General features: G+C 38.8%; 8 protein-coding genes, 4 long non-coding RNA genes and 1 other non-coding gene across 29 annotated transcripts in view; 4 read left to right on the plus strand and 9 right to left on the minus strand.

Annotated features, from left to right (window-relative positions):
• The first annotated feature begins 214 nt into the window (after window positions 1-214).
• On the plus strand, window positions 215-36477 carry PLA1A (phospholipase A1 member A). Of its 7 annotated transcripts, XM_032479883.1 has the most exons (12): window positions 224-393; window positions 473-582; window positions 8116-8317; window positions 10033-10210; window positions 10611-10719; window positions 11718-11819; window positions 14272-14361; window positions 16097-16264; window positions 17628-17717; window positions 21307-21415; window positions 24140-24304; window positions 24918-25310. In XM_032479883.1, the coding sequence occupies exons 2-12, from the start codon at window positions 513-515 to the stop codon at window positions 25000-25002; spliced, it is 1368 nt and encodes a 455-aa protein (XP_032335774.1). In that variant the 5' UTR covers window positions 224-393; window positions 473-512; the 3' UTR covers window positions 25003-25310. The 7 variants fall into 7 exon arrangements, with proteins under 7 accessions (XP_014419621.1, XP_032335786.1, XP_032335776.1 ...); XM_014564135.2 differs by lacking the exon at window positions 24918-25310 and adding an exon at window positions 21957-22144 and having other exon boundaries at window positions 215-582; window positions 24140-24275; XM_032479885.1 differs by lacking the exon at window positions 24918-25310 and adding an exon at window positions 36252-36477 and having other exon boundaries at window positions 220-582.
• Window positions 36478-36594: 117 nt separating this feature from the next.
• POPDC2 (popeye domain containing 2) lies at window positions 36595-57557 on the minus strand. Of its 3 annotated transcripts, none has more exons than XM_006190479.3 (4): window positions 56602-57554; window positions 52683-52791; window positions 46497-46905; window positions 36595-41464 (listed from the first exon to the last, which is right to left on the minus strand). In XM_006190479.3, the coding sequence occupies exons 1-4, from the start codon at window positions 57090-57092 to the stop codon at window positions 41379-41381; spliced, it is 1095 nt and encodes a 364-aa protein (XP_006190541.2). In that variant the 5' UTR covers window positions 57093-57554; the 3' UTR covers window positions 36595-41378. The 3 variants fall into 3 exon arrangements, with proteins under 3 accessions (XP_006190541.2, XP_006190540.2, XP_032335813.1); XM_006190478.3 differs by having other exon boundaries at window positions 46355-46905; XM_032479922.1 differs by lacking the exon at window positions 46497-46905 and having other exon boundaries at window positions 56602-57557.
• A 9887-nt stretch (window positions 57558-67444) lies between these two features.
• Window positions 67445-74364, minus strand: LOC106730356 (cytochrome c oxidase copper chaperone). Its single transcript, XM_014564132.2, has 3 exons — window positions 74133-74364; window positions 72170-72258; window positions 67445-67570 (listed from the first exon to the last, which is right to left on the minus strand). Exons 1-2 carry the CDS (start codon window positions 74237-74239, stop codon window positions 72174-72176), a joined length of 192 nt encoding a protein of 63 aa, XP_014419618.2. The 5' UTR covers window positions 74240-74364; the 3' UTR covers window positions 67445-67570; window positions 72170-72173.
• Window positions 74365-88830: 14466 nt separating this feature from the next.
• On the plus strand, window positions 88831-159673 carry CFAP91 (cilia and flagella associated protein 91). Of its 3 annotated transcripts, none has more exons than XM_014564134.2 (18): window positions 88831-88957; window positions 95459-95535; window positions 96046-96203; window positions 97250-97333; window positions 98453-98509; window positions 106225-106406; window positions 114680-114857; window positions 118046-118203; window positions 118476-118658; window positions 119556-119698; window positions 132291-132407; window positions 133842-133913; window positions 134948-135094; window positions 137939-138160; window positions 141689-141837; window positions 142414-142505; window positions 148593-148733; window positions 155474-159673. In XM_014564134.2, exons 1-17 carry the CDS (start codon window positions 88831-88833, stop codon window positions 148730-148732), a joined length of 2286 nt encoding a protein of 761 aa, XP_014419620.2. In that variant the 3' UTR covers window position 148733; window positions 155474-159673. The 3 variants fall into 3 exon arrangements, with proteins under 3 accessions (XP_014419620.2, XP_032335834.1, XP_032335838.1); XM_032479943.1 differs by having other exon boundaries at window positions 159352-159673; XM_032479947.1 differs by lacking the exon at window positions 155474-159673 and adding an exon at window positions 151632-151650.
• On the minus strand, window positions 113084-131618 carry LOC116663724. The gene is made up of 3 exons (XR_004320012.1): window positions 131608-131618; window positions 129857-129860; window positions 113084-113359 (listed from the first exon to the last, which is right to left on the minus strand). It is a non-coding gene; the product is annotated as an uncharacterized LOC116663724 (long non-coding RNA).
• Window positions 159674-173159: 13486 nt separating the features above from the next.
• NR1I2 (nuclear receptor subfamily 1 group I member 2) lies at window positions 173160-202816 on the plus strand. The gene is given in 10 exon segments (XM_006190480.3): window positions 173160-173794; window positions 190572-190790; window positions 193608-193741; window positions 194905-194918; window positions 194920-195093; window positions 195994-196268; window positions 198305-198447; window positions 198645-198761; window positions 199145-199250; window positions 200924-202816. Coding segments are annotated over 9 exon segments (1140 nt in total). The 5' UTR covers window positions 173160-173794; window positions 190572-190758; the 3' UTR covers window positions 201069-202816.
• A 6656-nt stretch (window positions 202817-209472) lies between these two features.
• Window positions 209473-377035, minus strand: GSK3B (glycogen synthase kinase 3 beta). Of its 4 annotated transcripts, XM_032479975.1 has the most exons (13): window positions 375916-377035; window positions 313852-314045; window positions 291405-291488; window positions 279951-280061; window positions 276348-276478; window positions 273029-273135; window positions 269213-269310; window positions 249463-249558; window positions 240704-240742; window positions 237737-237923; window positions 224608-224706; window positions 217661-217710; window positions 209473-209647 (listed from the first exon to the last, which is right to left on the minus strand). In XM_032479975.1, the coding sequence occupies exons 1-12, from the start codon at window positions 376001-376003 to the stop codon at window positions 217706-217708; spliced, it is 1239 nt and encodes a 412-aa protein (XP_032335866.1). In that variant the 5' UTR covers window positions 376004-377035; the 3' UTR covers window positions 209473-209647; window positions 217661-217705. The 4 variants fall into 4 exon arrangements, with proteins under 4 accessions (XP_032335866.1, XP_006190543.1, XP_032335877.1 ...); XM_006190481.3 differs by lacking the exon at window positions 217661-217710 and having other exon boundaries at window positions 375916-377032; XM_032479986.1 differs by lacking the exon at window positions 240704-240742 and having other exon boundaries at window positions 375916-377029.
• Window positions 352047-366036, minus strand: LOC116663730. Its single transcript, XR_004320024.1, has 3 exons — window positions 366026-366036; window positions 362843-362846; window positions 352047-352886 (listed from the first exon to the last, which is right to left on the minus strand). It is a non-coding gene; the product is annotated as an uncharacterized LOC116663730 (long non-coding RNA).
• A 38955-nt stretch (window positions 377036-415990) lies between the features above and the next one.
• On the minus strand, window positions 415991-416062 carry TRNAD-AUC. Its single transcript has one exon. It is a non-coding gene; the product is annotated as a tRNA-Asp (tRNA).
• A 6103-nt stretch (window positions 416063-422165) lies between these two features.
• GPR156 (G protein-coupled receptor 156) lies at window positions 422166-524226 on the minus strand. 3 transcript variants are annotated; one of them, XM_032479995.1, is made up of 10 exons: window positions 524043-524226; window positions 486099-486570; window positions 485763-485899; window positions 447745-447880; window positions 447378-447488; window positions 442522-442647; window positions 441416-441511; window positions 437862-438098; window positions 429428-429586; window positions 422166-425274 (listed from the first exon to the last, which is right to left on the minus strand). In XM_032479995.1, the coding sequence occupies exons 2-10, from the start codon at window positions 486192-486194 to the stop codon at window positions 423946-423948; spliced, it is 2427 nt and encodes an 808-aa protein (XP_032335886.1). In that variant the 5' UTR covers window positions 486195-486570; window positions 524043-524226; the 3' UTR covers window positions 422166-423945. The 3 variants fall into 3 exon arrangements, with proteins under 3 accessions (XP_032335886.1, XP_032335890.1, XP_032335899.1); XM_032479999.1 differs by having other exon boundaries at window positions 523952-524056; XM_032480008.1 differs by lacking the exon at window positions 441416-441511.
• Window positions 524227-533061: 8835 nt separating this feature from the next.
• Window positions 533062-543814, minus strand: LOC116663739. The gene is made up of 2 exons (XR_004320038.1): window positions 543505-543814; window positions 533062-533299 (listed from the first exon to the last, which is right to left on the minus strand). It is a non-coding gene; the product is annotated as an uncharacterized LOC116663739 (long non-coding RNA).
• Window positions 543815-546600: 2786 nt separating this feature from the next.
• Window positions 546601-566806, minus strand: LRRC58 (leucine rich repeat containing 58). Its single transcript, XM_032480018.1, has 4 exons — window positions 565880-566806; window positions 556219-556347; window positions 555288-555565; window positions 546601-552503 (listed from the first exon to the last, which is right to left on the minus strand). The coding sequence occupies exons 1-4, from the start codon at window positions 566377-566379 to the stop codon at window positions 552295-552297; spliced, it is 1116 nt and encodes a 371-aa protein (XP_032335909.1). The 5' UTR covers window positions 566380-566806; the 3' UTR covers window positions 546601-552294.
• A 7775-nt stretch (window positions 566807-574581) lies between these two features.
• Window positions 574582-576716, plus strand: part of LOC116663738 — a 6155-nt gene continuing 4020 nt past the window's right edge. The window contains exons 1-3 of one of the 2 annotated variants that reach the window (XR_004320037.1): window positions 574582-574681; window positions 575782-575834; window positions 576500-576651. This is a non-coding gene — a long non-coding RNA (uncharacterized LOC116663738). The remainder of the gene's footprint in view (window positions 574682-575781; window positions 575835-576499; window positions 576652-576716) is intronic. The other variant, XR_004320036.1, reaches the window with a different exon arrangement.

Genomic DNA, 576716 nt, shown 5'->3' on the forward strand with positions numbered 1-576716 from the left:
CATGTATTGTTGGCTCATCTCTGTACTGGGCACTGGGGATGCAAAAATGAAAAAAAGTTTTTGCCCTCAAGCTTCTCAGAGCCCTCCTAGGGGAACAAACATGTCCACAGATGATTCCGGTACAGTGAGGGTTTTATGATCCTCTAGAGATGAAAGACTTCTGCCTTGGCTTTTACTAACGTTTTATGATGGGAAGTGGGAGAGGTGCAGGAAACCGTTTCCTGATGATGTTTGGCTCAGAGAGGAAGGACAGTGTGTTTTCATGTCCCCTGCTCTAAGAAAAAAAAGAAAAGTATATTTATTTTCATTGAGAAGAAGAAACAGAAAAACTGTGGAAGTTAAACAAATAGGGAGAGTTTGCTTTTCTTTTACAGGTCATGGGGCCAGTTAATGGTTAGTGAGACCCAAGCGGGGCATTTGGTGTTCAAAACTCTGGGAGGCTGGGTTATGTGATCGATCTCTTCGGCATTAGGGGTCAACTTCACACCAGCTCTGAGACTTCCAGCTCGGCGATGCCCCCAGGCCTCTGGGAGAGATGCTTCTGGTCGTGGGGGCTCCTGTGGCTCAGTGTTGAAAGTACAGGTAGGTCGGGGGCTCCAGCCTTGGGTGGGACTTCTTTCAGTCAATAATTCTATTTTTCAAGCCATCTATTTATGCAGTGCTAACCTTTGGAAGGTCCCCTAAAAGCCCTCTCCTGAGATGAATTTAAAAGAGGGAGGGAAAAACCTACAATCATACTGGGAATGATAGCACTTTCTCAAGTCACAAACATTGAACTTCCTCTAGTTGTTTTACTCATTTTCTAAAATCTGCATTACTCCTTTTCACCTTGCACAAGCCAGGAAGAGTATAAGAAAATAAAATTTGATTAATTCCAAAAAGTGATTCATTTTCACCTTATCCACTGTTCTAAGATGTATTTAATTTAAAAATTTAAACTTTCCAAACTAACAACAATTTTTGTCGTTGAGATTGTTAGAGGTCCTTTCTAATCTTGCCAACCCAATTCGATTTCAGGTTTGTCGTCCCTCCTGGCAGGACTATGATAACTAGTCCTGTTAACCACAGATGACCGATGACCTTTAGCACAGATTCCCTCAGATGCCATTTGCATTGTACCTTTCCCCGTGAAAATCCCACCCAGTGCTCCCCCTTGCTTAATATAGCAAGTCTAAACCTTCCTGTGGTAGAGAATCTCAGAGAGTGAAGGTCCCCTCCTCCTCCCAGCAGTGGCATCACCCTCGGAAAGCTCCCTTCCCTCTGTCCCCAACAGCAGACTGCTTTTCTGTCACCTCCATGAGACATTTAATTCTCATTCCTCAGCTTTAGAATGTTTCATTCCTTCTGCCTGGAGCTGCTCACACTGCCTTTTTGTTGATTTCTGCTCTTCACATCTTCCAAGAGGGCTTACATTTTTGTACCTCCTTTGTAACACTTTAGGCCTTTACTCAGCACCCCTTCCCTGTTCCAAAGTTCAGCTTGCATAGTGTATTCACTATGTGCATCAATGGGTGGCGTTGATAAGGTGCTCCTTAGCTTCATGTGTGCTTTCTCCTAACTCAGTCATTTAGTGTGTGTGTGTGTGTGTGTGTGTGTGTGTGTGTGTGTGTTTGTGTTTGTAAAATGACCATATATCTTATTTTATGAAATGGCTGTTTATACACTGTATACTAGATCTAAAAGGATTTGTCTCTTATACATTTTGATAGATGTGAGAAAAATTGTCCTGCAAGGAAGTTATCACTGTTTATTAGTATGTGAGCATAGCTGTTTCCCCACCTCTCCACTGACACTTTGTATTATCAAATGGTTTTCATATTGTCAGTCACATAGGGAAAGTAGCATTAAGTTGTTGTCTTTTTTTTTTTAACATTTTTTATTGATTTATAATCATTTTACTATGTTGTGTCAAATTCCAGTGTAGAGCACAATTTTTCAGTTATACATGAACATATATATTCATTGTCACATTTTTTTCTCTGTGAGCTACCATAAGATCTTGTGTATATTTCCCTGTGCTATACAGTATAATCTTGTTTATCTATTCTACAATTTTAAAATTCCGTCTATCCCTTCCCACCCTCCACCCCCTTCGGCAACCACAAGTTTGTATTCTATGTCTATGAGTCTATTTCTGTTTTGTATTTATGCTTTGTTTTTTTGTTTTTGTTTTTTAGATTCCACATATGAGTGATCTCATATGGTATTTTTCTTTCTCTTAAGTTGTTGTCTTAATTCTTATTTCTTACTGCAATTTGTGCTTCTGGTGTCTTGTTTAAGCAATCTTTCTATAAAGATAATCTTTCATGTTTTCTTCTAAATTCTGTGGGTTTAGACAAAGATCACCAGGGACAAATCCTTCAGTCATGTTGAATTTTATTTGCCAACATTTATTTTTATTTTTGTATATATTTATAGTTATTATCTTGCATATTTGTTCATAAAGAAAATTTATCTATAATTTTCTTGCATTGCACTTTCCTGGTCTTGGTACTAAGATGAGTATAACCTCATAAGTTTCTATTCTATGAAACAGTTTTATATAAGATAAAGGTTATCTGTAATTTGTAAGTTTGGTGGAGTTCTCACATAAAACTATCTGGCCTTAGTGTATTTTATGGCCAGAGAAGACTCTTGATTCCCAGTTTAATTTCTTGATGCTGGTAGGTTTATTTGGATTTTATATTTCTTCTTGAGTCAGTTTCAGGAAATTATATTTTTCTAGAAAATTATCCATTGCTTTTAAGTTTTCCAATGCATTTGTCTGGGAATCTTTAAGAATATCTTTTATACTTAATAGTGTCATCTGCCTAGTATAGATTTATTTTTTTTTATCTTGCTCATTACCCTGAGTATAACTTTTGATTAGAGAATTTATATCTTCTTTTAGTTATGAAAAATTCTTAACAATTACCTTTTCAAAATATTGCTTCTCCCATTTTCTTCCTTTAGAGAACAGCTACTAAATGAATGTTGGAGCCTCTCCATCAATTGTCAATCAAAAACTTTTATTTCTCTACTAGACATTATACTACTTATTCCATCTTTATTGCAGTGACTATCTTTTTCATTTCAAAAATTTTAATTAACTTTTTACCATATATCTTGTCATTTATACCTGTTTTGATTTTATAATTTCTTATACTCTGTCTTTATTTTTATCCTTGTACATTCTCAGCATCCTTATTTTAAACTATGTCAAAGATTTTTTAAATTTTATTTCGCCTGAAATGAATTCATGATCCACTTATTGGCTTTCTTGACTATCTTTGTAAACATTGATTTCTTTATGTATTTAAGCATTTTGTTTGCAAGCTTTTTTGAAAATAAACTTGTTCCTGAAGTACAAAATATATACAGAAAAGCACACAGATTATTAATACATAGATAGATGAATTTTCAGAATGAATTCACCTGTGTAATCATCTTCCAGAGCAAGAAATAAAACATTACCAGGTTCTTAAAACCCACTCACTATATGCCATCTTAATCACTACCACCCCAAAGATAACGTATTATCTTGACTTCTAACACAATAGATTAGTTTTTTTAATTTTCAAAGAAAAATTTGCTTTTGGTCTCTCCCTTGTCTCTCTGTCTCCCCACCTGAGCCTCCATCTTTACCCTCTCTCCTCCAGCCAGGTGGGTTGCCTCAGCTCCTGTGAGTGAGCCTTGTCTTTCCATCCTGTCTCCTTAAATAAGGTTATAGCCTCAGTAAAAAGTCAGTAGCGTTTTTGTTTGTAGCTTCCTTTCCTGAGTTGGGGAGCCCTTCTCCACCACTGGCTACCACAGGTGGGCCTGGTGCTGGTCTTCCATACCTGATGTGGGGTGCTCTTAGACCCCTCTGACCTCACAGAGCTGAATTCTTACAGCCACTGCCTTCTCCCAGACCTGGAACCCAGCACCATTTTGCAGTTCCATTCTTATTCTTATTTATGGAGATATTATTTTTATATTTGAGATGGTCTGTGTCTTTTTCTCTCTCTCTTTTGGGTATTCATCTGTCATTACTCTTTGGCTGAAGTGGTGGTTGGGAGGAAGGGGTATCTGAGCATGATTCACTGTACCATATTCCATAGTCTTGAATGGGATGGATAGTTTTATCCTATCATCTGTAAATATTGGCAATTTTTTTCTCCCCCTTTTTAAACATTATAACTTTTATCCTATTTTATTGTCTTGTTTTACTAGCTAGGACTAGAACGTCCAGTCCAGTATCGAATAGAAGCACTGATAGCAGACATTCTCATTTGTTCCCAGTTCTAGAGGACATGCTTCTAATATTTCACCAATAAGTATGATTCTTGCCATAGGCTTTTGGTAGACACCTTTCTTTCTTATGTTAAGGAGTGTTGGGTATTGAATTTTATTATTATTTTTTTCATCTATTGAGATGAGCATATGAGTTTCCCTTTAATTTGTTCATACGTGAAATGCATTAATACATTTTCTAATGTTAAATCATCTTTTTATTTCTTGGATTAAATTCTGCTTGGCCATGGTATGTTTTTGGTTCTTGTTATCTTTGAAAGATTGATATTTTATCTAGGGTTTTTATGTCTACGTGTAATAGTGAAACTGGCCTTTGCTTTTCCCTTCTCTTTCTTTCCTTGCCCAGTCTTGACATTCTGGTTATTTTCATAGAATGAGTTTGGATTCTTTCTCTCCTCTTCTATTCTCTGGAACAGTATGCGTAAGATAAGAATTGAAAGGTTGTTAGAACTTCTCTGTAAAACTGATAGAATTTTTCAATTAATAGGTTTAAAACTACTGTTTCATTTCCTTTACATTTGATTTTCTGTTCTTTTTTTTCCTTCTTTCTTGACTGAGTTTCAGTAAGCTTTTTTTTTTTTTTTAGAAAATTATGCATTTTCTAGGAAAATATCTGTATTTTTAACTGTTGTGTGGGTATAAACATGCTCTTTTGCAGTTTAAAAATCTACTGTGTTTGTATCCCGTTTTTATTCTCTATATTGTTTATTTGTGACTTCTCTCTGTTTCTTACTCTATCTTATCAAAAGTACGTCTAGTTTTCTTAAAGTACATCTAGTTTATCGTTCTTTTCAAAGAACTACCTTTTGGTGTTTGTTATGTGTGGAAGATACTATTCTAGTCAGTAGAGTAAACAAAATGGATAAAAATCCCTTCCTTTGAAGTTATCTTCTAATGCAGGGAAATTAATAAACAATAAGTTTAATAATAAACTAATAAATAAAAAACTTGATTAGGTGATGATTGTTTTAAAAATAAGTAGATCAGGATAAGGAAGAATGAGAGGACAGAGGTGAGGGAAGCATAGGTGGGTTCCAATTTAAATAGGGTGGTTAGAGGAAAGAAGATGACATTTGACAAGCAAAGACTTGAAAGAAGCAAGGGAATTAGTCCTGTGGATGTCTGGGGAAGACGCTGCTGGCAGAAGGAGCAACCAGTGCACAGACCCTCAAGTGGGAACCTGTCCAGAGTGAGGAAGAGCTAGGAGGATAGTGGCTGGAACAGAGGAAACAATAGTCTGGACAGGCAAGGGCTCCCGGAGGGGAGGGCCTGAAACATTTAGGGCTTTCTTCCATTGTTAAGACTCTGGCTTTTATTCTGAGTGAAATGCCTTGGAGGCTATTGCATGGAGGTTTGGCATGATTTGACTTACTTTTCTGGCTACTGCGTTGCAAATAGACTGAAGGAGGCCAAGAATGAAGGCAGGAAAAGCATTGCAGGCTACGTAATAATTTTGAGAGTTGAAAATGGCTTGGACCAAGGTGGTAACAGTGTAGATGGTGAGAATAGTTTTAATTCTGAATATTTTGTTCTGGAGATTTACTCTCCAGTTGTATGGGGATGTGGGAGAAAGAGAAGAGTCAAAGATCTCCAGGAAGGTCAGCCTGAGCCACTGCAAGGCTGAGTTGCTAATGATACCGTTTATATTTCATTGTTTTTTTAAATTTCAACTGCTTCCTTTGTACTATTTTCCTATGTTTTATTTGAAGTTGCTGTATTGTTGGGTTTTTTTTTTAACTCTCTGAGTTACAAGGTTACCTAATCTGTGCCTTTTCTCTTGCCCCCTAATATTTGCATTTAAGGTTATTCAAATCCCCCTAGTGCTGTTTTAGCTACTTTACTCAAGTTTTGATATTGTATTGGTTCTATTGTCGTTTACTTTTTAATACTCTAGTCTCTGTTATGATTATTTTTAACTCATTCGTTACTTAAAAGGGAATTTTTAAATCTTCAAGTATATTTTAAAATAATTTTTGTCATTGATTTCTAATTTTATTACATTTTATTTAGATAATGTTGTCTGGAATATACTGAGTCTGTGATGTCTGTGGGCCTTGCTTTGTGACATACTATGCTCATTTAAAAGGCCCCTTAATTCTCTGTCTGATGGATGCAGCCTTTCCTATATGACCAAAAAGCAGATAAATTCATGTATGTGATTCAAGTCTCATCTCAAGCAGAGTCTTTTCATCATTTCTTAAAAAAAAAACAAAAAACAAAAAAACAAAACTAAGATCAGGGCAGGCAAATGAGGTGATCAAATTAGGCGTCTTCCTCTCTTGTGTCCTGTGGGAGCTGAAGCTGCCACAGGCCAAGGAGCCTGAAGGTTGCACTGTCAGAGTGGACTTCGTCGCACAGGTGTCCAAGACCTGTCTGCTCAGAAAGGAGATGCAAGGGGACTTGGGGACCAGGTCTGGGGCTCAGATGTGGAGGTGAGGAAATCACTGTCAGCACTCTCCAAATGGGGTTCCCACAAACTGCTCACAGTATCACATCCCAGTATACCCCAGATCCACATGCTTGTTATACATGTGCCTCCCAGTTACCTCTGAAGGCAGATAACCATTCCAGAAACCTGAAATAGCTGTCTTCCTCGTGAAGAGGACTGCACAAATCAGTCTGCAGTCTCAACTTCTGTGATTCTGCACATGGCTTTGTTCCATGGCAGGAATGCGAGGTAGCTGTTAACGGCACCAGGACTGGAGCCCTGTGCTGTGGTCACTGTGTGCCCTGCTGCTCCTGCTGGTCTCTCTCTCTAAGATGAGCTGGCCGTCAGGTGCCCCTTCTTTATCACAGAAGTATTCGTGGAAATGGGCTGTTTGGTATTGAAGATGGGCCAGATTTTCAGCTCCCTGGAAGGCAGGAGTTTCATGTTACCTTTTTTGGTTCAGTATTGTAAAAAGCCCCTTGGTAACCTTGACCATAAAATGTCAAGGGATCTGTTGGAAGGTACTGTAGAGCATATAAAGCTCATTGAGGTTCTTTCTACCACCTGGCTGGGCAGCCACGTGCTGGGCACTGGAAGGCTCTGGACTGCTCATAAGGACAAGTGATGAGCCTGGAATGGGGAGCTTGAAATCCTTGGGAATGGGATGTTCAGACCAGAGTGAACCTAGCCCCCAGGGCAACTGCTCATTTCACTGCCCAGGGTTCTTTTCAGAAAACTGTATTATTTAGCTAGAGCTGCTATAACGAAGTGCCAGCGACTGGGTGGTTTAAACAACAGAAGTTTGCCATCTCACAGTTCTGGAGGCTAGAAGTCTGAGATTAAGGTGACAGTAAGGTTTGTTCCTTCTGAGGGCTGTGAGGGAAGGAGCCATTCCAGGCCTCTCTCTTTGGCTTGGAGATGGCTGTCTACTCCACGTGGCTGCACATCATCTTTCCTCTCTTGCTGTGACCAAATGTCCTCTTCTTGTAAGAACACCAGTCATAGTGGATAAGGGTCTACCCTAATGGCTTCATTTTAATGTAATTAACTCTGTAAAGACCCTGTCTCCAAATATAGTCACATTCTGAGTTATTGGGGGTTAGGACTTCAACACATGAATTTACAGGGGGACCTCAATTTAGCCCATAATAATATTAATTTAACCATGGCCTTAAATCTTCTCAGTTGAGCAATATTCATATTCTGCTCTGGTATTTTATCTTTAGACATGAAAAATATTCACAAATTTTGGTTACAGAAGTGATGCCTTTGATAAATGAGCTGATTATTATACTAGCTAATTTATAATGAATGCCTGTAAGCCCCGGTTTCTTTCTTTCTTCCTTTTAAGAACAGGCTTCACCTTGGATATTTCTTGGTTTTTTATTTTTTTGTTTGTTTCTTTTCTCTTCTAGGAGATGTACCTCCTACCCCACAGACAAAGTGTACTGACTTCCAGAATGCAAATCTCCTCCGAGGCACCAGTCTCAGAGTCCAGTTTCTCCTCTTCACCACTTCAGATCCTAGCTGTGGGCAGCTAGTGGAAGAAAGTAGTGACATCCAAAACACTGGGTTCAATGCCACTCTAGAAACCAAGCTAGTTATCCATGGATTCAGGTGGGAGCCAGCCAACCAATAGAAGCACCTCAGCTGAGAACTAGAAAATGACCACAATGCCATAGGAAGTTAGTGGGGAACAAGAGGAGAAATGGATTTATTGCCTGTCACTCACCCTATCACTCACCTCCTGCTGACTTTGAAAATGTCTCTGGATAAACATGATCAGACGTTGGGTTGTTCTTTCTCGTTAGTCATATATGTTACTCCTCTGCTCAGTCTCATCTACACACTCTCAAACAGTAAATATGTGTGACCCTGGACAAGTCACTCCAGCACACAGAGCCTTGGTTTCCATATCTGAGTAAAAGGGATATTGTAGAGATGGTCTCAGTGATCCTTTCCTCCCTGAAGCGGGGACTACATGATTCATCTCAACCAATGAGGTCACAGGTTTTGTGCAATCGCTCAGGGTAACATCGTGGTGTTTTTATCCAGGGTTTTATTTCCTCTTCTTCACTTCTTCCTGGGTTTCATGACCTAAGAAACTTCCACTTATGAGTACTGTTTCCATCATTGCCAGAGGTTAGCATTTCTCAGGCGCTATATACTTTTCTTCAACTTCTTTGATGCCCTACAGTCCAAATTTTGTTGTAATATATTGTCTCCTGAGTCTCAATTCAGTCACCATCCTTCCTTCCATCATATTCTCTCTCCAAAGCCCACTGACAAAGCCAGAAACAGAGAAAGGTTGCTGGGAGGAAACAGGGAGAACATGGGGTGACACAGTGGTACTCTAGAGTAGCTGGAGCTGGGAGCACTCGGTGAAGATGTGGGCAGTGAGGCACTGCACAAAGGATCATGGTTTTCTCATCTTTGGGTTCTCTCTGCCTCTCAAATCCCTGACTCCAGGGACCCAGCCACATCTTTCCTTAGGCATCCCTTCTCACTCTTGTGCCAAAATCTCTCCTCTAGCAAATTGTGTATTCGGGCACTATTTGAGACTGAGTGTGTACTCTCAACCCAGAGAGAGCAAGTGGAGCTGGAGAGCCCAGCAGCCTCGTCCCACTGTCTGCTCCCAGATGCTCCCAAAGTCACGTTCCATGGCACACACCCCATCTGGGCACCTCTGTCCCATGAGCATGCTCTCTGGGCTTTTGAGAAGACTTCTTTCCCATTCCCAATCTCTTGGGGAGGCTTTCTGAATATGTCTTATTTTTCTTTATTTCTCACAAAGCACTTAGCATACTGCCTGACCCACTTGTTGAATGAATGAAAGGATGAATGAATAAACAAGTGAATGAAAACATCCTCAAGGAAAGTGCCTATATTATGGAATGATAATTAAGATCGTAAATCTTAACTCTAAGGTACAAAGCTACCTTTTCTATTCCATGAGTAGCACAAGCAGGGTTGGTACATATGGTCTGTGTGGTTTATGCATTGCATGGAGGTACCTGACTGAGGGCTGGTGGGGCTGAACTTTTATCTGAGCTCTGAGGCCTGAACCAAGGCTGCATCCACCTGGAAAAAAGGCATCCTTTTATAATTTACTCATAGGCTGCATGTGTGCAAGTAGGAGCTCTGGTAACTTTGCGATTATGTCTTCCTTATGCTCAAAGTGCTATAGGATTTAGTGCCCATAACCTGCCCCCCCACTGCCCCCTGCCACTTGTGACATTTTTTCCTGTTTATAGAAATGTCATTGTAATTTCCACAATAACGGATATAGGCTAGGCAGGTAATTTTCCTATCCTTTCTTGGCCCCACATTAGGGCTTTAGGAACAAAGCCTTCCTGGATTGATAAATTCATCGGCGCCCTTCTGCAGGCCACAGATGCTAATGTGGTCGCCGTGGACTGGGTCTATGGCTCTACAGGTGTCTACTTCTCAGCCGTGGAAAATGTGGTTAAGCTGGGACTCGAGATCTCTCGTTTCCTCAGTAAACTCCTGGTAGGTGTAGAAGAGCTTAGGGTGAGTTCTGGCTGCCTATGGGGAAGAGGGGTCAAAAAGAAAGAAATGACACATGAGGAGGAGTTTTAGGATGGAAGCAGAGCTACCTCATAGCTTGTGGGTCTTTGGTTCAAATCTCAACTAGTTGCTCAAGAGAGAGTGGTGGTGGTCCTCACTCACACACTTTGGGTACCAAGGGGAAAGTGAGTGGGTTGTCAAGGTAGGAAGCCCAAGGAGAGGGCAAGTGGATGAGGATTCTGTACTTTTTTCCCAAAACATGTGTGGCTGGTGTGTCGTGCCCAGGACTCTGTGCTTCTGGTGCCTCAGGAAAAAATGTTACCCTTATAAGGCTAGGAGCTGCTGTGGTCCAAATGCAACTCACTGTAAATGCCCATTCTAGGCTCTGGGTGTGTCACAGTCCTCAGTCCACATCATTGGTGTCAGCCTGGGGGCCCACGTTGCGGGCATGGTGGGACATTTCTACAAAGGCCAACTGGGACGGATCACAGGTAATGTTCTTACCTGCTCATCCTCTCGGGTTTGGAGGTAGAGAATGCCCTGGAAGAGCCTTTGCTGAGGCAGGCAGAGGGAGGTGTTGGGCCTCTGTTCTTGTAACTGAGTCATCTGTCATCACTGAAATTTATTTATTGTAGCTCTTTTGGATAAAATGTACTGTTATCATTGCATAATCTCTAATGTCAGTGTTAAAGGCCATGTACTTCTGAGCATTAGTTTCTACAATTATAAAATGGGTTGTAACAGCTCATAACTCCTTGGTCCACTATAGAAATTTACCTTGTGTTTTGCTAAATACTTGCAAAGTTCTGTGCACTTTATGCTTCAGGAGCTACCCTCAATAAGGGACTAGAGCTGTGTGGTTAGTACCCTGGCTTTCTGGCACTTCAGTGGGACAATTCTGAGTCATATTCTACAGAGTACTTCAGAGGGACCTCAGTGGAATGAGACCCAAAATGATAATCTGTTCATTAAAATTTTCTCCCATTTTCTGACTTCCCTCACTATGCCTTCTATGATCTTCTCCCAAATAAGCTACTTGCACTTTAAATCCTTGTCTCAGGGTCTGCTTTTTGGGAGGAAGAGGGAAAGGGATCTAAGCTAAAACATGGGGAGACTAATATTTACTATACTGTGTTGTTGTAAGGACTAGAATGTGTAAAACTGCCCAGCACAAAGCTAGGCACATAGCGACTACTCAAAAAGTTATAGCTATTGTTATTACTATATGAGGCTTAATATTACATTAATCCTTACCACATGGTTGGTGTTAGCAGGTTCATTTTAGAGCCAGAGAAACTAGGTCACTGAGAAGTTAAAGAAATAGAGTAGAGTTTCCTGGGAAAGGTGGTCTTGAGCTATGTCTCTCTCCCTTGGGCCTTGGGTCTTTTTGGGGCTCTAATTTGAACTGGAAGAGCTGGTGTGTTGGCAGTGGGCCCATGAGGGTTCCTGCAGCTGAGAAGAAAGGCCTCTGACATGTCTGTCCTTGCAGGCCTGGACCCCGCTGGACCGGAGTATACCAGAGCCAGCCTAGAGGAGCGCTTGGATGCTGGGGATGCCCTCTTCGTGGAAGCCATCCACACAGACACAGACAGTGAGCAGGGGTCGGGGAATGACCAGAGGGAAGGGCCTTGGAGGCTGACATTTGTCTGTGTGGTCCTGGGAAGAGGCCCTTTCCCTCTGAGCTTCTGTTGCACAGTGAGGAGTTTACCAGCATGATTTTGAAAGTCTCTTCCAGCTCTGTCGTTTTCTGAAGACTGAGATGAATTATTTCATTTTTAGCCAGCAGCAGGCAGGATTCTCATTTGTGGACCAGAATTGTTTTTTGGTCATGAGTCTCTTTGTGATTCAACACTGAACCTCTTGATGAGGTAGTGCTTGGAGGGTGCTTCTGCCTGGCAGACATACGGGAAATTCGTAATGCTTGTTTCAGGGTAAATATGCCTGGCCCCAGCAAACTGGGGCATTCCACTCCTGGGGCAGAGGCTGCTGCTAGTCAGGATTTGCCTCCTCCCCAGAGGATGAGCCAACCAGCCCTCATCCAGTGAAGAATGAGAATTGCCTCCTCCAATAGTGACAGGCCAAGGCAAGAACCCCTAACTCTGAATCCATCATAACCAAATTAAGCTCTTCTGATCAACTGGACAAGGGGGTGAGCATTCTTCCTCATTTCTACTGGATGTCAAACACCCACAGAATCTGGTGCCAGGTCTTGTGCTCAGCACGTTGGGTAAGAGAAGTTACATCTGTCTCTGACCAGAAGAATTTGCAGTTCAAGTGAGAGATCGCCATGTCTGATTCCATCTGATCAGAAGCTTTCTCTTAGCATCCAGAACTCACAGATTTATGATTCTGGAGTAAGCTCATGCCGTCATGTTATTCAACCCTCTTTCCCACTTTTATTTCACAGATAGGAAACCAAAGCCCATAGTCCTCTGCTTAGCTATTAAGTTAATTAACCATGTTAATTGACAAGGTTAACCCTTCTGTTCCTGAATTTGCTAAATAGATGACTCATTGGTCCCATTTACCTGAGCTGGGCCTCTCAGTCCCCTTCAAAGTTGGAGCCTCTTCCTAATGTGATTTTTTTAAAAATCATTCCATTTATTCAGTTGGTCTTTATTGAGCTATGTAGCAGGCACTGAGAATAATGTAATGCAAAAGACACCAAATAAGATCTCTGCCCTTGTGGAACTTACAGGCTAATTGAGCAAGCATTCATTCACTTATTCATTCAATAAATATGCATTTGGCACTCACGTGTGCTGGGTACTATGCTGGTGTTGGGGATAGAGCAGAAAAAGGACAGGTAAAGGCCCTGTTGTGGTGGAGCCTATATACAAGTAAACAATTCCACTCTGTGATTATGGTAATGAGGGATATTGGCAAAGGGTGGCTTGGCATGGGGTGCGAGGTTTACTTCAAATAAGATTATTGAGAGAAGTGTCTCCAAGGAGGTGAGAAGTGAGACTGCGAATGAGAATGAGTCAGCACTGGGAAGAGCTGGGAGATGAACATTCTAGGTGGAGAAGACAGCAAAACAAAAGCCCTTTGTTGTGAGTGGGGCAGGAAAGAGAACCGTGTGGTTAGAGTGCAGTGAGTAATGTGCTGAATAGGTTGGAGAAAAGGAAGCAGGACCAGGCTGGCCACGGCAAGGAGTTTAAATTTTATTTTACAATCAGTGAGAAGTTGGTGGCAATTTGGATATCCTTAAAAGATTACTGTGGCTTGGTGTGCAGAGAATGGACTGCAGGTGGGCACTAAGGGAAGACTGGAGGCTCGTTAGAGGGTGACTGATGGCCTGAGTAAGAGATGATAGTGGCTTAGGCAAAGGTGGTGGCAGGAGAGACAGAGAGAAGTAGAAGGATTCAAAATGTATTTTGGAGGTAGAGCTGATGGGACAGATGCTGGGCAAGGATGGGTTATTGCTTAACCCCAGGACAGATGACATTAAACAAATAATACACAATCAGTTGCTTACAATAGTGATAGATAATGTGAAGGAGGAAATCGGGGTCTTTGGCAGCTGAATCTGACCCAGTCTGAGGGTCAGATATGGTTACAATGATGAGATAAGATCTACAGTCTCTAAAAGTCATCTCTTTATAGCCAGATTATATTTCTGCTCAGTCAGAAAAATACAAAAATGTGTGAGAGACTATAAATGTGACCCCAGACATACATATCTGAACTGTTGCTTGAAGCAAAATAGAAACTATTCAACAAGGAAATTTACTAAGCTTATAACATTTACTGATTCATAAAACTTATGTTAAGGATATTTTTCTTGATTTTATTAGGCAAATGAGTATCTTCTTACGAATTTATTCTTCTGTTCCTTTAAGCATGGCAAAACCCCTTTTGAAAACAATCTGAGGGCTCATTCTGCAGTCTCCCAGCACTTAGGAGTGAAGTGAGCACCCATTCAGCACAGAGAGGGGGTGGGCCCCCAAGGTCAGCCTTCAGGCTCTGCTGCCAGTGAGCCCTGCTGTGGGACCTGGAAAATGGGCCCCTGCAGTGAGAAGGTAACAGGGTTCTCCTTTCAGATTTGGGTATTCGGATTCCTGTCGGACATGTGGACTACTTCGTCAACGGAGGCCAAGACCAACCTGGCTGTCCCATCTTCATTCATGCAGGTCAGGAGGCCAGAAAGTGTTGGTGTTTGACTACTTCAGAGACTGTAATTTGCCAACAGCCTTCCTGTTGAGTCAGCCAATGTGGGCCACAGTGAGCCTTCCTTACAGTGTCCTTTTCTCTATCCCATCAGACTTACTCAGCACTTACTGAATGGATGTCTTTCGAGCCCAGGAATTCTGGTGGAGGAGTGCTTGAAATGAAGAGCCTGCTCCACATTTAGGCTGCCCTTCCCACTTCTTAGGCCCTGCTGTGATCTAACATCACTCAAGCCAATAACTACTACTCTTCCTCGGCCATCCTTTGTGGCATAGTTCACACTAGCTACATCCTCTGAAGAGCCTCACTATGGCAGAAGCAGACTGATATGCCAAAGCTAGCTACCTGAAGGATCAATTCCTACCTCACTATTTCCCCAAACTTACTGAATTTAAGTTCTTCAAAATTGTTTTCAGGATAATCTTCCTGAATACATTCAATGAATATATATTTCTTCTATTTTAAATATATTCTTCTGGAATGTCCTTTTCTGATATATTCATTGACTATATTCTTCTTAGCCTAATTTTAAATAATATTAAATGTATCAAAAGCTAAGCATTAAAGTTATTTAGTCTTCTTATAGTCTTCTTATGACTATAACCAGCCTATCAACATTTCATACAGGAATTTTATCTTGATTTCTGTTTACTGTGTTTTTAGTCTTTTCCTGCTTTACCAAAATTTTAACACATTAAGGATTCTTTTGACAATTTTGTTGAGTATCCACTAATCCAAGTTACCAAATTTACTGATTTTCCAAAAACATGTTTCTTTTAACAGTTTATAAATTTTTCAGCAATTCTAATCAGATGATATGGTTTTGTTTTGTTTTAATGGCTCTTGAAAATTTCTGTGACATTTTAGTTGGCCACTTTTCATTTTTTCTTCATAACACAATTTGAGAAGGGTTTAGTTTGTGTTTCCCAGCTCCCTGTTGCAGATAGTAGGAGGTTGGCTGTAGAGTGTGTCCAACCACGGGGGAAAGGAAAGTCAACACAAAGCTTACACTTGGTTGCTGGTCACAGAGAGGGGGGTCTCAAGGTGATGGAAGAGTCTGAAGACTCTTCCTTGGAGTTATGGTTCACTATAGACCTCTTAGCCCTGGCAAATTCATCCAAGGTGAATTTTTACAAATTTTTAATTAGTCAACAATAACAAGAAAACCAAATGTTTGTTAAATTGGGACATTTGGCAAATTCAGTGTTTCAGTTATTTGGCAAGGTGGACCTCAGCACACTGGCTTTCAGAGATGGACTGTGAACTGCTGCTGACTCTCTTGATTGTCTTGTTGCTAGGCTGGGTAGAATGAGGTTTTAAAAAATTGGTTGTGTGGGTGATGCTGAAGAAGGTAAAAGTGTGCAGGCAGATACCCATGTTGAGAAGTGGGGTCAGGATTGCCAACTCTGTATGCTCCCATTTTCTGAAAGAGAGCTTGCATGATCATGGAAGAATGGGTCTCAAATTAAGCAATTTTCTTGGTAGATTAAACTTAGTTATCCCAGGAAAATTAAAAGGAAAAGGGAGAGTGTTGTAACCATGTTCATTCATTTTTTTTTTAAATGTGGCTCAGGGGACATCCCATGTATTTATAGCCTGTTGGAATATAAAATTCAATAGAGTTACAGTAAGTGACATGGAGGGAGTTTCCATTTGTCTTGAACCGAAACCTTGGTTGTGTTTTTTCGCCCTCTTCAGGCTACAGTTATTTGATCTGTGATCACATGAGGGCTGTGCACCTCTACATCAGCGTACTGGAGAATTCCTGTCCACTGATGGCCTTCCCTTGTACCAGCTATAAGGCCTTCCTTGCTGGACACTGTCTGGATTGTTTCAACCCTTTTCTGCTTTCCTGTCCAAGGATTGGTAAATGCTACCCCTTTGGCTTCCTTTGACAATTTGGGAAAAGTTCAAGTCTTGTCACCTCTTTAAGTCCTGATCTCCTATGATTAAAAAGTCTATCCAAGTTGGGTTAAAATTTAAGCAATGAGTTGTTTAGCCTGTTCTCACCTGTAAGGTGGCATTTAGCTCTCTGTGTCCCACGCCTTGCCCTCTGTACAGCAACGTGATGCCATACTCGCTCTGCACACACCCTTCACACACATACAGCCTCAGGCCTGCAAGTCCAGCCTCAGGATGCTCTCTAGAAGCATTGGTATAGTCCAGAGCCCCTGCACCCAATCTCAGACCAGATGCTTGCCAGAAGTCTTCCTTGCTAGGCTAGCCACTCTACAATTCCTGATGGACTCTAAATCAAGGAGCTACAGGGGAATCCCCAAGACTGGCACCCGTGGCCCACCTTAGAGGCATGAGGCCACATGCCAACTGGAAGAGTTCTTAATTGTTGATTGGTCTGGGCACATTCCTGGATGATCTAGTCTGAGGAGAAGGGATTGGGAAGGCTGAGGGATTTGGCCTCAACTCACCCTGTGCGGATCATTGCTGTGAATATCCTGAGGTCATCTAGCCTGAAGGGCTCCAGAAAAAAACTCTTTGGTAGTGTAAATGGTTCCTTCTTCTTTGCTATCCCACTTCCCATTCCTGGCTGCCACTCAGCACTGCAGCAGCCTGTCATTGCTTATATGAATGAAATGAATATCAGCTTGACAACATGTTAAGGTAGAGGTAGTTTCCCATAATAAAGCAAATCAACATTTACTTCCTACTTATCGGGCATATGTCACTATTTCCCACAAATGTGATGGACCAGATGGTGTAACAACCACTTCACACTGTCTGCCCAGCCTCATCTCTCACTACACTTTCTCTTTTCTCCAGACACCCCAGGAACGCTAACTACTCGAACTGCCTAGAGTATTCATGTTTCCTCACTCTTTGTGCCTCTACCTAAACTGTACTCTCTGCCTGGAATGCCTTTCTCCGACTTGTCAACCCCTGTTCTTCAAGCCAAATACTTCCCTGTGCTCCAGTGCACAGGATACAGATGCCATTAAAACAATTGTCATGTAGATTGTTTTGCAAGATGGAGACATCGTTTCAGATTTGTGACAAATAACCTCCTGGGAATGGGCCAGATAATGTAAAGAATGTATTTGCTGTATACTTGTTTATTTACCCCCATCTGGACAGAGTTGAATGTATCCCAGGACTCACTATAGGGCATAGCACATCACAAGCATACAGTGGAGTTGTCTGTGGAATGAATGGGTGCAGGAGTTAATCAATATGTGGCCTCAGGGCTCTGCTGTCTTTGCGTCTTTCTTTCCAGGGCTGGTGGAACAAGGTGGTGTCAAGATAGAACCACTTCCCAAGGAAGTGAAGGTCTACCTCCAGACCACTTCCAAGGCTCCATACTGTGGTGAGTAGGGGGAAACACAAGGCTCAGCTCTGCCAGTGTGCTGCCCGGCTGAGTCCAGGGCTCCGGCTTGGACAGTGTCCAGTCCAGCATGGTAGCCGAGGTGGGAGCTGAAGAACTGAGGCAAAAATGTCATGGGATGGGAGAGGTGGGGGGCAGCAGCTACTGGTATTAGACAGAACCAGAACTTTTCAGAACACATTGCTCTACAGATGAGAACTTGGGGGCATCTTACTTTACTGTCTGTATACCAATCCTAGTTCCTCCCCATCCCGCCATGGAAGTCTGCCTTCCGGTGTGGGTTCTCTCTAGAGTAGCATTTGGGGGTACCTTTTGGACTCCTCCATTCTGCATACATGTTCCCCTCCTTGGTGCCTGTCCTGTGTGTCTCCCACTCTGGCAGTCTTCCTAGGTCAGAGTCCATGAGAAATACTGAACCCCACCTTCTGGCCTATACATATACCAAACTGTTCACCATGGTTCCTGACCACTTCATTTCATTGAAGCTAAGATGCCAACGATTGTAAAAGATATTGATGTGAGAGATCAGGGTGTCTTAGAATCTCTGAAATACATTACAGCTGAACCATCCTCCTTCCTGTGCTATTGGCATCTTGACTTCCTGATTTATTATCCTGACCCTGTCTGGTTTGTCGTGTTCAGCACAGAAGTATGCTGGTTTGGACGGGAAATTATATGACCATCCCAATTCTAACTGATCTTCTGATAAGCTGGTGTCTAGTGTTTGATCTTTGTGTCCATAACTTCCTGGTACTAGAAGGACTGTTGCAGTGTGAGATGGAGCCCGAAGCTCAGACTCTGTGGTCACCCAAACCTGGATTTGAATCTCAGCTTCTCCACTTACCAGCTGTGTGATCAGGAGCAAGTTCTTTCATCTTTTTTTTTAAATTTAATTTTATTGAGTTATAGTCAGTTTACAATGTTGTATCCTTCATCTTTTTGAAACTCTATATCTTTATGTGGAAAATGGGAACAATAACAGTACCTATTTCAAAGAATCAATTGTGAGGATGAAATAAAATACGTACTACACAGGCAATCACCAGCACAGTGACTGGAACTCAATAAGTAGTAATTCCCTTCCTTCTGTCAATGGGAGCATTTGGGAAATGAGATGAGGGTGTTTCTAACTTCATGCCAGAGAGAATTCATGGCTATTTTTTTAGGAATAAAGTGGGTTACAAGAGTCAACCATAGGCTTTTCACATACATCAACTCATTTGACAACCCAACCCTGAGCGGTGATGTGCCCAAGACTGCAAAAGTGGGTGAAAAAGTCAGGATTCATCTCCAGGTCTTCTGACTCCAAAATCTCCACTCTTTCCACACCACCACCTGCCTCCACACTCGCGTCTCTGTCCTTCTTCTGGGAACCTACTTTTTACAGCTGTTTTTCTCAGTTACTCCTGGGTCCTTGCTGCCTCTCAGAGATCAGCCTGAGGGGGGATACTCTGTCCAGGTCAGAGGCCATGCTGTGGGGACCAGACATCCCACTTCTACTTCCAGCTTCAGGGCAGCTTTGCTGCGGCCTGAGCCAGCTCCTCCCTATCTGCACAACCAGGAGTTCCAGCTGCAGGGAGCCTGAGGAGTATCTGGACGTCAAGGGCATTTGAAGATCCCTGCTGAGGGAGATTCATGGAGCCAGAATTTTTCTGTTTCATATTTGTTGTGAGACCTCCACTCCATGCCCCTAGAAGTATGGCCATGTCTGTTCAAAAACCTCAGAGAAGCACAGAAGGAAAGAACACCTCAGGCATGCTCTGAGCCTTCCATTCTGAGCGTCAAAGCTGGGACCCTCCTTTCCTGGGGGTCCAGGCTGCCCACCTGGTAGTCCACTTGGCAGCTCCTGCTCTCAGTCACTCTCAGGCCTCGTGTCATTGGGCTCCCATTGCCCAGCACTATTGGCCTGCCTCGGCCTCAGCAGTGCTCACTAGGATAGTGGTCACCCTTAACCCCTGCCAGGCAGGCACCAGCATGGACAGAGAATCTTCTCCAAATAATCATTTTTCTAACAATATTACTTTTCTCATATAGAGCAACGTTTCACACAAAGCATTTTCTCTCTGTTACCCCATGTAATCCTCATCACGTTCTATGAGGTGACTGTTTGGGGTTATTGATTATAGATAAAGAAATTGAGATACAGAGAGGTTCAACGACTTAGGCAGGGCGACATAGGTGGTAAGCAATAGGGCCGGGCCTTGGATCCAGTTCCCCCGACACAGCATCCAGGGGCCATGTGTTGTTTGCCATGTCATGCACCCACGCAGGCTGGATTTCACTGCCAGTGTCACCCACCCAACGTTAGCAGACCTGGCCCTCATAGGGCTTCCAGGGTAATCAGAGAAGAGAGAAGCAGAACCGCAGGAAACTTTCTTGATTAGTGAGTGATACCTGCTGGGGAAGGAAGAAGCCACATAACATATCAAACTCAGCCCAGAGAATCAAATTCCTAAAACTTACGTAAGTTAGCTTTTATTCACATTGCAGTTATCTACTGCAGGTAAACCCTTGCCTGTCAACATTACAATCTGTGTCCATAGTAAACAACCAAGAAGGATAGAAGGAACCCAGCATCTGATGTTTTCCTCTGTGGGGAGGGAGCATACAGTGCTCTCTTGTCCTCTTGTGGGTTCTTGGCAGTGAGTCCTGTTACTAACCCCATGAGCTGAGATGGACCACAGCCCTCCTCCAATTTAGTGCTGAGTCTACCTAAACCCACTTAATCCCTCCTCCTACTATTCGCTCATAAAACACAACAAATGAAAAAGTATAGACAGGGCAGAGATGAAGGACTGCTTCTCTAGCTATGTCCCAGTCACCAAGGAGTCTGTGAAAATGCTCTGAGACCAGAGTCACTGCAGGGTGCCACCAGATGGGCTTACCCCTTAATAAGGAAAGGATGGGGTGTTGGGGAAGCGGTAATCCTTCTTAACCTTTCTTGCCAGAGGGATAGCAGGTCCTGGGGTATCACCGTGAACCAGGCTGCTCACCCAGTCTGTGTTGGCAGTACCAGCTTTGAGAGCCCCAGTGTCTGTGCAGTTCGGGATGGGGGAGATGCCACACACACAGGCACTCAGCCGCCACAGGAAGGACAGTAGTCATTTCTGCACACTCAGTGGGTTCCCTGACACTGTGTGTATGGTGAGGGTGGGAGGAGTGTTGCTATATTTTATGAGTTAATTATTTAGTATAAAATAGACCCTTTTTGGTTTTTTCAGAATCACACCGTTAGGATGATGTCACCAGAGAGGAGTGGGACATTCTAGGATTACGAGTAATAATAAAAACAATCACATGTTGAATGATTAATTCCTAGGCATAAGCACTGAGGGCTTTATATGTATTAACTCATTTAATTCTCATTCAGACTTGTGGGATATCTGTATTTATTATCCCAGTTTACACTTGAGGAAGCTGAGGGCCTGCGACAGCAGGTAATTTGCTCCAGGTCACACAGCTGCTAAGAGGTAGAGTGAGATTCCTAACTGCCCTGCTGCTCTCTAGGGCTTTCTGTGCATTGACCCCAGTGACCCCTGGCCCAGTCATCTGTTCTGCTTTGTTTTCCTAGTGCATCACAACCTTGTGGAGTTCTACTTGCAGGAGCCGAGAAACAAGGACACCTGTATCACAGTCACCTTCCTTGGCAGCAATGTCACCTCGTCGGTCAAGATCACCATGTACGTAAGTGTCCCACATGGCTGGCCTCTCTTCTTCCATTTACACACATGCATGTATATCCCAGGACAGGCACTATGTGACCACTGATGGGTGGGCTGAGCCGACTGGGCTGGGGCAGCAGTGGAGAGGGCAGCACCTACCACAGATGGACCCACAGACACATGCTGGGCAACTGTCCCAGGTTCAGGATCAGTACTAGGTTCAAGCATAGTGTATTCAGACAATAACATGATGAGCAGGCAAGCAGCCATAGTGGGGTGCCCTAACAGGTAGTGAGTTACTGAGAATTGGGTCCCTGATAGGAAACAGCATCAGGAATCCAGGCAGGGGGCATCATGGATGTCAGCAAGTAGGAGGGCCTCCGCCACCAGCCCAGGGAGGGCTGGCCAGACCCTGGGAAGTACCCACTTCTGGACAGGTGGTTGGGTGGAGTGCAGGGGAAATGGGGAGGCGGGTGGGGGAAGCAGACCTAGGCTGTTATGGGAACAGACTCCCAGGCCCTCCACATCACTGCCCGAAGCAATCTCCCACCTATTCCAGGAAGCCTAAGAATGTGGTTTGCAGAAGGATGGTTGGAGCCCAAACAGGCCCACGACCAGTGCCCATATGTAGAAATGGACAGTTGTCAGCAATGGCAGGTGCTATGAGAACAACTAAGAGCCTGATGGAGTGTGAAGAAACGATGTTTGAGTAGAAATCTGAAGGAGTCGCAGGATCCTTCGCCCCAGGTCAGGAGTTGGTGAGATATGACACTGGGAGTGGACAGTAGTGGGGCAAGTCATGGGGAGAGGAGGCTGGATGAGCAAGTCAGGACCAGACCATGTCGTGCCTGGAAAGACAGGTTGGAGGTTTTAGTTTTTATTCTGAGAGCAGTTTGGGAATTTTAAGCAGGACAGTAACAGGATCAGATTTGGATCTGAAAATAGTTCTCAGCTTCAGCGATGGCTGTCAGGGAAGACAAGCTTCTGCTGGGAGGAGCACATGTCTGGGCTCCCAAACACCCTGCAACCAGCCAGGTCTCCAGCTCATCCATGCCACACAGCACAGTTTGGCAGGCAGCCAGGACCTCAACATAGATCTTGTGGTGCCCACGTGAGCCTAGCAGATTCTAACTGAGTAATTTTCATTAGGTCAGTTCAAAGTCATGTTACTTCCACAAGGTACATGTTACTTCTGTCACCTCCTCTCCAACCCACTGGTAGGTGAGCCAAAACTGGCAGGAGTCATGTCAATGACACACGACTCTGGCTGCTTGTTAGAATCACCTGGAGAGCTTTAAAGAATGCTGACAGCAAGCCCCACCCCGGGCCAATTACAGGAGACTCTCCAGGCATGGCCTCAACCATTACACTTTTAGAAGTTTCCTGAGTGATTGGAATGGATGTCCACTGATTCCTTCTTCTTTCATCCCAAAGATACTTGCATTACTGTTTTGAAGAAGGCAATTAGAGCATGATTATCTTCAATTCTTTGGTTTTTGTTTCCTCTTGCAGAACAGAAATTGAAAAAGGGGATGGGGGCGTTTAATGTGTGGCCTTTCCCTTACTTTCTATAACTTTGTGAAACCCCAAGATTTCCTGCCAATTAGGACATTTACCCGGGCCAAGTCCCCAGGCCACTCATTCACAATGTCCTTTACAGCCATTAGAGTTTTCAAGCTCTCCATCCAAACAACCTCTTAAAGTGAAGAGTCTTCGTATATTTTCCTCTGAAATACTTCAAAAGACTTCTTAAGTTAAAAAAAAAAAGGAGAGAAAGAAAAGAAATAAAAGAAAAAGGAAGAAAGACAGAAAAGAAAGAAAGAAAGGGAAAGAAGGAAAGAAAGAGGAACAGCTTTTAAACAAAGTTTCATGGGATCTTTCTCAAAAGGACAAAACAAACTGTATGACTAACTCTGGGTTAGAAAGTACAAAACGAAGACATTTCATTAGTCTGCAGAGGTCAGAAACGAAAGGGAAACCATGCTCAGCTTAGACAACACTGAGGAGGGGAAAATAGCACCCTCCGGGCTCTCCTTCTTTCTCATAGTCCCTCTTTCTGAGTCCAGAGGGGACTGGAACAGGCTGGCAGAGCAGAGGGGAGGGAGCCAGGGCTTAGACCTAGTGCTGTGTGCCTCCAAAGCCACAGCTGGGAGGAGACCACACCTGGACTTCAAAGCTTGTTGTTTGTTCGTTTGTTTCCATCTACACATTCATGCTTACTCTAAAATACAGTAGACAGCACAGAAAATTCTTGGAACTGAATGCCTGGGAAGAAGCCTCTACTTCCAGGTAGATGGACCTGAGAATGAGATCTTCACCAATCTACAGTGAGATCTGCACTAGCTAGGACACTTTTCCAGATACGAAAATCCAAGAGCTACTATTTTGCTGCAGGGTCCACTTACTTACTTTAAAAAATCAACGCCTATTTTCTGCATCCCGTTCAAAGTTGTTGGGGTGTGGGCCAAGGGTCTGGTGAGGGTGAAGCAGAGGATTGTGGTGCCCACCTTCTAGGAGCTAACTGACCAAGCTTCCTGCAGAACCCCTACGAGCCAGGGGGAGGCAAAGGACAAATGTGCTCTGCAGGCAGGGCGAATGACTTAAGCAACAGGCTGCAATTTAAGGTTTATCCATGTTGCAGCATCCATCCAAGCAGCCTCTTAGAGTCAGAGTTTCCTTCTTTTTAAAGGGTGAAGAATACTCCATGATGTGTGTAAATGCTACTTTCCCTTTCCCTTGCAGACCTAGACAGCAACGCCATGGGAAAGGAGTCATCGCTCACCCCAACCCTCAGTGCCAGATAAACCAAGTGAAACTCAAGTTTCAGGCTTCCCACCGGGTTTGGAAAAAAGACCGGACGACCATTATCGGAAAGTTCTGCACTGCTCCTTTGCCCGTCAATGACAAGTAAGCTCATTGTCCACCCCACCTCAGACACACCTGCAAGGACCAGTCCTGACCTTAGATATGGTATTTGTTGATGTGTAATCTCATCAAGATGATGAGCTTCTTTGATGTAGAGATGACAGAGACCCAGGGTTTTCCTGAGCCTCCTGCAGGGCCATCTTGGATTGGGATGCTAAGAAGCCAAAGAGGGTAGACTTTAATTCCTCATTCCCACTTTAATATAAGAAACACCATTTTATTTGGTGTATATATATATACTCTGTATTATGTATCCATTCTGTTTAGTTTCTGTGTAAGAGTTTATTGGAACAAAGATTACTCATTGCTTACTTCCTCTTCTTTAGCCTCCACTGTTCACATTCATGGGTGGACCTAGAATTGCCATCCCATTTACCTCATGTCTAGCAGGCATTTAGAGACTTACCACACCTAGGCCCTCAGAGCACAGGAGTAGGCTCCTCTAGTAATCCAGGGGTAATCATCCTCTAGACGTTGTAGAGACCTCTTTCACATGACATCAAGGAAGCAGGAGCACACGCAACTCTTATCCCTCCCTCCTGCCCAGCAGGAACCTGCCCTGAGCACACACCCTCTTGTTGCTCTTGTCTTGCAGTAAAAATATGGTCTGCTTACCTGAGCCAGTGAACTTACAAGCAAGTGAGACTGTTTCTCATGACCTGAAAATAACCTGTATATAGTATAAGGGCAGGATCCAGCTCCCTGGATTGGGGGTGGGGGGTGTGGGTGTTCAACTTACTGTAAGCCATTACTAGTAAGAAGGAAGGCTAAATTCCTTATTTTACCCATAATTACAGATAATTATGTAGAGAGCTTTATCTCCATTGTCTATTCATAGAGCCTTACAAAGATACCGTATGAGCTTTCCTACTTACACTTAACTGAAACTGCCTCATATCCTTGGGCATCTGTACCTAGAATTCAATAGAAACCTATACAGGGAAAAGTTGTGTTTTTTTCCCAAATAAAACTCCATGGAATATCTGAATCATTTAATTGTTTTATTGGAATGGAATTCTGTTATGTACAAAAAAATGTGACTTACAATCTGTGGGACTAGAGAAAACAGTAGATGCCGAATTCTCTGTATTAAAATAGCAATTGAAAAGAAGTGTTTGGACTAAGAGAAGGGATGAAGGGCAGGGAGGAAGATGGCACCATTCAGCATCCCTTTCCATTGCCCTCTCTGGATACCTGGAAGGTTTGGGGGATCAGAGAGATCTTTTGGGAATATAGGTGGATTTTCCTTAGGTCAGTGTTTCCCAAACTTTGATCTTTACAAATAACCCTGTATCTAGCCACAGTCCAGCAAGAAACAGATGCTGCACTCAAATTGTATAATTTGAGGAGGATTTAATAAAAGGACTATTTACAAAAGTGTTAGTAGGAGGTGGGGAAACCACAAGGGACAGTGCAGTTCCCTGCAGCTGAGGGTGTTGGGAGCTGCTTCTGCCCTGGGTCTTAAGAGGCGAGAGGAAGGAGCACCAGAGTCTGGAGACAGAGAGATCTGCAAGACCTTCAGTCAAGGGACACAGTCACCGGACAGCAATCCTGCAGGGAGGGAAATGGGGAAGCAGATTCTCCAACTTTGCTCATCTTTCCTCCCTCATTCTCCTGCTGGTGCTCGCACCGAGTGACGTGAACCAGAAGTTAGAAGACAAGAGGCGTGTTGATGTGGCCCCGGGACATAAAGCTGGGCGGAGGATGATGAGTGGCTGGGGTGGGCTTGGGAACAGAGAGAAATGGCACATACCTTCACCACTTTCTCCGTAGCCAGGTACTCCATAATGATTTTCTTTAACTCTTTTAAAAATCATTTTAATTATTTTAAGTGTACAATTCAGTAGTATTAAGTACAATCACATGGTTGTGCAGCCATTACTACTATCCATCTCCAGAATTTTTCCATCATCCAGAACGGAATCTCTGTCCCCATTTAACAATAACTCCCCATTGCCCCTTCCCCCAGCCCCTGGTAACTAGCATTCTAATTTCTGTCCCTGAATTCTACTCTTCTAGAATACCTGATACAATCATACAATATTTGTCCTTTTGTATCTGGCTTGTGTCACTTAGCATAATGTTTTCAAGGTTCATCCATGCTGCAGCATGTATCAGAATTCCCTTCCTTTTTAAGGGTGAATAATATTACATTGTATGTATAAACCACATTTTGTTTGTTGATTCATCCATCAACAGACACTTGGGTTGCTTTCACCTTTTGTCTAATGCTGCTATGAACATGGATAGATGTACAATGTTTGAGACTTAAAAAAAATTCTAAATAAATGGGCTTTGAAAGGAAACTGCTGACTTGCTGATTCACTTTCCACAGTAAAAGCAGACGAATGACATAAGCAACAGTCTGCAGTCGCTCCACTGGGGCCAAATCACCCGTATCACCAGGAGAGAGAGCTTTTGCCTTTGTCCAAAGGACAGGTATTGCAATGTGAATGCTCACATACATGCTTTGTTTTCTGCACTGTCCACCCAGTCAATAGGAAAACAACATGTCGGAAGAAATTTCTTCAGTATGCAGACTTGGAGTTCTTTTTATTTTTTCAGAACCCAAACCCCTGTTTTGTTTACTCCCTCCCGTTACTCCACCCAGGTTTCGGGCAAGAACCTCCCTCAAGACAGTCCTACACTGAGCTGTATGAGGCTGCACTTCCTGTTCCTCCAGCTCTATGTCATTTTAACACATTTGCCATCCTGAGAGCCATTGCTCAGCACAGAAATCTTCCTCGGTTTTCTCTGCTGTTCATTGCTGCAGAGTGTGTGTAAATCATGCTGCTGTGATCAAGATCGTGTTATGCGATGCTAATGCTGATTGGAGTTACACTGACTTGCTCTGTTTTTCCCTGCCTTCATACTTTCTCTTTTGCTTCTGGGTACAGCCCTGTTTCTTTGCTGATATATTCTTACTTTTAAGCACCATTAGACACTCTTATATTTTATTTTCCTCCCCATCAGAAACTTTAGATCATTACCTTAAATGGAAAACCAGTTTCCCTTATAAGTTAATCCTAAAAATAAATACAATGAGAATATAACAATGTTTAAAATTCCAACTAGATACCGTGGCTTGCTGAAGGCTCTATGCCCCAGGCCTGTTTTTCCCTTATTAAAAAGAAAAGATTAACAAGTATGAGAGAGTTGTCAAAAACTTATCAGCAACAGAGACTTTCTTCTATAAATGTAATCAGTGGATTGAAAGAAATTTAAAGCATGACTAGCAATGTCACCATGAGATTGGATGTTATTTAATACTGGGTGTATGTGCTACCTTAAACTGCCTTGTACACGGCCCACACTAGGAAACTTGGCTCTAGGTAGGTGGGATGTGTGTAGGGTTAGGAAAAAGGGAGAGATACTAAGGAAATTGCTTAATGGCAGGGCAATGGCAGAGCATGAATTAAAAAAAGCAGAGAGTGAATCTTCCCTCCACACCCATGTCACCCCCAATCTCTGCTGAGAACTTTTCATGAACAGAGACTACTACAGAAGTACTTAAATTCAAGAATCAGCTCCAACCTTTACGTGGCACTACAAACGTGATTTCCAGAGCCCTTCCAGAGACAGTCACTCTACTCTGAGTATGTTCAGTCTGTACCACAGAGCCAGGACTGGGCTCCATACCTCAGGCCTTCTCCCCCAGGCTATAACCAGGGGCACGTATTCATTTGTTCTTCATTGTCATCCTCCTTGCTTCACCCAAGAGCCACTTTAGGTGAACCTACAATTCTTCAGCTTTTAAAATCTGTATTCTTACTCATCCAGCTTGTTTACTTTCATGTGGAGTTGATTTTTTTGGACCTGAATGCACTTTCCACTTGACCCAATTCCATTACATATCATTATTGTAGTCTTTCCAACCTTTTGGGAATTTTTCATATCCTGATCTTATCCTTATGAATACTTAGCTCTTCCTCCAAGCTTTATGTCATTTATATCTATATTTAGATACAGACATACATGAAATTTTTTGTAGACTCCATTTTTGTATCTATAGCTAAGAACTTGAAAGGAGGTCCAGGTAGAAACCTACTTTCAGAAGCATCTTTAAGATCAATCAGTATTCTGAACCTTCGGATATATTTCTAACTCATGTTTATCTTGGCTACTTACATATTATGAGAAAAGTTTCAATGCTTTATATTTACAACAATCCTCTGATTTGAGAGTGAGAGAGGGAATATGATTAATTTAGCTTTAGTGTGACTTAATTCCCAGAAATGCGGGCTCCTAATAATTGCTATTTCATTTCCTAAGTATATGGAAGCAGACTTTTTAGTGATTTGTTCCTGGACTTTGCTGGGAGTCAACATCAAACTTCCTGATCTCTAATGTCAGAAATCTCTGCTTTCTGGTTTCTGGAGCAAATGTATCCACCCTCTGTCTTCTAACTTTCTTCTGTTTGGGATTATCTAGTGGTTACTGAACAAAAACCCCAGTTACCCAACAAGGTATTTCTAAAGCAAGATTATAATTCAAGGTCTGGAAACTGGGATTCATTTGAGGCAGTTAAGTGATCTCTTTTCAATCCTGGTCTTCATATTAATTCCCCCCCACCCAAATCCATCTCACCTTACTATATGTATTTTTTAAATTACAAAGGCAATACATGTTCATTTTAACAAGCCAGACTGTAGACACATAGTTACTGTGGCCCCGAGGTAATCAATGTTAATAGCTTGGTGTACGTCCTTCTACACATTTCTCCATGTTAATACAAATACATACACACACAGTTGTTGTTGTTTTGGTTGTTGTTGGGTTTTTTGGTTTTTTTTTGATAAAAATGGAATAATAGCACACACATCACTCTCCAATTTTCCTTTGTTATTTCACAGTATATCATGAATATTCCTCCTGGAACTATATATAGACCTAATTTATTCCCTGGATGTATAAATTCCACAATATGGGCATGCCATAGAGTAGCCACCCATTTTCTTTGTGTTGCATATTAAGGTTGTTTCTAGTTTTCTTCAGCTACAAATGATGCTGTGTTAAATATTTTTGTACATCTATTCTCATACTGGTGCCTTCAGTTCTATATGATAGATTTATTTGGTGAGAATTGCTAGTTTCAACAGATATGTCACAAGGTTAGTAATGCTGGATTACTTTCCAAAAATGTCTTAGCAATTCACATACACTCCAACAGTGGTTGAAAGAAATAGTTTCCTTGCAATTAACTTATTCAAGTATTTGTCTCCCTAAGACAGGTAGCTCAAATCACCACATTTCTCCTCTGAAGTTGCCATGTGGTATTCAACACTTTCCAAGTTGGCCATCTAGTTACACATCTGTGAAACTGGAATGATGCTTTTTTTTTAAGAAGTAGAGGGGTCTGAGATTTTATTGTTTTTTTAAAATGGACATTCATCCAGACAGTAGTCTTCAGAGCGGTGAAGCTTCCTAGGGGTGAGCTCTAATGAACTTTTGAAAAATATAATTCAAGTAATTTAAAGAATTTCAGTCAATACAGAAAGTTATGAAAGAGAACATGAAAAGCTGAAACTTCCTGAGCATTTAGTATGCACCAAGTCACATTATAATCCCTTTATATAAATTATCTTATGTAGGCCTCCTAACAATTCTGTGTATTATTTCATTTTACATATGAGAAAACTGAGGGACAGGAAAATTTAGCACCTTCCCCATGGTTAGACAACTAGCAATGCGTGAAAGGATTCACACCAAGCCATCTTATTCCGTAATCTGGGCTCTAACCACCGTGTTATACAGTTATACATGTAAAGCTGCTCAAGTTGATTTCTAGTACTTAGATGTCTTCACCAAAATATCTGAATAGATATCTCCTCAGTCCGCCCCCATTCTATCTCACTAAAATTACCTGTCATTTCCCCTAGTATGCTTAAGCTAATATCCCCCTAAAAGATAATGGACAGTGTCATCTCCAGGCCTTTGTGCCTGCTGCCCCCACCACCCCCGTGCAGATTCTGCCAGTCATCCTGGGTCCACTTGCAGATCTGTCTTCTCCAAGAAGTCTGGCCACCCACATGTCATTGCAGCTGGTATCTGCGCAGTCTTGCAATGGTGATTAATAGCTTATTCCATGTTGTTCAGTCTTCTGTGATGGGATGGTAAGATCCTTAAAGGCAAGAACTATGTTTTCTCATTCTCTGTGTCTTCCACATTGTAAGTATGCAATAAAAGCTCCTTGAATTGAGTGAAAGACAATGTTCTAATGATGAAGACAAAGGCAAGGAGAGAAGATCAGGCACAGAGAGGCTTAACTCTAACGGAGAGTTTGGTGTCTTTTCATGAGTTTCAAGAATTGCCTTCATTCATCTTGTTTTAAAATTTCACCTGCAACTGTTACACTTTAATTAAAAATCTCTACAGCAGGAAGCTCTGATTATATATACAAAGGAACTTACACTGAAACATAAATCTTCCCAAATTGCTAAATTCTTACTTAGTCCTTAATCTCCTTGTTGAATGATCCTAAGTGACATTCTGAAAGTGACATACTGCTTCCCCCAGCCTTAAACACACCTCCGACCTCACTCTTGGACACACCCAGGTCCAGGGATGACCATCACAGCCCTCCCTCTACCCCAGAGGAGGCTGGCTCTTTTCTCTTAGAGGAAAGCTTGGAAGTGATGGGATTATCCATGCCTGAGTCCTCTCATGCCCCTACAAAGACCCCAAAATCCTCCCTGATCCTCAGGATTCATCCTCTCATTTATGAAATCATAACTGTTTGCTTTAGGTAACCATTCAGTGTCCTGACAGCAGCCCAAACTCAATCCATCCAAAATCAAATCAGATCTCCCCCAGAGTTGTTCCTCCTCTCCTTACAGTAATAGCCACCACCACTGTCCAATATCCAGGCTTGAGCCTGACTCATCCTTCACTCAGAACATCATAGTGCTCAAAAAAGAAAGGTCATTTCCCTCCTTCCAATACCTAATTTAAACTAAGACGCTGCCTGTCGCTTTCTTCAAAATTTGTCTGATATCTGTCTCTTTCTGTCTATTCCCTCAGACGTGGTAAGACCTGGCACCAACCTCTGACCTAGTCTCTTTTCCTCCAGCTTCTTTCTCCTCTAGTCTACTCTGTTTACCTGTGCCAGATAATCCCTTCTACAAACTCTTCATTCTCCTGCTCCAAAATTTTCACTGAATTCTCCTGATTGTCTGGAGAATAAGGGCTTCATTAACTTCTTAAGCTAGAATTCAGGAACTTCTGCAGCTAAACCTTTATCTCTTTTCCTTGATTTCTTTCTTGCTCTTTACCAAAAGAAATCCTTAGCCCCTGCTGGGTTGATCTGCTATAATAATTACTATTGTGTTCTTTAAACAACCTTTGTATATTAGTCATCAAGCCACAGAGTGTCAGAGGAGGAAACCAAGGCCCAGAAAGGTTGCACTTCCAAACCTGGGCTGCACTTCTATTGGAGTTTAATAACTCAATGATTCTTCAATACGTGTGAATGTGAGCTTTGATAACATTTTGAAGGTAAACAAGGGACAGTGTTTATCTGGAAGTAAATTCCTACTGCTGCCGGAAACACTGGATCTCTACCATCTATCCAGGCCTAAGCTAGTACAGATTCTCATTTTGGACAAAGCTGGAGGGTTGAGAGGTGGAAAGAGATCTAATCTAGGTAAATATCCTGGGAAGGACAGCCCAGTATGTGGACACCCCTCTTTGGGGTACTGGGGTCAGACTCACTCAACTGAAAATGCTCCTTCTCTCTTGCAGTCACCAGACCTCTCAGCTTTAAAACTCTCACAGTGTTCACTCAGCCCTCCTGGTTTGGGCTTGCAGCTGAATCCCCCCTGACCTCAAAATCAGTCCTTTTGACTCAACCCATGCTTCAGTTCAGAACCGCCCTCTTCTGTAGTCTTTATATGGAGAGGACAGAGAAATGGGTAAAACTGGAGACAAGCAATCACAAAAGCAAATGTTTATTCATTTTTTTCATTTAGCAAATGTTTACAGTGACGTACAAGGCACCATTCTGAAGGCAGTCTTCTTAATAACTACAACATACTGAATGCTTACTAGGTGCCAGGCATGGCTTTAAGTGTGTGTGTGTATATATATGTATATATATAGAAATCTCACAACAAACATTAGATTGGCTCTTTTTTTAATTGTCATTTTACATATGAACAAGCTGAGCAGTTAACTATGCTTTAACCGCTCAAAGCAGTTAACTATGAGCAGTTGAATGACAGAATGTTAAGTGGCAGAGCTGAAATATGAACCCAGGTGGTCTAGCTTCAGAACTTTGTATCCTTTTTTTTTTTAATAGAGGTAATAGTGATCAAACCCAGCATGCTAAGCATGCACTCTACCACTGAGCTGTGCTCTCTCCCAGAGCTTTGTATTCTTAACCATACATCATGCTGATAGTGTGTCCTAACCCAATGTCTACTTAGGTCACCTCCATCACCTTTTTAAAAAAACTAAATTTATCAAATATTTGCTGGTAATGACAAGGTATCTGGACATATGCTAGGTGCTAAGAATGTAAGTACAAATAAGACAGGGAGGACTATTCTCTACAGAAGCTCACGCATTAGTAGGATAATAATAAAAGAGCCATCATGTGCCAATGTTGGTGGTCTATAATTTACTTTAAAATACTTCAGCTAGACAGTGTGATAAATGAGTTATCTTTAGTCAGCATTCTAGGAATGTGTGATAATTATCCAAATCATCTGACAGTTCATCAAAAACTCACAGTCAGAGGCAGCTTCTGTAATCACTTCAATCCTCCTCATGTCCCCACATCCCCATCTCAACCCTCAGAATCCCTGAGAAGATTTTACAGCTACAGATTCTAAACCCAAGGGCCCCAGAAATTCGATTTTAACTCATTTGCTATGGGCTTAGTTTTACATTTTATATTATATATTTATACTATATATATTATACATATGTACTTTTAAACTTTTAAATTATGGAACATTTCAAACACATACAGAATTAAAAAGACAGAATATTGCATCTCTATGTACCCATCAACCAGATTCAATAATTATAAACTTTCTTGGCTCTCTTGTTTTGTCTATGGCATTGGTATTTAAAAAAAAAAAAAAACTTCTCAGTTTATTTTAATATGCAGCCAGGGTTGAGAATCGCTGCTCTAAACAAATAATTACACTGGGGCCACTGCAAACATAGAATATGTATCAAGCATAGTGGGAGTGGGGAAGGGGATGATGAACTCTGACCACTGAGAGAAAAGCGGGAGGGCTTTCATAGCTCCTCCCTAGATCCCAGGTTGTCCAGGGCTAACCTGTCCCAGTGGCAGCTCTGACATCTGGGACCCCAGCAGAGGTGCTTCTCTAGCTGGACCTGAGGATTCAGGCTGGGGGCTGGAACCACATGTCCGCACACAAAAAATGAAGTCCTTCTCAACTATATATATATATATATATATATATATATAGATAGATAGATATAGATATAGATATAGATATATAGATATATAGATATATAGATATATAGATATAGTTGCATTAAGGTAGGATTTATTAGGTTAAAATAATAGTGTAAACATGAACATTTCAAAAAATATGTTTGTGATGAAGAAAGCACAGCCATTAAAATAATTTAGGAGCTACTGGAAGGGTGAAAAGGAGAGAAACAGAAGGGGAGTCATGAATAATGAGGAATCAGGTTACAAGAAACAAAATTCAGGGAAAAGAGAAGAAACCAAATTAGAGAGAAGAAGGAGTCACCAGTGTTTTCCTCTCAGATACTTCAGGGAGGATCAGGTGTGAAGGCCAACTGTCCAGGGGCAGGAGCTGGAGGGCACCAGGCCTGATCTCCTCAGTGGGGCCTAGAAAAACCAGACAGAAAGGACCTTCTTCTGACTCGTCACACACAAGTCAAAAAGAAAGTGTTCTGGCTTGAATAGTAGACACAAGCAAAAGAAAACTGGAAAGCAGAACTAGAAGTCTCTAAAGTCCCAAGTGTTAATCTGATCCATGTTGAAATGGGTAGCCGTTGAGTTTAACAAAGTTCCAACAACCACTGTGGAAACTGGGTTCTCAAAAAACTAAAACTAAGACTACCATTCAACCCTAGCAATTCCACTCCTAGGTGTATATACGAAAAAAACAAAAACACTAATTTGAAAACATACGTGCACCCCAGTGTTCACAGCAGTATTATTTACAACTGCCAAGATATGGAAGCAACCTAAATGTCCATCAACAGATGAATGGATAAAGAAGGTGTGGTGTGTGTATACACACACACACATATACACACAATGGAATACTACACAGCCACAAAAAAGAATGAAATTTTGCCAGTTGTAACATGGATGGACTTGAGGGCATTATGCTAAGTGAAATAAGTCAGATAGAGAAAGACAAATACTGTATATCACTTATATGTGGAATCCAAAAAATACAACAAACTAGTGAATATAATGAAAAAGAAGCAGATTCACAGATATAGAGAACAAGCTAGTGGTTACCAGTGGGGAGGGGCACAGTAAGGGCAGGAGATAAAGAACAAACTATTATGTATAAAATAAGCTACAAAGATATATTGTACAACATGGGGAATATAGTCAATATCTTATAATAACTACAAATGGATTATAACCTTTAAAAATTGTGAATCATTGTCCTATACACCTGTAATTTATATATATTGTATATCAACTATACTTCAATTAAAAAAAAAAGAGCTCTAACAATTATCACCTAAATGCCAGACAGGTAGCACCATGTGTGGTGCAGGGACCAACACCGTAAGAAAGAATCCATCCAGCCCCTCAGTGTCTAGAGAGGGAGTCTGGAAGGAGTGGAGGGCTAAGGGAGGTGGCCCCAGGGGATCCGAGGGTCCTTCAGGGGCAGGTTATGCTGACAGAGCTGGAGGGAAATGACCAGGCTGTGGGAAGAGAGGGGACATGTGTACTAGACTTGAGGGATGAATAAAGTTCAGGGCTGACAGGAGGGGCAGAGGGCAATTCCAGGCCATCGGCAGCTGGCAGTTGCTGTCATGTGCTGTGCAGAGGAGGACTCACAGAAAGGCTCACGTCAGAGAAGTGAACCAAAAGTGAAATAAAATCCTGTGATCTTCAGGGAAATTTCTGCGTGGGAGAAACGTGTCAGCATATAAATTCAATGACAATTAGAAGTGAAACTATTGACAGCATTGCTCACACTTCTTCAGTCATCAGGATTTGCATATAAAGGAAACCAGGGTGTCTGGAATATAAGAGGAAGAAGGTGCAGAACCTTTAAGGTGAACTCAACTCCCTTCCCAGGCAGTTCTCCCCAGGGCCTCTCTCAGGTGTGTCTGTCTCTCTGTTCTGTTGCCATAACATGTCCTAGTCCTGTACCTGAAAACCCACATGCCATTTCAATGGCCTCAGCTGTTCTCCTAGCTTTGTTCCCTCTACTCAAGTCCCTCAGAACATGAATGTCTGGGAAAGAGCTAGGCTCTACCAGACCCTGTGGTGGGCACTGAATGCAATCTCCCTCCACACTGCTTTGAGAGCACCATGTCCCTGCTCATGTTCCACTGCATCTTGATTGGAGCTCAGATGTCTCAGCCGGTCACTGAGAGCCATTGCTTCCCTTCTGCAAGCATGCCTTCCTTGTCCCTCCAGCCTGCAGACCTTGACTCATGTGTATCTTCTCCTTGGATTGCTTCTACCTTGCCTACCTCTCTCTGTCTTTTAAGGCACAGCTCAGTGTCAACTTCTTCATGAACCTGTCCTGATCCCAGAAATGGGAAGTGACATCTGCTGAACTTCTGTAGCTCTTGTAGTGGTTTCACATTCGTGGAAGGCTTGTCACAATGGAGTGGCATAGTGCTTATTTGTATGTGTGCCAGGGATCCAGCTTCACCTTAAAGTAGTTAAGGCCTTGGTGGTGATGGAGGAGAGTGCCTCTTACTCATGTGTCTTGTTTTCTAGTTTTGGATATCCTTCAAGGGCAGGGACCATGAATGATTCACCCAGCAAAGCATGTGGTGTCCAGAGTAGTGTTTGACAGCAGTGGATATTTAGTAAGTATTTATGAGATAAAAGAATACTTCCTGTCCTCTCCTTAGAGCAAATCTGACTATGTGTCAGGCTTTATTCCTGAAAATATGAAATTATAACCCAAAGATTTTCTTCTCACATGTGTGGATCTCTAGTGTGGGATTATTAGAAGAGCTTTACAAATCCATTATCATGTCAAAAATTTTCTGTAGACTGAGTAAATACAATGCTTTGTACATATATGTAATGCTTTGTTTCAAATTTATAGAGATACTAACGTGGTTAAATTTTTTAATCTATAACTTATCTATAACCCTTATTAGAATCCAGATGTCTTTGCCGTTACATATGACATTAGATAATAAAAGCACAACTTCTATCATGTAAGGTCTGATCCTCTTAAAAATAAACAAACACATTAAAATAAGTCCCCATCCTGAGGAATCTCTGCTATGTACCACTATGTATGTGTGTATAACAACAGCTCTGCCTGGGTGATTCTCCAGCTTGGGGTGTGGTCCCACACCCCAGGTAACACTGAGTCTCAATTTACAATGTACAGTGAGCTTTTTTGTTGTTTGTTGTTTCATTCACTCCCTACAACAGCCCTCAAAGATTAACAGGAGACTTATTGGATTTCTCAGGATGACAAGGGGCTTCTATTGTGAAATGTACATGGGAGAGACAGATATCAAACAAGAAAGAAAATAAATACACAGTGTAATTTTAGAAAAAAAATGAGGAAAGAACAGAAGAGCTATATGGGACACACTGTACTACCATGCACGTAATTAGAATCCTAGAAAGAGAGGAAAGAAAAAATAGAGCTCTGAAGAAAGTCTAATCAAGGCAAGAAGACAGAGGGTGATGGTGAGGTGAGGTGGGTATCTTAGCTGGGATGGTGACATTGAGCTGAGAACTGAATGACTGGAAGAAGTCAGCCAGGAAAAGGTATGATTGAAAAACTGCAAAGGCTCTAATATAGAAAGGAACTGGGTATGTGTGAGGAGCACCCAAAAGTCTAGTGTGGCTGAAACATGATGAGTGAGAAAGAGAGCAAAGTATGGTTAGACAGCTAGGCAGGTGGGGCCTTGTGGGTCATAAGTGGCTAAAAGAGTAGCCTTCATCAAACATTCCTTGTATTCACCCACATTTCCCAGTCCCTTTAATCATCAAAGCACAGAGTTGATTATTAAGTATGTCCATGTGACTAGCTCTAGTCAATGGACTGTGGGCAGAAGTGATTTGTGTCATTTCTGACACAAATTCAGTCAGCACAGGAATGTCAAGCTGTTTCTTTCTTCAAGTGACAGAGCCAGAAGGTCAAAGTAGGTTGAATCATTGAGTTGCAACATGAAGACAGTTGCTCTGATGAGTCATGCAGATTCTCAGCAGACTTTAAGTAAAAGTGATAAATCTGTGTGCTATTAAGTAAATGACAAACTGATTCTAACCAATATCACAGTAAGAAATTTAATTTATTTTAAGTGTAATAGGAAGTTATTTGAAATTTTTAGCAAGACAGTGAAGAGATCATATATATGTTTAAATGATCACTTTGTGTGGAATAGATTATGGGGAAGAGGGACAGGAGAAATTAGGAGCCAATTATAAATCTATTGAAATTAATCTAAGTATGAAATAATGGTGGCTTGAAATTAGTGGTGTCAGTGGGGGTGTTGAGTTGAATTTGGGGTATATTGTGAAGACAGAGCTAACAAGACTGATGGAAAGACTCCAAGGTTTTGGGCCTGGGCTACTGAGTGGAGTAGAAGAGAGAGAGAACAGAGGTCAAGTGGTGAGGTGGGAATGAAGAGTTATAAAACATTTTTGGTTTAAAGAACTCTTCCAAAGGACAGAGGGAGAGAGAGAGAGAGAGAGCAACTGCTTCCCAACTCCTTTCACAAAGTCAGCATAACGTTGATATTAAAACCTGACAATGATATGGTAAGATACATGGATGCAAAAGTCCTAAACAAAATATTTACAAATCAAGTTCATAGATACATCAAGAGGAAAATACATCATCATAAAACTGGATTTGTTCCAGGGATGCAAGTTTGTTTTAACATTCACATATCTATTAATGTCCTTCATTAACAGAATAAAGAAGAAAAATACACTCAATTAATGCAGAAAATAATTGATAAAATTCAGTACTCATTCATTTTAAAAAACCCTCTTAGCAAATTAGGAATAGAAATTCTTTAATCTGATAGGAGTATTATAAAAATCTAATAGCACATGTTATATTTAATGGTGAAATATTGAAAACATTTTCCTTAAGGTCAGGTATGAGAGAAGGATGTCCTCATCATCCCTGCTATCCATTCATCCCTGTACTAGAGGTCCTACTCAGAGCGACAAGGTGCCAAAAGAAGGAGAAGAAGGAGGAGCTGGGTAGGGGGAGGAGGAGGACGGGACAGGGAAAGGTATAGGTCAGGAAGGAAGAAATAAAGCTGTCATTATTTACAGAGGATGTGAACATATTTATGGAAAATCTTGAAGACTCTATGGATTAGTGATTAGAATTGATAAGTGAATTTATCAAAAACTCTGGATGGAAGTTGAAGATATAAAAATCCATTATTTTTCTGTATGCCAGTAATAAAATATTAGAATGTAAAAAAAATTAAACAATAGTATTTACAATAGCATCAAATTTACCAAATACCTAGAAATAATTCTAACAAAATCTGTGCAAGGACATCTTCATAATAAACTACAAAACACTATGGAAAGAAAATTTCAAAAACCAAAATAAATTAAGTGCTAGACTATGTTCATATATTGAAAAAATCAATATTATAAAGATATCAACTCTTTACCAACCTAATCCACAGTGTGAATATGATTCTAATAATCCTAGCAGAGTTTATATTTTTGTGGAAAGTAACAAGCTAATTCTAAAATTTATACGGAAATACAAAGGGAAAGGCCAAGAATAGCCAAGACTTGAAGAAGAATGAAGTTTGAAGATCAACAGATATCAAAACTTATAAAGCTACAATAATTACAACCAGGTGGTATTGTCAACAGGTAGAAAAATAGACTAATAGAACAGAAGATCTAGCAGACCTACAAATATATGGATATTTGATTTATGACAAAGGGGTCATTGAACACTAGTGGGGATAGGACAATCCATTCAATAAGTAGTGCTACCTATTGGATATTCACTAGAAAATAAAAGATTTGATCCTTAGTTCATACTATACACAAAAATCAAATCCAGATTGCTGTAGCTCTAACTGTGAAACGTAAAACAATAAAACATCTAGAAGGTAACATATAATATCTCCACAGGAGGAAAAGCTTTCTTAAACATGACACAAAAAGCAATAATGATGGAGGAAAAGACTGATAAATTACTGCATTGAAATTAAGAACTTATGTTCATCAGAAGACTCCATTTAGAGAAAAAAAGAAGTCACAAATTGGGAGTATACATTTGAATACATAGAAGCAACAAAAGACTTTTAACCTGAATATTTAAAGAATTCCTTGAAGTGAATGAGAAGAGCATACAAACAAACAGAGAAACGGACAAGAACTAGAATAGACACTTCACAATAGAGGATATCTATATGGCTAATAAAACAGAAAAAGGTACTCAACCTCATTCTTCATCAGGGAAGTGAAGATTAAAACCACACTGATATGCCGCTGTATACACCCAAAGGGCTAAAATGACGGGGAAAAAAAAAAAGACAATACCAACTGTTGGAGAGGTTGAGAAGCAACCAGAACACTCAGACACTGCTCGTGGGAATATTAACTGGTACAGTCACTTAGGAAAACTGACAGTATGTACTATAGTTGAACATACATATGCATACCCAGTGCCTCAGTAATTCCAGCCCTAAGTATATGCCCCCAAAATGTATGCGTATGTGTACCAAAAGATAAGTTCAAGAATGTTCATAGCAGTGCTATTCATAATTGTCCCAAGCTAGAAGCTACCCAAATGCTCATCAGTGGTAGAATGGATAAATAGATTGTGGGATAGTCATACAACAGAGTCCTACACAGCAACAAAATGAACAGACTGCCGAGAGAGCAAGAGAAGCCCAAGGATCTCCAGCTGTTCCAGCCCTCCTCTGTCTAAGGCTTCCCAGCCTGGGCCCCAGACACACGCGTGAAGAAGACTTCGAGGTGATTCTCACCATAGCCACTGTCTGAATGCAATAGCAGGAGAAACCTTGAGTGAGAAGGGCCCAGACGAGCCCAGTCCAGCCCCACATTCATAAGCAAAACGTATTATTGCGGCAATTTTGAGTCACCGCTTTAGGGATGAACGTGGTACAGCAATAGGTAACCAGAATACATATGGAAGTATTTAGGGGAAAAATAAAATGGAATATGTTAAATTTGTAAAACTACTTTAAAATAGCTAAGGAAATTTAATGAAATAAATTTGTAACAATCCCTCTAAAAACTATTGTTTAATATTAGGGTCATAGATAGAGCAAAAGATTTGTAAGTTGAACATAAAGCTTAAGGGCAAACTAGATTCTAAAATTTCTACTTCCTTAAGCTGAATCTTAATTGAAAAAAATTTAAATGAACAAAACAGGACAAAAACAGTGAAAACTTCTTAGATAGCTGACTTCATTGATCCTTTCAGAAAATTGAAAGAAACAACATAGGGAAAGGAAATGAGAGATTTATTGAGTGCTGACTAGGTGTCATACCACATCCTAGGTGCTTTACCTAAATTGACTCATGGAATCCTCACAACCCTGTGAAGTGGGTTTTGTAATGCCCACTTTACAGATGATGCTCAGCGAGGCTATGTAACTTGCCCAAGATCCTGCAGTTAGTAAAGGAAAGAATCTGTGCTTTTGCGATTTTGGATGCCTTCTCCAGGAAGGAAGGCTGGTGAAGGCACAGCTCTCGAAGTCACTCAGGGCCCTTGGTGTGGCTGCAGTGCCGGAATCGTCTCTGTCTGCTCTGACCTCGCCTGCGAGCCGGCCAGTGGGTGAGAAGGAGGGTGTGCACACAAGTGACCTTCCTGGGAGGATGACGTGGCCAGGGGAGAGGATTGTCCTTTGATCCTTACAGTTCAGGAGTCTGGGTTGGAGCCAAGGGGGCCTGTCCCCTGGACATAACTTGAGAGTAGCTCTGGAGAGGAGTTCTAGAAGCTGTGGGAAGACAGAGGAAGGATTTCAGCACTGTGGCTCTGCATAGCTTGCCTAACTTCACAGTTCTTCTCAGGGTTTTTTTCCCCTCTACCAGTTCCCAATGTTTTAACTGTACCCAAAGCCTAACACGATAGGGGCAGTTGTATATTTGAATCATTTCATTCTAGAATCTTAGCACGAGTCCACTTTAAAGTTATACAGTGCAACCCTCTCATTTTACAGAAGAGACCAGGAGATCAGCTTCGGTTGCCTCCTGTGAAAATTCTGTAGAACTCTACTTCCTGTCTAACACTACAGAATGAGCTTTTTTTTTTTTTTTTTTTTTAATCTGTATAGAAAACTGGTGAGTTTTATCAAATCCCTGTCTTTAATTTTCACAAGAGAGGACTAGGTAAATGAGGTCTGTAAAACAGAAGTAGGAACAACCTGGATGGGCCCTAATGGAGGCTGCTGTGATCCGTAGGGTGGGGAGGGTCTAACTCACCTGCCTGAACCTGGGGCCTGGGCAGGTGGAGTAGAGCTACCATGTAGAGGCCCAGAACCTGAGACCCCAGGCAGCTCCTGCCACGCCACCTTCAAGGGCAAGTCTTCTGCCTCAGGAGTCTTTCTAGTAGTTCTGGGAGAAAAGTGCTGTTTAACAACACTGACAGCTAATAAAGCACCTTAGAGCCTGAATATAGTGGGACAGTGGTCTGTCTCCCTCCGGCAAATAAAAGAAAACAGATGAAGGTCTGGCCATCACTTAGTTGTTCAGGGGCCTGGGAGCTAGTGTGTGTTTTTTTTGGACCGCCACCATTTTGCTGTTCCTTTTGTTGTCAGAGGATCCTGCCAGCTCCCAGCTTCCCTGGAAAGCCAGACTGGAGGAAATAAGGGGAGAAATTATGTATCTCAGAGAGGGAGAAAGAGAGAGAGAGAGGATTTGCTAAATATTCTACACAGAACAGAATTTTAAAATACCCTATAAACTAGCACTTTACAACTTACTCATTGCCTTTATGTACTTTATCTCAATTACTCCTCGCAGCAACCTGGTAAAGTAGACAGAAGCTACCTGTCTAATTATCAGTCGGTCTTAAATATCTATGAGACTACTAGCCCTATTCTGCAGAGGAGGCACTGCCCTTGATGGTGGTTAAGTGGCAGGACTAGAGAGTCAGATCTCAGAATCAGAATCGTAGCATCACAGAGTTAGAAGACACCTTAATAGCAATAACCCACGGCGTTCTTCTCTCAGTGCCCAAATCATCTTCAAAAACCTCTAAGAATATTTCTTCTGGTCCCTGCTTGAACTCTTTCAGTGATGAGTAACTCAGTACTCCTTGAGGGGATCCATTATTAATACTGAACTGAAATCCTTTTCTTTACAGCTTTCAGCTCTTAATTCACTTCTGTCCCCAAGAACTACACCAAATGAGGGGAAATTGTAATTTGCCTTTTTTTCAAAATTTGAAACTATTATTCTTGTCCATCTCTTGCGGATTAAGCATCTTCAGTTCTTTCAACTGTTACTCATGATTGCTCATAATGTGATTACCTGGCACAGTGCCTAAAATATATAGTAGATACTCAGCAATATGTTTTTTGAAATGGTTCTCTGGCCCTTGCTACTATGTCCTGGTCCTGGCCTCTTTCCCTGACCACAATTAGCCTCCATGTTGTAATCTGTTTCTCATTTGTTTGTTTATTTAAATAATAAAGAGGAAGGAAACATATATATAGTCTACTTTCAAACCACAGAGGAGTCTTCAGAACAACTTGAAAACCTAACCAAAATTGGCCAAGTTTCAGGCAGCTTTCAATTATTTTGTGATCATGAACTCATTATCTGACTTAACTGATCACTTCAGAGATGCATTCATTGAGTATCTCCTATAAGGAAGACATCACATGGAGCATTGTGGAGCACAGAATTAGCCCGAGAGATTCTCATGAAGGCAGGGTTAATGTGGGGTCTACCTGTAAGACCCTGTGTGAATACATTATCCTGCAGTGCTGCTTTGCAATTCAAAGTAGCAGCACCCATTTGTGGCTCAATTCTGGCCACCACCAGACTGAAAATTCTGCTCTCTTCAGAAAAGAGCTCCAATAGAAGCTCTGACTATTTTTAGTTGGTCCTAAATTGGATTGGTGTGAGGGAAAAGCACTGGTGTCAGTGTGATGAAACTGTCATTCCCAACAATGCAGAAGTCAGCCAGTTTCGTGCCTCTTATGTAAGTGCTGGGCCGGGATGAATAGCAATGAGCTTACACAGTTTTGGAACCTGAAGAGCAAGGGACTAGCTGGTGAACTGTGCCCTGCTCTAGAAGGGAAACGACAGTGAACTGCTGCCAATCATGAGGGACTGTGCTTGTTTATTACAGTAATAACCCTAAAGGGAGTTTGATAGCAAATAAATCAAACCAAACATCCCAAAAAACAATTCCAGAAAAGGGTCTCTGGGTTAAATTATCCCATTATCATAGACTAAATTGAAAGCTCTCTGAAATTTGGCCAATTTGATCATGTTTTCAAATTGTTCTGAAAACCATGTGGAAAAAAACAATGTGTTTTTTCCTTTCTCTCTATTACTTAAACAAACATTTAAAAACCTAGTTCCTTTACACTGCAAATACCAGTACTTCAGAAAGTGAGTTACTTTAGCAGTTTTCTCATCTTGAGCTTCAGAAAAGGCTGAATCTGGAAAGAAGCCTTTCACGCGATGTTAAGGGTGGTGTGTTAGGGGTGGAAGACCTAGGAGACTGAGTCATGACCTCCTTGCCATGAACATCTGCATTGTCTTCATGTGGTAGATGATGCCCTTCACAGTTACAGAATGGAAGGAACTCCTAGTCAAGCGGGACCCACCACCCAGCAGAGAGAAGGACAATCCCAAGTCACAAGAGAAATAGTGAAATACAGCAGAAAGTTCTTTCTGGAAGACACACTGATGTCCTGGGACTTGTGTCCATTATACTTTTGACTGACTGCTTCTTTTCAGTCCTCTGAACAGCTCATACTTTCCCTTCTCACACGAACCTAAGCGGGCCTTTGGGGGCCAGCTGGGCCAACACACTCACACGAGGAAAGTGAGGTTCAGTGAAGTTGTATGGTTTGCAAACAGTAGCAGAGCCAGACATAGCAGCCAGGACTTTGGGCTCCTGGTGGGGGTCTCTTTCTTGTTTACCGTGCTGCCTGCCTCTTAACTTTCAGGAAAACTCGTGCATGAAGTATGTAGCCACCTAAAGCCAGGAATTTTTATACCTTCACTTGAACAGTTTTCTTTAGAGGTAGAGGGAGAGGTACTAATCTTGAAAGAGTCAGGATTAAAAACTAAGTTGGGGGTACAAGGTTGTTTAGGCAGAAGAGAGAGAGTATGACAGGAAGTAGGGGGAGAGAGAAGAAGGCAACAGAAAGATAAATACACAAACAATAAAATGGGGAAGATGTGGAAGACAAATATGGATAGGAGAAATTAACTGAGAAGAAGAAGAAATGGAGCAGGAAACTGAGGCAACCAAGGACTGAGCAGAAGTCAGAAAGAGGGAAGAAAAAGGAGAACCAGCAGAAACAGGAAAGGAGAAGAAAGCCAGGAGGAAATCGAGCACAGAGACTGCTGTGAGTTAAGAGTGTGTTTGCAGGCGGGTGGGTGTGCTGGACAAAGAGAGGGTCCACAGGACAGAAGCCACGTGCACTGGTGAGGGTGGGCGAGGAGGGAGACAACAGTTGGCACAAAGGGAAAGGGGCCATGGGAGAGGACAACACAAATGGAGGAGATCAGGAAAGTGATCTTGGGTGCCAGACTCTGGTTCTAGGGACTCTGGTCCCACAGATTTGAATTCCGTATGGATAAATCCAAATAGCTAACCTCTTACCCCTCACCTCCCTTGCCTCTTGCATCATTTATATGACTTGCTTTTCAAAATGTACAAACATTGACTCACTTACCTCAAGTACCCTGGAAGCCTTCCTCACTGAACTAGTTTCTTGGGAAAAAAAGTGTTTCCCAAAGAATGATTAATCTCTTCGCCGCCCCTCCCCCACCTTGGAAATGCCTTCCAAATTGGGAGCAGTGGGATTTTCCTCAGGAAAAGCCAGGCCTGCACCATGCGTGGGTGGAGTCGTGGAGGAAAACGTTGTAGCATTGTGAGAGCAGCTGGGGGAGCATGAAAGCGACTTCCCAGAACTGCTCAGCACGGTCTTTCTCGTGCACTCCCTGGAGCTGTGAGGGCAATCCTACACGCTAGTCCCACCCAGACTTCACGCGCCCTCTGCCTCCCACAGGTATGGTTTGCTAGGAAAGCCATCCAGTCGCAGCAACATTCAGTCAGAGCAGCGTCCAGTCCTTTGCCTGAGCAAACAACACACACTCCCCTGGGCCAGAGGAGGGCAAAGTGGGGACATTTTCCTCCAGGGTCATTTGCCTGCAATTACAAGCCGCTTTGAAATATGTGATTTTAACAGAGATATCTGCCCAATCCAGGCTAAATGACTGCTTTCCAGAGCTGAGGATATGCCAAGAAGAACCATTAGAATTAGAATTATGCCAGCTTTTTAAAAAATATCCTTTAAAAGGCATGCCACAAGTAAAAATCCCCTTCAGCCTTAGCTTTGGCCTTAGTTATTCGCACAACCTTGCAAAAAAGATTAGCAACCTATGAGCTTGCTCAAAATGTCGACCAGCCCACTTTCCAAAATGCAATCACAAATCACACTCATTAAGGGATGAGTTTACAAAACCCTTCATGCCTTGCATGCACCTGGAGTGAGTTGCTATCTGCATGTTTGGGTTAACGCCACATTCCCGGGGTCCTCTGTGAGGACAAGCTCCATGAAAGGATTTTTTTGCCCTTACACACCGAGTTAAGGGCAGCTGTTGGCAGGCAGGAGGAGCAGCTGCCTCTGAGTACTTACACAGGATGCTGAGCCCGGCGGCTGTGCCCACGTTAGCTCTCCCCTCACCTCATGTACTCCCCATCACTCCTATAATCCATGAATGACTCTGATCCTGACACCTCCTCAAAATCCTCCAGCACCAGACTGGTGGAGTCCTCACCCAGGACGCCGCTGTCGGGCCTGGACGTCCTGGCCCAGGGAGGAGGTGCCGGAGGGTTGGTGGCTGCCGGTGAGGGAGAGCTGGGGGGTGTTTGCCGGACAGATGTGGGCCGGGCCTGAGGAGGGGACGCGGCTGGCTCCCGGACTTCCTCGTCATCCTTCTCCGACTCTGGTCCTGCCTCTGAGGCAGCAGGACCCAGGACATGGTAGAGGCTGGGGAGACGGATGTCAAAACGCAGCCCGAACTTAGCAAAGAGCTTGTCATTGAGCGCATAGAGCTTCTCTGAGATGTCATAGCCCAGCAGGGCCGAGAAGAGGCGAGAGAGGTATCGCTCTTTGGTCAGAAGAAGGTGGAGACTTTTCCGGGGCCAGGAAATGTAGCTACATTCGGTCTCAGCTGTCAGAGTGACCTGAAACGGGTCAGGAGCAGAGAGTGAAGGTTGAAACTAGAAAATGTGTCCATGCTTAGCACAGAGAAAGACACAGTTACTTGGCAAACAGCTGCACTTTTACTGAAGAAGCTGTGGAAGTCCCCCTCCATGGAAGAGGAAGAGGTTCAATGAACACCTTACTGTGTTCACTGATGGGGTTGAGGGGTGCTTGCTAGGAGCCCTGAGATCAGCCATTCCCTCACTGGGCCCTCACTTCCTAGAGCCTGTTTCCACCTCCAGCCTCCTCAGCTCTCATACTCTATGTCCCACGGCTAATTCGGAAGGTTCTGAGCTTCTTGTGATTTTAAGATAGAGAAGGGGCCTCCTAGTGCTCAGAAGAAAGGTCAGAATGCTGATGACAGTTTAAGGGAAAAAAGGGATAATATATTGGAATAGGAACACAAAACATAATTGGAAAGAATTTCAGTTAGGGAAGAGCCTCTGATTAAGTGTGCCAGGCTGCATCAGGTGGACAGAACGCTGGCCGGGGATTTAGGCCCATGAGTTGCTCTTGACTCGGGCACTACAGGTAACCAGACGGATCTGATGGCTGAAGTCAGAAAAAGGGCAAAGAGGAAGAGGAACTCTTGTTTTTCTTATTGTATTTTTCTTAATTGAGGTGCAGTTGCTGTACAATATTATATAAGTTCCAGGCGTACAACATAGTGATTCAGAACGTTTAAAAGTTATGCTCCAAAGAGGACCTCTTAAAGGCACAAAGTCAAAGGGTACTCTACTCCCCACTTATTTAGACATTAGGAATTTCTGGGCACTCACTATGTGCCCATGATGCAAAGCTAAATTACACCTGCAGGGTCAATAACACAGTAGGTGCTCGCTAAACCCTTGTTAAAACAATGGTGAGTGGTAAAGCTAGGGTTCAAATGAAAACATGCTTAAGACAGTAAAGGAAAAAGGTGTAGAATCACACAATTCTTTATACTCTGGCCATACTACTTTAAAAGTGAGCAGGTCAGCAGAGCTCATGATGCAGATGTGTGAATAGACACTGGCAATGAGGAGGAGGAGGAAGATAGCCACTAACATTTACTGAGAGGCGACCATATGCCAGGCATTGTGTTAAGTCCTTTATGTGGATTATCTCATTAAAGGTAGAGTTGGCTTTCCAAACATTCTTTAGTAGAGATTGTACATAATCCTTTTATTTCATTTTCCCAGATCTTCCCCTCTCCTCCCCTCCCCGCCCCCACAGTACCCCTCCTTCCTTCCCTTCATTCATTTCCTCCTCTCAGCTCCTCCCCATCCCCATAGTCATTAGCACTGAAGTCAGGGCTCTAGATTACCTCATCAAGACCAGAAGCTAGTTTCAAGTTCCAGTTTTACCCCTTTACCAGCTGTGTAACAGCAGACAAATTGCTTAATCTCTCTGGTCTTATGAGAAAGAATTCGGAAAGTGGTACTCACAATTCATCCATTACTAAGAGTTCAGCAGGTCGTTGCCACATTTGCCATAACCCATACTTCCGTCTTACTAAGAATTCCCAAACAAGAAAACAGAGTACCCCTCATGAAGCAGGTGAGTGTAACAGCTAATGTGGACACAAACAACTTCCTCAAGACTGAACACAAAGACTGGGGGCATTCTTATGGGCATGCTGTTACTTCTTCCATTTTAAAATAAATCAAAATTTTAAAATGAAAATCTTTTTTCTTCACTTCCTTGGCTAGCTATCACTCCATTGCTTTGCTCTCCTTTTCAGCAAAACTCCATGAAGGAGTTATCTATACCTGCTTTTACCAATTCCTCTCCTCACACTCTCTCTTCAACCAGCAAGGCTTTGCCCCCATGGTCCACAAACTGCCCCTGGTAAGGTCAGCAATGACCTCCATGTTTCTGAGTCTAGTGGTCAGTTTTCACAGTGTCCAGTCCCTCCTCTTTGACGCACTTTACTTGGTTCCCAGGATGCCACCCTCTCCTAGTATAATCTCCCAGTTTGTCCCTTTCAGCTTCCTTTGCTGCTTCTTGTTTTTCTCTCCAACTTCTAAATGCTAGAGTATCCCAGGTTTGGTGTGTTCTTGAACCTCTTCTCTGTCTACACTCATTCACTTGGTGATCTCATCCAGTCCAATGGATTTATATATACCGTCTGTATGCCAATGACTCCCAAACTTGTCTCAAGCTCAGGCCTTATTCCTTAATTCCATACTCAAATATGCAACTGCCTACATGCATCTCCATATAAATATCCATTGACTACACAGATCTAGCATAGCCTAAGCGGGACTTCTCTCCTCCCCAGACCAGCACTATCTGCAGCCTTCCTTTTTTCAGTCGATGGCAGCTTCATCCTTCCAGTCGCTGAGGCTGAGATTTTTTCTTAATCTTCTTTCTCTCACACTACATCCGAAGTGTTAGAAAATCCTTTTGGCTCTATATAGAAAATATGTACTCTGGCCCTTGATGATGTGTCCCCTCATCACCTCTCTGACTTCATCTCCTGCCATTCTCCCTGCTCCATCTCTCTGTTCCAGCCACATTGGCCTCCTTTCTGTACCCCAAACATGCTAGTCCCTCCTACCACTCAGATTTTTCACTGGCTCTTCCCTCTATCTAATATGCTGTTCCCCCAAATGTTCTCAGAGTTTACACTGCCAACCCCCTCAGATCGTTGCTCAGATGTCACGTGTTCAGCAAAGACTTCCATGACCATCCTATTTAAAGTTGCAACTACAGTTGATCCTTGAACAACATGGATTTCAACTGCATGGCTCCACTTAAATGCAGGTTTTTTAATAGTGAATACTAAAGTACTACACAATCGGCCAGTTGGTTGAATCCAAGGATGTGGAATCCTGGATTTGGGCAAATCATATATATGGAGGTTGGGACTATAAATTATACATGGATTTTCTACTGCACAGAGGTTGGCGCCCCTACCTCCCAAGTTGTTCGAGGGTCAACTGTATATCTCCCTTATGCCACTCTAATTTTCTTTTATTTGAAGTTATTATCTTTTAACATATTACATAATTTACTTATTCATTATGTCTATGGCTTATTTTTTGTCTCCCCTACTAGAATATAAATTGCATGAAGGCAGGGACTTTCAGCTGTTCTGTTCACTGATATATTCCAAGTACCTTTAATAGTGCCCAGGATATAATAATGCTCAATAAATATTACTGAAATGAATGAATCAGATGAAGACTATCAATCTTATATATTGCAAAGCAACCTGACATCATTTTCTCACGTCCTGTATAAAATCCTTCCCAAAGGTCTTCAGGAAACCTGTGGATTGACTGGTTTCCACATATACACGCACACATGTGTAATAAAATTTTGACAAGTTTTTCTTTAATTCTCACCTTTGAGGCTGGTTGAATGGATTAAATGAGATGATATATGTAAGAAGGGGATGCAAACTAGAGAAACAATGATGATTTCTGTGTGATCCTTCCCAAGCTATGTTCTTGGTGACTGATGAGAAGGTCACAGTGTTTAACAGTCAATAAATACATCATTATTTAATTGAATTCTTGAGAGGTATGATGGGATGTTGACTCACTTGTGGTAAGTTCAATAAGAATTATGATTCATCTAGTCACTGTGGATTTCCCTGTTAGTCAATAAATAGACTGTGCAATTGCAAAAGGCAAGGACAAGATGAACTACAACCGAAAACAACACTTGACATTTGCAAAGAGGAAATGGGACTTTACAGAGCCAACAGCAAATGTGTGGAACTCATTGCTCCCAAAGGAGATGCATGCTAAAAATATAGATGGGAAGAATACGATGGTCCCTACATTCAGGCTGAGAGGCCATCTGGGGTTACGGCCCTTCCTTTCAAGCATAACTTAGGGGAGGACACCCGGCTTATCCACCACCTGTTCCTTGGTGTCAGTGTCAGAAACAGAGCCTATTCCGGCTGGCTTAGGACCTGACTCAGCCCTCCTGAAGGTTCTTATGGCGCTGGGGGAGTTCTCAAAGGAGACTGCTAGGCTGGTTGGTGAGGACATGAATGTGTGTGGTGGGGGAGGAATACACTGGGAGGGGGTCTGTGGCTGGTGGTCCTGGCAGTAGGATCAGGATTGCCCCTCAAGAGTCAGGGTGGTGCGGAAGCAGGCCCAGCCAGGTGGCACTGCCTGGCTTGTGTCTATTCTGAGGTTGGCTCGTATGCTCGCCTGAGGGACTCCCTGATAGAACTGGTAGGAGACACCGGGAACTCAGTACTGGCAAACTATCTGGACAGGGGAGCCCTTATAATGGTGTGTGTATGCAAACTCCACTCTCCTGGTAACCCTCCCATTTTAAAAAAGAATAGATGTAAAATTAAGTTAAATAAGACAGAAAGAGAAAGAAAAATACCATATAATGTCACTTACATGTGGAATCTTAAAAAAATGACACTAATGAACTTATTTACAAAACAGAAACAGACTCACAGACATAGAAAACAAACTTATGGTTACTGAGGAGGAAGAGAGAGTGGAAGGATAAATTGAGAGTTTGGGGTTTGCAGATACTAACTACTGTATATAAAATAGATAAACAACAATGTCCTACTGTATAGCCCAGGGAATTATATTCAATACTTTGTAATGGCCTATAAGGAAAAAGGATATGAAAAGGAATATATATAAAAAACCTAATCACTATGCTGTACACCAGAAATCAACACAACATTATAAACCAACTATACTTCAATAAAATAAATAAATAAATAAAATCTAGTACATTAAAAAAGAAAAAGAAGAAGAATAGAAATAATGGAGCCAGGCAACTTAGCCCTGCCACTTTCTAGATGAAGACCTTGGACAAATTACTTGAGGTTCTGAGCCTTACTTTCCTCACCTGTTCAACAGGTTAATAACAATATCCAGCCCAGAGGGTTGTTGGGAGAATCAATAATGCAATGAAATAGGTTGTATCTGCCACATGCTAGCCATTCAGTAAGTGAGGACTACAGAGAAGGTCATCAAAATCTGAAGGATCGGCAGAGAAGAGAGGAGGGCTCTCAGGCAGCCAGACCCTGCCCTTGGAGCGTGTATGTGAGCGCCCTAGGAAGCCCTCTGAGACACCCACCGCCTGCTGCCAAGCCAGTTCAGCCAACCTTTACTGAACACCTACTACTGTGTTCAAGGTACTGCCCTTGGAGCCGGGGGATGGAGAGAAGAAGCCCAGGTTTCTACCTCAAAGAGTTTACTAGAAAGGAAACCAGATCGTTAGAAGAGAGGTTAATATGTGTGCAGTCAGAGTAGTGAAAGGAATAGAAAAGTCCTGCAGGCAGCGAGTGGAGGTGGAAGCTGGTGACAGGCAGCCTGGGCAGGCTTCAAAGGAAGTGAGATGCCATAGCCTCATCTGGATGAGGGAAGTGCAGTTTCAGATAGAAGCCGAGGCATGGCCATTGCAGAGCAATGTGGTGTGTTTAGGGAAGTACTAGAAGTTCAGCATGGCTGGTATGAGCAGGAAGTATGAGGAAGGAAGGGGCTGGAGATGCGGCTGGATGTCACTGAAGGTCTTAAGTTGCTCTCTAAGGAGCATGGGTTGTTATCTTGTGATCACTGAGGTCTTCGGAAAGAGTTTTAGGCACAAGAGTGACATGGTCCACTTTTTGGGGATCAGCATCACCCCACCCAGGTACTCTTCCCATGGAAGGAGAATGCTCCCACCTCAGGCATCATATGGGCATTGGCTCAAAGGATAGATGGAAGAGGGGGAATATGGAGGGGGAGCTATCGCCAAGTTAAAGTAGGATGGGCTGGCCGCGCTGCCATGGGGCTCCCATTACCTGGAAGACCCCCTCCTCAGAGGGGTGCAGCGATTCCCACTCAGGAGAGTCCATGAACTGGTAAGGAAAGATGTAGTGCAGAAACTGCCCATCCTGGCTCACACGAACCCTGGCAAAGGGAGAGAAGAGACTGTGTGGGAAAAGGGAAGTGGTATCCAAATCCTCTTCGGAGTCTAAATCACATGTTAAAAAAAAAGGAAAATGATTGGGATTCAGTATGAGTGTTTTCCTCTTTTCCCCAGAAAACTCAGAGTCTCAGCTTCAACCTCTCTTCTAACGTCAGTTATATCAGGAAAGAAAGTGTCTCTATCAGGAAAAGGGGGCAAATAAAAAGATTTCTAAAGTACATCCTGTCCATTTGGAAGGAGCTATCATTCCATTTTTTTCTGGAGCTTTATTGGCTAAACAAATATACATGGAGCACCTGCTGTGTTCCTGGAAGTCTAGGTATGGAGAGATGATCTGATCCTTGCCCTTAAGGATTTCACAGTTTAGTGGAAGGCACAGGCACACAAACAACTGGCTGTAAGTCCATGTGTGGGACTGGAGACTAGAAGGGAGAGAGGATGGCTCTCTCTGAGTGGAAGACTTCTCAAAGATGACATTTGAGCTGAGTTTTAAAGGATGAGTAAGACAGTGAGAGAAGTAGATCAGGATGGGGATGAATGGAGAGCTGGGAACAGTATGGAATTCTGTTCTCCAATATCTGCTTTTTCCCTTCCTCCATAGTACTGGAATTCTAGCTGAGCTCATGCCTGCCCAGCTAGACTACATTTCCGTGCCTCCCTTGCAGCTAAGTATAACCTTATGATTAAATTATGGCCAAGGGGATATTAGCACTCCACATCTTGCTCCTAGTGAATGCCTAGATACATATGTATGCATGGAATTACCAAAGACCACCATCAGTTAATAAGCTATTGTGTAGTATCTGACAACCTAAAGGTGGAAGACAGAAAGGATATAGGCCTCAAACCAAGCCAAGGATGTGGTGTCAACCCCTATTCTCTGGTGGCAGAAACACACTTGTTCCTACAAGACCTGCTAATGTATGAAGCTAGCTAGCAGAATTTCCCTGAGTAATGAAAGGATACAAGAGAAAACGAAGTGCCATGCTCTCCTACCTCACTGGTCTTCACATATTCTGTCCACTCCAGCTGGCCCTCTTCCCAATCCCCACCTTCTCTTCAGGTCTCAGCTTAAACATTCCTTCCTCCAGGAAGTCTTATCTATTACATGCTGTCATTGCACTTGCCCTTTCTCCTTGGAAATCCCATGTCTGTTATTCACCACTATGTCAAACATGCACTGGTGACTCTCTTGATAGACTGTAAGCGCCACAAGTACAAGGACAACAGTTTTCACATTTTAAAACTGAGAAGAAGGAAGGGAGAAAGGAAAGGAGGAAGGAAGGGAGAAAGGAAAGGAAGAAGGAAGGGACCATCAAACAAACGAACTCACTGTGTCACCATGAAGGGGGTGAAAACCTCAAGGAAAAGCTTCTCTAACAAAGGAAGACAGACAACAGGAGAGAATGAGGCTGCTGCTTGCCCACACGTGCACACGTTGGATCCTCCCATCATCTCCTCAAGCAAGGAATCTGGCCACCCAAGCAACCACTGAGGATGGACAATGTTTTAGAGAATGAGTAACGTCTAATGAGCCTGCATGGCCCCCTGAAGCACCTTGTAACCATTTCCTTTACCTTTCCAGTCTCTACTTCCTTCTTGATCTCCTGGACAACAGGTAATTTGCGTGTGGGAATTCATGCTTTGGATTTTATATGAGAGAAACTCTCCAACAGTAAGCACAGCTTAACAGGGTGATAAACTTGGAGGAAGTCCACTTTGCCTTTCTGAGTCTTGAAAGGGACTGATTGCCTTTATGAAAATAAAACAAAAAGGACTTAAGGATGTCTAGGTTTCAGTAAAGGGCTCCAGATGAGAGTCTGTATGTGAGCCTGGGAGGTCTCCACAAAATGCTCCCACTTCCTGGCATGAAGTTCTTATCTGTTGCTTCCAGATGTTTGGTACCTCACTATAACTGGTCAAAGGTACAATGATTCTCCTCTGGAGCCAGAGCCTGGTCATAGACTAGAAGCCTCTTCCCCCAGCTCCAACTTAGTGAAGCTGAGAAAGTTGACAATGAAAAAGATATTTAAACAAAACTCTTACTCCAAACCTTGAAATGCAAGAAAAAAAAATCAATGTCTAATTTTTGACTTGTATTTTTGATGCGAAGTATACTAGGAAAAGCCACACTGAACAGACAAGCCCCCCTTCTCTTCACAGGGACTTGGTCTTCTACAAGTTCATGGTAAATCCATCATATAAAGGATACCTGAACCGTGCAATAATCATGATATACTTCCATAAATGAGCACCATACTGTGCAATGGGTGTTTCTTCCTCCAGTCTCAAGCCCCTCCTTTGAACAGAGGAGCTGTTAGGAGCAAACAACATCATGGATCTCATTGAATGAGCATATTTCCTAAATTGTCTTTATTTTAAGCATGGAGCTGTAGGTGGCAAACATTTTGGCACTATTCATAATGTATTTGTATTTACACATGTATTTGCTTACAAATAATTGCATTTGTTTACACTTCGATTCACTCATAAATGAAATGAAAGGTCTCCCCACAAAACTTCATAGCTCATTCAACCCAGGACCTCAGAGTCCAAACAAAATAAAAACATGTATACATCATACTTTTGATTCCAAATGTTAATACCTAAATGCATACCATTACTAGCAGTAGCAATAGTTGTAGTGCCATCATCATCAATGTCAAACTGTTTTTTTCCTACTGTGTGGCTGGCAGTCTTATCTGGTTTCTTTTTTTTTTTTTTTTTCTTGGAGTCTGAGCCTTCTGATTACTATCTTATCTTTCTATCACCTTCTCCTGGTCGTAAAAAAGCAGAAAAGAGGAAATTAAGTACAAAGCTTTTGAAATATTCTGCTGCTTTCCAGAGAGCCAGCCCAAGTATGCCAGGCTGAGATACTTACTGTCTGATGCTCAGCTCCACATATAAGTCCCACGAGGGCAATATTTCAAAGAATTCACAATTGCCTACCAAATGCATAGCATAGAGCCCCATGGTATTTTTTCAGAAGAGATCAGCCAATGGCCAACAGTTACATGCAGCCTGACCAGGTGTAAGCTAATCCTGATGAAGACCATTTTTGCTAATGTCTGTCAGCCTCCTAAAAAGTGTCAGCCAGGTATCCCCACCATATCCTCAAAGAGGTACACATGGGCATCACTATTCTTCCCTCACTGTCTGGCCCTCAGATTTATAGGACTTGACTCCTTGATGTGCTAGATAGGAATGGACAAGTGCACAAGGGATAGCTCCACACCTGGGTGCATATAGAACAGCTTTACTATAGAGTCTGCATAGGATATTCTCCAATATATTTGATGCCCTAGGGGAAACATGGGTTACAAAAAAAAACCCTTCTGTTTTGGCACTGTTCCCTGGCACACAGTTGTCACTTACCAAATGTTGAATGCATAAAGAAGGAACAAATTAATCTTATTGAAATGTTCAGTTTTCCAAAGCCTACAGAGATATTGCCACAGCCTAGGTATGACGCACTGGTGCGCGCGCGCGTGTTTGTGTGTGTATGTGGTGTGTGGTCATCTCAGACCCAGGCTCAAGAAACACTCACCCCACCCCTCTTAGCGGCGAGTGCACACCAAATCCTTCCTGCCAACCAAGATGCTGCTTGAGCTAGTTTTCTCATGGAAAATGCTAAGAAAGGGAAAGCAAGCTCATGCTTAGAAAAATCTATTTTGGTCTGACTGGCCACATCCTTCCTCAGTGGAAAGAGACGCGAAATGGAAAGGCCTGCAGTGGGAAATGAGAAGTGTTGGTGTAAGGAAGAAATGCTGGGCAAGGATAGAGTGGCTTACCGGCCAGAGAGCAGCAGGGACAGGCGGTTAATGGGTGTCTCGCCCTCCACGGCGTAGGTCTCCTCCGTGGCCAGGGTCAAGACCTTCCCCTCACAGCAGCGCACCACCTCCCGGTACGCCGGCAGGGGCACCTGCAGGGGCAGGCACAGCGTCTTGTAGAGGAGCTCGAACTCCTCGGGGAGGGCGTCCTCGTGCAGGCGGTACAGCAGGTGGGCCAGCTGCAGCACACAGGCCACGGCCAGCAGGACGCTCCAGAGCACGACGTCCAGGCCGCAGGCACCGAACCAGCCCCACAGCACACAGCACAGGTAGCCCGTGCCCAGGAAGCCAAAGAGGTAGAAGCACCCGTACACCCCACTGCCCCCCATGAAGCCCAGGAGCAAGAAGCAGTGGGCCAGGTGGTAGACAGCCCCTTCCAGATCCGGCCTCCAGCCGACACACAGCGACCCGGGCTGCAGGAGCTGGCCCACCGCACTGCCGTTACTGCTCATCTTCCCAGCGCCTCAAAGCCTGGTCGGCTCTGAGACTGTCCCCACGTGGGAAATTCAGAAAATGAATGCACCGTCCTCCCAGATGTCTTCTCACCTCCGGCTTCTCCCGTCCTGCTCCACCCTTCCTGGGAGGAATGCTGCCGGTAGCTGTGGGAATGAATGGCAGAACATAGTCCACTTTGTGGAGAACTGAAAACCTTATCTTCCTCTCTCTTTGCTTCAGCAAGGCTCTGGCCCTCCCTGCAGAGCTCTGGCGAGCTTCCTTGGCTCCAGATTTCTTAGGACAGTCCACATTTGGCTCTGGGCAGGACACCTAAATTGTCCCGAGGAAAAGCCAGGACTCTGGGGCTGAAAACTTCAGCAGCAAAGGATAATCAAGTGGCCACATCCTGCTCTCTGTTGTCCCCGAACAGAATGAAGAGAGCCCAGCACGGGAGGCACAGTTGTGCTCCATTTGGAATGCGTCTCTCTTGGCACCGGAAGAAAGGGTGACCCCAGACGGATACCATGTTTGGAATTGGAATCCAAGAGGTACTGGCAGTGAGGAAAAACAGGCCAGGCACACAGGCAGGCTGGCAGAGCACTTAACATACCTCCCCAGAGGACAAGATAAGACCTGGCGCAGAAAGACAGGCGGGGCGGGGGGCCGAGGGGGTGGACGAAGGAAAAGTGAGCACAGAATTTACCGCCACACCTTGAGCAGGACACTGTCCAGACCCCCTGGAGGGGATGGCCGGGGGCTCTCCTGAGGTAGGAGGACACATCAAGGTAGGAAAGTATGGGACTGTTAGCAGAAAAAATCCTAACAATGAGAGTTGGAAAACCCCTTGAAGGCCTTTATGAAGTCACTTTGGAAATATCAGTAGGCATTTACTTGACCTCCATTTAACAAAAATAGCTATGAAAAGCAGCTTTTTGAATTCTGACTTTCTTCTACATGTATCTGGATCTAGTAATAGTTAATACCTTACTCAGACCATCATCCTACCCACCCTAGTATTTGCAAATTATAATAACCATCACCTATTAAACACTATGAAGTACTAGGCCTAGATTAGGACTTTACACACATATGACTTAGTCATCACACAGCCCTTCCAAATAAATATTATCATCCTGATAGGTCCGAAAGAAACTGAGGTTTAGAGAGGTAGCAAGTTCCCACAGGTTTACGGTAAGTGGCAGAGGCAGGATTTGTTTCCAAGTCTATCAGATTTACTGCTGTGTCCCAAGTAGTTTGCAGAGTAAGTAGAAATACAGGGCTGGATCCATGACTCCCAACCCCACTCTTCCCCCAGGAAGTCTGATGACATCCCGGAACTTCTGGATGAAACTGGGGTCTACCTCGGGTCACAAAGAAATAAATCTGGAATATGCAGACACTAAATTAAGAAATGTCCCTCTGGCTTCCAAATGACTCCTTAATTTTTTTTCCTTCCTGCTGGCTGGGAGGTACAAGTTATCATTACTTCTACAGCCCCCAAGGTACGAGCTGGTGGGAGGCGGGGCACACAGTAACCATCCAGAACTGTTCAAGTGCTCAATCCATAGGGACCTTCATTGTACTGCTGGTAAGCTAAATAGCATTAGTGAGAAATTAGGACTTGTCAAATATTCTGAGGAGCAGGAGCAGTACATACTGAGTGCCTACTATGAGCCAAGCGCTTAGAGAATCAAAGATTCCCAAGAGCTTTCACTCTATCAGGGGAAAGGTGTGGGAAGCACGGTACTTGAGTTAGGTTTAAGGAGAGGTGGCAGCCTAGAAGGAAGGGGGCATCGAGGAAGGAAGATGCAAGATGTAACGTGAGATCTGAGGTGTAAGGGCTGAATTAGCCAAGTAGGAAGAGGGAGAAGAGCCTTTCCAGTGGTGAGAATGGCAGAAGCACATGCACGGAGGTGTGAAAACATATGGCATGTTGAAAGAAGCTAGTATTTTTTTCTTATTTACTTACAATCACCTGACCAACAAATGTGCATCTTATTCTCTTCTTTCTAAAATTGAAGAGGAAAAATCAACAGTAAAGGAAAAGAGTTAGAGAGGGCCTGGAGGACCCCCCCTTCTCCACAACAGCAATTTGAATGAGTGACGACATTTCAGCAGTGGATTTCGGGGATTTCCACGTGCTGCTTTTACATCACCTGCCTGCCTCCCCACCCACTTTAGCAGGCAGCAGCTGCTCATCCCTCCACCTTAGTCATGCACCCCCTGAGCTGTCAGAGTGGCTGTCCCTGCCAGCTGTGAGCAAGGAAATCAGAAGCACAGGAACCAAGAAGCAACCAAGGCTCTGCCCAAGATAGAATTTCAAAGCAGGTCATCTTTCTCAGCAAGCCTGACCAGTGGGCTGGCCCTGACCCCTTAAAGAGACAGGCAGGCCCACTGAGTATTGTTCTCAGCCTGCCTTCTTTGTCAGTCCACATATGTGCTCATCGGAGCAGCAAGTACTAACATTTATCAAGCAGTTATTGTTTCTGCGTATCTTCCCATGATACCTTTTTTTTTTTAAAGAAGAAACAAGCTCAGAGAGGTGAAGGAACTTCCCCAAGGTGACAGAGCTAATATGTGGATAGGGGCTAAAGCCTAGGTGATGGTGACTCTAGACTATGTGTTCTCCGTGCTGTACCACCTTGCTAGGCACTTTGGGGAGTTTATACGTGTCCACATGCAGGCACATTCACTGCTACAAAGGATTTGCGTATGCTGTTGGGTAGCATTATAGGTGCACAAACCCGTCATGCTACTTGCAGTGACAGTGACATTGATGCCTGTGGGATAGGACCTTGGATGGGAATACAGCAATGGAAAGTTGTGTCTTGTTTGTTTTTAAAACCAGGTTGGATAGAAGAGGAAAGAAAAACGTGTGTGTCAAAATGGTATGTTCTTGTAAGAAAAGCCACAAATATGCAGGCAGAAGCCCAGTAGAAAGTATTTGTGCAGAATAAAAGGAAATACACAGAAGTCCCATCATTTGTTGAGTTGATTCAATTCAATAAGCATCTATATAGGGCAAAGAATGTGTGCCAGGAACAGGGGATATGAAGATGAGCAAGAATTATCTATCACCTTCAAGGAACTTTCAGTCTTGTGAGGGAGGCTGACCCAGAATGAACTGCAACCCAAAAAAACAACTATACTTATTGGGCAGGTGACCAATAAGACATAAGATGATGTGTGTGTGTGAGCTTCTGGAAAAAGTATACTCCCTGGTAGAAATGGCAAGGAGGCCTGCTCCCTTTCATCCTGGCTTGAATACAGTTGTGTGATGGTGTACTGCTTGAAGCTACCAGAGCCATGAGATATGATGGGGTTTAAAGGAAGCACTGATCGGGGAGCAAAGAATTCAGGAAAATGTCACAGGGAAGGTGACATTTAAGCTGGTCTAAAAAGATGAGTAGGTGTTCCCCAGCTAGGGGAGGGCATTCCAAGAAGGGAGAACAAAATGTGAAGTCAAGTCCAGAAGTAAAACAAAAATACATGGCATACGCTGGTAACAGAGAACAAGTTGTAGGTGAAGCAAAGGGAGCAGCAGGGCATGAGGCAGGAGAGGCCGGCCGGGGTCAGATTGTGAAGTCAGCCAGCTAAACTGCCCTGGACCACAGCTGCTCTGAGAGCTGTTACTGGTCCATGATGAGATACGGACAGAAATTGAGAGAACATAGATATTTTTATACGATTTGGCAGAGAAACTTATGGCCTTTGAATTTAATGAAACTATGGGCTTGGACAGTGTATGGTAGGTTTTTCTAGAGTATATTTTTTTTAAATTTCATTTTCCTAGTATTAGTCTGTACATTGGAAAAAATTAAAGTGATTATTCACCACATGTAGTTTGAGAAACACTTTCCTAATATAGTTATTAAAATAGAACAGAGACATGATTCTAGGCTTTGGAAACGTACCTCCAAGCTGATCTTAGGCAGACACTACTGATTCCTTATCCTATAGCCATTTCTCCCCTTCCCCCGGTTTATGGAACTCTGATTTTGCTTGGGCACTATGTAAAGGAGGGTGGGCTTCTCTCCCAGTTGCCAGGGCCTGAAATAAGATTGGTCAAGGCCAAGCATGATATCTTATTCTCCTCAATGGCGGTGGGTTTAAGAATGGGCATGTGACCAATGAGACATATGAGGATGTGTGTTGGGGAGCACCTGGGGAAAAGTATTCTCCCTGACAGAGATGGTAAGGAGGCCTGCTACGTTTCATCTTGGCTTAAATATAGTTATGTGACGATGTAGTGCTTGAAGTTACCACAGCTGTGAGGTAGAACAGGCCTAAGGATGAGAAGGGTAAAGAGAAAAATAGAACAAGTCCTGGTACTCGAAAGTATCACTGAGCCATTGTTTCAAACCTGGGACGTCCAACCTCCAGGCTTTACGACAGGAGATAAATTACATTTATTGCTTAAGCCACTGTAATTGGGTATTCTGATACTTGCAGCTGAATGCATTCAGATTCAGGTCTCCTTAAGGACTACTCTCCTGCAAACAGTTCTCTGAACATCTGCTGATTGTGTTAGTCTATGAAAACTGAACACTAGACAACTTGTTGTTTTACCAGTGATTTTCTCGCAAAAGTTTGAATAAACTGAGAGGACTGCTCCTCTAAACTCAGCTTGACCATTCAGGATATCTTTGTTCTTAAGTGAACAAGATGATTTAGTGCTAAGTTGGCCGTCTACTCAATATCCATTTACCATTTACCTCTTCCTCCTTGTAACGGAATTCCAGTTTTGTTCTGATATCTAACCTACACATGGATCCAAGGAGGAATCCTGTTTAAGCCAATCAGAATAAGGCACTCTGCTGGCAATTATTGTTCCATAAAAATACACATAATCTAATTTGGCTCAATCAGACCAAAAAAAAAAAAAAAAGTAGTGGAGGAAACTTCATGCCTTAGGAATGGTTTCTCTCTCTTCTGCTGGACTTGAACAAGAGAGCACATGATTGGCTTCATCAGTCCTGGAAGAGAGCTCTGAGATGAAAATAACTTGAGTCTTGGATTGGCATCACTGTGCCTCTGCTTTCACTGCATCTAGAGCTTGCCCTGACCCTGGACTTCCAGTTATGTGTTTCCCTTGATGAGGAGTTTGTAGTACTTAGCTGTCAAAAGCACCATAATCAACCCAGATGGAACTACCATTTAGCAGTATTTAATAGCTAAAGGGGGAAACACTGGGTATAGTCATATATGCACTCTTTTCAGGAAAACATCTTGGCATCTTCATCATAGCACTGAATATTCAACTTTACATTTTCATAGTTTATACACATATATCCACCAGAAAATAAGATCTTTGAGAGGGTCCATGTCTTACTTATCTTTGTTCATTTCTTAGCACATAGTAGGCATTTAGTATATGTCCTCAGTAAATGTTGGGTCAAACAGCCTCTCATCTCAAGGACAGGGTGCGTGTCTGATTCACACATGAATACTCAATACTTATGGCAGATCTTTGCACTTAATAAGCCTTCACTTATGTATTGAATGAATAAACAGATTTATAACTACGAATACATGTTTATATTAGACACTTAGTACAGGAAGGAACAGTGGGCTTTTGGACTTGAACTCTAATGACCAAGACTCACACCCCAGGTCACCAGATACTTGACCAGAGCATTTTCCTTAACCTGAGTGCCTGTACTCACCTGTAAAGTGGAGATTATAGTTTCTCTGCCAGCATCACACCTGACCTGTGGAAGGTGTCCTTATCCTAAGGTAGACCTTGCCTAGGGACATGGTCTTGTTCTCATTTACCTTCAAGTCAAATGTTTCAAGGTTAGACAAAAGGAACTAATTAGAAAAAAATAGTGTGAATGCATCTGTATTGAGTTTGGGGAGCCCCCTGTGAATAGCAGGGGCTTAGCAAAGAGGTATGTCAGAATGTGATCACCTATTAGGAAGCTAAGTTTTTCATTTTTCAGTTACTGTGGTGATATCTATTTTATTAGTACCAAAATGCCACACACAATCTTTGGGAAGGCTTACACACTAGGGAAGGATGGGCAGAGGGTCTTGTGAGATTTAACTATGGCAGATGTCAAGAAGGGTGCTTTAATGCCTTTACAAATCAGGGAAGCATATTAAACTGGCAAAGATTGAAAAAATTAACCTTCCTAAGAGTTTCAGGAAATAGGCACCCTCAGGTATTAATGTACAAATGGACACCACCTTTCTAGGTATCAGTCAGGCGGTACTCATCCAAAGCCTTGAAAACTCTGGCCTACCCTTAGTTAAATAGTTAGTAAAGACACTTGTAAAGACTTTCCTATGGAAACTTCCACTGCTGTGTTATCATGAAGTAGCCCCCAAAAAACTGTACATACATACAGGAAGAGATAAATGACAAGGTCACCAAAAAGTGGTCCTATGGTAGACTGGTGGGATTTCAGGTGATTGTTTTTCTTTCTTCCTTATGTTTCCATAAAACCAACCAACAAAACAAAATATATACTTCAAAAATCAGAAATAATTTAGGTATCTGGTGTGTATCCTGTTTAAGACTGACACTCAACTACTAGAATGGTATCTAACATACAGCAAACATTCTATAAAACATTTTTTTTAGATTTTTTTAATTGAAGTATTTAATAGGTTAACAATGTGTTAATTTCTTGTGTAGAGCATAGTGATTCAGTTTATATATATATATATATATTTTTCCCCTTTTCGTATTTTTTCATTATAGGCTTTTACAATGTATTGACTATAGTTCTCTGTGCTATACAGTAGGACCATGCTATTTATATATTTTATATATAGTAGTTAGTATCTACAAATCCCAAACCCCCAATTTATCCCTCCACCCTCCCCTTTCCCCCCTGGTAACCACAATTTTGTTTTCTATGTCTGAGTCTGTTTCTGTTTTGTAAATAAGTTAATGGGGTTTTTTCCCCCTCAATTCCACATAGAAGTGATATCATATGGTATTTGTTTCTCTTCCTGGCTTCAGTTAGTATGACAATCTCCATGTCCACCCATGTTGCTGCATATGGTATTATTTTATTCTTTTTTATGGCTGAGTAGTATTCTATTGTATATACATACCACAACCTCTTTATCCAGTTATCTGTTAATGGACATTTGAGTTGCTTCCAAGGTCTTGGCTATTGTAAGTAGTACCATTGTGAACATTGGGGAGCATTATCTTTCTGAATTAGTTACCTCTGGATATGTGCCCAGGAGTGGGATTGCTGGATCATATGGTAAGTCTCTTTTTAGTTCTTTAAGGACTCTCCATACTGTTTTCCATAGTTGCTTCACCAAACTACATTCCTATCAACAGTGTAGGAGGATTTTCTCCACACCCTCTCCAGCATTTACCATTTGTGGACTTTTTAATGATGGTCATTCTGACAGGTTGAGGTGATACTTCATTGTAGTTTTGAGTTGCATTTCTCTAATAGTGATATTAAGCATTTTTTCATGTGCCTATTGACCATTTGTTTGTCTCCATTGGAGAAATGCTTGTTTAGGTCTTCTACCCATTTTTGATTGGGCTATTTTTTTAAACTTTTTATTGAGTTATAGTCATTTCACAATGCTATGTCAAATTCCAGTGTAGAGCACAATTTCCCAGCCATACATGAACACACATACATCCACTGTTACTTCTTTTTTTTTTTGCTGTGAGCTACCACAAGATCTTGTATTTCCCTGTGCTATACAGTATAATCTTATTCATCTAGTCTACATATGCCTGTCAGTATCTACAAATTCTGAACTCCCAGTCTAGCCCCCCAACTTTGGCAACCACAAGATTGTATTTATGTATTTATGTGGTTTTTTTTTGTTTTTCTTTTTTTTTTTTTTTTTTTGGATTCCACATATAAGCGGTCTCATATGGTATTTTTCTCTTTCTGGCTTACTTCACTTAGAATGACATTTTCCAGGAACATCCAGGTTGCTGCAAATGGCATTATGTTGTCGGTTTTTATGGCTGAATAGTATTGCATTGTATAAATATACCATATCTTCTTTATCCAGTCATCTGTTGATGGACACTTAGGCTGTTTCCATGTCTTGGCTATTGTAAATAATGCTGCTATGAACATTGGGGTGCAGGTGTCTTTTTGGAGTAAGGTTCCTTCTGGATATATGGATTAGGCTATTTTTTTGTTGAGTTGTTTGAGCTGTTTGTATATTCTGGAGATTAAGCCCTTGTCAGTTGCATTGTTTGCAAATATCTTCTCCCATTCTGTAGGTTGTCTTTTCGTTTTGTTTAGTTTCTTTTGCTGTGCAAAAGCTTGTAAGTTTAATTAGGTCCCATTTGTTTATTTTTGCTTTTATTTCTATTGCCTGGATAGACTGCCCTAGGAGAACATTGCCAAGATTTATGTCAGAGAATGTTTTGCCTATGTTTTCTTCTAAGAGGCTTACAGTGTCTTGTCTTACGTTTAAGTCTTTAAGCCATTTTGAGTTTATTTTTGTGTATGGTGTGAGGGAGTGGTCTAACTTCACTGATTTACACATAGCTGTCCAACTTTCCCAACACCACATGCTGAAGAGGCTAACATTTGTTTAGTGACTGAATGTACAGATAAGGAATTGGTTAAATTATAATAAGCCATGGAATGCATTTACACACAGCCAATACAACACAGACTATAGAATTATACTCACAGGTGGTAAAATACATTAAAGGAAAAGGCAATTATGATCTCATTAAAAATATGAAGCATAGAAAAATGATAATTATTTTTTGTTTTAAAAAGCGTATAAATGCATAAGAGAAGTCTGGAAAAACATACATCAAAAATTAACATTGGGTGATAAGGTTAGGGATTTTTTCTTTCCTTTTTGTAGTCCCAGGACATATTCAAGCAGAATCTAGATAACCATCTGCCAGGGATTTGTATTGGGTGGGAGGGTGGTTCGTATCATCTGTCTTAGGGAGATTCTATTCTTCACCCTAGAAAAATGCTCTGAAAACTATAAAGTGCTTACTAAACTAAACCATATCCAAATAAATATTAAAGTGAAAATAAGAATATAGAATCAAAGAATTAGTGAATGTTAATGTTAAATGCTAGAAACTGTGCCAAATGCTTTATGTACACCATTTTAATGAATACTCACCATGTTGTAAGTTAGGCATTACTACTATCCCAGTTTCCTTCTAGATGAGAAAAGCAGACCCAGAGGGGCTGATCTGCTTGGGATCACACAGCCAGGTGCTGTCTCACACCTCAAAGCCGTGCTGTTAACTAGGAAGGAATCCTAAGAAATAATTTAGTTCAGCTCCTTTAAAAGAGGCAGTGTTCCAATCATACAATAACACATGAACCCTACATAATTCTCTTGTTTATGTTCCTCAGTCGCTTTTGTTGATGAGATTTAAAACTCAATTTACTTAAAGACAGAAAACAACCAATTGCCTCCTAGCCTATCCGCAGCTAATAGGACCACAGGGTTGCACAGTAAGTGAACCGCACTGTATGTTCTACTCCAGGTGTCACTACAGCATAGCGTTGAGCTATTAGTGACTTATTTGTATAAATCCAGCCTCTGGCCTGGGCCAGCTTCTAATTAATGAGAACTGTTTGGCCCCTAGGCATTAAACTTATGGTGTGTAACCATCTACACATTAATCATGCCAGACGGTTGAGATCTTCCAAGCCAAGGCACCCTGATGTGGTTCAAAATCTAAACAAATTACTTTCCCAAAAGACAGAACTATAAAGAACAACAATAATGATTTAAAATATTAAAATGGAAGGCTTGTCCAGTTCTTGCCTTTAAGAAAGTTAAAAATAAAAAACAAAACCTTGAATGAGATGATTTGACTACATATTCATTCTAAATTGATAAAGGGTTATTTTCTTACTTCCACGTACCTAAGATTTCATTGGATGAGATCAGTTATCTTCTTTCTCCTTAAAAAAATATCCCGAGTTCTCAGAATGACACAAGAACATAAGAAATTCGTATTATAAGATTTGTTTATACTACAGATGTCTCTCGGTACTCTAGGCGATTGGTTCCAGGATCCCCTGTAAATACCAAAATCTGCGCTTGCTCAAGTCACTTATATAAAATGGTGTGATATTTCTATATAACCTAAGCACATCCTCCTATATACTTTAAACCATCTCTAGATTCCTTATACCTAATAAAATGTAAGTGTTATGTTAATAGTTGTAAATACAATGTAAATGATTTGCAAATAGTGGAGAAAGCAGCAAACTCAAGTTTTACTCTTTGGAACTTTCTGGAATCCCCTCCACAGACAGTTTTGATCCAAGGTTGGTTGAACCTGCAGATGCAGAACCCATGGATATCCTTTAAGACAAATAAATAAATAAACGCCACATGAGGATGTGAGGAACACAAAAAGAAACACACCTGAAGATTTCTGACCAGGGATATTTTTTTTTTAATGAATTATAAATACTTTTTTATTTATCAAAGTTCAAAGAACTCCCAAAGTTACTGAATCTTCATTTTTCAGGAATCATTCATTCTCAGAGCAGACCACCTAGAGAAAAACACATATTTTAGAAAGTCAGGTTTCAAGCATAATGCCAGACCTATGGAGTCAGTGAATTATGATACTAGAAATGAATGCCTCAGCCAAGTACTATTAACTAACTGCCACAATCATTCTAAACCAGTCTTGAAACAAAAGATCTGCATTTTAAAATTCTAGTTTTAACTAAAAACATCACAGAAACTTCAATCCATTACAATGTTTAATCTTTAGAAGTCTTTGTTGAAGTAAAAACTACATAATTATTTATTTTCTCAAAAATATCTCCCCCAAAAGGCTAGGGCAGTTTATTTTTAAAGATATTCAAGAGAAGAGACTTGCAAACACTCCCTACTGATTCAAGTATGTTTGGCAAAGATCCACAAAGTGGAGCAGAAGGTCAGCTCTGTACAAGAGGCATTTCCTGTGGAAAGTTACTCACTCAACCTCAAGGGCAAAGTAAGGGTAACCCTTTTGAAATTCATTTGGAAAGATCAAAAAGACAAGAGTAGCAGAGGATAAGGTTGCTGGTCTAGTCAGTCAGTACCAGGCTTCTCTCCAGACAGCTTGCACCCACCCCCACCCCCAGTCCCTGTCCCAGAAGACGGGAACAACATGCTAGAAAGGTAACAGTAATTTGGGGAGCCATCTCTTCAAGTCTAATGTAAATTCTCCCCTCACCCTAGCTATTTCCTGCATTTGGTTTAGAAAAGATAAGCCTCATCAACAATATAAACATAAACATATAAATTCTCTCTCCTCTAAAAGGCTCAAAGAATACATTTAAAGATAACCAAAACTGAAGGCACTCAACATTTCAAGAAAACAGCACTCTATAGTATTGCTCTTTTGTTACTGACTAAAGTCAGGAGGGGCTACCTGCTGAAAGCCTCTGGGTATAAAGTCCTTGACAGAAGAGACCCTGTCTCTTCTCGTCTTGGCATTTTCTAGAGCCTTAAACAATAGATATCTATTGAACGAATAAATGTTCAAATAGCAGTAATGACCCTTTTCCTTGACTCTCAAGATCGTATTTTCATACATCATCAGTTGTGTGTGTGTGCATGTGTGTGAAATCAGCATATTTTAAGCATACTTTAACCAACTATTAAATTCAATTAAACTTAATAAATAGCCTGGGTATCACATCACCACTCAGTGCCAGTACTTTAATTTCTTTCAATTATTTTAGCCCTCAACTGGGTTCTCCAGGTTCCTCCTGGCTCCTAAAGGGAGAAGATACTAGCTGCCCTTTCCTCTTTGCATTTCTAAGCAGGTTCTAGGTTCCTCTAGTTTCTTTTTCAGTAAAAGAAGCAGTCATAAGATAGAAGTGTCTAAAATCACCACCATCATACACCTATTTTTCCTTAGGAGTAGTTTTCCAGTCTCTGCTTTTGCTCCTATTAAATCTTTAGACAGTTTATATTTAGCATTATCACTGCTACTTCTTCAGCTTAAGCCAGTGGTTCTTAAAGAAAGGGCACTTGAAAATTATCTAGGGGTTTCTGAATCAACAGGTTCAGAGTGCGACCCAGGCCTGTGAAATCTGAAAACATTCCTCAGGTGATTATAAAGTAGACCTGTGGCTGAATGTAGCTTACTTCCATATTAAGCCCAATTTACTGGATTCAAGGTACAATTAAGATCTATCTTATTTAGAAAATAATATTGAAATCTACAAAGGTTTTTGAATTAAGGAATTTTCATGATCATTACTGGGAAGATCTAAGATCGCAAAATCTTCTTCCTTTGAAGCTACCCTCAGAAAAATGTTGTCTAATAGTCTAAGAGGTATCAATTTAGTTAAATTTATCTTGTAACAGTGTAGATAGTAGTGTTGGATTTTACCCTATAGCCACTGACCTGGTTACGTACATCTATGCATTTCAACAACAGGTGTTTGCAATTAGCATCCATAATAAAGTTTTAGGATTGAAGTTCAAGACTATGTGTAATCCTAAATATGAATATGTTGGCAATAAAATCTCATTAAGTGCAAGGAATGAAATGTAAAGCACTTGCAATCTGTAGAGTTAAAAAATCTAGATTCTAGTTTTAACTCCACCACTTATCTGTTCTAAACTTGATCGAGTTTTTTTTTGACCTCACGGTCCCTCCATTTCCCCATGGGGGTTGGGGAAATAGGACACCTGGGACCAGTGCAGGTCCAAACACTTGTTCCTTTTCCAAAAGTATTAGTATGCTGAAAATAAAGATATGACATTTTGAATTCTTAGAAAGGTCCTGGGTGGTTTCTTCTTTTTGTAAACAAGATTCAAAAATACATGATCAGGACATATATTAAACACACTTAAATAGAATGTCTGCTATCTATAACTCCCAAGATATGGCTATTCTGTTCTGGTTTCTCTCTGACAGTTTACAAAGCCAATTCATACATACATCATTTAATCATCATAATGACTCTATGAAGTAATTTAGTCATGTATTATTATCTCTCCTTTACATGTGAGGAAACAAAGGTTCAGAAAATTAATGACTTGCCTTAGACCACACAGTCAGTTAAATATCAGGTCTTTTAAGTCCAAAGCTCCTGCATTTTCACTTATACACAAATGAAGTACCTAGGAATCACTCTCGCTGTCCCAACGACATAAAGAAAACCATGATTATCTTCTGGTCCTGGTGAATATATGCTACTTGTATCAATAATTGTACCACCTTTGTGGTCCACATAACGTCCTAGAGAAAGTTTTGATGCTCCTAAAATCAGCATTTAAAAAAAGTTCCCCTTTTTATCAAGGCAGGCTCTACCCTAAGCAACAGCTTATACAACTGCTTAGGAAGAAAGTTAGATTAGGAACAAGGAAATCATGCACAAATGTTCAGATTCTATGTCTCTGAAATAATCAGTAGGAATACTTATACTTTTTAAGTCCACCTCCCCACAACCATATTTACTTGTTTTACAAAATGATTCACCTTGGGATCTCTTTAAGTAACCATCTAATCTAAAAGACACTTAAGTATATCTTGTATACACAGATCTATCATACCACATATAAAAATCACAAATTATAGTTCCTTTTTATAAATGAAAAAGTGAAATCCAGACAGGATTAATGTCTTGATGAATGTTAAATGTAGCTGAAGTTAAACGCGTGCTAAACTAGACAGCAGGAGGACCAACATGAAGCCTCAGGCCTTGCAGCCTAGACTGTTTTCCACTACGCAGTGATACTTCTTATCAGCTGGGGACAGGTTCCTTATCCCTCCTTTTTCACCACTCAGTGAGGAAGACGGGTCACATGTGAAATTCCAAAGAGGCAGGAAAGAGGTGAGAGGGAAAGAAGCCAGGCTCTCTGCTACTCTCACACTGGTGTGCAGCTCTGGCATTCTCTCTCAGCTATTACTAAGTTCAAGGTGGTGGGGCGGTGCGGGTGCTCCGGGAGTGGGGGTACCAAGCGGAGGGAGTCTGTCTGGGGTCACGGGTTCCCGTTCTAACCTGGCTTACCCACCTCGGGAGTCACTTCACACCTCTAGGACTCAGTTTCCTCATTTACTTATTTATGTAATTAACAACGTCCTATTGAGCACCTATTATGTGCCAGGCACTGTCGCAGGTCCTGGAGATATAACAGTGAGTGAAATAGAAAATTCCTACTATCTCAGAACTTACATTCTAGTTGGAGTAAAGCAATGCAGATGATAAAATAAATATAAAACATGCAGGCAATGGTGTAGAGTAACCACTAGCCACATGTGGCTATTAAAAATGAAAATTAAATAAAACAATAAACTCAGTCCCTCAGTTTTACCAGCCACACTTCAAGGGCTCCGGAGCCACCATGGCTAGTGCCACCTACTGCAGAGCACAGTGTGGGGCATTTTAGCAGGGAAAGCTCTACTGGACAGTGCTGGGACCGAGGGACGGGGAAGGGGTGCTCTTTCAGGTGGAATGTTGAGGGAAAGCCTCTCTAATTTGGAGACTTGAGAAGAGACCTGAATGAACTGAGGGAGAGAGTCAAGTTGCTACACGAAGTTAGAGGTTCCAAACAAAAGAAAATCGTTTATTTGTGGTACTGTTGTATACACATCACTTAAGGTCCCTTTTAGCATTAAAGTCTGAATTCAAAGTTCCTCAAAAAATGGTCTGAAGTTATTAGAATAAAGCGTGATACAAAAGAAATAGCAACAATTCCATTTTGTTTTGCAGAAAGCAATGCTTCCATGAGCTGCCTATTCCATATTTAAAAGGACTTACTGAAGCACAGAATTATAAACAAAAAAAGAGGCCACTGCCCTTTTAGTTCCTTTAAGTCAGACCACTGAATATTTTGAACTTCCTAACCCATGATTCCTTCTGTCTCTAACATAACTCAAAACTTTTGTCAAGCTGTTTCTTGAAAGCTAAATTCTCCCCTTCCCAAATCCACTGAACACCTCTCAATTTATTAGCATCCCTTCCTCCCTACATTAGAAACTGAAGTTATTTTTTTAGTGATACTTAAGCATGTTAGATTAGCCAAGTGAATGACCTTTCAGACAGAATGCTGCCCAGTGACTTCTAAATCTGTAAAGCAATACAGAGAGTTGAAGCAATTAGCTTATGTTACCACCTTCCCAATCAGAAAGTACCATGCTCACCATTTCATATCTTAAATCCCAGGGCTCTCATGCACTCCTTGTGGGCCTCAATTAGGTGTCCACAGTGCTCTTCTCCTTTCTCAATGATGCTATAAAACAAAAGGTACTTGTCATCTAACAAAAGGTACTTGTCATCTAACAAACAAACCTGATAGGCATTAAGCACATTAGTAGCAAATAAGCATGCATGAGAGTGATGAGGAATGATGGGTCTGATGGAATGTAGCTGAGTTTTAAAAAATGCTATTATACCAAATGGCTTTGTTTTTATTGGCTCTTCTGATATTTCCTTGCCCAAGAAGATGTTCCACAGAAAACTAGTTGGGGGGGGGGGGTAAGGAGGGGTCTGATTAGAAGAAATAATTATGCATATCAAATATTAGCTCTAGACAATATCCAAGGAATAATACTGCTATATAATGAAATAGACTGAATAAAAGATTAACGTTAAATGAAGAACAGAAAGAAGAGCTTAATTTTTTGCCTATCATAGAGGAATTAAATTTCTGACTCTGCCCTACATTCAAATACACCTAAATAATTCTACTTTTAATCCCAAGACTCCCAACACAAATAGCAAAAAACACCTGGCAGCCAAGAGCAGCCTGATGAGCCCCACTCATGATGATCAAAGAACTTTTTACTTATAAAATTTACAAAGGAAAGACTTATTTCTGGGGCCTGAAAATGTAGTTTTATCAAAGAATCAAGTTAAGCCGGATTCAATTACAAGAAAATACCGACTCCTGAATATAGATATTTGGGGAGAAGCCACAGTGGTGAGAGGCAATTGATGCAGAAGTAGTTAAAGGGTAGGTTTTCCTTCCGTCTAAAACTTACACATCCTTCAACAGCTCAAGGGCTGTCTGCCTGGGATAGCAAGCTCCTTATGAAAACAGCTGGCCCTCCCTGATCATTTATTGAAGGCTGTAAACACTGTGCTAGGCACGTGATGTTGCTTACAGTAGTAAGCTTTACAGTAATCCTGGAGGCACTACTGTTATTAGGCCCATTTTATAGACATGAGGCAGATATGTTCAATAATTTGCTCAAGGTCACAAAGTTGGTGGACCGGGTTTCAAACCTTGACACTGGATCCCAGGCTCTTAATCATGATACGATACTATATAAAGGTTCAGTAAGCACTTACTGTCACTGTGGAAGCATAATATCAGATTTTAGTCTCAGTTCTCCCTTCAGAGTGTTATTGCAAAGTATTGAATATTAATAAAAAGGACTGAGCTCTCACAACTCTTATTCCCCCACTATGTCACTTACGATTTCTTTACTTTTTATGTGAGGACAAAAAGGGGCTGGAGAAAGTACATTCACATTATCTGAAGATTCCTTCTAAGATTTGTTTCACATAAGAGACTATATATAGTAAGAAAAAACCTTTTGCGGGTTGATGGTAATCTAGATGTACTGTTCTGAACACTATAAAGTCACCTACGTCATAGCCTGGTTGATTTTTAACTCATCTACATAAAGGAGGGAGTTGTAGAGGGGGTCTTCTGTATTGTTAAGAAACGTACCCCGTGTCCTACTATGTTTAAATTTGGGGAGAGATTAACAGAAAACTTCTACTCTTTGATCTTGCTAAATCTTGTATCATAGTCCATACCACGTGGTATAGCAATCATTGGTATATGCCTCCATTAACTTCAAGCATCTCTAAATCAAGTAGCATCTTTACCCATTCCTACCTAAGGCATTACTTGACCCGTAACAGATGCTCAAAAAAACCCTTTGCAGGAAGGAATGAGTGGATGACGCGAGCCCGAGCCAATCTGACCTCTCTCCTGGACTGAGCTAGGGACTCACTCAAGAGACAGCCGACTGCGAAGCCTAGCGGGCCCTCTAACCCTCAACGGCACCGCACGGCAAAGCGAGGTCGCGGGGCAGAGGCGCCCGAGGCAGCGCGCGGAGCCTGCGGCCGCCCCCTCCCCAACTGCGCACTGACCACGCATCGCGAGCCTTCTTGGTTTCCGGGCAGGCGCAGCAGGGCTTCAGCGGCTTCTTCTCCTGCGACTCAGAAGGGGCAGGGCTGGCGGCCGCCAGACCCGGCATTTTTGGCGCCGAAAGCAGCAACTAGCACACCCTGAACTCTCGGTAATTGCCGATTCGCCTGCAGTCACTTCCAACAGGGACTCCAAAAAACAGGAAGTCCTGCCTCCCTCTGACAAATGGGGCGGAAGAGAGGAAAAGAAGGGACTGGGAAAAAGCGCGCGTGCGCGGAAGAGGCTACGTTAGGTACTAAGCCGGGGGCGATTCCGGCGCAGAAGCAGAGGTGAGACGGAAGTGCGGCGGGCTTGGAAATCAGCGAAGAATGAAAGTAAGTAAGGCAGCTCAGAGATCTCGCACCCTACGCCCACTACGAATGTCAAAAACCGAAGCCCAAGAAGGTGAAATGACTTGCCCACGCTGAAGAAGAGAAACCACTGGTGAAAGTCAGTTCTTCTTGAGTAACAGATTCGTTTCCCATGTTTTATGCTCCACATTATCTGCCTTCTTATTGTCCCCCCTCCCCTCCATCGCTGATCCAGTTTAAAGAGTAGCGAAGACTTTTAAACTCTCCAATCTACAAGTTTTGGGGGAGAGGGGGTATTCCCCAACTATTCATGCCTCATCCCACACGCTTTAAATCCTCAGCTAATTGGTGTTTATAGCTCCCTCCAACTGATTGATTTCAGTAGGGAATGTCCAATCATTGGACAAATATACTGGTTAGTAAATCTGAAAAGTGCCTTTCCTTGTCATTTCTCAAATTCAGTTAATACCTACCTACCTACCTAGGTAGCTAAGTAGATTGGTGCCTACGTTATTCGCAATAGAAAGGATATAACCACTGGGTTTTTTCCTGCAGAGAATTTTTGGAGGAAGAATAAACTTTTTTTTAAAATCAGGACTTCTGGACATTGTTTAAATAGCTGCCTAGGGATAGATATTAGGGGTAATCAAACTTTCAGTATCATCTAGGAAGTCTGCTTTTGTATTTCAGAGATTTAGCTCAGGGAATCCTGAGGTGCGTCTGTGAACTGGTGCTGTGTATCTTCCAAGTTACTAAGACTGTCCCCATTTTGTCATCTAAAAACTACTGATAAGCATGATTTTTTACTTCATTTTGGATTGCTATGTTTAACAATACAACACACTGCCCTTACATTCTCCTAAATTCACCCTTATCCACTATTATTAGTTCTTTCAACTAGCTGTTCACCCCCATTGTTCAATATCTTGCTACTCAAACAGTGCTTCTTGAACTAGCAATATCAACATCACTTGGAAATGTAATATGTAATAAACACAGTTCAACAAATCAATGGGGAAAAGAAAACAAACTGGAAAAAAAATAAATTAATAGAAGAGAGTAGAGGAAATTATCTTTATACCAAGGGATGGGGAACAACCTATTTGACAACATTTCAAAAGCACAAATTGTAAGTTAAAAAACTGATGAAGTTAATTTCATGAAAATAAAGGCTTGAGGATTTACAAAGGATGTATTAAGTTAATTAAACTGTCACCCATACCTGCCTCTGCGAGCTAAAGGATCCTTGCCTTGATTTATCTTTGTGTTGATTTCAAAGCACCTAGTATTTGCAAAAATGTTTTACAGCTGTGCTTCAACAGATGTGCAATGGTCAACCAACCTGAATCGGCTCTGACTTGACCACAGGAACAGTTTCTGTGCAGATGAAGCCTGGAAGAGTCCAAAAGTTACCTTTGCTGCATTACTATGCTCAGTCTCTACCCGGGGAGAGACTTGCACTTTGCTAGGCACAATTCATGCAGTGTGCAAAGAAGCATGGAAGACTGCACATGCCCCAGCTGCCCCTGGAAATCTTCGCCCCTTTCCTAGAGCTCTTGACCCTTTAAAATTCCTTTACTTCCCCCACCCCCTGGGGGAGAAGGTATACTTAGAGTGTGAGCTCTCTTTTCTGTATCCCTTGATCAGTTAATACACTTTCTAATCTGCTATACTAAACACAGTTTCATTTGATTGGCATTTGTGACTCTGGGCAAAAGACCCATTGAGGGGGTCGCCAACACATTGGGGATCTGTAACAAAATAAGGAGGCCATTAGACTGAGGTGGCCCTAATGCCATTGCAACCTACATAAGCAAACCAAAATTTAAGCCTATCAATGCCTCAAGGTTACAAAATCAAAATGCTAAAGGCAACCAATCACAAGCTGCTAACTAGGCTTTCCGGTCTCCCACCTTTTTCTATAAAAGCCTCTTATTGATGAAACTTTCCTAACCACTTCTGGTGTGGTGCTGTCTGGTTAGAATCAATTTTTGCTTAAATAAACTCTTAAAAATTTTAATATGCCTCAGTGTCCTGTAACAGATACTGTAGACAAAGTTAACAAATAGATGACAAAATGATAAAAGGTATTTGAAATATCTAAATCCAACAAAGGATTAATGTCTAGAATATTTAAGGAAATTGTAGAAAGTAACAATAAGAGAATTGCAACCCCAGTAGAAAAATAGAGAAGAGATGTGAACAGACAATATATAGAAGCAGAAATATTCATTTTTTGTTTGTTTCTCTGCTTATTTAAGAGAGGAGAATGTGTAGAATACATAGAAGAGAAAACTCAAGGTCAACATGCACAAAAAGAGATGTTTCAAGAGTACAGTCATAAAAATGGAAAATAAAACAAAGAGGTTATCACCTTATACCCATTAGACTGAAATTAGAAAACTGGATAATGCCAAGTACCAGTGAGTATGCAGGAATCCCTGGGAATGCAGACTGGTCTTGCCATTTTCAAAGGCAGTTAGGCAGTATCCAGTTGATTTAAGAATAGGTGCATATCCTATGACTCAGCAATTTTATTCCTGGATCTATATTCTAAAGAACTTTCCAGCAAGTCCACAAAGGAACATGTATGGGGTTCATTGTCACAGCATATTCATGTAACAGGGAACTGGAGGCAATCTGGAGGTGGAGAGGGAAATGTGGAGTACAGGGTCCAAATTAGAAGAAGTTGACAACATGTACACATAGTAACATGGACACATTCTTTAAATAGTGTAGATAGTGGGGAAAAGTCAGAAAGAGAATAGCTACATAGCCTAATACTATTTGCATAAATTTAAAGAAGGGGTACAAGAACACACGTATACATAAGGACACATGTGTGAAATGATTTGCTTTAAACAGAATGGATGCCTATAAGGAGAGGCAAGTGAGGGTAGAGAATGGAGATAAATGAAATAAATAAAGTGTCCTTGCAGGGACCAATGACAACAATGTGTCATGGACAGAGAAGGACAATTAAGTCAGTTATCTGCACCTGAGGACCAAGGAAAACTGCTGGTTGCAGCTTGCTACATGCAGTTTGGAAAACACTGCTTTATGGGGTAGAAATTGAATTTAATTATTTAATATCCTCTCTCACTACACTTTTAGGTAGTGTGGAAAGTTTTATTCTTAGGGTTTAGGTCACTTCCTTGCTTTTAAGAAAAACAGTCATGTTGTCATAAATAGATATTGGGACTTCCTAGAAGGTGTGTGGTCCTCTTGTCATACTCATTTTGGTTCCCCCAACAGTGGTTTTAGCACATGGTAGACACGGCATAAATGCTTTTTACTCAGACAAATTGGTCCCCAAAAGCTTTATTTTGGCCTGTTGCTGCCAAGAATCTAGAAGTACTTTTTTTTTCCATAGAAAGATCTCTCTTACCTTAAATAAGCAGAGAAACAAAGAGAAAATATTGTTCAAGTTTATTTTCCCTTTTAGTACTGTCTAATAACTTTTATTGGTGCTGATAATTATTAATAGAGAAGCCTGATTTTTTAAAATGTGCCCACTTAGAATGAATATTCAATTGAAATGGCAACATAATCTTCAGCTCCAATGCTTTCCAAATATATAGGACTGTTGAGTTTGTGAACCATCATTTAATCTCTACCATAGGTGTGAAAACGAGCAGGACCCTTTGAGGCCCTCCCGGGGCCTAAAGACTTTCCATGTCCCCTGTTTCTTGTTTGTAGGAAAAAGGCTTCCTCCTCCTAGACGTTTGCTGAGTCCCAGAGGACAGATTCATCAAACAGTTAGTGATTAGAACAATAGGGTTACAGGACTCCTAGCCCTTCCTGAAGGCGTACATAACAATCTGATACATATCTGGGCTTGGTTACAGGAAGTAAGGCCCCCACCCAGGTGGGGGTTGATAACTTCGGTCTGAGTACAAGCACCTGGCCCCCAGACTGATTAGAACCAGGAGGCTGATGATCAAGATTACTGGAACACCACCCTGTTACCTTACCACCAACCAATTAAAAAAAAAAAAAAAAGCCCACATCCTGCAGTGCTCCCTGCAAATTTGCCTCGAAAAACTCTTCTCTGAAGCCGAGTTCAGGTCTTTTGAGCTTGAAATGCTCGTTCTCCTTGCTTGGTCCCTGCAATAAACATTTCTCTGTACCAAACAATGACATTTCGGTTTGTTTGGCCTCACTGTGTGTCAGGCACACGAACTTGGGTTCAGTAACAGTTGAACGGATTATCTACATTTATAGATGAGAAAATTGAGGTTCATAGATGGACATGATTTGTTCAAGGTCACATAATGTATAAATAACAGCCCTAAGTCTCCACGTCTTCTCCCTCTAAGGTCTGTGCTCTCACTTAATTTGTCTAAGTGTAAGGTAAATATTTCTTATTTTTAAATTAATCATTGTTCTGTATTTAATTGTGCTACTGAACTTCTTGGTCTAGGAAGTGAACAAGGAAGAAAAGATAAAAATAGCCAAGAGAGGTTAGGCAGTTACGAGAATTGTGATCAGCTGTAAACACAGAGCATAGACCAAAAGACTGAAACAACAGTTTCAGTCTGCAACTGAGAGAAGATTCTTCTTGCTTACTGTCCTTCCCTGCTTCAGTGAAGACGGACTTGCAGTGACCACACTGTGCCCCACCTACACTTCCTTTAACCTGCTGCGTTCAAGATATAAACAAGCCCTAGGTTTCCTCCCTGAGCACTGGGAGTCTTCAACTCTTTCAATAACTGCTTCTTTGGGACGGAATATTCTCCTGCCCTTGAAGAAAAGACTAAAGGGCATTCCTTTCCAAAGTGAAATACTTAGTCATTTATATCCAGCAACTCAAGTCTCTTCTTGTCTCAGAATGGTACAGCTAACCCACACGTGTGTGTTACTTTTTCTTCTTCCTTTTAATTTATGAATAAGTAAACTTTCAGATCAACTACTGATTTTTATGTTAACATGATGCTTTACTTTGCTTGCCTAGCCTAAATGCCTTTAGACTTGTGGGATGGCCTATCTTAGTGAAAGGAAAAGTAGGCGTATAAAACACTGTCATTTAATGTTTCCCATTCTACCCAAGGATAAATTGCAGTAACTCACTTCCCCCGAGAAAAACACAATTTTAGAGAGCTGGCATTAGAGATGAAATTGAGAGTAGGTAGAGTGTGGAGGCTCAATAATGAAAGATTGGATTCAACCATCTGTTTTACAGAGGCAACTCTGAGGTTTGTTGTCAAGTTTTTGCTTCCCAGTTACAATTTTAACCAGCAATACTTAACTATTTTAAGCCTCTGGTGCTCTCTGTTGTTGCTATAATTGCTAAATTAGTAGGCAGCAAGAGTTGCAGTGATGACTGTAATGTGCTTTTTCATAAGTACAGTAAATATGTTATTGTATGGTGCTTTGAGGACACGAACTACAAATGGTCCATGCAGGCATTCTGTCAGTGGGATGACAGCCCTGGTGATGTCACAAACAACGACTAAGTTAGTGCTTTCTGAAGTTCCTCCATGAGAAAGGTACTCTTAGCCATTTTTCATGTCTAACTAACCCCAGGTGTGGAGACTTTAGCAAGGAAGGGCAGGTAGTTGAGCTGGTAGAGAAGGAGTGACACCAAATGCCAGGAAAGGAGAATTGCAAGACTTCAATTCTCACTTGTCTGGTCCTAGGTTCAGCAGTAACGTTGTATCGTATTTATATTTCTGCCTCTGCAAAAAATAGGCTTTCCAAATTCCACAGATAAATAGGTGCTGTACACAATTCTCTATATAGCATTTCCAGAAGTCTGAAAGGTCTGAGATGTTGCCCTGTTTGCCTGCCACAGTTCCATGAATGCTGGTAGAGGCCAGCAAACTGCTGGGTCAGAGATGAAGGATCATTTATTACCTACAGCAGAAGTGGCCAAGTATTAGCATTTTTGCACCAGTTCCCTGAGCCCCAATTCCCACAGGGTGATGTGAAGAAGGCCAGGTGACAGCTACACACTGGGTCACATCACAGGAGAGGAACAGGGAGTTCAGGAAATCCAACTCTTCAATAATGGACAGTGAGAAAGCCTGCCCTTTGCTCAAAGGGAGACACGATCTCTGACTTCTAAGGCTGCAAGCAAACCTGCCCCTGGTTCCAGAGACAGCCACTCTTTCTATTGTTTAAGTTTGTTTCCTACACAAAAGAAAGGGCAACAGCTCCCCTCCTTGCAAGACAAGCAGAAGCATGAGACCCATGGAGTACTGTCTCCATAACAGGGCAAAGTATAACTTTGATTTTGATGAAACTGTATCATTAACCAGCACCCCTTCCCAACCTAAGTTCATAAAGATTACCTATTAGTCGTTTCTTGCTGTGCAGCACTATTACTACAAACTGGGTGGTAATACACATGTACTTTTATCTCTGTTTCTGTGCTTAGACATCTGGGAGCGGCTTAAGTGGCTCCTCTGATGAGGGCCTCACAAACGCAGTCATGATTTTGGCTGAGACCATGGTCTTATCTGAGATTCAACGTGGGGAGGGGGTGGAAAACGCTTCTCATCTTACTCAGGTTGTTGGCAGAATTCAGTTTCTTGCAGTTGTAGGAATAAAGGATTTGGTTTCTTGCTTGCTGTGGATTGGAAGCCACCCTCAGCCCCGCAGCTCTAAGAGGCTACCTGTGGTCTTTGCCACTTGCTTCCTCCAAGCCAGCAAGGGAGAGAGAGCGCAACTCCAGCAAGTGGCCACTGCACTCTCTGTGAGACAATCATGTATGTGCATCTGATCACATTTGATATGTCTGTCAGTCAGCATCTCCTAATATGTTTATCAAGGGGGCTGGCGATTGGCTACTCCAAATAATTTATCTGATAAAGTGAGGAAAAGTCGTCTTTCTGTAGGGGGGACATTCTAGCTGAGACCTGAGATGATGAGTCAGCAGTGATAAAATGGGGGGCAGGGGCAAGAAACATTCTGGGAAGAAGGAACAAAGTGGGGAATGTAGCCATACCCACAGACAGAAAAATATTATCACGCCATTATAGTGTGTTTTTTGTTTGTTTTTGTGTCTGTTTTCTCCACCATTCAGTGAACTGTAGCAATTATCTCAGAATCTTTAATACCTATTTCCTAGTAGGCAGTAAATTTATGTAATAAATGGTTGGATTTAGTCATTTAGGAATCATTTTATTAAGCTTTCACGTACCAGGTACTTCAGAGATTCAGAATGACCATGTAAAGACCTGTTCCCTCAATGAACTCACAACTGTAGGAAGCAAAGTTGCAAAAAATTACTGCTATAGGGTGGTCAATGCTATTGGTGCTATGACAGCACTGGAAGATAAAGCCTCACCCTATTTGGGGTTTGGGGGAAGCTACATAAAGGTGGCAACATTAGCACTGAGTCTTTTTTTTTTAATTGAAGTATAGTCATTTACAATATGTCAATTGCTGGTGTACAGCATAATGTCTCTGTCATACGTACGTATACATATTTTAGTTTTCATATTCTTTTTCATTAAAGGTTATTACAAGAGATTGAATATAGCTCCTTGTGCTATACATAAGAAATCTGTTTTTTATTTTTATATATAGTGGTTAACCTTTGCAAATCTCAAATTCCCAAATTTATCCCTTCCAACCTCCTTTCCCCTGTAGCCATAAAATAATTTACTATGTCTGTGAGTCTGTTTCTGTTTTGTAGATGAGTTCATTAGTGTTCTTTTTTTTCTTTCTTTTCTCTTTTAGATTCCGCATATGAGTGATATCATATGGTATTTTTCACTCTCTTTCTAGCTTACTTCTCTTGGAATAACTATCTCCAGGTCCATCTACATTGCTGCAAATGGCATTATTTTATTCTTTTTTATCCCTGAGTAGTAGTTTTTTTTTGTTTGAGATCAGGTACAAGAGGCCAAGGCTCAGGAGAAGGAAAGAGGCCAGGCAGGCCCAAGTGATTACAGCCCTTAAAGGGCAGCCACCGTCCCTAAGTCCTTGGCCCCCAGCAGCCTGAGACAAGCCTGATGATAAATACAACATCTGCCACTGACCTGGTCAGTGGGCCAAGAAAGCTCCCCATAAGGACAAACCTTCAAGATCTGCCTGTTTTGGTTGTAACAAGCAAGGTCATTGGGTGGCCCTCTGTCCCTCAAGCCAAATCTCACAAGGGGGATAACCGGCCTGCGGCCAGGACTAAAGAAGCCCCCTCCGGTCAGCCACAATGCAAGAGATCTTCATCACTGGGCTGGAGCCACGGGTACAAGTGGATGTGGCAGGTAGGACAATCGCTCTTTGGATACTGGGACCACCTACTCCGTCCTAACTTCCTTCTCCAGACCCTTCTCCTCTAGATTCTCTACCGTCATGGGAGTCACAGGTAAACCTACCTTAAGATCCTTTGCTTCCCCCACCCTTTGCTGTTTATGGGACGAATGCACATGTGCACACTCTTTCTCATGCATGCCAGAATGTCCTAGCCCCCCTTGAGGCCAAGACCTTCTTTACAAGTTGAGAACCCAAGTTATCCTGGGAGAAAGTCCACAAACTTTCACCTCTTTATAACTCTCACTGCTCTCTGGGGAAGGAGAAAAACTTCCAGACCCAGAGGCCTGGGAGAATAAAATTAATCCTGCTGTCTAGGATCAAGTTATTGCAGGGCAAGCAAAGACAGCTGCTCAGGTTGTCATCTCCCTCAGAGATCCTACCTGGCTCCCTAATCAAAAACAATATATGACTTATTTATCTGCTCCCTTACTGAAGAACAGGCCATCCCACATGCAATCCAAAGTCTTGACTTCTTGGCCAAGCGGGGATATAGAGTTTCCAGGTCCAAAACCAAAATGGTCACACAAGAGGTAACTTGTGTAGGTGTTGTTCTGACTGCTGGAAACTGTAAGCCTTTGCCCCTGAATGAAGTCAGGGAATCTTACAACTCCCTAATCCCACTACTTGAAAACAGCTCAGGGCATTTCTCAGACTAACAGTTTCCTGTAGGCTTTGGATCCTTACTATGGGACTATAGCCCAACATCTATATGACGCTTAAGGGACAAAGATGACACAATACCTCTCCAGTGGGGAACTTTCCAACTGGAAGCAATGGAAGAATTAAAAAAATCTCTAGTAAGATCCCTGGCCTTGGGGCTTCCAGATCCCACAAGGCCCTTCCAGTTCTCTGTTCATGAGAAAGGAGGAATAGCCCTGGTGGTCCTCACCCAATGGTTGGGTCCTACCTAACAGTCTATGGGATACCTCTCCACGCAGCTAGATCCCACTGCTTGAGGCTGGCCTTCCTGCCTAAGAGTGTAGGGAGCCCTCTCCACTCTCCTGGAGGAAGCTTTTAAGCTAACTCTGGGGGCCCCTATACAAGCATACGCTAACCATCAAGTTTCTGACCTTTTAAAAGGCAAGGGACATTTCTGGCTCTCAGATGCTCGGCTTCTTAAATAGCAGGCATTCTTGCTGGAAAACCCAGATGTCACTGTCTCTGTTTGTGGGACACTCAATCCTGTTACACTATTACCATTACCAGAGGAGTCTCTTCCCTTTCACCTATGTCATGAGACCCTATCCATTTCTCTAGGAGCTAGAACAGATCTCACTGACCAACCCCTGGAAAACCTTGATGAGATCTGGTTCACTGATGGGAGCCACATATTCTTGTGAACCTCTTAGCGATCTGCGGCTGCTTTCCAAGCAACACTCCGGTGAGACTCTTCCATCGCCCTAGGGGACTATGGATCCCTGTTAGATAAACCTCTTTCTTCAATGTCTCCTGGTTCAAATCTTATCTCTTTTAGGGCCCCCGCCAAACTGTTTTAATACTAATTTATTAGTATTAATAAATATTGGGGGTGTAGGCGCACCCCGTGTCATGTCTCTATGAGACGGGGTGCCCCTCCAGGCCCAGGCCTGTGGGTGGAGGCCCAGTGCACCCTTATCATGTGTCTATGAGCCGGGTTGCCTCTCCACACACATGCTTGTGGTTGGCCGCAAAATGCACCCTTGTCATGTGTCTTAATTGTGTGCACATCCATGCAGGTCTCGGAATGAATCTGCACTCATATCATGTGTCTATTATATGAGGGTACATAATCACACAGGTCTGTGTATGAATATGTATATATGTCATATGTATAGTATGCATTATATACTTATATAGACGTATATAATATCTATACTTATATAGTATGTATATTATATATGTGTATATCCATACATGTCAGGTTTGAATATATATATTTATTTTATATACTCGTGTCTGTGTATGGGTATGTGTATATACGTGTGTGTGTGTGTATATATATATATATATATGTGTGTATATATATATATAATATGTATATCATATAATATTTGTGTATATATACATATATAATATAGTATATGTGTATACTATGTATATTTTATGTGTGTATCTCTATGTGCATGTCATTGCATGGATATATATATATATAAATATAACATATATATACACATCTGTGCTTGGATATGTATATGTTCAATATGTATATTATATAATAGATATGTATGTATGCATTTAATATAGAGATATATAATATGTATATTATATATGTGTATATCATATATATTATATATACACATGTCTGTGTATAGATATATATATAATGTGTATATCATCTAATATATGAATGCATATATAGTATAATATATATAATATAATATCTACATATATAATATGATATACATACATATAAAATATGTATATTCTTTTGGTGTACATCCACCCCCAGGCCTGTCTTACTGAGACCTCAGCTCATACTGGGGACCAATCATCTTTTCTGCTTGTTTGTTTCAGTATAGGTAGAGTTATTTAGAGATCCATCAAGAGGCACGAGAAAGGCCACGACGTGTGGGGGTTGGGTGCCCAGAGTCGAGTTAAAGTAGGCACACATTCCTTAGACAGTGTGGCCATGTCCGAAAAGGGAGAGAGAGGGGGCTGCAGCCTTGGAACTGTCTTGGCACCTGTGGGCACGTTATTCACCTTGCTAACATGTTACAATGGTTGTATAATGGAGGTCAAGATCTACTAGAAGTCAAATCTCCCACCATTTTGAGACTCAAGGCCTGCTGGGGGTTGAATCTTTCACCATTCTGGTGTTAATTACTGTGTTATTACTTGAATGTCTGTGCTCTGCCCCCTTCCTGTCTTATTCCCCCCTCAGAGATTTTACTCCCATCATCTTTTTATGGGGTTGTAAAGGGATGATGGTCCGCCTTCTGAAACCACTTCAGGCTGGGTAGGGGTGTAGACTCTGTGTATCAGGGAGTAAAAAATCTCTGAATGGCCTGATCTAGGGGCCCCAGGGGCAGGACAGCCTTTTGTTTTTGTGTCCTGCGGGTATGGGCCATCATTTGATGTGGGACTATTGTAACCCACTGTTTCCACTGACTTCTGGTATGGGCCATCATTTGATGTGGGACTATTGTAACCCACTGTTTCCACTGACTTCTGATGAATTTTTTTAAAGTTGAAGCACCTTTGTAACAACTTAACAGTTTGTAACAACAAAAAGACTTAAAAGGCATGGTTAAACAACTGTAATTGATACAGATTTGTTTGTAATTACTAGAATTATGACTGATTATATTTAACTTAACATATTAAATCATCCTAATATCTGAGATGTGTTAGGTTTTCTATAAAACATCTTAAAGTTAGCTGGGGCTACAGAGAACTTTTTGAATTTGTTAGATATTTAAAATCCTGATTATGTATGAAAACTTTTCTTTTTTTCGTAGTTTTTTTTTTAATGAAACTCTTACTGAAAACATACATCTTACTTTCCTACTGTATATGAAATACTTATTTTGGGAGCTTTAATTACATATATTATCATTTTAACCCTCAAAAACCTTAAATCTCTGGTAAAAACCAAGAAGCAAGCAATTGTGAACTGGTTGTCATATCACCATTTCCTCACTGGAATCTTATGTTTTTGTTTTTTTCTTTCCTAAAGCAAAGGTAGATAAACTTAGATCTTCCCAGTAATTAATGTTTTAATATTTTATAAATGACACAGATAGTCAGTGAACTTTTTAACTTAGTTTTAAGTTTTAAGTACCAAAATTTGGAGAGACACTTTTAGGTAGATATTTTCAAAAGAAAATTCCTATAGAGTTTACCCCAAATCTCTTTTTTTGTTTACTTTTTGGAAGTTTTTTTACACTGAGTTACTTTTTTTGTTGACAAATTTGTAACAGATATAATAAAGTTTTGCTTGATCTCTAGGAAGCCTAGGCACAACTGAACTATTATACTTAACACTGATGTCTCTAAAGGCATGTTTATATTAATTAAACCAAAAAGCTTAAGCTAGCTTCAATACCAATACCAGTACTGAATCTTTTTAGATAATGTGAACCTGAAATTTATTTTAGCCAATTTTCTCTATGTTTGAGTATTTATATAAGTACATAATTTCCTTTCAGCTAATTAAAGAGCTCTTTTACCATGTAATTTTGCCAATATTTAATTTTGTCATTAATTTAACCATTTAATTTTGCCAATGAGCAGGATGTAGTTAGGGCTGTCATCGCCCTCTACATCCCAAAGACTTGGGGTCCTATGACTAGAGGGGGGAATGTTAAGTGGTTTAGATAGAAATAAGCCCTGGGACAGGAAGGGGGAAGGAACAACCCAGAACACAAGGAACCTGAGCTCCCAATCAACCAGAGCACAAGGAACCTGAGTTGTCAATCAATCAATCCCTAGGCCTGGGGGTGGAGGTGCACCCTGTGTTGTGTGTCTATGAGTTGGGGTGCCCCTCCAGCCCCAGGCCTGGGGGTGGAGGCACACCCTGTGTCATGTGTCTGTGAGAAAGAGTGCCCCTCCACACACAGGCCTGGGGGTGGAGGCAAAGTGTACCCATATCATGTGTCTGTTAACCAGGTGCACATTTATACACAGATCTGGGTATGGATGTGCATCTATATCATGTGTCTATTATATGGGTGCACATAAATACACAGGTCTGTGTATGGACATATATATATATAATTTGTATATTATGTAATATATGTACATATAAATACAATATATACATATATTACATGTGTATATCCATACACGTCAGTGTATGAATATCTATATTATATGTATCATATATACACGTCTGTAATAAAGAAAATTATTGAAGGTATTACAAATTCACTGTTCTAGAATAAAAGACTTAAGAGATACCAAAATGCAATGTGAAGACTTCTTTTGGATATTTTGATGAGAACCAAGTATTAATGACATCTTAGACTTAACTAGAGAAATTTGAATATGAGATATGAAGGAATTTTAAGTGTGACAATGGTGACTAAGTTAGAAATCCTTATCAGTTTTAGATGCTGATTAATTTAAGGGTGACCAATGTCTGGGATTTGTTTTAAAATACTCAAGCAAAAAACGGGTTAGGAGAGAAGTCAAACTGGATTGGTAAAATGTTGATAATTGTTGATTCTTGGTGCTGGTTAGTGAGGGCTCATTACCAAAAGTGGGTTCACTTTTGCCTATGTTAAAAATTTTCCCTAGAAATTTTATGAAGCAGAATCAGTGCATACTACACCACATCACATACAGCTGATTTAAAGCCCAGCAGCAGCAGCAGCAGCAGCAGCAGGAGGATCAACAGTTATTAATTACCCAACCCACTTCAAACGCAGATACCCGGGGCCAGAGCTCCTAGTGTGCCTAAGCCCAAGGTTAGAGCGCGATTCTCAGCTCCAAGAACAAGTCCCGTGAAAAGGGGATGTCTGAAATAAAAGCCCGGAACTATTCTAGAAGGTTCTGAGATTTCCCAAGGATTTCCTAAAGAGCCGACGGAGTGTTACTAACAAATTGCTTCTGGATTTGAGCAGCAGCCGTTTCCCCAGTCTGCGGCCAAACGGCGTAGACCTTGGGTGGGCGTCCTAAAACTCGCGGCTAGGTCTCAGAAGCGTAGTGGGAAGTGAGGCCGTCCCTCCCAGCCCCACTCTTCCCCTCTCCGATCCCCTCCCTAGGCCTGCCCCCTCTGGCCCACCTTCCTTCCTTCCCCTTCCCTTCCCCCACCCCTCAAAGCTCCTGGGATCTGCGCTTTCCAGTCCTTCCGCTCCTGCGCCTCGCCCCAAGGCTTACTATCGTCATCGCGCTCCTCCCCTCCCACGCCAGCCCCGCCCCTCCCCTCACGAGCCCCGCCCTGTACGTTCACCTAGCCCCTCCTCTCCCGCTCCTCACCCCGCCCCTTCCTGTCGTCACCCGGCTCCTCCTCTCCCACGCCAGCCCCGCCCCTCCCTTTTCCTTTAGCTCTGTAACCTCGCCAGGTCCTTCCCCTCCAGCGCTTCCCAGGAGTTACCATAGCTACGGTGCACAGAGCAGCTAAGTCTCACTAGTTTATACCGGCTAGCCACAGTGAAGAGCCGGCACTATGAGTCACACAGTGACCATCGAGGAGCCCCAGGCCAAGCCGCAGGTGTCTCAAACCCGGTGGTGCGGAGGGAGATCGGGGGCCTGGGGCAACGTCTCTGCCAATCGAACGTATGATTTCCTGTACGGTAAGGGCGGCTCCAGACGTCCCTCCTGAGTTGTCGACTCCTGGGCCATATAGGCTTCGAGACGGTGGGACCTGGTCAGAAGCGCGGTCGACAAGACAAGCCTCAGGACAGATTCCCTTGCCCGCGGTTGTGTTTTTTTGGGTGGGAGCAGCTTCAAGCCCTCCAGGTGGCGGTGCTCTCTGAGGCGTCTTGGAAGCCACAGGTGTGCTCTGCTTCTCAGAGCACCCAGCGGGGCCACCTGACTCTTCTTTCCTACTAACTTGCGCTAAGCGATTTTCCTAAAACCAGTTCTTGGGATTTTGGTATCCAGTAAAGTGCAATGATTTGCAGGCTTGGAGATTCACTTAATACGCCTGCTTTCAAATTGCATAAAATGCCCAAATAGAATGACCTTCCCGCTTCCATTCTCTGGGCAACTCCAAATTTGGCATTCTAGTGAAGAAGGGCTAGTTTATCTCACCTTTGTTTTTAGGTTTCCCTTTTTCTTTAACCTTATTTTTATCCATCAAAATATCTTTTATAAACTAGGTCCGCTAGTTCCTTTAGGCCAGTAAAGCCCCAGTTTATTTTAAAGCCCTGGCTTTATGTTCATTTATGTTCTGTCTCTTCTACTAGACCGTAATTTCCCTGAGTTCTTTAAGTTCTTCCGTACATTTTTGTAGCCTTCTCAGCACCTATTCCAGTACTGGTACTTATGTGCCTAATAATTTATTGAGAATTATTTGTTGAGTGATTGAATTTAGTACTACAATAATTATAATCAGTAAAGCATGATTTTTTCCCCCAGTTTTGCCCTCTGTAGCCCCACCCTCTTCACCTGAATCTTGTATTCCTTTTAACCATGTGGTATCTCCTCTGGGATTCCCAGGGTCTCCTTTGGATGGGAATCTTTAAGGTAGCCATTTCCTGGCGTTGGGAATGTGTGATGATTGCTTACATCTGTACATTTGTTGGTGAATTAGTAGCCATGCTACTGTCCTGCTAATTAAAGTCTTTTAAATATGATATATTTTCCCCAGCTTCCAAAAATATTTTAAAATACTTTCTGAGTTTATCATGAGCTCTTTCTTCCTTTCTTTCCCCCCAGAATCTGCAATTTTTTATACTGTTCCCTAAAAGAAATCATTATGTCTTGAGTTTTGAAACACTTCCTCTCTCTCACCATTATTTGGTTGTGACAACTTCTATGTTAGAACTGTTTCCACAACACAGGCAAATTGGTTGACGGGCTCTTTCATGATTTTCATGGGAAAATTTCCCCCATAAAATTCACGGGCTTTTGATAACATTAAGCCTGGGGCTAGAAGGATTCGTGTTCAAATCTTAACTGCCAATCAATAAGTTGCTAATTTCTTTATTTTATTTTTTAATTAATTTCGTGGAGTATAGTTGATTTACCATATTGTGTTAGTTTTAGGGATACAGCAAAATGATTCAATTACATATATTTTTCAGATTATTTTCTATTATAAGGTTATTAAAAGATATTTAATATACAGTAAATCCTTGTTACTTATCTATTTTATGTAAAGCAGTTTATATCTGTTAATCTCATACTTCTAATTTATCCCTCCCCACTCCCTTTCCCCTTTGATGAGTATAAATTTGTTCTCTGTGAGTCTTCTGTTTTGTATATAGATTCATTTATATTATTTTTTAGATTCCACATATAAGTGACATCATATGATATTTGTCTTTCTCTGTCTGACTTACTTCACTAAGTAATATTCTCTGGGTCCATTCATGTTGCTGCAAATGGCAATATTTCATTCTTTTTAAAGGCTGAGTTAGATTCCATTGTGTGTATGTACGTGTATGTATAAATGCCACATTTTCTTAAGCCAGTCATCTGTTGATGGGCACTGGTTTCCTTCCATGTCTTGGGAATTGTAAATACTGCTTCTGTGAATGATGAGGTGCAGGTATCTTTTCAAATTAGAGTTTTCATTTTTCTGGATATATACCCAGGAGTGGGATTGCCAGATCATGTGCTAGCTCTATTTTTAGTTTTTAAAGGAGACTTCATACTGTTTTCCACGGTGGCTACACCAATTTACATTCCCACAGTGTAGGAGGGTTCCTTTTCTCTGCACCCTCTCCAGCATTTATTATATGTAGACTTTTTGGTGATGGCCATTTTGACCACAGTGAGGTGATACCTTACTGTGGTTCTGACTTGCATTTCTCTGATGGTTGGTGATGAGCATCTTTTCAGTGCCTGTTGGTCATTTATGTCTTCTTTGGAAAAATATCTATTTAGGTCTTCTGCTCATTTTTTGATTGAGTTGTTTGTTCAATATTGAGGGGTTTTTTTTTTTGGTATATAGATTCATTTGTATTATTCATTTGTATTTATGAGCTGTTTGTGTATTTTGGTTGTTAACCCCTTGTTGGTTGTTCCTTTGCAAATATATTCTTCCATTCTGTAGGTTGTCTTTTCATTTTGTTGATGTTTTCCTTTGCTGTGCAAAAGCTTTTCAGTTTGATTAGGTGCTACTTCTTTATTTTTGTTTTTATTTCTTTTGCCTTTGGAGACTGACCTAAGAAAATATTGCTACAATTTATGTCAGAGAATGTTTTGCCTGTGTTCTCTTCTAGGAGTTTTATAGTGTCATGTCGTATATTTAGGTCTTCAGAGCATTTTGAGTTTATTTTTGTGTATTACGTGAGGAAGTGTTCTAACTTCATTGATTTACATGTAGCTGTCCAACTTTCCCAACACTGCTTGTTAAAGAGAACGTCTTGTCTCTATATTCTTAGCTCCTTTGTTGTAAATTAATTGACTGTGAGTGCATGGATTTATTTCTGGGCTCTACTCTGTTCCATTGATCTATGTGTCTTTTCTTGTGCCAATATCACACTGTTTTGGTTACTGTAATATTATAGGATAGTTTGAAGTCTGGAATGGTTATGCCTCCAGTTTTGTTCTTTTTCTTCAGGACTGCTGGGGCTGGGGGTCAGGGTGTTGTGGCTGCAGGAACTGGGGTGGCTGCTCTGCCACCTGAGATCTGGGCTGCCTTTGTGGCAGTCTTCTCCCAGGACCTGTCTGCCGCAGATCTGGGGCTAGGCTGTGGTGTGGACTGGGCAGAGCCGGGGCATTCTTGTTGGGAACAAACCACTGTGTACTCGTGCCCAGGGCCTGTCTGGCTGAGGTTCAGTGCTCCACTGCTGCGTGTTCTTGTGGTGCTGCCCGCTGCCTGCGCTTACCATGTCTGCCCGTGTGCGCACTGATAATGGGCGCCACAGCTCGCCTTGGATCACACCACAGGCCCTCCGCATAACTAGACCGAGTCTCTGCCCAAATCTCACACCAGGCTGTGGTGTTAAGTGAATGGGGCCAGGGTGTCTGCCCCTTCAGACTGGGGAGTGCCACAGGGTGGCAGCCACCAGTGCAAGTCTCTCTCGGCCCTGATTGTTAGCAAGCATGCACTCCTTGTTGGTAGAGTCTAAGCTTTTCCAGTTCTTCTGTTTGTCTCAAAGGACTTCCCAGCAGGTAAGGGGGCTTGTCTCCTCCGTGCAGGATCCCAGGACAAGGGTGCCCAAATTGTGGCTCCACTCGCTGGCTCTCTGGGGCAAAGATCCACCTGTGTGGACCATCTCTTCCTTCCTGGTCCTTCCCAGGGGTGCAGGTCTCTACTCTACTCCCCCCATCCTACCCAGTTATGTGGAGTTCTTCCAGCTTTGGTTATATAGCAGTTCTTCTGCCGGTTTCCTGTTAGTTTTCCATGAGGATTGTTCCACATGTAGATGTATTTTTGATGTGTTTGTAGGGAGAGGTGAGCTTCACCTCCTCCTACTCCAGCATCTTGTCCCCCCAGTTGTTGACTTCTTGAAGCCTCGGTTTCCTTGCCTATAAAATGGAGGCCTAGGGCCTGCCTCATTGGGTTTTTGTGAGATTAAAAGGAATATTGCATATGAAGCACTTGATATTTGTCTAGGAGTGAGCAAGTGATAACCTGGTGCCTGCTACTACCTGGGCATCTCAGAGGCCTCTCTACTGTCTTTTGAGCACTGATTTTGAGCAGAGTTGTAGGATACATTACAGAATGTATAGTCATACATCATACAATATTGTGTGTCATTATCTTCTGTAGATAGCAAGAATGTTTCTGTAGATGTGTCCGTATACTCCTTATGGAAGTAAGAGGAGAATGGTTTATTACTTATTATTCAGACTTAGGGGAAATGTGGGTGAAACTAATTTCAGATGAACAGCACAATTGCAACCATTGACCCAGTGATATCTTTTAAATCACTTAAAACAAAATAATGTGGAAATTTCACTTTGCCCCATACTATTCCCAGTATATCAGAGATGTTGAAGCTATATTCTTCCTTCTGTTTAAACAAGTGTATTCATTCTGCCTTCAAAGTAAGTAGCCTATAATTTGAGGACATAAAATCTGGCCTCTTCATTCCTGATAAGCCCAGTTTCCATCGCTTCTCAACTTAACTCACAGAGGTAGATTTGGGTGATGCAGCTAAAGAAGTCTATATCTAAAGGCTCATGACTCCCCAGTGTGTATCCACAGTCTAGACTTCTCTCCCAATCTCTAGACTTGTATATCAGATTGCCTACTTTACATCCCACTAGGATATATAACAGACACCTCAAACATGCTTTTCTAATGTTATCCCCACAAGCCTGCTCCACCATAGGCCTTCCTATAACAGTTGATGCCAGCCCCATCCTCTAGTTGCTGAGTCAAAAAATCGTGGAGCCATCATTGCATCCTCTGTCTCTCTCACACCATGCCAGTCTGTTCACAAGTACTTTTTGCTCTGCCTTGAAGATATATGTAGAATCCTGCCACTTTATTACGTCTGTTGTTACCATCATAGTGCAAACCACCATCGTCTCCCCCAGATCACTGTCTGAACCTCCTCATAGGTCTCTATGTCTCTCCTGTTGCTTTCGTGCAGTCTTCTTACCTGGGCAGCCACAATGAGTATTTTAAAACATCAGTCAGATTTTGTCACTCCTTGCCTCAGAATCTTACAGAGGGTCCTCATTTCACTCAGATTAAAAGCCAAAGTCTCTTCAGTGGCCTGCAAAGTCCTATGTGATCTAGGCCCCTGGTAACTTCTCTGTGTTTCATCTACTCCTCTTCCCTCTCACACTGTTTCAGCTATACTGATCTCTTTGGTGTTCTTCAGCCATATCAGGCATGCTCCCGTCCTAGGGCCTTCACTCTGTTTCCTCTGCCTGTAATGCTCTTTCTCCAGGTGACATAGAGCTGACCCCTGGCTTTCAAGTCTCCTTAGCCGTCACCTCCTCAGTGAGGCCTGCCCTGACCACCCTCTGTAAAACTGCAACCCATTCTCCCTTACTCTGCTCTCCTCTTTGGTTTGTTAGTAGCACTTATTACCTCTAACATACTATATAATTTTCTCATTTGTTATGTTGTTGTTTATTCTCTCTCACCCATGAAGGCAGGAATCTACCTTTTTGCTGATGTGTTCCAAGCACCTAAAACACAATAGCCAGTCAAAAAAATTTTTTCCTGAATGAAGGAATAAACAGAGTCTGAGCCTCCTGTTGCTTTTCAAACTTGGTGGGACTATCAGATGTCTGCATCCAGTAAATCATTTGTGTTGGGTAACCGAGGAGTTACTAGGTTCTGGAAATTAACTCATCATCTGAATTCAAGAGAGACTTATTTCTAAATCACAATACCAATTTATTAATTTCTGTGGAGAAATATATGTTACTAGTCTAGACTAGTTGGTCAGGATATTTGTTTCTCAAGAGATGTGTACTTAAGAATAAGTCTCAAGTCATGTGTACTTGAGAAATCAAAGTCTGTATCAGACGGCCACTTGTGAATTTAATGTCACAGCGTTGGATTTTAAGAGGTGGTATAATCAATCATGAATATTCTTCGTCACTTTAAAGACAGATCTAACAAATACTACTTATAACAGCAGGACAGTCTTTTGTTGAACTTTGGAGAAATAACTTAGTCCCATCTTAAGGGATGAATTCTGAAGATCGCTGATCTTATGTCTTATTAGAGAGTGACATTTTCTTACTCTGTCTACCAGTTCTGGGTGATACACTGTTAAGAGTTTGTATCTTCCCTGTGAACTGAATGTGGGAGGTAGTACCCAAATTTATTGTCTGTTTCACTTGCAGATTGTTGTAGTGTATGTATACATGGTTTTTCTTCTTGGAGGATTTCCCAGGCTATCCAGACCCAGAAAGCAGTTTGTTCATAGGAGAGAAGAGAGCCTGTTTAGACGGTGGTGCCTTAAGAACATGTTTGGCCTCCTTTTGCATTTTGAGTCTATAAACTGACTTTGAAATACACAGAAGAGAAATGCGTCTCACAGACTCTCACTGGCGGCAGAGTAACAGGGCTATGAGCTGCTGCAGAATAAGGCAGTAGCTAAATTTTCTAATTTGTTTTCCAATTAAGAAATTACATTGCTTTATCATTATTCTTAGCCTAGGAGTAGATACGTTCTATTCCTTATGCTCCTTTGTTGTTTATTTCACAGATCCGTTGTATATTGTGTCAAGTGAGAAAGACCACAACCAGGCAAATATTCAGGCCACCCTGATTCAAAGCAAACTGGTAGGTCTAATTCATCGACTAAGGCAGCCAGGTGAACCTGAACTATCCAGTTTCGCTGACCATGCTGATTGGATTGGGTGATCACCAAATCTCCCCTGGATTTTATATTCCGCAGAAGTTGTTTTGCCATGATTAACAGGGGACCAGGTATCTTAATTCTTGTGGCCCAATGTGAGGATTAATTAACTAATAGTGAATAAAGGACTCATTATAACCTGAATTATTTCAATGAGAAAAGTAATACATGCTTGTGTTGAAGGAATTCAAGTAGTACAGAAGCATATACAGTGTAAATAAATGCTACCCTCAGCCTTTTTCACATAATCATCCATTGTCATCAGTTTCTTGAGTATCCTTTAGAGATATTCTATGCATATACCAACAGCCCTCTTTCTATGCCATATACACTGTTTTGTACCTTTTAAAAGTTACCAATAGTAAAGTACTTTAGAAAATCTTATGGTGTAATTTTGTCCCTTTTTTCCCCCTACATTCCTGCCCTAACATTAGAGAAGGGTTCCCAGGTTTAGAACCATGTTCAGTAGCCTGTTCCATTATCCAAGATATTCTGTATATTGGAGTAAGGCAGACCCTGTTCCATCATTCATCAGTCGGGAATGGAAGGGACATGAGGAGAGACACCGAGAAGCCCTCCGGCAACTTGCTGCGTAAGTGTCGGGTAGCTTCGGCTGCTACTCGTGTTTTTAATAAACGCATTTTCTTCCTAAAATTTTAACTTATTCATTCTGAGCTATTTTGTTTTTAACATTTATTTATTTTATATCGAAGTATAGTCGATTTACAATATTGTGTTAATTTCTGGTGTACAGCATAGTGATTTAGTTATACATATATATATGTTCCTTTTAATATTCTTTTTCATCTTAGGCCATTACAAAATGTTGAATATAGTTCCCTGTGCTATGCAGTAGGACCCTGCTGCTTATGTTTTATGTAGAGTTAGTAGCTGCAAATCCCGAGCTCCCAATTCATCCCTCCCCACCCCATTCTGCATTATTTTAAATTGTAAAATTGCTATATTATACCTAGGCCAGTTGAGCTCAAAATCTCTTTCTTAACCCCTTGGACCAAAACGAGCCTGATTCAGAAGCAATGGTTATAGGTTTATTGCTTAGTAGATGTTCTCAGAAGGTTGGGGTGAATATGCATATTAAGTGACAACTTGCCACCAAAGGTAGAGTGACTGAATTGTTGTTTCTTTGATCCATCTTAGGAATTGCATGTGTTCTTTTCTACTGGTACCCAAATAATATTTCTTGAAGACTTGTAGCTAAAGCACCTTCTGACATAAGTCTCTTGAATTCCTTATTCTTTTAATTATTTACAAGTTCATACCTAGAAAATCTCCTTTAAAAATGCTACCTTACAGCCTAGACATAAAAAGTTGTTTTTTAAAACTTTGTGATTCTCATGTGCTATTAACCAGAAGTGGGTATTTTTGTATGTGGGATTTCATAAATCTACTCATGTATTAGCTCGCAGTTCCTCTTGTTGGCTCCTGGTTTCCTGGCTCAGGGAAAGTAATTATTCTAGTCTGAGATGTAGGGCCCTCCAATGCATGTTATAGAAGACTTTGCTCTCAGTCTGAGATACCCTGTGTATCTCCTACTTTACAGACATAGAAATATGAAATAGAAATTATGTTTAGAAATGATATACTAGACTTGAATAATGTTTTCCTGCTTCATTTTAGAACTGACACTTCTTTTCAGATGCCTAAAAAAGTTTGTGAAGATCCTGATGTTACTGGAAAGAATCGCTATAAATATTTTGAAAGGTAGGAAATAATTACCGAGGAATATGAGCCCTAATATTATTAGAGACTTCTTTGTAATAATGATAGCAGCTATCATTTTTAAGTGCATACAGTGTGCCAGGCATCATTTTATAAGTGCTTTACGTATATAATAATCAATTTTCAGAACAGAAGTATGGAAGAGAATATATTATCCCCATTTTATCAGTAAGGAAACTGAGACCAAGAGAGGAGAAGTACATTGCTTAAGGTCACAAAAATTATCAAGTGGCAGAGCTGGGATTCCAACTAGGTCTGCCTGACCTTGGAGGTACTGCAAATAGGAATGTATGTTTGAGAACAAAATGAAGTCACGGAAGAAGTGAGATACAGCAGAGACACCATGACAGCCAGAGTGCAGGGGAAATTGTTAAAAGTGGCCAAATAGGTGACACTTGCTCTCTTTGTGTGAATGTTGCCAAACCAACATGGTCAAAAGATTCACTTTGTTTCATTGTGATTAATATTCATATGATAATCATAGACTCAGATCAGATTAAAATAAGATGAAGATTTCCCTATAGGTCTTACCTGTGTCAGCAAAATTGTCTTGATATCATAAATGTATTTGAGAAAGTAAGTTTGTAATCCACATTTTTTATGAGCAACCTCCTTGTGGAAGTTTTATGATGCTGATTTTTTCAGAGAAATGTTAAATTCTTGATGTACTATACTCAATTCCTAGACTTTTGTGGGGGAAGTTTGTTAAACTAAATCACTGGGAATTTCAGAATGGCTCAGGAAACTTGAGAAGTTGCTGGATGCTACCAACCAGCTGAAGCCCAAGTATTGGGCACTGTTTCTCAGAGTGTGGCTTGTTTCCCATCTGCAGAGAAAACCCTGGGATGTTTATTCAAAATGCAGATTCATTGGCTCTATCTTGTATCTGCTGAATCTTCTGGGCTAGACCTGGGAATTTGCATTCTAAATAAGAATCTTCCCGGTCCCCAATGATTTCGTGTATACCAAAGTTTGAGGATTACTGCCATACGAGATAGTCAAACTCACTGATTTCAAGGAACAAATATTAGCATTGGAAGAATGCTCAGAGTGCACACAATGCAAAAGTCCCATATGTTTGTGTTTTCCTTTCTCCTCTAGGCCTTTCCTTCCATTTTATCAACATACGCCATTCAATGTTGTTTATGCAGCAAACAGGTAAGTAACCATTATTTTAAAACTTTTTCCCCTAGTTTATTTTATTTATTATTTGCTTCCATATTTGCTTCCAGAAGATAGTTCTTTGAATCAGTATTTTTAAACTGTGGATCACAAACCATTGGAAGGTCTTCTGGTGGGTCATAAGCAGCACTTTAAAACACAAAAAAGAATCGAAAATAATCAAAAGTATCAGATATATTGAGGGTGAGTTGTTTTTTGCTTATAACTTTTGTTTTAGATAGATACATATATACATATGTGTATAATGGTATAGTATTAAAATATATTTCTTATTATGAGTTATGATAAAAATAAAACTTGAAAATGCTTTAAATGTCCTCTTCAGCTTCTCTGAAACACACACTTATTTGACAACAGTTCTTTTTATCAAGAAAACTAATCAGTGAAAATATTTTTTGAATACTGGAATTTTATAATTTAATAATCATCTGATCTACACAAGGCAATATGATATACAAAGATACATGAGACATGGTGTTTGTCCCACAGAGTGTGTGAACCAAGGTGAAAGGGAAGGAAAGGACAAAGACTAAATCTGGGATTATTGTGCAGTTCCCTGGTCTTTTTTTCTTAGGGCAAGATAGCAGGTTTGGTAAAGGTCCCATTGAAAATCTAATTTTTGCTCTACTCTTTTCTGTGTCAATATAACTTAATATTTCTATTAGCAAAAAAAAAAAAAACCCAAGGTATTCATGAAATGAACAGGAAACCTTTTTTTACTGTCTCAGACATCTGAATAGAAAGTTAGATAGGGCTTGGCTTTCAAACATGCATTTAAAGATATGGTTACTCCTAATGATACAACATCTTATGATAGGATATATGTTATCAAATGTCTGTAATCCTCACGATAAGTGCCAACTATTTTCCCAGTTTGCCCCTAAGTTTTCAAGACTGTGTATGGATACCTTTGGCTCTTATGTGGACGGAGAAAAGATCCTCTGTTGTCTCCCTTGACAGAGTAACTTTGTGTGTTTTCACTTTACTTGGAAACAACTGCAGGCTTGTTTTCTATGAAATGCTTTGTATGAACAAAGGAGAAGCTGTGAGACAGGTGGCTCCCTATAGATACTTTTGGTAATTCTTTAAAAGCAAGCTCACTGGATCACCTGTTTTGGAGGTTATAATTGTATTTGGTCTAAAAGTTGTCCAGTTAATTCTGGGGAGTTCTGAGGTCTACAGTGATGAACTCTGGGTCTCTCCACTTCTTACTAAATGGTTGTGACATAAGGGATAAAGATTTCCATTGAGAGGTAAACTATGACAGTTGACATTCTAGATAGTCTCTTTCTTTCTTAGAAATTTTTCTGAAAGAATCAGTATTCTCTGTGTGAAGTCAACTCCAGAATTCTGGCAGGGTTGAACTTTTGAGCAGGAAGGATAATTCCATCTTTGTTAGCAGGGATGGATTTGTCTGGGAAAAGTGGCCTTCTCCAGCCATACCCTTTCCATGGCTAGCTGTTAGAGCCTTTACTTTAGGCTCTATGTAAGCATCATGGCGAAGAGCTAAAAAGTTAGTATGTTTTAAATGTTCAATAGTGGTTTCCAGTTCCACTTGCAAGGAGCTTGCAAGTTGCCACTAACCGAAGATTATGAGAGAGACAGGCAAATATAGCAAGTAATAGCTACCCAGAACAGACAGTCATGAGTAGAAACTTCCCTGAGTACCATTCCCAGGTAGGAAAACTTGAACTATAATTGACAAATTGCTGGAGGTTCAGTGTGGAAAACTCTGAGAGTGAAAAACTCTAGGAGGACCCAGTCATGGGGGGCTCCCAGAATTTAGTGATTTACCTTTAAAAGTCCAACAGAGTTCTCACAGTAAATATTGGAGAAAAATCCCCACATGCTTCTGGCAGGAAGAGGGAAAAAGGAATCATTTTGAAATATGCCAGAGTACTCTGTTCTTCTTAACAAGGCCAGCCTATGATTAGGCCTTTCTTTTAGTGAGCCTTTGCCTCTGGACTGTGAACTTTGTGAGTGTTTCTCAGTTTTTTTTTCTTCCCCTTCAGATGGGACAGGATGGCTAAAGGGGACTGGAGTTGGATAATTCCTTATATATAAGTGAAATGAATGACAGCAGTGATAAAGGAGATAAAAGGGAACAATTAGGATTACTTTGTTGTTATAGCATACTTAAACTACTTGAGAAGTGATACAGTGTTATTTGTATTTTGCAAACTCTGGGGCAATCACTAAAAAAAGTTTTAAAAAAGGAGTATAACTGATGTGCTAATAAAGAAGAGAAAATGCAATCATATAAAATGTTCCGTTAAAATCACAAAAAGCAGAAAAGAGTGGAAGATAAAATAGGAACAAAGAACAAGTGTAACAAATAGAAAACAGTAACAAATATGGTAAATATTAACCCAACTATCAATAATCACTTTGACCATCAGTAATCTAAATGCACCTATTAAAAGACAGATATTGTCAGAGTGGATCAAAAAAAACAAGAACCAACTATAATGTTGTCAATAAGAAACCTACTTTAGATATAAAGACACACATACATTAAAAGTAAATGAATAGACTGGAACAGATTAGAGAGCTCAGAAATAAACCCAACCACTTGTGGTCAATTAGTTTTGACAAAGGAAGCAAGAATATACAGTGAAGAAAAGACAGTCTCTTTAGTAAGTAGTGCTAGGAAAACCAGGCAGCTACATGTAAAAGAATGAAATTACAACATTCTCCAACACCATCTACAAAAATAAACTCAAGGCAGGTGTATAGCTCAGTGGTAGAGCACATGCCTAGCATGCACGAGGTCCTGGGTTCAATTCCCAGTACCTCCATCAAAAAAAAGTAGAAGTAAATAAATATACCTAATTACCTTCCCCACCAAAGAAGACCAAAAAACAAACAAAATAAACTCAAAATAGATTAAGGATCTAAATGTAAAACCTGAAACCATAAAACTCCTAGAAGAAACTATAGGCAGAATGGCAGAACACTCTTTGACACAAACAATAGTGGTATTTTTTTTGGATCTGTCTCCTAGTAAAGCAAAGGAAATAAAAGCAAAAATAATGGGATCTAATTAAACTTAAAAGCTTTTGCACAGCAAGGGAAACAGCTGACAAAATGAAAAGACAGCTTACTGAATGGGAGAAAATATTTGCAAATGATATGGCCTTATTTAGATAAGGGGTTAATATCCAAAATGTATAAACAGCTCATACAACTCAACATCAAAAAAAAAAAAAAAAAAAACCCACAAAAAACCTCGATTAAAAATGTGCAGAAAACCTGAATAGACATTTCTCCAAAGAGGACATGCAGATGGCCAACAGGTACATGAAAAGATGCTCAACACTGCTAATCATCAGGAAAATGCAAGTCAAAACCACAGTGACTTATCACTTTATACCTGTCAGAATGGCTATCATCAAAAAGACCACAAATGACAAATGTTGGTGAGGATGTGGAGAAAAGGGAACCCTGTACCTGTTGACAGGAATGTAAATTGGTGCAGCCACTGTGGAAAGCAATGGAGGTTTCTCAAAAAAGTAAAAATAGCAATTCCACTCCTGGGTCTGAAAAAAAAACCAAAAACACAAATTCAAAAAAATATGTGTACCCCAATGTTCACAGCAGCATTATTTACAGTTGCCAAAGATGGAAGCAACCCAAATATCCATCAACAGTTAAATGGATTAAAAACATGGGAGATACACACACACACACACACACACACACGAATACTACTTAGCTATAAAAAAGAATGAAATTTTGCCATTTGCAACAACATGGATGGACTTGGCATTATACTAAATGAAGTTAGACAGAGGAAGACAAATACTGTGATTATCACATGTGAAACCTAAAAATCCAACAAACTAGTCAATATAACAGAAAAGAAACAGACTCACAGATATAAAGAACAAACTAATAGTTACCAGTGGGGAGCTGAGTGGGGGAAGGGCAATACATAGATAGGGGATTAAGAGGTACAAACTATTATGTAAAAAATAAGCTACAAGAATATATTGTATAACACAGGGAATATAGCCAATATTTTATAACTATAAATGGAGTATAACCTTTAAAAATTGTGAATTACTGTACTTTATACCTGTAACTTGTAATATTTTACATCACCTATACTTCAATAAAAAATAATAGAAAGAAACAAAAAAGCAAATGGATAGATAAAAATATAGCATGCTAACACTAATTAAAATAAGGCAGCAGTAGCTATAATAATTTCAGACAAAGTAGATTTCAAAGCAAAGAAGATTATTAGGGATAAAGAGAAGCATTTCATTGATGATAAAGAGGTCAGTTCTCCAAGAATACATAGCAATTCTTAATGTATATGTGCCTAATGACAGTGTCAAACTACATGTGGCATAAACGAATAGAATTACAAGGAGAAGCAGATGAATCCACTATCACAGTGGGAGACTTGAACACCCTCCTATTAGAAAAGGATACATTTAGCAGGCAGCTATCATGTAATAAAAAGACGCAGAGGAATCTTAAATGCGTATTACTAGGAGAAAGAAGCCAGTCTGAAAAGGCTACATACTGTATGATTCCAACTATATGACATTGTGGAAAAGGCAAAACTATGGAAATTATAAAAGACCATTGGTTGTCTGGGGTTGAGGGGATTGGGGAAGAATGAATAGGAGCACTTTACTCTTCCCTAAAACCAGCTGAAATGAAGAGAAAAAGAACATGTTAGTTGGGAAGGACACTGTACTCTGAAGTTACCTAGAACCTCTGTTAAAGTAGCATTCCTCCTTTGCATCCGTCTCCTCAGACCCAGCTGGAAGGATCCCAAATCAGCAGAAAGTTTAGTCAGAAGGATTCCTCAGGCTTTGCCGGAATCTTAGCACATTTGATCAGATGGGTCAAATGTGAAATTATGTAATTTCGAAAACAATAATTTGTTCTCTTGATTCAAGCTAATGGTGTTATAATGATAATCATATGATTGGGGATGATATAAAGCTGATTTGAAGTTATTTCTTCAACTAGAATTTTTATAGTAGAATAATTTTGGCTGAAAACAGAAACTGAAAATACCAATATTGTCTCCATATCTTAGAAATTAATAGCAATGGCTGAGAAAATGATTTCAATACCTGTTAGAATTCAGCATTAGAAACAATTTAAAGTACTGTTCTGCCACAAATAGACACTTCTTTTTAATTGGCTTGAAATTCATTTTTCTTTGAGCTAAGCTGTACATACTGTACTCATATATAAGCACCTCTCTTTGCCTTTGACTGTTCTGCATGATGGAAGTCTCTCTTTTTTGTCATTATATTTAGTTATTGTTTTTTTTAATTCTTGGGTTTTTTAATTTTATTTTTTATTGAAGTGTAGTTGATTTACAATGTTCATTTCAGGTGTACGGCAAAGTGATTCAGTTATACATATACATATATATATGTATATTTTCATATTCTTTTCCCTTATAGCTCATTACAAGACATTGAATATACTTCCATGTGCTATACAGTAGGTCCTTGTAGTTATTTTTTTGTTTAACCAATTCTTCTACCAACTAGAAAAAAATGATTTATTTTAAATGGAAGTGGCCGTATTTTTTTTTCTTATTTTAAAAATAGTACATGTCCAGGTTAAAAAAAAGTTAGAAAATTCAGAAAACTATAAGCATGAAAAAAATTCTCTCTTTAATCCTAGTATCCAGAAATAATTGCTGTTATTGTATATCTATCCAGGCATTTTTCTATGCGTAATAGCACAGTTTTAAAAAACATAAAAATGTTCTCCTATTATACCTATTGCTTTATAGTGTTCTTTTTTCTACTTTATATTGGATCATAGACATTTTTGGTTGTTCCTGCATATAGATTACCTTGTTACTTTTAATAGCTGGATAAATTCATTATGGATGTGCCATTTTTTAAAAGCAATTCTACTGATGATAATTATTTAAATTTGTAACTTTTTTTTTTTTAAGAGCCACATGAGTAGATTGGGAAAGATTTCCATGAATTCTTGTTGAGTCAAAAAAGCAAGATTCAAAAATGTATTTATAATATGAGTTCATGTTAGTCAAACAATAAAATAACACTGTATTTGTGTATATTAGTGTCAATGTAGGAAATAGGTGTGGAAAAAAATATGGAAGAAGTACTTCAGGGCTATGTCTTAGATCTTGGATATATGGAGAAAGGACTGCTGTGTGTGGAGGGGTAAGGAAAAAAAGGGATTGAGGGAAGGAAACTCAAAACAAAACGCTGCACTAAAATATTAAAGCTTATATGCCATCATATTATTGTTTTAGAAGTTATGTATAAGGGTAGGCATGTAAGTGAATTTTTAAGTGAATTAAAATTTTTTTCTGCCCTTGAAAATAGACAGAATGAGAAAAACAAAAGTGAAAACAGTGGGTCCAAGGTTGATGCCTGATGACCTCATGTTATAACCATTTTTTAAAAAAAATTGGCCATTAAAAAATGTTCGTAGCATTTTATTGTTATAAATGAGACTTTATAAACATGTTGCATATATCTTTGCATACTTGTTGAAGTATTTCCTACAATAAATTCCTAAAATTACAATTGCTGGGGCAAAAGGGTATTTTAAGGGTTTGATATGTATTGATAAGTTGCCTGTTAGGTTGTACCTGTTTGTATTTCCATCAACAGTTTATGAGAAGGCCTGTTTCTTCATAACCTCATCAATGCTAGGCATTTTCAACCTTTAAGTCTCTGCTTATGTGATGTAATAAAATGGCATCTTGCTGTTTGGTTTACTTTTCTTCGATTACTAGTTATATTCATTATCTTTTCATATGATTGTTACTCTTTTTGTTTTTTTAAAGTATCTTTTACCCATTTCTCTGTGGCTTTTTAACTGTCTTACCGATTTACAAGGGCATTTTACATACAAACGCTGTTTAACTATTTATCACATATGTTGCAAAGCCTATTTCCAAGTGTGCCATTCACATTTAAAATTTGTTTATGATATTTTGAGGTATGAAAGTGTCAACTTAACCTTAATTCTATTGATTATTTCCTTTTATAGTTTGTCTTCTGAGCCGTGTTTAAAAAGACTTACTCAAAGATGATATGAGTATTTACTTATGCTTCCTATTAGCATTTTTATAGTCTCATTTTTACATTAAATACTTTAAAATATCTGGAATTAATTTTTGTACAAAGGATGAGGTAATTTTCCACATGGTTAAACAAATGATTCCTAGCATTAATTATGGAATCATTTATTTAGGATGAGGCTTGCATTTTTTTTTTTTAAATCAGAAAGCATTTCTTCTCTCTTCTCTGCTCCTACATTTCTAGAGGCACATAGCTAAAATTGGGTGGGTAACTAAAAGCAGAGAAGAAAGAAACCAGGAAAGTGTTAACTCTGAACAGGTTCAGAAGTAACTGTATGATATCCTAGAACTTACCTTTCATAGCTCTATATTGCAACCCTGTCCAGTGATACACAAATAGGAACTTTTGTGAGTAGATCTAGGTTTTTATACCCCTTCAGTTTCTTGTCAGATGTGAGAATAACAAGGAAATTCTCTCAAGATTACTGGACATAATCCTGGTTACAAGGATTCATAACTTTGTGCTTGTCAATATTTAAAGGGGGAATGGACTTAGTGCAGCTTAAGGATTTATTTCTACTTGATTATATCACATTCTAAGTGGTTATATCTGGTTTTAACTTTTTAAATAATTTTCCTTTTTTAGGGCAGAGCCATATACTTTTCCACCTCCTTCTGCTAAATACCTACCTGTTCCTTCGAAGTATACTGTGGGCACTCAGACTGATTATCGGGATGCTGAAGTTCAAACAGACCCGTATTCTCCAGAATATGTAGTATGTCAAGATACCATCCCTGAGCTCTTGACCCTGGCTACTCTTACTTGGGGTGAGTTGGTAATTCTTTTGAGGTTTTGCTGTTGACAGTCCTGAGAACCACAAGTGCTCCTGAGGTCTTGGGTGTGATGCACACAGAGGCAACTGTGGTTTACAGTATTGCTATTTAAAATGTCTTGCTCAGTAGAGCTGCTTCATAGACTCATACTATTTCTGATAGATTTGTTCAAAGAGAAATATACCCTTTTCACTGTACAGAGGCTTGTACTTTTCCCCTGAAGCTGAAGTTATATTTTGGCTTAATTTTATGGTTACTTACTGACAACTCACCTCCTTCCACTCACTTTTTCTTCCAGGTGAATCAGCTTCTTTTCACTGAGCAATTCATACTCCTTCTTTACATGTAAACTTTTTTTGAGTGTATAATACTGAATGTATATTCCAATATATGTAATAATAGGATCTTACTTTGCTAAAATATCTTGTAATTTATCAAGGCTCTCTTACATACCTTATTGAATGATTTGGATGATTTCTTTTGATATCATCTCTGAATGCTAATATCTTCCAGGCTCAGAAATTCACTTTTTTTTTTTTTTTAATTGAAGTACAGTCAGTTACAATGTGTCAGTTTCTGGTGTACAGCACAATGTCCCAGTCATGCATCTACATATATATATTTGTAGAAGTTTACTCTGGTCTAGGCCCTTATTATGTGGAAACTATACAGCTCACTAAGAGGAGGGGCCTTTAGAAATTACTGGGCATTAGCATACTGAACTCATTTGATTGTAGCTGGGAAACTGAGGACCAGAGAGGCTGACCCCTTTAAGGCCATGGAGATAAGGTGGTACCCTGTAATGATTTTTATTAAAAGGAGATTACTTTTGTTTCCCTGTTGTAATGGATTGCTGTGATCAAGTCTGCATCACAGTCAAAGAGGATGTTCATATCTGAGTTCTAGCTTGGATTCTTGTTTCTTGGCTCACTTTATGAATCCAGATTAAACATTCTTGGCACCTGCACTTTAAAGCAGAGGCTCTACGTGCAGGCCTAGATGACAGATTAAAAACATGTTGAAATCTTTCCCTCTGCTCTGAACACATTAAAAAATAGATTATAAAAATAAAGGGGAAGGGTATAGCTCAGTGGTAGGGTGCGTGCTTAGCATGCACAAGGTCCTGGGTTCAATCGCCAGTACCTCCATTAAAAATAAATAAATAAACAAACAAACAAACAAACCTAATTACCCCTCAAAAAAATAATAAATAAATAAATAAAGATAAAAACTAATACAAAGACATTTAAAAGAACTTAAAAAAATTAATAGCCACCCTTAACAAGGAAGGAGACTTCCATAATCTACAAGTGAAGCCTTCTCCCTAAAAGAAAGAAATAGCTGGGAACCTGTGGTGCTGAGCAGGGACTCTGAACGGTGGGGGGCAGACCTGTGTTACCTGTGTTGACTGAAGCGGGCAGAAATTCTCCTAGTCTAAGCCAAGTCCTCCTGCCTGGCGCCTTGGGCTCTACCTCTTGGTGTGATAAAGGCTTAGCGTTGAGCTGCAGGAGGAACGGAGCCAGGCCCTCTAAAACAAGAGATGTAGGTACAGGCTCAGAAATGCTTCACCAGACAAAGGCCCAGTCTGGAGCCTGGCCCCTGGCAGCCCTGGGGTTGAAGTATTAATAAAAACCTCCATGAGTCAGGCCTACTTCCTTGTTGGTGAGGCCCTGGGTAGAGGTTCAAATGGAGGCCCACATACTATACATATAGATATTTTAAAAAATTATAAATCAAGCTAATATCTCTTTGGTAAAATATGTCCTATATTTTTCACAAATAAATCTTTATAAAAAAATTGAAAGGACAAGTTTACATTTAAAATTCTTAGACTCCTTGGGATTGCGTACTGGAACGTGGCAGCAATGGAAGAGGCTGCCCGTGGCCTGCCTTTCAGTCTGGCTCTGTTCCACATCACGAGGGGCCTGTCATGCTTGCATGTGATTGCTCTTCCATTTTCTGTGTACACATCCCTGCAAACAGCTACCACTTGGCCACCCCTGGGGCTTAAGTATGAACAAATAGCAACATATAACCTTCCCTCAAGAGTCTGAATCCTGGGAAAAAGCCCATGTAGACTTTGGATGTGGGCTTGGGACCATTTGTGCAAGGAATTCCAGGGTGTCTAAGGGCACGAGTAGCTCTAGGGAGGCATAGTCCCTTGGACTCCTCAACCTATAATGATGTGCAGAGCTCTAAAGAATGAGACCAGGAGCTGTCCCTCTTGCCAGGTCAAAGAATGCTACTGCCCAGGATGCTCAGGAGAGAAATCTGAGGATGATCTCAGCCCAGGAATCACAAAGCATCCAAGGAATGCAGACAGCAGGAATGAGCCATGGAACATAAAGAAAATGGAAGAATAAATTCCTGAGCAAACAGAGCAATTTGAAAAGGGTATAGAAAGTACTTTTTATATCCTTAAAGAGGTAAAGGAAGAAATAAGCAACAATAAAACTATGATAAAGAACCAACTGGAATCATTGGGAAGGAGAATGTGGCAAGCTTATCTATAAAGTTTGAAATAAAATGAGCTCAGTAGTAAACTAGACAGAGCTGAAGAGCAAATTAGTGAGTAGAAAGATAAAATGAACAAATATTCCAGAATGCAACATACTGAGGTGCAGAGTAAGATAAACGTAAGTAAGATAGAAGTAAAGGGTTTATATTTGGGCTTTCTATTCTGTTCCCTTGACCCATGTGTCTGGTTTTGTGCCAATACTATGCTGTTGTGATTACTATAGCTCTGTAGTATTAAGTCCAGGAGGGTTATTCCTCCAGCTTTGTTCTTTTTCTTCAGTATTGCTTTGCAATTCTGGGTCTTCTATGATTCCATATACATTTTAGGATTATTTGTTCTACTCCTGTGAAAAATGTCCAGGGTAATTTGATAGGGATCACATTAAATCTGTAGATTGCCTTGGGCAGTATGGCCATAACGATATTGATTCTTCCAATCCAAGAGCATGGGATATCTTTCCATTTCTTTAAGTCATCTTTAATTTCCTTAATCAGTGTTTTGTAGTCCTCTGCATATAAGTCTTTCACCTCCTTGGTCAGATTTATTCCTAAGTATCTTATTTTTTTGGATGTGATTTTGAAAGGGATTGTTTCTTTATTTTCTTTTCTCATATTTCATTGTTAGTGTAAAGAAAAATGCAGCTGATTTCTGTATGTTAATCTTGTATCCTGCTACCTTGCTGAGTTCTTTTATCAGCTCTGGTAGTTTTTGTGTGGAGCTTTTAGGGTACTTACCATATGATCGAGCAATCCCACTCCTGGGCATATATCCAGAGGGAACTCTAATCAAAAAGATACATGCACCCCAAAGTTCATAGCAGCACTATGTACAATAGCCAAGACATACAAACAACCTAAATGTCCATTGACAGAGGACTGCATAAAGAAGCTGTGGTATATTTATATAATTGAATACTACTCAGTCATAAAAAAGAATAAAATAATGGCATTTGCAGCAACATAGGTGGATCTGGAGATCTTCATTCTAAGTGAAGTAAGCCAGAAAGAGAAAGAAGAATACCATATGATATATCACTCATATGTGGTATCTAAAAAAAAAAAAAAAAAAGAAGACATTAATGAACTTAACTACAAAACAGAAACAGACTCACAGACATAGTGAACAAACTTATGGTTACTAGGTGGGGGAAGGGGTGGGACAGGATAAATTGGGAGCTCGAGACTTGCAAATATTAACTACTATATGTAAAATAAATTAAAAAGCACAAATTTCTTCTGTATAGCACAGGATATATTCAATATCTTGTTGTAACCTAGAATGAAAAAAATATGAAAATGAATATATGTGTGTATTTGTATGACTGAAATGTTATTCTGTACACCAGAAATCGACACATTGTAACTGACTATATTTCAATTTAAATAATAATAATAATAATGAGAAGGGGAAGGGGAAGGGGAAGGGGAAGGAGAAAGGGAAAGGGAAAGGGAAAGGGAAAGGGAAAGGGAAAGAGAAAGAGAGTAAAGGGAAGCACCACGGGGAATAGGAGCAGAAGATCCAGAAATTCAGAGTAGAGAGAATGGTGGAGAAGCAATGCAAGAAAAAATAATGGCTGAGAATTTCCCAGAACTGAAGAAAGGCATGAGCCCACAGGTTGAAAAATTCCATTGAGCAGTAGACAGGATATGTTTTTTTAACTTCACATCTCATAATAAAAGAAAAGAAAAAATTGCAAAAGTGTTTGGAGAGAAAAATCAGATTATCCACAAAGGAACAAAAACCAGATTGACATTTTATAGTACTATCTTTAAAGTGCTGTGGGAAAGTATTTCCGAACTTAGAATTTTTATACCAGCCAAACTGTTATTCAGGAGTGAAGGCAAAATAAAGACACTTTCATAGGATATCACGTTTCATAGGTCTAGCTCATAGAATATTGCAAAGATTAATTGCATTCATTTAGTAATGTGCTTAGACCAGTGCTTAGCATGCAAATCACCATTATATAGATGTTACCTATTAATCTGATTAAAAGAAGGATAAAAGGACATACTTCAACAAGAAGAAAAACAAACCCAAAAGGAAGAAGCAAGGTTTAAGAACATGATGAGCAAAAAAGAGAAAAATATGCAATTAAAAATTTTAAGTGTTGAGTTTTTTTAATGATTTTTTTTTTTTTAAACAAGAAGCAAGTATTAAAACTCTCGATCAGGATTGGCAAACTATGGTCCACAGGCCAAGTTGGCAGTATTGCCTTTTAAAATATGGCCTGCAAGCTAAGGATGATGTTTACATTTAAAAATGGATGGAAAATACCCTACTATTTTGCGACATGTGAAAATTGTATGAAATGAAAATTTCAGTGACCCTAAACAGGTTTTCATAGAACACAGCCAACCCGTTTGTTCTGTATCGGCCTTCAATAGATGCAGCAAAAGTACTGTTTGACAACACTCAACCCTCGTTCGTATTATGAACTCTAAATAAGCTGAGATCAGAAGGAAATTTTAGTAACTTAATAAAGGTTATCTTCAATAAACATAAAACTAAAGGTGAAACTCGAGAAGCTTTGTCCTTAAAGTAAAAAAACAAGATAGTGATTGCTTCATCACCACTATTATTTAGCAATGCAGAGAAGATTCTAGCCCAGAGCTTATTAAACTAGGCTATGACCCATTGCCCCCAGGGACATTTGGAAACTTGGGTGGCATTTTTGTGCATAATAATGATTAGGCACATGAGGTGAGTTTGGGGGAGGTAGGCTGGCATGGATACTAAACATCCTGCCCTCCATGGGGCAGTCTCATACAACAAAAAATTGTTTGCCCAATATGGCTGTAATAGCATCGTGGCTGAGAAATGTTGAGTCGATGCAGTGAGATAAGAGAAGAAAAACAAGGTATGAGGATTAGAAAGAAGCAAAACAATCTTTATTTGCAGACAATGTGCTCATTTAGAAAATCAAATAAAATAAATTATCAGAACTAAGAACCTGAGTTCAACAAGGTAACTTATTATGAAATTGGCATACAAATATTGGTAATTTTCCTGTGTATGGGTGATGTGTAATTAGAAATATTTTTGAAAAAATCATATTCTCAATAGCAACAAATAGCAAAGTACCTAGGGACCCCTTAGTAAAAACATGTGCAAGGCATTTATGGAGAAAAGTATAAATTGTTCCTCAAGCATATAAAGATTTGACAAAAAGAGAGGCACACCGTGTTTATAAATGGGAAGATGTATGCTTCAAGAGGTATTATTTCTCTCACAAGCATTTTATACTTTCAAGTCCTTGTAATCCAAATCCCTACTCCTAGTATAACCATGCTTGTGTAAATTAGCAGCTTTTCTTCTCTCAGAAAGTATATAAAAGCACCAAGAACAATTCCCACAAATTCCATTCTCAGTGAAACTAATATATATATAAAATCTATGAACCACTAAATACTTGTAAGGACTACAGAAATCAGCTAAGGTCAGGCAGCATGGACTGTGGGAGAGGGTCAGGGGACTCTCAGAAGGCTTGAGCAAAAATATGCTTCCTGGGGGCAAATTTGGCAATATTCAGAAACATAAATGATTGTATTTTATGATCTTAGCTGCTAGGCTCTAGTTACTTCTTAAGGGTCCTAGAGAAACTCACATATGAGCATAATGAGACAGGTACTAGGAGGTTTGTTGCAGCATTATTGTGTGTAATCCAAAAAATAAGAAGCAATCTAAATGCCACATATGCAAATGTTAAATAAAAACAATACTATATTTTGTTTATAGTTCCTTTTTCCTAGCTTTATTAAGATACAATTGACATATAACATAAGTTTAAGATGTTCATGATGATTTGATACAGGATTTTCGATATTCAATTTTCATATTCTTTTTCACCAAAAGTTACTACAAGATAGTGAATATAGTTCCCTGTGCTATACAGTATAAACTTGCTGATCTATTTTATATATATTATTTAGTATCTGCAAATCTCAAACTCCCAATTTATCCCTTCCCATCCCCTTCCCTACCTGGTAACCATAAGCTTGTTTTCTGTCTCTGTGAGTCCTTTCACCCATTTTTAAATCACATTGTTTTCTGCTGTTGAGCTGTATATGTTCCTAATATATTTAGGATATTAACCCCTTATTAGATACATGGTTTGCAAATATTCTCTCTTATTTCATAGGTTGCCTTTTCATTTTGCTGTGCAGAAGCTTTTTAGTTTGATATAGACCAATTTGTTTATTTTTGCTTTTGTTGCTCGTGCTCTTGGTGTCAGAGCCAAAATACCATCGCCAAGACCAATATCAAGGAGCTTTTCCCTTAAGTTTTCTTCTAAGAGTTTTACATTAAAGTCATTCATCCATCTTCAGTTAATCTTTGTGAGAAATGTATGACAGGGATCCAGTGTCATTCTTCTACATGTGAATACTCAGCTTTCCCAGCACCACTTATTGAAGAGACTGTCTTTTCCCTATTCAGTATTCTTGGCTCCCTTGTCAAATATTAGGTGACTGTATATGTGTGGGTTTATTTCTGGGCTCTTTATTCTATTCCATTGGTCTACGTGTCTGTCCTCATGCCAGTACTATACTGTTTTGATTACTACAGCTTTGTAAAGTTCGAAATCAAGAAGTATGATTCTTCCAGCTTTGTTCTTTCTTAACAGTGCTTTGGCTACTTAGGGTCTTTTATAGTTCCATATGAATTTTAGGATTGTTTTTTCTCTTTCTGTGAAAAATGCCACTGGAATCTTGATAGGGATGAGTCTATGTAGGGCTTTGGGTAGTAGGAGCATTTTAATAATATTATTAGTTTTTCTAGTCCATGAACATGGAATATTTTTCATTTACATAAGTTTTCTTCAATTTTTTTCATCTATGTTTTATATTTTTTAGTGTACAGATTTTTCACCTCTTTGCTTAAATTTATTCCTAAGTATTTTATTGTTTTTCCACAGTATTGTAAATGGAATAGTTTTCTTTATTTCTTTTTTTAGATAGTTCATTGTGTATGTATACAAACACAACAAATTTTTGTATATTGATTTTGTATCTTGCAACCTTACTGAATTTATTAGTTCAACAGTTTTTTGATAGAGTCTTATTAGAGTTTTCTATGTATAAGATCATGTCATCTGCAAACGGAGGTGATTTTACTTCTGTTCTGATTTGGATGCCTTTTTATTTCTTTTTCTTGCCTGATTTCTCTGGCGAGGACTTCCAGCACTGTACTAAATAGGAGTGGTGAGAATGGACATCTTGTCTTATTCCTTATCTTAGAGTAAAAGCTTTCAACCTTTCACTGTTGAGTATGATGTTAGCCTTGGGCTTGTCTGTATAGTTCATTTTTGTTTCATATGTGCGTTTATTATAGAAGTATAGTGTAGTACATAAGACCACGAGGGTCAGGTTGCCCTGTTCAAGTCCTGAGTTTCAACACTTAGTAGCTGTGACCTTCTGCAAGTTATTTTGATTTTTTTTTTAGTATTTCAAAATATGAATTTGTCCAATATAGGACATTCCATGGTGTGATTATTTAATAATCACACAATATCTTCAAATATGTTCTAGCCTCTTACATGCAACTAAAATGTCTTTTGGCTGAATTACTAACACGAGACAGTGCAGGGCACAGACAACAAGCTATGAGGCACATCTCATATTTCCTAATATTTCATAGTATCATAACCCTTTAATTTAAAGAGGACAGGAACTGAAAGGGAGTAGACTAAATACTGGTAGGTACTTGAATTTGTCCATGTGTTTCTAAAGTGTCTTGCTGCATCCTCCAGGTCGCGGTCTCCCAGCAGGACAGGCTGAGGTGGAGATGATAGAGCGCGCACGGGAGAAGCGCGCTTGGGAAGCTACCCTCCCCTCTCTGAGTGACACGACCCAGTTTGAGAAGAGGAGGAGGATGATGAATGCGATGGAGATGAAGGAGTGGGCCTTCAGAGAGCAGGAGATTGAAAAGTAGGTTCTCAGTCACCCAGACAACTGCTCCTGCACTGGCAGGAGTAATGTTAATACTTTTTATTTGTAGAGCATTTTCCCAAAATGTATGGATTTAAAAGCAATCCTTAATCTGTAGAATTAGGAAGCTTTCAGGAGCAATTGCTCTATAATTTTCTCTCCAATAATGTAAAAATGTAAAATGCCTTCTTTGTGTGTGCAGTTCGCTGTGGACCCCAGATTGAACAGTTCCTCCAGGCGTCTCTGATTCTTCCCTTCCCTTTTCTCTTTAGTGTCTTATCTAGACTGTCACAGAATCCCACTGATTTCTGCAAAATGTCTCTCAAGCAGTCCCTTTCTGTTCCTTCCCAGGGCCGGGGTCCCTAGATGCTGGCCCTCCTCCCATCCATCAAACAACCGCCTAGCTGACCCTGTCTCTCTTCCCTCTGGTGCTGAATTCACAGTCAGGACACATTGGATTCTAGCTAATGGGCATTTTCTATTTAAAAGACCAATTGTAGAATTCTTTAATTAAGAGATGAGCTCACACTACATAAATAACAATGTGCTGAGGTATTTCTGGTTGAATTTTCAGTCATTTTAACTGACATATTTTCAATAATGAGGTTGTCTCTGGAATACAGAGAAATGATGAGAACTGAAAAATTATAGCTCCCAAGCAAGAAGGAAAGGAAGGGTTGTTGAGGGTGTCCTTTGTTCTGGGCTGCGCTGAGGCACTTCGCTGCTCGTAGCAGTGCTACTAAGCCCCGGACAGTGTGCTGACACACAAGAAAGTGGGGGACTCCGTGTGGTTCTGAATCCAAAATATGTGTATCTTTTGGCAACACCTTCTGATTAATCATGAATGCAGACTGATGTTTGGTAAAAGCTTACAATTTAATAGAAAATAGTGTTTGGGGCAAAGTAGGGGTCAGATACCCAATCCTGTCTGCAGAAATTTGAGTTTATTGCTGCACTTTGAAGAGGTATATTCTTGTCAGGAGGACATTAAAAATGTAACTGGCCAGAGTGAAGACATCACCTGAGAAAGTGGGTACTTTGGTTAAACTGAGGTTAATTTTAATAAACAGCTTGAGTCCCTCCTACGTGCCAGGCTCTGTGTTATGAGTTGGGGAAACAGGAATGAACAGGAAGACAGAGTTCCTTGTGATCCATTGGAACAGGGAGTGAGGAGTGGGAGGGGGAGCAGGTGGGCGAGGATGGAGCAAAAGACCTTCAGACCAACAGCTCTCAGGCAGGGTCTTCAGATGATTCTCTCTATACAAAGTGCTAGGAGAACCCAGGCAGGACAAGAGTTCATTCTATTTGAGGTGGTTGAGGGTTTGGAAAAGCTACTAGAAGAGCTGGGTATTGAAGGGTGAGTAGAAAGCCATTACGTAGATGATCAGCCAGTGATGGTGACGATAATGATGGTATGCATAGGGCATGCAATACTTAACAGGGTGCTTATTTCGTGCTAGAGCCAAGTTCCAAGCCAGTCGTTCTCAGAGTGTAGTCCACAGGCCAGCAGCATCAGCAATGCCTGGGAACTCATTAGAAATGCACATTCTCAGGCCCCATCCCAGACCTCCTGAATCAGGGGGGTGGCCGCAGCAGTTCGTGTTATAGCAAGTCCTCCAGTTTTTCTGACTAATGCTCAAGTTTGAGAGCTACTGTTCTAGTACATTGTATATGTACATTAACTCATTTAATATTCACAACAACCTTAGGAGATGGGTACTATTACTATGTCCATTTGATGAATGAAGAAATTGACGTAAGTGATGAAGTTGAGAATTGAACCTAGAATTTCCAGCTCTAGCAAGAAAGGTGACTGATGGGTGTGCTTATTTTTGTACATTTGAACATCTCCATATTCACCTGTTGCTGCTTCCCCACCCTCTCATGTGTATTCACTGTGAGAAGCTCCACTGGTATGACGTGTTTGCTCTGTCCTTTTGAGTTGATCATTCAGCTCCATCTGCTGAGGCCATACTTCTTGCTTGTCTGTGTGGCTAATCTCAATCCATGTTTATCCTCAAGTACTGGGTTAATGGCTGCTCTAAGGAAGCTTTCCCCACCATCCTTCTCCTTCCCTTTGATCACCTGGAAATAGTGCTAGAAGAAGGGCTCTGCTGTGTCTTCTCCCACACAAGTCTTTTCATTCTTCTGGCCTGGTATCTGTCTCCTTGTGTTGTAAATATTGCTTTAAATGCCTGCTTCACTAGACCAGCGCTTCTTGAGAAAATGTGTTTTATCTTGTCCATCATTGTTTGTTCCCTGCCTGGCATATGTATGAATAATGTATTAATAAACACTTGACAAATGAGTGACAATGAATTATTGTATGGATTTTAAAGTAGGAGTAAAATGTTCAAATCTCTATTTTAGGGAGGAAAATCTTGACATCTCTGTGGGGAAAAGATTGCAAAGAGAAGAGACTAGACTAGCAACTAGAGTCCAAGTCAGGAGAGAGATGACAAAAACATGAGCTCAGGAAGTGATGCAAGAAGTGTTTTAGAGGAGGAATCATTAGAGGAGGAAAGAAGATGTAAGAGAAGGGTTAGATTTCTAGGGGAACAAAATGGGTGTTTTTGTTTTTTTTTTTTTTTGAGGTTGTCAGGGGTTAGTTGGAGATTCCAGTAGACAAATTCTGGTTCAGAAATATCTGGGCTGGAGGTACATGTTTGGAAGGAAGATGTGCATGGTTGTATACACATGAACAAGGTGGTCCTGGGAGAACAAGGCGAAGTGAGGGGAAGGGAAACGGAGACTGAGCATCCATGTGTCAGACGCTGCTGTTTTCACATTCACCACTTGAGGGCGCGTGCCACCACCTCATTTTCTCTCACGCCTTCCTTTGCTTAACCTTCCAGCAATACCAGCCAACCTGGAACTGTGCACACACATTTTGCTGTTCATTTAGGACCATCTGCCCGGAGAGTTCTTTCTCACCCCGTCTCCCTGGCATCTCTTCTTCGTGCTCCAGAGCCACATTTGAACATATTCCTATGATATGGATACTCCACACTGAGTTGCCACCCCCAGATCTCCAATTCATCTGTCACACTTAGGCCAGAGTGGCTTTTAAGATACACGAATATATCAGCCCCAAAGGAAGGTCCTGTTTGTGGCAGGTGTTTCCTTTCTAGCAGAATGCCCTGTTTGAGAGGCCGTATACTTCTGTATGTTTTGTCATTTCCTTGAAGGCTGCAGGAGATTCGCCTGGAAGTTCTAAAAGAGCTGTTGAAGAAGCGTGACAAGAATCAAAATGAAGTGAGCATGGCGCGCCTGAACGCCCAGTGGTCTACACTGCAGGAGGCAAAGGAGGCAAAGTTGGCACAGATTCAGCACACACATGTCTCAGGTGAGCGCAGTAGGAGCTGTGGGAAGGATGGAAACAGTGAGGATACTGGCTGATTCAGCTTCTGTCATGCCCACCTGTCCATGACAGCCTGGGCCACACAGATGACAGATCTGTTTTCAGTGTTATGTTCTGGCTGCGGTGAGTGAGAGTAATGGAATTCATTCAGTTCAGTCGTCTCCCTGTGAAGAGAACTACAACTGGTTTACTTGTCTGCATTTGGATCGTTCAGAACAATATTTTGGCGATAGTCATGGAGGTATGTTTTATTTTAGCGATGAGAAAACTTACGGGAAAGGGAAAGAATATAGAAGGGAAGTTGGAGAGAAGAAATATCATCAAGGATTATTCTGATTATGGGTCACAGGTCTATGGACCTCTGTCTCGCCTTGGTCGGTTCCCAGACAACAACTCAGAGGACTTTGTAGTAAAAAACCACTATCTCAGCACCTATGAAGGTAAGCAGTTCATATCATCGCAAGTCCAGTATAAGAAGGTTATCTTAGAAATGTAAATTAAACATATAAAATATAGCCATTTAGATTAAAAACTAATAAAATACTTGCAATAATAGCAATTATATGTTTAATATTATTAATATTATAAGTTCATAGAAACCAATAAAAACTGCTAAGACCGAAGTAAATATACAGATACCCTATACAACAGTTTATCAAGGAGTAAAGTCAATAAGCTACTAAACATTTAAACATGTTTAATGTCACTAATAACCAAAGTTATACAAAAATGAAATCAAAAAACCTTTTATATCAGGTTTTTGAAGCAAACAAGAAATATATAATGAAATCAGCCCTTTATGAAGAAATACTAGGAAACTAGTGGGCAAGGGGATGGGTAACTAGGGGATAAATTGATGAAGAAGTTTGTATCTGTTATAAAGTCCAAGAGAGGCTTATTTAAATTATTTAAATTTTAATTGACAGGTTTAAGTATCATATGACCAAGATTACGGTCACACCATTGAACTTGTAGCTCTGGCTGACCATCTCCAGAGCAGAGAATGATAATCTGGTGTACATCTGCTTTACAATGGTGCTGCCATGTATCATATGATCGCTAATTTTTTTTGTTGATCATTGTGGAATGTATTACTTTTTTGTGGGGCAATGTTTTCATTTTAGAATGCATTTCTTTTTTTATAATCTAAGACACCAAGAGTATAAGTTAATGATATAGAAATTTGCTTTGTATTTCAGGGACAATTCAATTATATGAGGTACACCTTATCAATAATTCTAAATGAATTAGGCAAACAGCTATTAAAATTAACAGTATGCTTTCAAATGCTAAGTTTAAGCACCCAGATACTAAAATAATGTACTTCTTTCCCATAGGATTAGTTGAACTGGAATCATGTCTCCCAGATTTTGTGACACAACCCCGAATCAAACCTCCAAAACCAAAAGTCACCACCACCAAAGATGGTTTTCTAAAGAGGGCCGCAAGGATGGACCGTGAGTTGGCAGAGGTTCATAAGGTATAATTCTTGTCTGGAAGACAAGATGCTTCTAGTGGGACTTTCTGCAGGGAAATACTACACTCCCAAAACTGCACTTCATCTTGGGCAGCAATGTCCAGTAGTTCTCAACACACAAGCTTACATTCATTTCCTCTCTACACTTTTCTCTTCTGGCGGGTTGCCTCTGCTGTGCTGAGTCAGTGGTTTTTGTTTTGCTTTTTGTTTTTTTTTTTTTGTCTTGCCTTCACTTCAGATTATAGGAAAACCTCTGGGAAGCTATTCTCCCCATTTGCAGAATTCACGCTACTTTCTAAACATGGTTCTGCCTTTGGATCTGCACAATAAAATTTGACACAACATTGAGGTGTAGCAAGTGTCTAGTGTTAGGAATTACTTTTGGTTTTAACAGTGTAATAGGCCTCATTTTCTCCCTTTTAGATTAGTTACCAGAGCATCATGAAGAAAGGGAGTCATGTTCAGCTCCCCTCTCATCTAGTTTAAACTCAGCTAAATGGGCAAGTCTGATGGTCATCCCCATGTCCAACTCCACAGCGTCATCCGCTAGCTAGGATTTCTCTTTTGTTAACTGGACTACAGGTGTACAGACTTTAAAATCTGTGGTTTATGATAGTGATGCTCAGTCCTTAGCCTGCATCAGAACCACCTGGAGGGCTGTTTAAAACACAAATTGCTGGGTCCTACCCACAAAGTTTCTGATCCAGTACGGGTGGGGCTGGAGTATTTGCATTTTTTTGCAATTTTCTGGGTGATGCTGATGCTGCAGGAAACCCATTTTGAGACCACTGGTTGATGACATACCCTCATCACTGGTCCAGCATGTTTGTTCATTTAGTTTTAGTAACATTATAAGGATCCATGGGAGCCCACATGCAAGACAAAAATTAGGACTTTGACAATAATTTACGTGTATCTGTGCGGTTCTTTCCCACCTCGTCCTCGTCCCCCCGTCTCCATGTACCTATTCTGAATTCTGTGTTCATCATTTTCTCACTTTCTGTAAGATTTTTTTGCAGTTATATTTATTTGATAGGGTATGGAAGTTCCCTTCTATTCCTAATTTACTGAAGGTTTTAATCATGTGTTTGTGTTGAATTTTATCAAATGTTTTGCCTGCATCTATTAAGATAATTATATTTTTCTTTTAAAAATTATTATTGTAATAAGGAACATTTATAGTTTTTTACAACTATTAATCTATCCTTGCATATTTAGTATGAACATAATTTGGCCAGGGTACATTGTTTTAATACATTGTGGAATTTGATTTACAAAGATGTTCAGAATTTTGAGTCTACATTCATGAGTGAAATGGCCTTCTTTTTCTTTCTCGGTTTGACTATATGTGGTGGTGGTGTCAGAGTTATGCAAGTCTTCTGAAATGAACTGGGGAGTAGTCCTTCTTTCTGAGCTTAAATGTGTTTGAGATGTTCTATTTCTTCAGTTTGGTAGAATATTAGTATAAAATTATCTGAGACTGATGTTTTCTTCATGGGAAAAATTTTAAGCACTCCTGCAATGTCCTTACAACTTACAGAACTTTCTGCATTGTTTTGACAAATTGTATTTTTAAAAATTGTGTTTTCTTTACAAATTTAGTTTCACCTAACTTTTCGATTTTTTTTTGCGTATGGTTGTTGATAGTATTACTTTAAAATCTTTTTAGTGTTTGTTTTATCTATAATCATGCCTACTCTTTTCATTCATAACATTATTTATTTGCGCTTTTAACTCTTTTTTTCCTTAATCAGTTTTACTGGAGGCTTGTTTATTTTCTTGGTTTTTTTCCCAAACAATGAACTTTTGAGTTTGCTGATTTTCTCTATTATATATATTTTTTTCAGTTGCATTAATTGCCACTCATATTTATTGTATCTTTCTATTTTCTTTAGGTTTGTTTTGTAGTTCTTTTCCTAACTTAAAGTACACATGTAGCTCATTAATTTTCAGTTACTCATCAGTTTTACATAAGTACTTAAACATTTCTTTCAAAACACTGATTTTGGTACATTCCATTAGTTTTGATATATAGTTTGTCATTATTATATAGTTTGCCATATTATGTAATATCTAATTTTTAAAAACATTCCTTTTGATTTTTGAACCCCTGAGTATTTGACAGTGTGTTTTAAAATTTCCAAATATGCAGGGATTTTAAGTCATTTTCTAGTTAATTTCTTAATTGCTCTATGGTCAGGGTCCCTAGCCTGTATGATACCTATTTTTTGAAATTTAGTGAGGCTTGCTTTATGAACTGGTATATGATTTTATACATAAAATAATCTAAGTCCACTTCCAAATAATACTGTAACTTCTCATGTAGTGCAGGTACTTTATGATGGATTATACCCAATTCCTCCCCGTGACATTGCTGTCATTCATTTCACTGACTGATGTGCTATAATCGTCTGATACATTTTTCCTATTATTGCTTTAATAGTTATCTTTTAGATCAATTAAAAATAAAAAATAATTTTATTTAACCTTTCTTTCCCATCTCTTCCACTCTTCCTTTCTTTTATAGATCCAAGTTTCTGACCTATATCATTTTCTCCTGCCTGAAGCACTTGTTTTGCCATTTATTGCAGGGCAGGTCTGCTGGAAGTGAACTCATTCAGTTTTTTATTGTCTCAGGAAGTCTTTACTTCTCCTCTTTTTTTTTTTTTTTGAAATGTAATTCACATACCATAAAATTAACCCTTATGAAGTATGTAATTCGGTTGTTTTCGGTGTACTCACAAGATTGTTCGACTATCAACACTGTCTAATTCCCGAACATTCTCATCATCCTAAAAGGAAACTCCATACCCATTAGCCATCTTACCCTCTTCCCAATTACCCTCTTCCGCCCACTGTCTGGCAACCACTAATTTACTTTCTTTCTATGGATTTGCCTATTCTGTATATTTCATATAAATGGAATCATACAACATATAGCCTTTTGTGTTTGACTTCTGTCACTCAGGTTAATGTTTTCAAAGTTCATCCATGTTCTAGCATGTCTCGGTACTTCCCTACTTTTATGGTTGCATAATATTCCACTGTGTGGCTATACCATATTTTGTTTATTGACTCATCAGTTGATGGAAACTTGAGTTGTTTCTTTTTGTCTACTTTTGTATAAATAATGCTAATAGGCACCTTCATGTATGCATTTTTGTATGGATGTATTTTCCAGTTCTCTTGAGTCTATACCGAGGAGTGATTTCTGTGTTACATGGTAACTCTATATTATACTTTTTGAGAAACTGCCAGACTGTTAAAAATGGCTGTACTATTTTACATTCCCACCAGCAATGTATGAGTGTTCCAATTTTTCCACAACTTTGTCATCTCTTGTTATTTTTCATCTTTTTTATTATACCCATTCTAATGTATCAGGTGGTGTATAATTGTGGTTTTGATTTGCATTTGTCTAATAATTAATGAGTTTTAGCATCTTTTCATGTGCCAATTGATTATTTGTATAACCAATTCTTTTTTGGAAAAATGTCTATTCAGGTACATTGCTTATTTTTAAACTGGGTTTCTTTTTATTTATTATAGACGTTATTTTTAATGTCTTTATTGTTGAGTCGTAAGAATTCTGTGTATATTCTGGAGACTAGACGCTTATCAGATACATGATTTGAAAAGTATTCTTCTATTCAGTGGGATGTCTTTTTGCTTTCTTGATAGTGTCCCTTGAAACACAAAGTTTTAAATTTTGATCTTTTCACTTGTGAATAATGATTTTACTAGATAAAGAATTCAAGGTAGGTGGTTTTTTTCTTTCAGCACTTCTAAGATTTTATCTCTCTTCTTGCATGTGTGGTTTCTGACTAGAAGTCCACTGTAATTCTTATCTTTGTTCCTCTATAGTTAAGGTATGTTTTTCTTCTAGATTCTTTCAGATTTTTCTCTTTATCTTTGCTTTTCTTTAAATATTATATGCCTGAGGCTTTTTTTTTTTTTAAGGTATATATCTTGCTTGGTGTTCTCTAAGCATTCTGGATCTGTGGTTTGGTGTTCGTCTTCAATTTTGGGAAGTTTTCAGCTATTATTACTTTAAATATTTCTTCTACTGCATTCTCACTTCTCCATCTGGTATTCCAATTACATATATTGTACTTTTTTATATTGTCTCACAGTTTTGGGATGTTTCATTCTGTTTTTTTGTTTGTTTGTTTTTTCTTCTCTCTCTCTTTGCATTTCAATTTGGGAAAAGGCATCCCCTCCTGACATCCTGCTGTGGTTTCCTCTTTATGTTTCCAGTTAAAGAAGATCTTTTTGGCTAGGTTCCAGTCTTTTTTTTTTTTTTTTGGATGATTGTTTAGCAGTCACTGTGGTTTTGTTGTAGTCACTAGGAGAGGCGAGCTTGTGGTCCTGATACTCTGCTGTCTTGACCAGAAATCCTCTTTTCGATATGATTTTAAACAGGATTGTTTCCTTACTTTCTCCTTATGATAGTTTATTATTAGTGTAGTAGAAAAGCAACAGATTTCTGTATATTAATCTTGTATCCTATAACTTTACTGAATTTACTTATTAGTTCTAATAGTTGTTGTTTTTTCTTGGTGGGGGACTTCAAGGTTTTCTATATATAGTATCATGTCATGTGCAAATAGTGACAGTTTTACTTCTTCCTTTCCAATTTGGATGCCTTTTCCCCTTTTTCCTTGTCTGATTGCTCTTACTAGGACTTCAAACACTATGTTAAATAGATGTGGCAAGAGTGAGCATTCTTGTCTTCTTCCTGATTTTAGAGGAAACGCTTTCAATTTTTCACCATTGAATATGACATCAGCTATAGGTTTGTCATAAATGGCCTTTGTTTCCTCTATACCAATGTTGATGAAATTTTTTATCCTGAATGGATTTTGAATTGTGTCAAATGCTTTTTTCTTCATCTGTTGAGATGATCGTGTGATTTTTGTCTCTCCTTTTGTTAATGTGGTGTATCATATTGATTAATTTGTGAGTCTTAAACCATCCCCACATCCCTCAAATAAATCCCATTTCATCATGGTATATGATCCTTTTTGTATGTTATTGGATTTGGCTTGATAATATTTTGTTGAGGATTTTTGTATCTATATTCTTCATCCTTGTTAGTATAGTGATGAGTATCCCCACCTGTCACATATTCACCAGAGATACTGGCCTGTAATTTTCTTTTTTGTAGTATCTTTGTCTGGTTTTGGTATCAGGGTGTAATGGTAGCTTTGTAGAATGGATTTGGGAGGATTCCATCCTCTTCAATTTTTTTGGAAAAGTTTGAGAAGGATGTATATTAGCTCTTTTTTGTATTTTTGGTAGAATTCCCCATGAGGCCATCTGGTTCAGGACTTTTGTTTGCTGGGAGTTTTTTGTAATTACAAATTCAAGATCATTACTAGTGCTCTGTCTGTTCAGATTGTCTGTTTCTTCCTGACTGAGTCTTGGAAGTTTGTATGTTTCTGGAAGTTTGTCCATTTCTTCTAGGTTGTCCAATTTGTTGGCATATAACGGTTGTTTATCTTTTCAAAAACCAGCCCTTGGTTTCATTCATCTTTTCTATTGTTTATTTGTTCCCTATTTTATTTATTTCCTCTCTGATCTTTATTATTTTCTGTCTTCTTCTGACTTTGGTTGGTTTGTTATTCTTTTTCTAATTCCTTTAGATGGAAGGTTAAGTTGTTTATTTGAGATTCTTCTTGTTTCTTGAGGTAGGCCCGAATCAATATAAACTTTTCTCCTAGGACTGCTTTTGCTGCATCCCATATATTTTGGAAAGTTGTGTTTCCCTTTGTATTTGTCTCAAGGTATTTTCTGATTTCCTTTTTGATTTCTTCCTTGACCAATTGGTTTTTCAGTAAAATGTTGTTTAGTCTCCATGTGTTGGTACTTTTTTCGTTTTTCTTGCTGTAATTGATTTTTAGTTCTAATTGGAAAAAAATGCTTGATACAGTTTCTATTCTGTTAAATTTGTGGCCTAGCATGTGATTTATCCTGGAGAATGTTCCATGTGCACTTAAAAAATGTGTGTTTTGTTGTTTTTGGATGGAATGTTCTATAGATATCCAGTAAGTCCTACTACTTTATTGTATAGTTTATGACTACTGTTGCCTTATTGATATTGTCTGGATGAACTGTCCATTGATATAAGTCAGGTGTAAAGTCCTTTACTATTTTTTTTTGGTCAAATTCTCCCTTTATATCTATTAATATTTGATTTATATATTTAAATGGTCGTGTACTTGATGCGTATATGTTAACAAGAATAATATTCTCTTCATTATTGATCCATTTATTATTACATAATGTCTTTTTTGTCTTTTGTTATAAAGTTTATTTTGTGATATGAGTATTGCTACCCCAGCTTTCTTGTCATTTCCATTTGCATGAAATATCTTTCTCCATTCCCTCACTTTCAGTCTGTGTGTGTCTTTAGCTGTGAAGTAAATCTCTTCTAAGGAGCATATAGATGGGTCCTGTTTTTTTTACCCACGTCTTTTGATTGGAGCATTGAGTCCATTGACATTTAAAGTAATTTTTGATAGTTATGTACTTAATGCCATTTTATTTTTCTTTCCTGAGGTGGGGGGTTGTAGTTTTCCTCTGTTCATTTCTTCTTTTTTTTTCAATCAACGTACTGGGGATTGAACCCAGGAGCTGAGCTATTTCTCCTGCTCCCCGTTTCTTCTTCTTTTTGCTTCTTCCCTTGCAGTGTGATGATTTTCTTTAGTAGTGTGTTTGTATTCCTTTCTTTCTAGTTTTTGTGTTTCTATGGTTCACTTTTGATTTGTGATTATTATGGGGTTCATGTATGTTGACCTGTAACTAAATCTACTTGTTTTAAACTGGTAGTCATTTAAATTCAAACATATTTTGAAAGATCTATCTTTTTTACTCCCTTCACCCACATTTTGTGGTTTTGATGTCGTATTTTACATCCCTTCACTGTTCATTTTAGTTATAGTTGCTTTTATAATTTTTGTCTTTTAACCTTTCATCTTGTTTGGGATAGTCTGTGCTTCTTGTACCTGGATATGTTTCCTTCTTCAGGTTTGGAAATTTTCAGCCATAATTTCATCAAATACAGTTTTGATCTCCTTCTCTCTCTCTTCTCCTTCTGAGAATACAATGCAAATGTTAGTGTCTTTCATGTTGTTCAGTAGATCCATTAAACTGTTCTCATATTTTTGTTTGTTTTTCTTCTGCTGTTCCAACTGGGTTATTTCCATTATTCTGTCTTCCAGATCACTTGGGCATTCTTCTGTATCATCAAGTCTGCTAGTCATTCCTTCTAGTGTGTTTTTCATTTCAGCTATTGTATTCTTCAGTTCTGACTGGTTCTCTCTTTTTTTTTTTTTTGAAAAACAAACAAGTTTAATAACATGTATACCTCCTGTATACTCAGAAAAACTGAGTCACTCCCTGAAATAGGCAAAGGTAACACCTTAAATACTGTCTTTAGCTAAAAACAAAAGCAAGAACTTGGGCTGACTGCTTCTTTTTTGTATTTTCTAATTCCTTGTTAAAATTCTCACTGTGTTCATCTATTCTTTTTCCTAATTCGGTTAGCACATTTATTACTAATGCTTTGAATTCTTTATCTGGTAAATTGTTTTTTTGTTTCACTAGTTGTTTTTTCAAAGGTTTTCTCTTGCACTTTCAATAAGATAAATTCCTCTATCTTCTCATTTTGCTTATCTTTCTCTGGCTGTATGAAATAAGGTGAAACAGTTGTGGTCTTGAAAGGGTGTCCTTATGTGGGAGCATCCCTAGACAGTCTGTGTGGGCCCAGTGGCTTTGGCTGGAGAGCTGGATTTGACATGAACACAAGTCACATCTTTTCTCAAGGCATGCTGGTAGCTATCACCTTGGTAGAAGGTAGGGCTGGAGATGGAGGTGCTAGGGCCAAAGTCTTATAAGGCTGGGTTCCCCTCTGCTCAGTGGCCATTGCTGCCCTAATGGGGGTGAGTTCTGGTCCTACCTTGCTATAGCAGAAGCCCTGAGGGCTGGGTCTGAGCTAGTTCCACTCCTTCTAAGTGTACACTCTCCCCATTCCCAGATGAGAGCAGTGCTGGATTAAGAGGGACTGGTGTGGGGCACATGGCATGGATTGGAGCATGGCTACAGCATAGGCCATGGTGGTCCACCTGAGGCCAGAGATCTGGATTTCTCTGATGCCCTGCCTGTGTAAGCACCAGCAATGGCTGCCCCCACCCTGCTTAGACGCTGCTTTGTATCTGAGCTGCCTCTGTCTCACAACCTGGCTCCCAAGCGGGGTTGGAGCATTCACTTGCATCAGGCTGGGGCACACGCGGAGGCATTCACGGGAAAGCAGCCAGCCACCTATGCAGTTTTCAGTCCACCCTCTCTGCCCTACTTTGTGAGCAAGCAAATATGCACACATTCCTTATAAGCAAAGTCCAGGCTTCCCACAGCCCTGCTGTTATTCCCAGCCAAGGGGACTTGCCTTCCCTGTGTCAAACTCCAGGCCTGGGGCACCCAATATGTGACTTGAACCACTCACTCCCCAGTGAGATCTCTGCCTGTGTAACCCCTCCTCATTACCTGAATCCCCTAAAAGGTCCTGACCTGATCACTTCTCTTCTTTTCCTACCCAACTCCGAGTGGATCTTTCTTACAGCCATGGTTGTGCAAGAATCTATCTGCCAGTCTCCAGTTAGTTTTCAGTGAGATGTAGATGTATTTTTGGTGTGTTTGTTGAGAAAGGTAAATTCCACATCCTCTACTCCTACTCTTGATCTCCTTCTCCAGACAAAATAGACTTTGAAACAAAGACACTCCAATGAGTCTGATTATGTCCAACAGTTCTCTCTGCATTGCTAACTGCTACACAGTAGTCAGTTCTCTCCTCTCTGCAGTGTTTGAGTGGTTACTCTCTCCTTCTTGAAACATTTTCTTCAGTTGAAATCTGTAACAGATCTCTTGTTTGATTCTTTCTTCACTGACCTCGATACAAGTCTTGGACATGATGTTGAACAATGAATACTTAGGGGATGATGATCATGATGACACAAAAATGCCCCATACAGTTCTTGCTGAATAGTTATTAGATTTTCACACAAAGACACTCACATACATACACAACAGATAAATTTATTAACTGTACCACGTGATGATTATTTACTATTCATTAGGTCGAAGTGGAGCCCCTAACGGTCTTCATCCTCATCATCTTTCACAGTGAGTAGGCTGAGGGGAAGGAGGAAGATGAGGGGTCAGTCCTGCTGTTTCAGGGGTGGCAGAGGTGGAAGACGTAGAGGAGGTGGGAGGGGAGGCAGGAGACACAGGCACACTCAGTGGAACTTTACAGAAATACATTGTAATTTGTCTTTTTTTTTTTTTTTTTTTTTTTTTTGCTTTTTCATTGCCCTAAAAATGTTTCTATATGGTACCAATCCTTATTCCATCATTTGGTTTAGTTTCAGTGCCTGTATCATAGAAGGGTCCATGTTGTAAAAGAAGTCAAAAGCCGTCTTGAATAATGGAAAGTGCTCTCCCAGATCATCTAATGTCTACTGTTGTCTGGCATCGTGTCTTCTGCATCCTCTTCCTCCTTGTGTTGCACTGGTTCAGAAGCACTGGTCCCTGTCAGGTCACCTTCTGTTAATTCCTCTGGGTGGTGTCTTTTAGCTCTTGAATTTCTCCAAGATCCATGTCTTGAAATCCCTCACCTCCCACCACCTTTTTTTTTTTTTTTTTTTTTTTTGCCATATTCACGATCTCTTTCATGATTTCCTTGATTGGCTCTGTTGTAAATTCTGTGAGGTCATGCATACCATCTGGACACAGTTTCCTCCAGTAGGAATTTATTGTTTCGGGCTTAATGGCTTTCACAGCTTTTTCTATAATAATGGTGGTATCTTCAGTGATGTAATCCTTCCAGACTTCCTAACGTTCTCTCTGTCGGGTTCTCTTCCATAGCACTGACAGTCCTTTCCATAGAGTATTCCATAGTGTTATGAGCCTTAAAGTTCCTTCCATGTGACCAACCACCTGAGCTAGAGGCTTCATTATAGCCATTGTATTTGGAGCAAGTAGATCACTTTGTTGCCTTTGGTATTGAACTTACGGGGTTCTGGGTGGCCAGGGACGTTGTCTGATATGAAAAGAAGTTTAAGAGGGGAGTCCCTCACTGCCAAGGTACTTCCTGACTTCAGGGACAATGCTTTAATGGAACCAATCCAGAAAAAAATGTTCTCTTCAAGGCCTTCTTTTCTAACCAAAAGACTTGGCAGCTGGTGTTTGTTTATCTTTTCTCTTCAAGACTGGGGGGTTAGCTGCTTTCTAGATAAGGGCAGTCCTGATCATAACCCAACTGTTTTTGCATAAAACAGTAGAGAAACCCTGTCCCTTCTTGCCTTGAATCCTGGTGCTCACTTCTCTTCCTTATGAACAAATGTCCTTTGTGGCATTTTTTTTCCCTCCAGAATAGGGCACTTTCATCTGCTTTAAATATCTGTTCAGGCAGATGTCCTTTTCCCTCAGTGATTTTCTTAACGGTGTCTGGGAACTCATCTTCTGCCTCTTGGTCAGCAGAAGCTGCTTCTCCTATTATCTTGGTTTAAGCCAAACCTCTTTCTAAAATTATCAAACCATCCTTTGCTGGCATTAAGTTCTCCAGCTTTGGATCCTTCACCTGCCTTTTACTTAAGTCCTTATATAATGACTTCACTTTTTCTCTAATCATATTAGAGTCTACAGACAGGCCTTTCTTAAAGCAAAGCTGCACACACATGAAAGCTGCATTTTCAACATGAGATAAAAAGGTAGTTTGCAGAAAGTACAATGTTTTCACATCTGCGGGTGTGGCTGCAGCGACAGCTTCATGAATTTCCTTTTCTTTTTTCACAATGGTCCTTACACTGGATTCTTTTATCTTGAAATAGCAGCAGCTGCAGCTGCAGCCCTCAGTCTACGGTGCATATCAAGCAATTCAACTTTTTCTTGTAATGTCATGACTTTTCTCTGCTTCTTGGGAGCATTCCCAGCATTGCTGGTGGCACTTCGTATGGGTCTCATGGTGTCATTCAAGGTGTACGGTATTACGCTAAATATGATAGAAACTACGTGAGAAGCACTAGAGCTCACTTGTTATCTTGACACGCAACTCAGCATGTTAACATGAGAGATGACCTGCTCACTTGGAGATGGTTAGTGTCACCATACTTTTTAAGTCGACACTCGCCGACACAAGTTCACAGCAAAAGCAACAGGAGGTAGCTGTGAAATTATTACAGCAGTGTAGTATTTACTGTAGTTAATTTTACGCAGTTATGATTTAATACTGCATCTTTACACTTATTTACATTTCTTTCAACTGCGAGTGGCACCACGCGTGGTCTGTTATGTGTCTGTGTGTGTTAGTTTTGATAAATTTTACTTTTTTATGATAGATTTGTATATATTTTATGGTAGTAAATGATTAAATAGACTAGTATCTGCCTATATTTTATGCATTCATGACATGCCAAATTTTTTCTTTTTCAATATTTCTGTGCTGTGTGGTTCATCTGCAAGTTTTTTCAAGTTGTCAAAAATCTCCAAAAATTTTTCCAACGTATTTATTGAAAAGCTTCTGTGTATTAGTGGATCTATGCAGTTCAAACCCATGTTGTTCAAGGGGCAAGAGTACCTTTAGACTGCTGCTGCCCTCTGCTGATTCATGGTTTTGGTTATCATAGCGCTGCTATATATATTTGCTGTCAGATTTATTTTCAAGAAACCCAGAGGCTCTATTACAACCACAGTAACTTTATGTGGCTCCAAATTTTACTCATAACTGACATATTTTTATTAATTTCAAGTCTTGGCTTTGTGCTTGTTGTTTTATCACTTATATATATATTTTTTGTGGAAAAATGTAAAAAGTATTATATGATGAAAAAGTAGTAACAGTGTGATTTTATAATCACAGAGATCAGAATTTTTGATTCTTTTAAGTTAAAAGTGTCCCCCTATACCTGAAAATGGAACCAATGAACAAAAACTCATGTCATGTATAATTTTGGCAGGACTTTTGATGATCAAAAGTTAAAAAAAAATAAAATGAAGTGCATGTTGAAATAGAAACACACACACATTCTTTCACAAGGAACCAAGTTCAAAAATCTTGTCTTGCAGGCCTTTAAGCTCAAAATAAAGTTCTCTTTACTTTTAAATAATTACCATTTAATGCCCATCAGTTCCCGCATGACAACAGAACATGCTGAATATTTCAGCCATTTGCCACACGGGACAGTTTTCTATTGCCCAGACAGTCATTCACAACAGCAGATTAGCTCACGTGGAAGAATAGGGGTTGGGGGTTTTGCTTGACACATGACAGAACCTTCTAAAAACTTAAAAAAAAAAATGAAAACTTTTGATTAAAATGGATACACCTAGAATATGTTTCAAGTTTGTTCTGTGGTTAACTTATTCATGGGACTATCATAGCATCCTCTGGGAGAGATAAACACCTGGTTTGGACTTTCTTGAACTGCCCTAGCTTGGCCATGGAGAAGATTATTTCTGATTGATACCAGATCTGTGACTTGGATCTGGTAGTGGGAGAAAATACAAAGGCAAGACATGGCACTCGTTGGTGTTATTTCAGGCATTGTTGGAAAAGAAGAATAAGACTCTTGAAACAAAGAAACCCATGCGCTTTCTTCAGAGAAAGCCAGTGCCTCAACCTCGGCTGCCAACTCCAACCTTGGAGATGAGTTCCAATGTAAGTGTGAAGCTTCTTTTATTTAAAATGCTAAATTCAGTGTTGCCACCCATTTATTCTCAAGATGGTTTGGGTTAAAATCGAACATAACAGATCCCAAGATTTGACTGATGTTTCCTTTATCCTTCTGTTTTAAACGCACACACACAAACAAGCAAAATGAAATGAAATCTAAATTCAATCCTTTTCAAGAATAAAAACACAAAGAATAAAATCTTCCCAAGAAAAATAGGCAACAGGAGGCAATCGTCACATCTGTTAAATAAAAAAAGAAGATTGAATAATGATCAGTTCCCATAACCATCTTCCCACATGCAGAGGCAGCAGAGAACAGCTGGACTTAGAGAGGAATGAAATACAGAGGTGCCATCGAGACAGGCTGGCTTCCAGGGTAGGACTGGCTCAGAAGGCTTCCCCTGACTAGGGCCATACCTCACCTCCGCGGAGCCCCAGACTCAGTTCGGACAACATTCCAGAGTTGATTAGGTTTTAAAGGACTGACTCAGACCAAACCCACAAGAAACTGCTCCAGATGCCACAAGGCAAATTTGTTACTTTACAGAGAGAAATAGAACTGCCTGGTGGATCGGGATGTTCCTCTCGGCAGGTCAGCTTGTTACCTCCCTGTCCTTGTGAGGACAGGGCAGTCTTCACAAGAAGCCAGATTGTACAGAAGGTGGCTGTGCTTTTCCGCGGGAAGGAAGCTGACGGGACATCTCAGTAGCACCTCTGGTGGCTCGTCTCTGTGGAGGGACCAGAATGCTCCCGCTGACTGGTCACGATGTGCTCGGGCAGCATCCCTTTTCTAGACTTTGTGCCGACCAGCGCCTGTGGTTGACACTCTGTTTCACGTGTGTTCACTCCATTGAGTCCACTGTTGATTTCTTTTGCAGTCAGACTCAGCTCTTCCTGCTTTTGACACATACTTAAGGTGATTTTTGTAGATGGCTAATCTTGTCCACTATATTCTGATGTTACCAGTTCAGCTAAATTCTTGTGAGAAGCACCTCACTTTCGACTCTGATATAAGACCACCCGTATTGTCTCCTCATGAGCAAACATGAAACAACTATTGCAAAAGAGATGTTATTTGTAGTACTTACTGCTTCAAGAAAGATTTTGCTGGAAAGAAGTATAGAGAAAAGAAAAATGGCTTAATTTGTACGGGTAGCATGACAGTGGGTAAATATTTTGCTTTTGATATAATTAATGATAGTTATGAAAAAATAATAATGAATTTTAACAACACTATAAGTAACATGTAAAATCCTCTATGTTTAATGAGGGGAGGGCTGATGTTTTATTTCTCTCTCAATCCTTCTGGCATCTAGCTTTTTGCTAGATACAAACTTTTTTTTATATAAATCTTCAGAAAAGTATTTGATGCTAACTGTGCTGTTCTCAAACTGCTTGGTTCTCCCTTTGTTCTTTCAGGAAGAAGAAGATATAGAAATGGCTGTGATCTACCTTCAAAAGTTACTCCGGGGCAGAGTCGTTCAGAACATGGTGTGTAGGGTGCAGCCACTGGCCCTGCTCGTCTTCTTTGTGAATAGATTTACAGAATGCGAATGTGCTTGGTTCCTTGGGGGTGAATTGCCTCTTGCACTCTGCCGTCCTACGGAACTAACTTTACCCGCCCATTCCCTCCTGCTGCTGTAGTTTGCCCAGGTAAGGGCACAGTGTCAAGGAGAGGAAGGCCCTGCCCGCTGTTTGCCACAGTTGTAACCAAGGCAGTGTGAAACTCATGTCTTCCTTGGAATTGCTGAATCTAGCAACTTTCATACCTGAATTTTGACTGTGAAAACATCACCAACCAAGTGGATTATCTGATTTTTCCAAAGTCATAATACAGTTATTTGAGTGTGCATATACCTAGTAATACCTGAATAATACATGAAGTAGCTAAGTAATAATAACTACCTTTGAACAATAACTAGTTTTGAACCCCTACCATAGGCTCACATTATATATTCTTTGCTCTAATATATCATCTCACTTTTTTCCTGTCGGTTATCCATTTTACAGGTGAGTAATGTGAGTCTGAGAGGGATTATGTTAACTGCCAGCAAATTCAACTCTGGTCTTCCTGACGGTAAATCCTTAGCCAGATGACTTGTGCTGCTAGAGCACGCACACGCTTCAGTTTAAAAACGGACTGATTTAAAGCCCCGGCTAAAATGCTTTTTCTCCCCAGACAGCCCTAACTCTTAAGAGACTCGGCTTTGGTGACTAAGTCCAGGGAAGCGGCGTGAGCATTTTGTGTTCAGCATTACTCTTTCCTCTCCTTTCGGTATTTCCCCAGGAGAAACGCCACAGTTAAGTCCAGACAGCAGGTTGTGTATTCCACTCCAGGGGCAGATCTCTCAGAAAAGAGAATATGACCACGAAAAATACCATCCCCAGGCTTCTTAGGGAAGGAGCAAAAGGCAGAATGGAGCCCACCACTTACAAGTGCCCCACGAGTCACCTGCAGGCGCGGCATTGTGCCTGGCACAGGGGATGCTGATTTGCAAGTCTGTCTCTGGTTTGATTTGATCCAGATGTTTGAAGGGAAAGAGAAGCGGCTGGAGCTGATCCAGGAGCTGCGCACCAGCCACGCGCTGCAAGAAGATGACAGGCTGGTGAAGAAAGCCGAGAAGCAGGTGACCCTGGCCTTGCAGCGGCAGAGGAACCTGCACGAGCACAAGGTGGTTTCCTTTCCTTTCTTGTCCCATTTTCTCCCTTGATTTTTGCTGTTGTGCAGGCAACATCACAGTAACAATAAATGCAGTGATGAAAGGGAAACAGCCCCCACAATCCCAGCACTCTAGCGCTGGCAGCATTTTTTATCAGTGCTGTTGCAGTCCATAATTTGAATGGGGTGTGGTCCCCATCCCCTCGAATTGAATATGCTCTTATTTTCGTTTTTGCAAAAAAGAAAAGATCCCCACAATTTAAAAAGGTTTTCTTTTCCAATTTTTCTTAAATATTTGGTGACTCTATTGTATTTCAGTGGGAGCCCAGCAGAATGAATTAGTAATAAAAGCAATAAGAAAAAAGTGAGAAATGAGATTTTAAAAACTATCCACACTCATGTGTGAGTTTTTGAGCTGTGCATGCTGGTTATATTTGCATATTAGAGGCATAGATAGCTCATGCTGGTTGAAATGCATATTAAATACGTTAGTATGATATTCTGGGACTTTCATCAGGTCCACTGAGCTCTGTGTGACTGACAATAGCTGGTAATTGCAGCTCTAACCCAACAACTGTAAATGTGCTTCCCATTTTCTTCTGGTGTTTGTCTGTATACACGCAGCATTTAATGTTGTTGACTACAGCATTGGTCTGCTTTCACTATCTCTCACTTATCTGTAAATCAGTGTGAAAAAGGATGAGTTGGCACGGAGTTTAGTGTTACAAGAAAGTAAACTGACAGCAAAATTACTATGACCCGCGTTTAGTAACACACATACCTTGTGCTGTGGAATTGAGAACAAATGGTAAGTGGCTCAGAAACAAGCACCTCTTTATTCCTTTTATGTGACAGCAGGGCTGTGGATGGTCACTGAGTGATGGAAGCTGGGGGTAGGGGAGAAAGCCATGAGCTGTGAGACCCAACAGATGGACCAGAGAAAGGGGAAGAAAATGTGGACAATGGAGTCTCTGAATCCTGGGGTCTAAGAGTCCTGGAAATGATGGAGCCAGGCTGCACTTCTTTTCAGATACGGAGCAGAATGCCCTAGAGACAGAATACCCAGGCCCGGGGATGGAAAAATGCCATCCTTGGACCCTCAAGGTTTCTAATTCTAGACTTTAGCAGCTGCAGCTCAGCCAATCAGGATTTTCAGCTACCCTACGCCGTTTAGTGGATAAATATTTGACTGACAGACATCATGTCAACTAAGAGGGCTTAAAGGGAAGAGCTGTCACTTAGCCACAGACTCGCCCGGCTTACCTGCAGCGGTACCTGGACACACCGAGGATACGCAGGCACCCGAGGGAGCGGGCAGCTCACATGCCCACAGCAGTGCTGGTCCTCTCCTTTTCTCCTTCCCTTGTATTTGCTGTGGAAACAGTCCAGAAACTCCACAGTTCCCAGTTATATAATGTACTACATGATATGGTCACAGCAGAATCACCTTCCTAAATATTCTTACTTAATTTTCAAATGAGATTGTACTACCTGAGCAAACCCAAAGTTCTTGCTGAGGGGGAGGCTGGACAGAACAGGGAGCCATCTCGGGGTTTTAAAGGTTGCATCTGCCCCCCCACCACCACCACCACCAAGTGAGGGAGCTTGTGATCCCAGAGACAAGGAGAAAATCCATTTGTGGTCTGTGGGCTGAGTGACTGCTGTTCACAAATGTAAGGAGTACTGACACACTCTTAGTCTCACCCTTTCTGTCCGCCTCGCCCTATTTTATACATCAAGCTGCTTAGAAAGTATGTGTGACCTTTTGGGGGAGGGTATAGCTCAGTGGTAGAGTGCATGCTTAGCAGGCACGAGGTCCTGGGTTCAATCCCCAGTACCTCCATTTTAAAAAAAAGAAAGAAAGAAAGTGTGGGCTAGGAGGTGGGTAAGGATGAGGATGTGGGTGTTGGGGCTAAAACCACACTTGAATGCCAACTTCCCACAGTGGCCGTAAGACCTGTAAGACCCGTGTGGTCCTCCCTTCGGATACACACCAGAGGGGGACTAAGAGCAGAGGGAAAACCTTCAGTGTGACAGCAGCAAGTGCCGGGGAGAAGGGCTCAACCCCCTTGTCCCTGAGGACAGTGCGGGCACACGACACCATCTTAAACACTTTTCCTTTATTTTCCATGTGCCAGGGCCAGGGCAGAGTGACAACCTGGGGCTTATCCCTGGCCAGGAGCTCCAGGCCCTGCTGTACCTTGGTGATTACGTAGACATATAGGCTTTTTTCCTGCTCTGGATCAAAGATAGTTTTAATGACTTTGAAGTTATTTAAAAGAATAAAAAGTACCAAGGTATTCTACTTTCATGTTACTCAGATCTTAAAATTCCCCAAACTTGTGTTAAAGGACCAAGCATTGAAAAATTAAAAGGTATCATGAGTGAATTTCTAGGTCTGTTTAATCAAACTCCAATATTACCTTTTAATAAAAACCTTGACCTTTCCCTTCACGTCTGGGGAGACACAAGCACCTGACCTTCTGAGTTAAATTGAAAGAGAAAAAAATTCTGTGTGGACGCTGACAGAAATGTTTTACTAAATCTTTAAAAAAAAATTTGTAATTGAAGAATAGTTGATCTACAGCATTGTGTTTTACTAAATGCTCTTTATAATTTGAAGACTATCCTCCATCAGTGACTGACGGAGCAATCTGCTTTCTTACATCTGAGTTTGTAACATAAGTTTTCCCAGTAAAACCCTTGGGATGGGGCCAGGCTGGAGATAATATTCTTTGTAAAAACGAAGTGCCTTCTGAAAGTGACGTGACTGGCAAGGGTAACCTAAGCATCCTGTCTCAGAAATCACCATTCTTAGTGGAATCTGTAGCTTCATCATTCTGTTACTGTTTTTAAGGTGTCACTGGTTGAAAACCATTTGGCCGGACTGGAAGGCAGGGTGCTGGCAGACATGTTTGACTTCCTGTCCAAGGAGCTGGTGAGACTGCAGGAGGAGAGGAGGGTCCACGCCCTGGCCATGCTGGCCGAGCGGCAGCGGAGGATGCGCGAAGCCGAGGAGAGTGGCCGGCGCCAGGTGGAGCAGCGGCGCCTGCAGGAGGAGGACCTGATATTTAAGGAGGCAAGTGCATGTCTGGAAGCTGTAAGGAACCGGGTCAAACCAAAGGCAACTTGTAATATGAAATGGCGTGTTTTTTGTTTCTCATTGTTTTCACCAAATACGTGTTGAGTCTCTACAATGTGCCCAGCACTGTGCAAAGGCACTGTGGGATCCTTTGGAGGGAAAAACCAGGCCTGGCCTCTTCTCTCCTGGAGCTTAAGTCCTATATAACATGCAAATAAGTGTAGGATCAGAAAACATGATACGTTTTGTGAAGGAAATAAATGGGGCCCGGTGACACATTTTGAACAGGTCACTCTGCTTGCTGTGCGGAGAGCAGATTGGAGGAAGGACAGTGTGGAAATGAGACCAGGAACGTGGCGAAGTTCAGGCCAGAGTGAGAAACGGGAGGATGTCCGGTTTTGGTGTGAGTGAGTGGGGAGAGGATGGTTCTGGTTTCTGAGGCGGGAAATCTGAGGGTGGAATAGTTTATGAGCAGAATCAGGAGTCTGATTTATATTAAGTTTGAGACATCTGAGTGGAGGTGTCATTTCAGCAGATGGATATACAAGATGGAATTTAGAAGAGAGGGTTTGACTGAAGATATAAACTTGGGAGTCAGGAATGCCAGGATGGTGAATTAGAATTGTGACCAAGACCCGGTAGATGTGAAATTCCAAAGTGACCAAGATGCAACTTCAGAGGAAATTCAAGGAACTAGTAATATCTCAAAGCCCTCCCGCCCTCATCAAGAATTTAAAAGCTCAAGTGTTAAAATTGGAGGGGACTGGGAGGAAGACTTCTTTAAAGTGAGCTGTGCTATGACTAATACCCACTAAAAAACACACCCAGAGGTGGGAGGAGTACTTCCCCGGCTCAGAGTATGATATGCATCCTCTCAGTTAGGGTGTCTGACCCCCAGGAGGGGTGGTGGGCACACCCAGAACAGGTCAAGGCCAAGGCTGTGAGTTTCCCTTGGACCAGATGTGGGCCAGCTGGGAAAGACAGAAAGGGCCAATCTGGAACTTAACATTCCTGTCCAAGAGGCTGTCAGGGTTGTATATGTGGATGCTTTGGGGCTCCTCAGTTTAAAAACATGCTGCACCAACTTGGGGTCTTTCTATTTGATCTGAGATTTTAAGGATTTACCCAATTGCCATGGAATTAGGATTGATCCATGAATGGTATTTGATGTGTGTTTTTTCAAATTAAAACATTGATAAAAGTTTAACAGATTTCCCATCCTCAGTACAGCTTAAAGAGTTTTGGCTTGTATGTTGTCAAGCTGAGCTTTTTAACTGGAGTGGCAGATCATCCACAATGTGAAACAGCCTATTATACTAATTCACATTCTAGCTTCCTACTGTCTTAGCACATTTTTCTTTAGAAAGAGTTACTGAGATTTAGCAATTTTTAGCAAACCAGAACTTACTCTCCCCTACCTAACATCACTAAGGAAAGACCAGCTGGGATGGGAGGAACCAGCTGGGAGTGAGAATCAAAGGAAGGGGACAGAGGAACCATTAGACTCAGAAACACAGGAAGGAAGAAGCTGGTGAAAGGTTTCTAGGAAGGTATCTTCTAGGTGGGAATGCCAGCATGTCTAGGAAGGGCAAGGAAAGGTTAAGAGGACCCTTCCAGCCTGATTTAAGGATCATTCATGTAAAGAACCTATCCACCTATGGACCCTAGCGTCATTTAAATTCCCTATCTCGCATCATATGACCCTCTTAAAGATAAATATACTTACACATAAATATACCAAAACACAGAAATGGATACATTAGTAAATTTCCAGAAAACTAACATATAGATATTGAGAAACATAGGTACGGAAAGTCAGACTCACATTTAAACACGTACACACTTTGCACGTCAGTACGTGAAGGCATATTCACAAATATAATCACATGTGCACAATATTAGCAAAGCCATGGAGGAACACACAGACACACATGGAGCCACCCATGCATTCCCTTACTCACTCATGCACGTACAAGCTCAGGTGTGTCCAGAAACATACACACCTGTACAGATACTTGTAAACACATAAGTTCATATATTGCTAGAAGTAGCTCACATTACACTTTCCACCTCTGAACTGTAAGACTCAGCTTCTCGTTCCATGTAGCTGTGACTAGTGTCCTGAATACGACTGTAGTCTCCATGGGAGCAGGCAGACGGTACATCCCCTCGTGCCTTCCACACGCCAGCATAGCCCTCTGTACATAACAGACATTGAGAAAATACATTTGGGTTGGTTGGTTGATACAGTATCGAGCTGGTCATTGGGTCTCTCCCATAGGAAGGCATAGGGCTTCAAGGGTAAGGTCTCGGTGTTTTACAAGTAAATATATGCTCAACAATGCTACCTAGAGTCCTGCTGCAGTGCTAGTCAAGGAACAGGTGCTGAGTTGTTACTGAGTCCCAAGCATCATCTGAGACACAAAGAAATACTCAGATATTAAATAGAAAATGCCCTTCCCCCTAAAAGCTCAAAATCTGTTGAGACAGAATGCATACAAAACTAAGTGCGACACCCTTGATGCTTGTGAAACTTCCTGTGTATCTACCTGTAAAACAGGCAAAACTAAACTGCATTGTTTGTGGTCGCGTAGTTAGGGAGCAAAACTCTAAAAATGGAAGTCTTTACCGTAAACTCATGAGAGTGGAAGGGGGCTGTGGTCAGGAAGAGCCCGCAGCCACCTTTGGGATCCTAGCAGTGGCCTGACCCTAATTCATTACACTGTACATGTATGCCCTTTGCATTTTTCTAAATGTCCATTCTATTTCACAATTTCAAGAATGCTTTAAAAAGAAGCAGTTCAGGGCTGAGATGATGGTTCGAAAAATTCATCAGAGACCCAGGATCCTTCCAGCTTTCTGTTTTTCTGTCACTGGGGTATGACCCTTACGGCAATTTAAGATGATGGGTATCCCTGTGTTTTGTCCCCATGAAGTGAAAAATGAAAAGAGAGGGAAAAAATAAGCTAGTTCTTTCCCTTTAAGAATCCTTCCTGGAAAGTGCACAGATCACTTCTGCATGTATTCCCTTGCCAGAGCTATGGTGCTAGGAAATGTGGTCTTTATTCTAGGCACCTGTTGGCTCAGCTAAAATCCAGAGGTTCTATTGTTTAAGAGGAATGAGAGAGGACATTGTGATACATGTCTGGATCTCTGCCACAGTTAGGTAGTTTAAGCAAGTCACACTGCTGGTAAGAACAAAGCCAGGATCCAAAGCAGGGTTATTGATGTAAGCCCATGACCCTTCTCTAGTATTGTATTGCCCATCCCAAACTGAGACTCATAATTCTAAAATGAAGCAGATGGGTGGGGGCTGCCCAGAGCCGGGTAAGTGGGTAGATTAGAAAAAGATTGACTATCTGTAGTAAAGAAAAGGGGTGGTCAGTGAGGGTACTGACCCATTTCATTAACTTAATGAAATAGATGTGCTAAAAAAAGTCGACCAATGTTTGCACATTTTTCTTGTCTTGTTTACAGTAGTAGCATTCCTATTCTCAGTCACTGGGGTATTTTTGGGTTTTACAGGTGATTAAAGTTCACCAAAGTACTGTAACTTCCTATCTGGAGGACATAATACTGAACACGGAAGAGCATACTGCAGAAGAACAGGCCAGGGCAGAAATAGAGAAGATGGCTCAGGAAATCAATGACATTGCTTATGAAATGGAAAGCCGGTGTGTACCAAGGGGACAGATGGTAGGGTGGACGCCCATCTGCTGTTACTCATGTGTATTTTTCAGGAACTTAAGATTTCACCACCAAGGAGATATAAATAAGTTACTCATGCATCAGTATGCGTTGTTTTATTAGCGTAATTCTCTGGAAGCCCACAGACCTGTACCTTTGTATGGTAGGAACATTGGGAATAGAATTTTCAGCTTTCCCCTGCAATCTGGATCACTCTGATGTTTCTTACTTTTAGAATATTGCAAAGCCTGAGAGCAATGTAAGTATATCCAACTTCACTTGGGCTTCACCCCAAGGTTTTTGGCTTCCCTGTGTAAGTCATATCTCTAACACTCCCCTCCCAGCAGGCAGGGTAAATTAAAGATGGGGTCAAATTTGAATTTTCCATGGAGTTAACCAAGCTCACCAGGAATGTGATATTTCAGATCACTTAAGGAAAAGGGAGGAGTCGGACTTGAGCAGTGGAGTTCCTTACTACAGGCAAGGAGGATCTAAGTATAAATCAGCAGCGCAAGTAAGGCAACAAAGAAAGCACTAGTTTAATTTGTTTTTTATTTTTTCAGTCGAACTCAGCTTCAGTCAGAGGAGATTGTTGCCGAGTTGGTTTATAGTTTCCTGATCCCAGAGGTGCAAAAGGACTTTGTCAAAGAAAAAGGTAAGCTGAAGTCAATGCTTCACTTGATAATCTTTTTAAAGATGTAAACTGTTTTCAATATTCCAGAGATTTAAACCTGAGCAGAGGTCTGGGGAAAATGCTGGAGGAGAATCACTGTTTTCTTATTTCAAAGCTTATCAAGTTCTCTTGACGCTGATTCCAGAACATGATCACCATTAGTACTGATGGGTGCAGGAAGTTTGACAGAGTAGGAAAATCCTTTAAGAGGCAGTCCCCAAGTTCTCAGAAGAGGTATATTTGGGTTTGTTGTTGTTGTGTTTCATTTTATTGAAGTATAGTTGATTTACAATCCTGAGTTAGTTTCAAGTATACAGCAATGTGTATGTACACATAAAACTCTTTTCCATTATAGGTTACTATAAGATACTGAGTATAATTCCCTGTGCTCTACAGTAAGTCCTTGTTGTTTATCTATTTTATATAGAGTGGTGTGGACCTGTTAATCCCATACATCCTAATTTATCCCTTCCCCTTCTTCTCCCCTTTGATAATCATAAGTTTATATTTTGTGATTTGATTTTTTCAACGTAAAGCAAGCATAGAGAATATGCAGGGTTTTCCCACTGTTGCAGCCTTTTGGAGGCAGGGCACGTGCAAAGGCAGGTGTTGAAAGCTGGGATGCCTGACAGACCTAAATCTCCTCTGCGGCTCTGCCTGAGTCACAGTATCTTCTGTTCCTGCTAGGACCAATCTCAGTATAATCCTCACTTCCCATTTGCCAAAAGTGGCATGTTTTTAAAGATTGATGCTTTTAATCAATAGAGAAGGAGGGAAAAAAAAGTGTTTAAGAAAAGAATGTTCTTCTGGAGTTCTGTCAGACTACTGCTGACAGTCCTGATCCCAGCGGGAAGGGTGCAACAAGAAGATCGATGTTTAAGCGAAATGAGAGCTCAGGAGGTTTTAGAGTTTGTAAGGGAGTTCTAGACAGGTTTAAGAGAAGTGTAACATTTCAGATCACCTAACCAGGGAGAAAGGAATGGTGGAGTTCTAATGCATTGGAAGAGAACAAAGAAATGTCTTATTTTCCCATGACATGATTGTACTGTAATTTTAACTGTTAAACCAGCGACAAGCATTTAGTTTATTTCCAGTGTGTTTTCCTATAAACAGCAATGTATATACTGGCCATGACTTTGAGAGTAAATTCCTAGCAGTCCAATACTGGAAATAGGGTTTGAGTGTTTTTCATTTTGATGTACCACCAAATGGCCCCCACAAAAAAGATTATTCTAATTCATATGTATGATAATGCCTCTACCAAAAAAATTTAGTTTTCAGATTCTATAATATTTCTGTGTCACCTTATATTTTAAAAGGGATCTTGTTGATGCCCAGGTCCTTAAGAAAATATGCAACTCCTTTCTTCTCTTCCTCAGTCCAAAGTGAGGTCAACTTGCTTCAGATCAATTCCACCTGAGGGAACTGAAGGAGAGGGGAAATCCTGTGTGTACTAGTTACTAGTTTGTGACCCTGCCCCCAGCTTCTCCTGGCTCTGAGGGGAAGGTACTGGGGGTGGGCGGGTGCTTGAGCGAAAGGAATCAGTGGGACTTGTCTGTGGGCAAGCAGGGCAAGTCCTCAGATAAAAAGTGCCACCTGGACAGGGAGCAAACATTAGGGCCTTTTGTGTTATAGATACTCTACCCCAATTAAGTAATACTAAATTCAGATTGTTTTGAGATGTCTCATTATTGATTTATTTATTTGGATGAATTTATTTTTTAATTTTATTGAGGTATAGTTGATTTATAATATATAAGTTTCAGTGTGTATCACAGGGATTAAAAATTTTTATAGATTATACTCCATTTAACATTTACTATAAAGTATTGGCTATATTCTCTGGGTTGTACAATCCATCCTTGTCGCTTATTTATTTTATACATGGTAGCTTGTACCTCTTAATCTCCTACCCTTACCTTGCCCCTTTCAGCTTCCCTTTCCCCACTGGTAACCACTAGTTTTCTGTGTCTGTGGATCTGTTTCTGTTTTGTTAAATTCATTTATTTCATTCTTTTGATTCCACATATAAGTGATAACAGTGTTGTCTTCTCTGTCTGACTTACTTCACTAACCACAGTACCTTTAGGTTGATCCATGTTGTTGCAAATGGCAAGATTTTATTGTTTATGGCTGAGTAATACTCCATTGTGTATATGTGTGTGTGTGTGTGTATATATATATATATATATATATATCATCTTTATCCATTCATCTGTTGATGCTCACTAAGGTGATTTCCATGTCTTGACTATTATAAATAATTCAGCTATGAACATTGTGGTGCATGTATTTTTTCAAATTAGTATTTTTGTTTTCTTCAGATATATATGCAGGAATGGGATTTCTGGATCACGTGGTGGTTCTATTTTTAATTTTTTGAGGAACCTACATTTCCCTTAGTGGCTGCACCAATTTATATTCCCTCTGACAGTGCACAATAGTGTTCCCTTTTCAACACATTCTCACCAACATCTGAATGAAAGCCTTGCCGGGTAGAGTATTCTCGGTTGTAGGTTTTTCCCTTTTATCACTTTAACCATGTCTTGACTACTCCCTTCTGGCCTGCAGAGTTCCTACTGAAAAGTCAGCTGACAGCTTATGGGAGTTCCCCTGTATGTAACTTGTTGTTTCTCCCTTGCTGCTTTTAATATTCTCTCTTCATCTTTAATTTTTGCCCTGTTAATTCCTCTTCAGGTTGATCCTGTTTGGGACCCTCCATGCTTCTTGGCTGTGGGTATTTGTTTCATTCCCCAAGTTAGGGACGTTCTCAGCTATTATGTTTTCAAATATGTTCTCTTCTTTTTCAGGGAGCCTGATAATGCAATGTGCTTGATGTTGTCCAAGAGGTCTCTTAAACTGTCTTCGTTTCTTTTTATTCCTTTTTCTTTTTTCTTTTAAAGCTTTAGTGATTTCCAGTGCTCTCTGTCTTCCAGCTCACTGATCTGTTGCTCTGTATCACTTAATCTACTATTGATTCCTTCTAGTGCACATTTTATTTCAGGTATTGTATTCTTCATCTCTGGTTCTTCTTTATATTTTCTAACCCTTTGTTAAAAGCTTCCAATCTCTCATTCTGTTCATTCTTCTCCTCAGTTCTTTCGTCATCTTTATAATCACCACCTTCAACTCTTTCTTGGGTAGATTGTCTTTCTCCACTTAGTTCTCCTGGGGTTTTAATATTGTTCTTTCATTTTAAATGTATTCCTTTACCACCTCAATTCGCCTAATTTGCTGTCTTTATTTCTATATACCTGGTAGGTTGGTTATGTTTCCCAGCCTTGGAGAAGTGGCCTTTTGTAGGAGATGTCTTATATGTCCAAGTAGCACATTCCCCTCTGGCACCAGGGCTCTGTGCTCTAGGGGTGCCCCGATGTGGGTTGTGTGGGTCCTTCTATTGTGGTGGCTGACTACTGTGGGCAGTCTGGTAGGCATGGCTGGCCCCTGGTCTGGTTGGTTGCCAGCCCCTGCCTTGTGTGGAGGCCGCTAGCCACTGGTTGGCAGGCTGGGTCGTGATGCCGCTGGATGCAGGAGTCCAGTGGGTGCTGCGACTAGTGCTGGCTCACTGGTGGGCAGAGCCAGGTTCTGGGGTGAGTGGTTGCAGGGCCAGGGTTCCCTGCCCTAGTGTCAGCTTGCTGGTGGATAGGGCCAGAGCCCAAGGGCCTGGGGCTGATGCTGGGTCATGACAAGGCAAGGTGCAGGGCTGTGGTGGGTCCTTGGGCCAGTGTCCATCTGCCATTGGGTGGGGTTAGGGTCTAGGAGATAAGGCTGGTGCCTTCCCACTGGTGGGTGAATCCAGATTCTGGGGTTGGTGCAGGTCTGCTGGTGGGCAAAGCTGGGTCCTGGGTCTCCGGCTGCAGGGCCAAGGTTCCCAGAGCTGATGTTTCAAACTGCTGGTAGGTGAGGTCTGGTGTATCCTAACGCTTGTGATGACTCACTGCTGAGTCTGGGGAGGCTAGCTGAGAGGCCCAAGATGTCTCAGAGCTGGTGTTGGCCTACTGGTGGGTAGAGCTGGGGCCCAGCAGGTCTGGGGCTGGTGCCAGCCTACTGGGGGTTTGAGCCAGGTCCCAGGGTCTCTGCCTGCAGGGCCCTTGGGGTACCAGTTCTAGTGCCTGTGCCCTGGTGTGTGAGACCATGTCCTGGGATGGCTGTGGGCTCAGGGTATCTTAAGGCAGCCTGCCCACTCGTGGGTGGGGCTGTGTCCCTGCCCAGCTAGTCACTTGTCCTGAGGGGTCCTAGTACAGTCCAGGCTGGTGGGTGTGGGCAGGGTGGGGCCCCGAGGCTATTAAGCTAGAGGGAGGGCTCCACAGCAGCACCTGCCAGCACCAGTGCCCACGTAGTAGGACGAGTTCCTCTGTACAGTTACTGCCCCCAGTGTCTGTGGCCCCGGGCTGAGCTCCAGTGGCCGCCTGCCTCTCTGGAGACTCTCCAAGATCAGCAAGTGGGTCTGACCCAGGCTCCTTCCAAATCACAGCTTTTGCCCTGGGTCTCAGATGGTGTATGATCTTGTGTATGCCCTTTAAGAGCGGAGTCTCCATTTCCCACAGGCCTCTGGGACTCCCAAAAGTAAGGCCTGCTGGCCTTCCAGGCCAAACATTCTGGGTGCTCTTCTTACCGGTGCAGGACCCCGGGGCTGTGGAGCCTGACGTGGGCTCAGACTCCTCACTCCTCGGAAGAACCTCGGCAGTGGTAGTTAGTCTCCTGTCTGTAGGTCGCCTGCGGGGGTGTGGGTCTTGACTACGCTGCGTCTCCACCCCTCTTGGCCACCTTGCTGCGGTTCCTTCTTTACCTCTTTCATTGTAGAGGCCTTTTCTGGTAGGTTCTGGTCTTTCTCATCAACAGTTTCTCTCTAAATAGTTGTAATTTTGGTATGCCCATGAGAGGAGGTGAGCACACAGTCTTCCTACTCCACCAGCTTCTCGTTTTCCTAAAAGCTGATGGATGGGAATGACCCTGAAGAGACCTGGGTATAGATGAAAATAGCATGCATTTCAACTTTGGTAGCTACTAAGTTCCAGACAACGTACCAAGCATTTTTAGAAGTGCCTTATCTCACTCATATTTCAGTTAAGGAAATTAGAGTGCATAGAGGCATTATACAACTCACAGATTGTACCATGGTCTGTGTGGCTCCAAAGTCCCCATTCTTTCAACCATACTGCCATAAAGTGTTATAAGCTGCTATGATTCACCCTGTGTAAACTAGCTGACTAGCACAGAATCCACAGTACTTCTTACTGTCCTTTACTAGCTATATGACTTTGGGCCAGTTACCTAATCTCTCTCTGCCTCTGTTTCCTCATCTGAAAATGGGGGCATCAATAGTACTTTTAGGGTTCTGGGGTGGTGTAAATGAATACTTATATGCCACCTGCTTAAACAGTGCCTGGCACAAAGTAAGAGCAAATGATAATCATCATCATCATGATTGCCTCTTTCCAAGGCTTAATGTACTAAGCCTTGATAATAAATATTTGTAGAATATGGAGCCAGGACCCATTTCTAAAGCTGTGAGCTCAGAAGCTCATCATCAGTCAGCAAGTACCCTCTATGTTAGGGACCAAGGCTCAAGAGAAGTGAGAGACAAGGTCTTTACCTTTAAGTCATTCACGATCTAGGTAAAAACAAAATGCAACTCGCATGAAGTGCTTCATTGCTGAATGGGTTTTTCCAAACTCAAGAGTGGCAGTGGTAAATGTGGGCAGACCCAGCCGGAGGAGACTTCCTGGAGGAGCTGGGACGTGGGCTGGGCTTTGCTGAAGGGCAGGACGTGGAGTGCAGGCATTCCAGGCAAGGGAGGCTGTGGAATGGAAGCAACCCTGGTGGGGAGGAGTAGGAGCAGACTGAACGGAGAGTGGGAACCGGGGGAGCAGCAACAGTAAGGTTTGGGTTTAGGTACTTTAAGAACGTGTCCTTCTAAAACAGAGAGCAGGTAATTTTTATTTAATCCAATCAGCCTCAAGCGAGAGAATATGTAGTTTGAAAAATGATCATTTCTGTCACTACTCTTGAAAACCTTTGGAAATGACTTTGTTCAGAGTGAAAAATTCTCCTGTCCCTTTGGCACAGTGAGGACCGCTCAGCGGAAGCACATCCTCGCAGCCCATGAGATCGTCCACCAGCACACAGAAGCCATGCTTGAGGAGGATTTTGTTGAGCAACAGCAAGAATCAGACACTGAGCTACTTGAGGGAGCTCAAGACAGCTAAGGTGAGCTTGGTTTTTCATATGGAAGGAAGCAGAGAGGAGGACAGGCAGCATCATTCAGTTTTGTGCGGTGTGCTAACAATCAATGTGAAGATGGCCCATTGTTTAACAAACTGGCATTTATGCTGGCACGTTTCATCTATGTTATGGAATCGGCTGTTGAAATTGTTAGATAATAGAGTTGCTATTACAGCAATTGGACTCTTGTGACCAAAACACAGGATTCTATTTTTTATAGGTTCTTTTAGCATATGACTGTACTCCATCATAAATAAAGCTGCAAAATGTGTCACTGTTATAAACAAAGCTTGTTCTTAGGGAGGTAGACAAGGTACCCCTAATTATAATTATAGAACAAGTCACAGCCTGTCCAGTTCTAGCCCTGATGCCTCTGCATTGTGCACCAAGGGTTAGTCTTAGGCTCAACCAAATATTCACTCACAATACTAACATAGGCCATATTTCATATGATTTGAGTATCAGTCTACTCAGATAAAGACAGGAACCACAGCTCCCAGCAGGGCAGCACAGATGTTTCTCTTTCCTTGGGAGCTCTCACCATATCCACACAGAAGACCACATCACTATTGTCATTAACCCCCAGGTTACAAAGCTCAGGTGCAAGGCAAAGAGATTCTTGGGTGGCTGCAGGAGCTGCCTTGGTTTCCATGGCCCAGGACCAGCATCTCTTGTAATAATTCCATAGGCATAGTTTCCAGGGTCCCCCCGATGGACATGCCCAGTTATAAGTCAGCACACTCAGGGAAAGCTCAAAGCTTTAGTTTCCCATTAGATAGTAATGGTGTATTTATAATTCCTCCCAATCAGATGCTAATTACCAACCAGGGGCCATTTTTACCTTAAGTAGTGTTGCTTAGTAATGTAGTTGACACCACTTTATCAGATGATTGGAGAACAGAGCTCGAGAGTCCGTTGAAAGTAAAGTTCTCATGAGAAGGGGAAAGGGAGCGAACCATTTGCCTATACCTTCTCCCTCTACCCGCTTATATTAGAGGCACATTGTCTATTTTGGCCTTGAGTATGTGCTGTCAGGTTAGGGAAGGCTTAAGGGAAATCCTGAACCTGGCATTCAGAAGGTTTGGGAGTTGGCAGCTCTGCCACTAAATATATAATCTTACGCAAATCACTTCCCTTCACTTGAGGTGTGCCCATGCACATGTGACCAGGAGACGCTCTGCAGGGGAATCTGCTGGGACTTTAAGTCTCAATCACAGAAGGTCATGGAAGGCAGGCTGAGATGAGGGGGCAGTTAAGAAAGAAAGCAAGAGGAAAAACTGATAAAGAATTCTTAAATACCAAACGATGGCTGTAAATTACAGCAGAAAGTCTTCTGTTTTTAATTAATAATGAAGTGACCTCTGAAATCATTGAAGATATAAGCCATGTATTTGCATGTAATGTTTATATTACTATCTGTATAATGTATATTCAAAGATCAAAGCATTTTGCCTATCTTATTGTGATAAAATCAGCCTTAATGTTGGGGTAGTCATTCTTCTTACATGCAAATTTAATAAGATTAACTTACATAGTGTGACTTGAATACATCTGCATTTACTTCTGAGTATTATACCTGTTCTGTGACGTCTATGGTGATCTGTGAAACCAAGCCATAGGAGTTTTTTTTAATGATTTTCTATTTTATACTTAGGTTTTAATGAAATATATTTTACTTTCACTATTTAAAGCATATTGTAGTTACAAAATATAATTCAAAAAAAAAAATCTAGTTTTCAGGCTAGTTACAGACACTTAGCAAGGAAGATTAACCAAAAAGTTAATAGAGTATCTTCTTCATACTTTATTAAATGGCTGGAACATGATGCTTTGTTGCCCCATAGTACATATTATTCCCTCTTCCTTCTCTCAGAGGAAAGGAGGAAAGGACTGATGTGAGATTATTTAATAATATTTAGGGAGAGGGGCAGTAGACATGGACTGCTGATTTAAAACATTTTTTAATAAGCTTGAAGACAATGGAGAGCTAATAAAACAGTGACGAGTTTCTGGGGAAACTCTAGGAGAAGGAAAAGTCAGAGTTGGGTCTGGCATTTGGATGCACTTTTTTTTTCCTTAGGGAATATGCAAATTCTAGAAAATGTGGCTGAAAATCTGAGTAATGCTTTCACTAGCTTTGCAAAACTATAGAGACAAAAAGTGGAGTCACAAGGTTGAAGCCCTGGTAAACCTCTGGGCTGGGATTCCATAAGGCTATGCTCTAGTAGAAAGGGTTCACTGGAAGTAAACCAGCCCTCAAATCGACTAACAGTTGAGCTTTTAATCATCTGAGTGATCCAAAAAACAAAAACCTCAGTCCTACAAATTGAATTAAAAAGATCCTTGATTCCTGTTGCCTCAAGGAAATTGTCAGAAACAAACTTAAATTCTCTTCAGAGAAAGTTGGCATTATCCTAGATCTGTTTATTTTTGCAATTTTTCATGTACAATTTCCAGAACACAAGCATATCCAGCTGCATGAGGAGACACAACAGCTTGAACAAGTAGCAGCAGAAAGTACAGATAATAGAAACAGACCTAAAAATATTGGAAGGGTGAGACAGATTTAAAAAGAACTATGCTTACTGCTTTGAACTTCTAGTCTCCAGAATTGTGAGAAAATTAATTTTTGTTGTTTAAACCACCCAGTCTATCTATGGTATTTTGTCATGGCAACCTGATCTAAGATAGATTTTGGTACTAGGAGTAAAGTGCTGCTGTAACAAATACCTGAATGTGTGGGAACTAGATAATGAGTAGAGTTGGGAGAGTTTTGAGGTGCAGGCTAGAAATATGGATGTTAAGGGCATTTCTGGTGAGGTCTTGGGTAGAAATGTGGAACGTGTTATTGGAAACTGGAAATTTGACTGAACTTTGTTCTAGTGTTCTAGATAGAACTTCTGAGCGATGGAATTGGATACTTAGCTGGGAAGATATCTAAAGCAAAGTCTTGTTTCCTCCTGACTGCTTATAGTAAAATAGGAAAAGAAAGATGAATTGAAGAAGGAACTGTTAAGCAAAAAGGAACAAGTACTTAAAGATTTGGAAAATTCTCAGCCTATCCATATTTCAAGAAATGAGAAAGTACATTCTGAAAAGGAACACTGAGGGTGTGGTTGAAACAGCTATTTGATAAAGAGCTTATGGAATTATAAGAGTAGGAGCTCTGCCAGTTTGAAATGAAGGGATGGAGACAAGATGACATGAAGGAAGACTGTCAGATTTACTGGATTTGACAGGGTGAGATGATAGTTCTATTCTGCTGCAAATGTGCACAGTTCTTCAAAATAATCCTGAAAGCAGTTCAGAGCTCATCAGCCACTGCCTCAGTTTCAACAGGTCAGAGAGCCTCTGCCCAGAACTTCAAGGATGGGACCATCTGTGGGACCCTTACCCTGGCAGATCTGCAGTGACCAGATCCCTACCTAAGAAGTGGGGATGGGGGATGGCAGAGCAGAAAGGTAGGGGCCACCCCCAGAGCAATGGGAGCTATGCTGCCATCCCAGTGGACCTGGAAGGCAGACACTGAGCCAAAGGGGATTAATCTTGAGCTTTAAGACCCAATAGAACTTGTCTAGCTAGGCTTTAGACTTGCTTGGGACCCATTACTCCTTTCTTCCTTCTGATTCCCCCCTTTTGTAATGGGAATATCTATCCTAGACCTGCCCCCACCACTGTATTTTGGAAGCACATAGTGCATCTGGTTCACAGCTGGAGAGGAATGTAGCCTCAGGATGAATCATACCTTGAGTGTCACCCACATCTGGTTTAGATGACTTGTAGATGAGAATTTGGACCTCAGACTTTAGAGTTGGTGTTTGAATGAGTTAAGACTTTTGAGGTTGTTGGGATGGAATGAATGTATTCTGTATGTGAGAAGGACATGAATTTGGAGAGGCTGGGGTGGAATGCTATCCATTTAGTTGTGTCCACCCAAAATTCATGTCAAAGCCCTAGCTTCCAATATGATGGCTTTTGGAGATGAAGATAATAAGGATTAGATGAGATCATGAGGGTGGGTCCCTTATGATGGGAATAGTGCTCTTATAAGAAGAGACATCAGAGCACTTGCTTTCTCTCTGCTTCTTGCCTTGTGAGGACATAGCAAGAAGGCAGCCATCTACAAGCCAGGAAGAGAGTCCTCCCCAGAAGCTGGCCATGCTGACATTTTGACTTTGGACTTCTGGGCTCCCGAACTGTGGGAAAATAAATTTCTAATAGCCCAAACAATTTGAGACTCAAGGACAACAAAGCTGGAAGTATCACATTCCCTGATTTCAAACTATATTACAAAGCTACAGTAATCAAAACAGCATGGTACTGGCACAAAAACAGATACATAGATCAGTGGAACAGAACAGAGAGCCTAGTAATGAACCCACACTTAAATGGTCACTCTGTGACAAGGGAGGCAAGAGTATACAATGGAAAAAAGACAACATTTTCAATAAACGGTGTTGGGAAAACTAACAGCTACATGTCAAAGAATCAAACTGGACTACTTTCTCACACCATGCACAAAAATAAATTCAAAGTGATTAAAGACTTAAACGTAAGAACTGAAACCATAAAAATTCTAAAAGAAAACACAGACAGGATGCTCTTTGACATTGGCCTTAGTGATACTTTTTTTTAGATATGTCTCCTCAGGCAAGGGAAGCAAAAACAAAATAACCAAATGGGACTACAAACTAAAAAGCTTTCACACAGTGAAGAAAACTATCAACCAAATGAAAATGCAGCCTACTGAATGGGGGGAGACATTTGCAAATGATATATCTGATAAGGAGTTAATATTCCAAAATATACAAAGAACTCATAACTCAACATCAACATCAAAAAAACAAGCAACACGATTAAAATTGGGCAGAAGACCTGAAGAGACATTTTTCCAAAGAAGACATATGGATGGCCAACAAGCATAGAAAAAGATGGCCAACAGGCACAGGAAAAGATGCGCAACATCACCAATCATCAGGGGACTGCAAATCAAAACCGCAATGAGATTTCACTTCACACCTCTCAGAATGGCTGTTATCAAACAGACCACAAATAACAAATGTTTGCAAGGATGTAGAAAAAGGGGAACCCTCATGCATTGTTGGTGGGAATGTAAATTGGTGCAGCCACAATGGAAAACAGTGTAGAGATTCCTCAAGAAATTAAAAATAGAACTACCATATATTCCAGCAATTCCCCTCCTGGGTATTTATTTGAAGAAAATGAAAATACTAGTTAGAAAAGATATATGCCTCCCTATGTTCACAGCAGCATAATTTACAAGTAGCTAAGATATGGAAGCAACCTAGGTACCCATCAGTAGATGAATGGATAAAGAACATATGGTATATGTATACACAATAGAATATTCAGCCATTAAAAAGAATGAAATCTTGCCATTTGTGGTAATATGGATGGATCTAGAGAGTGTTATGTTAATTGAAATAAGTCAGACAGAAAAAGACAAATTCTGTATGATTTCACTTATATGGAATCTAAAACAAAAAAAAAAACCCACCAAAACATAAAAAAGCATAACAATATAGAAACAGAATCATAGATACAGAGAACAGGTGGTTGCCAGATTGGGGGTGGGGGAGCGAGAAATAGGTGAGGGAGATTAAGAGGTACAAACTTCCAATTGTAAAATAAATGAGTCACAGATATGGAAGGTACAGTTTGGGGAATATAGCCAATAATTATATAATATCTTTGCATAGTGACATCATAATTAGACTTATTATGGTGACCATTTTGAGATATATAGAAAAATCAAATCACTGTGTTGTATAACAAATTAACACAGTGTTGTGGGTCAATTATACTTCAAAAACAAACAAACTCATTAAAAAAAGATGAGATTTGTGGTTACCAGAGATGGGAGGGGAGTAGAGGAGACTGGATGAAGGCAGTCAAAAAGGTACTAACTTCCAGTTATAAGATATAAAGTACTGGGGATATAATGTACAACATGATAAATATAATCAACATTGCTGTTTGTTATATAGGAAAGTTGTTAAGAATAAATCCTGAGTTCTCATTTAAAAAAATAAATATATATATATATATATATATTTCTGTTGTTTAAGCTAACCAGTCTAAAGTAGTCTGTTGTGGCATCCTGAGCTGGCTAAGATACATTTTATGTTCAAAGAGATGAAAGTCAACACTGAAATTTTTCATAGAACTAGAAATGATAAAAAGTAATATAGCAGATCTGAAGAAAATAGAAATTCTAGAATTTATAAACACAGTAGTCAGTATGAGAAACTCAGTGCATGGATTTAAGAGCAGAATATACACAGCTGACGAGAACACTAATGCCTTAGAAGAGCAGAAGAATTTGTCTCAAATCAAGGAGACCAAGAGTTGGAAACTACAGAAGAGAAGGAAGGACAGATGAGTCCTTAGGAAGGGACAAGAGGATGTGAGCATGGACTATTGATTCAACAAATATGACTTCTAAGGGAAAAAATTTGTTGGGAAATCATAGAAAATGTGAACTTTCTAAAACCGATGAAAGGGGTCAACATTTAAGAAGGCTTCTTAACCCCAAGCAGAAAAAATTAAAAGAAACCTATACCTAGACACATTTTAATATGAATGTAAGTCAGAAAGGGCATAAATGGATTAAATTGCCCTAAAGCACTGGCATCGTCTAGGAGGAAGATGCAAGTATCATTTAACATTATGATTGATGACTCAAACATTCTGTATCCTCTCAGGTAACTCCTAAAGGATAGTAAAAAAGATGTATGACATGGGAAGTAAGAGAAGAAAATGGAATAAATAAAAAACACTCAAAAAGAGGACAGAAAAAGGAAACAGATCCAATAGAAAACACTGAATAAAATGGTAGGTGTTTATCACTGATTCATTAATTACATTAAATGTAAGGAGACTCAATGCTCAAAGTCAAGTCAGAACCTGTCAGACTGAATAAAAAGTAATTCAACTGTGTGCCGTTTTGTAAGAGACATATATAAAATCTAATGGTTACAAGTTAAATGAGAGTAAAAGATACCATCAGAACACCATCTACGGGAAAGCTGCTGTAACTATATTACTATAAACAAAGAAGACTCTTAGCCAGAAAGCACTGCTAGAGAAAAAGAGGGACATTTCATAAAGATAAAGGTTTCATTCATTGGGAAGGTATAATGAGTCACAATTTGAATATACCTAATAACATGGCTTCAACCTGTAGGAAACAAAGTTTAATAGCAAGGAGAAGTAGAAAAAGCCATAATGACGCTAGGAAATTTTAATCTCTATCAGGAATTGATATAGCAAGTAGAGGAAAAAAACAATAAACAAATGGAAGATTTGAGATACATAGTTAAGGAACTTGACCTATTGGACATTTATAGACTGTTACACCCAGCAACTCCAGAATGCATATTACCTTCAAGCACACACAAAACATTTGCAAAAACTGACTATACTGTGTCATAAAGCAAGTGTCAACCATTTCAAAGAAGCAAAGTCATGGCAAAGTGATAACAATGCAGTGAAACTTAGAAATCAATGACAAGATAATTCCAATATGTTTGGAAATTAAGAAATACAAGTATAAATACTCTGTTCATCAGAGAAAGTATCAGAATAGAAACTAGGAAATATTTTGAACTGAAAAATGACAAAAATGCTACTTATATATCCAACTTGTGGAATGCAGCTGATGTGGTGCTTAGATGGACAGTTGTAGGCTTAAGAGCATTTATTAAAAGAGGAAAGGTAAAAAATAAGACTAAGAATCCTTTTCCAGAAATTAGAAAAATAATGTCAAATTAGTTGCAAAAAAAGTAAAAGGAAATAAAAGTAACCGAAATTAATAAAACAGAAAATAGACATGTCTTTTGATTCTAGGTAGGATATAGTGGGTAGCTGCAAGACTACAGAAAATAATGGATAGACTGTGTAAATGTCATTTTTCAAAGACAGTGAAGAGATGTGGAAAGGCAGGGGACTAGATGAGCTAAAATGGTAGAGAGGAAAGAGTCCCTCCTAAGTGATCTGAGATCACTGGCCATTTTCTTCCCCTGGGCCACTGGGCACACACGGGCCTAAGACTTTCCTAGGGGAAACAGAAACCAGAAAGGCTTTTAAAAGTCTGAGTGGGCTAGCATGATGGATTGCAACCTGGAAGAGCCCCAAAGGCCAAATTTACCCAGAGTGTCAGCTTTAGGTTTTCAGTAGATAAACCCTTTATTAGTGGAAAACTGTTTGAATCTATCATGTGTCATTTAACCAGCTGTGTCAGTGTTATCTTCACTCAGTCTCATAGATTTAACCATCATTAATTCATCATTCCCTGAATTCTTTTGTCAGAAGTAGCGGAACATCCTGCCTTGCCCTACCACACTGATGTCCAGTGACTCAGCAATGGTCATATTTTAGTGCGATTTTTTTTAGTTCAGAACAAGGGTGAGATTTTTTCTAAGAAAACTACCCTTAACCACTATTATGGAATACTGAATGACTTTGGAAATTAGCTTTTGCTGGAGACTTGGTAATATTCTGCAATGAAAACAACCTGAAATTACAAGGCAAAACAGAGCTTATATGCAGAATGTACACTGTGGTAAAGTCACTTCTGTGGCAACTAACACTGAATCACAAATAACGGTAAGCTGCTTTATGTGCTTCCTGTGCTGCCAAAGCTAGAAAAGCAGGGTCTCCATTCGCAGCCATATTTGCAGTGAATGTATTTTCTGAGCTTAAACTACACTTCCAGGAGCATTTTTTGGACCTTGAAATAAGTGCATAGGAGATTCCCATATTTCACAATTGTTTCCCTGTGCGATGGCGGCATGTCCACACAACCTTTAATTGGAACGGATTCGTCTGTGTTGTAATGACACGCTAACAGGCAAATAACAAGAGAAGAATCCAATGGAATTCTATAAATGCCTTCCAAGTGATAAATATGCACAATTAAAAACATGCTTATGGACTGAGATCAGTATTGGCAGCACGTGTCTGTGATTTTTTTTTAATTGAGGTATAGTTGATTTACAATATTGTATTAGTTTCAAGTACACAGCAAAGTAATTCAGACATATATATATGTGTATATATACACATATATATATGTTCTTTTTTATTCTTTTCCATTATAGGCTACTACAAGATACTGAATATAGTTCCCTGTGCTATACAGTAGGTCCGTGTTGATTATCTATCTTATTGATGGTAGTGTGTGTCTGTTAATCCCAACCTCCTATTTTATCCCTTCCTGCCTTCCTTTTTAGTAACCATAAGTTTGTTTTCTATGTCGGTGAGTCTGTTCCCGTTTTGTAAATAAGTTCACTTTCACTATTTTTTAGATTCCACATACTACGTAAGTGATAAATAATATTTGTCTCGAAGACATTTTCAAAACTGAGATGAGGGAGTCTCATTACACATCACCATTAATAAACATTTGTGATCAATTTTAATTATTTGAGCCCCAATTAAGCAAAATGTTATTTCCTAAATAAGAGATCCATTCTTCTCTTTAGTAGATCTATATTATGAAAAAAAAACTATCAGTTATTATTACTATCTTTTGAATTTTATCAATAAAAATTGTGAAAATTTGTTTTCTTTCTTGTTATTTGAGTACCTACATATTATCTTCAATTTTGTCTTTTGGCCCAAAAGGCCTAAAATCTTTACTATGAGGCCCTTTGCAGAAAAAGTTTGTTAATTCCTACTCTACAGCAGATAAAAAGAGTGAAGGAGAACTAAATAGAGAAGCATGGATGAATCTCACAAATATAATAAGGATTGAAAGAAGCCAAGTCCAAAAATAAATCTGTAGTATAAGTCTATTTACATAAAGTTCAAAACCCAGCCCTAAACTATAGTGTTGAGGAATGCACACTTAGGCGGTAAAGATACAAAGAAAAGCAAGGAAGTGATTATTATTAAAAAAAAAAAAAAAGTAAAAATCAGAATAGTGATACTTTTAGAGGGTAGGGAGGGGGTCTTTACTGCAACAGAGTTAAGTGGGGACTTACGGTATTTCTTAACCTGGGTGGTATTTACACAGGTGAGTGCTTCACATTAATTCATTAAGCTGCACACTGATTTTCTCCACTTTTCTACATGTGTCATATTCTATAGTTAAAAGTTAGAAATATCTATGCATATATACAAATATGTATGTACATGCATTAGGCCTGCAGCATACACAGACTATTCCTGGGAAGATCAAAAAGAACTTGGTAAGTAGTTGGTGCTGGGCATGGAAACTGAGGACTGGCAGTCAGACTGAGGGGAAAGAGAGTTAGTTTCCTCATGTTTATATCATTTTGTGGTTTGAATTTTTTTGACAATGTATGCATATTAGGTTTTCAGCTATAACCAAGTTAATGTAAATGTAAAGCTTTTTTTTTTTTTTTAAGTGCTAGAATTTGGAAACTGAGACCCTGTGAGTTAGGAAACATTCGGATCATGGAACCCGTAAGTGGCAGAGCTCAGATATGTCTGGGGCTGCCTGACTTCAAAACCAGGGTTCTGTGTAATTGTATCATAGTAATTTTAGGAACATATTGATCTGATAATGACTGTTTCTGAAAGATGACATAATCATAAACATGTGTTGTTTTTTTAGAGATGATGATCTTTTTAAAAAAAGGGCTGTCCGACTCATCAGAAAGCATTCCAGTAGTCTGTGCTTCTCCCAAGATGTGCTGCTCTTATGGGCTTGTCGGTGTATGATTCATGAGGAAAGAGATTTGTTTTCCTTAAATTCTCAATAACTTACAGTGGTTTTCAGTAATAATAATCAAATGAGGAGCTTTATTCTCTTTGGTGTTTCCTAGATGCTCTACTTCAAGAGAAAGTTTTCTCATGTCTCGTTTCAGCATTTTGTTGACTATGGAGATATGTCAGCTTGTTGAATCAAATAAAAATATTGCTGAATATTCCGTAAATGGTTTTGGTTTGCTATGCATGGTGCAGTGGCATCATCTGTTAAGGTTGAACATATACATCCCCATGACCCAGCATTTCATCTCCCAGTGTTTCACTCTTCCACCAAGAGGCATGACAGGAATGCTCTAGCCGTACTAGTCATGCTGCCCCTGAACTGGAAACCCAAATGTCCATCACACAGGAAAAGGAAAAAAGCCTGGTATATTCATACAGTGGCACATCAAGTCACCACTGAGCTTAAGATCTGAGAAGTATATTCATGCAACACTCAGGGAGAGGGTGCTGCCGGAGAGCCATCTGCCCATCCTGTGTGCTGACAAGCATCAGGGTTGAACAGATCCCTCCTCATCGAAAGATAAGTAAATAGGAAAAACAATAAATAAGCAAAACCAACAACAACAAATCAACATGGGACCCACGTAAAGAACTTACAAAACACAATGGAGGTTACCCTGAAAACAGAATAAAAGCCTAGCTTAGAAAATATCTTACTTTAGGAAATGATAAAAGGTTCAGAAACTATCTGCTTGGTGTTTGGTGTTCTTCATAGGAAGCAAAAAGAAATGGCCTCTTAGGAAACTGAAGCAGGGCATAGTGAGAACAGACAGAGGCCAAAAACCAGACAGACGTGTGCTGAAAAGAAAAGCTGACTGAGATTTTTAAAAAATATAATGACATCCATTTGGATGCAGTTAAAAGAACAGAAACATCATAGCAGAGGGTATAATTGGTGTGTTGCTGATAAATCTGTTAAGTCATCCAGTATGGGATGGGAAGAAAAGGCCAAAGAGATGAAAATGACAGGAAGTTAGCCCTGGGTGGCCGATCCTACAAGCAATAGGAATTCTTAAAGAAGAAACCAAAACAAATAGAAACAATAATCTGTTATAATAAAAGATTTTCTGAGCTCAAAGAATATCTGATCATATAAACTTGAAAGGGTTTACCTTACTCTAGGAAAACGAGGATTGGGACAATTTTTTTTTCCTTGAGGATCACTGATAAACAGAAAAGTACGGCACAAGTAAAGGGCAATTGAATTTTATTTTGTTCCTTTAAAAATGCTGACCTGAACTAGGTTAAGGTTATATTATTCACTTGTGAAATGAAAAATCAGGTACACAAAATGAGAAGACCTGAATTCGGGTTGATGAGATAGCAGGTGGGAGGAAGAATGCTATACAGCAGGGAACAGAACTTTTTCTGTAAAGAGCCAAGTAGTAATAATTTTGGACTCTGTAGGGAAGATGGTCTCTGTTGCAGCTACTCAACTCTGCCAGTTTAAGGTAAACGCAGCAATGGATAACACATGAATGAATGAACCTGGCTGTGTTCCCAATAAAACTTTATTTACAAAAACTGGTAGCAGGACAGATTTGGCCCATGGGCCATAGTTATTTATGTGTATATATATAGATATAGATATATAGATATATTGATATATTTATACACATACATATATGGCACCCCTATTGTATAGCAATAAACTCACATTAAAATCAATACCTACTTTGAAAAGGGATTTAAAGCAGCTTCTAATAAAGAATATACAATGAAACTTACAATAGAATATTTTCTAAATTAATCTTTATCCCAGTGTCTTCTAAAACTAAGTTTTGTGTTTAGACAAAAAGGAAAGTATAAGGTATTACAAAGTTCTCATTAGGTAATTGAAGTTTTCCAAGAAAGGAAAACTTCTTCCTGATACTGGCAGCCCTCCACTTATAATGGCTTAAGTTAAAACACCCTGACTTTAATAACTTATGCTCTTGGAAATAAAACACCCTGAGTGATGAGCAAAACTCATATTTAAAGCCACGTGATCATGGTAGCTGACACCATATAGTGGGTTGGAGCTACATTATTACAGTCAAGAGCAATAAACAATCACAACAAACTGATTTCTGAGGTAGGAAACTTTTTGCATGGATGCATAATTAGATTTAGTGAAGCCTTGTGCTGCTTAACAAGGGCATTGCCTCTTTTCTTTTCAAAATGCTTAAGGATAGGCAAGGTAAAATCCAAGGAAGAAGTCTGTAGTGTGAGTAAAGGATCTCTTTGGGATGAGAAACTTTTGGCACAAAATTGCTGAAGATTCCAAATTCCTGAAGCACAGAGCCCCCAGACAAATTAAAGTCTCAGTAATTGTGAGGTCAGGGGGCGCTCGCACTACTAACTCTCGTCCCCTCAATTCCAGGTCATGGTACCCACTTGGGAGTAGAGTTCATCTACTAGGACTTGGAGTACTTTCATGCAAGTGGCATGGAGACTCACAGACCCAGTTCCTAGTGAAATAGAGGTTACCAGTGAGCACATGAGTGACAGAATAGCCTCCAAGACTCTTTACCACTCATGGAACAAAAACCAACCTAGCACCGTGGCGGTGGAGTAGCATGGAGGTTAAGAGAGGAGGCTCTAGAGCCAGATGGTATGGATTGAAATCCCAGTCCAGTGACAGTGTGTCCTCAGACAAGTTACTTAACCTCACTAAGCCTGAGCTTCCCTATGTTTAAAATGGTATAACCACAGAATGTACATCATGGGGTTGGTATGAAGATGTAATGAATTACTTTATGTAAAAAGGTCCTGGCATATGGTAAGCACCCAATAAACGCCAATTAGCTATTTTTACTATGGGATAGAAGCAAAAAGGATATGGGTGAAGTATGTTTCCTGCTCTTAAGGCAAAGTGAGTATACCTACTGCTACATGGAAAGTGGCCCAGTGTATTTCAGTCTCTAAGCAATCAGATGAATTTCTCCATCTCACCTGGGGAAGAGAATACGGATGCGCTGTCACAAGTGGGCAGGGAGAGGAATGAGTGCCCTGTGTTCTGTAGAGTCTTGAAGTGTTGACAGTAAGGGCTCCTTGGCTACCAGACATCAGAGACATTAGAAGGAAGCTGTAAGCATCGTGAAGAATTTCCTGGACAACTTAACTAAAACCACTGAAAAAGGACCTTTTATTATAGGTGTCAAATGTTAAGAAAACTGGAAGCAGGGACTACAGTGGTTCTCAACCATGGCTGCATGTTAAAATTATCTGAAAACTTTTAAAAACTTGTTCTTAGACCTCTTTCCAGACAAATTAAAATAGAGTTTTTGAAGAGGAGCCAGACAAAGTTATTTTTAAAAAGCTTCCCAAGTGATCTAATGTGCATTCAAGGTTTAGTTATAGAACCATTTCCCAAGGAAACTGGCCCTTCCCAAGCATTAACCATTCAGAAAGATTTGCCATGGAAGACGTGTCTTCAGTAGAGGTTATAATGATATTTTATTTCTAACCCCTCAAGTGTTCCAGAGGCAAAAACTGTGGGAGGAAATACTGACACTGGGCACAATCATAACACTCATGCTTCCTCGGCCATAGCACATATCACTTGATTCTAACTGCCTGTGTCATCATCTCACCAACTGGCCTCTCAGGTCTGAGAGGAGGGCAGGAGCTGTGCCTCCTGAATTTATTTGTTTATATTCCTGGTGCCTGGTCTCTCTAGCACATGGTAATTTCTCAATAAGTGTTGAATTGAATTCCAGGTACCTGATGTTTGCAGAAGCAAACATTTATGTGGTTTTGGAAAACACTTATGATATCTTGATATTTTATGGTATAAGATGAGTTTTTAAGAACATAATTCTAACTTATAATACTAATTTCTAATAAATAAAGGTTTAAGATTTTATGATTCAAATGTTATCAAGGAACCAGGTAAATAATAAAGGGAAGAGGAGCCTTCTGTACTATATCCTGAAAGAAAATTATCCCATTTATCCTTGCACAAACAACATTCAACAACTTAAGAAACTTCCAACAGAGGATTTGGAGAAGATACAAAAATGTTCTCCTCACTGTTTATTTTGTTTTAAATAAAGTTTAAAGACATTGTATTAAAATGTAATTATAGTCAGTTTCTAATTATGACAGAAATAAGAGGTCAGCAATCCTCCTTACTAAAAAAAGTATATTACTGGGAAAAAAATTGTCAAAAACACCCATTTTAAGGCAATAGAAATCTACCCGAGATAGATAATAAATTGAAAACCTGCTGGAGATTCAGGTAAGAAGAGTAGACATCTGCTATTGCCCATGGCCCCTACCTAGCTCAATCAGCAATAATGGTAGTCTTCTAACCCAGCAGCTTTGCTGTCAGACTGGGAAGACTGGCTTTAGAGTGGTCAGTTGGGGAGAAATCTTGTGACTTTACATGCCAAAATTAGTAAACTTGGTTAGAAGTGAACAGGGAAAAACTATAGCTTTGTTAGCCCAAAGACACAGTCTTATTCATTGGGATGAACAGCAGACCAACCAGAAATTTAATGGGGGAGACCCTGGAAGGGTTAAGGCAAGCTCTTCACGCATCCCTTGATGACTGGGAATACCAAAAATTAACCTAGACTAGGGAAAGAGTGGAGAAACAGAAGACCACAATACAGATGGGAGAAACAAAACAGATAGCAAAATAGTACACCTAAACTCAACTGTAACATGCATTAAATATGAGTGGATTAGGCACCCCAAATAAAAAGGCACAGATTGTCAAAATGGATTTTTTTAAATGCAAAACCCAAGTATGTGATATTTGTAAGATAACCTTTAAATATAAAAAGGGAAATAAAGTAAACAAATGGAAGAAGTGTACCAGAAAAATACTTAACATAAGGAAACCAGAGTGGCCCTATTATTATAGCTGGCAAAGAAAACTTCAAAGCAAGGAGTATTACCAGAGATAAAAAATGATGTTTTATAATGATAAAAGGATCAATTCATCAGGAAAACTGAACAATCTTAATTATTTATGCTTCTAATAAATGAGCTTCAAAATTTATGAAGCAAAGCTGTCATAAGCAAAGAAAGAGACAATTCTAAATCATAGTTGGAGATTTAACAACTTTCTCTCAATCCTCCATAGAACAATTAAACAAGGAATCAGTAAAATTTGCACGATTTGAACAACCCTATCCAACACCTTAACCTAATACCAATCAGAACACTACATCTAACCACTGAAGGCCATATACTTTCAAATGCACATAGGACATTTACCAAGATGGGCCATATCCTGAGCCATAAAACAAGTCTCAAGAAACATCCAAAGATTGAAATCTTAAGGAATATATTCCTTGTTCACAAAAATAATTAAATTAGAAATCAGGAGCAAAAAACAAACAAAAAAGGTTAGGAAATCCCCCAAATAGTTGGAGGTTAAACAACACATTTCTAAATAATTTATGGTTCAAAGAAGAACTCACAATGGAAATAAGAAAAAACTTTGACCTTAATAATTGAGAAAATACAACTCTGAATTTTATGGGATGCAGCTGAAGCAGTGCTTAGAAGTGTACAACTTTATATTCTCATGTTAGAAAAGTTTAAAATCAATTTAAGTTCCCACCTAGGGAAGACACACAAAGAAAAGCAAAGTATATCCAAAGTAAGTTGTAAGAGGGATATTTTACAGTAAGAGCAGAAATCAATGAAGCAGAAAACTTACAATCAGTAAAGGTAATTAACAAAATCAAATTTAGTTTCTTTAAAAACCTTAATTAATAAACTCCCAGCAACACTGCCAAATACCCCTATCAGCCCCTGTTGCTCCAGCACTGTTCCCTATGGGACTGAGGGTGCCAGTGCTGGAAGGGGGAAGAATACACACTTAGGAAACTGATTTTAAAAAGAGAAAATACAAATGATCAATGTCAAGAATGAGAGGAGGGGACTCAAATCAAGATGGTGGAGCAGTAGGATGCGGAACTCACTTCCCCCTACAAACATCAAAAATACATCTACGTATGGAAAAATTCTCACTGAAAACTAATTGGAGAGCAGCAAAAAGACTCTTGTACAACCAAAGCTGAAAGAAAGATCCACACAGAATAAGGTAGGAAGGGAAGACAAGTGATCAGGATGTGTGTCCCTGGGAGGGGACTCAGGAAAAGGGAGATTACATCAGGGCAACCCTCCCAAAGGAGTGATCAGATCAGGACCCAGCCCTGGGGTCTGACAAAGGAAAGAGGGACCTTGTTAGCTGATGAGAGGCTGGAGTTATAGTGCTGCCCAGGCAACCAGGAAATTGACTCTCCGGAGCCAAGTTAGCTGGTAAAGGCTGAAAAACCAGAGAGCATTAGAGAAAGCACATCTCAGCAAAGCTGAGGGAGGATCTCAGTCAAAAAGCTGATACTGGGTGCTGGGCAGAATCCTGGATAATTCAATACTAAGTTTGAATTCAAACAGCTGTAGAGATCCAGTTATGATCCGAAATCAACAGGTGAATCTGGAATCATCCAGGAGACGCTGACTATCTGGATATAGAGGCTAAAATTGACCTGGCCAGCCTGGGGCTAAAGCTTGCCGAGAGTCAGTTACTAGTGTGCGATAGCTTCACTCATCGGGGACATGGCGTCCTGTTACTTGCTACTTCATGTTTGCTTCTGTTTCTTCACTTGTTGGTAGTTTAACTTCTAAAATGTCCAGCAGAGTACATTTTACTGAAGTGACATCATGGGAGAAGTGCCAGCTGCCAAAGAGGAAAATCTATGAAATACTAACAATGATGCATTATTAGAGTCTCTCCAACTCACATATTCTTAAGAAAAAGGAGTCTGTCTCCTTCCAGGCAGCTACCAGCTAGGCGTGTGGGTGTACACTAGCAGCAAACAATTAGGAGATGAAAACTTTAATCTATAATAACAATAGTATTAAAAACTCTAAATACTTAAGAATAAATTTAACAAAAGACATGCAAGACCTCTGTACTGAAACCAACAAAATACTGAAAAAATAAGTGACCTAAACAAATAGAGAGATATGCCACATTCACATATTGGAACACTCAACTTATTATGATGTTGATTCTCCCCAAATTGATATATAGATTTAATGATAACAATCAAGCATTTCAGTAACTTTGATAAGCAGATTTTAAATTTTATATAGTAAAGCAAAGGGCTTAGATATAGCCCACAATTTTGAGCAAAGTTGAATGACCCATGCCACTTGATTTCAAGACTTGCTGTAAAGCTTCATTCAGAACAGTGTGGTATTGGCAGAAGGATAGATAAATAGATAAATGTTACAGGCTAGGGGGTCCAGACAGGCCGAGACGTCTGAAGTTAAATGATTTTTTATTAATGTGCCAGAGGTGCGTAATGGACAAAGGATTGTCTTTTCAACAAATTATGCTGGAACTACTGAATAAATGAAACGGAGGAAAATGAATCATAACATCTGCATCACACTAAACACAATTAGCTTGAGGTGGATCTCAGAATTAAGTAAAAAATTTTAACTATAAAGCTCCTAGAAGAAAACATAGGAGAATACCTTCATGGCTTATCTGCACAGAAACCAAAAAGTACTAATCATAAACAAGAGATAGATCCCTACAGCTCCTTCTAGGGAGACACTGTTTACCAGCACAGCCAATGTGGACACAAAGCCCAACACAAAAAGGTCTTGGGACTTATGGGGAAAAAAATGTTGCTTGCCCTGTCAGTAAACAATGAATGTGCCATCAAGCCATCAAGCCATCAAGCCATCAGCCATTGCAGCCATCAACGATGGTGTGCCGGGGGGGGGGGGGGGGGGGGGGGGGATTAAGGATGGAAAAAAACAGGAGACTGGCCCTAGATAGTTAAAATGCCTTTCAAAGGAATAATTTCAGTGAGCCCAGATTCTTGCATCTTCCCAGACATAGAAGGGCACTAAAATCATTTATTTCAAATGTCTGGTGTGTGTGTGTGTGTGTATGTGTGTGTGTGTGAGTGTGTGTGTGTGGTTAGCAGAAATCTCTTCATGTTCAACTACGTGCTTTTTTCCTCTCCAGCAAAACCTCCTATATATCCTGGCCCTTCCCTTATCCCTTTGGAAGTTTCCACAGAGCTAACTGAGAGGCTGTTTCTGAGCTATAGTTCTCAGTAATGTCCTCGAATAAAACATAATTCTCAAATTTTAGGTTGTGCTTTTTTATTTTTTCAGGTGACAGGCTTTTGGAATAGGCTTTTTGTTGTTATTTTATCAATCTTGTCTCTCAAAAAGAAGGCCACACCTCCAGGCACCTGTGTCACCTCCTGTACAGGAGGCAGGAACTGAGACAGACACAAAGAAGTTAAGAAATGAGTCATCCACCAGCACTGGTGACATCAGCAAAATGGAAGGGCAGGTAGCTCCAAACTCCTGTCCCTTCACATAAACACTGAAGAACAAGCAGGAACTATCAGAACCAACTTTGCCAGAATGCTCAAAAAGAGTCGAAGGTTTACAGCAACCAAGAAAATTCTGAATCAAGAAAACGACAACTTAAAAGTGGTAGGAGAGCTTTGTGGCATTTTCACCTTTCTTGTGACTTCCCCTCCCTGGCTCAGCAGCAGTCTTGAAATCAGCTTAGCCTGTATTCCCAGTACAGGGCCCTGGACCCTGGTTCTGGAGGGAGCAGAGCAGTCCGTACGCACAAATTATTGTGTCTGTTTGTCCTAACCTGTCTGGGGGCTCACTGAAGGACTGGTGCAAAGTGCTTTCTCTGTTTTGACTAACTTGGACTCCACACAGGGAAGAGGGTGCCTGTGACAAGCACTGCTCAAGAACCTAGTAAGGCAAACAAAAAAATCTGCAGCTTCCTGGGGGCAAAAGATTAAGGCTGAGACATACAATAGACTGCCTAAGGCCTAGGAGGAAAGGCCAGGGAGAGTGTCTTTGGGAAACTAGGAAAATTCAAAAGTGTCTGTGCATACTGGGAAACTGAGAAAGCAACAGGCATGCCTGGGACAGAACAAGGTGCAGAAAAGACGGTAGAAGACCCTCAGCTTCCACCGCTGGTGGCTCTCCAGGCTCAGTGCAAGCAGGAAGTGAGGGCTGAGAGTGTTTTAAATGGCTCCGTGTTAAAGGGAGTGCCCTCGGACAGAGCCAACCCTCAGAGATAGGAGAGGTGGTGGCTTTGTTTAGTTTTGTTTAGCCCCTGGAATTCAAGGAAATCTCTGTCAAACACTAGCTGAACACAAGCTAAGCCTTCAACGATTAAGAAAAGCAAACCCTGGAGGGGGGAAGAATCTGGCTCCCAGAGTTAACGTATTATAATATTTAAATGTCCAATTTTCAACAACAACAACAAAATCACAAAACATACAAAGAAGCAGGAAAGTATGATCCATTCAAAGGAGAAAATCATAAATTGACAAAACTGTCCATGAGGAAGCTCAGATATTGAACTTACTAGACAAGAACTTTTTTAAAAACTGTTTTAAATATACTCAAAGAATAAAAGAAAACCAAGGACAAGAACTAACAGAAACAAGCTACAGCTGTTAAGAGAAAGTCAGTGTTACTAATATTGCTAGAAAGAGGTACTGTTGTGTTATTAGATTCCAGATTTCCACCTTCTTTTCTCAATTCCTTTCTCTCTCATACATTATAGTGATTTATTTAAAAATAAATATGAAAGCCCAAATCACATCTTAGTTTTTAGGTAATTCCATATATATTACATACCTAATTTTTTTTTTTACTGTCAAAATATAATTTATCTCTATCATGACATTTGCCATCATTGTGTATTTAAGTTTTAAAGATGAAAATTTAAGAGGTTTTATTCATTTGAGTGTTAATTCATTTAATAATAAAATAATAGTAAGCATGAGTTTCATTTAATGGTATCGTAAGCGGCAAGGAACATTCTCTCAAAGTAGTTATGAGCTGATTTTTTTTCTCCTTTTCAATCAAAGCAGAACTCTATTAAAGCAGTGTTAGGAAAGACCATCTTTAAAAGAATTATTGAGCTGACCTGAGCCCCCACCAAATGAAGGTGGTACAGGTGCTGCCCTCAGGGAGATTATAACCACCTAGCAGGGAACTCACACATAGGCATCACGTTCTGCGGTATAATTCATAAATGAGGGGGAAACAAAGTGTTCCAAGATTCTGGGAAGAGAGATACTGGGCCCACAACCACAAGTATGACTGTCGTGGGTAAGGGGTCAATGACCCACGGTCCTTGGTGAAAGAATTCACAGCATGTGACAACTTTTTATTAGTTAAAGAAACAGTACAGAGGGACAGGACCTCTGTGGTCAGCGAAGGAACCGCCTCTGCAGGTGGCTGTCAGGGCTTTTTAATGCGCACCCCACCCCATGGAATTTTTCCAGTTCGCCAGCGCACATGCTCACTCCTATCTAGAAATCCTGTTTGTACATGGGAAGGAAAAGAGAAGGGGAGGTGTAAACCAGAGCCCCAGCACATCTGGTTTATCGGTCTTCCTCAAGGTCTTTTCGTGTTCTTTGTTTTGAATTCCTCACTCCTCTGCTTGCCTTGCTCTGACTGTCGGGTCCCCATCATGACTGGTGGCACTTCAGAGCAATTATAGGGTCTGGAAGAGCAGAAGCTCAGTTTTAGTGCCCCCCACCCCCTGCCGGTTGCTGGAACCTGCCATTTCTAGGAAGGGAAACCTCTTGTCACTGCTTCCATTTACGAAAAAATAGGACCACTTTCAAAGAAAAGGTTCCTATTCCTCATCTTCTTGGGTACCTTTCTACTATCTCCACCCAAGGACAAAAAGGGAGGGGGTTCCTTCAAGACTGCCTCATGGGAGCAGAGCTGCACCTCCACATCTCACCCTGCTGCCCCCTTATCAAGGGGCCGACCTGAGCACACCCCACTGGAATCCTGAGAGATTTTGAGAGGAACACCTGACTGGTTGAGAAACACCTATTTTCCTTAAGCTCGACCTGAGTTTATACCATTGGTGAAAAAAAGCTTTATTTGGTGATCTTACTGAGGACTATAGCCCAGAAACAGCCTCTCAGATAGCTCTGAGGAACTACTCTGAAGCAGTAAGGGAGGAGCCAGGATATAGAGGAGTTTTCTGCTCGGGGGGGGGGATCAATATGTGGTCAAACATCAAAAGATTACTGCCAATCACAAAGAACAGACATCTTAAGTTAATGAATTTAGTGCTTTTCTCTGTCTGAGAAGATGCAAGAGTCTGGACTCATTAAAATTACTCCTTAGATTTGCATCTTAACTGTGGAGGGCTCTATGGAAAGTATGGGAAGCACAGACGTTTCCTGTTTTTCTCCATCCTGAATTCCCCTCAGGGCGCACTGCTACAGCGGCCAATGACCTGATCCTTGTGGAAGTGGAATGGCAGGCAAGATTCCCTGCCCACTCATCACTCCTTTTGTACTGTTTGCTTGTTTTTTTAATATAAATATTCCTCAGAGGGAGGTATAACATTAAGTGAATTCACACTAAGGAGACTCGGTGGGCTTATCGGATCTGCTTGTCGAGTGGCTTAAGAGCTCCACGTTTCTGGCTGCGAAAGAGTAGAATGGAGGTCAGGGACTCAAATCTCTCCTCCTTCCCAGCTGTGCCTGAGGCTGACTCAGACCCTCATCTGGGGGCATCAGTGTTGCTGTCCTTAATAACCAGAGTGTACTTTCTGGGTGTTTCTTAGCTTAGAGCTGTGCCTTAAGTTAAAACTGCACTTACAGCCGTGGGAGGCCCGGCAGCCCACAGCCTTTCCCCCTGTCTTCTGGTTTGGGACCACACGAGACCAAGAGAAAAAGGGATCCAGAAGGTCCCTGAAGAAACCTGGGAACAGTTTCTTTGCCTCAGTGGTTTTTATACCGTGTTCTTAGTTTCCTGTTCCTGCTGTAAATAATTCACCATTTTTATAAGAGCAATAAGGCCAGGCCCTTATGAGCCAGGAGGGATTGAGAAATGAAAGCTATGTATTTTGCCCGTGACCCAAGGCCTTCTGGCAAGTTGCCCTACCTGAGCTGGGATCTGCCTTTTTTTCCTGGACCCAGAAATGCCTATCCTTACAAAAAGGGCTCCTTTAAAAAAAAAAAAAAGACTACAACAATTTTTTTAGAGGAGTTTTAGGCTCACACCAGAATTGAGAGGAAGGTACAGAGATTCCCCATCTACTCTCTGCCCCTAACATGCACAGCCTCCCCCATAATCAATATCCCCACCAAAACGGTCCATTTGTCACAATCAAGGAACCGCCAGTGACACATCATAATCACCAAAAGTCCACAGTTTACATTACTCTTGGTGTTGTACCTTCTATGGGTTTGGGTAAATGTATAATGACATATAATCTACCTTATAGTTCCATGTAAGAGTATTAACCCTCTGTGCTCCCAGAAAAACCTACTTCTAATCTTGGAAATAACATTTCCTGGGATGACATTCTAATCTTGGACATAACATTTCCTAACCATTTTCAGCCTTCCAACCCTCTGTGGCTGTAGTCATGACTTTCTGGTCATACCTTCTCAGGGTGTCAGAGGTGCTACCTGGCCCAGCATACAGCCCCCAGGACAGACTAGGGCAGCTGCTTCAACTGGGACCTGAATCCAGCATTTCACATATTCTAGGTCCTTCCTGCCCAAGGCCCTAGTCAACTTCCCAATCGATGGGATATATAATCCAGTGCTTCCCAGTTCCAGCAGAATCCCCTTTGGATGGTCAGAAGCTTGGCTGAAAGACGGGCCCCGGTCCCCAGTGCTGGTGGCAGGTCTCTCACAGTGAGTGTGTGAGCTGCCTTATTCTCTGTGTTTAGCTGGGAAGAGCAAGGCAAGCAACCACTTGAGAAATGCTGACCCCTAGGAAATCCCAGACCCAAATCCTCCTTAACCTCTGGGGGGTGGGGGGTGGGTTGCAAAAAACAAGTAAAAACAAACCCCATAGTTAGTTATCCTTGCTTTTCTCATCAGGAGGGCTGGATTAAGACATGTGTTCAAGATAAAAACAATTTAAATCAGGAAGTAAGTGTAAGGAAACCCAAAATATCACATGAAGATCACCATAATAATCTGGGGGCAACCTCTAGTTCTCTCTCCCACCTGTCTACTCAAAAGTTCCTCTCTCCCCCTCCTCCCCTTCTCTCTCTCTCTCCTTGTGACCAGGACCCTGCTTACTATTATCTGAAGCATGTACCTAGTCCACTCCCCACACCTGCCATAAAGCATCTTAAAAACAAAGCAGGTGAAGCAATAAGGTCCTACTGTTGAGCACAGAGAACTATATGCAATACCTTATAATAGCCTATAACGAAAAGGACTCTCTCCCTCTGTATATGCATAGATATATGTGTCTGTGTATATATATGTATATGAATCACTATGCTGTACACCAGAAATTAACACAACATTGTAAATTGACTATACTTCAATTTAAAAAAAATCAAAAAACAAAACAAAGCAAGTGGAAGAAACACATCCTATGAAACCCACCGCTTTGGGCTTTTGTCTACTCTTTTCCCTCGAGAGCTAGAACAGCCATCAGCAGCTGTTGCTGGGAGCACAAAGGACTAGATTGAGAGTGAGGGGCTGCTGGCTCCTGGCAGGGCCTGATGGGGGAAAGAATCCTTATAACCTTTCCCCATGGTCCATTCTCCCTGCTCCCAGTCAGCCAGCCGTCCTGAGGCCGGGTCATACTCTCATGAGCTGTGCTTAGCCCCCTCATCTCCCCCTCTCCCTCTCTCCCTGTGTGCCTGTCTCTCTCTTACACAAACATGCAGGTTTCAAGTCAAATAACACTATCCAGGAAGGTGGCTTAGACAAAGGAAGAAGTGTTCGGAGATCTAAGTTCAAATTAACTTCGCCCCAGGAGCTAAAGTGCAGAGACCCTCGGATGCATGACATTTGCTCAGAATTAGACAAAGCAGATACTACCAGCAACCTTTGTCCCTTTCTCCAGTGTTCTACAAGGAAGTCATCTGAGGGAAAAAAAGAGGGGGCACATAGTGAGAGTAAATATGGTAATCTGGTCGTTTGCTAGTTCAAGCGCTGGACTTGGGACTTAGGAGTGCCAGATGGGGGCCACTTACAGCCTACATCTGACCTGGACTGAGATGGTGAGAAACAAGGTCGGCACAGACCCTGGGAAATAATAACCTATGACTAAGACAGGGAAAAGGAAGCACTGCCCTGACTTCAGCGGGAACCGCAGTCTCTCCCTGCAGTGAAGCGTTCACTCCTGCGAAAAACAAAAGATTAAGCCAACGCTCCAGTCTTTTACAAGGCAGCTACTTCAGGGATTCTGATGTTTTGATTGATTCTTTGTTCCTGATTGTTCAAAGTGGACTCCAAAGGAGAAGTCAGAGCAAAGTTACCACCAAGCAGGTATGGTTTTTCTTTCTTTCTCTTTTGCTGGGGGCAGACTGCCTCCAGCTCCATGTGAAAAAGGTGTCGGAACCCAAATGTGCCTTTCATTTGAGGTCAAGCATCCCACTGGGGTGTCTATCATGTTGGCCTTGCTGCTCTCCACATTTCCAGGACTGGAAAAAATCATGAAGGCAATCACTTAATATTGTCTCATTAATGATGCTTCCTACACCTGCACTTGCCTCCTGGAGAAATAATCAAAGTCCTACATGAATTGCCATGGGCCGTACGTACAATCAGCCCCCTCCTAGTTGCAGAGTTGGAGTCTCCTGATCCAAGAAATATCATGGTCTGGGACTGTGGGAGCTGGGAACACCCTAGCCTTGGTCCCTCTCAGCCCACTGAGTTAGTGTTGGCAGACCCTGGGGACCGAGGCAGAGACAAAGCAGTGTGGCAGTCACAGGGCCTCACACCCTCAGTGAGGGGTCCCTCCTAGACCACCCACACCTTGCATAGCCCTGGGACTGAGCTGGCTTTGGAGCAGTGAATTTTGCCAGGAGAGGCATTGTCCCATAGAACTGAGCCTCTCCTACATGTGCTCAGCGCTACCAAGCCCTCCTCCCCACCTCACAGCCCAGCCTGGCTGAGGCTATAGCCAGAGACTTTGCCATAAGGCAATTCCACATCTGGGGATGGTCAGGAGTCACCTCTGAGGCCACCAGACCTTGACTCAGTGAGTCAGCTGTGGCAGGCACTACCCCCCATCCCAGGAATGGTTGTGTGACTCTGCTGCTGGGAAAGTCAATGGTCACCACCGAGATGGCCAAGGTAACTAGATTATCTCCACTGGGTTTGGTCTCTAATGATATGGCCAGAGTCTAAATTATTCTAATCAAGTTCCCGGAGACTACTGCTTATTTAATTAGTTGGTTAATAGGAAAGATTATTTTTCCATATGCCAAAAATAACTGATTTAAAATATATTTTAGCTATATAATAAACTTAGTCTAAACCAAGGGTTGGCAAACTATGGCTCACAGGCCAAATGTGAGCTATTTGTTTTCTATAAATAAAGTTTTATTGGAACACAGCCATGCTCATTCATTATACAGTATTAGCTGTAGCTGCTTTTGCCTCAGAACTGAGTAGCTGCAAAAGAGACAGTGTAGCTCCCAAAGCTAAAATGCTAACTATCTGATCTTTTACAGGAAAAATTTGCCAACTCTTAGTCTCAACCTATCAACTTGTCCCTCAATTATCATGGGATAAACATAATAGAAAACCACAAAACTATTGTTAGTAAGTAATAGCTTTTTAAAATTATAAATGTAATGCATGATTACACGCTCCTTGTAAAATGAAACAGCAATACAGATGAAGCTAAACTCTCCTTTAGCCACCCTGCCAGCGCCGATCCCCTGTTCCCCCAAAAGTAACTGCTCTCACCAGTTTGGTGTGTGTATTGCCAGAGGGTCTCCTTTGCAGTCACACATTCATATATGTCCTAATAAACTACACATTCTTATTATTCCTTTTTTCCACTCCAATGTTCCATATCCATACTCCATATGGAGACTTTCTGTATCACTATCCAGCTTTAACCCATTAATTTTAACCACAGCACAGTATTCCACAGAGTACAATATTTTCATTTAGCCATTTCCTTTTTGATAAATATTTAATCTGCTTCCAATTTTTCACTCTTACCAGCAATGCTACAGTGACTCTCCCTGTCTACACCTTAATTTTTGATACTGTCAGATCTCCCTCCACAGTGCCTGCACCAATTTTATACTCCTCCCCAGCAGAGAATAGTTACTGTTCGTCCACACTCTACTACTTACTATTTATTAAACATCTGATTACTTTTCCAGTTGGATGAGTGAAAATAGTAACCCATTTAAAAAATCTTTAAATTTCCCTGATTACTAATATATTAGTTTGCCACAAAGTACCACAGACTGGATGGCTTAAACAACAGAAATTTCTTTTCTCACAAGAAAGGCAAAAAGTCCAAGATCAAGGGGTCCACACGCTTGGTCTCTCCTGAGGCTTCTCTCCTTGGCTAGCAGGTGGCTTCCTTCTCTGTGTCCTCTCATGGCCTTTCCTCTGGGAGGGCATCCTTAGTGTCTCTGTGTGCAAATTTCCTCTTCTTACAAGGAACCCATCATACTGGGTCAGGACCCACTCTAACGACCCTGTGTGAACTTAATTACCTGTTTAAAGGCCCTATCTCCAAATACAATCACATTCTGAGGTACTGGGGGACACAAGTCAACCCATCACAACTACTGAGGTTGGGCATTTCTTTATATAATTCTCGTCCATTGTATTTCCTCTTAATGGCCCATTCATATCCTTAGCTCATTTTGTATTGGTTATGTTTTTCTGCTCATTTGTAGGAGTCTAATATTCTCGATGCTAACCGTTTGATAGACATATAATATTCTAAGTCTGTCACACTGTTTTTAACTTGGTTTACATCATGTTTTTAGTCAATAGAAGTATTTACTAATATTGTTTTCACTATTATTATTTTGATGTAGTTGGATTGATTAATTTTCTCCTTTATGGATTCTGCTCTTTGGTTCTTATTTAAGAAAGTCTTCTCAGCAGCCAAGATTATGATAATATTTTAGCACACTTTCTTTTAATACTTTTATCTTTTAAAAAGTAAGTCTTTAATCCACCTGGAACATATTTTTATTAATTACTCCAATAACATTGAAAAGTCTGTCCTTTTCCTATTCATTTCAAATGTCACCTCTATCATGTGTAAATTCTCTCTTTTCCATGTCTATTCCTGTATACTCTGTTATTTTGTATTTATTTCCTATTCCTGAGCCAATTTCCACTATAGCTTTACTGCGTCTAATTGATTTTTTACTGATATATAGAAAATCTGTTTTTGTTTTATGTTTTGTTATTTTGTCTGGTCACCTCACTCGAATCTCTTGATTCCTTTGGGATTTGTTGGCAGACACCATATTGTATATGTATAACAAGGGCTTTGCTCCTTCCTTTCAATTTCACACTGCCTTTTTTTTGGTCTTATTGCCCTTTCTTGGCCTTCCAGCACAACGCTAAATTATAGCAAAGACAGAGGATAGTCTCAGGGCTGATGTATACAATTGTGTATGTATAATTCACAATTCTGCACAATTCTAGGGGAACCATTCACATTTAGATGTCTTAGGTATTCTTGTCATGTTCGTGATTTTAAACCATTGTTATTTCATACTATGAACACATATTTCTTGGAGACACCTCCACAGGATTCTTTGGGGCTGGGGTTGTACACTGGTCACAACCTGGGAATGACAAAGGAGTTTGTGGGGGACTCTTCTTGCACACAGGGGCCTTCTAAGAGGTGTGATTTGAAGGGGATTGGGAAGAATTTTCTACCATCCGATACCTGCTCTTCCACCTGCCATACCTCCTCAACATCTGTGAAACATTGAGATAACCAGCTAAATACCCAACTGAAAATTAAGATAAAGAGACATAGCCAACTCCCTCAAATAGTATGAAACAATTCTCCTGGGTCTCCATAAATTCCAAAGACGCAAACTATAAAACTATAGGCAACATTATAGAACCAACTTCACATGTGTATAAGAGACAGGTAATTAAATCAGAGGTCATTGCACCTTGTTAAATATTGGAAGAGCAGACAAGGTGTACTTTTGACTTGGGCTGACCCATGTCTAGGAATGAACCCTCTGACCTCTTTGATGACTGCATCTCGAAAGCACAAAGGTCAAATTTCATTTATTGCCCCCCCCCCGAAGATAGCAACTGACCTCTTATATTTAAATTAACACAACGTGACTCTTGCTGAGTTTTCTCTGGGTGTTAGTCCCATGCCAGGGTCAAGGAAGGGGAGACTTTTGTTCAGAATATTTGATTCATTTAAAAAAAAATTTTATCCTCATAAGTTTTGTGACAAAAATTTAACTTAGATAGTATATCTATTTGCACTATAGAAAGAATCAGAACAAAGGGGAAAGAAAAAAAGTTCTATCCCTTACTTCCTGTGTGGCCTTGGACACACCTGGAAGCCCCAGTTTCCTCAGTTGTTAAAGGAACAGTATGTCCTGCCCGCCCGGCTCAACTGGGGACAAGCCCTGCTCCGCCCACCTCACAGCACCTCCACATGCGAAGATGATTTTGAAATCATTTTGTAAACAACAAAACCTCTGTGATGTGAGTTAATATGTTTACCAGACTGCTCCCTTCATTGAACAAAGCAGTCCAACAGTTTTATAAGCTTCACCATTAACGTCTTAGAAATTCGATTCTTATATAATTTCCTTTTACCTGCTTTTTTTCCCTCTTTACTCTCTGGCCACACACACACGTGTGTGTGTGGATATATACATATTGTAAGATATACATATTAAATATACACAGATAAGACACATCATAAAATATATAAAATAATCCCACTGTTTCCAATAGTTTCCATTCCTAAGACGATGATTTTTCTACCATTTTCCCCTTTCACTTAGACTTACTGTTGCTTCAACTCCAAGTTGCCCACTCTTTCCTCCCTGTAATCTCAGCAGCCTGGTTCAAAAGCCTTTTGATTTGACTCATTTGAAGATTAAATGTATCTGCATCTCTTCCCCACACCTTTTTTCTGGGAAGGCGCTGTCTCACCCCCAAATGTATACTGACTTTAAAACAACTTTGATGCCAGCCATTTCCCGTGTGTTTGATCACTGCCTCTATTTTCTAGAACGCTAAAGATGTTTTTTCTTACCGTAACCTCTGCCTGCCGCTCGGTCATTTCTCCATCGCATCCTTTTGGTGTCCTGCTGGTTTTCTGTCTGGGTGGTTGGTGATTTCGTAGGTCCTTGCTGCTCTGAAGCCGACCAGCACCGCCGGGAGCTGGTGGGAAATGCAGGAAGCACTCAGGCCCATCCCAGACCCAGGGCTTGGAATCTGCATGTTAACAGGCTCCGCAGGTGATCTGTATGCACATTAAATCTCCATTCTAGATCACAAACACGTGCTCAGGGTTAACTGAAGCCGTGGGGTTTCTGAAGCAGGTGTGGAGAGTTGGAGGCAGACCCAGGCCTCACAGAGACTCAAATGTGGTTCAAAAACTAAGGTCATTTAGGATCAAATGCAGCTCAATTGCCCTGGTTATCTTTTTACTCCTCATTGTAGTGCTTTCAACCACTGTTGCCACTTTGCTTTCTACTTCTTTGCCTGGTAGCTTCTGCCTCCTCACAGCTCCTCTCGGCTTCCGGACCAGCCTCCTCTCTGTGTCAGCACCTCCCGGACCAGGCAGGGCTGAGATGTGTGGGCACTCATGTCGGTCTAATATTTTGGCTTCTCCTTTAATGTTCTAAATATTTGATCAACATCTGTTTAAGGACACGTGATTTTTGTGTGTATACAATACACGTAACATAACATGTACCATCTTAACCACTTAAGTATACAGTTCAGTAATGTTAAGTATGTTTATATTGTTGTGAAATTGCTCTCCAGACCTTTTTCATCTTGTAAAACTGAAACTCTGTACTCATCAAATGACTCATTCTTCCCCTCTACCCCCAGCCCCTGGCCACCACCATTCTACTTATTTTTAACTTTATTGAAAAAAAACAGTTGCAAATATAATTGTACATATTTAAAGTGTACAATGTGATGATTTGACATACATATACATTGTAAAATGATTACCAAGATCAAGATAACACATCCATTACTTCACAAAGTGAACATGGTTAACTCTGTGTGTGATAAGAATGCTTCAGAGCTGCTCTCAGTAACTTTCAAATAAATAATACTGTATTATTAACTACAGTCACCATGCTGTACATGGCCACCATTCTATTTTCTGTGTCTCTGACTACTTGTTAGTGAAATCAGATAGTATTTATCCTTTTGTGGCTGGCTTATTTCACTTAGCATAATGTCCTCAAGTTTCATCCATGTTGTAGCCTGTGTTAAAATTACCTTCCTTTTCAAGGCTGAAAATATTTCATTGTATGTATATGCTGCATTTTGTTTATCCATTTATCTGTTGATGGACAGTTTGGTTGCTTCCAACTTTTGACTGTTGTGAATAACACTGGTGTGAACATGGGTGTGCACATATCTCTTTGAGACCCTGCTTTCAATCCAGAATTGGAATTGCTGGACCATATAGCAATTCCATTTTAAATTTTTTGAGGAACCTCCATCCTGTTTTCCATAGTGGCTGCATCATTGTATTTTCCCCCCGGCAATACACAAAGGGTCTAATTTCTCCACATCCTTGCCATCACTTGTTGTTTTCTGTTTTTGTGACAGCAGCCATCGTAATGGGTGTGAAGCACAGTCTCCTTGTGTTTGATTTGCATGTCCCTAGTGCTTAGTGATGCTGAACATCTTCACGTGACTGTTGGCAAGTGATGTTCTTTTCATACAAAATGTGTATCGTGTATTTTGTAGTCAAATAAGTCATTTATTCTGTGCAATTTTCCAAACAGACAACTTGGAAAGCAAAAGTGTTTAGATAATTAGAATCCACTCATTCCCTGCAGACAGCCCTACACCGCACATTATGTTTCTGGTTCTGCCTGCCAATTTCAGTACGTTGTTCAGGGTTGTCCTCAGGTGGTTGGCTGGAACGGCCCTGTGTACAGGCATATGGGGGCCCCGATCACTCCACAGGGGCTGGTCTGCGTCGTTAAGGAGTGTTGTAAATCTCCTCCTCAGGGTGATGACTACTTTGGTAGGAAAGGAAAGAATTTCTGGTTTACCTCAGTACTGATTTATTCCAATAATGTTTTAGTGCCCTTTGGATATATTGGCTCCCTAGGCAGCAGCCCAGCCAGCGGGCCCTTTAATTTGGCCCTGTCTGTATACCTGACATTTGGATTCACTAGGAGAGGATCTGAATGGGTCAGCGGACCCCTAGTCCCTGGGAGAGAGCAATTACACCATCCCTCCCAAGCCCCGGGAAGCCCATGGACCCTTTGTTCTGGTGCCTGGACCTGGTCCAACCAGGACCCCCTCTGAGGGCAGCTGTGGGAGACAGGCCTACCGAGCGTCCTCCTCCAGCAAGGTCGGGCAGGGCGAGTGTATGAGTCTCCTTCACAAGGACAGAGCTGGGAGGCTGCGAACACGCACACACACGCGCTCATGTGACACCGTTTGTGTAATTGCCTCACAAATGTTGGCATTTTATCTGACACATCCTGTCTTCTTTTGACGGGAGGGGAGGGGAGAGGCATCCCTTTTTCTATCAAAAGCTTTCCTCAGTCTCTGTGCTTTTCAAAATCCCACCTCTCACCTTACCTCCCACCTTGCTGCCAACACATTCTCTTCCAGCCAAAGCCCACTCCCTCCCCATTCCCAGCTTCACAGCTGCCAAAGGAAGAGTGAGCCTCCGTCTTTGCCACTCAAGCAAGATGGAGGGTTAACAGTGCGGCAGGGAGGCAGGCGGGGTGGACCACAAGCAGTCCCACCCAACCCAATCTACAAAATGAGCCACCCCGAGGACTTCTTGTTTAGCCTCTTTGATCCGGGAGTTTGGGCCAGACATCAGCATCGACACGTGACACAGAGGAGACAGGGCAGTAAAGGCTCTGTCCACTGGTCTGAGATGTAAGGTCCCCTGGAGGCTGCAGTGGGCTCTGTGGCTTGGCTTTTCGGTTGTGTGTGTGTGTGTGTGTGTGTGTGTGTGTGTTTTATACATATATGTGTGTAGTTTTACAAGTTATATATATGTATGGCTCATGCATACATCAGTGTAGTTTTATAGGCAAAACAGGAGCAGTGCAGAAGGAACTCAGGTGTCTGGGCCTCACTCACACGTGCTCCTCCCCACGTCATTTGCTTTTGTAATATTTCCAAGACATTTAACCACAATTGTTTTAGACGGTTTCTACTCACTGATCATATTTTCCCTCCTGAAGCCATCGGTGGTGGAACAGCCGTGTGCACAGTCAGGGTCGGGCTGGGTGCCGTGCAGCGGGGGCACATTCGGTCTGGGCGCTGGGCTGCAGTCACGGGCAGAGCTGAGTCACTGCTGGCCTCCCAGCGTGGACACGCTTCCGGGGTCACCCCAGTCTGCCTGCTCGCCCACCGTCCGCCAGGAATGCGCGGGGCCCGTGTTACCACACCTGTGGTGTCCAGCCCAGGCTAAAGGAGGCAGCCGAGGTTTGAAATGTGTGCAGCCAGAACTTAATCTGTGGAAAATCCTTCCAAATAAGAAGGCTTAAACAAAAAATAAAAATCTTGATAGAGGTTTTCTTAAGTTGACAACAATGTTCAACATACTTGTGAAGATGAAACTTTTCTCCATGATCATAATCAAAAGCAAATTTTGATCAGCAATTCTAGGGGAAAGACTTCATTATCTTTCTGTTGTTTATATTAAAAAATGACGCTATGAAATCATTATTTTATGAGGAGTATAAGTCACTTTCTATTGCTGCTGTAATAATACCAAAAACTTGGTGGCTTAAACAAAACATAATGTATTACTCACAGTTCTGGATGTCCGAAGTCCAAAATCAGTACCACTGGACTAAAATCAAGGTGTCCGCCAGGCTGGTTCCTTCAGGCAGGCTCTGGGGAGAATCTTTGCCTTTTCCAGCTTCTAGATGCCGCCCAGGTTCTTTGGCTCCTGGGCTCTTCCTCCCTCTTCAAAGCCAGCAACACAGCATCTGACCCCTTTTCCATCATTGTATCTCTTTCTTGGAACAAACCAGGAACATTTTTTTAAGAACTCACATTACCTAGATTGAGTCCACTTGGGTAACTCTGGCTCATTTCCGCAGCTCATGGTCTGTAGCCTTAACCACAGCTGCAAGGACCCTTTTGCCATGTAAGGAAACAGTCACGTGTTCTGGAGATTAGGATTGGGATGTTTTGGGGGTGCTGTTATTCTGTCTTCCACAAAGAGACAATCAAGGATATTCCAGAGGTGTGTCAGGCAATTAATTTACTGAAATGCTACCTTATTTTTCGGGAGTTTGTGATGTGTGCTACTTGTCCTTTTTAATAGTTGTAATTTATTGTGATTTCTCTCCTCAGTCTTTCTCACAAATACATATTTTCTTTGGTACCTAATTATATGTTTGCTACTTTGAATTCTTTGCCACAGAAACGACTCCCCTAATTGTATAAGCCCCAGACCCCACATAAGCTGACAAAGGGCACTTCTGCTTGCCCATTGATTCAACTGAGAACTTGAACTCTCTCCCGCGGCCAGCAGGGGAGTCTGCTGCTGGCCGAGGTGGGTGACCCACGGGCTCCCGGGCCAGCAGGGGAGCCAGGGAGTGGGAAGTGGAGCCGACCTGTGTCTCACAGTGACCCTCCTCCTGTCTGTGCCCCTGGAGGGTCACTTTCCCGAGCAAATGCAGAACCTAGACCTGCCCTAAGGGATGCGCAGAACGACAGACAAGGGCAGGGGTGAGGCTGGGGTCCCTTGCTGAGGCATGAGCCCTGAACCGTTTCACTGGGAACGTCATAAATCTGCTTTGGCAAGTGCCATGATTCTCCTGGGTTCACGCAGGCAGCTCTTGCTCCCTGATTAATGGCCAAGACACTGCAGCGTGTCTGCTTTCCCCTCTGGGATTCTTTTCAGGCCTCAGCAGTCACTGGCGGCCTCTCTGCTGTTCTCGCGCTACCTTATGAAAAACACCCATCCCCAGCGGTTTCTCTCTGGCCGCAGTTAATATGCCCTCTTCACCTCCCAGCGCTGCCTGCCCTCTGCCGCCGTGTCCCTCCCTTTGTCTTGAACGTCTTTCACTCTGCTCTGGACTGTTTCTGAACAACAGGCCCCCATCCTCACTTCCTTAGCACTCGCTCTCTGTATCTCTCAGCTACATCCCATCACCCTGACCAGGGCTTCGCTCTTGCCTCCCTTCCAGCATTAGCGTTTCCTGCGCTAGTGAGAATTTTCTCCCCTGCTCCACATCTCTGCTAAACTTGCACAACCTAAGAGGCAGCACCTGGGGGGGGGGGGGCCCTCCTGACTGGCGTTTTCTTCTTTCTCGCACATAAAGACAACCACTTCCCACATCAATACCTGACTCCTGGCCTGTTGGCCCTGATGCTGCCAAAGCACTGCCCACACTATCTCTAAATATTTGACTCCAAAGGTTACTAGTTGATCACCATCCACCCTCCTACTTTCCCCTAAGGCAGAGTCTTCCCAGCACCTTCCTTCCAGTCCTTGCCTTTCCCACGTTCCTTCTGCAGCAGAGGAGCGAGCATCATCACACATCTTTCTGGTGTTTCTCTAGTTTGGAGACAAGATCAGCCATCCATCCTGTATCACTGTGCCATCTCAGGTCGTTTATCCATTCACATTGAGTGTGCTGCCTCTCGCAGCCTAGTCCCCTGACAATCAGGGAATCCCAGGTCCTGAAGCAGGGTCTCATTCAGCGTAATTTCAGAACCTGAAATTGCTGTGAGTCCTCATGCAGCACCTCTTAACAGCTCTGCCCTTGTGTGAGCCTCCTGGAACCCAGCCTCCTCCTCCTGGTCCCAGCTCACCCTTGGGCTCCGTCTAGTTCCCGTCCTCCAGGCTGCCCGGCAGCCCTCTCCTTGCTCTCCTTTTCACCCATGAGTCCTGTGCTAGTCTCCTCTCTCCCCTGCCTCCCAGCCCCGTTCCTCTCCTCTTCCTCCTGAAGATGCTTGCTCTTTCTCCAGCAGAAACAATCCATGTTTTCTTTAGAATGTCCCCCCTCACTGTTTCGTCTCAGGATGCACCACTCTCCTTCCTTTCTTTCTCCCCAGAGTCAAACGTGTCTCCCTGAGCTGCATGCTCTCCCCGCTCCAGGGGTTCCCTCTGGGCTGGCTTCTGAGTGGCACATGTCTCTCCAGTTCCTCCTTCACTCCTCTCCCCACCAGAGCAGCCTGTGGCAACACCCCCGCATAGCTCACTCTCCTCTTCCTTTTCATGCCAAAGGCCATGCTGACTTCTTCCAGCACATTCCATTTTATTCATAAGAATCCGGAGCGCCAAGGAGTTAGTGAGGAGAGAGAATGAGTCAAAGGTCACCAGGACCAGGCCCTCGGGATGACGAGAGCAGGACAATACCTGCCCCATCTCCAGCCCCAGGGAACATCCAAAGTCCTCTGACCTCCAGGTGACTGTGGGACAGCTGGGCTCTGGTCACAATGAATCATTCCCATATGCAGACCCATGTATGTAGTCATTCATGGAAGACCTCCTTCTCCCTCATTTAATAGGGTATTCGGGGCCCTTAGCAAATGAAGTAACTGCACACCTTAACATCTGCCTGGTCAGGCCACTGCTGCACGTACCCAGGACTGAGCCTTCAGCAACGTCCACGATTTCTCAGGTAGCACGCTGGGGAACCATCCAGAATGTGCAGCCCATCCCCAAAGCTCTCCAAAGGTCCCTCGCCTATGCTGGTATTTGAAGGGCTTAGTAAAAGGCCCTGGCTGGTGAGATACACAAGAAAAAGGCCCTAACACGAACAGTGACCTAAATACAAAGGCTTCTTGAGAACCACTGAATCTGCAGAAAACAGGCAGCGTCAGCCCCCAAAGCTGCAGGTCCTTTCAGCCATTCAGCCGTCTGTTCACACGAGCCTCCGCTTAGAAAGTGAAGGATGTGGAACACAGACGGAGCCTCCCCGGAGCTGGTCAAGAGCCAGTGGACGGACACGTGCTCCTCTGGCCATGAGAAGTCCAAGGGTGTGGGACAGAATGCCTCTGAACGGGGCCGGAGTCATGGCAAAGTGCCTTGGTCCCCTGTGCTAGAACCAGAACTGGGGACCGTGGGGAGTCAATTTCTGCCCAAGAATAGAGAGCCCCCTCAGAGGAACCCCACGGCATGGAGGGCTCTGTCTGATGCGAACTGCCTAGGAGCACGTCTGCGCAGAAACGAAGGAGGTTTAGTAAATGGTTCGCCCACTCAGAGGCAAGTTTCGTGAGGGATGCACCTGCAATGTTGAGTTAAGAACACATGTTTTGGGGTTAGACTGACCTGGGTTCAAACTCTGGCTTCACCTTCTACTAGCTAATCTCCTAATTAATCCCCCGGCCCAGAGAGGGGCTGAGGACATGTGTGCTCAGGGCAGCAAGCCCCAGTCACAGATGAACACCAAATTCATTAATTTATTCATTCATCGATTGATGGCTCTTCCTTGCTGAGAATTTACCCCATCTTTGGTATACAGCTAGATACTGGATTTTACAATTAATTATTTTCACAACGGCCTTGCTGCAGAAGTATTTCACTTTCATGGAATACAAGAGGTGGTCCTGTCAACCCTCTGCTGGCTGGATCTTACAGACGCCCAAGTAGTGAGGAGCAGGCGCAAACCTCAGAGCAAACACAGCTGGATGGTGCAGTTGAAACTACACCTCTAACTGGTCTTATTAAATTCACACGAGAGAGATGTGGCTGGCACGTGCCGTGCTAGTTGCTGTCATTTCCTGCCCACGGGCATCATTCTGTAAGGGAAACTAACAGAAGAGTGGAAGAGGATGGAGCCTATGGGTGTCCACTGGCACCCACCCACCCCAGTTCACGTCTCTATCTGACACAACTCCAGGCCTTCTGTTTCCATGATCTCTTGCCATGTAACATACCTCCCCCAAACTTACTAATTAAACCAACCACCACTTGATCTTCTGTCCTGATCCTGTGGGTTGACAGTGCTCAGCTGGGAGTCCTTCTGCTCCACAGGGCATGGGCTGGACACTCAACTGGGCTGGGAGGTCCAAGAGCGCTAGCTCACTCATCTGGAGCCTGGCAGGGACAGCTGGAAGGCTGGGGCAGCTGGGCGCATCCCAGGGCTCTCCCTCTCCCCAGGGCCTCACTGCATGGCAGCAGGGTAGCCAAACTTTCTCACATAGTGATCTAGGCTCCCCAAACAGCAAAAGCAGAAGCAACCAGGCCTCCTTACGGCTTAGGGGCCAGAACCTGCACAGTGTTGTTTCCCCACGTTTGACTGGGTAAAGCAAGTCACAGACCATCTGTGATTCATCCTGGGAGGGGATGCAATAGGGTGAGAACCTGGGAGAATGAGCTGCGGAATGAACCAGAGTCTGCTTATTTAACTTGGGCCAAAGCCAAAGTTATACAGATGCTCCAGAGTGAGGTCCTGGCATTCATTCTAACACCTCCTCATTACGGAACTGGGGATTGTATCAGTATTAATCAGACATAGTTTAAGTAAATGTCTCTCCTCTGTGCCCTCGGAGACATTCATCCTCCTGGTGTGTGGCATTTACTGAGCTCCTAGTGAGTTATGCATCATATTGTAATTGTCACTTTCCAGCTGGGGAATGGCATTGATGCCAATCACTGAGGGAGCAGCCACCTTACTATCCTCAATTGTCCAAAGTTGATCATTTATGTATGGAATCCCGGCTACTGTCCCCACAGCCCTGGAGTCTACTATTCCTAATGGCTCCTGAATGAAGCTGAAAATTAAGGAAGGTTGGTCTCCTCCAGTGTCTCACATGTAAAATTTTCCCTTCCTGCAAGGCTCTTTGATTTGGGCACACTTTTTGTGTCTGTGAGCAGTGAGGGTTTCATAGCACATCCTGGATTTCTGCCAAAAGAGTGACCTTCAGCTTTTGTAGAACCTGGAAAAGGACCAACATAACAGAGCATCTGGTGTGCGGTAGATGCTCAACACAGGCTTGTTAAGTGAAGTGACAAACACTGTGATCATCATCATCATGAGTAAGTGAGCTTTCTTTTGCAGAGGACCTAACACACTGAATTTCAATAGTTGTTAGTTACCATTTTAGTATCTTTCTGCCCCATCCCTTTAAAAGTATTTATTTATGTTTATCAAGGTATAATTGACATATAATGTTAGTTTCAGATGTACAATGTAATATTCGATATTGTACATGTTGTGAAACGATCATCACTGTGAGTCTAGTTAACATCCATGACCATCCCTTATTTGCTAACACTCGTCCTGAAACACAGATTGCCCCAGCTAGCAGCTGAATGCATCTGTCTCTGTCTTTTAACAAGAACATTTACTATACAGTTGACTCTTGAACAACACAGTGTTAGTGGCACCCACCCGCGCAGTGGGAAATTCATGTATAACTTTTGACGCCCTCCCCACAAAGTTAACTACTAAGAGCCCACTGTTGACCAGATGCCTTACTGGTAACAGTTGATTAACATATATGTTGTATATTACATGTATTATTCTTACAATAAAGTAAGCTAGAGAAAAGAAAATGTTATTAAGAAAATCATAAGGAGGAGAAAATATGTTTTCAGTACTGTGCTGTGTTTACTGATACCAGAGGTTGACATTACCTGTTTGCAAGATGAATCGTCTGTCAGTACCTACATCAGAATTGTCTCATATGATACAAAAGACTGCAGACGCTATACGTGTTACTAACGCTAGACATCAAAAATGAAAAGATAATGTGCAAAAGAAGTTCCTATTTATTTACAGGTATAATGATTCATGGATTGATAACAAAGCAGCAGCAATACGATTGCTTTATGGTAGTCTAGTGTGAGGGCTTCACATGGTCTAGCCTATATACTAATGAATGGTCATAAAATTTTTATGGCATATATATTACAATCATATTCATAATACAGTACTGGAAACATTGTTACATTTTAAAAAAACACTTACCTGTGATAGGTTGATACCCAGTTTTCCAATTACGGGACAGGCCTATTGTACAGTAACATAAGTAATGTTATAAAACAGTAAGAAAACTACACATTATTTATATGACACATCACTTACATTATGCCTATGTAAGGATAGGCTAGTATCTACATATATTTTATGGGCTCATGACATAACTAATTTTTTTCTTAATTTTTAAAATATTTCTAGGCTATGCAGTTCATCTGAGAGTTTTTTCAAATTGCCCAAATATCCAAAAATTTTTCCAATATTTTTATTGAAAAAAAAATCTGTGTATAAGTGAATGTGCTCAGTTCAAACCTGTTTTGTTCAAGGGTCAACTGTATTTACCCTTAATTACCAATATTTCTGCTCTTTCCCACCATCTCAACTTACACTTTCTATTTGTCTCATCTTTTCAATCTCTTTTTATCTCCCTAGTTGGATTTTTTCCTTCTTCTTCAACTTTTTTTCTTTCCTATTTGCTTCTAAGTCATGCATCCTTTTTTTTGGAATTTTAGGGTTACCTAGAAATCTTAACAAGCATATTTTATTAATTATAATCTTTCCTCCCTCAGTACAGAACCTTAGAAATTTTTTACCATGATCATCCATCTTCTAACTTATGTTTTTGCATATTTTAGTTATGTTTTGCTGTAACGCCCGAGACACTGTTATTATTGGCTTATATAGTTATTGTTTGTTAGGATTTTATGGTCAATTTTATTCAGTTTGCAAATCTGCTTGGGCAATTTTATAGTATTTTGCTCTTTCCTTATATGTTCAACCTCTTCTACTATTTATTTAAATACATTCTGTGTTTGATAATTCAGGGGTCTTTGCATGTCTCATTCTGCTGTAAGTTGTTTTGCTGGCTTTTGCTCATGGTGCCATGTTCATCTTTGATTCATGATTTGTGGGGGTTTTCTCATATTTCTTGAAAATTACTTGTGTGATTCTTTGTGTCTAGGTGGAAAGTGAGGAGAGGAGGACTAACCTCTGCTTCTGTGAGTGTCTGAGAGCACTATCAACCCAAGATCACTTTAAATCAAATTCTTTGTGGCTTTTGTCAACACTCAAAGTATGCATTCTTTCTGCAATCCTGTGTGAGGTCAGGATTATAATGTGAAAAATCGAGGGAGATTCCCACACAGTCAGTCCTAGTTTCCAGTCAGCCTATTTTATTTGTAGTTTTCTGGCGCTCCTGGGTCAAGGGACAGGTTAATTTTAATTCATCCTTAAAGGTGACTGTCAGTTCTCATCTGTCATGATGTTGGAAACAGTAATTCAAGTGTTAACATTTTACTGAAAAAAATTTTTTTGACTTAGACAAAAACAACATTATCTGTGGTGGGGTGACCTAGAGAGACTTCTGTGAAGAGTAGTAAATAGGATAGCTTCCAATTTCTACTCACCGTCCTCAGTGCCCATTCGAAACAGAATTCAAGATGAAAGTTGCAATAAAAACCCAATTACCTCCCCCACCAAAAGAAAAAAAACTAAAAAAAAAAAAAAAGAAAGAAAAGAAAGATGAAAGCTGCCTGGGGAGGACACCTTGAGCACAGCTCTATTAATGGGTACCAGCCCTCTGATTACTCACTTACACTCCAGCTCGACTGGGACCTGCCTGGCTATTTTCTCCCTGCAACGTAAGCCTGACTCCTCTCCTTCTCATCTGCTTAGTTACTCAGTTGAAAACCCTCTTTCTGCCCAGCCTTTCCAGCTCTCTCTGGGAACCTGCACCACAACACACCTGAGGGGCCATCCCCTGGGGTCTTTCCAATTCCAGAAGCCATCTTGAACAAGTGTCCTGTCCCATGAGCGGCTCCCTGTTCAGGTCTTTGATCAGCTCATGGCCTTCTAATCTCAGTCCATGTAAGTATGACGTCTGTGGTCCAATCCAGATGGTTTTTTCTTTCTCCTTCTCATTTCTTCCTCTCACCTTTCTCCCCCATCCCCACCATGTTCTTATTCACGTGTTTTATTCCAGGGCCCTACTACTGTGTATAAAAATGTCACGGTTACGTCTCTTTTTATAGCAACTCTCGTCTTCTACCTCCGTTTCTTTCATAAGAAGTCAGCTCTTGAGCCACAGAACTGCATGCGAGTGACACACGGGGTGACGGCCTCAGCACATCCCTGCCCAGCCCTCTCACTCCCTGTGGTGTTTTCACTTCCAGTCCAAGAGGCTCAGAAGCAAAGCTGGAGGTGAGAGCTGGAGAAAGCTGGCACCATGCTGACCTTGTGCACCGTGAAGAAGCAGACTCCGCTTCTGGAAATTCCACCGTCAATACAGATGGGGGAGAGGAGGGTCCCCAGAGCTGCCGTGTATGTGGGGACAAGGCCACTGGATATCACTTCAATGTCATGACATGTGAAGGATGCAAGGGCTTTTTCAGGTAGAGTTACCAGTCAACTTTCACCCATCTGACACCCTGGGTCACATCTAACTGGGGTTCTGCCAGTAGCCCACTGGGCACCATCTCAGGGCCTCTGTTTAACCTGACTTCCCAGGTTCAGAGTGTGGGCTGGTGACCTGTCCAAAGGCCTCCTAATTAGTCTCAGGAGAACCATTTATATCTGAGAGGAAACCTTCATCTTTTGTCTTCTCATTCTGTTGGGAAAGGTCCCTTCCCATTAAGATATTTCTTTGTTTCTCCTTGTGTTTTGAATAAAATAGCAAATGAGTCAGTAAAAGAGGAAAGAATTTGAAAATCCAAAATGCAAATGTTCAAATCACTCTTACGGACTGGTGTTAAGTAAAGAAAGGCATAAAATAAGTGAAGAATATGACAAACCAGCTCACCTAGGAACAGAGAGATCCAAAAAATTAAGGACTAAAAAGTCCCATCCCACAGCAAGGCAGGCACACACAGAAGGCTCACACTGTCCAGCTGAAGAAAGAGAAAAAACAAAGCTCAACAGGCTCAAACAGGCTTAGACCAAGCAGGAAAGAAGCCAGCCAGGGAGGGCGGGGGCTCTCGGTCTGCCCTCCAGGAGGGCTAGGTGTGCAGAGGCCAGCTCCCACTGCAGGGCACACTTGGGACCCCGGGACTGCCAGCCTAACTTGGCCTCTGCAGAGTTCTTCCTGCTGGTTAGATATTTAAATAGAAACGGACCCTGGTGCCAAGGCCCACTCTGCAGTTCCACCAAAGCCAGGCTGCCAATCAGCTGGGTGGGGGGCAGAACCCATGGGTGGGGGGCCGTCCAGGCCTGGACCAGCCCAGGGAGGCCCTGCAGCAGGCCAGCGTCCCCCAGAGTGAAGAAGTCCTGGCTTCAGGGCTGACATGGTCAAGTTTCAGGCATTCTCAGGTCCCAGGGGCTAGGTGAGCCCAGGCAGGTCCAAAGGCTCCCATGTTCCAGGGGGAAGTGAATGTCCTTGTCTGTGGGTCTTGACAGAGGCCAGACACAGCAGCGGTGCCGGCCTGCACTCAGCTCCAAGCAACAACCCTCCACTCAAAGTGTTTCACCGTTAGGAAAACACGTCACCATGCATATCTAGACGTCTGAGTGCTTCGAGGGGTTGGTGAGCTCAGCTGTTAGTACTTTCTTCTCTTCTGTCATCAGAGGGTGTTGACCTGGACTGCTCCCTTGGGGGCAGCAAAGTGCCAGGGGCTCAGGCAGGACCCTCATGGTTCACTGAGGAACAGAGAGGCCCCTCTCCTCCTCTCTCTCAGAACAAGGGAACCTTTCTCAGAAGACCCCCTTACTTCACATGGGCTGGAACTGGGCCCCAGCCTACTCCCGAACTGGCCACTAGCAAAGAGCTCAGATGGAGCCCCAAGCGGGCTTAGGCCAACACGGCCGCATGGAGGAGGATGTACATCTGAGCCAGCCCTGGATTCTGCCGGCAGCCTCCATGTCGACTGCCCTAGGGTGTGGGGCCATTCAGGTGCTGCCCTGGGATGCCCCAAGGGAGGTAGCATACACTGTAGTGGTCAGAGCTTGGATGCTGGTATCAGGTGGACCTGGACTCAGATTTCTGCTTGACATCTACTTAGAGGACAGGGAGCGATCTGGCTTCTCAAAAACTCAGTTTCCTCATCTGTGCCAGGCAGATGACATGATGAATTTTGTAGGCTTCAAGAACTAAATTTGCAAAGCTCAGCACAGTCTGCAGCCCACATCTGATCCACAGCCTGTGCTTATGAACATGGGTCCCTTCCCTCCTACCCATTCTGGGTGGGCTCTCGGGTAAGGTCAGGGGTCTCTTACCCAAGCCAGCAGGTGGTAGGGGTGGCATCTGTGAAACATGCCCCTGGGCGGGTTGCTGGCCCAAGATCTCAGGCCTCCCGGTTCAGCCCTCAGGGCCCACTCTGCAGCCACGCCTGTCCGTTCTTCATTTTCCACACTGCTGGACCAGAACCAGAGGCCAGAGCCGAGGAAGAATTTGTTCCTTTCTTCTTAGCTGTGAAAGGAGGGGATAAAGTTAGGGCCACACTGACCGGGCAGAAGTTCAAGATGCTTGGGCTGCCGGAGAGGGTGGGTGTGCTGGGGTCTCTAAAAGGCTCCCACTCCATTGTCTCCCTCCTGGCGCAGCTATGCAGGGACGCGTGGGTGCACTGCCTGCTGCTCACTCCACTATTACACTGCTCTGAACCTCTCTGTTCCCCTCCGTCAATCAGGAGAATCCACTTTTCCAACGGGAAAACCTCTGTCCAATGAGGTAGAGAGTTTCCCATGGTCTACCCATTCCTCTCGCTGCCCCTGGTCCCCCAGTCTAGAATGGGGACTGGGGAAGGCAAGGGGCTTCTTATGGCCGCATTGATGGGCCCTGGTTTCCTCCAGCTATCTCTTCCAGGAAGGAGAAATCCAGGAAGAGGCCACCCTCAGGAAACATGGCCCGGTCCTCCTGGGGTGCCTGGGGACGAGGAGGGAGGGGACAGGGCACAGGAGCTGGGCCGGGCCTGGAGCTGAAGCAGCCCAGAGAGGGCTCTGGCGCAGGCGCTGTGGACAGCTCTTGAGTGAAAGTTGCAGGCGAGGTTTCCGCCCCTAGCGACTCCCGGGCCTCTGGGGAAGCCCAGCACGGACAGAAGGAAGCTTTATGAGCCCCTACTGGTACTTTTCCTGTGAACCCAACCGAGGTCAGAGGCAAAGGCAGGGCCCACAGAGGCTGTGACTGGTGTCCGTGTCGGGAAGGGACAGGGAGACAGACGCGTGGCCTGGGGAGCCAGGTGCCCCACGTCGCCTACCTTTTGCTCTCTGTCCTCTCACAGGAGGGCCATGAAACGCAACGCTCGGCCCCGGTGCCTCTTCCGGAAGGGCACCTGCGAGATCACGCGGAAGACCCGGAGGCAGTGCCAGGCCTGTCGCCTGCGCAAGTGCCTGGAGAGCGGCATGAGGAAGGAGAGTGAGCAGCGGATGCGTGCCCGGGTGGGCGGTGTGCAGGGGGCCAAGGAGGGAACCCCGCCGGCTGTGTACGAGCGCGCGTGCAGGCCTGCAGCAGCAGCAGCGCGCATGTGCACACGGCAGGGCTCAGCTCGTGGCCTGCCGGCAGCTGCCACGTGCCCCTCTCTCCCCTCACTTGCCCTTGCTTGATTCGTTTGGTTCCCTTCTTGGTTGTTTTAGCCAAATTGGGAGAGTGAATTGGGGGCGGGAAGCTGGAGACACGTAGTATACTATGACGCCCACCTTCCAGAGCAGCGCATGCCCACTTGCCACCCAGACCTGGTGTCTTCCAGAGGAACTGTGTGACAGTGACAGAGGGGTTCTCATTCCACCTGTCCAGCTTTGTATAATAGTGTTCCCTGAGCACTCTGAGATAAAGAGCCTGGGAAAAGGCTGGGAGCTTCCAGTGCATATTTCTCTTCACCAGTCACAGAGGGACCCTAGACCTTGGGCAGCTTTTCAGGGGCCAAGTTCCCTGGGCATGCTGATAGAGCCTTTCCCACAGACCAGCTGTCCCTGCTGTCCCCTCCCCGCCGACCCCTACAGCTTCACTCTGCACACAGAAGTGGGCTCCAGAAATCCATGGACGACCCTAAGGCTCCAGGCTACTTAAGAAGTGGTCAAGTTTGATATTTCTTGCTAAGTAGAAGCCCCAACTCTCCTGGGTCTTGGAGACCCAGAGATCTTGGAGGACTCTGAGGAGTCTTGTTGATATCTGATTCACCAGAAAAGAGTAATCAGCTGTATTTATCGAACAACTGTTATGTACTGAGAGCTGTATTAGGTACTTTCCATGCAAGTGTCTCATTGCAACAGCAGTGTGAGGTGAGCACAGTCACACCAGATTACCAAGAAGGAAACTGAAGGCAAGAAAGGTTAAGGAAACTGTCAAGGTCACAGCTAGAAAGCTGCCAAGCCGGCACTCAAGCTCAGTGCCTTTAGATTCTGAAGCCTGAGCAAGTCCCACTGCTCCACAAAGTTGCTGCAAACTCCACCGTCACAGGCAGCACAGCCGTCCTTCCCCAAGTGTTTCTCCAGAGGGGCGCTAAGTCCTTGGGAGTCTGGAAAGGGGCAGGTTTCGTGTCCCCTGAGTACACCTTGAGACTGCTCGTGATGTCCCTGCAGTGATCATGTCGGATGCAGGCTGTGGAGGAGAGGCGGGCATTGATCCGGAGGAAAAAGAGGGAACAGATCAGAACTCAGCCTCCAGGAGCCAAGGGTCTGACGGAAGAGCAGCGGATGATGATCAGGGAGCTGATGAACGCTCAGATGAAAACCTTTGACACCAACTTCTCACAATTCAAGAATTTCCGGGTATGAGGGTTCAGAACCAGCTCAGCTCCTTTGTAGCTCCTCAAAAGCCCACCTCCTTCCTGGGGGTTCTTGTAGAGTGGCCTCTGGACGAAGTAGCAGCATCACCTGGGAACTTGCTAGACATGCAAATTCTCAGATCATCCCAGACCTCCTGAATCTGAAACTTTGAGGGTGGGGCCCAGCAGTCTGGGCTTTGACAAGACCCCTCAGGTGATTCTGACCCACGCTCAGGTCTGAGACTCTCTGCTCTCTCCTTCCGCAGCAGGTAGGAACTGGGTCTGAGAAGTAAATGGAATTTTGGAAAGCTGAGTTGCCCCGGGTTGCTGGCACTCAGGGCTTTATGAGGATAGGGTCAGGACCTGTTGGGGGCATGATGTTTTTGAACTGGTTTTACTGATCCAAAAAACGCTCGTGATCTCAGGAAAATTAGCTGTGTCTGATCCCAGTGCCTTCCTCCACCTGCGCTCAGAGGTATCTCGGTGACAGGTCCAGCTAGGAGAACGGATAACCAATGGCCTCAAAAGTCTGTTCTTTCCATCTAGCTCCCAGACCCTTTCCTCTGAGTCTCCTGACGCAAGATCAGGGATGCTTGGGACACATCCATGGGTGGCGGCCCCCTCACATTCTACAGGGGCAGGGAGCACACCCATCTCTGACCAGGCAGGGATGTGAGGGACCATGAATTCATAGATCCACTCAATAGGAGAAGACCCCAGAGAGAAGAACCAAGTGCTGTGTCCGTGTGTGTGTGTATGTGTGTGTGTGTGTGTGTGTGTACCCATCTGCCGTTGTGCATCCTCTCAGGCTACAGCTGTGGCTGTGGGTGCCTGTATGGGAACCCATTTGGGAGAATACATGCTGTCTCTGTCTCTTTTCTCCACCTCCTGGCTCGTTCCCCAGCTGCCAGAGGTGCTTAGCAGTGGCTGCGAGATTCCAAATTCTCTGCAGACTCCATCGGGGGAAGAAGCTGTCAAGTGGAGCCAGATTAGGGAAGATCTGGGCCGAGTGAAGGTCTCTCTGCAGCTGCGGGGGGAAGACGGCAGCGTCTGGAACTACAAGCCCCCAGCTAACAACAGCGGGAAAGAGATCTTTTCCATGCTGCCCCACATAGCGGACATGTCAACCTACATGTTCAAAGGCATCATCAACTTTGCCAAAGTCATCTCCTACTTCAGGTAGGGGCCAGGTGGGTGGTGTCGAAGGAGCAGGAAATGGCCAGCAGGTTCAAAGGGTCTGAGGTAGATTTCTCTGAATTTGGGGGACATTGGTACCAAAGGACCCTCCTTTACCTCTGCCCCCAGGGCACCTGGTGCTGCTGGGGAGTGGGGCCCTCGTTGTGTGTAGGGCTCATCCGCTCTGTGACCGCAGCCTGCCGTTTCACCTGTCTCAGCCTCCCTCCTCTGCTAGACCAGGACTAATAGTGCCAACCTTGCAGGGCTGTGGTGTGAAATAAGAAAACATCTTGAAGAGCACTTAGCACATACATGGTGGACATTCAGATCATAATTTCCCTCCCTATTTCCCCACAAAAGGGCAGGAATCACAAGTGGGCAGTTCCAGAGCAAAGAAGGATTTGGAAAGAAAGGGAAGGAAGTGCAGAGGAAGCAGGAGGAGAGGACTGGGAACAGACCTGGGGCGCTGGCAGACTGCCTCCGGGAGAAGGCTGAGGAGCCACGAGGAGGATGGGTGGTCCTGAGAGCCACAGGGCCAGCACTCCCCAGAGCTAGTCATGGAGGCAACAACCATGGGGCAGCCAGGGTGAGCGTGAGACCCTGGAACCTACTGGTCTGGTGGGAACCATGGCCCCGTAACATAGAGCCTATCAGGACTGGGGATGGCCCAGACGTGTCTTCCCTGGGGTCGGCCACTGGCCTTGCCGGGCCCGGGCAGGTGAAGCAGAGTCACACATGAGGAGTCCTGATTTCATCCACAGGCAGAGTGTGGAATCTATTCCAGGAGCCCACAATTTCCCTTGTGGCCCTGAGGGTGACACACAGGACTTATTTACTGGGGCGAGAGTGGCCACAGGCTGCCATGGGGTTCAGATTGGGGCAAATTAGGTCAAGGGAGCAGGGATAGAGTCCCCTTATACGCGTGGACCTTGGCCATCCCCCTGACATCTGATGACCCAGGATCTACCACCAGGGTGGGGAGTCACTTGCTATTTCTCGGGACCCCCAGTGTTGAGCGCAGCCCCCTCAGGAGCAGGAGTTACTCTCACCTTCCTTCGACAGATAGAAAACTGAGGCTCACTTAAATGAAGGCTTGCACAGGGCTGCAGTTAATCAGGGAGGCCAGCTTTGGAAGCAGAGTACAGTCTTCAGAGCCCAGCCTCCCATCAGGGCCTGGGCACTGGGGGTACATAGAAAGAAAAGGTCAATTTCACGGCATCTGTGGCTCATCGTTGTGGATCTAAAGGAAGGGACTGAACTCCTGAGGAGACCAAAGCCAGGCAGAGAGCTTCCTCAAGAGCCAGCAGGAAAGACCTGCCTCCTTCAGTGGGGAGTTGGGGACCCCCTCAGGTGGGGAGGGTGTCAATCTGTGAATTCCAGAGGCAGCCACTGTGTTTGGGCCTGTGCTCAGGGCTGGGGGTGGGGCTCAGGGCATCCAGGCTGCCTGGAGAGAAACAGTAGAAATAGCAAATCCCAAACAGACAGTGCGAAGTAAAGAGCCCCGCTGCATGGAACTCACACGGGAGGATTGGCACGCAGAAGGACTGCACTCTGGAAAGACCTCTAGGAGGCACAAGAACAGCTTGGTCTGAAGGACTAGCAGGATGTACATAAGTGAAGCTAAAGGGGTAATCGTTTCAAGGGGGAAACCAAGGCAGAAAGTATGAGGCTGGGGACCAGAAGCTGAGGCACTGGCTGGGGGTCGTGGCTGTGCAGGGAGCTGGAGGAGATGGGGCAAGGTTGTGAGGGGCCTGGACACGAAGCTCTATGAGCAGTGGAGAGTCCCTGAAGGTAGCAGGAGCCCAGAGGGGCATGGCAGGGAGGAGGAATCTGCTTGGCTGGACTGTGAGTGGGAGAGATTAGAGGTGATTCAAAAGCAAGTGCAATAATCATAATCCTCAGGGGTAGAAGCCCATTCTACCTCTTGTTTTTGCCCCTCTCTCTCCCCCTGCCCTGATTTCTGGATTATGGGAGTGGGTGCCTGTGGCCTGTGGCAGCTTCCCAGGAAGCCGGCATCCCCTGCCCATCCTTGCTGCTAGGGACTTGACCATTGAGGACCAGATCTCCCTGCTGAAGGGGGCCACCTTTGAGCTGTGCCAGCTGAGATTCAACACAGTGTTCAACGCAGAGACTGGGACCTGGGAGTGTGGTCGGCTGTCCTACTGCTTGGAAGACCCTGCAGGTGCCCAAGAGATGCCTGCTGCCCTGGCAGAGGGAGGGAATTAGCCATTGAGGGAGGAAAGGAGCCACGCCAGGGAACACAGGTCCTGGGATTGCAGGGCAGATTGGGCGATGGGAAAAAAGACCTTAGTGAGGAAAGTCTGGGTCTTGGGGCAGCTTCCTGAGAAGTTTACCCCTCCAGCCTACGCCCACCCACAGGTGGCTTCCAGCAGCTTCTCCTGGAGCCCATGCTGAAATTCCACTACATGCTGAAGAAGCTGCAGCTGCATAAGGAGGAGTATGTGCTGATGCAGGCCATCTCTCTTTTCTCTCCAGGTGATAACCCCATCTGCCCTACCTGGTCTCCCTGGACCCCTCCCCAGGCTTGCTCTCCCCACTACCCTCCCACCCCCCAACCTCTACTTCAGCTGCAAGAGGCAGCAGCACCTCCCCTGCCCTCCCCAGAGAAGGTCCCAGCTGATGGCCTTACCCACTACTTACTGCATGGCCAGGATGGGGACTTCAGCCGTTTTCCCCCAGGGTCAGTGGGCAGTGGGGTGATGCAGAGCCCTCTGAGTTCTCCCCTCACTTCCTTGCCTGGGAGTCCCTGGCTCTGGAAGATTGTGGGCAGGCAGTAGGCCTCCTCTGGGATCGCCCAAACTTGGCCCGCAGGCCCCCACGGCCTTGCAGGCACCACACTGCCTTCCCCTCCCCATCAGACCGCCCGGGTGTGGTACAGCGCTGCGTGGTGGACCAGATGCAGGAGCGGTTCGCCATTACCCTGAAGGCCTACATCGAGTGCCACCGGCCCCAGCCCGCCTACCGGTGAGCAGCAGGCGGGGAGGGTGTGAGGGGCAAGGCCCTGCCTCCAGTCCCCACCTGTTCTGGGCCTCCCTGGGATGCAGACCCGAGCCGCCCCAGGGGCAGTCTCTGATTACCAGGACTTTGGGGCCCTGCTCAGTGACGTCTGCTGAGGCCTCCTGCCCAGTGGGCCTGAGCTCCAGCCCAATAATGGAGAGGTTTGAGGAGGGCGGGGACCACAGTCAGCTGACAGGATGTGGCTCCCTACACCAACCACCTGATGATGCTGACACTGGGAGGGGTGCTGCATGGCACACCCGGCTCCGTGAGCCCCTGACTGTGACCACGCTGGACCTGTCACGTCTGGAGTCACCATGGCTACCCCTTCCCTACCCTCACCCCGCAGCCAGCAGCAACCCCAAGCCCTGGCCGGTGCCCCTGCAGTGCCTGCTCCCTACCTCTCTGTCGGCTCTGCCTGCCCCTGGCGTGGCACTGGTCAGGCGTGAGCCTGGTGCCAGTATCTAAATGTCTATCATTCTAAGACCAAAAAAAAAAAAAAAAGGTCTGTCTGCTGAGGGCCTTCCACACTCCTGTCATCAAGGGGTGGGACAGCCAGCTATTCTTCTGAGGCTCCTACAGGGCCTTCTAGCAACAGCCAGCAATGCGTATGATGACAATAAAGGTAACAGTGATAACAATAATGATGCCACTAATAAACAGACCTAGAACAGCTATTTTTTGAGATGTGCCAGTCCTGGTGCCAAGCAGTTTACATGCAGGATCACCTTTAATCTTAAAAACAGCCCCATGCAGCGGATGCCACCATCATCCTGCAAGGGACTGGAGTTCAAGGCTACTGCCTCAGGTCCCACAGCCGGACAGGTGAGATCTGGAGGTAGATGCTTGCAGACCAAGTCCACAGCCTACACTCTTGAACACTGACTACCTAACCCTCTCCCAGGACAGACACAAGCTAACAGGGTAGGAAGCTCCTTAGTTCTGGTTACAACCCCAAAGAGGAAGGCTGCTCAGGCCTTGGTCAGACAGAGCCTTCCTTCTCTTCACTGGGCCTCAGCAGTCCCTGTGACCTGGTGCCCACAGGCCCAGGTTGTGACAGGGGAAGGCCAGTGCTGGGTCTGCTAGTGTGAATGTAAAACCTCAAGCCTTACTTGGCCTGCTACAGCTTGCTTTTGAACTTGGCATCCTAGGATGTGGGTCCTCCCCCGTAGGGAGCCAGGAGGTGTCATGGCGAAACTGAGGCATGATGTCTGTCCCAGACACCAGATCCCAGGCTAGGTCCAGGGAGAGACTGCAGCCTGCAGCCCTTCCTCCACAGCCACTCCACCTGGTCCTGACCCCCATCCATTAGCTGCAGCTGTGACGCCCCCCACAACTTGACTTATTCACTTGGTGCCTGCAATGCCTGGTTTTCCCATGGATGGCCCTGTGCACAGGGACTCAAGCCCAGAGGAGGAGGTGGGGGTAGGGAGAGTGAGTGAGTCCTCACCTCAAAGCCCCAGGCTGTTCTGCCCTTCTCGTCAGCAGGCTGAGAGAAACTTAAGGAGTTCAGCTGAGCTTGTCTCCTGGCTGACCTGAGAGGTCCTGAGACAAAAACCCTGAGTCTTGGGCCATTTCAGCATTGGTGGGTGGGGGCAGGGCGGGCTGCTCCCCAACCCTTTCCTCTGGCTGGTCTGCAGGTTCCTGTTCCTGAAGATCATGGCGATGCTCACCGAGCTCCGCAGCATCAATGCCCAGCACACCAAGCGGCTGCTGCGCATCCAGGACATTCACCCCTTTGCCACCCCACTCATGCAGGAGTTGTTCGGCATCGTGGAAGGCTGAGTGGCTGCCCCAGGCCAGGGCGCTCGGAGCCTCCACTCCCGGGGCTAGACAGACGGATGCTGCTGACAGTGCCCTGTGTGTCCTGCCTCCCCAGGGAACTCACGATGACAGCTGGGATGATGACTGGTTAGCATTCCTCAGGAAGGGGACATGGGATCCCCCAGCCCTGAGCTCAGTCTGTGGAGAGCCAAGCCCTAGACCCTGACATGGAGAGTACACTGGCCCATAGGTCAGCCCATCGAGAGGCAAGACCACAGTCCCTTTAGAAAAGGCGCTGGATCTAGGGATTTAGTGTCATGGTGGGAGAGGGGAAAGGGCACCTGTGGCTGGGCCATCTGAGGGTCTGTGCCCACGCCCAGTTTATTAGCTTAGTGGGTATTTACACTGCTACGTCTCATACCCTGTCTCCTGCTTGCCACCTATTCCCAATCTGAAGCCTCCTGTCCTGAGCTGAGCTGCTCCATGAGTTCCAGGCCCATGTCCACCAGTAGGTACATTAGTGTCTCTGGGAGAATTCTAGAGAGAGGCCAGAAGGTCAAATGCACCAAATGTCATGAGCCTGTCATGACCTCTCTATGTCTATTATCTCCTTCTGGGCCCCTCATTCTGTGTCTCTGCATTCGTTGAAACACATCATTAAGCACCAGTAACATGCAACCTGCTGTGGGGAAGATATGGATCTTGACCTCGAAGCATTTATAGTTCAGTAAACAAAGCAGAAACATGAATAACTTTGATCAATCACAAGGAAAAGTGGTAAGTGACATAAAAAGACACAAGAAATGTCTTTCTGTGGATGCTGAGCTGTGCTGGGCTTCTGCAGGCACCCGGAGAGCCAAGTGAGGGATCCCTAGAATGTGGTTCGTGGGAGGAAGGGCACTAGCTGCTGTGTGGACATGTGGGTGATGTGGTGCAAGTCTGCTCCACGCCTGAACTGGGGCTGGGTTGCTCCTGAGGCTGGAACACTGGGGGCTCTGTGACAAGGCTATGCTGATGGCAGTTAATAAACATGTTCCTGTTTACACATCTGTCTTCAAAGCTAGAGTATGAAAGGGTCTGCTCTGTGTGTAGCCATTTTGAGTAAAAGTGTTTTTGCACTTTCAGCAAGTTCAATTTTAACCAACTTTACATAGGGCATCGCATACCTAAGAACCAGGCTTAGCAAATGTTCCTGTGGTTAATGTCAAATCAAGGCAAGAGGACTTCAATAATTAACTTCTGGCTAGAGATTTAAACCGTTTTTGGCCTTTCGTTCTGGGGAGAAAAGATATGTGGGGGTGGGGAAATAGAAATTATATATGTATATATTCCTATTTTTTAATACTTATTGTCCTTTACATACTTGAAGACTGTTGGTGTGAGAACATAAAATTCATTATTTAGCTTGATTTGCTCATAAAATGATTATTCTATAAAAATTTAAAGTAAATATGATTTAAAATGTAGTAATTAATTTTAAATGTCTAATATTTTGATCCAAAGAAGCTACAAGTTAACTGAATTTTAAGAAACAGATACTTAGCTTTTACCATTTTACAAGAAGGCCAAACTTGGAGAATGTAAACTGTAGACACTATAAATCAAAGCAAGCAAACATATTCCTTGCCATCCCTCCAGGTTTACCAGTCTCTTCTGTATCATTTTTAGAAAAGAAACTGAGGGGAAAAGAGCGCCTCTTTCCAAACACAATGAATACAATTCCCCAGGAACTGTGTCTAATTATACTCATTTGGAAATAAAAATTTCATTCAACTGTATTCATAAATCATAAACATCTCCTCTTTCCCATTTAAATAATTTTGAGTATGCTATTGATTCGAGAGCCTGAAATGGTTGTTAAATGTAGACTAAAGTGAGGGCAAGGTGAGATTAAGATGGGATATGAACTCCCATCTCCCAGGGGATTTTCCCAGGCATTGAATTGATATGTACATATGATTTATATATATTATAAAAACTAAGTGTAGTCCAAGTGCAGTTAAAATAACTAAGTGTAGTCCAAGTGCAGTTAAAATTCAAGGTTAGATGCACCAAAGAGCTTACACAGATACTTCCTTTCAGCAGCTTTGTGGATCTCGAGTTTACAGGGCTAGAGGCCAGATTCAACTTTCCTACTCTCAAATATTTGAATTTCCGTTACTCCCTTCCCTGAACTCGTGAGCAGTAGAACAAAGCATCAGTTTCTAGGCATCCCTGAGGCCCCTATTCTTTTTCTAGGTCTTGCCTCAGTCAGGTGAGGATGGAGTCAGTCTCCAAAGCTCAGGAGAAAAGCCCTTCTAAGTAACTTACTGCTTACCTTCTGGCTCCCTGTTAGTCAGGGCCACTCTGCCTCCCATCTCTACCTGGCCCAGACTTTCAAGATCCAGTTAAATCCATGACATCAACAACTCTTGTGGGAAGGCCCAGGGTGGCCACTCCTTTCTGGAGAAAAGAGGATGTAAAGAGAAACATATTTAATGAATCATCCCTTCCCAGCTTCTGACAACCTGTGGGCCTCATCATGAATCTTCCACAACAGCTTCAGTCCTGTCCCTAACATAACCAGAGCTCTTCTAACCCCGAAGGTACTAATGGGTAGGTGAAATATTCCCACACCTGAGAGGGGCATCACCCCATCGCTTTCATTCACTTCCTTCCACAGACTTCCCCATGAAGGGTATCTGCAACCTGAGCTCTCCCCTTCCTAACTACCCGTCTAGAACACCTTCTAAACTGGCATCCAGCATCACTGCTCTCCTGAGATGTGATCCCGAAGGACTGGTTTGGTTACTACTTTTTTGGAAGTTGTTAAAAATTAAAAATGCAATCTTTCAGGATTTTTTAAGTTCAAAGGGTATCTTGCTCAATCCCTATTCAAATAGGGCAGGAAATAAGATAGTAAATCCCAAACAAATGCACTTCAATGCCACCAGGAGGCCCAGCCCACAAGTGGCATCTTGCATATTTGTGCTGATTCCCACTCTCCCCACCCCCACTCCCAACTGGTAAACCTATTTCACTTTTACAAATATTAGCCAATCCCACCACCACAATACGTAAATAAGCAGAGAACCAGGCTTTATCCAATATAAATTCATTTTTATTGAAGCAGCAGTCACATGACTTTATATCTATCCTTTAGATTAGGCCTGACAAAGTGTGCCAGCCCTAAAAAATTGTTTCTTTTTGCACTAAGTGACATAACAGGTTTACATACATTATCCAGTATTGGAAATGAGCAGACTCAAACACAACATGTGTTGGCTACCTGGGAGGTACAGCCCCACTGTTTGTGGTGTTCATATAATTCACAGATACTCCCAAAGACCATTACTAGTGGGATGAAAGTTAAAAGAAAATACAGCTACACCAAACCAGGAATACAGTAATCAGACAGCAGCGTATACATGTTTTAAAATTTGTCCCTTTCAGGGATGTTTTTCCTTCAAAGCAGTGTCTGCAAATCTTCCTCTACATCAAATCCAAAGGTTTCCAAGATGGAAGCTGCACCTCTTGGGGCTATACAATGGAGTAGGACCATCTGAAAGAACGGGAACTAGTGTTCCTATCTTGACTTTAATAACAAAGATCCATGTTTCTCTAACCGGAGGAACGAAGTGCTGATGTGACTACATTTTTGCAGTGGCAAAATAGGTAGGGTGAAGAAAAGAAGGTTGGGTACTGAAATAAAGACCACACACTTGTGAATTTTAATTTCATTTCCAGGCTAACCTACTTTTTATTTAATGCAAATTACAGTACCAGTTAACTATTTCCAAACCAAGTCACATAGAACGAAATGTATTTACAAGGGAATGGGGAAAGGGAAAAAAAAACATTAAGCATACTTTTCACAAAAAAGTTTATATTTAAAATGAAAAAAAAATCAGTCACAGAGGCATTCAAGTAGTAATAATGTTATACAGATTTTGCTTTTCCTTTATATCAAGACAGATTTGCACAAGTGTTTGCAATAGTTTTATACAACCCACAGTCCTTTATATATATATATATATGATAAATTTTGTTTTCTAGATTTGTTTTTAAGATGGAAGTGGTCACGCTAATTGGTGTGTGTACAGGCCCACGCGATCCATCGGCAACACATTAATGAATGCAAATTTTACAGGCAAGCACGTTTTCATACATCTATCTGTATCCGCCTGTAGACAGATATAGTAAGAAAAAAAAACTTAAAAATTAACACAAGGAAGTCTACTTTGTCAAGCTAACCCCTTATGTACTGGTTGTCATTTTGCTTTTATTGCAGAGGTGCAAAACGGAGCAACAAACTTAAGTAAAACGTCATAACCCTTGTGAAAATAATCCAGCCCCAGGGATTACTTTCAAAGCCTCTCAAACATAGACCTTAGTCTGGAACTCTACTCTGCTTCTAGCTGTCTTTCTTATTTTCAGTGGCTCAGGTTTCTACCAGAAAAGACAGATTTTATTGTAAAGCATGCTTAGTTTATTTTTCTAGACAGGGGAGAAAGTGTTCAACTCTGTGATTAGATGATCATTAACAGGAACGGTGGGAATCAGATACTATTTTGGTTTAAAACAAAGAAAAAAACCCCAAAATCCTGGGGATCTGGCATTGACCAAACTTCCTTTGGAAGATTCCAAAGTTAAATCCCTTAAAAAGGAAGGGGAAAAAGAAATGAAATGCCAGTGTCTTTATATCCACAGGGATAGAGAATACACAGTCCTCTCAGAAACCTTTGTGTTGGTGCAGACAAGATGACTGGATAGGCAGCCTTTGTTAAAACACAAATCAAAAACATGTGTCTAAAAATTAAGAGGACTTTAAAAAATGACACAACATGTCACTGGAAAGAAGGTGCAGTCTTCTGCCTTGCTGGAATGAACACACCATGTTTCAAAAATAGTAACCTTTGGTTTGGTGAAGTTTTTTCTTCTACTCAAGACATCTTATATGGAGTACTTGGAGGCAAAACAAATAATTCTGATTTTTTTCCTTAAAGGCCTTCATGATGGGCACACAGTAAGAATTAAACTGATTTTTTAAAAAGAGAAAATAAAATGACATTTCACTGAACAGGGGTAGAGGTGGCAGGAGGGAGGAAATCTCCCCGATGAAAATGACAGTCCTCAGCTGCCAGGGACACACTGCAGCATCTCGGACCACCGGTGTGTCCAAGCCCGATGCAATTCAGAAACTTTGATTTATAAAAACCATTCCTCTCTCTCATTTGGGAGGGAAGTAGATGAGGAGGAGGGGAGAGAGAGAGCGTGGAAGGCGGCTGAAATCTGCTGTCCGTAAGACCCATGGTTAGGGTTTGGGGAAAAAGACGAGCAACATCTAACCTATTTGTGATCCTCCAGCTCCAAGGCTCCCTGGCACTGCACTAAGTCCCGAATGGACTAGTGCCAACTGAAACCAGTCACTGCTACTGAGGAGGAAACGGGTTCAGAACCAAAACAAAGGCAGGGCTTGAATGAAGTGAGATCATGAACATGGTTTCCTCTTTCCACTCCTGAGCATGGTATCACTGAAATTAACTGTGGAAGGGGCAAAGACACTGTGTTATGAGTGAGTTATTATTTCAAAGGGAAAGGGAGTGGGTCAGGGAGACATGGAGAGAGAAACCAATTAAAATTTGCAAAATCAAAAACAAAAAAAAATACATGGAAGCGAAGGCACTCCAAACTATATAGATACACTATACATTGCTAGAGTTATTGTTACAATAATACAGGCCGGTACCTACTGTACAGAGTTAAAACTATATGGCTTTAAAAAGCTCGTCTACAATTTGTCTGATTATTAAACAGAATCACTGCCCTGAACAGTAACTTTTTGCTCATTAATAACAGTTCCTGGGTCCACATATTTACATACAAAACAATAAAACTTAAATTTAAAAACACTGAAAGAAAATATAATGTACAAGCTTGAATTTGGTGAGGAGCTTTTTATTATTATTATTATTATTTACAAAAAGATATTCAGAGACCTGGATCTCACTTGTATAAAAGAGTTCTGTGATCCCGCCATGATCCTTGAGAATGAAAAATCACGCCCCTCAGCCCTCACACACACACAATAAAATGAGAGAGAAGAGTCTGACTTTTCTCTCTTCTTCTTTTACCCCATTTATTGGGGGGAGTGTTTCCTAAAACAAGCACAGATTGTTATGGACTCTAGCAAGTATACCAAGTCCAGAGTAGTGTCTGTGTCTGTGTCCAAATGTTTGGCTGGGCAGTTGGGTCTGAAGGTAGGTCCGTTTCTGTCACAGACCTGCCATCCAGCTCCTCTGGAAATCCTTTCTGAAAATGGTCTATCAAAGCCATTCCCTTTAGGAATTATGCTGCCAAATACTTTCAGACTTCTTTCAAATCTTAATTTGTTCTCCAAAGCTCATTATGAAAAGTGAAACTGAATTTGATTTGGTTTGAGTATATTTCCTTTCTCAAGAACTCTGATACAACCAGAGGTCTGAGAAACCCTTCTGTGGCTTAAGAGCTTAGCTGAACAGTGAGTAAAAACGGAGATGGCTCACAGTTGCCTTTCTGGGTATTGGTGCACGTCAGCAGGCAGTACGACTCTCTTGGAGAATCACACACACTTGGTTAAGAAGCAGGACAGGGTGCTGGGACCCGCCTGAGGGCTGGCTGCCAAGAGACTTCACTTCCCAATCACCTGGAAGCCGAGCCCCCCTAACATGACCTAAGGTGGCAATGAGGAGGGTGAAGGGAGGTTGCGCACAACCTGGGGATCAGCTCTGCAGCCCTGCAGTTACCAGCTAACCTTGGAAGGTGTGTGAGGAAGGAAGGACCGGAGGGAGGGAGGGAGGGAGGGAGGCGGGAAAGGTGGCCATCACTCAAGTGATCTTTAAATGTAAAGTACAACTGATTGTGCCTTAAAGATTCATAAGTCAAGTAATGGCCCATAAGCACCAAGGTGACTAAGGTTCATTTTAGAGTATATAAGGCCCACATAGACGTCAACCTTAAAGTATAAAGCAAACTAGTCGGGAGAATCTAGTCCCTCACTGCCAACGGAATCCTTCAGTCCTTCTGCTTTCCAAGGAATATTGCTTTTTCTTCAAAAACAGAGACTGGGTCTTACACTGTTCACTGATTAGACAAAGGAAACAAAAACAAAAATTCTTAACTGGGTGTAGGGGAAACTCACTCTTCTCATGCTTCAGCCAGTCAATTTTGATACTGTGGACAAAGGGAAAAAACAAAAACAAAAAAAGGCAGTACTGAATCTATGTATATAACATATATACACACATCTATATAATCAATTTTCCTATAAAGTCAGCAGGTACAAGTGACTGTATCATTTTGATGTGTAGCTTTTAATATTCCTACCATCTAAAATCATAATGGCCTCTCTGACATGCATCAATAAATAAAATTTAAAAAGCATGAGGTTAAAAAAAGCTGAAATTAAATACAGATTCTAGATTTGGATTTAAAATTAGAACTATGTGCAGAATGTGACAATTTCTGCAAACTCAATTTGCAATTAAAAATATGAAAAATAAGCCAGTAGACTGTTACAGTTCACATTATTTAACTATAATGTCCTCTCAAGTGTATCTTTCGGAGGGAAGCAACTTTAGAAAAAAATCTGGACAAATTCATTCACAGTGGTGAGATCTGCCCCTGGCCTGTCCCCTTCCTCCAGGTTCATCGGCTTTTAACCCCTGCAGCCACAGTGGCCGATCAACACCCTTTCCCGTCTTCTCCTAGGTCACTAGTTCAAAATTGTACTAAGATTTACAGAGAACCTTTGGTCAGGCAAACAAAGATCCACGCACAGAGCACACTTGCTCCTTCTCTGACAGCTTCCTAGGGGAGTTTCTTCACCACCAGCACTGATTAAGAGCAGAACAAAACCTTAACAACTCAATTAAGAATCTCCCCCTTATAGTTTCAAACTTTGTTGACCTCCCGGGTTACAAATGAGACACATTTCCTTTTTTGTCTGCCACACCTGCCACCAACATGCCAAAGGCAAGTCTTCAAACACCCGAGGATATGGATTAATTTTTACAAGTGACATTTAAGTCCCCATTGAGTTACACCTGCTAAGCTCCCAACCAATTTCAAGCTGTGCACTATGCCAAAGTCTTATACTTGACTTTAAAAGAAAACAAAGTTCAAAAAAACTTCAGCACAGAACAAAGTTTTCTTTTGTGGAAGGGGCATGAGGCAGGAGTTCTGTTTTTAAAGTATACAACAGCAGATTTCTGATAGAAAAAGATTGTCGTGGGAGAGAGATTGTGTGTTCTAGTGCTCCGCTTTCCCCTCCCCACAACCCCTCCCGCCCCCTGGATCTCCCTCAAAGTGAGAATACAATGAAACCGGTTTGTATTTATAGATATTTTACAAGGTTAAATAATAACAACAATAATAATAAAAAAAACTGAACACTAAAATGAACAGGTTTTTTTTTTTTCTCTTTTTAATTTTCTTTCCAAACGTGACCAGTGTTGCTGAGCGACACTCAAGTAACTGGTGGTTTTTCCTGTGCAGCTGGCTGCTCGGGACTGTTCAGGTGGAGTTGGAAGCTGATGCGGAAGCGGCATTATTGGTCTGTCCACGGTCTCCAGCATTTGCATCTGCAAATCAAAGCCCCAAGAGAGAGCATGAGCAATGCTGTCACACCCCAGAGAGAAAAGTATACTGCCTCAACCGCACTGTGAGCTGTGTCTGGAATGTTGTTTTAAATCTGGCCAATACTATGAAGTCTGAATTTCTTTCTGCTTAGAGTTAAGTCTGTGCCTTGGCCTGGTCTTGGTGTAGGGAAGGTAGTGTCTTTGAGTTAAGTTACAGACTCTGAGACCATGTCTGCCAGAGCTCTTGCCACAGCTGGGATTAGCAAAGCATGAATACTCAGCTGGAGTCTAGCTCACTTTAAAATAAATGAACAGTGCACAGCTGGGAAGACTTGCTAGACATTCTGAATGGTGTTATACTGTGCCATCTGCTTAAGTGGGTGAATGAGTGGAGGCAATGGAAGTAATATGGGTCACTGTTGATAGGCAGAAGCACTAAGTGTAAATCAAACTCAGATGCTTGCTAAGTACAGTCCCTCTTCATTATTCATAGAAATGGAAGACAACCAGCAAAAAAGAAACAGCCCTTGTAGTACCAATTCTCTTATTCAAGTCAATAAAGCACCTTATAGTCAAATGTCTTCACATTGAGCTTACTTTGCCTAATCCTTTGGAAATACTTCTAACTTTACAACTTTAACCTCCCCCTAACCCTTAAGGTTCATTATTATTTCACAGCATCCATTAAAGTTTTAACAGGCATTTAACTGTTTCCAGACTGGCTCTCCATCTCGGATGGACTCCATCTTGGCCACAGACTCCTGTTTCAGTGGCTGGTCAAGTTGCATCCCTGTCATTCCACACATGACTGGGAATATTCTGTTAGGCAATTTTCTCTCAAACACTTCACACTAAGTCCTGAGCAGGAAGAGGTGTCTTGACTGAGAAGGGCAACTTCCAAGAGCCATCGCCCTAGAAGTCATTATCACCTTTGGCCATCAAGGCTGGTGATACCAAGAAACAGATCCAGAGTCTTGTTTCTCTAGAGACTGAAGCTCTCCTGCATCCTATGATGAGTAGAGTAAATAAATGTCATGGATGAATACAACATTTGGTCCCTGGATCTTTCTACTCTGAATTTTTTAATTGAGCAAGAAACAAAGACCCCCAAGGACACACAGCAACTCTAGCTCAAGGAACTCTTAAGGACTAGCTATTCATATTCAGTTTATCATTTTGATAGCCGCTCTTTAAAAACAGTGCTTCCTTTCTAAATTCCTGATTGTTCCTCAAAACAATCTGCCTTTATATACATTTAACTCAGCCTTTGGGGGAAGAAATGTTTGTATCTCTTAATATCAGTGGTGGTGCTTAGTTCATTTAATTTCCTTCACAACACCTATAGCTGCTTCTAATCCTGTTTTCACGCAAATGACTGCAGACATTATGGCATCAGGGTCCATGCATTAGGCTCATGCTGCCCATGACAGTGCATCACGTGAACCTACTTGGCCTGGCACATGGACAGGTGACAAGAGAGGGTATATGCTATATAGCATAGAACCTAGTCTTCAAAGGCAGGTAAACAGCCTTTTGCAATAATCAGTAAGTGACTATATCTGATACTTCATTCTTAACTCCTGGTTTTTCTTGGATATGCCCTGCTTAGCAGGAGTTTTACCCTCAATGATCATCCAAATTCTGTGCATCAGTAACCTAACATCAATTCCTGTCCAGGCCACAGGTTCCTTTAAGGTTTTCTCCAGAAAAATGTTCACTTTCATAATCCAGGCAGAGGTTGCATTAAAAACAACACTCCTGAGAAAGCCTGGAAGGCACAGAGATATTTCAGAATTAAAACGCTCCTCACAAACCCATGCTTACTGTACCATTCCCCGTGCTTTGGATGACACTCCGCCTATGCGCGATCATCATCCAACAGCACTTCTCTCTCATTTCAACACATGAGGATGACAGATGCATTCTGGTCTTCCTCAGGACAGAGGGATCACCCATCATCAGGAATTCATGAGCACACACACCAGCGCCGTTAGCAGCTCTGGCCATGGTAGTCATTAGCTATCGGCCAACACCCACCAAGGCTCAGCTACATGGCCAGCCAACCAGCCCATTTTATCAATCTACTCTTTGGCAACATCCTATTTAGCTACTAATCTGCAGATGTCTCTCACTGGCTACCTACCTGTGAGCTTATGACATCCCCAAAACTTGTCTCCCCTTCCTTGGATAAACTGAAAGCTGTTTGTATGATCATAATAAAAAGCACAAGCCTTTTAAATGGGCATGTAACCAAAAACAAATTCACCTTCCCACTAAAATTTGAAAAGACATTCATACTCCTCAGATTTGTAATTTAATGATCTCTTATTATTCTTTGAATTATTTCCAAATCACCTGATGAGTAAAATTTTAACAGCTAATTATTTTGATCACAAATATCCTTGATATCTAAAGTCACAGCACTAGACTCACTCATCAAAAAAACCCCAAAACCCTTTGCCTAGTGAACTCCACTTGAAGTCAAATTATACATGTGCTTGCTGAGAAAAAGAACAGAGTTCTCTGTTTTTCAGAGGGAGACAAAGCACAGGGATGAGAAAAGCAAAACAAACAAAGTGAGCTTTCATAAACTTAATAGTGGCTCCAACAGACTATCTGGTTTTCTAACTGAATAAAGCTCTTCTTGGTACATGCTTATTTAGATCCCATTGTCAAGTCTATACATTTATTTTACAGAGTTGAATCTGAATTAATATGGGCTCTCTATAATAAAAATGTTCGTTAATTTAAAATTCTGATTAATTGTCACTGGACTTAGATGTTTACTGTACTTTCTATAACTTTTCTTCCAAACATTTAAAAAGTAACTCTTTAAAAGCAGCAAAGTTCATTTTGCTTCCCCTCCATTCCCTTCCCTTTATATACGTACTGGTAAAAGTGATGCGACCTGGTATTACGATTGAAAGGTAGGCTCAGATCTGTTTTCTTTTTCCCCCACAAAGGATCCAACCATGAATAATCAAAGACTAATTAATTGTCCAGTCTCTTCTTTTCAGTCTTGAGATGCTCTTCTGAAGTTCACATTGACATATCTTCCTTAAATCTAATCCAATTCCACAAACATTATTGAGTATAAAATCTAGTTGTACAACTTAATACAAGTTATTTAACCTCTCTACTCTACCTTCAATTTCCTCATCTGTAAAACAGTCATAATACCACCCATCCATGAGATAAGGCCTATGAAGTGCTTAGTAACTGTCCAATAGATGGAAAGGTGAAGGAGAAATACATCAATGCACAGTTCAGCATGATCACAATAACCACCAACACCACAGGTGAGTCATTTAGTCCACACAGCAACCCCAAGAAAGAGATACAATTATTGCATTCATTTTGCAAATGGGAAAATGGAGGCACAAAGAGATGAGGCAATGTGTCCAAGGTCACAGAGCTAACAAGTGGGAGAGCTGAGTGCACAGAGAACAGAGGAATGATGACCTTTATGGGTGGCAGGAGACAAGCAGAAGAGATTTCCTAGCAAAGGGAGAATAGAGGGCTTTCTTTCAGACCTAACCCCTACACAGTCCAATGTGATTTCTTGAAGCCTATTTCTATTAACTAAAGGGTTACTACATTAAAACAGGTCCGTGAATTTAAATTAAGAGTGTAGTTATCTTATTACCTAATTTTCAAACAGTCTGTATGGGGTATATAGAGACAAAAGCGTTTTGGAAACAACTAAAGAGCTGGTATTTCACCAAATTCCAACTTCCTAGAAACCAATGCCCATTACTCACCTTCTGATACTGCTATACAATAAACACACCAAACAGCAAACATACCAACTAGGGATGGACTTGAGGGAGGATGGGGAGAATAATCAGCTTTGGGGGAGGAAGGTATAAGATCATTCTTTTACATTGTGGTAGCCACCTTCCAAGATGGCCTCAATGAGTCATGTCTTTTGAATCCATGCCCTTGTGTAGTCCCTTCCCTCAGTAAACAGGGCTGACCTGTGTAACCAACAGGATATTGCAGAAATAATGGTGTATGACTTTCAAAGTTACGACATGAAAAGACACTGGCTTTCACATCCTCCTCCTCTGATCACTTGGTCTAGGGGAAGCCAGATGCCACAATGTGAGATACTCAAGTAGCACCAGGGAGAGGTCCACATTGTAAGAGGCTGGGCCTCCGCACACAGCCAGCACAGACTCACCGACCCCTTGAAGCAGATTTTCCAGCACCAGGCAACAAGCCTGCCAGACACTTTGACTGCAACCTCATGAGAAACCCTGACCCAGGATTATACGCTTCTGATTGTCTGACACACAGAAACAGCGTGAGATAATAAATGTTTACTCTTGAGCTGCTAAATTTTGGGGCATCCTGATATGCAGCAATAGATAACTAATATACACATATATGTCAAATAACTTAAACGCTAGTTAGGGTTTGTATTCACAAGCCCATCAGAGCACTGCTGACCAGTCCCTCTACAAAGGGCCTTGGTATGCTCCTAATAAACCGTACAGGACAAGGAAGACTGCATCAGATGTTCAACTGTTTTTCCTTAATGCCGAGAAGAGTCTATAATTCTGTGGTTTTTGGATAAGGCAAAGGGAATCTGTGCATGTATTGAGACCAATTTTATTCTGTGTGACTTCAGTGGTAAAAATGCCCCGCTGGGTAATCCCACAGTGACACTAAGGGTGAAATTCTAAGGTATTAGGTTCCCAAATAAAGTCCATCAGGCTGTGATTTTTGTCATAAATTTTTATGTGCAAAATTCTGTATCTGATACACATATATTTTCTAGGAGAGGTTCCACAGTTTTATTTTCAGATTCTCAGAGTTGCTAGATAATCGAATCATGAGTTTGATGGGCAGCTGTCTCAGTACTGAGGAAACAGCCCCATGAAGTTGCTCAGGTGGTAAACCTCAAGTTCTCATCTTAATTCCTCACTCCCCCACCCCTGCCAGTACATCAGCAAGTCCTGTCCATTCTCCCTCCAAATGTATCTGTTCAAATGTGCAAATGGGAGAGAAAGGAGAGTGAATGCAAGGTCCCACATTTATAATCTGTCACCAAAGGGTTTAAATAAAAAAAGCAGAAAACAAGGTGAGGAGGAAAGGACAGGGAATACACAAAGGAGCTGGGGTTCCAAAGGCTCTGCCACCACGCACTCGTGCTGCAGACAATGGGTCTATAAAAGCTAGAACTTTCCAATGGACACAAGTGTTCACTGGCCCAGCAGCAACAGTGGAAATGTTCTGTGTACTCTCTAATGGGATGGCTGCTAGCTATATATGGTTATTTAAATTTAATTTCAATTAAATAAAAATAAACATTTAGTTCCTTATTTACCTTTAACACGTTTTCAGATTCTTGAAAGCTATAAAATCATTATTGGTATATTCGTAAAAGAGCATATTTCAGATATATTAAATCCTTTTTGTGTGTTGCATGTACTTCACGAGTATATCTGGGAACTTTAGGTATACTTTTATTCCCTTATTTCCTTTATTATGCTCTCCCAAGCCTATTTTATTATTTCTATTCACCAGCTCTCCTCTTTTTATAAGTGAGAAACGTCTCATGACAGGTCAACTCATCTAAAAGACACAGTTGTGGCAGCCTGGGCTACGTGGTTTGTAACATGCAGCTAACTCAGGATGTTCCTATTCAAGCTGTTCCAAGTGGAAATGCCTCTACTATAAAACTATGTCTCAGACATTCATGTTATTAACTGACACATGAACAAGACCATTACTCACAGAGAATTAAAGGCATACCCTAAGCTTATACGTAAAACTGAAATGAGTGTACCCTAAATGAAATTAATATGTCACTAGTAAGGAAAAGGATTCAATTTTCGTTTTTCTCTTTATAATGCCTACTAGCATTTTGACTATTTTGTGTGTCATAATGAGGGAGAGGAAGGGGGAAAGGGGGAAAGGGAACATTCCTCAGCAAAGTATCATCAACTCTCTTGTCATATTATTCCAAGGAAAGGGTGGTGGCACAAAAACCATGGTGGTTTCAGTCATTCAAAAAGTAGAACTGAAATTCAGATGCCAGTGAGACAATCAATCCACCAACAAACCTGGAAGGCTTGTCGACAAGACTGTTTATACTTTATCTGCCAGTGGCAGAGAGGTCTTTGCTGCTGTGAGCTCAGGGCCAGAGCATATTTTAATGAAGAGGTTTGGTTGTTCAGGGTAGGAAACTGAAGGCCATGGGGAACTGGGATATATTTTCAACTGTTAAGTTAGAAGACTTAATTTAGGAATAAAGAATAAGACAAGGCTCATGAATATGAACACTAAGGAACTGAGGAACAGTTGAAGAATACCTGGAAGAATGTCTGATACCACATTCATCAACTTAATCAAGAAGATTTTACATTACTTTTGGAGGAATGGGAAAAAACTGAAGTAAAATTTTTGACTTAATAGGAGAGAACATGTTTTGCATAAAAAGAAGCAATTTCCTATAAGTGATACTTAGCACTGCTCTGGTGAAAATAATGACTAAGCTGGTTTGACTTTAGGTATCTATATGTAAACTTATTTAAGTGAACTTGAAATCCTGACACAGGGTAGATACAATCTCATTAGTGTCAGTGAATGTGTCAAAGTGGAATATGTGGATGAAAGTCTATACTTCAAACACAAGCCAATAGAAAGAGACAGGTATAACACTGTTCCTAAAAAAGACACCCACTCACCTTCCTCAACTACTAAGTTGGTAATACCTAAAAGTACATACATGTGCATATGCACTCTGCACCTCCCCGATCCCCACTCCGGGCTGGCTAGTGCTGAAGTAATGGAGAAATGAAAAAATTGCCAGTGGGCGTGTAAACTGGGACAAGGTTTCTGCAAGGCAATTTGACAATATGTATATAAAAGTTAAAAATTCCTTACACCTTTTGACTTGGCAATTCTTCTAAAAACCATGGCACAACCCAAATGTCCAGGAATAAGGAATAAGTTGGAATTACGGTACAGGCTTAAAATACTAGTTGAATATTATACAGTCATATATTCCATCCCCTAAACAGCAAAAGTTCATTTAAAAAAAAAAAGCATACCTCTCTGTCCCTTTCTCTCTCTCTCTATATATATAGACATAACTACTTAAGAATATAAAATAGTGTTATCTTTGATTTTCTTTGCAAATAAGAATATGGGAGATTTTTATTTCCTAAAATAACTACATATTACGTTTTTAGTAGAGAAAAATCCTTGGCTTTTTAAAAAGCTATATATATTTTTATGAAATTGCACATCCATTTGGTTTAAGATAAAGAGAAAATAGACAGGAAGGAGTTGGGAAGAGGAACACCTTGGGGGCATATACTGCAGATTCTATCACTAGACAAGGTATGAATGCAGCTCTCCCAATGCACACTGTAGAAGTGGGTGAGAGGCAAAGGATAATCACACTTGGGGAGGGGATGAAGGGATGGTAACTTATTTTAGAGAAGTATTTGATACACCAACTTAATTTAACTTTTTATCTTTCAAAAATCAATGGAAACAAACAATGGGAGAAATTATTCTGGGTTTAATTCTGCCCAGCTAGAAAAAATTGGCTGATGACATAGGTGACAAGGATTCTGGGGTAAAAATAACTGAAATAGTAAGAAAAAGGGATTACTAGCCCTGGCTAGATCTGAACCATGACTTGAGCAAAATGTATTTCAAAAAGTTCAGAGAACAAATAGGTATAGTTCTGTGGTAAGAGTCTTCAAAAGAGGCTAATAACTGACAAGAAGTAGAAAACAATAAAAAACGGGATTCTGACCAAGCAATTGAACAGAATCTTAACACAAAGTAAAAGAAACAAAGAAACCAACTAAAAGGGTTTTCCTTGATGAGCTCATAATTTAAAAACATACAACTTTAAGAAGGGCATATATCCAAGGAAGAATAGAAAATAAGAACAGGCCAGATTCTGCTTAAATGAGGTAACAGCAAAAGGTTTTCAAAGCAAGATTAAGAAAAGTTAAGCCCCCTGACCAGGTAAAAAGAGAGAAGACAGACCTTGTCCAACTCTTATCATGATTCCCTTTTCTGTTAGAAGGGTTTTCAACCTGGAAAGGATATAACAAAAATCCTAATAAACAAAATGCAGCCCATGGAAGGTGAGGGCAATCTACACATTTTAAATGGCTTTATTTTTTTGTTTTTAAATCTTTTTTTTTTTTTTTAAGACAGAGGTACTGGCGGTTGAACCCAGAATCTTGTACATGCTAAGCATGAGCTTTTACCACTGAGCTATACTCACCCCCCTTAAATAGCTTTAAATCCAGAATCTATAGTCCAATAAATACATTCTAAAATGGATCACAAAAATTCAGAGTTTACAAATACTTAGGCAGTAGAAATTTCCCTAAGTCTCACACACACACACACACAAATATTTAATTTCTACCTTTGATACAGCTATTTTTTTGATGGGAAAAACCTGTGTTTTCTTGACAAGAGCAAAGCATTTTACAAAGTTTTTCATAACATTATTATATAAAACGAGTACCGTAAGGTTGGTCTGTAGCTAAGCAAACAACAAGAAGGGTAACCAGTCATTCAGAGACCATCAAAAGAATAATCCCTACTAAGCCTTGCCTAGTCCCATTTAACTTATTTTATCAGTAACTCTGGTAAAGGCAAAAAAAAAAAAAAAAAAAAACCTCTAGTTGGTCCTGCCTTGTCCTGTTTGATATATTTTATTAGTTGCTTGGATTTAGGCAAAAAAATTTGTGTTTATAAAATGTGCAGGTGATAGATAATTGTACCTAACATCCTGACACTTTAGAACATATTCCAAATTAGGATTTAAAATCCTCATTAGTATGGAGGGCATGTTAGCCATCGTTAAAGTTTAAAGGACTTTTGCATGTAAAAACTGGGTTGGCTCTATATAACCCCAGGGTAGGAACACTGAGTGGAACAGGTATGGGGGACAAATTTCTAACATAGTGATACAAAGATAGTAACTGGAATATTCAGTAACAAGTTCCAAGTTACATAAGCATGGGACACTAGTTCTCAGTGGACGATAAGAAAGGTGAAATGAAATCAAAGTAATAATTAATTCATTTGTGTTCTTCTTCTTCTTATTTTTTAGATTCCTCATTAAAAGATGCCATATGGCATTTTTCTTTCTCTTTCTGGCCCACTTCACTCAGAATGACAATCTTCAGGTCCATCCATATTGCTGCAAATGGCATTATTTTATTCTTTTTTATGGCTGAGTAGTGTTCCATTGTATATATGTACCACATCTTCTTTATCCAGTCATCTGTTGATGGACATTGGGTTGTTTCCATTTCTTGGCTATTGTAAATAGTGCTGCTATGAACAATGGGTGCATGTGTCTTTCTGAATTTTATTTTTCACTGGATATAAGCCCAGGAGTGGAATTGCTGGATCACATGGTAAGTCTATTTTCAGTTTTTTAAGGAACCTCCATACTGTCCTCCATAGTGGCTGCACCAATCTACACTCCCACCAACAGTGTAGGAGGGTCCCCTTTTCTCCGCATCCACTCCAGCATCTATCATTTGTAGACTTTTCAATGATGGCCAGTCTGGCTGGTGTTAGATGGTATCTCATTGTAGTTTTGATCTGCATCTCTTTGACAATTAGCCATACTGAGTATTTTTTTATGTGCCTATTGGCCATTTGTGTCTTCATTGGAGAATTGCTTGTTTAGGTCTTCTGCCCATTTTTGGATTGCGTTGCTTTTTTCTTTGATATTAAGGTCTATGAGCTGTTTGTATATTTTAGAAATTAGTCCCCTGTCAGTCGCATCATTTACAAATATTTTCTCCCATTCTGTAGGTTGTCTTTTCATTTTGTTGACGGTATCCTTAGCTGTGCAAAAGCTTTTAAGTTTAATTAGATCTCATTTGTTTATTTTTGCTTTTATTTCCAATACTCCAGGAGCTGGTCCAAAAATATATATTGGTGTAACGTATGTTCGTGAGTGTTTTGCCTGTTTTCCTCTAGGAGTTTTACAGTATCTGGTCTTACTAATTATTATTTTGATTCCCTGAATATGTGTAAGTACATTTGACTGTCCTTGATGATTAGATTATCGCATTCCGTTGATTCTTATTTTGTAGTTGGCTTCATTCCTTTGATAACACTGTAAGTTTAAAAAGCTAAAGATCTAATCTGTTCTTAGAAACAGTAATTAGCACATATATATAAACTTAAAAAAATGTGCAGTATACTGTATATACGTATTTACACGCAATATAATGTATATATGCAAACTATAATAATTCTACATTCTACCTAGTAAAACTGAAAAAGGAAAAAAAAAAGTGAAATGAAATCAGTGGTTTTCAAATTTGTTTTAATAGCAGAACCACTGCACTGAAAGAAACCTTATCCAAAAGACTAACATACAAAATAGAATACTGCTCTAGCTAAAATTCCCAATCACATGTCACACTTAACTCATTTGGCACTGGACCAGATGATCTCTAAAGGGGTTCCCATTTGATTAGTAAGACTATAATTTCTCAAGATTTATTAGTCTAGATGGTCCAGATGAATGGTCTTCCAAATGGAATGAATGAGAAGATCTGTTGTGGGTATGGAGAAAAACCAGATACAAATATTGAAATAAGAAATTATACTTTAGGGACCAAGAGTAGTATGTGTACTTCTCTGGAGTTTCTCATGTCACTCTGAGCCATGCTCAATTATAATGCCCCCAGATACTGAGGTATTTTAAAAACAATTTTTAAAAATGAGAAGTTTTTGAGAAAAACAAACAAAAAAAATCAACATCCATACCTACTAATTTAACGTAACTGTTTTAATTGTTGTGTATTTCTATCTAGTTCCTATCTATATGCAAACACAAGTTTTGGCACAAATGCCAACATGCTACACAAAATTTTTAGATTTTTCTCCACATAAATTAAGATGAATATTTCCACAAATGTTAAGTTTCATAATAATTATTTTTTATGGTTACATAAAAATGGAGATTTTATAATGTATTGAAACACTTCCTACTATTGACCATTCAGATCTTATTGGCACTCCTTTTGTTATTATGTAATTATTCCTATTCATATCTCTGTACATGTAGCTTTCTCCCTTCTATTAGATGTATCCTGAAGTTAAGATCTCTAACCTGGGATTAGTGACTATGAAAGTATGAACTGTTCTGATGGCTTTTGTTATACACAGTTAACAATTCCAACAGGTCTTTATCAATTCGCCTATGGTCACTGCCTGAACTGTGAATACAACACATGGAAAGAGCAGTTGAAACATTTGCAAAAATAGTTTTCTCAGTATTAATGTCATCAAACTGACAGAAACACTATCTTCACCATTTTCAAGAAAAGTGAGAAAAAAATCTATTATTGTGGTATTTTACTGTACCAGTCAAAGTTCTTCTGGAGAGCCTAGAGAATAACAACTATCTATATACTCCCAAAATAATCTCACCTTTAGACCACAGAATAATAACCTTTAGGCCACAATCTGGATAAGAAAAGGTCTATTTTCTTTGCTTTTCCAGAAGTAGCAATATAGATGATAAATTGAGATTTCTGCCTACAATGTATTTAAAATTCAGGTAGATCTAAATATCTGAATGCCATTAATAGCTTTGGCTATCAACAGAAATTAACTAAAATCCAAAGCTTATTTCATGATCATGTAGTCAGCATGATCATAGTTGATGGCCACGTCATCATTCTACTCTGTTCTGCTTTTACCCCATCTACTTCAGGATTTAGCTTTGCTCCTGGATCAATATAAATGTTGCAAAATTCCTTTCTTATTTAAGCCAGCTATAAAGTTCATGAAAGCTTCTGAGGCAGTCATCTAGGGGTCTCTGTATTCTGATCTTGCTCAAGACACAATGTGTGACAGACCCTGAACTTCAATGGTGCTGAGTATCAGCGGAAATGGTATTTTAACAGATCAGAAGATAATTTCAGGGTTAGGCTCTCTTCTGAATTTGGACCTTAGTGATCCAAAACCATTTACAGAGGACTAGGAGGCACAGTCTCAGGGTAATGAACTAAGTATTCTGCTTCTTGTTGATATGATTGCCATAAACTAAAAGTGGCTCCAGCTCTAAAATACTATTTTGATGTATTACATTCCCCATTAAATCAACTAAGTAAGCCAGTTATTTGGTTAGAGGCACATACTGCAAATTAATTCACCCAAAGGCATTTGGGTTATATTATTGCGGTGCTGCAGCTAGCAGGGGTGATTAGAAATTTCTGATTTTGAAAATTTTGTATTTGAAAAACTTCCAGGTTCAGACCTTTAAGGTCTGAGGTTTGGTAGCCTGAGTTTGCTTCTTTGCACCTTGGAGCAGACTCAAAAATGCTTTGTGAGAAAAGCTCCACCCATGTCTGCACACGTTCGTTCCCTCACTGCCTGGGTGGAGAGATGCGGTGAAGAGAGTCATAGGTTCGTTCCTCTTTTTATAATACGACGGATGTCAACGCTGCCTTCCACATAGCTGGTTTTTAACACTTCTGTCCTTACTTGGTAAAAACAATAATAAAAATAGTGTAGCAGTTTTCCTTCACTGAAGGTCTGCGGTATGACTGAAGTGCTAAGCACTTTGTACATATTATATCTTACTTCTCACAACTCTATGTAGTAGGTATTTACTATTCCTGTTTTACAGATGAAGAAACTGAAGCTAAGAAAGGTAACAAAGAGCATGTATATTTTAAAGTTTTACTAAAGAATACAACTTACACTGCCAAATTCTTATTTTAAATATGCATATATATATTTACTTAAACACAGGCAGCTGTCAATTCCTTGACCTAAAGGGGTGTTTCCTGAAGCATGTTTGGTGACATTACTTGGCTCTCACAACTTTGGCCCCAAAGAAAACCATTTTCCTTTAACTATACTGTGGTGTTATGCCTTTGGCTTACACTGAAGGGCACTTAAAGTATCCATATGAAACTCACTATGACATTTATTACTGAAATGACGACGAGAACTTCATTTACTCTCTCCCAGTACCAAATCTAAGGCCCTAAGGGAGAAATACTTCCCAAACAGCAGGGCCAGAAACACTTTGCGTCTCCTAAGCCACCAGTGTGCTTTTTATCTAATAATGAACAATAGGAAAATTTCAACAGATATCATTTCTTTATTTACTGTAGTCACTAGGAAGCTGAGAGCAGTATCTGAAATCCTCTTTGGTAACTATTAAGATACTCAAGGTATGCATTTCTGTAAGCTGATTGTAGCTCTGCCTTCAAGCATACCTCTATTAAATTCCTCACACCCTGATTCACTTCAACATTGAATTAAACTCTGAGGATCAAAGTCCAATGCCAAATCTCCATATATATATTGAAATCTGATTTCAATAGCTATTAGAATGTGTAGGTTACAATTAAATATTTTTTGATAACTGCTGTAACCTGTATGTATCAAAGCAACATAAAAATCAGGTTACACTAGGCTCCTACCAGGCAGACAATTTGCCCAAAACCTTATTTGCAATCATTAAACTAGTTTAGTATTTCACATTAAGAAAATCATTTAAAATTACCCAAAATTTATCAATCAAAATTCTCATTTTTATTCATAGTCTAAAATAATTCCTAGAAACTAGCTCAACAAATAACTCTTGTTAGTTCAGGGTTAGGGCCTATTTAATGGTTTGAACAATCAATGTAATCTAACTTGGACTAGTGACTTATTAAGTTTATTAATAGTTCATTTAAGCAATTTTGTCTTCTAAATAAGGTTATAGTTAAAATAACAAAAAAAACCTATTTTTACACGTTAAAAAGTCAAAGCACATTTCAGTACATATTTGATTTGTACTTTATCACTCTGGAGAATATTGTCACTCACTTTATAGATTGAGAACACTATTAAAGTTCAAATGACTTTCTCAAGGTAGCTAATGCTGATGAAACTAGAACTAGAAAAGAGACCCTTCTTTCTTGACTTTTTCTGGAATGAAGATAGGACATGGATTAGAACGAAATGTTTTACATCTTTGTTAACAATACCCTAAAGATGAAGATCGGACAGGAACAAATAACTTTGTGTCAAACGGGATAGATTTTGACCTGACTACTGAATGCTAAGAACTAGTAACGAAAGATTTTATCTCCTGTAGCATAAATGCCCTTGGGCAAAAATGGGTCTGACCCAACTTAGTTCAATGTAATAGATGATGAAATGAAAACAGAATCAGCTCCTGACATCTGCTTTTTGTGGGGGGAAAAAAGGGTTCCGAATTCTGAGCCCAACTGTACTAGCTATTATATGTCTAACTTCATTTTAAACAGCATCCAGCCGTCCTTCGGAGGACCTTCAATTCATTCAAGGGTTTGGTATTTTCAGAATATCTATAATGTAGTGATTCTTGCTAAATCAGGCCCCAACATTAGCTAGCTAAGGGACCACAGCGTACCTGAGCTCTAAACTGGGAGACTGTGTGGGCATTTTTTTTTTTTTTCAATAGATAAGGTTTAGTCATATTCTGATCTAAGTCGTAGTTAAATGTATTTGCATTGCAGTTTTAGCCCTTTCAAATGATCAAATTATATCAACCTATATTTCATACTTTTTGCAAAATTTGCCTATCAGTATATTAATATAATTTACATTCAGAGTGATGGAACTAAAGTGAATTATCTTCAACATTACATTTGTACAGATTGCTTTCTGCTTATTAAGCATCTCATCTGATATATATTAATCAAGAAATTAGATGGAAAGTATGACTTTTAACATAACAACTAAAGTGACATAACATTAGAATGAGATATTGTATACCTTTATTTATGGGGTCCTTCTGTGCTTTTCAGAAATAAAGCAACATATTATTCATAATCTTTTGGCTGTGCTGTGTTTCTGAAACTTGGAAGGTACTAAATGTTCACATTCATCAAATGTGATGATAAAACAGAGGAAAAAAAGCAGAATATGTTTTATAGAAGAGACTTATGTGTTCTTACCTGAGGCTGCTGTGGCATTTGAAGGGGTTGAAGCAGCTGCTTGAATCCGTGCATGAGGAGGAATAAGGATGGTAGCTAGAGGTGGATTACTTGACAGTTCTAGAGAAAAGGCAAGATAAATATATGTTAGAGCCCATTCAACTTAAACTATTTTATTGATAATACAAAACAGATGATAACAGCATTAAAACACCAGTTTAACAACAACAAAAAAAGACATGATAAATTTACAACTGAAAAATCAATCAATGAGCTAGTAATTAACATATAGAGAAAGCCCAGAGAAATGTTGTGATACTTAACAAAGGTGCTATCTGCTAAAAGGCACTATCTTCAGAGAACTGAAGATATCCTCAGGGAAGATACTCGCCAAAAGTTTAGGGGTAAGCATATTAATAAGATATATTTCCATTTTTCATTAACTTTAACATACTGGGTTTCCCTATACTACTCTGACAGTATTTGATTGTAGGGATTGAGGGTGATGGTGTCACAGAAAAGAGAATATAACTGTACTCTGTATGTCTGCATGCACAGACCAGCTTACTCAATGGCAGCTAAGATTTATCCAAACACTAGTGGAAATATCTGTTCAAAGTCTCATTACTTTTATTAAAAATAAGAATGTCTTTATTCAACCCTATTTTGCTTTTTAACTTAGTAAAATTGTTACTTTTTAAGTCTGAAATAGGCTTTTATTTGCACATGGAAATTTTCTGTCAACTGTATACAAACTAGTGTTCTTTGAAGAATCCAGTTCTGTTTATCAGCCTTGAGAAATAATTTTAAGATAATAGCAAAAATGGTGGTAAGCTTGTACATATAAACATCTGGTGTTAACTTTAGTAATGTGACTGTTCTTCCAGTCTGCCTGGGATAAAACCCTGGTTTATTCTTTCGTTCTGGCATTTAACTAGTGAGTGCTCATTTTCACTCTAACAAGTGTCACAATTTGAAGGAATCATTGTAAGACCACACCAGCTACAGGAAGACATATCCTCTGAGTTACAAGCAATTCAGTTATGGCACAGACTAAAAAAAGTTAGGCAATAGTGTTTTCTTTCAAGTAAAATTCACATATATAAAATTAACCATTTTAAAGTGTACAATTTTGTGGCATTTTAGTACATTCATAATGTTGTACAACCATCACCTCCTATCTAGTTTCAAAACATTTTCATCACCTCAAAGGGAAACATTTAGGCAATTACTCCCCTTTCATTCCTCCTTCCAGCCCCTAGCAAGGGATACAGTGTTTTAATGCAGTACTTTAAAAATATTTTCTGGTGCAATGCCTCTGGTAATGTTGATTTATTCAACTTGGTGCCTAAATATCTAAATTTTGTACTAAATCAGATACTAAATGATAACCTGGTAAAAAGAAGTAATATGCTAATGTTTAGATTTATGAAAAATGAATTGGAGGAAAAGCTCTAAACTAAGAGAAGACTATTCATTCTCTTTTCCCCTTAAACGAGAAGACTTAGGTCAGTTCATCAAATAATAATCCTCCCTGGGAAAGACAATCGGAAAACCACTACCCTAATGATCAGGTTCAAAGAGATGCTGTTTTTCCATAATCAGCTTTAGTAGCTGGTCTCACTGAGGAACAAAAAGACCTTACGCAGTTTTACTTCATGTCAGTACAATTTTAACCCACAATCTTATACCAAGGAAAACAAGAGAATCTCATAACTGTGAGGGCTGATGAGTTTATGGTTCTAAGAATAAAAATAGATGCAGGATGTGGGAGTTACTCTTCAGTAACCTAAAAGAAAGGCAGATTTACCATCCCAATTAAGATTAAAATCTAAAATAGAAAAGCCTCTTTAAAATCTATCCATCTACCCACCCACACCTTCATCCATCTAATAATACTGAGCATGAAAGAGTGTGTTAGGTCTCTGGATAGACAGATAAAAAGACAGTTGTCTGCCTGGTTCAACAGAAATAGAAAATGGAAGGATAATTGTACAAACTAGCTGGCAAGAAAGGCATTCAACCGATTCAGGACAGAGGCATTTTTAAACTAAAAGATCTCTATGCCCATGTGCCCAGCATCTAAAAGAAAAATCTAAAAAAGGAAAAGATGAACAGAGGTTTTAATACAAGACATTTTGACAAAGCCATTATTAAGATAATCTTTAAAATAAACTGAACATCAGAGGTCTGTAGTCACGCTACTTAAGGTCCATGCTGCCTATTTTCTCTCATTCATTTACTCTCTCTTACTAGATCACCTACCCTTCTGTGTATCTGTAGTCCACTCAAGAGCCATGGTGGTTTTGTGTCTTATTCTGGATAATGGAGTATGTATGTATGTATACATGCATGCATGTGTACGTGTACACACACACACACACACACACACACACACACACGGCTTGAAAAAAACAATACTCTTTTTCTCTAGGTAGTAGACAGTCATCTCGGACTTTGGTAGAGAAAGAGGGGTAACTAATGAAAGTCAAAGATGGGCAAGAAAAGAAGATGACCCCCTAAAAAAGAGAAGCTATGGGATCCTGGAGGCTTCATCGCATCTAATGACATAGGGGTGAGGTAAATAAAATCCATGAAAACAATTAAAAAGACTAGGTTCTTAACCTAGAGTGGCCAGTGGACAGCCTCTGTGAGGACTTCTGTGAAATGCTTTGAGTCAAACACCCAAAAAGTTAAGGAATTCTAAACTGGACAACCACATATAGCTCTCCAACTTCTATATATCATTGCCCCTTTCCTCTTCTTAATTACAGACACTCCTTAAGGTCCATTGCTTTCCATCCATTAGCTCTTCCCTAATTTGTAGAGCTTGTTAACTGTTGTAGCTTTTGCCTGTGTGAATGAGGAAGCCTCCATGTACTAAAGTCCTGTTCTTTACACTACATATCTGTCCCTTTTGTGGAAACAGATGATGGGCACTTCTATGGGGCTGTCACAGTTAGTTCAAAATGTTCATAATTGTTTTTTGCATACAACAATTACAACCTTCTCCCAATATTCCTCTCTATTCGTGGCACTGAATAGGAAGGAAATGGAGGCAATGAGTATGAATATAAAATGCAGTGAAATAATGCAAAAAAAAAAAAAAAAAAGAATGGCATGTTGGAGGACAGCAAGAGCAAAGTAATAGAACTTTTCAGAATCAGGAAAGTATATGTATTCTTGAAGGCAGAGAATAAGGAGTGAAGAAGAGAAGAGATTGAAAATGAAAAGTTAATATTTATTTACTAAATACGTGTGTGAGGCTTCAGTAGGGGGATAATTAAGGAAACAAGGAAGCCAATAATACTGAAGCGGAGCTGGCTTTAGAGAAGAGGTGAGAGGATAAGAGATAGATTGTGTCACCCCAAAGACATGGTTCAAAACAAAATGGCAACAGGTTCCAGAAGGTTTTAGAAAACTTCATGCATGATAAGGATATATTCAACCAACTGCAGATGCCATAAAACTATTCATCAAAAAAAAAATCACATAGTAGTTTATTAGGAAACATTATGAATGTTTTGATGGTATATCAATCATTATGTACTCTGTCATCAAAACATAACCACAGCTTTAACAAAAGCAACGTAAATTTTAACATAGGTATCAATAAACCAACCAAGATAGATATCAACCAACCAAGAGGTTAATCAAACTTGCTTAACTAAATCTTGCTGCATTGTTTACACTACAAACTATAGAAGAGAAATTCCCATGAAAAGACTGCTGTAAGTAAAGGAATCTTAAAAACAAAAACCAAAACAAAAACAAAAACCCAACAAAACCTAAATCTAGTTGGCAAAACCTGAAGTTTCTCTTCTTCAAAATATAAAGTTTCCAAATTTATTGATAAGAAGGAGCAGGGTAAGAAACTTTCCTAGTTTTTTTTTTTTTTTTAATTTGCAGGAGTTGTGTGGGGGTAGGGGTGGAAAGAGGTATATATGTTTGTTCAAACTGTGTTGTGTGAAAGCTGAGGATAAATTTGAGAAAAACAATCAATGTATAAACCAGAGGGAAGAAATCAACCCTATATTGACTAGACCTACTCTTACAGTGATAATAAAAGACTAGTCATCAGGTGGAAGGGAAATCTTTCTTTGCTAGCTTGGAAAGAGCTCAACCTGCAGACACCCAGAAAGAAGTCTCAAAAAGAGACAGACTTTCTTTTTCTTCTACAAGTAGTGTGAGGTCTTCATGTGTGTATCAGATCTCTTAAATATAAATGAAAGTTGTCAGCAGTTACCTATATAGTTAAAACTGCCATTTTCCCCCCTCTCTTCACAATATGGTCTAAATGACTTAACAACAGCGTGCCTGTTTCATTTGTGCACTTTTTTTTTTGAATAGTAATTCAAATGCTAGGATGGTGCACCTTAATCTTATACATATTGAATTCTAATGCTGCTTATTTGGATATATTTTTTAGATGACCAAGTAAACCCATCATAACTGCTTCTCCCCTAACAATTTCAAAATCTCTGACGAACCTCCTTATGTTGCCTACATACTCCATACTTATTCAGAAAAATAAACAAACACTTAACTAATCAAGAGATCGGACAAACAGTAAATAACTTACAAGGCTTGCTCCTGCTATCTGGTAACATTAACAGTCTTTCCTGTGTGAACTACATGATACCTGCACAAACCCATAACTACTTTGCCTTGGAAATGTCCAAGAAGAGGTATCATAATTTATACTAGTCACCCAAAAATGTGTGAAATCATTTTTTGTACTACATCTATAGTAATGATATATTTTAGAAGTTATTTAGCAAAATGGTAGTATTTTAGAAGTCCTAGGGATTAAAAAGAATAAGCTTCAGTAACCTGAAAATTTTACACTCAGAACTCCATTCTTGATGAAGTGTAATAAATGAACCATTACAATGAGTTCTTTCATCCAATTAAACAACCTTTTTGAGCATCCAAAAATAGTATGTACTAGGGAGGATACAGCTCAGCAGTAAAGTGCATGCTTAACCAAGCACGAGGTCCTGGGTTCAACCCCAAGTACCTCCATTAAAGATAAATAAATAAACCTAATTACATCCCCATCATCCCCCACAAACAGTATGTACTGCTAATATGTTGAATTCTAGGGGAACTAGTTCGTGTTATTTTGTATCCATTTATAACATGATCTTACATATCTCACCGTTTCATGCTGTAAGTTTTTAGTTTTATTTCTCATTTTTTCTTTGTCGTTTTGGAGTCAACTTATTTTTATTTTAGAGCTAAGTGTCCTTGAATATCCTTTAATCCAGCCATCTCATTTTTTTTAAATTAGGAAACTCAGAGATACTGTTGACCAAGTTCTGCAACTAGTCAGAGAGAGACCAGGAACAAGACTTTAGGTCTGACTTACTTCCAATATGCAATACTGCGTATCTTTATTGCCTTGGTTATAAATTACATACCACCAGTGTTCTGGTCTTCCTGGGAGTGTATCTGTCCAGACTACACACAGACCTTTAAGTTTTATCTTTAAGTTAAGATATTAGTTTTTGATTGTTTGTTGCTATATATCATTCCACATTCCTTCCAGCACTGTGGTCAAAGCAGCAGAGCCAAACAAATAATCTCTGGGAAAATGAAAATAATTCCCATAAATAACTGTTCATTCAGATCCTAAAATTTTTAATACAGTCAATATTATTTGTTGTTAGTATTCTAGTTGTTGAACTAAAACTAACTTGACCCCTTTTAGTGGCACTCATGAATTTCTTCCAGCTCTCCCTGGAGTTTATTTCCTTTGGATTATCATTTCAATATCTAGAAGAGTACAGCTTACCTAGCAATTTTATTCTTCTAAATTATTTATAAAATATTAAAGAACAATTCTGACATCAGTTCCTTTGATAAGTATAAACAGCTCCACCTCTCATTTATTTACCAGAATAATCCATTTATACCCAAATTTTCTCAAATCTATTTATAAGGATCTTTTATAGCCATTTTTCACCCATAAGATCACAACAGAAAAATGGATAGTCACATAAAAGTGGCAAGTTTAGTTTTAAAAAAATGGAGAGAGCACTGCAAATTAGAGCACTCTGAGTTTCACTTTAGAATCTGATTCACATCGTACTTATAAGAGTTCCTATCTTATGTAAATTTATTCCTGCTATTGTAAATTACAGTAGTCTAAAACCAAAGACCCTCAACTCAAGATTTATAGTAATTTAAGAATATTAGAAGATAATGCATTACCTCAGGTAGTTGAAATACTATGCCCACTTTAGACGTGGCGGAGGATAAGGTAGGCTATAAGAAAATGTCCAGGACATAGAAAGTCAGATAAGCAGGTAGGCTGACCACATTTATGTGTATCACTATTTTACAACAGGAAAATTGGCTTGAAAATAATTGCTGCAAAGATATGGAACCTCCTAATTATCGTAAATGAGTTACAATAAATTTTATAAATAAGCAATCTACTGCTTTCAAATGAAGGAAGTATACCCCTTTGATAAGCTGGCCTTCTGTAACACTTGATTTTGTTGCCCATCTATAACTTGTTCTCAGTCCCCTGTTCGCATCGTTTCCTTTTAACACATTTCTACACTCATTTTAAAATCTCTTTCTCTGATTCTTTCCCCATTTCCTTTTGTTTTCTCTTACTCCTCCTTTTACTGTCCTTTTCACTTGCTTTCTGGAACCCCTTTCTATTTCAACATTACTTTCCTCATGTCTAGATACTCTCATCCCTGTACCCCAAGACATCCGAAGTCTGCCTGAGTTTGCATGTTGCTTTCTGGGTGCCACTAAATATCCTGTTTTAACTCTCATTTAAAAAGCAGTTTCCCCTTCTGGCCTAACCAAGAAGCCATTACGCCTCCTTATCTCCCTACAAAACGCCACTCCTTCAGATAACCCAGCTGAGTGGTAGAGCAGTAGGCTCTTCAAACTAAGTCACACTAATGTAAATCGTTGATAATCTTCACTCCTCGCCTGCCCAACCCCAATCCTGTCCTGTGCCCTACGGGGGAAAATGCCTGCCAAAATAATTTTACTTGTAAATATCTCAAAAAAGAATTGGATAGAAAATTGGGATTGGGGATGTGTGTGGTGAAATCAGCTGGAGACTCACTTTTAAACATACAAAATCACCTATTTCCCAAGATATTTCAGCCTTGAAATAGGCAAGGAATTGGTAAATAAAGAGAAAACTGATCTTTGTTGAGATTTCCTGATTCTGCATGCTTCCTAAGGCCTGAGTCAGTTATGTCCAACCTTTGAGATCCAATGACTGAAGGAAAGGGAGAGAAGCAGTTATGCCAAAGGTCTGTCCAGGTTTCCAATGCGCCTGGATGAAGATAATACTGTCAGTCAGGGGATCCTAGAACACTGAAGCCCCAGTGCCAGAAAAATGAGAGGTGTGACAGTCTTCCGATTTATGCATCCAGAAAGTCAGAAGGATCTCAGTTTTCTGTCCCATATCTATTCAACTCTCTTCTTCCTCTAGCTGATCACAGAAATACTTGTTTTCATTATATGAAAGTAATACTAATTACCATCTATGGCCATTTACTCACAGCACAGTAACAAACATCAAATTTTAGTTAGCTGTAAGCTTTACTATATTTTACTCAAGTGTTTAACCTTCATAGTTCTGTTCATGTGGTAGGTCTACCTTACTAATTAAAACAACCAAACTAACAACTAAAGGGAATATTAGAAACGCCCAATAAGTACTGGCTGCATGAATTAATAAATACTGTGTGTATTTAACATGGCATGTAGCACTCACCCAAGCATTCACTGAGCACCTACTATATGCAGACCAGGGATTATCTTAAGTTCATTTGGGAGAAGTAAGATAGACTTCCTGAAAATTTACTTTAAGAATGGAGGGAGGTTTTATTCCGCCTACAGCAGAATCTCACTAATGACCCCTGCCCACACCCTACAGTGGTTCCCATCTCTGTGTTCTTTCTAACTATACAACCAACTGGAAAGTTGGTTCTTCTTCTTCAACCTCTTCAATTACCCAGTTTTATTCTGATCATCCATTAATTGCTATTAATTAGTACATGCTCTAAAGTTGCATCTGCATAACAGTTACATCTTTGCCTTAGTAAACAAGATCACAGTTTGCAAAGACTGATCCAAAATCAGAATATGGAGGATCAAACAAAATGACATCAAATAACACCTCTTCCCTGGACAGCTGTGTCCTCATCTAGAAACACTGTTTTTAATATAATAGTGATACAGAAGGAAAGGGAGAAAGTACTACTCTAAGTGATCACAGCCCAGTTTTGGAAGACAGAGCGGCATTTTAAAACTTTAATAAAGGAGGGCCATATCACAAAATGATGTCATGTTCAATTTAACACATTTAATTTTACGAAAAACCATTTCAAGGATATATTTACAGGGTCTATTTGAATAGATACAAAGATTCATGTACATCCTCCTATCCTCCTTCTCACTGATATCCACAGAAGCACATAAACACTCTAATAGCCACAGAGGTTGCCAACCATACCTACACACACCAAATCCCAATATTCAAATATTCTTCAACTCCTCAAAGACATATGCACATTCAGACATACACAGAGCTATATTTATGTTTGATATTCTAGGCAAATATAAAAATCTGATCTCAAAATATCATTCTTCATTCCTTAACTTGTAAATGTTAGATACGTATGAATAAAGTCTGAATTAAACTATTTACTCTTTAAAATGAGTCTTCTTTTTACTTTAGTTGATTCTTTTATTTAACAGTATAAAAACTGCCTATCTGCAAAAGTCCTTCCAATATTTCCAAGACCATATTCTAAAATCTAAGCCAATTTATTTTTGTTAATTGTATGAATGCAATTTATTAGAAAACAGGTAAATAGCATTTACCAGGTCCTGATTCATTATACTGCATAAGCTTAGGACCACAATGAGAAAACACTTCACATCCACTAAGATGGCTATTAAAAAAAAAAAAGGGAAACCAAGTATTGGTGAGGATGTGGAGAAACAGGAACCCTTTTACACTGCTGATGGGAATGTAAAATGTGCAAGCCACTGTGCAAACTAGTTTGGCAGTTTCTCAAAAAGTTAAACATAGAATTACCGTATGACTCAGTAATACCCCAAAGAACTGAAAACAAGTAAACAAATTCATACTTGTACACAATAGTCCTAGCAGGACTATTCAAAATAGCCAGAGGGTAGAAACAAACCAAATGTCTATCAGTAGATGAATGGATAAACAAATGTGGTATATCCTTATGCTATGGACTGAATGTTTCTGTCCCCCTAGTCCCCAGTGTGATGGTATTTGGAGGTGGAGTCTTTGGGAGGTAATTAGGTCATGAGGGCAGAGCCTCATGAATGGGATTAATGGTCTTATAAGAAGAGACACAAGAGAGGTGATCTCTCTCCACCATATGAATAAGAAAGGAGCCATCTGCAAACCAGGAAGTGGTCTCTCACCAAACATCGAATTTGTCAGCACATTGGTCTTAAACTCCTCAGCCTCCAGAACTGTGAGAAATAAATCTTTATTGTTTATGCCACCCAGTCTATGGTATTTTGTTATAGTAGCCTGAACTGATTAAGACATGATACAGTAAAATATTATTCTGCCATAAAAAGGAATGAAATACTGGTAACATGTTACAACATGGACAAACCTTGAAAACATGCAAAGTGAACTGAAAGAAGCCAAACACAAAAGGTCACATATAGATTCCATTATAAGAAATATCTAGAATAGGAAAATCAATAGGCAGAAAGTAGACTGGTGGTTGCCAGGGGCTCTGGAGGAGAGGTTAATGCAAACTGATGGGTATAGAGTTTTCTTTTTTTTTTTTCTAACATTTTTTATTGATTTATAATCATTTTACAATGTTGTGTCAAATTCCAGTGTTCAGTAAAATTTTTCAGTCATACATGGACATACACACTCATTGTCATATTTTTTTCTCTGTGAGCTACCATAATGTTTTGTGTATATTTCCCTGTGCTATACAGTATAATCTTGTTTATCTATTCTACAATTCTGAAATCCCAGTCTATCCCTTCCCACCCTCCACCCCCCTGGCAACCACAAGTCTGTATTCTCTGTCTATGAGTCTATTTCTGTCCTGTATAGAGTTTTCTTTAGGAGAAATGAAAATGTTTTGGAATTTGAGAGAGTTGGTGGCTGCACAGCACTCTGAATGTACTAAACACCAATGAATTGTTTACAAGGATTCAGACCTTATGTGAATTTTATCTCAGTTTTTAAAAAGCTTAGAAATTTATAAAATAATAAGTTTAGTTGTTTTACATTTTATTTTCTTCAGTAATAATGGGAAATTATTAGCTGGTGACTAAAGAATCAAATGTAATTACTTCAAAAATGATGCATGTGAATAGCGAAACTGAATTCTGAATTTTAAAACCTGACCAAATAAAAGGTTTACTAGTATCTCAGTTTTGATCAACACATATAGGTACATACACACATTGAAGAATATGTATCAAAATATGCCTCAATTTAAGGAGAATCATTCTCCAAACTATCCATCCTAAGTATCATCTTGTATGCATTTGTGTTTGTACCAAGTTGCTCACTTGACAAGCGGCTTTCCTGATTTGTATATTCTGAGAAACAAAGTACTGAAGATACTTAGTGTGAAAAAAACCTCAAAGTTTTCTTCAAAGTTTGGGAACTTTAAAGTCACCTAACAGAAGTGATAGGAAAAGAGGGAAAGAAATTTAGCATTGACTTAGTAGTTTCTGATGTCAATACTCCACAGTTGCAAGTGCTGGATGTCACTGTATAAAAAGCCTTTTAGAGACCCACTTTAAAAAGCAATCAAGTAAATAATTACACTGTGCAGACAATAAACATTATACCTAACAGTACAAAAGGAAAAAAATGTACTATGTTATATAAATGGGTACATGAAGAATTTCCATCAACAGCTTCATATAGATTCAAAAAGTGCTTCATATCAAAAAAGTTAGGTGATGGAACCTAAAAAACTATACATATATAGATGGTTCAAAAAGTACCTCTATTGATTACAAAGACATAGATGTAAAAGATGCATGTAAAGAGTCTGAATAAAATTATTTTATGAAATTTAAGATTAAAAAAAATCCCTAACTTAGTATTAATTTTATTTAATATATAATTTTAAATATAGTCAAGTTAATAAAAAAGAACCCTTTTGAGATCTTCTAAATGGGAAAATAGAGGATCACTTTACATTAAATGATTATCAGCACATTCATCAGAAAAAAGATTGAAAAGAGCTACACCATAAAATGCTAAAAGTGATTATTTTGAATGCTGAAAGTAACTATTCTGGGATTATGATTTTAATTTTCTCTATTCTTCCTCCGTCTTTTCAACATTTTCTTCCATCTATACGTACTATTCTTTTTTTAATTTTTTTTTTTTTTTTCAGTGAGGGGAGGTAATTAGGTTTATTTGTTTAGTAGAGGTACTGGGAACTGAACCCAGGACCTCATGCATGCTAGGTATGCACTCTACCACTGAGCTATACCCTCCCCCTATATGTACTATTCTTGATTAAAACAAAAGCAGTAAGAATTAAAAATAAAATTTATTTTCTCAAGAGGTCTAAAACTTACATGACATGGAATCAAAGAATCTCTGTTCTAGAAGAGGCCCAAAAGATCTCACCTTCTCTCAGTCTAACCTTCTGCCAAACTAGAATAATCTTATTTATGAATTGTAATGCCTTCCAGCCTTTTCCTGATACAGAGATCAATATTTTACAAACAATTTGTTCCACTGTTACCAACTATAAATTCTTCATTTACTTATCAACAATTTTATTCAGTCTCTATTTATGCCAGGGGCTGAGGTCTTTACAATAAGCTCAAATAGGTACTGCTCTCTAATTTTGCTACTATTTTCATTTCACAATGTGGAGAAAGAACATACATCTATTCTTTTCTTTAGAAGACTGTCTTTGTGGTATTTTTAGACAGCTCTCAGGAGTCCCTTACATCTTCACTTTTCCAGGCCCTATATTCAATTCTGCTCCTTTGTATACTCTACCTGTCATTCATTAATGTTCTTCTTAAAGAGGCACAGCCAGGACCTAAAACAACGTTCCAAATGATTTCTGATCAGCCCTAAATAGTCAAAATTGATAGTTTCAGGATATTTGAACATTTTTCTTTTATGAGTGTAGACTGCATCAGCATTGCTTGAAGTTACATAGTTAATATTGACAGCTGAAGATTACAGTCAACTGAATCATCCAGCTATTTTACCAGCAACTCAGGTCTTCCAAATCTACAGCTTAAACAATGCAATGTTTTCCACATTCAATTTTAGAAAAGTTTAAATATGGGGGGAAAATCTGCCTTGTAATAAAGGAAATATATCTATTTCCTGATCACACAGAGCTCTCTGTTTATTGCTTAAGCAATCTATTTATTGCTTGTTTTATCTACAGGGAATTGTACACTTTCAATGCTCAGTTGAAGAAGAAAAATCACATCATCAGAGCCAGTGTGGCTGATGAATGAATGAAAAATGAACACAGAAATGGTGAAGAAATGACTATCCCTGAGCTTTTCAGAAACCACCAATGCACAGACTCAGTTTTATTATCAATGTTTTCTCAGCAGCAGCAGTGATGCCAAGCCCCAGAAGGGATGAGAATTTCTCTTCTACATCCTTTTAATACATTTTAAGAGGGGATTTATAGGACTCCAGTTGTCCCCGTTTGTTTATTTAAATTTACAAAAATATAGACACCAATTTATTTTCAAGTTTAAAAAACTTGATATAAATCCTTGGGAAGCAAGAAATTTTAATAGTCTAAGTTTCAGATACAAATCTGAAGGTTAAATTAGCCTTTAATTAGTTGTTAATTAGTCTTGTTAGTGATAAATCTCACTCAGTGAAATCTCTATAACTTCTCACATGAGAAGACTCATAATCTACTAAAAATAAGAGGATATGCTTTTTGAAAAAATTTACCTGCCACTATTTTGTACAAAACCATACAAGTGGTAGCCTAATAAGTGGTTAGATGGTTCCTACCTACACAAGTATTTAATATGCCCACTTTTATCCGATATAGATTTTAATTAATAGAGTGTCACTTCACACACATATGTACCTTTCCCAGAAATGGTAGAAGAGCTAAGTGTTAGGGGTTACCTTGAGTGGTGAAGTTGAAGAGTGCAGGTGTGTCTCGCCCATTTGGTAGTTTGACATTTGGGTCCCGTAATTCATCAAAAAATGAATGTGCACAAGCTTCCAGTGGTGTCAATCGGGCAGTTGGTGTATACTCCAGCAGACGGCTACACAGTGCAATTGCCTCCGGTGGAGTTCGGGGCCGGAAGACCTACAGTATAAAAAAGAGAAAGTACAGTTAATGTTTTATTGTAAGAATCTTAGCAAATTATCCTCTGAGTACTGAGTTAATTCCTACCACATACAAAATTATGGTTGAATTTGTGAAAGGAAACTTCTAGAATCAAAAGGAGTTAACTACACATGATTTACCACACTGTGGTGAACTGCTAATTAAAGACTATATGAGAAAAGCTCAGGGAGGAAACTAGAGGAAATGGTAAAAAAAAAAAAAAAATCTATGTATACTAATCATAAAGCAGTACAATCAAACATGCACATAAAATATGACAGGCACAAAAGCAAGCCTGGGTCCTGGAGGCAAGCACAACTAGAAGAATATAAAATTAATTTTAAAGTTTTGACTGCTGTGGCAGTGGATAAAATGTTTCTTTTGTGTAAGTTTTTAGCAGAATAACTGTTGATAATGGATAGCACTGTTTAAATTTGGCAATTAATTTCTTTTAAAAAAGAAAACCTGTTTACTCTAGGTCTATAGATGTTAATGATTTGGTATTAGCTCTTCAATAAACAGAGCCTATCATTATTTGAAGAAATTCTTGAATACTCAGAACTTTACAAAATGTCCCAAACTGTTTTCTCAGGAACTGTTATCATGAATATGGCCAGTTTACCCTCATTTGAAATGTCCTAGGGTTTTAACCAGGAAGAAACAAATGTGTTTTTCATTAAGAGCCATTAACTCACAGGAAAAGTAAACTGAAAGCTATACTGAAGCAAAATACAAATAAATTTGTTTAAAAGACTAAAAAGAATCCTACTCACTTTACGTCTTAAAACTCCTAATAGAACACTGGAATTTGACACAACATTGTAAAATGATTATAAATCAATAAAAAATGTTAAAAAAAAACCTCCTAATAAATACATAAAACTATGAAAAAATATACTGCGTTCTAAATTATGGACAGTTAAAGAATAAAAGCAGAAAGGGGAAGAATAGAAATAAACATAAGCAGATGGATAGAAAGCCTCTGAAACTGAAGAAAAATGAAACATACATGCCTTGATAGGAAGAATACAGAATCAAATAGAAGGTGTGACAGTGGTGGTAACACACAGAGAAACAGATGTGTAAGAATGGAGGGAAACAGATCCACAAGTGAGGAAAGGACACGTAGACCGTGACAAGGCACCGAGGAGCCTGAGAGGCTAAAGTTTCCTAATGAGAAAGGCTCATGTAACATCTGGCTGTTCACCTAGGCTGAAAGCAGGAGAACCAGTTACTACCACAGAACTCATTAGATTTTAAGATACTATTTATAAGAGTACTTACTTTCTACAGTGAAAATTTTTTTCTTTTGTTTTTACACAAAGTTTATTATTAGTAAAGATGTTTTCCATGGACACTGAGAAATTGATTTGAGTAGATTATCAGAAACTTATTTCAAAACATTAAAAGCCTTAGTCAATTTATTTGGCAATGTTAGAAAACCCTCTCTGTAAGGTCAAAACCTGCTCTGTCTTTATTCTTTTGAGTGATCTGACTTGCCTCAGTCAAGGAGCTAAGTTGTTATATTATTTGAAATGTTTAGATCTTCCACTGTTATTGGTCATTTCCCCCATTCTTGCTCCCCAGACAGGTCCATAATCAAACTTAGAACGTAAAAGAAAATAATCAGTGCAAACATTTAGAAAAATTTTCATGAAAATATTAAGTACTACCGACATATTTTCTCTCTCAGGGCAGTTCGCACTTATTTGACAGCATATGGATTTATTTTGCCAGCTAGTCTAATCAAAATGTTTCTGCACCAATATGGGAGCATATAAGGTAGAATTAAAGGTACCACCACCAGAAGCAGAAACAACTATCTCCTAAATTCAAATGTAGGGTAGCCGAACAGTGAGTGTATTTTAAATGAAAAAAATTCGTGTTATATTAATGAAGATTTTCTGGTAAGGCTACTAACAAACCAGTACTGTAAGCATATTTCTGATTATGAAAAAAAAATCCATATCTTTTTGGTTTCTTAGTAGCAACAAGTGACCATTCATATTGGTACTAAGACATATATTAGCTTATTTTTGCAAGGAAATCCTAACTCATGGAATCAAAGAGTCAAAAACAATAAAGAAAAGAATTCATTCCAAGAGCCTACCTTAAAATCAAGACTTAACCTGCCTTTTAAAAACACATCCATTATTACTTTAAACTCTGAGAGATTCCTGATGAGAAAACCCTTGGTTCAGTACTCTACAGATAAAGGTTAAGTGGAAAATTATGTGGGGTCAAAACCCAATCTTCCCAAAGTCCAGATTACTGACCATAAGACACGTTGTGGTAGCATGTAACTTCCAAAACTTACAGGCCAAAATAGAAACAGCTCTTTTGAATCATCTTTGTGTCTGAAGAAAAGGAAACTAGTAACTACTGAGATCTGGTTTTTAATAAAGAAGTTTCTGCTGCTGTTTCATTCCTTACTTATTTAAATTGCTTAACACTCAATCTTTGGTTCTGTGGATTTTTGTCAATATTTATTATTTTAAAAATAGTAATTCTGAAACTCTACAACTCCTAAACTTCAGCTTAGATGTCAATAAATCACTCACGAGACTGACAATCTAAATATACCATAAGCAAAACCTATACCATACAGTGAATGAAAACAGAAATCACAGCTACCTACGTTGTTTTTACTATTACATTTCAAGAATGAATAACTGTTTAACCTTTCAGAAAAAAAGTTGTCCCCCTGGTTTTATAGACCTGCCCTGAAATTTTGGGGAAAAAAAAAATTAAGTACATACCCGCACTCCTGAGGTGAAATGTCCTGTTCCTGACGAATCCTAAAGATGAGAATGCAGTGAAATAATCCAAACAGGGGAAGTCAATCCAAAAGAGAATAGTCCAGCAAGGAAAAATATATCCAATGTTATAAGAAATCCATGGTGTGGGGGGGACATAGAAAATGTTTATACAGTTATAAACTTTAAACATCAGTCTCCACAGTAGCAAGTCCAAGTTTTAAAAATTATTTCACCACAGTGTATGCAAAAAAATTTGATTGCGCAATGGTGAGGCACAGTAAAGAAACATTTTAATTTTAGTTTATTATGTTCCGATGCCAGTGCGTTTATTAAAAAAATACAAAACCAAAAAAAGTTAAAATCAAAATGAAATCTAGAAGTAAAGTTCCCAAAGTAAAGTGTCTGGTCTTCTACGACCCGGATTCACCGTCCATTGACATGGCTGGGAGGGGGCATATTAGCCTGCTTTTAAAGATATGAATTCCCAATATGCTAATTTTTCTCTATCAGTGTATTCCAGTACACAGTATAAACATTTTTTAGTGATGAGAGGAAAGTAACAGATATATTTAATTTATATTACTATAGACTTCAAGCCAGATATTTTCAATTTGTGTGAGCTAAGAAGATCAGGCCACCGCGGATTATTCTCCATTTTGGATTGACTTCCCTGCTAAAAGATATTTACTGACATTCTCATTATCTTAGGACTCTTCAGCAAATTGACATTATCACCTCAGGAGTGCGGGTATAAACTTACTTTTTCTATTGCGGGCTTTGCCCCCTCATACCCTTGCACCCATTACTTAGGAAAGATAAAGAACATTCCTTTTTGGAAAAACTCACTGAAAAAAAATTCTGTATCTTTGAGCACTACAAATTCAACACAGTTCCATCTGAAAATATGCCCAATTCACCCACCAAAAGCTAAACAAAAATATATACAATAAACAATACAACTAAGGGATAGTCACAGTTATAGGTGACATGCATAGTAATGTACACCAACACCTAGGCACAACGGAGCCAAATATGCAAGGGAGGTAGTAGGGTCTATTATGTCTAGGTATTGAGAACAAAAAATGGCAGAACTCACCAGTAGCTGTGAATTCCCTTGGCTATTCTAAGAGAATTTAATATTCTTTTAGGATAGTTTCCAGTGGGGGAATTAAATATTTTGCAAAAATAAATAATCCGCGGATTACTTTTAGTCTGCAGACTAAAATTTAGTACACGGATTAAAATCCGGCCCATCAGAATAAATATCTCTCATGAACTAAAACACAACCAGGTGGACAAAAATAGAAAACCAGACTAAAAAAACTGAGAGCACAAAGTAAGACTCAACTGGGCCGACTAACGATTAGTGCGCAGACTAAATATGGCCAGCCAAGAACGTTAGCAAGGCCATGAAGAGCCCAAAGCACCCCCTGTAAAAACTAAAACCAAAAGGAAATAAATAAAACAAAACAGAACAAAGCAAAAAAGAAATAAATAAACAAAAGAAAGAAAGAAAACAAAAGAGAAAAGTAAAACTGAAAAGAACCAATACACTGACATGAACTTTTAAGTGATTCAAATACTACCTCACCTGTGCAGCAACTCATTTTCTTAAATTGAAACAATCTGTCATCACAAATACTAGTCCATAGAAGAAACTAAGAGAAAAAAATTCATTTTTTTTCAGAAAGGAAGTCTCTGTGGTACTGAACAAATGCAAATGAGTCCTTAACTGAAGAGTTATTCAAAATAAATTTGCATTTGGATAACTCAAAAATGATAGAGGCAATTTTCTCCTTACATGTCCTAGAATATAGACTTGCCATCAAATATCAAATTTCAACCTGGAACTAACTGTTATGACTGAATCTCCAGCCCCTTAAATATATATATACCATATGAAGGCCTGTGGTTGAATCTCATAGCACCAACTCTCAACAATTCTATTGTATTAAACAACTGACCAGAGCAATGTAAAAACGCCCATAGGCAAAGATAATTAATCTAAGTAGAATGCAGAGCAAGTGCTGTGCCTATTCTTAACAGCTATTCTTCCCAAGTTTTCATTGTGATAAATGTACAATATAGACACTGTTCTCTGGTCATACACAAAATACACAAACATCCAGTGTTAAAAACTGATAAACCATGAACACTCCTAAAGAGCAACCCTAATACTGGCTCTCAAGTAATCTATTAGTCATCTACAATTATTTGCAATGTGTAAGCCTAAATAGAGGACTAAAATGAGACAATGCCATGGATTTGTTGAAGAGTTGGAAGAATTTAAGTCTATTGAAGTGCTCGTGTGCAGTACATAATTCAGGAGAAACACAAACATCCTTTCCTTAGCTACAACAGAGCTAGCATTCAGAAAATTTCAGCTGCACCAAATAAAGACTTAAGAGTTTTCCTGAGCTCTACCACACATAAAGAATATCATATATGTGCTGATATTAGCATTTAACTATGCAATGTAATTTCTCCCTCTAACCTCAATTACTGATTACAGTCCCACAGAAGTGTGATTTACCAAATGTCCACTTATCCAATTTAATCTTTCATTATTCATAAAATGGTTAAGAATACAGGAATATTTCCTTTTCATCCACACCTCCTTATCTTAAGGGATAGTCCCCTAAGCTACAATAATTCCTGCCTTTATTGACACCTACGCAAATCCAAATCCTCCTTTAACAGTACCTGCCCCTCCATCCCCTCTAGTCCTTCTGTCACCTTTAAAGCAGGCTTCCTTTCCCCCTCTACTAATCACACTGGAGACCTTCCTTATCATACCTACAGCATGTGAAATAGCTTTGAACACCAATAGCACAAAATCAAGTATATGCTTATATATTATATATAGTATTCATATTTGATTCAGCTAAGTTAGTTTTATCACTTATAAGTTTCTCAAAGAGGAAGACTGTATATTTTAGTTCTTTTGCATCCTTGATGGTATCCAGCAGAGCACTGATTACATAAAAAGATATGTGTTTTAAAACACAAATAAGTAAAAAAAAAAAAAAAAAAGGGTTTTACCTTCTTTTTCAATCCACCATCAACCCTATCCTGTGCCCCACAAGATATCTTGAAATTTGTCTTAGCATTCTTTCTTTTTTATATTAGTCTTCTTAAATATGGATTAGCCACCCTAGCAGCTGGATTTTAATGTGCAATAGTTTCCAAAGAACTAAGAGTAATGCTAGCATAAACAGAGTGAGGTCTATTCACATAGGAAACTGGATGTTAGAAAAGAAGTGACTATTCTAGCACTAACAAAAATGTAGGTAGAAAACTCAGCAGATAACATAGTGTATTTATAAGGCAAGTGATAATGTATTAATTGAGTGTAGCAGGCATAGGGGTTGAGTAATAATACAGAAATTGATTATCTAAGCAACAGAACAAAACAGACAAGTGGCAAACAGGAATTCTAAGCCCACTTGAAAGGCATTTTTGTTAATATGTGAAACTATAGTTAAAACAGGTAAGTTTACCAAGTGAAAAATCTTGTATTCTGAGGCTCAAGGGAAAAAAAAAAAGGATGATGAAGAAAGTCTTTTTTAAAAAGTATAGCAGTGTTTTTGGTTTAGCTTTAAGCATACAGAATAATAAATATAATAATTAGTTCAGTCTAGTCTAATTCTTTTGATGGCTGAAGTGACTTTAGAAGTCAATTTCCTACTTACTGTTAGCTAGTTGGAAATACTAGTATTCATTCATTTTGCAGTATGTGTACTATGTTCTAAGAAATCACATATTATAAAGATCGATTTTTGTGGATAATGCTTTCTGGGATACTTAACCAATGATCCACATGGTCCCCACGTAACCTACAGACACTTAACTATGAAGTCAACTACTATGTATGCCAAAAACTTAGCAAAAAAAATTCTAAAGTAATTGATACTCATTTTATCATTCCCAATACCAAAGAGAAATTAGGAACCCCTATAATACATATGGTATGACTTGGTAGGTACTACAGGTGTTATGTGGCGGGAATAACCATGGAGAGCTTGGATAAATAGAAAATGTTTCAAACGGAGAAGTGAGATTTGAGGTCTTGAGAAAAGGTCAAGATTTGGCAAGCAGAGAAAAAGAAGAACATTTTAAGTGTGAAAAAAAGACACTAGCAAGAGGTAGAAACAAATGTGGCTTCTCTGGGGAACAATTAGGTGAATAGTTTGATTAGAACAAAAAATTCAGTGAAGGTACATGATCCCTTCAAAGTTAGCAGGACAACACGCCCATATGTAGCTAACATTCTAAGTAGCCCTAATCAAATTGGAAGAAATTAGGGCCTTTGGGATTCTAATCTACTTCCTTCCACTAACTATATGTATCATTTATGAATTTCATTACTCTGAAAGAATATACAGACATCTGTGTTACCTAACTGACCTCACAGGATTATTTACTACTGGGTCAAAAAGGGGAACAGTTGTCTTAAAGAACTTTAAACAAAAGGTTTAGCAGAATCAGGTACTCAAAATAGGGATGAAACTTATATATTACAATATAACTTTATTAGAAACCCTTAATCTACCGTAACTAAACACTAAGCTTTTAAACTCATTGCCCAACCATATGCATTTAAGGGTGGAAGAGCTGGACAAATTGGGAAAGACTGGGCTTAACTGACCAGATGACTCAGGAAAGGTTAAGAGCAGGACATAGAACTAAATCTCTTGCTTTTCTGTAAAGAAAAAGTAGAAATGATTAGGAACAGTGACTGGATACTCTGTCATCCAAACTGGGAAAGTGAAGAGTGTAAAGGAACATGCAATTAATAATTACACTGGACAAGCATGAACTGGGACATGTGATCACTCTTGTCATTATATATATGTCAAATTTTCCTAAATGCAATGAGGGATCAGGGAAGAATTTTAAATAGGAGGGACAATATCACATGTGCTTTTAAGAAAGCTGACTTTGAGGCCACCTCTCTCTCTCCCTCACCTTCGGAGACCGCCAGCACTCTGTCTACAGAGTATGTATCTACTTTTACTTTAAACTGAGCACCCAACCCCACCTCGTGGCCTTTCTCTCTTGCCTTCTGAAACAGCCTGCACTCTATGCAGTACGCATCTCTGCAAATAAATCTACATTTACCAAAAAAAAAAAAAAAAAAAAAAAAAAAAGCAAGCAAGCTGACTTTGACAGCAATGAGGATGTGAAAGATGTGAAGAAGGGAAACCAGTTAGGAGGTAGGAGGTTGTCTTTTTTTTTTTTTTAAACAATTTTATGATATAGTGATGGCTTAAACTAAAGCCAGGGCAGTGGACATAGGGAGGACAAATCTCAGGACTACACTGGAGGTACAATCTTTACATTTATTCAGAACAAAAATGAAATAATCCTTTATATGCATACTTTATTTCTGAAAGAATCTAAAAAAAAAGATACAACAGCTAACTGCTACCTTACAAAAGACAAAACTTGATGCACAAAGGGTGGGAGCAGTGCTTAAACCAGATCCTTACTTAATACCTAGCAGACTGTCATTTAACCATACCTCCACGTACTAAACACAGAATTTAAGCTTCCTCTCTCTTCCAACCAATCTCCGTCTCCATTTAATTCTCAAATTACTTTTGTTTTCACTTCCTTTTGCTTTCCATCTGGCTTTTATTCTTTTCGTGTACAGCATACACCAATGCAGAGGTATTTATCCTCCCCACCCTCACTCCCAATGTTGGTCCCTATTTCAAAACATTAGTACATATTTCTTTCCCAACTTAAGCCACAAATGCTTATTCAATGAATGAGGTTGTTCTGGCCATTAAGTAATAGTCAAGGGCATCTTACTGGAGTTTTAAAGTCTCAAGATTCCTGCCATATATTATACTGGGGTTATTTCATCATTTTGTTTGCCATCTTTCTTACACATCTGAATACTCTCGACCTCAATGTTCATGGAAGATATTTTCTCCCTTGATGTTTATGTCTGCCTGCTCTTTTGAAGACACGAGCTCCTACTTCTGAGGATACAGCCACACTACTGCAGCATAGGAAACGAGGGTTCACATGTTCACAGCTTCAGAAAATGGGGCTAAAGCGGGGCCTAACATAAGACCTCAATAAAGGCAAAGTAGCAGACTCCTGTTTACCTGCCTTCCAAGGGCAAAAAGATCTTTTCTTTAGAGAACAATATTATGTATGTTTAAAAAAAAAAAAACTCCATGAGCTGAGTAGCGTTAAGAGAGCATTTCTCAAGCTGGTATCCACTATCACAACAGAGGGGAGAGAGGAGTTAGTTCCCTCTAGAAATTTTAAATTTTGTTATTTTCATCTTGACAATAACCTATTTTTTAAAATCAATATAAGCATATTCAGGATCACCTAGATGACAGAGTAGTACCATGGAATTTCTGTGTTTGTATGTGGTTTAGTGTTTACAACCACAATAACACCAACCTAATTGTGTACACTAATGAGTAACTAACATACTATTACATAATAAATGCATTTGTACCAAATGAGAACCAAATTATGTCAAGGCACACTCTATGAATGAAGGGTTCACAGGAGTTTGAAGAGACAAAAATAGCTGGGAGAACTGAGTTATTATTCTACATATGGTACAGGAAAGGAAACCTAAATAAAACAAACAAAAAGGGGTTTTGTATAGCTTATTTGCATTTGAAAAAGATGAATGCAGGATACAGAAACATCAGGTGTCCATAAGGGCAAAGGAAGGTGTCAAGCACGCAAATTCAACACACTCTTCTGCTACCTGCATGTTAACTGATAATGAACCATTCCTCACATTCCACCCTGGCTAATACCTGTGTTGAAGAGATATAATCCAGGGGAAAAATGTAGAATATGACATACACTAATATTGATAGCAGTCTTGATTAAAAAAAAAAAAAGGACCAAGACTGCTAAATAAGATCTCCTGACCTCATTGCAGCATTATATTGCTCAGAAACTCTGTATTAGGGGTCACATGTGATGAATACTTAGATTAAATTAAACCAAAAAAAGCTTTGCTTAAATACAGAAATGCAGAACAAAGAAAATAAAATCACCTACACTCTTCTTACTCAAACTACTGTCAGCATTTTGGAATATTTTCCTATAGTAATTCAATACACAGAATTCTCTTTGCTTTTTGTTTCTTTTTAACATGGCTGAAATCATAGTACACTACAAACCACTTGTTATAAAACTTAATTTGGAGTAACTTTGCTTGACTCAAACTGCAACTAAGTCTCTAAATCCAAATAGGTCACCTAGGATTCTCTGAGTTTAGAACCAGTGAGAGACCCTAACAATCTGACCAGATTCAAAAGAAATTTCAAGTACAAAGATCAAAGAATGATTTATCTCAGAACATTTAATGTTTACTATAAACTTAAAAAGAGGGCTGGGGACAGGGCAACATCTTGGTCAATAAAAGCTGCAACCTGTAATTCCGGCACTAAAATACTACTGAGATCTTTGATTCTAAATAGTAAAATTAGTAACAAAGGATTTTCTGAAGTGAAGAGAGGTAATGATATTATCATAACCTGAAAAAAAGTAACCTGAATCATAATACAATTTAGAAAGAGAAAGAGACATACTTTGAATCTGCAAATGTAAATTTTCACTCATAGCCCCGAATTACTTCACCTCTTACTATAAAAGATCTATAATCAATTAAATGAACTTGTCAATGTTCACAACAAACTGTTATACATATATTTTTAATATTAAAAAGTCTGTTTGAAATCATATTGAAAGCTGAACACTTCTAATCCACAAAAGTATGTAATTGGGAAGGGGGCTACATGGCACATAGCTAGAAGTTTAAAAGATTTGGCATTAAAACACACACACACACACACACAAACACATACACACACACACACACACACACACACATACACAAAGAAAGGAAGCTTAATCCTGGCTTTGTCACAGCCACTTATGTAATCTTAGATGAGACATTTGCTATCTTTAGCTAGTTTCAGAATCTGTAAAATGAGAGATTCACTCTCACTTTAAACCCTATTGAAATTTTTTTCCCCTCTGCACACAATTTCACAAATCAAAATGACATGAAAACAAGTTTTTTAAAAAATCTCTCTAAAATCATTTCAGTTAAGTATCAAAGCAAAACACAACAAGTTTTCTCCTAAGTTAGACTTTTGCTCTTAGAACAGGCTCCATCTAAATGTTGAAGTTAGGCTTTTTCAGTGGCTAGAGACATCCTGTTGACATATCAATTGCTTTCTCCTAGCAAGATCAAATCTTCGTTTTCATTCCTGCTCCCAAAACACCAATAGGAAAGTAAACAAGAGAAGAAAAACACAAAATATCATCTGTAATAAGGTCTATATATTAATAGTTTAAAAAAGAATAAAAATACATAAAATGTATATTTTATATGCTGTATGATACTGAATAGTAAGAATCTGTAACTATGTAAAGAAATTACTTCTGAATTTTAACTAGTCAAAATTTACCTGTAAGAGCCTGTTCCTAAGTGAAATTCTTTATTTGAAGGATATGTATACATACTGTTCTCACCCTAAATAAAAACTCAGGCTGGAAACTTTCTACAGGAAATCAATGGAGATGAACCTATACAGTGAAAAACTGAAGTACAACTACCCAACCATTTTCATACACAGAAGTGCTGTTGTACTTTGTACTCTGGTAGCCGTCCAGTCTCAAAATAGTTTAAAAACAATGAGAAATCCAACTTCTAGTTAGCTACTGGTTCATGTGCTTTATAAAAAAACTCTTTTTTGACTCACCTTAGTCCAAGGATGTGCCTTAATTTGAGGGAATTTGAATTCTGTGTAGTTTGGGTTCATTTCTCTAATTTGCTCCCTTGTTGGTGTCCCCAGGACCTAAACAAAGAAAGTAAATTATTGCCATATTTTTCTATACACTTAGAAATATAGTCTTTATGTTTTAATGTATTGGTTTCACTAGAAAAAGGAATTCCAAAGTTACAAAATACTTACTGATTAAATAGAGCAGATTTTGTGAAAGCCTTTAATTCCCAACTGACTACAGAACCTATGCTATATTACCCTATACAGACTTTCATGATAATAATAATAATAATGGTAAATCAGGGTTGTAAAAAAAAGATAACTCAAAAATATTCAAGTGAAAATACGCATCTTTATTCTGTCTAGAAAAACAACCTATCGCAATGACAGCACCTAAAATGAGAATATCTTTTATTCATTTAGTAAAGTAAGCCAAAAGTTTTATTATCAATAAATTAGAAGAATCTTACTCAAACGTGGTCATCAATAATTTCATTCAACCACTGAACATTAAGTGTATGTCCCCGTGTACTAGGAACTACACCACGATACATGAAGGACACAAAGAACAAAAGATTTCCTGCTGTGATAAACTTACATATCTGTGTGTGGAAAAAAAGTATAACTACAAGATGAAAATATATTGAGCACTTCATTGCCTACAAAGCTGTACTAGGCACCAGAAAAAGGAAAGTAAATGGACCTGTCTGCACAAAACAGACAATGGGAAGAAACATTAAATACTATAACCAGCACTCTGAAGAAAGATTACATATAATACCCATCTTCGTAACTCTAGGGCCCAGTTTAAAACAAGTTTGTTGAAACAAAATATTAAGCCATGTACAATTCAAGGATATTGAACAGAAGGAGTAAAATGTAATGATAAGTACTTGATTTGTGGCAATCAATAATCAGGGCAAAGTAAGAATTTCAGTATTTTTGTCATTGTTTTTGGTTCTAATTCTCCAGACTTCACTAAAACTTTCAGAACTTAATCAAAATCTTAAGTTTCATCCTTCAAAAGACACTCTTAAGAAGACAAAAGGCAAGCTACAGACTGAGAGAAAACATATTCAAAGGACTCTTACAATTCAAAAACAGGAAGACAAACAACCAATAAAAATGGACAAAAGAAAAGATATCCAGTGCTGGTGGAAATGTAAAATGGTACATCTTAGAGAATACTTTGGCAGTCTGTTAGAAAGTTAAACATATACTTACCATACACTCATCATTCCCACTTCCAGCTATTTACCCAAGAGAACTGAAAGCATATGCCCATACAAAGACTTGTACACTAACGTGTATAGCATCTTTTTTGTAACTGACACAAAGTAGAAATAACTCAAATGCCCACAACAGGTGAGTGAACAAATAAATGGTAGTATATTCATACAATGGAATACCACTCAGTAATAAAAAAGAACATGAATGAATCGAAATAACTATATACTGAGCAAAAGAAGCCAGACAAAAAGTACCCACTGTATAATTTAATTCATATGGAATTCTAGAAAATTTTCTGCCTATAGTGACAGAAAGAAGATCCATGGTTATGAGGGGCCAGAGGGAAGTATTACAAAGAGGCACCAGGAAATTACTGAGGGTTATAAATATGTTCATTATGTCGATTTCATGGTGATAGTTTCATGACAGGTGTATACATATGTCAAACTCACCAAATTACATACTTTAAATATGTATATATACTTCATTGTATGTCAATTATACCTGAAATAAAAACTTTCAGAAATTATTTAAATATTAGAATACATAAAGTTTGAGTAAGACAGGTGGAAAGAACATTGAGCTATAGAACAATAGTATTATTTGTCAGTATAAGTCAAAAAAGAATCTAGTTAACTATAAACTGACCTTTAATTGCCTTATAACTTCTGAGCAAACTCCTGATGTTATTAGAAATAAAATTAAAAAGATGTGCAAAAATAATCTAATTATAACACATCATTCTAACTTCTATATCTAACATTGTTCTGGGGGAAAGCTCACTCTTAGGGCACTGAAAATAAAGTTATATTTCCAGTAATAAGACTTCCTTTCCTTCTTGTAGTAGAATTCCAGCTTTACAGAGAGGAACAAGATATCTAGCACTGGGAAGGGAACTCTCTGGCCTTTGCAGCTGTAGCTATCAGACATCTGTAAGTCAGGAACTATCCATACTTAACATATGAAGGCTAAAAGGAATCTTAACTTAGTTTTTATTTTTAAATAATAAAGCAAGCACTTACATTCTATATTAGATCTTTGATGAAGGGTGTCTGTGTGTATATGTACTGGGGAAAAGGGAAAAGGGTGAAAAAGAAGGGAGAGTGAACTTATTGATAATTCTGCCTCCCAAATGCAACTCCACTGGATTCTTTCAAGTGCTAAAGAAAAACAACAGCAATGATATGAAAAAATGAGTATTTAAAAATGTATACACCTTCAATAATCCTATCACACACTAATTCCATTTTAAGGCAAATATTCTAACCTATATATTTAGAGGAACTATACATTTATTCTCTGTAATAACACAATATTGCAGGCAAAAGCAAAAACCTAACATTGAATTAATAAACTGTGATGTAGTTATCCAATGGTATACTAACTAGCAATGAAAATAAATGAACCAGAGCTACACATACTTTATGGCTGAATCTCACGTAGTGGTGAGTTTTTACTCAACAATGAATATATAACCTGCCCTTTACAAAGTTTAAAAATAGGCAACACTAAACTATATTTTAGTTTACATAGTAAAACTGTGAAACTAAACTGAAAGCATAGAAATATCTAGAAAAATCAATAATAGATTAGCTTAACAGAGAGGATGTAGGAGGAAGGATTGTGACTGGGAGGGGCCTAAGTAGTTCCTCTAATTCAAATTCTTAATATGAGTGGTGGTTACATGGATAGCCACTTTATTATTATGCTTTAAACTGTACATTTTTATGTATTTTTGCAATATAATATATTTCACAATAAACAAAATGATACCTAAGAAACGCCCACTCTTGAATCAGTGAGTATTTTTTTTGTGCAGTCCCTCTACATTTACTGAGTACTCTGTTAACACAAGGCACAGTCCTAACTCCCTTGGAGTTGGTAAGAATGCCAAAAGAAATGAGGGATGTATGCTGTCCATTAGTATATGCATCTTTTTACTGTATGGAGAGAGATCACCTGAACTTATCAACCATTTGGCTGACTTTCCCACAGGGGCTATGTGTGAGAATTCAAGAATTACACACTGTGTAATGAAAAGGCAGGCTGCTTCCTGAAGTGAGTGTTTCAACTCTCATTATGCATTTTATTATAATCTAAGAATATTCCAAATGGAAGTAAAGCTGTGAAATACACAATAAAACAGGTGAGAAACATATGACATATACACAATGTTTACTTAACAAAAAAATTTTAATAATTTATTTTATGTGAAAGCACGAAGGTATACTACATGTGTGTATATGTGTATTAACTCCCACATTCTCCCTAAACTCACCATCTCACAGCCATTTAGAGCTAAACATTTACCCCAAATTTTATAAATGAAAAATTTCAAACATGAGAAAAGTTGCATCCTTTTTTTCTAAATAGTGAAAACACTCTCCTCTTATATCAAATACCCATGTGTATGATTAACATTTTACTATATTTGGTTCATCACATTTCCACTGATCCACTTTATTTTCTGATGCATTTGAAAGTCAGCTGCAGTACCTGTCAGCATACATACAATTAAATAAGGTTCAATATTAATGACTTTGTAATCCAGCATTTTTTATATACCTAGAATCCTCTTTCACTAGTACATGGATGTGAAAAAATCTTTTACGACAATGGGAAATAATCTGCTTTGATGACTGGTGATGATATTAAAAGATTCTGAATAGTACTTTTAATTGGTGGTCAGAGTTTAACTGTATTTTTACTTTAAAAATGTAGGTATTTGTGACTTTTAAGGAACTTTATTACTAACTAGTAAATGGAATCATTGATATATTCACTATCAATTATTTACAAGCAATTAACTAAATAAACTAGTCTCACCATGAAGTGGCAATGGAGACCTTTTTATCCCTTTGTTACAGCTACATGACCTTAAATCACTAAGGGTACTAGATACAGAAAGAGAGATTCTAACGTCACAGTCTATGTTTAATTTCTCTTACCAAATATTCAACTACTGTATCATTTTTCTTTTTCTTCTCTCTCTCTTTTTTTAACCTTAAAACTACATTCTCCCCAGGTTGGCTAATAGAGCTAGAACCAAGATGGGAGATCCACTAGTCTATGGGTCAGCACTTTTTTTTTTAAAGGGCCAGAGAGTAAATATCTTAGGCTTTGTGGGCCAGAGCAGCTCTGCCTCTTAGTCAACTCTACCACTGTAGCACAAAGTAGCAGTAAATAAAAGTTAATCTGCAAAAACAGGCAATAGACTTTGTTTGGTTCCTGGGCCCTAGTTGCTGACCTTTGATCTAGTCCTAACATTCTAGAGATGAGAAAAACTGAGACTCAGAAGGAACAACTTTCCAGAGGTCAGAACTAAACAGAGGCAGAACTAGAATATGTCAATCTTATCAGTGGCAAACCAATTTTAGGAGATGATATTGAAGAATTTGTTTATTGACTTGGTTGGAGGACAAACAATTTCAGTTTTTAATTTTGGTAGTTGTGAAAAATGTTGGTGCTATTAAGCATGAAGGAATAGAGCTGGAAGAGAAAACAGTAGTTAATATATTCAAGACGAACCTGGAGGAGTTCTCCACCAAGGGGTGGATATAAGTATATAATTTAGAAGAGAGCTTGAGGCTAGAACCTGATGTACAGCTATTAAGGCGACTACGAGGGTAACAGGCAAAGCAGGCTGAAGGAGAAGAGTGCTGAAGATGGGGACTCAAAAGATACAAATATATGGAAAACGGGAAATTTAAAAAGAAGGATGATATAGAAGTCTAAGAGACTGGAAGAAGTTCCCACAGACGATGACACCATGGAGGACAAGGAACATTTAAAGGACAGAGAGGTAGGTACCTGATACAACAGCCCAGGTAAAATACAGATCAAATGGTGTTCACTAATGCTGGCCATGAAGGCTTCCTTTCTGACCTTGGCGAGATCAGTCATGAGAATGGCAAGCAGACTGTAATCACTTGAAATGACTACATGAAGACAGCATGTATATATTTTCCTTTTAAAAGGTCCATCAGTGAGGGAAAGGAAAGAACAAAGAGAAGAACTTTTTTACTGAGCACCCAGCATGTAAAGCTCTGTGCTACGTATATTAATTTTCTTTTCTGATTTAAACTTTATAGATACTCTATTACCTCATTTCACACTTAAGAGAAGCCTAAGGTTGACTGAGGTAACCCGACTTCTCAGAGTTACAGTTTGTCAACAGTAAATAAGGGATTCAAATGCATGTGTAGCTGACTCCCTAAAATGGTCTACCTAATATTAAGGACAGAAACAAGAAAAGGTTTTTTAAAAATATATGCTTTTAAAAAAACACTTTATTAAACTCCATTGGTTATACCATAAAATAAAACCTAAATTCTTTGGAGTTGTGCAGGATATATTAAGATTTCATAAGTTCACAAGACTATAATTAAATGTTAAAAAATAAAAGGTTAGACTTTACTTGACAACTTAAAAAAATACAATTTAAATAAAATCTATCCATATCATGGTAATTCAACTTAATACAAAGAATATCTTGAACTGCTAATATTATGAATTATAGATCTCAGGCAACAGAATAATATGAAGAAATACTGGCATCTAATTTGCTAAACAAGTTCAAAAAGTGTAACAAATCTCCAACTTACTTTATACATTTTTGTAAAGATTATTTTAATAATTTAGCAATTTTGATAAATCACTATCAGGCTTTTTTAGCTGCAGGTTTTCACTGCTTAAGTATATCTGCAATACCAAACATACAAGTTTAGTATTTTGTCTGTGAGTGATTGTTTCACAAGTATAGAATTTTGACTGGAATGTTAAATGGTGGACAAGTACTAAGGATGTGCACATTGTAAGTAATTTTACTGAAAGAACTTTTAATCTCAAGGCCTAAGTTACAGAGATCATTGTTATAGAACTGCTTTAGGTATAAATACTGTGAGTATCTAATGGGGAGCCATAACTAATTTAAAGTGGTCAAATGTAAACTAAAAATCTTATATAACACAGTGCAATTTTGTATAACTTTCCATCAGTTGTTCAAAAACTTTGGAATGTCATGCAAAGGTTTGCATTATTTAAAAAAAAAAAAAGACTATTACACACTTCTGCTTCTAGTCATTACTAAGTAACTGATACCAGAATTGTCCTCTAGGTATAAACAACTAGAAAAATGATTGACAAAATATTCTTTAAAGAAGAAATAAATGTGATCCAAAAGGAAGAGGGGGAAAAATATTAGTCAACCTACACAGATCTAGAAATGACAGAGATAAAAGAATGGACAAGAGAGGAGTTTAAAATAGCTATTGTAATGAGGAGACAAATGGAAGACAAAAAAAAAAAAGAACCATACGGTAACTGTATAGTTGAAAAATATGGCATGTGAAACGAAAACTTCCCTGGAGGTTTAACAGCAGACAAGACACCACAGAAGACAATCAATAAACTTAAAAAAAAAAAAAAAAAAAAAAAAGGGCAATAGGAACTATCAAAGCTGAAGCATGGAGGTAAACAAAAAGGCTAGAAAAACATATGTACATATGATTGGAGTCTGAAAAGGAGATTTCGGGAACAGACACAGAAAAACTATTTGAAGAAATAGCAGCAGACATTTTTTCAAATTTGCTGAAAATTCAATAAAAATCTCAATGATGCCTTAGCAGTATAAATGTAAAAATAACACACCAAGTCACAATCAACTAACATAAGCCACTGATAAAGAGAAAATCTTTCCCAAAACAAAGAGACACATTTTACAGAGTTAACAAGAAGAATGACAGCTGACATCAGAAACAATGCAAGCCAGAAGAAAAGAGAACCTGTCTAAAGAATGAAAGAAAAAAGATGCTAAAAACCAAGAAATTCTATACCCAGTGAAAATATCCTTCAACAGACATTATTAGGCAAACAAAGCTAAGAGAATCTGTCACCAACAGTTTCACTACAAGAAAATACTTCAGGATGAAAGAAAAGTATTCCAAATGGACGTTCTTATCTATACAAAAACAAAGGTCACCAAAAATGGTAAATATACAGCCATATGCATGACATTTCCCCCTTGCTTTTAAGTTTCTTTAGAAGAAAATGAGTGTTTAAAGTAAAATAATAAAGTACTATAGAAGTAAAATGTATGATAACAAAAGGACAAAGGACAGAAAGGGGAAATGATAATAATACTGTTTAAGGTTCTTACTTTATACGCTAAGTGGCATATTATTATCTGTAGACTGTGACTGAGTATGATGCCTATTTTCAATCTTAGAACAATCTCTACAGAATGCAACATGGAGGTACGGCTTAAAAAGCCAATAGGGAAAATAAAAATACTCATTATAGCCATAGGGTAGCAGTAAAAGAGGGGGAAAAAGAATAGTAAGAGGAAAATGAATATGAACCTGGAATACTTAAATACAACCATATTGATAATTTCACTGAATGTACATGGACTAAACTCTCCAATTAAAAGACAGAAATTATCAGACTCAGTAAAAAAAGAAGACCTATGTATATATTGTTTGCAAGAAATGAATTTTAAATATAAAGACACGTAGATTAAAAGGATGCAAAAAGATACACCATGTAAACATTAATCATAAAAAAGATGACGTGCCTACATTAATATCGGAAAATGTAGTTTTCAGGACAAGGAAATTAAACAGAAATAAAGAGTGTCATTTCCTAATGATAAAAGTAATTTTAAGACTAAACTTAAACATGTCTGCAAAACTACTTGTAAAAAACACAGAAGCTTTACTCACAGTAGCCAAAAATGAAAAAAAAATCAAATGTCTATCCATAGGTGAATGGATAAACAAACTGTGGTTTATTCACAGAATACAACTCAGTATAAAACAGAATAAATAAGTAATACAAAAACAGGGATGAATCTCAAAAACATTCTGTTGAGCCCAAAAAGCCAGATACCAAAGAAATGTACTATATGATTCCATTTATATGAAACTCTAGAATAGGAAAAACTAATCTGTAGCGACAGAAAGCAGACCAGAAGTAACCTGAACCAGAAGATGGGAGACTGCCTACAAAGGCATAGGAATAGGGTGATCAAATGTCCCAGTCTATCTGGGACTATCCTGGCAAACCTCTCAGTCTGGGGCAAACTGGGACATTTGGCCACCCTGGGCTATACACAAGAACATTTTCATTGTGATGGAAATGTTCTAAACCTTGACCAGGATGATGGTTATGCATGTTTGTCAAAATTCATTAAACTGTACACTTTGCTACAATAAAATTGCTAGATTTTATTATATGTAAATTAAATCTCTACGATGCTAATATAAAAAGTAAACAGAACATTATGTAATTTGTCATGCCTTTACTACACTAACTACAACCACATGTTTATCCTTCTTTTGTTGCTATTTTAAGGCTTGCTCGCATTAAAAGTATCAGTCTGTCAAACCCTATAATCAGAATTACTTTATATACATATGTGGAGTCTTTTAAGAAAGCAAAAGTATGAGTTACGATGCAAAAGAACATAAGATGGCAAAGGTAAGACATAATCGAGAGGCATTAAAATTTTTTTTCAGCCTCCTAAATCATTCACTCATTCAAAACATTTATTGAGTTTCTATCCTCAAGGAGCTCTACAGCAGAGAAACTTTGTATATATATCAACTACAATCAGCCAAGATCAATACAACAAAATAAGCATCAATGATGTGTGAAGTGGAAGTGCAACAATGCACTGGAGTAAGGAAAAGATTCAGGAAAGGATTCTGGAAGGAGAGACAGAGCTAATTTTACTTAAGGAATCTAGGAAGCAAATGAGTCAGGCAGCACATTCTATGCATTCTAGGTATGAAGTGGAAAATGGCATGATTTGGGTAACTACATTAATAGCAGAGTGCTAACAGAGAATAAGGACTGGACAAAGGATGAATGGCAACATTAGAGGATGCAAGTTAAACAAGCAATAGACTATGAAGAGCAAAGATTCTGAATTCATCACCATCTGCAATCAATTCCACAAACATAAAACATCCTAATAAATCAACTATCCCATTTCTACTTCTGAGTATATTTTTAAGTTTTATACTAAGTTTTTATTAGATTCAGGGTGTATTTCTACCTGATTTATTTCAGTTGATTTATATTTGGAAACTCTGAAATCACATAAGCATTTATAGATTAAAAAGGTATATTTGACAAGGACCTTATCACTTTAGACACAAAACAAGTCTTGAGTTCTCCTGAATTTTAAGAGATGGAAAGTAATTTTTACCAAAACTTTTAGACTGAGGATATGCTTTAAAAAATAATTATTTTTAAGATTTTCTAGAAGCCGAGTTCCTCTGCTACTTAAAGGAAATGAAACTGAATGTAATGTTTATACACTTTTCTGTAAGTATAGTATCTCACACAATAAGAGGGGGGTGTTCAAAATTATCATGCCATTAGGAAGAGTAGTATTCTGTTATTTGTCATTAGAAAAAGATCTTTACATTTATTGGGGGAAAAAAAAGCATATATTTCAGTCCACCATCCTGGAATATCATGGGATGTAGTGGTGGAAAGACTCAAAGAACCAGAGATTAGCCTGTCCCATCCCTTTGGGGACACTATTCATCCTTTATGATTAAATCAATTGTTTTATTTGTACCCAGTGCCATGATATTTGTCATAACATTTAAAAAAATTCTTTTAATTACAAAGTTAGCCAGACCCCAAAACCCCAATAAATATCAACTCAGGAATTATGATTTATGTCCCCAAAGATTTAGAGCCAAAAATCATCTGACAAAGGTGCTCAAATATAGCTTTCACACACTTGTATTTTAATATCTCAACGCCAGAGGTCGCCAAACTTCAACAAGAGCTGTATGTGTAGTCTTTGAAGCCAATGTGAAGTAAAAGAAATCTTAACTAGAAATTTGTGAAAAAGATTATGAAAATGAATATATATATGTTCCTATGTGACTGAAGTATTGTGCTATATACCAGAAAATGACACATTGTAAGCTGATTATACTTCAATATAAATAAATGAATATATAAATACTTATACATAAATTTGTTATTCCTTTGCTTAAAATCCTGCAGTGGTTTTCAACTGCCTACAGGATAGTGTGTTCTGGCCACTGCCGACAGCTCCAGTCTTCCCTCTCTTGGTAAACTCATATGCTACTACTTCTAACCATTCAGAATCTTAGGCTCAAACCATAAAGCAACACAGAATAGATCTGATTTCTTTCACTAAGCATCTTTGTCCAAGTCAGTGTGTTATGTCCTCCATTCTTTTCCTTTTTCTAAGTGGTAAACCTTTCCATGTTTCAAAAGTCAGCTTAAGAGTTACCTCTTCTACGAAGCTTTTCCAGATAGCACTACTTCCAAACAGGATGATTCTGCCTTTGTACTCTGCTCAGACTTCTGGGATCATAACTGCCTTACTCTACCACCCTCAGTTGTTCCCTTCCTCCCTTCAATGGGTCTCTGAACTCCTTGAGGCCAAGGCCCTCCCATGTTCTGGCCCAGCATTTAACACAAATGGTTCACTAAATCAACATGTAGTTAAAATGGCATGCACTCTGAAAGACTAAAGGGATACACGGCCAGGCCTATATATAATAAATTCAATTAAAACTTTTTAAATAAATGGATAAAAATTGTATAATACAGAGGCAAGAGATTATATGTAGCACGGTTGAATAATTAAACATCTTTATTTCTTTTCTGCATAAAAGAACTGTTTATTCAAGTTGCGTAATTGTCAGGCTGACTGCTTATACCATAAACTTAACAAATTTCTGTAAAAAATTAGAAAACAAGTCACTGAGCTATTCTATTTCAAAATATCAGTGCTCGACTGACATTAGAATCCTACTATACATTTTCACTTCCAGAGGACTGATATAAAATGTTATTCCCTCTGGTATTTCCCTACAAAATTCAAGTTCTCCTTTTTTAAATCCACAGATACAGGCAGCTAAAACACTTAACTCTCAACACATACAGATTTTATCTAATTTCTATCTACCCCTTTCCTATAATATAATAGTGAAATTTGGTATAAGACACCCCCCTTCTTGTGGTGTGTGTAATGTTTCCTTCTCAAGGTTTCCTTCTGATTTCCAAAAAGCAAGGAACCAAAAAATAAATAAATAAAAGCTATAGCAACAGCAGTACAAGTCTTAAAATCCCATAAGGAACATCAATGGAAAAAAGAGAAAGCTGTCATGTTATTTGAACGCAACTAAACAATCTGGCTAAACTATTTATTCAGCCTAGGAGGGTAAGCTAGTACAGGAGGGTTCCCTTGTGGGTCCATGCTTTACTCCACTCACTCTTGTACCACGAGTCACTTAACTTGATCTCAGTTCTTCGCAAAACTACGGTCAGAGTTTATTGCCTTTTTAAAAATACAGCAGAAAGAGCAACATTATTTTATCAAAAGTTCCATACGCAGATGTCGTCATTCTTATCTTTTATAAAAAATAACATCTTTGAGATATACATCATATATCATGAAATTTACTCCTACAAACACCTCAGTGATTTTTTATTAGTATATTCAGAGGACCATTACTGCTATCTAATTTTAGAACATATTCATCATCCCAAAATGAAACTAAGTACCCATGAGCAGTCACTCCCATGTCCACTCCCCCTAATTTCTGACAAACACTAATCTACTTTGTATCTACCAATCTGCTTATTCTGGACATTTCATATAATTGGAATCACATAACACGTGGCCCTTTGCGTCTGACATTTTATTTATCCACTCATTAGCTAATGGACATTTGAAATGTTTCTATTTTTAGGCTATAAATAACGCTGCTATGAACATCTGTGTACAAGTTTTTGTATGGATAAATGTCTTCAGTTCATTTCTATGAATGGAATTGCTGGGTCATATGTCAACACTATGTATAATATTTTGAGGCTATGCCAAACCATTTTTTGTTTGCACCACTTTACAATTGCTCCAACAATGTATGAGAGTTTCAATTTCTCCACATCCTTACAAACACTAGTTATTGTCTGTCTGTATTTTAGTCATCCTAGTGAATGCAATACAGTATTCATTATGATATTGATTTGCATTTCTCTAATGACTACCAACATTGAGAATCCTTTCTATGTGTGTATGTGTGCTTACTGATCATTTGTACGTCTTTGGAGAAATGTCTAGTTAGATCCTTTGCCCACTTTTTTTTTACTGGGCTGTCTTTTTATTGTTGAGTTGTAAGAGTTACTTATTCTGGATACAAGTCTCATATATATGATTTGCAAAAATTTTCTCCCATTCTGTGTGCTGTCTTTTAACTTTCTGGACGGTGTCCTTTGAGACGCAATTTCAAAATTTTGATGGAGTTCAGTGTATCTGTTTTGTTTTTTTTTTGTCACCTGTGGTTTTTTTTGGTCTCATATCTAAGAAACCATTGTCTAATTGAAGGTCACAAAGATTTATACCTATGTTTCTAGGAGTTTTATAGTTTTGGTTATGTTTAGGTCTGATTCATTTTGAGTTAATTTTGTATATGGTGTGAGGTAGAGTCCAGCTTCATCCTTTTGCTTATGGATACCCAGTTACCCAAGTATCATTTGTTAAAATAACTATTCTCTCCCCATTGAACTGTCTTGGAATCCTTGGCAAAGGTCAACTGACCATAAATGTAAAGGTTTATTTCTTGACTCTCAATTCTACTCCATTGATCTATATGCCTACACTCATGTCAATACTATACTGTCTTTTCCTCACTTTTCCTGAGTTTTAATTGACAAATAAAATTTTAAGACATAGAAAACATAAACAGTGGTGATTTTATATACATATATATCGTGAAAGGAGTCCCTCCATCTAGTTAATTAACACATCCATCACACCTCACGCTTTTCTTTTTTCTCTTCCTTCCTTCTTTTTTGGTGAGAATGTTTAAGTTAATAGTGTTATCAACTATAGTCATCATGTTTTACATTATCCTCAGATCTTATTCATCTTATAAAGTTTGTACTCTTTACCAATCTTTCCTCACTTCCCCCATCCTGCAAGTCCCTGGCAACCAATTTTCTACTCTCTGTTTCTATGACTTATTTCTTTCCTTTTTAGATTCTACATACAAGTGATACCATGCAGTAGTTGTCTCTCTGTCTGGTTTATCTCATTTAGCATAATGCCCTAAGATCCATCCATGTTGTCACAAATGGCAGGATTTCCTTCTTTCTCATGGCTGAATAATATTCCATAGTATACACACTGTTGTGATAGCTGTAGATGTGTAATTAAGTTTCAAAAATGGGAAGTATGTCTTTATTCTTTGTTTTAAAGATTGTTTTGACTCTCATTTTTGCTTCCTGAATAAAATTTTATTCTTGGCAATAAATCCTCTCCTTCTCCTCAAAAGGTGACTAATGTTTCGATTATGCAAAGCATTCAACATAAAGTGAAAAAGTCATTCTTGGTTAGTATATATGCACAGGAGTCAAAAGACCTTTTTTCTAGGTGGATCTCAGCCACAGTGGTATGCTCAAGGAAGGCGTATATAACAGAAAAGAGGCAGGCAGGGATTAGAATCTCTTGGGTTACAAAAACTCACTGTATTCCCCAAACTTTAAAAAAATCACACCCTGCTTTGAGATATGTAAACATTCTATACACACACATCACCCAGCTCTTGCTTCATTTGAGAGTTACTAACACTCTAGTTCTTTGTAGCATCATAAGCCAAGATTTTCTTCATGTTCTCCTTCTATTACATGTAACAATAAAAAATTGTTTTACAGATATGAAATAGCACTCAGGATGCTTTTAACAAAATAAATACCCCTCTACAAGGTTTCAGTGTTTCTTCATATTTTTCCCACTACTCTACTGTTAAGAATTATTGCTCTCAAAATTCCTATCTTTTGCTAAATAAGGAAGCAGATTCTTTAGTAAAAACCTGAAATTAGCATCTAGATTTTAAGTGCTGCTAACTTGACAGACTTCTGTCCCTATCCCATCTCTCACCTGTCCCTTTACATATTTTGTGATTACTTCAAAGAAAAATAATTAAACTGGGATCCTGAAATTAATCAAATACACAAAAGATTTCAAAATGCAACCATGCAGAAGAATCTGCAATTGATAAATAAAATGCATCATATCCCCCAAAGAGTAATCCTGTGGATGGTCTTCTGACTCAGGTCCTAAAACATAACTATCAGTACATCAGTTTTGAATGATGATGTCATGAAACCTTGTTTTACGTGAAAAGTTCTTTGCATAAACAAAATATATCCTGACAACTTAGTAAATCACTATACTGCTTTTTTGGGGGAAAAGTAAAGATTTCAAATGGATACCATTATTCTTCAGTCAAAAGCTAAACTATGCTACACTGTCAGGAAACAAGACACTTTTCCATGCCTGAGCACAAATACCTATAAGTGTATACAGATTTAACCAAGTATGAGTAAGTTACTGTAGAGCCAGTAAAACTTCACAGTCGTAACTTAAAACTGATGTTTCTTCCGGTCTATGGACAACATATTAATGTAAAGATGCAGCCGAGGAGTTTTACATGAAAATCATTATTTTAAAACTCATTTTAAAAACGTTGACATTATGTGTGTAATATTTATACTGCAGGCAGTTACTACAAATTGCAACCCTAGTTCCTTGCACTGGTATAGGGATATTTAACCTAGGGTTTCTGGATGAGCTTCAGAAAACCCTAAGTTCTACCTGATGTTATATGCAAAACTCTGGCATGTATGCTTTTTTCTAGAGGAGAGTCCATTATTACAGACAGATTTTCAAAGAAGTCCACGATCCAAAAGCTACTAACAGTTGTTGCTCTAGTCAGTAATAAACATGGAAAAATTTAAATAATAATATAAGAACGAATTAAAATATTTTAATTATAGTTTTTATATATTACATATAATACATATTACAAGTAAAAATCTGTACCACAATGTGTAATAGGGTGTGCCTACATGTTCTGGGGATTGGAAAAAGGAGATACAGTAAGTTTAGTATGTTGTCCCTGCAGTCTGTTAACAACACAAGAGCTCTATAATATGACAGCACAAGAAATGTCACCAGGTAACATGTGATTAAATTCCAAATGCACATTAGCAAAGATAGATCATGGATCCATCAAAAAACTTGGAAAAGTATTTTATATCTATTAAATCTTGATTTAATCAATGTCTTAGACCTCTGAGAGACTATATGATGGTGAAAATGTTAAGCCAGGATAGAGTGCTGAACAACCTATAATACGGAGATAACTGAAATCTAAAACGTTTGCTAAGCAAAGATGATGAAAATAAGACTTAGCTGTACTTGAAAGCAAAGAAAACCGCTATCACAACCTTGATTATTTTAGATGAAGCACAATTAAACCTAGTCCAAAGATACCACAGACTGATTTGGTATATTCATTACAATAAGATTTAGGGGCTGTTTCCTTTATTTTGTGGTCCCATTTTAAAAATACTAACTTAGTGTGTTGTAGACAGCAAGTTGACATTAGGTATCACACTGTTTTCCCCAGAGCTACAAAATTCCATGAACAGAGGACACTAACCTAGCAAAAGATCAATCAGACAGGAATTTCCTACCACCCAACCTCTCCCAGATACGGTACTGGTGGTAATCATCATCATCATTACCTTTTGAAGATTAAAATAAGGATTAAATGTAGTAATATATGTCAAGTGCTTAGCCCAGTGCCTGGTGGAGAGGAAAGTCTCACTGAGTGGCAGCTTTTATGATTAGCAGTAGTTGACCAATACCTGAAAATGCAGACTTCTGAGGAGCCAAAGAGTCATCAAATTGGAAGATCAAGAAAACAATTATTTAGACAGACATCTGTAGTAGAATGCAGCTCTCTTCACTCTATGTACATTTTTTTCTTCTATTTTAAATATTTGGGTGGGGTGCAGAATTAGGGTTTTTTTTTTTAATGGAGGTACTGGGCATGGAACCCAAGACCTCATGAATGCTAGGCATGCACTCTACTACTCAGCTATACATACCCTCTCTCTCTCTATGTAACTGTTTTTATTTGTTTACTAACAAAACATTCCAGCACAAAACAACTGAAAGCATCTATTTTTTTCATAGTTTCTGGGATTGCAAAGAGATGATTGTTAAAAACTAAAAAGTGAAAATCCTCTTTCCCTCACTCCTTAGTCCCACCCTCCACTGCTAAATCTTTTTCTTTCTCAATCTTTTTTGATAGGCATCACAAGAAATGAAGTCCACTTACTTAGCTATGATAACATCATCAAAAGATTATTTAGATCTGTTTTCTACTTCCAAATTTCTAAAGTTTCTGCTAGAGGTAAGATTTTACTAGTTCTTCCTTGTGTTAGAGCTATCTAAACAAATATTTAAATCAAGTAACTACTGCGAAGAGAAAATTAATAGTTTAGTAAAGTTGTTTTAAAGGAGAAATTATGTAATTTTAATTGCCTTATAACAACTTCATTATTGCAAATAAATAAAAGTTCCTGCTTAGAAAGTTATAAAATAATGAGGCAAGTCTACCACATATAAAGTCTGCTGTATGATTGTTCATTTTTTGCATAAACTCAAATTCAGATAAGAGTATCTATTTACTGGAGGTCAGCCACCTCCAGATACTCCAGAGGAATCCCCCTGAGGTTTTCAAGAGAGAAAACGGAAAGACTGCAGAAAAGAAGAGATTAACATAGATTCCCTAGTTACCAAAAAGACTAAAAGATCATGACTAGTATCTCAAAAAAAAAAACCTGACACCTGAATTGGGTAACTCTGAGACCACCTTTCAAAGAAAACTCAAACCTACTTCTTGAAGTCCTAATTAGCAAGAGTGACAACATTTGTTCAAAATATGCAATGTCTTAGTAAGGTACAACTTAGAAAGCTAACCTAGACAACTCTTTTTCTGACATACAACTTAGATCAGGAAAACAAACAGTTATCAGAATGAGAATTAGTTATGAGTTTTTATTTCAATGAAACATCAAATATATTAAACATTTAAAGAACAGATATACAGACAGGATCAACAAGATTTAGAGCTATATTAAACACACACAAAAGTCCTACAATGTTTATTAACCTTCATGCAATAAGATTTAGAGCTACACTAACACCCTCACCCCAAAAAACAATGCCTATTAACCTCAATGTAACATATAGCTAGCTTTGGGTCACCAAATGGGTGGTAAACTAATACTGATATTTCTTCTATCCTGGGCAGTAACATTGCTTAACACTATATAAGGGACTGAGAAGCTTGATATTCCAAATTGCCCTGGGATGTTAATTCCATTATCTCATATCATCTTTAAAACATCTATAGACAGTGACCTTGAAACTTCAGTAGGGTGATGACTATGTATAAAGGCAAGATGACAAGATAACATATAAATAAAAAGAGTGTTTTGTTTTAGAGTTGGCCTACTATGACAAGTGATCATGGACTGACTTGCAACAAGCCCTAGATAATAATGAAGTCTTAAGCTATCAATACCAAACTGACAGTTTCTACTAAAATTAAATTAAATTAGCACAAAATAATATTATCAGAAAACTGAATTACAAGGACTGACGAAAAGCAGCGAAATAAGTTCTGGACTTAAAGATTTCTAAGATATAATGGCAAGCATGAGATACGGACTTACCACAGACATCCACCTTAGTTTCATGAGCAATTTCATTTCTATCTTGTATGAATTCATTAAAGTTAATGACAAACTATATATCACCCAAAATTATGCACTATAATCAGTAGACAAATGACACAGTTCTAATAAGCTAAACATATATGACAAATGTAGAATGGCAATATGCCCAGAGAGCCATAGTATGGAAAGCTCAAGTGCATCAAGTGAAAGTCTGGGATAGAAAAAAAGCTGAATGGTTGTACTAACTAGGGATCAGCAAACTACAGCCCAATCACTGTTTTCGTAGGGCCCATGAACTAAGAATTGATTTTAAAGATAACCATTTGCAATCAATTTAATGATATGAAATACTGATTTTGAACCCCTATTACGAGAAATGTTATAGACGCCCCCAAAAGAACTCAATTCCTCTAACAGACTTGTATTATTATCTTAATTTTAATTTCATCAATGAAAAATTTGTGGGAATTTGTTTTCTCTTTTGTTACATATCTTTAATATCCTTGATTTGCATTTTAGCCTACAAAAACCTAAAATATTTTATCTAGCTCTTAACAGAAAGTTTGCCAACTCCTGTATAACAACATTAATTTGAATAACAATAAGGAATATACAGGCTTTTAGGAAACAAAGAAATCAAACTATCTGAACTTACATCTAAGTGTAGTGTAGGAATCAGGAAAGAAGTGGATCTGTCAAACTAAGGTTAAAACTTCAATTTGAGACTAAAAGATGGTTACCAAAAAAGGATGGCAAATACCAGTGGTCGCAGGTGCAAATCATAGATTATATGGACTGTAAGAAAGATTCTTGATTACACACTAGTGTTTTCAACCACACTTGCATGATACCTAGCAAAAACATCTTATCAAAAGTAACATTTTAATAAAATGAAGTACAAGGATTTTAAAATAACAATCATAGTCCTGTGTATAATCAGTAAAAACTGAGGAGCTATGGCTCAGTACAATAAAAACTAAATTCAAACTGTCCAGATACAGAACAGGCTGCATTCCAAAGTAGCCATCTGATGCTGGAAGTATTCAAGAAAACAATAAAAAAAAAAAATTGTCAGAATGTAACTAAGAAGTTTCTTTCACTGGATGGAGAATTGGACTATATAACCTCTAAGGAGATTTTCAATTTTCTGTGTCTATGAAACATTTGGAAAATCAAGAATAAAGCCCAAAAGACAGTAGGTATTGTTGCTTTGAACAAACTATAACCTCAGAATGAACCAACCCAGTAGTCTAAATATACAATATACACACTACATTTTTTTTAAAGGGGTAAGAACTTATCTAAAGTCTCAAATATTAAAAACTTTAAAATCTTAGTGCTGCTGTTCTTAATGGACAACATTAATTCCAAGACAATAATACCTTGAACCTGGTGTTGTTAATAAAGGTGTTGATGGACCTAGTAAACAAAATTATATTAAACCTGAAAGTCAAAAATCTGCTTCTACCAAGGGGTCTAATCATACATACTCATTCTTTCATTTTATAAATACTTAAATATTGAATAAATATAAGTATCTCCTATGTGCTCAGCACCGTATTACGAGCAGAGAGTACATAGTAAGCAAAAATAGTTTGTGTTTTTATTCAGTTTATATTTTAGTGATCTATAGCTTTAACTATCTTAAATAAAAGTTATATCCCTTTCGTGCATCAGATAGCCAAAACAACTTTTCCAATATCACACAACAGAACAATAACTCAATTAGAAAGCAAAAGGCTGGGTTCTTATACTTCTTCTATGGCTGAACTTGCTATGTGACTTAGATCATTTTCTCCATTTCTTAAATTTTGTGTGTGTGTGTGCGCGAGATACGGGTTCTTAGAGACTAGCCACAAGATTACTTCTAGTTCAAAAATTTTGATCCAATTCTTCTCACCTTGATTATTTCCACCAATTGATCCACACCACTGTCCCCTGGAAATATCGGTTGTCCTAGCAACAGCTCAGCTAACACGCAGCCTGCAGACCATACATCTGAAGAAAAAAGAAAACAGGCTTATTAATACTCTGCAGCTTAAGTTGCGTGAAAAACTGTACACATTTTCTAATTTTACTTCGATCAGAGTAAATATCAGAAGGAAAGACTGTTTAATCCAAAACAGGGAGGAAAACGTCATCAAACTATCCCTAATGCATTTTAAAATTGTGTTAAACTTACTCAAGAGGAAACAGGACAACAAGAATGCTCCAATAAATGGTAATGTCTATTTAATTATCAAATATCAGATGTTCAAGTTTTCAACAACCAAGACAGGGCTTATAGTACAAAAACATAGGGCATGATTATTTACTTATCATACTTAAAAATAAGTCAAAGTGACACAATCTCTGTACATTAGCAGGTGCTTACACAGAATAGCAGCAAGGGTTCAACCTCCTATACACAAGGTTGTAAGCCAATGCAAATTCTGAGAAAACATCTTAAGACTTTAAACTATTGACTTTTATGTTGTAATGTGACTGATAGAAAAATGTGCTTAAATATATTACCATTTAAAATGCAAAGAAAGAATACATTTTATTTTACAAATTACAAAATAATTTACTTTTAAGTCGAAGCAGAAACCTCAATCCTAAGAGAAATCCTTAAAAACAATTTAACAAGGGGGAGGATATATAGCTCAAGTGGTAGAGTACATGCTTAGCATGCAGGAGGTTCCTGGATTCAATCCCCAGTACCTCCTCTAAAAACAAACAAATAAATAAACCCAATGACCTCTCCCACAAAAATAAAAAATAAATAAACTAAAAATTATTTAACAAATTTTAGTAATTTATAAATAAATGTAATGAATTAAAAAAATAACCGAAAGCATGCATCCTGGCTTACCCAAGACAGTGTTGGTTTAGATCTACTGTCCGGGGATAATTACGAACAGCACTCCCTTCTCTCTTAAAATTACTACCAAATGGGAAGACAAATTATATGGGTACTCTGTTCATAGCCCATTACTTAAGACTTCCTGTAAGAAAAAGCTAATTTTCAGTTTCTGGATTCCTGGGTTTTAAATGAACTAACAATCAAGTGCTTTAGGAAGATGAACATAAATCACTGCTGAGCTTTCCTTCTACCAGTAGGAAGGAGAAGAATGGTGAATGGCATGAGGACAGCAAACAATTTTAGAAGTCTGATGTAGTGAGATGAAATTGGAAATTCCTGCTCCAGGGACTTCTTTTTACTGATCCAGAAAAATAATGACACAAAATTCATTAAAGAAACTCTTAAGTTGATTTTGTCTAGCTACTCTTTCAAACACCACTGTTAAAAATATTTCTAGAATTATTTTATTAGTACATTTCTAAATTTCTTTATTTTCGTTTATAAATCTTTGAGTCTTAAGAGCAAGGGTCATAAATCTAAAAAAGGAGGCCAAATCTAGGATTTCAGTAGTTCGAAAGTGAGTTCTAAGCCTAGAAAGTCAGAATCTGGTTTTACTCGGGCAAAGGAGGCTACTGGAAAGTAAGTCCTCACAATGTCCAGCAAACTGATTCCTAATAGAAAAAACAGTATACCTGTCCTTTTGTGAGAAGATTCTTGAAGAACTGCTAGGCATATGGACATTTACAGAAGTAATGTACTCTTAAGAGGGTCAAAGGTTTATATAAACATGCCTTAATACGTCAGACGATATATCTTTTTTAAAAGAAGGAAACTGCATTTATTTTAGGTGACCCTGGCACAACTCAGCCCAGGTACGCAGATGATTAGCTGCATATATGTGAACTAAATATAAAGCAGCTGGAAAATCCAGTGACACCTCCAAAGATAAAGAGCTGAAATTTACTATTGGGGAAGAATCAAGTTAACAAATATCACAAAAGAACCACAAAAAGAACAACACTTTACATTTCTACAGTACTTTCACTAACATTTTATTTAATCCTCATAGCCACTCAGAAAGGCAGGCAGAACTGTTAGTAATCTCCACTTTACAGCCTAGCTAAGTAGTAATAAACCTGAACTCAAATCCAGGTCTACTCCAACCAAAATCTCCCTTTCACTATTTCTCACGTGTCCCTTAACATATGCCATATAACTTAGCCATGATGAAACTCTGAGCACTAAACACACACAATTATTATTATACTCTTTGTTTTCTAGTGCAGCAGATCTCAAAGTATGATCTGCAGAGCCTTGGGCCTCCTGGATCTTTTCAGAGGTGCTGAGGACAACGTTACTTTCCTAAGAATACTAAGATGTTATCTGCCTTTTTCACTATGTTGACATTTGCACTGCTGGGAATGAAATGATGGGTAAAACTGCTGGCCTCTTGGCACAAATCAAAATGTTCTTTGGCATTTTGCCCTTTGGCAAAATAAAAATGGTAGTAATGTGTTTCTGTTTAGAGGTCTTCGTTCCTATTAGAGAATTTCTACTTGTAACAAAAGACAGAAATTATCCAAGTTCTGTTTTTTTCTTTGTTTTCTGTTACCGTGGGGTTTTTTATTTTATCTTTTGTTTGTTTGGTATTTGTATGCTTTTGTTTGGTTTGGACTAAGGAATTCTCTTCAGAAACAGTATATAACAATAAAATAATTTTGACCTCCACCTGCACACCACCCTAAAGTTGCTCTTGCTCCTCCTTTCTTAGCTTCCTATTTATGACCAGCTGACCATACACTGTATGCTCACTCCTCCTAGTGGGCTAAAAAGGGGTGGAAGAGGAGGTCACTGAAGAATGAAGCAAACTGTCTCTAATTCCTTCTATCCTTAGAGGTTTTTTTGCAACAACTTCTACAGAATCAGTGGGTTTATCTAAACCACTAATGAAAAAATTGGAATTATTCCTTTTCAGCTGACCTAAAATTAAATAACTAATTGAGATAGCATGGTACAAATGTCAGTAATATGGTCATCCTATCACTTATTTAAAATTTTAAGTTAAAAATTAACCATAACCCTAAATAAATCATATAACTGCAAAGGAATAGCCTTATTATCCTCTCTTTTAATCCAAGAAACCTAAAAGTAGAATAGTAAATATACTTTAATCCTAAAACATGAAATTAAAAAAAAAATTCTACACATCTTTGTATATCAATCTTTACAAAGAAACATATTTCAGGGCATATTTATCTTTATACTTAAGTATAGATTAGTAATCCTAAACTACTAAACATAAGATGCAATTAATAATTACTGTCTGAAAGATCTGTCCAATGATGTTAGTGGGGTGTTAAAACCTCCTACTATTATTGTGTTCCCATCAATTTCTCCCTCTATGTCTGTTAGTATTTGTTTTATACATTTAGGTGCTCCTATATAAGAGAAGTAAGCCAGAAAGAGAAAGAAAATACCATATGCTATCACTTATACGTGAAATCTGAAAAAAAAAGAAAAAGGGCACAAATGAACTTATTTACAGAAAAGAAACAAACTCACAGACATAGAAAACAAACTCAAGGTTACCAGGGGGAAAGGTGGTGAGAAGGGATAAAATAGGAGTTTGAGATTTGCAGATACTGACTACTATATATAAAACAGATGAACAATAAGCTTGTACTATATATAGCACAGGCAACTATATTCAATATCTTGTAGTAGCCTATAATGAAAAGTAATATGAAAATGAATATATATGTATGACTGAAGCATTATGCTGTACACCAGAAACTGACACAACTTTGTAAACTGACTATACCTCAATTAAAAACAAAATTACAAGTCATTATATTCAGATTCAGTACTCACCTATACTAGAGGTATAATCAGTGGCTCCAAAGATCAACTCTGGTGCCCTATAGTACCGAGAACAGATATACGAAACATTGGGTTCTCCTCGGACCAGCTGCTTTGCACTAAGAAAAAAAAAAAGCAGAAATTTTAAAAATTAAATCTAAACCATGAAAAGAACCTAAACTGCTATCATTCACAATACCAAATGTTTATCTAGGATTCCCACAGTTTCAATCATGCAACATACAAGAAAAAGAAAATATGAACCATTTTAAGTATCTCTGACAAAGGAAATCTGTAATTTTAACATACCACCCTGAAAAAAAGAACAGTAATTCTTAGAGAATGCATTTGTCAATGGTCACTAAGGAAAAAGATTTTTTAAAAATCACACAAGGACAAATGCTGAATTTCTTCTAATCCTGTTCCTTGAATTCCACCTCTAAAATACAAAGGAAGGGCAGAAAAATAAGAGGTACTCCCCTCACCAAAAAGCATAGTAATAGAATATGAGAATGAATATTTTTTTTATCCAATATGCTAAAGGGTAAGAAATTGTCCACTCTAATTCAACTTCTGACAGAGTACCCCAAGGTGACCCAATCTACTTTATTTTTCTACCATCTTGGTCAATTTATTAACTGTCTAAACATTCATTATCCAGTAAAAAAGATAGGCCCTTTCCTGTAGGTGGGGATGATTCACAGCCCACGAAGTCTAACTCTGCAGTTGTAAGTTTAATCACATGTTCTCTTAATCCAACTTTCTTTCCAAATACTTTGTGACATGCATTTTAAACATTAAAGTAAGTTAAAATTTGTTTCTTTTGAAATGTTTCTTGAGGTAACTTGAGTACACATAGAAATAAATAAACTGCTATAGGAGCTAACCATTGTGACACAAAGAAATAGAGATAAATACAGGAAATAAACACAAAAACAAAAAGTGGTAAAAAGGTAAGAAAAGTTTTAGGTAAACATACAGGAAAATCAGAGTACAGAGAGGTGAAAGTAGTCACAAAGGTTTCTTTTGGGCTTTCTTTTCTTCCATTTATTTCTGGTCAATGGTAACTCTGATCATAACCTGTTCTCGCATCACAAGTTTTGACGGTGGGGGGTAGTTTATTTTTTAACATTCTTCTCAAGTATTGACACATAGCAACCATTTCATAAATTACTATTATTCTGTTTTTTAGGCTACATGAAATATAAGACACATTTCCGGCATAACTGATATAAACTTTCTACTTTATAAAAGATTTTTTTAAATTAGCAAGACAGATTTCAAATACATAGAAAATATATTGAAGATTAAGAAGGTAATATCAGAAACTCCACAGCCTGTAGACTTCACTGATTGATGGCACTACCTTCTTTCTCTTTAGGTGAGGCTGCCTGCAACTTCCTGTCTCTTGAGGGTTGAGAGTGTTCAGTACAGTGATCACCAACTAGCACTTCACATACTTCCTGGCTCTCTTTCATTAAGTAAAGAATTATGAACAAGAAGGCAATACTGTTTTGTTCAAGTCACCACCAACCTGGCACTAAGAATCTAAAGTGCGGCCCAAGCTCTACTTGCCCAGACCAACTGTTAAAAGCAAAAAAGGCAGCTTTGTTATCAGAGCTATTAAAAATGAACTATTACAAGTGAAATCCCTACTCCAAATATGTTAGAACAAAGTGATTTCTATGTCCCAACAAAATGGCCCACAGCAAGTGTTTTGGAGAACAGAAACTCCACTAAACTTGATGTCTCATAAGTATTTTTACAATCCATACCAGTCAGTCACTCTCAGTGGGGAAGACATCCCCATAGCAAGAAAATTCATCTATTTTGGGCAGTTTGTCCTACAGATAATATGTAGTAGTACTTCATTCAAGCATCAAATAAGAGTTTTGATTTAATATCCTTCACCCTTTCTTATAGTTAGTTGAAGGGACAGAGTTACAGCCTGCAAAATGAACTGGATCCTGTGATAGGTGTCTCAAATTAGGAAACTGTAAGAAGGGGATAGTCTAAAAGAGGACACTCCTGTAAGACTAAGAATTAACTTATGACAAAGCAAACGTGCTTGTTTTTTTAAGACTCTCTCCCAAGAGACAGCCTGTGGAGAATGTATCCTACATTAAATCTAAAATTTAAACAGCGAATTGGTATAGAAGTATTACAAAGTAGGAATACAGATACTAGCAGGTGTGGGTCAATATTGATAAGAAACTGAGTTGAAAAGTAAGAATTTAGTGAGGATGAAAAAACTGGAGAGGATCCAGGTTACATGGAGGTGTATTAAGGACTAAGAGGAGAGAGATTACTCTAGGTGGTTACACTAGAGACTAAGTAGAAGATTAACTGCCCAAGTTACATGGGGATACAGGCTTGATTTTATGTTGAAAGGTTAGATCAGAGATGATCTACAAGATGCTGAATACTATGGAAATGAAAAGGATCAAGTCTTATTACACTATATATCATCACAGAATGAGTTTAAGACAAAAAGTACATTGGAATTTGCTTTAAAAAAAAGGAAGAAAGAAATAAGACACTAAATTAGAGAAAAAGTTAAGAAAACACTGCTATATACCTTTTACCTCATCTCTAAAATGAGGTTAACTCTAAAGAAGATACACAGTAATATATAATAATCAGTATTTTTTAAATTAGTTTTTATTAAAAAGTAATATATATACATAATGAAAATTCAAACAATACAAAAAGTATGATCAATGAAAAAGTAAGTTTCCCAACTCACATGTAGCAACCACTTCCAGTTTTCCTTCCTAGGAGTAATCAATGCTATGAATTTATTATATATCATTTGAGAAATAAGCCATGCATTTATCTGTGCACATATGGCTATACTCTGTGTTTTTAAGATACAAAAAGGAACATACTATACAGAGTCCTGACCTTGCTTTTTGAATTTAATATTTCTTAGAGATCATTCCTTTCAATTTATAAAGAGCTACTCCATTCTTTTTAATGGCTGCACGTATTACATTTTATGTGTTATGTACTGTAATTTATCTGGTCATTTTCCTACTGACATTTATAAACAATGCTATGAAAAAATTCTAGTATATATACTATTTTGTAAATGTGTATTTGTAAGGGAGTAATTCTTAGGAGTTAAACTGCTGGATGAAAGATTATACACATTTATAATTTTGAACTTACCAAAATACCCTAACAAGAAACTGCACTAGTTTATACTCCCTGAATAATGGTAACAATATTTTTAGACTGACAGTGTAAAATTAATATATTTTAAAGAGCATATAGGGCAGGGGGGTGGGGTAGGAGAGAAGAAAGGGAGAAGAAAAGAGAGCTAGTTTACCTTCCAAAGTCACAAAGTTTTAAGACAGCTGTATCAGGATCCAACAAGAGGTTCTGTGGTTTAATATCCCGATGGCAGATTCCAAAGGAATGGATATAGGCTAAACTTCGAAACAGTTGATACATATACAACTGGAATAAAGAGTAAAAATTAATTGAATACTTTCCATTTCTAACAATTCAGAATCCTTAAGCAGGAAACAAAGTAACAGATTTTCAGAACAGAACAGGTGAAATGCTGGGGACTGTTAGCACTCAATCTTCCTTTAAGAAGTTTCGTATCATTTCTACATTAATCGGCTAATTAAAGTTTAATTAGTGTTATATTTGTACCATCCTTTAATAGTTTAAAAAAGGAAATTTTACGTGTTTTATAATTTTTTATTTTACTAACATCTCACCACAAGCCTGTGTTTTCCTAAACACAGATTAAAAAGCTCAAAAGGGTATTCCCAAATCATGTGGCTAATTAAGTTAGCAACATTTAGACCAGAAGCCAAGTCTTCTGTTTTTTAAGATCATTAATCTTTAAAACTATTTACAGTTTCATCTTTAGAGTAATATTTTTCTGAGATGTTAGAGGTTACTGACATAGAGGTCTGGGGAAACTTACATGTGAACCGAGAATATCTATAATCAACGATCTATTAAGACATCAGTAACTCTGTTAACAGTATCACCACTCTTCCTGTTAATATCCTTCATAATTAGGTAGATTTTAAAATGCCATTTAAAAATAGATTCTAGCTGACTACTGACATCAATTTAAAAGAATATTTATTTGAATTTTATCACAAAACAAGATACACTGAGAAACTGGGTCTGCATGGAAGAAAGAATTAGACCCTTGACTGGGAAAGAGAGGATCTTTGTGAAGAAAGTGATTATAGCTTAAACCTATTTATTCCAAGGTCAGTGTCCTGGTTCACTTATAAATTTTTCTGTCTATTCACCTCCTGACCTCTACTACAAAGTTATATATCATGGAAAGAACTTTTGAAATGATTCAAACCAAAGATACCAGTATCTTGGTAAAAAACCAACAACAACAAAAAAAGACAGTTAAAAGTCAGATAAAGCACTGACATACGGTACCATCTACATGTGAAGTGGTCTTGACTCCTACAAAAATATACCTAATCACTGATTTACAGGAAATACTGAGGACAGAGGAACATATTAACACCATAGTAATCCCATCAGCAAAATCCAGACTGAAATACTGTACATCAAATGACCCAGTGTCAAACAGCAAAGCTATAAAACATTAGAAACATTAGGGGAACATCTGTCAATTATAACATATGGACTTTACTTGGATCCAAACTCCAACAAAGAAACTTTAAAAAGATATGTATAAGACATACCAGGAATACAAACCATGACTGAATATTTAATGATACTATAAAGTACTATTTATTTGTATAGGTAAGACAATGGCATTGTAATTATGTTTTTAAAAAGAAAGTCCTATTTATTTATTTATTTATTTATTTATTTATTTATTTATTATACACCCCCCCCCCAAAATACTTGCAGATGAAAACAGTAACTGTGATTTGCTTTAAAATAAAGGAAGGGGGAGCAGAGGGTGGTACAGATGAAATAAGAGTGGACATGAAATGATAACTGTTGAAGCTGTGTGATGGGTACATGGGGTTTCACTATTCTATTTTCTCTACTTTTACTTATATTTGAAATCTTCAATAATAAAAACAAATGTTTACAGTGACTAACAAAAAGATCCTGAAATCAGCAAAATTTCTGCAGACAGATACAGGAAAAGAAAACCATTTGGCACATTTTATGTTAAAAAGTGGTTAGAAAATAGGGATTCCTTAGTTAGGGATCAATACAGATCTGCTAAGAGGTAAATAAATTTGGAAGGCAGATTCAACAGAGGTATTTACTATATCCCTCTCTTTTCCAAGGGAATTTTGCCAATTCAAAAAAATATGATATATCTAGCCTCATAACCTTTTTCATGAAACTGTATTTTTTGTTTTATAGTTATTTGTGTATCCTTTTTTCTCCTTATTAGAGGCAAATGAAGTATTTTATCAGGCTTCATATTATTCGGCAATCACTTTGCATTTATTTGAATTAAAGAGCTGGAACAAAAGCTTGTCTAACCACCGTGCACCTCTTAGTGAATGCTCCCAACTTACCATTTTTTAAGGCAGTGTTAAGATCTTCTTTTACTTTACAGTTTCAACAATGTTTCTCATATATTAAGTTCATCTTACAGACCAACAATGCAGGAAATAAGTACAATTTTACAAACAGGGAAGTCAAGTAGAAACTGGATCAGTAACTTGCCCAGAAAGCACTTAACTAAGTAGCAAGATTGAGTGTCAAAACTAGGTCTTCAGGAATACATCTAGGGTTTCTCCTGCTTCATAAATGGGCCAGTTCTCTATACTGACAATAATGAGAGTCACAGTGTAGGTAGAAAAGAATCCATCATCATTCTAAAGTAAGAAGCTCAAAGATTATTTTAGATTTAGGAAGTTCAAAGGGACATACTATTGTGCTGGTTATCTTAAACAAGATCTGCTAATCAAAAAAACAGAATAAAGTACTAAAGTAAAAGTAAACTTCAAATTTACTAAAGTAAATTTTACTTTACTGAAGTAAATTTATAGTAGAAAAACTATGTCTTTTAGTTCCTACTATCACTGATTGAGCCACAACCTCAACCAAGTTTTGTTAAGCCCAAATAAAATTATACTGGAATTAGATTTTTAAATTCCCGGCACTGTATTCAATAGGAATACTGGACTCCTTGCCAAAATCATCTAGCTACCAAAGTCCTGCTTTGGTACCTATTTCATTACTATAAAGTTTAAAATCGTAAAACTTCAATACACAAATAAAAACACTGAGTCAATGCCACTTTACTGTCTAGAATTATTTGTATTAAAGGTAAAGTGCAAAATATTATATTTAGATATCTGAACTTTTAAACTTAACTCAGTTAATTTTCTCAATGTCAATAGTTAAACAAATAATGTGCTTCTAATAATCTACCACACCTTTAGTCACAATTATGTTGGATAAATCCTAGTTACTCTGCTGTTAAGTTCTGACAAATAAACAGGATGACACTGATATCAGGTACCAAAAATTAAATAACATCTTAATAGAGTCCGCCCAAACTTAAAATTATCAAAAGTTTAAACTTCAGCTACAGACACACTATTATCTATAAATGCAATAAAACAATGAATTTGATCATATTTATACCCATATTTTATAATTTTATATGATATGCTTGCTCCTATTTTAGTCCATGGCTCAATAAGGGTTATAAGAAATAAAAGGTGCTGTGGTGAGCAAAATTAAGATCTGTAACTGTCTGAAAAAATTCATTTGTCAGAAAGATGACAAGTATTTTTAATACCTGAGTCATGAAAGTTTAAAAGGTGAAAGCTTCACACACTTAAAAACTATAAAAAAATTTAATGAAGCTCTAGCAATACCTACTTTGTAGCTTTTCCCTCTCAGTATGAGATGTAATAATATAGTTAAAACACACGCAAGCATTCTCCCTGGCTCAAAATAAGTACTTTCTAAAACAGGAAATAACCCAATTTTTACATACCTTGACATAGATCACAGGGAGCGTCTGTTTGGCTCGACTATAATGTCTGGCAACTCTGTATACTGTTTCCGGAACATAGTCCAGCACCAGATTAAGATAGACTTCATCTTTCTGAAAGAATTTATTAAAAACAAACAAACCAAAAAACTAAGATTAGGAACTAGTTTTTGAATACCCAAATTAGAGTAAATTCTCTATATATTCATTTATTCAGATTTTTAAAGAAAAGATTCGTGTGTTCAATTTTAATTATACAAAATTAATTCAGAATATAACCATAATAGTAAAAATAAGTATACCACACTTTTTTACAAACAATTTCATGGCAAAAACACAACCATTTCAATGCTTAAAATTCCTAATTGTATTTAAACTATTATTTTGGTTATATGATTTTAGAGGATATCATCTGTCACAAAGTTTCATATTTTTTAGTTTGAGAAACATCACCATCAGGAAAAGGAGTCATGGTAGTAGAATAAGTATAGAATAGGGAGCTAAGAAATATGCATTTCTAGTTCTAGCTCTGCTGCTACCTGATGTATGTAAATCACTTAATCTCTCCAGGCTTCAGTTTCTTCAACTATTACATGATAAGTTAGACTTCAAAATCTCTTTAACCTCTACAAAAAGATTCTATGGTTATCTGATAGTACATAATTAATAAGACAACCACTTGTCTCCTACAATTAACTGGAAAAAAAAAGTAACTTATAAGGCAGCGAGTTACCATACTCACAAGTTTATTGCAGGTCATATGTTTAAACAGCCATTCTCAGCAGCATAAAGACACCAATCCAAGATCAGTGGAAAGAAAGAAGGGAATTCCAACTAAGTACCAAGTAGGAAAAGAGAAACAGAGTGCTACCCTTACCCTTTTCATGTGAATCATTATCAGATAAGCAAATGGAAGCAGAAAATAAAGTTGAGAATCACTGTGTTCAAGTCTAGAACTGGCTACTTGCTGAGCGGGAAAATCTGCAGGTAAACTTTCACAATTTTCCCACTTTGAAATCATCTTACCTACCAAACTGAAGTGAATTTCATTTTTCAGCATTTACTGAGCATTTTCTAAATGTCATTAGTCACTGCAGAGGGAGTAAGGGTGCAAGTAAGAGATGTCATCTACATTGAGTATGAAAGGGGTATTTCAGGCAGAGAGAAAACTATATTCAAGATGGGGGGGGGGGTCAAAGAACACAGCAGAGCTCAGGAAACACTTTAGTGAGACAGCATGCCATTGACCCTACTACCTTTTCACTTTCCCTCACTCCTTCATGTTCTCCTCTCTTCCCTCCATAACTAGTTTAAATTCTATGGTCTATCATTGCCCTCACTCTCTAACACGGGGGTCAGTAAATAACAGCAAAGGCCTGATGCCTATTTTTACAAATAAAGTTTTACAGGAACACAGAGATGCTCATTTACTTAAGTACTGTCTATTGCTGCTTTGGGGCTACAGTAACAGCAGAGTTGAATAGTTTTGACAGAAAGCACATAGCCTGCAAAACCATAAACATTCACTATCTGGCCTTTAATGAAAAAGTTTGCTAAGGCTACTCCAGTATATACTCTTCTCTTACATCATACTTGTTTGATAAACCACAACCCTGGTTAGATCCAGCTTTCCACCCATTCCATATCTGTACCCAAAGAGCTGAACCTGGCTGCAAAGAAACCTAAAATTGTGCTGATTGATTTCACATTAAATTCATCAACAAGAAATTCAATCGGCCCTGCAATCATGCTGCATTTGTCTAGTCCATTCACTTTTCCAAATTACTTGATTTCTTCTCTCTTTGTCTTCAACTTCTAACACCTCTTCTCCTACCCTCACCCTCAGCTGATGTCTCTCCTTGCACCACATGTACCCATTTACCAGCATCTATCCCCACATGTTCTTCCTTCACTACACTAACCAGAGATAAGCTGACCAAGCTCGTTCCTAAGGCAAACTCTGCCACATGTTTAAAAACAAAACAAAACAAACTATTCTGCTTTTCCTATTCACTCATTGCTTCAGTAATTTTCCTGTCTTCCTCCATCAACTATTTTCTCTGTGACAGCATTACAATCAGTACACAAAGTTGTTATTTCTTCCATTGTTGGAAAAAGAAAAACAAAAACCCAAACCTCTGACTGCACTAATCACTGCATTTTCTGGCCCCCTTTAACAGCAAAATTCTTCAAAAGAGGTATCTAAACTGACTTCCACCAATACCTGTCTCTTCTCATTCCCTCTAAAACCCACTCCAATATAATTTCATCACCATTACTCCAGCAGAATTATTCATCAAGATCAATAATCTCCTTGTTGCTGTATCTAATGCTGATTTTCAGGTATCATCTTACCCCTCCCTTCTACTTGACTTAGCACTACCATCAGACATACTTGATCATGTTCCATTCTTTGAAACACTCACTTCACTTGGGTTTTAGAATACTACACCCTTTGGGTTTTCATCCTACCTTAAAAACAGCTCTTCTGGCTCTCCATTTCTGGTTCCTTCTATTCTCCTTTAACTCCTAAGGAATGGAGGATCCTGAGTCTCCGTCCTCAAATCTCTATTCTTTGTGTAAGCTTACTCTTCTACTCTTATGGCTCAATACTACTATACACTGATGACTCTCAAATTCTTATAGATCCTGGACCTCTGCCTTTAAGTCCAGACTAGTATATCCAATTGCGTACTTAACACCGTCAGGCTGAAAACCTTAGAAAAATCATTAATTCCCTATTCTCCTCTTTCTATCACACATACACTTCTTACCATCTGCACTGCTATAACCCTGGTCTGAGCCACTATTACCTCTCACCTAGATTATTGCACTAACCTCCTAAATGGTCTCCCTGCTTCCACCTTTAGCCCTTTACAATCTAACATCAACAAAATATAAGGTGGAGTATATCTCTTCCACTCCATCTCATTAAGATTTATTCTTATAAATGGTCTACAGGGTCCTATTCACACACTTCCTTATTTCCCTGACCTCTACTCCACTGCTCACTCATTTCTAGAGACAAGAGCTTCCTGCTGTTTCTTGAACACATCTGGCAGGTCTTCACATTCAGGGCTTCTGAACTGATCAGTACTTTGGCCTGGAATGTTCCCCACCCAAATATATACATAGCTCACTTGCCCAAACTCCTTCAAACCTTTGCTTAAGTGCTACCTCTTAGGGCGGCTTTCCCTATTCCCCCCATTTAAAACTGCAATTGATTCCTCCACCCTACATTGCCATCTACCTTTCTCATTATATTCTTCCCCATGATACTTAGCACTTTCTAACCATATAGTTTACTTTTTATTGTCTGCTTCCCCAACTAGACTAAGCTCCATGAAGGAAAAGATTTTTGTCTGTTTTGTTCTTTACTGTATCCTCACCTGAATAGTGCTTAGTACACAGTATGTATTTCATAAATATTTGCTGAATAAATTAAGCTCGGAGGCAATGGATATTATTTAAAAATTCAGATGACAGTCTGCCAGATTTTAACTAAACAGCACTATGAAAAATGGGCATGCAGAGGGGGGCAATTGGGAGGATGAGAATGAAAGTAGTGGGAGTAGTTGGAAACCTCCTACAAAAATCCAAGGCCTAGGCAATAAGGACTTAAAAACCAAGGGAAGTGGGGAGCAAGTATATTGGCTAGTTAAACAAGAGAGTAATAGACAACCTGAGAAACAAACAAGTTTGGATTTAACAATCTCTTAACTTGGGCAACTAGGCAGGTAATGAGGCACGGAAAGCACTAAGGAGCAAAAAGGTGTGAGGAAAAAAACGTAGCTGAACTTTTACTTAACGCATCTCAGAACCTTTTAGGTGGCTATGTCCCACAGGTGGTTGGAAATACATAGGTGGCTGGTCAAGTCAAACTCAGAAAACAACAGTGGAGTATAGCTAGAGATTTAGGCAATATAGCCGAAATTCTGAGAAGAGAAACACTCACCTAAGAAGAGTATATACAGTAAGAGAATGAGGAAAGGACTGAGCATAAAATCTTCAAAACGTAAGAAGCAGGTGACATTAGGAAACAACTTAGTAATGACTACGGAAGAGAACTAAGAGGCATAAAAGATCAAGGAAAGAGATTCAAAGCCGAATTTCAATAATGATGAGATGTGGAACAGCAAAGCATTTCAATGTCAGGAAGGATAGGACTGAAAAGGTTGTTGGATCTGGTATACTGTGGTTCAGTGATGGCACTGAAAAGAGTAGTTTCAGACCACAGTGCCAGTAGCAAACAACCAGTACTGAGTTCATGAATGAGCAGAAGGCAGGTGAGGAATAAGAGGCATTTAATTTAGTTTGTTCTTAAAAAATCCCTAGTGGTGAAAGTAAGGAAAGAGTTGGAAGTTGGTAACTTGAGGGTAAGGAAAGTCAAAGAAAAATGTTGATGTGCTTTTTGTTTGTATTTTTTAAGGGCTAAAAGACCCAACTTTATTTGTAGACTGAGTGGATAAAGACAGAATAAAATCATAAGAAATGAAAGAAAAGGGATAACTGATGAAACAAGATTCTAGAACATCATAAGAAGAGGAAAACAAGAACACAGAGAAGCCGTATCATGTAGTAATTAAGAGGCAAGGTTAGCATGAGTCAATAAAGTCCCAACTTTGCTACTACAAGTTATGTGACCACAAGCAAATTACTTAACCTCTCTAAGTCTCAGATTCCTGTAAAATAGTGCTACTTTAAAAGACTGCCATGAAGATTATAAAGAGATAATCTATATGAAGCATATTACATGGCATATAATAGACTCAATTTTAACTATTATCTTTAAAAAGAAATGATACCACATTTTTTTCCCTGTACATCTAAAATAAATGATTAGGTGTTAGGGAGAATTTTTAAGTGAAATGAATGTATGTCTGATTATCCTATTCCTTGTAAAAGAAGAGGTAAGGTTATACGTAAAACTGACGGTAGTAAAAGTAATCCTGAAGGCTAAGAGAAGAAATTTTCAGGGATCAAGATTTAGACTAGAATTGGTTCCAAGTGAAGGTGAGGTCCAACAAAGGGAATAAACATAGAGAATGATGAACTGGTGTCAAAAGGATTGCTGTATCAAGTAGAATCTAAGTAATGGTAACTTGGGTTTTAGAAAAGTCATTAATACAGACATTAAAGTTATCCTCTTTTAACTACTGTTTGACTACAAGGTTTCTTGATTTTAATTAATCACTTGACAAAGTTAATCATGATATATTTATGAACAACTTGGAGATGTATATGGCAATTTGATTCAGTTGCTAAATAATCATACCAAAGTGAAGAGTAAGAAGATTAAAAAATGAATGCCACATTCAAGGGAGATTCCTTCTTGTAGGGCTACAAACTGTCCTCCCCGTGTCCTTTCAAATTTTCGTAAATGACTTCATTTATTAGGGGTTGCAAATGCCTTCAATGGCTGAACAATAAATGTCAATGTGTGAAGCCAAAATGTGTAATGCAGCAAGAGGAGGTGGTTGGTAAATCAGATAGTAATAGATTTAACTAAAAGGACTCCAATTTTCTAAAAAACAGCAACAATGTGCTAGACAAATAACACATATCAGGGTATGGATTTGGCAGTCAGCTTACAATTTTCTGCTTCAACACAACCACCTAATATTGATGCAAACCTAGAAGAATAGCTTAAAATGTAAGCCAAACCCACAATGTAAAATTTAACAAAGATAAATATAAAACTCAATGATTAAAGTCAAAGTATCAATTTATCATGCAGAATGACAGATAAGACTTGATAGTAATACATCTGGAAAATAAATGATAGGTGTAACCGAACAGAGCTCAAAAGGAATCAACACTGAGATGCAGCTAATGAAAAAACTTGATGCAGTATTAGGTTACAGTAGAAGTATTGTGTTCAGATGAAGAAAGATAATTCTACTCTACTTTGTACAGTTCAGGCTTCATATCACTGTACTAATGATATCCATTTTTAGGCAGTGTATTTTATTCATAATATTAACATAGCAGAATACATCAAAAAAAGTTAATGAAACCTCTGCTATAATAGGTCAAATGTTTGAACCAGTACTTCACAGTTTAACGTAAGCCTATCTTTTGCTCAAATAAATTTTATTTATTCATTCCATTAACTACCAAAAACTTGCCAATTTTCTTTAGAACCACAGAAGAGGCCTGTCCATTTTGTAGGTATATAAAACAAACATTTTGACATTTAAAAGCTGTCATTTTGTCTGTCTTCATCTTCTAAGACGCTGCTAGTGTCTCATTACACTCAAAGGCACTGTGAACTACCTTTTACTTCATGGCTCTGTGCTTATATTCAAATCAAATCCACCTTATAAAAAAAGTAACTGAGTCCTAAGACCTAAAACCAAAACAAACACAATCAGTAATACTACCATCAATACTGATCTGAAATAAATGGGCTCAACAATATCATATTCTTTTAATGCTCTTGTTAAACCTATAGATGTTCTGCTGTAAATTAAACAGTCACAGGAATAATCCCTGAGGGGAGAGTGCCCATTCCCAGGAAGTCACATCACATAATATTTTCATGTTCCTAAAGTAGTCTTGTTTGGAGGTTTGTGCAAAAGGTAATTCATGAGAATGGGGATGCTAATATTCAGAGAAGAAAGAAGGACCAGAATTCAGCATTCCTATCATATGCAATTTTCTGGAAAATCTTAGGTCTGCTGTTTTCTTAATGGCGCCCATCTTTTGGATTATTGTACACAATGCCTGAATATTCACAAATTAGTACTAAGTTTTAAAAGTCAAGTACAAAAATACAACATATGAAGAGTATCATTTAGATGGAAATACTGAAAACAGCCTACTAACATAATGAAAAAAGTACTAATTTCTAAGAACAGTTACTAGGCTTTCAAATTACATGATGTACAATTCCAGGGGTGTTTCTCTCAATGATTCAGCTTTCCTATCATTTTTATTAATAAACAATTCTCTAACTGCTGAAAATCACTCCTCTATGAACTCCACTCTAAAACCGTTCATTCAGTTGACAAATTCAAATGACAAAATTTTGATCACACCTAACAAAAATTCAACAAGAGCTGAGATAACTCCATCCACTGGAAAATAGATACTATTTACTATAATGCTTTTACCCCCAGATAATTTTTTATGTCAAGGAACAAAATTGTTTGAAGCTTCAGTTTTAAATAGAATCATGCTATCATTTAAAAAATTTGATGGAATGCAAAGCAGCATATCAGAGAGCCTGGTAATAAGACATTAAACAAAGTGGCATGGTAGCCCAGAATTCTCCTTAGAATTGGGTTTAGGGAACTTGCACTAGCAAAGAAAACCTTCAAAGTGGATGCCTTTTGCTCTGATGAATGTGCCAGGCTGGCTAAAGATGGGAATAATCCTAACAGTAAAATGGGTGTGGACTAGGAAAAAGAGAAATATTCTTTTGCTTGGAGACAGGGGGAGGGAATGGGGTAAGAGAGATGAGCATCTAGCACACAACAGTGATTATAGCAGGCTTCATCCTTATCCCACATCTTCAAAAAAAAATAAATGCCCAAATTACATAAAGTTTTAAAAAATTATAAGTATACCAGAAGAAAACACGTGTGTTTGCAAATATTGGAGGACAAAATATTTATAAGCTATTAAGCAAAATAGCTTAATAGATTTTGAATATTTAATAAGCTTATAAACAGTTATTCATACATCTATGTAAAGCATGTACATATGGAATAAGGTACATAGTAATGAAGTTAAAAGTCAGGATTGTGAGTGAAAATTTTTTTCTTCTTTAAGAATTTCCTAAAAAGAAGCAGTAGAGGCTCAGAGAAAACAGGTACCAAGAAAGAGAATGAGGAAGGCTCGGGAAAGATGGAAAGCCACACAAAAGTTTAGAAAGTATCAAATATTCAAAGAGGATGAGTAGAAACCCAGTAAGTGAGAGGTACAGAAATCCAGAGAAAGAAGTTTAGATATCTACAGAGGAAGTAACCAACAGAGAGAAAAAGAGAGACAGACATAACACCAAAGTTAAAGAGGAAAAATAAACCTGACGGGATGACAGAGACCAAGAGAGTGGGAAAGAAACCTAGAGATAGAGAGATAGAGACCTAGAGCCCAGAGTGAAAGGGGAAGAAATCCAGAAAGTGAACAGAGACTAAAGGAAAAGGAGAGAAAAGGCTTAGAAGAAGAGACTGACAGAAAATGACAGAGAGAAAGAGAATCAGAGATGATGGAGATTGAGAGAATTATAAAATATTCCTATTTACATTTAAACTCATCCATGGCACCTAACCAAGAATTTCATCCCTATAATCCTAAAACACTGAATTCTTCTCCTCATCCTTACAATGCCCTCAACACTTTCCAATTGCCTCCTCACATCTCCTCAGGCTCATGTTCTTACCACTGATCTCTTGCTCAGAGCTTCCCCTGAGCTCTGTGAAACCCCAGAAGAAACTCTTCATGGAGTTTACAACCCCAGTCTCTTCAGAGGCTTCTTTTTACTGCCCTACCAAAGGCAAAACCTGGATCACAACCAAAGGCACTGGTTTCCTTGGACTTCTCTCAAATGAAGACTCCTCTCAACTCTCAACATACTCTAGGACCAGAAAGCGATACTGGCAAACTGCTGGCTCTCTGCTGTCCTGGCCTCAAATAATATCACCTCTCCCTCATTTTTGAACTCCTAAGAGCTCTACCACATGACTACATACCATATCTACCCAACCATTTTAATGTCATCTCTCCACTCAGTGTCCCACCACCACCACCTATTAAGTCACTTGTGTATCTGTCTACTGAGCATCTCCATTTGTATGTCCTTGAGGCATTTCAAACTACTAATTATTTCCTTCCCCCAAACCCTTCTAATATATACACATAAGCAATATATAGTGGTTCTGTTAGAAAAATGCCAACCTAATATAGGTCACATTCAGAGAGAAATCATCTATAAGGATTTTTAAGAATTCCGTAAGACATTTAGATCCCTTTCTAAACATCAGCTCTAAGTTCACTACTAAGTAACCTACTCTTGGAAAGTTAGAACTGACAACAAGACACCTGAGCTCTCAAACGTAGAACAGAATCCATCTTCTCACATGGGATGTATTAGTTTACTACCTGGTCTCTTGTGTGGTACGTTTACCTCTGCCAGAACAACTCAGAAAGCGAGGAAGTGGAGATCATGAGGAAGGCTAGAAGAAATTATCTTTTTGGTAGCTGAAAGATTATGGGAGTTCTTAAACCTATGTATTTCTGCATATCTTTAGAAAAGCTTCCTTTTTGACAAGGGAGGATCATTATTTTGAGCAACGTACCACAACTTTTCTTCCTTTCTTTCTGTTTTTTTTTTTTTTTTTAATGGAGCTGTCCAATATAAGATGGGTCTTTTTTTCCACTTTGGAAAACTTACAACACTTACGAGAAAGTTCTGAGATAAATGAAATATTAGTATATTTACTTCTTTTTTATAATAGAGAGGTGTACAGTTCTTCTGGTTAACTTCTCTTAATGACTTCTCAATTGCTCTTTATCCATAAGACCATTTAAGATAAATAAGCAGCTCTGAACTGCAGCAGGGAAGAAAATCATCCTCCGGGGTATACAGGTAACAGTCAGTCCATTGTCACTCCTGAGGCAGGATTAAGTGAGAGGGCAGACTCTGACAGGGGCTTCCACCAAACCAAAACCTGACAGGTAAGCCTTTAGGTGCCAACACAAATAGAGCTTGACATTCAAAAGTTTTGTTCTTTCCCTTGTGCTCTTTATCTTCATAAGAGTTAAATGAGTTGACATTTGTAAGGCACTGAAACAGTGCCTGGCATATAAGAAAAGCTATATAAATTAAGTAATCAAGAGAAGATGTTTAAGGGCTTTGTAAGGAGGCCTTTGCAAATGAATCAACATTCAATTCACTGGTTCATGGAACAAATAATTCTGACCTTTACTTTCCTCCCTAGGGTATTATAATGTCTAGCATCTAGTAACAAAAAGCCATAGGGATGCAAAATTCCATTATAAGAGAGCTGTAAACATAACAGATGCTCCATAATTTTATTTGGAAAGGAGAAGGAAAAAGTTCTTAAAGACATGTCAAAAGAGATAGGATCAACGACATAACAGGCAGTTTTAACAGCTAGGTTAAAAAAAAATAGCATGAACCAAGTAATGAGCTTTAGAAACAAGAGTTCAAATACTTATGAAGGTTTACAGTTCCTAATACAAGTAGAGGCATCATTTAAATGTTTAAAAAAAAAAGTACCTAAGAAGTAAGAGTCACTAAAGGGCCAATTTGCTAATTATGGTTATTAAAACATTAGCTATGACACAAACACACATATACACAACAATTATATATATATATATATATCTGTAGGCATTACTTTCCTACATTACAGGCTCTGTCATGAAAAATAATTTCTAAGGAAATAATCATAACATTTAATGGCAAATGATTAAACAGTGGTACTCTGGGAAATATGTAAAGTAAAAAGAACTCGGCTAGAAATCAAGAGATATTATAGATCTAAGGGCTCTGGGACAGTATGTATATATATATATGTGTGTGTGTGTATATATATGTATGTATGTGTATATATCTATATCTATATCTGTATCTCTGAGGTCCAGAATATCAAATGAACTTACCCAAAGTGGCATTTATTTAGCCAAAAACAATGAAGTGTTTGTTATTTGCCACCCCAACCCCTTCACCCCTTACTCCAAACCAGTGAAAGAAAAATGTAAAGAAAAGACTGAATCTGGGATGGGACAGTGAACAAGCAGAAAGAAAAAGACCACAGTAAAACAGAAGAAACTGATTTTCTATGCCTTCAACTCCAGTGAGTACAATGACATTAGTTACTGCATCTCCTAAAGAGAAAGACCAAGAAGGCAGGGGCAGAGGGCTGCTGGAGATTGAAAGTATTAATCTTCTTTAATTATCCTTTGCTTTCACAGAATTAAATGTGATCATAAACAGTGACCACTTATAAGAAGCTCTTTAATACTGTACCTTTTCCAACTTTTTCCCTAGGCAAGGATAGGTTAAACTTGCCTCCCAATGTTTAGCCTACCAAAGTCCCCTCCCCCTACAAGACCTCCGCTTAACAAAATGACATCATTTTCCTGCTTCCAACAAACAGGTGAACTATCATGGGGCTCCAGGAGCACGTAAGTAACACAAAAGGTTTTAAAAACTATGTAAGTTTGCTTTAGAACTGACAACCAGTATTCAAAAAAAAAAAAAAGGAAATTCTTGAAAATTAATTCCCTTTATCATTTCATTAACATTTTCCTGATATAACTAATGATTTTCAATAATCAAACCTTAAGGTCAGAATCACTAGCGCATGTGTTTTGGAAATATTCCATTCAATTACCCAAACTGTTTGAGGGTGGGGGGGATGGACTGTTTCTAGAAGAATAAGAAGTCTAACACAATATTCCATATACACTTTCTTTAAGACCTACCTTTTCACCACTTGAGTAGAAGAAATAACGCAACCGGACTATGTTACAGTGATCTAGCTTTCTCATGATTTGGAGCTCTCGGTTCTGAAAAGGAAACACATGAAAATATTTTTTAAATGATAACTGCTATTCATCATATTGACTAATATGCTTCTGAAATAACGTGAAACACTACAAAGAGCAGGCTATAGATATACTACTAAAAAGTATCACCTGTAGACCAGTGCTGACCTGTTACTAGCCTATGAACTATTTATTACTGCTCTGCAGTAAGGTAAATACAGAAATGGAGAAGTGGTGTTCAGAATCTTTTATTACAATCTGACAGAATAACTTTCTAACTATGAATCTTATAGTTAAAAGTAGGGTCTATATTTTGTATTCTCCTAAATTTCACTTTTCTTGTAATTCATTTTTATTGCATTTTACAAAAATATCAGCCTTCAATGAATTGGAAAATTTTAAAACTGATACTTTACTACAAATAGCTGGAGAAGCACTGGTCTATAGTATGTAGAGGATATCTGAAATGAGCTATTTTACTGTAGTTTTTTTAACTATAATAAAAATCAAACTTCTTACCAAACAAATGAATCTGGGTGTTAAGAAAACTTACAAGCCCTATTGTTTTCCAAGATAACAGTGAAAAATCTGAGAGTTAGTCCCATTAGAAGAGCTCAGTTGCTAAGTTTCAGAGTTAAAAAATAGCATACTGGAAACTGTACAGTCCTGATAAATTTAACAATCACACACATAATTTTTATTTTGGGGAGTTTCAAAGTTAAGTTCATTCTTCAAGAAAAGAAAACATTAGATACAATGAATTCCTAACAACATAAATTTTGCAGTAATAATTTGAAGAGTACATACATATTAACAAAGATAAATTACAATATACTTAGCTGTCAGAAATTCAGTTAACAAGATCCAAATTATATAATACAGAGAAAGAATACCAAAATATCTGCTAAGTGGGCAGAAAATATAAAATTTCAGTTAACATAATGATTCAGAAGAGTTATACACATAAAGTATACACCTGGGAATTTGGAAGGGAAATGCGGTTATGGTTAGGAAATAAGGCCAAGTAAAGTGGGGGCGGGGGATGCACAGCAGACAAAGAGCCTAATAAGCAGAACTGTCCTCGAGCTGAGCGGGCTCCAGTTCTTAGAAGATGGTATTAGAAAGCGGCAAATGTTCCTTCTCCTCTAGAAACTTCCAATAGACTCTATGATGGTTCCAGTGTGTTCTCTAAAAGGAAATGGGAAACTCAAGATGACTCTCCATCTGTCCCTTTAAGCTGACTGTGAGAGCTGAGCTTCTGTATACAGTGATAATTTAAATTCTTTTATAAAACATCAATCTTTCATTCCATTACTTAGTATAAAAGGTTTATATGTGCAGCAATAAGCAATATACCTGCTTCAACAAAGATAATAATTGATGTCAGATTCTGAGTTTTGACTGTTACAGAGAAGGACACAGAAAACTTTACAAATTTCAAAACTGTCCATTTCCATTCCAAATTGAAGCTATTCCTGAATTATGTCTATACTTTGTCAATTCACATCTAGGTAGCTAGTTCTGTGGGAGAACTGTTACTAAGCTAAGAATCACTCCTCTCAGATATTAAGATTGTTTTTTAATATAGCCTACTGTGTTAAAATAAGTTATCTATTTTTCAAGTCTCATTAACCAACATAACAGAGAAATATTAAATTCTCAGATAATAAGAAGTTGTCTTAAGGTTATGCAGATGATCTTTCATCAAAAAGAATTCATAAGTAAAGCAAGTACAGAGACCTAAATATTCATCCACCCTTACTTTCTGTTCATATTCTATTATTTTTAAAATTCCCTAAAAGATCCAAAATATAAATTTTCTAGAGCAATATTTTGAGTATTTATCAAGCCAATATTAGGTAAAGTTTATGCCTGAGATGGATTTAAATATGTAACTATCCCAAGCCTAACCATTTTTACTGAGTTGTCCTTTATTAGCTCACTAGTGACATACTAATTCTTTAGAAAAAAAACTTATTCTACAAAAATAGTTCACCTGTTTTGTGCCAAGCATCACTCACAATGTTATGGACAGGGCAGTGACCAAGACTGACAAAGTTTCTATGGAGGAAAGGAGGAATAAACCACACATTTTCACATAAAGAGGACAAATCTTGATAGAGAGAAGAGGCTGAATTTTAGACAGGAAAGTCAGAGTAGACCTCACAAAGAAGGTAAGACCTGAACACAAACTTAGTGATATGAAGATGACAACCATGTGAGGATATGGGGGAAGAGCACAGCAGTTATAAGGAACTCCAAATGTAAATGCCTGGAGGTGAGCCTGACGAAGAATGTGACTGCAATATGCTAAGAAAAGGAAGAGAGGTGGGAGACAAGTTCAGAGAGATAGGTAGGGGGTATGTCATATAAACTCTCATTAATCATGGTAAGAAACTGAATTTCACACTAAATGTAAAGGAAAGCCAATGAAGCCAAGAAAATGACATAATCTAATTTACTTTTTTAAACGATCATTCTAAAACCTAAAGAGCATAAATTTGGAGGAAAAAGTGGATCGAGAATTCTGTTTTCCATCTATTAAGTTTGAAATTCTTATTAGATATCTCAGTGAAAATATAGAGCCGGAAATATGCATCTGTATTTGTATAAATGGGACTTAAAGCAAGGGGATCTCATAACCTCACCTAGAATAAAAGTTTGGACAAATACAAAAATATATTTACAGGTATAAAAAGGAGCAGAATAAGTGGAGTAATCAATGAAGCAGGATGAAAAACAAGGGAGAATGTTATCTTAGATGCCAAGTAAAGTAAGTTTTCAGAAAAAAAGAGAGTGACCATTTATGCCCGAAGCTGCCGAAAGGCTGATTAAAATGAAAACAGAAAACTAACAACTGGACATGGCAAATGCAGAATGTTAGTGACTTATAAGAGTGATTTCAGTGGTGACAAAAGTCTGACTAGAGGGTATTAAATTGGGGCTGGGAGACACAGGGAAAGAACTAAGAAGTCAGAAAGTTTAAAAGATAGTAAGAAGTTGTGTTAAGGTTTCAGCTATAGCAGAATGAAGAAATCAGCAAATTCACTCTCCCAAAACACCTATAAAAGAACTACATTGTAGAAAACAATCATTTCAGGGCTCTGGAAATCAACAAAAGGCAACAGCAAATCAAGAAGCATTTATTCATTAAACACTGCTAGATACTGGAGTTAGGATAGTGGGGGCCGGTAAAACCTTTTGCTAGGAAATATTACCATCCTCCACAATCACCTTCCACCTCAGACAGTGAGGTAGTTTTATATGGTCAGGGTTGGCCATAAAAACTAGGAATTTTGCTTCTGTGGAGGGGCTACCATCATTTAGAACAGAACAAAAACCCATGACCAACGGCACTGGTATAAAAATAGCAAATTTGATAGGAAACAAAGTGAGGAAGCCCACAGCTCTGCTACCCTGAGGATGCAGTCCCAGCTGGGGAAAAATGACAGACTGGCAGAACACTAAGAAATGTTAACAGGGAGATCCTGGAGATGAGAGAGGCGCTAAATGAGCTCTCCACATACCCCTGGCTGATTTAGAGGTTCTGCACATATGCAGGAGAGATCCAAGAGGGCCTAGGAGAAAGTACAAACTGAGGCTGACTTAAAAACTGCCCGAATTTTGAATGTATTCCCCAATCCATGTACAGAATTATCAAAAAATGATGGAAGCTTTATAAACTAATGTTTGAAGACAATCTGTAACCAACAGATGGTTGACCACTAAGCTTTGCAGACAAAGAGTCAACTCCTAAGAATCAGGCTAAAAATGAAAATTAGAATAAAGATTTAACACAGAATTCATGGGCTTCAAACTGTGGAGAAGGAAGATTCTATACATTAGATGCAGGTAAATGGGAAGGGAAGGGAAGGGAAGGGAAGGGAAGGGAGGGAGGGAGGAAGGAAGGAAGGAAGGAAGGAAGGAAGGAAGGAAGGAAGGAAGGAAGGAAGGAAGGAAGGAAGGAAGGAAGGAAGGAAGGAAGGAAGAAAGAAAGAAAGAAAGAAAGAAAGAAAGAAAGAAAGAAAGAAAGAAAGAAAGGGAAAGAAAGAAAAAGAAAGGAAGAAGGAAAGAAGGAAAGAAGGAAGAAAGAACCCCCCCCCAAAAAAAACAAGTTTCAGGAGGATTAAAAAAATAACAGAACCCAGAGTTGCTACAAAATATTATCAAGTATGTCCAACTGTACAAAAAAATTGTGAGATATGTAAACAATAGGAAAAGCTGATCTACAGCCAGGCTAAAAAAGTAAAAGAGCCAAAAGAAACTGATTCTAAGTAGACACAGCTGTTGGATTTAGCAGACAGGAACACAAATCAGCTATTACGTTCAAAGAATGCAAAGACCTGAAACCGTAAAAATCCCAGAAGAAAATATAGGGGTTAAGCTTCTTGACATCAGTCTTGGCAATGATCTTTTCAGATTCAACACCAAAAGCAAAGGCAACAAAAACAAAAATAAACAAGTGGGACTACATCAAATTAAAAAGCTTCTACACAGCAAAATGAAAAAATCTAAGGAAAGGGAGAAAATACTTGCAAATCATGTATTAGATAAAGGATTAATATCCAAAATATATAAAGATCTCATACAACTTAATAATAAAAAAAATTGATTTAAAAATGGGCAAACGACCTGAATAGGTATTTTTCCAAAGACGTACAGCTGGCCAACAAGTAGATGAAAAGATGTTCAACATCTCTAATCACTAGGGAATACAAATCAAAACCACATTTGTTAGAATGGCTATTATCAAAAAAAGGCAAAAAATAACCAGTATTGGTTAGGATGTGGAGAAAAGGGACCCTCTGTGCACTGCTGGTGGAAATGGAGATTGGTGCAGCCATTATGGAAAATAGTATGGAAGTTCCTCAGAATATTAAAAATAGAACTACCATAGGATACAGCTATTCCATTTCTGGGTATATATCCAAAGGAAATGAAATGACTATCTCAAAGAATACCTGTACTCTCATGTTCACTGAAGCATTATTTACAACAGCCAAGATATGGAAACAATCTAAGTGTCCATCAACAGAGGAGAATCCTCAGGAAGATATTCCATCATACAAATCATGAACTCCCATATCTGATACCGAAATACATGATCTGCTTAATACTTTACACTTCAAATGTTTGTCCTGTCATTCTATATGGATTGCAAACTTCTTAAATGTATGGACTGTAAAGTCCTTAAATGCAGACTGTATCATATTTCTTCTTATGACCTACATAATATCTGTTTAGTCCTTTGCACATAGAATACACAGACTGAGTTAACTAGCCTTAATTTACACTTGATCTTTTACCTCAAAGTCACTGAAGGTTTTTTAGTGGAAGGGTAAAGTATTAAAGGAGCTTATTCAGATAAATCTGGCTAGATTATCCCAAACTAATTATGGTAAAATCTAATTTGAAGAGAGAAGGCCCCTGATATTTGGATGTTGCTTCACAGCTTGAAAAAGCTATTGTATTTAACTTCCCTCACATGATTCTAAGGAAAAAATATGTAATTACTAAATATTTCCACCTACATCTTACCAACAGAAAACAAATTCAGAGGTGTGAAATAACTTGTCCAATTTATTAATGAAGGGCTCTATTCAATATTTTTTGAGCATTAGGAAATTAAAAAGCTAGAAATAGTGGCAAAGTGGCATAAACAAGTACCTTCAGATATTATAATCACCAAGCACATTAAGGAACACAAGAGACTAGCTGAGGGTTAACAATGAAGTCTTTTTCAAATAATTTAGGTAAAATAGAAATTACACCCTATAGTTCAAGAACTGCTATATCCCACCACCATGCTTTATCTGATTCAGGAATTTTTATCTTATGGTGACCATTTATAAAACTTAACCTAGCCTAATATAAAAATAAACTCCAAACAAAGGTTAAAATGCATATTGAAAAGGTGTCAAAATAAACAAGCACTAGCAAAGAATACTCTGAAAATGAATTTAAGAAAAAAAGTTCCACTTAACATAGCATCAAAAAGAATGAAATACTTAAGAATAAATTTAACAAGAGGGTTTAAGACTTGTACACTGATAACTATAAAACAAAAGAAATTCGAATCTGAATAAAGAGAAAGACATTCTGTAATCATGGATTAGAAGATTAATGTTAAGATGGTAATGTTTCCAAACTGATCTACAGATTTAATGTAATCCTATCAAAATTCCAGCTGTCTTTTTTTTTTTTTTAAAAAGACAAGAAGTGCAAGGGGCTCAGAATATCCAAAATAATCTTGCTAAAGAAAAAAGTTGGAGGACTCACACTTCCACATTTACTACAAAGTTAAATAAGTCAGTACTGTAGTTGCAAAGACACAGACACAGATCAATGGAATTAAACTGATATGAGTCCAGAAATGCCTACATTTATAGCCAACAGACATTTGACAAGAGTGCCAAGACAATTCAATAGGAAAAGAATAATGTTTTCAACAAATGGACCTTGGACAACTAGATATCTACCTGAAAAAAAAGATGGAAGCTGCACCCTTTCTTTACACCAGACACAGAAATTAACTCCAAATGGATCACAGACCTAAATGTAAGAGCTTAAATTACATAACTTAGAATAAATCATAAAAGTAAATCTTTGTGACCTTGGGTTAGGCAAAGATCCTTAGATATAAGACCAGGGCACCAAAAACAAACAAACAAACAAACAAACAAACAAACAAACAAACAAAGGAAAAATAGATAAACTGGGCTTCATCAAAATAAAAAACACTTGTCCTTCAAAGGATACTATCAAGGAAGTGGTAAGACAATCCACAGACTGAAGAAAACATTTGCAAATCATATATTTGATAAGGAATCTGTATACAGAATTAAGACCTCTATTCAACAATAAAAAGATAAATAAACCTATTTTTAAATGAGTGAAGGAAGGACTTCTGGTCTCCAGTTTGGCATTGGAGGAACTTGGAAGTCATTCCTATCATCTTCACAGTAAGAGCTGAACAAACTGAAAACGAGCCCTCTCCTTAAGTCCATCACAGAACTGTGGTCACAGGACAAACTGCTGCCCTAAAAACCAGAGACAAACAGACAGATACATAAAAGCTTACTGGAGAAGCCCAGGAGCAGAAATTGCCTGTGAAGCCAGTACCAGTACAGGAAGACTTAAACTGTAACTGACAGGGGTGCAACTGTTAACAAATCTGAAAGTTAAAAACTACAGAAGGGGGGCCCACACTTTTCTCAGTTTTTACTTCCAGGAGTCCTACCAGGTTCACATAATGAAGATCTAAGAAAAATCTGTTGGCTGCAGGAAGAGGGAAAAAGTAGCCATTTAAAAATAGGCCTAGAGCATTCTTTTCTTGAGACTTCCCTCAAGAAAAACTATTCTACGGAGCTAATTGAACTGAGGGAAAGGAAATACCCAACACTAGCCTTCACTAGACTTTCAAGTGGCCGAAGGGAAATAACCAATTCTAACATCATCTAGCCTTCCATGTAAAGGATGGGAGATATAAAACTCCAGTCCCCTCTACCTTTGTCTCCCCTATTACGGATGATGGGGACAAAAAAACCTAAGAAGCATTTATAAAGGTCAAGCCCACAACACGGGCTCACTAAGAGACTACGACCTAATTTTAGGAATATAGAACACTTGCCCTCCCTCCACACCTTACCACCACTTATGGAGCCCTGTGCTCCTCTATAACAGCAGGGAAATATATGGAAAGAAATACATTTCTCAGACTTTATTTACGAATTCTCTCAGGAAACCCAAAGACAACAGCAGAGACAAAATAAAAGAACACCAGAGGAAATTTTAATTTATGACACAGCTACAGCAAACAATAAACATAATCCAACTCCTGCCAGATAAACATAAAACTTGACATTAAAGGCCTATTTACCTAGATAATTTTTACACAATATAGCAGGTCCAGCTTTCAACATAAAATTACACAGAGTACTGAAAGACAAAAATCAAAATGTAAATAGAGAGCAGGTATCAGAACCAAACACAGCAGAGAGGATAAATTATCAAACTGGGAATTTAAAGCAATTATGATTAATATGCTATGGGCTCTAATGGAAAAAGTAGATAACACACAAGAACAGATGGGTAATGGATGCAGAGAGAGATGGAAACTCTAAGAAAGATTCAAAAGGAAATGCTAGAAATCAAAAAACACTGTAACAGAAATTAACAATGCCTTTGAGGGATTTCATAAACACACTGGACATGGCCAAAGAAGGAATCAGTGAGCTTGAAAAGATGTCAATAGAAACTTCCAAAACTGCAATGCAAGGAGAAAAAAGAATGAAAAAGACAGAACAGAATATCCAAGAACTGTGTGGGACAATTACAAAAGGTGTAACATGCATAATGGGAATAACACAAGGAGAAAAGAAAAAGGAACAGAAATAGTATTTGAATCAATAATTGAGAATTTCACAAAATTAATGTCAGACAACCAACCACAGATGCAAGAAGAGGATATGCCAAAAAATCTACACCTAGGTATATCATATTTAAAATGCAAAAGATCAAAGGCAAAGAGGAAATCTTGAAAGAAGGCGGGGGGGGGGCTCACCTACAGCCATATAAAGAATTATATCAAATTTCTCTTCAAAAATCACATAAGCAAGAAAAGTAAAGTAAAATATTTAAAGCGCTGAAAGAAAAAAAAAAGCCATCAATCTACAATTCTGCATCCAGCAAAATTATCCTTCAAATGTAAAGGAGAAATAAAGATTTCTCTCAGGAAAACAAAAATTGACAGAATTTGTCAACAGCAGACCTCCCATCCAAAAAATGTTAAAATACAAATTCATCAGAAAGAAAGAAAATGTCATAGGTGAGATCAGGTCTGCAGAAAAGAAAAACAGAACACTAGAGAAAGAATAATAAAAGTAAAATATATTTTATTTTTCTTATTCTTAATTTATCTAGCAGGTATCCATTTGTTCAAAATAATAATAACAGTGTATTCAGTAATGGTATCTAACAGATTAGCGAAACTGATGATAGCAATGTTACATGGAATGGAAAGGAGAAATTGGAAATACCTTGTCATAAGGTACTTTAACTATTAGTGAGGTGTTTGTTACTTGAAAATGGACTTTAAAAAGTTGTAAAATGTGTATCGTAGACTCAAGTACAACCAATAACAAAGATTTAAAAAAAGTATAACAGATATGCTAAGAGAGAAGAAAAAATAGAATCATATCAAATGCTCAATTAAAGACAGAGGGAAAAAAAGCAAAACAAGAAACAATGAACAAAGGCAATGAATAGAAATAGTAAGATATGGTAAAAATGTGGTCCAACTATATAAATAATCTTTTTAAACATCAATGGCCTAAATCTATAACATGAAAGACAGAGACTATCAGTGAAATTTTTAAAAAACCATTAAAATTGTACAGGTTTATACATCACATATCATAATTAAAAACATGTAAAAATCATTTTTAAAATAAATTTTAATATATAATCTAAAAGAAAACGACTTTAAATTCAAAGACACAAAAACATTAAAAGTAGGGATGGACACAACAAGAAAACTACAGACCAATATTCCTGATGGAAACTGAATGTAAAAACCCTCAACAAAATACTAGTAAACCAAACTCAACAGCACATAAAAAGGATTATACAGCATTACCAAGTTTTAAACCTGCAATGCAAGAATTCATACTTGAAATGCAAAGATTTATACCTGGAATGCAAAGATGGTTTTACCTAAGAAAATCAATGTGATACACCACATTAGCAATATGAAGGACAAAAATCAAATGACCACCTCAGTTAATGCAGAAAAAGCATTTAACAAAATTCAACACTCTTTCAAGATAAGAATGCTCAACCAACTGAAATAGATAGGAAGTGCCTTAACATAATAAAAGCTATAGGTGAAAAGCCCACTGTTAACATTATATTCAATGATAAAAAACTGAAAGTTTCTTCCCAAAAATCAGGAACAAGGCAAGGATGCCCACTCTCATCACTACTATTAACACAGTACTTGAAACCCTAGCCAAAGCAATTACACAAGAAAAATAATAAAAGGCACCTAAACTGGGGGAAAAAAGTAAAATTATTTCTGTTCACATATGAGATGTTCTTATATGCAGAAAAACCAAAAGAATTTAAATAAATAAATAAATAAATAAATAAATAAATAAATAAATAAAACAAAACACCAACCCTGTTAGAACTAAGAAAAAATTTCAGCAAAGTTTCAGTATACAAAATGAACACTCAAAAATTCGAAAATTGTACCTCTTGGGGAGTGATGGAAATTTTAGGTTATCTTGATTGTGGTGGTGGTTTCAATGGATGTATATATTTATTAAAATTCATAAAATTGTACATCTAAAATATGTGTAGTTTACTGCACAGGAACCATACCACAATAAAGGTTTTTTTTTTTTAATTGGTTGTATTTCTCTATACCAACAATGATCAAACAAAAAAGACAGCAGTATCATTTACTACAGTACCAAAAAGGATAAAATAGTTAGGGAAAAAACCTGACCAAGGAGGTGAAAGACTTGTACACTGAAAACTATTAGACTTAATATCATTAAAATGCCCATACCACCCAAAGCCAGCTAGATTCAAGCCAATCCCTATCAAAATCAAATGGCACCTTTTGCAGTAATAGAAAAACAAAATCCTAAAATTTATATGGAATCTCAAAATACCCCCAAAGAGCCAAACAATATTGAAAAAGGACAAAGTTGGAGGTCTCACACTTTCTGACTTGAAAACAAGCTACGAAGCAACAGTAATCAAGACAGTATGGAACTAGCATAAACACAGATATGTAGACCAATGGAACAGAACAGAGAAACCAGAAATAAACCCTTACATATATGACCAAATGATTTTCAACAAAGGTGTAAGACTACACAAGGGGAAAGGATAATCTCTTAAAGCAAATGGTACTGGGAAAATGGAATATTCACAAGCAAAAAAAAAAAAAAGGTGATGAACTCTTACCTAACACCATACATAAAAATTAACTCAAAATGGATCAAAGACCTAAAACTACAAAAACCCTAGAAGAAAACAAAGGGGAAATGCTTCAGGATATTGAAGTTGGCAACATAAATAACTTTTCATGACTAGCTTATTTCGCTTAGCATAATGTCTTTGAGGTTCATCCATGTTGTGGCAAGTTAAAGGAGTTCTTTCTTTTGATGACATCAAAAGCACAAATGATTGAAACAATAGATAAATGGGACTACATCAAACTTTAAAACTTCTGAGTATCAAAGTAAATTAAATCATAAGCTAATTTATATGTGGAATCCTGTAAAAAAAAATGTCAAACTCATAGAAACAGAGAGTACAATGATGGTTACAATGGGCTGGGGGAGTGGGAGAAATGGAAAGATGGTATTCAAAGCCATAACATGATGGGGATCTAATATACAGTGTGGTACCTATAGTTAATAATACTGTATTGTACTCTTGAAATTTGCTAAGAGAGTAGATTTCAAGTATTCTCACCAATGCACACACAAAAAAGGTAATTATGTGAGGTGATGAATATGTTAATTAACTTATTAGGGCAATTATTTCACAGTGTATACATATAACAGATGATCACACTGTACAACACTTTAAACATATGCTATTTTGTGAATTATACCTCAATAAAACTGGGAAAAAGTAGAGTTCAGCCAAAAACAAAACAAACAAACAAAACAATAAACAGTTAAGTTGGTAAGTTTAATTATATATATATATATTTTTTTAATAAAGAAAAGTAAAGGGAAAGAAGACAGTATACTATACTAAGACTAAAAGAAAGCTGAGGTAGTTACATTAATTTCTGACAGACTACAGAGCAAGAATGATTATCAGGGATAAAAGGGGGCATTACATAATGAAAAGGGGGTCAATTCTCCAAAGAAACATTACAATTCTTAATTTGTATGCACCTAATAGCAGAGCATCAAAATATCTGAGGCAAAAACTAGTGGAATCACAAGGAGGAATAGACAAAAATCCATTATTATAGTTGGAGGTTTCAATATCCCTTCATCAGTTATTAGCTACTGATGTATCCAGCAAGTAGAAAATCAGTAAGGATATAGTTGAACTGAATGACATTATTAATCCACTGGATCTAATTAATATATTTACAGAAAAATTTTACTCAATAATAGCTGAATACATGTTCTTCTCAAGCTCAAACTAGAACATCATCAAGATAGAACTAATTTGGGGCCATAAAACATACCTGAGCAAATTAAAAAGAATAATCATCATACAAGGTATGCTCTCAGACCTCAATGAAATTAAACCAGAAATCAATAACAGAAAAACAGTCAGAAAGACCCCAAAATATTTGGAGCATAAACAACATACTTCTAAATTAACACATGGGTCAAAGAGGTCTCAAGAGAAAATAAGTATTTTGAGCTAAATCAAAATTTGTGAATGCAGTGGAAGCAGTGCTTGGAGGGAAATTTTTAGCAACGATTGCATATATTAAATAAGAAAATCCAAAATCAACCATCTAAGCTTGCAACTTAGAAAACTAGAAAAAGAACAAATTAAACCCAAAGTAGGCAGAAGAAAAGAAATAATAAAAATTAGAGAAGAAACTGAAAATAGGAAATCAACAAAGAAAAATCAGCAAAATCAAAAGACAGTTCTTTGAAAAGATCAATAAGACTGGTAAGCCTCTAGCCAGGTTAACTAAGAAGAGAGAAGACATAAATTACTAATATCAAAAGCAAAGAGGTGCCATCACCACAGATCTCATGGACAATAAAAGAATAATAAAGAAATATCATAACAAACTCTGTACCCATAAATTTGATAACGTAGCTGAAACTGATCAATTTCTTAATCATATCTATAGATGTAGAAAATGTACTTGACAGAATTCAACATCCATTCATAAGAACTCTAAGCAAACTAGGAATAAAGAGAAACATCCTCAACTTGATAAAGAACATCTACAAAAATTCTACAGGTAACTCTATACTTTACAGGCAATAAAGACTCAAGATTCTCACCATTCCTACTCAACACTGCATAGAATGCAGTAAGATGGCCCTGTGCTGCCCAATGAAGGTAATAAAGGGTACACAAACTAAGAAAAAAAAGTAAAGCTATCTTTGTTCATAATGACATGACTTTCTGTGTAAAAAATCTCAAGGCATCAAAAACAGAAAACACCCTGGAACTAATAACCGACTATAGCAAGGTTGCAGGATACAAGATTAAGGTCAACTGCTTTTTTATGTACCAGCAATAAACAACTGAAATTTGAAATTAAAAAACAATACAGTTTACAACGGCACCCACCACCACTGCCCCCCAACAAGAAATACTTAGGTATAAAGCAAACAAACTATGTACAAGATCTACAGGACAAATACTTTAAAACTTTGAGGAAAGAAATCAAAGATCTAAATAAATGGAAACCTATCTTGTATATGGAGAGGAAGACTCAATATTGTCAAGATGCCAGTTCTTCCTAACATGATCTATAGATTTAATGCAATCCCAATAAAAATCCCAGCAAGTTATTTTGTGGCAATCGAACAGCTGACACTTCAGTATTGTAGAACAGTCAAAAGACTGATGCTAACTGACTTAAAGACTTACAGTAAAGCTACAGGGGGAAAAAAAGCCCAGAAAAACAAAAAACAGTATGCTACTAGAGAAAGAACAAACAAATAGATCCCTGGAACAGAACAGAAAGCCCAGAAATAGCCACCAGATATAACCAAAAGAACTTTGACAAAGGAAAAAAGGCATTTCAATGGAGAAAGGACAGTCTTTTCAACTGATAGTGTTCGAACAACTGAACATGCAAAGAAATGAATCTAAACACAGATCTTACACCCTTCACAAAAATTAACTCAAAATGGATCAAAGGCCTAAATGTAAAGGGCAAAACTATAAAACACTTACAAGACAACATGGGAGAAAATTCAAGTGTCCTTGGGTTTGGTGGTGACTTTTTAGATGCAACACCAAAAAGCACAACCCATGAAAGAAAAGTTGTAAATTTGACTTTTCATTTAAAATATAAAATTTCTGCTCTAAGTCACTAATGAAAAGACAAGTCACAGACTGGGAGAAAATCTCTGTAAAACACATCTTAGAAAGCACTGTTATCCAAGATACACAAAGAACTCTTTAAACTCAACAGCAAGAAAACAATCAACTATTAGAAATGGGCAAAAGACCTGAACAGACACTTCACACTTTTCTCCCACCTCCCGCCTCTGGCAACCACCAATCTCTGTATCTATGAACTTAATCTTTTGTCATTGCTGTTCCTTTTTTAAAGATTTCATACATAAGAGACCATGTGATATTTCTATTTTTCTGTCTAATTTATTTCACTTAACACAATGCCCTCAAGGTCTATCCATGTTATCACAATATCAGGATTTCCTTTTTACAGCTGAATTTTATTTCATCATATACATACATATCACAATTTCTTTATTCATTCACCCATTTATGAACACTTAGGTTGTTTCCATAGCTTGGTTATTGTAAATAATGCTGCAATAAACATGGGGTACATTAATCTTTTCAAGTTAGTATTTTGTCATTTTCTTCAGATAAATATCCAAAAGTGGAACTGCTGGATCCTATGGTAATTCTATTTTTTATATTTTGAGGAATCTCCACACTGCTTTTCATAGTGCTTGCACCATCCATTTTCTCCTAAACAGTGCCCAAAGGTTCCCTTTATCCACATTCTTGCCAATACTTGTTATTTCTTGCCTTTTTCATAACAGCCATCCTCACAGGTATGAGGTGATACCTTACTGTGGTTCTAATTTGCATTTCCCTGATGACTGGTGATGTTGAGCATCTTCATATACCTGTTGGCCATCTGTACATCTTCTTTGGAAAAATGTCAATTCAAGTCAATTGCCCATTTTTTAATCAGGTTGTTGGGGTTTTTGCTACTGAGTTGTATGAGTTCTTTACATATTTTAGATATTAGCTTTCTCCCGTTCAATGGGTTGCCTTTACATTTTGTTGATGGTTTCCTCTGCTGTGCAGGAACTTTTTAGTCTGATGTAGTCCCACTTGTTTATTTTTGCTTTTGTTGCTTCTGCTTTGGGTTTTAGATTTAAAACATCACTGCTAAGACCTATGTCATGGAGTTTACCACGTACGTTTTCTTGTAGGAGTTTTATGGTTTCAGATCTTATATTTAGGTCTTTAACCCATTTTGAGTTAATTTTTGCGTATGGTATAAGACAGTGGTTGAATTTCACTCTTTTGCATGTGGCTGTTCAGTTTTCTCAACATCATTTATTGTAGAGATTGTCCTTTTCCCACTATATATTCTTATCTCCTTCATCATAAATGATTTGAACATACATGCATCGGCTTATTTCTGGGCTCTATTCTGTTCCATTGATCTATGTGTCTTTTTTTATGCCAATACAACACTGTTTTAATTAATGTAGCTTTGTAATATAGTTTGAAGTCATGAAGCATGATGCCTCCAAATTTGTCTTCCTTCTCAAGACTGCATTGACTATTGGGGGATTTTGCGGTTCCATACAAATTTTGGGATTATTTGTTTTATTTCTTTGAAAACTGTCATTGGAATTTTGATAGGGATTGCATGAAATTCCTAGATTGTTTTGGGTAGTATGGACATTTTAACAATATTGATTCTTCCATTTCATAAGCAATAATATCTTTCCATTTAATTGTGTCTTCATCAATTTCTTTCATTAATGTCTTTTAGTTTTTAATACACAGGTCTTTCAACTCCTTGGTCAAACCTATTCCTAGGTATTTTATTCTTTTCAGTGCAACTGTTAATGAGACTGTTTTGTCTGGTAGTTTGTTATTAGTGTACAGAAATGCAAGAGATATGTGTGAAACTTTACTGAATTGGTTTATTCTAAGTTGCTTTTTTTTTTTAAATGGATTTTCCATACACAATATCATGTCATCTGCAAATAGTGACAGTTTTACTTCTTCTTTTCCAATTTGGATGCCTTTTACTTCTTTTTCTTGCCTAATTGCTCTGGCTGCCTTCTAATAAGTTTTATTTCTCTTTCTTTCAAGCCATTCAAGTCACTGAAAGGCAGAAAAAAGACATTCAGGACCACAAATGGCATGCTTCCACTTTTTTTCTCTCTGGGATAATGGAGGCAATAAAACTACATATAATTTTAAAAGCAAAATCAACAGACTCCTTCCCCATTAACCTTTATACAGTCTCTGAAAATTCAATTCAATTAAAAACAGATTTTATTAATCATCCTACATAGGCACTTGAGAAAGTAGCATAAAACAGTCTGTTACCTTAGAAAGTTTGGTGTGTTAACTGTGAAAATGTGCCTCTCAGATATCCCATTGCAGGAAATTTCATTGACCAATGGTCCCAGCTACTGAGCTCTCAAAGCCATTCTCTTCTTTGGGGCCAAGCCAAGCTTCCCACGAACTGTTCCCAGCCAATGACTCAGCATGGCAGATGTACTTAATAAAGCCCTTTTCCCAGGAGACACTGGATTCCTCTAATGATTCAACCTTGGACTGATGATTCTCTACTGGTTTTGCTGTAACTTTCTTAGAGCTGCAATGCAGTGTTAAGACTTCTCCTACATCTTCTATCTCTTCTACAAAGGTTAAAACCTGTTTTTTTACACTTGGTAACTACAAGTTTTCATGACCCAAAGAATACAGCTCTATATGGCATAACTAAAGATTACTATTTCTTTCAAGTTGTCTGCCAATTTTATCAAGAAATAGATTTTCCACAAAGGACTTAAAATAGCTATATAATTACAAATAATTAGGTACCTGAGAATAGAATTAAGAGAAAGCAAAGCAAAGAGGAAAAAATCCAAAATAAATAGCAGTTTGTAGTAATTAAGATGCCTAAAAATAAAAACAATAGAACTTAATTTTAAGGGGTTTTAAAATTAAGTAAATATTCTCAATACATTGCTTCATTTGATTAAGACAAAAATCAAGTGAATAAATGGAGCAAAACGAGAGCACAATATTTACTGAGTTTTTTTATGCACCAAAATTTTTATGTATCAAACTAGGGCATTGTTGTAGTAATAGCATTTCAGCTTTACAGATGATGAAACTGAGGCTCATAAAGTTAATGGATATGCTCAAGCTTACAAAACTACTAGTAGTGGACCAAGGTCTTATTTCTTCTATATTGTCTCCAGAATATGCAGAGAATGATCGCAAAGGATGGAGCCCAGACATTATCTCTCCTCACTCTTCAAAATGGTATACATTAGAAGTAGGGCTCAAATCACTCTCCATTCACAACAGAACAACAGTGACACTTCACTTCCCTACCCCCACATCCCAACCACAGAGGAAATGAAACCATGCAGGATATATGAAACCTATGACTAGTTCAAAGGAGAACTGAAATTAATAGTTAATGAAGCTAAGATCACTAATTAATTAAAAATGTAGCTTACTGATCTTCAAATTGGAAAAGCCAGCCTCAACAATCATCAGTAGCTTTGGGGATTGATTAATCTTCTCCCTGCTCTTATATCAAAGATCTCCTACATAAGGTACCTAGCTGGACTTTACACCTAAAACCACCACTACAGCATTTTCTATCATAAGCACTTCCAAACTGGCGAGTTGAGGTAGTTTAATTTTAATTTAAATAATTTGCCATAGTATTATGGGTCCAGAAGGAAAAGGGCATTCAAATTGTAACTAAAACACCACTGAAATGAAGTATTACACCAGAAATTTATTTAAAAAAAAAATTCAGTCTTTAGATATAGCAGGAAAAATTACCCTTGGTTTTCTTTTTATTTCTAACCATTCTTTCCCTTCTTGTTTTTTCACTGAAACAAACTGCCTCTCACTGACACCAGCAGAGGTTCAGAATGTTGGTCTATATAACTGGGCAAGAAGACCCTATTCCAGTCTTGTTTTGAAAATACATAATTATTTACTGCAATCTTAGGTAGCAGCTATTTAAAATCACAGAGGTGAAACTACAGAATTGTAAGCTGCCAGGAAAATTGCTATTTTATAATAATTAAGAGAAATGAATTGGTCAATATATCAAATTTTATTTTCTGGCAAATAGTTAATATTTAGGAAGAAGAACAAAGAATACTTAAGTTCCACAAAGAAAAAGTGATACACTGGAAATAACTGAACTAGTATACTATAAGATAGCCTGCCACTTTTTAGCATTCAGAAGGAAAACAAAACCAAAGTTATACAATAGGAACAAAAGCAATAAAATACTTAGGAAGAATAAGCTTAACAACAAATGTCAAAATCCTTTGTATGTAAAACTCCTGAAAAACACAGAAGTAAACCTGAACAAATGGAAAGATGTCTCTTATTCCTTGGTAATTCAAATCAATAGGTGATTTAACTCCCTAATAAGTTAATATACAGTTTAGAAATTCCAATTACAAATATCAACGTTTTTTTTATGAAGTTAGCCAAACTGATAACAAAGTTCATATGGAAAAATAAACATCCAAAAAATAGCTGGAAAAACATGAAAAAGAAAAGCTACAAAGGCAGATTAGCCATACCAGACATTAGAACATACTATAAAGATGCATAATTAAAACTGTGATACTGACATAAAAATATGCAAATGACCTAGTAAAACACAACTGGAAAGTCCAGAAATAGACCAAGTATATGTGGAAATTTAGCATACAGTAACAACAGCACCTCAAATCACTGGAACAAAGACAGACCTTTTAATAAACTGTACTTAGACAACTGATTAATGATTTACAAAGGATAAAATTAGATCAATATTTCAAACCATGCATAGTAATAAACTCCATATATATGAATAAACTTCAAATGGACCAGGGATCTAAATGTAAAAAGTGAAATATTACAAATGCTAGAAAATATGGCTGAGTTTCTCTTTAAGCTAAAGAAAAGGCTTTCTAATCACAATAAAATCCAGGTATGATAAAAGAACACCAAATTTGACTGCATGGAGGCAGGGGGGACATCTATATGGCAAAAAAAAAAAAAAAAAAAAAAAAGAACACACAAAGCAATAATACTACATCACAGACAAAAATTATATCCATAATAAAGAATTCTTCAGCGTTGAGAGGAAAAGATCAAAAATTCATTTTTAAAGTGGGCTAAAAAAAGAAAAAAAGGACAATTTTCACACACATTCACAAAAACAAGTAAAATGGCCACTGAAAGGATAAAAAGATGTTAAAATTACATTTATAAGATTGTAAATTAAAACTACAATGAGATACCATTTCTCACCTCAAGACTGGCAAAAACTAAAAAAGTAAATCAATGCAAATTGTCAGCTGTGGATAGACAGGCATTCATATGTTGTTACTGGAGAGAATGCAAATCTGTACAACCCCTTATGCAGGGAAGCTCAGCAGTATCATACAAAACTGCCTATGTGTTTATGCTTTGATTCAGCAGTCCTAGTTCTTAATTTACCCTGAAGATATACATCCAATAAAAAAAAAATTACATATGCACAAAGGTTTTCATAACAGCCTTCTTGGAGATTATAAAATATTGAAAAAAAAATTCAGTATCCATATATAGAAGAAGGTTGGAATCAACTCTGCAATACTACGAAGCTGTAAGAATGATGAGAAAAATCTCTGACATGATACACAATGACTTCCAGGAACAATAGTTAACAGAAAAAGTAAAGTACAAAAGAATATCTTTAACAACATTACATTTTACATAAAAAAGAAAGCAAGAAAATTATAGTCGGCCCTCTGCTCCATAGGGGCCCCAGGGATTTAACCAAGCTCAGATAAAAATATTAGGGGAGAAAAACTCCAGGATGTTCCAAAATTCAAAACTTGTACTTGCCACATCAGCAACTATTTACACAACATTTACATAGTATTTACAACTATAAAGTATCCACATTGTCTTAGGAATTATAAGTAATCTAGAGATGACTAAAGTATATGGGAGGATGTGCTTGGGTTATATGGAAATACCACACCATTTTATATAAGGAACTTGAACAGCCACAGATTTTTGGTATCCACAGGGATACCCACAGGGGGCAGGGTCTTGGGACCAGTCCTCCCTGGATACCAAGGAATAACGGTATACTTGCAGCTCATTTGGGCAAAACAAACCCAGAAAAAAATAAACCAGAACATGGTAAGACTGGCTATCTAGAGACTGAATGGAAACAAGACCAGGAATACAGAGGGAACAACATTTGTGTATTTCTGATTCTAGGGACCATGTTAGTGTTTCACAGATTGAAAATATAATTTTTTTTAAGTCAAAAAGAATGGGGATAAAGTTCTATAAAGGGATATGTATAGAAACGGATGACTCAAACTGTACTTCAAATGAATAACTTAACCATGCTAAAGGAAAAAATTTCAATTTTTTTAAAAAGCAAGAAAAAGAAGAACACAAGTACCATACTTCTGAACAGAATATATTAGTTTGACATAGCAAAGATAAAATGTAACAAAGTATTCTGGAGTCAGACTGTTTGGATTCATTTATCTGCCCATTTACTTACTTGCTAACTGTATGACCCTGGACAGGTTAATTTATAATCTCTTTGTGGGCAGGTTTCCTTATCTGAATAATAACAATACCAACCTCACAGTAGTAATGATAAGGCTTATATAAAACTACTCATGTAAAAACCTTAGATTACTAAGCATATATTAAGGATTTGATAAGTATTTGCTATCATCAACTACTAATTCAAAAACACATTAAATTTGTGGGTATCCAGGAGATGGACGTAATAATAGAGTTCCTGTCATGAAAAAAATTGGAATTTCCTAGTTTATGAACATTAAGTGTTCAAGCAATCTAGAATAGAAGATCCATATGGCTGGCTGGAATCATCTGGGAAATTTCATAAAGGAAGAATCTGACATGGATCTTTATATATGCCCAGGATTTAGACAGCAGGAGAACAGGAGAGGTAGAAGGGAAACTGAATAAAAGCAGAGAAGCCATAGAAACTAATATATCTCAAGGACAGTAACATATACAGTTTGTAAAAGCTGAGTATTTGGAGGTATGGCAAGACTATGGAAGCTCCTGAATGCACAATTAAAACCAGGCAGGCTTTATTTTCTAGACTATGAGGAATCAGAGAAGATTTGTGTATAGGAGAACAACATGGCCAAAATTAACTGTGGAATTATTCTAAAGTTGGCAAGCATAAGGGACAGGAAGTGAGATCAGAGGGAGAGTTTTACCAGTGGTTAAACCAAGTAACAACAAGGATCTGACTGAAACAGTAGTGATGAGAAAAGGAAAGAAGGTATAGCTCAATGAGGCAGTGAGGGAAAAAAAAAAATCAACCAAGCTTGGTGATGACTAGATATGAGATATGAGAGAATGCAAGAGTCTGAATGACGGGTGAACGATAAAACTGTTAGAAGGAAAAAGCAAAAAGGAACGGGAACCAATAGAAAAGATTTCCGTTAAGACTAAAAGATAAGTCAGAATTAGACAGAAGCCTTGCCAATTTGAGACAACAGTACAACATTCAGATATCAAGATCCAGTAGGCATTTGGCAACATGGGACTAATGCTCGGGAGAGAGACAACTGAAGACCTAAACTTTAGAAATTTTTTTTTAACCTCTCTAGAATGTTTGAGACATTCAGGAGCATACAGACACTAGACTACGTGTTGTTTCAGAGCAGTAATCACCTCTTATTTTTATATCCCTTAATGTTTAGTACAGTTCCTAGCACATAGGAGACTCTCAGTAAAATGTTGCAGAGGTGGGAAGAGCAGGGAAGGGAACAGAGTTAACACGGCTTGTTAATGGCAGAGCCCTGATTAGAGCCCAGGTCTCCTGATGCTCCACTATATCATAATGTAGAGATGCTCTCTGACCATCCATGCACAAGATCCCCTGAAGAGATGGTGTGAAAAATGAAAATAAACTGTGGGAAGTACTGGTTTCTATGAGTATATAGAAGAGAGACATAAGAAGATAGCAAAGAAAGGTCAGCTATGGGGAAAAAAATGATCACACAGATTCAAAGGAAATTTTTTAAGAAAAGAAGCACAGTCAACTGTACCAAATGATCTACCACAGGCAATGTTTCTCTGGTCTCCTTTACCAGTGAGACCCAAAGCAGAGAGAGGCCACTTTTTTAAAGTAAGAAATTAAGAAATTTTAATCGACCCTTCACAGCATTTAAAATACATATGTCACTCATAGCAGCAGTTTAAAACTAACAGTGCAATCTTCAGTAAATTTTATCTCTACAAAATACACAACAGAAAATAAAGTCACTACAGAAGTTGAGCTGAACAAAAATGTGCACCATAAATGAAATTTGAAGCAAAAAGAAACAACTGAAAAAATAATCATTTACATGTATTGACAGCAACAAAATGTATGAAATACTGAAGGTCTTACCTTAAATCTCTTATCCTGCAATACCTTTTTGATGGCCACCAGTTCTCCTGAATCACAAAGTTTGGCTTGATATACCACACCAAATGATCCATTTCCAATCACTTTAGTATCTGTATAGCTGACTTCTTGTGGCCTATCTGGACCCTGCCCAGGAGTTGCCACCACTGTGGTCACCTTGCTGCCATCCTTGTCTCCTAAAAGTAAAAAGGGATAGAAAAATAAGAGCTGCAAAGAATTAAGCAGAGAAAATTGCCAAGTAAACTATATTCTTTAGTACAAATTATTTTTAAATGCTCATCTTAGTTTATCACATAGAATTACTTCAACTGTTTCAATTATAAGTAATTATTTTAACCACCATTTATTCAGTCATTCTGTAGACAAAGCACTATGTTTAGTCAATACATGTGATTTCACTTAATGAAAATAACCCAATGAAGTACATAGTACTGTTCCTGTATTAAATATAAAGAAAAGAATGTTAAATTTGCCCAGATCAAAAGGTGAATGGTAGACCCACAACCTTATCTCTCCAACTCTAAAGGTCCTAATTCTCTCCTCAAGGCTTTCTTATTTTACTTGAAAATAAGATACATACAACTGAAAACATCTACATTATACTAACTCTATTCAGACCACCCTGCCTTTAGAAAGCTAAGATTTTGAATTTTTGCTTCTCTGCCTTACTTCTTTTTAAGAAAACAGTGATACCTCTCCAAGAAAGGTCAGATGGGGAAAAGAACAGGGGAATGTTAATTTGGGGCTAAGAGATGGGAAACTTAAAAGAAAATCAAACCCATTCTGAAATGAGCTTCTTTCATAACTAGCTCAGCAGCCATGGAGTCTCTGCCTACTCATGGCCTTCTCACTACCTTCTGCCTTCTCTCCCTGCCAGTAGCAATCCAAATACTCTCTTTAATTTAATCTCAAAGCCACCTCCTTCTTGACTGAGCATACTTTACAATCATCTTGTTCTCTGAATTCTTAAACTACTGTAAACCATTCTATATAGCCTAGCACCTAATTTTAAAGAGCTTTAAATTTTACTTTTAGTGATTTCAGAATACACAGATTCTAGTGACTACAATCATTGTGAAGTAGCAATTTATAACTTGTGTTTCTTCTTTCTTGACAAATCTAAAACCAGTTCTCAGTACAATATAAATCCTTAGGCTTACTGACTAAACTACACGTTTTTTTCCCTTTGCTACTCTTCTATTATAGCTATTTTATTTTTAAGATGTTAACTGAATTCATATTAACCTCAAAAAAGAAAAATAATATACTATTTAACCCTAGATACCAAAGATTATGAAATACATATTCATCTATACCTCACATTTTAAAAGATTAAAAATATAATAATCTAATTTTCCAATGGTTTGAGTTTTTCCCCTACCAAATATAAAACTGCCAGCCAAATAAATATCCAAATGTTAGAGGCATGCTGTAACATTTATAGTCATTTAAGTTCACAGAGGTATTAATGTAGACAAAAGCCAGAAAGCAATATCCATAATTGATGAACTCTTTTGCTTATATGGCAGCCTTCATGACAGATAGAAATGCAATAAATGATTCCTACACAAGATAGCTAGGTGAATAGTAGGCAGTCCGAATTTTATAACAGCCAGCTATCTTAAACATGCATGTCGTTAGTTTTAAGGTGAAACACCCAAACAGATATTTAGTTAGCACAAATCCAACGCCACCTGTAGAAAGAATAACTCAAATCTTGTCAACACCACCATTTTTATTTCCAGCATATGCTTTAAATGCACATAAACCCCAGCACAAGTCAACACATATATAGCAGTTCTCAAAGCTTTCAAATATTCCCTTCATACCTCACTTCCTAGTAAAATAAATCTTAAAAATACTTGCTAAAAACCTAGTTTAATCTGAGTTCTAAATCTTCACTCCCCTCCTCAATATTCCATATTACTTTTGTTTCTGACCATGTTAATTTCAACAACTTTTGAGTATAAACTTACTGTAAGTTATTTTTTCATTTGTAAAATAAACCTATCTTTAAACGTATCTTGTATTATGGCACTCCTAAAGATAGAATCACAATCTTCTAAACTTAAACTTTAAGTGAGGTGATCTAGAAAGGTTAGATCCAGAAATATTAAAATCCAAAGTACTGAATACAATATCCAACTGTCCCAAAGAAAATAAAAAGCAGGTGATTTCAAACAGTTTGACTCTTACCTGTATCATCCAAGTCAAAACTACATTACCAAAAAAACCTCTCTCTGTATATACTTTAAGAACTATGAATTAGTAATTTCAATTCCACTGAACAAGTTGCTTGCAAAATCTTACAGATCTAATTCACAAAACAAAGCATCATCATTTTTTAATTAAGACAAATTAACATATTAAGAACGGCTATTATACTCCCCAATTTTAGCTGAAAACAAAAACCGCCTGGGGTATATAAAACCAAAAATTATGCTTTTCTACTATGTAACCATACTTCAATAAACAAAACAATAGCCACAGCTTTGTACTTACTACCATAAAAGAATTTAAGCAATACAAGCATGTGTAATGACTTTCCCTACTTGCTTCCTCAGCCTGCATTTCTAAAAAAATCTTCATATTTCAGAAAAAATGGTTTCAAGGCTCCAAGAACCAGCTTTGAAAGATATTCATCACAAATGTGGTATTTGGCATCGCTTAAGCCTCAACTACTGAGCCTGTGAATGTCTATCCCAGCATCATGATTTGTCTATGGGAAGAGGCATAAATAAGATTAATTCTGCAAAAATATTAAAAGCAGAGTAGAAAGATAAACAGGTCCTATAGATGCTATAGCTTAAGGAGATTGTTGAGGCCTCAATTTTAAACTGCAACTGGATGTGGACAAAGACCAATCGTTTCACCTTCTTGCACATCTAATAAAAACCATAAACAGAGAATTAAAAAACTAACTACCTTGGAAGAAACTTAAAAGGTTTACTCTATTCTCTTTTGAGCAGTTATACTTCCCACTAGTAGAAAATCCTAGGTATACAAGGAACAATGGTTCTCAGGCTCTGTCTCAAATATCCTGGAATTTTTATTCATAAATCACCAAGCTCTTCAGACTACTCCATCAGAGACCTGAAACAGCGTAACTGTAAAGAATGGTAAGATAACGCTGGGGGTGACTTGGCATGAACATTAGTACTGCATGGGACAGTCAGCAGCTAGTGTGCCAAGGAAAAGCATGTCACCATTTGGCACTGCAATTTGCCAACTCAGCAATAAAATAACAGCTATATAAAATTTCACTGTACAAAGAACTTTCTGACTCATTGTTTCATCTATTCTAATACTTATAATAAATGGTGGGACATACTTATTATGATTACTATGCCAATGAGGAAAGTAAGACTAAGAGAGATGAACTTGTCCAACATACAGCTTTCAAGTAGAACTCTTCACCTGCCTCATGCTATCCCTGCTATATTTTACATCCTTAAGAAGCAAATAATGTTTCTGAAAATACAATGTAAAAAGATCAGCTCCAAAGTAATAAGAGAATAAATGAGTAATTTTTTACAGTTTTCATTCCTAATTATTCATTTATTAATAGGTAAAGAGCTATTTCCAAAAATACTTTGGCAACATTAGATTTTGAAACTTCTCCCAAAACAAAAGCATATGGAAAACAAAAATACAAAAAGTTAATTCTGTGATGTTCAAACAATTTAACTTTTGCTACTAGAAACTGGATAACTTTGGATATCAACAATAGAGCAGCATTTTAAGCACTGTTACCAAGAGACCAACTAGAAATTCACTGAATGAATGAAAAACTAGAATTCATAACAAATGTGCCTCATTTTTAAAAAAAAGGTCACCACTCTGCCTAATATTAAATTTCCCAGAATGCATGGTATCGTGAGACTCACACTAATTACAATAAAATTAGTCTCCAAACAATGCCTCTGTCTCTCAAGAGCAACAACATTAAAGCAGTGGGAACAACTCAGCTCTAGGCCTTCTCTCTGGCCAGAGAACTCCTAGGAGCCACTATTACAATTAAAATTCACTCTGGTGGTATAAATTTCCTACTATAATTTGAACACAGAATTAAATTCCCTACTCTTTACCACAATAGATAAATTTTACATATATAAACCACAAAAGACTCCTCATGAAGCAATGGGAAAATGGTATGCAACAGAAGAACCACTCTCCATTGAAGGTCATTAAATATAGAATACAATTTTACAAAAGCCTTAGGGGTATCCCAAAATGGTATGTGCAGCCTAGTTTTCAATCTCTCAAACACAAGTTTGTACCTGTAAGCAATCCCTGTGGTTACATTTTTAAAGTCTTCTTAAGTCACTCCTCAGACCCATCCTCCCTGAGATGAACAAATGTCACAGGGTAACACGATCCACACAGAAATGGACTGAGCATCCAAAAACCAAAGGGCCACTTCAAACATGTGTAATTATTTTGGAGGTATCTGACATGGACATTCTAATTTCATTGTTTCTTAAGATTCAGAGCTGAGAAAAAGCAAGTAACTGTGACACTTCATAACTAGGCTTTTAGAGATGTTCATACACCATTCTACTGATATAAACTGAAAAAAGTCAGTAATGACTGTCTTTGTAAACTCTTCCTTTACCTCAAGAATAACATCTCCAAAAAGGAACCCTCCTACACTGCTGGTGGGAATGTAAATTGGGTGCAGCCACTATAGAGTTTCCTTAAAAAACTAATAAGAGTTACCATATGATCCAGCAATTCCACTCATGGGCTTATATCCAGAGAAAACTCTAATTCAAAAAGATACAGGCGCACACCAATGTTCACAGTAGCACTATTTACAATAGCCATGGAAACAACCTAAACGTTCATCAACAGATGAAGAGATAAAGATGTAGTATTTGTATGTATATATGTGTTCGTACACACACACACAAACACACACACACACACACACATATTACTCAGCCATAAAAAAGAATGAAGTAATGCCATTTGAAGCAACCTGGATGGACCTAGATTATCACAGTAAGCGAAGTAAGACAGTAAGTGAAGTAAGAAGGACAAATATTATATCAATTATATATGGAATCTAAAAAAATTATACAAATGTACTTATTTACATAACAGAAACAGACTCACAGACATAGAAAACAAATTTATGGTTACCAAAGAGGGGAAGGGATGAGGGACAAATTAGGCATTTGGGATTAACATATACATACTACTATATATAAAATAGATAAACAACAAGGACCTACTGTATAGCACAGGGAACTGTATTCAATATCTTAATAACCAATAATGGAAAAGAATCTGAAAAAGTGTGTGTGTGTGTGTGTGTGTGTGTGTGTGTGTGTTTAAGTATGTATGTGTGTGTTTGTGTGTGTGTATGTGAATATGTATGTGTGTATATACATATATATAACTGAATCACTTTGCTATATACCTGAACCTAAACACAACATTGTAAATCAACTGTACTTGACTAAAATAAAAGGGAAGTTTACATGTAGAAATAACAGAAAATTAAAAGTCTTCAACAAAAGCCTAAAGAACCAGCATATAACACCTGTGACTACAAGGAAGCTACAAAGTATTTTTATGAAGTTTTTATTAACCTAACAATAGGATTAGTAGGGAAGCTAGTTCTGCCTATGCTTTCTTATGAAGAGAAATAACTATTTTTCTGGATGTTTACCAACAATATGGCAAACTCTCTACTGAAAAATATTATTATATAAATTACTCAAAAGAATCAAAGAAAATCTTATTTTCAGGCATGATTAAGATAGTCTCAAGGGGTAACACTGACCATTGTCAAATTTTCAGGTTTTTAAATTAAAGTTTAAACAACTCTTCACCCTAAGTAAATGGCTAAGGAATGTCCATTAAAGCATGATGTTCTCCCCAAAATAAACACAGCAGTTTACAAACATAAAAGCAACATAAAAGTTAATAAGCAAAACAAATAAAAAGGAACTAAGTTCCACAGAAAATCGGAGTTGGACAAATTGTAAAATAAACTTACTATTGTCATGAAAGAGAGGCTCTACCTTATGATGTGGAAGCTCTAGCCAGAGTGCAACTGCTCACATACCTTGGAATAAAATCATGAAGAAAGAAAGGGAATGCCAACTAAGCAAATGAATAGGTCAAATCAACCCTAACAATCAAAAGCATGATAAAATTTTAGGACAATTTCTATGTAATCTTATTGTGATAAAAATCTTTCTAGTAGGGCCTTTTGCCTTAGACACAGTTCATCTCCACGTGATTCCATCCAAAGAACTGGAAAAACCAAACCAAAAATTTACTAAATTTCCTTTGGGGATAGAAAGAATAAACAAAAGGAGAAGCAGGGGAAGCAAAATGGACAGATGTCATACATGAGCTGGCTTTTGGAGGTGTATATATCACTGTGTATCACTTCTAGAAATGAAAGGAAAACGCAGAGTGGCAGAGGATAAAGATGAGACAGAAAAGACTCTACAGAGTCCTTGACAACACACTAATTTCACACTTTAAATCACAAGAAGATACCAGGCCAATGGGATTAACAAGCATCAAATTTCTCTTTAAAAATGTCAAGTTTTTGTCCTTAAAAAGAGAAATAATGGTGTTAATATGGGCCCTGAGGTCATACAAAGGTTTTAAATCACACATATTCTACCACTTAATATCTATTAAATGCAGATAGCTGCTACTTGATAGAGCTGTTGTGATGATTATATAACATAGGTTAAGCAGGGTTTTTTTGTTTGGGGGGGGGGGTTTCTTGTTAGTGTGTGTGTGTTTTAAGTGCATGCCACACAGTGAGTGCCTGACAAATTACAGTTCCTCTGAACTTTGAATTACTGGCAGTGGCTATCAAAAGAAACATTCTTCTTCTGTTCTGCTATGCTCTTTCACCACCCGGTACATGCCCTACTACAGTGCTTATCACAGTGTTCTATAATTATTAAGAGTCCCTCACTTGACTATGAGCTCTTAGGAAAGCCAGACATTATCTAAATCATTTACATTTCCCCACTGCTTATTAGCAGAGGGTTCAGCACAATGCAGGTGCTCAGCAAATGTTTGCTCTTGAATTCATATAAAAATCACTCAAGCAGAACTGTTAGGATTTGAGAAATGACTACTTCTTGCTAAACATTAAGCAGTGCTTTTATTTCTTATGCGTGTCATTGATCAGATACAAATCCCTAGGGATAACGGTATACAGAAGTCTTACAAATAGCAAACCAGAATGGAGGCTTACTGAAGACACTGCAACAAGCCAAAACAAATAATCCAATTTGCCACATGTGTATTTATTTACAGGTAGGAGACTTACTCTGTTTCATAATCCTTTTCCAAATAATTCTGGTTTCTTTAGAGCATCAATATGCAGCAATGGATAAGAACTGGGCAGGGGACATCTCTGAGGTCTGAAGTTCTGTTTACATCTATATATATAAGTACATTCCTTGAGTACCATTTTATATTTGCAACCATTGCTCACAGTAAATTTAAGGAGTTTACTAAAAATGAAGATTCTAGAATTTCACCAGCTGACAGACTCAGGAAATCTGCAGTAGGGCTCAGGAAACTATACTTTTAATAAGCATCCCCCAAATGATTTTTGAACTGGAGTCAAACATATTTTTCTTTTTTTCTAACTCAAGTGAACTGGAATAAAGCAAAACCAAACTCAAAATGAATAAATATTTTATTAGTTTTAAGCCCTCACTTAAAACAATATCAAGATATATTTTATTTTTCTATTTTTACTTATTTATTTATTTTTCAAGATGTATTTCAGAAACAGGTTTATTTCCCATGAAAGTCTAAAAGCTTGCAGTACGTATGTAAAGAGCTTTGGCTTTTAGGAATTAACATTAGAATCTTAAAGTTTTACACATGCTTATATGCTTAATTTACAAACTGCCCAATTTGAAGTGGGGAGAGAGTAGATAACACATTTAAATTTTTCTTAATAAGGAAATTGACCTTATACCAAAGAAACAGTACACTATACATGGATGGAAAGAGTAAATGGTAAATACTTAGGCTAAGGAAACAATTCCTTTTAAAAACACAATGACTTGATCCAGGGCTCACGCTTCTAGCAACTTCAATCTTGAGCAGCCATGAATCCAGAAGAAAGCCAAAACACAGCTCTCACAAAGCAGATATATTTTACTCTAGTCTTTAGTGAGCATAATATTAAAATCAGCACTCTGAAACTTTTTTTTAATGGATTACATCTGGTTTTGGCCCGACATACATCCCCTTGATCCTCAACATTACCTTCTGACAACCCAAATCCCTGCAATGGAACATCTCACTCAGTCTTGCTGAACTCTGCACCAAAGTTATCCCCATTTCTAAATTCAAATTGCTTTTCCTATAGCACAGCATACAAATTTACATACATTTTAACATGCATTTTAAAGTGGAGGTTATTAACCTAAAATTTTTTGTTATATTTCCAACAGCAGTGAAAGGGAGAGGGGAAGCACGGGGTGTTTTCTCCCAGACTTCCTTACTCTAGGTTGGTTTCATATGCTTTATCAATTACACTTTAACAACTAATATCCAATCCAGGAGGCCAACAATCATGTTTATCACACATTTATTGCTGTAATCCCATTTTATGCCTATGCATGCAGCAGGCTATAGAAAATGTGCTCATTTGTAAGTGAACAAATTCCTATAGGATTCCATTATACTTTGAAAACTGCTGAAAGTCTGAAAGTCACTAAATCAAGTACCTCTACCTCCTATGAAATGATCCAAGACTGTAATCTCTCAAAAGGTTGAGTCACTCAACAGACGGAGAAGAAGATGCAAAGACAAAACTCAGTGATTTAACAATTTTCCCTGGGACCAGCCCTGATCACCACACACCATCATCACAATAGTCTATCTGTGCAGCACTTTATAGTTTAATAACATGTTCAGAGCCACTACCTCACTTTATCCCCCTATGAGGGAGGTAGAACCAATACTGAACTACAGAACTGAAGCTCAAAAGATAAGCAAAATTGCTTAAGGTTATACTGTAATATTGAAAACTACAACCCAGGTCACCCAATTCTCAAGTTTAGTACATTTTCCAATGCCTATAAAAATGGAAGTGAACCAAGTCATTTATTTCTATTCCAAAATAAATCCATAAAAATAACTCAGCCAACAGAACCACACATTTAAGTAAGTGTCCTCACATATTTTAATATAAACTGCAAAAATGCCTTCCATATAAAGTTGCTTCGTTTTGCCTGAGATACAAATCATCTAAAATAAGTAAAATAAGAGCCAGAATTCCCCTAAGGAGTATCAAATCAGTGAACTAATAGCAAACATTTAAACACTTGAACAGATTTATCAGAATACAAACTAATAATCCACTGGTTAAAAACAGCTGCTACTTTTGCAGGAACAGAAGGAACATTTCCTGCCCCATCTTTTTTTGCCTGGGATGGAGGGGTGGGGGGGAACGTGGTGGTGCTGGTTTATTCTAAATAAGAAACTATCAGGGACAGGAAAAGCAGGGCAGCATGACTTTTCAAAGCAAGAAACAAAAAAGGAATATGAAGACCAAATCTCTTTACATTACACAGTTTCAGGAATCTCCTGTTGATCTGGCTGAACCACAATATTTTACTTTTCATAAATTTAAACATAACAGAGCACATTTGCTTAATAATGATAGTAACTGAATTTATTTTTTTTAAAATGCCCCAAATGTATATAATATTTGGGTGGTGGCTGCCACATCATGAAAAACCAACTCTGAAATACATGCATATATAAATACCAAAGTAGTATACTTTTCCTCATTCCCAGTCCTAAACAGCTTCCAAAGACACCCAGCCCCAGTTACCGAGGGTGTCTAAGCCAACATACTTTCTTATTACGTTCTCTCTCCCCTCAAAGGAATCATTCACATTGCTTTACTCTCTCCCTAGTCCCCTAAACTCACATTATTCTGTCAATTAATCTACCTCAGAGGACAAACGTCGTAAGTTACTGCACCTTCTGTTCGCCACCCTGCTCCAAAATCTTGGTTACCAGAAAGAACTTTTTCTTCCTTATCTCTTCATTCAACTCAAGAGCTAGAAAACCAACCTTAACCACAACTGGTCTAAAGGACAGCACTTTTGCTCTTGTTACACCAGTATCAAGAAAAGTAAAGCCGTGAGTTAAAAAGCCAGTTGTCATCAACCTAGAAAGCTCCTGAAAGTATCCAGAAAGATCGGTCAGCCTCCCATAATCTCTACTCATCTCCCTCAGATTAAATCCCTTTATCAATCTAGTAGTAACAGGATTCAGAATTTTGTAAAACTAATTTTTAGGTGGGGGTTAGATTTAATTATTATTCAGTAATAATATAATACAGAAAATATTATTATTCTCTATTACTCTTCATTGTAATATATAGATACCTGAGCTAATTTTGGCTTAGCTGGGCTTTTATAGGATAGCCTGGGAATCTAATTTTATTTTACATACTTACGAAACTTTCAATGGAAAACTATGCTCTAAGTTCCAAGACAACTAACGAATGTTTAGAACACAGTCTGTTCACAGACTAAGACTATTCTGTATAAACTGGGGGGAAAATACACATAAAATATTACGTTTAGGTAATTGCTGGCTTAATTCCTTTTTTATACCCTACCTCCAGAATCTGCAGAAGCATTGGAATACATACACTACATCAGTGGAAAAGTGAGTTCCATTTAAAATGATAGGAAGAGAGAGAGAGAGATGCAATCCTATACTTCAAGTACTTGTGTTTTAATAAATCATCTGTATGTGGCTTTATAAAATATTAATTCTCACATGTATTTATGCTATATACATCCTTTCTATTTTCTAAGTATTCTCTCCTATTAATAGCACACAGTAGACTGACAGAAAGTTTCAAAAATTTTGAGGACAGAAAAGGAAAGAAAATACAGTAGAATGTTTGGTTCAAATACACTGTCACTGATTAATTCACTGCATGTTTAATAAGCATTATCTGTGTACCAGGCAGGTATTATGCTAAGAACTAGGGTCCCCCAAAATGAGTAAGACAAGGCCCTTTCCTTCATGGAGCTTTCTATTCAAAGAGAATATACTTATTAATGAAATCTGAACTAAGTATTTATTTAAAACCTGGGCTCAGTATTTCCTATAACATAATAGAGCTAAGAATCTTACTAATTGTCTTCACAAAATACTTAATCTTAACAATCCTATTAAGTGCATGAAGTTACTTCCATCCCACAGATGAGGAAACTCAGGCTCCAGGAATTTAAGAAAACTCACTGGAGATCACAAACTATTGAGAGGGGCCACATTAAAACAGCTGTTCTAACATGAAGTGTCAGCTCTGTTACTAATATATCAATCTGCTTCTAAGAAAAGGCCAAACAGGAAAAGTACCACTACCCAGATTATGAAATTAACTTCAATTGGAAATGAAGTTCAAAAAAATTTGTAAAAAAACATTCTGGTGTGAATACATGCAAATAATAGGGCCAAAATTGTACTGAAGACTTTTCTGACTTGATTCCCTCCAAGACTCCATCCAATACAGCCCCCCATTCTGTGTACATACATGTTTCACAGATCAGATACATTGTAGTAAAAGTTATAAAGTAAGTATCTGTAGAGCCATCATACTTTTTCACTAACTTCATTATAAAAACGGAAACTATGTACCCACAGAAGAACTCCACAGTAAGTAGAGTTTAAGGCTTCAGAGATTTGATTTGGTAAAGACCTATGCTACTTATAATCTTATAGATCAATGAGGTCAACAGAAAGCCATCTAAACTACTACTCTTAAAGTGTTACATTAAGTCTCATCAAGAATGATACTATTTCCCTTATCTTTGAGAACCCATACACACCACCCATAGTCACATACCTCTGTCCTAGGTACCTGCATTATCCAAAAAGGAGCAAGTAAATATTAAGGGAGAAGAGAACAAATGTACCAAACAATCCAGGTACCATGACAGACAGAGAAGAAATGGTGGAACTTAGAGGCCAATAACAGGAGCTGAACCTTGCCAATTTCACTAATATATCCATTAAAGCAAGTGAAGCAACACCAAACTGCAATAAACGGTGTCCCAAGTAGACAGGACTCATAATTTACAAATGTCCTTGGAAAACTGAAATATTTGATTCCAAATAAAAAAGAGAATACTTTAGTTGGGTTATTCTACTTCCTGGGTAGGGTAAATATTCCAGATAATTTAGCCAATAACATAAATGGACTCTAGAAAGTAACCTGGCAGTGACATCTTAAGTTTTCCCTTAAGAATAAATTTTCCAGATTCACATTTCTGGGAGTGTAAATAGACAATTCTTACATCCAATACACATACACAAAGCCTAATTAACCACTAATTTTCAGCTTACATTTTCAAGTATGAGTAGTGCTGCTACATTGAGGGTTTTTTTTTTTTTCTGTACTTTTTTTGCGGGGTGGGGAGTGTTATTAGGTTTGCTTACTTAATTATTTCTTAATGGAGGTGCTGGGGATTGAACCCAGGACCTTGTGCATGGTAAGCAAGCACTCTACGACTGAGCTATACCCTCCCCCCATTACATTAAGAGTTAATACACATACACACCCCTCCCTCTCTTCTCTGAAAACTTCCCTCCTCCCATTGGGTTGAGTATCTGAATGTATTCATTCAAGCATTTATCTCTTCCTAGGCTGCACTGTGAAAAATCAACAGTAACAAACTCCTTGCTTTCATGGACCTGAAGCCTAGTGAGAAAAGCAAAGATTATTTATACAAATAAGTCCAGTTATATAATAACTGAGATAAGAGTAGATTAAAGAGAATTACAGGATGCAATCAAGCTCATAATGAAGGATCTAGACTCTAAACAGGGTTGGGTCACCTAGAGAGTGATATATTTTGGCTGAAATCTGAAAAAGTGTAAAAGGGGAAGGAGACAGTGGGATGGGAAAGATAATAAAGGCATGTTAAAAGAAGGCATTGAAGGAGTTTAGTACAATATGGGAATAAAAGGATAGTCAGTCACAAAAGACAATGCATTCCATGATTCTGTTTATATGAGATGTCCAGAATAAGCAAATCTATGAAGACATAAGGTAAACTGGTGGTGGCCTAGGGCTGGGGAGGGAGATGGGAAAGAGAGGACGGAGTGACTGCTAATGGGTAAGAGATTTCTTTGGAGGATGATGAAAATGTTCTAAAATTAGATTATGGTGATGACTGCACAACCCTGTAAATACACTAGAAATACATGAACTGTACAATTTGAATGAGTGAACTTTATGGTAGGAAAATACAGACTCCCTAAGAGGATGGGCACCCAAAGCCCAAGACAGTGTGGTTAAAGCACAGTGAGAAAACAAGAATGGAGAGATTGGAGAAGAGTCCAGGCGCTGTATTACCATGCCGTTTTGTAGGCCATTTTAGTATCACTAGATTTAATTAAATGATTTCTTGTCTGATACCTCAGTATCTATTCATTGCAAGTCAAAAACAGTTATCTGAAGAAAGATCCACTCTCTCTCCCACATGGGCTTTACAGCAAAATCAGATAAATAATTTGACTACTTTAGCTATCAGATATTTTAAATGAAACTGATGTTACTGAGAACTGGTTTCTAATCAAGCAGTTTATTCATAAAGTTAGAAAAACAATGACCATCAGTGAAAATAAAACATCTACGTTGTTCTAATTTAAAAATTTATCATCTAAGTTGAGAAAGTGAATTAGTATCATCACTGTTTCTCTCCCAGTAAGTAACAAAGAAAAAAAATTATTTTTTAAAATTATCAAAAACTCACCATGACCAACCAAACAGTAAGAGAAATAAGAGAAATAAACCACATAAGAGGGGAGGTCAAGGTAAAACACAGAATACTTAGGCCACAAGCAGAGGGCATGGCGCCTAACACTGCTCATACTTCTAAAAGTAATTCTGAAGGAAAACGGTAAAAAAGACAAAATACTGAGAATTCCCTAGGATATTACTCAATATGGTAAATAAAGTGGAACATGAACATGCCATAGGCAGCTATGGAGCAGGGGTGGTAAGGTAGGGGAGGGAGGGTTCAGGGAAAGTCTGCAGCTAATGCTTTTTACTCTAAAAACCCTCTACTCGTCACCTGTTAACCTCAGCAAAGGCAGAAAGGCCAACATTTTCCAAGTTACTGCACTAAACTGAGGAAAAAAACAGAAGTCCCCAAAAGTGGAATATACCCATGGCTTAGTGGTGGAAAAGACATTCAGGAAGGACTGCAATGGCTAGGAGACTGCCCCATTTACCTAGCAACTAATACCCCTCAGGCTACAGAAGAGTGGAATAAGAAAGAGCTGTCCAACTCAAACATAAAATTTTAAAAACTGACACAAAAACACTACAGGAAAAACATGCAAAAGCCAAATCAAGAACTTATCTGGAAGAACAGGGGAAAAAAAAAAGCAAAAACTTCTTCCAAGAGTGTAGTACTACAGAACTTAAAAAAGAACATGAAATAAATAAAACAAGAGTCCAAAGATAAGGTCATAAAACAACAAAGATAAACAAGTAGAATTATTTTGGTTTTTGTATTAGTTTCCTGTGGCTGCAGTAATAATTTATCACAAACTGTGTGGCTTAAAAGAACAGAAATTATTCTCTCACAATCCGGGAAGCCAAAAGCCTGAAATCAAGATGTCGGCAAAGCTATGCTCCCTCTGTAGGCTGTAGAAGAGAATCCACTGCTTGCATCTTCTAGTTTCTGGTACCTGTCCACATTACTTGAATCATGGCCTCATGACACAAGATTCCAATCTCTGTCTTCACAGTCACATAGCCTCCTCCTCTGTGCATCTGCTCTCTTCTGTGTATCTCAGGACATTTATCAATTAGATTTAGACCCCACCCAGACAATCTAAGATGATGTCATTTCAAGATCCTAAATTTACCTGCAATCTGCAAAACCCCTTTTTCCAAGTAAGGTAATACTCACAGGTTGCTAGAATTTGACATGGATATCTTTTGGGGGGTTATTTTTCAGTCTACCATAGTTCTCAGTCTGTGTCTTAGCTTAGCAAAACAACCATAGATCTAATAAATAAACCACAAACAACAAAGAATAGAAGAGACTTGGTGAAAATTAATACAGGGAGAAAACAGAATCACAATAATGCAGAGGGAATCAATGAAGAGATTAAAGTAATTCTGGAGAAGATAATAAATGTGGAGAATAAAAATGATAATTATTATTCCAAGAATGGATTCCAACACATAAACAGGAAAACTATTCAAAGATACAAATTTCCTTGAAATTGAGCGAACTGTATCTGCAGGACAAAAAGTTACGGTGTACATCAGAAAGAACTGACTCAGAATGATTTGAAGTATCTTGGTTAAACTGAAAGATAAAAAAAGATTCTATCAGGCATCCAAACAGAAAAAGAATTAGTTACCTACAAGGTGGGAGGGGGCAGGGGATATTTGTGGAAAAACCAACAGACTAGTTATGAAAAAATAAGCCAAGCTTTTTTGTACCACTGTTTGGCTTAAGATCTTGGAAAAGTTAAGGGAACCTCCTTTGTATACCTCAGTTTCCCCATGTGTAAACTTAAAGGATTGAATAAATAGGAGCTTTTAGATCTCTTTCAGTTCTGAAGGTATATAATTTCATGGCAGCCAGATGAAGAGGATCAATATCAAACACTAGGTGTTATGGCCCAATATTCACCTTCCAATTTTTATTCAGTTACAGGTTGGGAAAGAAAGATCTTATTATTTCAGTCACTCTTTCCACCCCCAAGTATACTACCATTTTCACCCAGCAAATTAGCAAATATTAAAAAATAAAAAATAAACACTCAATGTTAACAAGGATACAATAAAACTAGGCATCCTAAAACATGATTAGCTCTTACTGAGTTCTAGAAAGGTTTTATCAGTTTTATACTTCTATTTTCAGTGTTTGAAAATTAATACCTTAAAATTGTTTAAACTGTTCCAAATATCAAGCAAGAATGTTAGAAAAAAAGGTCACTGAATAAAGAAGGAGTACTTGTTAGGGGCAATGAGAAGGTATCTGCTGAAATGAAGCAAGAGCAGTGAAAGATAAGGTGTGGGAAAGAACTAAAGGTTTATATCTCCAGGAGTAGTTATCAACATTTGAGCCAAAGAGATCCTATAAGAACTGGTTATTGCAAAGGGGTCTCTAAATCCATACACAAACCAACCACTATTGGAACTGAGCAATAAATAATGTCATACCCACAAACATATATAACATATATGCTGACTCTTAAACATGAAATCCTATTTTGATTAAGTATTTTTTCCTTAAAAGCATCAACAATGACAAACAACAACAAAGCCTTACCCTTTGATCTGGTATTTCCTTTTCTAGAATATGGTGGAAAAAAGGTAATTTGAAACTGAGAAAATGACTGATTTATACAGACATTCATACTCATTGAAGCAATATATATATATCTCACAAATTGGAACCAATCTAGATGCTCCAAAATAAGAGAATCATTAGGTTAATATGATAATGCTCACAGTGAATGGAATATAAACAGCCATTAAAATTAATTTTCAAAGAATATCTAAGGTTATAAGAAAATATCCATGATACAAGATTACATGAAAAAGCAAGTTACAAACTGCTATATATTGTGTGATCCAATTTTGACAAAAAGGTTACACAAGACAAGCACATCAAAAAATAAAGTTTTCTCTAGATAGTGAGAATATAGGTAAATTTTTATGTTCTTTTTTGTACCTCTTTGTAATTTCCAAATTCTCTGCAACTGAGCATGTAAATTTTTTAAAGATGAATTTGCTTAAAGTTCTAAAAAAAAATTCTCTTCATAGAAGTATTACTGTTATAATCTAACATCTCTTCACTGGGTTTTAAATTATCCAAATATGCTTATTTAAGGAACTGTTTAAAGTAAAAATGAGCAAATATCTACTTTTTGAATGATTTACCCTTAGTTCTAAAATTGAGTATAAACAGCATTAAGACAACATGGATTAAGTGCCTCACTCATAGTCAATGTTTATTCTTCAATCTTATATTCAATATAGAAAAGAGTGACAATAAAATAAGCTGGATAAATCATGACTTATTATGATGTATATATAAAAGATTTCCTAAAGGATGCTATCTGTATTCAGATTCAATTTTTATGAACCACTCTGTGAATATTCATTTAAATCATAAAACAACCAATGAGGTATTACTATTTAACAGGTGAAAGAACTGAAGATGCCAGCCCAGAGCCTCACCATACCACAAGCTAGAACCTACTAAAGACAATTTACCTTGCCAAAAACCTGTTCCTTATCCAACAAACTACTTGAAATCATCCAAATTACACCACTAAGGCCCTAGATCCCTCCTGCCAACCAGAAACTTTAAAGACTAAATCTATCACACCCCATATACTTGTTTACCTAAGTCTTCACCAGAAATGCTAGCTTCTCTCATTTGCCATTAACTGTCACCCCTCTATATATTCTCTATGTATCTTTCCTGTGTTAGTCAATTTCTCAACCTACCCCTTCTACACTGTCCTCTGAATTCTTACTCTGATCAGCAAACTCCACCTTCCAGCCTTAAGGAAAACATTACTTCCCCAAGGACACTACTTTCATAAATCCCATGAGGCTGAGGCTATTCAATTTCTCTATGCATCTCAAAATAATGTCCTTCTTGCTCCCTACTGTCATTTCAGGTACCTTTGGTCATCCAGAGGTTTGGTTATCCAAATCAAAAACAAACAACCCCCCCAACCCCCCATCCCCTGCTTACAATTGAGGCCCTCCTATTTATTCTGGTTCCTCTTCTACAAACCTCTTAAGTGTTGGAGTCCTTCTGGGCTTGGTCCAAGATCCCCTTCTCTTCTGTCTCTATACACTCCCCAAATGGATCTTACATATCCCTAGAACTTTAAATATACGGTATTTAAACGATTATCACTTGAGAGTTACTGGTTCTCAAATTTATTTCTGTAGCCCAGACCACTCTTTCAGCCTCTGGAGACCCTTATATTCCACCTCCCTCTTCAGCGTTACACATGTCTATCTTGTGCCTCTGATTTAAAAATTTGAAAGGGTTCAACATGCTCTAAAAGAATCTTCTATATCTGATTTGATTCTCATCTCATGCCATTCTTCCCCTTACCCACCTATCATTCAATCACACTAGGCTTCTTTCAATTTACTGGGTACACAAAGCTCTCTGCCTCCACAGGACTCTTACATATTTCCTCTTCCTGGAACATTTTTTCTAGCCCACTAGCCAACTCGTTTTATCCTTTAGGTTTCAGCTTGAATATCAGTTCCTCATAGAGAAGCCTTCTCTGTGACCATCCTATCAAAGCAATTTTCCTATGTTGCTATCCTTTCACTATAACCAGTTCTTTCCCTTCAAAGCACTTATCACAATTTGTAAATAAGTAAATACACAAATAATGTCCTAACCACATTAAGTATTCAAACTATATCTTTCAAATGAATCAAAAATCAGTGAATGGATTTACCCACAACCATACAGCTAACAGAAAAGCAAGATCTGCCCAATCGAAAACCAGTATTCAATATACAATAGTAACTGTCCCCACAATGCCTCATCTCAAACATAATGTAGTTACTAACTTTAATATTTAACTAGACTTAATAATACTTACTGGAAAAGGATACGGTAAAGTTTCAAGACACCTTAGAATGAAAAAATTACAAGGACCAGAATGCTCAGAAATGTAATGGGAGGTCTGAATTTTGGAAAAAGTTATAAAATAACTTTATTTCAACATTTCTCAAAATATTTCTAAAACATTTTTTAATCTGAACAAACAAGAGACAATAACTAATTCAGCAGAGTTTCAAATTTTCACTAACAGAACAACTGTTTGGAATGAAACATTAAAATATCCAGAAAAAGCAGTAACTTATATTCTTAATTCGGCCCACAAAAACCCTATTTAACACTGGTTAGGAAGGCTTTAGCACTAAAAATAGTACAAACCGGAGTTCTAGGTTCAGGAAGCAGGACCCTTAGTGAAAGAACACTGAGGATAAAAGAGGAAGGTAAGAGTTATTTGAGTCCCTGGTTAAGCCCTCTCGTTCTGTGATTCTGCTGTGTCCTAAGGTTCTTTTCTCCATGCCCCAATGCATGCGTTCAACAAGAAACAGAGGAAGAAGAGGGAGGAGAGAAGGAGAAAAATAGACTTTATGAAACACTTGACAACAATTTCAGTGTTGGGCATATCATATTTCACTTACTTTCACCATCGCACAACGCAGTTATTATCATCCTTTGTTTCAGAGAATAATTAACTCTAAGCATATACTCTTTCCAATAACTACTTCTTCAGCAACCTACTCTAATTAAATAATTGTATAATTAACTATTCAATGTACTGTCCACAAAGAGATAAACAGTCTGCACTTTACACCAGTTTTCATAGACAGTAAGAGCTCAAAATTTCTTAAATAACTGAATCAATAAATAAATGAATGAGCAAAGTAAACTGAAGTTCTATCTCCTCTGTGACCTGTCTTAACCATTCTAAACTACAATGATTATTTCTCTTCTGGAGTCACACTGTCTATCTCTACCTGTGCTGTTCAATACAACAGTCACCAACTACATGAGGCTTTTGAACACTTGAAAGTGGTTAGAATGAAATGAGACATGCTTTAACATATAACAGATTTTGAAGACTTAGTATAAAAAATAGAATTAAAATACCTCAACAAATTTTATATGTATTACATGTTAAAATGTTAGTATTTTTATATAATGGGTTAAATAAAATATATCACTAAAGTTAATTCCATCCATTTCTTTTTATTTTCCTAATGCGGCTATTAGAAAATTTTGTGTCTTACAATGTATTTTTACTGAACAACACTGATCTATAACCTATGTATTTCTATTTTATAGCATCTCTTATTTAATACTCATGCATGCATGTTTCCCTACAATGAACTGCCCCTGGCCTTATGACAGTATGAACTGGAGTGTGCTTTTTAAAACAGCTTTAAGTTGTAATTCACATAACATACAATTCACCCACTTAAAGTGCACAGTTCGGTGAGTTTTGGCATAATCACAGGCTTGTGCATCCACCATCACAATCAATTTCAGAACATATTCATTACACCAAAAAGAAACTACACTCCTTAGCTGTCATTCCCCAATCCCTCCATCTCTAATAGCTGTAGGGAAATATGAATCTACTTTCTATCTCTACAGAGTTGCCTATGCTAGATACTTCATTCAAACAGAATCATGGAGTCTTCGGTGATTGGCTTTTTTCACTTAGGATAATGTTTTCCAGGTTCATCCATGTTGAGGTACTTTGATCTCTTACATTTGGCGGGGGGAGCTGATTACTGAGTAATATTCCATTGTATAGATAGACCCCATTTTTTCCTCCATTTATCAGCTGATAGACATTTGGGTGTTTCTACTTTTTGGCTACCTGTGAATAATGAAGCTATGAACATTCATATACATGAACATATGGGTATATATCTAGTAGTGGAATTGCTGGAGTGTAATGTGTAACCATTTGAGGAACTGCCAGATTGCTTTCTGAAGCAGCTGCACTATTTTATGCTCCCACCTGAGGTATATGAGGGTTCCAATCTACCCACATCCTCACAAACACTTGATATTATCTGACTTTTTTTTATTCTAGCCATCCTAGCAGATGTGAAGTAGTATTTTGTTACAGCTTTTATTTAGATTTCCCTGATGGCTAATGATGTTGAGCAACTTTCCATGTGTTTACGGACCACGTGCATTATCTCCTTTGTAGAAATGTCTGTCAATTTTTAACTGGGTTATTTGTCTTTCTTGTTATTGCACTATAAGAGCTCTTTATATATTCTAGATGAAAGCTCCTTATCAGATATATGATTTGCAATTATTTTCTCCCTTTCTATGGGTTGTCTTTTCCCTTTCTTGGTGTTTTGAAACATAAATGTTTTTGTTTTTGATAGTGTTCAATTTATTTATTTTTTCTTTTGTTACTTGTGCTCTTGATGTCATATCTAAGAAGACATTGCCTAATCCAAGGTCATAAAGATTTACTCCTATTTTATCCTAAGAGTTTTAAAGTTTTAGCTCTTGCATTCAGGTCTTTAATCTATTTTGAGATAATTTTATATATGGTGTGAGGTCCAACTTCTTTCTGCGTGTAGTTATCCAGTTATCTCAGACCATTTGTGGAAAAGACTAATAATCTTTTCAAAACCAACTGACCACAAATGTAGGGGTTTCTTTCTAAACTCTCAAATATATTCCATTGATCTATACGTCTATCCTTATGCTAGTACCACAATGTCTTGATTATTGTAGCTTTGTAGTAAGCTTTGAAATTGCAAAGTCTAAGTCCTCCAATTTTGTTCTTTTTCTTTTCAAGATTTTTTTTTTTTTTTTTTGGTTGTTAAGGGGTTGTTATGGATTGAACTGGATACCCAATAAAGGCATGGAAATTCTAACCCTGAGAATCCCAGAATATGATTTTGTTTAGAAATAGGGTCCTTACAGAAGTAATCAAGTTAATATGAGGTCATTCTGGTAGACTCTAATCCAATTTGACTTGTGTCCTCATTAGAAAAAAGGAAATTTGGGGCACAGAGACCAACACATAGAGGGTAAACAATGTGAAGACACACATGGAAAAGACATTGAAGGTGAATGAGTGATGCATCAAGAAGCCAAGGAACACAGAGGACTGTCAACAAACACCAGAAACCTGAAGAGGCAAGGGAAGATTCTTCTCTAAGCTGTCAGAAGGAGCATGGCCCAGCCAACACCTTGATTTTGCACTTCTAGCTTTTGGAACTGTGAGACAATAAATTTCTGTTGCTTCAAGCCACCTAGTTTTTGGTACTTTGTTTGGAAGCCCTAGAAAACTAACATAAGATCCCTTGTATTTCCATATGAATTTTAGTGTCACCTTATCAATTTCTACAAAAAAAAAAAAAAAAAGGCAGTTTTAACAGGGATTGCATTAATTCTGCGTATCAATTAGGAGTACTGCATCTAAACAATATTAAGTCTTCCAATTCATGAACATGAAATGTCTTTCCATTTACTCAGGTCTTCTTTAATTTCATTCAACATTTTATTAGAGGAGGATATAGTTCAATGGTAGAGTATATATGCTTAGCATGCATGAGGTCCTGCGTTCAATTCCTAGTACCTCCATTTAAAATAAATAAATAAATAAATAAATAATAAATAAATAAATAAACAAACAAACAAACAAACAAACCTAATTACCTCCCTCCTGTACCAAAAAAATTTAAATTAAGTTTTTAAAAACAATGTTTTGTAATTTCCAGAGTACAAGGTTTTGAACTTCTTTTGTTAAATTTATTAGACAATTTATTAAACTTACTGTTAAATTTATAAGTATTTTATTTCTTTTGATGCTACTATAAATGGAATTTTCTTAATTTCATTTTCAGTCTGCTCATTTCTACTGTACAGAAATACAATTTATTTTTATACACTGATTATCTATGTTGCTAATAAACTCATTTATTAGCTGTAATAGTGGATTAATAGTGGACTTCTTGGACTTTCTATACACATCTACAAATAGAGATAGTTTTACTTCTTTCTTACCAATCCAGATATCCTTGTTTTTTCTGGGTTGTTTTTTTGTTTTGTTTTTTTTTTTGTTTGTTTTTTTGGACAACTGCCCTAGCTAGAACCTCCAAAATAACATTCAATAGAAGTGGCAAGAGTGGACATCCTTATCTTGCTCCTAATCTTAGGGAAAAGCATACAGTCTTTCATCATTATGTATGATGTTAGCTCACAGTATTTTCACATATACTCTTTACCAGGTTGAGAAACTTCCTTTTTATTCCTCATTTGTTGAATATTTTTATCATGAATAAAATGTACTTTTAAAAGTGTCTATTCCACACAATACGTAGCTCGTTGGCACTCTATATGATGTGTTAAATGACTGAAACCCGTATCAGATACAACTTGCCAAAAAAAGTGTCTCGGGTTTTTATTTTTTTAATGTAGCACAAAAATATAAGAAAAATATAAACACTAGTTTATTCTGATAATTCAGAAAATATCTTCATTAAAAATATTTGTTATTGAACTAATTCCAATCATTAATTTTTGTTGTAATTGTTTTATTTTGATGTTTCTTTTTAAACATCCTCAAGGTATCACCAATTAAAGTACCCTAAGTTAAAGGGTACCATGACTCATTTAACTGCCAAATGACTCTGAGAATAACGATTTAATTCAAGAAACAAATCCATGTCATGTAGCAGTTTTAGGAAAGGAATAGGTTACACAGAGATCAAAATAATAGAATGTCTCAATAAAAGTTTTAGAATCACTGTTAAGACACATTTACAAGTTCCTTACCAAAGAAATAAAATTAACCTAAAAACCAAATTTGCTTTAATTGACAAAACTCAAAACTTTATAACTCAGCAGGATAGCATTTTCTATCAGTGCATTAAACAATTAACATTCCAATATCTTTTTTTTTTTTACTAAATATACAGAAATGCTGAATATAGAAGTATAGAAATATCCATTATTCACTGGCAATTACTTAGAGCAATTAAAAAAAAACAACACTGCCTGGCTTTTACTCAGGGTGTTGCCCTAAAGATCCCCTGCTTATCCCTCTATCTTACTCAGTCCTAACTTTAAAAATAGGCAAGCATTTCTTAACTATACTGTAAATGGTTCCTTCATCTACTCTTTGGAAGAAAGGATCAAATGGTAAGATAAAGGAAAAGAATATCTTTAAAGTAATAGCTTATCCATAGCAATTAAGAAAGATATACTTCTCTATCCAGAAGTTCTATGACATTGAAGAACAGAAGACACATTACCTTAAAGAACTCATATTCTTATTGGAAAGATTAACTCAAACAAAACCTAAAATAAATTATTCTAAATATATAAGCAAGTGGATAGTGTGTAACACATCACATGCAAAGAAGTAAAGTATTTTTTTATAAAGCACCACAGCTCTTCTTTCATCATCATGTTTTACATATAACCTTTATTCTTGAGCTATTTGATATTTACTACGTTTAGAAAACACTGAGCATGTAGAATGAAGTAAGCACTCAGTATTCTACATTTTATGCTCTTTAAATGATGATTATTCTTGGTCAGTCATTAAACTCCCTTATGTAAATCTGCTTCTGCCAGAAAGTCATTAATAACAATAGGAACAGTCCAAGCGTATTGTTTATTCTCATTTAGATTAATTACCATTATTATTTCCCTAGAATTTACAACATGCAGGGAATAAAGTAACTGAGATTAGTGAATGAAAAGTACATAAAACATCTGGGGGTTCTTTATTATTAATAATAACCTTCCGTAACTGTAACATAAGCAATAGACTATACTGAATGCTTTATATTACATATTTTTCATTTAGCAGAAGAATGGTTTTTATATATGAGGAAACTGAGGCAGTTAAATAACATGTCCAAGGTCACAGCTAACAAATGGAAAATTTAGAATCTGAATTAAAGAACTGATTTGTTCTAGAGTCCAAGCTCTTACTCAATATGATACTACCTCCTAAACTATTTTTAAAATCTATTAAGTCAAAATAATGATAATAATCTCAGGTTTCTTATTTTAATAATCATGATTCACACTTGAGCATGGCTCCATTGAAAGAGGACATCAAAAAGGCATGACAGGTTTTCAAAAAAAATTATGCTAAATCAATATCTACATCCAAAAACAGAGTTGAATAGAAACTGAGTTTACACCCTTCACAAGTATTAAAAAGGATCACAGATCTAAAGTAAAATGCAAAACTATAAAACTTCTAAAAGATAACATACAAGAAAATCAAGGTGGCCATGGGTCTGGTGATGACTTTTTTTCAGGTACAACACCAAACTCATCCCATGAAAGAGAAACTGGTTAAGGTGGACTTTATTAAAATTAAGAACAGAATACACTGCTAAGAAAATGAAAAGATAAGCCACAAACTGGGAGAAAATATTTGCAAAACACATACCTAATAAAGGACTTGTATCCGAAATACATGAATAACTCTTAAAACTCAACAAATAACCCAATTAAAAACAGGTACCTCACAAAAGAAGATATACAGATGGCAAATAAACATATGAAAAGATGCTCAACATTATATATCAATTAGGGAATTGCAAATTAAAACAAGATACTACTACAAATCTATTAGGATGGCTAAAATCCAAAACACTGACAATACCAAAGGCTGGTTAGGATGCGGAGCAACAGGAACTTTCACTGATTGCTGGTGGGAATACAGAAGTGTACAGCTGCTTTGAAACACAATTTGGCAGTTTCCTACAGAACTAAACATATTCTTACCATACAATCCAACAATTGCACTCAAGAATATTTACCCAAATGAGGTGAAAACACACCATTCAAAAACCTGTACACAAATGTTTTACAGCAGCTTTATTAATATTTGCCAAAATATGGAAGCAACGAAGATATCCTTCAATAAGTGAATGGATAAACAAATCTTGGTATATTCATATAATGGAATATTATTAGGCAATAAAGAGAAATGAGCAATGAATGCCACAAAAATACATGCATATTGCAAAGTCAAAGAAGGATGTCTACAAAGACTACAGCACTGTATGATTCCAACTACATGATATTCAGGAAAAGATATAACTAGAGAGATAGTAAAAAGATTCCTGGTTGCCAGGAATATGAAGAGAGTAGGAATTATTAAGAGAACGCAGAGGATTTTGAAGGCAGTGAAACTATTCTGTATGACATTGTAATTGTGGATAGATGACATTATGCATTTGTCAAAAGCCACAGAACTATCCAAAAAAAGAGTGGACTCTAATGGCAATTATGAATAATAAACTATGAACTTTAGCTAATAATAATGTATCAATATTGGCTCAACAATTTCAACAAAAGTACCAAACAATGCAAGATGTTAATAACAGGGGAAACTGTACATGTGGGGAGAGGGAGTGTATGAGAATTCTTTAGTGGTTTCTGTTCAGTTTTTCTATAAACCTGAAACTGCTCTAAGAAAAAACATTCTATTAATTAAAAAAAAAAAAAAAAAAAGAAAGAAAGGCATTACAGCACAATGGTTCTAAGCCACCTGAGTGTGTATTACTTGGAAAACTCAACCAGTATTAAAAATTTGATGGGACAGAGTAGTTGGAACTTTTATTTTGCTTTGTTTTATTAACTTATTAAACATGCCTGGTACCCATTCCAAACCTATTAAAAACAAAAGCCTATGGAAGTCAGACCTAATATGTTTATGTTTATAAAACACCCCAAGTGATTCTATTGTCAACATGATGCAAAAGAGCTAGGAACAATTGAGTTAAATAGACTGGTCTGACTGCTGCTTCGGCACATAACACAACTTCTTTGCACTCCAACTTCCTCAAATGTAAAATGAGAGGGGTTAGACTTGACAGACAAGAGCATGAATCAAAATACTAGAGTCACTTTCAGCTCAAAATTTCTTTCTCCTCTACATGAACATAAGTTTGAACTAAAATGATTTCTAAACCACATACTCCTTTACTTAAACTTAAGATAGACAAATACTTTTTATTGTTTTAACTAAAGTGATACAAGACCTATAAACAAGACCTAACCTGTTTTAGCTGATCAAATAAGCCAATCCTTTTTCTATCACAACTCTCTCCCCACAAGAACAAGAGCATTCAGGTCTTTTGCAACTGCCTGAGGTACTGAAAAAGATCATCAAGAGTATAAATTAAGAATCTGAGATAACTAAGAAATCAGACACTCCCCAGAAGGCAATCCAATAGACAGGTTGCCATTATCTCTCACTGGCAGCAAATCTCTCATATTTCCTAACATTCACACAAGCAAAGACCAGCATACATGAAACTCAATGCCAACACGGTTCAATTTCCTTGTGTTAAAATTAGTCTAAGTATCATGCTGAATGTCAAAAGTTTCATCCTAGAAAACTAAAATTTACCATCTACCCTCAAGCATCTAGCACATTATACAACACCTGTGTATCGTATCACATAATATATATACAGTGGACAATCAGGTATTTTTATTTAATTTATAGTTATCAAATAGTTGTTGAACATTTACTATATATCAGGCACTATGCTGAGCAGTGGAATAGAAGAGTGAGCAAAATCAAGCCCCTGTCTTCATGAAGTTTATACTCCAGAACAGAAGACAAACTAATATACACCAGGTGATAATAACTGCAATTAAAATAAATAAAGCAAGGTAAAGGCATTTATTAACTGGGAGGGGCCACAAGAGCACCTTCTGGAGTGATGATGAAAATGTTCTATACTTCACTTGATCTGCATGGAATCATGTTCACTGAGTTGTGCACTTAGGCTTTGAGTAATCTGCTATATATAAGTTGTATCTCCAAGCATCTTTTAAAGCTTGCTAAAAGCAACACCTAGAAGACCAACCCCACCAGCTCCAATCATGATTTCCTCCTGATTACCACAATTATTAATATACTACCAGGTATGGGGAAATATACCCTCACTGCTAAATAAAATTATACCATCGACAGCCACACACATGAATTTATTTCATTATGTATATTTAACTTTTCAATTGTAATGCACTTGTTTCTACTGCCCCACAGTTCTTTGCTTAAAGTCAATCATTTAGTAAGTACCTACTGTATACACACAAGTTAAGCCAAAAGAAAATGAAACTCTTGCCTCAACTTCCAGTAGAAGATAAAAATAGGATGGTCCTAAAAGGGAGTTCTACAACTAATATGATAAATCTAAAATGGGATATATGTCTTAAAAAAAAAAAACTTTAACCATTTTGTACTTCCTCCTTTCCCCATTGACCTCAAAAATCCCAGTGTTTTGTTTTAAAGATGAAAACAAAGAACAAAAGAACTGTGCACTCAAATCATTCCATAATCCATAGAGAAAAAGTCCAGTGTACTGACCAAGGGCATCTAGTTTGGTTCCACCATTTACTACCTGTAGTACCTTAGCCAAGTTTATTCATGTCACTTCCCTGTGCCTTGAGCCTGTCATCTATAAAATAAGGATAACAGAATCTACCTCATAGGTTATAAATGAGTTAATTTCTGTACTGTGCTTAGAACAGCCGCTAGCATAAAAAACACCAGAAAGGTGGCTACAATGACTCCTCCTCCTCCTACTACTTCTTCTTCTACTTCTACTGGTAGGAATCCTACCAGGGCTGGCACCTAGATCCCACAAACAGGCATACTAAACTAGTAAAGAAAAAGTATAGATAGCTAACAGCTAATGGCAATAACAGCATGCCATTTTTGGTCCCATTTACACCCAGACTAACTCAGTAGTTTTAAAATGACTTTGTCTTGTAATATTGCATCAGCCTAGCACATTCCACCTAACTTGTTCCTTATATCTGCACTATGTAAACAGATCATATGATGCCAAATTAACGGCACAAAATATTCAAGTAAAATCAATTAAATTCCCCAGTAAAAAAGAGGAAAAAATGCTTCTATATGACAAGGGAGGAAGGTTAGTAATTAAAGCAAACCAACTTCCTTTTTAATGGGTTTAGCCAGGTAGCCTCTCTTTGGTAAGTATCCATTCTCCCCAAAAGGAATCTTTTGCTTCTTTATCTAGATGACAATTCAAATCGAGAATTTAACCAATATCTGTACCTACTATGGATCTAGCATTTTCATAGATACAACCAGAAGACGTAAAAGTTGTTTACGACATAATTTCTGCCATGACAGACTAGTTAGGAAAAGTTCAACACAAAAGCAATCAATTCATTCAGACAACAAATAATTCTTGAAGGAGTAGTTCAGTATCAGGCTCCAGGCCCGACTCAGGGCTGGTTTTAAAGTCTACTAGGGGAATACTGTTAAATGGATAAAACTGAACAATGGGTATGCTAAGTACAACAAAAGTTGTAGAAGGTATGAAGGAAGCAAGAAGAGGGAATAATCTAGAATGTCAGAAGATTCCTTAGGAAAATAACATCTATACTAGATTTTGAGAGATATATAAATTTACCACAAAGAGAAGAGATAACATTTCAGGAACATACCAGAGAGACTGAGATGCCTTCTGAATGAGAAAGTAAGCCAAGAGAGGTAGGCAGGGACTTTATGCCATGATAAGGGTTTTAAACTTTATTCTGTAAGGAATGAATAGCAAATAAAAGATTCACGCAAGGGTATATATATGGTCTGACTTCTGCACATTTACCTTGGTGAGAGAGAAGAGTAGACATGCTAGAGACAGAAAATTCAATGGTAGGCACATCTCTGTAAAAGGTCTGACAGTAAGTATTACAGGCTTCGCAGGCCATGGTCTCTGTCACAACTCTACAACTCTATCTTTGTGGCATAATAAGAGCCACAGACAATGAATACCTAAACCAACAAGCAAGGCTGTACTTTCATAAAACTTGATTCTACAAAAACTGGCAGCAGCTGACCATATTTGGTCTGTGAGCTATACAATTTGTGAACACCTGTCTAGGTAAAAAGTGATAAGGTCCTAAAGTGAGGGCTACAGAAATTAAAAGAAATAGATTCCAGAGATATTTAGGGGGTGGGATGGATGTGAAGAATCACTACCAGTGAAGAATTAGGTATGCATATGAGGAGGAAACAACTCTGACCCCTGGGAACAAACCCAGGGATCTCTATGGATGATGGTGCCATTTACCAAGATAGAGAACAGAAGGGCAATATTCAGATTTCATTTTGTTTAAGAAAAGAGAGTGGGTAAGGAGAGAAACTGATTACAATTTTAACATGTTCAGTTTAAAGTGATTGTGAAATATCCAGGTGGTAATTCCAGAAGGTCTAGAATTCTGACGAGATCTGGGCTACAGATCTAATTTGGCCACAGTTAGATCACCCAGGGAGAAGGAAGGTGGATAGAGTAACAACAAAGGGCTGAGGTCAAAATACAAACGTTAGGAAGAGGGCTCTCCTCCTTCTTCCTATAAGGGAAGCATTGTGCGGGAAAGACTGAGGGGAAACAACGTGAGAGATGGAAGAGCAGTTTCAGTGAAGTGGAGTGCTAAGGTTCACTGCAGCTAAATTAAACTACCAGATACAGTTTTGTGAGGAGGAAGAAATTAGTGGGCCAAATACTGAAGAGGTCTAATAGGATTTAGGATATTCTGGGCAGAAAGAACATAAACAGACACACAGTGCTTAAAAACAAATGACAGTCCAGAATAGGTAAATCCATATGGACAGAAAGCAGATTGCTGTTTGCCAGGAGTTTACAGGAAGACTGAATGGGGACTGATAGCTCATGGGTACAGATTTTTCTTTTTAGGTGATGAAATGTATGGAATTTAATAAAGGTGGTGGCTGCATACTGTGAATGTAAATACATGTTTACTTTAAAGTGTTTAATTTTTTTCTTGTGTCAATTTCATCTCAATTTTTAAAAAATGACAGGGAGAAAAATCAGTGGGCAAGCCAGAGAACAGAACACTGGGAAATAAAACTGAATGGCCTATGACAAACCAGATTATTAAAAGTCTTCAAAGAAAGGCAGAAAAATTAATCAGATGAAAATAGACAACAGAGGGCAATTTTAGGCATCTCTTCCAGTTTTCTTAACTAGAATGGGACATAGCGCAACTGTTTAATTAGGGAACCCAATCTGCATTATGTGGGAAAGCTGTAACTGTGATGGAACTAAGACAAAAACTGTTGTATATATAGCACAGCTACTCAGTGGAGTAAATATATGCTTTATCATTAATAAAGGTTAAAAACAAAGTATATGATTAGGTAATTGAAAAAGGAAGGAGACTGACTGCAGAAGTTCCCCTAATTTTTCAGGTCTCCCTGTATTTACAAGCTTTGCAGTGTGACTTCGTAGTTTTTCCCTACCACTTGAATCTGATCTAGACTGATGCCATGCTTTGGTGAATAGAAGGCAGTAAAAATGACAGTTTGCCAGTTTCTGAGGCTAGGCCTCAAGAACTTCTGCATGCTTCCACATTTCCCTCTTGAAAATAATGCTCTGCCACAGTGGAACAAGCCCAATCCAGCCTGCAGGGTATCTAAAGACTTGTGGTCCAGTCACCTTGCTACCTCAGCCAACATGTAGCTAACCACCAGACATGACTGAGACCACACTAGACAAGTTAGTCTTAGCCAGTCTGCTGGTTAAGCCATGAGAAATATGAGCAAGCCCATATAAGATCACTTAAGCCTGGCCCAGATTAGCAGAACTACCCAGCTTATCCAAAGACTCATAAGCAGTAACAAGTGATGGTTGTTTTAAACTAAGTTCTGGAATGGTTTGTTATATCTTAATAGTTAACATACCCTAACGATAGTACTAGTAGTGATATCAGGTAAAGACCATGAATCTGGTATAAAAGCTAGATTCATGTCATCAAATACCCATTTGTTCAGTGTTTATAGATACGCGACCTGTATCTTAAAAGAGAAAAAGTAAATCTATCTATTAAATTCTTACAATTACTTTGTGATTGAGAATGTGAAAACCAATCTATTAAGCCAACACCACCCCTTTTTCTAAAATTTTAGCAACTTAAAAAACATTAAAAACATAATTGCAAGTTTTGATAACATGACATGTCTTTGGAAAACAACTATCACATACTGGCCACTGGCTGTACTTAAAGGGGAGGAATTTATATGGCTAACTGAAATTGGAGTTTTTAGGGTTTTTTTCCTTTTAAGTAAGGGAATTATCAATAAAAAAAAAGAACAGATAAATAAAAATAAAATTTTTAAAAGGGAATTATTCAGAGGTTTCTAAATTTTCCAGGTCTTATTACTGTGACTTTTAATTTTCAAAAGTACTATATCATAAGAGCAACTTATAAATACAAGACAATCAAATCTTACTTCAACAAGTCAAAAAAACTAAAACTTACTAATTCAATACCTCCCACAAGTGGTACAACAGTGTTCTCATCTGGCAGGCATCTAACATATTTCAACAGAGGACAGAGATCTCATCTCCCCTTCAATGAAAAACTAGCACTGCTTTAATGGTCAAGTCACTAACCTATCACTGCCAAAGCCAACAAGCTCTACCTACTGCTGAGAGAGTAATTTTGTATGCAAAGCAAGAACCATCATAAAAAGAACTTATGATTCATTTGGTATGACTGCAGACATGGAGAGACTTGAAAATAGGAAGCACTTTTTTTTTAAGGCAATGAAACCTTCAATAATTTCTTAAATCATTCCTGAATTTAACATGGTCTTTTTACTAAGCCAGTTATCAATAAAAGTAAAACCTGTTTTACGGCATTTAAAACAAGTGAAAATCCTGTGTTTGTTTAGCAGCTTTAAACTTTAAACATAATTAACGTATCCAGAGAAATTCTCAGAATAAACAATTAAGTTTACTATTTTTAAACATACTAAATGTTCCTCTCCTTTATACAGGGGGTCTGTTGCTGTTAGAAAAGTTCAATGGCGAGGGCTACATTACAAATGTACTTGTATGTACATTCACAAAAGCTACAAAACAGGATTTTCCATCAATGTTTTACTATACCAAAAAAGGTACAGATTCTCAATAGACTCAAATGTTTAAAATAATCGTACAGTTTATCTAAAAGAAGAAAGAAAAGAATGACTAAATCAATGGTTATTGAATACTAGATAATTTCATTCTCCGTCTCTCTTAAGAGCTCGTCTTTTATAAAAAGGTGAATATAAGCTTTCTCAGGCCATGGCACAAACTCCTAACTTCCTGTCCTCCAAGCACTATCCTGAGTTAAATTACAGGTTACTCAGTAGTTTTGATACTAAGCCTGCAATATGCAAGAGCCTCACTGGGTTACATTAATTTCCTGTCCTAAAATAGCTAGTCTACGACTACCTCTATTCTCCTACACATACGCTTTTCAAGTAAAATATCCCATATTATAATTCTGGTTCATTTTCACCCCCCCTCATTTTAAAATACTACTTAGTATTCAGTCCAAAAATAAAGGGATTACAGAACCAACTGGAGAAAAACAGTGTTTCAAATGCCTATGAGAAAAACTTTCACTAAAAAGCTATACCACCTATCTGGGGAAATAAATCTCCTTGTTTATATATGCTGCAAATTCCCACTGCCCTACCAGACACATAAAACATACTCTATGATTCTATTTTAATCTATTTCCTTTTCAAATATAGTAACACCCTTCTAATCAAGAAGACTTCCAGAAGCATTAAGCTTAGAAAATCAAAACCCTGGGGACAGATGTCCTCCATGATGATCCTGTGATGTAAGTATTAATACTATCATTTTGAAAATAAAGAAAGTCAAGTTTTGAAAGTAAGTCATTTGTTCAAAGTGGAGTTGGGATTTTAAAGCAATCTAACTATGGAGCTCTACATCCTTTAAGTAAAACAGTACAGAAAATCATATATATACATATATATACAACAGACTAAACTTTATGGAAGCAACCCCCAGATCTTCCTTACAATCTACTGATTAAAATCAGTAATCTCACTCAGAGCACAATTCTAATGATGATATAGATTTCCCAGCTTACAGTTAGAGCATATTTGTACAAACAGGTGGTATTAATGCTACGACCAACCACATTAATAAGTTGGGGCGGGGGGGTGATGGGGTATGGACAAATGCACATGCAAGGAAAAGATGAAACTGACCATCAAAAAACAACTGCATGGTTATATTAAATAGCCCTAAGCTATTGTATTTTGGAATGGGGCTGTTTCTATGTCCTTCAGTAGAACAGTAGAGTAAATGATATACACAACTGAATTATCATTATAAGGTATCAAAAATCATAGTCAGCATTATCTAAAGTATATTAAGAACAATTTTTACAAAAAGGGCAAACAAAAAGTTTGAAATCGTTTCTCTAGAAAGTTCAAGATAATGGTATTTTCCAATCTCTCGGTTCAATCTCTTATTCTCTCCCTTCTTCTTCCTTAGAACATAAACATTCTCAAATCCCTGTTTTTGTCCACTTCTAATTTGCACTTCCCTAGCTTCATAAGCAAGCTTCTAAAAGTAGCCAACACTATCTTCTACTTCCTCACTTTTATCCTCTTTGCCATAGCTTGTATACCCAGCTCCCCACCTAAGCTGTCATTGCTTAAATCAACAATGTCTCCTTATTCCTAAATCTAAAGAGGTGTTTTCAGGTGTTATTTGTCTTTTTAAGCAGGATTTAACACTTCAGGTCCCCTACTTCTCTGCCCTGGTCCTTCTTTAAATTCTGGTCAGTTGCACTCTACACACCACTCTTCTGTTTTCCCTCTTCTGACTACTTTTTGCTAGATTCATTTTCCTTTGCCTGTCTTTCAAATGCTGGAGGGTCCCTGTCCTTGTCTTCTATTAAGAATTCTCAAAGGATGATCTTAATCATTCAACTACTTCTGCTACACTGCTAACTCTCTAGCCCACAAAACTCTCCTAGAAGCTTTCCAATGCCTCCCACACATCACCACCTGAATATTTCCAGGCCCCTCAAACTCAACACGGCCACAACATAACTCATCTTGAAAAGCAAAGGAATAGAGACTTACAAAGTATAGATGTGCAGGGGTTTTATTTTGTTGGGAGTAGAGTATATGCCCTATTTTAGTAAACATTATTATCCACCTTGTCTTCCAAGTCAAATAGCTGGGAGTCATTCTTGACTCCTTCCTTCACTCGACCCAGAGAGCTAAGTAAGTCATCAAATACTAAAGGAAGACAGTACAGCCTTAGCCTTCTCAAGACCACCCTCTTCTCTTCACTCCCCCAACATTTTTCAACAATAGCTTGCTTAGGCTCTCCCATAATACTCATAATTGCTTATAGCTATAATAATACTTATCACAAAACATGTTTATTATCTCTTCATTAACCTGCAAATTTAGTGACAGGGGAAACGGTGTCTTGTTCTTTTTATCCAAAGCACCTAGGAACACACAAAAAATAATAAACATTAAGTCTGGTGAGCGAGGGAATTGCAAGAAGCAAAGCAGCACACCAAAAGATGTACAATTTATTAAGCCTGGAGTAGGAATTTATGTGTAGTTCAACTTGCTAGCATTTTTCAATACTGAAGTAATCTCCATCACAGCACAGCAATAACAGCACATCTGCAGCACTCTGAATATTCAAAGTGACAAATTATTCTTTTCTTGTGTATGCTTCTATGCACATTTTAAATTTCCTACAATGATTATACATCACTTTCATAACTGGTGAGCAAACAGTATTATTTAGAGTAATATGCCACAATCATGGGTATAAATGAAAAATCTTTTATATTTTTAAGGACAATATGTGTGAAACTGAAAGTTGGAGTTGGGGGAATACATCAGGAACCTAAGAAAATATACCAAATTAGAGATACAACATTAAGCAAAGATTGCTAAGACTACTGCTTTCAATGAAAGTTAAGCTCAGCCAGTAACAACTGAGAAAAGGTAGGTAAGTTTACAACTTCATTACAGTCAGTCAATGATTTATAAGAAAATGGGACTTTCAAAAGACGTTGGCTAACATGGGGGGCGGGAGGGTTATACTCAAATTCATTCCAGATTTAAATTCAGTCATAAAAATACAAGAAGAAAATATAATTGAATATTTATATCAGCAGTTCTCAAAGTGTAGTCTAGATCTCTGAATTGTTTCATGAGGCCCATGAAGCCAAAACAATTTTCATAATAATATTTCACATAACATAACAATGCTTTCTACTCTCACTCTCTTTGCAAAGAGATTTTCAAAAATGTAAAATTTGGAAAATATAATTTTTTTAATTAAAAATGTTTAACATGTAGAGGACTTACTGTTTTCTAATAAATATTTTATAAATTTCTCAGTTTTAAATTATAGAAAGGAAAGGAAATTATAACGTGGCAAATATCAACAGATATAACTCACATGAATAAGAGCTCTTTAGGGCCCTGAATAGTTTTTAAGAGTACAAAGGGGTCCTGAGGCTAAGAAGTTTGAGAACTGATATATATAGTTTGGAGAAGGGCAAGAAGCTTCTCTAAGCATGACCCCAAAGCTAGAAGACCAAAAGATGTGTTGATATAAATTTTTTAAACTTTTATGCATCTAAAAATAAACATAAGCAAAATTACAAGAAAAATTGACAATCTGGGAGGTAACACAATATACAGTAATGTGTTCACAGTATTCATGTATGAAGAGCTCTTTTCACATTCACTAAGGAAAAGACAAATACCCTCCAAAATGGGAATGACAATATGAAAACTAATGGGGAAACAGTATAATAAGCAAGGAGTCAATATGCATGTAGAAAAATAACCCTCAAACTTATTAGTAATCAAAGCAATGTAAAACTGATCAAATCAACAATGATGTTTATTAACATAATCTAATTCAGTGAGAGTGCAGGAGAACAGGTGTCCATATAAATTAGTTAGGAACACAAATAGTCACCATATCTCCAGAGTGCAACACCACAACACGGATCAGAAATCTTAAGTGTACATACTCCTCAACCTCCAACTCTACCTTAATAGGATAAAAACTTACGAAAAGGTACGCTACAAGAATACTTACTGAGGCATTATTTACAAATGCAAAAGAGAAAACTAGAAACAACTAAACATCTACCAAGAAGGGGATGGCTGAATATATTATAGCATCCCACTGTATGGATTAATTATTATCTGATGATTTAAAATGTATTTATATGAAAAGATACCTTTGATATAATAGGTTTCAAAAAGGCAGTTATAATTTCTGATGATTCATTTCAGTAGAAGATAATATATCTGTGTGAAAAGATCTAAGATGTGCCTGCAATTTTAAGTATGTGCTAAATATTTTATGCTTTATCACATTTAATATTCAAAACTTTATGATGTAGGCTGCCCTCTCTATACCTCAGTTCTTGTATCTGCAAAACCGAAATAAATAATTTGCCCCCGAACCATGAAAGCCTCAATTCACAAAACCATTAGATGATGGATGCCAGATTTGACTCCAGGTCTCAGAAACTGGAATCCAAACTATATCATGTTAAGTATCATCTGTACACCAAATGGTTAACAGAGGATCAACAGCACTATCATTCTCCCCAGCCCAGCTACCTTTCTACCTTTTTACCTTTTCTCTTCTCCTTCATCTTATGCTTCTTGCCATAATGAACATATTTTATTTTTTATAAGAAAAAAAAAGAATTTTTATTTTGAAATACTGGGGTTCAAAAGCCAAATACTCAATTTGGGGGAAAAAATTTACAGCACAGCTTTCAGTACATCAAGTTATTAAACATTACCTACTGACTTCAAAAAAAAAAAGGCAGCTTCCTTTGGGAAGTGTCACAAAAAGTTTATAGACTTTAGCATCAATTGGCCTAGTTTAAAATCCACAACTTTTAAGCTATGAACCTTAAGCAAATGACTTAAACTCTGAGGATTGTTATAAGGGCTACATTAAAAGAATAAAGCAGGCAAAAAGGATAAGATACAAAATAAATGCTAATACCTTCAAAAGATATATATTCATACAAATTCTAGCTCAACAGCAAAGTGATATTAAAATTATGCTGTGCTTATACATCTCCTCAACATTAGTTAATGGCTCATTTTCAATTTAAATTTAAATCAAACCCCTAAATACCCAAGAAAATAAATTCTCTTGCTTTTGGGAACCCCATACCTAGGAGAAGCACTATGAAACAAATATTTTTACTGTCTCATTACTGAATCTGTCCTACTGACTTTTGTTTGCTCAGTAGTTTAGTGGAGTGCCTAGCAAAGAGTTGGCCTAGAGTGCTGGATGAATAAATGTGGAGATCTTGGAACACCTAACACTCCGTCTCTCTAATAATGAGTCTCATTATCACTCAAGTATAAAAGATTTCACACAAAGCTGTGGTACTAATTAACATTCAACAACAGTTTTGATTTCAAAAAAGCAATCATGTAGCAAGTTTCATACAACTCATTTCCTCACAACTTGTTATTTTCTAAGAAATGTATCTAAAAACACAAAGTCCCTGGGATGAATCTTAAAGTCAAAGAGAGAGCAAGAGAGCTCTTAAACCTTAATCCAGCTCCCTCACAAGGACCAGAAAGGCCAAGATCTCACAGCAAGCCAAAGATTCTTCTCCGATTCATTTTATTGGTCTTTTTGTTACTTATTTAGCAAGTTAGTAAATAATATCATAAAAATTAATAATTAAAAAAATACCTGTTCTGGAATTATTCAGAAATTAATTCAGAAATTCCAATTTGTCTATAAATTTAATTCTATTACTAGACCAACAATGAAACAACTACACTACAAAACAACTATGGAATCCTAATCTTCTGTAAACACTTAGAATTCACCTCCATCAACCTTTAAATAGAACATCTAATCATTCCACAAATGAATACTCACTATTCATTATTCAAAAAATACTCATTGAAATCCTATTATGTGCCAGGCATTGGTCTGAGTTCTGGAAATACACAAGATATTAAAGAAACAAAAATTCGTGCACTCACTGGAACTTATATTTTAGGCCAGGAAGGTGGGAAGAGCAGACACAAACAAAATAAATGAAGTATATATAACAAGGTGATAATGCTTTAATAAAAAAAAAAGAGCAGAGGAGGGGAATGAAAAGTGCAGGATCAGAGTGCAGCTACACTTTTAAAATAATGGGTTAAAGAAGGCCTGACTGAGAAAAACATTTTAACAAGGCCTCAAAGATAAACTAAGTAAAATAAAGCAAGCACAAGTTCTAGTCCTACATAGATCAGATGGATTAGCAGCAACCTGGTGAACTAATTTTCTCAATTCCTGAAAAGGGCAGAAACAAGACTGAAAGTATAAAAGTCAGAATTACTGAATTCCTAACTGGAAGAGAAAATACTTGATTACAATACCATGAAAATATAGCATGTTCTTTTTTATTTCATTCCTTCTTCCTCTTTTTTCCTCCTTCCTTCTCTCTCTTTAATTCAGATGAAACTTCACTGCCAGCAACCTCAAAACTAACATTTAAAATACTGTCATTTTGCCATTGTCAGGCTTCAAACTTTAGATACTGAAACTTAACTTCCTACTTTTTCCATTTCTATTCCCCAAGAAACACCATCAAATTAACAGAAATCAAAGACTATGCTTCATCTTAATTCCTATTTTATGTGTTCACCAAAAGTTATAGATTTAAACTAACTACTAATGGAACTCTACTTTAAAGGTGCTTAGAGAATTAGTGTTCAGGAATCCTGAAGTAAATCCTTTTACAAATTCAAAAAAACATCTTAAAACTAACAAGTTTCTTGTTAGACAAAATATGCTCACTGTAGAAAAACCTAGAAAAATAAAGATAGCAAAAAGAATAAAATTAACATCTTTGAATGACAGGATTATAACTAGATTATAGTGTAATAAAGGATTATCAGCATAAGTATTTGGAGAATACTGTTTTCTCTATTTTGCTGCAGTCAATTCAATCACATTGCTCATACTCTTTTTCACTCATTCTTATGCTATTTGCACTCATCATGAACTTATTTCTATGTTAAATATTCTTCTACATCATCATTTTTTATCCTATTGCATGAATACCAAATCATTGTTGAGAGGATTAAATAAATGTATGGCATGAAGAAAATACTATTTACTGTTGTTAGTCCCAGGATTAAATTTTTTGTAAATATTCATGTATATCTAAATTTATGAGCATATCCTTAATTTTTTCTTTAAAATAAATCCACAGAAGTAGAACTTCTAAAACTTTGCCAAACTGCCCTCCAGAAATAAATTTACTTTCCTGCAGCAACACCCTTGTCATAACTATATTATACTTATAATCTTTGCCAATTTCACTGAGGAGGAAGGGGTTTAACTTTGTTTCATTCCATTTTTGTGTTTCATCAAATATACTAAATGGAACATTCTTTTTTCACATGCTAATTCTATTTCTCCTTATGTGAACTTATCAAAATATTTAAAAATGAATTATTCTAATATTTATGATCAGAATAGTCATACATTAGATTTGTTTAAAGCATGTTACCCACAGTGCTATTCTACAAAAACATTTGCTTATGTTACACATTTTAAAAGAGGGAGTTATACACATTCATTCCACCATAACCCTCAATTTAGTATCTTCCACTAATATTTTAAAAACAGAACACTAGTACCAAAGTCTAAGGGCAGAGGTGCGTAGAGGAGGGGAAAGGGCTTCAAATTAAAGTATTTTAAACTACCTAATATGTAATATATAGTACCTGAATTAATACACTCACTTAAAAGAATTAAGTAGATACTTTAAGCACTAACATGGAAAATGTCCAGGATATATTAATAAATGAAAAAAGGACACAGAACATGATCCATTTGTGATTTACGGCAAAAACAAAACAAGAGTGGGAAGAATAGGGAAGCAGTCGCTGTCCTAGGTGCTAGAGACCCAGCGATGAACTAGACAGGTTTTTCCTGCCTTTATGGAGTTCACTGGTTAACAGGTATCCTGACTTTATTTGGATTTACTTTTAGTATTAAGGCACAGTAGAATATAATAAAATTTCTCAATTTCTTTCCAAATATAAGTTTGAGTCTAAGAAGAATGTAAAGAGGAATACAGCTACACACATTACTTTCTGGATTTCAGAGCAGAAATTACAATATAAAAAATTTAAGAAGTTAAACACACACACAAAATATATTTCCTAGTGTTAATGAAAACAGAAAAAAAAGTCTCAAAATCACTTTTTTAAGTCTTTAGTTAAACTCAGGAATCTTTTTCATTACCCAAATCTGAAACTCAATTGATAATATTAAAGAAATCAAGGTATTGATTATTCATATGATCCCAATTTGGTTTAAAAATTACTTACAGTGTATTAAATGCTGTCTACTCCTAAAAAATATCTTGAACTAACTTACTAATAGTAATTTCTGGAAATAGGATCAGAGAGACTGTGAGCAGATGGAAATCAGAGAAAACCTTACACATTTTACTGTGCACACTCCTATACTGTTTGAGTATTTATGGTAAAATAATATCTTTATGATATAAATGAAAAATAGTTCAGTGCAGAACCCAAAACTTGGTCCCATCAAAATTTCCCTATGTAATACCTTAAAGTAATCAATAAGGAACTGCTTGAATAAAAAAGTCAGTGTTATGCAGGTATAAAAAGCAGTAAGGGAGAGCCCCCTACACTATGAGTGTTTTCCAGGACTTATGTTAAGTCAAAAAACATAAAAGGTGTAAAACAAAGTATAAGTTTTATCTAAGAAGGAAAGAGAAATATGACTAAGTGTACATACATTTTCTAAAAAAAACCCCAAAAACTAATAAAAATGGTCACCTATAGGGGAGGGAGAGGATAAAAGCTAGATTTTTCTAAATACACCTCATATTGTAGTTTTGGTTTTGCAATCATGAAAATATTTTACATAATTTAAAACAAAAGTAAATTAAAATGAAAACAGGTTATTCTCCAAAACTGACAGCAAAACAGACAAATGTATCAAACTAGGTATCAACTGGGTGGCTTAAACTCAGACAGAAATCATTTCAAATTATTTTAAAACAGTAATTTGACTGTAAATTCCTAGTAGAATTTACATTAATTGTAAGAATTCTTAAATTGTTTTCAGCAAACATTTTCTAAAACAACTCAAAATAGCAATACTAATATGTATATATAAATATAAATAATAAAACAAGTGATTCACTACTCTCAAGACTTCCAGCATAAATGAAAAGAGCTATAAATATAAAGCTGAAAAAGTTAAAGGAAAAATCTTATAATCTTTAACCCTTAAACTTTAAACAAAATCAGATTTGGAAATACTGCTATGAACTCACAATGTATTTTTTTCATTTGAATAATCATACAACAAATTCAGCAAAGCTGCAGAATATAAGATCAACACATAAAAATCATTTGCATTTTTATACAGTAGCAATGAACACTCTGAAAAGGAGTGTTTACAAAAGCATTTTAAAAATTCACTTTACAATAGCATGGAATAAATTTAACCAAGGGGATACAAGACTTCAAAACCACAAAACATTACTGAAAAAAATTAAAGAATACTTGAATAAATGGAAAGACATGCCATGTTCATAGATCATAAGATTTAATATTAAAATGTCAATATTACCCAAAGCAATCTACAGATTCAACACAATCCCTATTCAAAACCCCAAAGGCCTTTTTTAGAAAAATGGAAAAGAAGACCCTAAAATTTGTATGAAATTGCAAAGGATTATGAATAGCCAAAACAATGTTTTTTAAAAAAAAAAGTTGGACTACCTAAACTTCCCAATGTCAAAATTTACTACAAAGCTACAGTACAGTGTGGTAGTGACATAAGAGAGATATATAAATTAATGGAATAGAACTGAGAATCCATAAATAAACCGATGCATCTACAGTCAACTGGTTATCAATAAGAATGCCTAGACCATTTAATGGGGAAAGAACAGAGTCTTCAACAAATGGAACTGGACGACTGGGCCCTTACCTCACACCATATACAAAAATTAACTCAAAATGGATCAGCAACCTAAATATAAGAAATAAGACTATAAAATTCTTAGAAGAAAATTTATGGGTAAATCTTGATTTTAGATTTGGCAATGTTTTTTCAAATATAACACCAAAAGCACAGGAGGAAAGAAAGAGGTACATTCAACTTTATCAGTCTTTAAAACTTTCATGCATTCCTGACAGTACACTGTCGAGAGAGTGAAAAGATTACCCACAGAATGGAAGGATGTATTTTCAAATCATATATCTGATAAGGGTCTAATATCCAGAGTATATAAAGAAGCCTTATAACTTAACAACAAAAAGACAAACAACTCAATTTAAAAATGGGCAAAGGACTTGAATAGATATTTCTCCAAAGATAAACAAAATGGCCAGCAAGCCCATGAAAAGATGCTCAACATTATTAGTCATTAGGGAAATGCAAATCAAAAGCACAAGGAACAGACACCACTTCACACCAACTAGGATGGCCATTATCAAAACATTGAAAAAAACAAGCGTCGGAAAGGATATAGAAAAACTGGAACCCTGATACACTGCTGATGGGAATGTAAAATCATGCACCCACTGTGGAAAACTGGTGGTTCCTCAGTAAATCAAACACGGAATTACCATATGAGCCAGCAATTCCATCCCAGTTTTTAGGTAGACATCCCAAAAAACTGACAAGTGTTGGGAAAAAAAAATTGTACACCAACGTTCACAGCAGCACTATTCACAATAGCCAATAGCTGGAAACAACCCAAACGTCCACCAACTGAATGAACAAAACGTGGTTTATCCATACAATGGAATACTATTCAGCCATATGGAGGAATGAAATACTGATAGAAGCATGGATGAACCTTGAAAACATTATGCTGAGTGAAAGAAGCTGACACAAATGCCACATGTTGTATAATTCTAGTTATATGAACTGCACAGAACAAGCAAATCCAGAGTCAGAGAGTAGATTAGAGCCAGAGTCTGGAGAGAGGGAGGAATACAGACTGACTGCTTAAGGAATATAGGATTCCTTCTGGGGTGTGAAAAAGTTCTGGAACTAGACAGGTGGTGATGGATATACAACACTGTGAATATACTTAATGCCACTGAATTGTACACTTTAAAACAGTTCAAATGGTCAATTTTACATTGTTTATTTTATCACAAAAAGAGAAGTCTCACATACACACACACACACACACACACACCTCTGTCCACTAAAAGGGCCTACAAACAACAACCCACTTATAGCAACAAAGACCCAGATTATGATCTTTAAATATCAGAAAGGAACATCTTGTTATACTAGAAAATAGGGTTACCAAAGGTTACTGAGGTTTTAACAAAAGATACAGGAGTCAACATGAGGGGGTTTCCACTAGCTAAAGATGAGACAATTTGAGAATTAAAAATAACTGCAATGAATTAAAACAAACATATTCAAAATCAGGGGTTCATACTGATACTAAAAACAAAAAAAAAAAAAAACCTCACTGGCCACCTCTATCACGTAACAGGAAAAGAATCAGGCGTTTATCCTGCTGTTCCTCAGAATCATATAATTGACTAAGGTAAAGAAGTTCTTTATAGAAGTACTCCAGCAAACAAACAGAAGTAATGATAGAATATCACCACTATCAGATATAATGATCTAGACTGGGGTCAGCAAACTTCTGCAAAGGGCCAGACAGTAAATATTTTAGGCTTTACATGCCATACAGCCTTTGTCTTAACCAACTTTGGCACTGTAGTACAAAAGCAGCTACAGACGATATGTTAAGCAAGCAGTGTGGCTACATTCCAATAAAACTTTATTCCCAAAACAAGGAGAGGATCTGATTTCATCCATAGGCTGAAGTTTGCCTTAACCTACGCAATTGTCATCAATGTAGATGAAAGATTGATGGGGAACTTCAGAATAGACGGTGAATCAGGCTGACAATAAACCCAACAATCAACAGTAACATCACAAAAAGAGAGATTTCTAAACATTATTTGCCACCTGATATTATGCAATACTCAGCATCACCTAAAAAAGTAACCCGACTAAAAGAATCTAACGGTCTGCCGGAAATACAGGGGGTAAAGGTATATCTTCCTCTATTAAATGACTACAGGGATTAAAAAATAATCAACAAAACCTATAAAGTGGGAAATTTCAAAGAACAAATGATCTAATTCTTCAATAAATAAATAACAAGGAAAAGAGGGGAGAATATTATCATCAGATGTAAGGAGATTTTAAAATAGCAATCAAATGCAAAATATGGACGTTGTTTTGGATCCTAATTCAAACAAACCATTAAACAGAAAAATTTTGGGGAAATGTGAATCCTTGCTATCTGATGTTAAGGAATTTTTCAAATATTCCATGAAAAGTAGAACCATGATGCTATAGTTCTGTTTGTTTATTTTAAGCATCCCTAGAAAAATGTATTTGAAAAAAAAGTATGATCTCTGAAATTTGCTTGAAAAATATTTGGTAGTGGCAAGGGTATAGATGAAACAAAATTGACCACATTTAGATCATTATAGAAATTGGAGATGAACACATGGTGGTGCATTACACAATTCTATTGACTTTTATAGGATTGAAAGCTTCTTAATAATGAATAATTTAAAAATAAATACTCCAAAATGGAAAAAACATTCACCACCATTTTGGAAATACTAGGCTCCCTTAAAAAAAAAAATTAATGAAAATTATCCCATTCTACCAGAAACCAAGTTCAATGCCCACAAAGAGCTAAGTGGAAAGGGAAAGGGAGAAGAGAAGTGGAAAAGGAGAAAGAGGGAAACTGTGACTCATTCTTCCCCTCCCTCAGCCTAGTCAGTGACAAGGCAGTAAGGTGCTGCTACTAGCTGCTTCTTTAAAAGTGTCCTGGCAAGGACAGAGTATTTTACTTTATAAGAAAAGGTGTCCTAGGAAAATCACTCTGCCTCAAGCTGTGAAAACTGTTTGATGTTCTTAGAGCCCCCACGGATCTTGGTTATTTCAAAGAAGGAAATAAAAAGTTACCAAGAGAAAAAAAAATTGTTAGAGGGGGAAGAGACCTCTCTCCCCGACTTCCTCATAATTGAGAAGGAAGAATAAAAACTGAAGGAAAAAATATACTACACTCTGCTGAAATCAACTCACATTTAATAACCTTGATGGTTTTGAATGGTTCTAAATAATTCTCCAAATTTTCAATGGGTACCTCAGATTATTTAACTCTACTGAACAAAACTGTAGACATCCAAGTTGGAAGAAAGAGGCTCTTTCTTGTTTGCCAATTACAGTTAAACATTTAACACCCAAGGGTCAAATGCAAACTAAACTGTCACTGTATACAGACTAGCCTGAAAATAGTTTTCAGAAGAAAAATATGCAGTATAAAAAAGACGGACTACATAGACATCAGATCCACTTAAAAAACACATCTCACATTAAACAGGCAAACAAAAACTTCATGGGCACTAGGCCAACATCTGCTGATTACAAACAGTACTCACTGAAAAAGTGCCAGATCCCTAACAAACTATAACTTTCTTAGTGTCCTATAAAATATATTCAAGATGGAACCTCCATTATTAATACCTTGGAGATATTGTAGGTTCGGTTCCAGATCATTGCAATAAAGTGAGTCACACAAACTTTTTGGTTTCCCAGTACACATAAAAGTTATGTTTACACTGCACTGCAGTGATTAAGTATGCAAAAGTATTATGTCTAAAAACAAAAGCATATACCTTAATTATAAAATACTTTGTTGCTAAAAATGCTAACCATCATCTGACAACACAAGGTTGCCACAAACTTTCAGTTTATTTAAAAAAAAAAAGTGGTATCTGCAAAGTTCAATAAAGCTAAGCAAAATAAAGCAAGGCGCAGTAAGGTAAGGTATGACTGTATTCTAAAAGGCAACAGGTGATGTTTTTCCTCAAATAAGTTAAAAAAAAAAAAAAAAGACGACTTGGAGGCTTCCTTTATGACCACCCTATACATGCCCATTAAAAAAACAAATAACCTGAAACTAACATTGTAAATCTACTACACTTCAATAAATAGTAAGAAAAAAAAAAGATAACAGAGAGGTAACAACCTACACCTAAGCCTTAATTATTTTTATTAATACTAATAGCAGCTAAGATTACTTTGTGCTAGACACTGTGCCAAGCACCTTACATGCATAATTATCTCCTTTAAGGACTACAATCACCCAGAAATGCAGGTATTGTTATCACTATGTCCAAATAAGGAAACTGAAGCTATAAAAAGTTCATAACTTGTGTAAGCCCACTATACCTAATAAAAGAGCAGGCTCTGGCTTTACAATGTCAAAAAAAGACATAAAGATATACATACCTAAAGGTACTATCAAATTTCACTCCAAAAGTACTTTAATTTACAGAGTATTCTCTGAAACCTTCCCCCTCTCCCCCCAGAACATGGAGCTCATCTAAGCAAAGCAAAGGATACAGAACACGTGTCAGGTAGTAAATTATCCTTTCCTTCTTCCCTAAGTAGGGCAGCTTAGTCCCTTTCCTAGTATTACTGCTAACTGCTGTTTCCAAAGTGTAAAATCCAACCAAATGGGTAGTTCACTACAATCACACAGTAGCATAGCAAGGTCAAAACAGCAAAGGTTTAGGACTCAGAGACATTAGGGATTTATTCCCAGTTCTGCCCTGTTACTAGTTTTATGTTCTTTACCCTCCAGAAGGGCCTCAGGTTCCCTGTCTGTAAAATGGAGATATCACCTAAGTCCTGTAGAGTAATGCTCTTTAAATGTTGGCTCTCTTCCCTTTTCTTGTAAAATAAAAGCAAGTTCCAAATGCCTAAGACAAAGCCTCCAAAGTGTGATCCAAGGAATATCAATCCTTCAAGGGATCCCATAAGCAGCATTTCCTAAACTTCTTTGGCCAAAGAATATTTATTTCAGCATTATAATGTATTATTATATTATACAGCATTGCTTAGAGTAACTGGTATAGGAAACGCTGACCAAAGGACTTTCATCTTGGTTAAAAAACAAAACAACACTTTGCTTCAGATTCTATGATAGCTCTTTTGGCTCTTCAGCATCCATTTTTATCCAGTCTAGTTCCTGCCTACATTCTGTATTGCTGAGTTGGCACATAAATGCCTTGTAGATATATGAATACTCCATTTATTAACTATTATACATTAAAACCCAGACATCCTCTTTCAAACATGACCTGAAAAATCCAACTGCAGGATAAACAGGGCTTGTTATCACAATATAAACAGAAAACTTTTTTCCACTAGTCTTCCAGTTAGAGTAGACAAGGAAAGAAAAGTTCATGTATCAGTGTACATTTATCAGAACTGTATGAAATAAACCAATTATTACAAACAGAATGTGCACCTGGCCTCACCCGCAGAGAAAAATGCAGTACAGAGGATCAGAGCCAATTATACTGTATCTGAATTTTGTATCATCACAGAATTTTACTGTAATCTGACATTTAAAACACTTGCCAACTAAGAAAAGTTCCTCAGAAGCACAGAAAATTTTCTCCAAGTCATGAAAACTATAAATCAACTTTTTAAATTAATACGTAACTACCCTCAAAACTATAAAAATACTAAAAAGAAAAACATGATTATGAACTTATGTATTAAAATTTGGTCTGTACATTCAAGATTCAATGCTTTTAATTTGATTTATTTTTCAACATTCAACATTTATTAAGCATCAACTAAATAAAGAGGATCTTCATGGATCTTTATGTCCAAGAATAATGCAAAGCAACAACAAAAAATACTGAGACAAGAGACCACAGGAAACAATAAAAATGGAAGCAGGTGGGTGATGTCTAACACCTGCCTTGAGTCAAGCTATGATGTTTTCAACAAGCTCAAAATTGGTGTCTTCACCAATTTTCACCAAGTTCCCAGAGGTAGCAAGGCTCCATTTTTGCACATCATTCACATTCTCTTAAGACAGTAAAGAGTAAGAGCTCTAGATTAAATTACTGGGTTAGAATCCAAGCATCTGCCATCAGTGTTGCTGGTTATAAAACCTCAGCAAAATTTACCCAACCTCTCTGAGCCTCAGTTTCCTAAACGATAATGGGATCTGGCTAATAACTGACTCTGCAATATGGATTCGACTGTATTTATTACCCATATCTTACAGTCACTGTTTCATAGATGGTCTGTATTAACTTTAAAAGCAAGGTATTTGCTCTTAAAATTTTTATTTCAAAAGGATAAAACACTTTACTTGTATATGATTGACAATTTACTTTCTCCTTGGTAAGTAACATTAATAAAAAGCAAAAGTTCCTAAGCCTTACCCTAAGAAAACTTAAATCAACCAATTTCCCAGGATCTTCCTATTCTCTTTCTAAATTATAAAGGTCATAGAGTGTAGCAATTAAAAGAACAGATTCAAAGTATGGCTACAAAATCTGCTGGCTGTGTAAGGAAGGCCATCTAAGCTTCAGTTTCCTCATTTGTAAATTTTATTTGCCTTACCAGACTGTGGTAAAGATTAAATGAGATAGAAATAAATTGCTTAATACAGTGCAATGACATAGTAAATAATGAAATTTTTTTTGTCTTTACCTGAAGGCTGGTGGCCTTAGTTCCACACACCAGGCCTATTCCTACTAGCTGTGAGATCTGAATAAATCAATTAAAATATTTTTAATTTAATTTCTTCATCCATTAAATGGGAGAGAATATTGCATCAAAGTATTATGAAAGTTAAATGAAATGACAGTGGTTGACACACAGTAAATACACAAAGGGTAGCTGAATCTCAATTATCCTAGTTCTAAGATTTAGGCTACCACAATTAGCATCCAGGGAAACTCAACACTCATCATAACTACAAACTTTTCTATAATTAACTTCTTCCCCAACCCTCACTCCTGTGATCAACAGCAGCATTTCTTGCCTCTTCCCTAAAATTTAGAAAGTATATAGGCTTTCCCAGGTACATGTGAAAAACAAAAAGATGACGTTTAATTTGGACATAAAGTAAAGCCAGATTTTTAAACAATATCTTACTCCTAAATTAATACTGATAGCTAACAAGCTGTACAACTTATGTTGATACCATGTAGAAGACATTGTAGTCAGAGTCTTCTGCCACTGGGGATTTTTCTTTCCTAAGGATCCAGGAACTGGTTCATCTGCTCTTACTTTAGAGGTCACGACACACAGACCCTTTGTTTTTTACTAAGTACTCATTCTCCACTATAGCAGAAATATAATAATAGACAGAACACTTCCTCTATCCTTTGAAAGTGCACAGCCATTCTTTAATTTTCTAGAAATTGATAGAACGTAAATATATACTGTACTATTAAGGCTTCAAAAGGCTTTCAATAAAGGTTATCCGTGACGTTCAACTGAATTTAAACAGAATTATGCTTTGTTCTTTAGTAACTGGTTGGATTTCAAGAAGGGCACAAACATTTACTACTTAAGAGAAAGTAAAATAAATCTCTTTTTGTGTAAGAATCATGCCCTAGGCCAGCCAACCATCTCACAATGTACACAATTAATCACAGAAGTAGATACCATGTTCATCAGTAGAAACCAATTATCCTGAAAACATGGTTTCTCAAAACGCAATACAGTCAAATTTTACAGCTATTTAAGAGGTTGGTTTATTTAGCAAGATAATCTATATTGTTTATTAATATTTCTTACTTTCTCTGGGAAAGGTCTTGAATTGATACACAAATATACACTAGTCTATCAGACAAATAAACAGTATCCGAGAGATGTAAAAAGAGGGCCTGTAAAAATTACAGTTTTCATCAATCCCCACAAAAAATTTACATGTCTAAGTACATCCATGGTGAAAGGGCCTATTCATATTTAAATAGTTTACTTTATCTCTTGCAGAATAGCCTACTTGGTGAAAATAAACTGATTTGTCACTTTTCATTATTCTAAATCTGTCTTCTACCCTCATCCACTCCAAATAAACTCCTGGAGGACTTGGGGTATTATAATACCTGGATAGGCTCAATGTTTCAGAGGTACTGTACTTATCAAACAATGCAACCTAGCACCGGAGTTCTTTCTTTCATTCAGCTATCCATCCAAAGAGTTCACAGCCACTCTGTGCTAAGCATATAGGATAACACAAATGTCTGTATCTGAGTCTCTTTCTTTTTCCTACTATTGCTCCTTTGTGTTTAAACAAACACCTAGGTTTAACTTCATAAATTAATTTCTTATATCAAAACTTAAATGTTTCTAGAAACATCAGCAATAGTTTGATGACTTGGAAACTCTAATACCATATTTAACTATCATGTATAGTATAAATGTAACTATCATGACAAATTGCCTTCAACTTAAATATGTACTAAGTGTATAGAAAGCACTGTGATCCACATTGCAGGAAATATAAAGATGAGTAAAATATTGTTTTTGCCATACTGGGATTTATAATCACCTGGGGAGAGACAAAACAAGTTAACCAGAATGCAAGGCAGAATATAAGAAGAGTGATTGTGCTACAGGAGTTACACACAAGTGCCTTTCATACCTTACGGTAAAAGGCATAGCAGACTAAGTAGCTGATGTGGCATGTGAGATTCTGAAACGTGGGTAGGTCTTTGAAAGAGCAAGGGGAGAAAGTATATGACAAAGAATATTTAGACTAATAGGATTCCACTGGGACCAGGTCAACTATGGCAATGACAATATCTAACAAGCATACCAATAAGAATTTCAATATACATTTTAATAGTTATGCTAAAATATGGGGAAAAAATCATTACCTCCTATACCAAGCACCTTTCTGAAGAACATAAATCTCTCAACCTCCTTTAATGTGGTATAAAATTTCAAAATAAACTGAAGATACGACTAAAAACAAAACAAAGCAATGAGACAAATCAATGAAGTGTTTTTAATCTACATTCCCCTTATCTATTCCTTTAGAATAAATAGACCACATATATGATTAGACAGACTGACAACAGTATCACACAATAACATAATTCCTGGAAAATTCTAAATCTGCACTGTTCAATACAGTAACAACTAGCAACATGTGGCTATTGAGCACTTAAAATGTGGCTACTCCAAATTAGGACGTGCTGTAAGAATAAAATACCCACTAGGTTGTGAAGATTTAGTACCCCCTCCCAAAAAATGCAAAATTTATTATTAGTAAATTTTACACTGATTATGTGTTGAAATAATATTTTGGACACACTGGTTTAAATAAAATACATTCAAAAAATTAACTTCACCTGTCTTTTTACTCTTTTTAATGTGGCTTCTAGAAAATTTGAAATTACATATGTGATTCACACTTGTGGCTTGTATATTTCTATTGAATAGTTCTGCTTAAACAACTGCTTAATATTTATATTGTTCAGATTTCTGTACTTGCTTCATGTTGTTGCTTCATGTTGGCCTGGTAATCACTTGATCATATGACACAAAGTAACCTCCCAAAACATCTATGCCTCAGTGACAAATTAATGAAAGGTGAGACAACTGTCAAAAAAGCCTGTCAGCTTCTTAACTACTCTTTTGGACCAAAAGTGGGAGAAAAAAACAAATAAAAACTTTTCCAGGTACATTTACCAAACAGTTAATACTCCAGGCTGATGTCATGAGATTAAGTTAGAAAAGAACTACACGGTGATGCAGACATGGGATCCGGGAAATAGGAGAGTGGACTCTGAAGAGCAATGAAATAAGCCAGAGGATGACAGATGTACCTTGGGGGCATGGAGAACAACCAGGCCAGATCCCAGCAGTAGGACAGGACTCTAGGAAAAGGACACTCCAGGAAAAGAAGAGAGGGTAGGGCAAAATCTACATAACGCCCAATAAAATTGAGGCAAAAAAAAATTAAGATTGTAATCATTGCAAATTGCAAGAAAAAAATGGCAACAAAAAAGTGTAAAAAAAATGTAAAAGCAAAGGATATGTGAGTTTCTTTAAATTATTAAACAGAGTTACCATACAACCTAGCAATTCCACACCTATGTACCCAAAAGATCTGAAAATATATGTCCACACAAAAACTTGTTCAAAAATGTTCATAGCAGTATTATTCCTAATAGCCAAAAAGTAGATAACTATCCAAATGTCCATCAACTGATGAACAGATAAGCAAACAGTGGCATTTCCACACAATGGAATATTACTCAGCAATAAAAAGTAATGAAGTACTGACAAATGCTGCAACATGGACAAACCCTAGAAGACATTACATGAAGTAAAAGAAGTCAGTCACAAAAAGCCATATATTGTATGAATCCATTTATATAAAATGTCAAAAATAGGCAAATCCACACAGATTAGTGGTTGCCTAGAGCTAGAAAAAGGGAAGTATTAGGAATGACTACTAATGAATACATGATTTCTTTTTTGGGTGATAAAAATATTCTAAAATTAGACTACAGTGATGGTTATAGACTCCATGAATACTGAAAACCACTGAGCTATATATCTTAAATTAATGAGTTTTATGGTATGTGAATTAGATCTCAAAAAAACAGTTTTTTTTTAAAGGAAAGGTAACCATTGTACACTACTCAATTCTGCACAGAATATTGCTTAATGTTTAGATACTGAGTATTAATCATCTGAATAATAATTTAAGTAAATAAAATTAAAACTGGTGGTATAATTATATCAGTAAAATAGTAAAAGGGAAATGGGGATGACAATAAATAATATCTACCATAATGAGATGACAATAAATAATATCTAAAAATAATTTTAAGAAATAGACAAATAGCATACTAATTAAAATTATGACAAAACTCCTAGAGGAAATAGCTGTCATAGTTTAGGTTGCCTCTAAGAAACATGAGGCACAGAAGTTTAGCTTCCATAACAAGACTAAGTCATATGACTAGAATACATTATTAAATAAAAAAAAATTTTTTTAATTTTTTAATATTAAGGAATGCTTGGTTTAGGAGCAGAATGAAACCGTGCGCTCTTAAAGAGGTAAAAGGCACAGGCTTCACTGACATTGACGCACTCTGCGCCTCTGATCTCTCAAGAGAACAGGTTTTCTCATCTAAGATGTTTGAAAAATGGAAAGTTAAGTGAGAATATCAATAACCTTTTGTCTTTTTCTTTTACCATGAAATATTTCCAGCAAGGACACAAACAATATCTGCTGGACACTATAGATCGTTTCTCAATATACAAACAGTGGTGAATATTTTCAGTGTCCTGCTTAAGTGTTCATCAGTTATGACTATTACCATTTTACCTCTAATAGCCAAACAGAAGCACTCTCTCATTTTTGTACTTACTCCCCATCATATTCAAAAAAACAAGTTTAGTAATCTACTAGAATGAAAAACAATAGTAATTTTCTAGAATAATTGATAGAAACATTGTTTTAATTCTAACACTCTTATGCTAAAGCCAGTGTTAATTTAGTTCTGTATATACAAAATATGATTCCAGAGCAGAAATACCCTGTAAAGATTCAGAATGTCTATGGATGATACTTAAGAAACTGGAATGCTGGCTGTCACCAGCAAAGGCAACTGGTAATTACAGAGCAGAAACAGGAAGGAGACATCATGAGTACTTTTTAAATTCTGTATCATGCAAGTAAATTCCAGTTTTTTAAAGCATAATATGTAAATAAGACAGTATGGAACTATTATACAGCATCCAATTAATAATACTATTGTGGTAGTTACTATATATCATGCAAATATAATATACATATAGCTATATATTATTATTGAAGCCCTACCAACTCAAAGCTTTCCCTTCTCTTCAGAGCTGGAGTAGCAATTTGACTTAGCTCAGTAACTTCAACACAAATTTTGAAGAAAATGGTTGATCAATTAAAAAGAATTAACCAATTTTATGAAATAAGGGGAAATAGAGGGAGTCACATTTTTAAAAGATAGATTAGCCTATATTGGAAAGAAATCTGAAATACCTTTTCACTTGTATTAGCCAACTAAGCCCCTAAGAATTTCTTAGACCTCCAAAAGAGAAAAAAGTACTTTGCTTTGATTGGCCTTTTTCCTCATATCAACAATTAAGGTACCTACCTTTTCAATTCTCATTACAGAGGCTATAAGTGTATTTGGTGAAGTTACTCTCTTACAGCTAATTTAATTCATAAGAAAGCTTAAATAACTCCATGCAGTGCCTTCTAAGCATTCTACAAATAGAAGGTATAGGCATGTTAAAATCCAAAAAGCAACTCTATATATATCACAGAAGAAAAAATAAGGCAACAAATCTTAAATCACGTAAAATGCTGTTGCTGAGTAACAAACAGAGATGAACAATGAAAGAAAGAGCTAGAAATTATTCCCTGGGCTAGAATACTACACTTTAGTATCTTTATCCACATCACTGAGAACCAACAAGAGTTGGTCAACCAGACAGAGATGACCCAGTTTTCTTCCTCATCACTTCAGTGACAAAGAAATTAGACTGTTTGATGCAGTGAGAAGTTATTACAGAAACTCAGCTATCCAGAAAAGATTTTCCTGCCTTCTGTCCCTTCAAAAGAGAGTGAAGTTAGTATAATTGAACTTTCTCCAGATCAACATTTTGAACAATTATCAGAGTGATTTCCCGTGGAGCTGTGTGAGCCTATACTAAATAATCCCAATATGCCTGTTTTCCTGAATTGTCTGTCTACTCTTTTTAGAAGCTGTAATGCTTAATATCAGTGTACATTCATTCTTTCTAATCTTCAGGGTGTTTTTAAAGGCAATTGAATGATTTAGAACTATGTGTTAAAAAATAAAGAACTCTAACTAAAAGCCAAAAAGTAACCTATGAGGTAAGTGTATGTACCATTTGTCTGGGGATTTCAGCTACTCAGGAGCTTTTTGGTCTAATTCTTGATTATCAAATACCAATTAATTCCAAAAAGGTGATGTTCCCAATGCACACTGATTCTTTAAAAAAGCAAAACAAAAAAACAGAAGGCTCACAGCTCCTGACATAACAGGTGTCCAATAGATACTTGATTGTGTACATAATTTTTTTAAAAACTTTCATTAAGTTTGCTGTCAAATATTAAAACAAAGAGCAGAACACTTAGAACACTTCACAACCTACAGGAAGAGATGGAGAGGAATAATAATCCTTAATAATGGCTAATTTGGAGAATCACATTCTAATATTACCTAGAAATATAAATATACCAGATTTACTTACAAACAAGCAGTACTTTTCAAAAAAAAAAAAAAAAACCACTGCTCCAACTGAACATTTAACCAAAAAATACCATATATTACTTATTTTTCTTTTAGTGATGGCATAAGCTGTAATAATTTTGTTTTCAATGTTAGTCTTAAGACGTTTTCCCTGAAATCTTAGAAGAATTGAGGATTTTTTTCCAATACACCTATATTTGCTAACACTCATGCCTGAAACTAATTTCAAAAGCAGAACTAATCATGAAAGTCTTACACAGTTCACTGCTAAATTATCAATGAAAGACTATCCTAAAAACAAAAGGCATTTTAGCTTATCTCTGGAATCCAAGTGTTAAGTTAACAGCAATCCATTCTCTATAACATATATAATAAAGAGCAAGAGCTCTAGAATCAGAATGCCTGGGTTTAAATTCTAGGAGAGCAACTTTCTATCAAGGTAATATTGGACAAGTTGCTTCACCTCTCTAAATCTCATTTACCTTTCTATAAAGTGGGGATAATAGTATTAGCTACTTTGTAAAGTTGTACTGATTAAAATGAGCTATTGCATGTAAAGAATTTGGCAGAGTGATTATTAGCACACAGTAAACATTCAATAGGCATATCACAAGTCAATCACATTATTCATAGCCACTTTCTATTAAAGCAACTTATTTATTAGCCTCCTAAGCCAAGGAATTCAACATAATACAATTAATGGTAATGAAAAAATGGAGTATTAATGTTACTGCTATGCACCAATGTTACTAATATTTTTGCCTTCCTACCCACCATTTCTCTGGCCTATATATTCTTTCAAATTATACCACCAACTAAAATACAAGTTGCTAGAAAAATAATGCCTCCGTCAGAAATGTTTACTTTTTATTACTAAATTGATTTAAAAGGACAATCAAGAAATTAACAACACCAAATTATGCTAATAAGGGAACATGATAAGGGTTCATATTTATGCCACTGTTTGGCCATGGTACCCTGGAGACCAAAGGGAAACGTTGGTTTGGCAGAATTTGTTTCAAAAAAACCAAAACATCATAGTCTAAATCTCATCAAACTAAAACGCTTCTAAGTAAACTACTCAATACAAAAATATAAGATTCAACCATTTACAGAATTTTAACTTGCATATCATTTGAAAATAGTCCTTTCTCCCCAAAACATAAGCAAAAGTAGGAAAGGAGACTGTAAACTAAGAATCCAAATCTACAAAGTTGTGTCTTTATATCTTGTACCAGACAAGTACATTACAGACTTGGGTATAAACTGAAATAATTTACTGAATGTCTATTATGTGCTGAATATTAACTCATTAAAGAAAAAAAACTGGACTAAAAACTCAATAATAAATAGAATAGAATAAGTTCCCTTTATTTTATCAATTTAATCGTAGGAAGCTTTGGGGAAAACAGATTGCTCTTTTAACTCTACTGTCAGTTTTTCCTCGCTGTTCTTTTCATACAGGTCTTTCCATAAATACACATTTCTACATCACGCTCAACCAATTTCAAAGACAATTTATATAACCAAGGAAGATTTGTACAACCCAAGAGAGAAGCAAAGATTGCAATCTCTACTTTAAAACCAATGAACCATGAAAATACTCCTATTCTTGAAATCATGCAAGATTCCCTCTCCACAAACCACCCCCCCAAAATAAGCTAGAAAATGACGTTAAACATTCCAACAAATTCATTTACTCCTGGTGATTATGGTCTCAATAGAACAATATCTGGGAGGGAAATCAGGTTGGTCCTGTTAGTATCAGCATATAGTCCCATCACACCCATGTGCTCTGCCCCTTCAATTCTCCATTGCAGGGTGGAGCATCATAAGAGACACCGCATTTCCACAGCCTGCCTAATACCATCCCTGTCCCAAATTCCCATGAGTCTTATTAAAAAGTATGGAACTGTGGCATCAGGGTTGGCACACAGCACATGTATGTTTCATAGCCTTCTCTAATCATAAATCACACACAAAAAAAGAGTTCGTCTGGTCTCAGAATCTTCTGCTTACACTTTCCCAGCCTTGCTGTTTCTCCAAAACACTATCTCACACCTGCAACCCAAGTACAAAACAAGGGGCAGATAGCACAGGGTACAAGTATGTACTGCTTTGCAATAGAACTATCCCAGTGAAATGAGAAGATGTCACCCTCATTTTCTAAATGCAATTCCCTATCAGTCAAAACTGATTTGTTAATCTCCTGGGTTCCCTTCAAGTTTTTTCCTAGAACTTTTGCCTTACAGTCATTTCACAATTAGCATTCTAGAGGCACTGCAACAAGAAAGTATGCAATTCTTACATGAAGGTCTTAGTGTTTAAACAACTATGGAAAGGTCTATTGGGAAAGGAATGAAAATTTAATGAAAGGTTCCGGTTTTCAGTTTCACACATGAGCTCTCTTCTACATTAACATGGATAATCTAGAAATCGGCTAAATTCTAATAACCTAATTTTTAACATGTCAAAAGCGATTGAGCTCCCTTGGGAATAGAACGCTAAGTTAGCACCTGCTCTTTGGTTTCAATCACCATATAACTAAATACTGTACAGTAATATGCTGGTATTAATTATTCTCTCTTCACTAAAAAAAAAAAATTTGATCTAGAAAAGTTTTATATGAAGGAATAATTTAAGTGATTTAACTTAGTTAGGTAACTAGCTAAATTTTCACTAATAGCTTACCAAAATAATTTATCACTAATATTGTAACCAAAATCACCACATATCTATTTTGAGTAAACTACATATGATGCTACAGAAAGAACCATATGACTATTAAAATTTATTTAATTAACACTTAAATCTGGATATGGACAAAAAAGAAATGGTTTCACCATATTAAGTTAAAAAAATTCAAATATACTGATTTAAACTTGGCATAAATGCTTAACAAAAAAGGCAAGAAATGCTTGTTATAAAATAAACTTTTAATTTCTGCTAGTCTTCATATTACCATCATTTTAAAAGCAAGGTTTACCTAAGAATAGCCATTACTTATTTTAAAAAAAAAGTTTTAAGCATGTAACAAACAATAAAGGCTGTATAAAATATCTAAAAATTTTATGTCACAGTTTAGTCTAAAAAATATTTTCATATTTTCAAATAAATTACCATGGGGCTATTACAACTAGGTTTTAAGTGTGAGGCCTTCGAATCTACATAAAAAATTATTTTCTTTTTTAGGACTTCAAATGGAAAGCATATAAATAAAAACCCTTAGCTTACTACTCCTGAAAATAAACCCACCATTTTTAGGTGTAGAAAAATTAGAAACAGTGCAATTAATAGACTAGAAAGTTAAATATCATTGCCAGTAACCAACCGCTGTCTACTGAATTTCAAGGAAACCTATGGTATATTAAATTTTCAAAAAGTGAACTCATCTACCTTCTCATCTCAGTATTTTCTCAACTTTCCCATTACAATCAACAATATAACTTGGCGGTCAAGTCTTCCAGACCAATAACATCAGAATTTATTTTTAACTCCTGACTCCTTCCCAAATATTCCCCTTCGATCCAATCCAAAGTCCTGCCAGTTCTTCATTCACACTGTCTCTCAAATGTATTCTTTTCATCCCATTTTCACATTTTACTTTATATTCTCTAATTATTTACAACATACCCTGCTACTCCTTAAAAGGGCTCCAATGTTTCTACTCTAATCCATCAACTTGGCTGCCCAAATCACCTTCAAGTACCTTATTCAGTAACCTTTAGTAAATTCCAATTTCTCCTGAATCTCAACCAAACTCTTACAAGGCCCCCTCTGCCCTCTATTAGTTAACGTTAACACATTTCTCAAACGGCATCTCTTATTTTTCTACTTAGGCCCCTTTAACTCAGATTTACCAACCTGCTTTATAAGCACAAAATTCATTGATCTGTCATACAAAAATCACCATGTCTGTGCCTCTGTCCATTCCTTCCATCTAGAATCCTTTATGCTTCTCTATCAACTCAAGTTACTGCCTCCTTTAACGCCTGTCTTAAAACACCCCTCTATAGGAAGTCTTCCCTCTCCAACCAATCTACCTCACCCCTTTTTGTCCCTCTAAACACAGCATTTTATTTGTATTTATAATCTTGCAGTCATCAGGCTATTGTTTTCACATTCTGTCCTATAACCTGCCTCCACAACTAAGTGATAAGCTTTTCAGGCCAAGGGCTATAATTTCTTATGTATCTCTCTTTTCAACAGGGGTCCCTTAGAAAACTAGTGCTCTAACAAATGCTAATTATTTCCCTTTCTTTTTATTTCCCCCACCATGGGTTTACTATTCATTTAGTTTTTTATTGAAGCTTATTTTTTGATGAATTAACAATTTTTAACATTTTCCCTCAGTTTTAATTTCTATAGTAAATATCAAAAGAGACCACATCATTTCTTCTAAAATGTCCTTAAAGTCAATGTTGTCAAAAACACATTAGCACTGAACTCCAACTTTTTAAATGTTAAGTCAACCTATATGGTAACAAAAAATTCAACATTTTAACCTACACACTTTACAAGTTACTCCATCCTCAGTCAACATTCACACAATTGAGAATTAAGGGGTCATTTTCAAAGAGAATCCTGGAAACGAAAGGCCCCAAATTTATTATAAGCTGTTCTATTTTGCTCTCTGAAACAGATATAATAAATTAATTACCTAAAATTGATTTCAAGTGGTTTTTAAACCAAGATGAAAAACATACAAACACTCCAGTACCACAAGAGCCTCTTAAGCAGCTATTAAAAGATTTGCTTCATCATAGCTGAAAATTACCCCAGAATTTTTAACTATTCCTCTCAAATGACCCCATGAAGTGCTTAGAAAGCTTGACCATTCCCTGAAAGATGCATCATCAGCTTCCCTCTTCACATACCCTGCATTCTGTACTAGCTAGTCACCAAAAAAATATTTAACTCTCAAAAATAATCTCCCATTCAGCTATTACCTCAGACTACCCCGTTTCAGGCAAGTTTCAAAAGCCAGTATGAATTGAAATCCTGAGTTCAATTAATAGTGATCATTTTATGTTGCTTAAGGATGTGATCAATTTCACATAACTGCATATACTGTTTTTTAATCTCAGTTCTTCAATTCTCTCCTCCTTCTAAGCAACAAAATAGCTTTTCTTTACCCTCATGATTCTCCTTTCTCAAGGAATAAGGAAACAAAATAGATATTTGTCAAATTCTGTATGTTTAAATAAACTGTCATTAAATATCACATAAACATTCATAAATATACACTGGAATGTTGAATACTTAATATATGAAACACTCAAGAACATAGATTTTTCTGCACAAATCTGGGAAGAGGGGACAGCCTAGCAACAACCCTGAACAGAGCCCAAATATCCGTATGATATTCAGGACCACGGCCTTCTGCAAAACCTATGATAGAAAAGTCTAAATCCTTATTATTCTAACTAACTCCATAGTCTTATCTAAATTCCACAAGAAACCAATTCAAGAGTATTTTAAACAGTTCCAAGAAGGGATTCCCGAACTCCAGATCATTTAACAAGCACTGAATGCAATGGCACCCCAAAATTGAACTTAAATGATGAATCAATGACAATTAACATTCAACTTACTATTTGGCAACATGACAATACAAACCTCAATCAAAACTTGGACCTACTTCCAAATTACCTTTCGATTAAACATTAACTCTATAGTGGTAGACTGGTAATGTCACATCAGGAAGGTTAAGAGATAACATATTAAACCACTTATTCAATTTAAAACAATGTCTGTTGAGATACTACTGCTACTGAGTATCTATCAGCCCCACCAGTCCCTTCTAAAGGGAGGAATCAATGCTGGCCTCCAAACCTGAGTTTGGTACTGAGTAAGTTCATGTCTGGAATAAGAATAAATATTCTGTATAGTCATATAAGCAAGAAAGAAATGTTAGGAGACAGTAACATTTAGTTCCCCTATTAACTATACAAAACTATAATAACCCCTGAGACCTGAGCTAACTAAACTATCCCTCATTCCAATAGCCACACACTCTGCAAAAGCACATCATGGTTATAAACCTTGTCCTCTTTATTCAAAAGGATGAGCAAGTAAACACTTCCATCACTATTTTAACATGGACATTCTCAACCACTTGATAAGGATGACTATCAACAGCAAGAAAACTGTAAGAAATGTTTCAAAACAAACCGTCCAAATAAAAATCATTTTCTCAATTCAAGGTTAATGAGACCGGGGGAGGGGGTATGGGAGGAGAAAAGAGGAAGCTGCCTCATCCTTGACTGAAGACAGGTTTTTGCCCTTTTCCATTATCTCTGATTGTTTTATCAGGAGGTCTAATATTTTAAGATCATGGTATTACAAAGTCTCTTATTTTCAGGGTGAGGAGGAGAAAGGGTGTAAAATAAAATCAATACTCACTGCTAACTTTCATGCTGCCAAAAGCTGAAGGCTGCTGCACTGGCTTGCAGCTCTCCGCAAAGGAGGTGGTTCTGGGCCGCCCTGACATGATCACTCTCTTCCCGAATCACCTTCTTTTCCTTCCTCCCTCCTTTTCTTCCTTTTGTTTTATGTTGGGGTGTTAGGTTAGTGATAAACGCAGCATTAAGTTCTTCCACAGGAAAAAGAAAAAGATTTCGTCCTCTTGGCTTTTCAGTCCTTTTGTATAGCTATAAAAAAAGGCGAGCGATGTATTTCTCCTTGAAGACAGATCAGTACGGATATTTAACATATAGATGATTGGGGGCTGGGAAAAAATACAATTCTTTCCTCTCCCTTTCCTTGGAGGGGAGAAATGGGTGGGGAGGTCCTAAAAAATATATATCACGTGAAACGGGGGCAAATACTTGATTGAAAATAAGTACTTTGAATATTATATTTTCCCCGGGGATTTTTTTTCCGAGTCAATGAAGAAGGGAAGCGGCGGAAGGATCACGAGTCTCACGCTTGAAAAGAAGGGGGGATGGGAAGGAGGGAGGGAGAAGGAGGGGTGGCTCGGAGATGCGACGAGAAACGCTGCGGCTCCGGCAGCGGCGGGATCCGGCGGGCTGACGGTGAGGGCCCGGCGAGCTGGAAGGCGGCGGAGTCGCGAGTCAGTCAGAGGCGGGCGGTGGCGGCGGCTCCTTTCCTCATTGCGCCAGGAGCAGCTGCAGGCGGCGGCTGGATCCAGCGGCCATGGCGGCGTCGGTGGCGGAGGCAGCTCCCTTCAGACCCCAGGCAGCGGCTCCTCGACTGCTCCCCATACGCCGGGGACATGGGAACCCGGCAACCGCTTCCGTCCCTCGGGGCCCCCTCCCCCGTCCACGGCACCAGCGCGGCCGCCCTCCCGCCCCTCGCCTCTGCTCGGTCCCGCTCAGGAAGTGTCCGCGCTTTGCCCCTAGCCCGGAGCCCTGTCAGTAGCTGCGGGGCCGGCTCCTCCTCGCTTCCTTCCTTCCTTCCTTTGTCACTCGGCCCGGGCGGCGGCGGCGGCGGCGGCGGCGGCGGCAGCACCAGCACAAACCCGCATTCGCCCGGGTCGGGGGCTGCTCTGTGTAAGGAGCGCCGTCTGCGCAGCCGCCTAGCTCTTCCCCACTCCCCCTCCCCCCTCCTACTCGTCCTCCGCCTCCTTCCTCCCCCACCCAGCCTTACACCGCCCAGCGCCCCGCCGCCCGCGTAACAGGCGTCTGGGAATCGCCGGCCGAGTGGAGCGCCCGCCCCCTTCGGCAGGGGAGCCGAAGCCCGAGCGGAGCCAATCACGGACGTCGTTTGTTTGCGGCTCTTCCCGGAAAAAACCGATCCACGTGAGGAGCCAATTAGAAAATGTCGCTGGAAATTCACGCCCAAGGGCGGAAAATGCCGAAGATAGCCGATAGAGAAGAAGGTGGGTTCGCCTTGTTCTGTGGCTGGCTGGAGGAGAAATTCGACAATGGCAACAGCGGCCAATCAGAACCGCCGGCCCTCACGATAAAGCTTGAAGAGTTAAGGGCAGTGAAGCCCGGAGTCGCTGGTTAAAGCGCACTGCTGGGCACCGCGGCCGCGTTGTAATTGGCCGAAACTCCGCTGGGAGTGCACCTCCCTCGGTGATTGGTGAAGGGATGGGGCTTCCGAGGACAGCCTGGCCAGTCAGAACGTCTCCTCCCTCGCCGAGGTGGGGAGAAGTGGAAAGCGAAGGGACGGTATCTATAAAACGCCTTCTCATTGGCCTGAAGCTTTGGAGTTGGAGTGCGGGCGAAAGTGAAAAGGAGGGAGGCCGAAACCCGTAATGGTAGCCAATCGGCACTCACTGCCGTCCAATCGCAAGACCTAGCTGCAGTGTGATTGGCCTTCGGCCTCCGGCGGCGGTCCCAGCAGCGGGGACAAGCGCGACTTGGGTCGTGGCGGACAGTCTGACGGGCTCGCCTGCGGCTACTCGCAGCCAGTGTGGAAACCGCAGCCCGAGAGCGCGAGCCACTGCGAAACTGCTGCGGTCGCAGGGGCGAGGCTCGGAGAGCTCCAGCGAGCTGAGGGTTTAGGGGCTATCCCCACCCACTAGAGACTCTCGGCGGGGAGGGGCTCGTTCTGCGCGCCCCAGGCTCCCCTTCGCCCGGGGGTACACGTCCCGAGTACCGGCGTCTTTCCAGAAAGGGCCAGACGGGTGCAGGGCGCTTCCCGGGCTGCGTGCAAGTTCTCGGACGCTAAACTGAGAACAAAGCTTTTAGAGAGGCAATGTCTCTGGGCGGCCGCGCCCCGCCCAGTCGCCGAGGCCACTGATAAGAGTGGGGCCGACTGCGCCTGGTGCGCGCGGCCAGGCCCGGCCTTCTAGAAACGCCCCTGAGAAATGAGCTCATGTTGGATGCGCGCGCTCCTCGGGCGAGACTGCCCACCGCAAAACGATCCCAGAAAGCAGGTGAGGGGAAGTGCCGTCAGGCCGGATATCCCGAAGCCTCCAAGGAAACGGGAATAGCCCTTAGTAGTTTTTGGTCCTTCGGAACTAGGGCGAGCTATAAAAGTAGTATGTAAGTAGGTTTCACACATACGCCAGTGTTCATTGTTCTACAGAGAACCGATTCCTGTGGTTTGCCTTAAGGACAGTGAGGTATGGCTACGTCAGGATAGCGGAAAAAGTAGAGTGGACAGTTAACATCCTGACTGTAATCCCGTGGTGTCTAATATCCACCTGCAGAGTCACCCCTTTCTGTTAAGATACGATCTCTAGAGAGCACATATAGAAATACCCATTCTTAATCAGATTAATTAGCTATTGCTTTGAGAAACTCATGAGGGAGTTGGGACAGAACGAAGTAAGCTTTTATGGGAGACAGGAAAGGTCTAGATAGCGTTTGCAAACTCATGTCTACAGGGGCCAGAAAATTAAAGCAAATGAATGAAACTGGACTGGTACAAGACAACAGGGAATGATAAGGAACGTGGCAAATTGGAGTGTCCGTGCTGTAACTGAAGGGAGCAGCTGTTCAGCTCTAGCAGATTGCTGCCCTGAGGAATGTGGATCCAGTGTTCTAAGATTCTGTTTTTTCGCCCCCCAAAAGAAACCCTAAAGCAGGATTTTTGCATGAAATCTCTCGATTTTTAAATGTTGGCAGTATTTCCAAGCTCTGCAAGCCAAGCTAAAAACTTCCCAGGGTAGATGTGGCCAACATGCATTCAATCCGTAATCTAAAACCTGGGCATAGATTTTATAGCCCAAGAGCGGTAGAAGCTCTTTTTCTTTGCAGGGAAGAGTGAACATGAGTTCTCTGGATGTCATGGAGGAAAGTAAAGAATGTTAAAAGCAAACTCTACGTGGCAGCTTTGTCAGATGATTGTTACCTCTCCATGCAAACTATTAGGAAAGACTTGCCACTGGTCCCTAAAATGCTGTGAGACAAAGCTTGAAATCCTACCTTTCTCTTTACTTCCCATCCCTACTCCCAATTATACCAGCAGGAAAGTGAATAGCAAATGTTTAGGTTATACAGATTAGAAACATGCATATTTTGTGTATAATAAAGTACAAGAATAGTCTACCTTAAGACTATGATTAGTAGCTTTACTGTTGCTGCCTTCAAATGTTTTGAACTGATGCTGTTTAATATAAAATATCTGATCAAGGTGGGGAGGAAATTTTATAGGAAAAAAAGTAGTTTAGTCTAGAAATAGGACTTAAGAAGGGAGAAATTTAAGAGAAAATACAGAACGACTGAAATTAACATTTATTGTTTCTCCAACCTTTTAAACTCTTGCTTTACCTTCCCGCCTGCTTTAAACCACTTATCAGTTTATAGTAATTTTAACAGTTAATGTTTACTGAGTGTTTATAATGTGCAGGACACTATTCTTAAGTGCTTCACACACCCTATCTCAAATTATAATCCTATGATGTAAGTACTGTTATCACCTCTGTTTTAAAGATGAGAAAACTGAGGGCCAGAAAGATGTACTAACTTACCTGAGGTCCACAGAGCTAAAGTAAACAGAACCAGGATTCAGATCCCCTGTACTTCTCTCTCAAGCACAGTCCCTGCCTCTCCTGGTATATTTTCCTTTATCAAAAAGTCTAAGCCTTATGTTTTCAACTCTGTGTGCCTAGTTGTGATTATATCCTCTAGTTTGGTTTTTACCGGCTTGGTTTCCTTTAGGTCTCATCACGTGGTCCCTTGTAGAGATCAGTGATTCTGAGCCACAATAATAATAAACCAGAGGATTAGAAAAAGATAAATATCCAAGAAAGCTGAGTGATACAGTACAGGTAAGTAGTGTGGTAGGGGAAAAAAAAAGAGGTTGGTAAGGGTGTCCACAAGGTAATAGTTACAAATTAAAATGAACAATGAACTGGCTTCTGTATATTTGCATAGTACTTCGCACTTAGGAAGTACTATTATGGAACCATTATTGTTTTTACAAATGAGGAAACTGCACACTAGAGTAAGTGACTTGCTCAGAATCACTTAGCTGCATTTTTAATTGAAACTAGAAGAAAATATATGCAGGTTTAATAATGAAGATAGCAAATGGAATATGAGATGCAGTTTATTTAGATGAACCCAGAATCACTCAGTCCAAACAGAACTCCACAAGCAAGCTCTTTCTAGGATCTCATTTACTTAGCCAATATGTATTAAACACCTAAATGTTGGGTGCTAGTCTTCCAAATTTAATAAGATAATGTGTCTGCTCCAGATACTTGCAGGAAGATACTATGAGAGAACCCTAGGAAAGCCCTCCACTATCAAGGTCAATGTAAAGATTAAGAGAAAGGGAAAATAAATTTGCATTTATTGAATGCTTGTTCAATTCTTCCCTAAACCCAAAGAGATAGGTACTGTTAACCTCCCCCACCCCCTTTTTTTTTTCACTAGACTGAGGGAAAAGTGAGCAATAAGTACATTACTCAAGGTCACACAATTAAAAAGTGGTAGAGTTGGGGTGGAATCTATAGCCAAGTCTATTTGATCCAGCCTCTTTCTACTAGATAACTCTACCCTGCATCAAAAAGTAACATTGTTTATCCCATTTATGTAAAATTATGTGTGTCTGTGCTTGCACACCCACACACAGGAGTCTGGGAATAATTAATTTTGATGACATTGTGGATGATATTGTATTCATGCTTTCCAGTATTATCTTCATTTTTACATAGGAAAGTACTTAAAAAGAGAAAACAAAGACTGCAGAAGAACCAAAGAAAAGAAGTAGCAGTGTGAAACTGCTCAATTTGATTAAATCAGCTTGATTTATAGGGCGCTGTGCCAGATCTTAGGAATACAGGACTGTGAAGATGAATAAAAGTCATTCAGAGGTGACTGTCTTGCTCCAGTCTTAGGGAAGCTCAAGTAGAGTAACCTGTAAACAGACAACACCATAATATCATCTGGGCACTATGGAGGAAAGGTGTCCCAGAAATCATTTTCTAAGTTGTATTTAAACTACTGGTCTCCACAGTCAAGTTCATGTACCCAGAGGTTGTATAGGATGATCCTTTGGAATGCTAGACCTGCTCGATCTTATTTCTATCTTAAAAAGTAAGAAATTACCTTTCTGATGGTTAATTTACTGGTAGACACTAGTGCTCTCTTCAGTTCCTATGTCAAAGGAAAAGGTGCCACAGGGTCTACAAAGAGCTATCCTAAAGGAAAGGGATGACTCCACAGCCTAGAAGGGAATGTGAATACAAGGTGCCATCCTGCTTTTTAAAATTTCCAGCAACATATGGCACTTGTGCTTAATTAAGTGGATTTCCAGTCATATTATTTGATTTTTAACTAACTTGACCCTCACAGATAGAAAATAATTCCTATAAATAAAGTATAGATAACAGAACGAACAGAAAATGGCAAAGCTGACATTCTACCCTGAATAGGAACCCTTCGTTAGTCACATCAATGGGTAAAGAACAGTGATGAGCTAATCGAATTTGACAAGAAGTAGGCCTGAAATTTTTGGGATTCTCAAGAATTCTTGAAATACAAAGTTACCATCTACTATTTTTATAGTCAGAGGCTACCCTAAGTTTAAGTATGACAGATGTAGCTAATGCCAGTCTTCACAATTACCAAAATGTTTAAAGACTATGCATCTGGTACAGTTAGTAATTTGGTGTGGAAGAGGGGTGAGAATAAAAAAGTTTGGGGCCTTAAATAAAATAAAAATTGTTTTAAAGTATTGTTTATTATGCCTCATCTTTTTATTCCTATATATGTCTTAGGTGTGCATATCATATGAGTTCAAGAGTATATGTTTTATAAATATGCAGAGTGTATTGGAGCTGCCATTAAAAATTATTTACTAGTAGAGTATAAGAACAAAAATTTTATAGACCACTGTTTTAAACAAAGATTATTTGCAAAAAAAATTTTTCCCATTCCGTAGGTTGTCTTTTTGTTTTACTTATGGTTTCCTTTGCTGTGCAGAAGCCTGTAAGTTTCATTAGATCCCATTTGTTTATTCTTGCTTTTATTTCTATTGCTTGAGTAGACTGTTCTAGGAGAACATTTTTGAGATGTGTGTCAGATAATGTTTTGCCTATATTTTCCTCTAGGAGGTTTATTGTATCTTGTCTTATGTTTAAGTCTTTGATCCATTTTGAGCTGATTTTTGTGTATGGTAGTAAGGGAGTGTTCTAGCTTCTTTGTTTTACATGCTGCTGTCCACTTTTCCCAACACCATTTGCTGAAGAGACTGTCTTTATTCCATTGTATGTTCTTGCCTCCTTTGTCGAAGATTAGTTGACCCAAAGTTTGTAGGTTCATTTCTTGGCTGTCTATTCTGTCATTGGTCTATATGTCTGTTTTTGTACCAATACCATGCTGTCTTGATGACTGTAGCTCTGTAGTATTGTCTGAAGTCTGGGAGAGTTATTCCTCCAGCCTCTTTCTTTCTCTTCAGTAATGCTTTAGCAATTCTAGGTCTTTGATGGTTCCATATAAATTTTACTATGATTTGTTCTAGTTCTGTGAAATATGTCCTGGGTAATTTGATAGGGATTGCTTTAAATCTGTAGATTGCCTTGGGCAGTGTGACCATTTTAACAATACTGATTCTTCCAATCCAAGAGCATGGGATATCTTTTCATTTTTTAAAGTCTTCTTTAATTTCCTTCATCAGTGGTTTATAGTTTTCTGTGTATAATTCTTTCACCTCCTTGGTTAGATTTATTCCTAGGTATTTTATTACGTTGGGTGCTATTTTAAAGGGGATTGTTTCTTTACTTTCTTTTTCTGTTGATTCATCATTAGTGCAAAGAAGTGCAACTGATTTTTGAACATTAATCTTGTAACCTGCTACCTTGCTGAATTCTTCGGTCAGCTCTAGTAGCTTTTGTGTGGACCTGTTAGGGTTTTCTATATATAGTAACATGTTGTCAGCATATAGTGACATTTTTACCTCTTCTTTTCCAATTTGGACCCCTTTTATTTCTCTCTCTTGCCTGATTGCTGTGGTTAGGACCTCCAAGACTATGTTGAATAGGAGTGGTAATAGTGGGCATCCTTGTCTTGTCCCAGATTTTAGTGGGAAGCTTTTGAGTTTTTCACCGTTGAGTACTATGCTGGCTGTAGGTTTGTCATATATAGCTTTTATGATGTTGAGATATGTTCCCTCTATACCCACTTTGGTGAGAGTTTTTATCATAAATGGGTGTTGAATTTTATCAAATGCTTTTTCTGCATCTATTGAGATAATCATGTGGTTTTTGTCCTTTCTCTTGTTGATGTGATGTATGACATAGATTTTGGAATAGTTGAAGGGAAAAACATTCCAGGCAAAGAGAAGAGGATATGCAGTGGCAGAAATGTAGGTAACAAGGTATTCAGAGAGCTGAAGGTAGTTTGAAATTATGTAGCACATAAGCTCTGGACCTAGAGAAAATAAAGAAAAACAGTATCTGATAATGGAGGTGTAGTTAAGTAAATTATGTTCTATTAAGTTCATATTATTCAATCAGTAAAAATAATAAAAGCAAAGACTAATAGCAACTCAGAAATAATACTAATGTAAAAATACAGCACTTCAGATTATATATTACCATATTTCCAATTCTGCAAAATATATGAACATTTGAATCAAGATTGAAAAGGACAGAAATTAGAATAATTTCATTAATATATTGGCATATTTAACTATAGATGAAAATATTCACTTTAAATATTTTTATTTCATATTTTTACAATAAGTTAATGTCTGTTTGGTTTTAAAAGGGAATTGGCTCTCAAAATAACTCATTTGTTCACATATTCCTTAGCCTCTGATTACATGGAATTCTTAATGGAAAAACTTCAAATTTCTCAGCAAAACTTTCCAACACTGACATTTTTACTGATAATCCTTTGTAATAAGAGTTATACTGTATTAATGAAACTAGCCAATATTTATTATATGCAAGACATCTGCTAGGCACCTGATATAAAGAAGTACATGAGCCACCTGAGTAGCTCTAATTTTAACATCTAAAGGAGCATAAGATGAAAAGAAAACAAACCCTCAGTAAGTAACAAACCCTTACTGATTAGATTATTTTGAGCTGTTTCAATTTTCTTTCTTTTACTCCTTTTCTATTCATATTTTTTTAGAGTGAGCTTTTTAGGCCAGCCAGAGTGTAAATATTTTCACATTGAATTGAATAAGTGATTTCACATGAGTTGAAAACATAAGTGTGTTGACTGAACACTTCGTAAAGTACACTTCTTTACAACATTCTAGGTAATTCAGCCTTGTTATATGGGCATTAAAATGTATTAAATATAGGCCTGCAAAATTCTCAGTTGGAATAAATACTTCAGGAACCCATTAGCCAGCAGTAAATCAGAAAATGTTATACTTTCTTGTTCACATGGAAGTAAGACTCACATCTCAGAATAGAATAAAAATCTTAAGATATTTAATCTATATCACATTGATGGTGAATGTGAAAGCTACAAGAAAGTTGTCATTCTGTTTCTTGGCTGTTGAATAGCTTAACTTGGATGGGGGAAAAATACCTGAAAAAAAGTTAAGGAACGCAGAGAGGGCCTGTCTTCCTCAGTCAGGACACAGTTTCATTTGGATTGTGGCAATCAAGATACATCCTTGCTCGGACTTCACTTCTGTGCCTTGTGGGATGAAATTCTGAAAGGGAATGGGAGAGAATGCACAAAGCCCCAAGCAATGTGTGTTCTTGTAAAACATCTGGATCAGAGAGGAGTAGAAAGTGGCAGATATCAGACCAGAAAGGATTATCATGGGAGAGGTTTATAGCTCAGTTTTGTAAACCCATTACTATTTCACCATGTCTATTGTTCCTTATTTTTATAAGTTATATTGTATATGAATTGGTAGTGCCCAGTATTTGAAGATAAAAGGAATAATTAAGGAAAAAGAACCATTAATTCCCTAAATAATTCTTACTACTTGTTTAGAAACATTCAAGAGTCTCAGGAAAATACTAACTCAGACTTTTTTTTGGTTGAGGTATCAACATGTCTGTGACGGCTGAGCACATCCTCCTGTCAGTACTCTTCTACTTTCTTGACAATCTGAATACAGTTTTCATGTTTAGTCCTCTAATCAAAAGTGATCCAGTTACTCTAATTTTTATAGTTAAATACTTTGGCCATGATTCTATAAAATTCCATAAATTTTGCTGGTTTGTATTGGAAAATACATGAAAGACACAATATTTAATACCCTGATACCATTAGGAAGTGCCTATTGTGTGTCTCCCGCGTGCCCAGAATGATGCCAGATATTGCGTGAAACACATTTGCTTGCAGCAAATTGAGAAAACTGCTTAAATGTTTTAAAACCTAATTATGGCCTGTTTACTGCATTTTTAAAATATTTTCAAGGTCAGAGGGATATGGCTTTTAGAATTAAAAACAAATATCTTACACAGCTCAGTCAGCTGGAACTCTATGTAAGTAAACTATTCTATGGAAGTTGAACTTTTAATGTAGCATGAGAGGAGTTAAAGTGAAGTACTTCTAAGCTCCAGAGAAACTATCGAGTGAAAAATTCGTCAACAGGAGTTGCCGAAAGACACACACACAGTCTGCCTCTATATCTAACTCTCTTCCTGCTTAAATGGAATTACGTGAAGTTGTGAAGCATTTCTCTTGATCTCAGTTGATGCTGTGCACATAACAGGAACTCAGTAAATGCTGGCAAAATGAACAATATGATTACAATTGAAAAAGTGAAACCTAATTATAACCATTAAAATTATAACTTTATAAAATGTTTGCATATGGACAAGACTCTGAGGAAATGTCCAAAAATAAAAACATTTGTTTTATTCATTTGTTGGCTTTTGGAAAGTTTTTTCTTACATTTAAAATTTTTCCATTATTGTTGCTACAATATAATTTGCATATCAAATTTTCTAAATTAGATGCATTCAAATATAACAGAGAATCACAGCTTGGGACAAAGCTCTGTTCACCTCTGGGGTTCAGACATATCTTGGCATATCTGGCAAATTGGTGGCTTTAGGCTGCCAAGAGGGTAGTTTACATAAGGGTTTTGGCAGAAAGACTGCCGAGAAATGGGTGCCATCAAGGAGAGGGTTTGGCCAGGCTACTTTTCCTTCAGTTTGCACTGCTACAATGCACTAATCAGTATTCCCATTGGTCCATGCTTGTGCCATGCCAGCGAACCCTATTTTGAATGGTACTCTTGGACTGAGGGGATATTGCTTACCTACCTTGAAGATTCATACTCTAACACAGTCTCATGGACTCCTCCCAGAAAGCATCATGACCAGGAACAAGAATGTGCTGAAATCTTTATTACATCACAAAATATAATCCAAAGATGAGTGATTGGGTTTGTTTCCACTTCTGCAGGAAATATGATACAATTTTGCAGTATTGGAGACTGCAGAAAACACAGAAGCATTTTGATTCCTTGAGAACCACACTGGAGATCATGAAAATGCCCAGTAGAAGGTGGTGGTGACCTGAATTAACAGGACTGGCTCAGTAATGAGTACTAGGAGTGTTCAAAGACGACAGAAGCCTCAGCAGCAGACATCCACGTGGCCATAGATAAGACCTGTTCTGGAGTCCATGTAAAACACTGTCTAGGGGCTCTCAGAAATTATGGGCAGGGGACTTTGCAAGGAGCTGGAGGTCCTGCATCAGCAGGGAGAGGCAAAGGCCAATGAAATATGAATTTTAAAACCATTGGTAATAAGTTCATAATTATGGTTTTAGTTGATAAAGAATATGAGATGTGAAAAACAAATCTGCTGAATCTGATTCAATGTTCCCCATTCCTACATGCTTCTTATTTGTGTGAGCACTTCATGGAACTAACAGTGCTGACAGTTTTTCAAATAAAGGGCATATTTTTCTTACAATATGACCCATAAGTACAAGTTAAACACTATTCTTCACCTGTTGTTCAACCAAAGAAACAAGGATATATTCCAATACTGGGAGAAAAACTAGCTGGACTGAATTTGTTAATATTTAAGGTCTTTTAAAGAGTAATTTTGAATGTATACATCCAAAAAATGCTGTTTTCAAAGCCTAAAGCTTGCCAAAGAGGCAACTCCAGGGGTTTACCTTTCATGTACTGCTTCATAGTTTATAATGAATGTTATACTATTGGACATATACCAAAACCTATAAGGTAGAAAACAGGTAATATTACTCCCACTTTACAGATTAAAAATGGAGGTAAGGAGAACTAAAATTAGCTTTTCTGGCTCAACCTTAGTACACTGGTCAATAATATTTATCAAGTAGTGACAGGTATATGGCATTCCACTATGTTCTTGGAATAATATTTTTTAAAGGCATGAAGGTATGTGCTCTGAGCAGGCAAGAAAAGTCTCTCATAAAGATAAAAGTGGCATCCTTTTAAAAATTTTTTTCATGGGCATTTTTTTTATCATTTGTCTACTTACTCCCTTTATGTGTTGTAGTGATTTGTGTTTAATAGCTGCATAAGAATAAAACAGAGGCACTGAAAACCAATACTCTTTGAGTACAGAGCAATATTCATGGCACCTACTATATGAATCAGAGATTTTTTTCTTAAAGAAAGATGTACATATAAAGTCCTTCTAGATTTGAAATATGGTTGCAATTGGAATTTAGCTAGTGAACACACTGAATACTTACCATGGGCAAAGTACTGTTCTTAGTGAGACTGAATCAAAGAAGAACATAAAAAAGAAGAATATGTTCACTTTCCTTAGTAATTTTTAATCTGGCTAGGAGGGGATAAGACATAGATTAGGTATATTAAAAAGCCTCAATAAATATTTATTGAATGAGTGAATAGATGGATGACTAGAAAAGTTCATTATTGGTCCAAAGTAGCATATGGTAAATACCAAGAAAATGAGGGAATGTCTATATAAGAGATCAGGCGATAGTTCAACTAGAGAATGGAATAAGCCACTGGTCAGACCCATCTTCTGTTCTTACTCCTGCTAATAGAGTAATTTCTCCACAAGAAAGAGGAATTCTGTTACAAACTTTTTTTAAGGGGAAAGGCTGGGACAGCACACTGGGAAGAAGAAAACTACAGTTACACCTGGACACTATAGGCCTATTTAGTTAAAAACTAAAGGTTTTCAGTAGGGTATTTGCCAAACCCAAAAAGCAGCAGGAGGTGCAAGGCCAGTGCCTAGAAGGAAATCAGAAGCTATATCAAGAGAACAAGAGATTATCCACTAACTCTGTAAGGATGAATGGGGCATCTGAGAAACAGAGTGAAATTAGAGAACAGAGTTGAGATGTTGCCTCCCTCATTTTTAAGGATTGTGAAGTTATGGAGATAGCAGAAGGAACAGCTCAAGGGTAAACAACAGACCATTATGTCAATTTTTTAAAAAAAGACTGCAAAATGATGTTATATTTATCATTAGGAAGTCACTAGATTCCTCTATAACTATGTGGAGTCAGAATTATGTATGTGAGGTCAGGTTGTAGAGCAACTTTGAATAGATAAAAGAATAATTAAGCTAAGGAAATCAGGGATTAGAGATAAGTAAGAGTATATTGAGAAGATATGGGGATACTAGTTTATCTTGGGAGCAAAACAGAAATTGTCCTGACACCAATAGTGTCTTAGAGGAGCACTCTGAGGTCAGTATGATGATCATTTTAGAAGCCAAGAGTTGGCACAGAGACAGGTATTCTTCTAAGTTAAGATTTGCATTGCTTGCTAATACAATGGAAAATTGAGCATAGTTTGGAATCTCTTTCATGGAAAAAATAGTTAATTTGAGATAATCCTCACTGATATTTTGTACATTTGCAGGGACAATAGTAATCTATAGGATTTTGGGGAAGACACACTAAAATTTATCTCCAAAGTGAATGAGTCAAAAGTTGTAAATTTTAGAGACTGGCTAAAGCTTCATCAAGAAATCTGATAGATTTTTTTTTTCTTTTGGAAAGTGGCTCAGGACCCAGTGAATCTGGGGACAAACTTCAGTGCTTTTGCCAGGTGCCCATTTAAAACACTGATCCTTGCCTTGAACTATAATGTTGTGGCTATAATGTATTGGCATTCAAATGACAGCTTAGGAAAAGAGGCCTCATTATGCTCCCTACGGAAACAATTTGTTCCCTGCCAAAATTAGGATTACCTTGCTTTAGGAAGAGGGTGCATACGATGCTGACAGCCAAATGATGATTTACCAAAAATAACAAATTCCACTGTGGATGGCAAAGGAGCCTCATATAACCCAGAAGGGAGAGGGTATTAGGAATGACCTTCCAGACAGTTGTTGAGGGACATGCTGAAAACTGTGCTGAAAGCAAAATAGTCATAGCTGGGCGTGGCACTACTTTAATGACCTGGCAAATCTGAAACTACCTTGGTAAAGGTAAATCATTGGGTGGGGGTTTTAAGCCCTAAGTGTTAAGGCCTAGAGCAGGCATAGCAAAAATGAGGAACTTGATCACTATTTATTCCATTTCTATATACATGGCAGACATGGATAACAGGTAACTCAGTCTCAGGGTCCTTCTCAATCTACACAGCACCTTAAGTAGGCACTGCCTATCAGTGGGAATTGTCAGATCATTTGAAACCTGTTTCCTTGCCTATGGATTGCTCCCATATGATGCCTAGTCTGCTCTTAGATGAGAGGATAATGGTCCTGAAAAGCATTTGGCTGTGAGAGAAGCTCTCATCTCCCAAGATATTGGGCAGCACATCTAAGTGAACATCCACTCATGAGGATGTCCAGGAGCTTGGGGATCCACCTGCCATTCAGCTGACCCCAGGAGATGGACTTCCATGCTTCATTACTCATGGCCCACTGCCCAAGAATACCTGCTCTGAGTAGACATCAGCTAAGTGAGCCTTTCCATAATGAAATGCTGGCATGGCCAGGCTGCCTAAAAGAATCTGTGGTTACTTGCTTCTTGGCCTTGGCTTAGGACTATTTATGCTGTTGGAAAATACTTAGTTTTTGAGCTGATGAAATGTGACAGCACCTGTGAAAACTGTTTGAAAACTTTAAAAGCCGGTACTCAGGTAGGGAATATGGGTGAGGGTGATTATTAGGAGATAACAAAACTTAAGCTCAGAATTTTTCCTTAGGCTTACAATTTCTTATTTAATTAGCTCTTTTTTTTAATAAGACTGGAATGGAATCTTTCCCTTTCTGGGAGGCAAAAATAATGAGATGTTTGCCTTGACTTTGCTATTATTGTGTATTTGTAACATCCCTAAATCCACCCCAGTGCGTCCTACACACTTGTCAGATTGATGTAACTCTCACACCACTGTCATCACTTAACCCAGCTGCTCAGGAACCTAAATTGATCCCTCTATCTGTTGTAGAAAATACAGGCTCTTCTTTCTTGCATTCAAAGTCCTCCTTCAACTACGCATGCTTTCCACTCACCCATAAGCCTCCACCATCCCTCCAATCTCACCTCTTCCTGCTTCACATTGTAGAAGCAGGTACTGTTACAGCTGGCAGTCATCAAAAAGATGGTGCTCCAAATATTCATAAAAGCACTACTTACAATTGTCAAGATAGAGAAACAACCTAAGTGTCCATCAACAGATGAATGGATAAAGATGTAGTATATATATACAATGGAATACTACTCAGACATAAAAAAGAATGAAATGCCATTTGCAGCAACATGGATGGACTTGGAGGGTATTATGCTAAGTGAAATAAGTCAGACAGAGAAAGACAAATACTGTATGATATCACTTATATGTGGAATCTAAAAAATACAACAAACTAGTGAATGTAACAAGAAAGAAGCAGACTCACAGATACAGAAAACAAATTAGTGGTTACCAGTGAGGAATGGGAAGGGGGAGAGGTGCTATAAAGATAGGGGATTAAGAGGTACAAACTATTATGTATAAATAAGCTACAAGGATATATTGTACAACGCAGGGAATATAGCCAATATTTTATAACTATAAATGGAGTTTAACTTTTAAAAATTGTGAATCACTATATTGTATACCTGTAACATATGATATTGTACATGAACTATACTTCAATAATTTAAAAAAAAGATGGTTCTCATCCAATCTTTGTACTTCATAGTTGGGGAAACTGAAGCCCAGAGCGGTGAAGTGACATTCCCAAGGCCACACACGGCCCTTCCACTGTGGCCAAGACAACATGCTTTCCATTCCCTACACAACTTGTTCCTCTGGTCCCAAGCACTGGGACAGGATGGGTAGAACTGGTACCCAGGGAACAGCCTGGCAAGGGATAAATGATGCATAAAGCAATATTGAGAATTAAAAACCCAATGTGCTTGCAACATACTGTGTTTGCAACAAATGTCCTTTATGTAGAATTTGTGACCCTCTCAATAGGGAATTAACTAAAGCTGGGAATTAATCTGCAAACTTTTGTTTTACTGGCTTTGCAAGGAATACTTGGACAATTGTCTTCTATCTAAATAGAATGAATTATTGAGGGCTAGAAATGTTTAAAGGTATGACAGGGTTTCCCCGGGGAATGGCCCATTGGGTTATTATTAGTTGCCAAGGTTTTCCTCTGAACTGAAGTTAACAAGGTCATTTGAAGGGTAATCATACTGAGGAACTTCTGTACAATGACCCCGTTACAACTTGCCCAACTAGAAGCTAGGAAACCACACCTTCTTTAGAAAGTTTATGTGGTAGTCAGTGGGAGGTGGTTAGTGATTTAAACCTTACTGATTATCATGAATGGCAGGAAGATGAAAAAAGTGAAGGAAAAGCCTTGATTATATGAAAATTGTTCAAGAAAATCAAAGGAAGTCTTGTAAATGTTCAAATACATAATGTAATTCAAAATGAGACTGATCAACTTTCTACATCTGCTTTGATGCGTAGATAAGGATACTTATAATTCAGGTATTAAGTATTTAAATATAAATTACTCCTTATAAAATGAGGGTTTTTTAAAAATAAGTTTTCTTTATTATTTAGAGCATCACCCTGGAACTTAAAAAAACTAAAAATCTCTCATCATCATTTTTAGATATACACAGACTATAGAACTTATTCAGATTATTACAAATTCCAAATAATTGGAGCCTGAATTAATGAAGTTTCAATATGTCTACAAGTGGGTGAGGCATTAGTCTGAGTGCCCTGGTCAAGACTGAGTGCTTTTCATACTTTACCACTAAAAAAAAAAAAAACAAAAAAAACAAAAAAACTATTCCAATAAGATCTGCTCACAACAAAGCTCAAAGGAGCAAACTCTGTCCTCTACTCCACAAAATGGAAAATGGTTGTTTGTTTTAATACAAAAATGCACCCCCAACTTCTGCACATAGGCGCGCACACACACACAGACATAAGCCCTCGTGACTGACTCCTCAGGAAGATGCTTCATTTTGTCCATAGCTTCCTTCTTTCCTGGCACATGGCAGAGGTACACCAAGAGCCCTCCATACCCAGGGTGAGAAGCAGGGTGTGCTTAATCTATGTTTAGGAAAAACTTTACAAGTCATATCATCTAATTTGAGTGGGGAAAAGTGGTCACACTTTGCATAAGCAAAAGCTCGCTGAACGTTTATTAACTGGAATATTGTTGACTATTGAAATGAGAACTCTTTGTAGCTGAAAAGGTCTACAGAAATACATTAATAATATAAAGATCAGTATTAGCCAGTCAGCCCTTTGGTATGTAACTCTTTAAAGCCCATGACTCATGAACAACAGCAAGCTGTGCTTTTACCGCTTCTTCACTTATGTGGGCTTCAGTTTCTTCTCTCTGTTTAGTCTAACCTCTGTAGGTGAACACTGTTCCCTTGCTTGAGATCAGAATAACTTTACCTCTTTTCAGTTTTTTATTACCATCACAGCACTTCTCAAAGAGCAAGGCGTGAGGGCTGACCTTCCCGATTTTTGCTTCTTACTCCAAGAATAATTTGAAAATCCTTTTTGGCTTGGCTTTGGCATTACGGGTGTGCCGTGATCCATTCCTGGGTTTGTCTTCCTGACACACCAGATGCAGAATCGTGAAGTTCTGTCTTTCTTCTCCTGGGTTAAATGCACGTCCAACAGGCCTCAGATCCTCTGCTTTTGCCATGCCTCCAGCCTTTCACAGATGGAGCCCTAGGTAACCTTCACCTGCAGGCCCCAGCCTGCCTGAGCCATGAGTCAGTTCTCCCTAAGGCCGGAAGAGTATCACCAGTCTCAGCCCCAACCGTCTGAAATTCGGCTTGCTGCCCACAGAGTGCTAGCAGTGAAGAATCAGGGCCTGTGAGGCTTTGGAGTAACAGCATCTCTAATCTGTGTTGGTCCCAGGGTACAGGAGAAAGAGCAGTGGCTAAGGAGCCAGGTGAACCTGAAATGTTAGAGTTAGTCTCCCTCTTCTGACCCTTAGCTGTGTGACCTTGGGCTAGTCACTGAACCTCCCTGAACCATCTGCTTCTTTTCCATATAGAGGAGGTCATCTTTAATTACTAGCCCCTACAGGGGCTCTTGCTAGTAACTATATTTAGTTTTTCTATTATACTATTTAACAATTCAATACAAATAAAGGCTTCTTTTTAAATTTTGTATCTCAAATTATCTTTGCCTGATAGGATGATGGAAACTTTACCTATTTACCATATAAAATCAATATTTAAACCCTTAAACCATACCTTTAAACCATAAAGATATCGAAGGGCTATATAACAATAACAACAACAACAATAATAATAATATTGATAATATTTAGTGAGGGCTAATTGTGTGGTAGGTACTGACCTAGGCACTTGACATGGACTATTGTATTTAATCTTTACAACAATCTTAGAAGTAGACACTATTATTATTGTCATTGTATAGATGAAGAAACTGAGGCATGAAGATCTTAGGCAACATGATCAGCACAGCTAGGATACAGCAGAGATTTGGAGAGAAAGTTATTAGTTAAACCAAGAGGTTATTATTTTTATACTTCAAGCAGTTTAAGTCACTCCAGATAATAATAAGTAAATGTATTGGCTGTTGTCACATTTGTTTGTTGAATACCTGCTGGGTACAAAGCAACGACTAGAGATGTGAACTATGGAGCATTATAAAAGGAGGAACATATGGTCCCTGCCCTCAAGAAAATCAGAAGCTAGTAGGGGAGCTGACTGAGAAATAGTGAACTCCCATACAACTAAAATACAGTAAGTGCTTTAATAGTGCTACAAGCTAAGAGCCACTGAGCTCAGAGCTGATAGCAACATATTTCAGTCATATCCAGAAAGCTTGATTACAAAATTTATCTTTGAGTGTTGATGGACAAGGAGAATTTTGAGAGTGAGAGAAGTGAGAGAAAGACATTCCGGGCAAAGGAACCACATGGGAAAATACACTGAGTCACTGTTGACTCACTAACCTCAGTGCAGGGCTTGTTCCTGGAATAGCAGGGAGTTTAGGGTTTCTAAGCCTTAGGGTATCTGTGAGGAAGTCCTCATTTGATAGATGATAGTAGAAAGGTGGAACCATAAAATCTTGGAGTCGAAGGGTCCCCTAAGGTCATCTAATCCAATAAATCATCCAATGCCTAAATCTCTTCCAAAAGCCTCCTGCCAAGTGGTCATAAAATTTAGGCTAACATATTCCTAGCAAAAGATACATTTTTTTCTCCTAAGGCAGCTGATCTCATCACTACCTGCAATTATACTTCTCAGTTGTTTGTTTGTTTATTACTCATGTATTGTCTTTCAGACTAGAACTCAAGTTCCATCAGGGTAGGGATTGTCTGGCCTATCAGTGCCTAGCAAAGAGCAGGCATACAATAAATATTTGTTGAAATGAACACATTCAATTTCAGGACAACTCTGACACTCAGAGTTCTTAGGTGATTTCCACAAGGTGGTCTTTTATATATATGAAAACAATTATAATAACTCCCTTGTATTTTCTCCAAGTTAAGTATCTCCAGTTGGTTAGCATTTCCTCATGAGATACAACTTTCGGGCCCTTCACTATCCTGGTTATCTTCTCAAATAAACTCCACTTTATTTCTTTTAATGTGTTGTTCTAAAAATAGAAGGCAATAGTCCAACTTTGTGATACCCTCCAACTAGATAGGTCCAATCACCTCTCTTGTTCTAGGACCTACAGTGTGACCCAGTTGGCACTAACTTTGTTGAGGTCCACTTCATACTGTGGACTCATGTTTCTATCCATCCTCCCTACTCACTCTACCCTCCTCTGTGTTCTATGGCTTACTCACATCAATCCTGTCTTAACTTGTGCAGATAGATTTTGAAAATCAAGCCCAACACCTTACATTTAGCAGGCTATTACAATAATCCAGGACCAGAGACACAAGGTAGTAAACTAATGCAGTGTAGCCAGAAAGGAAGAAATATATGAGAAAAAGAGAAACACGTTTGAGGCATTATCAACGGAACTTGCAACCCACTGATTTAGTGACTGCTAGCACATGTTCTCAGTGGATGCCTCACCCTACAGACTACTTATGAACTAGGAATTAATTCCCAGCTTCTCCCCACCTCACTGTCCCTGAAGAAAGCATACTACTCCTTATAAGTCTTTAATATTTTTCCTAGTTATTATATAGAAGCACGTTGGGAAAAGTCAAAGGCAGCAAGATTTCTAGCCTAGACAACTAAGAGAATGATGGTCTCAGTAAAAGAGTTAGTCAAATTCAGGGGCAGACTTTAAGGTAATAATGAAGCACTTGGTTTGGGGCATGTTGAATTTGAAGGCCTGATGATATCTAGAAGCAGATAGACATTTTGTAACACTTTGACTTTAGAGCACAAAGCTAAAATGCAGGTTTGTTAGTCATTAACAGAGATGCCAGAAGCTTTACCCAGAGAATAAGAATGCTGAAGATCATCTAGACCAAAAAAAAAAAAAAAAAAACAAAAAAACAAAAAAACCCTAAAAAAAACCCAAACAAACAAAAAACAAAACAAAACAAACAAACAAAAACCCTTGGATAAGAACAAAATCTTTAACAACAGCCATATATAATCAGTATTTGGAGAAGGAGTCTCCTAGAGAGAGAGCAGTGCTCAGAAAGTATGAGGAGAACTCGATGGCTTTAGAGTTGGGTCAGCCAAAGCTGGACACAGTTACAGAAAGTAGAAGATAAAGGAGTCACATCAAATGCAGCAGAAAGCTCCTGGAGAACAAAAGCTCTTAAGATGTAACTGAGTTTATCAATGAGGAGGTGTTTGATACCCTTGGAGAAAATAATTCCAGTGAAGTTGGACCCACGGTGCAAGTAGCTAAGAAATAAGGATTAAAATTGTAGCAATGAAGTCAAAGCAGTAAACACAGACTGCTATTCTGAGAAGCCATTGTACAATACATGCAAAGTAAAAAGAAACAAATCTGTATAAGATTCATATGACTTACATGTTCTAAAACATAATATAAGTTTAATTACCATTTCACTGTAATTTCTAACTGACTCTAGAATTAGGCACTTGATAGGTCTATGACTGTACCAGGTATTCAACAGATCTCACTATATGAAAGAGAAAAATGGTAATAGATTGTTATGGATAGATTTCATTGAACCTTTTTAGGTTTCATAAGATTATTGAAATTTATGGACTGTTCTGCTCAATTGTGTACTCCTAGTTATTACTTCAGCACTCAATGCAAAAGAAACTTTTCAGCACTTAGAGCTTTATGGTCACAGGAAATGCTTTAAACTTGCAATTTACACATATATGTTTATTGAAGAATGATAGGGTGCTCAATAAAGGACTTCCAAGCAGAGAAATATGTTACACTAGGTTAAAATCTCTGGGGGAAATGAGATGGAAAAATGTCATGTAAAATTTTCAATTGTGAAAGGAGAGCTTGGTATAAACTTTCAAAATGGATGAGTATCAAGATACCCTGGCATTTAGATATCATTGGTAAAACTTAAAAGCAATGAAATAGATTTATTTATAATATGCTGGAAACTATATCCTTTTGAGCCCTTTAAACTTATTGTGAAACATTTAAATGTCAATTTAAAAAATATATTAGAAAGAACACAACTTTTCAACATTCTTTTAGAGGTTACTGCCTACACTATGACCTAAGAGGCTTACCTTACTCTCCACGGCTGAGAGAAATCATTTTGTTTCTGGTTTTCAAAAAGTAGACACACACAACATATCCCCAGGGTTTGAGATCCTCTTCCTCTCACCTCACATCCTCTTCTTTGCCCTTTAGGGATGTATCTTTGGCTCCAAGTCCTATATGCTTATACATTACCTTTTTCAGTCCCCCATCCCACACACACTTTCTTCTGAACTTGTAATTTTCCTTCAACATTGCTGAGTTGTTCCAGTTATTAGGAGACAACTGGCTTCTTCCTTCATCCTTTGCTCCAGCATTAATTCTCAAACTTTAACATGTATCAGAATTACCTGGAGGGCTTGTTAAAACACGGATTACTGGGTCCCACCTCCAGAGTTTCTGATCTGGAATGTCTGGAGTAAGGCCTGAAAATGTGCATTTCTAATAAATTCCCAGGTATTGCTGATGTTGCTGGGCTAAGGACTTCAGTTTGAGAACCACTACTCTCAGCTAATGTCTGCTCTGCCCCTCAGAGGTCATGTGGCCTAAATGGCAGGTACCATATGTAGAAGCTAAGAGTGGCATCAAAAGAGATATACCAGGCAGAAGCATTTGAGCTTTCTCAAACAGATTTCTCATACAATCTAAAAATTCTTCAGGATTGGATTGATTTAGAGCAGAGTTCAAACAAAAAGGGCCACAAATAGAGAAATATTGACAAAGTTTCACAGTACTCACCCCAAAATAAAGAAACTTACATTCATGTTGGATCTTCTATATGCCAGGCATTCTCCCAGGCAGGGTCTCACATGTTAACTCATTTAATTCTTGTGATCTAAGTTTTACTATTATTATTTATTAATTATAATAATACTACATTATTATACATTATATCTAAATAGTAAATAATATTTATTATGTGTTCTCTTTACCCATAAGAAAGTTGAAGATCAGAAAGGGTAAATCTATTGCAAATTGTCCTTTAAACTATTTACTAATTTCAGGTGACCATACAGAGGGATGAAAAAAAATCATCAATTTATCAACCTGCTACTACAGGCAAATAAATACTTCAAAAAAATCGTAGGAAATCATTTAAAGAATCAATAATGAGAACAGGCAGATTTTACTAAACAATAAACAGTTGGTCCCATTTGGTTCATTCATCAACAACAAAGAATAGAAAAGAATCTGGAATCTCGTTCCACCTAGTACTGGTCATTGATTTTTAAAAGAAGCATTTGCTTCCATCAACCATAACTCAGTTCTTTCAGCATTACCAGAAAAAAGAAGCCGCCAATAATAATATATGATTCAAAATTTCATACATTATAAGCTACAAAATAACCCTAGATCACAGAACATTCTCATATCCTAGAGAATGAGCTGATGAAGACTAAAAATTAGGGAATGTTTATTATTGTATTGAGAAATTGCACAGGGGTGTGTGTGTGTGTGTGTTTGTGTGTCTGTGTCTGTGTCTGTGTCTGTGTAGTGTGTTCTCATATTGTTATTATTCTCAATGTCTGGAATCCAATAAAAAGTTACCAGGCATAAAAAGAGAAGGATATTTTAACCCATTGTGAAAAGACATATCAATCCATCAAAACCAACCCAGGGTTGACATATATTTTAGAATCATTGGATAAAGATATTAAAATGATGTTCCATAGATTCAAAAACTTAAATTGAGACACGAAAGTTGTAAAAGAGAATCTTATCAAAATTTTAAAGATCAAATGTACAAGTATGTGAGATGAAAACTACCATAGATGTGATTAACAACTCATTACACACTGCAGAAGAAAAGATGAATGAACCTGAAGACAGCTATAGAAGCTACCCAAAATAAAACAAAGAGAGAAAAGTGAATTGAAAAAAAAAATATGATGGAGCATCAGTGAGCTGTGGAAAAACTTAAGCAGTAATTGGACTTACTGAAAGAGGGAGGGTGGACAAAAAAATATTTGAAGAAATAATGGACAAAATTTTGATGAAACTGCATTGTAAACAGCACTGCTATGAACACTGGGCTGCATGTATTGCTTTGAATTAGAGTTCCCTCCGTATATATGCCCAGAAGTGGGATTGCTAGATCATATCGTAAGTCTATTTTTAACTTTTTGAGGAATATCCATATTATTTTCCATAATGGCTGCACCAAACTATGTTCCCACCAAAAGTGTAGGAGAGCTCCCTTTTCTCCACACCCTCTCCAGCATTTATCATTCATGTACTTTTGAATGATGACCATTCTGATTGGTGTGTGGTGATACCTCATTGTAGTTTTGGTTTACATTTCTCTGCTAACTATTGATATTGAGCATTTTTTCATGTGCCTATTGGCCATTTGTATGTCTTCATCGGAGAATTGTTTGTTTAGGTTTTCTGCCAATTCATTTTTGGATTGGGTCATTTGGGTTTTTTTTTTTTTTGTTGTTGTTAATGCTATTAAGTTCTCTGAGCTGTTTGTATATCCTGGAGATTAAGCCATTATCAGTTTCACTGTTTGCAAATATTTTTTCCCATTCCATAGGTTGTCATTTTGTTTTGCTTATAGTTTCCTTTTCTGTGCAAAACCTTAAGTTTAATTAGGTACCCCCCCCCCCTTTTTTTGCTTTTATTTCTATTGCCTTGGTAGACCACCCCAGGAGAACATTGCTAAGATTTATGTCAGAGAATATTTTGCCTACATTTTCTTCCAGGAGGTTTATAGTGTATTGTCTTATGTTTAAATCATTAAGCCATTCTAAATTTATTTTTGTGTGTAGTGTGAGGGAGTATTCTAACTTCACTGATTTACATGCTGCTATCCAGTTTTCCCAACACCACTTGCTGAAGAGACTGTCTTTTCTCCATTGTATATTCTTGCCTCCTTTGTCTGAAGTCTGATGAAAACTGTAAACCCCTACTCCAAAAAGTTTAGCAAACCCTAAGCACAAGACACATGAAGAAAACTACATGAAGACACATAATAAATTGTTCAAAACAAGTGATAAGGGTAAAAGCTTAAAAGAAGTCAGACATGTTATGCACAGAGAAACAAAGACAGGAAGGAATGACAGGAAATTTCTGTTGGAAACAATATAAGTGAAAGGACAGTGTAACAACATCTTTAAGGTCCTGAAAGAGAAAAAAATAACTGTCAATCTAGAATTTTATATCAGGGAAAATATCTTTCAAAAAGGTGGAATAAAGAATTTTTCAGACATACAAAAGCTGAAAGTTGAAAGAATTTATCATCAGTACACCTTTGCTATACAAAATCAGGAGATTTTTATTTCTACCTTTCCAATCCAGATGCCTTTTATTTCTTTTTATTGTCTTATTGCATTGGCTAGAAGCACTAGTACAATTCTGAACACAGTATGGACATCCTTGTCTCATTCCTGATCTTAAAGGGAAAAGGCATCTTTGTTAATGGTCATTTTATTAAACTCTTTAATCATCCATTTAGAACATACCATCTATTTCCTATCAGGACCATATCAGTTTTTTCCCTAGGTAGAAGGCAAATAAGAATCAGAGGGTAGAAATTACAGAGGACAGCAAGCAACTTGACATTTAAAAAAAAAAGCAAATGCTGTACATCAGAAATTGACATCATAAACCAACTATACTTCAATTAAAAAAAAATTAAAAATTAACAAAAAACCCAAAGCAAAACAAAAACAAAAACTGCTTTCTAACAGTGAGAACCATTAAGAAATGAAAATGGTTGCCTTGGGAGAAAGTGCCTTTCTAGAAGTTTCAGAAAACACATGCTATGAAGAGTGTGGCAGTGATTTTAATCCTTTATGGGAGAAGAAACTAGTTGACCTCTTCAGTTTTCTTATGACTGTGATGATTCTTTGATAATTTGAGGCTGTGAGATGTTCAAAAAAGGGAAATTATAAGCAAACTAGGTATTTGAAAGCTTACATACAGTGTTACATTCAGGCAATCCAATATACCACTATTTTTTTTCAAGCTTTTAAAAATACAGTTTATTAAACCCATAATTTTCTGTAATTTTGTTTCTCAATTTATTACCCAGGTTCCATCTTTTTTTTTAGACTTCATTTTTTTAGAGCAGTCTTAGGTTGACAGAATTGAGAGGAAGGTAGACATTTTCCATATACTCCCTACCCCAACACACGCATAGTCTCCAAATTATTAACATCCCCTACAAGAGTAGTCCATTTGTTACAACTGATGAACATACACTGACACATCATAATAACCAAAGTCCATAGTTTACATTAGGGTTCACTTGTTATACCTTCTATGAGTTTGTAAATACCACTACTTTTTGCAGAAATATGTTCAAATTATGTTTTAAATGCCCCCTTGAAATCATTCTCAGGGAATCTTTAGTAGTCAATTCATTGTAAACCCCAACACTTCATGGCTCAATAAAGAAGTTCCATTGTACAGAAGTATTTGTACCTGGTAGGATTCACGAAGCTGGCTAGAAGAAATTCAGACTGTCAGAAGAAATTCCTGATTGGATGAGACCATAAGAAAAGATGGTGCTGAGTGATCTGTTGGTGCTGGACTCTGGGGTGTGTTTGTTTGTTTGCTTTGGTAGGTGTCTCTCTAACCTCATGGGGTCAGTGGAAAGATAAAAAAGGCCTCTTCTCTTGCTGATTATACCACCAGGAAGCCTCAGGTAGTTGAAATGAAAATGCTTCAAAATACAGGAACAGATACATTGCCAGAGAGAAAACAGGACAGACAACTAATTAAGAGCTGAGCACCGGAAGAAAGGCCAACAAAACAGCCCTGGAAACCAAATTAGTGAGGTGAACGAGGACTGCAAAGGATTGTAGTGAGTGTCAAACTTAGATCTGGGTTGACATCCCAGATAATTTGGCAACAATTAACAATGCATGAAATTTAGGTAGATTGGGACTCCATTTGTACCTAATTGTTCATATTTTATGAATTAACACATATGCAAAGATGTATAAAGAAAAGTCAATATACTCTTTTACCTAATCACTGTAACCAAGTCTGGTACCCAGAGGCAACTTTTGTTACCAGTTTGTGGTGTCTCTTTTCACAGATAATCTATGAACATACAAGCTGGGAGGTGGGGGAGGTATAATTGTAGCACAAAGGAAATACTGTTCAGTATCTCACATTTATCTTTTAACAATACATCTTTGAGACATTTTCTATTTGTACAAAGTGTTCTATTTCATTTTTTAAAAACAGCAGCATAGTTTTTCATTGTGTGGAAGTACAATTATTTATTTGACCAGTCCAAAAATGATGAATATTTAGGTTGTTTCTAGTCTTTTGCTAGCATTTTTCTGCTGCTTTTAAAAAGTATGCACCTTAGTGGTGACTTTTAATGAAAATGCTCAATAAACATATCAGGAACTTAAGAAATAACACTTCATACTTAACAAATTATCTAAAATAAAAGGTTTTAGACTCCGAGGTGAAACTGTATGTACAACAAACTCAAAAACAGCTTCTACACTCACAAAGCTCACAGACTAGTTGAGGATACAGGCAATTCCAATACTGTGTGGCAGGCATATGGGAAGGGAACATGTTGTGAAGAATGTCTGACTCAAATATTTGATTTTTACATTACAGAAGCTACATAAATGTTCTAGGTGTTGGTTTGAGGTTCAGTTTCTTCTCATGTGAACTATTTAGTCATAGCCATTGTCTGCTTGCCCATGGAAGCTAAGTATTTATTACATATGTGAATATCTGTATTTTTCAATATATAAACCCAAAGCTCATTCTGTTCCAGCCACACTGGCCTTTGCTGTTCCTTGAACAACACAGGCATTCTCCTTCCTCAGAGCCTTTGATTTGCTGTTCCCTCTGCCTGGAAATCCCTTCTTGCAGCAAACACATAGTATGTCCTCTCTCCTCTCTCAAGTGTGCTCAAATATCACTCTATTTAAAATTGCATCCTTCATCTCCCAAGACTCTCTGTTTTCCTTCTCTGATTTATTTTTCTCCTTTGTGCATTTCACTTCTAAACTAAAAAATGTATTTATTTTGTTTATTTTCAGTCTCCACCATTAGAACTTAAGACCCACAGAGTCAGCAGTTTTGTCTTATTTGTTTTATTTATTTGTTTCATTTATTTTATTCTTCACTAGATCCCCAATAGTTAAAATAGTGTTCAGCACTTAGTAGCTGCTCAATAAATATTTGTTGAATAATTAAATTGTCATCTATACAAAATTGATGTAACATACATATCATTCTGGAATTAACTTTCGTATTGAAGAATACATCTTAGATATCTTTTCATGTTGGTATATATATATATATTTTTTCTCATTCTATTTAACTACTATATAATTCTTCAAAGTAGTATGAATCCTAGTTTAATTAGTTTTTCTTTAATAGACATTTGAATCATTTCCAATTTGTTGCTATCACAAACAACATGTAATATAACATATTCATCTTCATATAATTGTGGTTTTCTTGCAGGGCTTAAAATTTGAGTATTGAACACTTAATTTTATATATTTACAAAATCCATCCAGTTATTCTGCTAAATTTTCTTATAAATTCAATTAATTTATTTGTGGGTTATTTTGTTGTTTCACCTGCAAATAATGAGTTTGTTTTCTCCTTTCAAGTTCTTGTCATTTTATTTCTTTTCTTATCTTAAATTTACTGTCTTAAATTTAGAATGCCCAGTCTAATATTGAACAGCAAGAATCCTTAACTTATTCCTGGTATCAGAGGGGAACTTTTAACATTTCACAAGTGAGTATTATATCCATGTAGGGTTTCTGTTGAAACTATCAGATTAATTATGTTCACTTCTATTCCTTATTTGAAAAAAATTCTGACGTTCTTCAAAAAACTAAAGATAGAAAGAACTATCATATAATCTAGCAATTTCACTTCTGGGTAGATATCCAGAAAAAAATGAAAACACTATTTCGAAAAGATACATGCACCCCAGTTTTCATAGCAGCATTATTTACAATAACCAAGATATGGAAGTAACCCAAATGCCCATCAACAGACCAAATGGATAAAGAAGATCTAGTATATATATCGAATGAACTGTTACTCAGCTACAAAAAAGAATGAAATTCTGCCATATCCAGCAACGTGGATAGATCTAGACATTATGCTTAGTGAAATAAATCAGACAGTGAAAGACAAATATTGTATCACTAATATGTAGAATCTAAAAAATAATACAAATGAATGTATATGCAAAACAGAGAGAGACTCACAGATGTAGAAAACAAACTAGTGGTTACCAAAGGGGAGAGGGAAGGGTGGAGGGGCAAACAGGTATATGGGGTTAAGAGATACAAACTACTGTGTATAGAGTAGATAAGCAACAAGGACATATTGCATAGCACAGGGAATTATAGTCATTATCTTGTAATAACTTTTAATGGAGCATAATCTATAAAAATAGTGAATCACCATGCTATACACCTTAAACTAGTATAATATAGTAAATCAACTATTCAATTTAAAAATGACATTTTAAAACTGTCAAGAATAATACGTATCCATACATTCACTAGAATTAGCAATAAATATATTTAAACAAATAATTTAAAGTAAGATTCAAAGAAATACAAAGACCTAGGTAAAATAACTAAATTTGTCTTCAGCTCTTTCAGATTTTCTTTCCTATATTTTCTGAATACAAACACCAGAACTATTTTCTTTAAAATGCTAATTTCATCATGCCATTCACGTGCACAAAATCTTTCAATATCTCTCTGTGCCTTTAAGAAAAATTCAGACTCCTGAGCTGGCATTAAGATTTCTCTTCAATGTGGCAGTCCCAAGTCAATCTTTCTAGCTATTGTCTCTCACTATTTCCCCACAGGAACCTAATAAGCCAAAAGGGTCACTGAACAAGCCTTGTGCTTTCCTGCCTCTGTGCCTCTGTTCATACAGTCTCCACATACAAAGGTTTCACCAGCTCGTCCTACCCGTATCAGTTTTACTTATCTCTAAAAACTGGGCTCATAATTTCAAGTTCTGTGCAAAGACTTCTATGATTCTCAGCCCAGTTGAGTCAATTTTTTGAATTCCTACAGCAAAAAATATCCAGCTCTCCAGTTCTCAATAGTGGTGTCAGGTTGTGAGGAATGTCACCATTTGTTACCACCAAGCATTAAAGCAGGGGATTGTAAAATTTTAAATAATTAACTAATAGAAGCAATTTTAAGATTCCTTCCCACATTATTACCACCTTCCATCACTTGAGTCCTCACAGGCTTTCTAGATGGGAGCTACCTCTGCAGCACCGGCAAGTACACGTAACTGTGGGTCTGCCCAGGAGCGTGTCTCACTGTACGATTCTAAGAGCAGCATCCCGTCATTCCCTAGGCCTGCCCTTTTGCCCAGTACTCAGGGGTCGTGTTGGAGACCCAGAGGCTTGGAAGAGTTGAGAGTTCCATGCAAGGACAAAGGGGAGGGGAGGGCCTTTGAGATGACTCTAAATCCATAATAGGCATAGTTACTTGTGGGGTGGGGATATTGAGGGAAGGAGTTATCATTTGGGTGTGGAGATTTGCAGGAGGTTAACAACAAAACTTTCAGAACAGGGAGGGGTTGAGGGATGTATGGTAAAGATCGCTTTGTAACCGAAAATCCTTGCTTGGGAAAACACAAGAGGCCACCCTTGTGTTTTCAATCCCACCTTTGCGCAGAGACTGTCAGAAATAGGTGGGTGGAATTTGAGAGTGGTCAGATTTCTCAAAATTAAAGGTAACAGCAGAGCCAGAGAAATGCAACTTTTACCATTACGGTGACTATTTTATTTCAAACTGATGTGGCTTAGGACAGCATGGGTTATATTCAGAAGTGGTTTTTTTTTTTTTTTTTTTTTTTGGTCATCTTAGGGCACACAGGAATGATAGAGAGATAAAAATAGTTATATTTAGGTGAAAAGTTATGGGCAATTTTTGTGGTGTTATAACAAACATAAAGTTTAAGTAAAATATAAAATGTTTAGTAACAAATAGTTATTATTAAGCTGTTACCACAAAATTAAGAAACACAAAAATATTAAAATGTTATTGAACTGTTACCATAAAATTATATATATATAATATATACATTCATATATATGTATGTATATATGTGTAGTTAAAGGCACACATTGTTCACATTGGTCTGGGAACGATTTCTGACTGGACACTTCATAGGTCAATGTCAGCTTCCACACCAGGCACCCTTGGCCCCTGCAAATTCTCTTAGGAAAAGCCAGTGCCGCTGGAGACAGCAGGAAAGGGTTGTATTAAGACCTGAGTGGGGAGAAGAGGGTCAGGGAGTCACTTCCTGCACACCAGGAGAAAGATAAAAGAAGAAACTAAATGATACAAGCTCTCTACCCTCAAGGTCAGCTCAGGGTAAAATTGGGTTGTAAACAGAATAGTTCAATATTTTTATCTCATTGGACCCCATTTTCTTCCATTTCTACTTTGTATCTTTATTAAAATTATGAAAGAATGTTTCCCTTCTTTGCCACACTTAGTTCTGTTTCTTAGAACTTTCCTAGCACTGGAGCTTATACTCTGCCTGTTTCCTGAGCCTCTGGCTTTATTGTCAAGCTTGCACAATGCCTCACAGGCCCTCAGGAGATTCCTCCACATTAAGCTGGCCCTGAACACGCTGGCTGCCTAACCCCCAGGCTGCCACCTGCTGTCTCGCCCTATAGATGTTCATTTACCGGGGACGCACCCTGACAATCTCTACAATCTCATGAATGGCATGGCCTCCTTTCCCAGGTGGACTCGTGCCTATCATCCCTGAGAACGGGCTCCGCGCTGACCTGTAACTCATCTGACCTCAGGGGGCCCTGGGAACAGTGTCCTGCCCCAATTACAGAAAGCAGAGTGTGGCTGAGGTCAGCCCCAGGCCGCCCTTGCTGGGCCTATTGCCCTGTGGAGGATTCTTGGGGTTTCCCATGGCTTAGTCAGGCATCTCTTCAGACTTCATGAGTATCATTCCAGTAAGCCCAGGCTGCAGTCCTCCACAAATCACATGACTCCTTCACTCCCACCCCAAGTGGCTTGCTCATTCTCAGCCTTGTCTGATGCAGTCACTAAGAAAACCTCACCTGGACTGCTGTGGTTCTTCAATGCCTATGAGAAACTCTTCATTTTGTCTTTACCTGGTCTGTCCACTACCCTAGGTGACCACAGGTATCATGGCCTGGTTAATGCTGAAGAATATTCTGAGAGCCTGACAGAGTCCCTGGCTTGGGGTCCAGCTTACCATAGTTGAGGCTTTAAGGTTAACTCTCAGGAAACTGAGGAAGTGTCAGGGCTGTTTAATGCCCCAACATTGCCAAATAATGGGTTTTCTGTTAAACACCTAAAGCATGCAGAATTTGATTAATCCCACTGTGACTTCTGGGGATGAGGCAGAGCACCCCAGAGTTTACAGACACACCACACCCACTATGAAATACTGTGACCTCAAAGTATGCTGTAGATCAGTCATCTTTTTTTTTTTTTAATTGTAGTAGTCAGTTACAGTGTATCAATTTCTGGTGTCTAGCATAATGCTTCAGTCATACATATACATATATACGTTTTCATATTCTTTTTCATTATAGGTTACTATAAGATATTAAATATAGTTCCCTGTGCTACACAGATGAAATATGGTTTTTATCTATTTTATTTATAACAGTCAATATTTGTAAATCTTGAACTCCCAATTTATCCCTTCCCAACCCCTAGATCAGCCTTCTTATACTTGACTGTGCATGTGAATCACCTGGGGATTTTGTAAAAATGTGGATTCTGATTCAGCAGATCTGGGTGGGACCTGAGATTCTGCATTTCTAGCAAATTCCCAGGTGATATCAATACTGCTGCTCCAAGGACCACACTTCAAGTAGCAAGACTCTGAAGGAAGCCAAGCAGATGGCCAATATTCTAGGACATGATTCCAAATTATGTCATTCTATGGACAATTTGCTTGCAGCTGGAAAGGAAGTCATCTTTGAGACAAATGGAAATGGCCTTCATTCACTTTGCCACTTTCCCCAGATAGATGACATTTCTTTGGGAGTAAGCAGAGATAAGGGAACAGATTAGTGTCCAAGAGGAATCCAGCCATATGTCAGTATTTCCACACCATGGCACATTACCTCCTCAAATACTCACCTAAACACACCCCATTTCTCACCCACCCAGCTAGTGAGTCAGCTCTCAAGGCCCTAGGACAGGGCAGAAGAGAGGATGTGAAATTGCTCAGTAACTGCATAATGGTTAGTTTTGACAGCTGGGATTTTCAGAGAAGGTAACAAGGATCTTTTCAACCTCCACCTGCTGTCCAGGTGGCAGTTGGCAGCTCACTGGGCTGGGCACTATGGGGATCAGAAATAAATAAAACCTTGTCCCTCTTCTCTAGACATTTGCCGCCTAGTGAGGAAGACACATGAGCAAATAATGATGGAATGATGTGTTAAGTCTTCAGAAGTCTTATGACAAATATCTATTTTGAACATACCCAGTGAAAGGGTAGGGCTAAAGTTTGGGAACGGACTTAGAAAAGGCTTCACAGAAGAATGGCATGGGAGCACAGGAAGGTGGCCTAACCAGAGTATCCCAACAGGCCTCCTCACGAGGAAAGCTAGGAGGAGAGGACAGCTCCAAAGAAGAGTCCCCTGGATCAAGGTTTTCCAAAACACACATCAGGAAGGAGATGGAAAGTGGAGCAAAGGCCCTTGCTTAATATTAGTTAAATATTTGATCAGATAGAACTCCTCATGAGGTATGAGGGTTTTCTCTTTTCACTTTTAATGTTTCTCTGAGTGATGTTAGAAGTATTTCTAGTAAAGTTGAAGGCAGATAAGAAAGAGTTGATTGCTGTAATGAAAGGGGGCATTTACGAGCTTCTCAAAGATCTTTGCCCTAGAAAGACATGGAAATCAGGCAGCAGTGCTCCAGGGACAGGCTGATGCAGGGCTAGCTGCAATAGTGGAAGAGGGTGTAATTGCCATCTAGTGGCCCAAACCCAAATGTGAGCCCCAGTCTAGGCACCTGCAGTCTCTTCAGGTATGGAATCATCATAGTCTATACATGTCATTTAGTATAACCTCCTTTGTCCTCTTCAGAGTCCTAGTGCCTGAGGTGGGTTACCAGAGAATATTGATCCAACTGTGCAAATGTCAAATGAGCAGTATACACATTAATTCATACTAAAGTGTAAAGGCTTACTCAAAAAATGTCAGTGACTGATCCTGTGCCTGCGTCTAATTTGAGGAGAGAAATTGATGGCGGAACCAGAGAGCAGGAAAAGCAGGGGTGGGGGCAAGGGAGTGGGTTGTCCCCAGAGAAGAAACAAATACAGGAAGAGGCTGCTGGAGCAGCAGCTGCCTTTGATTTTACTTGTTTACCTTCCTGGGAAGGGGCAAATAGAAGCTGCTCATGATATTATTTTTAGAGCTACTTTCAAGCAGTGTGGCTAGAAAGGGCTGTGGTGCAGTTTGGCTATGAACATTGTTTAGCATGCCTAGTTTTCTTATAGAAGGGCTTTGTTCCTAGGTGCACCACCATGTTAAATTAAACACTCTGAAGAAAAGAATTCCCTATCAGTGCCCCCTGAGTGATTTGGGGTGGCTCCTCTGGCCCTGGCATGGTGCCAGTTGCGGGTGGTCTGTTTCACTGTTTCCTGCTGGACTCCACTTCTCCAGGGTCCCTTGCTGTTTGCCAAATTCTTACAATGAGAGAGAGCCCAAGGGCTCCTTCTAGCCTGTGAAGAAGGTATTTTTGGATGAGGAGGCTGTAGTGAGGCTGAGCCTTTCCAGAGCAGGTGAGAGAGAGGCCAGGGTGCATATGACACGGAGGGAGAAGGGGCAAGGACTGGGGATTTGATAGACAGACAGACAGACACAGCTCTCATTCTGGCTCCTTATGACCCATATGACCATTTAGGCAAGTTAGCTCATCTTTCTGGTCTTAGTTTCCTTTTCTATAAAAAAGAGATTAAAAACAATGAGTGTTACGTGAAGATTTAAAGGGGATAAGAAATGTAAAGCACAAAGTCTGGCACCTAGTAGGTGCTCCATCATTACCTTCAAATCTCTTCTAATCACCCCCATTTCCTTCGCTGCACCTCCCTACCTTCTGTTGGAAGCGTACCTCAGGCTCCAGTGTTGCTCCAAGATCCCCGTCTTCTAAGAGTTCTCTTTTGGTGCGAGACAAAAGGATGTGTTACAGCTGAAGCTTCTGAGTGCTTCCAGGTGGGGGGCCTCCTCCTTGCAGAACGCCCGCCTCCTCTCTGGAACCACTTTCTCCCTCCCCGGCTCAGGCTCAGGTGCGGGGAAAGGGCTTCTTACCGAAAGCCGAGGGGTGCGTGGCTCAGTCTGAGCGAGACATGTTCTTTCCCAGAGCCCTAATTCTTTGGTGTCATTTCCAAAGTGGTTCTTCTCACTTTCTGAGTGTTAAAACCTCAAAGATTTTAAGCATCTTGGCTTGAAGGATAGATCCTAGAGACAACCTCAGCTGCTTTTAGTTTGGGCTGGGATTTCTCATATTTAAGTAAGTTACAGGCCTCTCTCAATTTGGTAAAAGAGAAATAACAAAGAATCTACCATTTTAACCATTTTTAAGTATAAAATTCAGTGGCAGTAAGTGCTTTCACATTGTTGTGCAACCGTCACCCCATCCCTCTCCAGAACTTTTTCATCATCCCATACTGAAATCCCATACCCATTAAATGATAGCTTAAATTAATTCCCCTTTCCCCACAACCCCTGGTAACACTATTCTACTTTCTGTCTCTATAAATTTGACTATTCTAGGCACTTCGCATAAGTAGAATTATACAATATTTGTCCTTTTGTGTCTATACAAGCCTCTTTTATTTTATTTTATTTTTTTAACATTTTTTATTGATTTATAATCATTTTACAATGTTGTGTCAAATTCCAGTGTTCAGCACAATTTTTCAGTCATTCATCGACATATACACACTCATTGTCACATTTTTTTCTCTCTGAGTTATCATAACATTTTGTGTATATTTCCCTGTGCTATACAGTGTAATCTTGTTTATCTATTCTACAATTTTGAAATCCCAGGCTATCCCTTCCCACCCTCCACCCCCCTGGTAACCACAAGTCTGTATTCTCTGTCTGTGAGTCTATTTCTGTCCTGTATTTATGCTTTGTTTTTGTTTGTTTGTTTTTGTTTTTGTTTTTTAGATTCCACATATGAGCAATCTCATATGGTATTTTTCTTTCTCTTTCTGGCTTACTTCACTTAGAATGACATTCTCCAGGAGCATCCATGTTGCTGCAAATGGCATTATGTTGTTGGTTTTTATGGCTGAGTAGTATTCCATTGTATAAATATACCACATCTTCTTTATCTAGTCACCTGTTGATGGACATTTAGGCTGTTTCCATGTTTTGGCTATTGTAAATAGTGCTTCTATGAACATTGGGGTGCAGGTGTCATCCTGAAGTAGATTTCCTTCTGGATACAAGCCCAGGAGTGGGATTCCTGGGTCGTATGGTAAGTCTATTCCTAGTCTTTTGAGGAATCTCCACACTGTTTTCCATAGTGGCTGCACCAAACTGTATTCCCACCAGCAGTGTAGGAGTGTTCCCCTTTCTCCACAGCCTCTCCAGCATTTGTCATTTGTAGATTTTTGAATGACGGCCATTCTGACTGGTGTGAGGTGATACCTCATTGTAGTTTTGATTTGCATTTCTCTGATAATTAGTGATATTGAGCATTTTTTCATGTGCTTTTTGATCATTTGTATGTCTTCCTTGGAGAATTGCTTGTTTAGGTCTTCTGTCCATTTTTGGATTGGGTTGTTTATTTTTTTCTTATTGAGTTGTATGAGCTGCTTATATATTCTGGAGATCAAGCCTTTGTCGGTTTCACTTGCAAAAATTTTCTCCCATTCCATAGGTTTTCTTCTTGTTTTACTTCTGGTTTCCTTTGCTGTGCAGAAGCTATACAAGCCTCCTTTAAAGGAAAAATATATGTATTACAGACTGATTCTATCACCTGTTCTCAGGTTACACACGCACCTGCACACATGCACACGTATATATAAAAGTAGGTATAGATTCCTATGTGTATAGTTCTGTTTACAAGTTAGGCAATTAGAAAGCCAAATCATCAAACTAAACCTAAAAATCCACAAAATCCTATATAATTAAATTTAATGTGAGAGATGATGTTTTGCAAAACCCCAAAGTTGTTTAATAATAGAAGGAGTTTTGGTTCTGGTTCTATGTTTAGTTTCTGTCTGCATTTTGACTTCAATTATTTTAATGCAGAGAATAACTGTATGCAATAAGCATATTATAGAAAATGTTACTAGTACCATCAAAACTTGTTTTGATGGTGCAGGATAATCCAACCACACAATGAAACATAATGATGCCAGCAAGCAAGTCCTGAAGACTAATTTTAATAAAGTTTTACTAGATAATAATGTAAAATTATCTTTTCTTAGAGATAAGATTAGCATTGTGATGTTATTGAAATCTGAATTAAAGGAGGCATCTCATCTAATTCTTATTAGAGTTTGGAATGAAAAAGTCCTTTATCACAATTACCTACCATACTTACTGCTACTAAACTGTTGCAAGTTGGTACATTCAAAGATCAACTCTGAGCAATAGAATCTGAATATAAAATCAACTGCTATGGCAAGGTCCTCTTGAATCTAGCATGCTTATAAAACTGTTTCAATCATCTATTGCCATGAAATAAACTATACCCAAATTAGTGGCTAAAGCAACATTTATTTTGCTTGGAAATCTATGTTTTGGGTTGGGCTTGGTAGGTACAGCTTGTTTCTGCTCTACTAGGACTTACCTGGGGTGGCTCGAAGACCAGGAGCTAAAATCATCTAATGCAGAGGTTGATAAACTTTTTCTGTAAAAGATAGTAAATTATTTTCACCTTTGCAGACCATAGTTTTTGTTGTAACTACTAAACTCTGCCCTTGTAGCACAAAAGAAGCCATAGGCAAATAAGCGAGTGTGGTTGTGTTCCAATAAAACTCTATTAATAAAAACAGGCAATAAATCAGATCTGGACCTCAGGTCAAAATCTGCCAATCCTTGACCTAAAAGCTTCCTTACTCCCATACCTGGTAGTTGACGCTGGCTGCCGACCCTTATCTGAATCTTCCAGCCAGAATACCTCGGTGGGTCTCTCCGTGGGGCCTGAGCTTCCTCACAATATAGAGCTATGCTCCAAAGGCAAGTATTCAGAGAGGAAGAGCCAGGAGGAAGCTCTGTCTTTTTTATGACCTAGCCTGAGAAGCCATGCATCATCACTTCAACCGCACTGTTTCCCGAAGCAGTCACAAAGGCCCACTGAGGCTGAAGGGGAGGAAATGAAAGCTCTACTTCTTGATGGGGTAGTGACAAGGTTCTGGAAGAGCATGGGACCAGGGATATTGCTGAGCCCGTTTTTGGACAAGTCTTCCACCTTTACCATCTACCATGTGATGATTCAATTCTCCCCCTAGTTTTTTACATTCAAATCATTTCAAAACCCTTGCTTAAACCCTTGCTTGATGTCATTTGAGCTTCATTTGTTATGAAGACATTCACAAATACAACTGGTACTGAAATTTCTTGGAGCTGTTCTAAGTCATCTAGATTCAGGACAAGTTAAAATTTATTTTTATATTATCATTAAAATAAAAAGCCAATTTCAAAAAAAACTCAAAGAGATCTTGTGGTTCTTTGAAAATATTGTCTCCACTTGAGAAGCACTGATTCAAGACTTAGGCCGTAGGGGAAAACAAACAAACACGGACCAGTCCAACTTCCTGGAGTGAAGGTCGAAAGTCCTGTAATCACGGGCTGTGTGCACTTGCTCTAAGAGTCCTCTCCCCACAGCTCCCCGGGGAAGCTGTAGGTCAAGGATTTGGTCTTTTTTCCCTCAGAGACACCAGTAACAGCCCCTCATTGTTTTTAACCATTTTCAGCTGCATTCTGGCTCTTCCGAAGCCTCTGCACAGCAGTGTGAGAAAAAGTTCTCTTCTGCCTTTATAACTGGCTGGAATTCAGATCGACATGCCTTAGCTTTGTAGATCATCTTCCAAAAGCCTTTCTTAGGGTTTTGCTTGGCATCCGACCTGGAGGACTGGATACCTGATGGAGGTAGAAGAGCAGGCATGGGAAGGAACTTTTACCTGCTTAACCATCTGACTTCTCTTTCTTGGTTACCCGAACAAATAGAGCTTAAGGATGCTGCCCACTCTGACAAAGCCTTGCTGAGATCTTCCTTCAACATTTCAAATGGTAGAAGAAGACGTGGGAAGCATGTCTTCAAGTATGGAATGCCCCTATTCTGAGAACTGGAGGTGGTTAGACTGAGACGCCATATCTGAAATCCATAGGGAACAATGCAAGCACACCACAGACCTCAGTGTCAGGCAGGATGGTGGTTAATAGCATGCACCTCTCACACCCATGTGTCTTTTTTCTGGGTTGTTAGGTGTTGAGCTTTTCACATTTGGTCCAGGGACTGAGGGTAGGGTACCCAGCTGGTGTGGGGCTTCGGAGACCTTTACTGAGCAGCAAGAAGGGAAGGAGTGGCATATCCTGAAGGTGGGGCAACACTTGGTTAAAGCTAATTTGCTGTTTCTGTTGCACTGGTAAGTGAGGGGCTGAGCTGTGGGCCCTCCTTTTCTCCTGTACATCTTGGTAAGAGGTCTCTATCTTAAGATGCTTTCCTCTTTCCTACTCTTCATTCCCCTACTAACAGCCAGACCTCCTCTCTGTGACTCATGTACTCGCTGTAGAGATAATTCTGATGTCAGAAGCAGAGACCATTGATTTGAAAGAAGGAAAGCAATGACTATTCAGAAACAAGTCTCCTCTCATCATGCAAATACCTCTAATTAAGAAATCCAGATTCTGTGTCATGGAAACATAATTTCCTTTGACTCAGAGGATTCCAAGAATTGCTGCAGGCTATCAAACTTCCTTGATTTCCTGGGTTAAATGGCTTTGCCTTTTGCTCTGAGTTTTCTTGAACAAAAGTGAATTCAGTCTGACATTTGTGAAATATCTGGCATGTGCCAGGAGTGGTCCTAGTGACTTGAGAAATAGGTATGAACAACAGAGTTCCTACTGTCAAGGAGCTTACAACTAAACAAAATAACCTTTAAGTGGTAAAACTCTGAATGCTATGGGAATCCTGATAGAAAGAACACCGTAATGGGTTGAATTGTGTTCCTCCAAAATTTATATGTTGAATTCCTAACCCCCAGTACCTCAAATGTGGACCGCATTTGGAGCTAGGGTCTTTACAGAGGGAATTAAGTTACAGTGAGGTCATTAGGCTGCACACAAGGGAGAGAGGCCTGGGACACATCCCTTACAGCCCTTAGAAGGAATCAGTCCTGCCAACATCTTGATTATCTTGATTTTAGACTTCTAGTTTCCAGAACTGAGACAATAAATTTCTGTTGTTTAAGTCTCCCAGTTTGAGGTACTTTCTTACAACAGCCCTAGCGAAATAATAGACACTCAGTGGCCACCTTCTGCTTTTTTTGGTTGTTATTGTTTTGGGGGGTTTTTGTTTTGTTTTGCTTGAGTGGGGATTAGGTTTATTTATTTATTATTATTTTTTAATAGATGTACTGGGGATTGAACGCAGGACCTCGTGCATGATAGGCATGCACTCTACCACTGAGCTATATACCCTCTCCCCTTCACTTTCTGCTTTTGCACAAGCTGGTTCGGGAAAACCCTGGATAGATGTAAATTAAATGTCTGTGGAGCTTGCATTTACTAGACATTCATTCATTTATTCATTCATCCATTCCCTGTCTCTTTACCCTGGCTTATGTATTTTCTACTGCACTTACCACTAGCTGGGAAATAGAATCTTTTGTTTACTTGTTCACTGTTTCTCCATCTGCTTCATGATAGATGCACAATAAATATTTGTTGAATCAGAATTCATCCTCTCTTGCTCCCTTTCCCTCTCTCCTTCCATTAATATTTAAGCACCTCTTATGTCTGTTGTGTGCACAGCATTCCATGCTCATCCCCATCAGGACGTAAAGAGGTTCAAAGGATGGCTCTTGTCTCCAAGGAGTTTGTGATTTCAGGAGAGAGAAGCATGCCCATGTGAGGGGCTGCCTTCCACTGCCAGGCAGAGGGTGAGTGTGTGTGTGCTGGACAGCTCTTGGATCATTACCATTGCAGAGGGAAGGCACAGTGGGCTGAGATGTGCAGGAAAGGCTCACGGAGGAGGAGGGACCTATGCTTGAGATGAAGAAAGGGAACATGAGAGTAATCCATCTACCTTCCCTAATACCTGCAGCGATGCTTAGGGAGGAGCAGGATTGGTCTGGGGCAGGACTGGGCAAAACGTAGGGATGGAGATGATGGCAGAAAGCCCAGGGGCTCTCAACTCTGGCGGCACGTGAAAATCTCTTTGGGAACTTAAAATGCTAATGTCAAGATCTTACCTTGATCTGGGATTCCTGGTAACTGCAGGCAGGGCTTCAGAGGAAAGAAATCCTTTTAGGATGTGGATTGACAGCAGTGGCTTCTGGATGCTAGGCCCGGACCACTCTGGCCCAGTCAGGAGGCTCCTGTAGTTGTGGAGTGACAGGGCTAATTGCTGGAAATAAGACATCTGGCTGCATTCCACTGGGAGGGCCCCCTTTCCCTGAGTGTAAAAGTGCCTGCTTGTGACATCAGAAGGATGTGTTGACAGATCTGCATCCTGTTCCGATTCTCTACTATATTTTATGGTGGGAACAGTAGCAACTGCAGCAGAAACAACCCAGTCTCTGCTTTTTTAAGATGCTTCAGCTTCCTGTAGGTGTTCATGGATGGGAAAGATGGAGGGAAGTGGTTTTCATCATCGCAAGTTTTTGTTTGTTTGTTTTGAGGATATTGGGGGAAACTGGGTCCAGAGTTTTAGGGATCTTACTGCTTGGGTCCTGTTAGCTCAGTTTCTTCCAGCATTATTGGTAAGGCCCTATCATAATGCTTGGCATATAGTGGACTCTCCACCAATGAGACAGAAGAGATCCTCTGAAATGCTAAACTTCAAGTACAGTCTGCAAGAAATACGCTGCCAAATTCCTTTTTTGTTTGCTCAAAATCCACTTGGTACAGACAGAAAGGTAGGAGCAGAGAGAAGAGTTGGTCAGTCTTCTAAATAAGCCTAGAAATGCTGATTGAGATCTACCTGGCATCAGGCGCTGTGCAGGATACTGTGGACATGCAAGGCTGAATCAGACATGGCTTTTGACCTCCAGTCCCTGATGATTTAGTCAGAGAGGCAAGAAGCGAACATGTGAAAAGTTCACAATGAAGGATTTATGTAACAGCTCAAGATAATAAATTCTGAGACCAGTTGGAACTGGTCGGAGGAAAGAGAAGTCACTGCAGCCTGGGGTGGCTAGAGGGAGAGGGAGGGGAGGTGGGAACAGATGTGAGAGCCTCAGGTGGGCGCTGGTGCGCTCTGGGTGACACACAGCAAACCCACTTGGCTGGAACAAGGTGGAGAGATTTAGGCAAGCTGAGAATGGGGGAGGGTAGAGCCCCAGAATGGAGGGTCTTGAGCCCCAAACCATGGTGAGAGTTCATCCTGCAGGAAGTGGGAGCAAGGACAGTCTTTCAGCAAAGCAGGGACCTGAGCTGAAGAGATTCCAGGGCCCTGCCTGAGTCCCAGCAGAAGCCCCGTGGTCTGCCCTGATTCTAGTCACCACAGGGTCTTCTGGGACCCTTGCCCAGCATCAGCTTTTGTGCCACTTAAAGCGCACGGCACTGGAGAAAAAACTTTCAGCTTGGAGGACTGGGTTTGGTCTTTTTAAACAAGGGACTGGCTTGTTTTCATTACCACGTGTGTTTGGCATTGAACTTCCTGAAGGGGGCGGGAGGGACCAGGTAGTTTTAGAAAGCTTACTTCCAGCCTTCAGGACGCTGTTGTTCAATGACTCAGCAATGGAGGGTTTTGCAACAGGCTTACAGAACCAGACCAGCTTGCTGGAAACCTTGGTGTCCTAAGAAAACCTCGGCCTGGGTCCCTGCCCTGCCGGGTTGAAATTCCTTCTGTCTTCTGGTAGCACGCCTGCAGCACATGCTCTGGAACCAGCATTGGGGCGTCCAAAAAGGGCTTTGGAATCAAGTCAGACTTCAGTTCAAAAGTTGGCTCTGCCTCTAACCGGTTGTGTGACTTTGGGCTACTGACTTAACCTCTCCCAGTTATAGTTTCCTCATCTGCAAAACAGAAATAATGACTATTTTGCGGGGGTGTTTATAAGCCTTAAATGAGACAAGGATTAAGTGGCACGTAGTAGGTATCCTATTTTTTTTTCTACTATGAAATGCATAGTATTTCTGTAAAGGAAATTAGTCCTCTTTTGGCTCTACCCTAAAAAAATCAGATTTCCTGACTTTCAGCTGCACCTTTCTCTAGGCGTGCCCTGATATCTGAGTCCTGCAGGTGGATGTGCTTCCCACAGTAGATGAGCCTGACCTAGAAGGGGTTCAGGGAGAAAATTCTGTTATCCTAGAAGTAGGCTGAACCAAAAGGCCATCCTCACATTGCCAGACCTATTTAAAAGACCCTTCCATCAGAAAAAAAAAAAAATGAACACGAGGAACGGGGATTTTGGTATTAAGCAAGAAAACATAGAGAAGATTTTAAAATATAAAGCTGTGTTTCCCAAACAACTTTCTAAGACAAACACTTAATATAATGTTTACTATGTACCAGACATAGTTTGAATCAATAATTAATATTACTTCATTTAACCTTCATAACCACTGTATGAGGAAGGTGTTATTATCCTAGTTTACAGTTGGGTAAACTGAGCCACAAAGAAGTGATGCAACTTGCTGAAAATCACACAGACACCTGGGTGACTTTAAGGCCTGGCATTGCATGGGGGAAAATTATTGTTCAAAAATTAGTGGAGAAGAGAGCCCATCTAAAACGCCTGCTTTTGAGAAAAAGTCCGGGCATTATCCCAAAGCATTTAAACTTCAGTGAATCAACATTGTTGCCCATGGTGAGATACCTAAGCCATGCTTCCCAGGTGACCTCAGCTCTTATGAGAAGTCATATTAAGTCTAATTGGCAGTGACAGAAAGTTGGAGGGGGAGGTGGTAAGGACTCTGGGGGTCCCCCTTGAGCCAGTTCTGGCAAGGCCACTCTCCTCATTTCTTTTGACAAACATTTGCTGAGCATCAACCAATGCACCAGGCACAGTGCTGGGTGCTGGGGACACCAAGATAATTACAACAAGTTGTAGGCGCAAGAAGCCCACAGTCTAGTAGGGAAAGCAGAGAAATGAACCAACAGTTCTATCCACCCTGAAGAAAGGGCTCTGCAAGGGTACCCTTGCCCTTCTTCACGGAAGTGAGCCCCACTTTCTTTAACTCAGACCACAGCCAACACACTCATTCACAAGAGAGGCAAGGTCCACTGACAAAGCGAAGCAGGATGCCTCCTGCCCCCTGCTGTCCTCCCTCCTTCACATCTCATCTCTGTTCCCTGGACTTCTTGTCTTCCCTTTTTTTTCTGCTCTTTTGCTTTTCTCTTAGTCACCTGCAGACCTTTCCAGGGCTTCTCCAAAGCTTTTATTCTCTGAGCCCACATGTCATACTAGTATATTTAGACATCCGAAGGTAAGCCAAAGAATGAAAAGGGTTGGGAAAACACTGACCTACATCTTGTCAAGCTTGTAACAGGTCATTTTGCCTCATGGCACTAGCATTTCCTGTCTCTTTGTGACCTCGGTAGTGAACTGAGTATCCTGAGATGTTCCCTTACTCAAATGCAGTCTAGCTGCGGATGCTATGATCAGGAACATGTCAGGGAGAATGAGATCAGACTGGGTACCAGTGGTGGGAAAGAGCAAAGTTTGAAGACAAAGAGTAATCTCTCCTGTTTTCAGCCCTAAAGATGCCGTCTCTGCCTTAGACCTTCCTTAACAAAACCCAGACGCTGTTACTGGGAAAAGTGCAGCAGCCAGAGGGAACAGGGAAACTGTTTTACTTGGGGCTCTGAGAAGGGGGGCTCAGGGAGGTGATGGTGAGAAAGATGAACAGACCACTCTCCTGCTAATACAACTGCTTGTTGCTTAGTTACAAGCCTGTGAGGAAAGCATCTTTAAGAGATCTTTATCACAATAACTTTCTTGCTTCTCTTCCATTAACTCTATCGCTTACCTCACTTCCCTCTAAGAGACTTAAAGTACTGTCATTTTCAGATTTCAGTTCCTTCTGGATCTTTCAGTGATGTTGTTTCTTACTCTTAAGGCAGTGGAAGGCACTGGAAGGCAGTGAAGCCAGACGGCTCTGCCGCCCTTTCTGCTGCACCGCTAGCTCCATTATAGGTTCTTTGCCTTCCTTTGTTTCCTTGCTTTCCTTTGTTTCATCCACTTATTGGCCCAGAAATCCATCCATCAAATATTTATTGGGCTCATACTTTGTACAAGGCTCTCTGATGGCTACCCTAGAGGATACAAAGATGCAGAAGACACATTCAACGCTTTCAGGAACTTGTAATCTGTGGAGACACATCTGAAAATAATAAAATAAATACAGGTACAGAAGAGATTCTGTGCAACTTGCATTGACTTTTCTCTTTATCATTTAGAAGTGATATGGTTTGTTAAAAACATGCCTCCCACATCTGATGCTCTTTTCTCCTCTACAAGCTCTGGGGAGGCCAAGTTGACCCTTTAAGGAAAGAGAGTTTGACTCAGGCCAGGGGAGAGGGACAGATTTTGGGATCAGGATGTACACATCCAATCCAAGATTTCAGTCAGCAGAGCAACAACACATAGATGGGTAAGAAGCAGGCCAGGCTCCACGCCAGACCTTAAGACAGGCATAGCCCGGACGGCGGCAGCAGAGGCAATGTTTACTTCTCCAGGGTTTCCTTGCATAACAAGTAAGAGCAGGCCAGAAGTCATGGCACACTCACCCCTTCAAGGATTTCTTCGCTGGATCAGGTGGCCTTGGGTAAAAGATTTAGGGAAAGAGCTTGTGAGGAGTAGGCGTGGAGATGGCGCAGAGTAAACAGTAGAGCTGGAGACAGTATTTTAGGGTAGGCCGTTGTCGTGTTTGGTACATAGTTTTCAAACCGAATGATAAATAAGGAAAAGGCAGGATAGATTCTCCATTTTTTCAACCAAGTCTAGCAAGGGTTACAAAGTCAAATGGACACAGACGCCTCCATACAACTAAGTTTGAAACATGGACCCCCAAATATCTTTCTTTATTTAATTAAGAGATGTCAATTTTGTTTGGAGGATGTTCAGAAAGAGCTGAAAGAGAATGCATGCTTTCCCTGAGCCTTGGAGGATGAGTAATTCACAAGGTGCACAAAGAGGGAAAAGAAATTTTATCTAGAAATTCTAGATAGAAGAGGGCTGGAGATGTGGAAGGGCTGGGATACGGGACCTGAGGCTATAGGAGCAGAGAGAGTGAGAGGCTACAAGGACTGCCAGGTTTAGAGGCTGCATATTTCACGCTGATGAACAGTAGGCTGCTTGTGGTGACATACTGGGAGGAAAGGAGGTGGTGAAGCCCAACCACAGGACCTCCTCTTCTGGAGGAAGAGTCGAGGGTCTCCAGAGTTTCCTCTGCCCGCTGGGGCAGGTGTTTCTGGGATAGGAGGCTGCACAGGGAGACCACAGAAGAATCTGTCATGAATGGCAGTTTGGTAGAAGGGTCAGCAAGCAGCAACTCTAATGGCCGCTGCGTCTCCACCCCTTTGGGTGGCTCAGTCTTCTCTATGCCCTGAAACTACAGTTTCTGAAGAGACTTTGCCTTGGGAGCCATTTCTTTTATTAAGGAATCTCTTGGATAGCATACAAACAGCACAAGCAGAAACTCCAAACCCACACACTGAATAAATTATGATATTTGTGTTTAAAAGTCGACAACAGAAGAAGCTGTGTTACTAGGAGGGCCTCCCGGTCTGGTGTCTGGAGATTCATAAGGTGTCAGCAGCCACCGGGAGTCCATGACACATCTTCTGTGAGACGTTTAGAGCCAAATGCCCCCTTCCAGACATATCTAAGGAGGCCCAAACTCGTGCACACAAACATGTGCACACGCAGATGCACACCCAGGTTGGGGCAGGGAATAGCCTGTAAACAACAACAGCTCAGCAACAAGTGCAGTGGCCCCAGCTGTGTCTTCCCTGTGGCTCTGGCAGCAGAGGAGACCCTGGCACTTAGCTTTCACTGACTCACTGGCTCCCGTCGGGGGTCCAGCGGGCCCCTGAGGCCATGGGGCAGCAGGGGCTGCCTCCTGAGGTGAGGAGCCCCGTTTTGTTCTCCTGGACTGCACAGTGAGCACAGGGCAGCTTCCCACACTACCCTGGCTTTCTGGTCTGGCCTGCCACCCTCAGAACAATGAATAGATGCGGCCCAGGGAAGTTGACCCACGTGGAGTCCACGAGCTGTGGGGCAAGCCCCCCTGGGGCCACTCCACTCTCCAGCGGTGTGATGTTGGGGAAGCCACCTCAGGTCTCAAAAAGCCTCATACTCTTATCTGTAAAAATGGGAATGCGAGTGTCCACTTCAAGGGATTATTGTAAGGAACTGCTGATTTTTGGTATTTCCAAGTACCGTGCCAGACTCGAGGTAAACGTTCAAAACCTGTTTTCTTTCCTACCTTCTCCCCCATTTCTTCCTTTCTGTTTCCCTACTTTCTATTTCCAGGTTTGTGTAGCCATCGGTGGTCACGTGGTCCCAAGGGCACTCAAAGCATCCCTCGACTAACAGGGCTTCACCTACCTCAGCAGAGATTGCCAGTGTGTGCGTCCCCTACTGCAAAACCACACCACTAGCAGAGTTCAAGGGGTGGGGCTCAGGTGCCATCCGAGTCCCGGAGAGAGATCTGGGCAGCCTGTGGCCCAGTGGACACCTGACTGCCTCAGGGACAATGGTGAGGCACCATAATGCTGTAAAGACATGAACACCAAACAGAGGTGGAGAGGTGGCTCTGAGCTGAGTCTAGCCAGAAGCTGGAACCTGGGGGTGGTGCTGTTCACCAACTTGAACAGAAATAAAACCACCCCTAGCCAAGAGTGGGATACCTAAGGACGGAGGAGACTTATCTTCCTAGCAGGTCTGCCACCAAAAAGCCAGGTGGACGCAACCAACACAGTCCACAGCTCTGGTTCTGCAGAAGTTTTCCTTCCATTTCTCCATCTGTCTGTCTACCAGCCATTCATCTGGTATATATGAAAACTTTTGTAGATCACAGGCTCCTCAGGACAGAAATCCCCCTGGGCTCATTTAGCACCTTTTATCCAAAGGGTATCTTTTATGGGCACTCAACTGGAGTTTTTTATGGGAATGCTGTGAGGTAGTAACAAGACAGGCGATACCCCTCTTTTTATAGATCAAGAAGTGCTCAAGGTAACACACTGCTCAGGCGAGCACAGCTGAGACATGGGGAGGGCTGGTCAAACGCATGGCACTGGTCTAGTCCCCGAAGGCCAGAACTGGCCTTCCCTTTGTAGGCCATGGTGCAGCTTGTCCTGGACAAACCTCTACATCCAGACTTGCTCTGCTGTTCACACCAGTGTGGGTTTCAAGTCACCTTTGAAGTTCACGATAGGCTTTGAGCGGGCCCACAGCTTTTCCCAGGAAGCCACTCCCCACTGCAGGCTCAGGGTCGGTGTCTGAGGAGTCGCTGCCACTGGAATCAGAGGAGCTTTGGAAGCAGATTTCACAGTAGGGCCGGTGGCAGCGGCAGAAGAGCTCGTCTGAGCTGCTGGATTCTGTGTCAAGGTAGCTGCATGGAGAAGACAGGGAGGGGCAGCCTGGAGACCCCGGGGACTGCAGCTGCCGCTGCTCAGGCAGGTCTGCTGGGGCTCTGGACAGGTTGGGAGCAGTGGGACAGATTGCCCGGCCAGAACCAGAAGGCCGGTAAGGAAAGGTTGCGCGGCTCCCTTGGGCTCCCTGGGGCTCTGTCTGTTGTTGTTTGCTGCCCTCCAGGGAGCCTGACTTGCCTTGAGGATCTGGGAGTAGTAAAGGCTTCCCAGAAGAGGGTCTTGGTACCCTGGAATCAGCAGTTTGGGGGTCCAGGCAGGGGCTGTCCCTGTCCTGCACGTTGAGCCCACGGTGCGCCCCAGAAACAGTTCTATTTACCTGACGGCCCCCATACAAGGGTACAGAGCCTGGAAAGTGCGAACGAGCCCGCAGTGCTGCCCTCCTTCTCCTCACCAGGTGGGGGCTGAAGCCCAGCTCCTCAGAGAGGGGCGTCTTCTGGGGGCTGTGGGCAGCGCTGCTCTTCCATGGCTGCCCTGGACAGGACAGAGGAGGGCCAAGGGCAGCCTCAGGGCCCAGGCCCAGATCTTGCAGTACTTCCTGAAGCTTCTCCCTGATCACTGCATTGACCCTTGACCGTCGCTCTTGGGGCTCCTCTGAGTTCCCCAGCTGCCCCTGCCTCTGGGGAACAGAGCCTTCTCCACTTGGTATGAGGCTCTGGTGGAGGGCCACAGGGACCTGGTCTCTCTCTTCTGCACCCTGACTTTGCTCAGCCCACAGCTTCTGGTTGCAGCCCAAATTGAAATGACCAGAAAAGTCTTTCAAGTCAGAAATTTTCTCTTTCTGCTCTGAGGAGGGGCTGGCATCCTTCCTAGGCCCCTTGAGGTTCTGTACACTGGAGGAAGGCCCTGAGACACTCTGGGAGTCCCGGGTGGCTGCACGGGTATCGTTCTGAGATTCAGAGAGGTATTCGGAAGGCCCTTGAGCTGCCAGGCTGTGGGCAGAGGCCGCGGCCAGGACATCTGTGCTGTGGGAAGAGGCAGGAGGGACAGCCCCCTCTGGAGGGTCATAGGCGCACTCAGCTGACATCAGCCTCATCAGTTTCTCTTTGGCGTTGTTTACTTGTTCCTGCAGGCTTTCAATCACAGCATTTTTCTGTGAAACAAAAGCAAAACCATCAACAAAAGATGCTGCTGAGGGTTTTCACACTATGTCCTAAGGTGGAGAAAGCGTGGCATTGGAGGACCTTGATTTAAATCTCAGCTTCTCTGCGTATTAGCTGGTGATCTCAGGCTCTGAGGAGGGACCCCCATGAGTGAGATGAGTTGATGCACATAAAGTGATTAGCATGACAATGGACTATGGTGCTCAATAAAGATTAACCTTGATTTACTGTTGTTGTACGATCTTAATCCCCGCGTTGTCCCCAGGCTGTGGCACTGTCTGTGAGAAGGGAGGATGGGGCACAGTCTAAGTCTAGCTGCCTGCTGGCTGCTGCAGCGCCCTCTCAACTTTCTTCAGAATTGAGGGGGTCAGGTCACTCTGCAGGACACAGTCTGAATAATGTTTGGGATGGCCCAACTCTGGGGATATCACACTTTTGCAAAATACAGATGACCTTGAGGCACCACTCAAGGAGATGAATGAATGGGAAAACAAGAATTTTGCCTCTTGCTAGACAGCCTAGAAAATGGGAAGAACAGGGAGAAGGATGGAGATTCCTGGGTCAAAGTGACAAGATTGGAGCCAAGAGCCAATGAGAATCTCAGGCTGATATTTTCACCTCTTCTGGCTGGAACCTAGGGGTGGGGGGCTGAAGCTATCATGTGGCACTATCAGCTGTCAATATCTCCCAAAGAAGAAATTGTATCAAAATTATTGGAGAAGCTTAAAAAAATAGGATTACCGGGAGTAGGTCCCTGATAACTTGATTCAATAGAACTAGAAGGGAGCCCAGAAGATAAATGAGGCTGGGGCAGTTCTGCCAGGAGCTGCCTACCTGCTGCAAGGCTGTTAGTTGATAAATAAGCTGTGCCTGGGATGCTGGCAGACGACAGCTACAGAGATGTGCCTGTTGTAACTCTGAGACCTTGGGACATGAAGTAGGAGGAAGAGTTAGTGGCAGTGGGTGTGCCCTGAGAATCCTCTGGTGGTACAGTAGTGACTGTCTAGCTCAGGCCTTGTGTCCATCTTCTGAAATTATGGATATTCAAAGGTAATGGAGCAGCAAAGAAATTCTCATGGGGAACTGATGGTCTTGGTTCAGATAACATGAGGTCGAGGGTTTGGAGGAGATAATTAAACAAGCGCTATGTTCCAGGAAGTCCTTGTCCCAATACCAAAATGCTGCCTCTTTGTTGCCATCGTCTTTAGAAGCTGAGGATGAGCATCTGGACATCCATTTTTTATACCCTAGAATAAAAGGATGTTTCCCCTCTTTAGGATACCTGACACAAGTTGCCTGCGGACTGAACCTGTGGTTTCTTCTCAGGTAGATACGGACAAGTTCCCCAGAAGCGACCCTTCGAGGGAGCCGTAAAGTAAGTAAACAAGCCCCGTAATAGTCTTCTGGCAGCAACGCCAAGGCAGCTCTACTGCTCCGTGTTTCTAAGCAGGAAGGTGATTTTTCTGATTATTGGTACTCCCAGTTCAACCTGGTTTAGTCTACTTCTTTTATCATCAGGAAGGAGTCCCAGACCAGTGAGTAACTGGTGAATAAGCGGAAGGGACCTGCAGCTGAGCATCTGCCCGCATTCTCCCTTCTCAGCCACAGGGCAGCAAGGGCTGGGCGTTGTTGGGGAAGTGCAGTGACTCAAGGGCTCACGAGGAGCAGAGGGGATGAGTAACGGAGACATTCGCTCAGGCTTTTCATATCTGAGTGGTACCAGGTATCTCTCTGAGGGTCTCACAGGGCTGGCTGTGCTGGCTGCACTGGAGGGACCCCCAGCCCTCTTCCTTCTCATGAAGCCATCAGCTGATGACAGCTACCCCGGCAACTGAACCCTGAGTGCTGCCTTTTTGTGCTGTGTCCACAAGTTCCTTTGAGTGTAGGAAAACTGTAGAAACACTGAGTTGGGAAGAATATTCTTTTCCCCGCACACCAAGCTGGCTGGTGACAGTTTTAGGAACATCAGCCTCATCAGTAAATCTCCCTTCTTCGAGAAAAGAAAGTGGGGCTCTGTTTGCACCGTGGCTGTGTACTAATCAGAGGCATGGTGTGTGAGGCACTGCCATCCTGAGCCCCAAATCTGACCAAACGTGGCAGCTGCATTTAAATGAGCTTCTTAACGATTATTTTGGGCACATCCAGGGAAGCAAAGCATCCACAGGCATGTTTTATAAGGTGCAGGCCACGGGGAGAAAACAGAATCTCTTGTTTCTATGTTTCAAAGTAATAGGTGAGTTTCCTCTGCTGCAGAGTGTCGAAGGGAGGTTCTTCAAGCTCTGGGAAGGTTCTAGCTGCTGGCCTCCAAACAGCCTGGGAAGTCAGGGACGGATGCTGCCCCATAAGGCCTCCGGGGACCCCTGCCTTAAGGCAAGGGAGGCAAGAATAGGATGGACCGCCCAGATCATGGGAAAGTAGAGGAGGACACCAGGGTGACAGAGGGGCTGTGGAGGACGGAAGAGCAGCTGAGATGTTGGACTCAGGGTTTGTGCACATGTGGAGTCAGGGGAGATACTTTATCCACTGGCGGTGCTGAAGCTGGGACCTCTCTTGACCTGCCACAGCATCCTGGGATGGGCTGCTGGCTCTCAGGCTTGTTCTGGGAAGGATGCTCCAGGTGTGGGGTGTCGGGGGCAGGAGGTCAGCACTTCACTGAGTATGCATCTGCTCCCTGTTAGGGCCCTTCCCCTGCAGACTCAAGGCATCTTTCTGGATAGAGCAGATTCAGTCACTGCGTGGGAAGCAGGGTAGCATGGCAGAAGCACATGAAGCACGTCACAAATTACTATGAGGCTGAAGAGTCAGGCCACTTGGCTGTTCCAACACCAGCGGGTTGTGAATGAAACCCATTCTGGGTGTCCTTGCCAAGTTTCTGGCCTTCTGTTTAGCTAAAAAAGAACGCTTCTTTGAAGACTTCACAGACTATCAAAGGCAACACTACTCCTTTGCCAGGTGGGAAGAAATCTGGCTTTGAAATGGTCCTAGATGCTTCATAAACAGTAAAGAAGTGGAGAAGTATTAATCTAATGGATGAAAAAGGCCCAGACCGAGGGGACGGGGTGTGAGGCTGAGGCGCACAGACAGTGGGTGCCTGGGCTGCTGAACCCCTTCACTGGTGGTGTTTCTTAGGTCCCCATCACACCACCCTCTCACACAGGGACTGCTGCTACCCAGGTGTCAGTCCAATACAAAAAAGCATAGTTTCCCAAATAGTGCCCACTCAGGTATGTTCTTGACCCCCCAAAAATAAGTAAATAAAAGGAATATAATTTTGTTATTGTGAAGAAACTGACTAATTCCTCTGGGCTCCGTGCCTCCTCTGAGGTAGGGCAGCCTCAAGCCTTCCCCTGTGCTTTCTTCAAGCCCACACCAGTCTGCCTAGTTCTGGGACAGGTGCCAATTCTGGCTCCAGAACAGAAGAAAGAACTGGGGCTGCCAGGTCCCCCTTTGGTGAGACTATGAGATTCAGAGGCTCTATTCAGCCCTCCTCCCTATCTTTAGACATTTCTTGATTTTCTAGGTTGGTAGGATGGTTGAGATTTCTAGTTAGAACCCAGAAAAGACAGTAAGGGGTCCTGTAAGATCTTAGAAAGAATGTAAAGAAAGAATATGTCATACAGCGGAAGCTAGCGTCCACCACTACTCAGGGCCTTTGCAATGCTGCTCCCCTCACTTGGAATGCTTTTCCCTGCACTCTTTCCCTGGTTAATTTATAGTTAACCTTTAGTTCTCAGTTCAGGGAGTCTTCTCTGACCACTCTAAATTAGGTTCCCCATTACTCTTTTTTGCCACTCTGATTTTTCCCTTCATAACATCACCATTTATATGTTTACTTGATCAATTTCTATTTCCTCCGCTACACTGTGAGCTCCATGAAGGTGAGGACGATATCTGTTTTGTTCACCAGCACTTAGCACAATGCCTGGCAGACATCCGTCGCATGAATGCATGAAGTGGGTGAGGGTCAGCAGTGGGAAGGGCATTGGGGGAGCACTGAGGCTCTGCTCGCTGCTAAGGGAAACAGGAATGGCTAGGAAGTGGGGAAATGGGCGGAGAAAGAATGTTAGCGATGAGACATCTGGGGCCCACCAAAGCGCGGCTGGAGTTCTTTACAGAGAACCCACCAGGCAGGGTCTAGCTTACTTCTGTGAGGAGTCTCTCCATGGAATTTTTCTCTCCTCTAACATGGCAATTCTGTTCCTCACCATACTGGCTATGCAAGCTTTTGCTGGGAGTGCTGAAATACTTGGCCATGCGTCTGATTGTTTGGTTTTCCTCTTCAAATACCTTCCATTGCTTCAGCTGTTAGATAAAAGAACACATGTTATTTATTTAATTACACACCCAGAAACACATTCTCTCCATTTCCCAAAAACACCAAGGAATGACAGTGTCACAGATACACACAGGCACAAACTATTCTCCCCTTAAAATCTACTTTACTCTGGATGGTTCACAGATAGCAATGACAGAAGGTTTAGAGAATGTTAAAATTGAATCATTTAAAAAGTGCCAAAGGAAGATGTCAGGTTGATGACGTAGAAAAATCTCAGCTTGACCCATCTACCTACCCACTGCCCGACTGGCCAAAGAAAAGCAGAGTTGAGGTGTACTTCGAGGGCCGCATTCTCAAGCCAGAGTTTAGGAGCAATACCGGGGTTAAGCAATCTAAACACTGTATGTTTCAAATGAAGCTGGTTTTTGTTGTGTGCAGCTGTTCTTAATTAGTCTCACTTGTTGAGTAATGGTATGCTTACTGCTATTGAAAACCCAGCTCCTCGCTGGAAGACTTCTAACCCAAATCAATAGTCAAGGCTCAGACAAAAAGAAAACCACAAATGTCAATAAAAATCAAGAAAAGATGATAGAACGATAGGCCGGCGACCTGACCGTCTTCTTCCCTGACAAACGAGCAGAGACTCAGAAGGAGGAGGACCCCAGTTAGAGCAGGGCCTCCGCTGTAGCCCGCGCACTGCGCTGCACGGCCCACCCTCAGCACAGCCGGTGAACACAGAGACTGTCAACGGGGAGGGGCCTAGGGAACGTTTTTCAGGGGAAACTGGTTTTGAGAAACAGTCCATGGATACCAGGGACGGGACTGAACATGGAACATTCACAAACAAGGGCACGCACCTGAGCCTCTGGGACACTGTCTCTTCCTAGCAAATGCCAGTGACACAAATGCCAGGGGAACCGAAAGGGCTTGAGGTGTCTCCTTTTCTCCTTAGGGATTCCCATAATTAAGAGCCCTAGTGATGGACGCTGGGCACTCTGGCCCCTTAGCTCTAGAAATGCTGCTAAGGTGTCTGTGGGGAGTCTCAAGGGATCCTGGGATGTCTTTGCTCGCTTGTCAAATACTTACTAAGCTCTGACTATGGAATACAACCCAAATTTGGTAAATCCCAGATAGGATTATAAATCCCACCATCAATTTCAATGCCACATCCTGCTCAAGTCCTCTTTGGTCTGCGGTTGACTCAGCATGAGTCCACGGTACCGGAGTCAGAGTAACCTGTGCTGGGTCAGGCCAGGAACCTCCCTTCTCAGATACCCTTCTTGAAGGCCCCTCCCTAGGGTGCCATCATCTCACTGTCCTCCTCAGGAGTTGCTGGAGCGCAGGAGTTGCAGGGGTAGGGGTGGGTGGATGAAGCAGCCCCCAGCGTCGCTCTCCTAGCACGGCCCCTAGCAGTGCTGCCGTAGCTCTGCGCCCCCTCAGGGCCCCTTAGCAGCACAGCTCTTCCCTTCTCTCCCCACAGCACCCTGAGTCCAAGCCCTCCCTGCAGGGCTGCTGGAGGGACTGCTCAACACTAGTGCAAGCGCACTTCCAAGGCTTTTGGTCTGTCTCACCCGAAGCAGGCTGCATGCAGCCAGGGTGCCCCTCGAATAAAGCCCCTGCCTTCAACCCCCTCCCCCTTAATTCCCTTGTGAAGGTCCTGGTCCTGGTCTTGTACTTGACCCTTTAGGATTTCTAGAATATGGCTATAAATCACCCTTAGCTAACAATTTCAGGAGCTCGTCAACGCCCTTTCTTCAGAAGGACCAGCGTAGCATTATTTTCTCAGCATCTGGGCTATGTGGGTGCAGGAGGCAGAGAACGGCCCCCAAAAGATGTTTCCCTCCTGATCCCTGTAACTTTGTGAATATGTTACCGTCCATGGCAAAAGGGATTTTGCAAATGTTACTGAGTTTAAAATTTTGAGACGGGGAGATTGTTCCAGATCATCCAGGCGGGCCCAATGTAATCAATCACAAGAGTCCTTATAAGAGGGAGGCGGGAGAGATGTGACAATAGAAAGAGAGATTACGAGATGCTGCACTGTTGGCTCTGAAGAGGGAGGGAGGACCTGCGAGTCAAAGAATGCAGGCGGCAGGTGGACACTAGGAAAGGCAGGGAAACAGATTCTCCCCACAAGGCTCCAGCAGGAACGCAGACCTACTAACACCTTGATTTCAGCCAAACAAGGCCCACGTTAGATTTCTGAGCTCCAGAACTTAAGCTAGCAATCTGTATCGGTTTAAGGCCCTCAACACGTGGTAGTTTGTTACAGCAGCACTAGGAAACCAGCACAGTGGGACTAAGCCTCAGCTCCAGAGCAGGATGCTCCCGGGCCTTCAGAAGTTCACCCCTCGTGCCTCTCTCACCTGCTACTCCCCTTGTTTTGATTTGTGCTTTGAGAAGAGCACAGACTCCGGGTGTTCCAAACACCTCCTCTTCTCTCTCATACCTCTCCGCCTCTGGTCAGGGAGACCCCTCGTCTGAAATGCCACCCACTGCTCCCCCCTAGTCTGCTCAGTGAGCTCTTAATCCTACTTCAAGATGGGCCCAAACACCCCATTTTCTGAGACTGTGTCACTGAGTCCCCACACAGGCTGGGACACCCCTTCCTCATCATAGCGTGACATGACTTCCTCAAACACTTTATAATATGTATTATAAATCCTTTCACATCCGCTCCCAAGTAGACTGAGAATGGGGCTGTGTGTTTAACTGCATGTTCCCAGCAGTTAGTAAATGGATTGACAGATATACAAATGAAGGAAGCTTTTCTTTAAAAAGTTCATCTGGGGGTGCTCAATTCAGCAGCACATATACTAGAAAGCTCATCTGGTGGCAGAGGGTGGATATAGCTCAGTGGTAGAGTGTGTGCTTAGCATGCATGAGGTCCTGGGTTCAATCCCCAATACTTCTATTTAAAAAAATTAAGACTGCCTTTGGGGCTTCAAAAAAAAAAAAAAGAAAAAGCTCATTTGTCTAGTAGGGTTGCTGTGACATTTACAGAGAGCTAAAAGGAAGAGCAGAAAGTCACAGGCACCTTCACAGAGGAGTAGATGAACACTTGGTGGGTTTAGATGAGAAAATAACGTCTGACTTCAGGACCCCACCTGCCTCCCAAAGGCAGAGGCAGAGGAGGAGAATGTGTGGGAGGATAAGTCACATTCAAACCACAAAAGCAGGGGTTGGCTCATTGCTGGTGATGACCTCAGTGTTTGGCATAAACACTTAGGCATTTCCTGAGGGCCTCTGAGAATGCTACTTGGTCTGCTTGCTTTTTCAGTAACGTCATCCAATTCACCCAGCTTTCTAGCACTGCCTGGCTACCCTTGAGATATCTGTGCCTTTGCTTTCATAAATTTCTCCCATCAGAGTCCAGTCTGAAGGCTCAGTAGCAAGAAGGAAGCCCACCTTCCTGTCCCTTTCCCTCCCCATGTGGCTCTCCTCACACACTTTTCCAAATATGCTCAGCCATTCCACTGTCCTAGGAATACCCAGTCTCAGGTCTCACTGGGAGCATCCTTCTTTAACCAAAGGCCACCCAGCCAGAGGAGAAAATCAATTCAGGGGCACACAAACCCCAACAAACCTGTTACTTTTATACTTTGAAAAAGATTTAGCTCCTAAACCTAAAATACAATAGCCTATAAAATATATTTTTTAGTTTCAGATCATGGTCAGTTCAAGAGGAGGAAAAGCATGAGAGAGAAAATAGAAAAGACAGAATATGAGAAAGTACACTCAAGACAGACAGGAGGGCTGAGGGAGAGAGAAGGAAAGAGAAAGGCCAACTCTGTCCCTCTGCCCAGTTCCTGTACCATCCCCCATTTAATTCCATTTCCACTCCGCTTCAACAAACCAAGTGCTTGTTGTGTAGTTCAAACCTGCAAGTCAGATTCCAGGCTGAACTTCATCCTGCAATTTTATGTCTGTGTATAGATGGGAGTGTACCTAGATGTCACTTCTGTCCTAGAGGCTGAGGATTTAAACACCGAGAAGAGTGGAAATCTGAGGCTTAGGATGCAAGAGGGACAGAGGCCAGTGTGGAGAGAAGAGACCCAAGTAGGGCTGCATCATGCAAGTTTACTAATTCACTCCATTTTCAGATGGAGGTCTTGTTTTAGATCAGAAAGGCTTTCTTCTAATAGATCCTTGGTGATTAATTCTGCCCCAAATTATCTTGTCCTCTTTCAGAGACTCCTACTAGCTCTAAATTGTATCCTTAGATCTGTTCTCCATATTTCTTATTTAGTCTCTCATTTTTTATTTGTTTCCTTGTTTTCTATTTCCTTAGATTAATCCACTAATTCAGTATTTTGCCATGTCCAACTGCCTATTCATTGCTTCTGCTGGGATTTTAAAGTTAACATAATATTTTTCATTCTTATTCAATATTTCATGATTTAAGATTATGTCCTTTTCATGATGGTTTGCTTCAGTTGAAGAGAGGCAGTATCCTTTGAATTTTATTGACAAGACTAAAAAGGTATCTTGTGAAAACTTATTCTAAAATAAAAGGGATCCAGACTGGAAGAGAAGAGGTAAAATTGTCACTATATGTGGATGACATGATATTTTATATAGAAAACCCTAAAAGCTCCACACAAAAACTACTAGAGCTGATAAAAGAATTCAGCAAGGCAGCAGGATACAAGATTAACATACAGAAATCAGTTGCATTTCTTTACACTAACAACGAAATAGCAGGAAAAGAAAGTAAAGAAACAATCCCATTTAAAATCGCATCCAAAACAATAAAATATTTAGGAATAAATTTGACCAAGGAGGTGAAAGACTTATATGTGGAGAACTACAAAACACTGATTAAAGAAATTAAAGATGACTTTAAGAAATGGAATGATATCCCATGCTCTTGAATTGGAAGAATCAATATTGTAAAAATGGCCATACTGCTCATGGCAATCTACAGATTTAATGCAATCCCTATCAAATTACCCAGGACATTTTTCACAGAACTAGAACAAATAATCCTAAAATTTAAATGGAGTCACAGAAGATCCAGAATTGCCAAAGCAATACTGAGGAAAAAGAACGAAGCTGGAGGAATAACCCTCCCAGACTTCAGACAATACTACAGAGCTACAGTAATGAAAACAGTATGGTACTGGCATAAAAAACAGACATACGGATCAATGGAACAGAACAGAGAGCCCAGAAGTAAATCCACAGACCTACGGTCAATTAATCTTCAACAAAGGAGGAAAGAATATGCAATGGAAAAAAGACAGTCTATTCAGCAAGTAGTGTTAGGAAAACTGGACAGCAGCATGTAAATCAATGAAGTTAGAACACTCCCTCATACCATACACAAAATAAACTCAAAATGGCTTAAAGACTTAAATATAAGACAAGACACAATAAACCTCCTAGAAGAAAACATAGGCAAAACATTCTCTAACATAAATCTTAGCAGTCTACCCAGGCAATAGAAATAAAAGCAAACATTAACAAATGGGACCTATTAAACTTACAAGGTTTTGCACAGCAAAGGAAACCATAAGCAAAACAAAATGACAACCTATGGAATGGGAGAAAATATTTGTAAGTGATGTGACTGACAAAGGTTTAATTTCCAGAATATATAAACAGCTCATACAACTTAATAAGAAAAAAACAAACCACCCAATCCAGAAATGGGCAGAAGATCTAAAAAAGCAATTCTCCAGTGAAGACATACAAATGGCCAATAGGCACATGAAAAAATGCTCAATATCATTAATTATCAGAGAAATGCAAATCAAAACTACAATGAGGTATCACCTCACACCAGGCAGAATGGCCTTCATTCAAAAGTCCACAAACAATAAACGCTGGAGAAGGTGTGGAGAAAAGGAAAACCCTACCACACTGTTGGTGGGAACGTAGTTTGGTGCAGCCATTGTGGAAATCAGTATGGAGATTCCTCAAAAAACTAAAAATAGACTTACTATATGATCCAGCAATCCCATTCCTGAGTATATATCCTGAGGGAACTCTTAATTCAAAAAGATACATGCACCCCAATATTCATAGCCACACTATATACACTAGCCAAGACATGGAAACAACCTAAATGTCCATTAATCGATGACTGGATAAAGAAGATATGGTATATTTATACAATGGAATACTACTCAGCAATAAAAAAGAATAAAATAAGGGCATTTGCAGCAACATGGATGGACCTGGCGATCGTCATTCTAAGTGAAGTAAGCCAGAAAGAGAAAGAAAAATACCATATGATATCACTCATATGTGGAATCTAAAAAAAAAAAAAGAAAAGAAAAGAAAAAAGAGGACACTATGAACTCATCTACAAAACAGACATAGTAAATAATTTTATGGTTACTGGGGGAAAGGGAGTGGGAAGGGATACATTTGGGAATTTGAGATTTGCAAAGGTTAACCACTATGTATAAAAACAGATAAAAGAACAAACTTCTACTGTATAGCACAAGGAACTACATTCAGTATCTTGTAATAACCTTTAATGAAAAAGAATATGAAAACGAATATATGTATACATATGCATGACTGGGACATTATGCTGTACACCAGAAATTGACACATTTTAACTGATTATGCTTCAGTTAAAAAAATCTATTTTACTTCAGAGGAAGACAGCTTCTCTAAATCAGAAATTTGTGGTCCTCTTCTTGTGAACTACAGAATCTCTTCTTAGGTCCTTTCCTTCTGAATGTATAGTCTTACATGGGAAGAGCTATAGTTTCCTGCTGTAGTAAATACATTTTCTTGGCTTTTCCCTCATCACCACAAGATGATTGCCATAGCCCCAGGTGTCACAAACATTCAGGGTAAGTAGAAGGTAGAAGAGATGATGCCAACCACACCTATAGCTTTTTTAGGAAAGCAAAAGCTTTCTCAGAAGCCTCTCAGGAAACCTTTAGTGTTCAAAGTTGTCACCCCTGGCAGAGCAAGTGTTTAGCTCTTTCAGCCTACATAGTGGAGGTGAACAAGGAAGAAAGGGTTTGGCAATGGGGGGATGGGTTATCAATCAATAATGTTGACCCCAGGGCCTAAGGGGTGGGCTTCCCAAAAGTCTCCTCTCCACTCTCTTTTCCCTACCTCCCAGGGAGGAACAGCCCTGGCTTTTCATAGCCCTTTCCGGCTACATCCCAGACAAGTAAGACGCAGCTCTCACTGGCTTCCTTCAGTCCAGTTCTGATAATACTAAGATTCAACAAAAAGTTCTCTCATTTTTGGCACAGAGGCAATATCCATCCTTGATTTTTAGAGCTGCTTCTACAGCTTTTTTCATATTTGTTCATTCTCTTGAGTATTTTGATGAGAATGTATGAAAGGGAAGGAGAGTAAAGGGCCTACGCCTGAGTCACACTGTTGTGCCCCAAAGTGCTCTCTTCCCTTTTATAAACACACTGTCACCCTCCATCAGCCAGAACTTTAATTACGGGTTAGCTCCCTCATGGAGAAGTCATTCTTAGCCAACTGGAAGATGCAGTGGGAGTCAGGATGCGGTCTTGAGGGAGTCGTGGGATGACGGGAGGCCTCATGGGGGAAGAAAAAAAGAGCTAGCAGGAACCTAGGAAAAGTGCCTAATGCCAAGTTCACTGACTTGAATGTGTGTGGTTCAGTGGTACCTGGGGCATACGTGAATAATTTAACCTCACTTTCCTTTCAGAGCCGGTGGATTCCTTCACCTTTTCCTCTGACTCCCTTTCTTTCTCTTGGCTGTCTGGAAATTTCTCCTTCTGTCTTCCTCCCATTTGCTTTTTCCTTAATCCTCATAATAAGAAACACATTTTTAATTTAGTTTTTATTTTTCCTTATTATGAAAAGAAAAGGAATGTTCTACATTTTTCTCTAATAAAAAGGTAAAAAAGCATGTTAAATTGCATAAAGGTCAAAACGCCTTTTCCCCTGTGAACATGCAGCCGCAAACAGGAAAGAAGGAAAGATTCCTCACTCCCGGGCTAGGAAAAGAAATGACATTTTCAGGGTGAAGGGGGGCTGAGGATGTGTGAAGCGGACTGGAAGGTGGGTGGGAAAGCAGTTTCTGTGAGAAGCCGCCAGGGCAGAAGTGGGGACACTGCTCCGTGGCTCTGACCTGCCCTCCTTTCTGACAGGGAGCAGAGTTACTCCTTCAGGACATCGAGAAGGGAAGAACAGAGGGGATCAGCCCGATGGGAACCGCACTTTCCTCTGACTCACCAATCAGCGGTGCCCAAATGTCTCAGCAGGAAACGACGTGAACAATTTATCATTCTAGCCAAGTCTCTGCCATGGTGGGGAGGACTGGTCCTCCAAATTCCCCCTTGAACATACCTGGGGAATGAAGATGAAGCAGTTGATTGCGGTCGTGCAAACAAAGATACCCCCAGATGTGAGTCCAAAGACCAGGTTGGGCCAGGAGTGCAAGTATCTGGTGACCACAAAAAGCAGCCCAGCAGCCAGCACCACGAGGTTGACCCCAACCATGATGGTTAAAGACTGATTCACAGGAGGAGAGCTGACGTGGTCAGTCAGGCCAGCCAGGTAGGCCCCATAGAGCAGCAGCAGGCCCTGCAGACGGAGAGAGAACCAGAGGCTCAGAGAAGTGAAATATGAGGCTCGGGGTCAAAGAGCAGTCAGGTTGGGACCAATTTCCTCATCTGTAAAATAGGGATTCACCTACCTTGAAGGGTTGCTATGAGGATTTACTAAGATAGCATGTGGGAAGACCCTTAGGGTGGTCCCCTTACACCTCGTGTGTGCTTAGTACATTTTATTTTCCTCTCTTTCTCTGAGAACTAGTTTATCGGAAGTCAGCACATCAACCATCAGACAGGACTCTGCCGGGATGCAGCACAGGACAGGATGGTACAGGTGCGTAGGAGCCCTAGAGGACAGGCTGCTGGGCACTAGGAGGGCAGCGGGCCAACTGTGCTGCTGGTGGTGAGGGCCTTCCCCTCCACTGTGTGGTTTTGCACTGCATCAAGCTGAGGGGCATGCGGGAGCTGAAATAGCCCCATGGCCTGCTTGTCAAGCCATGCGCCGTGGCAGGGGCAGCGCCCGGAGGAAGGGGTTCTTTTCTCTAATTTTTCCCAAAGGCACCATCTGCTTGCCAAGCCCTGCACCTGTGAGACTGCATCTGCCCAGAAGGGATGCCTTTTTCTAATTTACACAAAGGATCTCTATAGGCTAGCAGTGGCTCTGTGCCAGTGGGTATTTATGGGAGAAGAAGAGCAGAAAAAAAAAGAGAACAAAGGCAGGCCGGGCCCTAGCCAGGACTGTGGGACAGGCACAGGGAGCAAAGGCCCCAACTATACCCTTCACCGTCTCTGTGTCATTCCTTGCCCCACCCCCCGGAACCCAGGGCCCTGTTCTTTCCTCTTTGTCATGAATGTAAACCTGCTTTCAGATTTCTCATTTGTACTTTGGAGAAAATGACTCACAGCGTCTTAAAGTGCTGCCTCTCCTAGAGGGAGCTGCATATGAACAGAAATCAAAACTTTAGTCAATAATACACAAAATATAGATTCAATATATGTCCACTTGATTAGGTGCAAAGTACCGTGCTTGGGTAGGTGTAGGGCAACGGTGCTGCCAAGTAGAAGTCAGGGCTCTAGCTTTTAAGAAGCTCAGTCTGGTTGGGAGATTTAAGGCAAGCACACCAATATCCATGTTTATGACCCAGAATGTGAAGATGCCATGGGGATGAGGTGGAGTGGGACTACGGGGATTCAGAGGGAGAATCAATAATAAAAGTAAGGTCAGGTATCAGGAGGGCACCTGCCAATGACCCTGAAATCACACCATCTGACCAACTCCATCTGCAGAGATGGCCCTAAGGACACTTTTTTGGAGGACTGGCTGTGCCTACAGTGAAGGAGTTGGCAGCAGGCAGCACAGCAGGGATGCTGTCTGGGTGGCCCTGATGCTCAGTGTCCCAAATGGGGCCTGAGGGCCAAAAGTGGCCACTGTGATATCTTCAATGACTAGAAAATACACAAATCAGGAGGCCAGTGGGGCTGACTTTTGGAAAACTGACGTCCTTAGGTGGCATTCAGCAGAGTCAGTACATTAGTGATTTAATTAAAGGTGAATAAAATTAATTCTATGACTTTGAAATGTTCAAATCTGATTCTGCTGAAATGTTTTAACTCCATGAAAATTCTTTCCAAAAGGGAACTAGGTATGAATAAAGCCTGTGTACATGTATGGCTTGTGTTTGAGTGAGTCACATCCGATACTTGTGGGTCACACGCCCTAAATGTTGAGCATTGTCGGGAGGGGTGGGGGCAGGCTGAGGGGGGCAGTCCTGGGACTTCATGTGCAGATGTGGGGTCCTCCTCAGGAACTGCTCGTCAAATAGGGAGCCCGGGGGATCGGGCTCAGTCAGTTTCCTGACACTCAGCACTCTTTCCCCCTTTTCTTTCTTTGTCCTACAGAAAGATATTGCAGTGAAATAAAATGGAAATGGGATTATATAAAAGGCAATGGAGAAAATAAATCACGTTGAGTCGCAGAGTGAGTTGCTACGGGGGACGTGCTGAGTTCCTGTGCCAGGGAGGACGTCCTCTTCTACAGGGACTGGAAGAGCGGGCGAGGCACTGGGCTTTCAGGACCGGGCAGTGGAAGATTAATTATAACAAAATAATATCTAACAGTTAGTAAGCTCTTACTATGTTGAAAACTCAACACACATTAACTCTTCAAAACTCAGAACCATTCTGAGATGGTGTTATCATTATCCTTATTTTACATATGAGGGAACTGAGGCTCAGAGAGGTTACGTGAGGTTCACTCAGCTAGGAAGGGGCTGAGTCAGAATTCAAACCCTGTTCTGTCATATTGTGAAGCTCATCTTCTTAACCACTAATAAGAAACTAGAAATCAAAAGCTGTTCACTTCCTACCATTTTCTCTTAAAAATACTTCAATCAAAGTAGCACATGCACATAGTTAACAAGCAACGTTTCCCTGGCCTAGCTCTGTGCATCCTCAGGCCTGTTTCTTAGAAGCAACCGCCTGAACACTTTCTGAGTAGTGAAGTGAGTAAAAATTTACCTTTATAGGCCACTTATTTCTACAAAAACTCCTTCTCCTCTGCCAGCAATCAACCAGGCCTCTCTGTCCTGATAGTCAACAGGCAGCCTCCCACCATGCAGGGCTTGTCCTGGTCACTGAAATCGGCCTGCCCCATGCCCCCCAGAGCCAGATTCTCTGTCCCTCCAAGCTGAAAACCAGCTAACAGGAGAGCTGGTTCTGAGGACCTCCCTTCGTGCCCTGTAGATTTATCTGTGCCCTCTGGAAATATCCTCCTTTGCCATCTAACAGAGACAAATGAGTCTAATGACAGGAGAGTCAGGGCAAATGGGAGACACAGTGAGGTAGCTGGAACCACTCAAAGGACCCTATGGATGTTGCCATCTATCTCTGGGCCAGCCATGCTTCCAACCAGAGCGAGAAAGTTAGATGGCCAGAAGGCAGCAGGATACCTTGACCTAAATCTAGAAGAAAAACAGAAGAGAGGTAATATGGGCACTTAAGAGAACAAAATGTTTCCTCATAATTCCCCTTGTAGGTAGCTGGGGAGAAAACTGGTATTGCCAAATCAGTGAAAAAAATCAGACCAATAGATGGGAGAAATAGTGGGTAAATTCCACATGATTTGGAGGAGGACTGAATCAGGGAATCCAAAGAGTTGATAAAGTGACCCCTCCAAACAAATAAAAAGTAGAGACATAATAATGGTCATGGCTTTGAGATTTATGTGTCAACAGAGGTCTCCTCTGATTGCAATATTCTTCGCAGAAATCACCTCGTTAATTCCCAAAATTCTTCTTCATATCCACTTTGTTGGTGACAGTAGTATCCTAAAGAGATATGGTTACCAACCTTGCATCCCAAAACGAGAGCAATCCAGACATCAGAGTACCGGGAAGCACAGAAGTGTGTGCTGGTCAGAGAGCAGGACACATCTCTCCCTGTCACCTAGGAGGGACACGGAGTCAGGACTGAGGGCACCCACAATTACCAGGAACATACACATGCGGCAGATCTTTGTAAACATTCTGGATCGTGAATTCCCCTACAGCATATAATTTCTCCCTTAATATGTAAAATCTGTAACATTTGGGTGAGTCCATTAGAATCTAAAGAGGGTTACTATGAACTGGAGGAAAAGACGATACAGTTGGGCTGACATGTGGATGCTGGGTGCCAGCAGGAATTACCCCTGTTACGTGCTTTGCTACTACAGTGATTCAAATTAGCGCATCAGCATAATTACAAGTTATTTCACATCCTGTCCCTGCTATCTGTTAACAGCGAAAACCTTAAATATTCAATCTGCACTGTCAAGATTCCACTGTATTCCTCAGGCCCTTTATGAGGCTAGAGACATAATACTTCCCATTAACTGAACACTGTATACTGGGCACAGCTGAGTCCTTTTTCTGCATTGTTTCACTTAATCTTCACCACAGCCCTATGAAATAGGTATATTATTATCTCCATTTTTACCTATGAGGAAATAAAGACTTATAGAGGTTAAACAACTTTCCCACAGTCACATGGCTGCTAAATGGTAGAGCTGGGATTTGAACTGGGGTTGACTGACTCCAAAGAACACCTCAAAATACTACCTTTATTTTTCAACAATTAAGGTAAGGCAACTCTGTGTAGCTGAAAGTTTTCATTATTGATACTGTGGGAGCAGACACTACTGCCAGGCAGATTCCAGAGTGCTGACATCTCAGTGGATGCGGCTGGAAAACACTTGGGGTGGGAGGAGAAGTGGGTGTGGCAGCACACCCTGCAGACAAGGGGCAGGCATTCACCACAGCCACAGCTCCTGACTCTCCATCTTCTGTGGGTCATTTATCTTCTTGCTGGGAGGATGCCCACATGGTAAACGCTACAGGGAGAATGTCCCCCGTGAACCCACAGAAGCCAGTCCCTCCAGTTCAGGAACTAGATTCTCCAGGGATTGGGCTCCTCACCGTCATACTGACACTGAGAATCTGGAGGCACTGGATGGGGTCAGTCAGCACCCATGTCATGAGCAGGATCACATCAGCTATCACCAGGGCTGCCACCAACCCCAGGAGCTGTAGGTCTTTGATGATCTGCAAAAGAGTCAAGGCTGTAATTTTCCTTTGCTCACTGGCTATGCAACACTAGGGCTCGAGTGTCCTATGTGCTCTGAGCTAAAGGCTCCTAGGTCAGACTTCCAAAGGGGCTTCAAATGCAGCCATCAAAGATGAAACAGACAGTAAATATGTGCAAGGATTTCTATGTCTATATCATCATTAAACATTTTCATTCATTTATCTTTTCCATATCCTTGCTTTTCCCACAGAATAGTCAAGGGATCTTATAAAATAAATACACTGTTATTTCTAGATATGTTCATATGAGCACATAGAAGATGTGGAAGTTTTCACATAAACTGTTAACAGCCATTAACCTGGAGGGTGGGATTGAGAGATAAGGGTGGTGAAAGAGAGATTACTAGCATTTTCTCTATACATATGTGAATCATTTGACTTAATACAAAGAGAATGTGTTATTTTTGTGGTTACAAAAATAAAATTAAGAAAATATACATATAGCAACAGGATGAAAAATTGAAAAATATTAAGGTAAAGAGACAATAAGGAGAATTAGGATGAATACTCAGGTGAGGAGAGCACACAGCATTCAAGAACTAGGGCAGAATTGTGGACCTGCATTTTTGACAACCAATGAAAAGAAGGAAGCACAACTAGTTACATGATTCATCATGTTTGTAAGATAAAAACAAATCAATTGCTTAATCAAACTACTCCAAGCCAGTGATAAGGTGAATATCTTCAAATCAACCAGCAAAAAGTGACATATCATGTATAGAGGAACAAATATAAGGAAGACATCAGATTTTTCACCAGATAGAAGGCCACATGAGAAAACAGTGGAAGGGAATCTTCAAAGTACTAAAGAAAAAAACTTCTTCAATCTAGAATTCTGTATCTAAAAAAAATATTTTTCAAAAAGAAAAGTGAAGAAGGGAAGGGTATAGCTCAGTGGTAGAGCACATGCTTAGCACCCACGAGGCCTTGGGTTCAATCCCCAGTACCTCCATTAAAATAAATAAATAAACCTAATTACCCCCTCCAAAATTAAAAATAAAAAATTAAAAACAAAACAAAACAAAAACAAAAGTGAAATAAAGACTTTTTTCAGATAAACAAAAACCAAAAGAATTCAGCATTAGCACACCTGCATGAGAATGTTAGATATCCTAGAAGCAAAACGAAAATGATACCAGATGAAAATATGGATCTATACAAGGAAATTAAGAGCTCTGGAAATGTTTAACTTCATGGAAAAATATATGACTGATTTTTTTTATTTAAATATTTTAAAAGGTAACTGTCTAAACAAAAAATAATAACAATTGCGTGGGGCTTATAATGCATATAAAAGTAAAAACAACACGAAGATTGGAAAGTAGGGAAATGGAAGTATCCTATTGTAAAGTACTTATGCTATATGTGACTGTCAGTTATACAATTATACACAAACTCTTCCAGAAGTTGAAGAAGAGGAAATATTTCCCAATTCATTCTACAAGGCTGGCATTATTCTGTTACAAAAACCAGAAAAAGATTTTAGAAGAAAAGAAAGCTACAGAGCAACATCCCTTAAAAACATGAATACAAACATTACAAACAACATATTATGAGAATGAATCCAACAATATAAGACAAGGATAATACATCATGATCAAATAGAGTTTGTCTCAGGAATGCAAAGTTGGTTTGAGATCCTAAGATCATTTAATGTAATATACTGTATGAGTAAACTAAAAAAGAAAAATCATATGCTTAATAGACACACATTAATAGAAAACACATTTGACAAAACCCAACATTAATTCTTTATAGAAATTCTCAGCAAAATAGGAATGGAAGAGAATTCCCCTAACTAGATAAAGGGCATCTGTAATAAAATTACAGATAAAATCATACTTAGTTTTGATCAAGACTTAATGTTTTCCCCACGTGATCAAGAAAAACTCAAAAATGTCTGCTCTCAGCACTCCTACTGAACATCATAGTGGTGTTTCTAGCCAGTGCCATCACAGAAGAGACTGGAAAGAAACCATCTTTTACAGAAGATGATCATCTATGTAGAATATCTGATGGAAACTACAAAAAAGCTACTAGAACTAACAAGCAGATTAGCAAGGGTGTAGCATGTAAGATCAGCATACAAAAATTAACTATATTTCTATTTATTAGCAATAAAAATTAGAAAGTAAAATAGAACAGTAACATATATAATATCATAAAAATATAAAATACTTAGGAATAAATTTGATAAAAGAAATGAAAGACTTCCACTGAAAACTACAAAAAAAATTGCTGAGAGAAATTAGAAAAGACCTAAATAAATGAAGAAATATATACTGTGTTTTTGGGCTGAAAGACACAACATTATTAAAAAGTCAATTCTCCACAATTTGATCTATAAATTCAACACAATCTCCATCAAAATCTCAGCAAAAAATTTGAAGAAATTGGCAAACTGATTCAAAACTTCATATGGAAATTCCACAGACCTAGAATAGCTAAAACAACATTGAAAGAGAAGAACTAACATTCCTGAAATGAAGATTTAGTATAAAGCTACCATAATACAGTGTTGGTGTCAAAATAAACTACATCAATGAGACAGAGTCCAGTAACAGATCCACACATCTACGAGCAAATGACTTTCAATAAAGGTGGAAAGGTAACTCAGTGAAGAAACGACAGTCTTTTCAACAAATGGTGCTGGAACAATTAGATATCCATATATAAAAAAAATAAATTTCAACCTACAGATCACATCATATTTCAAAATTAAATCAAAATGGATCACAGACTTAAATGTAAAAACAAAAACTCTTAAAACTTCTGGAAGTAAACACGGGAGAAGAACTTTTGGGGCCCTGGGTTAGGTGAAAGATTCTTAGATCTGACACCAAAAATATAATCTATAAAAGATCAAAGTAGTCAATTGGACTTCATCAAAATTAGAAACATATTCTTTTTGAAAGACATTCTTAAGTGAATGAAAAGTCACAAACAGGAACAAAATTTTTGCAATTCATGTATTTGATAAAGGACTGTATCCAATAACTCAATAACAGAAAACAAACAACTAAATTAAAAAAAATAGGTGAGAGATTTGAGCAGATACTTTATCAAAGAAAATATATGGATGACAAATAAGCATATAAAAAGATGCTCAACATTGCATCAGGGAAATGCAAATTAAAACACAATGAGATACTACTACACACACCTATTAGGATGACAAATGTGAAAAAGATCAATCAAGTCAAATGTTGGGAGGATATGGAAGAAAGGGACTCTCATATACTGTGGGTGGGAATGTAAAATGGTACAATCACTTTCGAAAACAGGCATTTTCTTAAAATGCTATACATTTACTTAATATGATCCAACTACTCTTAGGTTTTTAACCAAGAGAAAGGAGCATATGTTTACACAAAGACTTGTATACTAGTGTTCACAGCAGTTTTATTATTAATATCCCCAAACTGGAAACAAACCCAGACACCCATCAACAGGTGAATGGATAAACAAACTAGTTACTCTACACACTGGAATATCACAGCAATAATGAGGAAAGAACCACTGATGCAAGCAACAACATGGATGAATCTCCAAATAATTTTGCCAAGTAGAAGACAGATAAAAAAGAATACATGCTGTATAATTCCATTTATATAAAATTATGGAAAATGCAAACTAATCTATAGGGACAGAAAGCAGATCAATGCTTGCCTGGGGACAGGGACAGGGGATGTAAGAATTGCACAGGAGAGGGAGATGACAAAGTTGTATGAGGAAACTTGCAGATTATACCTCATGTTTCATGGTCATATAGATATGTCAAAACAGCAAATCATACACTTTAAATATGTGCAGTTCACTGCATATCAATTATATCTCAATAAAGCTATTTTTGAAAAAAGGAACCAGTGGTCTAGAGGAATGGATGAACTTACTGTCCTTTATACAATCTTTTTCATATGTATGGTTACTCAAAGCAGAGCTTTTGTAAAATATTTACCACAATTCAACAATGTTTGCTAAAAAAAAAAGTCTCATCATTCCAGAAAAGTAAACTCTAACTGAGTGATATACTGGGTCTGGGCAGGGCCTATATTGACAAAGGGTTTGATGATCAGGCTTGAGGTTTGGGCAGCTTTGCTAGGAAACCTGATAAAGTGGGGGAATGTGGTTAGGATGACACTTGATGTCAGGGACATGCAGGTATCTGGCTGCCACATAGCTTAGAGGGCTGATTCCGTCTAATCCATGGATGTGCTCTTCCTTGCTCACTGCTCCAGGCTCATCCTTCTTGGTGCAGAGAATGGCTTCTTATACGGAAAAGAACTGGGCTCCAAAGAGGGAAGAAACTGCTAACTAGCTACAGCTTCTCTGTAACCACTCTCCCTCTGTCCACTTTCAGCTCACATCTGTGCCAAGCAACAGCCTCTCTGGGCATCTTGCTCTCCCTCATACTGGTGCCAGATAATGGCCAGCTCACACATTCCCCCAGAGCAGTACCAGGGCCTGGGGTGCATATGAAGCAGAACCTTTGTTTAAAAATCTATATCCCAATAGCATCGACACAGCCTTCCAGCCTTGGAATTTATGAGGGTACATGACTCCAAGGTTTGAAGCAGGAACTTCAGATCGACATAAAAGGGCCAGGCTCAGGAATCTGGCACAAGCTTCTCTAGCTTTTAATCAATAGTGGAGCTGCTGTCTACAATCAAACAGTGTTGCCTACTCACCACTCTCTTGTCCGGAACCCTCTGGGTAAACACCCTGTAGAGTCGCCAGCTCTTCCCCAGAATGGGACCAAACACAAGGGAGGTCCCAATGCACAGCATGGACAGTCTTATCTACAGGTGAGAAGGGACAGAAGCAAGAGGCATAAGAGGAACCTTTGTGGTTCTCCACACATTCTCATCTGCAGAGCCTCAGTCCACAGAGGGCCTAGGGCAGAAAGTGGACCTCACTGACTCAGCGTTCCAGGGATCACCTCTGAAAGTGCCCACACCAAGGATAAGGGTAACCACCGCCCACAGGAGCAGATGATTTTAAAAATTATCAAAACTTTGGCACTATATTCAAAACAAAATTGAAGACTTCACCTACCTGAATGAGAGTTTCCATTGAGCTTCCAGCTAAAGCACCTTGATCTCGAATCCCAAAGAGGTAAGCGCTACTGTAAGTCAGACAACTGCCCAGTAAGGTCACAATGTTCAGATTGGGACTGGACATCTTCACAATCCTATAGGAAACCAGGGAAGAAGACACCTATTGTCATGACCTTTGCCCTGGGAGTGGATAGAGCTTCCCCACCAGCCTAATCTCCAAAGCAACCTCAGAGTAAAAGGCCACTGGGAAGAAAAAACTTTATACCCTGTGAAACTCTTATGATTTATTTTATTTACATTTATTTTCAAAAAGAACTAAATCCTGGCATTTCTTGCTTGTGTAACTCCAAGGCTTTTAAAAGAAGGCCAACTTCCTAAAAACAGGTGGTATCAGAGAAGAGTTAGGATTTTTCCATGAAGTTTATGGTTGCTAAGAGATTGCTCTATGCAGCCTAGTGAACAATAACTAGCAGGTAGATACCTAAAGAGATACAGCTTGGAGCCTTTAAAAATGAGCTGTAAGGTAAACTACCATTTGGGAAAAGCTTGGGGATTTTTCATTCACTATTTGCTTTATTTGACACATAAGTTCTTTTTCTGTTTCTGACCAAGAGAGAAAGAGAAAGCAGGGGTTGAAACCAAGAAATTTGGGAAAGGTCTTTTCTCCAGTGATTTCAAATGAGGTTACAGAGCACATTAAAGATGAGAGGGAAATGTAAACAATCAGGGTCTGAGACAAACCCTGGGCACCAACAGACGCTCAGGACAAGGTAGAAATACATGAATTAGTTAACCTACAGGGAAAACCACGCTTATCTTGGATAGTGACCGATAACAATTAAGAAGAAAAGTAACTAGTATCAATTAAGAAGGAATGTAATTGTACTAAAGAGTTTTAGTCTAAATAGGATATTCTACACAAATGCAATATTTATACTATTAGTCATTTGATAATTATACTTTTATTTTTAAATAATAACTATCTATGGACCTGGATTACCTGGCTGACCACCTTGAAGGCCAGAGCCAAGGCAAAACCACCTACTTAGAACAGCCTAGTCTAAAGTCCTAAGGTAGCTGGGGGGCATTAAACAAACAGTTGGGCAGTGCTGGACTTAGAACCATCACAACCACCATCGGCCCAGTTTGTTCACTTTGTAGCTGGCACCATAATTATGTCCACACACACACAGGAATACCAAACCACTGCCCGGGACTCAGGCCCAAGTATGGTCACTGTGGGCTAGTGAGTCCAGTTGAGCTTTACCTAGTCTATGAGCAGAAACCTTGATTTTTTTTTTTTTCTTTCTGCCTTTAAAAGAAAGAACAACTTTCATGTATTCCCTTTGTAAATGGGGATGATCATAAAACCAAAGAGTTGTGAGGATTCAATGATGCAGTATAGAAAGTATGTGGCACAGGGTCTGGCCTGTAGTAAGCATGTTGCCAACATAGCTGATGGTACTAATCTCACCATCTTCCAGGCTTTAGAAACTGGAGAATCACCTTTTCCTTTCCCTGTTTCTTTATTAGCTCTACCTAGTCAATTGCCAGTTTCTTTCACCTGCTATTTCACAATCTCACTGGGCTGTCCCTCACTCTCCATTTCTGCTGCCACATTTACCCAGGATACAGTCACGTTAGGAGCAATGGAACTGGAGTCGGATGTGACAGATGGGAATCTTGGCTCAGCCCATCGCAGCTCAGTGACTTTCATTGAGTCATTTAACTAGTCTAGGTTCCTGTTTTGTCATTTGTGAAATGAAGATACATCCTCTTTAGTGTCCACCCACAGAGTATTGTGAAGGTCAAATGAGGTGTGTTCCAAAACTCTTTGGAAACTCTAAGGCAATGCAAAAATACTAATTTCCAGATTTTTTGATATAACCTTCAGCTCTCTGTAACACCAGGTTTTCCCCATCCTAATACATTCCATGCATTACTTTCACACTTATTTTGCTAAAATACCAACTTCATCACTGAGCAAGAGAGCTATGTGTATAAAGAACAAATTCCTATTGTTCACCTTAAGACTTCTGTAGCCACACTTGAGAGTTAGCCCTAGTCTACCTATTCTTCATTCAGGCTTGCATCCTCAGTCATCATGTCTTTAAACCGTGGACTTCAAGAGAGTAACCTTCCCTAGTTTCTTTGTCTCTTCCCATAAGAAAGGGGACTATGTGGTGAATGTTGACTATCAAAAGAACAAAGTATTTGTTAAGAAAAGTTAACACATTAGAGAGATCAGTGCTGACAATGATTTGAAAAGACAGCCCCACTGACCGGGACTGGCCGCTTGGTGCAGTCAGAAGCGGAGACAGTGGGACAACCCTGGGTGGGCTCCTGCAAGACCCATGACTGAGGCTGATCTTCCCGAGGGCCTCTCATAAGCTCCCTGCATGAGCCACGATTACCTGAGGACGAGGTTCTCCCCAAGCGAGTGCCAGGTTTCAGTCACAGATCTGTGTTGTCTAAATCACTAATGGGTAGGTTTCTTTCTTAATTCTTCTCTGGATCCATTTTATTTGAACACCACTGTACAATCAGGTCTTCTTTGTGTACTTTAGTGCTGCATGAATCCTGATTTAGAATTTCTCCCCCTCTTGATTTAGTTAGGAGGAACTCAATTTAGTTTTTTTTTTTTTTGGACAAAAATGTACATTACATAGTCTTAATATCTCAGAAGTTGATGCAAATTCATTTTTCAAATGGACATATATATATGTTTTTGATATTCTTCCTAAACAATTTTACTGAAAACTTGCCTCAGGAAAAAAATGAATGGAAGATGATTTACCTATTTTGTTTGGCCAAGTTAACACCTGTGAAGTCCCTGAAAGGTGAATCATCTCCAATTCAGCAGGTGACTTACGTAAGTCTAGAGGATGTCTTTGTTACTTTGATCGGAATTCAACCTCCAATGTCATTTATATTTTTCTATTGAACTAAAAGATGAAGCCTGCATATGCTGAATATTTTAATCAACCACAAACATAATTTCTACAAAGCAAGAAGATTTAAATACCATATACTTATAAATAGCCCGTCCCATCTATATTACTTGTGTTTCATTTACGAAGAGATAAAAAGCACAGGCTGGGTTACTGGCAGTCAGAAACAAGGTGAGATTGTTTTGAAAAAGGATTATGTATCTATCTCAGTATCTTTTCCCTTCATTTATTGATTAGCAATGTCAGGTAAGAGCTTTCTTGATTTTTTTCTTCTCAAGTAAGTTCTCAATACATAGAGATAAATATCCATTTACATCTGCAGATTCTGTGTAAACCTGGCTTATCATTTCAACAGCCTTTAATGAATTCAGATGCATAAGTGACATCTACCAGCTCACAGTATGACATTTTAAAATTTTTCATCAAAGACGAGTTTCTGAACATGGAAGTTTATTACACTTGGAGTTATGGAGGACTAACTGGTCATCCTGCTGTTTCTTCTTAATGATGCTAAGGACGGAGTTTGCAAGCATGACCTGAGAATGGGGCTGAGGGTACCTCTTGGCTTGTTGGGACTATAAGAAAACTTTCCTAAAATGTCACAGGGCCATGCTTTCTAAAATGCTACATGAGTTGATACAAATGGTATCCTTGAGCTTTAAACATATCTAAAAGCAAATAAGAATGTCCTTCCAAAAAGCTTTTTAATAAAACAAGATTAAATTGTGAAATTTATTGAATTTCTTTTCCAATCCACTGTTTTTGATCCATGCTACAATGGAATTATAAATCTAACTCATCTAGATATGTATCAAACAGTTTTTATTTCAGTGTTGTCTTGTTGTCTGGGGTGTTTCAGCAAATGCGATCATTTTGCTTATTTTTAATGTATTAAGTTCAAAATCTTAACCTAATTCAAGTTCTGGATGCCTAAAACTAATATTTGTGTGACCTGTAATTATTTATGTTCAAATTTTGTATCATGAGGGCGAGAGCAACCTGACCTTGCTTCTTATTCTCCTGCCTGGACCTCCTAGGAGATTTCATTAACCTTTCAATCTCCAGATATGAATTCTTTAATCATAACAACTTCACTTTATTCCACTTTCAGACACCCATCCCCAGGTCACACCCTGGGTCTTATGATCATTCAAGATGGTTCCATTTCAGAAATTTTAAACACCAATATCCCACTTTCTGATCCCAATGCACCCGAAATTTAACTCCTAGTCTCCTCCCTCAATCTGTTCTGACATTCTCCCCCAGTTCAGACAGTGGCAACTTCATCTTTCTTTTTGCTTGGACCAAAAACCCTAGAGTCATACCTGACTCTAGCTCACCACCCACATCCAAGCTGTCATGAAATCCTATTGGCTCTACTCTTAAAATACATCCAGATTCCAAATGCTTCTTACCACCTCTGCTGCCACCACCCTGATCAAAGTCCAACTTTGCACATCTCATTTGGACTAATGCACTAGCCTCTTAACTGGTCTCCCTGCTTCTACTCTGGACCCTCCTTAAGGCTATTTTCAGCACAGCAGCCATAGCTATCACGTCACTTCTCTGCTCAAAATCCTGCAATGGCTTTCCACCTCACTCGAAGGAAAAGCCGAAGTCTCTACCAGGGTCTTCAAGGCCTCCACATTTGGTCCCAGTTATCTCTCTGCCTCATTTCCTACTTCTTCCCCTTGCCCACTCCTCTCCACCCACCTCCTCTCTATTTCATGAGAACGCCAGGCATTCTCACATTTCTAGGCTTTGAAGTGGCTGAACTCCCTACCTGGAATATGTTAATTCACATGTCAGCATGACTCAATCCCTCTCTCCCTTCGTGTCTTTGTTCAAATGCTACTCTCTCAGCCAGGGTTATGATGACAACCCCACTTAAAATCACACTCTTCCACCAGAATTTCAAATTTTTCTTATTCTCTTCTATTCTCTCCATCCCCATCCCACCATAGCGCTTACTACTTTCTAACATATTACATAATCTACATATTTATTATTCTTGTTATTTACTGTCTTCTGCCAATTAGAATTGTTCAGGATGTCCCCCCAGCACTGCAACACTACCGCACATGTTGAAAGCACTCAATAGATACCTGATGAATGAATGAATGAGTCTCCCATCCTCAGCCCTCTCATATGCTAATATCTAATACATGTGCCCACTGACAGCCTCCAGACCTCCAGGTCCTTGGCTTTCAGCTTCCTCACAGTCTCTTTTCCTTTCTCTGCCCAATTTCAAACCTCTGGTTAGTTATCCGAACTGTTCTCTCAACAAGCACCAAATTCCCTTTCCAAACAAGTCCTTTTTCTGCACTTGCCCAACAAAGCTTGCATCTAAATTATGATTCATTGGTATTACTCAACCATAAAAAATAATGAAATATTTCCTTTTGCAGCAACATGGATGGATTTAGAGATAATCATACTAAGTGAAGTAAGTCAGACAGAGAAAGACAAATATCATATGGTATCACTTACATGTGGACTCTTAAAAAAATAATACAAATCAACTGATTTACAAAACAGAAACAGACTCACAGACATAGAAAACAAACTTATGGCTACCAAAGGGGAAAGCAGGGGAAGGATGAATTAGGATAATGGGATTAACAGATACACACCACTATATATAAAATAAACAACAAGGATTCATTCACTGTATAGCACAGGGAGCTATACTGAATATCTTGTAATAACCTATAATGGAAAATAATCTGAAGCTGTATGCCTGAAACTAACATAATATTGTAAATCAACTATAGTTAAGTAAAGAAATTACAGTCCACTGTCTGCTTTTACATCCAGGCAGCTGAGTGCTACAACCTTGCAGACTGTTGCCACCAAAATCAATCAGCCAAACTTCTTGTACCACCAGTCAGTCCTTTTATTCCTTCTATGGGGTATTTCTTCACATTTCCGTTGTGAGTGACTCACCTCATTGGATTCAGAAAATAAGAGCACCTGTCTGTCTAGATGATGCCTTCAGTCTAGGTTTGCTGCCCTCCTCTATGTTCTTATAAGACTCCAGGCTATATGCACATCAATATAATTGTCATGTTATGTTACTAGCTTTTTGTTTGCCCCTCTAGACAATTTCTACTCCTCAAAAGTGAGGCTGTTTCTTATTCAGAGGCTGTATCTAAGCCTCTAGCAAAGGCTTTGGAAAATGGCAAGTGTTCCATAAGCATTTGTTAGATGAATGAATGAATTCATCAATGGACATGGAAGGCCCATTGCTTCTTTCTTTGTCCTTTTCCTTAATCTCATTTTTCCTGGGCCATGCTCTCCTCTGTTAGGTGAGGGAAAGTGCCCCAAACGGCTCTAAAGTGGCAGAGATCCCTGACAGTCAGAGAAAGTCAAGAGCCGGCTTGTTTGTGTGCTAAGAAAAGAGTACATTCGGGTCACAGTAGGAGTTTTAGGGGGAGCCCCTGGGTCCCTCATGGAATGGTTGAAAACTCCCTGGCATTACTGAACACAAAAGGGCCAAGATATTTTGGGTGCCGGGGACTTCCACAGACACTGGGTTTTAACCTCTTGGCAAATCCCCAGACACCAAACCCTCATTGAAAAGCCTTGTCGTCTGGGTGAGCTCCTCCCTGGCTTCCCTTCTCAGCATGGTGCCGAGGGACTTTAAAAATAAATGAGAAAAAGGATCCTAAAGGGATGCTTGTGAAGCTTTTTGCTCTCTCATTCTTTGTTTCCAGGAAAGTGCAGCATCTTGGGGATGTGTACACTCACATAGGCACACACATATATGTGTTTACTTGTTTCCAATGACATCAGGCCACTTGAAAGACTGCTTTCCATTGGCTGAATTCTTCCTGGAGAATTCCCCCAGGAAATGCTCTTGTCCAATGTGTCTCTTACATCATGCATTGAGGGCCACGTAGGACCGGTAATATGATGACAGCCCTTGTCAAGCAGTTGATGGATGAGACTTCATCTTCGTGACCACCCAGACTACGGAGTCTCAGCAGACAGCAGCTTGGAGGTTGACAACACGCCTCCCGTTCCCTGGCTTCAGAAAATCTGCTGATCTTGGACTGATTTGCTGCTTGCAGCGAGGATGCAGTGTAATGCCTTGTCTTTACACGCTTGCAGCCAGTAAATGATGTTTTGTCATGAGCTAAAGCACTCAGCCCTGCTTCTAGTCCTGGGTGGGCCTGGCCTCTCTAAATGTTCCTGCTTGCCTGTAGTCATAAGTGCTTGTCTAGCCTTGTTTTACGTGGAGAGAGCGAGCTCCCACCTACTTTCTCTCAGGTCAGGCCCGCAGCACTGAAGCAACAGAGGAACTGGATGAACAAGGAAATTCTGCCTGCAGAGGAGCTAAATGGTTAGCAGTGGTTGGAACTGATGAAATCTAGGATGCCTTCCAGCTCTTCCCTTCTCAACTTATTCCAGAAGCCAGTTTCTTTTCCCTGTTGCCGGCTTATTAATAAGTCAGTCACACTTTGCATTTCTGCTTCTCTACCTTAAGCAGAACAACAGGCTGACCTGGTTACCAAAGATGTATTAGAATTTATGTCCCAATCAATCAGTCAAAATATTTAGCTATTAAGTACAAAAGAAAACTTGCTAAATAGCCTGTCCTCAAATTTCCCTTTAACAAAAGATGACCTTAGTGTCTCCATGTTTTAGTCACTATCTTTTTAACGATCTTCCCACATCAAACATTAATTCAGCAATTCCTAAATATCTACTTGCCAAGGTATTAAGAAGAACTTGAGACAGGAAGGCAAATGTGATATAATTTCTGTCCTCAGCTCATTAGGACATCACCTCCCTGGTTTCTAACCTCCTCATTGCAAAGACAATTTTCTTACTCTGTCTTTTCATCTTTTAAGACAGAATAAAAATTTAATCTAATATTAGCAGTTATTTTCTCCCTATTCATGGAGCCATTTAACAAAACCTACATATATATATGAATGTATGTATATTTTAGGTGACTATGAACATAAATTTCCAGTATACAAATTTCAGAATGCACAGCTCTCCTGGACCATAGACAGGCCAAAGGATCAATTTTAAAATGCAGCCTTGCAAATATTTTTAAAGCTGAAATGTGGAAATGTAGATAGAAGATCAAATGCCCACTAATTACTTCATTACCAGATCAAGTTTAGGAAAGCAGTGAAAAAGCATACTGATAGATTCAAGATAAATTGGTGATAAGAGGGAAAAAAACGGTACCAAAGGGTACCCTTACCAGAAAGGAGCTTATATGGTTTTAATTTGAAGCAATATGGCTACACTTCACATAGATTTTTTTTAAAAATTAGTTTCCAAATGTATTGTTGCCATGTCTCATTGTACCTGTAGTATATTTTAAGTGTGCTTTTAAATGCCAGGGGGAAAAACACTACGAACACAAAAAAAATCTTCTTCTGTTATATAACCTCATACCCTAGAGTATAAGCATGTGTTGTAATTTGTGAAGCAGTGATTTCAACTTCCTTTCTCTCCTTAGCTGCGGGGAAAAGGCCTCGAGCAACTCCTATCAGGAGGCCGGCAGCACTTCCCGAAGGGCAGAGCAGATGCCCCGATCTTCAGTACAGCATAAAACACAGGCCCGATTGGCCACATGAAACACTCAGTCACAGGGAGTCTGCTGTGAACCAGAATATTATCTACCAGGTGACAGGTCAGTTGATCTCTGGGGCACGAAAGGCTCGACTGCCGTACTGGGGAGGTTTCCTTGCCGCCTTCTCCTTTCTTCCTCAGGTGTGCGTCAGAATTTTGAGCCTTGGTGAATCTGAGAGGAATCTGGAACAACTACAGCTGCTGGAATTATTCATTCCCCACTGAGCTAGAATCTGGGAATTCATGATGCTGGGACCGGGTTTTACTCAGCTTTGTCTCTACCAGCACCGTCTACAGGGCCCTGAACTGAGTGGAAACATAAATGTCTGTTATCCTGGGTAAAGCATTAGTCTTGGAAGAGTACTCAGAAGAGAAAAAGGGGGACTACGGGAAAGGCAGGACCTGTTTGCTCCTCCCTCACCAGCCCCCACGAATTGCCTAGGGCAGGCTTTGAGTCTTAGTGGACCTGACTCCCTCATTTTAAGAAGAAGAGACTGCATGCAGTTTTACAGCCAGATAGGGACCACACTGGGACAGCTAATCCAGATGTCCTGACTCCTGGTTCCTTCTAGTGTTCTTTCACTTCCCCCCCAGTTTACCCCAGCCGCCTGGGACACTATGTACATCCTACTGATCCACAAACTTCTGCTACGGGCCTTTCTGATCCTGGTTTCTAACGTTCAGCAGTAGCTCTGGCAGGTCTGGGGTTTTTCACCTGCCTCCTCCCCTGAGGCCCCTTGAAGGCCCCCCTGACCAGGAATTTATCATCAAGAGGAAACAGAGAGGAAGTCCTGAGTCCCCTGGAGTGCCTTCTGCTGGGCTTTGCCTGCCCCTTCCAACTCTGACTGCTAGCTTGGATCTCTGATCTTGGCAGGCTCCCTTATGACTCCTGGCTTTACCTACTGGCTGGAACCCCAGACTGAATTCTTGCAACAGCCGGCTTTGGGCTCTTGGTTTCCATCATTGTCTAGTGTCTCCAAGTCTTGGCCCCAGCAGTGGCCTGAAAGTGTCTGCCCTAGGCTGTGACAGGAGCTGTATGTTCTGTCCTGTAATCTGATGTGAAAGGAACAACTGTTAGATAATCTGTGTGTGTGTTTAAGCAGCTTGCATGGATTAATACTGAGGTTAATACTGAGGTAACAAGATGTCGTAGAAAAAGCATGGCTTTGAAATCAAACTGACTAGATTGACTAGCTGTGTGTGGTGGATGATCTGTCTAACCATGTTGAGGCAGTTTCTTTATCTGAAAGGATATCTGGGGAAAATAATGTTTATCCTCCTGAATGCTATACAGCTTAGAGATAATGTGTCTAAAGTAAAAAGCACACAAGAGGCCTGTGATAGAAATTAGCAACTATGAATTTTAAGTTAAATTGTCTGTATGTATACTCATAGGGACTAAATGCTGATTTTATGTTTGAAGTACTGAAGGATCTTGAAGCACCTCTGAATCATCAAAAATTACATTATGTTCAGAATCATCTGCATATATATTTTTTCTATTTCTTAGAATATTGGTAATTATATCAAATAATATTAAAAACAATAGGCAACATTGATTATATATTAAATGTGCTAGGCTGTTGCTAAGCACTCTCTATATACCACCTAAAGCAATCTTCACAGCATCTTGAGATACGTAATATCATCACTCCTATTTTTATTTTTTAGTTTTTTTTTTTAATTGAAGTATAGTCAGTTTACAATGTGTCAATTTCTGGTGTACAGCATAATGTTTCAGTCATACATATATTCATTTCATATTCTTTTTCACTATAGGTTACATCATTACTCCTATTTTTAAGTAGAGAAATGGGATTTAGCAAAGTTCAATAGTGATCTAGTCGCATGACTCGTAAGTGATGGAGCTGGGATTTGAGGTAGAGTTTGATTCCAGAGCCTAAGTTCTTATGCCATTTAATCTTTCACTGGTCACACATTTACACTTTCATGAACATTGTTAAGGAAGGTTAACATCCTCTCTCCATTTCCCCACCTAGGCTGGTGGGGAACAGTTTTCGTCCCACTCCCCCTACGTGGAAAACTGCTGATAAGGAAGCTTTCATGTCCCTCTCCACCTGTTCTCACTCTCCCCCAAGTGAGCAGGAGTCTGTAGTCAGACTGGAGAAAGGCTAACAGGTCCAGGCCATGTTCTACTAAATGGTCTCCAAGACAGGGATTTCCACCCCACCTCCCTCCTTTCCCATCTCCACTGGGCAGTGAACTTCCCTCCACTTCCTGGGCCCCATTTTAGCATTGTGTCAAGCAGCATTTTCTAATTTACCTTTCACCAGAAATCCCTGTGCTTTCTTCTGCTTCAAAGGCTTTTTATTTTGAAATCATTTGACCCACAAGGAGTTGCAAACCAGAACAGAGTTTCTGTGTACCCTTCACCCAGCTTTCTCCAAAGATAACATATTGCATAATTAGAATACATTATCTAAACCAGGAAATTGACACTGATGTAATACTATTAACTAAACTATGACCCTGTCCAAATTCCACCAGTTTTTACATGTACTCCTTGTGTCTGCGTGTGTGTAGATCTATGAAATTTATCACATGTATGGATTAACATAACTACCACCATCATCAGGATACTAAATTGTCCCATTATGCATACAAAACAAAACCTCCCTCACACTACCCTCTTCACAGTCACACCTTTCCTCCAACCATAACCCTTGGCAACCTCTGATCTGTTCTTTATCACTATAAATTCATCTCTTGAGAATGCAATATAAATAGAATCATACAGTGTGTAACCCCTTGAGGCTGGCTGTTTTCTCTCGGCATAATGGCCTGGAGAGTCATCCAAGTGGTTACATGTGTTAATAACTTGCTCCCTTTTATTGCTGGGTAGTGTTCTACTGTACGGATGTACCACAGTTTGTTTGTCCATTCATCTGTTGAAGGATGTTTGGGCTGTTTCTAGGTTTTGATTATTCCAAATAAAGCTGCCATAAACATTGTGTGCAGGTTTTTGTGTGAACGTAAGTTTTCATTTCTCTAGGGCAAATACCAGGAGTGTGATTGCTAAATTACACAGTGAGTCTATGTTTGATTTTGTACAAATCTTCCCAACCTTTTTCCGGGGTAGTGGTACCATTTTACCCAACAGCAATGTATGACATCCAGTTTCTCTGCATTCTTGCTGATGCTGGGTATGGTCAGTGTGTGTGCTTTTGGTGAGTGTGACACATGTTGGCCTTAAAGGTAGAAACCTTGGATATCTTTTGATTATTAGTGATGTGTGCCTGTATTCACTCTCTCTGGAACGATTCCTGGAGGGGAGGAGGATACGTTTTCGGTTCTAAATTCTTATCAAGCATCTCCTGTATGCCAGACACTGTGGCAGGTGCTAGCAAATACAGAAAACTAAGGTATTTGAGTTTGAGGACTCAATATGAGGCAGAGGGGATGGATAAGTGGATAGGTAAATATGATTATGAAACAACACAGTAAGTAATACAGGTATATGCAAAGTACTGTGTGCACTGATAAAGGAATTGTGCCTTAGAACAGTGGTTCTTAAATTTTAGAATTGACAAGAATCACCTAAAGAGCTTGTTAAAATACAGATCTAGTCATCATCCCACAGAGTGCTGGATTCAGTATATCTAGGGTAGAGCCCTAAGAATTTGTATTTCTAATGAGTTCCCAAATGATACTGATGCTGCTGGTCCAGGGCCCACATTTTGATGGATAAGAGTTTGTCTTAAGGATGAATAGGAGTTTATCAGGTGAAAAATGAGAAGAGTCACGAAACAAGGAAGAGCATGAACAAAGAACTGGTGATGAAAGTGCATGGTACTCTCTAGGTGATTACATATTACCTCGTCTGATGAGAGCACAACTTAATTTAAAGAAGCAGAAATTGTAGGTTAAAGCCAGGCTACAAAAGATCTTAAGTGCCTACCTTAGGAATTGTGTAGGCAGTAGAAGTCTATGCTTGAAAAAAAAAAATGCTGGCAAGAGGGCAGAGGCTGAATTGGAAATGGACAATAGGTAGGGGGCTACTGCAAAAATTCAGATGAAAAGCAGACCAGACTTGGGCAATGGAGACAGATAATAGGAGACCGATTTGAGAGACATTTGAGGTTAACTATCTAAGACTTGTTGACTCACTGGATGTGTAAGGAGATGAAGAAATCCAGAATGAGGAGTGGATGGATGGTAGTGCTGTCAACTGAGATAAGAAATACATGGAGGTAGAGAAAAATGAGTGGTAAGGTATGAGTCTGGTTTTTGGTCACTGAATCGAAACTGACTGAGGAACATCCATCTGACAATATCAACTATGAAGTTAGAAACTGGGATTTGAAAGAGGCAGGGTTTGGGAATATGCTGCAGGAGGGATTAAGACCAGGTGAGGGGTGTAGTGTAAGAAGTGAAGTAAGACTGGAACCCAGGATGATATCAACATAAATGGGGAGGTGGAATGCAGGAGCTAGGGAAAGCAGCTGGTAAGAAGCAAAGAGGTAAAGCCAGGACATTCACGAGTGGTAAAGTTAAGAACAGAGACGTTTTAGAAAGGAGGGACAGAGGAGATGGTTAAGTGTCATCTGGCTTGAGACTAAACAGGACGGCATCTAAAAAGGTATCAGTTGGTTTAATGACCTTGGCAGGAGTCATTTCAGTGGAATCAGGGCATGGGTTGAAGACTGAATTGGAGATGAGGAAGTGGAGGTAGGTAGCAAAGACCACTCTTTTAAGAGGCTTGGTGGTAATAGGATGAGGAGGGCTGGGGCAACATCTTCAGGGAAAGGCATGATCAAGAGAAAAATTTCCTCTGGAGGCCTTCAAAAGTTTCAAGGGGAATGCCAACAGTTTCTAGTGGCTAATCAATATTTATTTGTCTACCTGATTTGAAATGTGCAAAACACAGAAAACTATTTGAGCAATTACCACTGATTCATTCATAGGAGGCAATTTGAGTGTGATAATCACTCTGGTATCTTTCTCAACAAATTCAGAGGCACATAATTAGTTTAGTCTTACTGTCTTTTGGTCTCTGAGCACTCCCTGTGCCCCATCATCAACAGCAAAAGATCCCACTGTTATTCTAGCTTCTGCCTTTTAATAGATTTAAATAATCCCTTTATGTGTTTTGGACTTTCTTCAAAGGTGTTTCTCAAAGACTTTTTTCCTATTTTGAAACTAACCTGACATACTCTGTGGGCTCCCTGATCTCCTCTGGGTAGCTTTTTACATTCTTTGAGAGATGTCCTTTTCCCTCCACAATAACCACTGTGACTGTCGAATTTTTAAGTGCTTGGATTTTTTTCTTTTTTTAATTCTCAGTTACTCTTTCTCTAAACTTCCAATAAAGTCTCTTAAAATAGTGTTCTATCTTCTCATGATTCAAAAGCCTACCTTTCAACTTTATCCCAGTTAATACATTTTGTCATAGTTTCCTTTTGAACAATGAATAATTGAGATAAATTTTCTGGGCTTATGGATTTAGGATGTCACAATAACTCACATTTATTGGCTCCCCCATGGTTACCTCCTAAGACCAACCCTAGTCACAAGGCAAGAACCACAGCCAGGACTGTAGGTGGTTTGAAACTTCCTATGAAAGGAAAGTTCATCCTATCAAAAATCCTTGCTAAAAATCTCACTTCTACCTCTTGACCTGATTAGGCTTTTACAGTTCACACTTAGTTTAATTTTTAATAGCTGGCATGATTTCTAAGTTTCTAAATCTTTAACATTTGTATATTGGTATCATCAGCTTGGTCATCTAATCTATGGTACTGGTTCTCAAACACTGGAATCACCTGCAGAACTGGAAAAAAAACTGCTGCTGCTCTCCCATCCCAAGACATTCTGATTTAACTGGCACAGGATGAAGCCTGGGTATCAGGATTTTTAAAAGTTCCCTAGGAGATTCTAATATAAACCAAATCTAAGATATCATTGGTTTAAGTATATTCCTAAGATACTCTAATTTTTTAAATTGTGAAAGGATTTGAATAGACATTTCTCCAAAGAAGATACACAAATGATTCATACATACATGGAAAGATGCTCAACATTATTAGCCATCAGAGAAATGCAAATCAAAACCACTTCATACACACTAGGATGGATAGAATAAAGACATATAATAACAAGTGTTGGCAATGATGTGGAGGAAACTGGAACCCTCATATATCGGTAGTGAGATTATAAAATGGTACAGCTACTTTGGAAAACAGCTCAGCATTTATGTAAGCACAGAGCCACCATATGACACAGCAATTCCACTCCTAGGTATGTCCCCAAGACAAAGGAAAACATAGGTCCACACAAAAACTTACACATGGGTGTTCATAGCAGCACATTTTTCCTAATAGCCAGAAAAAGCAGAAATAAACAAATATCTGTCAACTGATGAATAGATAAGCAAAATGTGGACTATCCATGCACAGCAGAATGTTTTTCAGCCATAAAAGGCATGACGTGCTGCTTCATACTGCAACATGGATGAACCTTGTAATCATTATGCCAAGATTACACTAAGTGAAAGAAGCCAGATACAAAGGGTCACACGCTGTATGACTCTGTATGTACTGTTCAGATTAGGCAAGTAGAGGTAGAAAGTAGGCTGGTAGCTGCTAAAGGCTGGGGGAGGGGAGAAACAGGGAGGGGCTGCTAACAGGTCTGGGGTTTCTCTTTAGGGTAACGAAATTGTTCTGGAATTAGATAGTGGTGATGATTGTCCAGCCTTGTGAATGAACTAAAAACTACTGAACTGTATGCTTCAAAAAGGTGAGTTTCATAGTATGTAAATTATATTTCAAGAGAATAAGTGCTTTCTTATTGTTATCTTATGTGTCTGAGGAATTCCTACCCATGGAGATTTGAGAAACACTCTCCTTGCCAATAACATTTCTATTTTAATATTGTTTGTTGTGCATCTCATGCAAAACTAGGCCTCCCCTTTCTTGTGTGCCAGAATGAAACATCTGGCTTTGGTCACCTTTACTAAATAAGGACATGAGAATAATAAATAAATTCTGGAGAAGGAAAGCTGAATGGCAGGGTCTCTATAGAATGAGGACAGACCTTTCTGCAGCCTGGAAAGGGAAAGGCCAATAGGGATGTGACTGAAGCCTATTAAATCACAAAGAGATCTTGTGTATGGTAGAAGGAAATCCTGGATTACTTGAAAGAGAGGATACCATGTAAAGGTTCAGAAACGCAAAGTTGGCATATGAAAAATAAAGTAACAACTTCACACAACAGGTAGGGATTCAAGGATGATCAAATGGTATAGGCAATAAAATATAGTTTTAAGGAAACGGTCCAATAATAGATTATATTTTATCAATATACGTTACTACTAATAGGAGTTTTTATCTTTCTCTTTAAAGTTTAAAAAGATTTTAATTGTGATAAAATTACCTTCAATAAATAACACAAAATTTACCATCTTAACCATTTTAAGCGTACAGTTCATTAGTGTTAATTATATTCACATTGTTGTGTAACCAATCTCCAGAACTTTTTCATCTTGCAAAACTGAAATATTATACCCACTAAACAACAATCCCTCATTTCTCCCTCACACCCCCCCCAGCCCCTGGCAACAACCATTTTATTTTCTATTTCTATGAGCTTGACTACCCTAGATATAAGTAGATGCATACATTATTTGTCTTTTTGTGACTGGCTTATTTCACTTAGTATAATGTCTTCAAGAGACATCCATGTTGTAACATGTGTCAATTTCCTCCCTTTCTAGGGCTGAATACTTTTCCAATGTATGTATATATCACATTTTGTTTATCCATCCCTCTGCCAATGGACACTTCAATTGCTTGTTTTTTGGGGGGGGGGGGGAGATGGGCCCAAAGACTGAAGTTGACATCCAGAGGATTAACCTATCTTATCCTAACAAGGTGCCTGTTATCACTATCAGAGACAGAAGGATGGTCAGAATTGGGGCTCAAATGATGGCCAAAGAGGTTAGACCAGAAGAGTTTGAATACAGGAGTCCAGGCAGAATCATAAAATTAAGATACATAAACCAGATGCTGGGAGCATGAAAGGAAGAACAAGCAGTGGTAATTTAGAGATTGAACATGCAAGGATGTCTAGAACAAGGAGACCATTTTGAGGACAAGAAATACATAAAGAATTAATAAAACAGTAAACTGTGAGTGAGAATCAAAGTCCATCAAGCAGGGTCAAGGAGTTCAGGAAATTAGCAGAGGACCCAGTGAGTGAGGGGTGGCACCAGAAAGGGGGGTACACTACAGGCTAGTGTAGATGTCTAGGAGTCTGGCAGGCAGCAAGCCACCAGAAAGAAATGAACAGACTCTAAGTAGGTACTGGCTGTTCCCCGTTAGCCTCTGCTCTGGAGCGTGCTGATTTGATAGAGAGAAGGGGAAAATGAAAATAGATAGGCCAGACCCAAGAAATTTGTACTGGATTCTGGAGCTGACTCCCAACATCCAAAAGGGTGTGGCTGCTTTGATTTCCATCCAGGTTGGTGTCAATACTGCCCTGGGTTGGATTTGAATGAGGCTGCAGGGATATCTACCCCCCATGCTTGGGGTCCAGACGTGTTAGTTACGGTCTGAGAGTTACCAGTGGTGCCTGCTATAAAATGAATTTAGTACTAATTTAGGCCACTTATATTCTTGTGCCTAGAGCCAAAGTATGCCCAGATTCCAGGCGTAGGACTAAACTGATAGTTGGAAGTTAAGTGGGGGTGGGGAGGGCAGTTACAAAAAGAAGGGTACAGAGGTTAGAAGACAATCAGTTCCTTGCAATCCTAGGCTGTATGGTCATGATACTGATCTAATGTAAATTTCTCAGGATGGAAAATAATTGTCCAGCTGTTACATAAACAATATTACCAGTTTGTTTTTCTTTTCTCTCTTTCTTCTTCTTTTAAACAGTTTGGAGCGTCTAAGTACAGATGTATAGAAAAAACAACATGTTTCTAGAGAATTATATTCACAGACAAGCTTCTCTAATTTGCCAGTTCTTCTCTGCTGAGGCATGTTTTCCAGCAAACAAAATGCACTAATAAATCTATCAGAGACAGAAAGGCAGGGGGGACAGCTGCAGCCGCAGCATCCAGGAGTGACAATGATTAATTCCTACATCTGCTCAGCCAGAGAGAAACAAAGGTCACTGTGCACAGATTAGCATCCTGATCACCACCTCCTCCCAACACACACACACACACACACACACACACACATGCCCGAGTGACAATAGCATGTTTATCCATTGATCATGGCAAAATTCAAAATGTCTGAAAAATTTCTACTATCTGAAAACCTCCCTCCCCCTAGAAAGCAAGCTCTTTAGTGAGATAAAGATGGAAGAAGGAATAGAATAGGATCAGAAATAGATTAATGTCAGATTACTGTCTAATCTTGTTAACATCCAAATTAAGTGAAAATATGATGCTCAGCTACATTTACAAAAGCAGGAAACAGGAAATTTTAGAACAAATCCTAATACAGTAATTTGATCAAAGTAAGAAAGGCTATTATGGTGAAGCACTTGAACACACGTGGACATTTGGCACAATGTAAAGAAGGTATTTAGATGTTGACTCTTTGTCCTCATGCTCAACAGTCCCCTGAAGACACAGCCACCGCCTAGTCAAGGCTCCTACACTTGTAGATATCCCTGAGAGGATGGCTTTAAAAATACCTTTCCTACCCAAGATGATTTTTTTAAGTGTATAAATTATAAATGTTTAGTTCACTGAATTATCACAAAGAAAATATCTATGTAACTATCACCCAAGTCAAAAGAAAGAACATTTCAACACCCTAAAACCTCCACTCATAATGATTACTCTTTTCTTCCTTCCTCAAGGTAAACCACTATCTTGACTTTTAATACCATACTTTAGTTATGCCTGCTTTTAAACTTTATTTAAGTTAGGGGAATCATATAGTACATGTTCTTTTGTGGCTGGCTTTTTAAATTTGATGTTATTTCTGAAATTTGACCCTGTTGCCGGGTGTTAACTGTAACTTGCTTCATTTGCATTGAACAGTATTTCAATGCAAGAATATACTATAACTTATTTATTCTTTCTACTACTGAAGGACATTTGGGGTGATTGCAAATAATGTTACTGTGAATATTCTTTATATAACTTTTGGACTAAATGTGCATACATTTTCCATGGGAATAATTTCTTAGTAGATTTGCTGGATCACAAGGTATATGAATAGTTAATGTTAGAAAATATACCATATAAGATAAATAAGTACTAGGGATATAATGTACAGCATAAGAAATATGACTAACACTGCTATATGTTATATATGGAAGTTGTTAATAGAGTAAATCCTAAGAGTTCTCATTGCAAGGAAAAGTTTTTTTCCAATTTCTTTAATTTTGTTTCTATGAGATGATGCATGGTCACTAAATTTACTGTGATCATCATTTCATGATGTATGTAAGTCAAATCATTATGCCGCACACCTTAAACTTATACAGTGCTTATGCAGTCAATTATATCTCAATAACACCGGAAGAAAAAATTTTTCACAGGAAAAAAAAAGACATGCCAAATTATTTTCCAAAGTGGTTGTACCAACTTGCCTTCTCACTCTGAGCAGATAAGAATTTCATAGCTTCACATCCTTATAGTAACATTATCTTTAAAAACTTAAGACATTTGGTGTGTATCTCATAGTTTAAATTTGTTTTTCCCCAGCCATAGGCAACTGCTTAATCCACCTGCTGTCTCTACAGATTTATCTTTTCTGGACATTTTATATAAATGGAATCATACAATATATAGCCTTTTGTGATTGTCTTCCTTCATTTAACATGTTTTGAAGGTTCATCCATGTTGTATCATGAATCAGGACTTCATTCTTTCTTATTGTGGAATACCAGCTCATAAATGGATATACCATTTCATTTATCTAATCATCAGCTGATGGACATTTGGGTTGTTTCTGCTTTTGGGCTACTACAAATAATGCTGCTATGAACATGTACACATTTTTGTGTGGCTATATGTTCTCATTTTCTTTAGTATATACCTTTAGCTTTCTTGATAGCATTCTTTGAAGCACACATTTTAATGACATTGAATGTATTTATTTTTCTTTTGTTGCTTGTGCTTTTGGTGTTGTTTACTGAATATCCTCTTGACAAACAGAAATTAATTTTCTGTGTTTATCAGTGGTGCCATAAGAAAGTCTTATGTGATTCACCTTTGCATTTATAGTAAAACTATCAATTTTATCCTTCAATGTCCAAGATATAAAACCTAAAGTGAGAATTTTTTTTAGAGAATAATATTAAGAAATAGTTTTGCCTCTACTAATAAACTAGTATGTATCCTCCTTTTGGATGTTTCCCTTTTTGCCTTTTTAGGAAACTCAAAGGTAATTTTTAAAACTTTTGGTGAAGAAAAATATGTATAAAGAGAAGTGCAAGTTCAGGCCAAGATGGTGGAGTAGGAAGAACCTCTCTCAGGCACATCAAAATTATAACTACTTACAGAGCAACTTTTGACGAGAAAGACTAGAATCTAGCAGAAAAGGTCTTCCACAAACTAAAGATATAAAGAAGGAACCACAATGAGATGAGTAGGAGGGGCAGAGTCATGGTATTGCTAAGACCCCAGGTGGGTGATCCACAAGTGGAGGATAATTACAATTGCAGAAGTTCTTCCCAAGCAGCAGTGGGTTTGAGCATCACACCAGGCTCCACGGCCTGTACTGGGAAAACAAGCCCTTGGAACATCTGGCCTGATGGCTAGCAGGGCTTACTTTCAGGAGGCCAAGAAGGCTATGGGAAATAGGGAATCCACACTTAAAGGGCACACACAAACTCTCACATGCTCCAGGACCCAGTGCAGAAGTAGTAATCTGAAAGGGGCCTGGGTCAGACTCACATGCTGATCTTGGAGAGGCTCCTAGAGAGGCAGGAGGTGACTGAAACTCTTCCTGGGGATATAGACATTGGTGGCAGCCATTTCTGGGAGCTCGCCCTACCACATGGACACTGGTGCTGGCAAAGGCCATTACGGAATCATCCCTCTAGCTTATTAGCACCAGGATCCAGCCCCACCCACCAATGCATAGGTGCTAGCCCTTCAGCCAGAGACCCTGGGGCCCAACTCCACCCACCAGTGGCAGGTACCAGCCCCAGGACCCCTGCCCCCAACCCTGTGCCCTGGTCCCACCCATCAGTAATTTGGTAGCCTCAGGAAAAGTCTCACACACCAGTGGGCAGGCACCAGCCCCAGGACCCCCTGGCCCCAGCCATACCCTCCAGTGGACAGACATCAGCCCTAGGATTACCACAGCCCTGCAGTCTGCCATGCAGGACCCAGCCTATCCACCAGTAGGCTAGCACCAGCCCTACGATGCCCTTGGCCCTGGTCCTGCCCATTAGTAAGCCAACATCACCTCTGAGACACCTTGGGCCCCTCAGCCAGCCACCTTGGGATCTAGCCTACTAATGGGCTGACATAAGCTTCTGGACACCTTGGACCCTGTAGCCAGCTGCAGTGTCAAGAACCAACCCTATCCACCAGCAGGTCAACACCAGCTCCAGGGCACCCAGGGCCCTGCAGCCAGAGATCCTAGGACCCGGCTCTGACTGCAGTGGGCCAGTACTATCCCAGGACCCCAGCTTCACTCACCAAAGGGTGGAAACCAGCCCCAGAACCATTGCTGCCCTGTAACCTGCCTTTGTCAGGACCAAGCCAACACACCAGCAGACCAGGACTAGCCCCAGGAACCCCCCCCCAACCTCCCCCAGGCCCTAGCCCTGCCCACCAGCAGGCCAACACCAGCTCTGGGATACCTCGGGCACCTCAGCCAGAGACCACCCCTGCCCCTGGAATCCCGTTCCAACCACCAACAGGCTAATATCAGCCCCGAGACACCTTGGTCTCTTCAGCCAGCCACCCTGGGATGTAGCCCCACTCACCAGCGGGCCAGCACCATCTTTGAGACACATCGGAATCCAAAGCCAGCAGTGTCAAGAACTGACCCAACCCACCAGCGGGGCAACACTACTAGATCCAGGAAGCCCAGCCCTGCAACCATACAAGGGAACTCCCGTGACGCTATCAACTGACTTTTCAGCAGAAACTCTGCAGGCCAAAAGGGAGTGGCACAATATACTTAAAATGACGAAAAGGAAAAACTTTTTAGAGAATACTGGGCAAGGTTTTCCTTCAGATTTAATGGAGAGATAAAAAGTTTTACAGATAGGCAAAAGCTATAAGAGTTCAGCACCACCAGAAAAGCTTTACAGTAAATGTTAAAGGTGGGGAGGGTATAGCTCAGTGGTAGAAAGTGTGCTTAGCATGCATAAGGTGCTGGGTTCAATCCCCAGTACCTCCATTAAAATAAATAAGTAAATAAATAAACCTAATTACTCCCCCCCAAAAACCCCAAAATACAATAAATGTTTAAGAGACTTCCCTAAGTGAAAAAGAAAAGGCCACAACTAGAAATATATAATTACAAAAGGAAAAAGTTCACTGATAAAGGCAAATATATAGTAAAGGCTGTAAATCAATCATATACAAAGCTAGTAGGAAAGTTAAAAGACCGAAGAAGTAAAACTATTTATATCCACAATAAGTAGTTAAGGGATACACAAAACAAAGAGATGAGAAAAATGATGTCAAAAACAGTAATCATGAGGGGAGGAGAGTACAAATGCAGGGTTGTTAAAATGTGTTTGAAATTAAGAGATCAGCAGCTTAAAATAATCATATATAGAGAGAGATAGATTGCTATACATAAACTTCACGGTAACCACAAAACAAAAATCTGATACACACACAAAAAAGAGAAAGAAACATAACACTAAAGCTAGTCATCAAATCAAAAGGGAAGAGAACAAAAGAAGAAAGGAACAAAGAAAAACTACTGAAGAAACCCCCAAACAATTAACAAAATGGCAGTAAGCACATACCTATCAATAATTAAGTGAAAATGGACTAAATGCTCCAATCAAGAGACATGGAGTGGCTAAATATGTTGCCTACAAGTGACTCATTTCAGATTTAAAGACACATAACTGAGAGCAAGGGGATGGAAAAAGGTATTCCATGCAAATGGAATCAAATGAAAGCTGGGGTAGCAATACTTACATCAGACAAAATAGACTTTAAAACAAAGACTGTAACAAGAGACAAAGAAGGACATTACAAGAAGAAGATATAACAATTGTGGATATATATGTTCCCAACATAGGACAACCAAAATATAAAAAGCAATTGTTAACAGACATAAAAGGGAGAAATTGACGGTAATACAATAATAGTAGAGGACTTTAACACCCCACTTACATCAATGGACAGATCATCTAGACAGAAAATCAATGAAGAAGCACTGACCTTAAATGATACATTAGATCAAATGGATATATATGTGTGTGTGTATGTGTGTGTGTGTGTGTGTGTGTGTGTGTGTGTGTGTGTAAACATTCCATCAAAAAACAGCAGAATACAAATTTTTTCAAATATACATGGAACATTCTCTTGGATAGATTACTTGCTAGACCACAAGACAAGTCTCAGTAAATTTAAGAAAATTGAAATCACATCAAGCATCTTTTCCAACCACAACACTGTGAGACTAGAAATCAGTAACAAGAAAAAAGATGCACAAAACATAAACACATGGAAGCTAAACAGCATGCTACTAAACCACCAAAGGATCACTGAAGAAATCAAAGAAAAAAGTTAAAAAACCTAGAAACAAATAAAAATAAAAACACAATGATCTAAAATCTATAGGATGCATCAAAGCAGTTCTAAGAGGGAAGTTTATAGTGATACAAGCTTACATCTGGAAATAAGAAAAATATCAAATAAAGAACCCAAACTTACACCTAGAGAAACTAGAAAAAGAGTAACAAATAAAACCCAAAGTTAGTATAAGGAAAGAAATCATAAAGATCAAATGAGAAATAAATGAAATAGAGACTAAAAATATACACATATATATATATATGTATAGAAAAGAGAAATGAAACTAACAGCTGGTTCTTTGAAAAGATAAACAAAATTGATAAATCTTTAGCCAGACTCATCAAGAAAAAAAGAGAGGGTCCAAATCAATAAATCAGTAATGAAAAAGGAGAAGTTACAACCAACACCACAGAAATACACAGGATCCTAAGAGATGACTAAGAACAGCTATACATCAATAAGATGGACAACCTAGCAGAAATGGACAAATATCTATAAATGTACAATCTCCCAAGACTGAACCAGGAAGAAATAGAAAATATGAACAGACCAATTACCAGTAATGAAATTAAATCAGTAATAAAAAATACCAACAAAAGTCCAGGACCAGATGACTTCACAGGTGAATTCTACCAAACATAGAAGAGTTAACACTTATCATTCTGAAACTATTCTAAAAAACTGCAGAGGAAGTAATGCTTCTGAACTCATTATACAAGGCCAGCATCACTCTACACCAAAACCAGACAGAGATATCACACACACACAAAAGAAAATTACATGCCAATATCACTGATGAATATAGATGCAAAAATTCCCAATAAAATATTAGCAAACACTACATTAAAAGGATCATACACCATGATCAAGTGGGATTTATCCCAGGGATGCAAGGGTTTTTTCAGTATTTGCAAATCAATCAATGTGATATACCACATTAACAAACTGAAGAATAAAAATCATATGATTTTATCAATAGATGCAGTAAAAACTTTTGATAAAATTCAGCATCCATTTACAAAAAAAACTCTCCACAAAGTGTGTATAGAGGGAACATACTTCAACATAATAAAGGCTGTATTTGATAAGCCCAAAGCCAACATCATACTCAACAGTGAAAAGCTGAAAGCATTTCCTCTAAGATCAAGAACAAGACCAGGACGCCCTCTCTCACCACTTCTATTGAACATAGTATTGAAACTCCTAGCCACAACCATCAGACAAGAAAAGAAATGAAAGGAATCCAAGTTGGAAAGGAAGAAGTAAAATGTTGACTGTTTGCAATGACAGAATATTATACACAGAAAATCCTAAAGACACCACCAAAACCCAACTAGGGTTCATCAATGAATTTGGTAAAGTTGCAGGATACAAAATTAATATACAGAAACCTGCTACATTTCTATACACTAACAATAAACTATCGGAAAGAGAAACTAAGGAAACAATCCCATTTACCATTGCTTAAAAAAACAAACAAACCTAGGAATCTAACTAAGGAGACAAAAGACTTGCTCTGAAAACTGTAAGACAATGATGAATAAAACTGAAGATGATACAAACAGATGGAAAGATACACTGTGTTCATGGACTGGAAGAATTAATATTGTTAAAAATGACCATAGGCATTACCCAAGGCAATCTACAGATTCAATGCAATCCCTATCAAAATACCAATGGCAACTAGAACAAATAATTTTAAAATTTGTATGGGAGCACAGAAGAACTTGAACAGCCAAAACAATCTTGAGAAAGAACAGAACTGGAGGATCATGCTCCCTGGCTTCAGACTATACTACAAAGCTACAGTAATCAAAAGAGTATGGTACTGGCACAAAAACAGACACATGGATCAATGGAACAGGATAAAAAGCCCAAAACTAAGCCCACACACTTATAGTCAAATACAACAAAGGAGGTAAGAATATACAATGGAGAAAAGACAGTCTCTTCAATAAGTGATGTTGGGAAATCTGGACAGCTACATGTAACAGAATGAAATTAGAACATTCTCTAACACTATATAGAAAAATAAACTCAAAATGGATTAAGATATAATGTAAGACTGGATACTATAAAAATCCTAAAAGAAAACATAGGTAGAACACTCTGACATAAATCACAGCAATATTTTTTTGGATCTGTATCCTTAGGAAAAGCAAAACTAAACAATGGGATCTAATTAAACTTAAAAGCTTTGCACAGCAAGGGAAACCACTGACAAACTGAAAAGGCATTCTACTGAATGGGAGAAAATATTCGTAAATATTTGCAAATGATATGACCGATAATGGGTTAATATCCAAAATATATAAAACAGCTCATACAATGCAATATCAAAAAAATAGCCTAATTAAAAAATGGGCAGAAGACCTGAGTAGACATTTTCCCAAAGAAAACATTCACATGGCCAAGAGGCACATGAAAAGATGCTCAACATTGCTAATCATTAGAGAAATGCAAATCAAAACCACAATGAGATATCACCTCACACTTGTCAGAATGGCTACTGTCAAAAGACCACAGATAGCAAATATTGGCAAATATGTGGAGAAAGGGAACCTTTGTACACTATTGGTGGGAATGTAAATTGGTACAGTCACAGTGGTAAACAGTATAGAGGTTCCTCAAGAAACTAAAAACAGAACTATTATATGACCCAGCCATTCCACTCATTGAGTATATATCTGAAGAAAATGAAAACACTAATTTGAAAAGGTATATAAGCACACCAATGTTCATGGCAGCATTATTAACCATAGCCAAGATACAGAAGCAACCTAAGCATCCATCAGCAGATGAATGAATAAAGAAGATGTGGTACATGTACACAATGGAATACTACTCAGTCACAAAAAAGAATGAAATAATGCCATTTGCAACAACATGGATGGGCCTGGAGGATACTATTCTTAGTGAAATAAGTCAGAGAAAGACAAATACTATACATTATCACTTATATGTGGAATCTAAAAAATAAAACTAATGAATATAAGAAAACAAAAAGAGCTTCACAGGTTTAGAGAACAAAGTAGTGGTTACCAGTGGGGAGAGAGAACAGGATAGGAGCAAGGCAGGGGAATGGGATTAAGAGGTACAAACTTCTATACATAAAATAAATAAGCTACAACGATATATTCTATAGCACAGGGAATATAGTCAATGTTTTATAATAACTCTAAATGGAGTATAAACCATAAAAAATTTGAATCAATATGTTGTACATCTGAAATTAATACAATATTATAAATCAACCATACCACAGTAAAAAAAGAAAAGTGTATATATTATAAGTGTACAGTTCAGCAAATTTGGAGAAACTGACACACTTATGCAAACAGCATGCAGGTCAAGAAATAAACATTACCAGTGTCCCAGAAGCCTTTTGCATGGTCCCTTGGGTCATTATGCTCCCCAAACTCTTCCCTCAACCTCCAGGGTAACCACTATCCTGACATCTAACACAATAGATTAGTTTCACCTGGTTTTATATTTCATATAAAGTGAAATCATATACAGTACAATCTTTGTACTTGGCTTCTTTTGCTCAACATTATCTTGGTGAGAGTCATCCATATTGCTGCAGGTAGTCAGATTGTTTACTCTCATGGTTGTGTAGTAGCCAGTGTATCCACTACGATGTATTTAAACATTAAATGGTTGATGGACAGTTGAGTAGTTTCCAGTTTGGGCCTATTATAAACAGTGCTGATAAGAACATTCTAGTACATGTATTTTGGTGAATACATACATGCAATTTTTGCTGGAACTTCTGTGACTCAGGGTATGAATATGTTCAGGTTTAATAGATTCTGAACAGCTTTCTAAAGTCATTGTTACAGTTTATACTCCCACAACAATGCATGAGAATTCCAGATGCTCCCAGTCCTTCCGAACACTTGGTTTTTCAGCCTTTTTTATTGTAGACAGTCAAGTGAGTATGGAGTGTGAGCTCCTTGTGCATTTATTGTGCATTTCCCTGATGCCTAAGTTGAGTACTTCTTCATTTGTTTATTGGCTACCTGGATATATTCCTTTGTGAAGGGGGTGTTCATATCTTTTGCTCATTTAAAATTGTGTTCTCCATGTTTTTCTTATTAACTCACATCCTTTATTCTGGATAAAAATCTTTTAATGATACATGCATTGTGAATATATTCTCCCATTCTATGGCTTACTTTTCCCCTTTCTTAGTGGTCTTTTAGTGAATAGAAGATGGTTTTTGATATTTATGTAAAGCAATTTAACAACCTTTCTTTTATGAATAGTACTTTTTGTGTTCTATTTAACACGTTTAAGTTCTTGAAAATATTCTTGAAAATTCTTGAAAATATTCTCTTCCATTATATTCCTGAAGCTGTTTGACTTTTACATTTAGATCTGTAGTCCACCTGCAGATGATTTTGTTGAGGTAGGATTCAAGTTGCATATTTTCCCCATAAGGATAGCCAACTGACCCTGCACCATTTATTAAAAAGTGTCTATGTATGCTTGGCTCCATTTCTGGGTTCTGTCTGTTCTGTTCCATTGGTCTATTTGTCTACCCCTGCCCCAATAGCACACTTAAACTGTTGTAATTGCTAGCTTTATAATAAATCTTAAAATCCAAGAGGAAATTCTCTCACCTAGTCCATCTTTTCCCAGGATATTTTTGGTCCTTTGAATTTCCATATAAATTTGAGAATCAATTTCTTGAGTTTCACCAAAAAAGAAAAAAAAATTGGAATTTTTTTTTGCAATTATATTGACTCCATATATCAATCTGGAGAAATTATATCTTTACAATATTGAGTATTCTGCTACAGAAAGATAAAATATCCTTTACTTATTTAGAACTCCTTTAAGTTCCTTCAAAAATATTTTATGATTTTCCATGTAGACATACTGCATATCTTATCCTAGTGTATTAATCAGGGTTCAATTAGAGAAACAGAACAAGTAGGTGATATATGGATTTGTCACAGACAACTGGCTTATGCAATTTCAGGGGCTGGTTAAGCTTAAATTTCATTTTTAGCCACTTCTGCTCTTGAGTCATCACACCCCAAGGAGCATGCTTTTATTCTTTTATTTAAGGGGGGGCTATGATACTTTTGAATGTTAAAGGTCTGTTCTCAATAAAGCAGCCAGTTTTCCCATTGAGTGTAAGTCAGACCATGTCGTTTCTCAGTTTCAAACCCTACAATGGCAACACCTGGAGTAAATACCAAAGTCATTACATTGATCTACAATATGCACAGCATCTGGCCCCTGTTACCTCTCTGACCCCATATTCTCCTATTCTTTGCCTCATTTTCTCTACTCCAGCCACACTGGCCTCCTTGCTTTCCTTGAACACTAGGTATGTTTTTACCCCAGGGCCTTTGCATATTCTGTTCCCTTTGCTTGGAACAGTCTTTACCCCATGACTTATTTCTTATGCCTTTCGATCTATATTCAAATGTTACCTCCTCAGTGAGATATTCCCTGGCTAAACGCTACAATAGCAGCTACTACCCTGATATTCCCCATTCACTTTCCCTGTTTTACTTCTCTTTTCTGCACTTATCACTAACATTCCATTTATTTGACAATTTATTTTATTTATTTATTGCCTGCTCACCCCTCTAAGAAAGCAAGGTCCATAAGGGAAGGGAACTTTTGCCTACTTTGTTCTTTGATATAATCCCCATACCAGAACAGTATCTGATATACTGTTAGTAATTCAATAAATATTGTTAAAACAACAGACACATTTGTAACAACCTAATTATGAGAAGGGATTCTAAAAGTATGGAACTCTGTGGCCAACAGGGGATCAAGAACAGACAGATTTTAGAGGTAAGACAAGACAAAAAGGATAGTTTAGAGTGAAGGAGAACTGGAAATCTGGGGCTTCAGATGTCAGTCCTTGGGCTCTTGAATGGAGCAACCACTAGGAGGGAGAAAAAAGAACAGTGGAAAGCAACTGCTTATCTATGGCACAATTTTATGTAGAATTGATACGTACTAAAGTTAAAGAATAAAAATGGCTGTCCTCTAAGAACTTAACCTTTATTGTCATAGTCAATATTCCAGGACATTTAATTTGTTCATTCAGGAAACATGGAGTATAATCCAGGCACAATGAAGATGCAAAGATCAATATGATGTGGCCCTAACTCAAGGAGTTCATTATCTGGTAAGAGAGACAGAGCCCCCCTCCACCCAATCCAGTAAGCTGTGATGGGGTAATGGCATGTCTATCTACAATAGTGGGTACACAAAGGAGGGTGTGTCTACTTCATCTAGAAATGATACTATTTTAGGTTTGACTGCAGCATGAAAGGATTTTGTAGAAACTACTCCTATGCATTGATCCTGACCCTGCCTCATTAAATTCTGCTGACTCACACACATTGCATCCCACAGCCAGTACCCAAGAAAGACCTCATCTCTATTCACAATTCTAGATCTCTTCACCTCATTTCTGCTCTGCATCTCTCTTCCAGCACCGTTCCTGCATGGCAGTGGCCTCTGACCTCTCGATAAACCACCTATTTTTGGCTCTATGCTCAATCCTTTGGATGTGATGACTGATACAATTTTTTCCAGCTACGAACCTTAACTTTCTTTTTGGATAAGGCTTTGCAGGATCTGTTCCTGATCACTCTGCTTATTCACTTCTTAGCCCTGCCACACTATTCCCAAATGGAACTATATAGATGGCATTTATTCTAGGCCTGACTGGCTCCCCTTCTTCCTTCTTGGCCAATTACCATCAAACTGAGGCTTATAGAGAAGATCCCAGAAATCCTTATAGGGCACAGTATGAGTGAAAACTTTGCTGCAGCCAACAGGATCAGAACTGCTTTTCTTTTTCTGTCACCTTCCTTTCAGCTCCAATTACTCAAACCACACAGAAGACAGACTTGAAACAATCAATATGAAAGGAGCACAGCTCCTATCCCTGCAGCAAGGCATTATTTTTTGAAAAGCTATTTTAAAAAACCAGAATATACTTTTTGGACTTGCTCATGTTTTTCCACCCAGGTGGTGCCTTTGAAGCTCTAATGAACCTTAATCACATTTTACATAGTATCCTGAACACAGTAAGTGTTCAGCTCAGTAAGTATTTATTATTTACATTGATAAATAAACCCCACTCAGGGGATAATATAAAGCTTTCAGGTATGGAAAGAACAAAGAAAAGATAAGGATGAGTCTAATCCTTCTCAAAAGTGTGGAGATACTGAGGTCTTTTCATGATAATGAAAAATAACATGAAATCTGGGGAGTCAGAGAGATTCTCAGAAGGATACGATAATAACATCCTGGAGCACCATGACTCATATTATATGTTGGACTTTCCCAAGGCAAAGAGAACAAATAGAGCAGGGTACATGAAGTAAGTCATGAATGAGCTGCTTGAATTCACTGAACATTGAATGTAATTCAGCTCTGCCAGATTCTGCCAGAGGACTCATGCGAGGACCCTACTCAGGAAGGAGATGTGGCAGAGTGAGCTGGCCACAGGGATGGATGTTATTTCAGCCATTTACCAGCATTTGGGTTTCTGGCTGCTACTTTAGCCCAGGGTGCAGGCAGAGGAGGCAGATGCTTCCATGCAAGTTCCCAGTGCTGGAAAAGGCACTCTACCATGTGCCCTGAGCAGCTCTGCACATTCCTGCTGGGTACACCCACAGGCAGCTCTCTTTACCCAGACCACTTCTCAGGGCTGTGTTTGCAGGGAGCAACCTTGAGGGATGTGGTAACATCTCCCCTAGTCAAAGAACAGGCCTGTTATGACTCACTATACAAGTGGTGAATTCCCCAGGCTCAGGTTCCTCTCCTTTAATGGCAGCCCCTTGTGCGTGCAAGCATGATCCATCCTGGGCCCTGCATCAACCTCATGGGATGAGGGGCATGGGAACCAGCACAAATCGAACATGAAGCTCTGACTACTACTTTTTTCATGAATAATATAGTACTTTGTTTCTGACCCAAGAGTCTCGTGTCTTTTGCTAGCAGAAAGCTACAAGTAGTAACTTACACAATTCTTGTTACTCAAACTTCTTGATTTCCCAGATAGGAAAATCCCAGATACTGGGGGTTATTGTGGGAATGCTACCCTCAATTCTGAGAAGTAACAATATGTAAATAACTACCATCCACAATCATTACCACAAGTGCTGGTGAGAAAAGGTCTTAGAATAAAAGATGGTCCTTAGTCGAAGAAGTTTAGCTTCATGCAGAACTTATGACATTGCCCTCATTTTATGCAATTCAGAAGGGGCACTAGGAGAGCTTCCCTTTTGACCTGAAAGATCGGCTTTGCTTCCAGAGTTAAATTATTATGGTCCTTATTAAACTGCATGAGGAATTTAGAAAAAAAAAGAGTGCATTCTTCTGTGTCAGTAATTAATACCTACACAACTATCAGATGGGTTTCAAGTCACCTAGCAGGGTTCTTTGGAAAAGGACATCAGATACGGTGCCCATTTTCCCTCATGAGAACCTTCTCAGAAAAATAAGAATGTTTGTAGAGTATTATTTTAATAGCTTTATTGAATAAACTGGTTTTTTTCAAAGTGCATTATTTGTTAAGTTTTGATGTATGTATATACCTGTGAAATATTCACCACAGTCAAGGTAATGAACATCTCCATCACCCTCCAAAGTTTCCACATGTCCCTTGGTCATCCCTCCTTCCTACCCTTCTGTGCTACCCACCACCTGTAGGCAACCACTCATCTGATTTCTGTCACTACAGATTAGTTAACAATAGATTAATTTTCTAGAATTTTATATAACAGGTATTATATAGTATGTAGTCTTTTTTGTCTTTTTTCACTCAGCATAATTATTTTGATATTCACCTATGTTGTTTCAAGTATTAATTATTTTATTCCATTGTATGGATATACCACAATTTGTTTATCCATTCACCTGTTGATGGATATTTGTGCTATTTCTAGTTTTTGGCTATTACAAAGAAAGCTGTTATGAATATGGTATACAAGTCTTTATACAGAAATATAGTTTCATTTCTCTGAGTAAAAACCTAAGAGCAGAATGACTGGATTGTACAGTAGGCATATGTTGAACTTTTAAAGAAACTGTCAAACTGTTTTCTAAAGTGGTTGTACCATATTACCTTCCCACCAGCAGTATATGCTAACACTTGATTTAGTCAGTCTTTTAAAATTCTAACCATAGGTGTATAGTAGTATTTCATTGTGGTTTTAATTTGCATTTCCCTAATGACTAACAGTGTTAAACATCTTTTCACATGTTTATTTGCCATCCATATATCTTCTTTGGTGAAGTGTCTGTTCAAATCTTTCATTCGTTTTTTGTTGGATTGTTTCTTATTATCAAATTTTAGTGTTATTTATATATTCTGGATACAAGTTCTTTATCAGATACATGACTTGCAGATATTTCCTTCCAGTCTATGGCTTTCTTTTTATTTTCTTAAGATTCTCTTTAGAATAAAATGTTTTTAAGTTTAATGAAGTCCAATTTATCAGTGTTTTCTTTTATGGATTGTGCTTTTATTGTTGTATCTAATAAATCTTTCTTTGAGAAGTTTTACAGTGTTAGATTTTACAGGTAGGGCTATGATCCATTTTGAGGTAATTTCTGAATATAGTGCAAAATGTAGATCAAAGCTCATTTTTGCATATGGATACCCAATTGCTTCAGCACCATGTGTTGAAAAGACTCACTGTCCCTTCTCCACTGAACTGCTTTTGCACCTTTATTGAAAAGCAGTTCTCTATATATGCATAGGTTTATTCCTGGATTTTATTCTGTTCTGTTGATATATATGCTTTTCTTTACCCAATACTGAACTGTCTTAATTACTATAGCTTTGTAATGTCTTAAAATTGGGTGGTCCTAGTCCTCCAACTTTATTCTTTATTAAAGTTGTTTTGGCTCTTCTAGGTCCTTCATACTTCTGTACGAATTGTACAACCAGCTTGTCAATTTATAAAAAAGCAAAACAAAACAAAAAATGGCCAGCTGGAATTGTGACTGTGATTGGGGTTAGTCTATTAGGGAAGACTTAACAATTTTGAGTCTTCCAAACCATGAACACACTATCTCACCATTTATTTAGGATTTCTTTAATTTTTCTCAGCAATGCTTTTTGTAGTTTTCAGTGCACAAGTATTTCACATTGTTTGTAGGATTTATCCCTAAATATTTCGCATTTTTAATGATACTGTAAATGTTACTGCTTTTGATTTCACTTTTCAATTGTCTGTTTTTACTATATAAAAATATATTTGAGTTTTGTACATTGATTTTATATCCTGTAATTTGCTAAACTCATTGATTAGTTTTAATCATTAAAAAAAAAACAGATTCATTGAATTTTCTACATAGATGATCAGCTCACCTTAAGGTAAGCCATTTTAGTTCTTCCTATTTAAACTAGGTGGCTTTTATTTCTTTTTGTACTGGCTAAAACCTTTACTGTTGAATAGAAGTAGTGAGAACTGAAATCTTGTTTCTAATCATTATGGGAAAGCATTCAGTCTTTTACCATTAAAAATGGTGTTAGCTATAGGTTTTTTGTAGATGCATTTCATTAAGTTGAGGAAGTTCTTTTCTATTTCTACTTTGTTGAGTCTGGATCAGGAATGGATGTTGAATCTTGTCAAATGCTATTAAGATGGCCATTTGGTTTTCCTTCTTAGTTGGTAAATATGGTAGATTATATTGATTGACCTTTGGCTGTTAAACCAACTTTGCATTCCTAGAATAAGTCTTACGTTGTCATGATGCATTATCCTTTTGATATCTGGTTGTACAAGATTTGTTAAAATTTTGTTTAGAATTTTGAATCTATGTTCATGAATTTATAGCTTTTTTTCTCCTGTAATGTCTTTGTTAGATTTTGATATCAAGGTAATGCTGTCCTCATTAGAATGAGTTAGGAAATGCTTCCCTATTTTCAGTTTTTCAGAAGATCCTGTGTAGAACTGGTAACATTTCTACAACAATACAGGAACAGCCTAGGAGGGTGTCTCTGGGTCAAGGTCTCTCACAAGTATGCAGTCAAGGGGATCAATCATGGCTGCAGTCATCCAAGGCTCAAGTGGGCAGAAATCTACTTCCAATCTTATTCACACTGCTGTTAGCAGGCCTCGGAAGTTCTATTTTCAAGCTCACAGATGTGGCTATTAGTAAGTCTCAGGCCCTCCATGGCTACAGACTGGAAATACCAGTTCTCCGCCATGTGGGCCTCTTTACGGGGCAGCTTACAACATGGACGGTGGCTTCCCTCAGAAAAAGTGAGAGAGATCCAAGGTGGAAGCCATAGTCTTTTTGTAACCTTATCCCAGAAGTGATTAATAAGCAAGTCAGTAAGTCCAGCTCATACTCAAGACAAAGGAATTTAACAAGAGTGTGACTATGAAGAGAAAGGACTTATTGGACATCTTAGAGACTACTTACTGTAGCTTTTCATGACATTACCTTATTGTCCTTCTAATGTTTACAGAATCTTTAATGATAATACCTCTCCCTTCCTTATTTAGGTAATTATTTATTCTCTCCTTCTTTCCTCATCACTTCAGCCAAAAGTTGGTCATTCTTAATGATCTTCATAAAGAGCTTTTAATTTCACTGTTGTCTGTTTTCCATTTTATCAGTTTTCATTCTGATATTTATTATTCCTTTCTTCTGTTTATTTTGGGATTCATTTGGTTTTTGTTTTCTGTTTTGTAAAGTGGGATCTTTATTCTTTATAATATGGAGTTTGGTGCTCTAATTTCCCTTGAAGTACTGCTTTAATGGTATCCAACAAATTTTGATATGGTGTGTTTTCATTTTCATTCAGTTGAAAATACTTGTTTTCCTTTTGATTTCTTCTTTGATCATGGGTTATTTTAAAGTGTTCTTCTTAGTTTTCAAGTATTTCAGAATTTTCCAGAGACCTCTCTGTTACAGATTTCTAATTCAGTTCCATTGTGATAGAGAACATACTCTGTATGATTTGAATCCTTTTAAATTTAAGAAGACCTTTCCTATGGTCCAGAATATGATCTGTCTTGGTAAATGTTCCATGTGTACTTGAAAAGAATGTGATTGTGCTGTTGTTGGGTGTAGGATTATATGAAAGTCGATTAGGTCAAGTTGGTTGATGGTGTTGTTCAAGATCTTCTATTTCTTTACTGATTTTCTCTTGTAGACTACATTTTAAAATGTTATAAAAATGCAGTATCTGTGACTGAACTTGAACATTACTATATTATTTTTATTTTTTAATATATTTTTTTACCCTGGCACACACATGTGCATATGTGCACCCATACATGCACACACACATGCAGAGTCACAGTCACAAGTTTAGAGACCACAGAACTAGAATGAAATGAAGCATCTAATTGTGATGCTGTACCTCTGAACAAATTTTATTATTTTGGAAAGCACTTTTGAAACTGGGTTATTTTATCTTTCCTTGTCTGACCTTGTAAGCTACTTAATTGCAAAATGTGTTTTTATTCACAGTGCCTCTTAATGTTTTATTCTTTATGCCAAGTCATGCTCCTGCTGCGAGCAAGACAGGCAACAAAATCTTTAATAGAATGAAAGAAATACAGGTGCTTCTACCATAACACTGTTTATAAGTGTTCCTATTTTAACAATATCTATATATCAATGCTTTAAAAACCTTGCTTTCTACAAAATAGTGTATAAAAATAATGTTATGGGAAAAATAGTTTGAAGCCATAACATTTGAAACACATTTAACTTTGTAACCAGAATACTAATAAAAATAGTAATTATCTCAATCAAAATACTAGCACTTGGTAAATGTCCACTTTCCCTTGTATATAGGATCACAGCTGATTTTTACAGCCTTAAATCTGAGAGATGTAGGTCCTCAAGGGCATTTACCTCCAATAGATAACGCTGTCACCCAAATCTGCTCTGGGTCTGTGTTTTCTTCAACAATCATTTTTAAACACAAGGGAAATGTCTTCTCTGCTTCTTCATCTACTCCTGCAGCTTCATCAGACAGCTTCATGGTGAAGGTAGGATACCAGTTCTTGAAGCCATTAAAGCAGCTGCTGCTTGCACTGCCACAGTATTCTTATCTCAACTGTGAGAAAGCTTAGCCTTGAATGTTTTAAACCATTGATTTGCTGGGAGGAAATTATATATGGACCAATGATATTGTTTTCTTATTTGCCAACTGGGTACTAATTTGTATTATAGACATGTGTTTCAGCTGCAAAGATTGTATTCCATAGTTTTCTAACTTTGAAAGGTGTGATTTTTCTAGTCATTTTCTTGGCAGCAGCTACTGTTGGGATTTAAATCTCTTTCCTCCCAGGATCACTGAAAACATATTTACTGAGCACCTACCATTTTCCAGTGTGTTCTAAATGCTGGAGACAGTGGTAAGCATGACAGACAGGGTTGCTGTGTTCCTAGACTCTGCATTCTGGTGGGGGATACAGACAATAAACCTATAAATCAATAAGCATGGTAACATCAGAGAGTTACACTTACTATGAACAAAATAAAACAGGTGCTGGGATATGGAATGAGATGCAGGGGCTGGGTGGCCATTAGGTGGAGAGGCTGTCTTAGATAAAATGATCAGGGAAGTCTCCTCTGAAGACATGACATTTGAGCCAAGACCGTAAGAGGAGAAGAAACTAGGCATGGGAAGATCTGGAGAAGATTGTCAAGCAGTGGGAACAGGAAAGGGACAGGAAGTCAAAGGCTTTAAGTTGGGAGCAGGCTTAGTGTATTTGAGGAACAGAATGAAAAGTGTCCAGGGAAGCTCAGGGTATACTCAGTGCCTCACTGAGTATACACTGAGTGTAACACCTCACTGCCATGCTGAGGTTGACCCAGCAGATCAAGTCACTGCTGTTTAACAATCCCATGTCCTCCATGCCTCAAATGGCCAGTGGCATCCCAAAATGCCTGCTAGACAGATCTGACTGACTGACCCTCGTCTGAGTGCTGAACCCAGACAATGGAGCACAACACACTTGATCACCACAGTGCTGGAATGGTGTGGGGCCAGACAAGTTTGGCATCTCTGAGGGAGCGGTTGAAGTCTGGTGTACGGTCTATCCAGAAGTCACCTGTGGGCCAGGGGGAGAAGTCTGGAGTAGGGCTTCTCAGGAGGCAGCCTGGGATAGCTGAGGCAGGATGACGGTTCACAAGTGTGGGAGTAGGAGAGACGGGTGGGCCCCAAGGGAAGGCTCGAATAGTAGTGAAGGTAAGATTCTGCAAGTCCCTTCAGAAAAGGTCATCACTGTGTTTCTTTTGTTGGTCCTGGGCGCCACAGGTACATACCTGGGTGAGCCGGTAACTTTCCAACCAGTCAGAATTGTCTAGCAGGACAGTCAGGTAGTGGGGCTGCACTATTTTTGCAGAAAACTTAGCCTACCCAGACTGGCTCCAACTGTGCCACCATAAACTTTCATGTTGCTTTGGAATATTTCTTTACATGCTCTCTGTTTTAAATACAAATACCTCATCTTCTCAGAAGGACTGTACCCTCCTTTATGAGGAGAGACGCTTCACTTCGTTCTTTGGATATCCTTGCAGCAGTTAGCACAGTCCTGGGCCAGGCCTTCCTTCTTCACAAGAGGGCACTGTACCGCAAGGCCAGCACTGCTTCAGGGGGGCTTCTCACACAGCTTCATGCCACGGTAGGACCCAGGCTTGGCTGATACCAGCTAGCAGCTCAGGGAGCCAACATGATACTAACACTCTGGGTTTCATGTTTCAGACTATGGAGGATGAGAAACTAGGCATGGGGCTGCTTACCTGTTCTTCCTGCAGCGAACTGTGAAGCCCAGAAAGAAAGCTATCAAAACAAGTCCACAGCTGAGGAAAGTCCAAACAACACCCAAGAGGGCAGGAGATAATGAAGAAACGGTCTTACTGCTGTGGTGGGAAGAGGTCTGAGAACAGAATGAAGAGAAGCTGTTAGGAATGAAGGCTGTTCAACAGATCAAACATGAACTGCCCCCAGGACCTCCAGAGCTGGGACACACATGTCCTGCAGAAGCATTTCCTCCTTGTCCTCCTCTCCCTGCCACTACCACCATCATAATAACAACAACATGTGTATCTGTGCAGCCCTGACAGCTGCTCACTTACAATTGTTGTCCTGCAGAGATCATGAAGGGGTCTCCGATCCAGCTCCTGACCAGGAAAACCATCACACAATTCAGAGCAGTTTATTTCAGGCTCCATGTCATCACATGCCCCTCTTGATATGTGCTTATTCACAGTCTTGGTTACCCGCTGGTAGGTAACCAGCAGATCTTTGACGAAAACACAAGAGCAATCCAAATCTTTTCTTCAGAGGTGCCATTTTGGAGCTGGCTCCAGGCTCAAAATCTGGGATGAACAACTCATTCAGGTGGAAGCAACAGCCTATTTCACTAGGCTCCTTCATCAGACACCCTCCAGGCTCTCCTGGTCCCCTGCTGCCAGTGCATACCACTAAGAGTGGGCATCTTAGTCACCATTAGGTTGTACCAAGCGATGATGCTGGCTTGCCACCAGATGGCAGTCACTGCTCCAAGTACTCTCACACGGGTCCAGAAGGAGAGGAAAGCAATTAAACCTGTTAACAAACAAATGTTATGTATATAACACATACAAATAAACACAAACATACATAAATGCGTAAGTGGTTTATTACAGAGGTTTAAAAACCTTTTATACATTTTAACTGTACAGTTATAGTTTTATTATATATGGTTGTATACTTTATAACAGTTTTAAAATATAGTATAGGTTGAAATAAACATATTCTAAAACCTCTTCAATAAACAATACTTTAAAAACAAAACCAAAGCACATCTAACAAACTATAGATATAAAGCTCTACAGTCCCTCTTCAGATCCTTTTTATGACTCAGTACTATAAAAACTTAAGATGTATGAGGCACATCTTCCTTTTTTCCCTACTAGGAACCCCCTGCCTTCCCAAGATCTTTCCATGCAACTCAGGGCTTAAGCTCTATCTGATTCTGGGTGGTGGGGGGCCCAGGTGCCCCATGCTGTCCACGTGCATTGTCTGTTGGTTGGTCCCGAGAGCTCTTGTTCGCTCAGTGAATGGAGGAGCATTCTATGTCCAGTCAGCTGGGGTCACAAAAGACTCCATAGAACGATTTGCCAGGAGTGTTTTGTGTTTGTTTTTAAACTGTTAGACTGCCAGAAGTGGGATAGGCTACTGAGGTAATAAGAAGAGAAACTGAGGGTTCTAGGGAGTCCCACAGAGTGAGTGAGTGGCCAGAGCATGGTGTTACTTCTCTCAGAAGATGACTGCAATGTGAATACTGTGATCTAAAAAGAAGCTCTACCTTGCAGAACAAAAGTAGAAATGCAGAAAGGCTCAAATTAGCTCTGACGGAAAAGGCAGACATGTCCCTAATTCTTCAAAGCAATCTACCCCTTAACAGAGAAACAGATTTGAAATTTTATCAGGGGGAGTTTAAAAGAGGATGCCGCTTCTGCTTTGTGTTTCTGAAACAGCTTAGCACAGTTTTCTTTTATTGTGGAGGAAAATTGGAAGAGAAAAAAAAATCAATTATTATTATTTCAATAGCCACTGAATATAGGACTTGTGTTTAAGCCAGAACAATAGTGGCAGGTGTAGAATGCCCTCTTTGGATTCTGCACACTTAGACATGAACAATACAGCACCAGGTGCTGCCCATATATTGGCCTCTCATATCTTCCTGAATTATTTACCAGGCTCATTACAATGAAATCTCAAGAGAACTAAAAGCCACTATCTCCTGTCAAGACATTTAAATTCTTGTGCAGTCTGATCAGATTACTGAATGCAAAATTAAATAAATATGAAAACATGACGATCTGCATCCTAGTTTAGTTGAAATTTTAATTGCTGAAAAGACAATTTTTTTTTCCTTTTTTAAAAGTTAGACATTCCCTATTGTGCCTTGTAGCGCAGAACAATACTGCAAGCCACAGGGAGGACTATCCTGTATGATAGATTGAAAGATATGTTTTTCCTATATTAATCATACTGGCAAATAATTACACTGATATTTAAATCATTGTTAAGTCCCTGTTTGTATATCCTTACATCATATAGATGTGTGTGTATGTATGTATAAAACCTCTTTTTGTTCTCACAATAGTGTCTGTGAGGTAAACAAGACCATTCCTCATTTTCACATAAGGAAACTGAAGAGCAGAGAAGTGAAGAAACCTGCTCCAAATTTTCAGAGGAGGACTCGAATCCAGGGGTTTACAGTGCAAGGTCAATGTCCTTCTAGTACACACCCTACATGGGGCAGACACTCTGGACTGACCACTCCCAGGAAGACATCAAATGGCCTGTTAGGTTTCTTCATGTTTAGTTCCCAGAGCTTCACATCTATGAGTTCCCTGGAGTATGACACACAATAGTGTGTGCATACCAGTACTTCTCAACTGGGGCAATAATGTACCTCCAGGGGACATTTGGCAATGTCTGGAGACACTATGATTGTCAAAACTGAGAGAAGGGTGATACTGACGTCTAGTTGGTAGAGGCCAGGGATGCTGTTAAACATCCTACAATTCATAGGATGGTCCAAACAACAAAGACTTACCCAGCCCCGAATGTCAATAATACTAAGGTAGAGAAATCCAGCATAGTGGTCAACACTATGGATCTTAGAAGGGCTAACAACCTTAAGCCCAAATCATCTTTGGGAAATTTTGTGAACATGATGGATTGTCCATCTGAACATCAATTTCTGGGGGATAAATTTCTGAGTACATTCCAAAGGACCCTTGGACAGAGTGAACTCACTGGTATGGAACTTTGAGTGTTATGCCCCACTTTGGTCCAAGGATATCTAGTGTAGGAATTTTATAAACTGATACTAGGCTCCCCCATGGGGCAGATATTCACAGAGATTCACACATAAGGAGCTGGTGAAACAAGGAATGGCTTAGTCATTGAGAGGAGAGAGTTGAATGATTTCAAAAACAGTGTTGAGTGACTGGGAAAGTGGGTGGGAAGTAGTGTGCACAGCGGGTAATGGTGAGGCATCTGACCATAAGATAGATACAGAATCCAAGGCACAAGGAGAAACATCTGCCAGTCTCCTCCAAGAGCAACCTCCCTTCCCCCTCCCACACACAGCCTATAGAGGCAAACGTCTAGTCCACAGATAGTAGCACACACACGGTCAGACATTGTGGGGCTTCCTTCTCCTTCCCCTTCCCCTTCTCCTTCTTCTTCTTTTTTTTGATGGTGGGGAGGTAATTAGGTTTATTTACATATTTATTTTTGGAGGAGGTACTGGGGATTGAACACGGGATCTCATGCATGCTAAGCATGTGCTCTACCACATGAGCTATACCCTCCCCCTTATCCTATTCTTCTACAAATTAGTTCTGATTGTTGAAAACCTAGTCCTGCAATTACTGTCCTCTAAAAAGTTGTTTCTCAGTTGGTATAACGTCTGCTTCTGTTCATGAAGAATTAAACTACTTTTGGAATTGGCTTCCTGCTGTAAACAACTTGAAAATCAGGCAAAATATCTGAAACAACTCTTTTCAGACACTGGATAATAGATAGTTCAGGACTTTGGAAAGCAAATGAGGTGAACCTACAATTATATATATATATATATATATATACATATATATATATATATATATATATAATGAAATATAAATGAAATATAAATAAATATTCTTTCAATGACTATAATTCATCCCAAGTTACTGCCTGAAAAGTTTCCAGGCCATAGTACAAGGAGGAAAACCCAAAGAGAACCTAGAAATCTTGCTAAGGTAAGGAGAATAGACTAGATTTAAGAACATCAAGGCAAACAGAATTTGTGAAGCAGAGTAATAAAGAAGAGGGAGAGCAAAGAGAGAGAGTGCTTTGGAAATTTGCAGGGGATCCTCTTAGTCTTTTTCTAAGTATTAATCTAGGCATGAGTGAGAAAAACTACTTGAAGTGAAAGAAAGAACCACAGGTAGGCAGTAGCTAAACAATTTCTGGAGTTCATACAGGGCTGTAAATGTGTTCCCATCAGCCAGAGTGGAGAGACCTCATAATATATAGGACATTGGATAGAATCCTCAGAAAAAAATGGAACTAAATTAACCCTAGACTAGAAATTACTCCAGACCTTCTCTAATAACACTTAAAAGTAAGGCTTAAAAGGATCAAATTAGTCTCAAAAAACTCAATTGCATTCCAGGACAAAACCCAATGTTCTTTAAAGGAATATAACAAAATCCAGCATCCAAGAACATAAAATCCAAAATGTCCATCATCCAATAAAAAAATTACCAGGCAAGTAAAGAAGCAAAAAATAAAACCTATTCCATGCAAATGGAAAAGCCAAAAAAGCAGGTGTAGCAGTACTGATTTCAGACAAAATAGACTTTAAAACAAAGGCCATAAAGAAAGATAAGAAGGACATTTTATAATGATTAAAGGAGTGATACGAGAGAGGATATCACACTCGTTAATATATATGCACCCAATATAGGAGCACCTAAGTACATAAAACAATTACTAACAGAGATAAAGGGGGATATTGATGGGAATACAATCATTGTTGGAAATTTTAACACCGCATTAACATCACTAGACAGATCTTCCAGACAGAAAATAAATAAAGCAACAGAGAAATTAAATAATACAATAGAAAAATTAGATTTGGTGGATATTTTCAGAGCATTATACCCCCCAAAAATAGGATATATATTCTTTTCAAGTGCACATGGAACATTTTCTAGGATTGATCGTGTACTAGGGCACAAAAGAAACCTCAACAATTTTAAGAAGATAGAAATTATCTCAAGCATCTTTACTGACCACAATGCCATGAAACTAGAAATCAACAACAGAGAAACAAAGGAGAAAAAAAGGAAAGCATGGAGATTAAAAAATATGCTATTAAAAAAAACCAATGGGTCACTGAGGAAATCAAAGCTGAAATTAAAAAATACCTTGAGACAAATGAAAATGAAAGCACAACCACACAAAATCTATGGGATACAGCAAAGGCAATGCTAAGAGGGAAGTTTATAGCGATACAGGCCTTCCTCAAAAAAGAAGAACAATCTCAAATAAACAATTTAACCCATGAGCTGAAAGAACTTTAAAAAGAAGAACAAAAAAACCCCAAAAGGCAGCAGAAGGAAGGAAATTATAAAGATCAGGGAGGAAATAAATAAAACAGAGATTAAAAACACCATAGAAAAAAATCAATCAAACCAAAAGCTGGTTTTTTGAAAAAGTAAATAATATCGACAAACCTCTGGCCAAACTCACAAAGAAAAAAGAGAGAGCACAAATTAGCAAAATAAGAAAGGAAAATGGAGAAATTACAACAAATAAAATAGAAATACAGAATATCAAACAAGAATATTATGAAAAACTATATGGAACCAAACTGGATAACCTACAGAAGATGGACAAGTTTCTGGAAACATACAGTCCACCAAGACTGAATCAAGAAGAAACTGACCACTTGAACAAACCGATCACTAGAAATGAAATCGAAATAGCAATAAAAAACCTCCCTACAAATAAAAGTCCAGGACCGGACGGCTTCACCATGGAATTCTACCAAACATACAAAGAAGAACTCATACTAGTCCTTCTTAAACTCTTCCAGAAGATTGAAAAGGAGGGAATACTCCCAAACTCATTCTATAAAGCCACCATCACCCTGTTACCAAAACCAGGCAAAGACACTACAAAAAAAGAGAATTATAGGCCAATTTCACTGATGAACATAGACGCCAAAATCCTCACCAAAATATTAGCAAATAGAATCCAACAACACATAAAAAAGATTATGCATCATGACCAAGTGGGGTTCATCCCAGGGACACAAGGGTGGTTCAACACACGCAAATTAACCAATGTAATACATCACATCAACAAAAGAAAGGACAAAAACCACATGATCATCTCAATAGATGCAGAAAAAGCATTTGATAAAATTCAACACTCATTTATGATAGAAACTCTCACCAAAGTGGGTATAGAGGGAACATATCTCAACATCATAAAAGCTATATATGACAAACCTACAGCCAGCATAGTACTCAACGGTGAAAAACTCAAAAGCTTCCCACTAAAATCTGGGACAAGACAAGGATGCCCACTATTACCACTCCTATTCAACATAGTCTTGGAGGTCCTAACCACAGCAATCAAGCAGGAGAGAGAAATAAAAGGGATCCAAATTGGAAAAGAAGAGGTAAAAGTGTCACTATATGCCAACGACATGTTACAATATATATAAAACCCTAAAAGGTCCACACAAAAACTACTAGAGCTGACCGAAGAATTCAGCAAGGTGGCAGGTTACAAGATTAACGTTCAAAAATCAGTTGCACTTCTTTACACTAATGATGAATCAACAGAAAAAGAAAGTAAAGAAACAATCCCCTTTAAAATAGCACCCAAAGTAATAAAAATATCTAGGAATAAATCTAACCAAGGAGGTGAAAGAATTATACACAGAAAACTATAAACCACTGATGAAGGAAATTAAAGAAGACTTTAAAAAATGGAAAGATATCCCATGCTCTTGGATTGGAAGAATCAATATTGTTAAAATGGTCACATTGCCCAAGGCAATCTACAGATTTAATGCAATCCCTATCAAATTATCCAGGACATATTTCATAGAACTAGAACAAATCATAATAAAATTTATATGGAACCATCAAAGACCTAGAATTGCCAGAGCATTACTGAAGAGAAAGAAAGAAGCTGGAGGAATAATTCTCCCAGACTTCAGACAATACTATAGAGCTACAGTCATCAAGACAGCATGGAATTGGTACCAAAACAGACATAGAGACCAATGGAACAGAATAGAGAGCCCTGAAAAGAACCCACTAACTTTTGTTCAACTAATCTTTGACAAAGGAGGCAAGAATATACAATGGAATAAAGTCTCTTCAGCAAATGGTGTTGGGAAAACTGGACAGCAGCATGTAAAACAAAGAAGCTAGAACACTCCCTTACACCATACACAAAAATCAGCTCAAAATGGATCAAAGACTTAAACATAAGACAAGATTCAATAAACCTCCTAGAAGAAAATATAGGCAAAACATTATCTGACATACATCTCAAAAATTTTCTCCTAGAAGAAATAAAAGCAAGAATAAACAAATGGGACCTAATGAAACTTACAAGCTTCTGCACAGCAAAGGAAACCATAAGTAAAACAAAAAGACAGCCTACGGAATGGGAAAATTTTTTTGCAAATGAAACCAACAAAGGTTTGATCTCCAGAATATATAAGCAGTTCATACGACTCAATAAGAAGAAAATAAACAACCCAATCCAAAAACAGGCAAAAGACCTAAACAAGTAATTCTCCAAGGAAGACATACAAATGATCAATAGACACATGAAAAAATGCTCAATATCACTAATTATCAGAGAAATGCAAATCAAAACTACAATGAGGTATCACCTCACACCAGTCAGAATGGCCATCATTCAAAAGTCCACAAATGACAAATGCTGAAGAGGCTGCGGAGAAAAGGGAACCCTCCTACACTGCTGGTGGGAATGCAGTTTGGTACAGCCACTGTGGAAAACAGTATGGCGATTCCTCAAAAGACTAGGAGTAGACTTACCATATGACCCAGGAATCCCGCTCCTGGGCTTATATCCAGAAGGAACCCTACTTCAGGATGACACCTGCACCCCAATGTTCATAGCAGCATTATTTACAATAGCCAGGACATGGAAACAGCCTAAATGTCCATCAACAGGTTACTGGATAAAGAAGATGTGGTATATTTATACAATGGAATACTACTCAGCCATAAAAACCGACAACATAACACCATTTGCAGCAACATGGATGCTCCTAGAGAATGTCATTCTAAGTGAAGTAAGCCAGAAAGAGAAAGAAAAATACCATATGAGATCGCTCATATGTGGAATCCAAAAAACAAACAAACAAACAAAGCATAAATACAGAACAAAAATAGACTCATAGACATAGAATACAAACTTGTGGTTGCCAAGGGGGCAGGGGATGGGAAGAGATAGACTGGGATTTCAAAAATGTAGAGTACATAAACAAGATTATACTGTATAGCACAGGGAAATATATATAAGATCTTATGGTAGCTCACAGAGAAAAAAATGTGACAATGAACATATATATGTTCATGTATAACTGAAAAATTGTTCTCTTCACGGGAATCTGACACAACATTGTAAAATGATTATAAATGAATAAAAAATGTCAAAAAAAACCCTATAGCCATACATTTTAAAAATTCAATAAAAACATACAGAAATAATAGAAACAATATAATTGGCACACAAGGACTTTAAAACAACTATTATAAATATGCTCAAAGACATAAAACAGAACATAAACAAAATGAGGAGAGAAATGGACAATATAGAAAAGACCTAAATCTTTTATTTATCTAATAAAATATCTAAAATCTTTTTTATCTAGAGATCAAAGTATAATTCTAAAAGAAAAAATATACTAGGTTAGACACTGCAAAAATAAAATATTGGTTACCTTAAAGACAAAGCAATAGAAATTATCCAAAATGAAGTACGTAGAGAAAAACAGTTGATAAAAATGGAGGTAGCCTTGTGACTTATTGAACAATAGCAAGTGGTTTCTAACATACATGTAACTGAAGTTCTAGGGAAAAAGGAGAGAAAATATTTGAAATAAATAATGACCAATATTTTTTCACATTTGATGAAAAATGTTAACCTACAGATTCAAGAAGCTCAAACAACCCCAAGCAAAATAAACACTGAAACAGACACAGACACAAACACACAAACACACCAATGCACAGTATAATGAAATTACTGAAAACCAGTGATAAAGATAAAATTTTAGATGTAGTTGGATTATGTATAGAGAAACAACAGTAATACAACAGATTTCTCATTTAAATTATGTAAGCCAGAAGAGAGTGGAATGACATCTTAAAAGTCAACCCAGAATACAATACCCAGTGAAAATGTCTTTTGGAAATGAAGGTAAAATAAAGACATTTCAAAAAAGAAAACCTGAGACATGCAATACAAGAAATGTTAGAGGAAATTCTTCAGGTAGAAAGAAAAATGATACCAGAATCAAATCTGGAAAGAAGAGTGTGGGAAATGATGAATGTGTGGGTAAATGTAAAAAAAAAAAAAAAAATTGTGTTCTTTTTTAAAGCTATGCTCATCAGCATGTACAAATTAGAAAAACACGCATATACTGAATTCTCTTTTATACCCATATCATTTTTCAAATGTAACTTCCTTCGTTCATATTTTCCCAGCTGAGTTGGTACCTGCATTACCAACAATAAAGCTGAATCATAAAAAGCATCCAGGGCCATGAAGTGATGAGATGAATGTGTAAGGGGATGGTGAATACATGAAAGCAGAACTCCATGGTCACTAATTCCCTTTTCCTCCAAAACACTTTTGCTTCCAATATTCATTCACTTAATAAACTTTTTTGAACACCAGCAATGTGACAGGCATTGTTCTAGGCACCTGGAATGCTAGGAACAAAAGAAAGACCCCTACCTTTATAGAATTTGTATTACAATGGGGGAGTCAAACAGTAATCAGTGGACATAACACATACATAAATTAAATAGTATCTGGAAGATGTTAAGAACAATGGAGGAAAAGGTACGTCAGGGCAAGAGCATTTGGGAATGCCAGAGGTGGAGTGAAGCAATTCTAAATGATGTTGCCAGGTTTGTCTACACAGACCTAAAAAGTTAAAGGCGGATTCTATTTTGAAAACTATGACAGCTTTCTACATTTATCTCTCCCTTGTTATTGCAGGGAATGAGTGGTATTGTTCCTATTTTACATAGATGGATATACATACACATATACATATACACACATACGTATCTATTAGATAAAGCAAATAAGTAATTATGTTCATGTCACTGGAAACAGATTTTCAAAGTAAGAGAAAAGAGATATACATATAAAATAAATAAGAATCTTTCAATGTTTTATTTAAGTGGGAAGTATCAGTATGGACTCAGAATTTTTCTTTTCCTAAAACATTCATATTCCCTAGTTTGTTAACTGAGGTTTGGAAGTAATTACAGCCCAGTAACAATCAGGACTCCAAGTGCCCAGACTGTAGTCTCTAAAACCACTTTCACTAAAAGGACTCAAGATTTCTTTAGTGAAATGGCCAATTTAATTGTGGAGCTGGAAATATATGAGACGAAACTGGGGCATCTTGTCATATTAGAAAATAAAAAAGACCACAGATATTACAGAATCATGTCAAAGGGATGCAGAGTCAACAGGCTCCCACTGGCCAATGACAAGATAATTTGAGCATCACTAAGAATAACAATAGTAGTGCACTGAAACATATATGGCACATAGTAGGCATGCAATAAATGATTATTAAATAAATGAATGGATTTAGCATTGGTGGTATTAATAGGATATTGTTGAGGTCTACAACATTGATTTAATGGCTCCTCCATGAGGAGAGATGGTGTAAATTTCTCTTCCTTTCAAATATCGAGAAAAATTATCTTTTTTCTGGAACATTTTAATAGCATGAATAGTATGTTTCTTTCTCTTCTGGCTTCTGGGAAGCTTAGGATCAAATGTGTGGTTCACTCACAGCAACTGTGCAGTGTTAGGCTTTCTAGCTCATTTTATTATCTTATGACTATTTTCCTTTTGCCCTGCTTTCCTTACCTCTTCATTTTTCAAATCACTACATGTTTTATATTAAAAGCAGGAGAAAGGACAATTGAAGTATTAGGAATGTTTCTACCCAGTGTGAGCAAACAGATACATTATTTGAAGTACTTCGGCTTCAGGCTACCCAGTAAGAAGAGGTAAGTCAGAACCACATGCAAATTTATCAAAGCACCACCCACAGCACTGTACTAGATGTTTTACTAAGGTTCCTTCCGGCACTAATATAGTCTGAAGTATTGGCTCTCCATTAACTTTGTTAATGTAGCAGGGAATACATGGATGATTATAAATAGCAGGAAATGTAAAAGGAATTTTTAATTGCCTTTGAATGCACAGCGTTATGTCCTGGTAACAGACTTACAAACATCCTGAATATGGGTAACTTAAACTAACAGTAAAATTCACATCTATTCTTTGAGCATACATTGCTTTTAATGGGGGCAACAAGCAGGATACAAGAAGGGCAGAAGGGATTAAACCTCCCTAATCAGAGAGATCCTCAACATAAAATGACTCACCATTGTACATTTTTTCTAAGAGAGCATGAGATTATGGTGGGAAAGTATTGCATATATATGAACAGAGTCAGTCAGGGAAAGTAGGTGAAGTCACAGAATGTTGGAGGTGGAAGCAACCTCAAATATAGTAAAGTCCCATCTCTCCATTATGGGTCAGGAAACTGCCCCATAGAGGTTGGGAGACTCAGGGTCACATGGTGAGTGTAAGAACAGAATCTTGGTCTCCCAAGTTCAGTGCTCATTCTATACTACTTTTTTTTTTAATTTAAAGTATAGTCAGTTTACAATGTTGTGTCAACTTCTGGTGTACAGCATAATGTTTCAGTCACATAGATACATACACCTATTTGTTTTCTTTTTTTTTTCATTATAGGTTACTATAAGATATTGAATATACTTCCCTGTGCTATACAGAAGAAACCTGTTTATCTATTTTATATATAGTAGTTAGTATCTGAAAAATTCAAACCCCCAATTTATCCCCTCCCACCCCTTTCCCCACCCCGATAACCACAAATTTCTTTTCTATGTCTGTGAGTCTGTCTCTGTTTTATAAATAAGTTCACTTGTGTCTGTCTTTTTTTTTTTTTTTAAGATTCCATATATAGGTGATATCATATGGTATTTTTCCTTTTTCTTCTGGCTTACTTCACTTAGACTGACATTCTCCAGGTCCACCTATGTTGCTGCAAATGGCACTATTTTATTCTTTTTTATGGCTGAGTAGTATTTCCATTCTATATATATTCCACATCTTCTTTATCCAGTCATCTGTTGATGGACATTTAGGTTGCTTCCATGTCCTGGCTATTGTAAATAGTGCTGCTGTGAACACTGGGGTGCACAAATCCTTTTGAATTAGAGTTCCTTCCAGATACATGCCCAGGAGTGGGATTGCTGGATCATATCTTTTTAGTTTTTTAAGGAATCTCCATACTGTTTTCCACAGTGGCTGCACCAAACTACATTCCCACCAACAGTGTAGGAGGGTTCCCTTTTCTCTACACCCTCTCCAGAATTTATCATTTGTGGACTTTTTAATGATGGCCATTCTGACTGGTGTGAGGTGATACCTCATTGTAGTTTTGATTTGCATTTCTCTGATAATTAGCAATACTGAGTATTTTTTCATATGCCTATTAGCCATTTGTATGTCTTCACTGGAAAATTGCTTGTTTAGGTCTTCAGCCCATTTTTGGATTGGGTTGTTTGTTTTTTGTTATTGAGTTGTATGAGCTGTTTGTATATTCTGAAGATTAAGCCCTTGGCAGTCCTATCATTTGCAAAAATTTTCTCCCATTCTGTAGGTTATCTTCTTGTTTTGTTTATAATTTCTTTTGCTGCGAAAAAAGCTTACATGTCTAATTAGGTCCCATTTATTTATTTTTGCCTGGGTAGACTGCCCTAGAAGAACAACACATAGAAAAGGTTGCACACTATGATCAAGTTGGATTCATTCCAGGGATACAAAGATGGTTCAACATACGCAAATCAATCAATGTGATATACCGTATCAAAAGAAAGGACAAAAATCACATGATCATCTATTTCACTACTACCTTAAAGGACCTTTAAAGGAAGTTGTGGTTGGACTTTCACACATTTGGAACAGCGGGGGCAAAGGCCAGGACTTGGGGAGGGAAGATGGAGACTATATGTGTGTGTTTTGGGGAGTGCTGGATGGGAATGGTGACCAGAAGGCAGGCAAGTTTGATCTGAATACACAGAATGTGTGCAGGACAAGTGGAGGCATTTGAAGCAGGCAGGGTCTTAAGGAGGCCATTCAAGGGCTGCAGTTAGAATTTTGTGGAGGAGGTCAGGAGAGAAAAGGAACACTGAAAGGGAAAGAATATTCTCTTGGGAGAGTATAACTTTTGGAACTTGTACATTTTCTTCCCAACAGTGTAATACAGACTGAATTAATCTGCTTCTCAGAACCTCAGATTTGCCTTATAAAAGAGGGAGAAATGATAAATGTTCCCTTTTAAAGCCTTTGAAGTGCCTCCAATTAAATTTTCCACATACTTTCATGGTTTCTGAATAATCATCCCCAGGACCCTGGAGCAGGGCCCGTGCAGGGAATCTTGATTCACTGGAGGGAAGAGCAGGGGGAGGAGACATGGCTGCTCCAAACACATCCCTCTTGGGGGATTTCAGAAGCAGAAGGGAAACACTGGGTGCCCCCTGGCAGGGATGGGAGGTAGGCAGGGTTGAGGAGGAAGAAGAGTAGACTTGACTCACTCCTTTAGTCTAGTGTGAGTCTCAGAGAAAACAAATCTCTGGGATCCCTGGCTCTGTATTCATTCTTGGACTATATCACCATTCTCCCTTAATCCCTCTACTCCAAAGCCTCTGCTTTCCAGTTTCCCAGCCCACAGTCAGTGATCTTTTCATAAGCTGGAAAACATTTTTGCTTAACATTACAGAAGACTATACTTAACCTTTTAATTCCATATTTTTTTGTACTTTTCTTCTACTAAACCTGATTTCTCCCTTTGCTAACAGTGTTCACAATTTTTTCTGGCTGCTTGATAGAATTAAAGTGAATCAGACTGGCTGTTGGATTGGGTCCCCTATAGAATCTGGGCAACAGTGCTGTAAGCAGTAGGCATACTGTAAACAGTAGGTCAACTGAATGCAGAGCACACGCTGGGCCCCTGGGCCAATTCAGCCCTTCATCCCAATACATGGGGTCTGGCTTCACTTCACATATCCCAGGACCATTGGGTATAATGAGTAGCCAGTAATGGACAAAACTGAGACTGAATTTTAAGTCTCATCTCCATCATTTTCTATTTGTGGCACCTTAAGTTAGTCACTTAACTTCTCCAATTCTTAGCTGCCTCCTGAAATGAAGATAATACTATCCATACCTCACAGGTTTTGTTGATGATTAAATCATATTATGTCTAGGATGAAGGCAAATATAATACACTAAATCATCAATAAATATTGGCTTCTTTCATTTCCACAGTAAAGAAGGGTCTTCTATACAGAAGACTTGGGTCACATAACCAACATTATTCATCTTGTTTCTCTTAAGTTTCTAATAGAATCCAAAGTTCTAAATTATTGTTTCTTCTAACATGAAGAGTAATGACCTTTTTGCGAGGGCAGTTGTGGTCATTAGGTTTATTTATTTATTTATTTTAATGGGGGTACTGCGGATTGAACCCATGACCTTGTGGATGGTAAGCATGAACTCTACCACTGAGCTATACTGTACCCCCCAAGAGTAATGATCTTTATACAGTATTTAAAATCAAATTTTGAAAGAATAATGAATTACAGATTCCCGATGGCAGAGGCCATGTTCATTAATGCAGGAAATATTGATTGATCAACTATTATGTGCTGGTCACTGTGCTGAGAGCTAGGGATGCAGCAGGGAATAAGACAACGCTGTCTTGTTCTAGCACCTAGCACAGAGCCTGGTACACAGCAGTTCATACTTGTTGAAGCGAATCCAGAGATATTAAGAAAACATTGTATAGCATAGGCGTCCTAGACTCCTAGAAACAATACTCAGGACATCTAGATACTCCTATAACTAAGCAGAAACAGGAGGTTTGATTCATAAAGAGGGGCTGGAAAATCCCCCTGACTACTGTGGGAGCATCTCCTGCTTTCAGAGACCTGCCCTGATGTGTTTTGCTGACTCTCTCTATACTTTCAGGTATAAACTGGCACAACCACACAAACTGGGCTGTGAGTCACTACTGCCTTATAGACGGATCTCAGAGACCTATTAACACTCCACACTATTGCCAGGGGCTGGAGTTGGGAATTTAAAAAAAAAAAAAAAGGCAACATACTAACTTCCCTCACCAACTTCCCAGAGTTGTGCTATTACCTAAAAGCACTCAGGTACTATTATGCAAATTATACATGCATGATTTCCATAAAAACCAGTCACAAATATCAATTAGAGCTCATTAATATGCAATAAAATTCTCACTTGAAAACTATTAAGAGCCAAGAATGAATTCCACTTGGCTGCCCTCCTTTAATGAGAACTGCTGTGAAGTGCTCTATGCTATTTCTCATCAGCGAAACAGTAAGGTGTCATGACAGATCAAGCTTCAGGCAACAGAAGGACAAGAGAGAATGATCATTTGAAGGATTCAAAGACTGGTTTTGGACAGGTTGGAAGTTTTATGCTGCTATGGCTAAGACCTCAGTCCAGAACGCAGGCTGAGTGAATTCATTAATCTACCTTGCAAATGGAGCCATGGTGATACAGATCACTGCTTTAAAGGATGTTTGTAAGGGGGCCACACCGCTGGAAAAAGGTAAATAAAACCGATCCTGAGGTCGGTTTGTTCAGGAAAATGAATGTTCTACTCCCCAAAAGAAGCAGAGATCTGAGGCCCTTGGAATTAATGGGACTCACCCTCTAAAAGCCTTCTGGTCAGGATTTTTATGACTGAATTTATATGCTGTGTCACTGAGTTCCAGTTTCATCTGGCCATTGGATTTCTCTCAACTGTTGTTCAGTGTGGTTGTGCAATCCAAGACACTTGTGCAAGAGTGATTCAGGCTCTTTGAGGATAAAGAGATGGAAAATATAAGCTATCAACACTACACTCTTCATTCTGCAGCCATTTCCTTATCAAAATGGCTTAAACTTGGCCAGGTAGAGAATAGGCTTTTCTAAGTATAGTTTAACCCAGCGGTTATCAAACTTTAGTGTACATAAGAATCCCTGGAGAGCTCCCTGAAAACACTGATTACAGGCCCTCACCACCAGAGTTTCTGATTCAGTAGGGCTGGAGAATTTGCCTTTCTAGTAAGTTCCCAGGTGATACTGCAGCTGTTGATCTGGGAATCAATCACACCATGAGAACCAAAGTCTAGCTTAAGGAAGTAGAAAACTTTCATTAGAGTTTCAACCACACAATCCTTGGAATAACCTTTAACTTGTTACTCCAAGCTACTGTGAGGAGGCTCATGCACAAATATATAGATCAAGTCATTTGAATCACTCACTAGAAATTAATTTCAGGGAAATACTATTGAGAAATTAGACACCTAGAATAGCACTCAGTTTTTTCATTAGTCAAACCATGATTCTCCAATGTTTGTTTGGACATGAGATGCTTATCAGTTATTGACCCTCTCCTGAAAAACATGCAAACATCTAATACTTTACATACAAAATCAGGGGACGGGATCACAGGCCATCGATCAACCTCCATAAACTTACGAAACACAAAACCCATTCATGACGCGTGAGAAGGCTCATTTCAAAACACAACTCAAGTGAAACCAGGGATAAAAAAAAATTAAGTTTTTCTTTATATTATTCTCATAAAACAAATATTTATTTATGGCTACCCACAAATAAAGCATGGTGCATTAAAATGACAAATAAAATTAAATTAAAATTTAATTCAAATTTTAATAGTCCTTTTAAAATGTTTTTTCTTTAGTATAATAACCTTTGTCTTTTAATTGGAGTAGTTTATTCTTAAGCTAATTATGGACATACATGAGTTTAAATCTCTTTGTTACTATTTGTTTTATTTTTCAAATCTATTCTACATTCTTTTCCTCATATTTAAAAAATTTTTTGTATTTTGTATTTTATACCATTTTCCTATCAGCTTTTGAAAAAACAGCTTTTTTGAGCTATAAATTACATACAATAAACCACATGTATACATTTGATAAGTTTTGACATATGCATACCCTGTAAAACCATTCTTTCATTCAAAATAATGAACTGGTAGTGACAGTCCTCCAACTTTCTTCCTTCTTTTAAAGTTGTTTTGGCTATTCTAGATACTACCATGAATTTTAAAATGAGGTTATCATTTCTATAAGAAAGTCATCTGGGATTTTGATTGGGACTGAACTGAATCTATAGATCATTTAGGAGAGAATTAATGTCTTAACAGTACTGAATCTTTTAACCCATTTGTCTTTCAGCTAAGCTGCTATAACAAAATACCATAGACTAGGTGGCTTATAAGCAACAGAAATTTATTTCTCAAAGTTCTGGAGGTTGGAAGTCCAAGATCATGGTATCAACATGATCATGTTCTGGAGAGAGCCCCCTTTCTGTTTGCTGATAGCTGACTTCTTGCTGTATCCTCACATGCTGGAAAGAGAGCTACCTAGCTCTCTGCCCTCTTCTTATAAGGGCACTAATCCCATTCTTGAGGGCTACCCTCATGATCTAATCACCTCCCAAAGGCCTTGTCTCCAAATACCACCACATTGAGAACTAGATTTCAACACATAAAGTTTGGAGAGGACACAAACTTTCAATCCATAGCATCTATGAACAAGGTATACCTCTCCATTAAATAGCAGAGATAAAGGTCTTCTTTAATTTCTCTCTATAATGTTTTATAGTTTTCAGTGTATAGTTCTTGCACAATTTTTATCAGATTTATCCCTGAGTATTTCATATTTTTTGATGCTATTATAATTTTTTTAAGATCCTAATTTCAGTATATATATATATATATATATATACACACACACACACACACACGCACAATTGACGTTTGTATATTGATATTGTATTTTGCAACCATGTTCAGCTCATTCATTAATTCTAGTAGCTCTTTTGTAGATTCTATTTAGTGTTCTATATAGACGATCAGGTCATTTGCAAATAAAGACAGTTTTACTTCTTCCTGTCCAATCTGGATGCTTTTCATTTATTTTTCTTTAGCTTATTCCTCTGGCTAGGACCTCCAGGGCAATGTTGAATAGAATTGCTGACAGTAGCTATCTTTGTCTCATTCTTCATCTTAGGGGAAAAGACTTCGGTCATTTACCATCAAATATGATGTTAGATGCAAATGTTCCATAGATTCCCTTTATCAGGTTAAGGAAATTCTCTTCTGGTTTGCTAAGACTTTTTCTTTAATAAACCTGGTTGTTCACATTCCATAATTATTGAATAAACTTTGATAGTTTTTGTCTTTCAAGGGATTTGTTCATTCCATCTAAATTGATGGAATTATTGGAATAAAATTGTTTATAATATCAATAGAATTTGTAGTGTTGTTACCTCTTTAATTCATGGTATTAGTAAATTGTGTCTGCTCTCTTTTTATCCTGATCAGTCTGATGAGAAGCTCATTGATTTTATTGATATTCTCAATAAATCAGCATCCACTTTGATCTTCTCTGCTTTTTTGTGTCACCTATTTTAAGATTTCTGCTGATTATTTCCTTTCTTCTGCTTACTTTGGGTCTCATTTTCTCTTTTTTTGGTTCTAGTTTCTTAGGATGGAAGCTGAGGACACTGATTTAAGACTTTTCTTCTTATAAGCTCTTAGCACTATAAATTTCCACCTAAGTACAGGCATACCTCAGAGATACTGTGAGTTTAGTTCCAGACCACCACAATAAAGTGAATATGGCAATAAAGTGAGTCACATAAATTTTCTGGTTTCCCAGCACATATAAAAGTTACATATTATACTACACTGTAGTCTATTAAGTGTGCAATAGCATTATGTCTAAAAAACCAATGCATGTACCTTAATTAAAAAATATTTTATTGCTAAAAAATGCTAACCATCATCTGAAACTTTAGCAAGATGCAATCTTTCTGCAATAGTAACATCAAATACCACTGATCACAGATCACCATTACAAAAATAATAATAATGAAAAAGTTTGAAATATTACAAGAATTACCAAAATGTGACACAGAGACATAAAGTGAGCAAATGCTGTTGGAGAAACAGCACCAACAGACTTGTTCAATGCAGGGTTGTCACAAAACTTCCATTTGTAAAAAACTCAGTATTTGCAAAGTGCAAAAAAATGAGGTATGCCTATACTCCTTTTGATATGTAACTTTTCACTTGCATTCAGTCTAAACTAATTTCTCATTTCCTTTTTGATTTCTTCTTTGCTTTATGAGCTATTTTGAAGTATATTGTTTAGTTTCCAAATGTTTGAAGATTTCTATGATTGATTTCTTACTTAGTTTTATTGTGGTCAAGAACACACTTTGTATGATTTGAATCTTTTTAACTATATTGAAACTTGTTCTGCAGCCTAGAATATGGTCTATCTTGATAAACGTTCCATGTGCACTTTAAAGGAATGTATACTTTGCTGTCAATGGGTAAAATGCTCTATATAGATCAGTGAGGTCAAGCTGATTATGTTGGTTCCTTCTATATCTTTTTTTGGGGGGATTTTTTTTTTTATTTAAGTGTAGTCAGTTTACAATGTTGTGTCAATTTCTGGTGTATAGCATAATGCTTCAGTCATACATGAACATACATATATTCATTTTCATATTCTTTTTCACCATAAGTTACCACAGGATATTAAATATAGTTCCCTGTGCTATCCAGTATGAACTTGTTGTTTATTGGATTTCGGGAGAAACCTCCTGTATTTTGAAACGAGAGACACTCTGCCAGAGTTCAGTAGGTGTTCTGTGTGATTCAGTGGGCTTGTAGATGTAATTCTTGATGTATTTGTGGGAGAGGGCAAGCTGTGAGTCTCTCTACTCCACCATCTTGGCACCTCCCTGACCCCTTCTTCTGTATCTTTAATTATTTTCTGTCTTTTTGTTACATCCACCACTGAGAGAAAGTTAATGAAATTTTGGACTACAATTATGAATTTGTCTATTTCTCCTCAAAGTCAGTATCATTTCTATTTCCTATATTTTGAAGTTCTATTATTAGCTGCATAAATGTTTAGTATTGTTACAGCCTAATGACTTGATTACTTTATCATTAAGAAATTATTTTCTTCATCCATGGTAATACTCTTTGCTCTGTGATCTACTTTATCTGATACTAGTATTGCTACTCAGCTATATTTTGATTATTATTAATATGCTTAAAATTTTCCATTCTTTTCCTTTAATTTATTTGTGCCTTGATACGTAAAGTCTGTTTCTTATACATAGTATATAATTGACTTTCCTTAGAGGGGAGGGTATAGCTCACTAGTAGAGCGCATATGTAACATGAACTAGGTTCTGGGTTCAATCCCCAGTACCAACAGTTAAAATAAACAGATGTATAAATAAACCTATCTACCTCCTCCCCCTCCAAAAACAAAGTTTAAAAAATTGACTTTCCTTTTTAATCCTATCTGGCAATTTCTGTCTTTTACCTGAGGTATTGAGATCCTTTATATCTAAAGTAGTTTTTGGTATATTATCTATATTTTTAGGTTTAAACATATAATATTGCTATTGTTTTTAAATTTATCTCCTCCCTTGTTTCCCCTTCTCTCCTTTTCTGTCTTCTTTTAGGTAAATTGAGTATTTTTATGATTCCACTTCATCTCTCTTTTGGCTTATTAGCTATACTTCTTTTCTGTGACTGTTTTTGTTTATAGATATATCCTTAACCTATCACAGTCTCCCCTCAAGTGGTATCATATCACTTCACATGTAGTATAAGAACCTGACCAAAATATACTTCTATGCCTCCACTACCAGCCTCTGTACTGTCATTGGCATATATTTTCTCTTACATATGTTATAAACCTCAAAATACCTTGTTTTTATTTTTCTTTAAACTGTCAATTATACTTACAAGAGGTTTAAATAATAACAAAAATCTTGTATGCTTCCCCATCTAGTTACCCTATCTGGTGCTCTTCCTTTTTTTGTATATATCCATATTTCCTACTGGTATCCTTTTTCTCCTGCTGGAAGCACTTCCTTTGACATTTCTTGCAGTCCACATCTGCCAGTAATGAATTCTTTCAGCTTTTATATATCTGAGAAAGTCTTTTGCCTTTGTTTTGAAAGATATTTTCACTGGGCATAGAATTCTAGGTTGAAGGGTTTTGTTTTATTTTTCTAGTACTTAAAAAATGCTGCTCCATTGCCTTTTTGCTTGCATTTTTTTTCCTGATGAAGTCTGTGAAAACTCTGCCATTCTTATCTTTGTTCCTCTTATGTAATGTGTTTTTCCCTCTGGCCGCTTGAAGATTTTCAGTTTATCACTGACTTTGAGCAATCAGATTATGATGACACATCTGGTGGATTTTTTTTTAAGAGCTTGTTGAACTTCTTGGATCTGTGAGTCTACAGTTTTCATCGAAGTCAAAAATGTTTCACCCATTATCTCTTCAAATATTTTTCTGTGCCATCCCTTGGGGCATTCCAATTACATATATATTAGTTTCTTATTACTCTAAACATTCTTGAACACTTTTCTGGGATGCAGTTAAATTAGTTGGGAATACTTTGGTACATTTGGGTTTTATTTTAAGATATCAGTCAGGATCAGAGCAGTGTTCAATCCAGGACTAATTTTTCCCCACTACTAAGTCATGATGACGTTTCAGAGCACACTACCCAATATTCCATGAATTATGTGCTTTTCCAGTCTGACCAGTGGGAACAGGCACTATTCCCCACCCTATGTGATTAGCAAGTATTGATCCCTCTAATCCTTTTGAATGGTTCTTTTTCCTTCCCTAGGTAGCTTCCTCACAACCATGTGCTGATAAGTACTCAGCTTAAAATTTGAGATGTACTCTGTGAGAATCTCTGAAGTTCTCTCTGTGCAGTTCTGTCCTCTCCAACAGTCTGTCCTGGAAAATTCCAGCTGCCTCAGTCTCCCTATACTTGACACTGTCTTCTCATCTCAGGGAGTCTACATTCTCCCTTTTTTGCACCATATTCTAGAGTGTATCGTGGTATGCCTCCTTTTTTTGTTTTATTTCACTGAATATCAGAAACCACACATTAAAAATATAGAAGCTCTAGATCATTTTCTCTTTTCCAAAGTACATGTTTTTGGATCTTGTCAAGATGGCAGAGTAGAAGGAACTTGAGCTCACCTCGTCTCATGAACACAACAAAACCACAACTGACAGCTAAACAACCATCGATAAAAAAAGACTAGAACCTACCAGAAAAGATCTTCTACAACTGGAGACATAAAGAGGGAACCAAAGTGGGAGGGTTGTAGGGGTGCACTTGCCATTATAAACGGGTCCTGTACCCAGCTGGTGAACAATTATATTGTGGAGGTTCTCCCATGGGAGTGAGAGTTCTAAGCCCCACATCAGGCTTTGAAGGCCAGTGGGGCTTAATTGCAGGAGCATCAAAGGACTGGGGAAACAGATTTCACTCTTAAGGAGCACACACAAAATCTTATGTGTACCGAGACCAAAAGCCAAAGCAGTGATTTCACAGGCGCCTGGGCCAGACCTGCCTGCTGGTCTTGGAAGGTCTCCTGAGGAGGTGGGTGGAGGGGGGCGGCTGTAGCTCACCCTGGGGACATAAAAGCTGGTGGCGGGAGTATTCATCTGCATAAGCTCTCCTGGAGGCTGACATCTTGTTTGGGTCATTAGCACCAACACCTGGCCCCACCCAACAGCCTATAGGCTTAAAAGCTGGGACATGTCAGGGCAAACAACTAACTGGGTGGGAATACATCCCCACCCATCAGCAGAAAGGCCACCTAAAAACTGAGCTCACAGCCACCTCTAGGCATGCCCCTAGGGGTGCCTACCAAAGGGCCAGGACCCAGCTCCACCCACCAGTGGACAGGCACTGGCTCCTCCCACCAGAGAGCCTGCACAATCCTCTAGACTAGCATCACCCATGGTGGGGGGGAGGGGGGGAGATACCAGAAGCAAGAAAACTATCACCCCACAGCTTGCGGAGCCAAATCTGTAAACTCAGGCCAGACCTCTACCCTGCAACCAGCGAGCTCCTGGCCCTTGGGTGAGTACACTGCTGGGAGTGCACTGCTGGGACACATAGGACATCCCCTACAGAAGGACACTTCTCCAAGGTCAAGAAACATAACTAACCCACCACATAATAAAAATACAAACAGAAATTTAGACAAAATGAGGTGGCAGAGAAATATGTTCCAGACAGAAAACAAGATACAACCTCAGAAGAACTAAGTGAAGTGGAGATAGGCAATCTACCCGAGAAAGAGTTCAGAGTAGTGATAGTAAAGATGATCCAAGAACTCTGGAGAAGAATGAATACACAGAGCAAGAAGTTAGAAGTTTTTAACAAAGAGCTAAAAAGTATAAAGAACAACCAAACACAGTTGAAGACTACAATAAGTTAAATGAAAAATAACTAGAAGGAATCAATACTAGAATAAATGGATCAGTGGGCTTGAAGATAGAGTAGTGGAAATCACTGCCACATAACAGAAAAAAGAAGAAAGAATGAAAAGAAATGAGAACAACTCAAGAGACCTCTAGGACATTATTAAGTGCACTAACATTTATAGGAGTCCCAGAGGGAGAAGACAGAAAGGATCTGAGAAAATATTTGAAGAGATATTAATTGAGAACTTCCCTAACATGGGAAAGGAAATAGTCAGCCAAGTTCAGGAAGTGCAGAGAGTCCCACATAAAATTAACCCAAAGAGGAGCACACCAAGGTACACAGTAATCAAATTGACAAAAATTAAAGATAAGGAGAAAGTATTAAAAGCAACAAGAGAAAATCAACAAGTAACATACAAGGGAACTTCCATAAGATTATTAGCTGATTTTTTCCCCAGAAACTCTGCAAACCAGAAAGGAGTGGCATGATATATTAAAAGTGATGAAAGGGAAAAACCTACAACCAAGAATACTCTACCCAGCAAGGCTCTCATTCAGATTTGATGGAGAAATCAAAAACTTTACAGATAAGCAAAAGCTAAAAGAATTCAGCACCACCAAACCAGCTTTACAACAAATGCTAAAGGAACTTCTCTAGGTGGAAAAAAGGCCACAACTAGAAACAAGAAAATTATGAAATGGAAAAGCTCACTGGTAAAGGCAAACATACAGTAAAGGTAGGAAATCATCCACACACAAACTAATACCGAAGTTAAAAGACAAAAGTAGTAAAATCATCTGTATCCACAATAAGCAGTTAAAGGATACACAAAACAATTAGAATAAAATATATCAAAACCAGTAATCATGAGGAGAAAAAAGTACGAATGCAGGGTATTTAAAAATGCATTTGAAATTAAGAGATCAGCAACTTAAAACAATCATGTATATATACAGACTTCTATACTAAAACCTCACAAACTGCAAGCCAAAAATCTATAATAAACACACACACACAAAAGAAAGAGGAATCCAAACATAATGCTAAAGATAGCCATCAAATCACAAGAGAAAAGAACACAAGGGGGGAAAAAGACCTACAAAAACAAACTCAAAACAATTAACAAAATGGCAATAAAGATATACATATCAATAATTACATTAAATGTAAACAGATTAAATACTCCAACCAAAAGACATAGCCCGGCTGAATGGATACAAAAATTAGACCTGTATATATGCTCTCTATAGCCCTCTATATATATATACATACAGACTGACAGTGAGGGGATGGAAAAAGGTATTCCATGCAAATGGATACCAAAAGAAAGCTGGAGTAGCAATAGTTATATCAGACAAAATAGACTTTAAAATAAAAACTGTTATAAAAGACAAAGAAGGATACTACATAATGATCAAGGATGATCAAGGAATCAATCCAAGAAGAGTAACAACTGTAAATATATATGCACCCAACATAGGAGCACCAAAATAAAGCAAACATATTCTTTTTTAGGGGGGGAGATAATTAGGTTTACTTGTTTTTTTTTTTTAATTTATATATATTTTTATTGAAGTACAATCAGTTTACAATGTTGTGTCAATTTATGGTGTACAGCACAATATTTCAGCCATATAGGAACATACATATATTCATTTTCATATTCTTTTTCACCATAACTTACTACAAGATATTGAATGTAGTTCTCTGTGGTATACAGTATAAACTTATTTATCAATTTATATATAGTAGTTAGTATCTGCAAATCTCAAACTCTTAATTTATCCCTTCCCATCCCCTTCTCCCCCTGGTAATGATAAGTTTGTTTTCTATGTCTGTGAGTCTGTTTCTGTTTTGTTAATAAGTTTGTTTGTCTTTTTTTTTAGATTTCACATATAAGTTATCTCATATGGTATTTTTATTTCCCTTTCTGGATTACCTCACTTAGAATGACATTCTCCAGGTCTATCCATGCTGCTGCAAATTGCATTATTTTATTATTTTTTATGGCTGAGTAGAATTTATTTTTAGAAGAGGTACTGGGGATTGAACCACTTGAGCTATACCCTACCCTTAATCAAACAAACATTAACAGAAATAAAAGGGAGAACTTGACAGTAACACAGTAATAGTGGGGGACCTTAACACCTCCCTTACATCAATGGACAGATCATCCAGACAGAAAATCAATAAGGAAACACAGGCTTTAAATAACAAATTAGACCAGATGGACTAAACTGATACTTACAGAGCATTCCATCTTGAAGCAGAATATATATATCCTTATATATTCTTCTCAAGTGTACCTAAAACATTCTCCAGGATATATCATGTGCTGGGCCGCAAAGCAAGCCTCAGTAAACTTAAGAAAATTGAAATCATGTCAAGTATCTTTTCCAACCACAACACTATGAGATTAGAAATCAATTACAAGAAAAAACTGCAAAAAAACCCCACAATCACTAAAGAAATCAAAAAGGAAATTCAAAAAATACATAGAGACAAATGAAAATGAAAACACAATGATCCAAAACCTATGGGACACAGCAAAACCAGTTCTAAGGGAGAAGTTTAGAGTAATACAAGCTTACTACAGGAAACAAGAAAAATCTGAAATAAAGAACCTAACCTTACACCTAAAGCAACTACAGAAAGAAGAACAAACAAACCCCAAAGTTAACATAAGGAAAAAACCATAAAGATCAGAGCAGAAATAAATGACACTAAAAAAAAAAAAAAAAATTGAAAAGATCAATATAAAACTAAAAGCTGGTTCATTGAAAAGATAAACAAAATTGATAATCTTAAGCCAGACTCATCAAGAAAAAAAGGGAGAGGGCCTAAATCAATAAAAACAAAAACAAAAAAAGGAGAAGTTACAACTGACACTACAGAAATACAAAGGACCATAAGAGGCTATTATGAGCAACTACAGGCCAATAAAATGGACAACCTAGAAAAAAATGGATAAATTCTTAGAAAGGTACAATCTCCCAAGACTGAACCAGGAAGAGAGAGAAAATACAAACAGACCAATTACCAGTACTGAAATCAAATCAGTAATTAAAAACCTCCCAACAAACAAAAGTCCAGGACCAGATGGCTTCAATGGTGAATTCTACCAAACATTTAGAGAAGAGTTAACACCTATCCTTCTGAAACCATTCCAAATAATTGCAGAGGAAGGAACACTCATTCTATGAGACCACAATCACCGTGATATCAAAACCAGACAAAGATATCATAAAAGGAGAACATTAGAGGCCAATATCACTGATGAATATAGATGTAAAATCTCAACAAAATATTAGCAAACTGAATCCAACAATATAGTAAAAGGATAACATACTATGGTCAAGTGGGATTTATCCCAGGGATGCAAGGACCTTTCAATATCCACAAATCAATCAATGTGATATACCACATTAACCAACTGAAGAAAAACCATATGATCAACTCAATAGACAGAGAAAAAGCTTTGGATAAAATTCAACATCCATTTATGATATAAACTCTTCAGAAAGTGGGCTTAGAAGGAACATATCTCAACATAATAAAAACATTATATGACAAACCCATATGTAACATCATACTCAATGGTGAAAAACTGAATTTCTCCTAAGATCAGGAACAAGACAAGGATGCTCACTTCCTCCACTTCTGTTCAACTTAGTTTTGGCAGTGCTAGCTACAGCAATCAGAGAAGAAAATGAAGTTTAAAAAATTTAAATAGGAAAAGGAGTAAAACTGTCACTGTGTCAAGATGACATGATACTATACACAGAAAATCCTAAAGAGACTAACAGAAAACTATGAGAGCTCATCAATGAATTTGATAAAGTTGCTGGATACAAAATTAATACACAAAAAAACTGTTGCATTTCTATACACTAACAACAAAATATCAGAAAGAGAAATTAAGGAAACAATCCCATTTACCATTGCTTCAAAAAGAATAAAATATCTAGCAATAAACCTACCAAAAGAGGCAAAAGACCTGTGCTCTGAAAATTATAAGATGCTGATAAAAAAAAATGAAGGTGACAGAAACAGATAGAAAGATATACCATGTTCTTGGATCGGAAGAATAAATATTAAAATAAATACCAATGCAATCTACAGATTCAATGCAATTCCTATCAAAAATGGCCTTTTTCACAGAACTAGAACAAGTAATTTTAAAATTTGTATGGGAACACGAAAGACCTCAAATAGCCAAAACAATCTTGAGAAAAAAGAACAGAGCTGGAGGAATCATCCACCCCGACTTCAGACCATACTACAGAGCTACAGTGATCAAAACAGCATGGTAGTGGCACAAAAAAACAGATCAACGGAACAGGATAGAAAATCCAGAAATAAATCCATGCACGTATGGTCAATTAATCTAAGACAAAGGAGACAAGAATATATGATGGAGAAAAGACAATCTCTTCAATAAGTGGTGCTGGGAATACTGGACAGCTACAAGTAAAAGAATGAAATTAGAACATTCTCTAACACTGTATACAAAAATAAACTCAAAGTGGATTAAAGACCTAAATGTGTGACTGGATACTATAAAACTCCTAGAGGAAAACATAGGCAGAACACTTTTTAACATAACATTTTTTTGGGATCTATCTCCTAGAGTACAGGAAATAAAAGCAAAAATAAACAAATGGGACCTAATTAAACTTAAAAGCTTTCACACAGCAAACGATACCATCAACATACTGAAAAGTCAATCTACTAAATGAGAGGAAATATTTTCAAATAATATGACTGATAAGGGATTAATATCCAACATATATAAATAGCTCATACAACTCAACATCAAAAAAGACAAACAGCTCGATTTAAAAATGGGCAGATACACAGGGAACTATATTCAATATCTTGTAGTAACTTATGGTGAAAAAGAATATGAAAATGAATATATGTATGTTCCTATATGACTGAGCATTGTGCTATAAACCAGAAATTGACACAACATTGTAAACGGACTATACTTTGTTAAAAAATATATTATAAATAGATAAATAAATATTTTTTAAATGGGCAGAAAGACTCTTTGGCTTTTTTACCTCTTGGTCTGTGCTACTTATAAATTGGTGAATGACTTGTAAGGAAAATATCTCAAATTTATTGGGCTGATTCCTCTGTGCCTCTTTCCTTTCCATGATCATGGTCGCTCATGTTCCGACTCATTTAGTATCCTTGAATTCCCTTTTTCCCCTTCTCAGTCCTATCAGGCTACAGAATGTTCTGCTCAGCTTCTCTGACTCTAAGCAGCTGGTTTTTGCCTGGCTTCTTAGCTTCTCCTCACATGCTACTTAATAAATGGTAAATGTCTCAAGGAAAAATACAACCTAGAATGTGGGGCACTCAATAAATTTCTCTTCTTTCTGAGGTCTTAGCTCTCAAGCCCTGGCTATCTTTTATGCCTTCAAATAGATTTCTGAAATCCAGCTTTTCTAGATGTCTCCTCTGGGAGCAATGGTCTACTACCAGGTAATCCATTATGTCCAGAGGCAGATGCTTAATGTCTTGTAATATGTTTAACCTTCAATTTTTTTTTACTGACAAGACCAAACTCTTAAAGATAATCTTCACAGACACAAATCACAGTGCAAACAGTATAAGACGTAACTATCTTTACTATTAACTATGAGACCATCTAAGATACATTATAGAATGCCTAAGTTGTAAGAGACAAACTTTACAGGAATTGGTTTAACTATCAGTATTACTCTGTTAGTGCATATTTGGAAATTAAAAGTTTATGTAAAATGATGTATTAACAGAAAAGAAGATACTATTCTTCAGGTTTATATACCTCCAAACCAAAGTTAAAATTTCTCCTTAGAAATCAGTCACAGTGACTTCTCTCCTGGTTTTCTTTTCTTCTCTTAGTTTTCAATCTAGGACACAAAAATCCATCTGAAAGCTACCGAGTAAAAAATGCAGCATGTGTTACAGAAGCCAGCAGCAAAATGTCTGCCACAAGACTTCATAATTTTGTTGCCTCTGCTTCTAATGTTTGCATTCTGAACACAGAATCACAACTGGGTTTCTAATACAGATTAGAGATCATAGATTTCCACAGAGTGTCCATAAGCTCACAGGCCCACTGGTCACTGAGCAGCCTTCAGGTAAGGATTTTTAAAATCTCATACACTTCTTGCTACTTTGTCAGTTCACCATTTATTTATATTTCACTTGCTCATACTCACCAGCTTCCCTTAATGCTTCTCTATTTTCTGCAACCCTGGTGTAGTGAGGAATCCCATTCCTCCCCAGTCTTGTGGACTAGACTGAATTTTTATGTGCAAACAAGAGCAAAACTAACAATGAAGCCCAAGTAGTCCTGGGATGCTCACTCCAAATGCCAGATTGGGTAAAATCATTTGTTTAAAAATGTTCGCATCTGTTGCTTGGCACTGATCCTTAAGCTCCAAGACCCCTACCTTCTCAACTAATTATCTTCATGTCAAGTAATCAGTTGTAGTTGATTGACTATATACTCATAAAAATCCCCAAATCCCAAATCCTTCAAAATAGAGGGAAGAGACCGAGATGGAATCAAAGAACTTTTCTCAATCCAGCTATTAAGGAAAGGGCACAACAAAAAACATGCAGAGACAATGCTGTGAGAAAGTACTGAAACAGCCTATTTTCTCTGAAAGCATCCCCTCCACACTGATCACACTGCTCCTGCCACAGATGAAGACCATGTATAATTCCTCAGCATGGAATAAATGAGCAAGGGGAATTGTAAACAGTCTGGCCAACCACAGCAACAGACACAATGCAACCGAGATACGGCAGACCCTGCTCCCCACTGATATAATCCACACTTGGCAAGGATGAGTTCTCACTGCAGGGCACTCCTGCCTAAACACACAGGCTCCCCGGAGAAAGGCGGTGGGAGAGGGGAGAACAAGACAAAGAAGGGAGGGAAGCAACCGCTGCAGGGGAGACCCACAGTCAGCATTAAAATTGTGTGTGTTCCCTTTGACCCAGGAACGCCAATTTGGGGAATTTTCCTTGGAAAATAAAAACCAAAGTGTAAGGATAAATGTAGAATGTTCATTGTGGCATAACTTGTTGTGTAAAACAAAACAAAACAAAACACTGGATGAAAACCCAGAATATCTATAAATACAGAAATAACGGGGAAAATTATGGAACTTCCTGCAAAGCAGTACTAGGTAGCTATTAAAAACAATACATTGGATCAATTATATGTATATATTTGTAAAAAATGTACATAATATAATAAATAAAATGAAACATAGAGTAACTATTATTATATAATTCCATTTACACATGAAATAGAAAATAACTCTACAATGTTTGAACGTAGAAAAGGAGTGAAGTGGTTTTGTCAGGAAGACGGAGGAGAGAAGAGGTGGAGATAGTAACATTTTCTTCATATACTGCTATCTTACTGGACTTGTTATAATGAGTGTATATTACTTTTATAATTTAAAATTAAAATACACTTAAAATATAAAAAGGATTTATTATAGCTGTAGAGTTATTTATTAAGCTGTGGAAGTAATGCCAGACCCCAGAGCTCAGTGGGAGTGTGTAGTTCTCTGGCATTTGCTTTAAATTGATCCTGGTGGGTAGAGGTAGACAACAACTTCTGCTCCTAGAGAGGCCTCACCTCGAGTCCCTCCATTGAAGCCAACTAAAGCACAGACTCGACAGCGCCTCTGGGAATGGCCAGTGGTTGTGGAATGAAAGCTACATCTACCTCTCCAAAGGCTCAGCTGCAGAGCCTCCCAAGGGGCTGCCAGAGCTGGTGAGCAGCCGGCAGAGGTGTGGATGAGAACTGAACAGGCTTTTATCTGGGAAAATCCCGCTACTCCGACCACTAACAGCTTTTGTTGGCTCCTGTTCCATTCTCCTAAGATGAGATGCACAAGACTTGCCCAGCTGCTGCAGGAATCAACACTAAACTCTGTGGGAAAGATGCTGCCACCCAGGTTAAAGTGTTCTGTGTTAGCACCTTGGCAGAAGATTCTTTGAGGACTACTAGAAGCCAGTTGTGGGACTTCCAGTTGTCACCCACATGATGTCATTAAGGCCCTGGAGGTGTGACAGTTGGCTTAATATTTGCAATTTGGTTTCATGCTAATAGAAGCTTCCAGATCTTCAGGGGAGCAATAGATATACAAAATCCAATCACAACAGAAGCTAGCAGCCTGCAAAGAATTAACTTTTCTGTTCATTCATCTTCCAACATCTTTTTTTCTGTTCTTGTACAATCCTCTGTCCTCCATCTGTGCTTCTTCTTTCTCCCTGCTTAATTTCTTTAGTAGATTTCTTACTTAATGTTTTCTTGATTATCATAGAGATGCATGCTTATAATAGCAATTGTGGAAAATATGGATAAATTTAAAAAAGAAAAATAATCATTTATAATCCCACATCTGGTAATATTTAGAAATGATTTCTTGTTATCTTTATACTTTTTTAGAGTAGGTCTACATTTGTGTATCTTTGCAAGTACAGTTGAACTCACGTATATATCTAACATCATGAAAGAATATGAGAGAACGTGATGGAAGTGGGAAAGGGGATTTGGACGGCGTGTTGCTGCTGGTCTCTGCACGGTTGTGGTGTGGCTATGTGTTCTGGTGTGTCGAGCCTATATTAATATTCCTCAGACTGACTGACAACAGCCTTTTCTTTTCCCTTCATGGCTGCCTTGGAAGTCAGCAATATTTGCTGGAAAAGATTCCCATGGGTGGTTATTTGATCTTCCTTCCTCCCAGTTTTTCACTTGCAGATAACTGGATACCTAGCAGGTCACTACTCCCTTCCCTTTCCTGTCTCCTGACATTGTCTCTCCTACTCCCTCTATACTCCAATCTTCTGGGATAACAAACAGCATCCAAAAGCAGGCAGCTGTCATGAGTCAGGGCACAAAAACAGAAATGTACATTTGGAAAAGGCATTCAATTAAGCTTGCAGCCTGTTCACCTGTTCAGGGGAAATATTACAACCAATGTGGCCCTTGGGAGATTCCACTTCATGCAGAAAATAAGGAATATTTTAGATTAGAGCCAAGAAGGCCGTTGTTGGTCTGGAGTTTTGCCCTTTCCCTAGTTAAGACACTGGCATCTGCCTCCTCTCTCAAGATCTCCCCAGTTACCCTTGGAATTCAGGATGGAGAGCTGACAGTGCTGACTGATAGTTCGCCCTTCCAGCACAGGTAGACAGCAATGGGAGGGCCCAGAGCCTTCTTTCCTGGGTGTTCCCAGTGTCACTCTGGAACAGGTGCCCATGGCAGCAAGAAAGCAGTTCCAAACAGCAAGGTCCAGAGCAGAATCGTGAAGTTTCTCTAAGAGGTCCTTCCATGCTCTTTTCTGTCTTCATACTAAGAAACCGCTTGTCCCCATCAGGACTTCAGAACTCTCTGACTAATCTACACGCATGCAAAGTTCCTCGCGGCAGCCCTGAAGACTGAATTCCCCAGGACCATCACTTCCACAATGATCTCTTCCTTATCACAAACATCATCAAGTGGAGATGCTGAGAGGTTTCACACCTCTCGCTCCCTATTTTTCACTACAGAGTTAAAAATAAACATCCTTGGGCACTTTTGAACAGGAATCGTAATCTGAAGGGAGACACGTGGAAGGTGGCCGGCAGTCCGGTCTACAGGTTGTCACTCTGCGTGGCCTCAGCCCTCTGCTGCCAGTTTTCTCTGCAGTCACCATCCAGTAGCCGGGTCGAAGCAGGTCTGAATTCTGCAAAGACGGTCTGCCGGCCTCACTGCCTTGGTCCTCTGTTGCCAGGCAACCTAGCCTGAAGTACACTGACCCAGATTTAGGTTCAGGCGATAAAGGGGTACTTAGACCCTTTCAAATCCCCTCCACTGAGGCAAAGTGGCCATAAAAGAGGTCAGAGGATGCAGCATATGGCCTATCAATTCAGTTTGACTCGGAGCATTCTGAGTGTATGTGTGATAAGGGGCAAGAGGGCGGTTGGTGAGACCTGTTCCTGGTGAGTCCCCGGAGTACACCAAATGGATCTGACCTCCCCTTGTCTACATCCTTCAGAGTAGACTACACAAAGTCTCTAGACTGAGAGAGCACCGAATCCTAACCACTAGACCACCAGGGAGTGTCACAAAATCTCTAGACTGGATTGGACATGGTAGAAAATTCTGGAAGTGCCTTGGACATAAACAGACCTCAAGGCCTTGCTCAGGCTGGATGCACCATCCAAGAATTATTTAAAATTGGACCCAATCTCAGGTCAAAAGTTATGTGGTTCCCTACAACAGAGTGAAGTCCACGCTCTTGGTCCTTTACAAGTTGGCCTTCAGTGCTCCCGCCTTATCTCTCACTGCAAACCTGCCCTGACCCTCCACGCGCCACCTCTTCACCTTACTCAAGCCACACCAGCACTCGGCCCCACCTCGAATGTCTGCTCAACTTACCTGTCTCTCTGGAAATGCCCTTCCACACCACAACTGCCAGTCAAACAACCACATCTCCTTCAGACCTTGACTCAAAAGGCGCTTCTTCCTTGGAAGAAAATAATGATCCCTCTTGAAATAGCTAGTTCTCTACCCTCCACCTGGAAACTCTGGCTAGCCTCCACTCCTTCCCCCATAGTTTCATAGCAGGTGTGATAACTTAATTATAGCAGTCGGCAGAGTTGTCTTATGTAGGCCTTGTCTACATCGGTGTTGAAGGAACTGTGTCCTTTACAAGGCTGATTATTTCATTCATCTATTCGGAATGAACGCACGCCATCTTAATTAATCCCTCCTCACGATGACAAGCTCTTTTGCCCCAGCCCCTCTGGACTCACACCTTCAGGGATACTACATTAACTGTCCCTGCTCTTCTGGAATCATTTTTGTCAGCACAAGCATCTTTCTCCTGACCCAGACACTACTGATACCCATTCTTCTGTGTGCTCACTCTCCCCTATCCCTAGAAAGCAAGGTGCTCTGCAAGGTGGGTTCAGTATCACCAATGTTCTCTGGCCGTATCATCTGTCTCTGTTGGAGCAGCTCATGATTATGACAAGTGTCTCTGAGAAACACCTTGAGAAGTCTGGATGGAAACCAATGCCCCATGGAAACACATAAATATTTTATCAGGCTCTGAACAAGACTCTTGTTCATAAATATTTCAACCCTTCGATGGCAGCATGCTCAGTGGCTGATCAGAGTCAACTTGTGCTGGGATGGGGAGCAGGGAGGAGGAGGGGGACACAGCAGCGGTGGCAGCAGGCACTCTACAGTCTCCTTTACGGATAAGAAGCACTGAAAGTGCACTCGGGGGCTGCCCGATTGGGATGGACACTCATTTTCCAAGTGCCCTCTCTCGGCAGCGGGAGGAGGTCAGCGCTCAGTGGGGCTGTCTACGGAAGGCACTGTGGGGCTGCAGGCGGACTGCCACATCAGTCACCACCCCCATAACCTGCCAGACTTCTCTCAGCACTTGTGGCACAAAGAAGACTTCCAGATAAAGTACACAGGACTTAAAATGAGGCAGAATCTATAGGAATGCTCATGGAAGCTTTATTCAAAATAGCCCCAAATTGGAATCAACCCAAGTGTCCATCAATAAGAGAATGGAGAAATAGATGGTAGATATTCATATGGTGGAATACTATCTTGGAATAAAAGGAAATGAACAAACTGATAGACTCACCCACGTGGATGAATTTCATAGACACTGTGTCCAGCAAAAAGAAGTCAGACACAAAAATATATCCTGTGTGAATGTTGTTTATATGATGTTCAGGAACCAGCAAAACTAATCTATGATAATAGAAATCATAACAAAAGTTGCTCCTGGGAGGTGGGGGTGACTAGCAAGGGGCATGAGGGAAATTTCTGGGACTGAAAGGTCTATATCTTGTTTGGGATGAGGGTTTGTCAAAAATAACCCAGCTTCTGGCACAGGACTCAGCTTCAAAGCACTGTGAGGATACAAGTGGCTACTGAGCTCCAGGATCATCACTCACCTATAAAACATTGATTAACCTGAATTACTTACAAGGACTTCTAGTATTTTACCAAGCATTCTGCAACCCTCATGGCAGGCAAGGTCTTGTTTGTGTCATTTAATTATCTAGTTAATTCAATAATTATTTATTAATTGCTTACAATATGCCAAACATAAACAGAGCCATGGATAAAAAAAAAAATTCTTGTCTTTATGAAACTTACATTTGAGTGGGGGACATGTGGATGATTAACATAGAAACGGACATACTATAAAATGCCAGGTAATGATGAGTGCAGTGAAGACAGCTGAAGCAGGGTCAGAGAACAGGGAGTGACAAAGCACTGTTTTGGATCAGGTGGTCAAGGATGGAGAAAGTAACACTCGAAAAAAGCCCTGAATGAACTAAGGAAAGAAGCAGTGCACATATCTGAGGGAAGAGTGTGCAGGCAGAGAAGAGCAGGGAAGGCGGTAAAGTGAGGGGAGAGTGACAGAATACGTCAAAGAGGCCAGATCGCATAGGGCTTTGGTAGGTCCTGGTAGAGAACTGGATTTTATTACAAGTGTGAGGGATTTTATTCCATTGGAGGATGTTAAGCAGGGGATTGATATAATCCAACTGATGTTTTAACAATGGAAAAAAGGAAGCAATTAAGAGATTTGCCTAAGATTCTTCAGGAAGAGTCAGAGGAGTAAGATCCTATCCCCGCCACCCCCGCCCTCAGAAATGTTAATTTCCTTCACACATCTATTTCTTAACCACCTTCTAATTCAAGCTCTGTCCAGGACCAGATAACATATGCCTGGATTGCAAAATCTGATTTTTATTAACAGTTAACGTCTGAAGATGATTATAAGTTTATAAGAGAGGTAGGTAACTTTTCTGTACGTCTGAAATTTTTCATAATAACATGTCCTTCAACATGTTATAAAAAGAGGTAGGAATGTGCATCATTTATCAAGGTAAAATTCATCAGTAACTGCATATGAATGTTAGGGTTCTCAACACCTTTCTGCAAAATAAATGGTCTAATTTTTAACTAAATGTGGAACATTCTTTTCAGCTTTCAAATCCAACTTGTGGGCCCCAAGTCAGTTCACCTTCCACCGTCTCTGTGGAAGGTCAGAGCCTCAGTGCCTTTCTCCTCTCTCCCTCAGCCCCCACTTACTCTCTGTGAGTAGAAAGAAATGCAAATTCGGGAGAAGGGGAGACTTTTCAGAGATGTTCTCTACAACATCAACCCCATCTGGAAATGGCCCTATAATCAAACAACAAATAAGGAAAGATTAAAACCTTCAGCAGGAAACAAACTGTTAAGCGTCTACTGTCCTCCCCAGAGAACCTCTTTCCCTTCATCATTACTCTCCTACTCTTCTGAGTGCCTCCTGGGCGGGAAGTCTAGGCTGGAAGTTGCTTCATCCCACCTACCTTTGGGCCACAATTCTGCTTCACTAGACTTGGAAATTCTCTATCCCCAGGCTATCATAACTCTGCCTCTGACCAGGCTTAATGCTAGACTTTACTGGGGAACAGGGAGAAGCTAAAAGCTGGAGGCAAAAGAGAAGGGGAAATATAGGGAGCACTCCAGAGACACTGGCAGCCCTGAAGTGGAATTAGGCTGGCAAAATAGGGACCAGAGAGCCACCGTTCCCCTCCCAAAGGATTCTTAACTCAAGCAAAGCCTGCCAAGGCATTTTCTTCTCCAGACTCAAACTACCTTAACAATACATACAAATCACTTCCTCAGCCATTTGTCTCCACACCCTTTTGCTCCAACTGCAGCAAAGGAAGAAGCTGCTGTTTTGCAAGCCTGGCTGCTACTCAGCCTGCAGGGAGGCCTTCTATGCTGCATTTAGCCGTTGGTGGAGAAAAATCAGTTTTCCTTTGCAGGCCTTGCTGCCTCATACAATTGCATCAACAATTTTTCCAGCTTTTAATCCCCATCTCAAAATCTTTCACTTTTACGTGGAGATGCCATAATTTAATGTTACCCTCCATATCCTGGTTCAAAGGACTACACCAGAAAAGACATTTCATTATAGGCTAGGACATAATTTGCCTATTATTCATGCAGGCATGTACCTAAGAAACCAACAAAGGGAAGAGTAAGAGCATGCCAAGACTTCTCGCCCCACAGATTTCTATTCTAAAATGTTAACAACAAAACTCGATTAAAAAAAAACCTCAAGGTTCGGATTCTGCAGTGTCGCATATATACCCAGACACACACTATTCAGACGCCAAGTTCAAACAAGTGGCCTCAAGTTTCCGGATAGAGCCAAGTAGGAGACGAGTGCTCGCCAGGGTACAAGGATGCTGCAGCTCCCGGGAGACTCTCCTTGGCCCAGAACAAGGCAATTCGACAGACCGCGGTGCAATAAAACTCTCGTCAGGACTTCACAATCTCCGTGAGGAAGTCCACCCTATCTACCGCCCTGCACCCCTGGGTGAACGCGCCCCTGCCAGGCAGATGGGACCAGCCTGGCGAGGAGGCTCTCTCCCTGCAGTTCCGTCTGAACAGTCTGTCGCTCATTCAAGCAAACACAACAGCCGCAGCCCCTCTTCCCAACAAACACCAATGCTCTCCTCCCTCTCCTCAGGAAGCTGCCACGGGCATCCCTGCTCAGTGACCTCGGGCTCGCTTCCAGTTTCGAAGGTAGTTTCTTTACCGTTTCCGAAGAAGCAGCCCAGATTCTGAAGAGGAGACAAAGTGCTCCCATTCCTTTCCACTTTGTACCTTAGTGTTTGATGTTTTGTAGACATATCGTGTCCACAGAGAGGTCCCCACAAAATCCCGAATTTGGGACCCTCAAGGGCGCGCTGCTCACCTCACCAGGTCCGGAACCGCCGAGGAGCGCCAACCCCGCGGTGCCCGGGTCTCTCGCGGGTGCGCGGGGCCGGAAGGGACGGGGAGGGGCGGCGGCAGCACAGCGGAGCGCCGCGCCCATCGCCGCGCGGGGAGCAGAGCGCGGAGGCGGCGGGACGGCGGCGCCGGGCTCTGCGGTCTGCGCGGGGCGCGCGGTGCCTGCGGGGCTGCCGCCGGCGGGCCCTGGCGGGGCCGCGCGTCCAGCCCCTCCCTTGGCACCGCCCCGCACGCGGCGCCAGACCGAGCGCTCGGCCGGGAGCGCCCGCAGGCTAGGACGGCTCGGAGCCCCAGGAACCCTGCGCGCCGCGCCCTCCTGCCCGCTCCCGCGTCCGGTCCCCTGGGGCAGCCCGGCCTCCGGCCGCTGGGCTCCCAGACCCCCTCCGTGGGCGCCTTCCTTCAGCCTGGGCTTGCGGCTGCCGGAGGACCTGGCCCCGGGGCCGTGGAGCCTCAAGCTTGGGTCCCAAATATCCATTTTTATTTCTAAGATGGAGTTACCAATTCATATTCTTATTTTATCCTCTGTAGGTTTTCCAAATGCTTTACGTTGAGTTTGTATTCACTTTATTATCAGATGAGAACGTTGCTTTTCCCAGGATTGTTAAAAGGAAACCCAAACAAGATGTTTACCCATGAAAAATATGCATGAGCTTTGTGTTTAAGACATCCTTAAAAAGTCACAGGGTGAGAGAGATGGAGATGGTCTTGGAGAGACTTTCCATATTTTCATTTACTTTAAAACCTCAGACGTGTTGTGCTCGTTGGGAAGCCCCACATTTTCTCCACTGCGTGGAGGAAACCCTTGGCTGGCGAGGAGGGAAGGGAGGGAAGCTGGGTAGTGACATTCTTAGATGTCTTATGCACTATGCTACCCAAGAGGTTTCTTTTCACAGAAAGGGTACTAATGAAGGGGGACATTAGAGGAAGAAAGGATAGCCAAGGGTTTCCTCAAGGCAGTGAGCAAAAAGCTGGATTTCCCGAGTGCAGGAATTATGCCTGAGATTCTACCCAGGTCTCTTCCAGATCTCTCGTTCTTTCTGTACAGCCTGACCTGTGCATTTGGAACAGACAGAAAGTGAGGGAGACAGATTTGATCCTCTTTCTTGGGAGTTGCTTTAGTTAAGAAGGCACGTGGGTTTAACGTCTCCTCAGGGCAGCTGAGTCCAGAGACCAGAAACAGCTCCTCAGTTCTGTGATTGTAGATTGAGGATTTGTCCTTCTTAACTTTATAGGGCTTTTGTTTCATCTCAGAATTTCTCCTTACTCTTAGCCCATTATTCTCAACAGTCCTCCTATATTCTGCAAGATACTGGAATCTTTCTCCCGACATAGTTCCTACCTTCAATCCCAATGTTCTTTTTCCAGTTGGAGTATCCCCAAGTCCTCACTTGCCATGCACAGGTTTTCCATCTTCCACCAAGGCCTGCCCTGTTTACCTCAGAAATGTTTCTGGAATCCTTCCCCTCCTCTGTATTCCCACATTTCTGCCCTTGTTAGCTGTTGATTACCTAGGCCTGAATCATTTTAATAGTTTCCTAACTGGTTTTCTTATCCCCTGTCTCTCCCCACCTCGAAAGCAGAAGCAGAACGAAGAATGTCATTCTCTTAACAAAACAAAGCATTTCCCCCACCTCCCACCCACCCTACACACAGACTGCAGTAACTCCTCTCTGCACTTGGGGTACGGTCTAAACTGCTTTCACAATTGGAAACCAGCTTACCTTTTAAATTTTCTGTCCACTCAACACCTGTGTTCCAGCTGTACTGAGTTGGGCCAAGTGCCGTTCTTTGAATATACCCTGGGTTTTTAATGCCCCCCCCCCCCCGTGTTTTGCTCACTCTGTTCCCTTATCCTGGATTTCTCTTTATTCCCATCTTTACCTGTTGAATTGCTCCCAAGCCTTCAAGATCCAACGCATATTGCTTCTCCTTTACCGAAGTTCTTTCAGATCTTCTCAGTCAGATCTGTAAGATCAACTGATGTCTCTTTCCCAGCACCCTGTGCTTCTGTTACAGCATTAACGAAGTTGGTCTTCATGTGACAGCTGACTGTATCCTCTTGTCTCTCTGTTAATGGTCAGGGTCTGCAAGGTAGGGTATTTCTGCAAGGCAGAAAATATTTCTGACTCAACTTCATCCTCCATGGCAATGGCCACATACATATTTTAAAATAAATAACCCTTCTTTCATTGTATATAAACTTTACTTACTATAAAAATTCAAATTTGTAACGTATAAGGAAGGAAATAAACCCCCCAAACCCTGAAATAACTACTGTTAATGTTTTGATGATCATATTTCATGCATATTTTTATGCATCTGTCCATCCATATATGCACACATGGAATTATTTCGTGTAGGCTGTGTTTTCTTTTGGACACCCTCTTTTTCAGTCTTTTCTTACCTGATTCTCCCCTCATTACTCTCAACTTCTTAAAAGTTAAGCATGCTAAGATAGATAGATAGATAGATAGATAGATAGATAGATAGATAGATATAAATATATATCTTATAGATATATATTTAGATCTGTATCTTATCTATATATCTTTATTTTACAAAATGAGGAATCATAGTGTAAACATTTCCATGCTTCTTGCTTTTCTCATTAAACAATCTCACAAAAATCCTTCCAATTCAACAGGTATAGCTCTAATTCATTCTTTTATTTTAGAGGCTGCATAATGTTCCCCAGTATGGATGTACCAAAATTTATTCAAGAGTGTCCCTACTCATGACATTCAAATTCTTTTTAAACAATTGCCACTGCCACCAGTGTTTTAATAAACATCCTTATATGTATATCCAAATGCCCTGGTACTTTAATTTCCGAGGTGTTGACTCCCAGGTATGAGATTGATCTTTTTAAAATGTTAATAGAGCACCTTCTAAAAGGCTATACCAATTTGCTTTGTATAATTTTAGCCATTCTGATAAATGAATAGTTGTTCCTTTAATTTGCATTTCACTGATTACTAGTGAAGCTGCTCATGTTTTCTCTTTTTGCCCCTTTTGGATTTTCTGTTCTATAAATTGCTTATTCATATAATTAGTTCATTTTTCTTTTTGAGTTACTGGTCTTTTTCTTTTTGAAATGTAAGAATTTCTTATATATTATAGATAGTAACTCTATATATGTTGTGTGTTAATATGTTGTATGTGTTGCAAGTACTTTCCCCAATCTCTCATTTATCTTTTAACTTTGTTTGGAATTTTTAAACCAACTACAGTTTATTCAGGTTTATGTCAATTTAATTTCACATGAGTTATAACTAGAGTCAATATTGCACTTAGGTAATGAAAATAGATCTTGCTGTTTCAAACTTCCTTAGGAAACCAATCTCCTCTTTCAATATTTCAAAAATTTGACATAGCATTCTACTCTCTAATCTCCTACCCAGTCACTATTAATCCACATTGCTCCATTCACAAATATATGTGCATTTATAGTATAATACAAATTTTCTGTATATTATTATCTGGCAGAGTCACATTAAATAGACCATTTTGATTTATTAAAATTCTAGTTAACAAAGTGTTAAAACATTTAGTAGTCATAATTTATTTATTTCTTTTCCAAATACACTTCTTTGGGAAAATTTCTCCTGTGCAATTCTAGAGATCTGCCAATTTTGGAACCTCACTCTTTTGACCACAATAGTGGACATGACCCACACTATAGCAAATAGACTTTATGTCCCAGGAATTTGAATCTTGAATTTTATATTGACACTGGTTTAAAATGATTGTCCTTAATTCTATCTACTAAATCCTCAGATCTACTGTGTTTCTTTTGATTATACACACACATGCACACACACATGTATTTATTTATTTGTTTGTTTGTTTTCTTAGTGGTTGCCTTGGGCATTTTGATTAACATCTGTACTCAAATAATCTACTTTGGAGTAATACCAACTTAATTTCAATAGTATACAAAAGTTTTGCTCCGATATAGCTCCATTCCCTCCTCTTTCTTTGTGCTATTATTTTTGCACAAATATTATTTGTACCCTTTTTTACATTATAAGTTCATTAATACAGTTTTATGATGAATTACTTTGTAATACAGTTTATTTTAAAATTAGGAGAAAAAGTTACAAACAAAAAAATACATTTATACTGTCTTTTATATTTACCTGTGTAGTATGTTTACTTGTCCTTTTTATTTCTTCATGTGAATTTGAGTTACTGTCTAGTGTCCTTTTATTTCAGCCAGAAGGACTTCCATTAGCATTTACTGTAGGGCAGATCTGCTGGCCACAAACTCAGTTCCTGTTCCCTTGAAATGTCTGAATTTCTCCTTCATTTTTGAAGGACAGTTTTCCTGAATATAGGAAAACTTTCTTAGTTGACAAGTTTTTTTTTATTCCTTCTAGTATTTTGAATATGTTATCCCATTTCCTTCTGGTCTCCATACTTTCTGATGAAAAGTCAGCTGTTAATTTTTATTGAGGATCCTTTGTATGTAAAGAGCCATTTTTCTATTTTTGCTTTACAGATTCTGTCTTTGGTTATCTACAATTTGACTATGATATGCCCAAGTATGGGTCTCTTTGTGTTTATCATACTTACAGTGTGTTGATCTTCTTGGATGTGTACATTAATGTTTTTCATCAAATTTGGGAAGTTTTAAGGCATTATTTCTTAAATTACTGTTTTTGCCCTTTTATCCCTCTTCTCTCCTCTGGTACTCCTATTATGCTTGTATTGGTACATTTGATGGTGTCACACGAGTCTTTGAGGCTTTCTTCATTTTTTTTTTCTTCCTGTTCTCCAGACTGAATTATTGCAATTGACTTATTTTCAAGTGTGCTGATTCTTTTTTCTACCTGTTAAACCTGCTATAAATCCTCTAGCGGATTTGTGATTTCACTTATTGTAATTCTCAACTTCAGAATTTTAACTTTGTTTGTTTTAAAAATAATTTATGTCTTTATAGATATTCTTTGATGAGACATCATTTTCTTTTAACTCTTTATATGTGATTGTTTAAAATTCTTTGAACATATTTATAATAGCTGACTTAATTATTTTGTCTAGTAAGTCCAAAATCTAGGCTTCTTCAGGGACAGTTTCCACTGACTGCTTTTTGCCCTCTGTGTATTAGGCCATACTTTCCTATTTTTTTGTCTCATTTTTTTTGTTTGTTAAAAAAAGGACATTTTAAATTGTATAATGTGGCAAATCTGTAAATCATATTTCACCCACCCTCAGGGTCTGTTTTTGTTTCTTTTTGTAATTGTTGTTGTAGCTGCTGCTATGGTTTGCTTGTTTAGTGACTTTCCTGGACTTATTTTGTGAAATCTGTATCTTTTGTCCTGTGTAGCCACTAAAGTTTCTGCCCACTTAGCTTAGTAGTTAATGATGGAACAGAGATTTTATTAAATGACTTGAACCAATAAATTTCCCACCCTTTGCTGAAGATCTCTGTGTATATGTGTCTTGAGGCAAGAATTCAATGCTCCAGAAGTTTACAGCTCTGCCTTAGCCTTCACCTCCTGCTTTTCAGTGCCTCCAAGTCAGCCAGAGGTGAGAGATTATGGACTTCTTAGGTCTTTTCTGGATATTCACACAGCCCTGCAAGTGCACTTGGCTTTCTACATTCCCAGGAATGTGTCAGAAATTTTCAAATCTGGACATCTCATTCTCCAGGTTTTCTTTTAAGTCTTTTTGGCCAGCTTCTTATTTGTTCCAACTGGAATTACTACCTTAGGCAACTGTGATATTAAAAAGTTGTCACTGATTGTCTTTGTCAAACCCTCTGGGATAGAGTATTCCTCTGATGAAGACCTGAGTCAGGTCAAATAAAGACAAGCCCTGTTTATGTGACTTTTCCAGGGAGCTGCCTGACAAGTCAAATAATGACAGTTTTCTCTGGATGGGGCTTATGTTCTCTCCAGTGGCTGCTAGACTGCTGTTTTTCACAACTGTCTTAGTTGTGAGGCTGTTGGTTTTTCAGACTACTGCAGCACTAGGGTGAGGCAAATGGGACTAGAGCAGGTTAAAATGCCACAAAGCTTGTTGTTCTTATTGAGATTCAGCCATTTTATTTGAATAAATGCTCCTCAGGTTTTGCGGGCTTTAATTTTCACAGTTCTGAAAAAGTTGATTTTGACAACTTTGTGAGTGTTCTTGTTGCTTTCAAGAAGGTGTAAGTCTTTGGAGGTCCTTATTCTGCTATTCTGGAAGTACTTCTCCCTTTCTAGTTAATTTATTACTAAACATTTTTTGGTTTTTGTCACTATTTTGAAGGAAATATTTTCCCCATTTACATAGCAGACTTACGTAAAGAAAAACAATTAGGCTTTAAATTTTATCTTATATCCAGCCACCTTACCTAATTTAATTTTAACTCCATTAAATTTTTTAAGAGAATCTTTAAAAAATTCTGGATAAACAATTATATTATAAAAAATGAATAATTTAGTATCTTCTTAGTATTTATAACAATGAAAAACTTTTTTTCCCTCATCATAGTGTGTTTGCCAGAATCTACAAAGTAATGGTCAACAACGATGTTGGAAATTTCCTGTTTCGTGCCTGATTTTAGCAGAAATGGCTTAATGGGTTCCATCTTCAGAATAATTGATGTTGCTTTTTACTGAATAAATTTGTCATATATAATACTCCTTTTCTTCCAATAATGCATGTTGAATTGAATTGACCTTTTGGTTCACAAGCTTTTGGTAAGCTTTTTAATTTAGGTCTTAATATTACTCTGGGCCATTACTTGAAGGTAACTTGTGAAGTGTCTCATAATATGGAATTACTCAGGTAGCCAGCTGAATTATAAATTGAGATATTACTATAGGGAACTAGAGAAAACACACATTTTAACAGAAACTTTCTGAAGACAAAATTTCTGCCTGAATTGTTTGTGACATTAATGAGTCTACTTAAGTAGGGTGGGGGAGTTCAAGGTAAATCAAATGGAAGGGCACCCCTGTGTCACATTGGCAGGTGTGATGTTTTAGGATGGGGAGAGCCATTGTTCTTGCTGTAGAATCTCCCATGATACTATCTGAGACCTAGAACCTGGAATCAATGGATTGACATTAGTACTGGAACTCTGATCAGGTTCAGCCCTAAAGGTCCCCTCTTCCTGTCACTCATGCCAATCCTTCTTAAGAAAAAGGTAACCTCTACACTCCACCCTCTTGGCTTCTTGGCTCATCACCTTGACTCCCTTTTAATTTTGATCCACTTGGAATTTAAAATAAGGCCCCAGAGTTTTTACCTTGAAATTGACTTGAAAGCCACTAGAATTCCCAGGCCTCTCAGTCTTTAACCAACTAGTAACAGCAGGCATTGAAATTCAGACCCAGCTCAGTTTCCTAAGATGCTCCCTGCCTGACCTCAAACTGACCTACAAAGGCTAGTTCCAGTTTGCACTACTATATAGAGGGCTGTGGTTGGTTTGTGAATGGCACATTCTAAGAATGAACTATTATCAGAGTGACATTATCTTTTATTTTATTATCTTTTGCTGTTTTTTCCACAAATATTTGTCAAGTGTAGGAGATAACTTGTCCCTTTCCATGATTTCTTGCCATGGTCCAAAACATAGTTCTGCTTTCTCGGAAGTGTTAGGGAGAAAGCTTCAGTCCTTTGTTCTTTCACCTCCCACTTGTTTCTTGCGGGAAATAGAATGACTTGTGTGATTATTGTTTTAGAAAAAGTATCATTGCATTTACATAGCCAAGCCCTTTCTTGGCTTTCTGTGGAATAATCCTGCCCACAGAAGATATGCATTCTTCTCTTCTTCATATGGCAGACTAACTAGAACTGACCCTGCTTCTATAGATGGCCTGTGTTTGTACAAGTTCTGCCTAAGCTTGGGTGGTTAAGTTCAATTTGGGAGGAAAGAGTATGAAACTCATTTTGACTTCTAATAGAGGCTGTACTCCAATCTAACATTACCATTAAAAAGCTGATATTTAGATTAGTGCGTAAATTTCTTGGATTTATATTTCTATTGTTCAGAACCTAGAGGCAAAAGGGATATGATTCTCCTTCTTATTGGTGTTCATTTTGTGCAATATGTTGCTAGAAGCAAAGAATTATGTACGTGGTCCCTGTAGTTTTGTAGTAGAGCTAAGATATTTAAATAAGGAGTAACAATTCAAATGATAATATAAGCATCAAATATTCTGGAATCATTTGCTGGTTTAAGGTGTTGTGACAGGTACTAAGGATACAGATACGTTATGCATTCTACTCTCAAGGACCACACAGAGAAATCTTCACAGGGAAAAGGGAACTTGACTTGGTTTAAGATAGCTATGATTTCAAAGGGCAGAGATGGGAGAAGATATTCCACGTAGAGGAAATAGCATGAGCATGAACTCAGAGGAAGAAATCAAGGCAAGCAGTCCATTTTTGATAGAACTGGAGGGATCTTTGAGAAAAGCAATGGAAGATAACTGGACAGGTAGATTGGAACTAGATTGTGTGGTTTCTTGATTTCTGGCTTAATCAGAGGCAGGAGAGCCTAATATGTCGGTGGTCCTAGATAGAAAAAAAGGGGTGCCAACAGAGACTAAATGTCTTAAAAGAAGAAAAATGTCCCCCAAATAAATATTTTCCTCTGTAACTTATTTAGGTATAAGTTATAGAATATCAAAACTAGCAAAGACTTTAGAAATACTCTAGTTCAACATTCTCATTTTTAAAATGAAGAAAGAAGCCTAGAGAGATGAAGTGAATACTCATAGGAACACTAGGTGCATACCTAAAAAACTTACAGATGATGCTAATGTGAGAAATCTATCGCAAGAAGTAAGGGCAGCAACAGCATCATCTTTGAACAGGAAAGGCAGATGCCTTCCAGAATTCTAATAACACAACAGGTAAGGATTGTTGCAGGAACACAAATTAAATTATTTCCTATAAAGCAAGTTGGAAGATTTCTGGTCCTTACATGTATGGATGCTCGTTTTGTGTGAACCAGAGGGACTGAGTAATTAGTAGATTACTGTTAGTTTTTTTTTTTTTTTTCATGTTACAGTCATGCCCCTAAATGACTTTCAGGTTAACTTTTCAACCCTCAGCAAGCCTTTAAAAGATGAGAGACATCTTCTGCTGGTGCTGGCTGCGATGATGGGAGGCCTTTGGAAAGAGTTGCCATTATGAGTCTTAGCAGGGAACCTGTCTCCTAGGCTTCACTTGTCAACAGTAAGCTCCATGGGATGGGCAGGAACAAGATACAGAGGGGAACACCTGTGGGAAACAGAAGTAAACAGTATATTAAAAATAATTAAGTTAATAAAATGGACATTCTCCAACCCACTTTCGTCACCAAATGTTTAATGCATTGTGGCCCCACACAGCCAGAGGGAGAATTTTCATGAGCACAAGACTCCCTGAAACTAGATGTCCAGAATCCAACACAGTTGATGCTGGTAAGTCCTTTGAGGTTGAGAAGCTTTCTGGTTATTGAGCCCTTCTTGAGGATAGAAGTTAAGAAGGGCTCAGCCCTAGTGCTCTTAAGCAAATGTCCTTTTTCTTTTTTTCTTTTTTAAAAAACAAATTTATTTATTGACACAACATACAATTCACCCATTTAAACTTTACAATTCAATAGCTTTTAGTATATTCACAGATATGTGCAACCATCATGATGGTCAATTTTAAAGTAATTTTATTACCTCAAAAAACCAAAAAAACCCTTGTTGATGAGAATGAAATGTAGAGTTACTATATGATCGAGTAATTCCAATTGTGTATATACCCAAACGAATTGAAAGCAGGGACTCGAACAGATATTTGCGTACTTGTGTTCACAGCAGCATTATTCACATGAGTCAAAAGGTAGAAGCAAACTAAATGTTCATCAATAGATGAATGGATAAACAAAATACTGTATATACATATAATAGAATTTTATTCAGCCTTAAAAAAGCATAAACGTCTGACACATGCTACAATAAAGATGAACCTTGAAAATGTTATGCCAAATGTAATAAACCAGTCACAAAATGACAAATATTGTATAAATTTCATTTGTATGCAGGATCTAGAATAGTCAAATTCATTAAGACAGAAGTAGAATGATGATAGATGCTTGTGGTAAAGCTACTGAAACAGTATGGAAATAAAAGTTTTAGAATGTATTTCACAATTCCTCCATGTGTGTATATCTTCACCTAAGAATATCATGACATTTTTTGTATGAGCTGATAGGAATTTAACTGTTTTTAAGTTTCTGAGTAGTCTGCTATATGTCCTTCTTTATTTTTTTTAATGACTTGTTTTAAAGTCTATTTTGTCTGATAAGAGTATTGCTACTCCTGCTTTCTTGTCATTTCCATTTGCGTGAAGTATCTTTTTTCATTACTTCACTTTCAATCTGTGTGTGTCCTTCACCATAAAGTGGGTCTTTTATAGGCAGCATATTGTAGCTTTCTGTCTTATTATCCAGTCTGCCACTCCATGTCTTTTGATTGGAGCATTTAGTCCACTGACATTTAATGTAATTATTGATACATATGTATTTATTGCCATTTTAAACCTTGTTTTCCAGTTGATTTTACATTTCTTCTTTGTTCCTTTCTTTTCTGTTTTTCCTTTTGTGGTTTGATGGTTTTCTTTTGTAATATGCTTGAGTTCTCCTCTTTTTGATTTTTGTGAATCTATTATATGTTTTTGATTTGTGGTTACTCTGGTTTTCAAGTATGCTAAACCATTACTATATCTACCTGTTTTAGCCTGGTAGTCATATAAGCTCAAACACACTCTTTAAAAGTCTACACTTTCTTACTCCTCTCCCCTACATTTCATGATTTTGATGTCCTATTTTACATCTTCATGGTTATCAGTAGTCCACTATATGAGTGTGGACTATCATTTGTTTCAGCATTCTCCTTTGATAAAATTTGTGTAGCTTCTACTTTTTCACTGAAATGACACAGTCAAGATATTTACACTTGATTCTTTGTGCTAGTATTTCCTAGAAGTGGAATTTCTGGGTCATAGATTATGGAAATACAGTGTTGTGTTAACCTGCTGTTTTTAAAAAAAACCATTGCTATACTATGAGCCTCTTTTCAGGTAATTAAATATTTAATTTAGCTGCCTAATATAACTTATGGATGTATTAAAATTTGTTTTCCCAATCTCTGAACACTGGAAATTAAGTTATTTCTAGATTTTTACTAGATTGCTTCATAGTAAACAACTTTGCAATAAACATTACTTTAGCTAAATTTTTTCATGCATGCTTAAAATTGTACTCTTAAGATGAGTTCTTGATATAGAATCACTCATTCAAAGAGTATGCACATTAAAAATAATAACTTTCATTGTTTTTTCTTATTACAGAAATAATACGTGGTCATCCTAGGTAAGAAAATACAGATAGGCGAGAAAATCAAACATGCATTACCTCACCACCCAGAGGCAACCATTGGTAACTCTCCTGTCTGCATACTTTTTCTTTACATAATTGCAAATATAGTGTACATGCTGCTTTGAACCACCAGTGATAAGCATCTTTTCTTTTATCTCCATTATCACTTTTAATATCTGCATAGTATTCTACATTATAAATGCACCAAAATTTATTTGTACCATCCTTATTGCTGGGCATTTAGGTTCTTAATGTACATATTTTGAAAACTTTTCAGGTGAATGCAGTACATATGAGAGCAATCATCTCACTGTCAAAAAGCCCTGAGCAAAACGCTTCTATTTATGGACCTGAGGGCCAGGGAGAAGGAGAGAGAGAGAAGGGCTAGTAGTGGAAATATACTGAGTCAAAGTAGAGAAGAGCGCCTCATCCAAGGCCCCCAACAAGGAGGACTCTGAATGGAGGCATCTGGCATAGAAATGTAGATGTGTGTATGAGCATAGCTGGTTGGGATCGGGGAAGGAAAGCTGAGTCCTTGACTGCAACTCCCTCCAAAAAATTGCAATGGATTGGCAGTGTGTCAAGTCTGGTGGTGCAGGGGATTGGGACTCTGTATTCACAGTCTGGTTTCTTTTTCTTCCTGCTCCTGTAGAAGACAAAGTAAATTGAGAAGTTTGGTTCTGCCAGGAGCTTTGATCTTCAGAAATGCTGAGGCGAGTGTTAGGGAGGGTTTAGGTAAACAGGCATTCCCATTTGCTGTTGATGATAGTGTACATCATATAACCTTTTTGGAGAGTAATTTGTAAATAGATAAATGCATGTAACAAGAAATTGAGAGGGACTTTTTCTCTTCTTAAATTGCATTTAAAACCAAAGCTCATACTATTAGACACGAGTAAGAAAAACTAGATATGCATACATTTTCAAGAGAGGCATCAACTGATCACTTTCAGATGGGGCAAATACCTCCCCAGGGTGTCTGGAAGGAAGCAAACCCGGCACAACTACCATCACCACACCTCAACTTCAGGCTGAGTCAATTTAAGAAAACTGGGAAGAATGGGAGGAATGGTGGTGGTCTTGTGAGAAAAGGCTACTACAATCTCCTTGAGAGGATTTTCCTTTCTTCTTTGGGAAAGGGAAGGAGGGATGCTTTCCCCTCCCCTCCTCCCAAAGTCCAGTGAATGCAGACTCCAAGTGTGGCAAGGACACTTCGTTGTTTTATGGACTGAGAAGACCCTACAGAATTATCTTGCCAGTGCTCCATCCAAGATGGTTACCCATTCAGGGAGCAACAGCTGTGAAGTGGACTCCAGTGGTCCAGTGGTGAGAGCTAAGATGGAATGGAAGAGGGTGAGCTAAAGCCATGTTGCTCACATCAGAGAACTGTGCAACAGAGAAGGAGGCCTCACAAGGTCCTGCTAAAGAACAAACAATCTTGATGCCTGCCACACAGATAACATCAACCATCTACCTGGTTAGCCAGAGAAGCAGCATAGCCAACAAGAGATGTTTAAAGTCAAGAAGGGTTTGCCTTTTCCCTCACTTCCATTCCTCCACTGTTTCAATCATTGAAGGAGCCCTTCCAAGTCTCTCAAGGGAAAGGGAGAGCTCTGACTCAGCTTTGAAGTTTTAAATGGACTAGAAAGGTATGGAATCTGCTCAAGATGCCCTTAAAAGCCCGAAGGGTATTCAGAATAACACAGTTGAAAGTGATGGTTTGAGAAACAAAACCATTTCACGTTTAGACTTTACAAAGAAGAGAGTCTTTAAAATAAAGTAGTTACATGCATATCCCTTTTGATCCTGGAATTCCACCGTTAAGAACTGAGACTCCAGATATGAGTAGCTAATGTATGAGAAGTTATGTGTACAAGGATGCTTACTGCAACATTATTTGTAGTCGCAAAAATAGCAGTTACAAAAAGAAAAAAAAACAATAGCAACAAAAAACTAGAGACAATATAATGCTATAAATAGGATACTGGTTAAATCAATTATCTTATAATCACACATTTAAAAATAACAAAAAGATTGAGGTAGAGCTGTATGTGTTGACACAGAAACAGCTCCAAGATAAATGAAAAGGGAATGACAGCACAATGTGCATAAATCTTTAAAAATAAAAAAACTGCTTGTATAAGTATTTTTAAAATATGTACTGTATGTACTGTATATACTGATAAATAAATTAAAAATAATTCTGGAAAGAGCCACAAGAAATGTTTAAGAGTGATTTCCTTTGGAACAAATGGCTAGGAGACTAATTTTTCACTGATGCCTTCAGGTGCTATTTGAATTTGTCACTAAGGTCATGTGGTTATTTTTTTTAATGTAAAAATTAGATAGATAGGTTGTACAACAATGTGAATGCTCCTAATGCTACTGAATTGTATACTCAAAAGTGGTTAAAATGGTAAGTTTTATGTTAAGTATATTTTTCCACAATAAAAAAGTAAATAAATATATGTAAATTCATTTTAAATAAAAGAAGTATCAAGAGGAGAATAAGGAGCTGCAGGAAGAGAGAGTGAGCGTGTGAGAAATCTCTGAGGCAGCAGTAAAAGCAGGCTCAGTGCCTTGTCCTGGACGCACCAAGGGCTTTGCACAGGAGGCTTCCTGAGGCTTTAATAGGGGGTCAGAAAGAAGCCAGGACATGAACATTTGTCTGGAATAAGTTGAGGAGGGGAACTTGGCAATTTTTTGTTTTCACTGTATTTGTGGTTAGACCCTGCACTGTTGTGTGAAATTAAAGAGCAGGAGAATTTATTGGGCAGTGTGACCAGTTTTCTACCTGAATAACTGAGGGTTTGACTTTCACCAAGTTCTGTACAAAAGCCGGGCTGAATTCTTCATGGATGAGACACTGTCCTAGATTCACAGGCTTTCAGAATATCAGAGCTGGAAAAGACCTTGGGTATGCCCTTCTTTTTCTTGAGGACACTGAGACCAGGGAGTGACACATACAGGTCCAAGTCACACAGAAGCTCAGTGACTGAGCTAAGATTATAACCTGGGTCTCTGGGCCCCTGGTCAAGTACTGTTCTTCTGAAAAAGTGATACTAGCACTCTTCTAGTCAAGGCTTGATCATCTTTACTCAAATTCTCTTCCTGTTGATGGCCCAACTGCTCCTCGGATTTGAGGGTCTGGTGTTTGGTCATTTTTTCTTTGAAGTATTGCAGGACTCTGGTTGCCGATACCTTACCTAGAATGTTTGCACCTGTATTCCATGTGTGAGGTTACGGTTTTGTACTGTTTCATCAATTTTGTGATGCAGATTGTTTCACTGTATCTCTGAAATCAAGGTGCCACTGAGGATTGCCTTAGGCCAGGCCTAAGTTGTGACATAGTTGTCTTTGCCGGTGCCTGTGTGAACTTGTCTGAAACCTTCCACTGACACCCAGAGCAAGAACAAGAGAGATGCAGTGTCTAAACTTGCCAAGTGAGCGTCAGTAGTTTGGGGGAAAAAAGCTGGAGACAATGGGCCCTTCTCTTGGGAAAGGCGGTATTACCTATGATTTTGATGCAGTAGAGGACAGTATTTTATGCAAAAACACAGACATCAGTAGCTTTGAATTGAAAAGTGATTCAGAAGGGCTTGACTCTTAGTATGAAAACATTTTCTTTTTTATGATGCACAAGAGTGACAGAAGATAATCTTTTAAAATAAGCCTAAATTTGAGTAAATTTAAAGTAAAAATTCTAAGTGCTAACAAAGTGTTTTTGTCCTGGTACGTAGAATAACGTGAATTTCGCAATCATTGGCATCTTGGATTACATGAAATATGCCAACTATATATCAAGCTTTGATATTAAACATGAAAATGAAGAGGGTCCCCCCCCCCTTTTTTTTTTTTGCTCTAGGTCTTGGCTATTTAAAAATAACATGAGAATTAACTAAATGTCAACTAAGGCTCAGCTATGAATCCATGTAATCCTGGGGTCTTTCCAACGCAAGTTTTTAAAGTACACAGCAAGATTTTCTGTGCTAACTGGTCTACTTATATTTATCGTATTTTAGGATTGATTTTGGTAATGTGTATTTTTACTAGGGAATTGTCCATTTTCTTAGGATTTCAGTTTGCTGTCATAGGTTTCTCTCATACTTTTAATTTCTCCTCTGCTTGTCATTTTCTACAGAATTCTTAGTTTTATCCATTTTTGCTCAGGGTTTTTTTCTTAAGCCAGATCTTTTGCCAGATTTATTTTTACTTTCTACCTCATTTCCTGTATGTTCATTTTAGCTGTAATATTAATTCCTTCTTCCTAGTTTCTTTTGGTCTATCTTGTTGCTCTTTTTTTCTAATTTCTTAAGATAAAAACTAACTTTATTTCTTATATTATTTTCTTTAATGATAAAAGCATTTAAGGCATATCTTTTCTTCTGAATACAGTTTCCACTGTGACATTTGGGCTTTGGTGTAAAGCGCTCTTTTCTCATTGCTTTATAGGCATCTTTTAGTTTTGTTTGGAGCTCCTCTGTGTATGGCTTTTGGTCATCCTTACATTCGTTCTTTCCAGCTTTATTAAATTACTATCAGAGAATGTGATTCTGGTACTCTGTCAAGGTTTTCTTTGTGGTCAAATATGAGTGACTTTTGTAAATTTTCTATGACTACCCCCAAAATGTTTTATGGTTGTCTGTTTGAGGGATATTAGATTCTGTACACAAATGTTACATCAAGTTTATTGATTGTAGTATTCAATTCCTGTGTCATCCGTATTTGTTCTATACCAGATTTGCTTAATTCTGGAATAAAGTATTAAAGTCTCTGCTATAATCGTGTTTTATCAAATTGTTTTTATATGTCTTACCATTTCTCACAAGATCATAAGTCATGGATGAGTGAACCAGACAGTACTTCTCTCCATTACTTTTACATCTTATATATTTAGCTATTATGTTGTTTGGTATATCCACTTACACATTTTCAGTCTGATTCTATCCCTCTCCTTTTTATCTACGTGTATCTCTCTGTCTTTATTTTGATCCATTTATTCTAAGTTTTGTTGCTCACTCGCATCTTCATCCTTATTTATCACCTCGCACCCTCTGTTATGGTTAATCTGTTTTATGACTAGAGCCTCTTCTGAAGTTTCCCCTTTAGTGGGAAAATATAGGTGTTAGTCTCTGACTCCTCACATATCTGCAGGTATCATTCTTTCATGGTGACGACTGAATGTTGTCTTGGCTGGTCATGGTATTCTTGAGTTACAGTCTTTTTCTGTCAGAAATCTGTGGATTATTCCACTGAATTCCAGCTACTGGTGATGCAGATAAGATGTCTGATGCTGTTTTCTTTACAATAAGGCAACTATTCTTTTTATGAGAAAGCTGGTAAAATTTTCTTTTCTTCCTTAAGTGTCCAGGAATCTTACTAGGATGTGTGTGTGTGTGTGTGTGTGCGTGCGTGCATCATTTCAGCTTGGAATCTGGACAGCCTATTCGATGTGTAGACTTAAGTATTTCTTGATCCAAGGAAAACTTCTCCTTTATATGCTTAATTATTTCCTTTCCTTCATATGTGCCTTTTTCTTCATCCAGCTTTCCTAATATTGTATGCTAAGCCTCTTGGGTCTATCCTCAAGTCTCTTGTCTTTTCTATCATGATTTCAGTCACCTTTTATCTTTACCCTATGCTTTGAGGTACTTGCTCCATTTGATCTTTTAGCCCACTAGTTTAGTCTCAACTGTGATCTTTTTCTCCTTTCATTCATGCACACAATTAGGTTGGAAAATCTTTTTTCCTTTTTCTTACCTTTCTCTTTCTCCTTCCCTCCTTCTCATTCTCTTTTTCTCCCTCTTTTCTTTTCCTTCCTTCCTCTCTCGGTCTCTTTTTATTTCCTTCCTTCCTTCTCTTTTTTCTCCCTTCCCTTTACCTCCCTTCCCCCTTTCCTTCCTTCCTTCTCCAGAAGCCTTTCTTTTTTCCTGCACTTGTATCTTTCTGGTATATGCTTTGTCTATTCTGACTGGCCTTACTCTCTGCTACTGAGCTCCTTTACATATGTTATTATTTCCTTTGTTTACCCAACGGGGCTCAGGGCTGGTGTTGAGTATCCTACGAGGCCGCAGTTCCGTATGGTGGAAGGCAAGGTGGTCTCCTCTCTTTGAGCTCATTGCGTGGAGATAAGCTGTCCACAAGACTTCTACTGAAGCAGGGAAGAAGATGCCCTCTTCCCTACCCTTAGTAGATTCTCTCAGCCTCAGAGGTAGGGAAGGCAGTTCCTTCCTGTCTTCTTGGGATCCGAAAAAAGCAGCACATTCATGCAGGGCTGAAATCAATTTTCACTTTTAGGATCCACAAGATCACTCAGAGACAAGTTTTCCCTAGATTTATTGGTTCACTCTTTCCCTGGGCATTTCCAATGGTGGCCCCTCTTGTAGCCTTTGGTAGGGGGATCCTGGCACTCTTCCTTTCCTCCAGGACTCATACACCGCCTCACTTCCATTTATACACTCATAGTCTTAGCTGCCATTTGACAAAAATTGGAGTTGCTAGTTAAAAGAGAGCACAGCTGTATTCAGATTGCCATCTTCCCAGTGTTCTAATTCCTAACTACTAAGCCCTTGGAAGGCACGACTACCTCTTGTGTCTTCCATGTCTAATTCTGTGACCTACACATCATTACTATCATCAAGATGAAGGAGAAGGAAGAAGATGAAGGAGAAGGAAGAAGAGGAAGAAAAAGAAGGGGAGGAAAATGAGAGACTGAGGAGGAAGAAAAGGAAGGAAAGCAAGGTGCCAGTGCCAAAAATCTTTAGCGATGCAGCTGTCTTGTGAAGATTGGTTCTTAGTGCTAAGGGGCTTTCTTAAATTGGCATTTGCATCTGCATGACCTTCTTACCTTCCTCACTGCCTGATTTTATGAGGGTATACACCCATGGGGCCTGTTTTCTTGGATCTGCTAATATATGAATGATTGCCTAATCCTGAGTTGATGTTCATGGTTAAATAAAAAAAACAAATTAGATGCTGGCTACCTGGGGCTAAAGGGCACATATAGGAAAATCACCCTCACCAGGGTAATAGGCTCATTAATGATAAGCAGATCCCTCTAAATCTTGATCTGAGAAAAGAGACATCTGCTTTATGTCAGATCAAGTACTTGGCCTTTGCTCTAAGATGGCTTTGGCACTGCATCTCTCAAAGGAGAAAAATATCAGTCCTATCACCCAGGGGGCCCAGTGCTGTCTGCAGTGTCACCTAGAAGCTCATTTATTCCTCTCTAGGCCATACGGTCAGATGAAAGTGACAGGCCATTCTGTCATCCGTGTCCAGTGACTGAACTTCAGCCTGCGTGTGGGCATATGTATATATTTGCATGGGGTATCTGTGTATGTGGCAGGCAGAGGGAGCTGCAGAAGGATTTGGGCTTACCTGAATGTATACACTGATTTGACCCAACTCAAGTTCCTCTCCTCAGTGGTATCTTGAAGAGATTATATTACCTGAGAGTAACACTCAGCCAAGTGTCCTTCCTTCCTCCTCCTGGATACATCAACTCCTGTAACCACACCAGTCAGGCTGCTTCTGAGTCAGGAACACTAGTCAAGAAGCTTCTTGAAAACTTCACTGTCAAGAATCCTCTTTCCTCAACTCATCACAGCTTGATGTCCAGTTCTTTTATTACTGTATTTGTGTCCCAACTGCAGAGAACAGTGATCTTGTTGTCCTCTCATTTTCCTCTTCTTAATAGATGTTGCACACACACTTATAAGGTAAGAACTGTTGGAAGTACATGACTCCTTTGTGCACTGACTTTTATGGTGGTGGGAGGAGTTTGGGATCAAGAGAAAGGACAGAAAGTTCTCAGAGGAAGGGAGCAGCAACATTTGGGAGACAAAGGTACTAAAACAATATAATGCATACACACTCATGCAATATACTTTTGTCTTACTAGTATCATTGTGCCTGTCTGCTGACATAAATAGTTTAAAAGTTGCCTTCATATCAATCTGGCTAGCACGGATTACCAGAACCTTAAGAAAGACTTCCTCTAGTGACAGTTGTTAAACTTCAGAATTGCTAAAGAAGTAAAATCTTCTCTATGGTATTTAAAAATAGAAGTTCTCACCCTGATGGTTGAGTTGTCCTCTTGCATAAAGTGGTCTGATGATGACTTTTCAAACTCTCACTGCCAAATCTTTGATTGTGCAATCACTTGGAACCAGAGAGAAATTCAGATAGCAGGCCACAGTTAAAAATGTAATTACCATTATGCCATAGCTTAAGTCATAGGCATCTACTAGCAATCATCTGATTCATTTTTATCCATTGGTCAACTACACACATGCCTTTCTTTTATGAGTTGCTGCCCTCAGCAGAAATAAAAAACAGATTGTTTGTTTCAAAGCTGGCTACTGACTTGTCATTCCCTACAACAAACCCTTGGAAGTGAAATAAAGGGTAGAATTTTAATTGCAGATCCAGGGGCAAAATTCTCATTACTCCACTAACATTGCCCCTGGCTGCATGTGACTAAAAAGGGTGTGGTGAGTGATGCAAGAACTTACAAATGTTTGAGAGCTGCAAAAATAGAAAGGAGTTTTGAACACAGATAACTGTAGGTTCAAAGTCAGGAAGAACCTCAGAGATCAATGTCAAAGTTACAAATAGCTTAAAATTAACAATGGCAAAATTCTAAAATAGTAGCTTTTTAGCTGTAATTTGTAATGAGCTTAATTCCCACGAAGTTACTTATTTCACAAATCCCCAAAGTAACATTAAATCTAGTCTTTACTCATAGGAAAAAAATACCCCTAGTAACATTTTAATAAAGTTTTCTATGAGTTTTCATGGCATCATGAGCAAGTTTACTTTTCCATTTAAATCTTCCATATATTTACAGAGGTCTTAAGATTGCCTTATTATTCAGATTTAAGCAGTAAAATAATCATATAATTTCATAGTTAGATCAAAAAGGAACTAGGGTAGAAATTATACATAGTGCTTATGAAAATGTGTAGCTGAGTTGAACTTTTCTTACTGTTTCCATCATGGGAATCTACGTTTCTGAGTGAACTAGTGTTTTCTTCTAGGCAGATGTCTGCATTTTCTTCTTTCTTAGTAACATCAACTTGCTCATCACTGCTGCTTAGGAGGTTAGCCATTTGTTTACCTGTGGTCAAAAGAACGAGTGTATAACTTGACAGTTTTTCTCCCTCATGGAAAGGCTACCTCCTGCTTTGGCTTAACCTGAAATATTTGACCAAGCCATCCTTTCATGAATGTTTCTGGTCAAGCTGAACTGTTTGCTGCTTTTGTGCTCCATGATTTGGCAGATACTCTTACTTGAAGCTGGCTTCAATATGGCCAATTCACTTACATACCACCTTAATCCCCAAAATACTTTCAGTTCAGGACAGGGAAGCAAAGAACACTGGATTAGTAATCAGTGCCTGGTCTAAAGTAGGCATTCAATTAAAACAATTTTTTTAAAAATAGATGAATGGATTCTAGTCCCAGCTTTGTCACTATTTCTCTTAAGAGAACTTGGGCAAGTCACTTCATCACTTTGGGCCCATTTCTTTATCTGTGAAAACCCTAGCTCACCGACCTCAAGTTATAATGAAGTGACTTTCACCAAAGAATTATCACACTTGCTGAGTAACTGAGTCACGTAGGAGAGCTTCTACAACTACTTATACCCAGACTCCACCTCTAAAGACCAAGTCTCAATTACTCTGGGGTTGGGACCTATGCATTTGTATATTTTGAAAGCTCCCATGGTGATTCTAATGCGCAACCAGGGTTGAAAACAGCTTCCCAGGAGAAATCTTTCTACCATCGTTTTTCTCCCTGTGGGAGAAAGACTAATTGGGCAGCACTACAAGGTTTAAGATTTGACTTGACCTCCTTTGGATCTGTGGTGTGTTCTGGTCAGTCTTGAAATGCTTATCTAGGGGTAGACAGACCCTGCAGGGGGCGTCTGATTTTGGTTGGTTAAACTCAATTTAAAGAGAATAGAAGATGCTCATTCTGATTTGATAAAGCTGATATTAAGGTCCCTTTCTCAAATCTATGTCAATTTCTTAGTTGATTTCAAACTCAGAGGAGGGAAAAGGTGTGATAAAATAAATCACACCAACAAACTTCACCACATCTAGTCCTACCTCACAGCATCATGACAATTAAATAAGGTAGGTTCTTGATTGTGCTTTGTAAACATAACAAGTTATCCTGATATTTACTCTTATCTAATATTTCCCACCAGATCTAAATTCTGAATACACTGTGAGATATAGTGCAGACAGCATCACTTTGATGCTGGTTGGCCAATTATAATATCATACCAATACTGTTATTGATTTCCTATCATACAATAGAGTATTAACTAAAGAAAGTAGCATACTCTAGTGGAGACAGCATTGACCTGGGAATCCAGAGGCTTGGATTCAAGATTCAGACATGCAAGTCTTGGACAAGTCTCTCTGGGTTTAAATTTTTTTAATCTCTCCAACAAGTGAGTGAGTCAGTTTCAGGCTTTTAAGATTTCTTCAAGCCCTAACATTCTAGGGCATGCTGATGGAATTGCTCATGAAGCTGGCAATGAATGATTGATGTTATGGATGACAGTTCCAAGTCTCATACTCCCTGAAATGTTCTGGCTTCCTAATTGGTATCAACGAAGTCAGACAAGCCACTAAAGAAGAAAATTTTATTCTGACACTTGTTCTAAGAACATCCCCAACTGGACAGGTTAGGGGGCAGTTTTATCCTCAGGAAAAGGAAGATCAACTACATCCAGTGTTCTTTCTCTGAGCTGAGCTTTTTCCATTTCAGCAAATTTGAAACATCTGTTGTTTTATAAAGAGTGTTTCTTTCTTACCCACTCTGTTTACCTCAACTCATGATCAACCACAATACTCTTCCAAATTCTGGAATCTAGAATAATGTCAGGTGTTCTAGGGTCACCAAAATAATGGTACTAAACAATAAAAAATACTGTAATATCAATGTGCTCAGTTAATCCTATACCACTCTGATTCTGGACTAAATGCAGGAAGTTAACTGACCTTCATTAGCAAATCATTTCACCAATTTCTTTTTAGAGTATGCATCCATGGGTCTGTTAAGATTGTGAAAGCAGAAGGAACTCTAGTAGAAAGAACCTGGTCTAGTTCATCTTTTATCCTTTGCATGTAGTACGGAGAGCAAATGCCAATACACGTTTACTGTATTATTCATGTATTGAAAACATTCAATGAACGGATAAGCAATGGTATAGAGCAAGTAATCAGGCAAAAACCAACAGTATAAGGATTTTAGATTTTTTTTTTTAAAGTAAATGCTTGTCAATTAAAACTAAAACACTTTTACCCTTCCAGAATACAGAGTTAGATTCCCACAAAACATTTTTAATAAAATAAGGCACAATGTTTGATAAGGCAAAATTCACACAAAGGGTTCATATTAGATCACATTTTTTGGTGTGTCCTGGGGAAAAAAAAAAGGCGGTATAGAATTGAAGTAGCTTAAATATTCTTTTTAGAGCATTTACCATTGCAAGGTAATATATAAATTTGATTCAACAAACTTTATCTTGCCTTGAAAATAAAATTTAATTATTGAGTCATGTTGCTGAATTACATTTATTGTTACCATTGTTTTAAATATCTATATGCCTATATTCCTAATTCACAATATTTCAAATATAGAAAATTAAGAAATCAGATAATAAAAGGTAATTTGACTAAAGTAAAATTTCATATATTTTCAAATATCCTTTGTTGATAAAGTCCCAAACTTTGCAAAAAATTAAAATGGTTATTTAAAGTGTTTCTCCTATTATATTTTTATTTCTCATGAATACAAAGTGGGCTCAGAAATGCAACAAACACCAATTGCAGGCACACAGATCTCTCCATGACTGTTATAAAGTAACTGCTGAGGTTAATATTCCTTTTCAATAACACATTAATGTCAATCATTTAAATTAGTGAAAAGTCTCTTAAAACAGCAGTTGCAGACAGAAGAATTAACCAATTTAGCAATGTTTTTGTAGTACCAGCAAAAGTGATGTCAACGTTATCCCAGTTTCTTCCCCAAACTGGAATTAAGAATAAAATAAGTTTTATCCAATTTATTCACAGTCAAAGGAAGAAAGTAACTTCTGGTGAATGCACATAGTCTCTCCAGCCACGGCTTTCTGGTTCAATAGTATATAAATAACTTTCATTACTTATAAACTTTAACTAGACAGAATTTACTAGACAGAATACTGTCTCTTACGATAAATTGAGACTGACAAGTTAACTGCTAGGTAAAAGTCTAGTAGCACCCAAATCAGTATTACCCTGTGAGTATTCAATAATGTGTAATGTTTGTTAGTGAACTGCTATTTTCTGCATCAATTCTTAGCAAGTACGAACCAAGTAGAGACAGAAAAAGAATGGAGATATTTACATACAAAAAATTTAAAACATACCCCCGTTTTAATCTGGTATTACAAAGAAAGCCCTCACAAAATATGCTAGGCCTCATGGCAATAATGTCTTTACACGATGCTATTAATATGAAGCTGGTTAGGGACCTCTGCCATCCTTCAGTGGTAGCAAATATATTTTCTTTATAAAATAGTATGAAAGAGAATAATACCTGTTCACTGACTTTATTTCAGGGACCCTAACCCTTATGGCTTTGACCTTCTGTGACAGTATGCATGACTCAAATTCCCTCTCTAGAAGTCCTAAACTCACAGACATTAGGCCTAGTTTTAAGGAAAGGAGTCTCTCACGATCACAGTCATTTTCCCTCAAGTCAAATGTAAAGGGTCACGAAGCTGTCACATACAACCTGTTAAATGACACAGTTCCCCAAACTTGGGTCCAGAGTGGAAGATTTAAGGCATATACTTTCTAAGCACAACTGAAGGCACTGCTACCTTTAAAAAGGTCATGACTATAATAAAAATACAAAATTGGATGCTACTAAACTCATCAGATTAATATTCTACAGAATATGCTGGTTAGTTCAGGAACAGTGAAGGTCAAACACCTCTTTTCTACACAGAGGGAAATCACAACTAGGGATTACAGACCATGTTGCCTGAAACCTACGCAGCAGCCTCTGCTGTTGTTAAATGCTCAGCATAACTTCAAAGCTAGTTTGGACTAAATAGGAAGTGATACTTACACTGACATAACAAAATCACTACTTTGGATGAGAAGAAACAGGGTATTACGTATTTCTAAATAAATGTACCTTAAACTCATTTTATATACACATACTATATTTGATAAAAAGTTCTGCCTACAAAAGGCCTTATTATTTAGAATAACTTTTTATATAAATAGCTACTGCTAAAATGCTTTCTTTTACAAGATCAAATTTTATCTGCACTAATTATTTGTTTAGTATTTTTTCTTTTTTACACAGTGAAAAGGTAAACATTAACCAAGGGTGTACCACAAATTCCAGGTTAATGAGGTATTACTTTCTCCCTTTGGAAAGAGCAAGGTTGGCTGTAAGAAAATCCTATTATGTGCTGGCCCTTCACTACGGAGGGATGTGGATAATTGCCCAGTAGCAGATACTGAAGAAATTTAGTGATAAAGACTCAGATGGTAATTAGTGGGCCACTTAATTTTAAAACAATTCAATATAACTTAAAAAATTTTTCTTGGCTCAGGGATCTCCCTGAGTGTCTTTCCCTGCCCTGTGTTGTCTTTAGAGATTTCTTTCATTTAACACTCTAGCAATCAGCTCTTTCCTTGCCTTCTTTTGTTTAAAATTGGTATTTACAATGTTTAATAGAATTGGCCTGTAGTATTACACTGAACTAGTGCAGACTGCTTTTAACTTTACATTAGCACAAAGATTTCTCAAATTGGAGGTACAGCTTCTAATGCAAGTTTCTACTTATAAGTTTGTTAACTTAAAGTTCCAAATATCAAGAATTTTAGAATAAGAGATCCCTCCAGCATGAATCTAGAAGTAAAATACAAACAGTAACCCTCAGATCTACCTCCACACACAAACATAGGCAATACTGTTACAGCTTGTCCTTAGGTCAGCCAATCCCTGGCACCATGGAAGCAAAGTATTATATTAGTTAATCTTTCTATTTTCTAAACTCCTAGGACTATTTCACCAACTCAGTTTGGTGACTCTGAGAGAAATGGATTCTAGGAATAAGATTACTAAGAATGTTCAGTGTATCCATTTCAATTCCAAATATTAGCACTGAAGAATTTCATTCTAAACACACTAATGCTTTGGTTAAGTAGTTTTATCCACAGAAGTTTTGGTCATTAAAATTGTCCAAGTGTAGCAATATCAAAAACTTACAAACAAGTGACTTAGCAACTAGAGAGACTATCATTTAAAATTCATAATCAGCTGTATGACTCTGGAACTGATTATCTAGTTTCTAGATTACCAAGTCAATTTCTACAGTCACCAGTTAAACAGGGAAGGTAGGGAAAAGAAACAGGGAAAAGCTTACAAATTATTAGCAGCTCTTGTAAAAGGTTAAGTCAAAGATTAAAAAAAAGATAAAACTAACAGATAAAATGTAGATTTCAGTAAAAGTCACCAAAGACAGTTGCTTACTGATGAGAGATTTTCAAATGAACATATAGAGGAGCATGACAAACATTTTGATGAAAGATATTTTGCTGTATACTATGCTATATACATCTACATCACACAGCAAAGACTAAAAACTGCTTCCAGTTGGACCTATTTACATCCGTAAAAGATCAATCAGTATACCTTCTTTCTGGGAAGCTGGCAAGGTTTAGTACTGTATTTACATAGCTTCCCCTTTATTTCATAAAGGCTAACTCATAGAACATTACCCAAGCTGCTACTTAGATCAAACTGGGAATGAAGTAGGAAGTAAACTGAGGCATTTAAGCCAGAAAAATTTGGTCCTATCAATTTGAGTATTTTACTCTGAATACATTATTTACTTTCTATGAAAATACTTTATGTATCTTAACTAAGTCACTTACTTACAAAACATTTTGGGCTTCCACTTAGGCACTGCCTAAGTCTTTCACGAATCTGTGGTATGTAGCTTGCTGTGGCTCAAATGGAGGAGTAAACAAAGACGTTTTGTTACTTATATTTTATAATACAATTACCCACCTACTACTTTGCTAGGCAGTAGAAAGATACTAGGTTACTTCTACAGGCACAGAAAATTTCTGGATCAGAAGGAAAAAAAGACTCTTACTACAAGGTGAAGGGATTCAGTCTACAGCAGCGTTTCACAACTGCAGTCATGAAACTCTCATGATGTTTCATGAATTAATTAACATAAAATAAACAAACTATCCTACAATATATTTTCTTCTAAAATAAAAAATACATATATGACAAAAACCTAACATATGTACATATTATTACTATACAGCAATCTGCTTTTAAGAAATAGTGTGCCCCTGTCATGAATGCCAAAGTCAGAGGGCAGATCATCGGGATGTTCCAATGTGTTTCTGACTTGCATATTACTATATAGGTAATATTTACCAACTGTTAATGTTACTATAGATTAGTTATCTAATGGTTGCTAATACGCATTGTATATTTTCTTTTATAACATCAACTTATAGTTGTACTATTACTCAATTTTTATTGTATACTAAACTAGTTAAAAATTTGGTCGTTTCTACCAGCAATTTGTGAAAACATTTTTCTGCTATACTCTAAGGGTATTTTTAATACATTTAAAATATTTTATCAGTGTATTATTTTCAAAAAGTCCTCCATGGTTAAATTTGTTTTGGAAATTGTTCAACACAATGACTGCTATGCCCAACTTTATTTCACCTGTTGCAGTATTTCTCTAGTTTTCCTTTAAAAAGTAGAGGAAGTTACAATTTGGTACACATAGGCAAAGGAGTCACAGTCGACCTTTAAAACTTTTAAAATCATTTTCCCACTTCTTTAATGCAAGATATAAAGATACTTTCCTATCTTACAGTTTCTTTCTGTTAAAAGAAATCTGACAGATTTTTCCATTATAAACTATTATTCTGTCTTATGATGAACAGATTATCAGGATTGTGGCCTCCCATTAAGTATAAAAGTGATGTGCTTATAGAGATTCACTTCACGTTTAAACAAAAAATGAAGTTACAGTGACCGTGAGCTCAGATGTCAGATATACAGCTGTTCACCTACTTCTGTTAAAGCATATTTTGAAGTGTTCTGCATAGTATGTCAGGTTATAGGCTGCTCTGGTATCATTTCTTGAATAAAATTCTAAATCCTTGTTATAATTAAGGCACTGTAACAGTCATTGCTGGATTGTACAAGGGTAACAAAAATAATCATTTAGAACAAAGAAGCAGACTGAAGAATTTAAAACCCCATATAAAAGTTACATACCTTATTTTACCAGTCAGGTGAGAAAGGTTTAGGTCCTATGTAACCATCTGTGAGCTTATCTGAATAACTCTAATCTAGACATATGGGTAACACAAAAAAGGGCAACTAATCCTGTTATGGTATAGTGTTCAACTTAAACTCAAGGACAACTCTGGTAAAAATTACAGCATTGATCATTTCTTTCTTCATCTCAACTGCCACAAGTTATACCACTCATGGTTTATTATAGCACTGCTCTTCAGAACGTTCCATTCTGTGATATGATTCATGCAAAATTTGAGTGAAAATTGCAAACAGTTAGCCAAATTTGAAACTGCCATTCAGAGTGAATTACATTCAAAGAATCCAAAACATGGAACTGGACTCACTCCTGCTGAATGGCTAGAAACAAAATCTTTTACACCACTTCCCACTCTTGTCGTGGACATTCAAATGATGATAAGGCTTTTAGCAACCCTCAAAGTCTATTGTCTTTTATAACTACCTTTCTCAGTCTTCTAGAGTTTCATACCACCCTGCACCCTTTTCAACCAAGAAGAACTTTCTGCATTCTGTGTGCAGCCACACTAGCTTCATCTTCTGAGTCAGACTCGCTCTGGGAGGTGGAGCTGTGAGAGGCAGAACTGCAAGGGGAAGAGCACTCTGGCGAACACAAGTAGTGCATCAGGGGGAGGCGGTACTTCCCACAGAAGTCCACAAATTTAATTTGTCTGACGCAGCAATCAAAGTAGACTCCTGGAGAGAAGAAGGAATGGGTACAAAGTAATTACAAAGCAAAGAGCCACAGATTTCTTTTCAACCCTTCCTCCAGCATTCTGAAGAAATGTCTTTCAAGAATCTTTTGAGAATCTTAAGCAGAAGTAGTAGTTGCTTCCATAGCTGTTTATAGAAACACTGGAAGATCTTAAGAATAGCAATTTGACTGCAAAGAGAAAGCAAGGAGATTGATCTTACAGGGAGCAAGCGTTAAAAGGACACTGTTGACTTAGCTGGTTTTCTCTGGGTGACTTGGTGAACAGTGGCTGATGGAGATTACAGGATGCCTAAAGTGCCCTTTCTCCATCCCTTGGTTCACCCTTGGTTCTATCCTACAGTCAAGAAACAAACAAACAAAAAGCAAAACTCCTTCAATAATGATCATAAAGAATTAGTTGTCATACCCAAAAGTTGCAGAAAGGAGATGACTTTTGATACCCCTGATCTTATATACTGAGAAGGAAAAAGTAAAAGTAACAAAATGCCAACTTACATTTCCACAGGCTCTAAATCTACAGCTTCAAAGCTGTTTCACTAATGATCCCACTTGGCTTTTATGCAATATATATATTGCTAGGTAGACTGAAACTAGTATTCATCTCTTCTGATTCCTAATTTAATGCTCCTGAACAGTGGTCCTTCAATCAAGTAAAAATACAGCTAGAGATGAGAGGAAAGCAGAGGTTGCTGTGTTGTGGGCTTCAAGCTGCTCCTACTGCTAGATACGGCACATTTCTAACCCACGAAGGCTGTCACAGCAGTGGGGTCCCATCACCTCTCTGGAGAGGAATCTCAACCTCTTCACTCTACCTAAGGTGCCTCTGGCACAAGCTACTCTGTGTATATCAGATAAGGGACCAAAATAAAAAGATGTGATCCAAGTAAAGGAGAAACAATGATTCCTATTTATTTTTTTCCTGTTACTTCTCCATTAACTGTCTAATTTTCTGATCCTGTAGTAAGCTAGTATAACTCATAGTTTAAAAAGGAAAATTCATGGTGTATTATTTTGAGCAATTCAGGAAAGTAGACAAATTCAATAACACTAGTTAATCAATACTGACAATCCCTGAAAATGTGTTAGTTTCCTGAAAACGGAAGTAATAAATGAAACATTATAGAGTTACCATGAGCTAAAATAGTACAATACTATCTTGTCATTTGTAACATAGACTATACAAAGACAAAATATCTCACAAAACATAAAATTACTGTTGTTTAACTTTGAGTTCAATAACTAAGGAGTCTGAGGGGAAAATGGCAATGGTTTATTTCAGATATCTCAAATTTTAAGCTCATAATTTTAAGTATTTTTGTTCCTAAGATAAATAACGTATCAGTATACGAAAGAAGTCATTAAGAAACCATTAAAGAGAGAAAACAGAATTTTTGTAGAGGTCCATTTCTAGAAAAGATAGGTTCAAAGCAGAGATTAGATATGGACTACTTGAAGGCCTGGTGTGAGTGTTGTCTCACCACTATTAATGCCAACTTCAGAAAGGACAATCACAGAGAAAATCTTACGCACGTCTTATGTGGCACAGCACAGCAGCCTCTACTTCTAAGAGTAAGTGGCCAGAAATGGCCCAGAATAGTGTCATTTTTTCTTTTTTAAATCACCAGTGTCTTTTTTATCTTTTAATACTCTTTGAGAAACTTAAATCGCCTCTTTTATAGCAGTTTTCAAGGCATGATGGGACATACAGGGAAAACCTCAGCTGGCTCTGTTCATTATTATGCAGCATTTCCTCAGCACCTACATTTATCCTACAACAGTAAAAACCTTTCTGTACTCTTGTTACTTGGATTTTTCAAAAAGTAGTCTTTTATGAGGGAGCCAAAATAAAGTGACCTACTATCATTTACCAACCCACCACCACACACCCTGGCACTTCAGGCCCTTCGTAAAGTGGCCTCAACGTATCTTTTACTTGTCTCTCATTACTTCCCTCACTGTACATTTGAGCCAAATTATTACTCTTCCAACATTCTGTCCCACACTGTTTTGCCTCCAATTTTACTCTCCATCTGAAAAGTTTCCTATCCTCAATCTTACCCTATCAAAATTCAACTCACATGTCAAGAATTCTCTCATCTTTTCCAGATCTAATTAAATGTACTTTCTCCCTCCTCTGATTTCCAATAGGGTTTTGGATTCCTACTTTATTCTGTATCACATTATATCACTTAATTTTCTCCAAATGCTCTAAACTCAAGAAATTTTGAACCATGAATTTAAAAGAATATAAATTCCAGGGCACATTCTGAAACTGGCACACATTCAGCCTGTTCTCATACATCCTAAATCGTACTCTCCAAAGGTACCTGATACTCAGAGTGGTGAGTCTAAGAAAATGTCCTTAAACTAAATATGAAAGGTGGCCAAGCATTTTAGAGACTTTTTTTAAGGGAATCAGGACTGTTTATGCTTCTTCTTGTGTTTTCTCTCACGTTACCAACTTAACCTATCCTATGACAATTACAAGACAGGAGGAGACTTTCTGGTATTTCTGGGTATTTTCCTTGTGTATGAATCCTAAAGTACCATGAAAGGAAGGAATGAAGGAAGGTAGGGAAGGAGGGAGGAAGAAAGGAAGGAACCAAGAGAGGGTAAAATGTCTTACTTTCTGATAAAAGGGTAAAAAGGATAAGGGAAACAGAAGCAAACTGCCTTTCTCTGAAAGATAGCTAATTAAAACGACACAGATCATCAATTTAAAAGTAGCTAAATGAATAGGAAACAAAGACACTGAATTAACTTACCTCCGCACTTTGGGTTTGGGCAATTGCTGGCTGAACTCAAGTACCTAAGAAGATTCCCAGGAAGATCATAGGGAGTGTAGGAAATATTTCGAATTTTAATGGTCCGTGCAGCTAACTCCAGGAGAGTTGGAGGGTCATAGGTTAAATCTCTAACGAAACGAACAACCAATGGATTTCCTCGTAAACTCAATTCTTCCAAATGAATAAGGTTGAGGATCTCTCGAGGCAGGTATGTCAGCAAGTTATTGTGAAGACTGAGGGAACGAAGTGAATGTAACCTAGAATGAACAGAGTACAAAGTCAACAGCAGAAAGCAAGACAACTGCTGAGCAAGTTAAGTCAAAAACTCAATTTCCCCATAAGAACAGCAATTAAGATTAAGGTCAATGGAAACAAAATTAAAAAGTGCCGAAACTAAATCAGAGCCCAGATTTGTATTGCCATGAAGGACTTTTGTCCATGGAATCCTAGAGAGCTTAAAATATTTAGAGAATATTCTGATGTGCTGATATATACGCTAGATTGAAAGGGTTTTTTTTCCTACACGTGTTTTATCATTCAGATACCTAAAAAAGGAAAGATTTCAAATGTAACAGGAATTAAAATCCTTCACATTATCCTATCTAGGATAGGAATGCTTTGCATCAAATATAAAATCATAAAACCTGGGGAAATCTATGCCAAAGTAATACTCTATTTTTGATTATAGAAAAAAGGCTCAATCCACATTTTTAGAGTATCAGAGCCTTTAAAAGTAAAATTTTAAATAAGCAACCCAGTCCATAGCGAACCTCAGAATTTTAATTCTCACGTATCATTTACTTTGAGAACACTTAATTCGTTTTCACATATAAATCATGTGGATGAATGCAGGACAATAATTCCTAAGTATGGATCTCTGTGTATACATATACTGCCTGAAAATACTCACTGTGAAAGCTGAGGAGGCACACTTTGGATTTTATTATCACATAATACCAAATAATTTAGAGAAGACACATTTCCTAATTCTGGTGGAATTTCTTTGATGAAGTTTCCTCCAAGATACAAACACTCTAAACTGCAAAAATGAATGAACAAAAACAAAAAAATAAATAGAAGTTGGACAAGTACCCTGTTGTCTTATTATAATGAACACATATTGTTTATTCATGCAGATGTTTTACTTAGGATTTCTATGTTCTATACAGTTTCTGGAGAAATAATGTAATCTTCAGGGAGCTTATATTATAGGTAAGCAGACAAGACACATCAATGGTAGACAACATTATAATTACATGCAGAACAAGCCCCCAGATAAGCATAATGTGATTAAAATACCAAAATAAGCAGGACTACCCGTAAATGATACAGGAGTTTAGAAAGTAGAGAAATAAAAAAAGGACAAAGTAGCTCTGATTGAAAGGCTTCCTCAAAGTGCTGTGACTTCAGCAGGACCCTGAATTTGGCCCTTTTAAGGTAGGAGGAAAGAGAACACTTCAGGTTGGAAGAGAGGGCTTTTATGGGATAATGGGTACATCTTTTAACATGTAAGAGGAGAATTCATGTTGAGAAACCCAGAGATACAGCTGGAGAAAGGCCAGATTCAGGAACCCTGAATTCCATGCTGGTGGGCAACGGGAAAATCACTAGCCTTTTTTTTTGAAGACTGGAAAACCATGGCTGAAGTCTACTTCTTCTTTGCCCTCAGTATAGCAAATGCAGTCTTCAGAGGCTAACTAGATAAATTATGTAAAACCGAGCACTATCAGTGGCTTGCTCTCTGCCTTCTGAGACAGCCGGTACTCTTTCTACGGAGTGTGACCTACTTCTACTTTAACCACCCCCCGCTCCTCATGCCTTATGGCCTTTCTCTTGCCTTCTGAGATGGCCTACACTTTGTCTATGGAGTGTACACCTCCCTGAATAAATCTACTTTTATTTTTTTAAAAAAAGCCAAAACAAAAACTGACCACTATCATGAAATTAAAGTTCCAGATAATAATCCTGTTTTCCAATAAGTTGACAACATTTTAGACATAGTATATACTGTACCAAAATGTACTGCTAACTCCTTGTGGTGATGACTATAGGAAGGCTCTCTCCAAGATTTCTGCAGGGGGTGGCAGAATCAGTTCTTACTATATAAATACAAATAAAATGTATACACACAGACCTTTTCCATTACTATTTTACCTTTGTCTTCCTGTTAAATCTGCTAACTCAGTAGATACTCTCATTCTTTTAAGACACCTTTAAATGTAGGGAAAAACAGCCTGCTAAATTATTACCTACACTTCCTTCACCATTAAGAATTACCTGGAAAAAAAAAAAAAAGAATTACCTGGGATACTTTTAAACCTACAAAATCCAGGCTCCATCCAGATCCACTAAATCAAGAGTTCCAAGGGAAGGGCCTGAGAAGTGTCAGATTTTAAGGTGTATGGTGTAATGTTAAAAGAAAAAGTCAAATTACCCTGCAAAGTTATAGCTAATTACAATCTATAATCAGCATTTAAGAGCACTCCTGACTCTACAACCCTGCCAACACTTACCATTATCACCTGCTTTAACTTTTTTTCCTACTTTGTACTACTTGCTGGTGTAAAAATGGTATCATTCTGTTATTTTAATCTTCCCTAATTGTCAGTGAAGTTTAGCATCTTTTTATGTTTTGGGTCATTTGTACATCTTCGGAGAATTTCTTATTCCTATCCTTTACCCATTTTTCCTGTGGATTATATGGCTTTCTCTTATTAATTTGTTGAGAGCTTTGTTGTTGTTAAATACATGATCTACATAACTTTGTTCCTCTGTGGCCTAGAGCATGGTCTATTTTTGTTCACATTTTTATGTGGAAAACAATGTACAGCTACTAGGACTGAGCTTGTTAACTGTGCAATTCAAATTTTTTATAGTCTGTCTTATTTTGCCCTTTTACTCTGGTGGTTAGTCTCCCACCAGAACCATGGTGTTCCTTCTTCCCTTTATAGTTCTGTCAATTTTTGCTCTTTCCTCTCAAAATACGGAAGCTATACTGAAGATACATTCAAGTTCATGACTATTAAAACTTCATGTTGCATTGTTCCTTAAATCACATGAAGCATTTCTCTTTCTTCCTTCTAATCCATTTTGCCTTAAAATCTGTTTCCTCTGATTACGAATACTGCCTACTGGTTTTATTCTTTTCATTTAATCCTAGCTCCACTACCTACCAGTGTGGAGAAGTTGGGCCAGCTACTTAATCTCACTGTGCCCCAGCTTCCTCTTCTTTAATGGAATAACATTATCATATATCATATAAAGTGTCTAGTGGCACTAGGCACCTACCACGTGCCAGCCAGCATTCTAGGGAACACAGCGTGTAAGTAAGTTCTTGACCTTAAGAGGCTTTCATTTAGTGAAAGAGACAGACAGTAAACCAAAGAACGTATATATATCATGGCAGATAGCTTTAAGTGCTATAAAGAAAAAGGAAGGTAATAATCAGATGGTAATGGAAGTGATATTGTAAATACAGTGGTCAGAAAAGGTTTCTCTTAGGAGATGACACTTGAACATAGATCTGAATCAAATGATGGAGTAAGTACAATCATTGAGGTGGGAAACGCTGGGTGTGCTGAGAAAGAGCAACACAGCCAGCGTGGGTACATCAGGGTGACAGAGGTGGGAGAGTGGTGGTCGGAGAGGTCATAGGTAGCCTGGGAAGGCCAGATCACAGAAGACCCTTCAGGCCTCAGCAAGGATTTTGAATTTTATCCTAGGTAGGAAGGGTTCTTAACGAAGGTTGGTTGTGTAATTTGACTTACACTTTGGAAGGATCACTTTGGTTATCGTATGGAAAACGGACTGGGGGAGTGGCAGGGAGAGGCAGTGCGATGGGAGAGGTGGGGTCAGAAAGGCCAGAATGGCGCCTAATGCAGTCAGCCCAGATGTGAAATGATAAGAGACTTGCCTGGTACATCTTCTTTTATCCCTTACCTTTTAACATATTGGGGTGTTTCTATTTTAAGTGTAACTCTTAGAAACAGTGTACAACTTGATTGTTGATATGTTTACACTTGTGTTTTCTATTATCATGGTGTATCTCAACATCTTTTTCTCTTCATTTCTGCCTCTTGTTGTGTTCACCAAGTTTCCTTTTGCCCCCCTCTCCTGCTGTTGTTTTGAACTGTATATGCTATTTCTATTTTGCTTGAAGTTACCCCTTCAGTTTCCTTTGCTCTCCCTCACTCCCAAACACACATCCATGCTCCCTTCTGTCATCTTCATATCATCATCTAGAATTAGTTCCGCCTTGATTTGAAAATAAATTTAAATTTATTTTTTCCCAATCAATAATTATTCAGATTCATCAATATATTTTACAAATTTCTTTGTTCATCACTGTTTTTGGCACTTGCAATTTCTTTACAAATTCATTTTTCTTAGAGTTCATCCTTCAGAATTTCTTTCAGTAAGGACTCACAGTTGTTAATTTTTGAGTCCTTTATCTCTGATGTTTTTATATTTTCCCCCCTCACATTAGAAATAATAGCTTGGCTGAGCATAAAATTCTAGGTTGACAGTTACTTTTCCTTAGCACTAGGAAGACACTGTTCTGTTAACTTATTATAGCCCATATTACTGTTATCCCTTTGTAGGTAATCTGCTTTTTTTTTTTCTTATCAGGACTTTCTAGGATCCTTTTTTTTTAATCCTTATGGTTCTAAAGTTTTATGATGATGTGTTAAGATATCAGTTTGGAGTGCACTCTTTCTTTAATTGTGGGCAACTTAGCTACGATTACTTCCAGAATTGCCTTTCCTATGTTCTCTCTATTCTCCTAGAATTCCCAGCAGTTTGAACTTTAGGATCTAGTTTCCATGTCTCTTAACATTTCTTTCATACTTTCCATTTCTTTATCTTTTTGTGCTGCATTCCAGGAGAATACCTCAGTAAGATCTAGCTTACTAATTCACTCATCAGCTGACTTCAATCTATCACTCAGCCTATTGAATTCAGAATTGTATATTTTTATTTCTAGAAATTCAGATTAGGGTTTTTCACAGATGTCAGCTGTAAAACTTCTTATTCTTGTTTCACTGCTGAAGTTCCTTCTTTTCCCTCTCTGAAGTTGGGAAACATACTTACTTTAAAGTCCTTAACAGATTGCCTTATATGTATTTTCTCAGGTACAATTTCTTCCATTTGTTGAACTTATCTGAATTTCACAATCTCAGCCTTCCTTGATGTGTGGTGATTCAAAAAGCCAATTTTAATCTGAAGTTTTGTCATTTAAAAAATACATTAATGACACTTTTTTTCTGTTTCTTATTGTGTACATCTTTTCAAAATCGCATTTCTCTCTTTAGGTTTATAATGCTTAGTAAAAGTAAGCAGAAAACTTTAATCCCAATTGGGTATTTTTTTTCTTTTAAGGATTTCTTTGTATAAAAAATCAATGGTCTGATACAAAACTGAATTCCCCTATACATGTATTTAAGCACTGGTGCAAAATGTTTCTAGGCAGGATTTTTGGATCTTATGGTATGTTACTGCTCAGTTACTTAGAAATTTGTTTTTCAATGATGAGAGCTCCTAGAATGGGAACAGAGTAGAGTAGAATATTTGGAGTCCAAACACAGAAACTATCCTGGAAAAACAACTATTTTAATGAGACCATTGGGGGAAAAAATTTAGCAAATTTGGAAGTCCTCTTATAAAGGATTCAATTGTTAAATAACAACTTGCAATTTAGTCCAGTGAGGGAGAAAAGAAGATAAAGTAAGCAAAGGGAAGAGTGAGTCTGAGAGCAAATATAGACATTGTCCTATTTGTTTAAGTCAAGAACTAAGAGAAACTAGTCAGTAAACCGGTCAGTTACTACCCAATGTCTTCTCTAATGTTTTGGAATGTGTGAGAAGGTACACAGACAGAAAAGAAGCCAAACCTTAGTAATTACTGTGACTTTGGCAGAGAAAGATCCAATGTTCTAAAATATAACCAAGCCCATGATTTCAAAATCATATAAATCTCTTTTGCAACTGTTAGGTATCATCAATAGAGTACACAATCAGCATATTAAATTTACATTTTAAGGCTTATTTCTCACAAACTCAAATAATTTCCAAAGTTCTTGGACTCAAAGCCTTTCAGTGATTTGCGGGGATTTCTAGAACACTACCATTTCCAAACATGCTTTTCTATAAGAAGAGAGGAAATTACTGTTGAGTTTAAAGCTATAGTGTTTAAAACTATAGTGTTTAAAAGTTCTTATGTATGTGAAAACTGCACCTCTGTTAATCAAGCTTGGAACAACTCAATTCTTTCGGTGTCTGACAAATACGAAAAGCAGGAAAATCATTCAGAAAAATTTATTGAAGAATTTTTCATTTCTTTTTTGTTTAGGGTTAACAGACCACCTTCAGATTTTATTTCCCTGAAGAGTATCTCACCTCTCCAATCTTTAGGCATGCTGAAGTGGATGCCTTTCCTCTAGCAAGGGCCAATGACACCCTGAAAAAATACACTAGGTTCCCTCAGTGCCAATCAACTTTAACCACAGGTATAAGTAGGAAATGTTTTGCTTCTCCACCCAAATAAAAATGACATTAAATGTAACAAAAATACACATGAGTCCTATACTATGGTTGGTTGAAGAGAGATGGAATTTAAAAAGAAACAGGTTTGTACACAAAGAGGCAGAAAACAGAAAATAAGAGAAACAAACATAAGAACTATACACTGTAATTAAAGTAAGTTGTTTTCTTGAGGTAGTATCCCCGTATTAAGTGATTTTCAAATACTCACCACAGGTTTTTAAAATACATTATATACTCAAAAGTAGAAGCACAAATGGAGGAATCATCTCTCGGTACTTGCCCCAAACTAGGCAATGAAAGAAAGAAGTCAGCAGGAAGAAGCTGAGAGCCAGAGAAAAACTCAGTATGTGATTCTAAATGGGGAAAGAGTTTTTATTAAACTCTACTGCATTCTACTTATCATTTAGCTGAGTCACCTCTTTTGTAAGATATCAACCTAGTGTAAGATATTACACTAGCTTCAAAACATTCTAGGACATTAACATTTAGCTTTTATTTCTATCACAATTCTTGTATCTTTAATTTCTAAAACCATATCAGGCAGACAGTGAGAGAGGGGTCATGAAAAGAAAAAGGCAGGCATTACTTGAGAAGAAAAGATTGTGGGGAATAGTAGCAATGAAACTCACTTGTGCTCAAACCTACTCTCCAAATGTTTAGCATCCTGGATGCCAAACAACCCTGAAGCTTTTGTTTTCTTAAATAAAGTCTATTACCCATTGGGTGATAAGTTATTAAACTTGTCCTCAATTAATGGCTGAGCTAGTTAAGGGGAATAAAAGGTAAGAATTCAAAAAAAAAAAAAAAAAGAAACAGGTCAAAATATGAATTACACCTATTTTTTTAACATTATAAAAACAAAAACTAGTTTGTCCACATACTAGCCAAACAGTTACTATATCTACTTGTTGAAGAATAACCTCATATTTTGATGGGAAGAATCTACATCCACATCCTCATGATTCACATCAAGCCTAATTTACTCTAAGGGAATGAAGTTAATCATAAAAATAAGATTTTCACCACCTACTTATTTGTTATACTTCAAAATTATCTTTCAGAAACCACTTTTTAAAAATTTTGCCAGTAGGGAAAATGATGAACAGAGTACAGAAAACATACATGAAGACACCCTGCTAAATCTGGAGAGGTCAACTACACCAATTAAGTTAGGAGTATTAATTTGTTATTCCTTCCTGGAATGATGGAGGGTGGGGAGAAAGGGGACCTTTACATGGATTATACACTCCGAATTATTTTTTAAATTGTTGTTAAAGAGGGTAGATATATTCTTAATGTCCAAAACACCTGACTTGGTGTTATAAGCCACACGGCATACATCAAGGTTATCAATGAGGTCTAGGGAGTTCACATATATTCTAAGAAGAAGATGGTGTTCTTGGGCAGGTCCCTTAGGGTTTGAGTGACTGAACCTCCATCTCTACACTTCTGAAGCTTTAATGTATTATTTGAGTAGTCAGTAATAAGGAGCATTTGAGGGTTGAACCACATGAATCTGTCACTATCTGGCCTCAAGCAAGCCACTGATACTAAATCTCAGTTTCTTCATCTGGAAAAAGAAGGGGGTGAATCAGGCCAGTTGCCAGCTGTTTCTATTTTTCTAAGAGTATATTTCTACATAACTATTTTGCCTACATTAAACCAGAGTTTACATTTGGAGCATATAATCTAAAACTTAAACTAATTCTTACCAGTAAAGAGAAATGGAACATAGAACTGAAAAATAAAAACACTAACATAAAAGAGCCTACACACAACTGGAGACAAAGGTACTATGATCAAAAACCATAGCTGGTAGCCCAGAAAATCAGGTCAATCAGGCAAATGGCTTTGGCCAATCCTCCTGATCACATATACAACAGAAGTCGAGAATTAGGTTCTAGCCCTACTCTGTCACTGTGGAAAATTCATGACTTTGAAGTCAGAGATTCCAAAAGTCAAATCCAGTTCTACCACTCACTGATTTTGTGATCTTACTACTTTATATCTCAGCACCTGAGTTCCTTCCTCACATCTCACAGAGTCATTGTGAGCCTTAAAAAGCCTATTTAGAGCATCTACAGCAGGGCTAACTGCATTGTAAGTACTCAATAAGTGGGATTTTTGCCTACCTTTCCCTCCATGGGATGGAAATAATATTTTCTCTGGGTTTTTCTTAAGAAAATTCAAATGAGAATGTTGAAATTACATAACATCAAAATTAGAAGAAACCAAGACTGTCAATTTTGTATCTAAATCTCTCTCCAACCCTTCTATTTCTTACTATCTCTCCTACCATTACCCTGGTATAAGCTACCATTATCTCTCATTCTACTAGAATAGAAGTTCTATTCTCCACCTTCCAACTAGCCCTCAAAATCTCTTCTCTCCCCACCCTCTTCCCACTCCATTCCTGCAAAGCAACGAGACAGATGTGCTTTTCAAAAACTCTTTCATGAGTACTTAGAATAAGTACTTATCATGGCCTTCAAGACACTACCAAATTTATATTTGCCACTTTCCCTCTTGGTCACTTCCTCATTATGCTCTAGTACAATGTCCTCCTTTCAAAATTTTGGCCTTCAGTCATTCCTGCCTCTGGGCTTTCTTTCACACATGCTGTTCCTTCCACCTGGACTGATACCATCCCACCCTCTCCTGGTTAACTCTTACTCTTCCTTTAAAAGCTCAATTCTAATGTACTTGCTCAAAGACCAAACTAAGTTAATTGCATTTCAAGGCACTCTGTACTTCTTCATAGAACTTATGACAACTGAAATTAAATAATGAAGTTTACAGTTACGTGTTTAACGTCTCCTCTGTCAGTATGCTCCATGAAGGCAGGATCACATACACCACTGTTCCCCAGCACCTACGACAGTACCTGACACAGGGTAAGTGCTTGATAAAAATCTGTTAGTGAGTAAACAAAGGAACATCTTGTCTGAATGCTTCATTTTGCTGATTAGGAAGCTATAGGATATGTTAAGTGACTTGCCCAAGGCTGGGACACCAAGAGTTCTCATTCTCAGGGCAGTGTTCTTTTACTACTCTTCAATTTTGAAGTCTCTTACAGCCCTGATATTCTGGTATCTCAGAAAATGCAATAAAGAATGAAAATATTTTGCAGGTGGAAGATACTTTTTTTTTTCATTTTGGACAATACACTTGCTCTTGCTTTACTCCTCACTCCCCGGCAGGGCACCTTTAGGGGACTTTTGTTATCCTGCTTCTCTGCTTCCTCCTTTCATTTAACTCAGCATATATTCACTGAATAATCTAGTAGATGAGCCAGATCTGTAAACAAGAAATTATAATCAATAAGCCAAGTGCAATGGCAGGATGAATGAGATACTGAACAAGTACAGTTTAGGCATTAATTAATTGTTGTCCAGGAAGCAGTAAAGGAAACAAGACATAACCCTTGAAACAGATTTTGAAAGAGGAATAGGATCTTGCCAGGTGCAGACAATATTCTGGGCAAAAGAACATCACATGTACCAGAGGCATTGTATCCATTCTACACACATTTGGTGAGTGCCTACAAGGTGCTGGTACGCTCAGTGAATTCCACAGAGTATTGCTGGCATTGTTACATACAAGACAGAGCAGGAAATGGAGTGGAAAAGAAGGGTGAGATCAGAGTACCTTGTATGTCACGCTGAAAGACATAAACTTTGATCTACAGGCATGGAAAACCACATGAGACCTAGGGGCAAGTAAGTGACAACTTCAGATTTACATTTGTTTGAGTATGTACTCAGTTCGGATCACTTCCCACACCCTAGAAAGACGACAGAAAAACTGCCTCGAAATTCTGCATAGGGCAAACACAACAACCCAAACGGGGTCACACCCACGGTCTTATTAGATCTTCACTACTCGCAGAGTTGGCAGGGTAGTGACCACAGTCAGAGTTCAAGAAAGAGCCTGGACGAAGACAGGTCCGTCACAATCGTGACAACCGAAGGCGCCAAGAGCAGGCGCGGGGCCCCGGGCCTCCCTGCTCTCAGGCAGGCACCAGCTCACCTCCTCAAGTTCTCGATCTCGGCCGGGATGCTCTGAAGTTGGTTGCCGCCCAAGCTGAGGGTCTGCAGCGCGCGCAGCTCCAGCAGAGAGGCGGGCACCTCCTGGAAGCAGTTTCCGCTGAGGTTGAGCACCTGGAGGCTGCGGCAGAGCGGCGACTGGGCCAGGCCCTTGGGCAGCGCGCCGGGCCCGCCAAGCCGGTTGTTCTTGGCCAGCAGCGTACGCAGGCCGCGCAGCGCCAGCAGCTCCGGCCCCAGCGCGGTCAGCGCGTTGCCGCTCACGTCCAACAGCTGGAGATGCGGGAAGCCGTTGCCCAGAGCCCGCGGCAGCGACACCAGACGGTTGTGCGGCAGCAGCAGCCGCAGCAGAGCCTCCCGCGCGCCGCGCCGCTCCTCGCCCCGCGCCTCCAGCTCCGACTCCAGGGTCTCGGGGGACACGCTAAACCGGGACAGATTCAGTTCCGCCTCTCCGGCCGCGATCACCGCGGCTCCGGCCTCCTCCATCCCAGCCGCCTCACCGGGCCGCGCGCGACCCACAGGCCGGGAGCTCCGCGGCGCCCCGGAACCTGAACCGAGGGCTGCGTCGGAAGTGGCGCCGGCGGGCGCTAACCTCGCGCGCCCCCGACGAGTCACGGGACGCGACGCGAGGCGGCCGGGTGCGCGCGCCGCTCCGGGACCGGGACCGGGCTCCGCCTCCCGCGGCGCGCAGCGCAGAGAGGGTGCGCCGGGCGGGGTCGGAGACCCGGCGGTCCCAGGGATTACTCTGCGCGGCCTGCTGAGTTTGGGCGGCCGCGCTTTATAGTCCTTGCAGTCTGGTGACCTGTCTCCGGAGTCAAGGACCGCCCCAGTAAACAGCCGAGGATAGTTTGGTTTTTTGGCTTTGAGGGTTCGCGCGTCATGATGCACCGCCCACTTGGTTCCCGGTTTAGGAGTGGGGCCCCTAGTCTGCGGGGTCGGCGAGAACACAGGAATTCAGTGGTGGTTCAGCTCCATGACAGCAAGCCCCAGGAATTTTTAAGTCCCAGGATTAACCAAGACGACTTTGAAGTGCGAAGACAGCTGAACTAGAAATCAGAACTCTTGATCTTACCTCGGGTCAGCCTTGTTTCCTCCGACAAGGGATTTGATTTCTGTATCTCTATCCATAAAACATCCTTGCCTTGCTTGCCCTACAGGATTAAAAAAAAAAAAAGCATTTTAAAAGGAATGTCTGTCAAATAAGGACGTTTCGCCATTTTAGCTGTAGAAGTACTTCTGCGGGTTTTTTTAGTTTAAGTTGTAGTGGCTAGAAATGAATTTGGGAGCCACGGAAGATTTTTTTGTTAATTTGAAATAGCTCAATTTTATTGATCGGTTTAAGAACACAGAAAGCATTGAGATTTTACTTCAAGTTGAAACTACAACTTAACTGGGAAAATCCTGACTGGCTTTAATTTAGGACTTCCAATTAACATATTTTTTCCCTTGCCTTAAACTCAGTCTTTCCTGAAATTACTTTTTACAATTTTGAAAATCATGAATAGAAATGAGGAAAATATTTAGCGTATTTTTACAAAGCTAATGCATAAAATATTCAAAGATTGTTCATAACCAGTGCCATTAAATTGCTTTCTTCCTAAAAAGGGAAATAAAGTAACTTTTTTCTTGCCAGTCGTTGGTGTGGGAAACTTTATGCTTCTTACCCCCTGCCAAACTTTAACTTAATTTCTTTTTGAGTTATAGTTATGGGAGGATACACATTGTGAGTTTAAACTAGAGATGGAATGTTTTTAAAACCCATGGAGTGTTCTGAATTTGAAACTTGTTTTGAAAGGGTCCTTTAAAAAATTATATCTTGCTTTGGATCAAGATTACATTCTGGCAGAAACCTAATATGTGAAAATTGCAAATATTTAAAATAGTACAGTCTTATGCTTTTAAAAATGTGTGTGTGTTTGTGATAAAAATAAACTGACAGGAATGTAATGTGAAATGAGAAAAAATAATTCAAATATGATTCAGAAATAGAGTTAGGTTCACAAATCAGTGAAGTTAGAGGGGAAAAGATGGAATTAGCCTCAATAGTAGAGAATGAAGCTACCTGGTAGACAGTTTTGAAGATAGACTGAAAGTAATGTGAGAATCCCCTTTCGGCTCATTTATAACCCTCTCTACCTCAGCTACCATGGATGCATCTCTTTGCTGAAATGAGATGGGTCTAAATAAAGCAGCATCCCTCAACACTGCAGTGGGCCTTGAAACTACCCAGTCTGCTTAGAGAGTTCTGAAAACCCTCTGGGAACTGAAGGAGCTTTGGTGGCTAGTGAACCTCACAGTGATGGGGTCTGTCTTGGGGCCAGCTGAAGGAGAGGGCAGAGAGGCCGTGGGGACACCGGAGAGCGTGAAGGGGAAAGGAGACAACGTGATGCGACGTCTAGGGAAAGGAAGATGGATTACAGGGAACTGGGGAAATACATGGTGTACTTGCCCACTTACAGGAACTTCACCGTTAAGTCAGTTTTAGGTCAAATTGACTGTTTCAAGATAGGTCTCCTGACTAGAATGTTACTGAAAAAAGAACAGAGACCAAGTGAAGGGCACTTCCTCCTTCAGCCATCCTGTCCATGTTTCCTGAGGGGGGGAACTGAATGTATTTACTACAGCCCTCCGTGAGATACAGCAAGCACTAAGTAAGTAGTGAGTACAGAAAAAAACAAAGCTGAGTGGAGAATCCTTTCATAAACTAGCTGGGAGGCAACATACTAAAGTAGAGAAAAAGTGGGCTTTGGCTTTTATCAGAGACAGGTTTCAAATCCCACCTCTGCAAATGAGATTTCTCTTACTTAATCTTGATTTTGTGACTTACTCTCTTTAAGCCTTGATCTCATTTGATTATGATGAATATTGTCTGTTTCATAGGGTCAGTTTGAAGTAAATAATCCATAAGTAGTGGCAATTATTATTATTAGCAGTAATAGTAGTAATAGTTATTGTTATAACTATTACTGTCTCCCGCTTTATAGATCATCATCAGCGTAAAGAGAAACAAAGTTGAGAACAACCTTTACTCATGATGACACAATTTCTTACATAAACTGTGCTTTTCTGTTCTGGGCCAGACCATGTTTTCCAGATTATAATTTGAAAGGTTTGTCTGAACTTTCCTTGCCCTTGGTCTTGACACTCGAGATTTATGCTTATTGTCCTCTCTATTTCCAGATTGTATCAGGACCTTGTACCTCCTAAACTGAACTCTTACCTCCATTCCAGCTACCTTGGATTCAGATAACTTTTCTGAACTACTGCTTTCATTATTTCAAGCTATCTCTCTCTCTTCCTCCCCTCCTAACCCTGAGTCTCTTCATTCATTATCAGATGAAGGTCAATGGCTTAGCCTAGCATGCAGGGTTTTGGATTATTTCCATTGCTGAGTCCCTCTCAGATTGATTTATCCAATTTGGCCTGAGGTGGTTTAAAGTTCTGCCATCTTCTTACACAAACTGTAGTCCAAATCTCAAACAACAGTTACTCTCTGTTCAAGGCAGCATTGAAGGCAGAGGGAGCTGTAGTCTTTCAAGCCACCATGAGAAGGAATTAGCCTTTATGTTTATAGGAGCGTAGAGTGAGTCTGCAGCCAGTTTTGTAATTTAAGGTCTACGATTTTGTTATTAGCAGTTCCTTCCTCTGCCTCAGTGTATTCTTTGCCATGGAATTGATAGATTTATATTAATTGGTAGACTAAGCTTTCCTGAATACCTTTCCCCTGCACCCAGTCTCTTTTGAAGTATGGGCTCTGTTTATTTTGCAGATTCAAATAATGACACGACATTTTTGGACATGGGTGTTTTTTACTAAGCATTTGTAAGAGCTGTGAAAGCATCCCCATCACTCCTTCCATTGAATTCACTTCATTTAGGGATTTTCTCACACCTGGTTAGGTGCTTTCCTTGGTGATTGTCTTGGGAATTTAAGTGGCTTTTAATCTTTAAAATTTTTTCCACTTGTTCAGCCTATGTTCCATAATTGGGTTGTTTTACTTTTTTATAGATAGCTAGTCATAACAACGACTATAACAAGCTAAAATACTGTTAGCCCCCAATTTATTCATTCAGAAATACTTACTGAGCACCTCTTGTGTGGAAGAAACTGAACTATGCGTTGGAGATGTATAGAGATAACCAAAACCAATGGCTAACATTTATTGTTTTCTCAGTGCCAGACACTATCCTAAGGGCTTTGTAGTTATTATTTTATTTAATCCTCATCCCCATTCTATAAGGTTATCCTCGTTTTACAGACAAGAAAACTGAAGTATGAGAAAATTAAGTAACTTGCCACTTTACAGTTATGAAGGGGCTGGATATGAACATAACAGAATATGGCTTCAAAGTTTATGATTATGTCGAAATGCAATCACTGCCTTCAAGAGTATATTTTTAATGACAAAAAGTGCTCACAAAACAGTTTAAGCAGCCGGACCCTAAACTGTATACAAATTTAGTTATCTTAAAAAGTACACATAGAGGTTTATAGTATAATAAAAATAACAGAGATTAAACATGAACCCATAAACCCCCAAATAATCCAATATAAAAGTGGGCAAAAGGTCTGATAGACTTTTCTCCAAAGAAGATCTAGGAATAACCAATAAGTAAACGAAAAGATGCTCAGTATCATTAGCAAATGCAAATCAAAACCACGAAGAGATACTGCTCACACCCACTAGGATAGCTAAAAGATAGACAATGACTGCTCAGGAGGATATGGAGAAATTGGAATCCTCATATACTGCTGGTGGGGATGTAAAATGGTGCAGCCACTTTGGAAAATAGTCTTGGTAGTTCCTCAAAAGGTTAAAAAATAGAATTACCATGTGACCCAGCAATTCCACTCCTAGGTATATATCCAAGAGAACTGAAAAGACATATCCAACAAAAATTTGTGCACAGATGTTCATAGCCACATTATTATCATAGCCAGAAAGTGGAAACAACCCGAATTTCTATAAGCTGATGAATTGATAAATAAAATGTGTTTATCCATAAATGGAATATTATTTAGCAATAAAAATGAAGTACTGATATATGTTACAATATGGGTCATTCTTGAAAACATGAAAACACATAAAAGGAAGAAACCAGTTACATACATACCACAGGACATATGAGTCCATTTACATGAACCATCCAAAACAGGCAAATCTGTGGAAATAAAAAATAGATTAATGGTTTCCAGGGGCTGGAGAGAAGGGGGAATGGGGAATGACTGCTAATGGGCAGAATTTCTTTTGGGGGTGATGAAAACATTTTTAAGCTGATTGTGATGATGTTTGTACAACTCTGTGAATATACTAAAACCATTGAACTATACACTTTAACTAGATGAAGTGTGTGATATGTGAACTTTATCTCAATAAAGCTGTTATAAACCAAGTAATTAAAATATTAACTGTCATATAGATTCATAACCAAATACTATGAAAATTCAGAAAGAAGAGACCGTTTCAGGCTGCTGCAATTAGGAAAGCCTTCATTGGGTAGTGGGGTTTTAGTAGAGATGGGATGAGGCATGTGAAATTGGAGGAAAAGAAATGAAGAAGGTTATTTCTTGAGAAAGAATGTCAACAACAAGAAGGAAAGCATATGCCTGGGTAATGATGAAGGGTCTAGTTTGGCTGGTGTGCTTGGAGTGGTGGTTACAATAGCCAAGTGTTGGCGCACTTTAGAGAATAATAGCAGAAAATATTTTAAATTGTAACTTTGCCCCCTAAATGTAAGGTGTACTGTTATGGTATCGTATAAAGGAGCGGTAAAGCTTGAAATGGTAAGTTGGCCTAGATCATGGAGGGAGAGGTATGAATACTAGGTCAGGAGAACATCTCTGATTCTTTCCTTACTGAAAGCTCAAAATCCCGTTTCCTTATTAGCTCATCTAGACATTGATGAAAAGACTGCCAGGCTTAGGGGAGCCTGTGGAATGTGGCACCTGTAGAAAAGCCTTATATCTGAGTACAAAGTATCCTTCCCAGTTTCTTCGGATTGTGGTAATATCACGATGTTTCTCTTCTGCATCAAGCCCTATGGCAGGAATTACAGAAGTGATATGAATTGACTGCAATTATTTCATTCCATTATATTCCATTCCACAGTTATTTTATTGAGCAGCTGTGTAAAAGATCTATGTTGGATGTTGCAGGAGCTCAACAGTTCATGTTTGTAGATGTAGCTCTAAGTTTATTTTGAAACTTCGTAGGTGTTTCCTTCTTCCATCCTTCCTGAGAGGTTCTAGAGATGCAAAGGGAGGAACTACTTCACTCACAGTCAAATGGGGCCAGGGATCCAGAGTATAGCTGCCTCTGGCAGACCCCCAGCAGAAAGCCTCCTGTTCTTGTCTTTTTTTTTCTTTTTTTCAATTGAAGTACAGTAAGTTATAATGTGTCAATTTCTGGTGTACAGCACAATGTCCCAGTCATACATATACATACCTATATTCGTTTTCATATACTTTTTCATTAAAACCCTCTGTAGTGTTGTCATCTATAGTCCACCTGGGCTGCGTGTGGAGTGTAAGGACTAGGGCAACCTGGTTCAGCCCCAGACCCAGTCATCCATTTGCAGTGGTGGTGGGTGAGGGAAAGGCCACCACTGAACTTGAGTTTAAAAGTTAATCAGAAAGACTTTGAACAGGAGACACAAACCATACTTATCCCTAAGAGGAAGAGAATAGAGAATAAATCTCATTTGCTCTCCTTCCTGTACCCTCACTCTCTGTACCACATTATATGTGTAAGATCTGTCTGTACATTTCTTTATTTTTCCAGTTATGAAGTATTTATCATAATGTAAATGGAAAAGGTCACTACAGAAAATTCAGAGAAATGTAATAAAAACAACCAAAATCACACATCATAATAATCACTGCTAACATTTTGGTGTATTTCCTTCCTTTTCTATGTACATATAATTTCCCCCCACAAAGTTGGAATCATATATATGTGTAAACATACATTAAGTTTTGTATTTTGATTTTTTTTGCTAATTCTCCAATATTGGACATGATGGTGTTCTTTTAGTTCCACTTTTCAGCCACAATGCCTTGCAAACACTTTTTTTAGCCAACAAATACAGCTATTAGAAACATGAACACTCGCAGAGCTCTTTGCTGAGCTTTTGCTGCAACAGTGTGGTAATCACAGCAGCACCAAGCCCTCCCCCTGGGCACTGCCACACAGCCATCCCTTTGAAGACATGCTGACTCCGCCTCACCACCTTGCTTCTCACCTGGCTGATCAGAAGGACCAGCAGTGACACAGGTAAGCTCTTACAATGAAGAGACTATTTATTTGGGAGAAATTGTTGGCCATGATTGTGAACCAGAGAGCCAAATGTGACTGAAGTGTTTGGGTATATCCTCCAACTGCATGTGGTCCCTTTACATGTATGCCTCTACATCGAGCTAGTTCATAGTCTCCTCGTAGTTTTCCTGTAGATGAGAGGTGAAAAGGGTGTAAGGCCTGGAGACAATACCTGGGTGCACTGCTGGAATTTTCTGTTTTGGTGGAGTTCATACTCATCTTTCGTAGTTTATGAATTTTATTTTTCTGTTTTTCCTTCTTTTTGTCTTTTTCCTGTTATACAGTGAAAATTTGTTAAAATGTTACACTAGATTAAATTTAATTTTGTTAATGCAATAAACACGTATTGGGGCTGTACAACACGTGGAACACAATGACGGACATATGAAAGACAAGAGGACGTAGGCAGACCCTTAGGGAATTTACAGTCTAGTAGGGGTGATAAGCTATGCAAACAAATAACTATCAAAGTGCAGACCAGGTTATAGGGTTATTTTTAATGACAAAGAAGTGCTCACAAAACTGTTTAAGCAGCTGGACCCTAAACTGTATACAAATTTAGTTACCTTAAAAAGTACACATACAGGAGACTGAGAAACAATACTCCAAAATGGAAATCGTGGTTGTCTGGGTGATGGACGTAAAAGTAATGATAATATACTTTATTCTTTTCTATTTTTCTAATATTTTAAAACTGAATATGTGTTACTATTAGAATCATAAAAAATAAGCTCTATTAAATGTGTGAGAGTATTATATAAAAATACAAAATACAATAGAAGTGCAGAGGAGAAAATTTTATCTCTGACTGGGGTTGGAGGAAATGGGAAGGCTTTAGGATTTATGTCTTTTATGATGATGAAAAGCTTTTAATCTTGGAAATAGATAATGAAATTTCATTGAGTTGAAAAGGCATTTTATATTCCTACAACTTTTTTCCTCTATGACATTTGACTACAGTCTCTCTCTGTTAACTATCTATAGTTCTAATAGCTGTTATCTGGCATACTGCCTTTTATATTTTATATTATTTTAGATATCTTAAAAATTTTTTTGCTACATATACCATAGAGATATTTTCTAAGTTAGCAGTTGCTGGCAATCACTAGTCATATTCCTAATCAGAGTATATAGTCTTGGCAATGAATCTTTCTATTTGTCCCACTAACCCCAGAAATGCTTTATTTGGACATTTGCTGGCAAGGGCTGCTCGTTTATCCTCTTGTTCTTTTGAAGAAATCTGTGTCTGTTAATATTCAACCCACAGAGCACATATTCTCCAGGGTCCAATAGGCCTCTAGGAAAAAGACTTTTTGTAATATTCCACAAGCCATCTGCTTCATCAGCAATGAGCTTCCTGTTCTTTTGGTGGACATCCTGGTTGACCCGACTTCCCACGGTGTGTGATGAAGTTGTAGGGGTTGGTCAGGACAGAATTTAGGTGACATGCACAGGCTTCAGCTAACCTGAAAGGTGAGAGTCTTGGTTCTGTGTGACCTTGCTGAATTATTTACCCTCTCTATGTCTTAGTTTCCTTACTTAGAAAATGGATATAATGAAAAAGAAAAAAATGGAATTAATAATACTAACCATTTCCTAGGCTTATTTTGACGATTAAAATTAGCATTTGTTAACATTTGATATATAGCTGCTATTATTCTGATGTATCACAGACCTGGTAGGTTGTGGGGTTATTTTTGCTCCTTAATAGATTATAAGAAGAGGCAGAGTTTTGGTTGATAAGTGAGTAGTGGGGGGGGGGGGCAGATGAGGGTGGTGTGACGGGGATTGTGCCAGGAAAAGAGGGTATGAACAGCACTATATAACTTCAGGATGGTACTGGTGGAACTCGAGGTATGAGAGAGTAGTGAGAGATGAGACCAGAGAGAGGGACTGAATCCAGACTGTCAGTAGGGTTGCCTTTACCTGCTGTAGCTGTGCATTTATATCAGAGCTTCTTGAAGGGGCTGAGTGTTCCCTAAGTCCTTTCTCCCACCCTGTCCAGAGCCGTCCCAGGCTTGTTAATACCCTTCCCATTAAAGTGTGTCCCTGGCTGGGCAGATATGTTTAGTACTGTCTCTTGGTTATGTTCTCCTTTTGGGAAACATTGCTCCATAACTTCTCAGATACACCTGTAATCTACTGGTTATGCCTCCCCTACTGCTGACTTTCCCCCAGCAACATCCAGAAAGGCCAGCAACAATTGCTTGGGAAGTTGTCATTAACCCCCTCAAACATCATCTTAAGGCCCACTCTGATCCAAATGAATTCAAATGTGACTCACCTATAGAGATCTATTTGCATTTTATAGTAATAGAGTTCCAGATTCATACAGCAAATCAAACAAATCTGCATAGGATCAGCTTGGGTGAACTTGACTCAGTGGACAATCCCACATGGAATGTCGAAGTGCTGGAAGCCTGTCTGCTAAGGGTGCATCTGGTGGGCATGGAGCCTGGAGGTGGGGCCTGGGGGGCCTTCCTTGGATCCAGCAGGGTTGGGGCTGGGTTATGCTGGCTCACACTCTTTTTTAGCTGAAGCGTATTTCCTGCCTTTCTCTTTTTTCCTTCCAGATTGTCTTTCTTTTTGGTGATTATCAACATACATCTACTTGTCCATGATATAGGTGAGTCACTTTTCAAAAAATCTTTGTGGGTATTGCTGAAACAACTTTGGAGATAGGGAGGTAAATAGTGGTTTGGAGATTAGAAAAAAACAAGCACATGACTTCATCTCTCTGAACCTTACTTAGTCTTTTCATTCTTTAGATGTGAGTAACAATGCTGTATTTGTTTCACGGGAAATGGTGAAGAACAGATGGGAAAATATAACAGACCCAAATTGTAAAGCATTATTGTTTATTCTATTTCCATTTTTTTTAAATGAGAAAAGCCTCCCCATCCCCACCCCCAATCTGATTTGTCCGCTTGAGGCCATATCTGGGTAACTACACTTATTCACATCTATAATTTGAACTCCTACCATGAAAAAAAAAACTAGACAGGCATCCGCACTTAAAGTGGTAAGTGCCAGTTTAGGGAATAGTATCACAGAATATTTGTGATCAGGTCTGCCTAAAAAATCTGGATGGGCAGTCAACACAGGGTTTGTGTAACTTTTTCTACTCAATTCTTCAAAAACATGGAGATGAATAGTATATAGATATTGAAAATGTTAATGTCATTTAGCTAACTGAAAGTATATATGCAAAATTTTAAAAATTTTTGGGAGGGAGGTAATTAGGTTTATTTATGTATCTTTAAATTATTATTATTATTATTAATTTTTTAGTGGATTTACAATTCATAAACTACTAAAGATGAGTATCAACTCCACCAAAACAAAAAATTCCAGCAGTGCACCCAGGTATCGTCTCCAGGGCTTACACCCTTTTCACCTCTCGTCTACAGGAAAACTACGAGAAGACTACGAACGAGCTCGAGGTAGGGGCATACATGTAAAGTGGATGTACTGAGGATTGAACCCAGGACCTCGCGCATGCTAAGCA

The sequence above is a fragment of the Camelus ferus genome, chromosome 1, assembly GCF_009834535.1.
Source record: "Camelus ferus isolate YT-003-E chromosome 1, BCGSAC_Cfer_1.0, whole genome shotgun sequence".
NCBI classification, from domain to species: domain Eukaryota; kingdom Metazoa; phylum Chordata; class Mammalia; order Artiodactyla; family Camelidae; genus Camelus; species Camelus ferus.

Coding starts and splice junctions, on each gene's coding strand:
- POPDC2 (XM_006190478.3), bottom strand. CDS start 57,092: ATGAGCAGTAACGGCAGTGCGGTGGGCCAGCTCCTGCAGCCCGGGTCG. Junction 52,792..56,601: donor TCCCTGCTGCTCTCTGGCCG/GTAAGCCACTCT, acceptor TCCCTTTGCCAG/GGTTCGTGTGAGCCAGGATG. Junction 46,906..52,682: donor CTGAGGAGGGGGTCTTCCAG/GTAATGGGAGCC, acceptor GACCCGTTTCAG/GTCACTCTGACAGCTGAGAC.
- PLA1A (XM_032479883.1), top strand. CDS start 513: ATGCCCCCAGGCCTCTGGGAGAGATGCTTCTGGTCGTGGGGGCTCCTG. Junction 16,265..17,627: donor GCTTTCCTGTCCAAGGATTG/GTAAATGCTACC, acceptor CTTTCTTTCCAG/GGCTGGTGGAACAAGGTGGT. Junction 17,718..21,306: donor TTCCAAGGCTCCATACTGTG/GTGAGTAGGGGG, acceptor TTGTTTTCCTAG/TGCATCACAACCTTGTGGAG.
- GSK3B (XM_006190481.3), bottom strand. CDS start 376,003: ATGTCAGGGCGGCCCAGAACCACCTCCTTTGCGGAGAGCTGCAAGCCA. Junction 269,311..273,028: donor TGATTATACCTCTAGTATAG/GTGAGTACTGAA, acceptor TTTTTTCTTCAG/ATGTATGGTCTGCAGGCTGC. Junction 240,743..249,462: donor AGGCACATCCTTGGACTAAG/GTGAGTCAAAAA, acceptor TCTCATCTTTAG/GATTCGTCAGGAACAGGACA.
- CFAP91 (XM_014564134.2), top strand. CDS start 88,831: ATGAGTCACACAGTGACCATCGAGGAGCCCCAGGCCAAGCCGCAGGTG. Junction 118,204..118,475: donor TCAGCACACACATGTCTCAG/GTGAGCGCAGTA, acceptor GTTTTATTTTAG/CGATGAGAAAACTTACGGGA. Junction 119,699..132,290: donor AGTTGGCAGAGGTTCATAAG/GTATAATTCTTG, acceptor GTGTTATTTCAG/GCATTGTTGGAAAAGAAGAA.
- LOC106730356 (XM_014564132.2), bottom strand. CDS start 74,239: ATGCCGGGTCTGGCGGCCGCCAGCCCTGCCCCTTCTGAGTCGCAGGAG. Junction 72,259..74,132: donor AAGAAGGCTCGCGATGCGTG/GTCAGTGCGCAG, acceptor TTTGTTTTATAG/CATCATTGAGAAAGGAGAAG.
- LRRC58 (XM_032480018.1), bottom strand. CDS start 566,379: ATGGAGGAGGCCGGAGCCGCGGTGATCGCGGCCGGAGAGGCGGAACTG. Junction 555,566..556,218: donor GTGCCTCCTCAGCTTTCACA/GTGAGTATTTTC, acceptor TGTTCATTCTAG/GTTACATTCACTTCGTTCCC. Junction 552,504..555,287: donor CCCAAACCCAAAGTGCGGAG/GTAAGTTAATTC, acceptor TCTTCTCTCCAG/GAGTCTACTTTGATTGCTGC.
- GPR156 (XM_032479995.1), bottom strand. CDS start 486,194: ATGGAGCCTGAAATAAACTGCTCTGAATTGTGTGATGGTTTTCCTGGT. Junction 441,512..442,521: donor TTCTCAGTGTCAGTATGACG/GTGAGGAGCCCA, acceptor TGTCCCTCCTAG/GTGACAGGGAGAGATGTGTC. Junction 429,587..437,861: donor GCTTCATCTTCATTCCCCAG/GTATGTTCAAGG, acceptor TTTATCTAACAG/CTGAAGCAATGGAAGGTATT.